The 503,699-nt window shown below is 42.1% G+C and overlaps 5 protein-coding genes, 1 long non-coding RNA gene and 1 pseudogene across 13 annotated transcripts; 2 read left to right on the top strand and 5 right to left on the bottom strand.

Moving 5' to 3' along the window:
• Nucleotides 1-4,659: 4,659 nt before the first annotated feature.
• On the bottom strand, nt 4,660-14,430 carry LOC138821768 (retinitis pigmentosa 9 protein). Its single transcript, XM_070014191.1, has 6 exons — nt 14,206-14,430; nt 8,174-8,204; nt 7,308-7,437; nt 6,961-7,052; nt 5,813-5,874; nt 4,660-5,217 (listed from the first exon to the last, which is right to left on the bottom strand). Exons 1-6 carry the CDS (start codon nt 14,367-14,369, stop codon nt 5,019-5,021), a joined length of 678 nt encoding a protein of 225 aa, XP_069870292.1. The 5' UTR covers nt 14,370-14,430; the 3' UTR covers nt 4,660-5,018.
• A 2,897-nt stretch (nt 14,431-17,327) lies between these two features.
• Fkbp9 (FKBP prolyl isomerase 9) lies at nt 17,328-40,071 on the top strand. The gene is made up of 10 exons (XM_070014200.1): nt 17,328-17,676; nt 25,070-25,215; nt 26,389-26,578; nt 27,202-27,347; nt 30,356-30,545; nt 33,586-33,731; nt 34,846-35,032; nt 35,825-35,970; nt 37,118-37,281; nt 38,959-40,071. Exons 1-10 carry the CDS (start codon nt 17,450-17,452, stop codon nt 39,133-39,135), a joined length of 1,719 nt encoding a protein of 572 aa, XP_069870301.1. The 5' UTR covers nt 17,328-17,449; the 3' UTR covers nt 39,136-40,071.
• A 1,610-nt stretch (nt 40,072-41,681) lies between these two features.
• On the bottom strand, nt 41,682-89,213 carry Nt5c3a (5'-nucleotidase, cytosolic IIIA). 4 transcript variants are annotated; one of them, XM_070014203.1, is made up of 10 exons: nt 88,986-89,040; nt 61,319-61,367; nt 55,507-55,605; nt 53,704-53,773; nt 52,017-52,063; nt 50,453-50,538; nt 48,316-48,405; nt 45,947-46,109; nt 44,280-44,480; nt 41,682-43,636 (listed from the first exon to the last, which is right to left on the bottom strand). In XM_070014203.1, exons 2-10 carry the CDS (start codon nt 61,346-61,348, stop codon nt 43,535-43,537), a joined length of 888 nt encoding a protein of 295 aa, XP_069870304.1. In that variant the 5' UTR covers nt 61,349-61,367; nt 88,986-89,040; the 3' UTR covers nt 41,682-43,534. The 4 variants fall into 4 exon arrangements, with proteins under 4 accessions (XP_069870304.1, XP_069870303.1, XP_069870302.1 ...); XM_070014202.1 differs by lacking the exon at nt 88,986-89,040 and adding an exon at nt 64,985-65,043; XM_070014201.1 differs by lacking the exon at nt 61,319-61,367 and having other exon boundaries at nt 88,986-89,213.
• A 2,648-nt stretch (nt 89,214-91,861) lies between these two features.
• LOC138821772 (retinitis pigmentosa 9 protein-like) lies at nt 91,862-102,973 on the bottom strand. Its single transcript, XM_070014199.1, has 6 exons — nt 102,699-102,973; nt 99,497-99,527; nt 98,466-98,595; nt 97,044-97,135; nt 93,104-93,165; nt 91,862-92,418 (listed from the first exon to the last, which is right to left on the bottom strand). Exons 1-6 carry the CDS (start codon nt 102,860-102,862, stop codon nt 92,220-92,222), a joined length of 678 nt encoding a protein of 225 aa, XP_069870300.1. The 5' UTR covers nt 102,863-102,973; the 3' UTR covers nt 91,862-92,219.
• Nucleotides 102,974-105,747: 2,774 nt separating this feature from the next.
• On the top strand, nt 105,748-424,553 carry Bbs9 (Bardet-Biedl syndrome 9). Of its 5 annotated transcripts, none has more exons than XM_070014257.1 (23): nt 105,748-105,885; nt 113,029-113,151; nt 117,587-117,737; nt 121,752-121,816; nt 125,568-125,681; nt 178,971-179,145; nt 184,087-184,171; nt 185,435-185,618; nt 186,233-186,362; nt 223,535-223,713; nt 228,491-228,567; nt 231,041-231,094; nt 235,840-235,942; nt 237,259-237,363; nt 241,009-241,023; nt 245,759-245,899; nt 248,667-248,762; nt 261,554-261,726; nt 265,231-265,383; nt 350,266-350,448; nt 367,261-367,483; nt 422,001-422,111; nt 422,294-424,553. In XM_070014257.1, the coding sequence occupies exons 2-23, from the start codon at nt 113,040-113,042 to the stop codon at nt 422,323-422,325; spliced, it is 2,661 nt and encodes an 886-aa protein (XP_069870358.1). In that variant the 5' UTR covers nt 105,748-105,885; nt 113,029-113,039; the 3' UTR covers nt 422,326-424,553. The 5 variants fall into 5 exon arrangements, with proteins under 5 accessions (XP_069870358.1, XP_069870361.1, XP_069870360.1 ...); XM_070014260.1 differs by having other exon boundaries at nt 105,749-105,885; nt 113,056-113,151; XM_070014258.1 differs by lacking the exon at nt 105,748-105,885 and adding an exon at nt 106,052-106,332.
• LOC138821837 (U6 spliceosomal RNA) lies at nt 129,874-129,971 on the bottom strand (annotated as a pseudogene).
• On the bottom strand, nt 246,253-254,036 carry LOC138821812 (uncharacterized). Its single transcript, XR_011370220.1, has 3 exons — nt 253,921-254,036; nt 248,626-248,782; nt 246,253-246,465 (listed from the first exon to the last, which is right to left on the bottom strand). It is a non-coding gene; the product is annotated as an uncharacterized lncRNA (long non-coding RNA).
• Nucleotides 424,554-503,699: the final 79,146 nt, after the last annotated feature.

Below are 503,699 nucleotides of genomic sequence, written 5' to 3'. Positions count from 1 at the left end.
ACAAGACAGACCACACTCCAGACAACAGCCTGACCAGTGATGACAGGAATAACAACTTGTAAACTCTTCTCAAAATGACACGATAAACCAGATATACCTCATCTAGGACCATTATGCCCACCTCTTTCCCTCATACCTGTTATAAACCCTAAGACAAATGTCTGTAGGTCTGAAGACATACTGAAATGCTATCTTCCCATGGCTGCCATATAGAAAATTTTTCTCTGCCCTTCATCACGTGTCTATTTACCAATTAGAGGCAATCTGCCAGACCTGGCATACAGAACTCCTGGCATTTGCATTTGGGCCTGGGGGTCTACAAATTCCTGTTTCAGCTTTGAAAACTGGCCATGATGAACAAGTCTTGGTTATCAAAAGTGTCAAGGAAATTGATCAAGGATTTTTTTACTTGTAAGGACAAGACTGATAATCAGCTATAGGAGGAATAACAAATTGTGAGTAAAAAGATACTTAGAAACTACTTTTTTTTTTTTTTTTGTCGGTCGTGGGGCTTGAACTCTGGGCCTGGGCGTTGTCCCTTAGCTCTTCAGCTCAAGGCGAGCGCTCTACCACTTGAGCTACAGCGCCACTTCCGGTTTTCTGGTGGTTTTATTGGAGATAGGAGTCTCACGGTCTCTCCTGCCCGGGCTGGCTTTGAACTGTGATCCTCAGATCTCAGCCTCCTGAGTAGCTAGGATTACAGGCGTGAGCCACCAGCGCCCGGCACTTAGAAACTACTTTTGCTAAAAAGCACCAACTCCTTACTTTGAGGCCTGCAAAGTAACTAAAACCAAGATAAAAGCTGAGCAGGCATCTCTGCCTTTACTTGGTTTCTCCTTTACTTTATGTCAGACACTTGCATAATTCTGCATGTAGGAATGTTAATTACTCAAGATGTGCTGGATGAAGGCACAAAGATAGGTACAATGGGTATTGCTGACATATAGTGTCATATTGAGGGTGAGGGGGTTGAACTCAAGGTCTACCTGCTGTCCCTGAGCTCTTTTACTCAAGGCCAACACTCTACTACTTGAGCCACAGCTCCACTTTAGGCCTTTTAGTGAGTGGAGATAGAGCGCACAGATTTTCCTGCCCAGGTTGGCTTTGAACCACGATTCTCAGATCTCAGCCTCCTGAGTAAGGAGCTATGAGCCACTGGCTGCTGGTATCACTGACATCTTTTATAATGTCCTATCAGAGATCCCCACCCCCCCCACCCCCACCCCCCCCATCCCCACCCAAAAAAAGTGCCTGTGATTCCAATCTGCAGTCACATTGGATTCTAGAAATAATTGAACAGATCACCCACAATGAGGTTATCCTCCAAATAAGCCATCTCCTCCTGGGAACTGAATTGTCTCCTTGAACAGTAAAACCTCTTCAAATCTTCACAGAATCAGAACTGTTAGAATGATCAACCAGACCACACTGCCTGGAACTGTCTAGCTATGTATACCTCTTGCCCCTGTCCCAATTCTTCCTGTTTAAACCTAAAGCTTATTTCTGTACCCCAAAGATGAATACTTAATATCATTAGACTACACAACACAGCTATATTGGTTAAAATCCTTTCCTACCTCTCCACATTCCTCTGGCTGTTTTCTTTGGGGCCAGAGGTTCGAACTAGATAGAACCTCAGGAGTCAAGGCTCTGTATATGTGAAGGTGAAAGGTCAGACTTTTTAGTCCTTTAAATTGCTATGCAGTCAGGAATGTATTTGATTACAGGCTCATGCCTGTAATCCTAGCTATGAAGGAGGCTGAGATCTGAGAATCTCAGTTCAAAGCCAGCCCAGGCAAGAAAATCTGTGAAACTCTTATCTCCAATAAACCACCAGAAAACTGGAAGTGGCGTTGTAGCTCAAGTGGTAGAGCATTAGCCTTGAGCTGAAGAGCTGAGGGACAGCGTTCAGGCCCAGAGTTCAGGCCCCACGACCGACAAAAAAGAAAGAAAGAAAGATTTCATTACAATCTAGTAAATATACGGTCACAAAACATCTACAGGTAGGCAAAACCTTCGTTGACTCAAAAGCTAAAGAGCCAACAGTTTATTAATTCTCTGGACATTTTCCTCAGGGTTGCAAGCTGTCCACAGGAATTTTAGGCTTTGTGCCATTCTTCAAGGCAGGGGATTGGGAAAGTTATTTTTTTCAGGACAGCAAAAGCTTTTTCAGGACCCTACCTCAGCAGTGATTTGGCAAACTTCCCCAGATATCTCACTTCCCAGAGTCCAATCTGGCCACCTGTAGCTGCAAAGATTGTTTCCAAGCTCTAGCTCTGCCTGGCTCCCACATTTGTCAGGAACAGTCCTAAATAGAAGGAACTCTCAGCTGGTAGCTTGAGGCAGAAGCAGATAGGGTGAGTAGCTGTAAATCAGCTACATCCCTGTAGCCTATAGTAAGTCATGCATTGAAGGTTAATCCTAGTCACATATCTCTGACTGAAATGGGCACCTGTTAGACAATCTGCAGCTCTCTAAGCATAGGCATAGGATGCTTGGCTGTAAATATGTCACCATTGCATATTCATTCCCCGTTTTGTTTCCTTCAACAGGGAAAGATGAAAGGCAGGAGAGAAAAGAGGGAGGAAAGTAGGAAGGGAGAATATACATCTATATGTATATATAGGAAACTTTTAAATTATACATAGAGCTGGGCACTGGTGACTCATGCCTGTAACTCTAGCTATTCAAGAGACCCAGGCTGGCATGATTCTCAGATCTCAGCCTTCTGAAATGCTAGAATTTCAGGTGTGAGCCACCAGCACTCAGCTGCATTTCTTTATGACAGGAAAGTAAAATAGAACAATGAAATTGTTTTAATAGGTAAGAGGAGAGTTACAGGGGGAATTTGATGAGGTACATTGTATGCACATATGGAAATGTCACAATGAACCCCCCTTTTGCACTAATACCAATAAAAGTCTAATGAAAATATTAACTTTTTACAATTAAGTCTTTAGAGACTTACATTTAAGTCTAACCCATTTTGTGTTGGTTTTTATTATTAGTGGAATAGGAATCTAGTTTCATTCTTCTATATGTGTAAATCCAATTTTTCCTGCACCTTTTGTTGAAGACTGTCTTTTAGTCAATGTGTTTTTTTTTTCCCTTTTGCCAGTCCTGGGGCTTGACCTCAGGGCCTGGGCACTGTCCCTGGGCTTATTTTGCTCAAGGCTAGCACTCTTACCACTTGAGGCACAATGCCACTTCCGGCTTTTTGTTTATGAGGTACTGAGGAATTGAACCCAGAGCTTTACGCACTCTGCCCCTAAGCCACATTCCCAGCCTGCCCAATGTGTTTTCTAAGCAAGTTGTCAAAAATAAGGGGTGCAGATGCATGTGTTTATTTCTAGGTCTTCTATTCCTTTCCACTGGCATAACTTCTGCATCCTTCTACCAGAGAGCCACATTCCCAGCCCTGACTTATGAGTACTGAATCATTTCTCTGAATTTTCTTGAAGTTTTTTCCTTAGAACAGCTGCTTTTAATTCGCCATACTAATTACTGTCCTGTTATTTTCCGGCTTTATTCCTGTTATTTTGACTTCTAGTTAAGGTCATGGTTTCTTGAAAGCACTTGATGTGTGTTGATGTATTACATCATCTGAGCATTGAAGAATTAGGTATTTATTCCACTCTTCATCTGGCCTTATTGGTGCATGTCTTTCCAGAAATTCTACCCAAGCTATGTTCTCTGAGTCACTTGCACTATTTCAGGACTGGATGTTGTCCAAATTCTATAATAGACTATTGAGTCTGCTTAATGTGTTGTCATTCTTTCAACACTAGAGGGTGATGCAAGCTCAGGTTCTCAAACCAGAAGGAACTAGGGAATTACCTAGAAAGGGCAGTCCATAGCACAAGGCTTACTGGGACCACATACTTCATCCATGCTCACTGGCTAACAGTCAGGCATTGTGGGATGGTGCCCAGCTTTGGGCAGAATCATTGCATGAACGAGCCACAAGGTCCTTTGCTCCCTGTTAGCCACAAGTGCCACCAGGCTGGGTAACCCTGTGAGTCCACAGTCCAAGACCACCCAGACTACCCCCCCCCCCCGAGTGGGTCTACAATGTTATGGGCTACCTACTGCTGAGGTAGACTCATGGCCTGAGCTGTTGTAACCACCCAAGGCACTCTGAGATTTGTGTGTGTGTGTGTGTGTGTGTGTGTGTGTGAAAACCTCTGTGGCTGTGGGGACCACTAGGTTTCAGGTGGACGGACCCAGCAGCAGGATGAGGTGGGAAGTTAAAGGCATGGGGTAGCTGATCCAGTCTACTACTAGGCTTATTATGTTTGTTTCTAGTCAATGCTTGTGAAAGTCTTGGGACTTTGGAAGTAATAGACAAGCAAGTTAAATGTAATGAAGTCACACCAGATTTTTCACTGTTGCTATAGGAACCCTTCTTAAACCATCAGATACCAGAATGTGCATGGAAAGATGATTACATCCATACACTGTTAAATTTTAAAAAGAATATCACTCACAGCTTTTGTACATAAAAAGCCCTTTGTGTTCATGATATACTGAAAAGTGCACTACAAATTGTAAGCAGGAATGGGAGCCTCAGGGAAGTAACGGGTAGAAATGAAGAATCCAGTGTCAAACCTCAGAAATTCATTCTACATGTCCATGCTGTTCATGAATAGATGACTACACTTTAAAAAATAAATCATGAACTTTTATTACCCTCAACAGCAGAAGGGTCCAGACCGAGGCTTGTGGGCACTGAGCTACCCAGGATGGCAGGCAAGGCTGGGGGCAGCTCCTTTGTCCCACGCCCTGAAGCATTCCACAGGCACCAACTCCAGGGACCAACAGGGAAGACACCCAAGCCACTCTCCTGCCTGGAACTGGCCCAGCCCCAGGCAGCACCTGGGAAGACAACCCACCCTGCTGGGAGTCAGCTGGTCATGGGAAGGGATGAACATCCACAATGTGATGACTGTCCCCTCTGGGTCTATATCCTGACTCTCATCCCATCTTCCTCTGCTCTTCCAGTGCTTGAGGACCCCCCATCATTCCGAGTCTGAACTTGAACTTGACTTGGAAGACTTATGCTTCCGTTTTTTCTTTTTTTTCTTCTCTTTCTTCCTTTTTTTATGTTTTTCCTTTTTCTTCTTTTTCTTGTGCTTCTCTTTACACTCAGAGGAGCTGGAGCTGCTCCCATCCTCATCTGAGGTGGAATCCTCCAGCAACTGCTTTAACTGCTGTATCCTAAACACCAAACAAACCAGAGGCCGCAATCTGTCACTGACAGTGCTTTTCCGTACATAGGTAATTTATCAAGCAGTTTTGGGGGAAGAATTGGGAATGACTGTGTCACTAGAGAACATCTACACTCCACTGTCCATTTCTGCACGTTTCCAATCTATCATTTCCAACTGATAAGATTACTGAACCAACACATCCTTACTGAGCTTACCTACTGCTCAATTTCATGGTTGTTTATCTCTAGAACTACACCATAAATAAATTATCAAGTCTAAGAATAAATTTTAAGAAAAGCTCAGATCCTCAGAAACACTGGGTTAGAAACTAAATCACACAAGAATTAACTACACGCCACAAGCAGATCCACATATACATCACCATTATCCACTCCTCACCTGCACTCACAGCTGGGGCACCAAGCCCCTCTCTTGCTTTTAAGCAAACCCCAGAAGGAGGCTGGCCTGCTGCTACCCCTCACCCCCTGATTTGGGCCTGTTCAGGTGTACTTTCTGCCCACCCACTATGCACTATTTACGATTAGAATGGAGGTTTCCAACTCAAAGACTATGGGAGGCTGTTCAGGGTCAGATGACCTCACCTCACATCTTTCTCATGCCTTTTATTCTCCCGAATGATGTCATACATGGGGTCTTCATGTGCCTGAGGGTGAGAGAAGAAGGTTAAGCTTCTAGAACTATAAAAATTAGCTCCTATATCACTGAAACCAGCTTCTTTTTATTGTATCATAGAGCTTTATGCTTAACATGTTCTCATTTTCTAAAAAAGTCAATTACCCATTAAGGCTACAAACAATTTCTGAACAGAAAAACAAAATAAGGAAACATTCTTCATCAGCAATGAACAATATAAGTGAACAGTGGTCCAGTCCTGCTATAAAACAGTACTTAGGCTAAGAAGATTGAGGTAATATTTGTTGACCTATATAGGCTGATGACCAAGAAACAGTGCTCAGTGGAAGAAATGGGCTATGCAATGCCGTGTAGGAATGATCCATCTCAAGCACACAGAAAATGTCATGCCACCTATCACAGGAAGCACGTAAGTATATGTGCCTGCTGGGGGAGGTGTCAGCATGATTTGCCCCGCTGTGGGGGCATGAGTACAGATCCTACTGTGTGTATCTCCTCTTCAGTCAGGCAAAGGCATTCTTCCATCATTAAAGTAGCTTCAAACATACATACACAACTCTTTGTTTTATGCTTGTTTTCCTAAGCATTTTCCCATCAGGTTATACATTTACTAAAGCAATTCCTAATATCTAAATAACCTGTATATTACAGTAATTAGGTGGGCATGTTGGCCTTTAGTTTTCATTAAACCTATCAGCATATAATAGTTAATATGATGTCTGTAAAAGTGATGTTTATGTGGGTGCCCTATTAAATCCCTGTGGTAAATTCTCAGAAGCTGGATGGTTGAGTTTATTCCTCTCGGCAGAGCAGTTACTGAACAATGAATGATCACTCTGAAAAATGAACCTATTGAAGATGAAATGAAGATTTACTTTCATTGGAGAGTTGATGGACATGCATGTACAAAGACCTGGATTTATTCCTCCATGCAAGGGTGGCAGGGGAGAGCTAATTTGTGTTGTTATCAAGGCATGCTTGGGCCAAGAGGCTTCTGGGAACGCCTTTCTGTGAAAACTCATTTGCTGATGACAATCTGGCTCACAGCTGTCCGCCATCTGTGATCAATGTAAATCAACACTGCAGGTTTACTTACTACTCTGAACTGCTCTAACTTTTGGTTGCCTTTGATAAAGAAAGGGCATTCTTTGTCGCCTGTTCGGTGACCATACCGTTTGCAACGCCAACCTAAAACAAAGAAAAAGGGAAATATTTCTGTAAGGCAATGCGGTTTCTCACAGTGAAGTTTTCCTTCCTGAGACTAGATGGTGCAGTTTTAAATGCAGAGGCCAACAGTGGGTGACATAAGAAAGTGACATCCCAGAAAACAGGCAAGCCAGCTGCTTCCCCACCCAGCCTGTAGCTTTAGAAGTGAATGTTCCCTAACCAGTGTAGATGTGAATTTATCTTTAGTGTGTCTCGCTCTGTCTTCGAGACACTCACACTGCATAACCTTGACTTCTTTCCCCAGGGGCATCCACAGTCCTTTAGTTGGCGCGTGAGCCAGAAACTCCCTGGCATGCTCGTTGCCTGGGACATCCGGTATGCAGTCTTCCGGCTTAGTCTCGTCTTCCTATGGGAAGGAAAGCACATGTAAGCAACAAGGGAAAGCACTGGCTTCTGCTCCTCCTGCCCACGACCTTACTACTGCCTGCTTGTCCTGCACAGTTGGGCTCAAGGCCATTCTTGATCACCCCAGGAACTGGGGAGAACAGTGACCTGACAGGAGAAACAATGAGACCTCACAGAAGAACCAGAGACAGCTGCTCCTGGAGGATGACCGTGAGCACCGTGTTCTGATGGGAGTAAGACTCCATTGAAGGTTTCACCACACCAGATGTGTGCCAGGCAGGAGCCGGGCATAAGAACTGAATCTAGCCAGGCTACATGAACACTAGAGACAACCTGTATGTTCTGATGGCTCCCCTTACTGCAGCAGCCCGAAGGGAGCTATGCAGGGTCCCTTCAGGGGCTTTAGTGAGGACACTGAGACACTATTCTGGAGTATACCGAGGGTGGGGTACACCCCCAGCCTGAGTGAGGCAGACAAGGAACATGGCATAGTTCGCAAAGATGCTACCATGAGGGAACCGTGGCAGAGGAGCCCATGGGAGCCTGCACTGCTTCCTTGGGGAAGGGATACTTGGCTGATTCAATTCCTCAGAGACACAGAGCCCCACACAAGAACCTGACACCTGTGGAAAAGGACTTAGGTTTCCACAAAATGAGGAAAGAGGCAACCATTTCTCCTACCTAGTTATTGAGGAGGAAATACAGATAGAGTAGCCAGTAACTAATACCACACTCACCTTGATAAGTCCAGGAGGAGGTTTCTCATAACTAGAAGATTAAAAAAAAAGTGAAACTTCAGCAATGCTAATAAAAACACATCTTAGCTGTAAGGTCACAGCAATAGTCGTAGCAAAAACTTAAGGCTAGATTATGTTTGCATCAGCAATAAAATAGGATCTGCCTTCAGGATCTTAGTGAATAAACGGGTGCATCCCACATCCTGAAGAAGTGACATAATAACTTACTGCCTGGAACTCTGGATGTTTTCTAGAAGGAGAAGGGAGTGAATGTAGGTTGAGTGTGAAACTGTAAATTCCTGACTAGCTTGGCGCCAGAACTGCCCTGCAAGCAGGTTTACAGGAAAATGCAATGTCACTGACAGGCAGAGCATCATCCATGTGCAAGCACAGCAACATCCACACACAAGCACAATGTCATCTACATGCAAGCACACTGTCAGCATGCAAAGCATGACATCATCCATGTGCATGCCATCCACGTACTCAACATTGCCCAGGCTCCTGGGGAGGTGCCTTATGTTCCTATACAGCTGGAGGAGCACAGGGCTGGAGCAGCAGATTCGAGCCCTCCTTTGTCCAGTTGCTGTGCTCCTCAGCCCTCATCACTCTTCACACCTGTGTTGACCAGCCCTGTGTGGCGCCCCATCCTGAGTGCCCTCATGCTGACTGGTGCCAGATGCTGTACACAAAGGGATGGGGGAACCTTTTCTCCTCTTCCTCAATTACAATGAGCTGTGAGTCTCCGAGTCTCCCAGGGTTTGAGCCTATCTTCCACTTCTGAAACAGCCAGAAGAGGCTGCTGGTCACCAAGTGTTGGAAATCAGCAGCAGATGCTCAATCTCATTTTTTAAGCATCAACATGTAATCATGTGAGCCAAACACAGCATGGGAGGTTGCTTGTTTGTCATGAATGCAGGTCAGGAAAAGTGCAGAAAGGAGGCAGACGTGGAATGCCTCCCCTGGGAACTGACCTGTCATCAGGGCACTGAGGCTGCCCTGACACAGTATCTGGACTCCAGAAAATTGGAAGTGTGGAGCCTCAAAATGCTGCAGGAGTGACTCAGGGCCTGCATTTCTGTATTAGAAATTTCTGTATTGCTATTCTTATCGGAAATACCAACGCTCAGGAATACCAGTGCTGGGCTACCCACAGGGCCTCAGAGGCATTGGAGGAGGGGAACACTATGGAAATACCCACTAATCCAACAATATGCTATTTTTGCCACACGAGTTGTACAAACAACATATGGCCAAAGGATCCAAGTTCCAAATTCCTGGAAAGCCTGTCAGTGTTTCTGCGCTGGTGGAAAGGGGAGTGAAGAACTGTATGTTTTCAATTCTTCTATTATTAGTAATGGCACTGCCTTAAAAGTGTATCTTACAACTGTGCATGCACAGTTAGAGGAAGACTTTTTTTTTTTCCCCCAGAGGCAAGCAGCCTGGTATATGGTGTACAACTTTAGTCTCAGCTACTCAGGAGGGTGAGGCAGAGGCCCACTTAAGACCAGAGGTTCAAAGCTAAATTAGAAGTCCATTGAATTGTGTGTGTGTGTGTGTGTGTGTGTGTGTGTGTGTGTGTGTGTGTGTGTGTGTGTGTGTGTGTGTGTGTGTGTGTGTGTGTTTTCTTCTAAAAATCATTAGTAAATAAATAGTACATTGCGGAGCAGATGGGAGAGGCTGGGCTGAAGAATGAACTGACAGAGTTGGTGTGGAGGGACATGAGAAAGGACCCTCAAGCTTCTGGAGCCCAACTGTTGGGGGTGGGGAGAGGAGGGGGATACCAGCAAGGAAAAGCGAATTAAGCAAATGGAGAAACTGAGCACCTTACTAGAAACTTGGACGACAACCCTAGAAAGCCAAAGAAATTACCAGAATGCTATCTGGCTCAAACCTGAACAATGTGGAACATTAACACTAGTGATTTAGCAGAGTTTAGTATAGTGCAGTTGTGAGATGGTCACCTTCCAGGCTGTTCTCACTCCTCTCCCTTAGCTCGCACTCTAAATGCTACAGGAAAGATGCATGATTCAGACATTGAAATCATCTGAACCCAGAGCATCTGACAACAGAATGTGCAACACCCTCCATATTCTGTGCCCCTGACCACACATGTGAATGATAGTAAGGTGGAGAAAGTACAGGAAGCCAGAGGAGTCAAATCCTCCACAACGAAATGCAGAAGAAACCTCCAGTTCCCTCCCTATGCGCCCTTGTGAGTGGACTTGGGTGAAGTAATGCAACTGAATGGCAGAGACCACAGGATAAAAAAGACAGGTGGACAAATCCTTGTGTGCTGTGTCCTGAGGTTCCAGGTACAGGAGGCCAGGGCACTGCCCAGCACACTGTGGAGGCCTAAGGATTACTTTGACAAATAATGAAAGGGATCTCCTCCGAAGGACCATCTGTGTCCATAAAGGAAATCTCCATTTCTAAATGTCCTCTCCCAATAACAGAATGCCATTGCTCACTGTCTTATAGATTATTGAATTCTAACATTTTCTACATACAGAACACACATTTCTTGACGGTTCCCCAAGACTGCCTGAGAGGAGGATTTAGTATGTCATATGCACTTACCTCGACATTCAACTATAATGTTCATGCATTGCTTAATTTCCTTATAAGACCCACAATGGAAAGACTTAGGAGATCAATCTAAGTTGGGTGCCCATGGCTCACATTTGTATGTAAACTACTCAGAAGGCTAAGATTTGAAGGATCAAAGTTGAAAGCCAGCCACTCAGGCAGGAAAGTCTGTGAGACTCCATTTCCAAAATAACTTTCAAAAAGCTGAGCTGGAGGTGTGGCTTAAATAGTAGAGTGTTAGCAATGAACAAGAAAGCCAAGTAAGAGTCCCAGACCTTGATTTCAGGCACCAGCAAGAGTTAGATTATCAGTTATGTGAAATTATTACATGTATGTTTCTTAAATTCCTGCTCATTAATTCATATTCATTCAATTACATTTGGAGGAAAGAGAAACAAGCTTTTCTGTACCACTGGATATTTAATCTACATTAAACATTATTACCATGGAATGATTAGAAGTTTATTTAAGGGTACACAAAGCCCTAAACTAGCCAAAGTAAACATGTCAGCAGCCTAGCCAGTCTTAATTGTGTGAAACTGGAAAAGGCCACTGGCCTGGGAATTAGTCAAACACCTAGGTTTCACTAGTTTATAGACAGACATGGCCTGGAAATGGACGCTCCAATTTGCTCATTAGCAAAAGTAGTTTATAAAGTCTCTGCTGTCTACAAGCTACAAAATAAATATGTTCATAAATAGTTCAGGACATTATTCTGAGCTAGGCTCTGGCAAGGCTCCAACCAACCCAAGAAAAATTAAGATGGGGGCTGGGAAGGTGGCTCAGTGGTAGAGCTCTTGCCTTGCATGCTTGAGGCCCTGGGTTCAATTCCTAGGCACCACATAAGCAGAAAAAATAGCCGGAAGTGGCGCTGTGACTCAAGTGGTAGAGTGCTAGCCTTGAGCTGAGGGACAGTGCCTAGGCCCAGAGTTCAGGCCCCATGACCAGCCCCCCACCCAAAAAAAAATCAAGATGGGAGTCATCCATAATAAAGTTCCAAAGCATCAAACCTTGTCACCTGACCTAAGAAGCTAGGAGAGAAGAATGACATCCAAGTTTCCCCACAGATGATTTTTTTTTTTTTTTTTTTTGGTTGGTCGTGGGGCTTGAACTCTGGGCCTGGGCGCTGTCCCTCAGCTCTTCAGCTCAAGGCGAGCGCTCTACCACTTGAGCTACAGCGCCACTTCCGGTTTTCTGGTGGTTTATTGGAGATAGGAGTCTCACGGTCTCTCCTGCCCGGGCTGGCTTTGAACCTCGATCCTCAGATCTCAGCCTCCTGAGTAGCTAGGATTACAGGCGTGAGCCACCAGCGCCCGGCCCCCACAGATGATTTTCATGTGCTTAATAATAATGTTTCCTGAGCCTTAACCAGAAAGCAAATGCTCTTAATCAGATGTTTTTCTATTGTTCTGCTAATGACACCCCCCCCCCCCCCCCCCCCCCCCCCCCCGCCTTAAGGAAAGTAACTTTGAAATAAACTTTTTGTTCCTGGCTACTGTTTTCTTCTACCTTTACATAAATATCTTAACACTACTAGAAGGAAGAACTGATTAATTCTACACTCAAACCCAAAACCAGTTCAGATCTTTGGAATAACTGCAGTTATTAGGTCCACTGACAGTATTAACCACCACCTGGCACCTGACATTGCAAGATACTGTGTTGGGCTCCATTTTAGAGGTACTGAGGATTGTGAACTCAGGACCTCACCCTTCCCAGGCTAACACCATACCACTGAGCCATACCTCCAGCCCCCTACATTTGCAGATACAAAAGGCTGGACAGAGCCAGGCTATGAAAAGGTCTCTGAGCACCTATTGCTGGGCCCAGGCATGAGCCCTTAAGCACACAGTGGTAAGACATAAAGAGTGGGCTAAGCCCAAGAAGGAAGGCACTTTTCCATCAAAGGTCTCCTCAGATTAACTCTGAGGACTTCTGTGCATAACTTAATAACTAGGAGGCCTAGAAAGTAGATTGGTGAATAACTTAGAGAACAGTAACCTCAGAAAAGTTTGCCTTCTGTGGTTAACTATACATTAACTATATACACACACAAAAACTCAAAGGCTGACAATCTAATTCCCACCTGATTCCTGTATTGGGGGAGCTAGATAGCCCCCCTCAATTAAAACTGCAAGAGGTTATCAATACCCCACACCAAAATATGACACTCTGATACTTTATTTGTAGCTAAAAGAAACTGAGAAGCCCAGCACAGTAATCCTAGCTACTTAACGATTTGAAGCCAGCCTGGGCGGGAAAGTCTGTGAGACTCATATCTAATTAACCAGCAAAAAGTCAGACGTGAAGATGTTGCTCAAGTGATAGTATGCTCGCCTTGAAGGGGGGGGGGGACTAAGGGATGGCGCCCAGACCCTGAGCTGAGCCCAAGAACTAGCACAAAAAGAAAAAAAATTAAAGAAATCGAGAACCAGCCCTCACCCCTGGACCTAACCTAAAGCACAGGACAGGTCCATTTTCCTTTTTTTTTTTGAGTCCGGTCGTGGGGCTTGAACTCTGGGCCTGGGCGCTGTCCCTCAGCTCTTCAGCTCAAGGCTAGCGCTCTACCACTTGAGCCACAGTGCCACTTCCATCTTTTTTCTTTTTATGTGGTGTTGAGGAATCGAACCCAGGGCCTCATGCGTGCAAGGCAAGCGCTCTACCACTGAGCCACCTTCCCAGCCCCGAAAGGTCCATTTTCTAAGGAGAACTTCACATCCCTTTTCACCAGGAGAGCCGCGGGACCCAAGGAACTGTCTTCCCCGGGGAGACCATGGCCCCATTTCTCCCTTCTTTCTCCCTTCCCCCAAGGCCCTTTACCTCTCAGAAGCCACAGCCCCCAGCCCTGGCTCCTGAGCGGTTTCTGTCTTCTCAGTCTAAGTCCATTTTGTGTTTCTTCTCCCGAGGACGGGGTCACTTTCGTCCCCTACGCGGGAACCCCACGACCCCTCCTCAATCCCCCTCCGTCCACGGTCCTGAGCTGACCCAGACCCCAGCCCAGACCCACCGTCCTTGTGCCACCTGCCAACGAGGGGGCCGCCCAACCGCCTGGGCTCCTCCACGGCCCGGGGAGACCGAGGACCCGCGCGGGAGACCCGCGCTCACCCCCCCCCAAGCCAACACCCCCACCTCCACGTTCCCTCGCCACCCCAACTCCCACCTCTGCCCCCACCACACCCCTGCCCCCTCCCCAACTTCCTCCTCTATCCCTACCACACTCCAGCCCCTCCCCAACTCCCACCTCTACCCCCCCCACGACACCCTCCCGCCCCTCAACTGCCACCTCCCCCCTCCAGCACATCCCTCCCCTCGCCTTCCCCGCCCCCTCCCGGCCCCAGCCCTCATCACTATCTCCCACCCCCATCTCCGCCCTCCTGCGCCCCCCACGCCCATCTTCCCCGCCCCCACCCCTGCCCCGGCCCACCCGCGCCCCGCTGACTCACAAGGACTCCAGGTGCTGCAGCTGCTGCAGCTGCTGCGCGTCCCGGCGCCGCCGTTTCAGCTCCCGGCGCCGCTGCAGCTCCTGCTCCGCCGGTTCCCGCTGCCGCCGCGCGCCCCCCGCCCGCGCCTCCGACCCTGCGTCGTCGCGCCGCCGCTGGGACGACATCGCGGCCCGCGGGGCTCCCGGGACGGCTCCGGGCACTTCCTCCTCCCCGACCCCGCCTTCCCGCCGAGGGTCCCCGAGTCCGAGCGCTGAGCCCCGCTCCCCGGAGCCAGGTCTGCGGGCGCCCCCTGGCGGCGTCCTGAGGAGGGGAGGGGCGCGGCCGGAGAGAGAGAGGACTTCCGGGAGCGTCAGGGCCCGCAGGCCACGCCCGCCCCAAGCCAGGTTGGGCTTCTAATTCGGGGCGGAGCCTGAAAGGACTTCCGGGAGCGTCTGGGCCCGCAGGCCACGCCCCTCCGCTCCAGCAGTCGCGGTTAGGTAGTCTTGGTTAGTAAGTTCAGTTTCCTCCTGGAGAGAACACCAGTCTTTTCATACAGATCCTCCCCTTTTCCAGTCTTCCATCCGGGATTAAAACCATCACATATTAACGAGGTTTGGATGCTAGCAGCAAGCTAATCCCTTAACAAGATTTTATATTGCCGGGTGTCGGTGTCTCACGCCTGTAATCCTAGCTACAGCAGGAGGCTGAGATCTGAGGATCCCAGTTAGAAGCCAGCAGGAAAGTCTGAGATTCATCTCCTGTTAACCACCAAAACACTGGAAGTGGCCCTGTGGCTCAAACGTTAGAGTGCTAGCCTTCAGCAAAAAGGAGCTCAAATACAAGGCCCAGACCCAGAGTTCAAGCTCCAGGACAGGCAAAATAAAATAAAATAAAACATAAACGTAAAGATTTTATTTGATCTTTTAAACTTTTTAATTTTTTGTGATGCTAGGGATGGAACCAGGGGCACCACACATGTTCGGCCAGGCCTCTACCACTAGCTTACATCTTCTGGGGGACTCATTTAAATATTAAACACTCAAAAGCAGATGGTGAAAGGATAGATTTGGTTAAGTAGATTAATTCGGGCCCAGGACTCCTGGGGAACATCTCTAAGTGGAAAGCATTCTGATTTGGCAAGCTGAGACTAAAACTAGGGAAAATGCATGATTCTTTCAAAAATCCCACCCCTAAAGAGAATGCTTCACCTTTTCTCCATCCCTCCCAGTTCTTCCCAATCTTCATGGGGGTGGGTGGCTTGGAATACAGTAGACAAACCTAGTCTATGATAACTCAAGTCTCATTTTGGCAGTGATTTAGCAGGTCTTCTCGTTGCATAGGGGTGACCAATAGGAGCTCAGTCCAGGGTATAAATTCCCTAGACTTAGATCCATTTATAAAGTCACATTGTAGTGAGCCAGCTTCAATGACTTCAGCCAAGATTCTTCTGAATAAAGTTCAGGCCAAAGGTCTACAAGCCTAGCAGTCTTGGCCCACTGCAGAGCTAGAAGGGATGAGCAGACAAGCTGTGCCTAGCTTCAAACAGCAGAAAATCCTAATTGATAATAGTATCCTTTGTTTATAGATAAGGAGACTCAGACAGTTGAGTGATAAGCATCATTAGGCTTATCATTGAAAGCAGGATTCAGAACTGTTAGTTTCTTTGTCCAGTTTTCCAGAACCATTAATTGAAGATACTATCCTTTATTCAAAGTATGCTCTTGCTGCCTTCATTGAAAATCATATGGCTAAAATACATGGATTCACTTCATTTCTTATTTGCTCTGTGTGTGTGTGTGTGTGTGTGTGTGTGTGTGTGTGTGTGTGTGTGTGTGTGTGTTGGAGGATTGAACCCAGTGACTCATGAATGCTAAGCAATCCATCTGGGCTCAAGTGACTCTCTTCAGACTCCTGTCACTATTCCTGGTCATAAAAGATAATTTTTGGATTGTCTGGTTATAAAAGCAGACTTTGCTATGGTCTTGCTCTTCAGCATATAGGAAAGAAGTGTGGGGTGTTTTTCTTCTTAGTTTAAGCATGAGGTTATAAATTGCCATGAACCTCTCTGATCTCTTTCTTCTCCGGTTCGTAAGTAATTCTCCTATTATTAGAGTAAATCCTAATGGGAACAAGAACATTTCCTGTGAGCTACTTGTAGTTTCTGGTTTGATCCCTGGAATCTAGTAATTAGATCTATAATACTTTTGTAACCATCATTTTATCCTCATCTTACAGTTGCTACTGAAACTTTCATCAGTTTGAAGTCATCCAGATTAGCCCATGTATTGGTGGTGACCCTGATTATACTAAGTTCAATTTGCTCACATTTCAGTCAGCAATTTTACATTTATAAACTTAGAGATTGTCAAGGGTTTGTGTGTGTGTGTGTGTGTGTGTGTGTGTGTGTGTGTGTGTGTGTGGTCTTTTTATATTCTCTTTATTCTATCTTTGCCAGGTTTTGGTGTCTGGATTATTCAGCAACTAGTTTCTAAAATGAGTTGAGAAAAACTGCTGTGATTTATGCTTCCAACTTTAATCTTTAGCTTCTAAGATTCCAACTGTAATACGTTTCTAAACCAAGAGAGCAACTACCGACTCCACTGGATTCCTCGTGGCTGGGCCCTGTGTTCCTCCGGCGGAGCAGAGGGGGTGAGTGGATCCCGGGCCGCCAAGAAGTTGCAGCACGTGGGGAGCAATGTGCAGTCTTCGGGGGACAGGCGGAAATTCCCCCCCTCCCCACTCCTCCGGCCCGCCCCCCTTCCGCCCCGCCGGCCAACGTCAGGCGTGGAAATCTCCAGGTCTCCAAGTCCCCCGAGGATCCGAGATTCCTTCTCAAACTGCCGCCCCCGGAGGGGCGGAGCGCTTGGGGCGGGGCCTATAGAAGAGGAGCCTATGGGCGAGGCCTGATGGGATGGGGCGGGGCCTTGGGGGAGGTGCCTGTGAGGCGGGTTCTGGTGGGACGGGGCGGGGCTCAGAGCTCTGGCGCTGGGCAAAGCGCGGGTCCCAGCGAGGAGGGGCGGGGTCCTTCAGGAGGGGCGGGGTGTGGCCCTGCCGGGTGGGACGTGGCCTCGCAGGATGGGGCGGGGCCCTGCTGGACCGGGCGGGTCCTGGCGGGCTGGGCGCGGGCTGGGGGCGGGCGGGGGGAGGGGTCCGTGGCCAACCCCGGGAGGGACCGGGGACCGTTCCACGTTTGCAGACGCGCCGCGCATCCGCCGGATTCACGCCGCCCCGGCTCCGCGCGCCCCCGCTCCTCGCCCACCGCCCGATGGCGTCCAGGGCCCGGGGCTGGCGGTCCCTGCCGCCGCCGCCGCTCCTGCTGCTCCTCTGGGTGACCGGACAGGCGGCGCCCGTGGCGGGCCTTGGCGTCGACCCGGAGCTGCAGATCGAGCGGCGCTTCGTGCCCGCCGACTGCCCGCGCGCCGTGCGCAGCGGCGACTTCGTGCGCTACCACTACGTGGGCACATTCCCCGACGACCGCAAGTTCGACTCCAGGTACCGCGCCGCCGGCCCCTCCCGCCGGGCCTCGCCTGCAGGCCCCGGCCCCAGCCCTCGCGGCAGGGACGCCGGGGTCCCCAGACCCCCGCAATGGCCTCTCGGGCCGAGCTCCGTGACATAGTGTGAAATGGCCCCGGGCCGGGGAGAGGCCGCCGCCCGATGTCCCTTCCGGCGGGCTCCCAGCATCTCCGCGGCCCGGCGGGTCGGAGCCGCTGCTGGTTAGTAGTCCAGGCCTGGACCCGGCCAGCACTGTTTCCTCCGCGTGGAAACGAGGACGTGAGAGGAGGCTCCGAGCCTCCCGAGGCCGGGAAACTGGAGTAAAGTCGGAGTGGGATGGGACGGGGTCCCTGCGCCCCCTCCCGTGGGTCGTCCTGAAGCCAGTGAGACAGAGGTGCGTGGTCTAGAGACATTGCGGCCTTTGCACCCAGTCCTGCTTGGGGTCTTAAGTCTCAAGGATCACCCGGCCCCTCATTGTCTTCCAATGTAGTTTGGGCCACATAGGCCCCAACATCAGGCTACGCTCCGCAAGGTTTCTGTTGCCAACAAGCGCCCCTGACTCATTCCAGCTGTAGGATGTTGGGCCCTGCCTGAGGCTGGGCTGAATGCATCTTGGCTAGAACACCGACTGCCACCTCTCTGAAACTTTGCAGTTTTGCACACAGTACTACGTGGCACATTAGCAAGTGCTAAGAGATGGCATCCTGCCATGTAGGCGTGAGATGGCGCACGGCTGCAATCCTGGCTACTCTGGAGGCTGAGGTCTGGGGATCTCCAGGGGAAGAAGCCAACCCTGGCAGATAAATCTGAGAGATTCCAGTTAACCAACAAAAAGCTGAAAGTGGAGCTGTTGCTCAAGTGTTCGAACACTAGCCTTGAGTGAGAGAAAGCCAAGCAAGTGCAGGAGGCCCATAGTTCAAACAAAAAATAAAAAGTAGAGATGACATCCTTACTGTTTACTAAGGGCCTTGTGCATCCAGGCAAGAGTACTACCTCTGAACGCCAGCCCTGGTCAGTGATTCCAGTCACTTACTATTGCTTCAGGATGTTGCTTAAAAACAAACAAATAAACAAAAAAACTTCATTTAACATCGTTCTTATAAAATTGACCTACTGAACCGGGCACTGGGCGCTGGTGGCTAACGCCTATAATCCTAGCTACTCAGGAGGCTGAGATCTGAGGATCAGAGTTCAAAGCTTATGTGGTGCTGAGTAATCGAACCCAGGGCCTCATGCATGCAAGGCAAGCACTCTACCACTGAGCCACCTTCCCAGCCCCCCATGAGACTCTTATCTCCAATTAACCACCAGAAAACCGGAAGTGGTGCTGTGTGGCTCAAGTGGTAGAGCGCTGTCCTTGAGCTGAAGAGCTGAGGGACAGCACCCAGGCCCAGAGTTCAAGACCCACAACTGACCAAAAAAACAAAAACAAAAATAAGATAAAGTAAAATTCACCTACTGAGAATGTACAGTTAGGTGTTTTTTGTTGGTGATGGTGGTAGTCATGGGGCTTGAACTTGGGCCTGTGCACTGTCTCTGAGCTTTTTCACTCAAGGCTAGCACTACCATTTGAGCCACTTTCTGGGTTTTTGGTGGTTAATTGGAGGCTCATGGACTTTCCTTCCTAGGCTGGCTTTGAACTGCAATACTTATATCTCAGCCTACTGAATAGCTAAGATTACAGGCATGAGCCACCAGTGCCCAGCAGTTGAGTGTTTGTTTGTTAAAGTATATTCACAGAGCCATGCAAATACCACAACTGTCTACTTCCAGAACATTTCTATCATTCCAAAAAAGAAATTAGGCACTCCTAATTTAGCAGTAGCATACCCTCCCCCTATCCCACACCCCCCCCCCTCCAGCTCCTGTCAACCACAAATCTACTCTATGTGTTGTTGAGTTTAACTGTCGCAGACATTTCATATAAACAAGTCATCCAATTTGTGGTGTGGGCATCTGACTTTTGTTTCCTCACGTAGCTTTCCAAACTACATGCATGTTTGGCACCCCCAGTACCTTAGTCTTTCACAGCAATGAAATAACCTCTGGTTATTTGGCTTGTGTACATGGTCCTGCATTATAAAGCAAAGTTCATATGGTATTTGGCTTGTGTACATGGTCCTGCATTATAAAGTTCATATGAACATTGTGTGCAGGATTTTGTGCTAGTGCACCTTTCAGTTTCTCTTGTGTTTATATCTAGGACTGGAATCACTGGCTCATTTAACTTTGTGAAGGACTTTGTCTTTGTCCCTCTTCTATGTCTGTTCCCTCCTGCCTAATTCGTCACACGTTGTTCACACTTTCATTTGACTCTGGTCACTTAAGGGTAGTGGTAGTGTCATATATGGCTGTGATCTGCATTTCCCTGACATTGACTGAGAACAGTGTTTCACAGGTTCATTGCCTGTTTGTGTATCTTCTTTCATTTGTTCCTTTTGTTATAAAATAGGGGATGCTAGGCATGGTGGTTCACACCTATTCACACCGAGCTGGTTCACAATCATCTATGTAGGAGGCAGAAAGTCAGTAGGCTCACAGTTCTGAGGTTAGCACCAAGCAAAAATGTGAGACCTAACCCTCAAAATAACTGAGGAGAAAAGACTGGGGGTATGGCTCAAGTGTCAGCTTGCCTACCTTTCAAACTAAAGCCCTGGGTTCAAACATCAGTACCACAGTAATAACAATAACATAGGGAAGATTTCTTGCCTGAGCTGATAGAATCAGTAATCCCGGCTAGACCAAGTTGTGCTGTCTGTGCAGCCACGGGTGTGAGGCATTGTAGGACAGTAGAAAGAGCATATTGGAGCTGCCTCATCCATGAGACATTCATGTGGTCTGCCCTCAGAGACTAGTACTAATCCTGTGTGTCCCCTCCCTCAATCCTGCCATTTATGGCCAAAGCAGTTACAAATCAGTCCAATAAGAAGAGTGCATATATTCCAACTCACATAGAGTTTATGACCAGGCTCAACCTGTGCCTTCATCTGTATTCATTCTTTTAATCTCACCAGAATCCAGCTCAGGACATTGAGAAAGGTATCTTATTGCATGTGAAGAGTCTTAGAGGAGTCAACCACAGAACCTCACTCCTATAATCCTAACTCAGGAGATTGAGATTTAAGGACCATTTGTTTGAAGCCAGCCTTGACAGAAAAGTCTGTAAAACTCTTATTTTATCTCTAGTTAAGTAGTAAAAAGCCAGAAGTGGAGCTGTGGCTCAAATGGTAGATCCTTGGGCAGGGGGGGAAAAAAAGCTAAGTAAAGGCATGAGACCCTGAGTTCAAGTCTTAGTATGGCACATGCGTGCACACCTACACATATGCACACATATATGCACATACAGCCGAGAAAGCCTGGATGGCTTGTCCAAGATACCTAAGTACTAGGTGGTCCTGTGTAACTTTTAACCTGGCCAGTTGCTTATGACCATAGTCTATGGTCTACCCTTAACTACAGTGGGCAGAAAGGCAGGCAGCTAGGAAAATAGGGAGAAGGCTTGAATCCAAGTTGTTTGTGTGGAAGGCAGCCTGGGCTGAGGCAAAAGACACAAAGGAGGCTAGAATTTACCAAGGAGGATGAGGGCTGGGAAGGGTGTGTGGGGAAAGGAGGATGGAGGATGAGGGCTGGGAAGGGTGTGTGGATGGAGGGCAGGGCTGGGGGGGGGGGGGTGTAAAGGGAAGGTGGATTAGAGAAAGGAATGCTGGTGGGGGAAGAAGGGAGGGGAAACAAGAAGGTGGAGCTAGCCTCTTTTTTTTTTTTTTTTTTTAATGGTTGGGTGATGGTGACTCTCACCCCTAATCCCAGCTACTCCAGGAGGCTGAGATTAATCAATTCTAAGTTTTCTTGTAGATTCTGCTGAGCTTTCTATATATGATTCCATCTGAAGCAGATGCACTTCTTCCTTTCCAGTGTGTAGGCTTTGTATTTCTTTTTTAATTAGCATACATTAATTACACGAGGGGTTTCATCATGACATTCATTTCTACACAGGCATACAGGGAATCCCCATCAACCTCACTGCCTTTAGTCCTCCCTCCACCCAGAACATTTTAACAGGTTCACTCTTCATTTTCCTACATGCAAACAAAACTACTTTGGTCTGCCTGCAGCCCCTCTACTCCATTGTTGTATTCCTTTTTCTTGATCTGTCCTTCACTCAGAACATCCCAGACCAGAAATGGCACAGGGGGCTTCACTGGCTAGTGGCTGATCAGAAACAGTTCTGCTTCTCACTGTGAGAACAGTGTCTGTAGGTGTAGCCCTTTGTGAAGCTTTTCTGGACCAGCCTGTGGGGTGTGGCCTGCAGGGCTGGCCTTCTGCAGAAGGTAAAAAGGAACTGGACACTGGGACCAGCTGCCTGCGCCCTCATTCTAGATGGCAGGAGTGATTTTCATGAGTGCTGGGCTGCCAGCTGCCCACTGGTTAGCAGAAATGCTCTGGAGATAACTGCTTTTCCAGATGGTCAGACTTGAGGCAGTCAATAAGACTGACCTCCATGGTTAGATGTTGAGTGCCCTTTTTTTTTTTTCTTTCCAGTCCTGGGCTTGGACTCAGGGCCTGGGCACTATCCTTGAGCTCCTTTTGCTCAAGGCTAGTGCTCTACCATGAACCACAGTGTCACTTCTGGCTTTTTCTGCTTATGTGGGACTGAAGAATTGAATCCAGGGCTTCATGCATGCTAAGCAAGCACTCTACCACTAAGCTACATTCCCAGCCCATGAGTGCCTCTTTTGGAAAGGTTCTTGTTTGAGGTTCTCAGGCCATCATGGATGAACTAATTAGGAGTGAGGCCTCTGCAGGTTTTTATTCATCATGGAGAAGCTCTATGCCAGGCGCCTAGGAGTTGGACCATCCTGGGATTTAGCAGTTTTTTTTCCCACTTGGATAACTGACTTTGGAGAAGTTTTTAACTTTAGGTCCCTATCACAGCACCCACTTCTCAGTGCTGCATGAAGAGTAAATGAGGTAGCAGGAGAGAAGAGCATTCTTTGCCACTGTGCCTGTAAATACTATTAATTATTTAAAACCTCCACTACGTTTGGGAACTCTATTCAGTTCTATGGGGGCACGGGGGCGGGGGGAGAGGTTCATGCATGTGTGCCAGTCCTGGGGCTTGAACTTAGGGTCTGGGTGCTGTCCCTTTTTTGCTCAAGGCTGTCACTCTTCACTTGAGTCACAGCTCCAGTTCTGGCTTTTTGGAGATTAGAGTCTCACAGACTTTCCTGTCTGGGATGGTTTAGAACTGCAATGCTCAGATCTCAGCTTCCCGAGTAGCTAGGATTACAGGTATGAAAATCAGAGCCTGGCTGACATGTTTTTGTTTTTGTGTGGTGCTAGAGATGGAACCCAGGTCTTGTGCTCACACAGTTCTTTACCAGCTCTGAAAACTGTGTTCTTGGAGTCACCTTCTGTCTATGTGTTACTGTGTGCCGTATTAAGTACCTCTGGATCTGTGGAGTCTGGTTCTTTATCATAATCCTGCCAGTTGGTGATGTTTGCAGTGCAGTGTGCTACAAACCAAGTGTAATCCAAGCTGGCCTTCCCAGGTAGCTGGGAGGCCCTGGGGGAGGGGGTGCAGGTACAGATCTAACTTGACCATTGAGTTTACCAGAGCTTTGTCCTCTGGCTTGGCCTGAACTGGAAATCCTGCCTTCTGCTTACTGACCCTGAAGAAGGGAAGGAAGGTTATCCAGATCTGCAGAACAGGGCAGTGGAAAAGATGGTGGATCCAGGAAGCTGCCCTCACTTGCCAAGGGTTGGAGGATTAGGGTGGAGTGATGTAGATTCACACTTGTCCCAACTGTTCAGTGGGAAAAATGCAAAGAAGAAAAACAATTGGTAGTGAAAGGCAGCAGGTCCCAATGGCCTGAGTACCAGCAGCTTTGAACTTTGCTTACACAAGTAATTACAGGGTCATTCTGAATCTGAAGAGAGAATTAAAGAGAAGACATAGCCAGTCACCTGGAATCTACTGCCCATAGATTAACACTGACAAAATTTTCATTTACTGCCTTGTAGATTTTCCTGTGTCAATTATGCAGCTATCTGTCTGTCTGTCTGTCTCTCATATGTATCTATATTAGCTATATTTCTGTATCATCTATCTACCTATTTACCCACATATCTATTGTTTTTGTCTATTACCTTTTAACCTATAAATACCTGTTATCTATGTCACTATCTATAATTAGTGACTATTACTATCTATAAATAAATGGGATTAAATCTAATCTATATATAGGATTAAATATATATATATATAATTACATATACTGTGGCTCTATAACTTGTATTTATCTTATTGAATATGTCCTTCCAGACAATAAGTAGAAATCTATGTTATAAGATGGCTACCAAGCCACCTTTATTATTATTATTATTATTATTGGTTGGTTGTAGGCCTGAACTCTGGTTGTAGGCCTGGGTGCTGTCTCTTGGCTCTTTAGCTCAAGGCTAGCACTTTACCATTGAGCCACAGCACCACTTCTGGCTTTTTCTGCTTTTATGTGGTGCTGAGGAATCGAACCCAGGGCCTCATGCATGCAAGGCAAGCATTCTACCACGGAGCCACCTTCCCAGCCAGCCATCTTTATTATAGGTCCTTCCTTATATGCAGTCAGAGCCATGCCCTTAAACTTCTTCTGTCCATTATTGTAAATCAAGCTCTGAGTGGGTTTTTTTTTAATTCATTTTTCTTTTGTGTTTTCTCTTCAAAATTTTGCAGTCTCTGCATTATAGTTTTGGCAACTCAGGGCCTTATACTTGCTAGGTAGATGTTTCACTACTTCAGCTACACCCAGCCTTTTTGCTCTATCTTTTTTGTATAAGGCCTGGTGTTTCTGCCCAGGGCCAGCCTAGATCTTGACTTTCCTCCCTCTGGGCTTCAGTAGATGGAATGAGAGAGCCACCCTATCCAGCTTTTTTTCTTTTCCCATCCTGGCCTCTAACTGCAAACTCCTAAATCTGTCTCTTGAGAAGCGAGGATTCCAGGGGTGAACACTAGGCCTGGCCTGCATGAGTGTACTATAGTCATTGTCTTATACAGGATCTGAAACCACCTCTCTCTGCCAGTTCATAAAGTAGTATTTGTTGGCAAAGTCTATGTCTTCGGCTTCTTTCATGTCTCCCAAAACACCCAGCACAGTGTCAAAGGGCAAGCCTTCACTTGTTGAATTTGACATTGCAAGTGAGCACAGGCCACAGTCAAACTCCTGCCATTTATCTTCGGCCCTAGGCTGAAACCCATCAGCCTTCAATACAAATGAGTGGTTTCAAGATGTACTTATACTGATTACTTGCAATAATTGTGGTAGTGACCCAACCCCATGCTTGCAGAAATTTTGTTGGAATTTATGCTTTTCTTTTTCTCTCTTTTCCTTCTGGTGGTCAGCTATGACAGAGACTCTACGTTCAACGTGTTTGTGGGGAAAGGACAGCTGATTGCAGGGATGGACCAGGCTCTGGTTGGGATGTGTGTAAATGAGAGGCGCTTCGTGAAGATCCCCCCAAAGCTTGCCTACGGAAGCGAGGGCGTTTGTGAGTTCTGTCTTGTACTTACTTATTTTCTTGTTTGCATTTCCTGGAGTTCATTCTGGTAAATACTATTTTATATGATCAGAGGTGCACTTGTAAACACACCTGAGAAGCAACCATACACTCTATAGAGACTGTAGCCAACCAGACTGGAGAGTTTTGGAGGCTTTTTTTTTTTTTTGCCAGTCCTGGAGCTTGAACTCAGGGCCTGGGCACTGTCCCTGAGCCTCTCTGTGCTCAAGGCTAACATTCTGCCACTTGAGCCACAGTGCCACTTCCAGTTGTTTCTGTTTATGTGGTACTGAGGAATTGAACCCAAGGCTTCATGCATGCTAGGCAAGCACTGTACCACTAAGCCACATTCCCAGCCCTTGGGGACTTTAAGAGGGGAAAATAAAAAGCAGTGAAGACAGACATAACTGATATTACTGTTTTAGATTTCATCTCTTCTAGAAATGAAAGGTGTCATTGACATGGGCATGTCCAGTGGAATCTTTTTTTTTTTTTCCCTCAGTTGCGGGGCTTGAACTCTGGGCCTGGGTGCTGTTCCTCAGCTTTTCCGCTCAAGGCGAGCTCTCTACCACTTGAGCCACAGCGCCACTTCTGGTTTTCTGGTGGTTTATTGGAGATAAGAGTCTCATAGACCCGGGTGCCAGTGGCTCATGCCTGTAATCCTAGCTACTCAGGAGGCTGAGATCTGAGGATCACGGTTCAAAGCCAGCCCAGGCAGGAAAGTCTGTGAGTCTCTTATCTCCAATAAACCACTCAGAAAACTGGAAGTGGCACTGTGGCTCAAGTGATAGAGTGCTAGCATTGAGTTGAAGAGCTCAGGGACAGCACCCAGGCCCAGAATTCAAGCCCTATGACTGACAAAAAAAAAAAAAAAAAAAAAAAGAGTCTCATGGACTTTCCTTTCTGGACTGGCTTTGAACCTCAATCCTCAGATCTTGGCCTCCTGAGTAGCTAGGTTTACAGGCCTGAGCCACCAGTGCTTGGCTCCCACTGGTGTCTTTGATGAGAGGAAATGTGTTTTTTCTTTTTAGTTTCATTTGGAGGGACGATGGGGACCCAGCTTGAACCCTTTGGGTTTCTATTCCTATTAGCAGTGTCCTAGGTATATATTTGTATGGCCTGAAAAGCAGTAGTTTCTAAGTGTGAACTCTCTTTCATTTCTAGCTGGTGTGATTCCCCCAAACTCTGTGCTTCATTTTGATGTACTTCTGATAGACATTTGGAATTCTGAAGACCAGGTCCAGATTCACACTTATTTCAAGCCCCCCACGTGCTCTCGGACTATCCAGGTGTCAGATTTTGTTAGGTACCACTATAATGGGACGTTCTTGGATGGGACACTGTTTGACTCCAGGTAAGCCCTTCTATTCGTAGCAGTGACTGTGAAATGCCCCGTGTCTCTTGGTTTTGTCTATATTCTATGCCCATGAGGAAGCCAGAAACAGGACCCTTCTGAACTTTCACCAGTATTAAACTACTCTTTGTAATACTTGTGGGTAGTGTCTTTTGCTCATGGTGCCAGAATCAAGGCTTAGTGCATATTAGAAAACTCTCAAGTATTTCTTATCTAATTTAACAGTATTTTGAGACTTTATCATTAAGCAAAGAGCCTTATTCCTTAGTAGACTCATGTGTTTTGGCTCATTTTTATATTTTTCCCATGGATGGAGAACAGGCAGAAATAAAGCTATAAGTAGCCACAAATAAAGCTATATATAGGCTAAGCTTTATACCAGATTTTCTGCCATGACAGTGCTTGACTAGTGGAATAAGCTGGTCTATGGTAGTCAGTCACTGATAGAAATCCGAGACTTTCCTTTCTTCTTAAACTGGATGCCTTCTGTTGTGTTTGGGAGCAGCAGTCTCCAGAGATGGATGTGGGCTTGTTTACCTGAGATTTGGGTAACAAAATTCTCCCTGAAGGACAAACTGGAAACCTACACCGTGGAACTCTTTCCCTTTCTCATTGGCTTTCAGTCACAATCGCATGAGAACCTACGACACATATGTGGGCATTGGCTGGCTGATTCCTGGCATGGACACAGGGCTGCTGGGGATGTGTGTGGGGGAAAAGCGAATCATCACCATTCCTCCTTTCCTGGCCTATGGAGAACACGGGGATGGTGAGTCCTCCTCCTTCTCAGGGATTAAGACTGTTGTGATCCTATGGACCCTACTGCTGTGCAATCCAGTTGTGATCCTAGGGGACCCAGTGCTGTCCTATCCTGTCGTGACTCCATGGGACCCATTGCTTTCCAATCCAGTCTTTATCTTGTGGGACCCACTGCTGTCCAATATGGCAGCCACTTGATACAGTCAAGTGACAATTTGCCCTTGCTGGGCAAGTGCCAGGTGGCTTCTTAAAAGAAGTATGGGCAGAGTACCCTGCTAATAGAGAAGTCAAGTTTGGAAATGATTATCATGAATATATCCCCATTCTCCCTTCTCTGGGGTCTAAGTTCTTTGCACTGCTATTCTTCACTGGTGGAAGTTCCTTTTACCTGGTCTTCAGACCCTTTGCATTTTCATCCATATAACAAACAAGATGCTCAGTCTCATGGGAAGACTACTTTTTGTCTTAAATAAATACTTAATAGCTTAAATATTTAAAATAAGTAATTTATATTTGACTATTGCACAGGTATTCAAGTAAATCATTGAACGACTGAATAATCTTGGGAAATACATATGTGTGTATTGTATATATGTATATACATATATATGTGCTAATGCTAAAAAAATGCAAACTCTGGGGGGTTGTTTTGGAGATGTTCTCCTAGGAACTGAGGGATAGCTCAGTGGTAGATTGCTAACCTAGCCTGCATGAGACCCTGGGTTCTGTCCTTGCACCACAAAAGATAAAAATGAAAACCTTTGTTCCTCTTTGCGAGCCAAAGTACAAAGGGTTAACCTTCTCTGCCACACATTTGCTCCAGGGATGGGGCACACCGTGTGTTCCAGAGGCTGGCACAGATCTGCTCCTGGGATGGGGCACACTGTGTGTTCCAGAGGCTGGCACAGATCTGCTCCAGGGATGGGGCACACCGTGTGTTCCAGAGGCTGGCACAGATCTGCTCCAGGGATGGGGCACACTGTGTGTTCCAGAGGCTGGGTCAGTTGCCTGCTTTCATGTCACTGTGCTTCGAGGGGAGAGAGACATGCCTGGGCTGGCATGCCACCCAGGATGCTACTGCCCTCTTTGTACACTGTAACACATGGCCAGCAGGGGTGCTGAGAGCTCCCCGTACACTGGCTGGTGGGGATCTTTACAGAAAGCTTGTGCCCTGCCTGCCATACCCAAAGCATTGCCCTTTAGCCGGGCGCTGGTGGCTCACGCCTGTAATCCTAGCTACTCAGGAGGCTGAGATCTGAGGATCACGGTTCAAAGCCAGCCCAGGCAGGAGAGACCGTGAGACTCCTATCTCCAATAAACCACCAGAAAACCGGAAGTGGCGCTATAGCTCAAGTGGTAGAGCACTCGCCTTGAGCTGAAGAGCTGACGGACAGCGACCAGGCCTAGAGTTCAAGCCCCACGACCGACAAAAACAAAAACAAAAAAAAGCATTGCCCTTTGGCTTTGCCCTTTGCAGAAACTTCCTCTCCAGATCATTTTAAATATGGGCTCTGCCGCTGCTTTTCCAGCCACAGTGGAGGGGACCAAGCTCTCAGGGTTCCCAGCTGTGAAATGAGATTTGAAGTAGACACTTTATGGGCCCAGCGCGTTTCCACTGGGCTACTCTGCTACCATTGAAGTAGACACTTTAGACAGAGAAGTTTAGTCATATGATGTCATAATTGCTAAGTTTTCCTCATTTCCTCTGCTATGCTGTGCTTTACCTATGATTAACTTCATATGACAAGGAAAATTTTTTTTTTTTTAATTAATACCTCTGGTGTGTGGGTGTGCACACCAGTGCTGGGGCTTGAACTCAGGGCCTTGTTTGGCTTTTTTGCTCAAGGTTGGCACTAAGCTCCTTGAGCCACACCTCCACTTCTTGACTTTTGCTGGTTAATGGTGATAAAAGTCTCTCAGATGTGTCTGCCTTGGTGGCTTTGAACCATGATTCCCAGATCTCAGGCTCCTGTGCAGCTAAGATTATAGATGAAGGCCACTAATACCAGTTAACATTATTTTTGAAAAATCCTTAGTATTTTTTTTCTTTCTCTTTTTCTTTTTTTTTCCAGTCCTGGGGATTGAACTGAGGGCCTGGACACTGTCCCTGAGCTGCTTTTGCTTAAGGCTAGCGCTCTATCACTTGAGCCACAGTGCCACTTTCAGCCTTTTCTGTTTATGTGGTACTGTAGAATGGAACCCAGGGCTTCACGCATGCTAAGCAAGCACTCTGTCACTAAGCCACATTCCCAGCCAATCCCTAGTATTTTTGATCTGGACTCGGTTAAATCCCCCAGATAGGGAGCCCAGAGCAATGCTGGAAGGGGTGATGGTGTTCAGTGAACGTCCTGTGTACCCCCAGGCTCATCCCAGAGAAGCTATACCATGCAGGAGGGAGATAGAATCATTATTTTGGATTGTGGGTGCCATATTTTCCCCTTTGTTATCTAGCCTTGGTTTTGTTTGTATCTTGTGGATAAAGCACTGAATTTTTCCATTTTGCCTTTCAAACACCTTGGCTGTGATCATGAAGCCTTTAGGGACTGTGGAGAAGTGAGGAGAGGCACGGAGGCTTGAGGAAGAAGAATAGAGTAGATGTGTACCACCATGCACTACACAAGTAGGCACGGAAGACTTCCCAGAGACACATTGTACAGTTAATTCATCCAACTTCAAGCCTCGCTCTCAGTGGGTGTGTGAAGCCCTATGAGGGGGGTTTCTGCACAACCAGTGCAACTTTAGGGCCTGTGCTTTTCATCTGTCCACACACAGAACCCTGAGGCCTTTGTGAGTGCGGATGCAAGCAGTGCAGAGCCACTCAGAATGGGCACAGGCAATGGGGTCATACTGCACATGGGTGAGCATGGTGAGACACCATAGTCAGACTCCGAGGATCCCCAGGACTTGGAATCCCCCTTGCTCTTGGCCGGACAATGTCAGGGGCCAGCACTAGGGTTATTGTGTGGTGGTGGCCCAGCCCCAGCCTGGTGCAAACGTCTCTCTTCCTCTGTTGGGTAGGGAAGGATGTGCCTGGACAGGCATCCCTGGTGTTCGACGTGGTCCTGCTGGACCTCCACAACCCCAAGGACGGCATCACAGTGGAGAACACAGAGGTGCCCGCGGACTGTGTGCGGCGAAGCCAGAGTGGAGACTTCCTCAGGTACCACTACAACGGCTCCCTGCTTGATGGCACCGTCTTTGACTCCAGGTGAGGAAGCAGCCCCAAATCTCTGGGCCAGGGCCACTGTGAGGGGGGCCAGTGTCCTGCTCCTCCAACAGACTCCAGGCCTTTGCTTCCCGAAAAAGCTGGAAGTCTTGCCGGTCCCTCTTGGTATTAGACTTCCAGTTTATGTGCTCATCATCCAAGAGCCTTGCAGAATTTTCTGTGGTAAGGTTTCGTTTGAACCAGGGGCAGTGGCTTATACCTGTAATCCTAGCTACTAGGAGGCTGAGATCTGAGGATCCTGGTTAGAAGCCAACCTAGCCCGTGAGACTGAGGGTATGGCTCAAGTGGTAGAGTAGCTAGCCTTGAGCAAAACAACTCAGGGGCAGGGCCCAAGCCCTGAGTTTAAGGTCCATGACAAAATGACAAATGGCACATACATGAAAATGATTTCATTTGAATAATCCACTGTTTATTCCTAACAGCTCTTCTTTCATTTGAGATTTTTGTTTTGAAAGAGCATCAGTCATGTGATTCCAAATAAAAACAAAATATGAGGTCACGGGGAGGGGAAGAGCAGACAAATGGAGAGAGGAAAGGTGGGTGAAAGTAGTTTAATATTCAGTGTATATATGTAAAAATGGAACCAGGTCATGTGAGGGGATGGGTGGAGTTGGAAGAGGTGGGGAAAATGATGAATTGATCAAGATGCAATGTATATAGCCTGGTGCTTGTAATCCTAGTTACTCAGGAGGCTGAGATCTGAGGATTGTGGTTCAAAGCTAGCCCTGGCAGGAAAGTCTGAGATTCATCTCCAATTAACCACCAGAAAACCGGAAGTAGTGCTGTGGCTCAAGTGGTAGAGTGCTTGCCTTGAGCTAAAGAGCTAAGGGACAGTGCCCAGGCCCAGAATTTAAGCCCCATGACTGACCAAAAAACAAAAAAACAAAAAAAGATTCAGTGTACTCACAAACTGATCTGGTGAACTGAAACACCTTTCTTTTTTTTTTTTTTTTTGGGGGGGGGTCCGGTCGTGGGCCTGAACTCTGGGCCTGGGCGCTGTCCCTCAGCTCTTCAGCTCAAGGCTAGTGCTCTACCACTTGAGCCCCAGCGCCACTTCCGGCTTTTTTCTTTCTGCTTATGTGGTGCTGAGGAATCGAACCCAGGGCCTCTGGCATGCAAGGCAAGTGCTCTACCACTGAGCCACCTTCCCAGCCCTGAAACACCTTTCTATAGCTACTTAAAGATAATATATACAAAATCAATATGCTATATGCCACCCCATGTGATTACCATTTTATTAACAATCCTCTTTAGTAGTTTCTGATTTGTTCAGTCATTTCTATATGGCATACAGAATGTCATATATGTATAATATGTTATAAAATATTTTCTGTTATATAATAAATAAAATTGTGTAATAACTTTTTTTTTTTGGTCAGTTGAGGGGCTTGAACTCTGGGCCTGGGTGCTGTCCCTGTGCTCTTCAGCTCAAGGCGAGTGCTCTACCACTTGAGCCACTGCGCCACTTCCAGTTTTCTAGAGGTTTACTGGAGATAAGAGTCTCTCAGACTTTCCTGCGTAGGCTGGCTTTGAACCATGATCCTCACATCCTCAGCCTCCTGAGTAGCTAGGATTACAGGCATGAATCACTGGTGCCCAGCTGTAATAACGTTTTGTTAGCTCCTTATCATCCTCACCCCAACACACCCAACGCTTAAAAACCTCTTAAAAAACTTGCCCTGTGGGCAGAGAGCCTTTTCGGTTGAAATCTTTAATCTGGATCTTTTATTGGTGGTGGTGGTGGTGGTGGTGGAGTCTGAACTCTGGGGCTGGGTGCTATCCCTCAGCTCTTTAGCTCAAGGCTAATGCTCTACCACGTGAGCCACAGCGCCACTTCCAGCTTTTTCTGCTTACGTGGTGCTGAGGAATTGAACCCAGGGCCTCATGCATGCAAGAGGAATTGAACCCAGGGCCTCATGCATGCAAGGTAAGCACTCTACCACTGAGCCACCTTCCCAGCCCCTAATTTGGATTTTATTATCTTCAGTTGTACAAAGAGGTTAACATTCAACCAATGTGTTTATAAGTATAATGCATGTTGGTTGACAATCACCCTTTTCATCATTCTCCCCTCTCCCTTCCAACATCTAGAAATCTTGGTGTTAACAATTTTTTTTTTTGGTCAGTCATGGGGCTTGAACTCTGGGCTTAGGCGCTGTCCGTGTGCTCTTTAGCTCAAGGTGAGTGCTCTATTGCTTGAGCCACAGCACCACTTCCGGTTTTCTAGTGGTTTATTGGAGATAAGAGTCTCACGGTCTTTCCTGCCTGGGCTGGCTTTGAACCATGATCCTCAGATCTCAGCCTCCTGAGTAGCTAGGATTACAGGCGTGAGCCACAGGCACCCGGTGGCAGTGTTAATCAGTTTTTATGATGGAGAACCTCACTTGAGTTGACTGGCTGGGTTTTCCAGAACCTGTCACTTTCCCTCACTGGTTGAGGAGTGACTTCTATGACAAATTTAGTTCCTATATGGATTTGGAGGGTCTTCATCTAGGATTGTTTCTACTCTTGGGAGGAGGTTCTTCTCCCTAGGCCCCTTGGGAAGGAGTGCTCTGCAGTCTCTGGAGTTAAATTGTCAGACTTGTGCTACTCTCCTGGAACCACTGTTCATACCTGCACTGGGGGTGTGGTTCAATGGTAGAGCGTTTGCCTAGGATGTGTGAGGCCCTGGGTTCAATTCCCAACCCCACACACTGGCTCACATGCACATACAGATGATCTATATCTCCCATACTCAGATATTCTTCTCCAGAGGCTGGAGACACTACCCTGTGATCTCTTAGTTTCCACTGTGACCTCCCCTTGGTTTTTCATTAAGTCAGCACTGGCTCCCTGTGGCTCCCTCTCTCAGATTACAGTGCATTTATGACTGACTCGACCAAAGCCGAGGTCTGCTCCTGTCATATGCTAGGAAGTACATGTCCCCACTGCGGCTTTACCTGTTCTGGGGCCTGGAGGCCTCTGTGGTGCTGATGGTTGACATGTGTGTGATTGCCTGGTTGGTTCCATTCTTCTCTTGTAGCTACTCGAGGAACCGCACCTTCGACACGTACATTGGGCAGGGCTATGTGATTCCTGGGATGGATGAAGGCTTGCTGGGCGTCTGCATTGGGGAGAGGAGAAGGATCGTGGTCCCCCCTCACCTGGCCTATGGAGAGGAGGGCAGAGGTGCGCATTACCTGCCTTTCTGTTTACTGGCTGCTCCCACCTTGCTGGGCTTCTAGAGGCAAACCAGGGGTTGACATCCAACTTAAGCCTTGATTGCCCATGTAGATTTAGTTCTAGAATGGTCTGTGGTATTTTCTGTTCTCCCAGCTCCATTTTCTTTTCCTTCTGAAAATATTTAAGCCTATACCAAAGTTGTAAGATCTGCATTGTGAATTCTGTTCATGTTCATTGACTGTTCATGTTTTTGCTCTGTTTTCTCTCCTTTTAGCTTTATTTATCTTGCTTACTTGAACTGTGTGAAAAGTACAAAATCCTTATTTAGGTGAAAGGCCTGGTGCCTGCCTGGGTAGGGCTCAGGTCCCTGTCTTAGGGCTCAAGTTCTGTTCTTCAGTTTTGCTGTCCAGGAACTCCATCTGCCTGTCTGTCAAGGCTTCTTTGAGTTCTTTATGACATGGTGGTGGGGATTCTCAGAGAATCAGATGGGCAGAGCTCCTGCTCATGCATGCTTGCATCCTCCCCCCACACCCACTGGATGCCCTCTGTGCCTCAGAGTCAGCCAGGTACCTGGGAGGTGACACACAGCCAGCTTGATGCTAAGTACTATAGTCACTGGAATAGGTGGGCATCAGCCTCTGGGTTGATGAGATGTTTGTGCTGCAGTGCTCAGTGCAGAAGCTGAGCTAGTCAAATTCAGTGTCAGCCTCACTGTATTCCTAACTCTGTGAAAGGCTACCACTCACTACAGACCTACAGAGGTGGAACTGGGATTTGAACTCAGGGCTTCCCGCTTACTGGGTAAGTGGTCTGGTAGACCATTGGAACCTCACCTCAGCCATCTGTGGTCAATTCATCTGGGACAAACAGGCTAGAGTCTTGCATTTGAGTCCAAAGTATGCTAATTGGCCTGGTTCCTCTGGACAGATCTATGCCTCTATTTCCTTGTCTTCAGAATGAAGATTCAGTTCTTCTAATGGCCACAGCTCCGTTCTGGTGTGCCCTTGCCTCTCACTTCTGGGTCCTGTATTCCTCACAGGAGGCAGGCAGGACACACTGGGGGGTGCTGGGTACTGTGGCCCACAGAGCTTGTTCACTAAGTCTCTGTGTCTGTCCTCAGGGAACATTCCAGGCTCAGCTGTGCTGGTGTTCGACATTCATGTGATCGATTTCCACAACCCCTCGGACTCCATCAATATCACCTCCCACTACAAGCCCCCTGACTGCTCAGTGCGGAGCAAGAAGGGTGACTACCTCAAGTACCACTACAATGCCTCCCTTCTGGATGGGACTCTGCTGGACTCCACGTGAGTATCCCTTGGGGGCGGGAAGTCCTTCAAGTTCTGCTGCCTCAGTCTTCACCGTGCTGGGGTTAAAGGCATACACAACCATGTCTGGCCTACCAGACTAATTCTTACCCTGTAGAATTGTTTTTCTATAAAGGCAGATCTTGTGCAGCTGTGTTTAAAACTGGCCCTTGGATAAACACCAGAGTCTCATTGTCAGCTAGCTCTGCTTCTGATGCATGTGTGCGTGTTTGTGAATCTGTTTCCCAGGGCTGCCCTATATGGTGAAGCAAGTTGTATGTGCTTCTTCTGGCCATTTTCTGCCTTGGGTTAAATGTCTTGCCTTTTTTCAACACTGTCCCTTCATTTCTTGAATCAAGTGCTTCATATTCCAAAGTTCATATTCCCGTTAGGGCTCCTTACATGGGAAAAGGGGAGTATGGGCAGGAACTGAACAAAGGCATTCCTTCTGGAAGTCAAGGATACCTTTGCCTGTGCAAGAGGAGCCCACTTCCTGCCTTGATTGCACTTGTGCAGTGGGAACCTTGTCTCTGAGTCCCCCTCTTCCTGGGGGCTCCATCCTGGCACAGAGCTCATCCTCTCTGCATGGCCCTTGTCTCTCTGGAAGCTCCTCAGGGCAGCATGGGTTGGGGTGGGAGAGATTGGGCCAATCTGTGGCTCCCTCCAGTATCCTGGGGATAGAGAAGAGTTGGGTATCTTGAGAGGATCCTCAAGGACGCACGTGTTCCTCTTCTAAGCACCCTTTCCGATCCCAGTGACTGGCCAATCTAACCTATGTCTCTTGTCTCTCAGGTGGAGTTTAGGCAGGACTTACAACATTGTGCTGGGGTCCGGTCAGGTGGTCCTGGGGATGGACATGGGCCTCCGGGAAATGTGTGTGGGTGAGAAGCGGACTGTGATCATCCCGCCACATCTGGGCTATGGGGAGGCTGGCGTGGGTGAGTGACTCTGCTTGGGGTACAGGCTGTACTTTTGGGGGACTAGAGCTAGAACTGCCATATGCCTCTTCCACTTAAAACCCCAAGGGCTATGCTTTTTTTTTTTCCCCTGTTGGTGCTGGTCCTGGTGTTGAACTCGGCCTAGTCACTGGCCTTGAGCTTCTTTTGCTCAAGGGTAGTGCTCTATCATTTGAGCCACAAGGCTTTTTTTGGGGGGGGGTACTTAATCAGTGATAAGAGTCTCAAAAGACTTTCTTGCCCAAGCTGCCTTTGAACCATGGTTCTTGAATCTCAGCCTCCTGAGTAGTTATGCTTTCTGGTTTGAAGTTGCTTAAAGAGCCTGTGAACTTGGTGCTCCTGAGCTTTTGTAAGAAGAGTAGCAGGGAAGCGAGCCGAGTGTTGGTATGGGTGGCAAGGCACCGCTGCCCTTTTCCACAGGCAGAGGCCTCCTCCTTCTGGCCTCTAGCCTGGACAGGTGGATGCCGAAGGTCAGGACTCCTCACCACAAGTCAGCCAGGAAAGTTTGGCAGAGTTAATTAAGACTGGTTCCCGGAAAAGTGACTTTTCTGCATCTTTGTAGGGTTATGCCCTGATGCACTTCCCTAGAGATCCCAGAACACTTCTAGCTGGGATCATCACTACAGTGGAAAGTGTCAGCTATTTTTGGGAGTCTTGTGCTTGTAAGGCAAGTGCTTTACCACTAAGCCATACCCCTGTCTTTTTGCACAGTTATTTTCCAGATAGGGTCTTGCTGTTTTTTGGCCAGAGTTGGCCTCAGACCACCATCACTGTATCTGTAGCTTTCCACAGCTGGGATGACAGGCACAAGCCCTTATGTCTGAGTTGTTGGTTGTTTTTTGGCCAGGGCTGATGATGAACCTCAATTCTCCCAATCTGTTTCTCTAGTAGCTGGGATTACAGGTGGAGCCATTGCATATGACTACATTTATTTCCTATTGCATATAAAATTGAAACAAGTTGCACGAAACAACACCTATCTTTTCTAAATGCCATTCTCAGGATGTAGTTCATTTTGTTCCTTTACCTGGAAAAGCAAGTGCAGTCTCCCCGCCTTTAGGTTAGTGGGAGCAGTGGGTGGAAGGATCTGCTGGGTGCAAACCCATGCCGTTTGTCTCTCCCCGAGCAGATGGAGAGGTGCCAGGCAGTGCTGTCTTGGTGTTTGACATTGAGCTGCTGGAGTTGGTGGCTGGCCTGCCTGAGGGGTACATGTTCGTGTGGAATGGGGAGGTGTCTCCCAACCTCTTTGAGGAGATTGACAAGGATGGAGATGGAGAAGTCCTCCTGGAAGAGGTGAGCAGCCTGATGGGCGGGTGTGCCCAGGGCTTTTATCAGTGCCAGTGACTCAGCTCGGCTGAGATAGGGAGCTGGGAGTGCAGGAGGGACCCCAGGCCTCTCCATGGAGCTGGGCGACTTACTGCGCTGACAAGCTGGAGTCACAGCTCCCTGGCTTTTCCTCTGTGCATTCTTGTGCAGGCTCCAGCCATTCCTTCAGCATCAGTTTTCCTCCAGCTCCAGTCTTGTTCTTGTGACAGTGTCTCACTTTGAACCAGAGATCCTCCTGCCTCAGCCTCCTGGATTACGGGTGTTCAACATACCTGGCTCAACTTTTTTAAGAGACAGGGTCTCATTATATTTCCCAGGCTGGTCATAGACTCTCCATGCTGCTGGGACTACAGGAATGTGCTGCTGCCCCCAGCTTTCCACTCTTTTATTTCTTTTTCTTTTTTTTTTTCTTTTTTTTTTTTTTTGGCTTTGGGGCTTGAACTGAGGGCCTAGATACTATCCCTAAGCTTTCCTGCTCAAGACCAGTGCTCTGCCGCTTTAAGCCACAGCTCTACTTCCAGTTTTCTGGTAGTTAAGATAAGTGTCTCATGGACTTTCCTGCCTAAGCTGGCTTTGAATTATGATCCTTAGCCCTCAGCCTCCTGAGTAGTTAGATTATAGGCGGGAGCCACCAGCACCTGGCTTTCCATCCTTTCCTAAGCCCCCTTCTGGTGAACTTTTGTCCTGCGATGCTGCTGTTGTTTTGTTTCTCAGACCCCCTTGCCACCATGTCCAGCGCCTTCTGAGCCCGAGGTTGAGATCGGTCCTCGATCCTCTCTCTCTTCTTCAGCACCCCTGACTGTCCCAACTTCCAGTGAATCTGCTTGTCTGGTTTCCCTTGTGAGGCTCTGCTGGGCCAGGGATGCTCTGTTTCATCCAGGCTCCATTGTGGGTCATTCCGTCCCAGTGCTTCAGATGTGGAGCATGAGTTCACATGTCTCCACCTGCACCAGTTTGACATCAAACTCACTGCACTGCTGGTCCCACTTCTCCCCCAAGCCTGCTTCTCCTTTACATCCTGTGGCCCTCAGCACAGCTCTGTCCTGCAGCTACTCAGGTGACTGCACTGTCGTCTGGCCTTTCTCAAAAGCTCAGAGTCACCTCAGGGCCTCACAGAGCTGTAAGACCTCTGCCTCCTGCCTGTGCCTCATCTGTGTTCCAGCTGGGCCTTTGTACCAGCCACACCCCCTGCTCAGAAGACTCCACTGTAGATGGTGTGCGGTTCATTATCTCACCTTTAGGCTTTTGCGTATGTCTCCCCCTGAGGTTTTAGCCCACCACTTCATCCTGCTCTCCCTTGCTTCCATTCTGTGCCTGAACTTTGGAACAAGATGTGCCATTCGTTCACTGATTATGCTCATTTTTCTCCCTGTAAGGCCAGCACGTGTAGGATGTTTGTTCATTTGTATCCCGATAAGTCCCCAGGGTCCACATGGGTACCTGGTACATAGTAGAATCACTAGGTTTGCAGTGTGGGGAGCTTGTGGGGTGAGGGTATGCTCTGGTGGCCACTGGTGTAGGGGTCTGGTGGGAACAGGCTCTGGCTTCAGCCATGTCCCCTGGGCTGTTTGGGTGTAGGCTATGTTCAGGCTGGTTCTGCATTCTCAGCCACTGTCTCACATCTGCCTCGCCCTTTGTCCCCAGTTTTCACAGTATATCCACGCTCAGGTAGCCACTGGCAAAGGGAAACTTGCTCCTGGCTTTGAGGCTGAGATGATCGTGAAGAATATGTTCACCAACCAGGACCGGAATGGCGATGGAAAGGTCACGGCTGAGGAATTCAAACTCAAAGACCAGGAGGCCAAACACGATGAACTCTAAAGCTGACATGAGCCAGGTGGATCCAGGGAGTGTATGACCCAGCCACCACTGTGGCAGAATGCAGGGAGGGTGAGGGCCATGGCAGTTTGTGGGCCACACGGACCTGGTGCAAACTACAGACGGGGGATATCCATGAGAGCCTTAGCTAGTGGACAGATTCTGCAGAGGCCTTAGGCAGGCTGTGAAAAGTGCTAGAAAGGCTATTCTGCCAGTCTGAGTCTTCCGGGCAATTTTGTCATTAAAGGAAAATAGGATCAGGTAGAAGTTTCCATTTCTTGGAGGAAACAGAATACCTTGTGATTAAGTTTTTTAACTTCCCAGTGTCTTAAAATGTTCTCTCCATGGGCAGGAGAAAGAGGCTTGCATGCCTGGGAGAGTCCTGCTCTGCCTCTGGCTTTTCTCAGTGTTCTGTACAAACCCTGCCCTCCCCACCGGCCCCAGCTCCCCACTTATTAGAATATCCCATCCCACCGCTGGCACGGGGGCTTCCAGCAGACAACTCCATGGACCAATGAGTAGCTGTGAACCCTGCTGTGTGGAGCATCTGCCTGGCTCTTTCCTCCCAGAGTCCATTCCCACCCCAGCCATGGCTGGTCCTCATGGCCAGGCCTTGTGGCCACTCAGCAGCCAAAATGACCTTTTCCTGCTGCTCCTTCCTGTATCCTAGAGGATGGTTTGGGGCTCCGCAGGTCACCCTTCTGCCACAGGAAGGCAAAGATACTGCTTGCTGGTTGCTTTTCCCATCATACAGTGGTCACATTGTGCCTTTCTTCTGCCCTTATTTGGTGTGGGCACCGCCCCCAGGCAATCAATCAACCATTTCCTTTGGAAACTGCCTTTGTTCTAAGGCTGTTGTTGCATGGATGTAGCCTTGAGATGGTTCACGGAAATGCTGTTCTTTCCTCTAGTGGAATAAATGTTGGAAACTCAACCTCACTGATGTAAAATGTTGAATCACATTGTTTCATTGTGTGACATTTTATTTGGAGGTACAGAGGGTCCCTGGAGAACACAGTGACTGTGAGAGCCAAGCAAGACTCCACATGACAGTTCTGTACTTGCTGGAAAGGAAGTTATGCCTAGTGTGGGGGTGCAGGTCACGTGGTGTCTTGGGGGGAATTCAGGGGTCCTGCAAGAAATCCAGGGGTCCTGAAGAGGAGTTCTTGAAAACTCTGTGGAAGTGAGGTAGGGTTTAGGACACCAGAGGGGTAATGAGGGCAGTGTTGGTTATCAGGTTGTTCACCCTGACCTGAAAGACAAGGAGAGTGGCTCACCCCTGTAATCCTAGCTACTCAGGAGGCTGAGACCTGAGGATTAGGGTTCAAAACCAGCACAGATAGGAAAGCTCATGAGACTTTTTAACCACAAAAAAGCTGGAGGTGGAACTGTGGCTCAAGTGGTAGAACAATAGCCTTGAGTGAAAGAGCTGAGAGACAGGTCAAGCCCCAGGACTGGCACAAAAACAGGTCAAGAAGAGGCAGCAGGAGAAGGGAGGGGCGGAGGCAGCCATTCAAGAGCCCTGGCTACCAGTGCAGCTGAGAAAAGTACAGATACCAGACTTTCTGTCCTTCCAGACTCCCTCCCTACACATGGCTACCTTCTCACCCTCCCATACTGCTGCCCTTCCATGCTTCCACCCTCCTATCTGTCCAACTTCCTGTCCATCCTTCAGCCTGTCCACCTGTCCTCCCTCCATTTGTCTACCTTGCTGCCTATCAGTCCTGCTGCCCTTCCATCTCTAATCCTTCATTTCTCCCATACATCTACCCTTCTGTCCTATCCACATGCCCTTCCCCTCCACCCTGTTCCTAGTAGTTGAACCTTGTTCAAGGCCAGAGGAATGGGGTGACCTGTGGGTGCAGAGAAATGTGGAGAATGGATCTGAGCTATGGGTTGAGGTGCTGGTATTGAGGCTTGAACTCAAGGCCTCATGCTTTCCTTTGGGTTTTTCAATCTAGGCTGGCACTATACCACAGCTCCACTTCTGGCTTTTTGGTTGCTTAATTAGAGGTAAGAGTTTCACAGACTTTCCTGCCTGGGCTGGCTTTGGAACTAAATCCTTAGATCTCATCCTCCAGAGAAGCTAGGATTACGGGTACAGAGACACCGGCACCTGGCTAGTATGCATCTTTGGATACGTGACTGCTAAGTTCTTGAATACATGGCATAGTGTGGCTGTGGATGTGACAAGGGGACACATATGGAAGCTGTAGGGTAGGGGCCTCAGAGAATACCATATCTCAGGGTACTCAGCACAGGAAGTGACTCTGACCCTAATTTCCTCAGGATATGATAAGAGTTCAGGTCTTGGGTTGGGTGGTAGCTCAGTGGCAGAATGCTTGCCTGGCATGTGCAGAGCTGGGGTTTGACCCATGCATCACAGAATACTTTTATAAAAGGACAATTGCAGGTCTTAAGGTTTTGTACACTTACACCATTTGTTTTTTTTAATGGATGTATTATGAAGGCCTTTGGAAGGCATCTAGGATGATAGCAGAACGCTGAAATCCAACTAGCCATTTCTATTGTTTTTCTTCTTCTTCTTCTTCTTTTTTTTTTTTTGCCAGTCCTGGTACTTGAACTATGGGCCTGGGTGCTTCTTTTGCTCAAAGCTAACATTCTACCACTTGAGCCACAGCACCATTTCCAGCTTTTTCTGTTTATGTGGTACTGAGAAATCAAACTCAGGGCTTAATAATTGCTAGATAAGCTCTCTACCACTAAGCCACATTTCCAGCCTTCTATTTTTTTTTTCTATGTGAAAAACCTTCCAGTAAGTTCTAACATTTCCATCACACTACCTGCTTTCCTGTATTAACTTGAAACCTGGAGCCTTGCACATGCTAAGTACACACTTTGCTTTTGGACTTTTCCTTTTGCAGTGCTGGGGTGAGACCCAGGGTTTCTGGCTTTCTAGATAAAGTGTTCTATCACTGAGTCACCTCTCTGGTGCAAGCTGATTTTTGAGCTCGACCTTAGAAGTACTTAAACAAGGTCTAGCCTACTTTTTGCTTTCCTATTTTGTTTCATTGTTTATTCTATAGAAGGAGAGGCAGTGGAGGAGGGTAGGAACTGCACTTCCTCCGCACCCCCAGAAATACCATCACAACATTGACTAGGAGCCAACTAACATGGTGTGTGGATCACAACTCAGATGCCACAACAAATCACTTAAGTAGCCCATGGCTTCTTAAGTTCAAGGTCAGAGGGTGAAATATATCACAGTGGCAAATCTAAGCCTATAAAAGGCAATTATGGAACAGAAGCAGATATTTTAAGAGTGGAAGCTGGATTGGTTCCTAACCTGGTATTTCCCAGTTAATCTGTTTTCAAACTCATAAGAAAGCACTTTCTCCAGAGGTTTTCAGTAGGGAAGAATCATTTTTACAGGCCTCAGTATTTTCTGGAGGACAGGCTGAATTTTCTCGGCAAATCTCTTTTTTATGCTCCGATTTAAAGTATACAACTTTTAAAAATCATTCAAACTGGGTGCCAGTGGCTCCCACTTGTAATCATAGCTACTCAGGAGGCTGAGATCTGAGGATCACGGTTCAAAGCCAGCCGGGGCAAGAAAGGCTGTGAGACTCTTATCTCCAATAAACCACTAGAGAACGGAAGTGGTGCTGTGGCTCATGTGGTAGAGCTCTCGCCTTGAGCTGAAAAGTGCAGGGACAGTGCCCAGGCCCCACAACTAACAAAACAAACGGACACAAACAACAACAACAAAAAAATCATTGAAAATAAATAGCCACTACAGCAAGGATGCTGGGACTCATCTGTCACAGAATGAAGGAAGGAGGAAACCCATGGCAGGTGATTGGTACAGTAACTGCTGAAAAATACAGCCAGGACAGCAGAGCTGAAAATGAGAAAGGCTTTTCATGTCCATACATGTATTATCACTGCATCACATGGAAAATCTGCAATGTTCAGCAACATGAGTGGCTGTCTGTGTCCCAAACACATCTACCTGTGTTTCCTAGGAAATTGTGACCAAGTATGTAACACAAGCGCAGAAGATGGCGGCACCCATGGTCATTACAAGCCATAATAGAGCAGCCACACTAAAAATCATGCAGATTGTCACCATTTCATAAAATGCTACAAATGTCCCTGTGGTTGAAGACTTCATGAAACCTTTAAACAAAAGGCTCACTCTGGATGAGTGGGGAGATACGTTTCTAATTTTGGCTTTAAGTTGTTAAAAAATCAGTTTTAAAAATGTGGCGAGGAGTGTCTTGAGGTGGACATGAGGTGTTTCCAGCTGACCAATGGATGCCTCTAAAAGCACTTCAACCACACAGAGTGAAAACTTCAAGAGCAACCACATTATAAACAGGAGTTCATCAGCACAATGGACGGGGGGATTGTATGGCTGTGCCCAAGGCAAAAACACTTGTTATAGAATCTTCTGAAAAATAGAGTTGGCCACCTCCAGTGATTCATCTTTGACTAAAACAATATCATAAGAGTCCATGTATTTTTCCAAAAGCTCTTCTACCTAAGAGAATAAGAGAGAGAAGTCAGTACAGGGAGCAGCATACAATGTGCACATTAATCTCATCCAGGCAGAGCTATAGAATGTAGCAAATGAAATTCAAGTTCATAAAACATTCTTCAAACTTTGAAGGTTGACAGATGTGTTTGCCAAATGGTAGCTTTTCTTCCAGAATGCTTTCTCTTCAGTCTAGTGGTCTTAACTAGGCAGTTCTGACTGAGGGGAACTTCAAAGTCCTGAGACTTATTTTCTTTTGCTGAAGCCTAGCACTCTACCACCTGAGCCAAAACCCCACTTCTAGCTTTTTTTCTGGTTAATTGTATATAAGAGTCTCACAGACTTTCCTTTCTAGGCTGGCTTTGAACCCTGATCCTCAGATCTCAGCCTCCTGAGTTGCTAGAGTTACGGGCATGAGCCACCATCACTGGCTGGAAACATTTTTGATCCTGGTGAGCAGGACGCATGCCCAGCACCTGTAGCCACCCAGGAGAGATGGATACCTCTCATGGCCAACACTGGAGGCTCACTGCACTGGCCACCAAAGTGAAGAGGTGACATAGCGTGTGCTAGTGCAACTTGGGCAACAATCACCAGAAAGCTTCATCCTCATTTTTTCTTAAAAAGTAGCTGCAGACCTGACACTCACCCGGTCATTTAGATAGCCGATTTTCAGGACATGCTGGATGTTGGCGACTCCATCAGCCATCCGTGGGTCCCCTTGGGAGTCCCCCAGGAGGATGACATTACTGTTGTCCCTCACTTGGCCGAAATAGTCACTGTTCTTCAAGGCACCATTGTGCTTGTTAAATACGTGGATCAGCTCTCCCTTAAAACCCCTCAGCACCCCCTGTCAGAAATATAAGGATTTTGAAATGACAGCTTTCACCAACTGTCCTACCGCATAGTTCTTAATAGATTCACTAAGATTCTACTTATTTGTAAACATTTCTGACACCCAATCCAATCACCACACTCCCGAGTTTAAGTGCTCGGAGAAGAACTTTTCTTTTTTTTGTGCCTATCCTGGGTCTTGAATGCAAGGCCTGGGCACTATCTGAGTTTTTGTGCTTAAGGCTGGCGCTGCTCCATCACTTGGAGCTACATCTCTGCTTTTGGTTTTTAGATGGTTAATTGAAGAAAAGAGTCACACGAGACTTCCCAGGCTGGCTTTGAAACAGGATCCTCGGCTCTCAGGCCTCCTAAGGAGCTAGGATTACAGGCATGAGCCACTGGCACTGGCTACAAATAACTTGTTTTCTGGTGACCACTCTAAATGGTAAAACACAATGAACTGAGAATTCAACTATCACTTATCATACTGTATCTTCTTCCTAATCACAATGTCCTACTTTATATATTTTAAAATAATAAACTGTCTTGATTCTTGATTAAGAAGATTCATTTAAACAGTGTCAGTTCTGATTTGTTTTTAAAATAAAATCTATAAATATCTTTAGTTGTTGTAGTAAAAAAAAAAAAAAAGAGAGCCAGTGCCCCATTCTTATAATCCTAGCTACTTAGGAAGCTGAAACCTGGAGGATAGAAGTTCAAAGCCAGTCTGATTGCAAAGACTGTGAGACTCCATCTCCAGTTAACCAGTAAAATGCCAGATTGGAGAAGTGGCTCAAGTGGCAGAGCACTAGACAGAAACAAAAAGCCAAGTGAGAGCATGAGGCCTTGAGTTCAAGCCCTGGTGCCAGCACATACACACACTGACAGAGACACTTAAGCATACATGCACACAGACAGACACACACAAGGTCTATTAACTTATAAATGATACTTTAAGAAAGTTATTGTTATCATTTTATTTTTATTTTTGTCCATGGTGGAGCTTGAACTCTGGGCTTGGGCTCGGGCTCTGTTCCTCAGCTCTTTAGCTCAAGGCTAGTACTCTACCACTTGAGCCACAGAGCCAGTTCCAGTTTTCTGGTGGTTGATTGGAGATAAGAGTCTCACAGACTTTCCTGCCTGGGCTGGCTTTGAAATGCAATCCTCAGATCTCAGCCTCCTGAGTAGCCAGGATTATAGGCGTGAGCCACCAGCACCGGGCTAAGGAAGTTATTTTTAAAAATAAAGATAGGACATTGGGAAAGATAATGAGTTCCATAATAGAACTACTGACTTCAGCTGATTAAATGAATGTTTGTCAAATAATAATAGAGAGCAGATTAATTTATATGATTAAAATGCTTCAGGTTTTAGAAGTAGTTCTTAGCAGAATGTGGCAACCTTGGAGGTACAGGCAGGACAGGGAGATCCCATCTTCACACAAACAAAAGGTCACACTGAGGACTGATTCTATCTTCTTACCTTTTCATCGAAGTCCATGAAGTTGGACACGACTCTGACATTTGGATAATAAACTCCAGCTTGGCGGATGACTTCCTCCAGGACATCACCAATTCCAGCCGAAAAGATGAACACAGGCACGCCGTGCTGACGCAACTTATCAAAGAAATTCTTATACCCTTCCCTGCAAGGTAGGGAACAGACTCATGGTCAACCCTTCCCTGCCTTGACTTAATCAGAGAAATTCCCCTCTACCCAGCCCTGCCTAGTGTTGTATAGAGAAGAGGGTGGGTGAGGTAGGGAACAAATTCATTGTTAATGAGCAGAGTATTTCCTGGCTACTTAGAAAGGGAAAGGAGAAAAATTTCTGCCTAATTCTGTGGTTCATTTATATTTTCATCTTTTAATCAGTCATAAAATGAGATATGTTTAGGTCTTCAATGAATATGGATACAAGGATTCACATTTATACCACTTAAAGGCAAGTAATTAAAACCACACCTTGAAAAGCCCATTCAGGGTGGCCATTGGCCTGACTGCTTGGCTCTTCTCAGCCACCAGGGCAATGGACGAGCTGTGCCCTGTACTCCTGACATCCCCTTCCCAACTCCTCACCACCTTTTGCCATCCTTCTAAGTTGCAGGTTAACCTAACCAATCACTCACTGCTCATGAATCGAATTCTCAGCCATACGCAACGCTCTTTCTGACAAGTTCATAATTTCCTCACAGAAGTAATCACTTTAAAATACACCATCATTCAGACTGAAAAAAGAAAATGAAGACTTGGCTGGTGGGAGGCTGCTCAGGATCAGAGCTCTTATTGCCAGGGAGAGTACCTGGGTCCTGATCCCTAATATCATGTACACCAAAAATGTAGAATCATATTTGTCTCATGAGTTGAAAAACATTTATTTTTGTTGGTTGTAGGGCTTGAATTCAGAGCTTGGGTATTATCCTGAGCCTCTGTGCTCAAGGCTAGCACCCTACCACTTGTGCCACAGTACCACTTCCACTTTTTGAGTGGTTAATTGGAGATAAGAGTCTCACAGGCCGGGCACTGGTGGCTCACACCTGTAATCCTAGCTACTCAGGAGGCTGAGATCTGAGGATCACAGTTCAAAGCCAGCCTGGGCAAGAAAAGCTGTGAAACTCTTATCTCCAATAAACCACCAGAAAATGGGAAGTGGTGCTGTGGCTCAAGTGGTAGAGTACTAGCCTTGAGCTGAGGAACAGTGCCCAGGCCCAGAGTTCAACCCCAAGACAGACAAAAAAAAGTCTCATGGGGACTTTTCTGCCTGGGTTAGCTTCCAAGCCCGATCCTCATATCTCGGCCTCCTGAGTAGATAGGATTATAAGAATGAGCCACTGGTGTCTAGCTGTGAGTTGAAAATTTGAACAGATGGTAAGCAATATTCCAAATTAGATAAAAGCCTTTTACATATTTTAATTCACAGTATTTTAATTATTTTAATTATGAAAATATATTTCCAACAACATTTCAATGAAGTGTGACAACTGAGAGTAGATTACTGGAAATTTAGAAACAACGTGCTTACTTAAATCTTTCCCAACTTGATTACTTTCATATTTAAATATTCCTTTCATATTACACATCTTGCAAAAATGTTTTTTGCTAAAGGATTTCAAAATGGTCTTGGTTGCATAAATTCCTAAGTAAGTCTAGCCTGCCTTATTTTTTGTTTATTACGTGTGGTCTTGACTAAGTGCAGTCAAAACAGAGTTCCTACGTGGGTTCATATATCAGCAGATATGTATAAGCTGTCCCATGCATGTTTCAGTCAGCTGTGTTTCAATCACTGTGTATTACCTGCTGAGTTTTTCCTGCCCTTCATTTTGTGACCATTTGCCTCCAAAAAAGCAAATAGTAAGCTGGGCACTGTGGCTCATGCCTGTACTACCCAGGAGGAAGAGATTTGAGGATCTTAATTCAAAGCCAGTTCAAGCTGGAAAGTCTGTAAGATTCTTATCCCCAATTAACTACTCAGAAAAGGCCTGTAGTGATGCTGTGGTTCAAGAAGTAGAGCACTAGCCTTGAGCAAAAGAAGCTCAGGGACAGTGCCTAGGACCTGAGTTGAAGCCACAGGGCTGGCACAAGAAAAACAAAAATCAAATGCTGCCCCCAAAGCAGAGTGAAGGTGAATGTACTTTACTAAAGTAGTAAGTGAAAATCTGAGCTAATGACAGGTAGTTTGTCTTTCAAGGAAGTTGCCTGGTTGGGGGAAAATGAGTCAGGCACCTTCAGGACAGTACTGATCTTTATGCATCCTAAGCATGTGCAATTTTCCTCAGGGGCAGTCTCCTTGGAACCCTGGAGGGTCTCCTGCATGTCAACACCAATAATAACAAACAAATCCCCTCGGCACTTACTTGAGCATGATGTCAGATTCAGCCACAATTTCTTTAAGTTTAGCTTTCTGTATACCTTGTTCAACAAGCAAACCATGTGATTTAGTATACCTATAGGTTAAGACAGAAGAAAAATAGGCAAATGAAAACACAGCCGGAACAAACACCACCACCACCACCACCACCACCAAAAGACATTAGCTAGGTTCCAGTAGTTCATGCCTTACTTCTAGCTACTTAAGAGGGCTGACCTGGGGAGGATTGCATTTTAAGACCAAACTGAAAAGTAAGGCTCACAAGACCCCTTTTCACCCCATAGGTGGGGGCAGTGGCAAAGTGTCCTCCCAGTTTCCTAGGAGGTTGAGAACAGGAAAGTCATTGTTCAAGGCCAGCCCAGTCAGAATAGTCCACGATACTCTTATCTCAACAGCAGACGCTGGGATGATGGTATGAACCTGACAGCTACCAAGGGAAGCACAACAGGTAGATCACTGTTCAAGAATGTGCCTGGGCATGAATCACACACAACAGTGCAAAAAAAGGTCTAGAGGTATGGCTGAGTGATTGAGTACCTGCTTAGCAAGGTGCGTGCGTGCGTGCGTGCGTGCGTGCGTGCGTGCGTGCGTGCGTGCGTGTGTGTATGTGTGTGTGTGTGTGTGTGGCTGCTTGACACAAAGTCTTACTATTGTAGCCCAAACTCCTGATCCTCCTGCCCTCCCACCTCTCTCTCACCTCTGTAGTGCTGGGATTACAGGCATGCAGCACCATACCTTACAGGCATGCAGCACCATACCTGGCTGCAAAGTATTCTTGAGTACAAGAAGGTGATTTTTGCTCACCATATTGCATTTAGATCTTAAGAGATTTCAGCTCATCACTGATGAATGGATATCTCAGTGTGCCTAAAGGTGCAATGTGTATGTTTTCCTGTATTTCCCAGTTCTCACAAATTCAGGCTTGGCTTGAATAGGCTAAGGTAGTGAGAGTAACAGACCATAACCCTCTCTTCGGTCTGCAGGCAAGAACACAAGCCAACTTAGGGTGGCAAATCATCTCCAACTTCAGTAAGCTGTCACTTGGTCATCAACTTAACGTCTGAAATGTCTGAGTTCTGAAGTTCTGCCTATGCGGCATGGAGAATGTATGCAGATGGATATGTTTTATAATTAAGTAACCCCCTTAGGCCCTACCTCTCAGGGTAAGAACCCTAAGAACTTGACTCATGGCCAGATGACTCAGTGTCCTTGAGCAGTCCCTCTTGGTGAAGTGAGCTTACTGTCCCTGCCTCACAACAAATTTGATGAGGAAGGACTGGCTGGCACTCTGGGTCCAAGGGCAGGTAGAGTCTGTCTTCAACATTCAGTACCAGAAATGGAGAAGCCCTGTGCAAGTGGACTTGTTAGGGGATGGGCTAGGGGAGATACACAGTCTATTCCTGGCCTCTTGAAGTTTTCAATTCAAAGCATTTTATCCATGTGGGGCTGTCCTTGAGTGGCGTGGCTGATGTCTGTGATTGCACTGCTGCTCTGTTCACCAGGGTTTGTCCCAGCAGCATTTTCTCTCCCAGAACACTGGGACACTCAGCTGGTCCTCTTGGTCCAGAGTCTGGCCTCCACATGTGCCTGCTGCACCCAAGCATTCTGCCAATTCAACCCTAATGCTTTGTCTCTACTAAGGCACATCTTGCTCATGTGCCTCTTTCAAAAAATCCTTGTTCTAGAGACTGAAGTGCAGGGTCTCATAATGTGGTCTGTATTTACACCATTTTTTGGATTCCTACAGAACTTCAACTTAGATGCTAGAGTGTAAGAGGGAGTTTCCCGAGTTCAACTGTTGTTCTTGGTTCACTGTGAATGAGCACCAGGGGAAACTGCACTGAGTCTGACTAGCTTTTTTATGTTGGTCCTAGAACTTAAGCTCAGGCCTGGGCACTGTCCTTGAGCTACTTTTTGCAGAGGATAGTGCTCTACTATTGAGCCATAGAGCCACTTCCAGCTTTTTCTGAGTAGTTTTTATTGCAAATAAATCTCACAGACTTTCCTGCCCACAGTTGGCCTCAAACTGTGATACTCAGATCTCAGCCTCCTGAGTAGCTAGGATTACAGGCGTGAGCCACCGGCACCTGGCTAGTCTCACTAGCTTTTCTCTCCCCACTCACCACTCCACGATGTATGGGCATTTCTCTTCCACGGTGAGGACAGGGTCAACTTCGATGGCATAGTACTTCTCCTTCAGCTCCAGCAACTAGGAGAGTAGGAGATGTGGTTTTGTGGCTAATGTGCTTATTACAAAAAGCAAAACAAGGCAACAAGTTGTTTCCCATAAATTGTGTTACAGGGCAAGATTAAGTGAGTCCACAGCTGACTGTGAGGATCTATGGACACTACATATAATCCAATGTACCTGCAAAGAGCCATCTTTCTTTTTAAAGTACTCCCCAGCCAGCAATTAGGATAAAGAAATTACTAATTAGACTGTGACCATAAGGCAACTTTAAAGTTTAAATCTTCAATGACTCTGTCTTACTTAGTTAAGATAAACTGAGGCAAAAAAGATAAACTGAGTCAGTTAATCAGCAAAGTACTAACTGAAGTAATTTCTCCAAAAATTTAATGGAAGAAAAAAAAAAGCTGGGCATTGGTGACTCATGCCTGTAATCCTACCTAATCAGGAGGCTGAGATCTGAGGATCTCTGTTCAAAACCAGCCTGGGCAGAAAAGTCTGTAAGACTCTTATTTCCAATTAATGGGGGGGGGGGGGGGGGAGGAAACAGAAGTGGAGGCATGTTGGAGCCATGGGTAGAAAAAGTTGCTTTAGATCTCGAGGCCTGAGTTCAAGCCCTGGTACTAGCAATAAAATAGCTGGGTGCTGGTGGCTTATAACTGTGATCCTAGCCACTCAGGGCTGAGACCTGAGGATCCTGGTTAGAAGCCAACCCAGCCAGGAAAGTCAGTAAGACTCTTATCTACAATTAAGCACCAAAAAAATCTGGAAGTGGAGCTCTGCCTCAAGGGGTAGATCACTAGTCTTGAGCCAAAAAACTAAGGGACAGTGCCTAGGCCCTGAGTTCAAGCCCTAGGACCAGCAAAATAAATAAATAGATAAATAAATAATAAAACTATATAAAGCCAAAGTGTTTTTAATTTTCTAACACAGGATACTTAAATATTTTAATAGTCATTCAAAAATTTTAAATCTAAATTTTGATGTTTATAGTCACTGTTAGCTAGATGCAGTGGCTCCTGCCTGTAATCTTGGCTACTTGAGAAGCTGAGATCATCAGGATCAAGGTTTGAGGCTGTCTGGGGCCTCATCTCAACCAATACAAAGCCAGAGGTGGGTCTACATGCATCTTGCCCCAGCTACACAGGATGCATACACAGGATTGTTATCCCAGCTGGCTTTGTCAAGGGATGAGACCTTATTCGAAAAATAATGAATGCAAAAAGGGCTAGAGGTCGGGCTCAGCAAGCATGCCTTCCTAGCAAGGCCAAGGCCTGGAGTTCAAACCCAAGTACTGCCAGAAGGAAAATAAAAGTTTCTTAGTTTTTCCTTAACAATACGCTGAGCACAGCTCCTTGCACAGTAAATCTGTGAATGCCTACCATGTAGCAGGAAGGCTGTCAGCCCTGCCCCAATTCTCACTTGTGACAATGACCCCAGCAGACACTGAGTGTGCAAATACACAACCACAATGTGGCTAGCAGGGTCCCAGAAATTACCTTCTTTCGACACTCGTCAGTAACGAACTTGCAGTTGTCAATGACATCTGAGGGGGGAAGCAAAGCAGGCATTGTAAGAGAAAATCTGCTCAGGGCTCCCACACCTGTATTTTCACAGCTAAGTCCACGAAGAACAGTGTTAGTACAATCCTCAGTCTCAGTGGTGTGTTCCGCACATACTGCATGTCACAGGCTGCTGTCACCAACACTGTGAGCTGAATCCTGAACTTCCCACCTTGTTTTTTTTAGGGCCCAGTCCTAGGGCTTGAACTCAGGGCCTGGGTGCTGTCCTTGAGCTTCTTCTGCTCAAGGCTAGTGTTCTATCACTTAAGCCAGTGTTCCACTTTTGGCTTTTTGGTAGTTAATTGGGAAGTGACTTTTCTGCCTAGACTGGCTTCAAACTATGATCCTCAGGATCTCAGTCTCCTGAATAGCGAGGATTACACTGTGCCCAGGCCCCAGATTATTTTTATTAAATAGAAGAAATGTCTCTTGAAAAAAGGCCTTTTCTTAACAGAGCATTTAATGTAAAAATATGGAAAATAGGGACTGGAAAGTTGGCTCAATGGTAGAGTGCTTGCATTGCATGCATGAGGCTTGGGTTCAATTCCTCAGCATTACATAGGCAGAAAAAAGCCAGAAGTGGCACTGTGGCTCAAGTGGTAGGGTGCTAGCCTTGAGCTGACAATCTGAGGGACAGAGCCCAGGCCCAGAGTTCAGCCCCTGTGACCGACAAAAAATAAAAAAAGGAAAATATTATTATAAAAATTGTATTTCTATCATTCAAATTAAATTATTAATGTTAGTATATTTTCTTTCAATTTTAAGTTTTGTGTATTTTTAATTAGATGAGAGACCAAACCACATCTGGAATTTTTATTGCTTTTCAATTTATAATGTGGTCTGTATTTTTTTTTTGACTTTTTTTTTTTGTCAGTCGTGGGGCCTGAACTCTGGGGCTGGGCACTATCCCTCAGCTCTTCAGCTCAAGGCTAATGCTCTACCACTTGAACCACAGCACCACTTCCGGCTTATTTTGCTTATATGGTGCTAAGGAAGGGAACCCAGGGCCTCCTGCATGCAAGGCAAGCGCTCTACCACTGAGCCACTTTCCCAGCCCAGTGGTCTGTATTTATACCATTTCTGCACTCCTTAATTTTTTAGGTTGCTTCCAGGCTCTTGATTTTAGTGTGTGTGTGTGTGTGTGTGTGTGTGTGTGTGTGTGTGTGTGTGTGTGTGTGTGTGTGTGTGTGTGTGTGTGTGTGTGTGTGTGTGTGTGTGTGTGTGTGTGTGTGTGTGTGTGTGTGTGTGTGTGTGTGTGTGTGTGTGTGTCTGGAGATCAAAACTAAGGCTTTACACATGCTAGACAGGCATAGTAATTCAGCCCAGAATATCTTATAAATGCAATTTCTCTCCGTTAATTTAATCATTCTTGAATAATAGTTAACATTTGGTGACAAGTTTTCTCAATCTCCATTCTCTGCCATCGGACTACACACACAAAGAAGCATTTCCAGAAACACATGTAAAAGCAAAACCTCACCACACAGTAAGAAGGAGCAGTGTCTCCTCACTTCCAACAGCTGGAAGGCTGTAGCACAGGCAACACAGAGATGTGAACATGCCACTGTGCCACGCAGAGGTGTGAGTGTAAACTGACATGCAGAGATGTGAAGATGACACTTACTATGACATGTTGGGCACCTTTTGCCTTCATAGGAGAATCTACTCAGCGTCATATCAAAGTCTGTGATTATCTGTAAGAAAAGAGAAAGGCATTAGGCAGCCACAGAGACCACTGCCATGATCACTGCTGTTCTTTCTTTTTTTTTTTGGGTCCGGTCGTGGGGCCTGAACTCTGGGCCTGGGCGCTGTCCCTCAGCTCTTCAACTCAAGGTTAGCGCTCTACCACTTGAGCCAGAGCGCTACTTCCGGCTTTTTTCTTTTTTTTTTTTGCTTTTGTGGTGCTGAGGAATCGAACCCAGGGCCTCGAGCATGCAAGGCAAGCGCTCTACCACTGAGCCACCTTCCCAGCCCCACTGCTGTTCTTTCTACCTGGTGCTCTCCTCTCCACCATGCACTGTCCACTCCACTCCATGCTATCCTCTCTACCCTGCTTTGTCCTCTCTGCCCCTCACTGTCCATTCTACCCCACACTATCCTCTCCACATCCCACTGTCCACTCCATCCATGCTGTCCCCTCCACACTGTCAGTGCCCTGGACACAGACAGAGACGGCTCCTAGCCCTCTGTAGTTATAATCCGTGTGCTCAGCTGTTGGGTGCAGTTGGTAGCCTTCACTAGGAAGCGTGACCAGTGTCTATTACCATGTCAGATACAGTTACTCCATGTGAGACTGCAGCACCCATTCTTCTCTCTGCGGTAAAACATTGCACACTCAACTGCCTGGTTCGGTGTGCAGAAACACAATGGCAGCAGTTGAACCCACGAGGCTCCAAGATCCTGAACTGGTCACACCTGACCCATGTTACCTCATGACCTGGTCACACTTAATCTATACACACGACTCCACCATGACCCTATCTCATATGACCTGTATATGTTACGCCATGACCCTGTTACATATGACCTATATATGTCACGTGACTTGTTACACTGTGCTCATCTAACATGCTGGATCCAATTTCCCTACTTATGGTAAATCATACCCACTTAATATGATAGTTTGGTAGCGAATAAAACAGGAGATCGGATTAATATTAGAAATGCTTAAAAAGGAATTGTTTGGTGACTATTCATGCTATGGTTTAATCACATTTAAAATGTTCCTTTAAAAAGGAGAATTACAAAGTTCAATGAATATGCTTCCTTTCTTATTACAATGACAGAGAATTAAAATACAAAACAGCAATCTGAAAGAGTATACTTTTAAATATCATTATTAAAGTGTCTGAATACCTATGCATGGTATTTGTTAGCTAAGTATTCAATTCTGAAGAAAACAGAGTTTGGGCTGGTATGTATCCCAGTGGTACAGCACATGCTTGACATATGCAAGCCCTGAGCTTAATCTTATGCAAAAAAAAAGAAAAAGGAAAGGAGGAGAGAGGAGAGGAGTACAGAAGGGAGGGGGTGGAAGGGAGGGGATAGGGAGGGCAGGGAAGGGACTACTGGGCATGGTAGAACATGGCTGTAATCCCAGGCTAGGGTCCAACCCAGCCTGGGCTACACAGTGAGTTCCAGATAAGCCTGGGTTGCAAATTGAGTGTCTAAAAAATAAGGAGAAGAGACAGAAAGAGAAGGAGAAAAAGGAGAAAGGACCTATATTTATCTCAAGACTAGTACTTTTTGTGCCCAACAGAGCATTCTATGTGTTTTAGGCCAATTCTAGCTACATTGTTTTAGATTTTAAATTCCCCAAAACAGACAACACAAGGACTAACTACATTTTCCTGAGATTTTATCTAAATAGGAAAATTATTCTACTTGAATTATTAAAAACAAATTAATTCCATGATATAGGCTTCACCTGAAGTTTGGCAGCTCCTCCTTTGATAAGACCACAGATGATTTCTTCTACTCGTGTAGGGTTCTTGATACGAACTGAACTTTTCTGGAATTCTGGCATCTAAGAGGCAAAAGGAAATTAACTATTTTTAATTCCTCTTTTTCCTGGTTCCTCTGTTATTAAGCAGAAGCCTGTATTATTTAAACATATAGCAATGTTGAGATATAGCCGGAATGGTGGTGCAAAGCTGTATTCTAAGCACTAGGGAGGCAGAGGCAGGAGGATCTACAAATTAAGGCCAACCTGAGCTACATAGTGAGTCCTTGTGTCAAAAGCAAATGCAGAAAGGCTGAGGCACTGTTTTTAAAATGCAAGCCACCCTGCTGGGAATGTGGCTCAGTGGTAAAGTGTTTGCATAGTATGCATGAAGCCCTTGGTTCAATTCCTTAGTACCACATAAACAGAAAACACCAGAAGTGGTGCTGTGGTTCAAGTGGTAGCCTTGAGCAAAAGAAGATCAGGGACAGCCCTCAGGCCCTGAGTTCAAGGCCCAGGATTGGCAAGAAAAAAAAATGTAAGCCACCATCTAATTACCATGTAGACAAACAACAGTTTTTAGAGCACATTTATCATCTCCATCTTGAAGACTAAAACTGTGTCAGGCACATAGTTTTTTATGTATGGCACATGCTGGGATTACAAGCGTGCACCACTATGTCCAGCTACATTTCTCATTTCTCCTCTAATAAAAGTGGAGTAGAACAGTCAGAAGAACACTACCATAAGAAACACAGTTCCTTTAGCACCATACAGCGGGGAGGAGGGATTTTTTTTTTTTTTTTGGTCTGGTTGTGGGGCCTGAACTCTGGGCCTGGGCGCTGTCCCTCAGCTCTTCAGCTCACGGCTACCGCTCTACCACTTGAGCCACAGCGCCACTTCCGGCTTTTTTCATTTTGCTTATGTGGTGCTGAGGAATCGAACCCAGGGCCTCAGGCATGCAAGGCAAGCAATCTACCACTGAGCCATCTTCCCAGCCCCAGGAGGGATTATTTTATAGTGGTTTACGGTAGATTTTACCATCAGCTACACAGCACAAACAGTAACAATATCTCATATTATTGGGATATCTTTGTGTGTTTTTATTCTAGATTAGCTATAGCCAATATTAACGCACTTCATGCATGTTATGAAATCCCTAGATTTCTGTCTTGCATTAAAAAGAGACTCTAACCAGGTTAATCTACCAGGTCCTCTGGTATTCCTAACTATGGGCAAGAATGGAGATTCTAGAAATAGATAGAACATTTTCCAGAGACTGGAAGCTTCCAGAAGTAGACAGGAAAGAGAAGTGCTCATGCTAACATTTTCTTCCTGAATGAAACAAGCTGGACCTACCATACACTCCACACCCCACACTTCAGCTGGCGTGGAGAACGCATGAGCTCTACCACTCCGATAACCCTTCATGAACACTCTCTCTCTCTCTCTCTCTCTCTCTCTCTCTCTCTCTCTCTCTCTCTCTCTCTCTCTCTCTCTCTCTCTCTCCCACCGAGCTATCCCTTTACCACCAATAGCCCCATTTTGAGGACAGGGCATTCACAAAGCAATCAAACCTTGACATGGTGATTCTTCTGAGTTTCAATGATGGAAGTTTTGAAAATGACAGAAGGTTCTCTAAGATATTTATGTACAAGGAACTCAAGAGAGACAGGCAGGCAGGCTCCACTCTGTCCCTTCATGATCTATTCATTGTGCAGTCAGTACCCTAGTGGAGTCTCGTTTGTGCCAGACGCTCAAGCGAGAGGCGAGGGCTGGGTGCTGGCATCCTCACACATACTCCGGAGCAGTGAGGATGCTGTCATGCAGGATCCCCTCCCAGCTCCCTTTCCAGCCACTGCTCATATCCTGACAGCCTCCCTGGAAGATACAGAGTGATCAGCATGTTTGGCTCCATGACTAACCCATTCAACCAAGAAGAATAAAGGATGGCATTACCAGTTTCATTGTCACCACAAAACCCAGCACCAGGTCAGAATGGTTGCCTGTCTTAGGTCTTAGAGGATAGCCAGGGGACTAGAACCCAGGTCACTGCCTGGCTATGTCACCACCCTAACTCCTGTCCCAAGGCTTTACTCTTTCCCAACACTTCAGGATGGTTTTATTATGAAGTGACTTTTCTTCTTATCACAAAGCATGGAAACTTCAAGCCAATGTTCATTTCCCATAATGTTGCAAAGTTTTCAGGCAACTGATTGAACCTGCTCTTCAACTCTGCTTGAGGCTGCTTTCTGCACTCTCAATCAGTGCCCATGAAGAGAACCAAATGCTTGAGGCATCAGCAGCTGTGCCAGTTGTTCCAGATAAATAAGTAGCAAGTGGCCAGCAGCCCTGGAAGGAGCAAGGAATGACAGCAGAGGAGAGAGCAGTGCCTGCTTGGGACACAAGATGTTGGAGGACATCTGTGGAAATGTGGCAGCCCAGGTTCAATCCCCAGCAGAGGAAGGAAGACGGAAATGATCATTATAGGTATATAACACTCCTCCACTGCAACACATACATGCACAGACACAGACACACCCACTCACATACACATATGTGCTCACTGTCACTAAATACTTCCCAGGTGCCTTTGGGAATATATCCAAACAACAGAGTTGAAGCACTGCAGTCTGGAAAAGGTCACACAGGCCACCAGACTACTCAGAAGCCCCGGGAGGGGAGGCATGTGAAATCTGTCTCATGCATTTCTTGCCCCACATCCTTTCCCTCCAGGTTCTTCATGTACAAAATAAAGTCTGGTTTGGTGATGAACTGCATTAATCACGCTTCAAACCTCAAGGGCAAGTTATTTTGAAGGGTGGAATGTTTTTTTTCCATTTGTTTGTGATACAATGTTACAGAAAACAAGAAAAGTAAGAAAAGGAAAACAAGGCCATAATACAAAAAGCTGGGTGTGCACAGCCTTGCTGTGGAGACCTAGGGAGGGAGGCTGACTGGGGAGGCTGCGCTGATTCAGCACTAAAAATTAAGAAGCACCTCAAGCATATTAATTCTGAACTCAGGTCTGTGTTCTTGCTTAGCTTTGTCTCTCAAAGCTGGGGCTTTTCACTTGAGCCACAGCTCTACTTTCTGATTTTTTTTTTTTTTTAATTTTGAGGCAAGGTCCAGCCATGTAGCCTAAGCAAGCTTTGAACTCACTCTATAGCCCTGGCTGGCCTTGAACTTTCAATCTTCTTGCCTGTCTCTTACAGCTACTGAGATTATAGGCAGATACCACTGTTCTGGCTCTGAATTTTAAAGTATTGCATTTAAACAGATGAAGTGAACTCCCAATCATCAGTCTACTTCCACATATGGTTTCTAGATCAATTGGTTTGAAAGTTGTCCCACTTCACTGACAAGTCAATGGTAGTATTCAGTTCTTTGGTATTACCCTGTGGATGAATTAGGACAAGATGAAAATGAGTTATCTTCAGTTACCATCAGTCCAGTAATAATGTCCCCCCAAAAAGGTCACCCTAACTCCAGGATGGAATTATGAAATTATGTTCAGAAGTAATTAATAATACATTACCTATTCTTAAACTCAAATGTGAGAATAAGGGGCTGGGAAGGTGGCTCAGTGGTAAAGCGCTTGCCTTGCATGCAGGAGGCCCTGGGTTCGATTCCTCAGCACCAAATAAGAAAAAAGAAAAAAGCCAGAAGTGGCGCTGTGGCTCCAGTGGTAGAGTGCTAGCCTTGAGCTAAGGGACAGCGCCCAGGCCCAGAGTTCAGGCCCCATGACCAGACCCCCCCCCAAAAAAAATGTGAGAATAAAACCTAAAGGTTAGTATAATTCACAATGTACAGACAGTTCATGTTTAATCAGAGAAAACTATTTGTATTTTTATATGTTCATCTAAGATAATTATCTTAACATTAGACTGTATTGTTCTGAAAATGACCCACATAAAAATTCATTGAACAGTTGAGTGCTGGTGGTTCATGCCTGTAATCCTAGCTTCTCAGGAGGCTGAAATCTGAGGATCAGGGTTCAAAGTCAGCCTGGGCAGGAAAAGTCTGTGAGACTCTTATCTCCAATAAACCACCCGAAAACCAGAAGTGGCGCTGTGGCTCAAAAGGTAGAGAGCTAGCCTTGAACTGAAGAGCTGAGGGACAGTGCCCAGGCCCAGAGTTCAAGCCCCATGACCAAAAAATAAGAATAAAAATAAAAACAAAAAAATAAAAAAATTAGTTGAACAACTTTTTTCTGGACTCTCATCATTCACACTCTGTGTGGATCTTAGAGCTCAATACTGCCCGGGTACAAAGGAGAAGACTCTGTTATGTATGCAACAGATTTAAAGCTACCTATTCAACCTCCTAATTGGAGAGTGGAAATACAAATAAATGAACCCAACATTTCTTTGGGAGCTTATGCATTACCAAATTTCCATGATCACTATGTCCCCTATGTACCTCAATCAGGAAGAAGACCTAACTGGTGCATCTACTTGCTTACCAGAAGAGCCCTAAGTGTGAGGCCATGCATTCTGCAGTGTTATAAGACTTCTGAAGGCTTATATTCAAAGCACATGTTCTAACACAGAATGCAAGGCAAGACCCCAAGTGACTAGCACAATGCTGGAAAGCCCAGTTAAAACATACAAGGCACAGAAGAAAGGGAGCTATGATACTGAAGGTCCAGGAAGAAGAATGGGCTCAGCCTTGGAAGAGAGTGGAATCTGGATTCACAGAGGATGGAGAAAAATCAAAACTAAGAGTCTAGTGTGGAACAGAGAAAGAACAGTATCTTAACTATACACAGAGGAGAGAAAACGAAGACTGCAGAGGCTGGAACCAGCACAAGAGGCATGAGGAACCTATGAAGTCTACTGGTACTTTCAGAAAAAGAAAACAAGTACAAGGTTAAACTTGCATCTATTATCAACAATACCCAGTTTTATTCTCCTTTACTCTTGGATTTTTCTTGTCTATATTCAGGGAAATGGAAGAAAGAGTTTGTATTGGTGCTGTTTCTCCATTCAGTGGCTGGTAAATGGGATTTGCTAGAATTTATTCCTTATGTGTATGTTGATGCAGAGATACATGAACTTGCCTTAATGGGAAGATTGAAAGGTATTATGTTCATACATCTGTACAAATTTATAAATATACTATACATATATATGTATAAAGGTATGTATACATCTATTTCCCTAAAAACGTGTGTAAACAATCTTTATTAAGCAAGATTATATGCCCATGATCTGAGCATTGGTAGCTTGTGCCTGTAATACTAGCTACTCAGGAGGCTGAGATCTGAGGATCACAGTTTGAAGCAGCCTGAGCAGGAAAGTATATGAGACTCTCACCTCCAATTAACTACCACAACACTAGAAGTGGAGCTGTGGTTCAAGAGGTAGAGTACCAGCCTTGAGTGCGAAAGCTCAAAGACAGCATCTAGGCCCTGAATTCAAGCGAGCGAGCGAGCGAGCGAGCGAGCGAGAGAGAGAGAGAGAGCGAGAGAGAGAGAGAGAGAGCGAGAGAGAGAGAACAAAGAATAAAAGAGAAAGGAAAAGAGAGAAAGAAAAAAGGAAGGAAGGAAAGAAAAGAAAGAAACTATGTGCTAAGAAGCATTATAAAATACCTTTTATATTTCAAGCAAAAAGATTTCAAAGATAATTTCAAGTTCAATGCAATGAGCAATGGGGTTGTATTGTGTGCCAAGCACTATGAGCAAAGAGCAGGGTGAAGTTTCAGTCCCATAATGCTTAGGGTGACGTTTCAGTTAGCAAGACTCAGGGCAGGAAGTTCACCATTAATAAGCAGAGATGAAATACTCAATACCCACCATTTTCAAATGCACAGCAGACTCTTGCATTTCTTGATTATCCAATCTTCTGGATTTCCCAAGTGGTGTCACAGCAAGAGAAAGAAAAAGAGGCACACGTGACATACATAAATTTCAGGCTCTTCATGTATGCAAATGATATGCTAAGGCCATGTTTTGGTAAGATTTTAATACCAAGCGATGGAGGCATCTCATTTTTCTCCTATGAAGCTCAGTCCAGCAAAGCCAGGGTTTGTAAAACTGTAGGATGAGCTTGAAGCTGTTCTGTACCTCTGAGCCGGTGCTAAGAAGATCTGAATAAGAGCTGCAGGAGCATACACGTGCACAGATAAGACTTACTGCAAGAACCCTTTAGGAACTCTCCTCTACATAGAAGGAAGAGGACTGGAAGAAATCTCTGCACAGGACTAAAAACAAGGAAGGAGAAACTTTCCATTATGTTGTCTATATGGTTAAGATGAGCATTTGAATGTAGTGCACTGACCCTTACAAAATGGTTATGGGACCATGTTTTTTTTAATGAAATGAGGGTTTTTTAAATGGTGTGGGTAAAGTTTGTGCAAATTCATTAAACTAAAAGTAAATACCCTTCCTCATCATTATTCTAATTATTATTTCTTTCTAGTGGAATAAATCTTAAGAGGAAAACTGGTTGCCAGTGGCTCAAACCTGTTATCCTAGCTACTCAGAAGGCTGAGATCTGAGGATCACAGTTCTAAGTCAGCCTGGAGAAGAAAAACTATGTGATTCTGATCTCCTGTATCAACCATCAAAAAGTGAGAAGTGGCTCAGATAGTACAGCACCAACCTTGAGTGAAAAGCTAAAGGACAGCACCCATGCTCTGAGCTCAACCCCCCCCCCCATCTAGATCTATAGATATATATGTTAGTGTAAATTACTCACTTTTTTTCCTCTCACAACTTTGCTTTTACTTTATTCCAGCTAAACAAATTGTAAAGTTTTACAAAGTCTATTTTAAAATGGCTACTTAAGGATCCTTGCCCAGTATGCATACATACATGAGCCCTCCAAAAATTAAATAAAGAAATAAATTTTGAAAAGAAGGTGGAGTTAGTAAAAGAATAATCATCTCTAATGATTTCTTTAAACATTTCTTTTTTTTTTTTTTTTTTTTTTTTTGTCGGTCGTGGGGCTTGAACTCTGGGCCTGGGCGCTGTCCCTCAGCTCTTCAGCTCAAGGCGAGCGCTCTACCACTTGAGCTACAGCGCCGCTTCCGGTTTTCTGGTGGTTTTTATTGGAGATAGGAGTCTCACGGTCTCTCCTGCCCGGGCTGGCTTTGAACCGCGATCCTCAGATCTCAGCCTCCTGAGTAGCTAGGATTACAGGCGTGAGCCACCAGCGCCCGGCCTTTAAACATTTCTTAAACAACAGCAAAGACTGATCAGAACTGTGATCCTGGCTAGCTTCTCTTCTACCAGTTCCTGGATACAATGCAAATTTCAGCATTAGAGCCAACTCACTGAATTCACCCTGGCTTCCAGAAAAGGATGCCACAGTCCACCACCCTGAAATTCATATTCTTATGAGGTGTAAGCACTCAGCACAAATGTCAGCCCTCTGGCACTCTGCAAACATTGGGGCAGAGTATTTTAAGCAATAGGGTGCATGCAGGCCAGACATAAATTCAGGCTGGCTCTGTGGCAGATGTTAGGGAAGGGGTGCAGGAAGAACACATCAGGTGCAGAGATGCCCAGAATAGAAGGTGGTGCCCTTGAACTAGAAGCTTTCTTCAAGTCCACGATCTTTACACAGTAACAACTAGAGAATAATTATCCTGTGTGCTGAGCTCTGAGGTTGAAGCCTTTGAGAGTCCAGATGCCTACCACCCAACCTGGAGGAAGGAACTACACTTGAAAAGCACAAGCCAGGGGGCTGGGAAGGTGGCTCAGTGGTAGAGTGCTTGCCTCGCATGCATGAGGCCTTGGGTTCGATTCCTCAGCACCACCTAAGCAGAAAAAGCTAGAAGTGGCACTGTGGCTCCAGTGGTAGAGCACTAGCCTTGAGCTGAAGAGCTGAGGGACAGCACCCAGGCCCAGAGTTCAGGCCCAATGACTGGCAAAAAAAAAAAAAAAAAAAAAAAAAAGAAAGAAAAGCACAAGCCAGATATTAGGTGACAACTTTAGTTACAGGATGACACCCCAAGGTAACCATTTACCAAGCAGTTAATGGAGATCATTAACGTACTTGCTTTATAAAACAAAACTCAAACTAATCAAGGAGGCTTGGTGCTGTTTTACTGGAAAGCAAAAAAGATGAAGTTCACTGACACCACCTGAATTCTGACACCTGGAGGGACACATAAGACATTCTGAACTGCATTTTGAGAGAGGGCTGGTCCTCATTTACTCTTCTCTCACAAATCAGTTCAGTGTCTGCAGCTTGGATTCATCCAGGCAGCTAGCTCACGAACAATCTAACCATCAGTCCATTTGTTTGTTTTTTGTATAGTTGTACTGATTTCCTTGGAACATTAAACTAATTCTCCCTAATTAGGTTTTTAATTTGGTACTAAAAATACACAAGCTGGAAAGCGAAACTTTTCCAATACATGAATCAAAAATGAAAGTGACCTGAAAGGGGAGGGGCTGGAGGAAAGAGGAAATAAGACAATTCAAAGTGGGCTTAAAAGAAGGCAACCTATAACAAGATTGTCAAGCAGAAAGACAGAGTTATAGAACTCCTGAAGATAAACTTTCAGGATTTGCCTGGGACTGCTCTGGCCTCAGGCACCTGGTACACTTTCCACAGGGAGGAAAGCCAAGCAGGTGGGGGGGGGGGCCGCGGTGGCCCTACAGACTATGACCCTCATGGAAGCTGACTTCTGACCTTGACTCTGTTCTGGAGCAGTGTACAAGGGCAAGCAACATCCAGAGATGTTGGGTTTGGGTACAACCTGACTGCCAGACCCAACAGAGGTTTCATGATGGTCTGCTACATTTTCAATCATTTTTGTGATTTAAACTAAAAACACACTATATAAACCCTGTACACTTGATTACTGAAATCTGACATAACCACAATGTTCTAAGGTGTCTCTGTCATGTCATGTTTGAGTCCTGCTGGGTGCTGAGGAATGGACAAGGAGGAACGCATGGCCTCCACAGCTTAGGCATGCACTGCTCCACTGAGCTCCATCCCAGCCCTCACATATCTGAATCTTCATGTTCAAAACCAAGTTATATTGTAATCTAGCTTTTGTTAATTCATAAAAGACACCCAGTATAATGGCAGTTTATAATATCCTAGATATGGCTCCAGGGTATTGAGTTAAAATGGAAATAATCTTTGTTATCAGCTATAATAAATGGTTTCTAATCCTAGAGACAGAAAGCAGGTGGCCCAGAGCAGCTGGTGAAGAGGCGTGGGGACTCTCGTCCCAAGGGAGAGAGACACTTCTAGCTGTCACCTACAAGAAACTCTCAAAACCAGACTGTATAAACGAAGACACCTGCAAGTCCCACATGTTCCACACTTTTGCAAACTGCAAAGAACTTTGTCACTACCTGCCTCATTCTACTTTTGTTTCTCAATGTGTCTTCTTAAATGCCCCTCAATTTCAAAATGATAAAGAATTAACTAAGAATCATGTCAAACTTAAATACCACAAACTCCCAAGCATACACAAACTGTAAACAAACACTTACCCTGAAGGTAACCGGACCAGCTGGGCCAGCGAAAGAAAATTCTTCCTGTTGGAGGAGAACTAATATAGACCAGGTGCCAGAGGGCGGTTCCTGAAGCCTGGCCGAGCCTATGCTGAGCAGCCATGACGCTGCTCAGACAGGGCGGGCCACCCGCTGCTCTGAGCATGTCAACAGCTGGACCCAGGGTGGTAAGAAAAGCCTGGGGACACAGGAAGGAGCCTCTTGCTCTAACACTGACAGACGTCCCTCCCCTACGTGCTTTGGATTTGCCTGTGTGCCTGTAAAGTGTGGGCTTGTTTGGGTGGACTTGGCAGCTATCCAGAGTAAGGAGGCCAGGTTGAGGCTGGCGGCCAGCACTGGGGACAGGGGCAGGGTTTCAGTTTGGGAAGCGAGAGAGTTCTGAAGGTGGCTGTGATGATTACACAACCATGCTGGGTATAGCGCTGCCTCACGGGGGCCCTTCAGCATTATGCAACATTATGTAACTAAAAAGAGGAGATAGAAAGACACAAGTGGGGTCCACAGAATGCTAATAGTCCTCTGGGCAGGCTGTGCTGGAAGAGAGCGGCTGCGGTTAGAGAGGTTAGAGAGGCTTTTACTGAAGGAGAACGGGTGCGGTTAGAGTGGCTTTTATCTTGTTCTTCATATTTTCCTGTATTTTCGGTGAACTTTAACAAGACCATGCCATAAGAACTAATTTTCGTTTTTAAATACCAAAAAAGCCAGGTATAAGAATGGGTCCCAGATGACTCTAAGAGAGCCAGCCCAGATTACACAGTATTGCTCCTGTAGACCCCATTAAAACAAATAAACAAACAAAAAATACACAACAAATACACAAAACCAAGAAAACATTCCTTCCAGTTAGAAAGAAAAGCAGCCGGATTGCGGGAAAGAAAACATTTTAAAAGAAAATAAGTCCTGCTTTTACACTGTCATGTGCTAAGACCTTGTCAGGACCTGCCAGCACATGCGGCCGAGCTCAGGAGCTTTATCATCTAGAACACAGCTAAGCTACAATGACATAAATAAACTTTCAGAGCACCTCCCTCTCTCCAGTGCTTAGAGAAATCTCACCCAGGCAATCCTTCAGAAATGAAACTTCGTGAAGTAGTATTTTCTAGTTAAAACAAGAAAAAGCTGTTTACCAATTTTTGTGGGGTTTTATTTTGTTTTTTAAACTGGCCCAGGCTGGCTTCCAACTCCTAGGCTCAAGTAATTCTTCTGCCTGCTCAGCCTCCTGGGTGGTGGGGACATCACCATGCCAGCTTTCAAATAGCTTTTACAAAAATAAACTGCTTTTTAAAGGGCTGAATACAGTGGTTCAGGCCTGTAATCCTAGCTACTCGGGAGGAAGAGGTAGGAGGACAGCAGGCCAAAGCCAGCAAAACTTGGTGACTCTATCTGAAAGGCCCTGAGTTAAAACCCCAGTACCACAAAAAAGGGCCTTCTCTTTCTCACATCACTTGAGTCTAGTAATCCCTTCGGAGGACCCAAGTACACAGTTGCAAGGATGTGTACTGTGGATGTGTTTGGTTGTTTTTTTAAATAATTTTTATCGTGATTGGTTACATAAATTTCACAAATTTCACAGTATTGTGAGATAATGATAATTAGTCACAAACACATCCTAACCAAATTGTCATTATCTTGGTCTATAAAGTTTGTGTGTGGATGTGTTTTATAATACTAGGAAACTCACACCCAGTACTGGTGGTTCATGCCTATAATCCTAGCTACTCAGGAAGCTGAAATTTGAAGACTGGGGTTTGAAGCCAGAGAAGGCAGACAGAATTGAAAGACTCTTACCTCCAATTAACTAGAGAAAAGCCTGAAATGGAACTGTGGCTCATATGGTAGATTGCCAGTTTTGAGGGAAAAACCTAAGGGAGAGTGTTCTGGCTTTAGGATTGGCTGTGCATGCAAGTGAGTACACACATGGACACACAAGTACATACATGTGCACACACACAGAAACTGAAAATCACCTAAACATTAATTTAGGAGAGGTAGGGACTGGAATTTGGCTGGATGGACACATTCCTGAGAATGCGAAGGGCACCAAACAAAGCCAGAAAAGTGACCATACTGTGATCCATACCTGAAACACAATCCTACGCGGCTCTTACCAGTGGCTGTCATCACTGGCTAAAATGCTAAATCCTAGGCAGGTGACATTCCTTATTCTTCTACTTGTAACTCTGGAGGCATGATCCATTACCATTTTCCTTTCATGGGGGAGCATGAGGCTACCAGCTGGCAAGTAGCAGAAGTAGATGAGAATGCAGGTCTGACTCCAGAGTCAGAGTCCAAGTGTGCGAGTACTAGTCCAGCCTGGTCCATAGGATCCTTCCTCACAGACAGCCAGGGTCCAGTTATGAGGAGAAAAGGTTTTTGTTTTGTTTTTGTTGGTTTGGGAGCTTGAAGAAAATTTTTCTTAACATCAATTTTGTGAGCATAAATTGTGTGAGATTAAAACATCAGAATGAGCTGGGAGCCAGCGGCTCAGGCCTGTAATCGTAGCTACTTAGGAGGCTGAGATCTGAAGATCACAGTTTGAAGCCCACCTGGGGAACGAAAGTCCATGAATCTCTCATCTCCAATTAACCACCAGAAATCCAGAAGTGGCAAGTGGTAGAGTGCTACCTTTGAGCAAAAGAGGGTCAGGGATAGTGCCCAGGTCCTGAGTTCAAGCCCCATAATCAACAAAACCAAACAAAACAAGTAGAATAGTAACACTATTCTGTTATTCCTCTGCATCATCAGAAAATTTATAAAGCTAGTGCATCATCATACAGATGGACTGCTTATAGAGCTTTACAAGAAGAAACCTATTTGTGCTGGGAATGTGGCTTAGTGGTAGAGTGCTTGCCTAGCATCCATGAAATCCTGGGTTCGATTCCTCAGTACCACATAAACAGAAAAAGCCAGAGGTGGCACTGTGGCTCAAGTGGTAGAGTGCTAGCTTTGAGCAAAAGAAGCTTAGGGACAGTACCCAGACCCTAAATTCAAGCCCCCAGGACTGGCAAAAAGAAAAAATAAATAAAAAGATACCTATGGCATGAAAAAAAGCTGGAGGAAATCATCTAAGATGGCTATGGGAGCCAGGTACAGAGGGCTGCAGCTGGAGGCCAGCCTTGGTTACCTAGCAAAGCCAACTTCATGTACAGGGGTCTTAAGGACAAGTGGTTTTTTTTTTGGGGGGGGGCATGTGTGGCTCTAGGAGCTCAAAGGCAGGGAAGCAGGGTGTTACTTCCTGCCTGGACACTGCTCTGTCCTCTGACTCTGCCCATAGCTAGTTGGCTGAGTGGGCTGTGTAGGCTGTAAGCTGAGGCTCTGTAAAGAAGGTGTGGATGTTTGGAGGGATTTACATTCACCAAGCTTGACTGACACATCTCTAGGGATTTCCTCCTGTTTGTCAGAATCAGGTGTGTGAATGCCCTTAACAGATGTTCTAATTTTATCAGTAGAATAACAAGAGAAAGAATACAGGGGCGCCGGAGGCTCACACCTGTAACCCTAACTACTCAGGAGGCTGAGATCTGAGGATTGAGGTTCAAAGCCAACCCTGGGCAGGAAAGCCCATGAGACTCTTATCTCCAACAAACCAAAGTGGCACTGTGATTTAAGTGGTAGAGGGCTAGCCTTGAGCTAAAGAGCTGAGGGACAGTGCCCAGGCTCAGAGTTCAAACCCCATGGCCTACAAAAAAAAAAGAATACAGGGGCTGGGAATGTGGCTTGGCAGTAGAATCCCTGCCTAGCAATCCAGAGGCCCAAAAGTTCAAACGGCAGAGCCATCCCCCCAAAAAAGAATTCCCCTACAGAGAAGGAATATGAAGTCTGGATGAACTGACTTACTACTTCTGTGATTTATGCACAAGAGCAGCAATTTCTTCTTTTGTACAGAGTGCTGTCTCTAAGTAGTATTACATTTCTACAGTGACACTAAGGACTCAAGAAGTCGGCCTGTAAGAATGTTCTAGATGTACCACAGCACAGCCCAGGAATAGGGACACACAGAGCTGAATTAAAAACAAACAAGCCATCTTGGGTGGAGGATGCTAGTCCTAGGTGGAGTGCTTGCCTGCTATCATTGAAGCCCTCATTTTGATCCCCAGCACCGCATAAAAAAAAAAGAAACATTTTGTTTCAAATAGGTTGTTTTTGTTTGTTTTCTTGTGATGGGTTAAAAAGAATGAAGGAATAAGAGCAGGAGCTTCATTAGTAGGATGGACTTTCAACTCTGTAGAACTGCTGGTCTCCATAGAGACACATACCACTCAGGTGCACCCAGGCAAGTGCCACCCAAAGTTTAAAGGCCAAGAGGAAGAGTAGAGGATTTCCCATGTAGGGTACTCTCTCCAGTTTGACAATGGATGTAACCATAACTGGTAACTTCCTTTTTTTGTTTTTATAGGAATGGATAGCTTGATCAGTGGAGAATACAATATCTATTTGTGCTCAGAGCACTGTAAATACTGTCTATTAATCAATCCACTTGAATTTTAGGACTTGAAGTGCTAAAATTTGGTCAATATAAAGTTTCTGAGCCAAGTATAGTGGCACACACCTCTATTCCCATCATTTGGGATCCTGAGGCACGAGAAACAAGGTTTCTTAGTCACTCTGGGCTGCAAAGCACGACCAGGTGTCCAAAACCAAGGGGAGAGAGTCCTCTACAGAAAAGTAAACTTGTGTATTATAATCTTTATGACTGTTGACTTAAGTACCAGGACAGGGAAGTAACAACTAAATCCAACACATCATAATCCCACAGCTGGAATGTGTACAGGTGATGCTCAACATTCCAGTCTAAGAATACCAAATCATAATTGGGTTGTCATAATCCAATGATCACTCCAACAAGGAATGCAGTTTTAAACATCAACCAAAGCTTGGCTGACACCCCAGGAGTTGTTGAAGACAATAGGATGAAACCAAATAAGGAAAGCCCATCGTGAGCGATTTCCTACACTTACTTGCCCAGCTCTGCCTTCCTGCCAACTCTCTAAACTTACAAGATGGATTTTCGGCATGTAAAGAATCACTCTAGGTATTTGGTTCTTCTTCAAACTTCCCTGAGAAGGCAGCAGAGACCTGGCTTCAGGAATGTGATGGTTCAAACAAAACTTGAACTGGCTCTAGACATGCATCTTTGAATATGGCCTCAAATTTCAGGAAACTGTTCTCACTATAAACAAGTGTAGGTGATAACCGTGAAGCTGTCTGGAGGTGAGAGCTTAGAGAGCCGTGCACCCACACACCCAGGAGAGGTTGCTCCGGCCTCACAGATCACATGGAAACCCTCCCAAAGACCAGAGAACTTCAAATGAACCCCCCAAACCCAGTTCCTGCCATCTTAGTGAAACAGTAGTCAATTCTGTGTAGTCCAAGCCCTTTTGGAGGAGATGACATTTGTGTTGCAGCAGTAACGTCAGCGGAGCCATCCCCAGCGCACCCTTCAACCCTCCTCCCTCTAATGTTTTCAAGATGCTTAGCACTGAAGCTGTTTCCATTGAGTACAGCCAGATTTCTGGGCTGAAAATGGAACAAGATAAAAACTTTGTGTTCGCAGTCAGTATTTTGTCCCAGGAAGAGGAGCAGCATTGCTTAGGAGATCGTAGCAAAGGAATATGGAAATTAGGGTTGGTAACTTGCACCTTTATGATTGGTGTTTTCTACCTGGCATAGTTTTCTACATGGAAAACACAAACTGAGACCCAAATCATTAGCTTTCCTTTTCACTGTGCCAGATATAAAAACCTTATGATGGTCTGGTATGGAGTTGCCTATCGGTTACAAAGCCCTGGGTTTAATTCCTAGAACTGTAAGTCAGCAACTAGAATGCTACCAGGTGCCATGGTTATGGCATTGACATAGTTATGGCAGCACTATTCACAGAAACCCAACATGCCCCCAGCCCAGTGCCCATCAGCTGATTTCATAAATATGGTTGGTAGGTTAGTTACAAAGATAGATGGAGATAGAGGTAGACAGATACAGAAGTGTGTTTTACCCCCACCCCACACCCTGTACACACACAAAGAGTCTTACTCAGCCATAAACAATGGAAATGATATCATTTGCTGGAAAATGGATGGAACCAGAGATCATTATGTTAAATAAAATAAGTCTCACAACTGCATTTATTGCAAAACAAAGAAAAACAGGGTCATGAAAGTAAAATGAGGGTACTAGAGAGGTGAAATGGGAAGGAAAAGGGGGACAGGGAATAAGAAAGAATAAGGGGGAGAGGTAGAAATGATCAAAGTTTATTTGATACATACACAAAAACATCACAAGGACTATACTTTGCATATTAACATATGCTAATAAAAACCTCCCTGAAACCCAAACCACCCACCTATCAAACAGAACCCATATAGATGGGGTGACCCGGCCTGTGCCCCTCCCACAAGCCTTTAAGCTCTAAGAAGGGGAACAAACCCCAGCAGCAGTCACTGGACAGTGCCTGCCTGTTCCCTGTTCTCAAAACTGGCAAGGTATTGTTCTGTAAATCTAAAAGGACTCCAAGGGCTGGGAAGGTGGCTCAGTGGTAGAGCGCTTGCCTTGTATGCATGAGGCCCTGGGTTCGATTCTTCAGCACCACATAAGCAAAAAGAAAAAAGCTGGAAGTGGCGCTGTGGCTCAAGTGGTAGAACACTAGCCTTGAGCTGAAGAGCTGAGGGACAGCCCTCATGATGGCCATAACTAAATAAATAAAAGGACTCCAAAAAGTAAGTATTTTAGAAAGAAAGCTAACAGGGAGCTGGTGTGGCAGCTGGTGCAGGAGGCTGAGCCAGGAGGCCTGGGAGCTGGAGGCCCATTGTTATCCCAGCATACAGAAGGTGGAGGCCTAGGAGCTAGAGGCGCATTGTAATCCCAGAATGCAGGAGGCTAACACAGGGGCCCAGCCACTGGAGGTTTTGTCTCAAACTAAACAAGATAAAGCAAAAAAGTGAAGAATAAAAGGGAAAACATACCCAATTTCACAGACACAAAATTCTTCATCAACCATTAGCAAACTGAACTGAATGAAGAAGGCGACAAGATGAAATCAGGACAGCCCAAGAGCCAATGAGATTCTTTGGAGGGGAGGGACGGCCTAGGGTGAGTATGTGACCTGTTTGATGCCCACCATGTTACTAAATTAAGGGAAAATAACCAGATGGCAAAGCTACTCTGCAGGGCCTTTTCCATGGACTCACTTCCTCATTCTAAGGCTAGGAGGACAACAGATGGAGCATTGCACTGCTTCCTTCTCCCCAGCCCACTCTGAATTGCAGGTGAGGCCTATAAGCCATTCCCAGAATTGCTGGGCTGCAATGGGATTGGGACAGACAAGGGCAGAACCATGGAAAGGGTGAGCTGATCAACAGGCGTTGTTCTCATAATGGACATGTGGCATTGACGCCTCTTCGTATGACTTCCCAAAGATAATAATGAATAAATAAAACAACAAAATATTTTTTGAAAATAGCGTTAAAAAAGCTTTTGCTTTTCATTTAGGTTCAAGTATGAAAATGAAGCCATGTGCCAGTGGCTCACACCTGTCATCCTAGCTACTTAGAAGGCTGAGATCTGAGGATCATAGTTCAAAACCAGCCCAGGCAGGAAAGTTTGTGAGACACTTATCTCCAATTAACCACCAGGAAGCCAGAAGTGGAGCTGTGGCTCCAAGTGGTAGAGTATTAACCCTGAGCAAGAGTTCAGAGACATCACCCAGGCCCTGAGTTCAAGCCCCATGACAGACCAAAAAAAAAAAAGAAAGAAAGAAAGAAAGAAAGAAAAAATGTATTTCCAGATACTTTCATGGATAGTCTTTTTGTAAAGGGCCTTTGTACATCAGGAAAAAGAACCCAGGGCTGGGATATAGCTTAGTGGTAAAGCCTCAAGTAGCTTAACAGGAGATAATTACACAGGCGAGTTTATGAGGGGGTAGATTTTAACCTTGGCAGTAATGGTGGCACCGAAGGACTAGGATGCGTCCGCTGCCTGTCAGGTTAAATGCGCTGTACAAAACCTGGCATTAGCTGGGTGCTGATGGCTCATGCCTGTAATCCTAGCTGCTCAGGAGGCTGAGATCTGAGGATCATGGTTCAAAGTGAGCCTATGAGCCCTGGAAAATGCAACAGACTCTTATTTCCAATTAACCACCAGAAAACTGGAAGTAGTGCTGTGGTTCAAGTGGTAGAGTGTTAAGCCTTGAGCTGAAGAGCTCAGGGACAGTGCCTAGGCCCAGAATTCAAGCCCCATGACCGATAAAAACAAAATAAAACATCAACAAAAAACCTGGCATTAGGTTAGCTGTTTCCTATTCTCTATACTCATAAACTTGAAGAAAGATGATGAAGAAAGATGAACCCATCCCAGCTGATCAGGAGGCTGAAGAAGGAGGATCTAAAGTTGAAGCCCAGCATGGGCAACAGTGCAAGGCCTAAGCCCCTTTGAAATTAATTAATTTTTTAAAAGATGTGTGATAATGGACTGAGGGCATGGCTCATATGACAGAGCACTCACCTCCCAATATCAAGGCTCTGAGTTCAAACCCCAGTACTACACACACACCAAAAAAAAGGTTTGTATATGGTATAATGAAACATTTTGGTTTGCTCTCCCAGTATGATGACTCAAAGTAGGTTTAAAATACATCACTTAACAATCACATGAAAGAAAAAACATTTGAATACTTATCTTGGGGCTCATTTCACCTAACATCAACTTATATATTTCTGCTTGTCTCAGACATATACTAGTTATTGCAAATATGGGAAACTATGGGACCTATGTTTCTTTGAGCCTGGCTTACTTCACTTAATATAATTTTTTCCAAGTTTTTCCATTTCCTAACAAATGGGGCAATGTCATTCTTTCTGATGGAAACACAGAATTCCATTGTGTATATATACCACATTTTCTTGATCCATTCATCTACGGAGGGGCATCTGAGTTGGTTCCATATCTTAGCTATGGTAAATAATGCTGCAATAAACATAGTTGTGCTGGTAGCTTTACTGTGGTCATGTTTGTGATCATTTGGGTAAATGCCCAAAAGTAGGATTGCTGGGTCATAGGGGAGCTCTATGTAGAGTCTTTTGAGGAACCTCCATACTACTTTCCAAAGTGGTTGAACAAGTTTACACTCCCACCAACAATGAAGTAAGGTTCTCTTCTGCCCACATCCCCTCCAGCATCTGTTGTTATATTTATAAGATGATTTCTTTGTTGCTTTGTATGCCCCTCCCCCACGGTATAACCCCTGCTTTCACTGTATTTGATGTTGGTATAATTTGTGGAGGGGAAGGGAAAAAACAAATCGTTTAAATAGGGATACAGGTGGACCCATTGCAACAATGATATGTACAAGTCATTATGTCGAAAAACAAACTTTACAACTTTGGTGGGGGGGGGGACGTGTGTGGGGGGAGATGGGAAGGGATTGAAAGGGGAAACAAAAGAGGAGGCAACAATGCTTGATAAGAAATGTACTCATTATCTTGCCCATGTAATTGTAACCCCTCTACAGGGTATTTTCACAATTAAAAAAAAACCAACAAAAACATCACTTAACTGAGACTACCATGAGAGAGCACATGTCAGAAAAAAATTAGAAAGAAAATGAATGTTTACTGACTACATTGTGGTCACTGAGGTGCATGTTATTGAACTGGGAAGGTGCTTGGAAGACTGCATTGTGTGAACTTCCCCAACATAATGTAATTATGCAAAACACCATGCAAATCAAATATGTCAGACAGAACTTTTTTTTTTTTTAATGAGACAGGGTCTCACTCTGTAGCTCAGGCTGGCCTCAGCCTCATGACCTTCTGTCTCTGACTTCCAATTACTGGGATTCCAGGAGAGCAGGTGGATCGCTTCCACACTCATGCCTGGAAATGGGATTTTGAGGAGTGACAGACTCTGTCCAAGGACACACCATTACAATGTGGCAGACCTGAGACCCACACCAAGGGTTCAAGATTAGGAGACTCCCCAGCACAGCCCTATTCCTTCACAAGTATGTTCTGGGCTCAAAGCAGAGTGCTGTACAGGGTCTCTCACTCACTAAGTGAGCCCCTAGCAGGAAGGAACAGAGATACAGAGCAAACCATGGGACACCGGACACATACCTGTGAGCGCATGTACATGGGAGGTGTTGCTCAGTATCCGAGGGACACTAATGCCAGCATATGCACAGACACAAGATGACAAGAAGGAAGTCTTATACGTCTGTACACATGGCATCTGGGAACATGTGCACAATCCAAGGATGGGACCTTGTGAATAGAAAGGACACACCCAGACACACATACTCTCCTGGCTTGGAAATGATCTGGGCTGATGGTAGCTCTGTGGAGACAGAACAGGAGCAAGCACCTACCTGGTGAATTCAGAGCCCTGGGTTCGATCCTCTACACCACAAAAAAAGTCACCCCCAAAAAATCAAGTAAAAATAAATAATGCTCAGTAACATATTCAAAAGTACTGAGGGCCTGGGTGCCAGTGGCTCAAGCCTGTAATCCTAGCTACTCAGGAGGCTGAGATCTGAAGATCACGGTTCAAAGTCAGGCCAGGCAGGAAAGTCTATGAGAATCTTATCTCCAATTAAACTACCAAAAAACCAGAAGTGGCGCTGTGGCTCAAGAGGTAGAGTGCTCGCCTTGAGCTGAAAAGCTCAGGGACAGTGCCCAGGCCCAGAGTTCAAGCCCCACAACCAACAAAAGAAAAAAGAAAAAAAAATACTGAGGTTCCTCAGTATTTGATGACTTTACCCACAAGCTTCGGAGAGCTGCAATCTGACTGCAAGCAGCTGACAGGCCCAGGTAAGTATTGAGGAAATGCAAGGCTGCTCCACCAGAGTCCACACCCTCAAATGAGCCCAAAGGGAATTCGTTTCTACTTGTCTTCCCATTCCAGTCCCAGTGTGCCCTTCTTCCCCCATCCCAACAAATACCAGTGTTTCTATGTTTCTATTTTGCAACATTTCAACATGGAGTAGCTCTCTGGGATTTGACTTGTTCCCATTTGTCATCAGGAGCAGCTAGGGACTCATTTTTCCCTTTCAATCTGGCAACTAGACAGAAAACTAGATAGAACAGCAAGATGATTTTTGTTCCTGGGGATGGCTACCTGTGTGAGGGCAAAACTGAAGTTTGAACTCAGACCCTCTCAGTAGCTGGGCCACATCTGCAACCCTTTGCTGCTTATTCCTGAGAATAGGGTCTGGCTTCCTGCTGGGTGTGTGCCTGGACTCTGGTCCTGGGCATTTTGTTTCTCACTGTAGCTGGTAGAAAGGCATGCTTGCCACTCCCAGCTTCATCTGCTGAGATGGCTTCTGTGGGCTTTTCTGACCACAATTGTCCTGATGTCAGCTCCCATAGGCAATACACTGGTTTCATCTTTTTTATTATTAGAGTGGGGTTTTAATTTTTTTTTTAACTTTTGAGATAGTATGTCCCTGTGTTGCCCACGCTGTTCTGGAACTTTTGTCTCAGCCTGCCAAAGAGCTGGGTCTACAGGTATGGGCTACCACACCAGGTTTAGATTACTGTATTCTTAATCTCATCCCCAGCCCAACTCCCAGCAGGTGAGGACTGTGCTTTGACAAGGCCTAGACAGGAAGCATCTTGCAAGAACCTCTATTTACTTCCACCTACTTACAAGAATTTGCCAAACAAATGAATCAATTTCAACAGCTAAATCATTCTGCATTTTCCTCATTCCAGAGGATAAACATCATATTTTAAAAAAGAATCAAGCCCAGGCTTGATGGCTCACATCAAAAGGATGTCAGTTCCAGACCAGCCTAAGTTTTAAAAAATGTCAGCAAGATCTCCATCAAGCTGGGTGTGTTGGTATATATCTATGATTCCAGTTATACAGGAGATGTAAATAGTAGGACTGCAGTCCATGCCAGTCTAGACAACAAAAACAAAACCACTCAAAAGATAACTAAAGAAAAATGGCAAGGGAATATGGCTGAAGTGGTAGAGCGCCTGACTACAAGGCCCTGAGTTCAAATTCTAGTAATCCTTTCCAACAAAGTGGTTAACAATGTGCCATTGCTGTGTATGCCTGTAACCTAGCTCTAGGGAGGGGGAGGCGGGAGTATCCTGAGTTAGGAACCAGCCTAGGCTACACAGAGAAGCCCACCTCAAAAATAAACAAAGTAACACTAGGGTTAGGGGCATCTGCCCCACGTGGCACGTATTGTCAGGCACCAAGTGAAGAGAGAGAAGGGGGGAGGAGGAGAGGAAAAAAGGAGGGGAAAGAAAGGAGAGGGAAAAACACAGGAGGGAGGAGAAGCGCTCTTTCCTTGAGAAGTAGTGCTGTGCCATGCAGAGAAACCCGCCCCCTGCTGACAGAAAAGCTGAATTGTTTAGACTTCCCTGAATGCTGTTTTTAAAGATCCCAAGGCCTCTCACCCTTGCCAAGCAGACGTGGCTGTCACTTGAGCCACATCTCCAGCTCTTCTTTTAGGTTATTTTTCTGACAGAGTCTTGTGCTTTCTTCCTGGATCAGCCTCAGACAACAATCCTCCAAATTTTACATTCTAAATTGGTAAGATAATAGTTATGAACCACCACTCACTGTGGCCCAGCCTGATGGTGGAGATGGGGGGGTCTCACTAACTTTTTTACTCAGCTTTTTCCCAGGCTGCCTTTGAACTACAAATCCTTCCAACGTCTGCCTCTCACACAGCTAGGATTACAGGCCTAAATCACCGTGCTCATTTCAGAACATTTAATCTGCCCTAGAGTCCCAGCACTAGTGAACTCTGGCACACTTACTTTTTATTGACTGTGTACTACTTCCTTATATCAAGGTATCATGATTGACTTAACAGCAGAGTACTCACACATGACCATGTCACTACCCTGTGAGCAAGTAAGCAGGGACTTCCATGACATGCTAAGCTTGTGCTTTGCTGGGTTAGGGAATAAGAGTAGGAACTGTTCACTCCAGTTGTTTGGTTCTTTCACCTGCATCACAACCACCTAGACGCTTAGTTTAAACACTGATGGCCAGATGTGGTAGCACATGCCTGCAATTCTGCAACCCCAGCAAACACTGGGGCAAGCTGAGGCAGGAGGGTAAGTTCAAAGCAGGCCTGGAATACAGGAGAGCCTGTTTCAAAACACAAAAAGGGAAACCTTGCTGATCCAATTTCTGGCTGAAGTGGGGGTCCTGGATAGGTCCAGGTCATTTGTCTACTTAAGAAGTTGCCCCCAGAGGCTCACGTGGGAAGGTGGTGTCAGACCTTAGGTGCTGTCAGGTCCACAAAACCAGACTTCACGCCTTGGCCTCTACCAGCAGCATGAACGAAAAGTGGTGTTGTGGCTCAAATGGTAGAGTGCTCACCTTGAGCTGAAGAGCTGAGGGACAGGGCCCAGGCCCAGAGTTTAAGTCCCCTCCCCCTTGCCACCCCCTTCCCGCGTCCCTCCTCCCCCTTCCCCCCTCCCCCCACCCCCCCACCCCCGCAAAAAAAGAAAAAAGAAAAGTGCTGCTCTGAAGAGGGAAGTACTAAGCACAGACTTCACCCCTAATGCTTGGCCTCAGCTGGCAAGCCACTTGCAGAGAATAAAGACTGTGGGGGGAGGGTTAACTGTTGGTGGCCAGTTTAAGGTGGGCCCATCGGTTATGCAAATCATTTCACAGGAGAAGAAAAACCATAAGAAGTGGAAGCCATGTCAATAGCTGCAGGAAAGAACAACTTCTAGTTTTCTTTTCTTTTTTTTTTTTTTTGTCGGTCGTGGGGCTTGAACTCTGGGCCTGGGCGCTGTCCCTCAGCTCTTCAGCTCAAGACGAGCACTTTACCACTTGAGCTACAGCGCCACTTCCGGTTTTCTGGTGGTTTATTGGAAATAGGAGTCTCACGGTCTCTCCTGCCCGGGCTGGCTTTGAACCATGATCCTCAGATCTCAGGCTCCTGCGTAGCTAGGATTACAGGCGTGAGCCACCAGCGCCAGGCACTAGCTCCATCCCCACCCCGAAACACCAAAGCTCAAGTCTCAAGGAGTACCTAAACTCCAGGTATGTCTTTTCTTAGTACTTCTGTACTCTTGTGTTAGACAAGAGGAAAGCTCTTAGTCTAGATTCTCTACTGCTGCTCAACATATTCTCCTTTCTGACAGGATCTGAAGTTTGGAAGGTGGCAGAGCACTCAACCAAAAAATAGCTACCCTGCTCTCTCTTGTGTCATGTAGGCAGAAAACTACTAGAACAAAATCCCAGTTCCTTTGTGAGCAGGACTGCTGCAGCCACTTTGTGACATGATCAAATCTAAGCGGTAAAGTGTATGCTTAGCGTGTGCAAGACCTGAAACTCATCCCTAGCACTCAACAAGGAAAAGCAAAAGCCCAACCCCAAGGAAGTTTCTGCCTTAATATTCTGTAGCCTCTAAGTAATACCACCAACTGCTGGCTGTGTGGACTGCTCATTCCATTACAAAAATAAAATTTGTATGGCTTATTAAGGCCAACATTTCTGGGTTTGATCGCTCAGTAGTCAAGGGAAATTAACCAGATATCAGAGACAGACAGACAGGGAGGGAGAGATACAAACACAGAGACAGAGAGATAGGATGATGAAGGAGGGATCGAGTGAAGAGAAAGAGAGAGAGGAGAGACTGAGAAAGAGAGGGAGATAGACAGGGAACAGACTGGGAGGGAGAGGAAGGAGAGGGAAAAAGAAAGGGGGAAGGCAGGAGGGAGAAAGAGATACACAAATAGGGAAAGAAAGTGGGAGCAAAAGAGGGAGGGGGAGGGAGAGAGAGGGAGACAGAAAGAGAGAGAGAGAGATGTATCCATAAAGATTTTCAAAGAGCCTACCTAACTACAGACAGGAAACACTATGAATTTTGTTTCATAAAACAAATGACAAATTCAACACAGGTGCTAAAAGGCCCCAGATGTGAGTGCTGGTAAACGCTGAGCTGCAGAGACTTAGACTGCCACGATAGCTGTTGTTTAATCTCATATCCCCTTCCTGCTTCCTAAATATAGACTCGTCTGCCCAGAGCTGGTGACCAGGCCAGCACCTAGGACACATCTGAAATTAGCTTAAGGTAGAATAAGGGATGTTGTTAGCCAATCTACTAAAATGAAATCCAGAAAAAAGAAAGTTAGAAACAGCCTGGGCTTTTTAGGGACCACAGATAATGTCCACAATGAGGGTCAGGATGTACTTAAAAGGGAATGATCAGCTTGGTTTTTGGGAATCATACTTAGGGTTTTATGCTGGCAAAGAAGGAAGGCTCTATCACTTGAGCCACCCTGCTTGCAGGGAGGGGGATTGGGGCACTAGCAGTGGCACCCTGGGCCTCCTGCTGCGCAATTTCCTCTATTGATAGTGGATGATGTTTGCTAAGTCTCTGTTCTGGGCTTGGGCCTGTGTTTCCTCCCACTTTGAGGGCATATTCAGAACTAAGATTAAATGAGCTCATTTTAAAAAGAGTTTCCTAAGCAGGGTGCAGGTGGCTCACACCTGTAATCCTAGCTACTCAGCAGGCTTAGATCTGAGAATCATAGTTCAAAGCCATCCTGGACAGGAAAGTCTGTGAGACTCTTATCTCCAATGAACTACCAAAAGAGCTGGAAGTGGAGCTGTGGCTCAAGTGGTAGAGCACTAGCCTTAAACAAAAGAAGCTTTGGACAATGCCTAGGCCCCCAGTTCAAGTTCCAGGACCAACACACACACACACACACACACACACACACACACACACACACACACACACACACACACACACACACACACACACACACACACACACACACACACACACACACACACACACACACACACACACACACACACACACACACACACGTTTCCTAATGGAGAAAAAGAAGACATTTGTTGATGAAAGATAGAATAAAGAGCCCAGAGTGATGGCACACACCTGTAATCCCAATACACGTGAGGACCAGCACACACACACACACACACACACACACACACACACACACACACGTTTCCTAATGGAGAAAAAGAAGACATTTGTTGATGAAAGATAGAATAAAGAGCCCAGTGATGGCACACACCTGTAATCCCAAAACACATGAGGCAAAGGGCTGGGGATACTGAGTAACAGGCCAGCCTGGGCTAAAGCAGGGCCTGTCAAAAAGCAAGCAAGCAAACAAAAACAAGAACTAAGACACCTGTCCATCTCTGGTCTCCAGCCTTTACCTCCCCATCTCCACAGGACACACTCAGTGTATTTATGGGGAGAACTTGAAACCAATGAAAATTGTCAGTCTGTGGAATTTGATGTCTTAAGATCAACTGCTCTGATATGCTCAGCATTTTTTCTCAGAAGTGCAGACATTAAAGATGCACCTTCCAAACAATGGTTTCTTTGTTTCACTAAATCTGGCATTACCACCTCACATGGGCACACACACCCATACACACCCATATGTACCCTTACACACAGCATACAGAGTCTTTAATCCTCCAGGCTGTGAGCCCCACCCAAACACTGGGAGCACAGTACAAACAGAGCCAGCAGGAACACTGGGCACAGGTCATGGGGTGAGGGGGTCACCTGAGGGAGGGGGGAACCTGCCCAGCAGAGCTCCCAGTCCTGTGCTTTGTGCATGAGGCATCTCTGAGATGCCTCCTTTTCATGATGCAAAATTGCAGTTGCTAATACATCCCTAAGTGTGTATTATTGTTAATGCCTTTATTTTTAGGTTAATCCTAAAGCAGGCAAGTGCTCTCTGGAGAGAATAAAATACAAAAGTAATGTCAGTGAATAAAAATCAATAGAGTAAAACTCAGAGGTTGTTAGATATCATTTGGTATTTAAAAAACTATATGGCCAGGTGCCAGTGGCTCATGCCTATAATCCTAGCCACTTAAGAGGCTAAGGATTGCAGTTTGAAGCCAGCTAGGGCAGGAAAGTCCATGAGTCTCTTACCTCCAACTAACCACCAGAAAACCAGAAGTGGTGTTGTGGCTCAAAGTGGAGGAGCACTAGCCTTGAACAAAAAAGCTCAGGGACAGTGCCCAGGCCCTGAGTGCAAGCCCCACGACTGACCAAAAAAAACCCCAACAGTAGGCATGGTGGTTCAGGCCTGATATCCCAGTTACTCAGGAGGCAAAGATCGGAGGATCATGGTTCAAAAGCAGCTCAAACAGTTCATGGAGACCCCATCTTGACAAATCTAGGTACAGGGTGCGGTGCACCCGCCATTACACCATGTGGGAGGCTGAGATCAAGAATACAGTTCCAGCCCAGACAGATGAACTGTTCATGGAGACTCTATCTCCAGGGAAGAAGCTGGGTTCAGTGGAGTATGTCTGTCATTCCAGTTATGGTGGGAAATGTACAGAGGAGGATTGTGGTCTAGGCTAGCCCAGGGGAAAAGTGGGACCCTGTCTCAAAAATAAGCAAAGCAAAAACGGGACTGGGGACATGACTCAGGGTGGAATACCTGCCTACCAAGCATAAAACCCTGAGGTCAAACCCCAGGGAAGACCCCCAGAGGAACTAAGGCTTCAGTTCTGTTTTGTAATGCAGCTCCAAATGCCAGCTTTGCTTATGAAAAAGCCTGTCAGAGTGTAGACCTTTGTCTATATGTCTGTTAACTTTTAGTTTCCTTTAGTTTCAGTTTACAAAATATGCAAATCACCCTTATTGGGAGCTAGAAAATACAAAACAGAAACCAGGTACTAGTGGCTCATGCCTATAATCCTAGCTACTCAGGAGGCTGAGATCTGAGGATTGGGATTTGGAGCCAGCTGTGGCAGGCAAGTCTATGAGACTTTTATCTTGATAATCACAGAAAAAGACAGAAGTGGCACTGACCAAAAATGCTCAGGGCTGGGCTGGGAAGGTGGCTCAGTGGTAGAGTGCTTGCCTTGCAAGCATGAGGCCCTGGGTTCAATTCCTTAGCACCACATAAGCAGAAAAAGCCAGAAATGGCACTGTGGCTCAAGTGGTAGAGCACTAGCCTTGAGCTGAAGAGCTGAAGGACAGCGCCCAGGCCCAGAGTTCAGGCCCCACGGCTGACAAAAAAAAAATGCTCAGGGACAGTACCCAGGTCCTGAGTTCAAGCTCCATGACCAACAACAACAGAGAGAGAGAGAGAGAGAGAGAGAGAGAGAGAGAGAGAGAGAGAGAGAGAGAGAGAGAGAACAAAGAAAGATGAGAGAGACCTAGGCAAGGCATGACAGTGCATGCCTATAATCCTAGCACTAGGGTAGATGAAGCAGGAGGATCATAAGTTCAAGGCCAGCATAGGATACATAGTCATTACAAGGTCAGCCTGGGCTACAGAGTGAGTCTCTGTCTCAAAAAAAAAAAAAGAGAGAGAGAGAGAAATAATTTTAACAAATATTTAACAAACAGTAAGAAAAGATCACAGTCAGACACAAGAGGGACTGATAACCTGTGCTGCAGAATAATCATTCATTAAGCAGTTACTATGGCTCACATACATTAATTCATGTTTTACCTGCAAAACATGTTATCCTACTTAACATACTGAGACAGGGATGTAGGCAGATCAGTTAAGACAAGGGACCAAGCTAGTGGCTCACACACGTCATCTACTAAGCTATTCCTCAGGAGGCTAAGACATGGATGCTGGAAGCTGGAAGCCATCTTGGGCAGAAAAGTCCAGGAGATTCCATCTCCAATTAAACAGTAAAAAGCTAGACTTGGAGGTGTGGCTTAAGTGGCAGAGAGCCAGTTGTAAGCAATAAAGCCAAGCAAGAACACAAGGCCTTAAGTTCTAACCCTGGAACCACAGGGTGGGGTGGGGGAGAGGTGGGGGGGAGGGAGCTCAGGCTCAGAGACAAGGAACTTCAAAAGTTACAGTCTGTCCAAGCCTGCATCACTTGCAAGTAGTGAAGCAAGACATGTGTATGTATAGTGAAGCATATGAATACCTATCAATAATATTAAAACAGAAGCCAGGGTAGCTCAGTGGTCAGGCGCTTAGGTAGCAGGCACTAGGCTCTGGATCCAATTCCACCACAAAAACTAAAGCAGAAGAACAACAAATTAGCTGGACATTGTGGCCCATGCCTATAATCCCTGCCTATGAGACAGGAGGATCAGTAATTCCAGGCAAACTAGGCTACCCAGAAAAGCAGTATCTCAAACAAAACAAAACAACAAGGAAAATGACAAAGTGGATTTGATATCCTGGGTTAAAGTGCAGACTAGGAGACTCCTGAAGTAACTCTCGGGGTTGAATTTTTTATAACAATTTTTCTTTCTTTTTGTTTTCAGTTGGGGGGTTTGAACTCAGGGCTTGGGCACTTTTCCTGAGCCCCTTTGTGCTCAAGGCTAAGCTCTACCATTTGAGCCATAGCACCACATCCTGTTTTTTAGTGGTTAATTGGGGAAAATAAGAATTAATAAGAGTCTCAGGGGGACTTTTCTGCCCTGGGCTGGTTTTGAATGACGATCCTCAGATCTCAGCCTCCTGAGTAGCTAGGATTATAGATGTGAGCCACTGATGCCCAGCTAACAATTTTTCTTAACTGGGGTTCAAAGTTACCATTCTCTATCATGAAAATGTACTCTGGCTAGGTATGGTGGTGGTGCACTCCTGTAATCCCAGCTACAGCAATATTTCTTCTCCTTCTTCTTCTTCTTCTTTTTTGGCTAGTCCTAGGGCTTAAACTCAGGGACTAGGTGTTGTCCCTGAGCTTATTTTGCTCAAGGCTAGCACTTTGCCACAGTGCCACTTCCAGCTTTTCCTGTTTATGTGATATTGAGGAATAGAACCCAGGGTTTCATGCATGCTAGGCAAGTACTCTACCACTAAGCCACTTTCCCAGCCCCAAGCTACTGTATTTCTTTAACAATGACTTTCTTTTTCCCTACTCTGAAAGGTGATATGGGTGATACTTGATATGTTGGCCATTTGTTACTAAGACACAGGGATCTGAAATGTACCAAGAAGTAGCAGGACGAAACCCATTCTCTGGCTCAAGTACCAACCTGAATGTTACCTGAGAGTGGCCTGGATAGTACAAATAAACTCTAACTTGTTACCAATGAAAACTGGGTTTCACAGAATTATCAAGTGTTATAAAACTACATTCTTCCTTTCCTTTCTTCCTTTTTGGCCTATGGAGTATACTTTGCAAAACCCTTCTTCTAAAGCTAGGCTTACTTGAGCTGAAGAGCTGAGGGACAGTGCCCAGGCCCAGAGTTCAGGCCCCACGACCGGACCAAAAAAAATAAATAAATAAAGCTAGGCTTAGTGATGCATTGCTGTAGTTCTAGCTACATGTAAGGCTAAAACAAGAGGATCACTTCAGCCCAAGGATTCAAGACTAGTCGGGGCAACACAGATCCCCCTAACCTTCTAAAAAAAAAAGTTGGACTTGGTGGTGGCAAGGGCCTATAATCCCAGCCCTCTAAGGCTGAGGAAAGGCCAGCCTGGGTTACATAATAAGATTCTGTCCCAAACACAAACCAACAGAAAAAACCAAGCCAGGGTGCTGGTGGCTCATGCCTGTAATCCTAGCTATACAGGAGGTTGAGATCTGAGGCTTGAGGTTCAAAGCCAGCCCAGGCAGAAAAGTCCGTGAAACTCTTATCTCCAATAAACCACCAGAAAACCGCTCAAGTGGTAGAATGCTAGCCTTGAGTTAAAGAGTTGAGGGACAGTGCCCAGGCCCAGAGTTCAAGCCCCATGACCAACACACACACACACACACACACACACACACACACACACACACACACAACCAAGCTACTATTCTAACCCTTTTCATTCTTGCTACACCAGCTACAAGGCACCCAAATATTTCATCTTCATTTGGGATTTTTACAATAGAGAATGATGGGGCTGTGGCAAGGACAGAAGAGCTAATTGACAGTGTCAAAGCCAAATGAAGTGAGCCATAACCGAAACTGTAAAATACACAGCTGGGTGTGTCAAGTGAATGAGTGCAGGAGTGGACAGTGGACACCAAATGTCCTGGGTGGAGGTCTTCCTCTACTTATCTCTGCAGACCAGCATCCCCTCTCAATGTGGGGACTCCAGCAACTCCTTTCCAAAGAGCTCTGTGTGGGAGCCCCCAGGGGACAGGCTGTCCACAACTACCACACTACCTCAGCCAAGATCGAGCTCAGAGCATGCACCCTTGACTGTAACAAAAGCAACACAGTCTTCAATAGTCAAATGAAGATAAAGTTGAACTAAGGGATGGCCTACAAAGTACCTGACCACAGCTACTCAAACCTTCAAGGGACATAAGCAGGGTCTGAGGAACCATCATAGCCAAGAGGAGATAGAGGATAAGAGGCATGATGACAAGGTGTCATTTGGTGTCCTGGAGGGGCCCCTGGGATAGAGAAGAACAGATAAAGTGAAAACAAAGGAAATTTCAATAAAGCACAGGCACTGAGTAAGAAACCCAATTTGTTCAGGAATTGTGACAAATGAACCATGCAGCTATAAGGGTGTGATGGTGTGAATCTGTCATCCTGTATATGCATGACATACAGAAGGAGCAAATAGGGTATAGATTCAAGATTCTAACTGAAAAAGAACTGAAGCAGAAAGGGCTGGGAGACCAAGTAGGAGAACATTTGTCTAGCAAGCTTGAAGCCTAGAGTTCAAACTGCAGTATCACCGTCAGAGAGAGAGAGAGCGAGAGAGGGAGAGAGAGGAGCGCACCAAAAAATAAAGTGACAATGCATGGTTTCAAAAGTCATGGAAACCATTAAATTTTTTTTTATTGTGAAAATACTGTACAGAGGGGTTACAATTACATGGGCAAGGTAATGAGTACATTTCTTATTTCCTCACCCTCCATACTGAAGTCATTGTCTCTAGTTTCATTTGCTGTGACCAGAAGAGATCATGGCTTTGTGAGATTCTCTGAGGAAGAATAGTGAATGAGCAAACCAGACCCAAAAACATGGCTGCCCCAAAGAGAAAGAAACATTTAAGTCTTCCAGGTAAATACTTTTTCTATTTGAGGAAACAACCTATGAAAACTACAGAAGTTCAAGCTAGGCACTGCTGGCTCATGTCTGCAATCCTAGTACCCACGAGGCTAAGATTTGATGATGGATTCGAAGTCAGCCTGGCAGGAAAGTCCATGAGATTCTTACCTCCAATTAACCAACAAAAAGTTGGAAGCAGAGGTGGGCTCAAGTGGTAGAGCATTAGCCTTGAGCAAAAAGAAGCCTCAGGAACAGGGCCCAGGCCCTGAGTTCAAGCCCCAGGACTGCTGTCAATAAATAAATAAATACCCGGTGCCAGTGGCTCACACCTGTAATCCTAGCTACTCAGGAGGCTGACATCTGTGGATCTTGGTTCAAAGCCAGCCCAGGCAGGAAAGTCCATGAAACTCTTATCTCCAATTAACCATTAGAAAACCGGAAGTGGCACTGTGGCTCAAGAGGTAGAGCTCTAGCCGGGCGCTGGTGGCTCACGCCTGTAATCCTAGCTACTCAGGAGGCTGAGATCTGAGGATCGCGGTTCAAAGCCAGCCCAGGCAGGAGAGACTGTGAGACTCCTATCTCCAATAAACCACAAGAAAACCGGAAGTGGCGCTGTAGCTCAAGTGGTAGAGCGCTCGCCTTGAGCTGAAGAGCTGAGGGACAGCGCCCAGGCCCAGAGTTCAAGTCCCACTACCGACCAAAAAAAAAAAAAAAAAGAGGTAGAGCTCTAGCCTTGATCTGAAGAGCGGAGGGGCAGTGCCCAGGTCCAGAGTTCAAGCCCCACAACTGCCAAAAATAAATAAATAAAGCTACAGAAGTTCTATTTCTGCATCTTTTCAACTGGAGAGCTTCATGCAGGCCACACATATAACCCAGTCTGACTTAAAATAATGTACTCAGAATACAGTTAGTGATGGACTGGTGTTCACAGTATACAAGTCTATGGATTCATCATGAATCCTCACTACTTTTTGCAAAGACAACAGTTTCTTAACCAACTTTCTAAGAAAGACAAACTACATACAGAAAGCCAGAAGGATGAATCATTTTTCAACATATAGACTATAAGATTGTAGTTTGGGTCAAAAGAAAACCACTGAAGTTCTCTAAGCAGTATGGCAACATGAACAAAATGAAACTACAGAGATGAAAACATTTGGGGTCCACAGGGGTAGAGAGAAAGCTATCATGGTCCCAGAAATAAGTCAACTCAAAATCTGGGAATATTATGAAGAGATAAATATGGGAACCAACCAATTATTACAAAATGTTCCTGTATCCAGCCTTGGGCCACGTGCACTAAACAACTAAACAACTAAATCATCTCTCCTGTTTGAATCGATTCCATGAGCTGCAACCTAAAATGCAATTATTTAGAATTGCAAGTAAAACCTCACCTTGTCTGTGTAGGACAACCATGGCCCAAGTGTTTGCAAGGACAGCACTGGATAGTTGCTGGAGCCCGGACCATGCATGCCAGTCAATAAACGAGTCCAGTCCTGCCCCAGTCTCCTCCAACTCACAAAAAGGAACATATTCTGCCTCCAAACATGAACGACTTACAATGCTCCTCAGATGGAATTCTTGAGACACACTGCTTTGACCCACTTGGAAGTACATTGCCAAAGGAAACTGCAAACATTTAGGCAAGTTCTTTTGTGGGGGGGGGGGAGGGAGAGAGAGAGGGAGACTTCTTGGAGTTTGAAACAAGAAGGAAAATACATCAAATACAACATGAATTAATCTGACCTGTATTTTTAAAGCACTAAGGATATCAGGTTTTCACAATGTAACTGGAGCAGCCCAGGCTGAGTGCAAGTCCGTACCGAAGCGGGACGGATCCGTGCGGGCGCGGAGAGGCGGGGTTGGCAAGCAGCACAGGGTGTTAGCCTCCCGAGCATCTCTTTTCTCCTGGCTCCATCGGATGGACACAAAAGCCCGCCGGGCTCCCGCGGCCGCCCTCGGGCCCCCGCGGCCGCCCTCCGGCCCCGGAGCCCCGCACGCCCCACGTGGCGGCCCCACGACGGACCCGCGGACCCCGCCACGGGCCTAGCGGTACTGTCCTTCCGCACTCACCATCTCGATGATCTTGGTCTTGCGGCCCGTCTTCCTCCTCAAGGTGAAAATGTACTGGGCCAGCACTACCCCCGCCACCAGCGCGCACACGCTGGCGCTCGCCACCGCGCCCATCCGCGCCACGGCCGCGCGGTCCATGTGGACCCCGAGTGCCTCAGGCCGGAACACTAGACGCTGCCCGCACCGACGCGAGATGTGGGACTCGGGAGCCGCGCGACCGGCCAAGAGGCTCCGACACCCTGCCCCAGAAATCCCGCCCTCTAGGAGGCCACACCCACCAGAGGGCCTGCCCGGCGGTACCAGCTCCGCCCTAATAAGGCCCCGCCCCAGTCCAAAGGCCCCGCCTTGCTAGTACTCCGCCTCTCCCCCATATGTCACGCCCTAACGCTTGGGGGCGGGGTCAGTGAGTCCACCCACCCACCCGAAGGCGTGGCCTGCGTCGCACTCCTTGCGGGAGGCGGGACTTCCGCAGACCTGGCGTCTGAGTGCCAGCGTGTGAGGCAACTCGGCCGCCGGCTCTGGCGGCTGTGTCTGTTATGTCTCCGCTGAAAACCAGCAGGCAGTGTCCGGGCGCCCCGCCCTTGAAGTAGTCAGGAGCGCTGCCCTCCGTCCGGGCCGGACTTAAAGGCCTGCGCGGCCTCGTGGATGGATGGTGCTGTGACAGCCGTGCCGCCGTGGGGAGTCTGACGGACCGAGTGGCCGCGCCGACCCTCTCCTCGCGCGTCTCCGCCTCGGTGGGACGGGGACCCGCGGTGCTGGCAGCCCCGCGTTACAGGCTCCCGGCTGATTCCCGCTGTCTCTGCGTAACCCACGCACATGGGGCCTAGCTGGTACAGCGCCTTGCGTTTAAACTGAAGTACTAAACAAAACTGATTCTGCGCACCACGATCACGAGGTCGGGGGCTGTTAGGACTCCGGGGGCAGCGACCGTCCGAGGGCTGATGCCGGTCCTGGAGAGGCCATGAAGATCTGAACAGGTGAACAGCACACTGCTGCTCATGGCCACTGCCTTCCTTTGAGAGCTGATAGATTTGTAATCTACATTGTTATCTTCCCCGCTCCCTGCCCCGAAATTGAACTGGGCCTTGAACCTGTTAGGCCAGCATTCTGCCAGTGCTGTGGCTATTTTTTAAATTAATAATTCAAGTCCCAGTAGTGGGACTCGAACTCGACTTCTTACACTTTTTCTGTCATGGCTGGTGTTCTACCATTTGGACACAACTCCACTCCCAGCCTTTTGCTATTTGGAATAAATTTCCTGGATTTGTCTGCCAGGCTGGCTCAAATCACAACTCCCAGAACTCAGCTTTCTGGCTCTTAGGTGTTTTTGTCTTTTCTTTGAATCAGGCTCTTGTTAGTAGCCCACGATTGCCTTTAACTTTTTTGTCTGTGTGCTGGTCCTGGGACTTGAACTCCAGCCTGGGCACTTGTCTCTGAGATATTTTGCTCAAGGCTAGTACTCTACCACTTGAGCCACAGCTCTACTTCTGACTTTTTGGTAGAGATGAGTCTCATGGACTTTTCTGGCTAGGTTAGCTTGACCATGATGCTCAGATCTGAGTAGCTAGGATTACAGACAAGAGCCCTCCATGCCCAGCTGAACTTTTGATTTTCTTGCCTCAGCCTCCTAAAGGCTGTCATTGGCAGTCAGGTCTAACTTTTACCTAGCAGACATTGTATAGGAACTGGGGAGAGATGACAAAGATCAATGGAAGGAAAAGATGGACTCAAATGGCCCTTGGCTTTGAGAAACAAAACCAGGGGGGTCTGATTATGACTCAGTGGTACGCTTGCCTAGACTGGGTAAGCACTCAATCCCCAGCAATATAAAAACAAATGAACCCCAGAATTCTTCCCAAGACCTGGCAATTGGAGTATAGGCATCCTGTGCTCCTAAGGTGGTTTTCCAAAGCCAAAACTGGAGCATTCCCGAGACAGGTGGGTCCTCTAGGCCTGGAATGAGTCTTCTATGCACTGCATTACCCCTCATTATTGAAGGAAGTAGTAAGATTCTGAACCCTAAATGAACAGGGGAATAGCAGTTGTCTATGATGGATGCCAACACACTTGCCATTGGGCAAGATCCAACTGTACTTTGGCTCAATGAGAGAATGTCTTCTCTCAACACAGGCACCTCCCTGTCCCTTGCTGCAGCCCATCATAAGCTACAAGGTTACAGGCAAGCAGGCTGTGTTCATGGGGGAGGCAGGAAGTGAGGGGTATATTCTGGGATATGGCTAGCTGGCCCAGTTAGTATTTCCCCTATAAACTTTCTGGGTCAATACCTCTGTGTAAAGGTTGGGACCCTGGTAATTGCCAGATAAGCACACACAATTTCTTATTGTAGGAATCCTCTCCAACCTAGTTGCTAGTTATAAAGTGAATATAAATGTGCACCTTTTATAGGGCAACAGGGCCATGCATACTAGACCAAAGATCACATTTATACCGTTAAATTTAAAAAGGAACAACATACATTTGTACATAGAAAGCCCTATGTGTACTGGTGGCTCTCGCCTATGATCCTAGCTACCCAGAAGGCTGAGATCTGAGGATCATGGTTCAAAGCCAGCACAGGCAAGAAAATCCATGAGAAGCCTATCTCCAATTAACTACCAGGAAACTGGAAGTGGAGCTGCTCAAATGATAGTGCTAGCCTTGAGTAAAAAGAGCTCAGAGTCAGTGCCCAAGCCCCAAGTTCAAGTCTCCCTCCCCAAAAAAAGTGTCCTATGTGTTCATGACATACTGGCAAGTTCACTACAACTGTAAGCAAGAACAGGAACCTCTGGGTAGTAACTGGGGTAAAAATGAGTCCAGGATGAAACCTTTGAAATTCATTCTACATGTCCATGCTGTTCATGAATAGATGACTACACTTTAAAAAATAAATCATGAACTTTTATTACCCTCAACAACAGAAGGGTCCAGCCCGAGGCCTGTGGGCACTGAGTTGCCCAGGATGGCGGGCAAGGCTGGGGCAGCTCCCTTATCCCACGCCCTGAAGCATTCTATAGGCACCAACTCCAGGGACCAACAGGGAAGACACCCAAGCCACTCTCCTGCCTGGAACTGGCCCAGCCCCAGGCAGCACCTGGGAAGACAACCCACCCTGCTGGGAGTCAGTTGGTCATGGGAAGGGATGAGCATCCACAATGTGATGACTGTCCCCTCTGGGTCTATATCCTGACTCTCATCCCATCTTCCTCTGCTCTTCCAGTACTTGAGGACCCCCCATCATTCCGAGTCTGAACTTGAACTTGACTTGGAAGACTTATGCTTCTGTTTTTTCTTCTTTTTCTTCTCTTTCTTCCTTTTTTTATGCTTTTCCTTCTTCTTCTTTTTCTTGTGCTTCTCTTTACACTCAGAGGAGCTAGAGCTGCTCCCATCTTCGTCTGAGGTAGAATCCTCCAGCAACTGCTTTAACTGCTGTATCCTAAACACAGAACAGGTCGGGGGATGTGATCTGTCACTGAGTGTTTTTCTGTACACAGACAACTTAAAAGCAGCTTTGGGGGGAGAGTGGGGAACAACTGTATCACTAGAGGCAACACCTACACTCCACTGTCCACTTCTGCATGATCCCAGTCTTTATCATTTCTAGCAGAGGCATATTTATTGAAACTTCCCTCCTTGCTCAATTTCATTGCAATCTACCTCAAGTACAATTCAGTGTATCTAGCTGGAAAAAAATAAGTTACTTTTTTCAACCCTCTCTTTAAATCATGTCTAATTTTTTAAAAAAGATTAGGTCCTCCACAATAATGAAGTAAAAACTAGATTAGAGCTGGTTTTGTTGTGCCCTTGTATACACCTAGAATCCCAGCTGGAAGCTGAGGTGGGAGGATGGAAAATCCACACCCAACCTAGACTAGATAGTCATACCCTATCTAAAACAAACAAACTAGAATTGTCAATTGATGACCCCATAGTGCTTTTAAAACCACAGGAGGCTGGCTGGTCCCTGCCCTTCATATCAGCCTTCTGGGATGTGGCACCTGTCTCCCACCATTCACAGCTACAGGAACATGTTCACAGGACCAGCCCCCCAGTACTAGAATGGTGGTCTAAACATTGTATAATCTAAGACTGTGGGAGGATGTTAGGTCATATGACATCACCTCACGTCCTTCTCGTGCCTTTTATTCTCTCGAATGATGTCATACATAGGGTCTTCATGTGCCTGAGGGTGAGAGAAGGTTGGGTTAGGTTTCAAAGACTTGCCAAGTAAAAATTAAATTTTATGTCATCAAAACCAGTGTTAGTGGAGGTTTTTTTTTTTCTTAAAAAATTACATTATGTAGTTTAGGCTGGCCTCAAATTTGTGATCCTCCTACTTTACCCTCCTAAATGCCTAGATTTCAGGCTGTTACCACTATGTCTATCATGATCTACTTTTAGTTGCTATATATATATATATATATATATATATATATATATATGTATACATATGTATATATACACACACACACACATTTGTGTGTGTGCGCGCCAGTCCTGGCGCTTAAACTCAGGGCCTGGGTGCTGTCCCTTACCCTTTGCTCAAGGCTAATGCTCTCCCATACCTCCATTTCTGGCTTTTCAGTGCTTAATTGGAGATAAGAGTCTCAGACTTTCCTGCTCAGACTGGCTGTGATTCTCAGACTCAGCCTTCTGAGTGGCTAGAATTACAAGCATGAGCCACTGGTGCTGAGGCTATACTCCTTTTAAAGGACTTAACTGACTACAAAATCATTACAGCTACAAAAATACTTCTCTAATTAGAAAAACACAGGAGCCGGGCACCAGTGGCTCACGCCTGTAATCCTAGCTACTTAGGAGGCTGAGATCTGAGGATTACGGTTCAAAGCCAGCCAGGGCAGGAAAGTCCATGAGATTCTTATCTCCAATAAACCACTAGAAAACCAAAAGTGGCATTGTGGCTCAAGCAGTAGAGCACTCACCTTGAGCTGAAGAGTGCAGGGACAGCGCCCAAGATGAGAGCTCAAACCCCACGACCAACCAAAAAAAAAGAAAGAAAGAAAAAGGAAAACACAGGAAACAAATAATCTTTAAGAAGAATATCTAAATAAACTGTGGTGTAGAGCTATGAAACTTGGGAAGTACATGTGGACAGCTGTCCAAGATCAGTGAATATAAACTTGAGTTGCAAAGTGATACATAAGAAAGACCACTTATCAGAACATACAGATAGATTCAAATTCCAAAGACTCTGGGTATACAGACATCTGGTACTGTCTGCAAACTGACTCTGGAAAGACAAGCACTCTTGTTCTTGGTGGCAAAAACTAAGGCTCATTTTGTTCAGTATGGAAAATACATTCTTTTTTTAAAATAAATTTTATTTATTTATTTTTGGGGTCCGGTCATGTGGACTGAACTCTGGGCCTGGGCCTGTCCCTCAGCTTTTCAGCTCTACCACTTGAGCCACAGCACCACTTCTGGCTTTTTTCTTTTTGCTTATGTGGTGCTGAGGAATTGAACCCAGGGCCTCATGCATGCAAGGCAAACGCTCTAACACTGGGCCACCTTCCCAGCCCAGGAAAATACATTCTACAATTACATAATTTACTAAGTAGCTCCTAGTACTTATATATAAGGATATACTTAGAAGAAATATGAGAAGTGAATTATCTCATGATCTCATTTTAACAAAAAAGGACAGCTTAACGTGGTTGTATGTGCTTACCACCCCAGCTCTTCAGAGCTGAGGCAGAAAGATTGAGTTTGAGGCCAGCCTGGGCTACATAGCAAGACCTGGTCTCCATACAAAATAAAAACCAAAGGAAAAGGCTATCGGTAAAGTATACAATGCCCCAGGTCCAATTCTCAACATCAAATATGCATATATATGCATATATAGACCCAGGTAACTTGAAGGTATGGATTAGATTTGAGGAGATCAGGAAACTGATAAAAGGGGTGGCATTGATCAAGATGCATTGTACTTGCCAATATGTTGAAATACCTTTATATGATTACTTAAACAAAAAACAAAACAAGCCCCACAAACCACCCCATACACGCATATATGGTATGTGTGTGAAGTATCCCCTAAAGAGGGAATATAGCCTATGTGCTGTGCCTTAGCAGGGTGGTAGATTCAGAGTTGACTGGATCATCAGGGCCTAGCTTGGTGAACAAGTTAATCCACTGGAAGGCTTATACTAACAGGCTTCTAGGAGGCTGATTTGGCTGTAGGAAATAGGTACTAGGGGCATATCTCTGAAGGCTGTGCCTTGTTCTACCTCTTGTCACTGCCTTCAGCTGCCAGAAGGTGGGCATGCCCAACAGCAGTGGAGCTAACTGGCTGGGGACTGAAACATCTGGAACCAAGACTTAAACCTGTCTGCCTTCCGAGCCTTTTCCACAGTGATTAAACCATTTATTGCAGAAATTTTCAAATATTATAAAACAAACGTAAAGAACATATTGTTCAGAGGTAGATCACTTGCTGAAATAAATATGTATGAGTAAATTAAAAAAAATCTATCATCTCATTTTCCAGGTGAATTCTCATTAATCTCTAGTGTATTTTTAATATGAAGAATTTGAATCATATGATACATATACACAGCTTTCTTTTATTTTTTCTTTTTTTGTTGGTTATAGGGCTTGAGCTAAGGACCTGGGCACTATCCCTGAGCTCTTTTGCCCAAGGCTAGAACTCTGATACTTTGAGCCACAGCTCTACTTCCAGTTTTTGAGTGGTTAACTGGAGATAAAGAGTCTCAGGGGAACTTTCCTGCTCAGGCTGTCTTTGAGCCACAATCCTCAGATCTCAGCCTCCTGAGTAGCCAGGATTACAGGCATAAGCCACCAGTGCCTGGCCAGCTCTATGAGTTTTCACTTAGGTTTTTGCAAGTATTTTCCTACATTACACAACCTAAATCATAATGCGGCTGCAGGTTACGATTAGAGCACTTGCCTCTAATACAAGAAGCCGTGGGTTTCATCTCAACAAAAGTTGGGAGAATTTTGTTCGTGTGTGTGTGTGTGTGTGTGTGTGTGTGTGTGTGTGTGTGTGTGTGTGTGTGTGTGTGTGTGTGTGTGTGTGTGTGTGTGTGTGTGTGTGTGTGTGTGTGTGTGTGTGTGTGTGTGTGTGTGTGCGCGCGTGCGCGCACGCGCGCCTGCCTTAGGCTCTAGAGCGCTGGAATTACAGATGTACATCACCACACCTGGCTTTGACCCCATGTTGATAAACATAATAATCCTAGTACATTCACACAGTAGCATATTTTTGGTAGAAGTAGTTACAACATGTGAATTCATACCTCCCATGGAGTGATTTTGTAAAAATACACAAGGAAATGGGTGATCTGTCTTACTGTAATCTAGAGAGAAAACAGCTTAAAACAGTAAAACATTTAATGTTTATAAGAATCTGGGAAGTGAAAGGGTTAATTTTAGTAATGCAACATGACTATGTATGTATATATCTATATCTATATATATATACATATATATATATATAGAGAGAGAGAGAGAGAGAGAGAGAGAGAAAGTTAAAGGGGATCTGAACAGTCTGCTTTAAAAAGAGACTGATGTCCCTAAGGTAGAAGTAAAAATCTTTTTATTTTGGGAGTACCGTGGATTAAATCCTAGGTAAGAACTCTACTATGAAGCTATATACATTAAATTCCTTAAATTTTTTTTTCCTTGCAGGCTGGCATGGAACTTTGTGAATCTCTTACCCACCCTTGCAGGCTGGCATCCAGTGTGTGATGCTCCTACCTCATCCTCTTCTGCATATTGTCTGTTAGTGTACACAAAGCTGGACAAAAATGTGTTACTTGGAGACAGTAGGGTCTCTCCAGATTGTATAGGCTGGCCTCAAACTAGCGCTCCTTCTGCCCCAGCCTTCTTGAGTAACCACTGTGCCTAAGTACAGAACACTTTAACAGAGCTAATCGTGTCACCCAAGTGTGGTAATCAAGGCATGCTTTGGCCAAGAGACTTATGGGAACACCTTTCTGTGATAACTCATTTGCTGATGACAATCTGGCTCACAACTGTCCACAATCTATGATCAATGTAAATCAACACTGCAGGTTTACTTACTACTCTGAACTGCTCTAACTTTTGGTTGCCTTTGATAAAGAAAGGGCATTCTTTGTCGCCTGTTCGGTGACCATACCGTTTGCAACGCCAACCTAAAACAAAGAAAAAGGGAGATATTTCTGTAAGGCAATGCGGTTTCTCACAGTGAAGTTTTCTTTCCTGAGACTAGATGATGCAGTTCTAAATGCAGAGGCCAACAGTGGGTGACATAAGAAAGTGACATCCCAGAAAACAAGTAAGCCAGCTGCTTCCCCACCCAGCCTTAAGTACTGTAGCTTAGAAGTGAATGTTCCCTAACCAGTGTTTATGAAGCAATGTGATGTAGACTTATTGTAGATATGAATTTATCTTTCGTGTGTCTTACTCTGTCTTTAAGAATGAATCTTTTCCATTCACCAAGTGGTACAAAGTCTCATTTAGAAACACAAGATTGAATCAGCTACTGTACAATTCCCTCAGTTTTTGTTTGTTTGTTTTTTGGTCATGGGGCTTAAACTCTGGGCCTGAGCACTGTCCTTCAGCTCTTCAGCTCAAGGCTAGCGCTCTACCACTTGAGCCACAGCACCACTTGTGGCTTTTTCTGCTTATGTGGTGCTGAGGAATCGGACCCAAGGCCTAATGCGTGCAAGCACTCTACCACTAAGCCACCTTTGTAGCCCTAATTCCCTCAGTTTTAAGGAAACTCAGTCACCAGTTCTCTGAAAATGTGAATGGCATCACAACCCTGGTGGAACTCCACCTGCAGAACAGGGCAACTGTGCACTTAGTGACATCTGTTCTTACAAGCAGCTGAGCACATGTGCATGGTTCAAGTTCACAGTTCCAGGAATTTCGTAAAGCACAGACCTCACAGTGTGCCCAGGCCCACATTGCATGCAGTTCTGGTGCTTTCTCAACCTTTGTGATGAAAGAAAATTCTATTCCCTGGGCTTGGCTATGAAAATAACCATGGAGTCTTTATTCTTTTCAAAATTTTTTTATGCTCTCCGAGATATGACTGCTCTGGTGGGCAAAGTGCAGACATGGCAAGCTCGACTTGGGCTGTGGTCCAGGCTGTCTCGTTTCAGGTATTTGAAGGGACCACCTAGTACCACTGAGAGAGGGCAACCCAGAAGCCCTCTGAAACACCCTGAGACCCTATCAGGTTCAGCATTCAACAATTTTCTGTACAGCAGATCACTGGGAAGAGGACTCCAGGGCAGTGAGGTCCTGAGCAAAGATCACTGGACTTGGGTCAAAGCTAGCTCTGCCCTACTCCGGGACTTTTCACCAGCCTGAGCAAGCTCTTTCCTTTTCTAGAAATGGAGAGCATTCAGGACTTTACAAAGGGCACACTGAGATGAAGTTATGGAAGTTAACACACTGGGATATTTGGTATACACCTGTATTTCATGGAATATACCTGACACCCTGTATACTCACACTGCATAACCTTGACTTCTTTCCCCAGGGGCATCCACAGTCCTTTAGTTGGCGCGTGAGCCAGAAACTCCCTGGCATGCTCGTTGCCTGGAACATCCGGTATGCAGTCTTCCGGCTTAGTCTCGTCTTCCTATGGGAAGGAAAGCACATGTAAGCAACAAGGGAAAGCACTGGCTTCTGCTCCTCCTTCCCAGGACCTTACTACTGCCTGCTTGTCCTGCACAGTGGTGTCCAAGGCCATCCCTGATCACCCCAGGAACTGGAGAGACCAGTTACTCCTGACAGGAGAAACAATGAGACCTCACAGAAGACAAGGATCTGAAAATCAATGCAGCTGCTACTGGAGGATGATCTGTAAGTGATGTATTCTGACAGAAGTTAAGACTCCAAAGGTTTTACCACGCCAGATATGTGTCAGGCAGGAGCATGTATAAGAACCGAAGCAGGCCAGGCTACACAGAATACTAGAGACAGCCTGTGACATTCTGTGGGCTCTCTGAGTCCTCTCACTGCAACAGCCCAAAAGGGAGCCATGTGGGGTCCCTACAGCAGAGCTCTAGTGAGACCCCAGCCCAGGGTATACTGAGGGTGGGGTATACTCCAACCCTGGTGAGGCAGACCAGGTACATGGCAGAGTTCCTGAAGATGTCACCAGTGAGGGAGCCATGGCAGAGGAGCCCTTGGGAGCCTGCACTGCTTCCTCAGAAAGGGGAAACATGGCTGATTCAATTCCATGGAGGAGAGAGGTTTTCCATGAAAGGAGGTTTGAAACATGCAAAGCCAAGTGTTGTCACAATCCCAGCATTCAGGATATGGAGGCAGAGCTGTGCCTATACTATGTAGTGAATTTGAGTGCAGCCTGGGCAATATGGTGAAATACTTTCTCAAAAACAGCAACAAACTAACAGATCCCCCCTCCCCAAGAACCCCACCAAAGCCCTCATATACTCAAGGTACCATGCAACCATTTTTCCTAGTTACTGAGGCTGCAAGCACAGCCTGTGGAGTGACAGTACCAACCTCACACTCACCTTGATAAGCCCAGGAGGAGGTTTTTCATAACTAGAAGATAAAAACAAAAAGCAAAACTTCATTCACTGTGTCAACAGAATAGATGTGTTCAGCTAGATGTGAAGCAGAGCTCTGGCACTTGTAGGGATTTTAGCAGTGAGCTTTCACCAGGAAGTTGCAGAGTAGAAGTCCCCAGACTCCAATCCAGCCTTCTTTGGGCAACAGACACTAACTGGGGCCTGTGCTCCCAGAGACCCAGAGGGCAGGGTATGCAAATTTACATTTGGGAAAAAGGATGGCAGGACAGGTTTATGCTGTAAGAGCAGCTCTAGTGCTCTTCACAGTACCCCATGGCCTCCAAAGCAGGCTGTGGTGGTCTCAGCTCAATCTGTGCATCATCTCTCCAAGTTCTAGGTTGTTACTCATGTATGTTAATGCTTCTGAGTATTAACTGGAAAGGATGGAGACACCTAATGACATGCTTTCCTCATTTTGGTTCTCCATGTATGTCTGCAGTGTTGAGAGGTCCTTCAGGAAAGGGGGGAATTAGGCAAAAGGAAGGTGAGAGTTTTCCTGTCTTCTCTAATACATGGGAGAAACACATCAGTGGATGATGGATGAGAACCCCTGTGACATTTGAGACTCTTATCTCCAATAAAACCACTAGGAAATCAGAAGTGCCTCTGTGGCTAAAGTGGTAGAGTGCTCACCTTGAGCTAAAGAGTGCAGGGACAGCGCCCAAGCCCAGATTTCAAAAAAAAAAGACTGGGTCTGAATTGATTTAGCTTCTTGGATTTGGTACAGTACTACTTCCAAAGTGGATGCTAAAATACTTTGTAAAGGAATGTTGTGGGGGGACAGAATTACCTTAGGGGGAAAAAAAAGTGAATCCTGGGTAGTGATTTATTAGCATCTTAGTTAAGGCATTGCTTCATGCACTGATAGTAAAATATATAAATAAAAAAATTCCTTCATTCTGAGCTTTGAGAGTTGTACAAACAACATATGGCCAATTAAACTGAGGTCCAAATACATGGTAAGTATTGTGTTCTTGCCGGGACAAAAAGGAATATCTTGCAATTACAGACTCTGAAATATGGTATTAACATTGTACTCCCTAAAAGGCCATTTTATAACTGGTTCATAAGGCAGTATTTATTCCTTGAGCAAGCCAATCCATGAATGTGGTAGGTACATTTAAAATTTAAGTGTCAGGTTGGCACCAGTGGTTCTTGTCTGTAATCCTATTCAGGAGGCTGAATCTGAGGATTATGATTCAAAGCCAGACTGGGCAGAAAAGTCTGTAGGAGACTCTTATCTCCAATTAACAAGCAAAAAGCTAGAAGTAGAGGTATGGCTCAAGTGATAAGCGCACCAGCATTGAGCAAAAAAGCCAAGCAAAAGCATGAGACCCCAAGTTTGAGCCCCAGTACTGGCACACATACACACAAAAAAAGTTGCAAAGACATACTTAAGTGCTATATATGTGCAATCAGGAAACTGGAATATGTTCAGGTGCCTAAAGCTGTTTAGCTCTGTGCTGACTGTTAAACATTTGACAGGCCTGCCTCCAGAGAGACAAGACACACCCAGGTGGTCTTCAGTGACTGAGAGGTCTGAACCACTTTGTGGCTGCCTGCCTAGGGTCAAGGAGAGATAAGTACTGTGAAAGTAAGGAGACATAGGTTGTGCCCCAGTGGCTCACAGCATGCTTGTAATGATAGCTACTCAGGAGGCTGAGATTTGAGGATAATGGTTCAAAACCAGCCTGGGAAGGAAAGTCCATGAAACTCCTATCTCCCATTAATCATCAGAAAAGCGGAAGTAGCACTATGGCTCAAGGTGGCAGAGTACTAGCCTTGAGTAAAAAAGCTCAGGGACAGTGCCCAGGCCCTGAATTCAAGCCCCATGACTGACCAAAATAAATAAATAAATAAATAAATAAATAAATAAATAAATAAATAAATAAATAAAGCAAACAAAAAAGTGAGGAGATATAAGGAAGGCCCATCCAATTCATAAGGATGAATAAACTCGGATTCAACTTGAGAAACTCCACCGTGTGCTAGCTTATAACAAGGCCAAGGCACCTGCCTGCTATCTATCTTCCTCCCCAGGGGCTGTGTCATGGCACACATCTGTAATCCCACTCAGGAGGAGAGGGCTGAGGCAGGAGGATGAAAAGTCAAGATCAACCTGGGTTAATAAGACCGTGTCTCAAGAAGGAAAGGCAGCCAGAGAATAAAAAGAAACATGGGAGAAAGACACTTTGGTGACCATGGAGTGGGGGAGATGGGTCTGAAGCCTGGGCTTTCCTGGAGCCAGGAGGCCCCAGCACACTAGACCCTGGTAAGGCAGGGCAGGCCCAGGGCTCTCACCCCAGCCCCAGGTAGGGGACTGAAGACTTTTGTGGAGCCCAGTAGAGTAAGCCCACCTGCTGACCCTGGGTCTCCACTTGCGGACCTGGGCATCTCACAGCCTGATCCCCGGAGAGGTTCCGGACACAACCCTGAGCCTCGGTGCCTCCTTGTGTCTCACAAGGCCGGGGAAGGATCATCGGAGTCCTTCCAACCGCGCACTCGCTGAGGCACAGAAAGAAAAACCAAGCAATCGTAAGACGGGAAGACAGAAGTCAAAAGAAAAGTCACCGAGAGAGGCCGGCGGTGGAGACAGGAAAACAAACGAACAGGGTTTCCCCCCTCAGTCTAATTCCATTTCAGGTTTCTTCTCCCGAGGGCGGTGACCCCGCAATCCTTCCGTCCCCTCTGTCGCCCGCCAGTTGCTGCCCCCGACCCGGGCTCAGACCCGGACACCCCGCGGAGCGCGTCCTTCCATCACCCGCCACCCGACGGGGCTGCCCAACGGCCTGGACTCCTCCATGGCCCCGGGGGGACCGAGGACCTGCGCGCGACACCCGCGCCCCGCACCCCAACTCCCACCTCTGCCCCCACCACACCCCTGCCCCCTCCCCAACTTCCTCCTCTATCCCTACCACACTCCTGCCCCTCCCCAACTCCCACCTCTACCCCCCCCACGCCACCCTCCCGCCCCTCAATTGCCACCTCCCCCCTCCAGCACATCCCTCCCCTCGCCTTCCCCGCCCCCTCCCGGCCCCAGCCCTCATCACTATCTCCCACCCCCATCTCCGCCCTCCTGCGCCCCCCACGCCCATCTTCCCCGCCCCCACCCCTGCCCCGGCCCACCCGCGCCCCGCTGACTCACAAGGACTCCAGGTGCTGCAGCTGCTGCAGCTGCTGCGCGTCCCGGCGCCGCCGTTTCAGCTCCCGGCGCCGCTGCAGCTCCTGCTCCGCCGGTTCCCGCTGCCGCCGCGCGCCCCCCGCCCGCGCCTCCGACCCTGCGTCGTCGCGCCGCCGCTGGGTCGACATCGCGGCCCGCGGGGCTCCCGGGACGGCTCCGGGCACCTCCTCCTCCCCGGCCCCGCCTTCCCGCCGAGGGTCCTCAAATCGGTGCTCCGAGCCCCGCTTCCAGCAGCCAGGCCGCGGGCGCCCCCTGGCAGCGTTGGGGAGAGGGCGAGGCCGGAGAGGACTTCCGGGAGCGTCAGGGCCGCAGGCCACGCCCCCTCCGGTACAGGTCGGGCCTGCAGGCCGGAGCCCCTCACACAAGTGGGGGTCTTGTGTGGTCTTACCGCTGACCGTCTCCCCACTAGATACGCATGTTAGAATCAGAATTAATAAGTTTATTGACTTATGTTTTTGGCAGTTGGGCTTGAACTCACGGCCTGGGCACTGTCACTGAGTTCTTTTGCTCAAGGCTAGCATTGCCACTTTGAGCCACATGGCCACTTCCGGTTTTCAAGCGGTTAATTGGAGATAAGAGCCTCAAGGACTTATCTACCTGGGCTGGGGTTGAACGGCGATTCTCAGATCTCAGCCTCCTGAGCAGTTAGGCTTACATGTATGAGCCACTGGCGCCCAGATGTGTTTTTATTTATTTTTTTCATTTTTGTCGGTCGTGGGACTTGAACTCTGGGCCTGGGCACTGTCCCTCAGCTCTTCAGCTCAAGGTGAACACTCTACCACTTGAGCTGTAGCATCACTTCCGGTTTTCTGGTGGTTTATTGGAGATGAGTGTTGTGGACTTTCCTGCCCAGGCTAGAACCGAGATCCTCAGATCTCAGTCCCCTGAGTAGCTAGGATTACAGGCGTGACACCGCAGCTGGCGTGTTTATTTATTTTTATTTTTTGTCGGTCGTGGGGCTTGAACTCTGGACCTGGGCGCTATCCGTGTGCTCTTCAGCTCAAGGCTAACGCTCTATCACGTGAGCTACAGCGCCACTTCTAGTTTTCTGGTGGTTTATTGGAGATGAGTCTCATGTACTTTCCTGCCGGGGCTGGCTTTGAACTGCCATCCTCAGATCTCACCTCCTCAGTGGCTAGGATTACAGCTAGCTACTCAGGGAGCTGAGTTCTGAGGATCAGGGTTCAAAGCCATCTGGGCTAAGAAAGACCATGAGACTCTTATTTCCAATCAACCACCAGAAAACTGGAAAAAGTATTGTGACTCACAATGGTAGAGTGCTAGCTTTGAGATAGGGACAATGCTCAGGTACTGAATTCAAGCCCTGCTACCTACAAAGAAAGAAAGAAAAAAAGAAAGAAAGGAAGGAAGGAGAAAAAGAAATAAAAGAAATAAAAGGAAAGAAGGGAAAGAACTGAAACAGTGGTGAGAGGTATGAATACTTAAACAGCACTGGTGAAACCGTGTTGTCTAGTTGCTCTTTACTTCAATCCTGTCTGGTTCTGCAAGTGGTTCCAAGCAGTCCTATTTACAGAGATAATCCAGGTCCTGTGTCCCCTCAGACCGCTATGGCAGTATTTGTTTAGGTATGCTAGGGAAACTGCTGGGAAAACCATGGTTATGTTACAGGAATGTAACGTTTGTACTGCTCCACACTCTACTCAACACCAAGGACACATTTTGGTGTAGATGTTACTGGAAGGTGAAGGTTAATGGAGTCCTCTACTGGGTTTCTAGGTTTTGTGTTTCTAGGTCCTGGTCAGTGTCAGAAGAGGAATTCAGAAATAAGATGAAGTAAGAAATTTAAGGGGTGAGTGCTTACTAGACAAGTGTTATATGGCTTGATCCACACCCCAGTCTTTTTTTGTATTGGTTATTTTCTAGGTAGGGTTTTGCTTTATGCCCTGGTGGGACTAGGCTGTGATTCTCCTACTGGTGTCTCCTAGCATAGCTAGGTGACAAGCACCTGCCACCGTGCCTGACCAGTGTGCTTTCCCCATAGTTGGGGTAAGGTATGTGTGTATATGGGTGTGTCATTGCACTCAGCCATTGGTTGGGGTGAATTTCCCAGGAATTTTTTTAGTCCTGGCTAGCCTATAACCACAATCCTCCAATCTCTTCCTCTCAAGTAGCTAAGATTATAGGCTGAGCCACTCACTCAGTTTTGAGTTTGAAACAAATCTACCATATGGTAGCCTATAATATGCCAAATCTTCCTACATGACAATTCAGAAATATTGTGATTGAGAAGTGCTACGTTCATGCTTTTCAACTGTGGGTAGAAGTCACTATTGCACTGAAAATTCAAATTAGGGAATTGTCAAAAAATATTTTTTTTTTGGGGGGGGAGTCCAGTCGTGGGGCTTGAACTCTGGGCCTGGGCTCTGTCCCTTAGCTCTTCAGCTCAAGGCTAGCGCTCTACCAGTTGAGCCACAGTGCCACTTCTGGCTTTATTTCTTTTTGCTTATGTGGTGCTGAGGAATCAAACCCAGGGCCTCATGCATGCAAGGCAAGCGCTCTACCACTGAGCCACCTTCCCAGCCCCCAAAATATCTTTAAAAATGAAATTAAGGCTGGGAGTGTAGCTGAGTGGTAGAGTCCTTGCCCAGCATGTACAAGACTTGAGTTTGATCCCTAGTACTGGAAAAAAAGTAAACAGAAGTATCAATGGGTGTTGCCGTCACTCATAGTAATAATATTAGTTTTTTTTCCTCCAAATTTATATTGTTCTGAGTTATGATACAAAATGGTTGTAGTGTCTTAAAAACACACACACCCACACCAAAATCCTCAAGGAAACAAAAGCAAAAAACTTCAAAAAGCTCCACCATCTTGATGACCCCGGTCTTTAGGGGCACCACCTTGCAAGCAAGGCACACAGTTCGAGATGTCTGATTCATGCCTCCCGCCCTGCGATAGCCCCGCCCACACGTCAATCTACTAAGTCCCTCCGAGGGCCCGCCCCTCTCCCTCAGCTCCGCCCCTGAGGTCAACGGACGGGATCAGGGAGCCCCCCCAGAGGGCGTGGCCTCGTCAACTCCCCGCGGGAGGCGGGGCTTCCTCAGACTGCATCTGAGGACCTGCGTGTGAGGAGCCGGGGTTCCGTCTGGGAAGGCCGTCTGCGTCCCTCCCTTATGCGGAAGACGAGCAGGTAGTTTACGGACGGCCCCGCCCCGGCTGAAGCCACGTTTGGGCCCCCGGCCCAGTTGGAGGCGCCGCCCGTTGCCCAAGCTGGACTACAAGGCCCGGCGGGCTCCGCGGCTCCGCGTGCGGCCTTCCCAGCCCCGTAGGTGTGCGGTACTATGACAACCGCGCCGCCCCTCGCCTGGAGCGTCTCGCGGTCGGTGGAGCCGGGGCCCGCGGTGCTGGCAGCCCCGGTGTCCCGGGCTCCCGGCCGTCTCCGGGCCGTCTCTGGGGGTGGGGGTGGCGGGCAGGGCCGTGCCCGGGTCTCGGGTACTCTGCTCAGCGGGGTCTCGGCGTGCCCGTTCGGCGGTGCTCCTCCCCGCACCCAGGACGGTAGCTCCGACCCTGGGTTCTTAGAAGCCTGCGGATTGGGGTTCGCGGAAAGGTGAGGCGGATCCGCCTGATTTGGCATCAGGTAGGAAAGATCTGGAATTCCAACTTCCGTGCACGGGAAGCCCTGCCGGTGTTTTGTCTCGTGGACAAGACTAGACCTGCAGTGACTTGAAATGATGTTTGGAGATGTGTGGTGATCGGTGTCTTGCAGAAGGAGGTTCGCGTCCACACGAACCCGGAGCACAAAGGGTGTGGGATCCTGTGGACATTTTTGAGCAAAGGATGGGTTTTAGGAATACCACGGGAGAAGTCACGTGCTCTCAAGCATCCTCAGGAGACATCTCAACAGGTCTGGGGAGTTCTTACCCAGCTAGTGAACCAGGGTGCAGGAGAACATGACCCCTAATGCTCCTTACAATAGGATTAGTTCCTTCGCTCTTCACTGTGCAAACCACAGCAGTTTAGGGAACTAAGCTGATTTTTATCAGCACCTCCTCTCAGCCAAGGTATTTAGATGAATTCGATGTCCTGGAGAAATTGGTGGGTTTTGTTTTTTGCATCTAACTTTAAATATAAAATTATGTCTTATTTGTTCACACATCTAACGTGTACACACACAACTTGGAAAAGTACTGAAAAGAAAAATATGAGTTTTTTGTTTTGTTTTGGTGCCCTTCTTGGGCCTTGAATTCAGGGCCTGTGCTCTGTCTGAGCTTCTCTATGCTCAAGGCTCGACTACTTGAGCCACAGCATCACTTCTGGCCTTTTCTGTTTATGTGGTACTGAGGAATTGAACCCAGGGCTTCATGCATGCTAGGCAAGCACTCTACCACCAAGCCACACTCCCAGCCCAAAACATGAGTCTTGAAGTCGGCCAGTGTGAGAGAAAGATTGCCTAGGTTGTTAGCAATTACTTAAGGAACACAATTGTGGACTGTTATTTAGAAGAAGTAAAAACGTGATATTTTTTTAAAGTTTACAAGTTTTTTTGTGAGTTTAAGGGATGTTGTCATTATGTATAATTTTTTTATATAATTTTCTTTTTTTTGGTCAGTCGTGGGGCTTGAACTCTGGGCCTGGGCGCTGTCCCTCAGCTCTTCAGCTCAAGGCAAGCACTCTACCACTTGAGCTACAGCGCCACTTCTGGTTTTCTAGTGGTTTATTGGAGATAGGAGTCTCACAGTCTTTCCTGCCTGGGCTGGCTTTGAACCGTGATCCTCAGATCTCAGCCTCCTGAGTAGCTAGGATTACAGGCGTGAGTCACCAGCGCCCAGCTTATAAATGTTTTTAAATTACAGCCAGTACTTAAATTTATGGTACAACTTCTTGATGGAAATACTGAGTCAGGAATATATTCTACCACTTGAGCCGTGCTTTCAGCTCAGTAATCATGTAGTTTTACATCTTTTCAGGTATGTAGCAAGTCTCATCCCTCAGAAAACACACACACACACACACACACACACACACACACACACACACATACACACACACACACACACACACACACACACACACACACACACACACACACACACACACACACTGCCCTCAGCCCCTTGGATGCCATTTAAATTTTATTCTCAAGGTTAAATGGACATTTCTAAGTTTGTTTGGCTCACTGTACCACCACCAGGTTATTGCTGCTCTTTATCTCATACTTCATTGAGTGCTCATTATGAGTTCGGCACTGGCTAAGCAGTTGGACATATTAGGCCATTTTATTCTCTCATTGCCCCAGTTAATTGGGAAACTTGTTTGAGGTCAGTGTTGCTGGAAGTGAACTAAGGTTTGTCCAGCTGCAGCACTGTGATCTCTTACCTTTTGCATTTATTGAAAATGCCAACACTGAGTCCTTGCAATACTGCCTTCGATATTGTTCTTCTGTGTATATGTATATGATATCTTTCCTCGCCTGGATGACCTGATTCCAGCTTTCTGGGATTTGATGTGACAATTGGAGAAAGAGAATTTCCAAGTATGAACCACAGCAGTTTTGGAGTCTTAGTCTCAGATTGCAGAATCAATCAGGCAACAGCTTCCTTCTGTAGTATCTGTGTTTTTATCATCACTATTGATTATTGACCTTTCTCCTTCCTTCCTTCCCTCCCTCCCTTTCTTCCTTCTTTTCGTCTGTTGTGGGGCTTGAACTCTGTGCCTGGGCGCTGTCCCTCAGCTCTTCAGCTCAAGGTGGCTCTGTCACCTGAGCCACAGTGCCACTTCCGGTTTTCTGGTGGTTTATTGTAAGAGTCCCACCAACTTTCCTGCCTGGGCTGGTTTTGAACCATGACCCTCAGATCTCCTTAGTATCTAGGATTACAGGCGTGAGCCACCGGCACCCGGCTTTTTCTTCTTCTTCTTCTTCTTTTTTTTTTTTGGTCAGTCATGGGGTTTGAACTCAGGGCCTGGGGCTGTCCCTCAGCTCTTCAGCTCAAGGCTAGTGCTCTACCACTTCAGCCACAGTGCCACTTCCAGTTTTCTGAGTGGTTTAAGAAGAGAAGAGTCTCATGAACTTTCCTTCCTGGGCTGGCTTTGAACCATGATCCTCAGATCTCAGCCTCCTTAGAAGCTAGGATTACAGGTATGAGCAACTGGTGCCCGGCTATTATCATCATTTTTATTGTCACCAGCCTTCCACATTGGGGGACTTGGTCAGTAAAGTCTTAAGACCATCTACTTTTCCAGTGAAAGTGAGGTTCTTAAGAGCATTTACCTTTCCAGTGAAAACCAGAACCTGAAGACCAAATATCTACCTCTTCTGTGAAACTGGAGGTTTTAGGACCAAATGTCCACTTTTCTAGTGAAATACACATCTAAGTAGATATGGTGTGGAAGTCAACAAGTCCATAAGTAAATATCAAACTAAAAATGAAATGTCATGTGGTACATTTAGAAGAGAATTTCTGGAGTTAGAGGATAAAGAGATGATCTGCATTTATTGTTCTACGGATTTTGAAACTAACCTTTTATTCTATTTATGGGAATGTGTTTGTTAACTTTATTAAATTCTTGTTTTCTAACAATCCTTTAACAGTTTAACGAGGTGTGTGAAGTGCTGGGCAATGGGAACAGTAGTGACACCAAGGTACTATGTTCACAGTTTGTGTGGAGTGGCTGCAGGGGCAGTTTGTTTAGAGAATTGGAGAAGACAGCCTGAGTTTAGGTCCACATCCGATACTTGTTAGTTGTGGTCTCTTGGCCAGGTTTCTTAACTTTTCTGTGTTCAGATTTACTCGAATATTAAGTACCTATATTTATTCTATAGATTAGAATTGTTGCAAAGCATTTAGAGCACTAGGATTTAGCAAATGATTAATAAATATTAACTATTGCTTCCCTTCATAATAAAAGGAAATAATAATCTTGAAAGTTTAACTTCTGAGCTGGGAGCCAATGGCTCACACCTGTAATCCTAGCTACTCAGGAGGCTGAGATTTGAGGATCACGACTCAAAGCCAGCCAGGGCAGGAAAGTTGTGACTTTATCTCCAATTAGCCACCAGAAAACCGGAGGTGGCGCTGTGGCTCAATTGGTAGAGTGCTTGCCTTCAGCTGAATAGCTGAGGAACAGTCGCACCAGTGGCTCATGCCTGTAATCCTAGCTACTCAGGAGGCTGAGATCTGAGGATTGTGGTTCAAAGCCAGCCCGGGCAGGAATGTCTGAGAGACTCTTATCTCTAATTAACTATAAGAAATCTGGAAGTGGTGCTGTGGCTCAAGTGGTAGAGCCCTCACCTTGAGCTAAAGAGCTCAGGGACAGCACTCAGGCTCAGAGTTCAAGCCCCATAACCACCACCACCAACAAAAAAGAGCTGAGGAACAGCACCCAGGCCCAGAGTTCAATTCTCACAACTGACAAAAAAAGAAGAAAAAAAAAGAAAGAAAAGAAAGTTTAACTTCTGGTTTTCATCCTAGCACTTGAGACAGGAGGATGGCAAGTTCCAAACTTGTCTTGACACACTCTGTACCACTCCCCGTCCCCCCAAAAAAGAAAGAAAGAGAAAAATTGCCCAGAAACTAGAGTTCAACACTGAGTAGAGTATAGAATACAAACCCTAGCTGGTAATGTACCTGATTGGTAGAACACTTGCCTAGCATATACAAGGTCCTGGATATAATTCTTAGGATTGTGCAGAAAAAAATGAAAGAAAAGGGAAATACAATCTTAGTTTCTCTCTCTTTTTTTCTCCCTTGGTGCTAGTACTGGGGCTTGAACTCCAAGTTAGGGCTCTGCCACTTAATCCACACCTTCATTTCTGGCTTTTGGGTGGTGAATTGGAAATAAGAATCTTATAGACTTTCCTGCATGGGTTAGCTTTGAATCATGATCCTCAGATCTCAGCCTCCTGAGTAGCTAGGATTACAGGTGTGAGCCACCAGGCTAGTTTCTCATTTTTAATTAAAGACAATGTTAAGGAAATTAAAAATCAGTTATACATATTTTACTTTTTTTTTTTTTTTTTTTTTTTACTGTTTTTGTGTGCGTGTGTACATGTATGCATGTCAATACAGGAGCTTGAACTCAGGGCCTTCTGGTTTTGTTTAGCCTTTTCTGCTTAAGGCTGGGTTTCTATGCCTTGAGCCACCCCTCTATTTTTGGCGGTTGTTGATTAACTGGAGATTAGAGTCTAGTGGATTTGTCTTCCCTATGGTTGTTTTTGAACTGGATGCTGACTGAACAAACTCTTTCCTTTCCCCATTGTCTGAAGTTCAGTGTTACCTCTCCATTCTCCTGAGGTTCACTGTCCCTTGGCAGCAATCTGAGGTTCAGTACCCCCTCCCCGCTCCTCCCCCAATGAGATTCATTGTTCCCAGCAACCCCAGGCAGTTTTCTCCTGAGGGAAAGAGGTGAAAGTAAATACTCCCATCTTGTTTTTTCTCCTTTAGTCTTATGTTCAGGGATTTTCTTTCTTTTACCTTTCTTTCTTTCTTTCTTTCTCTCTTTCTCTTTCTTTCTTTCTTTCTTTCTTTCTTTCTTTCTTTCTTTCTTTCTTTCTTTCTTCCTTCCTTCCTTCCTTCCTTCCTTCCTTCCTTTCTTTCTAGCAGTGCTTGGGGGTTCAACTCAGAGCCTTTTGCTGGAACCACGCCCTAGCTTTTTTTAAAATTTTAATTTTTATTGTGAAAATACCGTAGAGAGGGGTTACAATTACATGGGCAAAGTAATGAGTGCATTTCTTTTCTTTTCTTTTTCTTTTTTTTGGGGGGGGTGGGGGGTCTGGTCGTGGGGCCTGAACTCTGGGCCTGGGCACTGTCCCTCAGCTCTTCAGATCAAGGCTAGTGCTCTACCACTTGAGCCACAGCGCCACTTCTGGCTTTTTTCTTTTTGATTATGTGGTGCTGAGGAATCTAACCCAGGGCCTCAGGCATGCAAGACAAGCACTCTACCACTGAGCCACCTTCCCAGCCCATGAGTTCATTTCTTATCAGCATTGTTGCCATCCCTAGCCTTTTGTCTTCTTTTGAAATAGCCAATGAACAGAGGATGGTTTATACTTGTCATTTTAAGAAAAATTACTAAAGAGTTACATTCATATAGAAGATTCAGAAAAAGTGGTTTCTCAAAGATAGAAATAAATGATCAGAAACATTAAATTAGCATCAGTGCAACACTAAAATAAGTTGAAGATTTTATTTGGTTTTTACCAGGTTTTACTTTTTTTTTTTTCAGTTTCCTTTTGATAACCAGGCAGCTCTGAGTATCTGCAAGGAATTGACTCCAGGATCACCTTGGACACCCCCAAAAACTTTATAATTTTTTTGTGCTAGTACTGGGACTTGAACTCAAGGGCTTGCTTGGTTCTTTTGGTCATGGTGACTCTACTTGAGCCATGCTTCCAGTTCTGGCTTTATTGCTGGTTAATTGGAGATGAGTCTAGAATTTGTATGTTCTGAGCTGGAATTACAAGTATGTATCACAACATTCACCTTTAAGTTTCTTCTATAATATGTGTACATATACTATCCTGTATTTCAGAGTTCCTCTCTAGATTAATGAAAATACCTAATGCAACATAGTACTGTGGGAGTAATTCTTAGACTGTATTGTTTAGGGGATAATGATAAGAATACTTTGTGCTCTGAACAGAAGCAGCTGTGATAGGCCCAATTTATGTGCTAACTAGTACTGCTAGATTTCAGGTCTTAATTGTTTCTGAAATTTTTGTTGTTGTTATTGTTACTTTGTAAGTAAAGTTCTTTCTTAAATGTCTCAGAAGATAACCCAATACCTATTAATTATTTATATCTATATAAATATATAATGGAATTATGCATTTAAAATAAATACTTAATTTAAAATATATTCTTTCTCAGCCCAGTTTATAACTGGCAAATGGCATTGCAAAATACCCATTTACTTGTGATTTCACATATGTGTATAAAATACAATAAATTAAAGTTAGCTGGGTGCCGGTGGCTCATGCCTGTAATCCTAGCTACTCAGGAGGCTGAGATCTGAGGATCGCGGTTCAAAGCCAGCCCGGGCAGGAAAGTCTGTGAGACTCTTATCTCCAATAAACCACTAGATAACTGGAAGTGGTGCTGTGGCTCAAGCGGTAGAGTGCTCGCCTTGAGCTGAAGAGCACAGGAAAAGCGCCTAAGCCCAGAGTTCAAGCCCTACGAGTGACCAAAAATAAATAAATAATAAAATAAAATAAATTAAAATTAATACAGAAATATTAATCACAAAGGTATCCAATTTTAATTTGAGCTGATTTAAGAGATTAAATAATTTATCCCATTAAGTGGATTTTTATTATAAATGAATGCTTCCTTTTTAGAGTGAAAGAAAATGTCTTTATTTAAAGCCCGTGATTGGTGGTCTACTGTTCTGGGAGAAAAAGAAGAATTTGATCAAGGCTGTTTGTGTTTGGCTGATGTTGACAATAGTGGAAATGGACAAGGTAAGCAACTTAGGTCCATGCACTTACGCAAACTTTCATGGTCTTACAGATTGAGCCAGGGCCTCACATATACTGGTCAGGTGTTTTCTGCAGAGATCCATCCCCTATCACTACTTTCATTGTATCTGAAGGTACTCATGCCATGATGAAAATATGCTAATTCCACTTGCAAAAGAATTGTTAAATCATTGCTCTCATTATTATATCCTGATGCAAACCCAGCTCCTGTCCTGTTACATTGTTTGTTTCTGTTTGCATCATCATTCGTTTAAATGACCTGTAAAGGAGTTCTAGGACTGAGGGCATGGCTGTCTATCTGCCTAGCAAGTACAGGCCCTGAGTTCACTGCCCCTTTCCCTCCCCCATTATTGTAAGAAGAAACAAAGGAACAACAATGAGAACCCAGTCTAGTTTTGTACCATTACTATATGAACTTGGTATTTGTTTAGATAATTTATATTCATGAGTTTTTATTTTGCTGTTCAGCTCATCATTGGCCTTTAAGAAAGAAAACTTAGGAGCACGATTGTGTTCACTGCATGTAATATTGTATTATCTATGCAATTTTCTTCATTTGTTTTGTCTATAATACTAGCAGTAGGATCTGGGGGAAAAGGTGATTAGAGTAAGTTATATTGATAAAGAAGAAGTCTATTGCTGATGTCTCACTCCTGTAATTCTAGCTATTTAGGGAGCTGAAATCTGGGAATTGCAGTTCAGAGTCAACCTGGACAGGAAAGTCTATGACACTCTTATCTCTAGTTAACCACAAAAACTGAAAGTTGAGTTGCAGCTCAAGTGGTGGACAATTGTGGGGCTTAAACTTGGGGCCTGGGTGCTGTCTCTGAGCCATTTTTTTTGCCAGGCGGAGCTCGAACTTAGGGTCTGGGCACTGTCTCTGAGCTGCTTTTGCTCAAGGCTAGCACTCTACCACTTGAGCCACAGTGCCACCAGCTTTTTCTGTTTATGTGGTACTGAGGAATCAAACCCAGGGCTTCCTGCATGCTAGGCAAGCACTCTACCACTAAGTCACATTCCCAGCCCTCAAGTGGTGGAGTGCCAGTGTTGAGTAGAAAAAGTCAAGTGAGCTTAAGGTCCTGAATTCACCCAGTAGTGGTACACAAAAAAATGACAACAGGGTCTTGAACTGCACTTAACCCCTTATTTCTGAGGGAAATCTGGGCCCCTCCTACCACCAAGAGAAGTTAAGGTCTTTTGTTCACAGGGTGCTTTTTAGAGGCTCCTCAAAGATGGTTATACCTGCCTCTGCCCAACTCTTACCACTCATAGTTTCCCTGTTATTGAGGCACATAAAGTCATGCCACAACTGTGTAGTGGCCCAGCCTGTGATCCTAGCATTTAGGCTGCTGAGGCTGGAGGATTGTGACTTCAAGGCCAGTCTGGGCTATATACTCTCACCCAGATAAAGAGTTATTCCACCAGAACACCTGTCAGAACAATTACAAGTCCACTTCTACCCGAACTGTCTAAAGCTTAACCTGATTAAAAACTATGCTGTCTCATTTATTGATTGTTCACTCATCTGTTTCTACTAGAGCTATTTCTGGGTGTGTCCAATAGGTTACTGATATACTGAGATGTCTTCCTTACTTTGCGGTTAGCTGGGAAGCAGTATACAGAAATCATTACATGTTTGTGTTCATGTAGACAAAAACAGTGATCAGTATTTCCTAAAGCCTGGACCCCTCGTTGTGACATTCTGGAGTGACTCTTGCAGATGAAGGTTGTTTCTTCCAGACATACAAGATCCAGTAAGCTTGTATTCTCTGTACGTAGTAAAACTATGTAGCTGCATTATTTCTTCTTCTCTTTTGCTGTCTCCTCCCCCATCTTTTTCTTTGGGGGCAGTACTTGGGTTTAAATTGGGTTTTGTGCTTGTAAAGCAGGCACTCTACCATTTAAGCCAACACCTCTAGCCCTTTTTGCTTTACTTAATTTTGGGATAAGATTTTGCAATTTTTTTCTGGGGTTTGCCTTGGACTGTGATCCTCCTTGCCTGTGCATCTTATACAGTTAAGATTACAGGTATGAACCGAAAATAATCCATGTTGGGTTATTTGTTGAGATTGAGTCTTGTGGATTTTTTTTTTTTTTTTTTTTTGGTGGGCTGGCTTTGAACTGCAAGTCTCCTGATCACCTGCTTCTGAGTAGCTGAGATTACAAGTATGTACCTCACACCCAGCCCTGCATTTTGACAAGTGCTAATGTTGAATGGAGGTGCTCTATAAAGTTGGAGAATACTAATGATGTTAGGGAATAGAAAATTGATGCTAACAGTTTTGGCTGTGTTCCTTCATCCTGTTCAAGTGGTCAATTGCTGTCTATCCCCTGTAGCATTTTACCTGCCGTGGGCACAAGTCCCCAGTGACTCGAGGTAATAACTGATGAATTGCTCTGTTACTGTGTACAGTGACACTTAATCCAGTCTGGAATATGAAAGAGTATTGGTTTTCACCTAGACGGAGCTCCAAAAACAATTCCACTTAACTGATTTGGAAGGGGTAGTTGTATTTGTGCCTAGGTTATACTCTAGTGTTCATTTCTCCTACAGATTGCTGTTTTTGGGGGGAGAGGCATAAATGAATGAAAACTATGATAAAGTTAGGTAGAAGGGAGATGGGAATGAGAGTGAGGTCACTTCTTCAGATGCATGCAGAGATCATCTTACTGGGGACAGGAGCATGTGGATCTTACAAGACTGCTGTGGCTCTTCCTGCACTACAGTCGTGCTAAGGTCCCCACAGGAGTGCCTGAGGTCCCCACAGGTTATTATGGGGATGCAAGAGGAAGTCCCTGAGAACTAACTGGACCATTGTCTGCATCCTTGGCAGCTGTCAGTTAATGAGCTTTGTAGTACTTTAACAAATACCACACATTTGGGTAGCTTAAGACAACCAAATGTGTTCTCTCATAGTTTTATTTTTTTTATTTATTTATTTATTTTTTTTTTGTCGGTCATGGGGCTTGAACTCTGGGCCTGGGCGCTGTCCCTCAGCTCTTCAGCTCAAGGCGAGCGCTCTACCACTTGAGCTACAGCGCCACTTCCTCTCTCATAGTTTTAGAAGCTGAAGTTCTAGATTCAAGGTGAAGACCAGGACTGTGATCCTTCTGCAGGCTCCAGGTTCTTCCTTGCTTTCTCTAGCTGCCGACAGACCCAGGCACTCTTTGGTATTACTCCAGTCTCTGTCACATGGACATAATCTCTCTCTCTCTCTCTCTCTCTCTCTCTCTCTCTCTCTCTCTCTCTCTCTCTCTCTCTCTCTCTCTCTCTGTGTGTGTGTGTGTGTGTGTGTGTGTGTGTGTGTGTGTGTGTGTGTGTGTGTGTGTTTTAAGACAGGATTTCACTGTTTTTAGCCAAGGCTGATATTGAACTTATGATATAGCCCAGGCTAACCTGAAACTCTATTTTCCAAGTGCTAGAATTATAGGCATAAACTGCCTGGCTTATTTTTGGCTCTCCTATTAAGATGCTTTCATAGAATATTATTATATTCTTAGCAGACTGTGTCCTCACTCACTGTAGCTTGTTTATTTCTGCCAACACACTGTTTCCAGATAACATCACATGCATAGGTATGTGAAGTTAGGCCCTGAGCATGCTGTCTGAAGGACATGCATTCTTCCCTCCTGTACTCTGGGCTGCACACTGTAAATTAGGGCAGTCCAGCAAGGCCTCCAGACCTTTCTAATTCCATGTCTAATTCAGTAGGAGAGTTAGCACAGTGATGAAGTCAGTTTACAGGATTCTACTAGCGCTTCAGCAAAGGGCTTGCTGTGATTGAGTGAAGTGATAGCTAATTCCATTGAGGTTTTGAAAAAAATGCATTATGTTAGTGCACTGGAATACAGGTGATATAAGGCTCTTTTTTTTGCAGTCCTGGGGCTTGAACTTAGGTTCTGCGTGCTGTCCCTGAGCTGCTTTTGCTAATGGCTAGTGCTCTACCACTTGATCCACAGTTCCAACTTTTGGCTTTTTTAGGGGAAGTTTATTGGAGATAAAAGTTCCACAGACTTTCCTGCCTGGGCTGGCTTTGAACCTGATCTTCAAATCTCAGTCTCCTGTGTAGGTAGGATTACAGGTATGAGCCACTGGCGTCTGGCTCAGCCAAGTTCACTTAAATCACCTGTTAGCAGAGTGGTCTTTATATGTGAAGCAAGACTGGTTTCTTTTTAAATGTACATTTATCTTTTAGATGTTAGAATGTTTATTCCTAAAGATATTGGCTAATGTATGAGCCACTGGCGTCTGGCTCAGCTAAGTTCACTTAAGTCACCTCTTAGCAGGGTGGCCTTTATATGTGAAGCAAGACTGGTTTCTTTTAAACTGTACATTTTTAGATGTTAGAATGTTTATTCTTAAAGATATTGGCTAATGTTTGTTTATTCCCATCTTTTAAAAAAAAACTCTCTACAGATAAAATAATTGTAGGTAGCTTTATGGGATACCTAAGAATCTTTAACCCCCATCCTATGAAAATGGGAGACGGCGCTCAGCCTGAGGACTTGCTCCTGGAAGTGCATCTTCGAGAGCCAATACTTCAGGTGGAAGTCGGGAAGTTTGTTTCGTAAGTATAGTTCACTAATTCCAGTGTCCTGTCTCAGTTGGTGGGTATGACAGTCTCCAGGGTGTAACTTGTGGACTCTTGAAACAGCATTGCACATGACATATAGAAACTTGGGATTCTGTCACATAGGTATTCCATACATACTGACTTTTTTTTTTTGTCGGTCATGGGGCTTGAACTCTAGGCCTGGGTGCTCTCCCTGAGCTCTTCAGTGCTCTCCCTGAGCTCTTCAGCCCAAGGTGAGCACTCTACCACTTGAGCCACAGCGCCATTTCCCCAATTTTTTGTGTATGTGTAGAAATTGGTACATTTTTAGGTAGAATAAGACATTACTGTTATTATTACATTATAATACTATTATAATTTCTATAGCTCAGGTTTTGAGTATAATGTACCTTTTTTTTTTTTTTGTCGGTTGTGGGTCTTGAACTCTGGGCCTGGGCGCTGTCCCTCAGCTCTTCAGCTCAAGGCGAGCGCTCTACCACTTGAGCTACAGCGCCACTTCCGGTTTTCTGGTGATTTATTGGAGATAGGAGTCTCACGGTCTTTCTTGCCCGGGCTGGCTTTGAACCGCGATCCTCAGATCTCAGCCTCCTGAGTAGCTAGGATTACAGGCGTGAGCCACCAGCGCCCGGCTAATGTACCTTTTTTTTATAGTAATGTACCTGAGTGTTCCTGGCATATTAGAGGCTTAATGGAAAAGAAAGGAACTTAAAAAAATAACTAAATAAAGAACTACCTAGTATTACTTAAAGAACATATTGTAGTCAGGGTGCTAGTGGCTGACATCTGAAATCCTGTCTACTCAGAAGGCTGAGATCTGAGGATTGAGGTTTGAAGCCAGAGTGGGCTGAAAAGTCTGTGAGACTTGATCTCTAGTTAACCAGCAAAAAGGCTGGGATAGAGGTATGGCTCCAATTGTAGAGTACCAGCTATGAACAAACAAGCATACTAACAGCTTGTGTCCCTGAGTTCAAGCTAGAGGCGTTGAGTTCCAGCCCCAGTACTGGCACCAAGAAACAAACAATGACAACAAAGACAAAATGTGCAAGTCCTGAAGGTGTCTGCTTAATAAGACAAAGTAACAGATAGCAATCACTTTTTGGTTTGGATCTTGAAGTTTAAAAATGAATTATTTGGGGTAGAGAGTTCCTGACTTGAAAGGTCAGTTCAGTCTACAAACGTAATCTACTCCATACTACAGATTGTTTCAAAGTCATTAACTTTATATTTTGTTGTTACTAGGGTTTGAATTCAGGGCCTTGTAATTACAAGGCGAGTGCTATAGAAGTTGAGCCATACCTAGCCCTATTTTCTGGATAGGGTTTTGCTTTTGTCATAGCTGGCCAGAGACTGTGAACCTTACTTACACCTTCTGAGTAGCTTGGTTTGTAAATGTGTACCACTATAACTGCCACCCTAAGGGTGAATTTGATGTATATCCTGGCTAGATTCAAACTCACATTCCTTCAGCCTCTACCTCCCGACATTACATGAGTTTTCTTAAAGTGATGGTATGTTTCCTTTCTTTTTTTGTCCATTGTAGGACTTGATCTCAGGGCCTGGGTACTGTCCCTGAGCTTTTTTCCTCAAAGCTCTTTCTCTACCATGTTGAACCACTGCCTGTTTTCTGGTGGTTAGTGATGAGAGTTTCACAGCCTTTCCTGCCTGGGCTGGCTTTGAACTATGATCCTCAAATCTTAACCTCCTGCGTAGCTAGAATTATAGGTGTGAGGCACCAGCACCCAGCTTCTTTTGTTTTTTAAATTTTATTTTTATTTTTGAGATATGGTTTTGACATATAGTCTATATTGGTATATGGCTTGCTGTGTATAACTCATACTGGCCTGTAACACTTGATTATCTTGCCTCAGTCTCCTGAGGGCTAGAATTACAGGTATGTGCTGCTGTGCCCCAAAAGTTTGTGTTTATTTTTATTTTTTATTTTTAATTTTTGTTCCTGTGCTAGAGAATTGGGGCTTGAACTCACAGTATCTCACTCTTGATTAGCTTTTTCATTCAAGACTGGTGTTCTACCACTTGAGTCATACTTTCACTTCCTGCTTTTTGCTGGTTAATTGGAGATAAGAGCCTCCAGATTTGTCTTCCTCAGCTAGTTTTGAATCAGAACCTCAGATCTTAGCCTCCTAAGTAGCTACGATTATAGGTATAAGCCACTGCCACCCAGCTATGGAACACATTTGTGCCTTTTAATTTTATTTTTAAAAATTTATTAGTATTCTTTTTATTTGTTTTACTTTTTGAGGCAGAATCTCACTATGTAGATCAGGTGGCTTCAAACTTGAATCTTCACCCCTGCTCAGGTGCTGGGATGGCAGGTGTGTGTCACCTGACCTGCATTTTGATCACCTTTGTGATCACTGTTGTGAGGGAGGAGGTGAACATTGTGTGGATATTGTTTTGGGCTTTTACACACATGTCTCTGTAATCTTACCTGTGTTTAGAGAAGAGGGTGCTGGACTCAGAGCCAGGTCACACAGCAAGGTTCAGGTCTCTGAGCCTACACCTCACCATCTTTCAGCAGCAGATATGCTATTTTGTGAGCATGATGGGAAAATTGTTTTGAGTATCTAGGGCATATAAGAATGAACTGAAGGCATTATCGGTTTCATGAGTCATTTGTAATTTGCATTATCTGATACCTAAGTGAACAATGGGAATTTATTGATAATAACAGTGTTTTCTAGTTATGACTTAATATATGTCTTACTTTGTAATGAGACATTAATACTCTCTAAATTTAAATGATCCCACATAGAGTGAGGTATAGAATCAGAATTGCCATCCAGGTTCTCAGATTTTAATTACAGTCTTTGAAATTTAGAAGAGTCTCAGAGATTGCACACTGGAGGTCTGCTTGCACATGGGACCCTGCAGTGATTTAAATTGAAAAGAACTGCCAGCATGGAAGAACCAGGAATTTTTACTTGACATCTTGGCTTTCTGGCTTTTCTTGAAAAAAAATGTGGAGATCTGGCCACAAACCCAGAACCAACTAATAGCCACATCCATTAAGTCTGGCCTTGGTCTTCCCTTAATCACAGCCATTTGCACCTCTCTCATTAATGGCCATTTGCTTGACTCTTGGATTTCTAGACTGCCATGTTCCTTCTCTGGAAACTACTTGACATGAGTTGGAAAATGTACTGGGGATACCATATTTATTTCTATTTGAGAATTAGTCCAAACTGAAATATTTTGAATACTTTTAATAAAATTTCAGTTCTGGAACTGATGTATGCCATTTATTAATAATGACTCAAATTTATGGTACATTATACTTTATAGTACTTTCTCATGATTTTGTTTGCTTGAAAACTTTTTTACTTTCCAGAAGGTAATATAGGCTTAGGGAGATAAATTGACTGGTACCAAGTCATTGAGCCAGGACCAGAACTTGGAATTTGTTATTGTAGGAGAGCTGAGAGCACGCAGGAACCAACTTGTGGCTTGCAGGTTCACTGAGTCAGTAGCCTCCCCCTCCCCTCCCCCTCCCCCTCCCCCTCCCCCTCCCCCTCCTCCCCCCTCCCCCTCCCCCCTCTCTCTCCTTCTCCCTTTCCCTCTCTTTTCTCCTTTTCACACCTTCTTTTTTTCCCAGTTTCCACCTTCTTTCTTTCTTTCCTCCTGTAGGGTGGTCCATAGATGCTATTCTCATCTTTGTGGTCACTTTTAAGAGGTGAATGTTGATTTGTGTCCTATCCTCCTTTCTACCTTTCTTTCCAGACAAGATCTCACTCTGTAGCCCAGGCTGGCCTCAGACTTGTTACCCTCCTGCCTCAGACTCCTCGTGCTGGGTTAGAGGTTCATACTTGGTGAGGCCGAGTATTTGAGCCTTCACGCTTCTCAATTGTCAGCTTGTTGTAGCATTTATTTTTCAGTCTAGAATATTTAATAAATTGTCTTGTGTTGTAATTATGAGATGTTTTGAAATTATTTTTATCACTTTGGTTAAATATGAGTAATATTTAAAAACGAAAATTTCTCATTTTTCAGAGGTACAGAAATGCTTCATTTGGCTGTGTTGCATTCTAGAAAACTTTGTGTCTACGCTGTCTCAGGTAATAAATGATTTTTTTCTAATGTGGAATTTGTATTAGTAAATGGATTTCTCACAATAAGAATAAATATTTCCTTTTGTGTGTGTGTACTGGTATTATGGCTTAAACTCAGGGCCTCACATTCTTGCTTAGCATTTTTGCTCAAGACTGGCATTATATCATTTGAGCCATAATTCTGCTTCTGGGTTTATTGCTAATTAATTGGAGCCAAAAGTCTAATGGATTTTTCTCCCTGGGCTGGCTTTGGACTGCAGTCCTCAGACCTCAGCCTCCTGAGTAGCTAAGATTACAGTCATGAGCGATCTCTACCCATCAAGAGTAGATACTTTTTTTTTTTTTTTTGTCGGTTGTGGGGCTTGAACTCTGGGCCTGGGCGCTGTCCCTCAGCTCTTCAGCTCAAGGCGAGCGCTCTACCACTTGAGCTACAGCACCACTTCCAAGAGTAGATACTTTTTTTTAAAAAGAAACAAAACATTCATTTGAAGGTTTTCTTGTCTTGGCTAGCATTTTACCATCATTCATTACTATTTTCAGGATACTCAAGCTTCTTGGTCGACTATTTCTTGCATCTTACTTTTCTGGCAGAGGGATTCTTGTCATCTCCTTTCTCTCAAGGTTGTGTCCAGGGTTGACTGACCAATGACAGAGAACAGTTCTGGGTTATTTAGGGCCCTTGAGTCTTTAGAAATGTTCACCAGTACCAGTTGGTTTGATGCTGAGCCATAGTGGTTGGAAGTGCATTTTCTTTGGTCACCCTTGAGGGTTTTCTCTTTGTGGTTCTAATTCCTTGGCTTTTAGTTGTCTCCACTCAAGCCAACCTCAAGCACTTATCTTAGGCTTATCAGGTTTTGTCCTGTGACATGACCCTGTGGATCCAGGTACAGTAGTTGATTGATTTGGTTTAGCATTTTGGCTCTTACAAATGCTAAAAAATAACTGAAGGTTTATTATGGTTATTGAATAAGTTTTAGCTCTAATTGAGAGTGATTTTTATGTTTTTCAACGCCAGTGGACTTTTTTGTGGTTTTGATAGAGCTCAGTGTCTATACTCTGTTCTTTCTTTTGAAATTTGCTGTAAATACTTTCCAGTATTTGGGTTTCTTATATACTTATTCTCTTGATTTGGGCTTGCTTTACTTTTTGACTTTTATCTGTGTAACAATTCATATTTCCTGTCCCCAGCCTGTACAGTTTCAAGCAGTCTCTTTTTGGGGTAAAGCTCTACTAGCTTTCTGAGGCAATCTAGTTAACAGGTGATCTGGTAGTGGTAGATAGGTAGTAGACACTGCTTCTGCGAATGAAGGGACAGATGGCTAACTCTTTCTCCTCAACAGTGCTATTTTACCTGTGTACACACTGCCATTGACAAGGATATTGTTCCTTCTAATGATAGAGCGGAATAAGAAGAAGAGGTTGCATAGGTCACCTGATTTCATGGATCTACTTCCTTGAGACAGATTCTCACTATATTAGTCCCAGACTGGCTTGGAACACACTACATAAGAGTTTTATGATCCTCCTGCCTCCATCTCCCAAGTACTGGGATTACAGGCATGAAACACTCCTCCCAGCTCCTGTTCCTCTAGTCTTGATCATTCCAGTGATATTTTACTAACTGGATTCCACAGGCCATAGAAGGGAACTTGCTCACATTTAGTCTCCCTTAGTACTTCATGAGGAATCAGTACCTTAAGGATGCTACACGGAGGTTAAGCAGGCTAGAGAGACGGGCATTTTATAAACTAGAAATTAGATTAGACTCTTGGCCTTCCTTGGTCCCATTTGAATTATGGCTGGCCCAGAAAGACAATGCAGTTCCATGGGGCCTTGGTGTATGCACTAAGAATAAAATGTAAAAACATAGTGAAAGAAACTGGACTGTGTGGTCACAATTGTTTATGGTACCTGGGTATCTATTTTCAAATTAGTGTTGAAAATAAAAGTTATTTGCTGTTGGAATGGTGATTTTTATTGCTTTTATTTAAAAGTTTTATATTCTCAGGAGATCAGGACTTGTCCATTCTACATCCCCTATGATCACCTTACTTTCCTTAGATTCTCATGTCTTCAGGTTTTTAGGATATTCCTAGGCTGACAATTAGTATATTTTTTTCCTGGCTCAGCTTAAGTTGAGAAGCATTGGAAATGGATGTTTTTGTTCTCTGAATGTTTCTTGAGATTTCAGAGTGAACTTTGATCTAGCTTCTATTACAAGAGATCTACAGACATTTCCACTTTAAATGAAGCTACTATGTTGGCATGTGGGAGTGGTAATATTTGACATCCTTCCCCAACCTCCCCCCTGCCTCCCTCCTTTACTTTTCTCTCCCTGCCTTAGTCTCCCCAGCAGATGTGTATCACTGCACTTGGCTCAGATTTCTTTCTGTTAGGCTTTGGTTTGTAAGTAAAGTTTATAGATATGTGAGCTTAAGCCATACCAATTTTGTTCTCTTGAGTACTCTTTTTGAAAAGTTTCATACTCCATAATATGCATTTACTAGATGCCTAGTAAAGGAGAGGCTGGACCTTTCCTTAGGTGAATGTGGTGTCTTATTTAGATTTTCCCTCCTTTCTCCATGTGTTTAGTTAGTGCTGATTATTCTGGCACCTCATTGGCTCACTTCCAGAAAACCTTCTTCGATCATAGCTAGCTGGCAGGTTTGAGTCTTGCTTTGTTTTATATTCTGTGGGTATGTGAAATTAATTGTTATCATTTTAGGGGCATGGGACTGAGTAGAAGTGATTTCCCCAAGAGACCTGCCTTGTTAGTTTTTTCTCTTTTAACTGTTAATAAAAACAAAACAAAACAAACTTAAAGCTGGGCACCAGTGGCTCATTCTTGTAATCCTAGCTACTCAGGAGGCTGAGATCTGAGAGTCTTGATTCTAAGACACCCAGGCAGACATATGCATGAAACTCTTAGATTCTTTGTCCAGTTAAGCAGCAAAACAGCCAGAGGTGGCAGTCTTTCTCTTCTTCCCACTCTTTCTATTCCTTCCTCTGACCCCCTAATCTCTATTAACCCCTCTCCCCCCATATCTGCCTTTGAAGGAGTTTAGGATTACAAGCTTGAGCCACTGCACCTGGCTTTCTAACTAACTATTCTTAAAATCCTAACACTAGAGAGTAAATACAGGTGAATAATCTTTTATTTTCTGGAATGAACTAGAAAGTAATTATAAGATTTTAAGTGCAGAGAGAATGTTTTTCTTTGTTTTGAAGGAGATTCTTCTTGACTGACTTCAAAGAAAACACATTGTCTGATTTACTTGCTGAGGAAAGCGCTAAAGATCATCCCATTCTATTAGACTATATGAGGGCATTTAGTATTTTGAGAGTTGGTGCAGGAAAATGAATTGTTTTGAAGTATTGGGATTTTTTCTTAAACACCGAAGCATTTCTTTACTCTGTTGTAAATGCAAGGAACTTAACTTCATTTATTTCAGAACTGAAATTAGAGAGCTTTGTTGTTATTTCAATAATTACAGTTTACTCAGGCATAGCTAATAGAAATAGATCATAAATGTTCCCCATGGTAGTACTTCATCTAATACTGTGATCTCGCTGAGATTCAGATGTTCTAACTGTGCCGGCTTTGTGTTACCATGAAATAATTGTTCATAAGGTTTTAGTGATTTGTCATTTTAAATTTCACTAAAATAAAATTAAGAATTGGTATGGAGAATGAGAAGAAATGAGTGTTTGTTAGTGCAAACAAAGATAAAGTAATCTGTTTAATGTTTTTCTTCAGGAACCTTGGGTAATGTGGAGCATGGGAACCAGTATCAGGTCACATTGATGTATGAGCATCACCTTCAGAGGACAGCCTGCAGTATGACATATGGACCATTTGGTGGTGTTAAAGGTAATTTGCTTTTAATTGTGGCAGATTTAGAATATCTGGTCATATAAAAATAGAGATGATTATATAGTTTTTTAAATTGAGATTAGGTGGTTACATAAATTTCACAGTATTGTGGAATAGTGATACTTAAAGTCACAAACACATTTTAACTTTTACAAGGCAAATTGTCAATAGTTTGTGAATTCTATGAGCTTTGATAATACAATTATATATATATAAATATATATATAAAAAACGATATATATATATATATATATATATATATATATAGTTTTAATCTCAGAGAGTTAAACAGAGGCTTCAGTGAAGATTTGTATTTAAATACTAAAATAGTGAATAGTGTATGTATTCATATTCATGTAATCGACATCCATAAATGGTCTACATACTTATTTCTAGATGGTTTTTTTCCTTCAGACTTTGTCTTGTATAAGCTAGCAATGTGAACTATTTTGTGGTAGAGCTCTGTCAGTGGAGTTGACCTTTCCATTGGTGGTATCCTCTGCCTGATGCAGGCCAGTGGAGCCATGAGCCCCTCCCTCCATCCTCCCATCTTCATGGGAGCTGCTGCATGAGCTCTTTCTGCACAAGAGCAGCTTGAGGAGGGGACAGACAGGGACTGAATGTAGATTTTTTTTCTTTTTTCTTTTTTTCTTTTTTTTTGGTCGGTCATGGGGCTTGAACTCTGGGCCTAAGCGCTGTCTCTCAGCTCTTTAGCTCAAGGCAAGCACTCTACCACTTGAGCCACAACACCACTTCAGGTTTTCTGGTGGTTAATTGGACGTAAGAGTCTCATGGAGTTTCCTGCCTGGGCTGACTTTGAACCACGATCCTCAGATCTCAGCCTCCTGAGTAGCTAGGATTACAGGCTTCAGCCATCAGCGCCCAGCTGCAAATGTAGATTTGATCCTGCTCATCAAGCCATGGATCTTTAGCTTGAGAAATAGACTCTAAAGAGAGAAGTATCTGCCTCAGATTTCACAATGGTATCACCTTTACCAGGTATAGCTGTCTTTGTGTCCTGGGGCCTTGGAGGCAATTCCAGAGGACTCCTCCATTTTCTAGAAACCAAAGTCTTTAGATGCCTCAGTCTTTTTATGGTATGTTATTTATTTATTTGGACAGGATCTGGCTACGGAGCCCAGGCTAGCCTGCTCTGCTTCCTGAGTGCTGGGTTTACAGGTGTGCACCACCATACATAACTTTCTTTGTGTACCTCGAATCATGTCTAGATAAACTCTGGAATACTCATGATACTTAATGCAATGTATATGTTGCAGGAATCATTGTTATACTGTATTGCTTAGGGAGTAATGACAAGAAAAAGTTTGTACAAGAAGCATTTTTTCCCTGAATATTTTCCATAGAGCTTGATTGAATCTATTGAAGAACCCAATGACAAGAGAGCTGATTGTCTGGGCTCAGGGAAGCTGTGTTCTCCAGGTCCTGGGTGTTTCTTTTGCTCCTTAGCAAAGGGCTGCCTGCGGCTGGCATGCAGAGGAGAGATCAGCATCTTCTCTCACCCTCAGCTTATAGAATTGATTTCCATTGTTCTGTTAAATGACACTTTTGGTGAACTTTGTCTTTCTTAGTTAGCTATTTTCAAGTTGCTTTTCCTTTGCAAATTCCCACATGCAAATGTTGGAGCCTGTAAATCTGGAGTCCAAAAGTTATTCAAAGAGAAACAAAGTGCTTGTGCTAATTAAAAGCAAGCTTTTTTTTCTCTAGCATCATTAGCAGTCCTTTAGAACACGTTTCAAGTGTTATTTATAATACATTATATTATATCTTTTATGTTATCAGATGAAGTTAACCAACTTAAAGCAAAAATAAAGAATTCCTTTTTTTTGTTGTATGTTATAAAGGACTTCCAAAATAATGCAATGAGGTTCAGTATGTGAACCTAAAGTATGTCACCTTGGGGCTGGAAATGTGGCTTAGTGGTAGAGTGTGTGTGCTCAGCATGTGCATGGCCCTGAGTTCAGTTCATTTGGACACACATGCACGTGTATCACATTACACACACACACACACACACACACACACACGAACACACACACACACACACACACACACACGGAACTTGACACATTGAAGTCCATTGTAGAAACAAAGATTACTTTGCCTTAGGCAGGTTTTAGATTCGCTTGTGAGAGGAATATTGTATCTGTCCCTGAAGGTGGTGGTGAGCCTTGCTAAGTTCCTCACTTAACCTTATTAAGTAAGGAAGACCTCACTTCCTTTTTCCTATCATTTCTCTATGACTCTACATTTTCTCATTTAACCCAGCCTAAAATTCACAGGTTAAATTATTTCTCCTGGTCCTCCTTTGCAATGCAGGCTCCCATGTCACATAAAAGTTTTATTAAATCCACATGAATGCTTTTCCCATCTCAATCTGTGTCATACTGAGACGCTTCTGATCCTAGGTTGGGGAGGAATATCTAAGACTGATATTAACTTTGAAAAGAACAGACAGCTGTGTGCCCATGTGGTACTTTTCTTCTCTTAGTTCTCAAATTATACCTTACATTTTTTATTTTGTCAGCTGTGGGACTTGATCTCAGGGCCTGGATGCTGTGTCCCTCAGCCTCTTTCTGCTCAAGGCTAGCGCTCTTATTTGAACAACAATACCACTTTATACCTTACGTTTTTTTTTTTTTTTTTGGTCATGTGGCTTGAACTTTGGACTTAGGCGCTGTCCCTGCGCTTTTCAGCTCAAGGCGTGCACTCTACTGCTTGAGCCGTAGTGCCACTTCTGGTTTTCTAGTGGTTTATTGGACATAAGAGTCTCACAGACTTTCCTGCCTCGGCTGGTTTTGAACCGTGATCCTCCCATCTCAGCCTCCTGAGTAGCTAGGATTACAGGCGTGAGCCACTGGTACCCGGCTATACCTTATATTTTAAAAGTACATTTTATGTTGGGTGTGGGTGGCTCACACCTGTAATCCTAGTACTCAGAAAGCTGAGATCTGAGGATTATGTTTTTCTTTTTTTGAGCCTGGGCACTGTCCCTGAGCCTCTGTACCCAAAGCTAGCACTCTACCACTTGAGTCACAGCACCACTTCTGGCTTTTTCTATTTATGTGGTTCTGAGGAATCGAACCCAGGGCTTCATACATATTAGGTAAGCACTCTACCACTAAGCTACATCCCCAGCCCTCAGGATCATGGTTTGAAGCCAGCCCAGGAAGAAAAGTTTGTGACAAAAGTGGGTTGGTAAGAGGAACAGATGTTACTGCTAATGGATGGTGTGGTTTTGGGGGGATGCTGAAGTTGTTCTAAAATTGGGTGTGGTTACATAGCACTGTGAATTTACTACAGTTGTTGAGTTGTATACTGTACAGGAGTGAACTTTATGATATAGACAGAGATGTCCACATACTCTGTCCTGCTCTCTGTAGCTCATGGCCTTGTGAAGTCATACAGCCTTCTCTTAAAGCAGCTCATGGTTAAGAACCATGAAAGAGTTCTCCAATGCTGGATAAAAGTCACCTGTAAACTGTTCACATTTCAAAAATATTTACTTACAAAAATATTTTACCTGATGTCTGTAGCATGTTTAATTTGCACCGTTCTGGGAATGAGTAGGTATTTCTTTTAATTTTAAATTTTCCTTATAGTTAATCCAAGTAACTCTAAATTCTTCAAAATAGGAAGCAAGTAAAAGTAGAATTTGGTGCTACTTCAAGTGTTCCAAAATGATCTGGGAAGGCAGTGCATCTATTTCTTTCTTTCTTTCTTTTTTTTAAATTATGAAAATACCGTACAGAGGAGTTACAATTACATGGGCAAGATAATGAGTACATTTCTTTCTTTTTTTTTTTTGGGTCCGGTCATGGGCCTGAAATCTGGGCCTGGGCACTGTCCCTCAGCTCTTCAGCTCAAGGCTAGTGCTCTACCACTTGGGCCACAGCACCACTTCCGGCTTTTTTCTTTTTGCTTATGTGGTGCTGAGGAATCGAACCCAGGGCCTCATGCATGAAAGGCAAGTGCTCTACCACTGAGCCACCTTCCCAGCCCCAATGAGTACATTTCTTATCAAGCATTGTTGTTTCCTCCTTTATTTCCCCTTCCTATCTCATATCCCGCCCCCCCCCAACGAATCCCCCCCACCAAAGTTGTAAAGTTCATTTTTCGACATAACGACTTGTACATCTCATTGTTGCAATGGATCCACCTGTATCCCTATTAAAATATGGAATGCTTCACGATTGCGTTTCATCCTTGTGCAGGGGCCATGCTAATCTCTGTGTCGTTCCAAATTTAGTGTATGTGTTGCCGAAACACAGCGCATCTATTTCTATAGGTGCTAGTGAGTTGCCACTAGATGGCAGTCTTTTCCCATTTTGTATCTTGGTTGGCAATGGCCTGCCTATGAGTGAGGCATATAGTAAGAAATCACTCATGGAGGAATTTTCATCCTTAAATAATGCTTTGCCCTTTAAGAAGAATAAACAGGGCATTTCTTTTATTTCTTAATTTTTTATAACCTGATTTATGTGTTCATTTATTCATTTTGGTGGAGTTTGGACTCAAGGACTTGTGCTTGCTAGGCAAGCATTCTGCCACTTGAGCCACACCTCTGGCCTAAACACTCTGTTTAAAGAAACAGTGTTTCTTTAAAAAAATTAATTATAGCTGTTAACATTTTGTAGAATATAATTTCAAGGTGTTTTCTCTCTGCTTTTTAAATTTTCCTATGGATTTGGTCATAAGAAGATAATTATTTAAGTGCAGCTTCTGTCTCTTGTACATCTGGATTCCTGACAGTATTTCAGGTATCTGGAGACTTGCTACAAATGTTTGCCTGCCATGTTCTGTCCCTCACTAGTCCCCTTCTATGTGCTGTATAGGTTGGAAAGCGTTGCCAAGATAAATGGGACAGATAGAGGAGGGGCTTCCTCCAGGCCTCTGGTATTCACCTTCTTTCTTGGGTTTCCCCTGAATGAGCCTTCCTTCCTAGTTTAGAAAAACACTTTTCTGTCAGAAAGGAGTATAGATCGCTATAGCTAAATTCAAGTGTATAACTTTTATTCTTCACAAATTAGGTATAAAAGGTTGAGCCATTTATGGGTCATTTATATTTTCAGTGTTATCTTTTGGTTGATGCTTTGGTTTGTAAATAAAGTAAGAAAATTGAAGTTTAGGGGCTGGGAAGGTGGCTTAGTGGTAGAGCGCTTGCCTTGCATGCATGAGGCCCGGGGTTCGATTCCTCAGCACTACATAAGTAAAAAGAAAAAAGCCGGAAGTGGTGCTGTGGCTCAAGTGGTAGAGCACTAGCCTTGAGCTGAAGAGCAGGGACAGCGCCCAGGCCCAGAGTTCAGGCCCCAGGACCGGACCCAAAAAGAAAAAAAAAAAAAGAAAGAAAATTATTTAGGTCAGTTATGGGGTTTGAACTCAAGGAATGGGTGCTGTCCATGAGCCTCTTTGAACTCAAGGCTAGTGCTCTCTCACTTGAGCCATGATGCCATTTCTGTTTTTGTTGTTGTTGGTTATGGGACCTGACCTCTGGACCTGTCCCTCAGCTCTGCAGCTCAAGGCTAGCATTCTACCACTTGAGCCACAGTGCCACTTTGGCTTTTTCTGCTTATGTGGTACTAAGGAATCGAACTCAGGACTTAATGTATGCAAGGCAAGCACTCTACCACTGAGCTACCTTCCTAGCCCCATTTCTGGTTTTTGAGTGGTTAATTGGAGATAAGCGTTCTCACTGGGACTTTTCTGCCTGGGCTGGCTTTGAACTGTGATCCTCAGATTTCAGCCTCCTGAGTAGCTAGGATTACAGGCGTGAGCCACTGATGCCCAGTTTAGAAAACTGAGGTTTAAAAAGTGTTGTGTTAGGGGCTGGGAAGGTAGCTCAGTGGTAGAGTGCTTGCCTTGTATGCATGAGGCCCTGGGTTTGATTCCTCAGTACCACATAAGCAGAAAAAGCCGAAGTGGCACTGTGGCTCAAGTGGTAGAGTGCTAGCCTTGAGCTGAAGAACTGAGGGACAGTGCCCAGGACCAGAGTTCAGGTCCCATTACTGGCAAAAAAAAAAAAAAACAACAAAAACGTGTGTGTTAGCCTGATGGTGGTGGCTCATGTCTGTAATCCTAGGTATTTAAGAAGCTGAGATCTGAGGATAGTAGTTTGAAGCCAGCCCGGGCAGAAAAGCCCATGAAAATCTCATCTCCAATTAACCACTCAAGTGATAGAGCACTAGCCTTGAGCAAAAGGAACTCAGGGATAGTGCCTGTATTCAAACCCCAGGACCAGTACATTCGTACACACACACACACATACACACACACACACACACACACACACACACACACACTGTAATAGTGCCCACACACACACACACACACACACACACACACACTGTAATAGTGCCTGCCACTGGTGGTTTATGCATGTAATTCCAGCTACTTGGGAAATAGACATCTGAGGATTGAGGTTCAGAGCCAGGCAAGTTCAAGAGACTTTTATCTCTAATCAGTCAGCAAAAGCCAGAAGTGGAGCTGTGGCTCAAGTGGTAAGAGGTCATTCTTGAATGGAAAATCTAACAGACAGTGCCCAGGGTTTGAATTCAAGACCCACTATTAGTACAAAACAAAAAAGAAGGTGAGAGGAGAAAAAGTTAGAGCTTGATGTATTGGTGTGTGTCTGTAATCCTAGCACTTGGGAAGTGGGATGCAGGAGGATGTTGTGTTTGAGGCTAGCTTAGGATACATAGTGAAACCCTGTCTCCAAAAAAACAAAAAAACACCAAAAAAACAAACAAACCAATTTTAAACCAAACCAAAAAAAGAAAAAAAAAAGGATAGGATTTAATAGGTTGATCTCTACTTGTTTTTGAAGAAAGGAACAAGATGGTATTTCAGCTAGATTTTTAAAAATGTTACTAGAACTTCAATGTTGTTAACATGGTATTTTACCTAGATAAGATAAACTTGCCATTTCAAAATAGCATTTGGACAGAGAGAGCATTAATATTGGCTGAGAGAAAGCTGGCAGTGGAGAGTGAAGAAAAATGGTATTATTCGAAGGTCAACTGTATTCATACAGCTTGATAAAATAGGATCCTGCATGTGGTCTGTGTAATGTATTTGGCTACTGTCAGGATATTTCAGCTGGGTGTGGTGGTGCATGCCTGTAATTCTGGTATTCAGGAGATTAAGCAGTAGGATTACAAATTCCAAGCCTGCACTACCTAGGGAGACTTCATGTCAACTCTTTCTCCCTGGGAGTGTTGAGGATATCAGAGCTGGTCAAAGAAAAAGATAGGACTATGGGATGGCACTGGGATACAGGAAACTTTAGTTGGCTGATGCTCTGACAATGTGCTTGTCAGGGGCATGCTGTAAGGGTCAGCTGCAAGGAACTTCCAGGGGAGGGGTCAGAGTGGAGTTATTTATGTAGGCAATGGTGCTCAGAAGCAAGATAAGTCACTTGCAGCCACTGATTGTCCCAGAGGTTGCCTTATTTGTGGCTCTAGGATACTGGTGGAGGTTTTGTGGGAAATGCAAAGGCAAGTAGACTCTAAATGGCTAAGAACTGTGCCTGTTAGGATTACATTTAAAACATTTGTGCAGAAATCTGCCAGCTTGTTAGTCTGCTTGGAGATGTAGCAATATGGGCAGTGTACATGGGGCTACCTTTAATCCAGCTGTGTGATATTCACAGAGGACAGTGGGCATAGCTCCACCTTTCACCCAGCTGTGTAGTATTCACAGAGTACAGGGTACATGGGGTTACCTTTAACCCAGTTGGGCAGTATTCAAAGGACAGTGTACATAGGGCCACCTTTAACTCAGCTGGGTAATAGTCACATAAGAGAATGAAATAGATTTGTCTTCCATTTGGTTTCTTTTCTCTCTTCTCCCTTTTCTGGGTGGTGCTTCAGATCTGTCAGGAGAGAAAGGCAGTGTGGATTAAGTGCTGGAGAAGTGGCGGTGGATTGGAGAGAGCAGGGCCAGGCAAGTCAAGCATGCACTGTGTCTGATGTGGGTCTCAACCTTCTCTAGGCACCTGAGGGAGTAAAATTGCTCTCAGTGGTATTCCTAATTGAGAGATTCTTTATCATTTAGTTCAACTGAATGTTTTCAAAGCCACCTGTCATCTATTATATATATATATATATATACATACACATATGTACATATATATGTATATACCCAATTTTTGTTGTTGGTAGTGGTGGTTGTGGGCCTTGAACTCCAAAGCTCTTTTGCTGAAGACCAGGACTCTACCACTTTGAGCCACAGCTCTACTTCTGGTTTTTGAGTGGTTAATTGGAGATTAGAGTCTTATGGGGATTTCTTTGCCTGGGCTGGCTTCAAAAGGCAATCCTTAGATCTCAGCCTTCTGATTAGCTAGGATTACAGGTGTGAACCACCAATGCCCAGCTCTACCTACTTATTTTATTTATTTACTAATTGATTAGCTTCTTGGCTGAGATAGAACCCAGGGCCTCAGGCTTGCTAGCCAAGCACTCTACCATTCAACTATATGGCCTCATTTTGTCATGTTTTTAGTTCCAAAGTGGGAGCATATCCCAAATTTTTATAGATAGAAACTTAAAATAAACAGGCCATTAGCTTTACCTCATATCTTTCTGACTTTTCACATTCCCCATACTGAAATGTGTATACTTTTCTTTGGTTGTTTGCGGTGGTGCCACTGTGTACAGTAGATATTTCTGGAGTTGACCTTTCTGCCAAACTGGCAAAGCCATGGCAAATGTATATTTTTCTGTAAAGTCTGGTGCTGTGTCGTATGGGGTATAAACAAGTTATGGTCATTGATACATTAAATAGATATATTTCTTAGAAAAACTTTGATCTTGTTTGCATGTTCTTAAAGATTTTATTAAGTATTGGTCCTCGTTTTGCACCAATTGAATTCCTATGGGTTTGCTAGAAAATAGAAAGCAACACATTATTTGGATTTACTAGAAAATTGAAAAAATGTAATATATTTAAAAATGTTTAGCGATAACTGTATCTTGCTTATTATTCTTTATACTCAGAATACCAAAAGGAATATCAAAATATTCCTTTTCTTAAAGTGGAAAACAAAGAACAAAACCAATACAAAAGTATGTTTTATAGCTTGGCGAAGCTCTATGAAATTGTACAAAGGCATTGTCCAAATTGTGGCTCAGGCTCTTTGAAATGGCATCTACAGACCTGAGGGGCACAGAGTGTTTGGAATAGCGTCTGCTGCCTTGAGGAGTACAGGGTATTTGGCTGTCTGTAGTCCTAAGGGCTCCTAAGCCTCCGTCCTGCAGTCTGTGACAGAAAGGCAGAGCCTTCATGACTAAGTCACCTCCTCACAGCTCTGTAATGCCAGTATTATGGGAAGTAAGGTCAACCCTGGAATTTGGGGGACTTTCACCACATAGCAAGTACTTAGATCTGTCTCCTTATATATGTCTTCATAGTGTGGTTTAGGATGCTTGACTCTCCTGTCATGTGATCATTCATCATTTGAGACTATGTGGATGACACCACAGCCATAGTTACAATGCTACAGCACACATTATGGATCTGTGCTTTTTTTGCTGTATCTGTTTCTCTCTTTATACATATAGATGTCACATGTGTTACGTTTTGTTCTCATTGTGTAGTATTAGTTCTTCAGTCTCCCGTATTACTATGTGTGCTTGTTTGGTTTAATTGAGTCTTATTAAATTGCCCAATAGTGTGAACTATTTTCAGAGAGCTTTCTTCTGGTTTTGATCTGTTTTTCCTCCATCTGTCTTTTGCATATTCTATTCCTCTGTTCCTCTCCTCTTTCCATTTTCTTCTGCACTGCCTTTGTGGATTTGCCAAGCCAATCTATTTACCTTGCTCAGGCTTAGCCTGGCCAACCCTGTCAGAGCCAGTGTGCTTTTACATGCGATGGTGAATTTTTCTTCTCTTCTCTCCTATCCCATCAGAGATGAGCTGTTTTCCTCACTGACTTACTGATTTAGGGCTGGACATTTTCCACTGTCTCAGCTCGTCACCTGTGTGTGGGGCTCTGAAAGGACTATGAGGTGGAGAGTTTATCCAGGTTATGGCAGCCTTACTGGAGGACCTGGCCTTTGTCCTCTCTGCTGAAGTTTTGTTTAGCTTCTTGACTCATACACCTGGAGAGTAGAATGCTCACATTCCCTGGCTGGTGTTTAACTTGAGGGTCACGTTACCTGGCCGGTATGAACTTGTTCTTAGGATCTGGATTGCCAGCAGCTTGTTGTTGTGGAAGTGAGAGAGGTGCTTTAGGCTGGATCTTCTCTGCTTCCTGAATTATCTCTCTCCTACCTCTCCACCTCCTATTGGGCTGTCTCCAGGAGCTATCTCTACTTCCTTGTTTCCCTTTGGTCCCTTGAGTATGTTTTGAGTTAAAACAGCATCCTTTTTCCAGACTGTCTCCTATTCCCCAAACATGTTGTCCTAGCTGGGATTTACCCTGGTGGCTATTATTTATAGTCCTTGTCTTTTAATGATTTTTTTTTTTTTTTGGTCATGGGGCTTGAACTTTGGGCCTGGGCGCTGTCCCTGCACTCTTCAGTTCAAGGCCAGCACTCTACCGCTTAAGCCACAGTGCCACTTCTGGTTTTCTAGTGGTTTATTGGAGATAAGAGTCTCACGGACTTTCTTGCCCAGGCTGGCTTTGAACCATGATCCTCAGATCTCAGCCTTCTGAGTAGCTATGATTACATATGTGAGCCACCGGCGGCATTTTTTCTGATCTCTTTTATTGTTTAGGAAATGGTAAAATTTGTTTATCCTATATGACAGGAAGGGAATGTGATGAAGGTAGAATTCTGGTATTGCAGGCATTTCTAGTTGACTGTACCACCCTCCTCCCCATCCTTCTCTAATTATGGATTGTTAGAACTGTATATGCTCACAACCCCACCACTCCTCCAAAAGTCATGGTGAACTTGAAGCTTCACATGATGTAGAGAGTTAGCCTGAGATGCTTATAAGCATCTCCTCGAAGCTATCGATAAGAGATGGTGGCCTAAAGTCCTACGTCCTACCTTTTCTTTTATTTCATTTCTGCCTGCATAGTTTATTTATTTTTTTATCATTTACTTATTTGTTTATTTACACAGTGTTACAGTTTGTAAAGAATCTTTTGAAATGAATGCCAGTGCTGGATTTGAAAAATGGATGGTTGTTATAAAAAAATCCTGTGGATTGAATGATTTAGTTTGGATGATTCTGATTGAATCCTGGACAGGCAATCTTTTCTTTCTATTGTGAATTATTTGTTTAGTACCAATTAATTTCGTGTTTGATATGAAGGTCTTTTTTTTTTTCAGATTGTTCTTGGCTTTCAAATTGTGTTTTGATGTGGTCAAAGTGTTCCTTTTCTGTACAATTTATTCTCTTTCTTCTAAGTTTAGAAGCTGTGCTCCCATGCAGTTTTTATGTTTCTGTATTCTGGAGTCTGATTTTTCTAGCCAGAACTTTTATATTATAGAAAAGACTATATGGAGAGAGAGCTTATATTTGTGGTCTTCAGTACTTGTGCTATTACGTTTAACCCTGTTAATGACCATTTTTTTCATATTGGAAAACCAAAGCTTAGAGAAGCAAAGATCTTATGTAAATCATACCCATATGTAGTAAGGATTTGAAAACATAGCTATCTAATTCCAATGTTCTGTTTGTTCTGCTACATTACCTCTTATTTAATTGCTTTGCTCATTAAAGATTGAATCTAAATATATTCTAAGAGAGGAAGTAAATGGAGCTTATTCTGAGCTTATTTTTCACTACTGTATATGCACTATTTCCCAGACACTGGCACATGCTAAGTAAGTATTTGCTGAGTGACGGAACCAAAGAAGCAGTGTGATTGGGCAAGGTTACAAGTTGGTCAGACTTTTTGTCTGTGACAAATACTTGAAAGATTTATTTTGGTTCCTGGTTTCAGAGGTTTCAGTCCATGGCTGGTTGGCTCCTTTGCCAACCGGAAAGAGCAAGATGACTCCCTCATGGAAAGCAGATGCAGAAGGAGGACCCTGCCCCCAGTGACTATTCCTCCAGCTAGGTCTGCCTTCTAAAGTTTTCACTACTTCCCCAAACGGTGCCATTGGCTCAAGACCCTGCCTGTGGAAGACATTTCCTACTCAAACCACAAGAATATGATGACACTGGGATAATACTTGTTCCCAAATTACCCCATTGCTATCATTCTAGCAACTTCTGAGTTTTGCTTTTTTGTCCAGCACACATTATGGACTTATACCACATTGTGCATTTAGGGTTAAGAGTAGTCCTTGTCTCTCAGAGGGATAAAATAGAGGCTTCTTGGGTTTACTTAGACTCAAAATTTTTTCTTTTTCTTTTTTTCTTTTCTTTCTTTCTTTCCTTTTTTTTCCCCCCTTCTCCTCGCTGTACTGGCACTCTGTCACTACATCTCTAACCCTTTTTGATTTAGTTATTTTTTTAGATGAGGTCTTGTGTTTTTGCCTGGGGCTGACTTCAGATATATTCCTCCTATGTATGCTACTTGTTCAGTTGGGATTACAAGGTCTAACCACCATACTAGAGTTTTTGGTTTAGATGAGATCTTAGTAACTTTTTGTCTGGCTGGCCTTGAACTGCAAACTTCCTGATCTCTTGTCTCCTGAGTACTGAGACACCATATGTGGCTCATATTTTTCCATTTATCAGTGATGTTGACTTCATATGGCAAGCTTACCACTAGAAATAAGAGTTCTCATCTACTTATTGCTGTGTTTCTATATCTTATTCTTCTTTAAACTAATTTTAGAATAAGCCATGACATAGATGTATATGTATGTATATATATGTATATATATGACCATTTGTGATAGCAGTCACAAAGAAAAACATTCTTAGCCTTTGACAATTTTATGTTTTTTAATATTTAATATAAAAGGCATTTCACTACCTCTTTAATCTTTCTTTTCTCTGTGCCTTGTGAAAACTCATTTTCCTTTAACTCTTTCAGTTGCTCTATTTGAGTTTTCTTTTAGCCACACAGAACTTCAGAAAAGTAGAATTTTTATAGGGAAAGTTTCACATTAGCATGTAGACACAACATGGCATGGTGTAGATTAGTAGTCTGACAGCACAGTAGTCTCACATTTGTGACTGAGGTTGAAAGAAAATACTATTTATAAAAGGGTCAATATGTTTGAATTATAATTGTCAGCGGTGGAGACTGAATTTTACTAATACGGTATGTGAACATGGTAGAATTTTTTAAAATCACTCAGTGAAAAAAAAAATCACTCAGTGACTTCTATAAGCTTATATAGGATTATATTGTCACATAAATAAAAGCATTTGAATTCTTTGGAATGTCAGCCTGGCCAAAGAAAATAGTGAACTAAAAGGAAAGTTCATAAGTTGCCTTTTGCCTCATCTTGAGGCAGCCCTCAATAATTAGATCCTCAGTCTTCCATAACCCAAGTTGTCTGCACCCTAGCTTTTCCTGTCTGCCGAGTACCTGTGTAGTGACCACATGTGGTGGCTGTGGGGCTCTGTTCCAGAGCCTTTTTAGTTTTTTGATTGCAGTCTAGATAGTGAACTGATAGGCTCAGTTTGGATGAACACCAGCACCACTCATTTGTTGGGGGGTGTTGGTGCTAATAATTGATGTGTTGTTTTCTTCCTAGTGATTGACAAGAACATAATGTTGTCATGGCCCTTGTCTCACCACTGTACCATATGGCCCCCTTTTTTCCCATTCATGTGCTTCAAATAGAAGAACATAGTTACCAGTGTCTACTCTTCCTGGCATTGAAGTGTAGGTGTTTTCTATTCATGGAATACTTCTCTCATCTGTTGTAGTAGTAGAGTACTTCCTTCATCTGTTGTTATAATAGTGGAGTACTTCCTTCATCTGTTGTAATAATGAAGCAATTCCTTCATCTGTTGTTGTAATACTGGAGCACATCTCTCTTCTGTTGTAGTAGGTGGAGCACTTCTATCATATGTTGTTGTAACAGCAGAGCACTTCATTCATCTATTGTTATAATAATGGAGTACTTTCTTCATGTTTTGTTGTAATAGTGAAACACTTCCCTCATCTGTTGTAATAGTAGAGCACTGCCTTCAGCTGTTGTAGTTGTGGAGCACTTCCCTCATCTGTTGTTGTAATAGTGGAGTACTTCCCTCATCTCTTGTCAGATCCTTTATTGGACTACAGTGGGAAGTCAGCAGAACCAGGGGGTCATACCTCATACTGATTCTTGTCATTGATATAACACGTAAGTCCCATAAAACAATATCACTATCAAACAGCTTCTTCCTACATAATGCTGTAGAAACCTTTAGCTCCTGGGGAAAGTTATAAAGGGAATTCCTTGTAGTCTAAAACTAGTTGTTTTTTATTTATTTTTATTTTTTTAGTGGTACTGGGCTTTGAACTCAGGCCTTGCTAGGCAAGTTTTCTACCACTTGAGCCACATCTGGACCCTTTCAAATTCATTTCATTGTTTTAAAATGATTATGAAGTTGTTACTTTTTCTATATGTACCCAATGGAGATTGTGTGATTAAATAACTCCTTGCCTGCTTTTGATAAGCAGGAATGATTAAAAGGGAAAAAGTTTCCTGGTGGAGTTTGAAAAAAAAAATCACAGTTTTTTCCTAAGTGGTTAAATGTGAAGATTGGAAAAGTGATAAGCATTTGTAGTCAGCATTGTCTTCCATGGAGATGGTTAAATATGGGTCTTAACTGTGTGTGATGGCTTGGGCCTGTTATCCCAACTCCTTAGGAGGCTGAGTCAGGAAGATTGCAAGACTGTGGCCATTCTGGGGCTATACAGTGAGACCTCACTTTAATTTAAAAAAAAGTGGTAAGTCAGGGTCTGGGGACATAGCTTAAGCAGAGGCCTTGGTTTAGTCTCTAGGACTTGGGAAAAAAAATTAGCAACCAGTACCCTGACTTGAAAAATAAAAGTGGGCATTTTGATAGGATATGGTAACTATTTTTATCTGTAGACATTTTTATCATGGTCTCCTTTTATTTTATTTATTTATTTATTTGGTTGGTAGAGGGGCCAGGACTCTGGGCCTGGGCACTGTCCCTCAGCTCTTCAGCTCAAGGCTAGTGCTCTACCACTTGAGCCACAGTGCCACTTCCAGCTTTTTCTGCTTATGTGGTGCTGAGAAATGGAACCCATGGTCTCATGCATGCAAAGCAAGCATTCTACCACTGAGCCACCTTCCCAGCCCCATGGTCTCCTTTTAAACTGTGGGAGACCTAAGCTGTTAAACATTTTGTTAATTGAGAAGGCAATTATACACAAACTACAAGTGACACTGTGATACAGAATGTTCTAGCAAGTCTGAGCTTCACAGTGAGACCCTCCTTATCTTAAAAAAAAAAAAAGACAAGACAATAGGCTTTGACAGTTTCAAGATCTAATCTATAGAACCTGTTGCTCTGAGAAATGAAATCTGCTCCTGCTGGTCTCTTAAAAAAGTTGATTCAGGCCTTGGGCAGCAGAGTGACTGGCAACCCAGCTATTACATTTGTGTGACATGTGGAAGTATGATGTATATGTAAGCCTCTAGCTGCTTTAGCAGCAGCCATGACTATTAGGGATGGTGGTGGCTGCATCCCAGCAGAGCCGATCCAGGCTTTGGATCCCATCTAGACAAGGTATGGTCTTACTGTCTTCCAGAGCTCGTCACATCCTTCCTGGACACGCTATGATGTCTCCTGAACCCAGTCTAGACAATTACTGCACACTGAGACGAGTTTGTGATTCTCACAGGGAAATAATCTGGGCTGCTGCTGCAGACACTGAGAAGCAGGGTGTAGAAGCAGATTTCAGTCACTGGACTAAAACACATCAGGAAGCTCAAAATGGATCAGAATCAGAGGACTTTGCATCTCTCAACTCATTCAAAAGTCAAGTGAAGATGATCTCATTATGTAGCCCAGATTGGCCTGGAATTTGAAATTCTCCTGGCTCAGAATCCTGAGTGCCAGAATTACAGATGTGCAACATCACACTGAGCTGCAGTTTTCTGAAAAAGAGTTATTTGCTTTGATGAAGCTTCCTTCTGTAGAGGCTTACATTTAGAAACTGAGACCATTTCATCCCAGAACACCAGACCAGACACATTTAAATACTTTCAATAAAGATTGAGAATTAAAATGGGAATTGAGATTAAGATGAGATTAAAATGAGAAGCCAGAGGCTGTAAGATGGGAAGGCTAAAGGGTCAAGGTGATGTACATTCAGTAACACCAAACCTCACAGCAGGTGTGAAGAACCTTTTGCACGAGCATCAAACGCTATAAGAAATAGGGATCAGTTTGTGATAAGATCAAGATGAGAAGGGAGAGTTGGAGGGTGATGCAGCTATAAACTGGTTGTTCTGAAGGAAAGACCCTGTGCTATGAAAAAAATCATGTCTGCAGTTTGAGGGACACAGCACCAACAGATCTGGAGAAAGTGACACAAAACTTGGAACCAGTCTCCTGATGATATGGAATGGAAAAAAGTGCTAAAGAATTTGCTGTAAGAAGTTGAAAGAGCCATTTTACATTCTATATGGAAATTCTTGCTTTCAGATTTAAGTCCAAAGCACAAGTAGGAACGTGTATTAAAGCTTAATTTAAAGAAGCAAAAGTTTGTGTTCAAAATATATTAGTGCCACTCATGGAGTTGAATACTTGTAATCTCAGCACTCAGGAGGCTTAGGCAGGAGGAGGAGGAGGTTGACATCAGCCTGGGCTGTATAATGAGACTCATTATTATTATTATTGTTGTTGTTGTTGTTATTTTTGTCGGTTGTGGGAACTCTGGCCTGGGCACTGTCCCTCAGCTCTTCAGTTCAAGGCTAGCACTCTACCACTTGAACCACAGTGCCACTTCCGGTTTTCTGGTGGCTTATTGGAGATAAGAGTGTCATAGACTTTCCTGCCTGGGTTGGCTTTGAATTGTGATCCTCAGATCTCAGCCTCCTGAGTAGCTAGGATTATAGGCATGAGCCACTGGCTCTATTTTTTTTTTTTTAAGTCCATTAGTGGGCTGTGGTATGGGTTCAGTGATAAGAAGCCTTATTTAGCATGCCTCAAGCCCTGGGTTTGATTCTTAGCCCTGCAAAACCGAACTGAAAAATGAAAACATATTAATACTCTGAGTAAAGGATGTATACATATAAAAATTTAAGCCAGAAGTGGAGTGGTGGCTCAAGTGGTAGAGTGCTAGCCTTAGGGGGGGAAACAAAAAGCTCAGTAACAGTGCCCAGGCCTTGAGTTTAAGTCCAAGGACTAGCACAGAAAACAAAAATTAAGGAGATTATCTTTTTGATTTAGAGTGATTCCCAATCTTGGAAATGAGAATAGGAATAAAATTACTGCAGAAACCTCCAGTTCTCATTCTTCCAACATTGTTAAAGATGTTGTAAAGAAAGATCCCCAAGATCCTGAGGATAGAATTCTATAGTATATCAGTAGATGTGCTTTATCTCAGAAGGGCTAGTAGACATATTGGTGAGCTTGGCATATCAGAATAAATCTGTATTTCTACCTAAATTAAAGATGAGTTGTTTTTTTAAAAAAATTATCTTTAAGTAGTTGTATAAAGGAGTTGCTATGTAACAAAGCAGTTTATGAATAAAATGTATCTTGATCAGTGTTATTCCCTTCAAATTGGCTTTTAAAAACCAAATTTCCTTCCAATGAAATTTGTGAATAAGAATTTATTTATTTATTTATTTTTGGTTGGTCATGGGGTTGACTTCAGGGCCTTCGTGCTGTCCCTGAGCTTTTTTTCTCAAGGCTAGCATTCTACCACCTGTGCCACAGCATCATTTCCCATTTTCTAGTGGTTAATTGGAAAGAAGAGTCTCATGGCCTTTACTGCCCAGGTTGGCTTTGAACCACAATCCTCAGATCTCAGCCTCCTGAGCAGCTAGGATTACAGACATGAGCCACAGGTGCCTGGCCTAATAAGAACCTTTTAAATCAGCACTTCTAGATCTTTGCTAAAAAGACTCAGTGCTATTTAATATGGAAGCAATACCAGACATTTGTAAGTCTCATGTGTTCATGGTTTTAGGGTAATGAAAATGTGATATGCATGAATAGAAAATTAAGATTTCATTTTGCAGTTGGTTGATGATGTCCTCAAATAGTTCATTGTCTTCAAGATGGGGATTGTGTGAAGTTTTGTAAGGCAGAGATTGCATGTTAAAATTTCTTCTTTCCAAGGTCATACAAACTGGTTTTTAACAATTTATCAGCTTTGATTTGCTGAAGGAAACAATAAAGAGCAACGGAAGATATGAAGTCATGATGAAAAGCTGTAAGAAGAAAGAAAGACGTAGACTCCTAGGAGGAAGCTGCTTTCCCTCAGCACTCTGTCTAAATTCATTCTACTTTCATTATATATTGAGCCTGGAGGCAGAGTAAGCAGAGTGTTACAACAAAGAGGGTGTTATGAAGAGTCCTTTTTTTTCTCAGTAATAAAGTATAACATGTGTAAACCATGCAAACCGTAACAGGAAACTTTATAATAAGGGAGGAGTGTGCTTAGCTTTTCCACAATTTTGGAAGAATAAATTTTATTAGGTGTTAGACAAAGAAATTATCAACTGACTTTTATGCTGCAAGGGTGAAAGATTTGTTATGACCATCCCTAGACTTTAGCAGTGGTTTTAGTGTGAGTCCAGTACCTTGTGCTGTTAATGTGTCTACTGTGGCTGGTTCTCTTAAGGAAAATGATGCTTTCAGTGAAGGATTATTCAAAGTTCTGTCACTGGGTTTTACAGCAGTATTTGGTGGCCCTTGCATTGAACAACACAAAATATTATTTAGGAACCCAATCAGTTTTTTTTTGTGCCATCCTAGAGCTTGAACTCAGGGCCTGAGCACTGTCCCTGAGGATTTGTTTTTTTTTTTCTCAAGGCTAGTGTTCTATTATTTGATCCACAGTTCTACTTGTAACTTTTTTTTTTTAATTGAAGATAAGAGTCTCACAGATTTTCCTGCTTGGGCTGGCTTGATCCTCAGATCTCAGCCTTGAGCAGCGCTAGAATTACAGGTGTGAACCACTTGCTGGTTCTTTTCTTTTTGAAAGACAGTAAAAAAATTCTTTTAGAACTAAAGAAATTGGATCCATCATTTATTCATTATTTTCTTTTGCTTCTACTTAAGTTCCCGAAAACCATATTATTTTGATGTCAGTATGTAGATTACATGTTGGGAATCAATGTGTATTAATGATATTGAATAAGTATAAATTTGACAAACAGTATAGGTTAGGGGATGCTTATTCAGTTAATGAGGATACTAAAATCAGGGAGCTCTAAGTTTGAAATTCATTTCCTGGTTTCACAATTAACTGGCAGTAGTTCTGTTTCTCTGGCTTTTCAAACCTAATATATCATGGAAGAGTTTTAGGATTTACATAATGCTTGTTATAGAAAAGTTGAGCTCTGTTTATCACAGTTACAGAGGTAACCCCAAGCATGGAATCATTCCTATACACACAGTACGTGAGTGTGGTGTGTGTGTGTGTGTGTGTGAGATAAGCACACACACACATTATACTTACTCTTCTCCCCTCCCTTTCTCGCTTAAAAACAATGTGCAAGTATGTACAATTTTAAATAGACAGTTTAAAGACACAGCTCATGCCTGTAATCCTAGCTATTTAGGAGGCTGAGATCTGAGGATCATGGTTCAAAGCCAGGCCAGGCAGGAAAGGCCATGAGACTCTTCTCTTCAATTAACCACCAGAAAACCGGAAGTAGCTCTGTAGCTCAAGTGGTAGAGCACTAGCCTTGAGCTGAAGAGCCCTGGAACAGTGCCCAGGCCCAGAGTTCAAGCCCCATGAAAAGAAACAAACGAGAAACCCTTTAATGTAGTTTATATCACTGCAGGGTGGTTAGAAAATCAAGGCTGAAGCTCCTAGGAGATGAGAGTTAGAAGGACTGAGATGTTCCATGTGCATTAGGAAGTATATTGTTATGCTACAGAACACTAAAATAAACACTTCGAGAAAAATAAAGATTCAAATGCTATGTACACACTTATGAAAGCTTCAGTTTCCCCACCTCACCCTACTTGCCAAAATAAGATTGTCTTTAATTTTCCCTCCCTTCTATCTCCCCTTCCCCTTCTTTTCCCCTACCCCTCCTCTTGCTTCTCACCCCTTTCTCCTTTCTCCTTTCCTTTCCTATTTTCTCTTTTTCCTTTTGTAGGCAGGATCTCACTGTGTAGCCCAGGCTGGCTTTAGATTCAGATTCTCCTGCCACCAAGTGTTTCCAAGTGCTAAGATTATAGATGGGTACTACCATACCCAGTGCTATCTTTATTGACTGATGGTTGACTCATCATTAAATAATATTATACTACTAGTCTTTGATTAATCCTATTTAGGTTTTTGTCTATTGCTTTGCCATAGTGTTGAACATTTTTCTTATCCTTCAAGTGTATTGGTTTGGTTATTTTGTTGATCATCTCTGTTTCTTCAAACAAGATATTTATTCTTTTTATGTTCTACCACATTTCCATCTTCAGTGAGACCAATTTCTAATGCTAGTCAAAAGAAAGTGGTCCTAGTAGAATCTTTTTGGAAAACATTTGTAATGTTTTAGGATCTCTCAGGGCTTTCCAGCCTTGCAATTGTATTTACAAATCTATCAGTTACTTCTAATGCCTGGGGACCTTCCTGATATCCTAAGACAGGGATCCCTCCCTCCCAATTTTCTACTTTGTAATTATTTTATTTGTCCTAGAGTAATTTTTACTGTGTTCTTTTGTTTTGCTTGGGCTTCTCTTTTTCTTTATTCCACATTTATTTATTTTATTTTATTTTTTTGTTGGTCGTGGGCTTGAACTCTTGGCCTGGGCGCTGTCCTTCAGCTCTTCAGCTCAAGGCGAGTGCTCTACCTTATTCCACATTTATTATAGCTGACTTGGTAAACCAATAGAGACTAGAAACTGGTTGAGAACTGAAGCTCTAAGTTGGGGATATTGCTCAGTAGTAGAGCCCTTGCTTAGCATGCCCAAGGGGTAGATACACACACACACACACACACACACACACACACACACACACACACACACACACACACACACACACACACACACACACACACACACACGTAGCTCTGAAACCATTCAGTTACACTATATATGTGTCATATATGATATGTGGACATAGGTTATGAGATATTTTACATTTGTGCTGTTCCTTTGCTTGAGTTTTCTTCTGTTTTACAAATTTCATGTCTTAGGAAACACATAAAAGAGATTTGTATGCCAATTCTTGCATTAGGCATGGAAAGGGCTGCTGTTATCATCTGTAGTTTATTGCCACTAGTTTTGCCATTGAAGGATCAAAGGCTCTGTTTAATGATCCTAAACTGTGTACTTTCCAAGGCAGCATGTATGGTCATACTGGGGCCCCTGGGCTTCCCTGTTCTTGTTAAATACACAATGCCATAATGTGCTTGCTGTTCTTTTAGCTACTGCAGTGACCCTGAGACTTATGCTTTTAATGAGAGCAACCCCATTCTAAACACTGCCATTAACAGCAGAATGATTCTTTTTTATTCTTTTAAAAAAATTATTATTGTAAAGGTAATGTACAGAATGGTTACAGTTAGACAAGTCAGGTAATGAGCACGTGTCTTTTGAACAGTGTCACCTCTTCGTTGTTTTCTCCCAGTTTTTCCCTTCTAACCTCCCTCCCCCACAAATTACCAATGATTGTTGTATTTCCAAACCTGGGTAGAGTTGATCTTTGCAGAAAACAGACCCTAGCTTTGCTTCCTGTTTATTATATAAAGACATCTTTTCTATCTCAATAAAGAAAAGTTATTTTCCATGTAAGAAAAGTATAGGTACTGTATCTGTTTGGGGTAGTAAACCACTGGAGTTAAAGTAAATTGGATTTTTTTTGAGATAAGCTACTTATGTGTAGCCAGACTGGCTTTGAATGAAGAATCCTCCTGCCTCAGCCTCCTGAATGCTAGGATTATAAGTGTGTGCCATCACACCCAACCTATGAATTGTTCTTAAAAAATTCTGTGGGGGTGTATAAGGGTCATCACAGGATAAGCCTGTTGAAATCAGTTATGGTAGCAGCAAGAAGTTCACTGAACTAGGCTTGCCATGTGCTCATGGTTTGGAAGAACTTTGACCCGATTTGATGTAATACATACATATTAAGGTACTCACACAATCAGCTAATGTGGGCTGTTGGATGGACCAAACTGCCTTTTTGTTTTCATTCTTTTGTAAAATTGGAATTGTCTTTCTTTTTGAAATAGTTAACAAGCTGCAAATGCATCCCTTGGAAACAAAGATATGTATTTGGTGAAATTCCTTATACTTTGCTCTAATTGTCATTTTTATTGAAAAGGGTTTCTGTATATCCATAGTCATTTTTCAGAAAGGAGTGTAGTGTAAACTTGTTGCTGTTTTCTAATTTTTAATAGTATAGATGATTTTTTTATTTTAGACATTTACCATTTTAGCTTATAGGAGCTGTTATTGTCTGGAAAACTTTTGTCGTAAAAGAACTTGGGAGCAGAGGAAAGTGGTAAGAGGTTTTGGCCACTCAGCATTGCCTTCTGGCTACTTAAGCATTATTTGGACATTCCATCATGTTCATGTTCATAGTGCAGGCGTGCTTTAGTTCTGTGTGTTCAGAATGTTTGCACACATCATCCAGCCAATTCGCATTTATAAGTGCTCATGGGGCAGTAGCTGCTTTGGTACTTAGAAGTAACACCTGCTAGCTGAGGGCCAGTTCTCTGGAGCAAGGACAGGAAGTCCTGCCAAGTGTACTATGTAACCGTATCTGCCTGCAGAAAATCTCCGGTTACATTTTCTCTGCCTATTTTGCTGACACAACCAAATGGCTTTGGTGACCTTTGTCAAATGGACATTTCTGGTTGAGATTTCAGGGGGCTGTATTTACAAAGCAGAACATAAAAATCCCACTCTTCACTACCTTCCCATTGAAAACATGTGGTCTCAGGAACAAAAGATGATGTGCAAATCACTTGTAGGATGAAAATACTAAACTTTTCATACAATTTTAGTTTATTCTGTTGGTAGTAGTTTAGGAGTCATTATACATAATATAATAAGGTCTAAACTCTCTAAAAAAGCAAAGTATTAGTTACCTCAAACACTGCAGAGAAGAATACATTATAATAGCTTATTAAAGAAAGCATTTGGGACCAGACACAGTGGCTCATACCTGTAATTCCAGCTACTCAGGAGGCAGAGATTGAGAGAATCAAGGTTTGAAGCCCAAAGTTAGCAAGATACCATTTCAACCAATAAATGCCTCGTGCGTGTAATCTAGCTGTGCAGAGATTGATGTAGGAAGATCACAGTTAAAAAAAATGTAGTAATATCTGAAAAACAGCTAAAGCATAAAGGGATACGAGCATAGTCCAGGAGAGGACACCTGCCTAGAAAGTATGAGGCCCTATATCAAACCCCAGTACAGATAAAAAGATGTAACCAAATGAAAAAAAAAAGAGAGAGATTTCATACTGTTCCTTTGAGAAATATAAGCACAATCGTAGAGTCAATACTTACTGCATGAAGACTTGAGAAACTGAGGTGAATCAATGTCCTTTTCTCCCTGGGGAAATGCAGTGTGGTTTATAAAACTGAACTTGAGGCTAACATTTCTGAGTGTGAGTCCTTGCTTTGCCATGACTGCCTTGGCCAGTGTGAAGTAAGTACATACCTCTTAGCATTGTATTTCCCTCTAGTTGCCTTTTTTCCATCCTCAGAACTGAAGCCTGAACTCAGGGCCTTGTACTTGCCAGGCAAGTGCTCTTCCATTGAGCGAAATCCCCAACCCCTGCATTTCCTTCTAAATACAATTGCACATTTGCCCGATCCATCATTGTTAGTAATGAACTGTTATTTAGGAGTGGCTTAAGCTCCTAGTAAGAAAGCCATTTTGGTAAATTCGGGGTATTATTTTTATAGTGTGCAGTAACTGAACAGGCCAAGCCAGAGCTTCAAATCACATATGGTGTTGAGAGATGAGTGAGTAGTTAGTGCAGGAAGGCTTTCTATTACTTAAGATTTACAATGGGCTACTTCTGAAAGTCTGCTCAGTACTGGTAGAGCTTCAAGATAGGCACCCGCTGCTTTCCAAGCCCAAGAGAAGGAAAGAAGTAATCTAAGAAACCAATGGGGCCACAGTTGTGAAGGGCCCCAGAGGGGCCTGCAGAGGGTCTTCAGTGACATATAATAGCAGAACTCAGCCTCCTTGGACAGCAAAGGCAGTGGCTGCTAGGTGATGCATGGGAAATGAGGAGTGACTGTCCTCACTTGGTGTCAAGGTCAGGATGAGATCCTGTCATGCCCTTTTGCCTGTCACTGCATCCTTCAGGGAGATGGGTCCCTGTGGGACCCCTGAAGTGAAAATACATCCACAGAATCTGGATGTTTAGGTGTTACTGGCTAAGCCTCTCATGTTGGAAAGGTAGTTTAATCTCTGGAGGAAATGACGCTGGACTTCTTTCAAATTTGGCAGTCAAAACAGTGTAAGAGGATGAAAGTGAGGATGCCTTTTAGGTGTCTGTGTCTGAAACTGGAATAATTCAGAGGGCCTCCAGCTTGGTAGGCAGGCACTCAGGTGCTCTACTGCTGGCCCATGCCTCCAGTGCACTTTGTGCTATTTCAGTGATCCAGTGAAAGACACTCTTGGGAGGAGGAAGCAGCATGAGTTAGGTGCTGATTTATGCCAGGCACTGTGCTGGTGTTCATAAACCTTATAAGCACCGTGCCAGTTGAAAGCTTCCTATTAGTATGTTTTGAGTGCCTACTATGCACCTGGCACTTTGCTGAGACTTTGATAACTGCACCTTATTTTCCAGATAGGGAGACTGAGATTTAAAGAATTTTTTCCAGGGCATAAGCATATTACCAAAAGTGCCAGAGTGCAGATTTTGTTCTATGCCGTCTCACATCTGGGAGCTGTACTTTTTAAGTGATGACAAGTTTGAGCTAGGTTTTGTGGCGTAGGTTTAAAAAAAAAAGAAAAAGGACTTGTTTTCTGTGTTGAGGGATCATCAGAGGGTCTGCTCCTGTGCATTTTGGCTGTGGCTTTGTGTTGCCAGATAAGAGGCGATCTCTGGGGTTGAGTTGAAGCAGTTCCCAAGTTATCTGGACTGGGACATCTTGCAGTGATCAAATAAGGTCTTCATCATTAATGTGGTTTATTCATAGATGGAGCTACTTTAAATACAGTTGTGTTCATAAACATAAACCCAGATTTGTTTTGTTTTGAATATATTCTGTCAATGGAATATAAAGATAATTGGCTCTTTGGCAGATACATGAGATTTTGTTAGTAAAAATATAAATTCTATATATGTGTATATATATAAACAAATATATATATACACATACACACATATATACACATATCCCAGGAGACATTATCCAATTTATGTATTTATTAATTTATTTTTAATCTTACACTGATGAATACTAACCAAATGCTGTTGCTCTTCTTGATTCCAAAATTTATATGAAACAATAATACCAATAAAATGAAACACTTAAGAGCCCATCTTTAAAATGCAAGTTATAAAGTTTTCCTTGGCTAAGGATAAGGGGAAAGAAATCATATTTTATGGTTTTGATTTAGACTAAGAAATTTGTTTCATAGCTACAAAATTAAAGGCATGTATCTTTCCTATAGTGTTAGAGAAAAATGTAAAGCATTTCTTAGAAGACAGTAGTGATTTTTATACATGTAGTTTCTGCCTTTTCTGACTGATGGGATCTCATCCTCCGCCAGACTCTACTCTTACGTCGGACTTGCTTGTTTATACCAACAAAAGTTGTCTCTTCCTTACCTTGAATTGTTGTGTACATTAAGTTATGGTGTAGTGATTTGTCTTACTATTTCTTTCTTGTGACCAAGAATTATGTTTTATTCATGTTTTTAATTTCTAGTTCATAGCCTAGTTTGAAAAAAGGATCATATTTTTGTTCCCTGGATAATAATTTCTCCTATATTCCCCAAAGTGGATTTTTTTTTTGTTTCTAGAAGAATTTTGTTTGTTAACATGGGAAGTTATAGTTAATGTAGTCTAACCAAGTGGCTGACAATTACCCGTAGGGTTTAAACAAACTCACAGGTCTGCTTTTGCTGGGTGTTCTTGTGATCTAATAGGTCATCTTGAAGGTCTTCTAAAAAGTAAGTGTTGGAGGCTCCTCAAAAGCAGAGTATAATTCATTGAGCTAAAAAGACTCTACTTTTCAAATGATTTATTTTTAAAGTAGATAAATCTTACCTTGAACTACAAATAAATGATGACGTTTGCCAGTTCACTGCAAGAATCAACAGGTTAAAAAAATTAAAGAGAGGGGCTGGGAAGGTGGCTCAGTGGTAGAGTGCTTGCCATGCATGCCTGAGGCCCTGGGTTCAATTCCTCAGCACCACATAAGCAAAAAAGAAAAAAGCCGGAAGTGGCGCTGTGGCTCAAGTGGTAGAGTGCTAACCTTGAGCTGAAGAGCTGAGGGACAGCGCCCAGGCCCAGAGTTCAGGCCCCTTGATCAGACCCCCCCCAAAAAAAAATTAAAGAGAGCATATGATTCAGTCTCCTTCTGGAGATACACATACACACACACACACACACACACACACGTACATGCATGCACACACACACACGCACGCATGCATGCACGCAAAAGCAGAGCTGGGGCCTGAACTCCCTATGTTCAAGCAGTCTGGTTCACATGGGCAGAAGTGGCAGCAGCTGCCAGTCTGACAAATGTATAGTAACCAGTGATGTGTGTGCACAGTGTAGTAATAGCCAGAAAAAAACAGTGCTTGCATTGCTGCCACATGAATGGACTTTGGAGATATTATGCTATAAGCCAGTCACCAAAGGGTGAATACGGTATGATTATCCTCTTCATTTTCCAAGGCTGGGGATCAAACCAAGGCCTCCATCATGCTGCGCAAGCAGGAGCTACATCTCCAGCTCTGTACATTCTTCTGGAGGAGTAGTGTTCACAGAGACAGGGCTTGTGTGGTAGCTTCCTCCCCGTCTAGGGGCTGGAGGAAGTATTTGATCGACAGGTGAAAATGTCATGGATGGAGAGCCACACAACAGTGTCAGTGTCTGTTAGGCTGTAGTACATTAAAATAGTTAAAATGGCAAATTGTGTAATCACAATTTAACAAAAATACAGTCTTAAAACTAAAAATAACTTGAAATTGGAATAATTAAAATAGTCATTTAACCTAAAATTTATTTGTAAAGACACTTTTAAGACAAGTGTTGCTGAAAAATGCAGTGTGGTTCACACCACAGTCAGACACACTGTAGGATAAAATGCAGTGTGATTTTAGAGAACATTCAGATACACTAGGATGAAATGCAGTGTGGTTTCTAAAACACTCAAACACAGTATAGGATAAAATGCAATGTGGTTTAGAGCACAGTCAGAAACAGTGTAGGATAAAATGCAGTGTGATTTAGAGAACACTCACACACAGTAGAGGATAAAATGCAGTGTGGTGTAAAGTACAGTCAGAGACAGTGTTAGTTTAAAATGCAGTGTGGTTTAGAGAACACTCAGACACAGTATAGGATAAAATGCAGAGTGGTATAGAGTACAGACAGAGCCAGTGTTAGGATAAAATGATTCCTCCCTTCTTGGGTAAGAATGGTGAACAATGATTATAACAATGCATGATTAAAAAAAAGTAAAGGTATTAGGGCTACAAGCATAGCTCATTGCTACAGTCAGCGCACACCACGTACAAAGCCCTGGGTTCCATCACCAACACCCAGAAAGTAAACAATAATAAAAAATAAAGGTGCCACAACTTACCACTATTTTCACTTCACTTAATTTTGTTGGAATTGAATAAATAATTGTGACATTGTATTTGTAAGATTAGAGGAAGCTTGTTTGAACTGTCTACTTTAGAAATTGACATTAATTTCTTCATGTGTGTATAATACCACATTAAACCTTTCAACTGTTTATGTATAATGTATGGCCTAGGTGTATATGTTTATATGTCTGTATACATCTACACGTATGCATGTCTGTTTCTAATTTTGTAAACAATAAAACCTGGGTTGAACAGAAGCCATAGTCTTTGCTCTATAATTGAAAAAGCATGTGTTTTGGTGGAGGCAATCTTAGGGAAAGCTGTAACTGAAATACTTCATCTGTAGGAATGCTTTTAGGACTTTATATGTTAAACTCATAATTCTATTATAATTATTGAATTTTGTAATGAGAAGCATTTGTTCATTGACTTAAACTTTTAGCAGAATTTAACAACTAGTTTCCCAAAGTGTGACGCATGCCATGTTGGAAAACTAGAGGGGGCTGAGAAATGAGGAGAAACAAGCCTTCCTGGAAACCTGACCTCCTTAATCTCAGAGGTTAAACCTCAACCTCAGCATCGATGTTTTGGAGTGCTGCAGATGATTCTAAAGTGTTCACTTAGCCAGGTGCTGGTGGCTCTTGCCTATAATCCTAGCTACTCAGAGGTAGAGATCTGAGGATCACGGTTTGAAGCCAGCTAGGGCAGGAAAGTCCCTGATATTCTTATTTCCAATTAATCACAGAAAGAGTTGGAAGTGGTGCTTTGGCTCAAGTGGTAGAGTGCTAGCCTTGAGCAAAAGGGGCTTAGGGACAGCCCAGGCCCAGGACTGACAGGAGAAAAAAAACAAAAACAGCAGCCATGAAATGTTCACTTCTTTTTATTTCATTATTTTCCTTAGGATGCACTTTGCAGTTTTGACTGATTTCAGGGACTTAGCAAAATGTGGTTACTAGGTTGCAAACTTTTTTTTTTTTTGCAACTGGGTCTCTCTGTGTAGCCCAGGCTGGCCTTGAATTTGAGATCCTTTTGCCTCAGCCTCCTGATTATAGGTGTGCTTGGATATATGTGTTGTCAGATAACTATATAGAATTGTTCTTATTTTAGCTAATAGAGGAAGGCTTTTCATTAATGTTGCTGAGCTTTTTATAATTATTAGACATTTATTTTAAGTGGTATTTATAAAAGGTAAGTTTTTTTTTTTTTTGTCGGTTGTGGGACCTGAACTCTGAGCCTGGGAGCTGTCCCTCCGCTCTTCAGATGTAGACTAGCACTCTACCACTTGAGCCTCAGCCCCACTTCCCGGCTTTTTCTGCTTATGTGGTGCTGAAGAATCGAACCCAGGGCCTCATGCATGCAAGGCAAGCACTCTACCATTGAGCCACCTTCCAGGCCCCATTTTTTAAAAATAGGAACGAAGGACATTGTGTTCATACTTCATTTATGTTTTTGTTAGACTAAGCTATCTGTCTGTCTGTCTGTCTGTCTGTCTGTCTGTTTGATCTCCACTAGAGCTTGAGCCTAGGGCCACATGCTAAGCAAGCCACTCCTTCCAGGTCCCTTGCATAGAGAGAGGAAACTCTTTTCACCCTGCAAAGTGGATACTGTTCTCACTCCATAGATGAGAAGCTGGAATATAAAGTTGTTCTTAACTAGGGAGAGACCAATTGGTATGTATTTATGTACACAGATTATATACGTATGTGTGTAAATGTATGCATGTATGTATATATGCACATGTATATACATACAGAAGGTTTATATATCATAATAGCAATCTCAGGGAATAAAGGAAAATAATGTCTTAGGAAATACTGACTTTTCAACCTTTGTTGTTTGATAAGAGAAATTTATTTGAATGGAAGTTTATAAAAGCAGTGGGTTTATTTTTGTCAGTTTTGGGGCTTGAACTCAGAGCCTGGGCGCTTTCTTGATCTTTTTCACTCAAGGCTAGTGCTCTACCACTTTGAGCCTCCTCACCACTTCTGTTTTCTGGTGGTTAATTGGAAATAAGACTGTCATGGACTTGCCTGCTTGGGCTGGCTTCAAATCTCAGCCTCCTGAGTTACTAGGATTACAGGCATGAGTCTTAGCACATTTACTTTTAATGAAAACCAGAGCTCATAGTTGCATTAGGGGATTTGTTATTACTTTCAAGCAATGAGAATTTTGAACTTGGGAGAGGACTTTTCTCTTATAAACAGTGCATTTGGGCCTCAGGTTTTAAAAAAGCTGCTGACTGCCCATTGTACATTAATGAAGGTTAAAAGTTGTCATTTTAAGAGTTTTGTGGCATTCCTTTTTGTTATGATGCTTGTTTTATGGGTTTTATGAATGAGCAGCAGCTTCTGTTGGGATGATGTTAAATTAAGCTTGTGGCTTTATTGGAAACTTCTTGGTCTTTGACAGTCTTGGACTGTTGGCGTTATGCATTTGACTAGAGGTGGTAATTCATGTTCAAAAAACATGGTGTGTGTGTGATACCTAGGAGGTAAAGGTGGATGGAGGGGTACGGGCGGGTAAATGCCTATTACACTGTCAACCTCAACCGGAGTACCTGGTATCTTCTCCAAGGATACATACATATTGTTATGCCAACAGTCTTTTTGTTTGTTCACTTTTTGTGGGTAAAAATGAGATCTTGAAGTATCTTCATACTTTTTTTTTGTCAGTCAGTGTGGGGCTTGAACTCTGCGCCTGGGTGCTGTCCCTAAGCTCTTCAGCTCGAGGCTAGTGCTCTACCACTTGAGCCACAATGCCATTTCTGGTTTTCTGGTGGTTTATTGGAGATAAGAGTCTCACGGACTTTCCTGCCCAAGCTGGCTTTGAACCATGATCCTCAGATCTCAGCCTCCTGAGTAGCTAGGATGACATTCATGAGCTACCTGTGCCCGGCCATAGTTTTTTTTTTTTTTTGGTTGGCTGTGGGGCTTGAACTCCGGGCCTGGGCGCTTCCCTCAGGTCTTCAGCTCAAGGCGAGCGCTCTACCACTTGAGCTATAGCGCCACTTCCGGCTTTCTGGTGGTTTTATTGGAGATAGGAGTCTTACGGTCTCTCCTTCCTGGGCTGGCTTGGAACCCCGATCCTCAGATCTCAGCCTCCTGAGTAGCTAGGATTACAGGCGTGAGCCACCAGCGCCCGGCCATAGTTTTTAATAATAGAAAAAAGTATATACTGGGTACTTGTAGGTTCTAACACCTCAGACTATGCTAGGAATTTAACCTAAATTTTCTCATGGAATCTTCAGTGCAACTCAAGAAAATAGAAAGTAGGTTATTACTCTTATTTTAGGCAGGAGAAAATTTAGGCTTACAAATTTATGTGTGATCTGCTGAGGGGTTCCTTAGTCTTATTTGTGACAGCAATTGATACTCAAAAAGCAAAGTGAAGGCTAATGTACTAAATTGATATGATCAAGTGAAAACTTGAGGTATGTTGAGAGACAGCTATGCCTTTAGCCAAAGCTGAGCCGTGTTGTGGAGAAAAAAATGAGCCAAGCACCCATAGTACAGCACTGAACTCATATGCTTTTTGAGCATGCCTAATTTTTTTCCTCTTTGTGGGGCTTCTGTGAACTTGGTACTTGTGACTACCAAGGGTTTACTGTACAGGCCAAAGACAAAAAGAAATAAGAATTTTTAAAAAAGCTGGGTGTTGGTGGCTCACACTTGTATCCTAGCTACTCAGGAGGCTGAAGTTTGAAGATCACAGTTTGAAGCCAGCTTGGGCAGGAATGTCTGTGAGACCCTTTATCTCCAGGTAAGCACCACTGAAACCAGAAGTGGAGCTGTGGCTTAAGTGGTAAGAATGCAAGCCTTGAGCAGAAAAACTCAGGGACAGTGCCCAGGTCCTGCTTTCTTACATATCCTTCTGTGTCTTTTCAGGAAATTTTCACTTTACCTCTACATTGATTTTATTAGCTCTTCCTATACCCCCTCCCTTCCAGTTCTCTACCAGGCATCCTGGTAGAAGCTGGATGTGATAGTGAGCCAAAATAGAGGTACATGGCTTCTGTAGTTTGGGAGAGTGATATATGTTACATAATCATCAAGTTTTACAAAGTGCACCTCTGTGAATGGAGCTATGTGTGGGGATGAGGGTATGTCAAGGGACTATTACATAATCTGACCTTCTGTAGTCAAGTTTTTCTGAGGAGTTATTTTAAGATCTGTGGTCTGCAACTTTTAGCTCAGCATTCACTGTTGTCTGGCATGTGAGAGACCCCACATTCCATCCCAGCTCTGGGAAAAACAGAAAAAAACAAAAAATCTGAAAGCTGATTTAGACTCAATGTGTTAGGACCTAACTGCTATGATACCTATTGTGAATAGATTCTTTTATTATATTAAAATATTTGGAGTGAATGTGGAGGAGGCTGGGAATACAGTGGGTTATTGACAGTTATTTTTTCTAGTGCACAAAATAATATCTGGCTTTGTTCTGACTTGTTGGTAGAAGGACATCAGCTTTCAGTCTAGCTATTATCCTTATATATATTGGATAATTTGCCCTTTCTATTTGCTTTAGGAGATTCTCTGCATCTTTGGTGTTATGTGTTTCTTTTCATAGGCTTGTGGTGCTGAGGATTGAACCTTGCACATGGCAAACAAGTGCTCTACCGCTGAACCAAGTCACCACTCTTCTATTTAATTCTTTCAGTACTGGCGATTGAACTCAGGGACTTAGGGCTTGTTAGGCAGACCCTTTACCACTTGAGACAACACTGCCTTCCTTATTAACTTATTTAAAACAAATTAGGTATATGTTAGACTGACTATTCATGATGATTTTCTATTATTGATGCATTCTGGATTCATTGTTGTTTCCTAACACTGACTTCATTGTTCTTCTTTTAAGACAGGATACCCTGATCTTGAACCATTTTCCTGCCATCTGAAGTTCATGGCTTTCAATATAGCACAACTAGCTAGACTCAATTTCTAATGAAATTACTCTTGGGCTATTGGAGGTTTTTTTAGTTTTTAATCTATTATTTTTTTATTTTTTCAGATTTCTTTTCTTTTTTTTTTTTTTGCCAGTCGTGGACCTGAACTCTGGGCCTGGGCACTGTCCCTCAGCTCTTCAGCTCAAGGCGAGCACTCTACCGCTTGAGCCACAGTGCCACTTCTGGCCTTTTCTGTTTATGTGGTGCTGAGGAATTGAACCCAGGGCCTCATGCATGCAAGGCAAGCACTCTACCACTAAGCCACCTTCCCAGCCCCTTTTCAGATTTTTTTTTAAATGAGCTTTTGCTGGGCACTGGTAGTTCATACCTGTAATGCTAACTACTCAGGAGGTAGAGATCTGAGGATCATCGTTTGAAGCGAGCCTGGGCAGGAAAGTTCATGAGACTCTTATCACCAATTAATCATAGAAAAAGCTGGAAGTGGCACTGTGGTTCAAGTTGTAGAGTGCTAGCCTTGAGCAAAAGGAGCTCAGGGAGAATTCCCAGGCTCAGAGTTCAAGAAGCCCCAGGACTGGCAAAAAAAAAAAAAAAAAAAAAAAAAAAAAAGAGCTTTTGCTAGGTGTTGGTGGGTCATACCTATAATCTTAGCTACTCAGGAGGTTGAGATCTGAGGATCATGGTTCAAAGCCAGCCAAGGCAGGAAAGTCCATGAGACTCCTATCTCCAATTAACTACTAGAAAACCAGAAGTGGCACTATAGCTAAAAGTGGTAGAATGTAGCCTTGAGCAAAAGAGCTCAAGGAGAGCACCCAGGCCACAAGTTCAAGCCCCACGACTCACATACATACAAAAAAATGAATTCTGATCATTGATGAAGTCTCTTAACTGTTTTTAATATTTTCTGTCAATAAGAGAAACCATGGGACCTATGTTTCTTTGGGTCTGGCTTACTTCACTTAATATAATTTTTTCCAAGTCTTTCCATTTCCTAACAAATGGGGCAGTGTCATTCTTTCTGGTGGAGGCATAGAATTCTCATATACACACATATATATGTATCTATATAATTTTCTTGATCCATTCATCTACTGAGGGGCATCTAGGTTGGTTCCATATCTTAGCTATGGTGAATAATGCTGCAATAAACATAGCTGTGATGGTAGCTTTAGTATGGCCTTGTTTGTGATCATTTGGTTAGATGCCCAGAAGTAGGATTGCTGGGTCATATGGGAGCTCTATGTGTAGTCTTTTGAGGAACCTCTATACTGCTTTCCAGAGTGGTTGAACAAGTTTTCACTCCCACCAACAATGCAGTAGGGTTCCCTTTTGGCCACATCCCCTCCAGCATCTGTTGAAATTAGATTTCTTCATTATTATTTGCAATAACTAGTATACGTCTAGGATAATCTTACCAGACAAGCAGAAAAGGTCAAAAGCTATGTACATATGACCATATAAGATGATGCTAAGCAAAATGAACCCCAAGATATGGACACGAGGCTTTTTCTTTGTTGCTGTGGTTTTTAAAGTACTTTGTGATTTTTTTGTTTCTTTTGTATATTCTTCCCTTATGGTATAACCCCTGTTTGTCACTGTATTTGATTCTGGTGCCCTGCATCTTATGTATACATTTTTTTTCTAATTTGAGGAGGGGAAGAGAAATAGCAAAAGAATACAGGTTGAGCCATTGTACCAATGAGACGTACAAGACACTATGTTGAAAATGAACTTTACAACCTTGGAGAGGGGGGGAAGGAGGAGTTGGGGAGGTGGGGAAGAAAGGGATAGTAGGGGAAAAACAAAGGAGGGGGTAGTAATAATGCTCGGTAGGAAGTGTACTCATTACCTTATGCATGTAACTATAACCCCTCTGTATCTTTACAATAAAAAAATTAAATATTTTCTGCTAGCATTAGCACTTGAAATTGTCAGATCTGATTCTTCTCTGCTATTTCTCATATCTTTTACTCTCTCATCTTTAGTTCCTGTCTGTTGTGAGGTCTATGAGATCACACTTTCAAGAACTTCATTGATGAGAATGAGCACCATGTTCCTTTAAAGACTTGAATAGTCTTTTGTCAGGTGCTTGGCCATGTTTCTAACCCAGAATCGCTTTACTCTGGGATCTCAGAGTTTGGGCTGTCTACTAATAGCGCTATTTTGCCCTGTACACTCACATTAAGATCAGCTTGGAGTTTATGAATTCTTAGGAGATATATTTTTCCTTTATCTGGTTCCAACTTTTGAGATGTGCAGTTTGTTTTACTTTCTCATTGGCTTGAGCAGTAAGGCAATTTCTGGGCTCTCTATGTGAGGAACTGAGTGTTCTGTAGTCTTAGCTTTGTACTCAGAGTGATGGAGCCAGCATCAGGATCTATTAGACTCCCCGCTTCCCCCTTTTAAGATGGCCCCTCATTTTCTCCTCTTCTGAATGTCATTTGAGACCATGAAAGCTGAAGCATGCCCTGATCTGGTTTAGGAAAATGCCTCTAGGGCTGTTTACCTTTGTGGATTCCACTTCCACCATGTTTTTGGCTTCTGAATTTTTTTTTTTGGCAGCATACTAGTATACTTTAAAATGGTACTTTTAACAAATATTTTATTCAATAGTTTTGAGATTGGGGTTATATGTCATTCTCTCCTCTACTTTATAATTTGCTTAATTTGATCCTTTCAAGCAATTAACTGAATTCAGTCAGTAACTTTATCAGGTTTTCTCTGTCCCAGTGAAAGTTAATACTTGGTACTTAAATCTGATGTTACTGTGAACATTGAAAATATAGTTGTGATGATAGGCCACACTTCATTTGGAATTAAAAAGGATCTTATTAGGCATTGACTGTATGCATAACATTCAGTTTGAGAGACAATGTGAAGATTCGAAAATAAAGGTATGAGTTTGGGCCCTGGTATGTACAGGCAAGAGAACTTCCTGAGCATCAGTCCTCCCCACAGTCAGATGAGAATAGTCCTTCCTAATTCACAGAAGAGGTACTCATATTGTTAACTTTGAAGTCAGTGTGTTTGTGTGTGTGTGTGTGTGTGTGTGTGTGTGTGTGTGTGTGTGTGTGTGTGTGTGTGTGTGTGTGTGTGTTGGTCCTGAGCCTTGTGTGTGTGTGTGTGTGTGTGTGTGTGTGTGTGTGTGTTGGTCCTGAGCCTTGAACTCAAGGCCTGACCACTGTCCTTGAGCATTTTTTGCTCAAGAGTTGTACTTTACCACTTGAGTCACAGCTACACTTGTGGCTTTTCTGGTGATTAATTGTACATAAGAGTCTCATAGACTTCTTTGCCTGGGCTGTCTTTGAACCATTATTTTTAGATCTTAGCTTCCTGAGTATTATTATAGGCATGAACCACTGGTATGTGGCATAAAGTCTTTAATTTTGATCTATTAATTTAAATTTCTGTAAGACAATACTATCAGTGCATTCACTGTACTATCCTTGCATTCATAAGCTCTTTTTTTTTGTTTGGTTGGTCGTGGGGCTTGAAATCTGGGCTTGGGCGCTGTCCCTCAGCTCTTCAGCTCAAGGCTAGTGCTCTACCATTTGAGCTACAATGCCACTTCCGGTTTTCTGGTGGTTTATTGGAGATAAGAGTTTCACGGTGGCTGGGAAGGTGGCTCAGTGGTAGAGCGCCTGCCTTGCATGCATGAGGCCCTGGGTTTGATTCCTCAGCACAGACTTTCACGGACTTTCCTTCCCTGGGCTGGCTTTGAACTGCAGTTTTCAGATCTCAGCCTCCTGAGTAGCTAGGATTACGGGCGTGAGCCACCGGCGCCCGGCTCATAACCTTTTAATTTTGTAACATTCCTTGTTTAATTTCCTCTTTGTATAATGCTGTGACTAAGCCTAACAACACAGAGTAGAACCAAGACATTTGAAAACTGATTTAGATCAATTGGATTAATTAATTAATAAGATTAATTGGAATATGAAAATAGTGTTACCTAGTTGTTAATGTCTTCACACTCAGATCTCATATAACAGTGTTCTAAAGTTTTAAAGTGTCAAATAAAATGAGTCTTTGGCAGAAAACCATAGGAACCTATGCAGTATCTTATCAGAATTGGGAAGAGTTTTAAAAAGTCAATTACTATTTGCCTGGTGAAGGTTAAAATGTGTTTGTGACTTTTAACTAAGTATCACTATCCCACAGTACTCTGAAATTTATGAAATTTATATAGTCAATCTCAATAAAAATTATTTTAAAAAAGAATAAAATTATTATATAAGACCCCCCCCCTGCAAAAAAAAAAAAGTCAATTACTAGGGCTGTGAATGTGGCTTAGTGGTAGAGTACTTGCCTAGCATATCTGAAGCCCTGGGTTCGATTCCTCAGTACCACATAAACAGAAAAAGCTGGAAGTGGCACTGTAGCTCAAGTGGTAGAGTGCTAGCCTTGACAAAAAAAGCAGCTCAGGGACAGTATCCAGGCCCTGAGTTCAAGCCCCAGGACTGGGAAAAAAAATCAATTACTGGTTGGATGCAGTAGTGTACATCTAATCTCAGCACTTGGAAAACTGAGGCAGAAGGATCTCAAGTTTGAGGCCTGAGCTACATAGAAAGACTTTTTCTCAGAGAGTAAAACAAAAAAGTCAGTTGCTGTTTGGTGGGTTTTGGTTGTTTGGTTGTCAGCAGAGGGAGCCTGGGCCTCACTCATTGATTCCAGGTACCCTGTGATTGTGGTAGTGTTTTAAGGAGCCAGAGTGGTGTGGAAAATGCTGTTTCCTCTCCTATGCCTGAGGAGGATTGGGTCAGAGCCAGCATAGTGTGGAAAATGCTGTTTCCTCACCTAGGCCTAAGGAGGACTGAGCCCAGTTTTTCCTTTGTCCCTGAAAGGAAAACCTTTCTGTGCTTAGTTTCTGTGTTCTTGGTACAAGTGGTTTCCAAGTGATGGTGTGGGGAGTTGTTTGTGGGGCTAGTGCTGGTGTATAGTAGCACTTCTCAATTGCTGGCCCTTTTTAGTGGTCTGGAGATAATAAAAACTGATTGCTGATATGGTAATGTAGTTTTTTCACTTGCTGAACTAAATTTTGTTTAGCAAAAGGCTGTCTTTAGTGCTGATACTTCTATTTTTGTCCCTACTAACTGCATTTGGCTTTTTTGAAAATGTTGGTGATGAGAGTCTGTATTTTTTTTTTTTTTTTTTTTTTTACTGGTAAGAAAACTTGGCAGGGCTTTATTGAGTAAGCAAGCAAGCAAGCAAGCAGACAGAGAGTCTGAGTTTTTTTTAAAACAACTATGATTGGACACTTTACAAGGCTGGCAACACTATTATGCTCCTGAGTAGTTTCTAAAAGTTCACAGGTCAGTGAAATTCAAGAGCTTGGGAGTCACTGTTTTAGCAAGGCTTTTACTGAATAAAGATGCGAAATGTTTCTGGTCACCCTTTGAGATCTTTTCTATCTTTCTATACCTAAGGAATGAGTGCAGAGTGCAGGTCCTTTGAGAAGTTGATTTAATCCTTTCTTAATGAACTGTGCTAAGTTTGGGACTCAGCTGGCAGACATTTATCCCATGTCCCAGGTATTGTCCTGAGTTGTTAATTTATGTTCTATTTTTCAGTCTTCACAACAACCCGAGAGGGAGTAGAGTTTATAAGATGTATTTTACACTTGGAAACACAGACAGAATGAAACTAAATGGTGTATGGTCTCATATCTAGGATTTGCCAAAGCCAGGATTTGAAACTTTATCATTTCAGATTTCAAAATCAATGCTCTTTTTACTACTGACTCCTCTTTTATCTGCATTTGGTGTCCTCCCCATGTTTTTATGATACTATTTGCTCTGAGAATAATTAGAGAGTACTCTAAATTTTCTCTTCCCCACCCTTCTCTTCTCTTCCCTTTCCTCTTCCTCCCCCCCCCCACATACCATGCCTAGACTCCTTAAAAATTGCTAAAGCTAAAGGTGAGAGTTTTATGAATTACTGAGGGATCTAAGGATTGTTCACTCCTTTGGTGCCCTTTAGGGGTTCCATGCTTCATTCTTTATGGTTGAAAGATTTCCTATTTATCTATGTCTCATGTTAGAATCCCCCACCTCCACCTCCATGCTGCTGGTGGTAGCAATCTGACCCCAGGGCCTTGTGCATGCTGGACAAACATTCTGTTAAGCTTCATCTCCTCACCTCTTATGCATGCTGGACAAACATTCTGTTAAGCTTCATCTCCTCACATGAAATGATTTTTTGAGCTCTTTTGTATAACAGATGCTTTGAGAAATGGGGTGGCATGGTGGATGGAACATAATACTAACTCTGGAGGGGTTGTCATCTGAATATAGTGATGTATTACCAAACATCTAGATCTCTTGATGATCATAAGACATCATGGTATCTAGTAGTTCATTTCCTGAGAGAAGTGTAAAACTGGGTAGGTATTTTTGGATCACCAACATAGAAGAGACTATGTCCAGTGCTGCAAGGTAGACAATGAAAGCAAAATAGCCAACTGTTCAACAATTGTATGGTTACTTTTTGTAAATAAGGGATGGGAGAGGGTTGAGTTAAATTTAGCTCTATCATCAGGAGAAAAATCAACCAGTACTAATAGTGAGCAGTGCACAGTATACTAGGAAAGAATGGGAAGGGTAGCTTATTATGCTAAAGGGAATTAGAGAAGGCTTCATGAAGGGGTGGTGTTGGATCTTGGGGGCTAAGAGTATGTAGAAAGACTTTGTGAGGTTGAGATAGGAGAATAATGTGAGGGGAATTAGAGTTAGACTAGCAAAAGTATAGTGCAATTTAGGCAGAATTAGTTATCTGGAGAATTTCTGCATGACTGACTGCATGGTAGGCAGCTACCCCTAACTATGAATGGACACTAACATGTGCTCTTTTGATGTTCTTTTTATGAAGTTTTCACTTAACTCTGGCATACTTGTGAAAACTTTTTTAGGGTGCTGATAACATGATTTCATCTGTGTATGAGACATTATTGTGGCATATTCTTATTTATGACTTTATTAATGATATGATTTACTTCCTTTAGAAGAAACCAAAGGGATTTAATATACAAACTACAAAGCACATGGATTCTGTGATAGGAATCGACAGTTCAGGATATTTATATGTGGTATTGACGTCTCTAATTCATTTTTATTTGCCTTTTAAAATCATATGAACCTGGGCAGATAATTTCCTGGCTTTAATTTTTTCCACAACTCTGACTAATTCATGGATTTTACTTGTTCCCCTTTCGATATGCTAATGTTTTAAGACATAAAGTTCTAATATTATGTAAACAAATATTTAGCTTTTAGAGTTGTGTCACTTTATGTGACTAATCTTATTCAAATGAGAAATATTTATATTCACAAAGGGATACTTTTAAATTTTTGTATATTTTAGCATTTTTGAAACATTTTCTTAATTTCTTATCATGATTGTTGTTAGCCTGTGTAATTTATTTTACTTTGAAACTAGTTACTTAAAAAAAATAAGCTCAACATTATACTCATCCTTTAAAAATTTTTCCTTTGGATGAAGGAGAAGAAAGGAATGCTAAATACATGGGCTCTTCATTATGATATCATCTGTCTTGTTTTTTGTACTTTTTACTGAGAGGATTATCACCCTTAAATATGAAGGGAGAGGAGAATAGGGTAATGGAACAGAAGAGCAGGGCAGGGGAAGGAGGGTGAGGGTCTGGGGAGGGAAGGGGAGAGAAATGAAGAGGAGAGGAGAGGAAGGGAGGGAAGTAAGGGAAGGGAGAGGTTGGGGAGGAAAAGGGTGGACTATAGAAGAGAAGAGGGGAAAGGAAGGGAGAGGAAAAGAGAAGAGACAGTAGGGGAGGGAAGAAGAGAGAAAAGGAGGGGAGGGAAGAGAGGAACAGGCATGTGTGCCTGTCTCAGGGAGGGTTTAGGGTCAGAGGCAGCTTGTTCCCTATTCCCATTTAGTATTTTTGGCAAGCTCACAATATACTTCCTAAGATAATTTTATTATCATGTTAGGGAAATTACTGTTTTAAGAAAAGTACATCTGAGCTCGGCACTGGTGGCTCATGCCTGTAATTCTAGCTATTCAGGAGGCTGAGCTCTGAGGATCAAGGTTCAAAGCCAGCCCGGTCAGGAAAGTCCATGACACTCTTATTTCTAGTTAACCACCAGAAAACCAGAAGTGGCACTGTGGTTCAAGTGGTTGAGTGCTTGCCTTGAACTGAAGAGCTGAGGGACAGTGCTCAGGCCCAGAGTTCAAACCCCATGACAGACGAGAGAGAGAGAGAGAGAGAGAGAGAGAGAGAGAGAGAGAGAGAGAGAGAGAGAGAGAGAGAGAGAGAGAGAGAGAGAATACACCTGAATAGCCATTGGTTATAAAGACCTAACTTCTGAGAGGTTTTTCAGTTATTAAAGTCTTAAAAATCTTTTGCTGCAGGGTGTTGGTGGCTCATGCCTATGATCCTAGCTATTCAGGAGGCTGAGATCTGAGGATCAAGGTTCAAAGCCAGCCTGAGCAGGAAAGTCTGTGAGACTCTTAACTCCAATTAACCACCAGAAAACTGGAAGTGGCACTGAGGTTCAAGTGGTAGAGCACTTGCCTTGAGCTCAAGAGCTCAGGGACAGCACCCAGGCCCAGAGTACAAGGGCCATGACCGCCCCGCCCCCCCTCCCCCCTGCCCCCCTCCCCAAAAAAATCCTTTGCCTTGGCAAAGCAGATGAGTTTCTGACTGTGCTTATCTCCTTTTTTGAATCCTTTTTTCTTAAGAGGTTTCCCCTTTAACTGATTTTTTTTATTGTTAATAAAAAGATGATGTACAGAGGGGCTTCAGTTAGATAAGTCAGGTAAAGAGTACATTTCTTTTTGGATAGTGTCACCCCTTTCCTCCCTCTTTCCCAGTTTTTCCCTCCTGTCCCCACCCACAAGTTAAATAGTTCATTTTCAATGTAGTGTCTTGTGAGTACCACTACTGTATTTGTTCCCCCTTTGTCCCTCCATTTCTGTGCCTCACATTACCCTTCCAAAGACAGATAAATGAACAAACAAGATAAAATGAAAATAAAAACAGCAAAAAAGGAAAAAACCTCTTGTTTCCATTTCCTGAAGTCCATTTTGATAAGTATTATTTTGTATGATCAGGCACATAAGCATGCACTTTTTTTTTTTTTTTTTTTGCTTTTCAATGTTATTTTTAGAATGGTTAACAAAATGAATATTAGGAAGCTGAAACATGTTTTGTCAGGAGGGAGAGGAAGTCAGAGAATGAAGGGAAGATAAATATAAGAAGAGAAGAAGTGTGGGCAATTACAATCATTATATGTGAAAAACAGAACCAGGTAACGAGGGTATGAACAGAGATAGGAAATATAGGGAAGAATCTCCCCTCACTTTTATTTACTTATTTTTTTAACATAATTTGTTCTGTAAGGAGCAGGCGATTATATAATAAAAAGCATAACTTACTGGGAGTTTAAGGTACTAAGCAGTGTGTATTTTCATTATATTTTCTTCTTACAATAGCAGCATCATACTGCTTCACCTGTGAGGAAGCTAATAAGCTCCCAGAGCTGAAATAAAGATGCTGAGATGTATCTTTATGTCTCTTGAGCTGTAGATTTCCCTTCTGGGCTGATAAGCGTGTTGTGTTCATCAGCATGTTTCCCTTCCCTTGGTTTGCTCTCTCCCAACACCCTCCAGACTCACATCTTTGTGCATGGTTTCCAGCTGACTTTTCTTTTTTTTTGATTGCTTGGTAAACAACCTGGAGGCCTAAGTATTATCTTTGTGCTAAGCTTATCCTGATTATTTCAGACATTGTTAATCACCCTCCCACAGTCCTTTAAATTATTTCAGAGTCATTGTTACATTGTTGTTATATTAATTGGTTAACTCTCACTGAACTTTCTGAGGGTAGCTACTATGTCTTTCTAGCATATATTGGTTGAGTGGAAATCTTTTTTGTTTGTTTTGTTTGTTTGCTTGCTTGTTTCTGTCCTTTGGCTTGAACTGTGCACTGTCTCTGAGCTTTTTTGCTCAAGGCTAGTTCTCTACCATTTGAGCTACAACTCCACCTCTAATTTTGGTGTTGATTGGAGATGAGAGTCTCATGGACTTCCTGACCGGGCTGGCTTGGAACCACAATCCCCAGATCTCAGCCTCCTGAATAACTGCAAGTTACTCGGTTATATCAGGTATGAGCCTCTGGCACCAGGCTGGAAATTGTTTTCTTTTTCTTTTTTTCTTTGGTTGGTCATGGGGCTTGAGTGCTGTCCCTCAGCTCTTCAGCTCAAGGCTAGCATTCTACCACTTGAGCTACAGTGCCACTTCTGGTTTTCTGGTGTTTTATTGGAGATAAGAGTTTCACGGACTTTCCTGCCTGGGTGGCTTTGAACCTTGATCTCAGCCTCCTGTGTAGCTAGGATTACAGGTGCGAGCCACCAGTGCCCGGCTTTAAAATTTTCATGATCATTACATCTGAGAAATAATATCCCCTATTTTCCCACTTGATAATATAACCTTTAGGGAGCTCTCTTTTAAACTCCAACATAGCATTCATACTGAATCCATCACATATAATGCTAATTTAATGAATGCTTGTAGTTTGTTTATAATAAGTTATTAACCTTGTTCACAGTTTAAGGCTGTGATAAATAGCTTGACAAAATACACAGTAGTGGTCTTTGTAAAACTATTAAAGTTTCCTATTAATATGAGACACATTAAAATGTCTAAAGACAAGTTCAGGAGAAGAATTAGTATATAGAACCAACTTTTATTTTCCTGAGTCCTAAAGTAATTAGTCTCATGAAGTTATTTATTGAGGTAACACTTGGATAGTAGTTGAGAATTTGTGTAATTTTTCCATGGTATGTAATTTAAAATATTAGCTATTTAGCTTGACACATGTATTCTATTTGTTGATTTCCTGTGTTTACTTAGGGCTTTAAAATTTATTTATTTATGGCTAAGGGTTAAATTTTAAATGTAATTGGATATCAAGCACAAATTACTTGTAGAATGTTCAAACAAAAAAGTGTAATAAGCTAGCATTTTTTTGTTCAACTAATTACCAGTTATTACTTTGAAGTGTAAATGGTGTACATCTACAAATGATGGTAGGTTTATTTGTATAATTTGAGTATAAAGTAAAAAAGTGATGTTTAATGGTAAATTTATAACCCTATAGGCTCTAGAAATCCATTCATAGTTGTTTTGAAGGCAATATCTACTAGAATCCTACTGAGAACATTTTTATGTCTTTGCACATAGAAAACATGTTTCCTTGTTTTTGGGTTAGGTTTGCACTAAAGATTAATGAGTGAGTGCTTCAGTTTTTCTGTATCTACACCAAGTTTCTCATGTGTGTGTGAAAGAGAGGAAGTTGCACAGACTTCTGCACTCTTCCCTCTCTGTGTGTTAGTCTCTTGATATTTCCTGTCTGCCTTTTGACAGCTGAACGCTGGACTGCAATATATGGTTGGCCACAGGTCACGTTTGCATTTCTTCACTTGTGTATTTTTACTCAGTGTCTAAAAGAAGTATGAGTCCAGAGAGACTTGGAAAACATGTAGCACGCTAGGTAATGGTAGTCTTCTTTCATGTACCCGACTCCACTGCTGTGCTTCAAAGACTCCACAAGTAGAGAAATGGGGAAAATGGAACCTTGTGGCTGTAGTATGAATGATGGAAAATGCTTGGTAGAAAAAACCTTGCAGGGCAAATCAAAACAGCATTAAAATTCCATATTGCTCTAGCCTGAATGCCTATCATCAGGAAAACAAGCAAGAATAAATGCTTTGTGAAGATGCAGTGTGGGAAGATATGGGAAGGAATCCTTACATACTGTTAGTATGAATGTAACCTGGTGCAGCCATTATGGAACTCAGTATGAAGGTTCTTAAGGAAACTAAAACAAGAACTACTCCTGATCCCAGTCTACCACTAATGGGCCTGTATGAAGAAACATAAGTAGATAGTCTAAGCCCAGACACCTGTACACCTGTATGTAGAGCAGCACTATTTACAATAGCTAAATTAGTGAATCAGCCTCAGTGTCCATCACCTGATTGAACAGATAAAGAAAATGTGGCATATATACACAATGGAGTAGTACTGAGTTACAAAGAAAAATTAAATTAACATCATTTGCAGGCAAATGGATAGAGCTGGATATCATATCCCAGACTGAAAAAGACAAATGGCCCATGTTTTCTCTCTTACGTTGGATCTACATTAAAAAAAAATGACCCAGTGTAAAATGGTGACTGTCTTGGTGGGAAGAATCAGTGGGAAAGAAGGACATACACATGTATGAAAATAGAATAATGGAGTTACTTTTGCTTAGCATCATCTTATATGGTCACATATAGCTATTGAGCTATTCTGCTCATCTGCTAAGATTATCCTAGATGTATACTAATTATTACAAATAAGGGAGAACATGGGACCTATGTTTCTTTGGGTCTGGCTTACTTCACTTAACATGATTTTTTTCCAAGACCTTCCATTTCCTTACAAATGGGGCAATGTCATTCTTTCTGATGGAAGCATATAATTCCATTGTGTGTGTGTGTGTGTGTGTGTGTGTGTGTGTGTGTGTGTGTGTGTGTGTGTGTGTGTGTGTGTACATTTCCTTGATCCATTCATCTACAGAGGGGCATCTGGGTTGGTTCCATATCTTAGTTATGGTTAGTAATACTGCAATAAACATAGTTGTGCTGGTAGTTTTAGTGTGGCCTTGTTTGTGGTCATTTGGGTAAATGTCCAGAAGTGGGATTGCTGGGTCATAGGAGAGCTCTATGTGTAGTCCTTTGAGAAACCTCCATAATCCTTTCCAGAGTGGCTGAACAAGTTTACATTCCCACCAACAGTGTAAGCAAAATGAACTCCAAGACATGGACATGAGGTTTTTCTTTGTTGTTGTTGTTCTCAGTGTACTACATAATTTCTGTGTGTGTGTGTGTGTGTGTGTGTGTGTGTGTGTGTGTGTGTGTGTGTGTGTGTGTGTGTGTGTGTTTTCCCCTATGATAACCCCAGTTGTCACTGTATTTGATTTTAGTACCCTGGGTATTGTATATATGTTTATCTGAACTAGGGAAGGGAAGGGTAACAACAAAATGGTGAGACACAAGGCAAAGGGGAACCCTATGCAACAGAGATACTCACAAGACAATATGTTGGAAATGATCTGTACAACTTGGTAGGGGGACAGGAAAGGGAAAAGGAGAAAAATGAGGGAAGGGGTAACAAGTTAGACAAGAAATGTACTCACTACCTTATGTAACTGTAACTCCTCTGTACATCACCTTGACAAAAAAGTTTTTTTTTTTAATGGAATAATGGAACCTGTTAAAATTGTTTAAAAAGTTGGGGAGGGGTAAGAAACAAAAATAGAGCTTGGCAAGATGGTTCAAGCCTATAATCCTAGCTACTTGGGAGACAGAAATTGGTATCCCTGCTCAAAGCCAGTTTGGGCATAAAAGTTAGATTCCATCTCAATAACTAGCTGGGCACAGTGGTGCATGCCGGTTATCCAGCTATAAGAAAAGCACAGTGGCAAGCATCTGTTATCCCTAGCATCATAGGAAGCCCAAGTAGGAAGATCACAGCCCAGGCCCAATACAAAAAAGGGCTGGAAGCCTGGCTCAAGTAGTAGAGAATCTGCATTGTAAGTGTGAGGCACTGAGTTCACGTTCCAGTACAGTAAGCAGGGAGGTGTGAGAAGCAAAAGTGGTTAAATTTAATCAAAGTATGTTATATGCACATTTACTTTTTTGGGGGAGGGAGGAGGGAAGGTGTGAATTCAGGGCCTGGGGACTGTCCCTGAGCATCTTTTGCTCAAGGCTAGCACTCTACCATTTGAGTTACAGAGCCACTCCCAGCTTCTTTTAAGTAGTTTATTGGAAATAAGAGTCTCACGGACTTGCCTGCCTGGGCTGGCTTTGAACTGCGATCCTCAGATCTCAGCCTCACTAGTAGCTAGAATTACAGATGTGAACCACAGGTGCCTGGCTGCAGATATATTTTTAAAACTAAAAGGAAAAAAGCTGGGCATTAGTGGGTCAAACCTGTAGTGCTAGCTACTCAGGAGGTTGAGACTTGAGGATTGCGGTTAGAAGCCAGCCCAGGCAGAAATGTCCCCATGAGACTCTTCTTTCCATTTAACCACTTGAAAACTGGAAGTGGCTCTGTGATTCAAAATGGTAGAGCACTCCCTGAGTTCAAGGCCTCACAACTGACATATATAAATAAATACATAAATAAATGGAAAAAAGGAAAGTCTCTCCTCACATACTTTTACAGAATCGACAATCATTTAGATGATGAGAAAACTGTTCATCAAGATGTCAGTTCCACATGTAGTTGATTACTGGTTTATGTATCATGTTAAAGCTTTAACTAAATGATATTTTAGCACCAGAAAATGAGAAATTCTACTTAATACTATTTAATAATTTTTTTTTCATGAGGCTGACACAATAACCTTTTTCTCTTTGGTCCTCTGTCCCTACTAGGCACAAAACTTTTTCTTTGCCTTTGAAAATAAGAAATAAATAGTGATTTGCAGGATTCTTTCAGAGTGGTCTTAATAGGACCTTTTCAGATCTTACAAATAATATTTCAAACCATATTTTATTTTTCTCTTGTGTTCAAGATTAATGGAGTAAGCATCTGATGAAATCTTCAATCTTTAATTATTTGTACTCAAAACCTTTTTTCCCTTTATAGTTGAGGCATAATTTTTTAGGAATTACCATTAAAATGTTAGTTTTCAATCTGTTTCCTTTAGTTTTCATGATCTGCGGTAAAACTTGACCTATAGACCTGAGGGTCAATTCTAACAGTCAAAGCCTGCTTTTCCACCTCCCTCTCCCTACCCCCCCCCCCCCCCTTTTGAAGACAAGGTTTTATTATGTAGTTCAGGCTAGCCTCAAACTTATGATCCTCCTTTCTTAGCCAAGTACTGGGATTATAGTTGTGTACCACCCCATTGGCTGTATACATCTTGAGCTAATGTGTTTCTTTTCTCTCCCAGAAATTCCCTCTGCTATTAGCTTTGATCTCTAATCTCTTTGCAGCCTGGTATGCATCGACTTTTATCATGAAACCTTTCCTAGGAAGTTTGCTGAAATTAAACACCAGTTTTCTGTGGCAAAATGGGTATCAATTTTGCCTCCCAAGCATTTGAGGACTGGAGAGATCTCATTTGAATATTAATTCTGTCACCTTCTAATTCTTTGACATGAGACAAATTATTCATGCTCAGTTAGTCATTTCATGTGTAAAATGAGTCTAAAAGTTTTTTGACAAATGAGTTACTGCAGATCATAGTCATTATGCTGGTTAAGTGTTTATCACAAAGGGATAACAGGTGTTCTGTTTGGTAGTACTAGTTAATATTGCTTGTGGTAAGGATGATGTTTGAGTATATAGTTCATGGCTAGGTCATTGATATAGCTCTGAGATTCTATCACTTTTTTTTTTTTTTGGTGCAGGAACTTGAACTCAGCCTGGGCGATGTTCTTGAGTTACTTTGCTCAAGGCTAGTGCTTTACCACTTGAACCATAGCTCCACTTCTAGCTTTTTTGGTAGTTAATTGGAGGTAACAGTCTTAGTGGCTTTCTTACCTGGGCTGATTTTGAACTGTGATCTTCAGATCTCAGTCCTGAGTAGCTAAGGTTATGGGCATGAGCTACTGTGCCTGGTAGAAGAACTTCTCTTTATGGAGATAGATAAGAATGTCTTTACATAGTAAACAGGAAGCAGAGCTCACTTTTTTGAAGGCTTCTGGCTCTGTTCTATCAAATCCACAAAATTTTCATGGCTTTTCTGGACTATCTGTAAGGGGAGCCTTGATATGTATTCTGATATATGTTCTGAAATTCAAAACAGTGATTTGAAGGACTTATTTATTAATTTTGAATAATGTTTTGAGTTGATCCCTACAGGTTTCTAAACATCAGTAGCCAAGATTGAAATAAATAATTTTTCACATACTTCACACTCAGTATGTGAAACACTTAAGCTCGACAGACATTTATTAATATATCTCCCATATTATAGTTATTTTATAGTTGCTGGATTTACACAGATGAGTAAAGTAGAGCTTCTGCTTTTGAGTTTAGGGTTAATTTGAGACATGGAAATGGGATGTTTCAGTGGATGATTTGTTCTCCAGTGACAGTAAGGTTGGAGTCTTAGGGGTCACAGGAGAGGGTAACTGAAGGGAAGACATAAATCTCAACCCATGACCTGTCTCGGAAGAAAAAAATGGTTGACAGGTTTGATTCCGAGTCAGAGACCCAGCCCAAAGTGGCTTCCATGTTGATGAGAAATAACTGCCTGCGAAGTTTAGGGGTGGCTTGATGCCCAGGTGCTAACGGTGCCTTCTGAGGCTCTCATTTACCTGTGTCCTTAGAAAAGTCAAGTGGCCTCTGTGATCCCAGAACTTACTGTGCAGGAAGTATAACTTTTTTTTTTTAAAGTTGAGCTCAACTTAGGAATTTGGCTTCTCATTTGCTGTGAGGTGTGTTAAACCCTTGCTTGGCTCTGCCACTGTGGCTAGTGGGATACGATTTAGTTTGTGTAAGCCAGAGCTTCTCCTCAGTCTTAGAATGGGGTCTTGTAGCTTGCCTTAGCATAGGAGGACAGAATGGATGGTTGGGAAGAACTGAATAAATATTCCTTAGGGTATAAAAGCGAGAGGTCTTTTTTTTTTTTTTTTTTTTTTTAAAGGAGCCATGTATTACGATGTATGTAAGAAATAGTAAGCAGTTAAGTGTTATCTAGTATGTTCTGTGAATCTAATTATAAAAATAATAATGCAATTAAGTATTTGCCACTGCCAGACCTAGTTTCCATACACTAATTTCTAATTCTCCTAGTGAGGTACTCAGTACACTGTCTTGAAGATGAGGAGACTTCAGCCTGAGCATGAGCTTATGGCTGATAATTGGAACTGGAGTCAGATCCAGATTATCTGACTGGAGTCAACTCCTCTGGACTTCATGGTATATTCAGTACTTTTGCCTGGGCTGCTAAGGAAAAACAAAAAGGGTGCTAGATTTCTCTGGGGTTTGTTTTCTTCAAGCCCAGAGTTTTATCCTATCCAACTGAGTCAGTAGTGGGTCTGAATAGTCTCTGTATCTTGTTAAACCCTTGATTTGTTTGGCTTTCCCACCAGACTTTTTGATACAGTGGGGGTAGATTAGCATTTCTGAGAGGTTTGTGGATATTCTGGTTTGAGGGCCACATTGGATGCTACTGATGGTGCTGATCTGAGGGCCATATTTTGAGGATCACTTCACGGTCTTTGGGAGACTAAAGACTCCATGTTGAAATGAATATAACTTTTATTGGTATTTTTGTTGGCAAATACTTTTGTGAACTCACAGACTTTAATAATATAGATACCAGGAATATATTTGGTTACTGTAATATCCTCTTCCATATGTCAAGGTCATTCTATAAGTGTTTCATATACAAAAATATATTTAAGCATGTAATTTTTTCTACAGAATGTTAATAGAAAAAGTAACATGAATACATATATTTTCACACCTAGTTAATAGTTATAAAAGTACAACCTCTTTGATGGACTATTTGAAGGTCAAGTTGCAGACTTTAGAACCACTTTACCCATAAATACTTTAACACACATCTTCCTGTATTTTCTCTTACATTATTACAGTACTGCTATCACAGTGAAGAAATTATTCCCCCAAGTTACCTAAAATGCAGTCATATTCAAATTTCTCTACTTGTCCCAATATGTCTTGCATATCTGCTTAATTTTTGGTACCAGCATCCAGTCAAGCACAATCACACATTAAAGGTTAGGTTCTGCATTATATAAAACAGTAAAAGGTTTGTTTGCTGTAACAAATATCCAAACTTAATGAAGGCTTAAAGAAGGAAGATGGTTATTTCAGTTCTATTTAATCACCTGGAGATAAGGTGGTGCAGGTCTGGAAAGATGCTCTGTTTTCCTCAATATGTGATTTCATCTGAGGCCAAGACACCTGCTGTACCCCATTATAATGGAGTCAGAGGGAGAGCAGTGTCTGTACCTGAGAGATGTTCAGATAATGTCTGCTCCTGCCTCATCATGCCCTATAGTCTATAACAGAGGACCACAGGCTTTAGTTTGGATGGACATGTGTCTACTATTATCAAGAAAGAATGGCTGTGGGTGGGAATAATACATAGTAAATAGCTATAGTAAATCCACACAGTAACTCATGTCTTTTATAACATTTCTTTTTTGAGGCATATAGGGCTAATAATTGCTCCTACAGTGAATCCAGATTATCCTTTTAAAAAAATTGTTCGGTTCATATCTTGTAGATGATCTGGTTACTTCCATTTGTTAGTTGTCACTGCTCACAGCTGGCAGTGTCTTCATCCCTTTCTGATTTGCTGTTTTCCTCTGGGCTGGGTAAGCAGGTAATGAAAACCCTCGTTTCATGGTGTAATTCATTGTGTCTTATACGTTCTCTTTAATCTTAAGGAGTCTGACAACCTCTAACTTTGAAGCTCTTTCTTTTTCCCCAGCTCCACTGAAGTATAATAAATGATAATTGAATACCTTCCATGTGTACAATGTGACATATAATGAAGTGAATTAGCATATCCATCCACCCCTTCACATAGATACCTTTTTTAGTAATGCCCCTTTCCTCCCCTTTTCTCTTCTTGTTTGCATGTGGGTACCCAGCTTCCCATTTATCCTTTCTCTATTATAATTCTTGGTACCTTAGCATAAGATGAGTTGATAACCTTGGAGCTCTTGTTTAGAGCTCATTTAACTAATGAGAGGGCTGAAGCTCCTAGGGATAGCAGTTTTTTAAAGTAGATTTTTGTTTATAAAAAGTACAATAGTTAGAACTATCATTAAAATAGGAATCATTGCTCCGGATCTTCCACTTATAAAAAGTTTGCCATGATTTTACTTAAAGACCTTGTAGCTTGGATTGAACCTCTAGGAGGTATTGTTACCTTATTCCCTCTCTCTGGGAATGGTTCAGATATATGCATACTAAATGTTCATTTATTAGACAGTATTTAATTTGACATACCACTCATACTAGTTAAGCCTGATTAGCATCTTCTATCAGTCAAGATGGGCTGAAGTATGTTGCAGTCATAAGCAAAAAATTGTCTCTTTTCCTCTGTAAACAAGTCTGTAGTCAATATGTGTTCCTTTGAAAATTGCCCAGCTATGTGATTGTCATTAATCAGATATAACTATGACAATATAATCTATTTAAATACAATTTAATTTCTTTATAAGCAGAGTTACTCCTTAAATTGAAATATATGATGCATAATATTGTCATTGATACAGTAAATATGGGCTAGGGATGACTAACAACTAGGAGATTGATCTTTTCCCTTAATGAGTGGCTTAATTTTTCTCCAATACAGCTTTCCCCTGTGTGATTGGTTATGTGATAGTAACTATATCTTTCTCAGGTTAGGGAACACGGTATCATAGAAATTATCATTATGTCAGTACATTTCATAAACTGTATCATAGTACTGATAGAGGACATGCTGTAATCAGTCTGTAGGACAGGGAACTTAACATTGATACTTTTCATTCTTAACAATGTGGGTTGTACAAAATGAATACCTAAGATAGGCCTTTTGATCTCGTGTGTGTGTGTGTGTGTGTGTGTGTATGTGTGTGTGTGTATGTGTGTGTGTGTGTGTGTGTGTGTGTTCTGAATCTAGGCCTTGTGCATTGTGCTGCACTCCCAGTGCTGTCTGTTGTCTTTAATGTCTAAGTCATTTTAAAATATGAGACTGACATAAAGGTAAGTAGTTCTAGCTGGGTGTCAGTGGCTCATTCCTGTAATCCTAGCTACTCAGGAGGCTGAGATCTGAGGATCAGGGTTCAAAGCCAACCTGGGTAGGAAAGTCTATGAGACTCTTATCTCCAGTTACAGAAGACTGGAAGTGGAGCTGTGGCATAAGTGGTAGAGCGCTAGCCTTGAGCTGAAGAGCTCAGGGACAGTGCCCAGGCCCAGAGTTCAAGCCCCACAACCCCCCCCCCCACCACCACCACCAAAAGGTAAGTGGTTCTATGAAGAATTGTTTTAAATTTTGAATTTAGAAAAAAAGATTTATTACAAAAAGTCATAATTGGTCAAATAAAAGTAAATGTACTTGAAGTTATAAAAATTGAAATGTATATGCATTAATATCAATAATCCATTAGCTTCATTGGTTTGTAGTTTAAACTTTAAAATACTATGGGGTTGTCTTATAGGGAAAATTAACATTGACATATTTGTGGTGGATAGTGATGAATTAAGATTGTTGCTGGGCACCAGTGGTTCACACCTGTAACCCTAGCTAGTCCGAGGCTGAGACCTGAGGATTGCAGTTTGAAGCTAGCCTGGGCAGGAAAGTCCATGAGACTCTAATCTCCAGTTAATCACAGAAATAGCCTGAAGTGGCACTGTAGCTCAAGTGAAGGAGTGCTAGCCTGGAGCAAAGGAGCTCAGGGACAGCATCTAGGCCCAGAGTGTAAGTCCCAGAACCAGCAAAACAAACAAAAACACCAAAAGAACAGATTATTTAATTTCCTCTCATTTCCTCTCATTTTAGGTCGAGACTTAATTTGCATCCAGTCTGTGGATGGGATGCTGATGGTGTTTGAGCAGGAAAGCTTTGCCTTTGGGAGGTTTCTCCCTGGTTCCCTGCTCCCTGGCCCCCTTGTATATAGTCCCCGAACAGATTCCTTCATCACTGTTTCTTCCTGCCGGCAAGTGGAAAGTTACAAGTAAGTCTGTATCTTCAACCTTTGCAGCCATGATTTTTTTTTTATGTGTTTGGTGCTGATTAATTATTTCCCACAAAGAGTTTGAATATTACTACAAAAGAAAAAGTGACTGGTTTCTTTGATAAAATATAACTGGGATGACTTTCGCTGTCCTTAGTGTAAGTATTAAGCACATTGCTACCACATAGAAAATGCTTGAATTTATCACCCTTGGATGTAAGATATCTGAAAGGCAATGTGGTGCAATATTGGATTGGAGCAGTATTTGGAGAGAGGCCTATTTCCTTCTACCAGGCCCACTTCCTAAAGTTTTTGGAACTTCTCAAGATGATTCCACTAGCTGAGGACCAGGTATTTAGCACTGTGGGGACATTTCATATTCAAACCATATCACTGTCCTTACCCTGGCTCTAAAAGAGGGTAGTAATGTTCATTTTGACAAGTTCATTATAAAGATTAAGTGCATTTACATTGTATTAGCAATTATAAACAATGTAGAGATTATTTAAAGTATATAAGGAGAAGCTGGGCACTAGTGGCTCCTGCCTATAATCCTAGCTACTCAGGAGGCTGACATCTGATGATCGCGGTTCAAAGGCAGCCCAGGCAGGAAAGTCTGTGAGACTCTTATCTCCAATAAACCGCCCAGAAAACCGGAAGTGGCACAGTGGCTCAAGTGGTAGAGTGCTCGCCTTGAGCTGAAGAACTGAGGGGCAGTGTTCAGGCCCAGAGTTCAAGCCCCATGACTGACAAAAAAAAAGTTTTTAAGGAGGGTTTAGGATGCAGCTTCTTAGTAGACCACTTGCCTATTATGTATAAGGCTCTGGGTTTGATCCCCAGAACTACAAAGAATAAAAGCACACAGGGGGATGTATATAGTTTACCTCCAAGGGATTAGAGCATCTGCCGACTTTGGTATTGTAAGGAGTTGTGATGTCCCAGAGCTAGTGCCTTGTGTCAGGCAGTGACTGTATCGGCATTCAATGTTCTGTGTGTGTATGTGTGTTTGTGTGTATATACATGTATACATACATCCATGCATGCATGCATATATTTCGGCCCCCATATGTATATACATATATTCAGGCTACAGCAGAGCTTTGTCTGCAGCACTGAGGAGGCTTTGAGCAGAGGTGGGACTTACTTCTAAGTGAGAACCAAGTATAGGAAGGTCCTAGGAGTATATAACAGTGACTGTTTTCTTCCCTCTCTCTGCTTCCACCTCCCAGAACCTGCAGTGCCTCCTAGTACCTTGCCAAATAGGTAACAGGCTTTAAAAATAAGCAATTATGGTGTTCATTTTAGTTGACTATTTTAAAAGAAGGTTCTGTTTTTCACCAGGCCTTAGGCTCTGGCCTTGAGTAAATATATGTATTTTCCATCTATGATAAAGACTTTTCTCTTTCTCAACTTTTTCTCAGCCTGTCCCCTGTGTCTGACCTGCTTTTCCTTTCTTCCTTCTTTGAACATGAAGATTCTATCTGGAAGCCTCTTTGCTCCCTGAGTTCTTCCTAGATCATCGCATAGTGTCTCATCCTCCTTAATTCATAGAGTAGCTGTTCAGCAATTCCCTTAAGTTTTTTGGTGCTTCATGCTTTCTCTGATATATAATACTTGCTTCTTGGTTTTTCTTCCTGGTCAAGTGTAATTGCCCACATGGAAGGAATTTTGTAGCCTCTGAGGAGCCTGGAACTTTTGCCTTTGAACTAAAAGCAGGTGTTCAGCAGGAAGTATATGGAGGACTGACAACATATAAAGAAAGCTTTGTTTGTTTCGGCATCTTGTAGTGCAAGTGATTGTCCCTGGCAATAGGAAGAACTTGTGAGCTGTTACAGAAATAGTTGTCCCTGGTGTCCTCTTCCAGTAAAGTTCTTCAGGTTAAACAGCAGGGTTTCAAAATCACCTGCTACCCCCCTGAGGTGACAACTATGTTTCACTTGCAGATAACTGATCAGAGGGTTTGCTGCTGCCCTATAGTCAGGGCACATCTTAGCTCCTTGCTGCTATGTTATGCTCTATGTGGAAGGGCATTGAATTCTGTGCTGGGGTCTGACTGCTGTGCTCCAGGGATCCAAAAGCATCATACTCTTTTGGATGTGCCCTGTTTGTGTTCTGAGAAGGTGTCAGGCCTATTCCAAAGTCTTTCTGTACTGGCTGGCACAGCAGCCTCCAAAGGAAGGCTTTTTCTTCAGTTTCTATCACTGAACTCATATGAGTGGTAATTAAAAATTCCAAGTGTATTCTTTATTTCAACTTTCTAAGTCTGCTTGAAATTGTTTTGTTTGGGGACCATATTTTTGTTTAGATTATTGGCCACAATTAAGAGGTTAAAATACGGGCTGGGAAGGTGGCTCAGTGGTAGAGCGCTTGCCTTGCATGCCTGAGGCCCTGGGTTCCATTCCTCAGCACCACATAAGCAAAAAGAAAAAAGCCGGAAGTGGCGCTGTGGCTCAAGTGGTAGAGTGCTAGCCTTGAGCTGAAGAGCTGAGGGACAGCGTCCAGGCCCAGAGTTTAGGCCCCACGACCGGACCCCCCCCCCAAAAAAAGAGGTTAAAATACATGCAATTGTGAGTTTGTTGTCATTAAGTTTACTGTCTGGTGTGTTAAAGTAATGAAATACTCTTGTGAGTTGTCTTCCAGAAAGACAAATGGTTCATCTTTGGAAACCAGGTGTCAGTTTTGGCTGAGTCTCTGCCTGCTATTTTGATGTTAACGAGGCCACTTTTAGGGGCTCTCATACCCTCAGATGAAATAATAACTGCAGTTACATTTATAGTTACATAAGAAACATCAAATAGCTCAGGGAGGTTTGGATTTTGCAACTATCTCATTAATATCCATAGCATCCTTGGTAGGGTAGCACCTGATGGTTAGTTAATTGCCTGAGGTGAGACCTACGGCAGGACTCACTTTGAGGGGCTGTTACTGTCTCTGTTACAGTGAGCTGGATAGGAAGTTGGAATGCAGTGTCTAATATTTGACCTTTTGGAAGCTGAGATTTTGAAGGTCTGACTCAGATGATGAAGAGACTTTTGCTGTAGCCACCTTTGGAGTTTTTTTAGTATGCTTTTACCAGGCTGGGATCTTCTCCCTGCCACCTTTTCTGTCTCATTTCTCGTGACTCACTCTTCCTTGCCCACATACCTCAAGCCCTCCTGTGGCCTTTCATGTCTCTTTTATGGTTACATGCCTTCACATGTGCTGTTGCCCTTGCCAACAGGCTACTTGTCTCTTTACCAGTATAGTATCTTCTTTTTTTCAATGGTGTTGTTTGAACTCAGTTCCTTGCGCTTGCTAGGCTGAGACCCTATTGTTAAGACATATCCAGCTCTCTCTTTCACTGTTTTTTTTTTTTTTTTTTTTGTCGGTCATGGGGCTTGAACTCTGAGCTTGGGTGCTGTCCCTGCACTCCAGCTCAAGGCGAGCACTCTACTCCTTGAGCCACAGCACTACTGGTTTTCTAGTGTTTTTTTTGTTTTAATGGGAGGGGGTCCGGTCGTGGGGCCTGAACTCTGAGGGCGCTGTCCCTCAGCTCTTCAGTTCAAGGCTAGCACTCTACCACTTGAGCCACAGTGCCACTTCCGGCTTTTTTTTCTGCTTATGTGGTGCTGAGGAATCGAACTCATGCATGCAAGGCAAGTGCTCTACCACTGAGCCACCTTCCCAGCCCATCTAGTGGTTTTTATTGGAGATAAGAGTCTCACAGACTTTCCTGCCCAGGCTGGCTTTGAACCGTGATCCTCAGATCTCAGCCTCCTGAGTAGCTAGGATTACAGGTGTGAGCCACCAGTGCCTGACTTCACTGGTTATTTTTAAGACAGGGTCTTGCTTCATGCCAGAGCAAGCATCTGAGCAATAATCACCTACTTTAAGGCTTCCCTTCATTGCTGGGTTACAGGTGTGTGCCACCATGTTCTGTTTCCCTTAGCAATAACAGTCGGCCTGGGCAGTCCTGGTCATACAGTCCTCCCCTCTTACGGATGTATACTATTTCTTTGCTCAGCTATACGTTGAGAAGGATCTTTTGAACTTTTGTGCCTTGAACTGCAATCTTCACTTTCTTAGCCTACGGTTATAGATGTGAGTTGCCAGTGTCAGTGTGATAAATTTTTACTCATCTTTTGAAACCTAGCCTTCTCTTCCTGAACTTCTATCTATCGCAAGCACATCTCCTACACAACTCGTTGCTTCTGCCACCAGCTTCCTCAGGATGTGTGCCTACTCTCTGTGAGCACAGGTACTCTGAGCTGTGCCTACTGGCTGTATCTGAATCCACATCACACATGTGGAAGGGCTTAAATCCAGAGACTTGATTCTCCATTGTTGTCCCTAGAGTAGCTCCCTTCTGCATGCTACATACAGAGGGAATGGGCTGCAGGTATTAGCTGCCAGCCTGGTAAAATCTATCTTATTTCATTCTAGCATCTTGATGAAATTAGAGCTTTTTTTAATCAGTATTTTTTTTTCTTGATTGAGATAAAATGGCTTTAGAGTTGCTGTTTGCCTTAGTGTATTTTGTAACACTAGAAATGAATATCCAAGGCTGAGTATTTTTTAAATAGTTTATTTCTTACGGTTCTAGATGTTGGGAAGTCCAAGATTATTAGTCCACCCTCTCATGAGACCATTTACTTATAATGTTTACCCATGACATGTTTCAAATGTTTAATTTGTGCTTTTTTTGTGTGTGTGTGTCGGCACTGGACCTAGACCTCAGGGCCTGCACACTTTCTCAGAGCTATTGTCACTCAGGACTAATACTCAGATCCACTTGCATCTTTTTGGTAGCTAATAGGAGAGAAGAGTCTGCAAAGAGAAGAGAAACTGCGATCCTCAGATCTCAGCCTCCTGAGTAGCTAGGATTAAGGCATGAATCACTGGCATCTAGCTACATTTGTACTTTGTAGAATTATTTACCCCTTTTCCATCTGTTTTGTACAGGTACCAAGTACTTGCTTTTGCAACAGATGCAGATAAAAAGCAGGAGACTGAGCAGCAAAAACTTGGTTCTGGAAAAAGACTAATTGTAAGGCCTTTGTTAAAATGATTTCAGTAATTTCCTATCTAATAATGTTTGTTAAGAATAAGAATTCCTAGGGGCTGAGAAGGTGGCTCAGTGGTAGAGCACTTGCCTTGCATGCCAGAGGCCCTGGGTTTGATTCCTCAGCACCACATAAGCAAAAAGAAAAAAGCCGGAAGTGGCACTGTGGCTCAAGTGGTAGAGTGCTAGCCTTGAGCTGAAGAGCTGAGAGACAGCGCCCAGGCCCAGAGTTCAGGTGCCACGACTGGACCCCCCCCCCCCCCAAAAAAAGAATAAGAATTCCTGGGAAAAGGGCTGAGAATGTGGCTTAGTGATAGAGTGCTTGCCTAGCATGCATGAAACCCTGGGTTCAATTCCTCAGTACCACATAAAGAGAAAAAACCAGAAAAGTGGTGCTGTGGCTCAAGTGGTAGAGTGCTGTTCTTGAGCAAAAGAAGCTCAGGGACAGAGCTCAGGCGCTGAGTTCAAGCCTTGGGACTGGCCAAAAAAAAAATTCCTGGGAAGAAAATCAGAAATATGTTTTATTCATTTCTGTTTTGTATGTACTATTATATCAATGATATAAAAATTTAATATTGGCTATATGATTTACTGATGATTAAATTTAACTTGCAAGGTAAATACAGTAGCTTTTTGAAAATTAAGTTTATTTTAACTGATAAATGAAAGCATAAAATTTCATATTAATGCTATACTTTGTGATGTTTTGAAATATGTGTACATTGTTTATGTTTAAATAAGGTTAGGCAAATTTACCTTCTCAAACTTTCACCCTTTTTTATGGTGAGAATAGTCAAAGCCCTTCCTTTCTTCCAGCTTTTGGGGCACACAGTACCTTACTGTTAGCTATAATCACCATGCTGTTCAGTAACACACAACTCCTTCTCATTCTGGTCTAACTGTAATTTTTCTATAAGTAAGTTATTGTCTAATTAGCTTGATGCTTCCTCCCCAAATAGCAGTTTTCTTACAGAAGTTTTTCAGAGAAGCAGAAGTCCTTTTCATGAGTATTTTTGAATCACTGAATTCCTAATACTATTTGGTAAGATATGGTATAAAACCTGCTGGGGTCTATAAAATACCAGATCCCAAGATAGAAAACAAACAGAACTCAAAAAGGAAGTGAAGGAAAATTTACTTTTGTGTTTTGATTAAAGCAGCTAGTTAAATTAATTTGCATTTAATATGAAGATGGACCAAACTTTTGTGTTCTTAGCTACTAAGTTAACCTGGGGTTTTGCTTTGCAGGTGGATTGGACTCTAAATATTGGAGAGCAAGCCCTGGATATATGCATTGTCTCTTTCAGTCCATCAGCATCTTCTCTTTTTGTCCTTGGTGAGAGGAACCTCTTTTGCCTCAAGGATAATGGACAGATTCGCTTCATGAAGAAGCTTGACTGTAGCCCAAGTTGTTTCTTACCATACTGCTCAGGTGTGCAGAGAGTTTTCTTTTATCTTTTCCATATGTCAAGGGTATGTTACACATACTAGAGAAAACCAAACTCATGCACATGTTTTAAACATCCAGGAAAACAGTTTTATACTGAACAAGTAATGGAAATTTTAACTTTCAGTGCTAGAAGAGAAGTTTGATAGAACACATATATTTGGTTCTGTCAGTTACCTTGCTTTGTAGAAAGTGACATGTAGAACTTGCCTTTAGCGTGTATTAATTTGTTCCATAATTGGGTGTTCATGCTTCCGAGTGAGCATCACTTATGAACAGAGCAGTGATGTCTATCTATGACTTTATAAGACAGCTTAGAAAGTCATTAGATTAAATGTTAATGAAATTTATACTTTCTGGTTGAAATGTAAACATGTTAGTTGTTATATAAACTTTTCAAATTTGTAAAATGACTTGTTTCCTTTTGCTATGGATAGCTTGAAGTTGTAAAATACTTTTTCTTTTTGAAAAATGATTTTTATTACCTAAAAATGTGTATGTGTTAAAATTAAGATGTTAATGTCATAAGTCATCTTAAAGAGATATAATGTACAGTTTCACTTGCCTGTTTTCTTACTTTCTGTGTCTTCAACCCACAGTTTCTGAAGGAACGATCAATACTTTGATTGGAAACCATAGTAGCATGTTGCAGATTTATCAGGATGTGACCCTGAAGTGGGCTACTCAGCTCCCTCATGTACCTGTGGCAGTAAGAGTTGGCTCATTGCAGTAAGTGGTTGATTTTTAACAGATTAAAGGATCTTAGCCAAGGAATTCTCTAGAAACCTTGTGAAATAATGTCAAGTGAAATTACAAAAAAATGACATGAATTATAGTGTAAGTGTCAGTAGCAGAAGTAATTTAAAATATAACTTGTTAAGAGAGAAATACGGCACGGTGCCAGTGACTCATGCCTATAATCCTAACTACTCAAGAGGATGAAATCTGAGGATCATGGTTCAAAGCCAGCCCTGGCAGGAACAGGAAAGTCCATGAGACTCTTATCTCCAATAAACCACTCAGAAAACAGGAAGTGGTGCTATGGCTCAAGTGGTTGAGTGCTAGCCTTGAGCTGAAGAGCTGAGGGATAGTGCCCAGGCCCAGAGTTAAAGCCCCAGGACTGACCTGAGAGAGACAGAGAGAGAGAGAGAGAGACAGAGAGAGAGAGAGAGAGAGACAGAGAGAGAGAGAGAGAGAGAGAGAGAGACAGAGAGAGAGAGAGAGAGAGAGAGAGAGAGAGAGAGAGAGAGAGAGAGAGAGAGAGAGAGAGGGAGGAGGATGTAAGAATACCTTAATTAGCGCCACTATTTAGTTTCATTTCATATTTGTGTGTCTTAGGTAGAGATTATTTGTTGGTAGGACATATGGGTATTATATTGTTCATAATGTTTCAACTTGTTTCATACCTTATTACAATGTGTAACTGGCTACTGATCATGTGTTGAAGTAGTTTAGATGTTTAATAGGACTTTTTAAAATGGCAGACCAAATCTATATTTAGCATTAAACTTACAAAATTTGACAAATAGTTGAGAAATGGGAAACCATTTCTCAGTGAGTGATCTTTCAAGGTCATTGGTATAATGGCAAGATTCTGAAAAACTATTCAACATCTCAAATTGTGTTCAGGAATTGAAAATCTCAGCTAGTGTCTAAAAACACAACTTTCTCCAAAGCTCCATGGATTTTCTTATCTGTTCAGTTTTGTTTATTTTAATATCCTATTGAACATTCAAAGATATCTTCAGTGACACCAAGGGGTCAATACTAATACTGTTGAATTTCAGTAATTCATATTTGCACAAATGGGTCATCTAAAGCCATGTTGTAAAACAAGAAATAACTGTTTGGAAAACACTATTTTTGAAAGAAGTTACATCCCTATGTTTTATGTTTAAGTAGAATTGATGTGCCCTTACACTTGGTCAATTTTTATCTTTTGAGTAATTGAACAATTTGAAATTGGTTGTTACAGTGTTCACTATCTGATGTTCTCAAATCCACTATACCGACTATTGGCATGCTGCATCAGACTGACTTAGCAGGGTTTAGAACAGGAGTCATTTCTTGTCAGCAGGGTATGGTCAGGTGATTTTCTTCTGAGGAAGCAATTCTTACTACAGTCTGTATGTCCATCCAAGTGCTATTCTCTTTGGCCTAACAAGTGACATCTCAGGTACAAGAAGAATGATCCACACCTGTGTGTATGTGGCCCATCTTGGCTCTTCTGCTCCATGTTCTTCAGGAGCTAGTGTCTTTAATCTTAAAAGTCACTGTAGTTTCTGTGTATTTGGGGCATATGAGAATGATGGAGAGAATGACTTCTGGAGAGTATTTCATTGATATGCTTAGCATATGTACACATTGCATAAATATGAGACTTTCAAGGCACTTTATGTTTACTCAGAAGTGTAAACATATGGCTTCTTAGTAGATATGTATTGTTAATTTATAGTTTCTAATCCACATGTAGCTTATAGATTAAGGATCTAGTAATAACTGAAGCTATGAATAAAAAATTAAATTTTTGTTGGGTGACAGTGGCTCATGCCTATAATCCTAGCTACTCTGGAGGCTGAGATCTGAGGATCACAGTTCAAAACCAGCCCAGGCAGGAAAAGTTGGTGAGGCTTCTATTAACCACCAGAAAAACCAGAAGTGGAGCTGTGGCTCAAAGTGGTAGAGCTGTTAGCCTTGAACAAAAGAGCTCAGGGAAAGTGCCAGGCTCTGAATTCAAGTCCCACACCAACCAAAAAAAAAAAAGTTCCACATAGTACACATATGATGCTTACATTAAAGGTAATGTGTATTGTAAGTAGTAGAACTCTAGGTAAATTAAATTGTATTCTAGGTCCTTACATGTATGAGAGGACCTTCCTGTTTCTCGGCTTTTTCCATCTTAACTACAAACAGTAAGATGTGATAATTTCAGTAGTATTTTCCAAAACTAATACATAATATAAATACCAATTATTTAATTAAAGGGTTTTATTGTTTTTAATATGCCTTAAAAGGTTAAGATGATTTTTGAAGAGATTTTACTGTAATTTTTTATTACTGAGGTAGCTGCAACATATTTATCTTTAGAATATCACTCAAAATTATAAACACTAGAAGAAACTTTTCTCATGCTTTTAATTAAATTTAGGATTAAACCTTTTTGGTACAAATTTTCTTGGCTAAGTGTTTCTTTGTATAGGAAATTATAGCTCTTTTGATTTCTTTCAATGATTAACAGCACAAGGAGTTGTGGAGAATGAAAGAAGAAAATCCTACCATATTTAGTATAATTTTTTTCTTTCTCTTCTTGTACCTTAGTTGTTCATTTGAACAAGTTATTTTTGTCAGTCCTATTGAATAATTTTTAGGACTAAAATGTGTCATTTTTGATGGTCATCATTACTTGCATGCATATATTCCCATTGTTTTATTAGATGATGTATAGATCTTACACTGCTTAAAGTGAAAAAGAATCAGTTTATAATGTCCCTGTGCCATGTGTCAAAGCTATCATTGGCACATGGTCTACCTTTGGTCTGCTCCTTTTCTTAAATTGTTGACTGTTTTGTCGATAAGTGTTTTAATCACTAGCAGTTATTACATAAGTAAATTAAAGTAAATTACAGAACCATATCTTTATTTCTGTTTGTCATTTGGGTCATAGCTCTCACAAAATTCTTATGAAAATTAGAACTCTGCTTGGCCTTATGTTTTCACTATCATTTTGTTTTTTAATGCAATAATGTAAAATACAGTGTCTTCCATACTTATGAAGAATGTAACTAATTACAGTTCCTGATTGTTTGGTTTTGTTTCATTATATAGCAAATCTGCTTGATTTGCCTTCCAGAAATCTTAAAAATGCTGTATAGTCCAGGAGGAGGAGTGGCACTTCAGTGCTGGCTGGTTAAATGATTTTCTGTTTTACAAATTGAATGTCTTTTGGCACAATTCTACTCACCACATATTTCCTCTGGATAACTTCTTCAGTTTATTTTCACTGAGGTAGTGGATATCTCTTAAAAAAATCTCTCTTCAGTCTTATTGTCACTGAGATATTGGATATCTCTCTTTCAGGGCTGGAAATGTGGCTCAAGTGATAGACCTCCTGCTTAGCAAGTGTGAGGTTCTGAGTTCAAACTCTAGTTCTTCCAAGAATATCAGAAACAACAAACCTATGCTGATGGATAAAGGGGATTTATGTTTTGGGTTTTTGACTGTCTAAAACAACAGGCATGTGCAGGGACTCAGTGGTTCAGTAGAGGACAGCCCTGCAGGGAAAGTGCTTTTCTTTTTTCTCTAGTTATAAAAGGTTTTGACTGTCACTAAGTACATACCTTCTTTTGTCCTGGAGATTACTTGTGTCAGGTTAGCAGCTACTTTCACCATTTTTGAGGTTCCATGTAATTTTATATCTTTGCAAGTAGTGGGCCTTTGTCATAACTGGAATTTGCTTCCATGGTTTTACTTTATTCCATATGTCTATTTCTCAGAGAAAAAAAAGAGATTATATTTTCTTCGTTGAGAATACAAGTGGGATTAAAAGGACTTTTTTAGGGTGATGATAAATTTACATGTTTATAATCTTCATAGAAGATTGTGATGAGATTGATCATGTATATTTGTGTGTGTGATCCTGTAAGTATTTGTGTGTATGTTTATCATTTAGGCCTAGCATCCACATATGAGAGGAAAAACTGTGACCTTTGAGCCTTAATATGATGGGCTCCTGCCCATCCATTTCCCTACAAATGACATAATCTCAAATTATCTTTAGGACTGAATAATATTATGTTGTATGTCTAAACTACATTCTTGCTCTATCCATCAGTTGTAAGGCATCTGGGCTGTTTAAATGGCTTTGGTGTTGTTTTTAGTGCTGTAGTGAACATGGTTGTGCAGGTGCCTCTGACTTATAGTCCTTCAGATAAATCTCATGCTGGATTCATGAAAGTTTTAGTTTTAGTGTGTTTTTCTCTTTTAAAAGAGTTTATTGTCAAGGTGATATACAGAGGAGTTAGTTATGTAAGGTAGTAAGTATATTTCTTGTCTAACTTGTTACCCTCTCCCTCATTTTTCTTTCTCACCCCCCACCCCCCGCAAGTTGTACAGATCATTTCCAACATATTGTCTTGTGAGTATCACTGTTGATTAGGTTCTCCCTTTGTTCTTTGTCTCATCATTTTGTTGTTCCCCTTCCCTTCCCTAGTTCATATAAACGTATATACAATTCCGAGGGTACCAAAATCAAATACAATGACAACAGGAGATAAACTATAGGAGTAAAACACAAAACAAAAAAGAAATCACGTAGTACATTAAGAATAACTACATTAAGAATAACAACAACAAAGAAAAACCTCTTGTGTCCATGTCTTAGAGTTCATTTTGCTTAGCATCATCTTGTATGGCCATATATACATAGCTATTGAGCCATTCTCCTCATCTGCTAAGATTATCCTGGATGTATGCTAATTGTTACAAGTAAGGGGAACCATGGGACCTTGAAGTAAGCCAGACCGAAAGAAACATAGGTCTCATAATTTAGTTTTAGTTTTAAGAGGACCCGCCATACTAATTTCCATAGATGTTGCACTGTTTATGGTGTATTAGAGTTGGTTTTTTTCCCCCTACAACCTGTCCAGCTTTTATTTATTCTTGGTTTTTTTTTTTTGGTTGTTGTTTTTTTTTTTTTGTCATTCATGGGGCCTGAACTCTGGGCCTGGGCACTATCCTCAGCTCTTCAGCTCAAGGCTAGTGCTCTACTACTTGAGCCACAGCTCCACTTCTGGATTTTTCTGCTTATGTGATGCTGAGGAATTGAACCCAGGGCCTCATGCATGCAAGGCAAGCACTCTTCCACTGAGCCACCTTTCCAGCCTCTATTCTTGTGTTCCTGATAATGGTCATCTGACTGAAGAGATGAAATCTCAGTCATCTTTATTTGTGTTTCCTTTATGGCCAGAGATGTTGAACATTTCTCTATGTATTTATTGGCCCTTTGTATTTTTTCTTTTCAGAAGTGTCTGTTCAGTTCCTTTGCGTATTTATTAATTGAGTTTTTGATTCTTTGAGAATTTAGTTTTTTTGAGCTTTCTATATCTTTGGTTTTCTTAGAGGAAATGATTTCAATTTTTCTCTATTTAGTATGGCTATAGGTTTATCATATATAACCTTTATTATCTTGAGGCAAGGTCTTTCTATTCCTAGTTTCTTTGGAGCTTTTGTCATAAAAGTATGTTGGATTTTGTCAAAGACTTTTACTGAATCAATTAATCACATGATTCTTGTCCTTGATTCTATTTGATTTTTGTTTTGTTTTGTTTTGTTGGTCATGGAGCTTGAATTTGGGGCCTGGGTGCTATCCCAGAGCTTTTTTGCTCAAGGCTAGCATTCTACCACTTTGAGCCTCAGCACAACATCCATTTTTCTGGTAGTTAATTAGACATAAGAATCTCATGAACTTTCCTGGTTTGGCTTTGAACTGTGATCCTCAGATTTCAGACTCCTGAGTAGCTAGAATTACAGGCATGAGTCACTGGCACCTGACCCTCAATTCTATTTATATAATGTAATACATTGCTACCTCTCATTCTTAAACCATCTGAACCATCAAGAGATACTCAGATGTCACCAGCCCATATAAGAGCATAACAAAAATGTCTAGGCAATAGAAGACTACAGGGTTTGCTTTCTTAAAGACTTTAACTAGGTTTATACAGTAAGTCATAGAAACAAAGTATTTGTCTTACATAGTATTTATGTTTCTAAGATGGGAATCTCCTATGATGTGTATGTAATCTTTAGCAGTGTCCAGTTGCAAGTATTTGGGGAAGAAGCTCCATCTCCAGCTGAGGTTTATCCAGGGGATTAGTTTATTGAATGGGCCTTTCTTTGTTTCATGTAAGGACCATTCTTAATCAATTTCTTCATAGTTAACAGTGAGGTGTCATATTCCATGAATGTTGGTGTGTGATTGAATGGTGGAGAAATGTGTGAAAGAGTGATCTGTAAACAGGAGCCTCATTTAGAAGTAGGTTAAAGATGTGCAACTGCAGTCTATTGATACTTTGCCCATGATATTCTGGGTAGTTAAAATTTTCTTTTGCTTTTTTTTTAATTTAATTTTTTTGTCAAGGTGATGTACAGAGGGGTTATAGTTGCATACGCAAGGTGAAGAGTACAATTCTTGTCAAAGATTGTTATCCCCTTGGTTTTTCTCCCACTTTTCCTCCTCTCTACCTCCCCTACCCCCAAGTTGTAAAGTTCATTTGCAACATATTGTTTTGTGAGTATTGCTGTTGCATTGGTTTACCCTTTGTCTTTGTGTCACCATTTTGTTGTTCCCCTTCCCTTTCCTAAATCAGATAAACATATATACAAGACACAGGGAACCAAAATCAAATACAGTGACAACAGGGGATAGACCAAAGGAAAAAAGAAAAAAGAAATAACTTCACACAGTGTATTAAAAACAATAAGAACAGAGAAAAACCTCTGTTTCCATATCTTGGAATTCATTTTGCTTAGCACCATCTTATATGGTCCATATATACATAGCTATTCTGAGCCTCTACTAGGACTATCCTAAACATAAACTAATTATTACAAATGAGGGAAACTATGGGACCTATGTTTCTTTGGGTCTGGCTTACTTCATTTGATATGAGGAACCAACTCAGATGCCCCTTAGTAGATGAATGGATTAAGAAAATGTTGGTATATATATATCCACAATGGAATTCTGTGCTTCCATTAGAAAGAATGGCATCACATCATTCGTAAGGAAATGGAAAGACTTGAAAAAAAACTTTTTGGCCTTAAGCATTTGTTGTTGTTAAAACTATGACCTAAAACACGAGTTTCAATTTTATGGAAATTTAATTTATTTTTGGCAAGACTGTCTTCTTTTATACAGGTAATGTGTTTACTTATAATACTTTTATTTATTTAGTTCAAACAGTATACTAACTTCTCTTCTGTTAGCTATAGATAAATATATCCTGAAAAATCTAAGATCCATATTTAATAAAGGCCATTAGTGCAATTGGAATTTCTTATATGCACAATTAATATTTACTATGCTAATAAATGTCTGAACTATTGCTTTAGAGGATAGAGGCTTCAGAAGAGTTTTTTTTTATCATTGACTTAATTTTATGTCAGTGGCAATGAGTTGAAGTATTTTTATAAACAAAATTTCTTATATCACTTTCTAAACATTTTATTTTTAACTTCTAATGCATTATGTTACAGTTGCACTTGTCTATTTTGTGTAAAAACATTTTGTGTTCCAAGCTTATAGACATCAATAGCCACTTAAAATATATTATTGTAAGAAAATAAAACCAGAAAGTGATTGCAAAATAAATTGATATAATTACCACATGATGCTGATGCTTTTGGGAACAGCTTCAGTGCTTTGATGATGAAATAGAGAGACAGAGGACTCAGTAAGGATAACGTGTGATTATTGCAAGAAATAGACCAACAGAGCACTGAACAGTGTCATACCCTGTAAATCATCCTTCCATTGTTTCTGTTGATTTTTTTCACCAATGATTTTGTCTTTCATAGTGGGTAGTGAACCTAGCACTTGCCAGCACTCTACAATTGAGCTCCATCCCCAGACCTTGGGTTTTTCTTTTTTCTTTTTGCCAGTCCTGGGCCTTGCATTCAGGGCCTGGGCTCTGTCCCTGAGCCTCTCTCGCTATGCTCAAGGCTAGAGCCATTTGAGCCACAGCATCACTTTCCCACTTCTAGATTTTTCTGCTTATGTGGTACTGAGGAGTTGAACCCAGGGCTTCATGCATGCTAGTCAAGCACTCTTCCACATTGCAAGCCTGCCCTTGAGTTTGTTAGAAAAGGTTTTGCTATGGAGCTTGGGATGGTCTTGAACTTTGATTTTTCTGCCCCAGATTTCCAAGGTCTGGGATTACAGGCATCACTACCATTCATGTTACAAATAACCTTTTTTAAAGTTACACAATTTCATTGTGTAAAGTATAGGAAGTGTAAAGTATAGGAAGTGTAAAGTATAAAGTGTAAGTATAGGAAGTTTATAATAAAACTTAAGTATCGTTTAGGTTATATAAGGCCAAGTATATTGTATTATGTATGTTTTCTTTCCCGTTGTTTCTTTCTTTTGCCTGTTTGTCTTGAGTTGTGTCTAATTTAATCAGTAAATAGAACCTATCCTGTAAATCATTGGGTCATAGATTCTATATACTTTTAGTTAGTTACTATAATTATTAGTGAATAATGTATCCAGTTTTCTCAACATCTCTTTTGTTTATTTCTATTTATTTATTGTTTGTTTTTTGAGACAGGTGTCATTATAGAGCCTAGACTGGCCTGGAATGTGGGGGAGAGCCTCCTGTCTCACCCTCCCAAGTGTTGAGATGATAGCCGTGTACTACCTCACAGCTGTGTTTCTTGTTTAAACTCCTCATCAGTGTTTTTCTCTGTGAAGAGATCTGAGCATAATTTTACACGTGGCCTTAATCTGCTAGAAGCATTTTCACATTACCTTGTTGTTTTTAGTATGTGTATGTGGGGCGCAAGTTGCATTGCCATACTGTGGGTGTATTTTAAAGTTCTCCTGTTTCAAGTAGTCTAAAACCTACAGAAGCATAAAACAGTATATACTTTTTAGGAATCCACAATAAGTAATTTATATTATTGTGTTAAACTTAGATCTAACCAATTAATAGTAATGAGACTTCATTTAAATATCTTCTCAGTTAAAATGTTTACTTTCATTAACAGGATCAAATTTCAGTGTCCTATTCTTCTGTCTACATCTGTATGTCTGTGCATCTATGATCTATTTGTGTGTATATATGCATGTGTGAATGTGTATATATATGTGCATGCATGTACAGATGAATGTGCACATATGTGTGCATATGCGTGTATGTTTGTTTTCTTTCTCTTTCCCAGTTGCTTGGGTGGACTGGTGTGAGAGCTGGAGAAGGGAGGGAGGGCTCGAGTGGCTGCTGTTGGGGGAGGTAGTGGCATTGTTAACAAACAGCATCTGTACTTGGCTTTGGTAATGCAGCTGACCCTTTTAGCTGCTGGGTACCCCAGCTGTAAGTAGCAGTCTTCACAGTGATAGTTTATGTTATGTTCTTACCAAATAAATCACATTTAGAAGCTTTTATGCACTCATAGTCATGCTTGTATATTAAAAAGTCTATGCATGAAAAACATAAAAATGCATTTATATTCATGAAGTCAAATTCGATTTTCTAGATAATGACCAATTCATCTAGAAATTCAGATGGTTGCTTTTAGTGTTCATCTATATAAATGGACCTAATCAAAAAAGTAAGCTGTGCCGTGATAGTTTGTGCTCCAATGCAAATGGTACTTGATGATAAGTTTACTTTGTCTAATGTTTTTCTAAATAGTCTCTTCTTTTCCTAAGTAGAACTTGCTCTAGTTGGAATTAATATATGTTAGAATGAGACTAGAATGATCCTTTATACATTTTATCTAGGAGCCTTAAGTTAGCATCAACTGAACATATTGAACACTTGAAATGTAATTGTAAACAGAATATAGAGATATGACATAATCTCACAGATGTCTACCATTAAGGCAGGCAGTCCTAGAGTTATTTCAATGATGTTGGAGATAACATCAGACTCAAGGAAACCTAAATTCAGAGGAACTTGATTCCTCTGGATGTTGGACAATGAGAAGACATGGATTTGCAGCGATGTTCAAGAATAAAATTCTTTTTTCCGGCTATGGTAGTGTATAACTGTAATCCCAGCACTCCTAGGTGACATGACAACATCATCTCCAATGAATAAGAAAAGACATCGATAAAATTCTTAACCATAATTTCTTGGTCTTTTTTGCCTTAGACCCTTCTATTCACGCACAACTTTTAGTACTTAATTTTAGGCTCTAAGTGGGAAAATGCTGAAAAGTATTTTTTAAAATGATATGCAGAGACCACAGACTGTTTGAAAAGCATTTGAAAAGTGGACAGAAATAAGAGACTATTTTTTAAAGCTAATGTGATACCTGCAATTTGAACTTTAGTTCTGCTTTCCTGCCTTAATGACATTTCATTCCCCTCCATTTTTAAAGATTTCTGCAGAGATTTTCCTATCCTACCATATTAGTTTATAAAAGTAGTACACTTGGGAAGATGGGAGAGAGAAAGGGCTGTGGGGAGGTGACATGACCATAGTGTGTTTCTTGCAAACTGAGCTTCCTTGGCTTATACAGTTAATAGATGCGTATAAAAAGCAGTCTATGGTCCTTTTAGTTTGTAAAATAAAAATCTCTCCAGATTATATTGGAATAGTATGACTTTCCATTTTAGACAATACTGTCATTGATGAGAAGCTATGAAAACCACAACACAACTAGAGGAGGCAGATAAATCGAGAAAAGTCTATTTGGACACATACTGTTCTGTTGTTTAATCACTGCACTGGCAACTGTTTTATATAGTCTGTTGGAAAAAATAGTTCAGAAAATACTATAATTTAATTAATTTTAAAAAAAAATTTGTCAGTTGTGGGGCTTGAACTCTGGACCTATCCCTCAGCTCTTCAGCTAAAGGCAAGCGCTATACCACTTGAGCCACAGCGCCGCTTCCAGTTTTTTGGTGGTTTATTGGAGATAAGAGTCTCATGGAGTTTCTTGCCTGGGCTGGCTTTGAACCGAAATCCTCAGATCTCAGCCTCCTGAGTAGTTAGGATTACAGGCGTGAGCCACCAGCACCTGGCTAAATTTTTAAATTTATGAGTGACCTTTTTCTCCCCTTTTTGGTTGTGGGGCTTGAACTCAGGGCCTGGGTGCTGTCCCTGAGCTCTTTTGACCAAGGTTAGTACGCTGTCACTTTGAGCTAGCCACTTCTGGTTTTCTAGTGGTTAATTGAAGATAAGTCTCATGGACTTTCCTGCCTGGGCTGGCTTTGAACCTCAGTCCTCAGCTTCTTGAGTAGCTAGGATTACAGGTGTGAGATACTGGTACCCAGTTTATATGAGTGACTCTTGACAATAGTTTTATGAATGTATCTTGGCGTTCATGTCTTAAGTTTCAGAAAGAGGGATTACATATTATATTATTTAATATTACATATATAAGCCATTAGAATCTAATTCTTGAATAGGTGACATTTAATCACATTTCAATACCCAGTTTATTTAAATATTTACTCACCGTCACAAATTTTGTCATGTTCTCACTTTCGATTTGTGATTGGAAATTCTTTTTTTTTTTTTTTTTTAGCATTTTACAATCAATTTATTCTTCATATTCAGCTTTCTGGAAATTCTTTTGAAGTCAGGGACTGACCACCTGTTCCACTGAGATCCCAGGCATGGAACAGAGCTAAATGGACCAACTCCTCATTAAATCGGACCTCTGACCCAAACTCGGCATTTGCTCAGCCTGCCAGAGATAACACTTGGAGGTCCGTTCCTTTCTTCCATCATCTTAAAGAGAATTTACCCCATTTTTCTCCACCATTGACTAACCTTTGACTTCCTAGACCTGCATCTCTTGCCAACAGAGGTGTATAAACACTCTTGGTATGTGAAGATTAAAAGCCTGTGGCCCCTGCAGGTGCCCTGAAGCAAATTTGTTCAGAATTAATTTGGCGCCTCCAATTGTAGTTTGTTTAGGATAGGAAACCAAATAGAATTCAATAGTGTATCTAGACTCTCAGGGCTTAATACTTTTGTTACAAACAACAAAAAAGAAAATATGACCAAAAGCCAGTAACATTTACTCTTCAAAGGAAAGTTTTTGTCTTTCTTTGCCTGGTTATCTTCAAGAGTTGCAGAATAAGAAAGAAAAATTCAGTGGAAATACAGTTCTGTCTCTGCTATAGAAAAGACCTTTTAAAGAGTGATTGTTGACATGAAAGGTTAAACATTGTGATTTTCTGGGATACAAGCCTTAGAAAACAAGCCAGAAGAAAAAGAACACGTAGAAATGAAAAACTTATGACTCTCAGAGAATTATTATGTTAATTATTTTAGAATCTTGTGGACATCTCAGTGGTTGGTTTCCTCTATACATGTGGTCCTGTGAACTTCCTTTTCTGAGTTGGTGGTGCCTACTTATCTGTACTTATCTGGGAAAATCTGTAATGGCCACAACTGTTCTGAAGACTGAAAATACTGCTACAGAACATAATACAAGAATGTTCAATAAAAAAACAATATTTAAGTTTCCCTATAACCAGGGAATATGAAGAAACATTTCCTCTGAGAAATTGTTACCATTGATGTGTCTGTAGTAATAGGTGAGTGGTTTATAGAGTTTAGAATGACAAGTGGTGGGCCCTTTTGACTGGTTCCAGCTAGATGAGTCTGGCATTCTGGAACCAGGTAACTTGAAGGGATGGGGCTGGATGGATAGAGGGGAATGGTGGAATTGAAACCCCTTTGTACAGCTATTTAAAGATAATAAAAATAAATGATAGTATATGAAATATTTTATAAGCCATCTTTTCAGTGTGAGAATATTACAGTGGTTAAGGCAGATGATTGTGAGCCACAGACGCACTGGGTACTCACTAACTCTGAGATTGTGAGTGTGTTTGGTGCCTCAGCCAAGCTCTCTGTAAAATATGCTTGGTAACAGTATCTTCCTCCTGGGATTTGTTTTGAGGACTGAGTTAGGATAAACACTTAAAGGAGTGCCTGCCTCCGATACTGCATACTCCTTTTGATCCATTGCAGTTCTGACAATGATTTCCTTTTTGAGCCTGTAACTCCATTTATGGAATTAAGTCTCTTACAGAAGTTTATCCATGAGGCCTGTCTTAGAAGATTAAACTTAAAGAGGAAAAGCTAGATAAGCAGCTAGGCATTTTCTATTAAAAATTATGCAGTGAGTCACCTAGGCCAGTGACATTATTTTGTACTTGCCTGTGCAGCCAGTTTCAACTTCCATTGTTACTGGATTGCATCAGGTTGGAGCAATTCACATCTGAGGGACTTGGAAATTGTTTCATTGAGGGAGCTGACTCAGAAAGAACTGCTGAGGATGAAGGTCTTGAACCACAGTCCACACAGAGGCCAGGCTGAACTGGCACTTTGATGCAGTACAAAGGGGTAGCTCATACTTTCTTGTGTTTCTCCCCATTGAGTCAGTACCATGGCCATCCTGGGAAAATAATTTTGTTTGATGGTTTAATAACAGTCAGGAGTCTCTTACTGTTCTTGATGCTGTTTTTCACTTAGAAGAAATTTTGAAGATGGTTATCAGTTTAATGCTACCAAATATCTTGTTATTATGCAGACCTGCAGGCAGCAGCTACAGTTGTTTCAAATGACAAGCAGCAGTGTAGCTCTCCAGCCACAGCCGCACTGTTGCCTGCTCAGGGCTCTCTTAACTCACAGTTGATTACCTACTAAGACTTTTAGTTTGAACATAGAAATTGAAAGATGAACACTGTATATGTGTGTGTGTTTGTGTGTGTGTGCGCGCGCACGCGTGTGCGTGTGTGCACACGTGGACATGTGCATGCATCTGTGGCTGTGGCTGTGCCTGTGTGTGTTTGGGTATGCTAGTCCTGGATCTCAAACTCAGGATCTGAGCACTGTCCTGTAGCTTTATTTAAGCTCAAGGCTAGTACTTTACTACTTCTGGCTTTATTTGGTGGTTAATTCTAGATAAAGAATCTCATAGGGCTTTATTTTTGCCCAAGCTGGCTTCAAATTGTTATCCTCAGATCTTAGCCTCCTGAGTAGCTAGGATTATAGGCATGAGCCATTTCAAGGGCAGTATTTTGATGGTGTATCTTCTCTGTCATCTGTCCTTTTTAGGTTACAAATTACTGCTCTTATTTTTTTGAGTATTTCTGACCAAAAGTGTATATTCCATTTCTATCTAGGCTATTTTTAGGGGGTAGGGGCTCAGAGAAATTACATAAACAGAAGATATGAAATGGTTGGCTTTGACTTGACCTAATTAGAATTTACTTTAGCCTGAGCCAGCTGAAATAAGATTGAGCTAATTTAGGCCCCATGTTTTCGGGTAGTGTTGAGCTGGCACAAAACTAGTTATCATGCTAGTGCTCCCCACCAAAACATGCAGATGCTCATTTGCATAGACAGAAAAATTACTTACACCAGTTGCATTTTAGTCTGTGGTAGGCAAAGCAAAGCATGTTAAAAAGGCACAGTTTGCCATTTGATGTGATTTTTTGCTGGAGTGGAGTAGATATATTTACTCTATAAATGTAATGACCACTATTTTGTGGTAACTGTTTGTATTATGCTTGTAAGGAACACACTATAGTAATCAGTAATAATGATAACTATAATAATTTAGTATTTATGAAGCCTCTACTTTGTACCAGGTACTGGGTGACGATCTTTATATTAAGTAACTCCCAGATTGGACCAGGGAGGAGTAATGTCTAATGTTCTGTGTAGTGCAGTGGGGTTAACTGTGGTTGGCAGCAGTGAATTATTTCTGTAGAATAGCTCATAGAATCTCAGTAGCCTTAACCACAAACATAGTAAATGTTTGAGGTGATGGATATACCAGTTGCTTGGTTCTTATGCATACACTGACTTATATGTACAAGTTAAGTGTCAAATTATTAAAATAATTCATACCAAACAGTTTTTGAAGCAGGAAATGCTAGTGTTTCCTTGTTTTATAAATTAGCCAAGAAGGGCTTGGTGGTATTAAGTGAAGTCTTCCAGCATCAGTTTTGTTACGAAGACTAGCTGTTTCTGACTTTGGCACCCAGGCGATTTAGTCTTGTTCTGTTATTACTACACTCTGTTATAGATTTGCCCACAAAGACTGGGCAGCAAGTGGATGGTTCATTCAGATAGGGTAATTGAGACTGTGGTTGTGGAGAAGGGTAAGGATAGTGACATTTCCATGCAATGGGAGCTATTGTCATTAATATCCACAGTGAAGGGACTTGTTATGGATCCTGAGAGATAGCCATCACCATAGGAGAGTGCTATCTGGCAGGAGCTGTGCCTCAGGAAGGTGACAGGACAGAGGAAATGAATACCTGGGCCCCACTCCCCTCTTCCTCTTGCCAGTGGTTCTTACTGGCCAAACTCAACTAAAGCCAGAGGGAAGGAGCTTTGGATTCAGCGGTCAGCTTCTGACCTCCAGCTGATTGGAGACAGATGGAAACTTTGAGAGGAAAACAAAATATCTAGTTCGCAGATGTATTACTGGGAAAATAGTTTCTCAGTGTCAAAGCATCAGTACAGCCAACATTTTCTACTTCTGTCTCTAATCATTTGACTTTCTTTGTTTTAAATCCTTAAGTTTTTTTTTTTTTTTTTTTGGTCCGGTTGTGGGGCCTGAACTCTGGGCCTGAGCACTGTCCCTCAGCTCTTCAGCTCAAGGCCAGTGCTCTACCACTTGAGCCACAGCGCCACTTCCGGCTTTTTTCTTTTTGCTTATGTGGTGCTGAGGAATCGAACCCAGGGCCTCAGGCATGCAAGGCAAGCGCTCTACCACTGAGCCAACTTCCCAGCCCTAAATCCTTAAGTTTTTACTTTGTCTTCCTAATTATGGTGGGGAGAATACAGATTCAGATTTTTTTTGCAGTTGCTCAAGTTACTGTTACCATTTTGGACAAATTAACTTTGGATATCTTTTTTGTTTTGCTCTTGTTCAAAATATAAATACCAAACCCATCCCTGTACTAGGTATATTTGTAGGAATGGGTTCATGAAATGGTAATGAGATGTGGAAATTTAGTAACAGATATGTCCACATTTTTATCTTTCCCATGAGTTCTTTTTCCTTCCTAAATCTTTCTTAGTTTCTACCTGAGATTGTTTTCTTTTTGCCTAAAAATTATCCTTTGTTTTACCCTTCTTCCTTTCACCTTTCCTCCCTTTTTTTCCTACTTTTCTCTTCTTTCTTGTTCTTGCTTGCTTTTCCTCCCTCCTGGTTTCTTTCCAGTTTTTTTCTCCTTACACTATTGAGGATTGAACCCAGGGCCTAATGCATTTTAAGCAGGAATTCTATCACTGAACTATGTCATTACTCTTTTAAATTTTTTTGTTTGGAGATAGTCTTATAAGTTGATGATCTAGGATGATCTTGAACTGGTCATTCTCCTACCTTAGCTTTAACTATTTCTTTTAGTATAGGGGGCCTGGTAGGTGAATTTTCCAGGTTTTCTTTATGTTACATTCATTTTTTGAAGGGTATTTTTGCTGGGTATAGAATTTTAGATTGGCAAGCATATTCTTTCAGCACTGGCTTCTATAGATACTAATAAGAAATAAGTATTTTCTTCTGATTACTACTGCTTTGAATGTAGGCTGTCCTTTCTGGCTACTTTTTTAGTGTTTTTACTATGATAGGATTAAAGTTATGAATTTATTCAGCACTTCCCTTTTTTCTAAAACTTTTTCCCTCTCCTTCTGGTACCAAGATTTGAACTCTAGGCCTCATATTTGTTGGGCTAGAGCTCTACCACTTGAACCATACTCCCAGCCTGTTTTTTTCTGGTTATTTTGGAGATGGAGTCTTGTGGATTCTTCTTCTTTGACTGTCTCTGAACCACAATCTTCCAAATCTCAGCCTCCTAAGTTGCTAGGATTACTGGTAAGAGCCACTAGCACCTATAGTTCAACACTTTTTAAAAGAGGATCTATAATTTTTTTGAAACAGATAAAATGTTGAATTGAAACCCCTATGTTCAACTACTTTCAAAAAGATACAAATAGTAGGTAACAAGGACAGGATACTTTTGCATATTCCATATTCACACTGATTCTTAATAGAAGAGTGAATAATGTGGGAGGAAGTCATTTAGTAAAGATTCTCTTAAACAACTTGATGAGCCAGGTGCTGGTGGCTCATACCTTTAATCCTAGTTACTCGGGAGGGTGAAATCTGAGGATTGTAGTTCAAAGCCAGCCTGAGTGGGAATGTACCTGAGACTCTTCAACAATTAATCCCAGAAAAAACTAGAAGTGGCTCAAATGGTAGAGTGCTAGCTTTGAGCAAAAGGAGCTCAGAGACAGTGTTCAAGCCCCAGAACTGGCAAGAAAGAACAGAAAGAGAGAGGGGGGGAAGGGAAGAGAGGGGAGGGGAGGGGAGGGGAAAGGAAAGGAAGGGAAGGGAAGGAAAGGGAAGGGAAGGGAAGGGAAGGGAAGGGAAGGGAAGGGAAGGGAAGGGAAGGGAGATTCAATGAGAATCTCTTACCTATGCCAGAAAAAGGTAAAGGTAGCAGGAAAAAGTAGATTGTTTCATGTTTATCTGAAACACTATGAAAATCATTTTTTTCTTTTTTTTTTTTTTTTTAGCATTTTTATTATCATTCTTTTTTGCCTTTGCCATTTCGTAATGAAATAATGCCTTTTGAAGGACAACTCCATTTGTTCTTTTTTTTTTTTTTTTAAATCTGTCTTGGGGCTTGAACTCTGTGTTTGGGCACTGTTCCTGTGCTCTTCAGCTCAAGGTGAACGCTCTACTGCTTGAGCCACAGCACCACTTCCGGTTTTCTAGTGGTTTATTGGAGACAAGAGTCTCACGGACTTTCCTTCCCAGGTTGGCTTTGAACTTTGATCCTCAGATCTCAGCCTCCTGAGTAGCTAGGATTACAGGCGTGAGCCACTGGTGCCCAGCCATTTGTTCCTTTTTTTTTTTTTTTTTTTTTTTTTGCTGGTCATGGGCCCTGAACTCTGGGCCTGGGCACTTTCCCTCAGCTCTTTAGCTCAAGGCTAGTGCTCTACCACTGGAGCCACAGCACCTTTTCCAGTTTTTTCAGCTTATGTGGTACTGAGGAATCGAACCCAGAGCCTCATGCATGCGAGGCAAGCACTCTACCACTGAGCCACCTTCCCAGCCCCTCCTTTTTTTTTTTTGAGAGAAAGTTTTGGCTATGTTACCCATACTGGCCTCAAAATTGTGATCTGCCTTTCTCAGCTTTCCAAGTGCTGAGATTATAGGCATGGGCCAGTATGTCCAGCTAACAAGTGCTTTTTATTTTTAAAAAAAATTAGATCAATTCTGAAGCACTTATACAAAGTTAGAGATCTTGAAAATGGTAGAAGATTGTTGTGAAGGACAGATTGTGTCAATTATTAGTGAATATGAATGAACAGCTAGTCATTCTGTAGTCATTATCTTACTTTCTTTCCATATTCTGAATTCATTTTATAGTAACATCATTTATAGAGTTTCAAAGGAATAGAAATAGGAATACAAGAAAAATGAAAAACATAATTTAAAATATGTCTTTTTACAATCACCAAATGACACTGGAATAAAAAATGATGAACGGCTTTTCTTTTGATAGTAATCTGAAAATAAAAATCTGTGTACTAAATCCTGTAAGCCAGATATTTGACCTATTAGGTTGCTATTGCATGGTGGAAAATATCTGAAGCATTTTGATTTCTTAAAAGGTTATGCTGTGAAAAATTTGTTTTGTAAGAGTAGACATGCAAAAAGCATATGCCATTGTTATTACCTAGAATCCAATAAAAGATAGCTTTTGCAAATGATTACCACATGTGTGTGGGCAGTGCTTTCATAGTTAGGTTATTTAGATACTGGAGTAATTTGTTTCATATTTTAAGAATTGAGACGATCCCTCAAATTCCATATTCCTGTGACTCTAGTATGAGGTCTTATAGAAATAATACAAATACTTTGATAAGTAATCTAATTGGGATAGAAACATTTGCAAGCCATTTCCTGAATGAAGTAAGGATATTTGCAGGGACATGGGTCCATGAAGTAGTGTTAGAAATCTTTCCTAAAAGATTCTAAATATAAGACTTTTGTCTTAAACTTCATAATTTAAAAAAAGGAAGATCATAAATCAATCTGATTGAATGACAGTTCATTAGTAAATGCAATCCAGTATAATTCTCAACTCTCAACTTGTAACCTGTTTTTGCCTTTAAACTATCACTTGGTTGTGTACATGCAGTAACAAAATCAGGACTGTTTTTCCTTCTTCCAGTCTGTGTTTATTGGATTTAGTGCTGGTAACATTCTGGAGTCATTTGAACCAAAACTAATTTACAGCCTGTAATAAGAGTTGGAGCAGAAGTGGTGGGTAGCCATAAAGAAGGCTGTCCTCATTCTCTCTTAGGGCATGTACTTCATGTGTCTGGTGCTATTCAGGGCTTATCAGAAGGCATCTGGAACTTCAGAACCTTTGTCAGTGATGAAATGCATTTTAAAAATCAGCTATCATGTAGAGAGGAGTACAGGCTTTGCTTACTTAATAATGCATGTTTTTGAATATTTATGACTAGCAGTTCTTCATTGTAGGGACTAATGGAAACATTGAAAGTGGCCTATATGCTGAGTGTTAGCTCAGGATAAGTCCAAGTAGGTTTAAATGTGTTTTTTTTTTAAATTGCTAAATGTAAGTTTTGTGGAAGTCTAGTACAAGCAAACAGAATTGTGTTCTAATGAGATCCCTTGATCCTAGTCACACTGTGCTGTGTTTGGTTGCAGTATTGTCACTTTATACTCTCCAAAAGCAACCTGTAAAACATAGAAAGGGCAGGATCTTGTTAGCAGGTATGCAAAGTAGCTGCAGTTGTTGAATGAGAAGTCAGCATCAGGTAGAAGGGAAGGGCCCTTGCTCACTGGCCTGGTGGGGGTTGGTCAAGGACATGGTAAAGGTGTGCTTGGCAAAGGTAGTAGGCAAGTATTGGCTTGGTGTCCTCAGCACCTCTGGTAGCTAGGTGACACTTTGCCTCCCGGAAGACCACTTGGCAGCACTAGACAGAGGTGTGGCCTCCTTTGAGGACACTGAGTCCCGTGAGGACAGATTGCAGTAGGAAGAGGCCCTCTGCTGCTCCAAGAGGAAGGAGACAGACCAGAAAGTAGGGCAGGCTACCTGTTTGCATCTATATGTACAGAGTGCCAGTCTAGGACTTCCTTCCTCAGGCTAGTGCAGCAGTTGGTCGCCAGCATGCCTAAATTAGTGTGACAGTTTGAAGAGATGGATAGATCTGTGCCATCTTGCCATCTCTCCATTGTCATTACACCAGTTCCACTAATAACAATGTCTACCTCATAGGTTTTTGAGAAAGTGTCACGTTTATTGGAAATAACATGACTATAATAGCATTTGCTATGTTGGGTGAAAAACATTGTCCTGAGGTACAGGGTGATTCAGCCATCACGATAACCAGGTGGGCCATGAGTAGGAAGACAGTGTAATTCACATCTAACTTGGTATATGTCTGAGCATGAAAATGGTTCTGCAAACAGTTCTACTAGGACCATAGACATTAACAAGGACTATCTTGTGCCAGTCGTTTTTCAATTAGAAGTGATTTTCTACCTGCTTCGTCCTGGGCACAAGCAGCAGTGCTTGGAGATAATTTTGGTAATCGTAACTGGAGGAGGGAAGGTTGTTATTGGTATCTGGTGGACAGAAGCAGGGAGGCTGAATGTCCTCTAATGCACAGGATAGCCCCACATTAATTTGATGAGTAAACTCAGTAAGAAATTACATGGTTTTTTTCATCTAATTGATCTAGCAAGTGATTTTTAGTCTCTTCTCTGTGCCAGGTATTGTACTAGATTTGGGTAATGTGCCTTTATTTCTTTTGTTCTTTGGTTTTCTGCCTTTCTTAGACTGTGAAGACAGATTCCCTCCCTCCCTCCTTCCATTCCTCCCTCCCTCCCTCCCTCTCTCCCTCCCTCCCTCCCTCCCTCTTTCTCTCCCTTCCTTCCTTCCATTTTCCTCTTCTCAAGGCTAGTGCTCTACCACTTGAGCCACAGTGCCACTTCCAGCTTTTTCAGAGTAGTTATTAGAGATAAGAGTCTCACAGACTTTCTTGCCTAGGCTGGCTTCAAACTGTGATTTTCAGATTTCAGCCTTCTGAGTAGCTAGGATTACAGGCCCCTGGCCTCATGTGATTTCTTCATCAATATTTTATTCTGGAACTGCCTGGCACATGGAAGTACAGTACTTGGTTTTCAGTATCATTCAACAGATACTATTAAATGAGTGGCCTTCCTTTTTGCTTTCTCTGCATTTGCATTGCTATGTGAGTATATGCATCATTTTGGCTTTTTGTTTTTTATTTTTTTGAGACAGGGTTTTCCTGTGTAGTCCTTGAACATGCAATACTTGCTGGCCTTGAATTCGTAGTACTGTTAGAGCCTTTCTTGTTTTGGGATACAGTCATATACTACTTTGCCCACGTTCATTTTTGTATTGATAGTCCCTGTGGTAATGTGTTTGTATCATCTACTACAAGTTCTTAGAGAGAAATGAACAGTATACCTTTCCTGTCTGCATCTCGGGACTGAGGCCTGATCATAGTAGGTAGTAGATAGTATATTTTCCAATAAATGAAAGAAATTATAGTTCAGTCCGATCCTCATAAACACATTTTACTTCTAGACTACAAAATAACCACTTCTAAATGTAACATCATTTTCTTTATTTTCTGGTGAGCAATTTGCCTTTTTAGCCTGTGAATCTAATTAGTCAGATTTAATAGTTCTTTTGTTGATTTTCTAGTAAGTCTAATAAAAGTTTTTAAAGAACAGGCTAGACCTTGAGTTCTTCATACAAGGAAGTTTCTTCACTACAAAAGCTGTTTTGTTCCATTTCCTTCTGTTGCCTCTGTAATTTGCAGTTTGCAATTTGCTGTAACAACTTATTTTGTAGACTTCATGTAACTTTGAAAGCTGGCCTTCGCACCTCCATTTTTCCTGTTCATTTCCTGGGCATTCTGACTAGGGCTTTCCCATTAACTAATTCAGTTCTTGATTCTTGAGGCTAATGGTTAGTAGCGTTAGTAACTGAATGCCTTTTACACAGCCCCAAATTGCACCTTAAAAATCATAGAAAATTTTCCATTCCTGGAGTCAGCACGAGGAATGTACAGCTCACTATGAGTCAGGAGACTTGGATGTCAGGCTTGTTTCTTCCTGGCTCCTGGATTCTTGGGTTGAGTAGGAAATGTGTCCACACAAATGCATTGATAGGAGCTTTGCCTGGGAGATGGGGATGCGGGAACATGCCAGCAAGCAGTGTTGTTTCCAAAGCCTACAGAAGGACCCCTCACATAGACTTGATTAAAAAAAAAACACTCAGGAAATTAGTTTAATGCCTGACTTACTTCCAGAAACATGTTGATAACATTGTGAACATTGTTTGTCTGGAATTAATGCCTCTTGCATTCATCAAAAACTTCAACATTTAGTTGTCTTTGAACAGAGATTTGTTACTTGAATTACACTTCAGAAAAATCAACTTGTTTCCTTGAACTTACAGCTTTGTGCTCTCAACTTTCTTGCTCATGGTTGGTGCTATACCACTTGAGATATGCCTCCAGTCTAGTTTTTGCTGGTTAATTGGACATGAGTATCTTGTGGACTACTCTATTTGGGCCAGCTTTGAATTGCTGTCTTCTAGGTGCTAGTCTCTTGAGTAGCTGAGACTAGAGGTGTGAGCCATTCATGTCTGGCTGAAAAGTCAACTCTTCTTTCCTTGGGAGAGAATACATTTGTACATTTACTTTTAAGGCTCTGTGTGGATCAGAGCTATCATCACATATTCAGATGGCTCAGATGTCATTCCTGCTTTTGATAGTTTTATTCTTGGAGGACTAGAAGGGATATTAGATAACCAAAAAAATAAATTGGTTATACTCATTATTCATGTCAAGTCTTCCTTTTATAGACAATCTGGAATTCTAAATTTGTTAGTTTATATTTGCTGATTTGTATGTAGAATGTTGTAGTGGGTTTTTTTCGGGGCGTGGGTATTGGTGGCATTAGGAATTGGATTTAGGATTTTATACTTTCTAGGCAGATGCTCTCCCACTTGAACCATGTCTCTAGCTGCTTTTTTGAATTGATTATTTTTGAGTTAGGATCTTGCTTTATGCCCAGGCCAGCCTGGGTTTTGATTCTCTGACTTTTGCTGTGTACTGGGGATGACAGACATACACCACCGTTCCCACTGTTGAACTTCCCCTGTAGCTAGGTAGCAGGGTACCACTCTGTCTGCCATTGGCTGAGAGGGAGTCTAGTGAACTTTTATGCTTAGGCTGGTTTCTAACTTTGATTCCTCATCTCTGCATTCCAGGTAGTTAGGATTGCAGACTTAAGCCACCATGCCCCAATAGTGTCTTTGTATTTGGTTACAAATAAATATTACAAATGAACATGAACCTAGAATAAATTTCATGTAAAGTCATTTTATCTGACAGTGATTGATACTAAGTTATTGCCTCCAACATCCTTCCTTCGAGTGAGTTCACAGCCTGCTCAAAGGTAATGAACATGTCAAAAGTTGCAATAATATCTATGATAGGAGTATTATTTCTGACTAGAGTGAGATTATAAAGGTAGTGACAAGCTATTTTATCTGAAGGTAGTGCAATGTCTTAGAATGTTTTAAACAAGGGGTAGGGCTTGCCACATCTCCATTAGTTTTCCTGAGTATAAACCATCCTGAGAGGCAATGGTTTATATCAACTACTTACTCAGGTTATAATTCTGTGGATGATTCTACTCTTGGCTTATTTATAGGTTTCCTGCTGTAGCAAGTTATAATGAACTTATTGGCTTAAAACACCAGAGATTTCTTCTCTTACAGTTCTGGAAGGCAGAAGTCCAAATTCAAGTTGTCATTAGAGCTGGTTCCCTTTGAAGGCTATTGCAAAGAGTCTTTTTCCTGCCTTCTCCTATCCTAGCTCTGGCAGCTGCAGGTTCCTTCATATTGTGAGCTCATGGCATCTATCTTCACATGATATTCTTATTCTTTCTTGTGTTTTCATAGGAAGACACATGATTGGATTATCAACCTATCTTTATCCAAGGTAATCTCACCTTTCTCTTAACCTGAGCAAGGCACGTGACAGTCCAGATTCAAGAGGTCAAAGAATAGGCTTTACCCTTTGTTGCAGACAGCTATAAAGCTACATTGCTAGGTGTTTTTTTTTTTTTTTTTTTTTTTTTTTTTTTTACTGGTCCTAAGGCTTGAACTCAGGTCCTGGTCACTATTCTTAGCTTTTTTGTTCATGGCTGGTGCTCCTTCACATCTCACTTTTTTGGTGGTTAATTGGAGAAAAGAGTTGCACTAACTTTTCTTGCCTGGGCTGGTTTTGAATTATGATCCTCAGATCTCAGCCTCCCAAGTAGCTAAGGATTACAGGCATGAGCCACTGGTGCCTGGCTAAGACATAACATTTAATGGCTTTTAAGCATTTTCTTGTTCTTATGACATGATTTTAAAAATGTATTTCCCCTTTTTCTTGTCATTTGGGTTGTTTGTAAATTTCTTTAATAACTATGGCGATAGATTATTGCATAGAGAATAATGGGTATTTTTAAAAGACTTTTGATACAGATTCCTAAGAATGTTCTCTAAAAGGATTTTTAACAGAGTTGCATTCCTTTATAATTTGAGACCTTCTGTGCTTTCTAATGTACTGGGATGCATTGTTAAGTACAATAAATCATAGCTTTAAAAGTGATGTGAGCTGGGTGCCGGTGGCTCATACCTGTAATCCTAGCTACTCAGAAGGCTGAGATCTGAGGATCACAGTTCAAAGCCAACCCAGGCAGGAAAGTCCGTGAGACTCTTATCTCCAATAAACCACTAGAAATCCGGAAGTGGCGCTGTAGCTCAAGCGGTAGAGCGCTTGCCTTGAGCTGAAGAGCTCAGGGATAGAGCCCAAGCCCAGAGTTTAAGCCCCACAACCGACAAAAAAAAAAAAAAAAAAAAAAAAAAGTTGTGTGAAATACATTTCTTTGATTTTCACTTTTTCTGGCTTATTCATTGACTATGTTATTTTTATTTTTGGCAGTATTGATGTTTGAACTCTGGGCCTTATGCTTGCTAGGCAAGTGCTCTAACACGTGAGTCACCCACCCAACACTTCTTGCTTTATTTTTCTAGTAGAATTTTGCATTTTGGATCACATCTTACTTCCACTTCTAGTGGTAGAGCTGTTTGTAGGCATGCTCCACCATGCCTGGCCTTTGACTATAGTTTTTTTTTTTTTTTTTTTTTTTTTTTTTTAATGCAGGGGCTAGACACTGTCCCTGAGTTTCTTTTGCTCAAGGCTAACACTCTACCACTGGAGCCACAGAGCCACTTCTGGCTTTTTCTGTTTATGTGGCACTGAGGAATTGAACCTGGGGCTTCATGCATGCTAGGCAAGCACTCTAGCCACATTCTCAGCTCATCTACATAGTATTTTGTGGGACCTATCTGTATATATCATTTGACCCTTTTCTATTAGGATATTATCCTATTTTCATTGAGTTTTAGGAGAGTTCTCTTTTAGGAGAGTTATATTCATTGCATAAACTTGTAGTAAGTCAGAAATACTTGGATATAAGCAATCATATGCTTCAATTTAAAATGATCTTAAGTTGGTTGCCAGTGATTTCCGAGTTTGTCTTTTGTTCTTCTTACTGTTGTTTTCTTAAGCAAATAACAAGCTTAAAATTTTTATGTGGTCTCGTTTAGAGATTCTGTATTTTGTAGTATCCTCTGTTACTTTCTTCCAGCAAAATTTCTTCCCATCCCAAAGGAAGATAAATATTTTTGTAGTTTCATATTTTTAAACTTAACTTTTCAAATCCATCTGGAATTCTGTTTCAATATATTGTTAAGGCAATGATCTGTTTACTGACTGATGGAAGAGTTACTCTCAGATTCTTGAGCTTTGTTGTTAAATTTCATATTCCATTGCTAAAAATCACAAAATAATTATGTGTCCAAAGAATATAACATCTCTGACTTTGGTTTTTCCCCACATCCATTATTCTGGTATCTTCAATTATCTGATAGATTTCAGTGGCCAAAAATAATGTTAATGTTACTTCTTCTTGGAATTCGGAAGTGATGTGTACCCGTTTATTTAGACATTTGTAGGCTTGAGTTAGATGTTTTATATAAAAATTCCACTGATTTATGCTGTAGATTTTAAGCTTGTTTTAGTGGTACTGAGAAATTAAAGTATAATATTAAATGAGCTCTTCTACAATCTAAATTTCTGTTATTTGATTTAAATTACATGCAGTGGCTCTGATGCCTAGACTGGGGTGTGGCTGGCAGAGGGGAAGAGACAGTAGTATCCTGTCTTGGCTCCTTACAGATGTCTGTTCACATTTCCTTGGCCACTAGGTGGCTTCAATTGCCTACAAAGAAATGCAAGAAATGTGACCCATAGGCACCAGGGATTGCCTTGCACACTTTATTTAGGGAACAAATTTCACTCTGGGGACTGGCACAGCTTTAGGGCTTTGTGGGATTACCAGGTCACATCTCATCTTAGAGATAAAGAGTACTCAGGAGAGAGGACTTCTGACACAAGTCCTCTGAGCCTGAGGGTCCAGTTCATTAGCTGTCATGTCAGTGACATGAATTCGGTTCTCATTTCCCCTAGCCCCATCCCAGGTTGCTATGGCACTGACTATGCCTGGGTTGGGAGGTGTTCAGGAATGCTTTCTGTAAGGCAGCCACTTCATGGAAGGGCCTGCTCAGTGCCGATATATGCTATGAGCTTTTATGTTTACAAGGTGACCACAGTTGGCGAGTTTGAGCATTTTTTAATTTATTCTGAGCAAATCTAGGTTCTTCCATCATTTGTCTCTTTTTCTTTTCTTCAGCTGAATAGCAGCAGTTCTTTTTCCTTTTCTTTTCTCTGACAACTTTTCTCTTTTTTTTTTTTTTTTTTGGTAGATGTGATTTTTTTTATTGTGAAAATACTGTACAGAGGGGTTACAATTACATGGGCAAGATAATGAGTACATTTCTTATCAAGCATTGTAGCCTCCTCCTTTGTTTCCCCACGTGATTCTTTTCTCTGGGCTCACCTGCTTATTCTAAGGTATCAGCTGTCAACACACAGAAGTCTTGGTCAAACTGTTGGAAAAAAATCAGAAGCTCTTGGTTCATTGTCCCAGAGTATGAAGCAAAGATCTCAAGTTTTCATTTAGCTCAGCCCAAAAGGAAAGAACTCCTGTCCCAAAGCTATTATTTGTCACTGTTGTCACAGCCATGTCATTTGCTTTCTCTAAATGTCAGTGTCCTCAACTGTAAAATACCCTTACTCAGACCACCCACAGGGATGACTTGATAGGGGAGAGGATACCAAATATTATCCAGTCACATACAGGTAAATAATGAAATACAGAGCTATCCTTCCTGTCTTGCAGCCACCAACCTCCCCAGTAGAGGGGAGCCATAAGCAAATATATATAGAGTATGCTCCCAGATATTTAAAACTGAAATGTTACTGGATGTTGATAATGAACCAGTCATTATATCCCAAAGCTTCATCTTCATGATTATATCCAGGGGGCCCAATAAACATGTTCAAGTGACAGTCCAGAGAACAGGCTCTAACTGAGATCTGAGCCCTGCCAATGGCACTGGTGCCCATGCTCTCTGTCACTCTGCTCTTCTGAATTCCAATATTTCTCACCTACATGCAGTCACTTTCAATATTAGCTATCTTTGGGTAGATGCTGACACCAAACTCTGATTTATGTTGCAATGGTTGGCCAGGCCATTCGTAATGGAAACAGAAAAAAATAGATCAAGAATATGTACATTTCAAGCCAAATTATGAGAGCTAATTCCTCCAAGAATTAGTAGTAGCATTAAGTCTGGTGCCATTTGGAGAGTGAACAGTTTGTGCTGACATTCCTGTCCTTTAGCTCCACAGTTAAGTCTGGAAAGATCCTCTCTTTTCAGGTTTCCTCTGTTCAGGATGGTGAACCAGCAGTAGTTCAGTCCAGGCTGGTGAAACAAAATTTTCCATCCCCATCATACTGCATCACAGAAAAAGATGAAGAGTACCACCAATGAGCTCATAGTTACTTCTGTCTCCTGATCTCCATGAAGCTCTTTTATTTATTTTTTTTTTTAATTTTTTTATTGTAAAGATTCTATACAGAGGGTTACAGTTACATGAGTGGGGTAATGAGTACACTTCCTCTTGAACATTGTTACCCCCTCCATTGTTTTCTCCCTACCATCCCCTCCCTCCCTCCCTTCCCCAAGGTTCTTTTTTTTTTTTTTTTTGATTGTGATTAAGTGATTACTTAATTTCCGGAAATTCACAGTATTGTGGAATAATGATGCTCATTTAAAGTCACACGTTCATTCTAACTTTCCTGGAGCAAATTGTCTATCACAGTCTGTAATATATAACGGTGTTCATATGTTATATACCATACACGTGATCAGCAGCATGGGGATATTTAGTAGTGGTTCAACCAGATGAGTGGGAGTTCTTTGTTTCTTAAGTCCTGTTAGTTTTGTCATATCACCTAACATTTTGGATTTATCATCCGCTTATCAGGGAGACCATGTACTGTTTGTCTCTTCGTTCTTGGCTTACCTCGCTCAACATGATTCCTTCTAGCTCCATCCATTTCCCTGCAAATGCCATTATTTTGTCATTTCTAATGGCTGCATAATATTCCATTGTGTATAGATACCACAATTTTTGGATCCATTCATCTGTGGTGGGGCATCTAGGTTGTTTCCATATCCTAGCTATTGTGAACAGTGCTGCAATAAACATGGAGGTGCACGTGTCTTTGTATATTGGTTCCTGTTGTTCAGGGTAGATGCCTAGAAGTGGTATGACTGGGTCGTAAGGGAGGTCAATCTTTAGCTTTCTAAGGACCCTCCAGACTGCTTTCCAAAGTGGTTGTATGAGTGTACATTCCCACCAGCAGTGTAATAGCGTTCCTCGTTCTCCACATCCCCTCCAGCATTTGTCGTTGGCTGATTTGTGGATGTGGGACATTCTGACTGGGGTAAGGTGGTATCTCAGGGTTGTCTTTATTTGCATTTCCTTCACCACCAGGGATGATGAACATTTCCTCATGTGTTTCTTTGCCATTTTTATTTCTTCATTTGAGAAGTCCCTCTTTAGTTCCCTTGCCCATTTAGTAATTGGTTTGTTAGGTTTGGGAGGGATTAGTTTCTTGAGTTCCCTGTATATACAGGATGTTAACCCCTTGTCTGATATATTGCTGGTAAATATTTTTTCCCAATTAGTTGGTTGTCTTTCTAGCTTGGTTGCGATAGCTTTATCTGTGCAGAAGCTTTTTATTTTAAGGTAGTCCCATTTGTCGAGTCTCTCTCCAATTTGTTGTGACCCTGGGACTCTGTTCAGGAAGTTCCTTCCTGTGCCTATTAGTTCAAGTGTCTCTCCTACTCTGTCCTGCAGTAGTTTCAGAGATTCAGGTTTAATGTTAAGGTCTTTAATCCATTTTGAGTTGATGTTGGTGCATGGTGATAGGCTGGGGTCCACTTTTAGTTTTCTGCATGTGGCTGCCCAGTTTTCCCAGCACCAGCGGTTGAAGAGGCTGTGTTTCTTCCATTGTATGTCTTTGGCTCCTTTGTCGAATATCAGCTGGCTGTAGGCCTGTGGATTTATTTCTGGGTCTTCTATTCTGTTCCATTGGTCTTCGGGTCTGTTTTTGTGCCAGTACCATGCTGTCTTTGTTATTATAGCTCTGTAGTAGAGTTTGAAGTTCGGCATGGATAGCCCTCCCATATTGTCTTTATCCCCTAGAATTGTTTTGGCTATTCTAGGTCTTTTGTTGTTCCATATGAATTTTTGGACTGTTTTCTGTATTTCAGAGATGTACGTCATTGGGATTTTAATAGGAATTGCGTTGAATTTGTATATTAGTTTTGGAAGTATTACCATCTTTACTATATTAAGTCGGCCTATCCAGGAGCATGGGAGGTCTTTCCATTTCCTAGTGTCTTCTGCAATTTCTTTCTTTAACTTTTTATAGTTCTCATTAAATAGTTCTTTTACATCTTTGGTTAGGTTAATTCCTAAATATTTTATTTTTCGGGAGGTTATTGTGAATGGGGTTGCTCCCTTTATTTCCCTCTCTTCCTGTACATTATCAGTGTATAGGAAGGCAACTGATTTTTGTGGGTTTATTTTGTATCCTGCTATTTTGCCAAAGTGATTTATGATTTCTAAGAGTTTGGGGATGGAGTTTTTGGGATCTTGGAGGTATAGTATCATGTCGTCTGCAAAAAGGGATAGTTTAACTTCTTCTTTTCCTATGCGGATCCCTTTAATGTCTTTTTCTTGCCTTATTGCCCTGGCTAAGGGTTCTAGGACTATATTGAAGAGGAGTGGAGACAGTGGGCATCCTTGCCTTGTTCCTGATTTTAGGAGAATTGGTTGTAGCTTTTCCCCATTAAGTATAATATTGGCTATTGGTCTGTCATAAATGGCTTTTATTGTTTTTAGAAATGTTCCTTCTATTCCTATTTTCTCCAGAGCTTTTAGCATGAATGAATGTTGAATTTTGTCAAAGGCCTTTTCTGCATCTGTAGCGATAATCATGTGATTCTTGACCTTGGCTCTGTTGATATGTTGGATTACATTTATTGACTTACGTATGTTAAACCATCCCTGTGTCTCTGGGATGAAGCCTACCTGGTCATAGTGAATTATTTTTTTTATGTGTTTCTGGATTCTGTTAGCTAGAATCTTGTTAAGGATCTTTGCATCTGTGTTCATCAAGGAGATTGGCCTGTAATTCTCCTTTTTGGTTGGGTCTTTGCCTGGTTTGGGGATGAGTGTGATATTGGCTTCGTAGAATGAGTTTGGGATAGCTCCTTCCTTCTCTGTTTCTCTGAAGAGCTTGAGGAGTATGGGTATTAGTTCTTGTTTGAAGGTCTTATAGAATTCTGCTGTGAATCCATCTGGTCCTGGGCTTTTTTTTGTTGGAAGACTTTTGATAGCTTCCTGTATCTCATTATAGGATATTGGCTTATTTAATTGGTTAACTTCTTCTTTGCTCAGTTTGGGCAACTTGTATTTCTCTAAAAATGCATCCATTTCTGCCCGATTTTCTTCCTTTAGAGAGTATAGCTTTTGAAAGTAGTCTGTTAGAATTGTTTGGATATCTTGGGTACGTGTGGTGATGTTTCCCGTGGCATCCCTAATCCTATTAATATGGGTTTCCTCTCTTCTTTTTTTAATTAATCTAGCCAATGGGCCATGAATTTTGTTTATTTTTTCAAAGAACCAGCTTTTTGTTTGGTTTATTTTGGTTATGGTTTTCTGATTTTCTAATTGGTTAATCTCTGCTTTTAATTTGGTTATCTGGCTTCTTCTAGTAGCTTTAGGTCCCATTTTTTCCTGTTTTTCTAGCTGTTTTAATTGCAACATGAGATTATTTACTTGGTCTGTCTCCATTCTCTTGATGTGGGCACTGAGGGCAATAAATTTGCCCCTCAGGACTGCTTTTGCTGTGTCCCACAAGTTTCTTTGTGAGGTGTTTTCATTTTCATTGAGTTGTAGGAAATGCTTTATTTCTTCTCTGATCTCTTCTGTTATCCAGGCATTGTTAAGGAGTGTGCTGTTCAATTTCCATGTATTGGAGAAATTTCTGCGGTATGCTTTGTTATTGAGAGCTAGCTTGATTCCACTGTGGTCAGATAGGATACAGGGGATTATGTCGATCCCTTTGTATTTGCTTAAGTTCCTTGCATGAACTATGATATGGTCTATTTTGGAGAAAGTTCCATGAGCTGCTGAGAAGAATGTGTACTGTGTTGTTTTAGGGTGAAATACTCGGTAGATGTCAGTTAATTCCGCTTGCAGTATGGCCTCTCTTAATTCGGTAGCTTCTTTGCCAATCCTCTGGTTGGTAGACCTGTCCTTTGGTGAGAGTGGTGTGTTAAAGTCTCCTAGTATTATCGTATTGGGATCTATTTTATTCTGTAAGTTTGAGAGCATTTGTTTGACATATCTGGGTGCACCAATATTTGGGGCATATAAGTTGATGATGGTTATATCCTCCTCTTGGATTGTTCCCTTTATTAATATGTAGTGTCCGTCCTTGTCTTTCTGTACTGATTTTAATGAAAAGTTTATTTTGTCAGATATCAGGATAGCTACACCTGCTTTCTTACTGGGGGCGTTTGATTGGTAGATCCTTTTCCACCCCTTCACTCTGAGTTTGTTTGTATGTTTGGCTGAGAGGTGGGTCTCCTGAAGGCAACAGATGGATGGGTCTTGTTTTCTTATCCAGTCCTCAGTTCGTTTTCTTTTAATTGGTGAATTCAGCCCATTTATATTAAGAGAAAGTATAGAGAGATGCATTGTTGTCCCTGCCATTCCGTTTTCCTAAGTTTTTCTTTTTTCCTTTCCTCCTGTGCTTGCTCAGTTAGACTTTGAGTAACGCCTGTTTGGGGCAGGCCCCAGTTCCTGGCTGCTTTCTTCAGGTTGTGTCCCCCCTCTTAGAATTCTTTGTAATGCTGGCTTAATGTTTATGTATTCATTTAGTTTTTCTTTGCTATTAAAAGTTTTCAGTTCTCCATCAAATGTGAATGCTAGCTTTGCCGGGTAGATCAGTCTGGGTTGGCAGTTATTGGCTCTCAGGGCTCGTATGGTGCTTTCCCAGGCTTTTCTTGCATTCATTGTTTGTGTGGAGAGATCTGCAGTAATTCTTATTTTTTTCCCATTGTAGTATAGCTCCTTCTTCATTTTTGCTGCATGCAGGATTGTTTCCTTATTATTCAGATCTATCATTTTTACTATAATGTGTCTAGAAGTGTTTCTCCTGGGGTCTTGCTTGTTGGGTGTTCGATAAGCTTTTGTGATGTAGTTAAGATGGTCGTTTTTGAGGTGGGGAAAATTTTCATTGATTATATTGTTAAATAGGTGGTGCATTCCCTTGCTCTGGAATTCCTCACCTTCGTCCACTCCAATTATGCGAAGGTTAAATTTTTTAGCATTATCTGCTTGCTCTTGAATATCCCTTTGGTTTAATTTGAGTAATTTTTCCATATCTGTCACTTTTTGGTCCAGTTGGTGTATTCTGTCTTCTGTATCTGACACTCGACCTTCCATTTCATTCACTCTGTTGACAGTGGCTTCTATTGTGGTTTGCATGGAGGAAATGGATCCCTTTATGGATTCAATGTTGGTTCTCAGAGTACTGATCTCACCTCTCAATGAGGTATGCATTACCTCTAATTTGGCGTTTATCTCACTTCTTACTGAGGTTTGTGCAGCTTCTATTTTTGCATGCATCTCTTGTTTGATACCCTGTATCTCTTTGGATAGATCATCCTTGTGCTCTTTCAATTTCTGATCAATTTCTCGCTTTATTTCTTGAGTCATTGCCTCCAGCAACCCTTGGAAGTAGCCTTTGTCTTCCATTCCTGCTTTGCTCCCACTGGGGCTCTCCCCTGTGTGGCTGCTGGCTTTTGAGGTGAGCTTGCTGTCCTGGGTGGTAGTAAACCTTGTGATTTTTCTCTGTGATTTTCGCATGGAGGTTCAGGAGACTGCTCTTCAATTTTGTTTTGGTGTGTCTGTCTTTGCTTGGTTGCTGATTCTGTATTGGTAGAGAGAGTCTGTGCCTGATCTGGGTTCTGTTGGGAGCCTATTTCCAGCTGCTATTCTGTCTTACTTAGGATTCTCAGCTCTCTGCTGTAGATTGCTGGCAGTTCCCGCCTTTGGAAGGGTTGAGCAGCCTAGACTGCTTGTGTTTGCTCCTACGGGTGCTCTTGTGAAGAACAGATGCTCTGGATGCACTCTCCCAAATGCTGGAGTCTGCTATGGGCTCCTGATGTGTTTTTGTTTGTTTGTTTTGGGCTGGTTGTGGGCTTGAACTCTAGGTTTGGGTGCTGTCCCTCAGCTTTTCAGCTCAAGGCTGGCACCCTACCGTTTGAGCCACAGCACCACTTCTGACCCTTTTTGCTTTTGTGATGCTGAGGAATCAGATCCAGGGCCTCATACATCCAAGACTATCACTCTATTGCTGAGCCGCCTTAACAGTCTGAGCTCCTGCTTACTATCAGGTGCTGGCAGCCTGTGTTGCCCAATTCCCAGTCTAGGGTATATGGGTGGAGTTTTGGTGGGGTTTGGGCTTCTCTTGTCCTGGGCCTCCAGGTCTTTTGTTGTCACAGGCGTGCTTCCCGGGGGAGTGTTGTTTCCTGGTTTTCTCCCCTCTGTTGAGGCGTATGCTCAGCTTTTTACTTCAATTGGGAGGAGTTGGTTGTGTTGTTCAGGCGCCGGATCCCCGGGCCTGGTTCCGGCCCCAGCCTGGAGCGCGCTTGTTAGGCCTGTGCTGATGTGTATACCACCTAGGTTATGCAGCCTGGAGCGCACTCGTTAGGCCTGTGCTGATGTGTATACCACCTAGGTTATACAGCCTGGGGGACACAGTTCAAATTTCTTCTACTGTTGGTAGTCTTGACCCAGGGGCGCTGTTCCTGGCTTGGGCATTTAAGCTCCCTTCCAGGGGTGCTCTTGCTCTAGCCTGGCCAGCTGAGTGTGCTCCACGGGCTGGTGGAGCTCTCAAACAGTTCCCAGTTTTAGTGGGTCCTGTGGTCCGGGTGTTGGGGTAGGGAGTCTAGGTCAGGGTCTGGGGATTCCCTCCAGCTCTGGTCTCCCTTGAGGGATACACTTCCCCTGTGGGGTACTCACCCTGGAGCTGGTTGTTTCTGTGTGGTGTAGGTCGTCAGTTGTTGTTGCAATCCGGGCTGGGTTGGGCGGTGGTGGCTCTGTGTGATTCTTTTCTGTCTCTGCCTCTGTCGAAGCTGTCGGGTCAAGAGTGTCCCCGCTCAGACAGCTTCTTCGCGGTACCTCTGGGGCCCGAGTGGCCCCGCCGGGTCGTTGCGATCGTGATCGGGCGGGCGGGTGGGTGGTCTGCAGACAGTTCCCTTTGCGCGCTGCTGGCGGTTTTGGCGGGATGGAACCTCTCTGCTCGGGTGGAGAGTGCCGGGTCGTTGCGATCGCGATCGGGCGGGCGCGCTGCTGGTGCCGAACGGCTTTGGCGGGATGGAGCCTCTCTGCTCAGGTGGAGAGTGAGGGGTGGGGGTGGGATCCTCGTGGAGACTCCCGGCTGGTAGGCTTCTCTGTTCCTGGCGATCCGCTGTTCTGTAAACCAGTACCTGGTGATCTGAAAGCGGCCCCCTGTGTCTCTGCTGTGTCGCTTGGGGCTCCCGCAGCCCCCGCCGGGCCGGCTGGCCGGCGGCTTGGCGCACTGCCGCGCGGCCAGTAAAGGTTGGGGGAGGGGTCTTCGCTTTTCTTCTGAAATTCTTCTTTTCCTCTGTTTCTTTTTTGTTATTCTCCGCCTCTGGTTTTTCTCTGAGTGTTCGTCTTTTTGTTGTTGTCGGTCTCTTGGGGAGATTAAGCGTTGGAGCTCGAACTCTCTTTTTGGTTGGAGAGAGCTGTGGCGTTTCCCTACTGCCCCGTCGCCATCTTGGTCCCCCCTCCAACTTTTCTCTTGTATTTAGTTAACAGTTAATGTTAAGGACAGAGTGAACATATTTATTTTTTATTTATTTCTTTTGCTGGTACCAAGGTTTCAATTCAGGGGCTTGTTTTTTCTTGTTTGGTACTCTTGCCTCTTGAGCCACATCACCAGCTCTGCTTTTTTACTAGTTATTTTGGAGATGAAATCTTATAGACTTTTGGCCTTGAAATGTTATCCTCCCAGTTTCAGCCTCCCAAGTAGCTTTGATTACAGATCACTGGAATTCAGTGATCTGTAATTAAAATTAAAAAAAGGTGTTGTTTTTTTGAGAAATGTTTTATTATGGTTGCTTTGTAACCTGTTTGTTTTTAAACTTATAATAATTATGGAGTCACAAAAAGTATAAAAATAGTGTGTTTTTGAAAATCAAAGGCCCTTATAAAATACAACAAAGACAAAGCAATTCATTAGTTGTAATTACTTGTAATGTTGAAGATTTCTGTGAAAATTAAGGAAGCAAGCAGTATTCTTTTCAACTACTTTTCAATAATAGGTCCAAAAACTTGCAATTTTTATTTTTAAAATATCATGTTAAAACTACTCACATTTCATATTTTATGACTAGTTTCTAGAGTAAAGCATAGATAAGGGAGGCTGAGGGAAGAGTACAAACATGCTGTCTTAACCACTTTATGGTATACTGGAACAGAACACCAAAAAAAAAACGATTTCCCTTGTTGTCTAGATGTTAGGAGTCATGCAAGGGCTACTTTGGTGTGGATCTTCTTGGTATATCATCATTCCATGGAAGATTTAGTGTTGTATGTATAAGACAATACAAAATTGAACTTGGAGCCTAAGGCTCTTTTTTCTTTTTCTTTTTCTGTTCTCTAAGCTTTGAAAATAATCAGCATTAATACATTCATGGGGGCAGAGACTTTGTGATGCCACTACCTTTCAAAGATCCTGCCTCCTTGAGGGACCTTTGAGAGAGTAGCAGGGTTAGTTAAACACTATTGCATTGGAGGTTATATTTCTAGTACATGGTTCTGGGAAGGAGAAAGATAATCAGAGTTGAAGAGTGATGGAGAAAGAGTTAGAAAGCAGGGTAAGAGGCAATTGAAATACCTCAGAGGGTTACCTGAACAGAGAAGGGTGGGGGTGTGAGAGAGAGGAGGGTGTGTGTGTATGTGTGTGAAGAGGAAGTCATGGCAGGCAGATCTGTGGAAAGAGGCTCTGCCGTCCTCTCTCTGCACCATCCTTGCCTTGCTCCTACACCTCATCTCTCCCCTTCAGCTGGCAGATGCCTGGTGTCATCTCTCTGCCATTTGTCACCCAGCTCATGGCTGGCGTGAGTCTGTCAGTCAGTACTGGAGAGGGGCACCCTCTTGCCCCCTCTTGCAATGAATCCGTAAATACAATGTCTGAAACCTTTGAATTGAGTCTTTGAAATGTTAATTGATGTTTTTTTTTTTTTTGGTTGGTCGTGGGGCTTGAATTCTGGGCCTGGGCGCTGTCCCTCAGCTCTTCAGCTCAAGGCAAGCGCTCTACCACTTGAGCTACAGCGCCACTTCCTCTTTGAAATGTTAAAAGTAGAGCTGGACTCATTTTCCTATTTGTGTGTTGAAGATGAATTGAGTCAAACTGAAATTTCCAGGGGCAACTCAGCTGCAATTTTAATTCTATCTCATTTTTCTTCTTCCTTATTGTAGTGATTTAAAGGGTGTGGTGGTCACCCTGAGTGATGAGGGTCATTTACAGTGCTCATACCTGGGGACAGACCCTTCTCTCTTCCAAGCGCCAATAATTGAATCTCGAGAACTCAACTATGATGAGCTTGATGTAGAGATGAAAGAACTTCAGAAAATCATCAAAGATTTTAAATCACAAGGTATCTAGCTTCTTGCTATTATCCAATTTTAGTATTCATTATAAAATTTGCATCATGTTATATGGTTATTGTTTTGCATATGTTAGTTGATTTTCTCCCTTAACTGAAGAACTCCTGTGAGAGAAAGCTGCTCATTAGGTACTGACTCTGCACATTCCCTTGGCTGTTTCAGCTCCACAACTCAGTCCTACTGAAGGCAGTTTTCTTTCTGTTAGCCGTTTCAGGAGCAGTGCTGTCTAGCTTTCCCTTGTTTTAACCCTAAGGAAGAAGCAGTACTTCTTTGTGTACTGGTGGTAGGTCTTAGGAACATTAAAACTTAGTGGTCACTTATTAGCTTCAAATATCTCTGTAAAAGTGTTAGTTGCTTTAAAAAGAACCCAGTGTCTTCTGTGAGTTACTATTTGATCCTCAAATGCAGTAATTCATAGCTTAGTTATATACTTTATGTTTGGAGTTAATTAGCCATCCAGATGGAGTACAGTCTGTGGTGTGCTGATTTCTAATGACTCACACACTAATGGTATTTTCAGTTCCTACATTTTGAATAACTCAATATTATCTTACTTTGGGACTCACAAGGGTATAATTTTATTGTAAATTAAAAGGAGAAATAAAACACCAATGCACAGTTTGAGTTGGACATGTGAAAAGCATTACTTTAAGTTCTCTCTTCAGGGTCAGGTAAAAGTATTTTTTTAATGAGAAAAAATATGGACTATTTTCACATAAAAGAAATGTTAAAACAAGTAGGAATAATAAAAGAAGCAGAGCATCCAAAGCCAACCAAAACAGAAGAGCCCATCTTACTCCTGGTCCAGTCACTTTACTAGATTTATGTATTTTTGAGTATATATTTCCAAGATTATATTCCCCTCGTTTTAAGGAATTGAGATGATATATTTAAAAATACGAATATTAAAAATGAAGCTGTTATGCTTTGGCTTCACACATTCTCTTGGAAAGTTTTGAAAGTAAACCAATGAGACTCAGGTGTTTAAGTGCCTCCTATTAGTTAAGACTGATTTGTTGTCAGCACTTACCAGGCTCATAGAAAATGGGTAAAATTGGATGTGTCATACTGCAATATACATGTTCTTCCCATTGTCAGTCCCAATATTTGGACGATTAATTGAATTGTAAGACTGATATTTGTCATTTTAAATATAACTGAAGAAGAGTGGTATGTTTATGAAACATGAAATTCGAGAGTCTATTAAATATTGTGTGTGTCTGTGTGTTCTACGGCTTATATCATGAGATTTTGCCCTTTCCATAAGAAGTGTGCTAATGGGAGTTTGATCAACATTAATTTCATATGAATTTTCTCAGGAACCCCCCTTACAGCTAAAAGTGATTTCTTTGTGGTCATAGATGCCCTTGAGCAAGAAGCTTTGGGCTGTTTTGCTTCTGTATATGTGGAATGAGTGCTCATTACCCTAGGGAAGTCTCTGCAGACTTGAGCACAATTCATTATTGAGATTATCTCAGATTTTAATGTTTGAGGTCCTAACCCTTCTGTGCTATCATTCCTAAAGAAGAAGCAAAGAGAAATTCTTCCACAGGAGAAGCTTTTAAAACATTTTATTTTTAGATATGGAAGAAGCCTTGGTATTTTGTACCAATATAAAATAGCTACAATTATATAAATACCCAATTTTTTGTCACAGATTATGAAAAATTAGAACTTTGGACTTTCTGATGACCTTATTTTTTCATTTTAATGTCACTTATTTTAGTAGAGTGGTTTTTACATGCAAGAAAAGTTCATAGTCTTGTGGGTGCTTAAAGCTGTTTAAAACTTTTCAAAGGAAGAGTTGCAGCAATTTAAAGCCAATTTAAAGAGTACATTTTGTTGTACACATGGTGCATATTATCTGCTGTAATAAAATGTGTTTGAAGCTGGTTTTATGCGTGTGAGTTATATGAGGAATGTATGTTGTAAGCATGGAATTATAGTCATAATTTTGTATATAGCTCATGGATTCCACACTCAGCTCGTTAGTGTGAATCCAGCCAGGCACTCTTGTTAGCAGCAGTGAACATTGTCTGCTTGTAGGATCTTTCCAAGATGGAGTTTCCTCATGAAACTGAGCAAACTGACCATGTTCTCTTCCTGGGGTATGACAGCATGGGGGGGGGCAGCTTTAAGCCAGGCCCCACACTGTGTCTCCAGAAGGGAGAGGGAGCAGAAGCTTGGGCACCTGGAAGAGTCTGCACCGCATGATTTGTGTCTTGGCTAAGTGAAGTTCACGCTCTGGCTGCATCCTAGGAGCACCTGGGCTCAGTGTGTTTCAGGTTATTATAATGCCATGCCCAAACAGGGCAACTTTGGTTTGTTTTTTCTTCTGTAAAAGAAGCCCAGTGCTGGGAGCCCTGGGGTGCCTTGGTCACCAGAGATTTGAATTTCTTCCATTCCCAGGATCATCTGTTGGTCCAGAGTGGCTTATGGAACTTCAGCCCTCACATCTGCAGTTGAGTCAGGACCAGAAGGAGCCTTCCTCGAAGTCACACCCAGAACAGCACCTACTTAGATCTTATGTCTGTCATTCCAGACTGCAAAACAGGATGAGAAATCCAGGAGTTTCATGGAGCATTCTGTTGCTCAGAGTAAAACTGGGCTTCTTTTAGTAAAGCATTGAAGAATGGTTATTGGATTGGCAATGAGCAACATTTTGTATTCTCTCAAACTTTAGAAAACTCCCTTCTGGGTTTGGAACAGTGTTGGGAAGGTCTGGTGGCAGATAGGGATGACTCCTCTCTGGCTGAAATTTGATTCAGTGACATCTCCAAGTGCTGTCCACAGTTTCATGCACCCATCCTTAGTGTGCTTAGGGTCACAGGCTGACTGCAGCAGCTCTTATGTGCAGATGTGGCTTTCAGGGAAGGAGAGGGTGAGTCTCCCATGTCTCTTAGTAGGGAAAAGCTTTCCCAGAAGCAGGTAGCTGCACTCCCTGCCTAGTCCCAGGTCCCCTTGCTGTCCCCTTGCTGGGGTAAAGACCCTAGTTCATGGTTTTAGACCCTGGATCCTGGGCCTGCATGCTTACTTTGAAATAAAATTATATTCAACAGAGATAGGGCTGTGCATACTCTGGGAGGAAAGAGGAATGAGTGTAGGTTGATAGTTATTTGTATATGTGTGTGGGTGCTTGTGTATTTATTACTGAAAAGATGTGGAAAACATGTAGTTATGTTTGTGTAAATATTATTTTCTTATTTATAAAGTATTTGTCACTTGTACTATCTCGCTATGAAATATAAACATTTAAAATGATAGAAAAAGCATGTGTCTGTTAATCCATTTTCTGTCACTATAACAGAATACATGGAGTTGGGAATTTAATAAAGAAAACAGATTTATTAGCTTACAGTTCTGGAGGTAAAAGGACATGGTGCCAGTACTGACCTGACAGCAGGTGGTAGAAAGCTGTGTGAGAGGAAGAAGGCACATGGCAAGACAGGGAGCCAGAGAGAAGGGATTGTCCGGTCTTCTTTTTGTTTGTTTGTTTTTATAGCAAACCACTTGTAAGAATGAGCCAGGTTCCATGAAAACTGTATCCGTTTCTGGGGAAAGGCCTCTCAGAGTTCCCACCACTCTTTACACTGCACTGGAGACCAGTTTCTCCCGTGAACCCACCCAGACTACAGCAGTGGATATGGTGTTAGTAATTCAGGCAGAGCTAAAGTTCATCTCTAGTTGTCCCAGCCCTAGTGCTGTTGTTCCTATTTATTTATTTATTTATTTATTTATTTATTTATTTATTTATTTATTGTAGGTTGTGGGGCTTGAACACAAGGCCTGGGTGCTATCCCTGAGCTCTTTTACTCAAGATGGCACTCTCCCACTTTGAGCCACAGCTCCACTTCCTTTTTTTGATTGGTTAATTAGAGATAAGAGTCTCATGGGAACTTTTCTGCCTAGGTGGCTTCAAACTGTGATCCTCTGATCTCAGCCTCCTGAGTAGCTAGGATTACAGGTGTGAGCCACCAACGCCTGGCCTGTTCCTCTTCCTCTTCCTCCTCCTCCTTCTCCTCTTCCTCCTTTTCCTCTTCTTCCTCTTCTCTCTCAACTCTTCCTGCTCCACCACCACCACCACCACCACCTTTTTTTTCTTTATGGTAGCAGGGTTTGATCTCAGGACCTTGCACTTTCACTCAGCTTTCTTGCTCATGGATGGTACTCTACCACTTGGGTAGAGCACAGCTTTTTTCTGGTTAATTGAACATGGAGTCTGATGAACTTTTCTTCCTGAGCTGTCTTTTTTGAACTTTAATCCTCCAGATCTCCTAAATAGCTGACATGATAGATATGAATCACAGATACAGTAGAATTATTAAGTAGAATTATTAAGCCACAGATCTCTCTCTATCTATTTTCATGTTGATAGCTACAGACAACTTACCTTCTAAAGGATTCTTCTAATTTGGGCTTTCACTAATAGTTAAGGAAAAGAAAAGTTACAGTATTGGTCAGTCAGTGGCTCAGATCTTAGCTAGTATCTTTGGAGGAAGCCAATTTTTCCTTACAGTGTTGTAGTGGGAAAGAATTAGTATCAGGTTTCTAACTCCAATGAGTTATTTTTTAAACTTGAAAGTGTTTGAGACAGTATATATATATATATGTATATATATATATATATATATATATATATATATATAATGTAGACTTATATATACATATATAAGTATATATATATAATGTAGACTTAAATAATACTATATACTTTATAATACTATATTACTTTATGATTAAATATCTATCTTTATTTTTAAATTATAGGTGTTTGGCCTACGACTGAGAGAGAAGATGATTTGGAAGTTTCTGTCACAGTTTCTCCTAACTTTGATTCAGTGTCTGTAGGTGTATTTACATATTTTGAATTGAGATAAAAATATATTGATTTAAACTAGTCCCTTAAAAACTTCAGGGAAGAACCTGAAAGCTCATGTTCCATGCCTGTGATCCTGTCTCCTCTAAGACTCCTCCAAGACTCCTCTAAGACTGAGGATCATGGTTTGCTTTTTTTTTTTTTTTGTTGGTCATGGGGCTTGAACTCTGAGCCTGGGCTCTGACCCTCAGCTCTTCAGCTCAAGGCTATCGCTCTACCACTTGAGCCACAGAGCCAATTCTGTTTTTCTGAATAGTTTATTGGAGATAAGAGTCTCACAGACTTTTCCTGCCTGGGCTGGCTTTGAACCATGGTCCCCAGATCTCAGCCTCCTGAGTAGCTAGGATTACAGGTGTGAGCCACCTGTGCCCAGCTCATGGTTTTATTTATTTTTTATTTATTTAATTTTATTTTTTGTCAGTCATGGGGCTTGAACTCTGGGCCTGAGCGCTGTCCCTCAGCCTTTCAGCTCAAGGCTAGCGCTCTACCACTTGAGTTACAGTGCTACTTCCAGTTTTCTGATGGTTTATTGAAGATAAGAGTTTCACGGAGTTTCCTGCCTGGGCTGGCTTTGAACCGTGATCCCCAGATCTCAGCCTCCTGAATAGCAAGGATTACAGGCGTGAGCCACCGGCACCTGGCGGATCATGGTTTTAGAAGCTAGTCCAGGCAGAAAAATCCATGAGCAAAAAAGCTGTGCAGTAAGGGTGGCTCAAGTAATAGAGGCACCAGCTATGAGCAAGAAAGCTGAGCTAACACAAAGCCTAGACTTAAATCTCAGAACCTGCACAAAAGCAAACCCCTAAAACTTCAGACTTAGGCTTTGTTACTTAATTTTAGACAAAACATTTCTGTTCTCTCAGTATCAATAAGGAGCTTCTTAGGCAGGATTTCCACTCAGAAAAATAGTGAGGGGAGAGAGGAGAAGTAGTAGAAAAGGTTCTCAATCTTGTTCTGATCTGCCTTATTTCTTAGTTTTATCAGTAGCACAGTATTGAGATAATTTCAATCTAGATGAATATCTTACCTCACAAGACTTCATTGAAGGTTCAATGAGATTGGTATAGTGTGGGTCCTGGTAGGGAAAGGCCCCAATGCAGCAGTATGACATCACAGTGCATGATCCAGTGCCTCTCTGAATTTCATGTCTCTTCCTCGCTCCATTTCTTTGGGCCACTATTTTTTTCGATCATAAGAAATTTCTTGACATCACACATTCGTTCTATTGGAAAACATTTGCCCAACAATTTATGTGGCTATGATGCCATAGTGTCTTCTTTATAGCCATTTCCCTGGCTATAGCTTCATGTTCTGAAAGGACTACTACTCTTGAAATATCTAGGTCTGTAGACATGGATTGCAGGAGGCATTGGTGTCTCTTCTAGATCCACAGGTAACAGAATCTGAAACATTTCCTGCATTTTAGATGATACAGTACTAGAAAAAAAGCCTTAATTCATATTTTATTTTGAATCTCTTATAAAAGCACACATCTCAAAAACAAATATAATTTATATGAATGGAGTCTTTTGTAGTGGAAACAAGCTTTCCTATTTCTATATTTCTGATTGAGCAGCTGGATCAGAGTTAAAATAATGATTTTCGATGGAATCTTAAGTAGGATATGAACCTCCTGTTGAGGACCATGGTTCATTTCTATAATCCTAGCTACTTGGTAGGCTGAGACAGGGAAGATTGAGGTTTGAGGCTGGCCTAGGCAGAAAAGCTTCATCTTAACAGAGGGAAGCTGGATGTGGAGGTGTGACCTTAATTGTCCCAGGGGAGAAAATAATGTGGGTATTATTAGAAAATATATTGCCCATTGATCTTATTCTATCATATTGAGCATTTCCCCTTTTCAGTGTATCACTGTCATTGTGCCAAGTTATAAGTAGATATCCACATTCTTTAAGAGGCTAGACCAGGTAACCTAAACTAATACTCATAAAAGGCCTATTGAAATTGTTTATGAAATACTCTAATAAAAAAACTCCATATTTACCTTCTAAATGTGATGCTGCTGAACATATCATTAGCCATATAACTTAGATAATGTTATTAATCCAAATAAAATGAACCTCTTATGTAATAGTGTGGCATAGGGTTTCCTGGGAAATACAGAGGAAAGTTCTTCTCATATATAAAGAACAAGGTAATAGAGTCTTCCAACATTTCAGCAAATTTGGAAATAAAATGGTCTGATCAAATGCCCAATTCCTTTTTGAGGAGTGGGTTTCTGAATATTACCTCATGACTGTTCACATTCAGATTGTAAACATGGTTGCACTGACTCTGTAGTCTATCATTAGGGCAGTTAAGTTCTTTCTGCTTTGTCCCCTAATTGAAGGTGGAAAGTATACATTGTATCAATGTAGTCACTTATGCTGAGTAATATTGAAATCCCATTTTCCTACTTTTTCTTCTCAATTCTGTGTCTACAGCAAGCCATTGATGTTGAACTTGGAACCGACCTTGTCCCTTCTATCACAGTTAAGGTATGGTACCAGATTTTAGACTGTACTTATGTGCAAACAATGCTGTATATTTCCTCATGTCTGTCTCTATTGTTTCCCAGAAGCAGTTTGGGAAAATTTTAGGGGCCACCCTTGGGACCTTGAGTAGTAAAGGAAAAATATAAAATGGATTATTGCACTTAGAGCAGTATGTATATAGTGTGAATAATGATAATGCCTTTCCTCTCATTTAAGTGCCTAACATGGTCTGTTCTTCTTCTCTTTAGAAATGAATTCGGTCTTTTTCAGTCAGCTATAGGGATGGTATCATCATTCATAGTAGCCTAGCCTGTTTACTGTAGCATGGTTTACTGTAACATGGTCAGAGTCAGCTGTGACGTGACGATTGCTTACAGCACCATTCTTGTATACTGTGACTGTGTGTTTGACAAGAATTCCCATTTATATGCCACAATGTTAGCTTTAAATGGATGTATTTTTAGCAAGAAAATACAAAAAGAAGAAGCCACAAAGTAGGGTAATGACAAATTGATAGTCCTGGAAAAATAGAATGTGGAGGATGTGGTTTTGGTTAAGATTTTCAGTCCTGTCATTGTGGACTTTAAGAACTAGAACTCAAATGTAGAGCCCTCTTAAGGCATTTAGGTTAAAGTGTGGTAATCAGTCAGCACATTATTAAGCTGAAAATATTTATCACTGCCCAGACCTTGGGAGCCAAGACAAGTTGTGGATTTTGGCGTTTCATGTAGTCCAAACTTGGACGAGACTTTGTATTTTCTTAGATTATGAGTTGCTGTCCTTGGAGCAACTTAACAGGGAGCCAGGCTTTACCAATTGTGTTCGCTTACACTGGACCAGCGGGTGGCCCAAGTGTGGAGATCTTTGGTCAAAGTTGAAGGCAGCCCATCTTACAACAGTTTCCTAAGCTAATTATTTTGGATTCTTGCCACTGGAAACAAGGGTGGTCTTTCCCCAGTCTGCCTTCCTCTGTTCAATCAAAGGCTCAATCTCATTAATACTTCTAAGTGTGGAAAGACATTAGTGGCAAGAAATCAAACAAGAATAAAAGTGTGAAGTTCCAGGAATGATCTGTACCTTTGTGTGAGGAAAACCTGTTTTATACCTGTGTGATAACATTGCAAAGTCACAGGCACATAAGAATTCAGGAGCACAATGCAAATGCTAAAAGAAGTCTTGTGCCTAAAGCAGATCAAGTTGCTCTGGCTATACTGCATCTCAGATTCATCATGCTAGATGGTTTTGAATCTCAGATTCAGTGTAGATATAGCCACCTAGAACGATGGCTAACACTACTGGAGAATCTTTCTCTGTTACTGAAGTGCATTTAGTGCATTTGAGAATGCCTAGGTCCCAGTTCTCTTACAGCCATTGTGAAAGCACAGGGAGAATACAATAGGGTTTTTGGTTGGTCTTACATAGCAGACATGGCGTTTTCCTCACCCTGTCTCACAGTTTCTATACAAATTTCAGCTATAAATCTCTTATAGCCTTTTATAACAACGGCAGCCAAGATACATAACCATGCAAGTTTCCATCGTAATAAATCCTGTTAATTGAGAAAAATTTTCCATCCGTTCCAAGTGAATGAAGATGTGGCTACCTTGAATATGTGTGCCTGATGCGTGACCATCCATTCCAGGCAGCAGGGCCGAGAGGTGGTTCATACCTGGCCTTTGGAGCCATATTTAGACATCTAGGATGAAAAAAAAATAGGTATTATATTTCCTAAGGATTAGATTTCATTTCGTTAGAAGAGGAAAATAGCATGGAAAATTCTTATATTAACATTTTATATTTTCTCCTTAATATTCTATAATTATTTTCCTCTTAAAATACAAGGTTTATGATTTAGCCAAGTCTGTAACTCTCCTTTTGGCTCCCACACAGACATTCTTTGTTACTGTAGTTATTTTGGTCCCATCTCTTTGATTTGTGTTTTGCTGATTGTTAGGGTTTGATAAATCTGTGTATGGAGCTATCATGATTATGCATCTGAATCTAATGCACAGCCTCCTGGTAACAATGCAGAGCTGTGTGATTTGTGTCAAAGTAGACACCATTATGCCGGGCAGAGTCAGAATGTCTGTCCTTTACAAACCACGCATTGCCACTGGAAGGAGTTTCATTTTCCCATAAGTAAAGTAAACTTAACAGACGCTCCTGGTCTCCATGTCTAGCTTTCCAGCATTATTGGCTCAGTGGTCATGGTTTTTTTTTTTCCCTTGTTGTTTTTGTTGTTTTGCTTGTTGCTTCTCTGAACCTCTATTTTCAAGTTGTAACATGGGACTCCTTTCTCATCTGTAAAGTTACTTTGTGATTCAAATATTGCTGGTGAAAGGCCTGAACTTAGAGTCTGGCAAACAGAGGTTGAATTGTGCCTTTTCCACCAATGTTACAGTGACCTTGGGCACCTCACTTAGCCCTGTGAGCCAGGTGTCTCCTTTGTCCAATGCACGTGACAGTACTTACATGATATATTGCACATAACTGAATTGCTTTCCTGGTTCATGAATATAAAAATGTGTTATGACTGTTATTAATTTTATATAAAAGTATGTATGCATACCAATACTGTTATTGTTAATAGAAACATACTTACATCGGTTCTGTTTGCTTACCAGACTAACTAGCTGTTTGAGAAATGGTAATCCATGTCACACATCATTTCTTTCTGTCATAGCTACCATTAAGATTCTACTAAAGAGGTGCTAGGTTGTTTACCGGACTCAGACATCCTTGAGGAAGTTTTATTTGTTTTGTACCAATTATTTCATGTTCTAACAGAGTTTACAAAGTGCAAGCAAGAATCCGTTGTTCATTTGCTGTGGTTATTATATTTGTTTGCATCAGTAATTCTCTTTTAAAACTTTTACAGGTCAAAATTTTTATTTTAGATTTGTTTATATGCTTATATGTGTCTACATATGTTTATATAATGCATGCCTTAAAGTTAATACAAGACATTTTCTGACTCTTAACTGTATGTATATAATATTAAGGCATAAGTGATGCATACCCTTTACTTAAAAACTATCATTTTTAAGAAATAAGAATGTATTTGCACTTCATTAGTTAATAATGATATGTGTAACCTGGTAAGAAGGCAGAACCACTTCATAGCACATAAGAGAGCGAGGGATAATCACCCAGTGATTCTTGGTTGTGTGTAAGAGTCCCCTGGGAGTTATATAAGTACCAGTATTGTGTCTGCCCTGGAGGTTCTGACTCAGTTGGTCCGGTTTACCACAGCAGCCATATGTGATGAAGTCATCTAATGGAGTCTGTACAACCAAGCAGAACTTTTAGAAGACCAAATCCAAAGAGATAACTTGGCCAGTGGAGGCCAGGTCTTTATGCTTCTCTCTGATAGCCTGAAAATAAAGCCCTTAACTCTGCAGCCCAGTAAAGATCCTTGAGGCTGATAATTTTTCCTGACATTGTCAGAGGAGGGAGAAAGTGCTGGCTTTCTGTACGTACACTTACATTCTGTTCCAGGCCAGCTCTTGCTCCATACAGCCTAGCTATCAATTTTTTCAGCACCAGGGGATTTTTTTTAGTGTCACCAATCACCTTAGAATTGGAACAACTAATCTTGCTATTGTTTGATACTTTTCAAATTAGTTATGCCATATATTTTTGTGAACAAAATGCAAGACTTTGATATGTATCTAGCCTAATTAAAATCCACGTAAGTATGGGAATCATAAGAAAATCATTAGCTCATGTAAAAAAAGTATATTGAAACTAGACAAGATAAATAATTGACAACAGTATGACTATAATAAGAACAAACCCCTTTATTTCAGGAGGCAGTTATTCAGTAGCCATGAGGGCAGGGTTATCTTTTAGAACAGCCTTACTAAGATTTAAGTAACACATACTCTACAGTGCACCCCCTTTGATGGTTCATAGTGTCTTTTTAGAATTGTCCATCTATACCACATCCAATTTTAGAATGTGTGCTTCTCTTTCAAAGAAACATCATACCCATTAATTGTTCCTCATCCCTCTCACTTTGAAGCAACTGCTACTTTATTTTATTTTTCTGTAGATTTGCCTGGTCTCTACCTTTCCTATAGAGTTATGCATTAAGTGTTCTTTGCGACTGGATTCTTTCACTTAGCATAATGTTTTTTCAAAGGTTACTTATGTCACATAGTAAGTGTTAGTACTTCTTTGGCAAAATCATTATTTGATTGCAAAGAGATATCCCATTTTCTTTATCAGCTTATTGTGATGATATTTGGATTATTTACACTATTATTGAAATGTGGCTACACCTTTGTTCAAGTATTTGAATGGGTGTATGTTTTCATTTCTTTTGGGATGGAATTGTGAGGTAGTGTAAACTTTATGCTGAACTGTTCTTCAATGGCTGCACTGCTCTGCATTCCTAGTTACAGGATGTGAAGATTCCAGTTCTACTACGCCAGTACTCACACCTAAAGTCCTTAACATGTACAGTTTAGTGTGTCTTTGTGGCTTCAGTCCTTATTTCCTTAATGGTTAAAAACTACTACACATCTCTGTACATGCATAATGTTTATCTTTTAAAAGCTTTTTTGGAGAAAAATCTGCTCGACTCCTTTGCCCAGTTTGTACTCATACTTATATTACATGTTCTGTTTTGTAACTACTTATTTTCTCATGTTTACCAATTATTTGTTAGTGATTTTTTTTGGTGGTTGTGACAGCCTGCTTGGATAAAACATAATTTTATATTAATGAATATTCTGTTTCCCTAGGTTACATTGCAGAATCGAGTGGTATTGCAGAAAGCCAAATTGTCTGTCTATGTGCAGCCACCATTAGTATTGACTTGTGATCAGTTCACCTTTGAATTTATGGGTAAGCTTCTAGTTTGAAGTCACTCATGGTGTGAGGCCTTCAAAAATATTATTAGTGCTTATTTCATGGCATGTTTCTTACCTAAACAGTGAGACAGACCTTTCTAAAATCAATGACTGTGTTGTTTTGCTCGTTGTATTTTCCCTCCAAGTATCAAGCATAGATATTTAATCAGTAATTGTTTAGGATCTCAGATTTCTAAATGCTTTCCTTAACTAGTTGGACCTATTATTATATAATATTATAATTTGCATAGCTTTCTTTATTGTATTGCCAATGACCTATTTATGGAATCAGTATGTTAGAAGAAAGCTTACTGGCTTTGAAGTTTGGCCTGATTTGAATCCTGCCTCTTAAACTCACTTGATGTGTAATTGGAAAAGTACTTTACTAATCACTTGGAGACTCAACTATTTTAATTGGCAAAAAGAGGATAATAATATCCATGTTTCAGGGTTGTTTGAGGATTTAATTAGAAAATGAACCTATATAAAATATCTGTAATAAAGTCTGAAAGAGTAGACATGTCCTAAGTGGCCATGCTTAGCAAGATTTCTTTATATAGTATCTCTCATTCCCAACCACTTACACCCAAGGCATCATTAGCCCTGTTAAAGGGATGTTTTAGTTATCTTTCAAGCTTCTCTCTTTATTTTGCAGGTTAGCTTTTCAGCCAAGGCTTCTGTCTCTTTCATGGGTCTCTGCATAACAGGCCTTCCCTGGGTGTCTGACACTCGTGGGAACTCAGTAAATGTTCTCAAATGCATGATTGAGTGTTGTAGCTTTGTAGATGATGCTCAACTACTGGATTCTCCATTTCTAATTTTTCTTTGCAATACTTCCAATTTATCTTTCGGAAACATGTTTAGAACAACTTTGTATTATAATTAAAATTCTCCAATGCCTTTTTAATGCATATTGGAAGACAAATGGCTTACACAGAAAGGCATGCAGTCTACAACATGGTTATTCACAAGCTGTCAAAGATGTGAGGAAGTACTGCTCTGCCCCTGCCTTCTTTTGTCCTGCTGAGCCTATTTCTGTGCTTCATTGTCTGAGGAAAGAGGAACAGGTGGTAGAGTGGTAGATACCACATTTGTCAGTCAGTTACTACCCCTGTTATTAGCTATGTAACCTTACTTTCTCTGAAGTCTGGTTTTGTGATACATGGTACCTTCCTTGTAGGTTGTTGTGAAGATTATGTTACTCCATGCAGAAATGCTTGTGACAGCATGTGGCATATTGTATGTGCCTCATGAGCTTTAGCTAATATTGTCCCCCCCATGTAAGTTATGCTGCTTTTACATTTCTTACAGAACCAGAGATGACTAGCACAGTGGCCTTCTCTGTGTATTTGAGAAGAAGTTACACACCTTCAGAATTGGAAGGAAATGCTATTGTCTCTTACACCAGACCAACAGGTAAACATGGAGTGATTCATATCCACTCTCACTGAATATTGGGCTTGAATTGAGCAGTAAGGCAAGAGAAGATAACAAAAGAAATACAAACAGGAAAGGAAAAAGTCAGCTTATTCGTATTTGCAAATGATCAGGTCCTATACTTGAGCCAAAAATATCTTAGGTCAGCAAAATGATATGAATTCAATATACAAAGAAGAATAGATTTTTCTAGTCCCATTCATAATAACCCCAAAAAGCTAAATACTTGCAAGTAAGCCTAACTAAGGAAAGATGAATGAAGTAAAAACTAAATCTTTGAAGAAAGAAATTGAAGATAATAGAAGATGGAAAAGCCTACCATGTTCATGGATCAACAGAATAAATCCTGTGAAAACAGTATTAATTCTAGTATTAATTTGTAGCACTTTACAAATTCAGTACAATCCACATAAAAATTCCAGTGTTATTCTTCACAGGTGGCTCATGCCTGTAATCCTATGAGGCTGAGATCTGAGGGTCGCAGTTCAAAGCCAGCCTGGGTAGGAAACTCCGTGAGACTCTTATCTCCAATAAACCATTAGAAAACCCGGAAGTGGTGCTATGCCTCAAGTGGTAGAGTACTTGCCTTGAGCTGAAGAGCTGAGAGATAGCGCCCAAGCCCAGAGTTCAAGCCCCACTACCAACACAAAAAAGAAAGAAAGGAAGAAAAATAGAAAGAAATTTTAAATCAATTTAAAATTTATATAGAAACATAAAAGACCCCAAATAACCAAAGCCATCCTGAACAAAAAAGAGCAATGCTAGAGGTATCATGATTGCTCATTTCAAATTATACAACAAAGCCATAAAAACCAAAACATCGTTGTACTGGCACAAAACAGGCACATAGATCACTAAAAGAACAATAATCAAATTAACAAATTGGCAAGATGAATGGATAAAGAAAATGTGGTATATATACACAATGGAATTCTATGCCTCCATCAGAAAGAATGACATTGCCCCATTTGTTAGGAAATGGAAAGACTTGGAAAAAATTATATTAAGTGAAGTAAGCCAGGCCCAAAGAAACATAGGTCCCATGGTTTCCCTTATTTGCAATATCTAGTATATGTCTGAGTCAAGCAGAAAAGGTCAGATAAGTTGATGTTAGGAAAATGAACCCTAAGATATGTATTCAAATGTTCCTTTTTCTTTCATGTGATTGTTTCTAACACATTTATAAGATGATTTCTTTGTTGCTTTATATGTCCCTCCCCCACAGTATAATCCCTGCTTTCACTGTATTTGATGTCGGTATAATTTGTGGAGGGGAAGGGGAAAAACAAATCGTTTAACTAGGGATACAGGTGGACCCATTGCAACAATGAGATGTACAAGTCCTTATGTCAAAAATGAACTTTACAACTTTGGTGCGGTGTGTGTGTGTGTGTGTGTGTGTGTGTGTGTGTGTGTGTGTGTGTGTGTGTGTGTGTGTGTGTGTGTGTGTGTGTGTGTGTGTGTGTGTGTGTGTGTGTGTGTGTGTGTGTGTGTGTGTGTGTGTGTGTGGATTGGGGGGGTGGAGGATGGGAAGGGAAACAAAGGAGGAGGCTACAATGCTTGATAAGAAATGAACTCGGGCTGGGAAGGTGGCTCAGTGGTAGAGAGCTTGCCTCGCATGCCTGAGGCCCTGGGTTCCATTCCTCAGCACCACATAAGCAAAAAGAAAAGCCGGAAGTGGCGCTGTGGCTCAAGTGGTAGAGCGTTAGCCTTGAGCTGAAGAGTTGAAGGACAGTGCCCAGGCCCAGAGTTCAGGATCCACGACCGGACCCTTCCAAAAAAAAAGAAACCAAGCAGTGCTAGATGCTGGTAGTTCAAGCCTTGAATCCTAGCTACCTAGGAGGCTGAGCTCTGAGGATCATGTTAAAGCCAGCCTGGGCAAGAAAATCCATGAGACATTTATCTCCATTAAAACTACCAAAAAGCCAGAAGAGAGCTGTAGATCAAGTGGTAGAGTGGTAACATTGAGCACAAAATCTCAGGAACAGCACCCAGGCCCAGAATTCAAGACCTAGGTCCTGAAAAAAAAAAAAAAAAGGAAAGAAACTAAGCTATAAAATGCTGTCAAGGATGAAGGGAGAAAGGAACCACCATTACCTACTGTTGGTGGTAATATAAATGAGTTCAGTCACTGTGGAAATCAGTGAGGAAGTTCCTTAAGAAAGTAAAAACAGAGCTGCATATGGTCCTGTTATACTATTCTTATGCATATCTCAACTAATGTGTTAACTGAACATGCAAATGAGATGCCTTCACACTTATAGTAGCACTATTCACAATAGCTGTGGAATCAGCTTGGTTGCTCATCAACTGATAAAGAAAATGTCTCTCTTTTTCTCTCTCTCACACACACTTCCCCCACATACGAGTATATGCATATTTGCAGGAAAAGGGATGAAACTGGAGATCATTGTGTTAAGTGAATATACTGGGCAAAGAAAGACAAGTATTGCATGACCTCCCTCAAATAGAGAATATAGACCAAATAAAAGTGCAGGAGTGTAAAACAGAGACTGTTTATTGAAGAGAGAACAGTTGGAAGATGGCGAAAGGAGAGGGTAATGGGGAAGTACATATGATCAGTGACTTTATATGCATGTGTGCAAATGACATGAACGTTGTTAACAGATGTTCTAAAAGGGTGGGGAGGGGGGCAGAAGAAAGAGTAATAGGCTGAATTTAATCAAAATACCTTATACACATGTATAAGACATATATATCTATACAGTGGATATATACTATATGTAATATTTATAATGTATATATATATATATATATATATATATATATATAAACCCCACTGTGCAAATAATATATAGTATTTTAAAATGAGAAGTTGTAAAATCAATCTGTTAGCTCATGGCTGCACATTCCATTTTGTGCTACTATGCTTTTCAATAAATAGAACTTAAAAAATTCTAAGTAGTGCTCCAACATAGGAAGGTTAGATATTGATTAACTGAATGCAGGTTATAAATTATTGTTAAAGGGGAATAAGAGGAATAAGAAAATATAACAGAAGGGTTGAATTTGACCAGAGCACATTATGTGCTTATATGGAGACATCACAGAAAGCCTCTTTGTCCAATTAGTATAGTCTAATATAAACTATGTTGAAAACTAATGTGAAAAGTATAGAAAGGTAATGAATACCAAGATAAGCCCTCAATCCCCAAATAAACATGGCTGTATGATAGTGGGATCTACTAAAATTGTTTTTAGGCACACAGCTGAAAATTCTAGTGTGTTTTTGGATTTCCCTCTGTTTTCATTCACTCACTTTCTTTCATATCATGTGGGATTGAAGACTTTTGCCGTTTGGTGGAACATAGATCTTTTCTTCTTTTTACCATGTGTGGACAGGAATAACGCTCTCACACTGGCATCTGAGAGTGAAAGTGTGAGCTCATTGTTGGATTTCATTTATTTGAGTAGTACTCTTCAAATATGAAGACATGTTTGACTGGTGGTCTGACTGGTCATTTCGCTGGTTATCTGTGATGACCTTGAAAATTTAAATGTTATTTTAGCAGAGGTATGTTAAACTAGTGTTTCAATTTTACCATCGATAATTTCATGTGTTCTCTCCCTCCAACCCCTTTACCCATTGCTTCTGCTGGATAGATCGAAATCCTGATGGTAAGTGAAGAAATAGTTTAGAACAGAACTAGTTTCAAAATTAAAATTTTTGATGGGTTGAATGGGTTTTATACTGTGAATGAACTCTTCATAAACTTCTAAGTATGCAATTTCTTGAGGATAACTCAAAAATGGACCCTGTCTTGGAGAGCAGTGTATACCTTTCCATGGAGAATTTTTGATTAAATGAGTATGTCAGAATTGTGAGAAACCATCAAAGATATCATTGACAACTTATTGAAAATCATTGATTGCCAATTGCATATTCTGTTTTGCTTTACTCAAGGTAATTGAAAGAATAAGGAAAAAAGAAAGTGGTGTGTCAGAATCTTATATTATAATATATACATGGTACCACACTATGATTTAATAAGACAAATTTTAAGTATCAATATTGGTCATTAATGATTAACCATAATTAAAGCACTTATAAGACTGTAGTACTTACTCCAATAGACTTGGTAATGCTAATACTTAGTACATTTCATGATATCTGATATATCATGAAAAGTGCCTGGCAGGGTCTGAATAGAGGTGAATGCTTAGCTTGACATAAAATTTACTTGTCAAGTTAGAATTTAGGTAGTCAAAACACACAGTCTGATAGTCATAATAAATATTTTTTAACATTCAAGATTATATGTAGTTGTTAACATTTTGGGTTATGTTTTGTGAACACCACAATATTATTTAGATGAGTAAGTTTGAAAGATTAATGAAGGTTATTGTTGAGAGACAATTTTTTCCTTTCTGTCAACTCAGCCCAAACAACGAGAAAAATAATCATATTAGGGAAAAATTAATGTTTCAATTCAGGAGTAATGGTTTCGATACACTTAAAATTCCAGTGAAACTTCAAGGAGCAGAGTTGAGATGTTGGGCAAGAACCTGATATGCTGCCACGTAGGTCTGTCTTCCACACAGGGCTTCATGTTTCAAAGGCGAGTGTTTTATCGTCCTGGGGTGTTTGGCCTGCTGGGATAGCAGGTCTGCTTTCACATGAGGAAAGGGAGGCTACTGTGGTTTTATGTTGTCCCCTAAGACTTTGTCTCCATTATTTCTGCATTAAAGTTACATGACAGAGCAGTGTAAAACAGGATTGTAGATGAAGCGCAGTGTGTAGCCAGACAGAACAGGAAAAGATCACGGAAGTGCTGGCTACCAGACCCTGCTACTGCTCCGAGTGCCCTGTCTTCATAAGAAATGACTCTAGCAGGCCCTGGAAAGCTTTCTAAGGTATTATGTACATGTGTCATGTATAGATGTATAGACGGGGCAAGTTCTACTCCATGCAGATGCATTTTCTGGAGTAGAACTTGACAGGAATCCTGGGTTTTGGGGTATGCTAGGTAGAATTAAAATTAACTTTCTGGAAAAATGATTCTGTCAGGAAAGGTTTCAATGTGTGTTGAATAATTTTGTGATGAATTGTGCCCCCCACCCCCAGTCATTGTGACTATCCACTTCTACTGGTAGGCTCTAGGGGAAGGGAAGTTGAGGAAAAGTGACTGTATTTGGTTAAAAAAAAAAAGCAACGCTCAAATGCTGCAGAACAATGTCAGTCTGATGAACGACTAGGTCAGTAGCTAAGTAAAATAACATAGTTTTCTTTTTTCTCATCTGAGAGAAAATGGAGAACATTTGATAAGGTAAGTATAGAGACTGTTTTTCCAGCCACAGGAGGAACTCTGGCTGATGGGAGCAGAGTTAGAATCAGTTAGGCACTTTCAACTACACGGAAGTTCTGTGAGCAACCTTGAAGTCTTTAATTTGCATGTGATTATTTACTTCTTCGTTATAGATACCTACATATACCCCTGTCTGCCTCTATGGCTCTTTGGTTTCAGGTTCTTCAATATAGTTATAGCCTGAAGAGTAATTAAAACCCAATTTCATTTCAAGTTTCTCAAGGAACTGTAAATCTCAATAGGAACTTGCTCTCGGAAGATCCATGTCTCAACACTAGAGATTGTATTTCAAAATGCTTAGATTTTGATTTGATAGGATGTTCCATAAAATATAGTAGCTTTTCTAAGTTTTCTGTTAAAGGTATGGTTTCCTTATTCTGGATTTCATTTTCTTTTCCTCCTAATGCTAAAATGGTTCAAGCTGCCATCATTTAAAAAATAGCCACAATCACTTTATGAAGTATGAGTGTCATCATCTTTCAAAGTAATGTTTTCCAAATGTTCTGTGAAACAAGCTTGCCATTCCTGGGACAGAAAGCACTTTTGCAGCAATTCTGCAGATGTCAGCAACTGCAGATTGTGCCCCTTGCCCTACTGTGTGACATTGTCATTAATGCCCATCTCAGCAACTGCACACTGTGCCCCTGCCCTACTGTGTGATGTCATTAATGCCCATCTCAGCAGCTGTACACCATGTATGCTGTCCTGTGTGACATTGTCACACACCTCACTGAACTGTGAACTCTGTTATAAAGCATTTCTTTCCTAGGCATATTAGTGCTTGTGATCCATTTGTTCCATTTTTGAAAATGTATATGTATCATCATTTTCTTTATCTCTTGGTTCTTATGGATTTAGGATAATAGTCTTCAAACACATATGCTCAGAAATATGTTTAAAGTCTTTAAATTGTAAGTTAGTATATGGTATAGTTTTTGAAGAATGTTGGTAGCAATTTTTTTTAACAATTGGAATTTGGTTGAAGGTATATAGAAGATAGCCTCCCTCTAGTGAAGGTATAATTGTAAAAAACTGAAGCCTACTTTTGTTACACTGTTCATCTAGTGTTAAGGAGATGAGAACAAGTTTTTGCTTTCTTTCTTTTGAGTTTTATTAATCAGGCTGTAATTTATTTGTTGGAGCAGAAGCATATTCAATGGATACATTTTCATAATTTAGAGATAGGTGTTATAGATGGAAATTCCCCAATGTTGGAAAGGTAGTATGGTGTATTTTTTGGGGTGTGTTAGAATTGATAGTTGTGGTTTGGGCAGAATCTTAGATCATGTTACCATAATATTTTGAGTCAAAACATTTCATCATTGTAAAGTACAAATACATTTGCCTCTAAACCCTCCCAGAATGTCAGGAAATAATACCTCAGGACTTTCCTTAAGAGACACTAGCTATAATATACAGCTAGGGTTCCAGAAGTGATTTTAACATCTGCCAGTTTATGAGCAAAAAGTAAGCTATGTGAAATTTGATGGATAGTAGAATATGTTGAAGAGAATGGCAAATATGCTCCACATGCTCTGAAAAAGGATTTAATTGGCCTCATTTATCAGTGCTCATGGCCCGGATGATCTCCCATGCCTCAGTGCATTACAGGACTGGGAAGTTTGCTTCCTGCTTCAATGGGGGCTGAACCACACGTTTATCATTTGTCATGGACAACACGGATTTTTGATCTTAGGGATCCTGTGTTGGGATTCTGTCTCCAGATTTTAGCTACTTCTGCTTTTACTGTGTGTAAGTTGCTGACTCTCACTGCTATACAGAAATGAAAGATTAATGTGAGAAGCCATCAAGTAGAGCATTTTGATTTTCCCATTTCTGTATGGTACAAGGCAGGATGCTGAGACATTGAATTCTATATATTTTATCTTGTCTAGTTTTAAGTAGAGAGCTTAATTTACATTGGTTTTAGTTACATTCTACATAGGAATATTGAATAATTTAAAAAAGATTTAAGGGCTGGGAAGTTGGCTCAGTGGTAGAACGCTTGCCTTGCATGCCTAAGGCCCTGGGTTTGATTCCTCAGCACCACATAAGCAAAAAGAAAAAGCCGGAAGTGGCACTGTGGCTCAAGTGGTAGAGTGCTAGCCTTGAGCTGAAGAGCTGAGGGACAGCGCCCAGGCCCAGAGTTCAGGCCCCACGACGGACCTAAAAAAAAAAAAAAAAAAAAGATTTAAATTCTGATAGGAAACTTCTTTGTTACCTACTTCACTATCCATGTGTGGATATTAAAAATATGTGACAATTAGATAATTAAGCTTTTCAAAATATCATTTAAAGTTTGCATGAAATAAAATGACTTGAGGAAAACTTAATTTAGGGCTGGGAAGGTGCCTCAGTAGTAGAGCGCTTGCCTTGCATGCATGAGGCCCTGGGTTCGATTCCTCAGCACCACATAAGCAAAAAGAAAAAAGCCGGAAGTGGTGCTAAGCCTCAAGTGGTAGAGCCCTAGCCTTGAGCTGAAGAGCTAAGGGACAGCACACAGGCCCAGAGTTCAGGCCCCACTACTGGACCCCCCCCCAAAAAAAGAAAAACTTAATTTACATATAAAAGCTCTGTTCTTAATACAATGTGTGAAATGGGCATGTATTTTAGTTGAACTGAAGAGCAAAATTATACTTTCATTCTTATGTTGAAAATTGTTAATATAATATGATTCTTCTATAAGTAAAAAAAATCTAGATATGCTTTGGATCAAAAAATTTTCTTGTTCTTCACCATTTTAGCTGAGTTCTGGATTAAAGCTAGAGCTGTAGAAATCTTAAAGCCTTGGTTCAGTAATTCAGGGTAAATAAGTAGGACTTTTTTTTGTAGTGTCCAAATGTGTTGACTTAAGACCCATGCTTCTTTTAAGACTTCCTTTTTTGGCACAGTAAAGAAATACAAATCACAACAGTACTCCACAGTTATTTCAATTATTCTAAACAAAGTGGGCGGATAAACTGAGTATGTTGCTACTCAAAATACAAATTGTTCTCTGCCAAACTATTTGTCAAACTATGTATCTACAATTGACTCTTTTATTTCAGGCATTCCTCGAGTTATCCAATGTAAATTTAGACTTCCTCTGAAATTAGTCTGCTTGCCAGATCAACCTTCAAAAACTGCAAGTCACAAACTCACGATTGACACCAACAAATCTCCAGTGAGCCTGCTCAACCTCTTCCCAGGTAGGACTTTGGAAGCAGAAATGTTAGGAATTTCAGATGGAATCTTCTGCAGCAGGTAATGGTGGATAATTATCATGTAATTGCTGTTAGGATATTATAGTGCCTTAAGGACCTTTCCCTCTTGTTAGCCTGTTCAAAGGCAAATATTCCTTATATCAACAAGGTAATGGGGTATACCTTTTAAGCTTGATTAAAATTATTATAATAATTGTTTTCCTTTAGTACTCAAAAAGACAACATCAAATGTTTCTTTTTTAGGTTGGAATCTTTTGGCCTAAGATGTAAATATGTAGTATTTCTCTTCTTCACAGATCTTCAGATGGGTCCCTTTTCTAAGAATATATCTTACCTTCACTGTAGACTTTTGTAGTGTAACTTCAAAAATCTAGTTTTAGGCTCTGGAAAAGTAGCCTCCAAAGTAGATGCTCTTGGGGCTGAGCACAATAGCTGGAAGGAGCAGAGTTGCATGGCCCTGGTTGTGCAGTGGTCACATGCACCACAGCGTATGTCCACAAATTCATATGGGGAAGGTAGGACCTTCTTCAGTCACTTTGCTTCCTGGGTGGCTTGGAAAGGCAAAGTCTTTCATTAGATAAAACAGCTTTAGTAATCAAGGTTTCCAAGGCATTATATCTACTAACTTTCTTGTGATGTGGTGAAATTAAAGAAAATAATCTGGGGATTAAATAGCTCAGCCAAGTCCTTCATTAAAAACCAGCACTTGGCCAGGCACCAGTGGCTCACACCTCTAATCTTAGCTACTAAGGAGGCTGAGATCTGAGGATCACATTTTGAAACCAGCCCAAGGAAAACAGTTCTATGAGACTCTTATCTACAATTAACCATTCAAAACCCAGGGTGATGCTGTGGCTCCAAGTGATAGAGCACTAGCCTTGAACAAAAGAACTCAGGCACCATACCCAGGCCTACAACCAACCAACCAACAAACAAAAATCAGTACTTGTACAGTTTAACAAAATGATTATCAGGAAACTGAACCATATGTTAATGAGGAAATCATGAAAGGAGGAGGAAAAAAGGAAAAGGGAATGGTAGACAAGTGCAGTCCTAATACTCAGGGCTCATGTGTAAGAAAGGAAGTAGGACCCATCTGACAGCTGGGGAAGGGGTGACTCATCAAGCACTGGGCACATAAATGGTCATGTTAAATTGCCACCTCCCTGTATAGCCATTAGAAGATAAAAAAAAAATTAAATTCGGCATTCTGGCTATGAGATACATTCCCTAAAAAAATTTTAAATTCAGCACTTCTGGCTATGAGATACATTCTCCCCTCCCCCCCATGTCTGTGGTAGGACTCAGAATGTAGAGAAGATTTCTCACTAGAGTTAGGATTTTATGTAAAGTCAGCTTTTGTTAATGACTACTTAGCATGCCTTAATTTTTTTTATTAATTTTTCATTAATTTGAAGTATTTAAAAAAGTCTTACATAAAAGTCTCCAAAATTAAGTGCTTTTATGATTATGTAAATTTTGAGCTTGAATTAGATTTGAAAATATGCACATATATTACTAGTAATTATTTGCTTAATTTCTTTTTTCCCCACCTCTTCTTCTTTCCATTCTCCTCCTTTTCCCTCCCCTCCTGTCCTTCTCTTCGCTTACCTTCTTATATAACAAGTTTGGGTTGTAAAAAAAGAAGAAAAAAAGGAATAGTCACTACCTTTGCAGCATACTGTTTAAGTTTATAAGTTACTTGGTGGCTTGTTCTGCCCTGGAAACATAGTGGGAAAGTGTGTGCTGAATGACAAGTCATTGGTAAATCTGCAAAGTATTAAGCACCTGGCTTTTGAGAAGGTGATCCTTTTTGTAGATAGATAAACTCATCTGGAGCCTGAGTAAACATTGACTAGGGAGGTTTCCCTTCAAGGTATGAATTGAAATGCTTATAGGAAGGAAAGTGTGGTTAACTCTTCCTTTCTTCCTGTTTGGGACTCAGATGGTTTGACATTATTGGTGTTATGCTTGTTGTTTGCTTACTTAGTTTAGAAATAGGACTTGGTGAAAAAAAACACATTTCCCCAAGATTCAGGGTATATGAAATATTCAAAAAATTTCTACATTTGTGTTCATATTGGACATGCTTTCATCATATAACTGTTTAAAATAAGTATCATTTCTCTCTTGGTGAGTATACAGCTTTTATATGTTGAACACAGATAAAAGTCGCTATCACAGGGGCTGGGAAGGTGGCTCAGTGGCAGAATGCTTGCCTTGCATGGGTTCGATTCCTCAGTACCACATAAGCAGAAAAAGCAGGAAGTGGTGCTGTGACTCAAGTGATAGAGCTCTAGCCTTGAGCTGAAGAGCTGAGGGACAGCGCCCAGGCCCAGAGTTCAAGCCCCATGACCGACAAAAAAAAAAAAAAAAAAGTCACTATTACAAATCTTCACTGTCTATTTTTTTAACTGAAAACAAATTAATGAGCTTTGTAGAGAAGAAATAAAATAACTTTGAATCTGTATCTCTTTCTAATTGTTTTCTCTATAGGTACATTTAAAATAATTTAAAATTTCTTACCAAAGAAATGTGAAATTGAATCCAGGTAACAATAGCTTGTACCTATAATCCTAGCTGTATGGGAGGATTTCGAATTCAAGGCGGGCCCCAGAGAGAAAAATTCTTGATGTGAGCCTTAAATATGATTTGTGACCAAAAAATACTTGATTAGGCCTCCTGTCTTAAGGACTAATTGTTCATTTTACCTGGTGATCACATAATGTGATTTTTCCTCTTTTCTTTGCAGGCTTTGCCAACCAGTCAGAGGATGATCAGGTGAATGTGCTAGGTTTTCGGTTCTTAGGAGGCTCCCGTGTTACTCTTCTTGCTTCCAAAACCTCTCGTAAGTACAGTAAGATAAATCTGTTTTTGAAAAAAAAAGTTAATAGGTAGGAACATATGTGCTGTTATGAAATTGTACCTGTGTTTCTGTAGCTTAGATCATAAAAGCTTCTGCTAACTGATGTGGCAAACTCAGAAACAAGCAAATACAATTGGATAAGTAACAAAAATACCTTAGAAGAATGAGAAGATTCCACATGGGTCTGGTCCTGGTGACTTGTTATGAGTATAGTTTTCATCCTATTCATATGCTCTATTTAAAAATATATTGTTTTGGTAATACAGTTAGTATGAGCTTTGTCACCTTACAAGATTCTTAAGTGTGTAATTCAGTATTGCTAACACTAGCCATGTGGCACCATTTTGCTTTGGTCAGCTTTACTCTTCAGTTGTCTGATGGATTAATTTTGATGTATTTCTTTTATTTATGTAAACTGTTTTCTCTCTTTCTCTCTCTGTGTGTATGCTCTGTCTCTCTGTGTCTGTCTTTCTGTCTGTCTCTCTCTGTTGTTGCTTGATTGGGTTAGAATCTCATGTCTCATGGATTTTTCTACCTGGGCTGGTTTTAAACCAGAATTCTCAGATTTCAACTTCCTAATTAGCTAGGATTATAGGTGGAGCTACTGACTGGCACCTAACTCTCAAAGCATTGACAGAGCCACAGTATAGGTTCACAGACTAAATAATGAAATAAGAATCAAATGACTGACATAAAGCCAAACCTGAAGGGCAGCCCTACATCCTCTGTTGGTTTTGGCTTCAGTGTGCCGGATTAATCCCTAGGAGATAGCTTAGTGTTGGAGCAAATAGGTCTAATAGAGTATACAGCTTTCTGTGGTCGAGGCAGATGTTGGGGCTCTCTTCTGCTATATCAGAATGCTTATTCTAAGAAAGACATGAAGAAATATGAGCCCAACTTGTGTTTGCCATAAAAAATGGCACATAGTGGTAATTCTCATCAAGAAACCTGAATCCACAGAGAAACTATGGCGAGAACTCAGTATTTCTTCCATGTTGAACAGGGAAGTGATTCATAAGCCATGCAGAGTTGTCCTTGGCTCTTGGTTAGTGTTTCCTGTAGGTCCCACATACTCATTTCCTCTCCAAGCCTGCTGGATGATCAACGAAGGCTTCAAGGGTGCGGTATGGTAATTTGAGTTCAATTTCCTGATTCAGTGCAGACCAATCAGAGCAGACAAGGCGAAAGTGAGTTCAGCTCATCATTTTAGATATCAAATCACAGTCTCTATGGACCTGAATAAGTTTTTGTTTTCAGAAAGTAAGCGTAATGCTTCAATGTAACTGAAGTGTAGTATGTGAATTCTGACAAATGAACACTGTGATAAAAATATTTGGGAGAATGGTCTATACTAACAGGACTTCTGAAAATTATTACTACAGTCCCAAATTGGAAAGAACAGGATGGGTCAAATTTTAATGAGATCAATTATTTTTACAACCAGCATTATAAAATATTATCACATGGAAGTCTGTAATTTTGAGTGATTTAGTGTAGTGGAATTTCAGAAGAAATCTGATATTGCTTAACTATCTACAAATCGTTCCCATGTAGCTTTCCTGAGATGTAGATGCTGAACCATCAGGTAAACTCTGCTGCTCTGCGCATTGTCCTCCTCTGTTCCTTTCTTTGTCTTGGTCTCTCCCCTGGATTTTTATTTTTATCTCTTTTTGTGTCTTAAAAGAATTTGGAAAGCTTAAAAATGCCCAAAATGTATAAGGTAAAAAAAAAGTAGTCAAAGAAACTAGGGAGAGAAAGTAAAAGAAGGAAATAAAGTTAGGAATAACATTAGCACTCAGAAATGTAGTTTGTATACTTCATCAGATCCTAGCACTGTACAAGAGCAAGAAAACATTTCAGTTACAATTTTTAGCAAGTTCAAAATATATAATTATATAATCTGGGAATTGTGCAGCTTGAAGTTTAGGATGAAATTTCTCTTATAAGCATTCAGGAAGATAATTCCTTTAATAATGTCTATATAATTAATATTTTATAATGATAATGATTATGTAATCATAATTTATGGGTAGAATTTTCACAAATGTTTAAAAAATAATCTCAGTTTACTAAATTTCTATGTAAGCCCAGATTGGTGCATTCTAAACCACAACTTGATGCAAATATGCATTTAGAGTCTCTAGTACTGCAAGTTTTCAGTACCTAGTGTTCCCAGAGAAGATTGAGCAGCCAAATTTGTAATTCAGGAACGAGAAGTAAAATAAAGTAGTTGTAGGTTTTGTTTTGTGATGAGTAGGCCATCAGAAATAGACTGTCATGCCTCTTATGCATAATAATTGGAGAGACAAATAAAGAAAACTGATAGAAAAAGTTGAATATCCTTACAGAAGCAAGCATTAACTAGTGTCAGATCCTCAAAGAAGATTTTATTTGAAAAAGTTTTTAGGAATGAATTGACTTAAGTGCAGGCCATTTCAGGAGGAGGGAAAAGACTCTGAAATGTTTGGTAAACCATGAAGATTTTAGGAGTCAATGAATTTTCTTTAGTGTCTGGAGGATCACATTATGAGAGCTCTGTGATACTACTTTAATGAAGTTAAGAAACTTAGGGACCTTTCATGATTATATTGATTAAACCTAAAGACATCTGGTGCCCGCCTCATGTCCTAGGAGTAGTTTGAAGTATCTGGTGATTCATGTGTATATTACTGTTAATATTTATCTCAGCAGTTTATTGGCAGTTATCAAGGAACAATGTGATTATTATATTGATCTAGCTTTAAAGAAAGCAGTCTAGCTTGAAGGTTAAAATGTGTTTGTGACTTTAACTATCACTGTTCCACAATACTGTGAAATATGTGAAATTTATGTAATCACCCAATCTCAATTAAAAAAAAATTTTTAAAAAGGGATGTGTTAGGAGCGATGGGTGACAATGTTGTCAGACACCTTGTATTCATATACTGTTTTGTAGAATGGGAACTTCTTTGTACAACTACTTAAAGATAATAATAAAAAAATTTTAAAGAGAAAAGAAAAAAGTAAATGTAGGTAAATATCCATAGTTTCTAGTAATATTGAAGAGGTTATATATTTAGAAAATTAAGCTTTTATCTATTGTAATTGTTTATATATTTCCTCCAACTTTGGGGTCAAAAAAGTACCCATCTGCTTTTCCATGTTATGTTTTAAAATTTCCAACTTGCGTAAATGCTGTGGATGCATTGTTTATGATATGAATACAGACATTATTTAGACTGATGAACTTCAGATGTTCTGACATGAGCACATACTGACATGGTGCACTTTTGTGCTGTACTTAATGAAATACATTATTTTCTCCATATGTAGAAGAGTAGAAAGGCAGTTGACTGGGTGACTAGTGTACAAATTTATTTTATTTGGAAGCTGACATGATTATGTCCACTGAGCTGCTATTACAAGATGCAGAGGGAAAAGAGATAAACAGATGGCGTGTTCATCTTGGCAGCTCTTTTGATTATAAGTGTTTTAGGGCCATATTTTTAAAATAGAGCTTCTTTTATGTTGCATTACAAATAGAAATTTTCCTTTCTCCTTTTCCATTATATAATATATATATAATCTGGAAAGTCTCCACGGGCAGTGTTAATCATCTTGGAGTATTAACAGTGAGAAAGGTTTAATAATCAAAATAATGTCTTATAAACCTTAGACTCATTGATTCTTGTTGATTTTTGGTAATTGAAAAAAAGCCAACTTAAGAATATTATTTATCTTTCTACATCCCACTTTTCATAGTAGAAAAATGCAGTTTCTTCCCTCCCCCTCGCTTATGTTGACACAAATAAGAAAACAAAAGCACAAACTGTCAAGTTCAGAATATATTAAATCTGTGTCAGTATTCACTACTATTTTTGCTTTTTTTTTTTTTTTTTTTGGTCAGTTGTGGGGCTTGAACTCTGGGCTTGGGCACTTGTCCCTGAGTTCTTCAGCTCAAGACAAGTATACTACCACTGAACCACAGCACCACTTCCGGTTTTCTAGTGGTTTTATTGGAGATAAGAGTCTCACGGACTTTCCTGCCTGGGCTGACTTTGAACCGCAATCCTCAGATCTCAGCCTCCTGAGTAACTAGGATTACAGGCGTGAGCCACTGGCACCTGGCTACTATTTTTGTTTTATAACTCTAGTACATGTGTGAAACGTGGTCACAGGGTGCCTGTTAGTCACCTGAACTTTTACATACATTTCATTTTTTACATACCCTATACATTATTAAATAGTTCTATACATAATTCTATACATTTATATAACCTATATATTTTAATTAAATAGTTCCATTTTAGACCATGTAATTTTGCTTGCTCTAAAATTTGATTGTATAAAGATAAATTGTCTTTGCCTTTGCTATGCAGCATTATATTGAATCTCCATGATGAAATACACTATTTTTAACCATCTGCTGAGGTGTTTTATTTATTTTTTCCTTTGTGCAGATGAAGAAATTTCAAGTTGAGTAATTTATTTTTACTGAAGTAAAGACTGAAAATTAAACTGGCTATTAAAGTTTTTTCAGAGAGTAAGAATTGAGAGAGTAGGAGTTTCCTTGTCCTCATGATGTCCGTGATGTTAGAATGATGACACGTCTCATTTGTCACCACCACCCTTTACCTGGGCCATAGCTATCAGTTCATTTCTTTTTTTTTTTTTTTTCTCTTGGAAGGCCTTGTAGTAAAAAAAAAGCAAACAAAGAAGCAGACACTCAAAGGTTGTCATTGTGTTAGCTTCTCAGTTAAAATCCTCTGCATTTGCAATAATATTCACAATCTTTTGTTGTTTTGCTTCTTGAGTTAGGATCTAAGTTGCCCAGACAGATCCCCAACCCAAGTTTATTCTGCCTCAGCTTCCTCTGTGCCATCATACTCTACTCAGTATCTAAATTCTTCACCAAGCCCTGTTGATCTCTGTTTATAGTCAGACCTTGGCCTAATGTTCATCGTTATCTAGGGCAACTGTCTTCCTCACCCTGACCATCTTTCTCTTTCTGGTAAATGTCTGGCCTTTTTCTGCCCTCAGGTCTTGATACATGGCATTCCCACTGCCTTAACAGCCAAGGTTAATGTACAGTATACTTGGGATGTGGGTCCTTGATCCTGCTTTTCCTTGAGGTTTGCCTGAATGACTTGGGAAAACTTACTTAATCATCTGTAAAATGGCCACAAGAGATCGAACCTAGAAGATGGCAGTATTATTTAGGAGTCATGTTGTCATTTTCTGGTACATTGTAAGTGCTGCTGGGTAAATTCTAGCTGATTCCATCATTTTCAACATTGTCACTGTTAGTGTTCTCCCAGGGAACCCCTCCTGATCTTGCAGTGGCCTTCCTGATTGTGATGTCTGCAGAATCTCCAGGAGTCTTGATTCCAGCACCCTCCTTACCTGCACCAGAGTCCCTTCATAGTCTGTACTTTGCTGCTTACTTGTGTGATTTCTTCCTTCTCCTAGGACTAGGGCAGCACCATTTGCATATTGGGTTGCTTGCCACTGTCTCAGCACTTACCTTCGTGGCATTTTTTGGATAAATGAATAGCAGTGAATAACTAGTGTATGATTGAACCTGTCAACCAGTGAAGGATTGCCTTGTATTACTTGTTGTTCATAAAGAGAATTTTATTCCTCTCGATATGATTTTTCATTTTTGTGCCTGTAACAGGACTTTAACTCAGGTACTTGTGCTCTTGCTGTAAGTTTAAGACTTGTGTCTCACAATGTTACCCTTCTTCCACCATTTCTTCTATAATTCACAGGAAGATTTTCAAGAAGATACTGAAGACTAAGGAACTTGGAGCCTTGAAGACACAAACAGCATGAGAAAGTCCTCTTCTTCCTGAGGCAGTAACTCTTTGAGCATATAGTTCTTACACATTTCTTTTTTAAAAAAATAATTTACTTTTATTATAGAGGTGATATAGAGAGGGATTATAATTATACAGATCAGGTAATGAGTACATTTCCTTTTGTACAATGTCTTTTGTTCCCTCATTCTCTCCTAGTCCCTTCCTCCTGTTTCTACCAAGTTGAATAATTCACTTTCATCAATGTCCAGAGAGCTCCACTAGTGCCCCTTTTCACCCTTTTTCCCTTGAGTTCTGTGCCCTCCCCTCCACCCTCCTGATGATATACACTTGAATACACGATACATAAGGTAAAGAAGGCAGAATCATCAAAAACTTGAAAAAAAGAAGTCTTTTGTTTCCATATTTTGAAGTTTGCTTAGTATGTATATTACTTTAAATAAATATGAAGAGGCATTTAAGCATTATGCCTTTGTGTTTGTCTTCAAAGAGTATCCTCTTGTGGTCCCACTGTGTGTGAGTATCTATAATCCTGTAAAATTTTTCATATCCCAGTGTATTTTATATCTAACTTCTGCATATCAAAGGGAACATATGCCATTTGTCTTTCTGAGTTTGTGTTGTCTCACTTAACATGATTTGTTCTAGTTCCATCCTTTTTCCCTGCAAATGACATTAACCTTTCCAGTGGCTGTGTAAAATTCCATTGTTTATAGGTACCACATTTTTGTATCTACTCATCTATTGTGGGGCATCTGGGCTTGGCTATTATGAATAGTGTAGCAATGAACATGGTTGTGCAGTTGTCCTTATCATATCCTGGCTCATGATGTACAGTGTAGATGCTCAGGAGCAGTATGGCTGGATTGTAGGGAAGTTTAGTTTTTTGAGGAATCTCCAGATTGCTGTTCAGACTGGTTGTACCACCAACAGTGCAATAAGGATTCCTTTTCTTCCACATCCCTGCCAACATTTGTTGGTCAAACTCACAATGTTGGCCAGTCTTACTGATTTGAGATGAAATCTTAGAGTTATTTTGACTTGCCTTTCCTTTATGGCCAGGGATGGTGAGCATTTCCTCATGTTTCTTTGCCATTCTTACCTCTTCTGTGAAGAAGCTGCCTTGCCCATTTAGTGATTGGTTTATTAGGTTTGGGAGGTTAGTTTCTTTGAGCTCCTTGTCTGTATTAGATCTGTTATATTGCCTGTAAAGATCTTTTTCCAATTGGTAGGCTGTCTTTCTAATTCAGTAACTATGTCTTTAGCTGTGCAGAAACTTTTTTTTTTGACGTGGTCCTACTTGTCAAGTCTCTTTCCTATCTGTTGTGCCCCTAGGATTCTATTCAAGAAGTTTCTACCTATACCAATAAATTCTAATGTTTCTCCCATTCTCTCTAGTAGTAGTTTCAAAGTCCCAGGTCTGATGTTAAGGTCTTTGACCCACTTTGAATTGATATTAGTGTATGGTGACAATCAGGGATCTACTTTTAGTTTTTTGCATATGTATACCCAGTTTTCCCAATACCAGTTGTTGCAGAGGATATTTTCCCCCCACTGCATGTTTTTGGCTCCCTTATCAAATATCAGATAACTGTAAGTATATGGTTTTATTTCTGGGTCTTCTAATCTATTTCATTGATCTTCGGGTTTATTATTGTGCCAGTACCAAGTCTTTTTTTTTTTAAACTATGGCTCTGTAGTAGAGTTTGAGGTCTGGTATTGTGATACCAACCATGTTACTTTTTTTTTTGCCTAGAATCCATTGGCTATTCTAGGTCTTTTGTTGTGCCATATGAAGTTTTGGATTGTTGTGTCTATCTTGGCAAAGAATGTCATTGGGATTTTGATGGGGATTGCATTAAATTTGTATATAATTTTTTCAGTGTGGCCATTTTCACAATATTAATACTACATATCCATGAACATGGAAGGTCTTTCCATTATCTGGTGTTCTCTGATTTATTTCTTCAGATTTTTATAATTTTTGCTATAAAGATCTATTAAGTCTTTGATTAGGTTAATTCCTAGGTACTTTTTTTAGTCTATTGCAAATGGAGTGTTTTCATGATTTCCCTTTTTGCTTATATTGTATGTTGTTAACATACAGAAAGGCTGCTGATTTTTGTAGGTTAATTTTGTGTCATGCTACTTTGCCAAATAGTTTACCAGCTCTAGGAGCTTAGGGATGGATATATATGTATATATATACACACACATATATATATATATATGTATACACACACACACACACACATATATAAAATCATTTAGGTATAAGATCATCTCATTTGCAAATAGGGATAGTTTGATTTCTTCTTTCCATATGTGAATCTCTTTAATGTCCTTTTCTGGCTATATTTCTGGCTAAATTCCAGATCTTATATTGAAGAGGAGAGAGAGTAAATATCCTTGCCTTGTTCCTGAGTTTAGAGGAAATGGTTTCAGTTTTTCCCTTATGCAGTATGATGTTAGCTGTTGGTCTGTCATATATAGCCTTTATTATATTAAGGAATGCTCTTATATTCCTAGCTTCTCCCAAGTTTTTAACATGAATGGATGTTGTATTTTTTCAAAATATTTCTCTGCATTTGTTGAGATGATCTTTTGTTGCATTTCTTAATTTGCGTATGTTAAACCAGCTTCGCATCCATGGGATGAAGCCTACTTGGTCATAATGTTTGATTTTTAAAAATTTGTTTCTGGAGTCTGTTGGCTCATATTTTATTGAAGAACATTGCATCTGCGTTCATCAGAGAAATTGGCCTGCAGTTCTTTTTATTTGTTGGATCCTTTCTGGTTTGGTGATGAGTTTACACACTTCTTATTGTAAATTCTGCCTTGCTATTACCTATTTTTTTCTCTATAATAGGCCTGTCATTACTTGAAAATAGTCATCCCTCCTCTAGGTAAATCCTGGCACCTCCGTGGCAGAGTTTTCCTGATGGGTGTAGCTGAAGCAGCATTTATTCTATGCATCATCATGTCACCTTTCCAAAGCTTCTATGAGCTTTTGGAGGTGGAAGCTCTTGCTCTAGTTTGGATTTTATTCCCAGCATCTTACACTGAATTATGTAAATGAAAGAAAGAGTGAATAAGTGACAGCCTGTGTTCAATATGTTAGACCTCAAGATTAGCTCCAATAAGATTCGATATAGGTGATTCTTATACTGTACCTCATCACCACCAGTCTTTCTATCCCTCTATCCCTTCCTCCAACACCTATACTATGTCTGAAGCATTAGTGATGCTTACAAAAAAAAGTTAAACCTGTTATCTGTGACCTTGGACCTGATATCTTCAATAGAGAAAAGAGGGAAAATAAGATTATTATCATGGGAAGAAATCTGTCAAATATATTAAGATTGGGGGGAGAGAGCGTGGAAGCTCCGGGGGAATGAATGATGTGTTGGCAGCTGATAAGGCCCAGGGTGGGTGCTGCTCTGTGACAGGCATAACCAGTCTGTTTTATACTGACTGGAGTTGAAAAAGAGAACGTCAAGGCAGGAGAGGAGATACCTTCTTGAATCTGATGGTAAATTGAAATCCTAATATCCTAATATTGAACATGTAAAATACTTAATAGAATTGACAAGGGTACCGGGAGTAATATAAAGAAATACTGTACTTGTTCATGTATTATGTTGCTGCAGTTAGTTTCTAGGCTTTCTAAGCAAGAACATTGACTTTGTTCTTATATCCTCAATGTTTATTTCTTCATGATATCATGCTTGATATAAGTGCTCAGTAAGTTGTGAATTAAATGAAAGAAATGATTTATTCTAAGATCTCAAAAAGTATGTTCTCTTTGAGGCAAAAAATACAGTCATTTGGAAAGGTAAATAAGACCATGTGTGTGGTTAAGTGACTAGTGAGTGATAGTCACACTGCATCACCATATCTGCACAGAGAGATGCAGTACTGGGAGTTGGTTAAGATTTATAGTAAGCTTTTTACAAATAATTAGAATTCCAGTCTTACTTAGAAATTTGCTTACACTTGCCTGTGATTGGACTGATTTTTCCTGGGTAATGAATAACATTATTTTCCCTATACGACTGTTAGAAATTAAACAGAAGAAAGCTTAAAATGGAGCTTAGTGCATACTAGGCTTCTGTGGGTATTAGAGAAATCAGGGGTGCTTGTGGGTAGGTAAGAGTGATTTATGCCTCAGGCACAGGTTGGATTTACAAGGGGTGGGGCAGGATGCCTATGATGAGTTCTAGCTCCAGCATATAATTTGCTTTGTGTAATCACCTGTGCTTTGGCTTCCTTTATAAAAATGAATGCCATAATCTCAGTGCTCAGTACATGTCAGCACCCAACAAGTAATAGCTGTTCTTATTCTCTGGTCACTAACTCCTTTATCAACCTCATCAGTGTTGGTATTGTGGTGGTGGTGGTTGTCATCATCATTGAAGAGAACACACTGGGGTCTTGTTCTCATGGAGCTGAGGTTGTAGGGAATAGAGGAAAGGAAGATTTACTTTTGGAGAAGGATCTGACTGTAAAGTCTCCTTTCAGATTAAAGAACTATTTAAAAAGTATAGTACTTTGATCATGATTATAGGGATTTATATGGCTATAGAATCCAGAATATGAGGCTCCCTATAGAACAAATATTATTCAACATCAATATTCTGAATCAAATTAGTAATATTAGGCTGTATTTTTCTAATATTTCTTTTTTTAACCTTTTAAACGTGTGTGTGTGTGTCTGTGTGTCTGTGTGTGTCTGTGTCTGTGTCTGTGTCTGTGTGTCTGTGTGTGTCTGTGTGTCTGTGTGTCTGTGTATCTGTGTGTTTGTATTCTAGTCCTGGGACTTGAACTTAGGGCCTAGGTGATGTCCTGAGTTTTTTGCTCAAGGCTAGTGCTCTACCAGTGAGCCACAGCTCTACTTATGGTTTTTTTGGTAGTAATTGAAGATAAGAGTCTCAAAGACTTTCCTGCCTTAGCTGGCTTCAAATCACAACCCTCAGATCTCAGTCTCCTATGTAGCTAGGATTACCAGTATAACCCACTGACTTTTTTTTTTTGAGTTTTAAACATCTATTCTTTTTTAAAAATTTTTTATTTTACTGTAAAGGTGCTGTAAGAGGGGTTACAGTTACATGAGTCAGGTAATGAGTACATTTTATGTCCAGCATTGTTATCCCCTCCTTTGTTTTTCTCCTACTCTCTCTCTCCCCCCCCCCACTCCTCCCTCCTCCCACTTGAAGTTGTAAAGTTCATTTCTGACATAGTGTCTTGGGAGTATCATTGTTGCAATGGGTCATTCTGTGTCCTTGTTTCAGCATTTTGTTTTTCCCTTTCCCCTCCCCAAATTAGATAAATGTATATACAATCAAATACATATATACACATGTATATATAATCAAATACAGTGACAATAGAGGATATTACATAGGGGGGAGAACATACAAAAGAAACAAAAAAATCTCATAGTACATTAAAAACGACAGCAACAAAGAAAAACCTCTTGAGTCCATATCTTGGGGTTCATTTCTCTTAGCATCATCTTATATGGTCATATGTACATAGCTTTTGGGCTTTTTTGCTCATCTGATAAGATTATCCTAGATGTATACTAATTATTGCAAATAAGTGAAACCATGGGACTTACATTTCTTTAGGTCTGGCTTACTTCACTTAATATAATTTTTCCAAGTCTTTCCATTTCCTAACAAATGGGGCAATGTCATTTTTTCTGATGGAAGCATAGAATTCCATTGTGTGTGTGTGTGTGTGTGTGTGTGTGTGTGTGTGTGTGTGTGTGTATGTGTGTGTGTGTATCACATTTTCTTGATCCATTCATCTACTGAGGGGCATCTGGGTTGATTCCATATCTTAGCTATGGTGAATAATGCTGCAGTAAACATAGTTGTACTGGTAGCTTTAGCATGGCCTTGTTTATGATCACTGGAGTAAATACCCAGAAGTGGGATTGCTGGGTCATATGGGAGCTCTATGTGTAGTTTTTTGAGAAACCTCGTACTGCTTTCCAGAGCAGTAGGGTTCCCCTTTGGCCACATCCCCTTCAGCATCTGTTAGATTTCTTCATTATAGCCATTCTAACTGGAGTGAGGTGGAATGACTTAAAGAATTTTTAAGGACCAAAGTTTGGGTTATTTTCTTGTTGTCTTAATTAGACACATGGTAAGAAAGGAACATTCTTAGCTTGCTCCTATGAATTAGAATCTCTTTGGGATTAGATTTGAAAATTTTGTGACTCCTATAGAAAACCAACAACAAAGTCCAGAAGTATTTTTATTTTTTTTGAAAAATTATATTTTTTTATTAGTTTGTCTATGTATATGTCTTTAAAGTCTAGATTCTACACATGAGCAGAAACAATGCTGAGTTTGGTTTCTTCAATTTCTTAAAGTTTCATAGATTTCATTGTAGAGGTTTTTACATCTTAATTAAGTCTATGTCTAGGCATTTTTTGGCTATTTTTGAATATAATAAGTATTTTAAAAAAGATTTTTATTAGTATATGTTAAAAGTACAAGAGGGCTTTCTTGTGACATTTTTATATACATATACAATGTACCCTATCATACTTACTCCATTTATCACTCTCCCTCCCTCTACCCACTTCTTTTTAAATTTTGTTAGTCAGGTTATAAGTACAGTGCTTCTTGACAATGTCACTTCTTCCTTCCTTCTTCCCCATTTCCCCCCTACTGTCCCTACCCATAAGTTACATAGTTCATTTTTTCATAGTGCATATTGGTTACAATGATCCTTCCCCAAAATGACTCTACTGCAGTATCTCATAGTGCTTTATATTTTATTGTTCAGTCAGAGTAGACTACTCTATAGCAGCAGAAATATTTTTTTCATAAAGCCATAGAAATCATGTAAAGGACATCTTTGTCATTTGGTATTGTCAGTTAAGGTTAGGGATAGTTCACCTAGTACCAGCTAGTAATTGTATGTTAATAAGAATTTTTCTTAATTATTTTTCTCTCTTAGAACGTTATCGCATTCAGAGTGAAGAGTTTGAAGATCTCTGGCTCATAACAAGTGAGCTCATCCTCCGCCTTAAGGAACATTTTGAAAAACAGGGAACCAAAGATTTTGCGTGTTCTTTTTCTGGATCCTTGCCCCTTCAAGAATACTTTGAGTTGATTGATCATCATTTTGAGGTGTGTATGATCGTAACCTAGTCTCCTGTATTCCTTCAGTATACAAAAGAGAACCAGATCCTGAGAACGGTGAATTCCAGGATAGGTGCAGCAGGCCACATGCTTTGCATCCTTCTTATGTGGATGGTGGAATTTATTCCTGCCCGCTGGCCTGCGGTTTGATCAGCTGCAGCCATTTATGGAGTGGCTGCCTGGAGCTAAGCATATGTCTTGTCTTGAAACAGAGCTGATTTAGTTCTTGCAATGAGGACTTAACCCTTGACCCAAATAACCCATTGTTAAAACTATTTGAGCTTATCGGCAGCCATTTGGCTAACTAATTGTAGCAGGCCATAAATGAGGTGTCGTTAGAAAGGAAAGTTAGTTTTTTTCTTTTTGGCAAGCACTCCAGAGCTTCTGCATCTAAATGAGGCTTAAACACTTAGAATGCTCTCCCATACCAGTGTACATGTACCCCTGTGGAGAGTGCTTAGTTAATGAAGTCTGATAGGACTTTGCTCCTCTGAATGGTGTTACATTTCTTCTTTGGCAGCACCCTCAGAGCCTGTGCCAGTCCTCTTAAGTATCTCCATGGCGTTACCTTCATCATTTGAAGATTAATTGATATTTGGGAACAGGCATGTTTTGTGACTGGATTAGACAATGACAGTCATTGCTTCAAAAGTTTATATGTTAAAATTAAGTCATCAGGCTCTTCTTATTTTCAATGTCTGTAACAGGCAATACACAAGAGAAATTCTGAAACAATTTAAAAATAAAATAAACATACTACTAAATAAGTGGTCATATTAAGATACAATCTATGGTGTGAGTGTATATGTATATAGAGAGATAATGAGGGAACATGAATAGAAAATTTCATGAAAGTCCAATTATGAATAACCATGTCATTATGAAAGAAACTGAATTTACTTTATGATAGTATTTTCTAATTTATTATGCATTGGTAAATTGTGGCACACAGATAGACAGTTTAGGGGAGTTGTTGGACTGAGTATAGAAAGGTTCATGAGCCTTCCCATCCCTCTAGGATGTATTATATAAAATTCTTGTTTCATTGGGCCAAACTGGGGTCTGGTACTTTATGAGCTTTGTGATTCCACAGAAAGACTGAACTCTTTATTACTTAGTTCTAGTATTTAAAACATAAAACATTATATGCTCTACTGGTAAGTTGGACATATGATTTCCCTCCTGTCTGTTTGCTAGGAGGGTCCTGGAGTTTCCACATCAGGAATACCTCCTTTCTAAGGAGGTACTTGTGGCATAGGGTAAATCTTGGGCATTTTGTATCTCTCTCTGTGTCTGTCTGTCTGTCTGTCTGTCTGTCTGTCTGTCTGTCTGTCTGTCTGTCTGTCTGTCTGTCTGTCTCTCTCTCTCTCTCTCTCTCTCTCTCACACACACACACACACATACACACACACCACACACACACACACAAGCATGTCTATTCTTCCTTTGTTCTCTGTCCACACCTCTGCTTCCAGCCATTAATACGATTTTCAACTTTGAGTCAAGATAGCGTTTGGAGCCCAAGCATCCCATCATGGACAAAAGGCATGGATTTTGTTTGTTTTATTGACTGCTGTAATTGTTAGTGCCTGACACAGTTCTTGGCCCTAGGATCATACATTTTTGTTAAATGTTCACATTCTGACATGCAAAACCATTTCAGTCATGGCAGGGAGGCTGTACCTTCAAAGGAATGAGACCATGATTGATATCTGGATATTGAGAGTGTCTTCTTGTTTGTATGCTTCATGAATTCAGGAATAAAAAACAATAAAAATAAATCACATAAAATTAATTGAGTTATTGATAAGTAAGCCTTTATTTTTTTTAGTTATTAAAGACCATTTTGTTAATTTATGGTAGTGAAAGTTTTTCTCAAGGGAATTTTCCCTTTTTTGGCTTAGGTAGCTACTTAGTACTTCTAAAATTGGGATTGAAAGAAGTTAATAAAATTTTAAGTTTTATATCATGAAATACTTATATATTGAGGGAATTAATGCACTGCAAAGAAGTTTGGTTTGACTCATATCAGAAATGTAAACTATAATATGGTTAATTTCTAAACATTTGAATTTCCTTCAGAGGTAGCTTTATTATAGTTTCGTGAAGCTGAACTAGCTGTTCGCATGAGAGTGCCTCCGATCTCATGTCTGCCTTCTTCCTTGTGACTGGCTGCCTTTCCTTTGTTTCTATTGAATTTAATAAATGTGAGATGGGCAACGATGATGAATAATTTCTCATTCTCTTTCCTCTTTTGTGGTAGCTTTTGGAGACTAGTTCCTTGTGCATCTTTGTAGAAATATTCTACATAGTTATGATTATGCTAGTATGTAGCTTTGTTGAGAAAACATGCTCACGGGTAGTATCACATGATGCGGGCTATTCTGTCTTTTGTTTGCTTTCATGAACACATTTTGGGTAGCATCTCATGTCAGCACTTACCTTGCAGAATATAGTCTTTTTATTTAACTAATGTTTCTATTGATAGGCATTTTGATTATTAGTAATATCTTAAGACAATATGAACAATAGAACAATTACATTGCAAATATTCTTATATGTATATATACCCTTTCTGCAAATATTATCTCTAGGATAAAGTCCTCGAAATGGGTTATTAGAACAAAAGCTGTGTATTAAAAGTCTGTTGGGTCAAGTTTTATAGGAAATTGCCTATTTTTCTGTTGCATTACTCTTTTTCTCACTGATTTCTGTTTAGTTATACTTTTTCCCATGCTTTTTAGATAGAATTTTAGATCATTTTTTAGATAGATTACCCTATAGTTATTGCTATTTGTCTTCTTGCTTAAATAAAAGTTTTTACCATGTAGAATTACCTTTTTTAATTTAATATCTATTTTGTAGGTTTGAGGCTTTTGACTTTTAATAATAAAGGCCTTTTGCATGCCTTTATTTTTTCTAGTGCTTTTATAGTGTCTTAACCTCTGTTCTGTCTACACTTGAGCTTATGGTAAAGAATAGGGAGAAAGGGGCTGGGAAGGTGGCTCAGTGGTAGAGTCCTTGCCTTGCATGCATGAGGTCCTGGGTTTGATTCCTCAGCACCACATAAGCAAAAAGAAAAAAGCCGGAAGTGGCGCTGTGGCTCAAGTGGTAGAGCGCTAGCCTTGAGCTGAAGAGCTGAGGGACAGCGCCCAGGCCCAGAATCCAGGCCTCAAGACTGGACCCCCCCCCCAAAAAAAAAGAATAGGAAGAAATGCTTTCTTATCTCCATGTAGTGAGTTATTACAAAAGAAATCAACCTTTCCTCCAGGGATATTGGGTCACCTTCACTACATTTCTATTTGATCTGTTCCACAGTATTAACTATGTATTCATTTACCAAATACCGCATTGTTTTAATTCCCACAGATGTATGTATATTTAAATTTGTTTATTATCACTTTCTAAATGTTTATTGCTGTTGACTGTATGCTTACTTTAACATGTTTTTTGTACCTATTTCATATTAATGTAAGAAATTCTTCATTGTAGCTACGGATAAATGGTGAAAAATTAGAGGAACTCCTATCAGAAAGAGCTATACAATTCCGGGCCATTCAACGCCGGCTCTTAACAAGATTCAAAGATAAAACACCTGCTCCCCTCCAACACCTGGACACCTTACTAGATGGAACTTACAAGCAGGTCAGTATAACAGTGGTGATGGTTTTACACCCCTGAATAAAATTTTCTTCCTCACCCTAGACTCAAACTCCAGAATACCAACATAAGGTATTTATTTCCTATGCACTATGGTGAGGTTTATTTATTTTTTTTTACTTTGAGGTTTATTATTTAAACAACTCCTATCATCATAATTCTTTAGTTATCTTCCAAGCAACTTGTTTGTGTTTCCAGTATTATTTAGTTAGTATTTTGAGATGAAGTTTTTACTTAGCCTTGTTCAGAGAGTTCTATTCAAAGAGAATTTTCTTTCTTGCTTTCCTTTTACTTGAGGCTTACTGTTGTCATAGCTTGGGCAAACTAGCTCTTTTAAGGCATTACATCTCAAAAAACCACTCAGAATCATAATCTTTGGCTCAGAATAGCAATTATTAAAACTTAAATTCCATGAATAAGCCTGATACCAATTCCACTGTGATGGAGTCTTTGCATAACTGTACTGTAGACTTTAGCCACATTGTGCTTTTCATGTTCTTATTTTGTACGATTGACATTCTATGAAAAAAGAAACTAAAGAGCAGTTTTAATGTTGAGTTGAACCCTCAGGAAACTCTCTGAGCTAAGTCTACTGTGGTTGGGGCATATCATGTATCCCATTACCATACCTTTTGTTTAGTGTGTCTTACCATTACAATTCACCAGGCTAGGAAACATGACTGCCTGGTGGATCAGCCAAGCACCAAAATAACAAGCTCTACCTAAATCCATCCTGCTCTCCAAGGGCTACCTGAATTGCATGGCCCATACCAGAATTTTGTTTTTATTGCAGTAGTAGGGCCTCGCGCTCTCTAGGCAAGTAAGTGTTCTGCCATGTGAGCTACATCAGAGCCCTGATACCAGCTTTAAAAAGTGTTTTTTTTTTTTTTTTTCTGATACAGTAGTTTAATATTAGATCTGCCACCTATTTAGAGTCCTGTTTTTTTATGCAAGGAGACCTTTCTGCTTTTCTCTGTTCTCTGTTGATCTTGGTGCTGGGATGATCATATGATGAGCAATCAGAGAAGCACCTGAGAAGCACAGGAAACATTTGTTCTCTGTCCCATTTAGCATCTTGTGTATGGATGACACTGTCACCACTATGTCATAAGCAGTGGGACTTTATTTTTGTGGCAATAAAAATAGAAACAAGTATTTTTCTAGAGCTACAGTGTAAACTCTAAAGGCTGGACTTATTTAGTCTTTTCCTCCATTGTATTCTTAGTTTAATATGGTCTTGGCACTTAATAAGTTTTTAGTAAATGTTTGTTCTGTGAATGAATGCTCTATTGTTGTTAATGAAGACAGTCTCTTGAAAGTGATGTCTTTGATCCCAGTGCCACTACAGAGAACAAAGCAACAGAGAATTCTTTGAGCCTAGCCTCATGAGTCATTGGGGTGATTTATTTTAAAATACCCATGAGCTGTAAGAAGTGGAAACTCTTCTTTCTTCCTAAACAATATAATTGGAGGACTCAGGCAAGCCAACATAGCCAGGAAGGTTGTATAGCTGCCAGTTCTTGGCCGAGCAGACCTTTCCTTTTGGTTTTTATGAGACTCTGTGTTATAGTGAATGCAAGGCAGTCACTTGTTGAAATGCCCCTTTGTAGATGCCATGTTGTTGAGTTTGAATCCCACCATATTCTAAGTGGGATAATAATTTATTGAGCCTTTTCTCTGCAAATATAACTTTATTTACTGCCTACAGAATGGTTGAGCTCTTCCTCATACAAAGCAATTTTTTTTTCTCAGAATCTCCTCTCTGAGTAAGCAGGATTGGATCTTAGGTATGGAGGACTGAAGGGATGTCATGGAGATTGGACATGCTATGGCTGGGGTCATCTAGGAACTGCTGTGAATTAGATTACATTTATTTAGAAAAATAAGCTTACGTTTTTCTGTAGTCATAGGTATCTTCTGTACTTTTTGGTTGACTTTCTTTTTCTTCCATTTGGGGGTACTGAAATTTGAGCCCAGGATCTTACACTTTCTAGGCAGTACACCTTCCACTTGAGCCATTCTCCCAGTTTGCAGTTGCTTTGTTTTGTTCAGGTAGAGTCCCATGCTTTTGCCTCAGACTGCAAGCAGACCTCCTATCTACATCTCCTGTGTACCTGGGGATATCTCTGTGCATGAAGAGTCCCTGCATGTGCTGCCACACTTGGCTTATTCACCTGAGGATCTCACCAACTTTTGCTCTGACTGGCCTTGAACTATGATCCTCTTGATCTCTTATGTCCTAAGTAGTTAGGATTCCTTTTTCTGCACTTCTGGGATTAAACCTAAGGTCTCATGCATTCTAAGCAACACAGTGCTACTGAGATGTACTCCATTCCAATACACGTACATTCCCCTACACTGTCATCAACAGTCAGTTGGTCTGTGGAGTCTGAAGATGTTGATCATACATTGATTCATCTGTCAGGAATGTTTAAAGTGATCTATGCTGGGGTTGTTCACAGCTGGTGGCACAGCTTGGGCACTAGCTACCTGCTTCCTGTTTAGCATGTAGACGTGTTTGTTTTAGATGGCATCTACCATCCTGTCTCCTTATAGGTTTTTACCTTACCCTCTAGAGGGCAGCTTCTAGGCAAGTGAGCTGCAGACACATAGATCCCTGGGCTTGGGTTATTTCCTGTGGTGGTCATCCTGACACATGTATACATTCATGACATCCTAATACCACTGTACATGCATCTACCAATATAAAAAAATCACCTGGATAGTTCCTTAAAGTCTGGTAGAATATCTGAAACTGGAGAATCAGAGGAGGGGATTTTGTTAATTTGTTAACTTCTGCAGTTTTCTTAGCTTCTATTGCAGTTAAATTTTGGGGGGCTTTTTGTTTTTTTGCTATCCAATGCTTGTGCTTATTACTGCATTTGCAGAAAAGCTTTGCAAAATAAGTTCTCTTTCATGTTGTAAAATGTTCACATGCATTTGTGAAATGGTAGATTGGTAGAGTAAACTGAAGTAGGGGAAATTGGACTTACCCTTGGGTTTGGCTTATGTTTTAGGGCTTTTATGTGTGCTCAGCTTGAACACTAACCCTGTGTTATAGCACAGGGAAATATTTACTGATCTAAAAGTTTGTGTCAGATGACATACGTGTGATGTAATGACTGATAGTCATTAATGTTCTAGAAAGACACTTGGCTTGTTTTTCTCTTCTGCAAAATAGAGGCTGTATTAAGCATAATTTTAAACAGAGATCTTGTGGTTTGGAGTTTGTTATTTGTTACTTTTTCTGTAGTTCAAACTTCCTTCCACTCTTTATTTTTATGGCATTGATATAAAAAAATCATTGTAGTCCCACAGAAGTCTAGGAGCTGGACTGCATGGTTCCAGGCACAAAGAATTGCCAGCTCTCCATCTTGAATTGGGGCTTCTAATAGACTTTCCTTGATGATTCCCTAATCCTTTTCAATTCTAGTCCAATAGGCCTTCACTACCCAGCAGGTGTGTGTGTGTGTGTGTGTGTGTGTGTGTGTGTGTGTGTGTGTGTGTGTGTGTGTGTGTGTGTGTGTGTGTGTGTGTGTGTGTGTGTGTGTGTGTGTGTGTGTGTGTGTGTGTGTGTGTGTGTGTGTGTGTGTGTGTGTGTGTTAGCTGTGGGGTTTAAACTCTGGGCCTGTACTGTCCCTGAGCTCTTCAGCTCAAGGCAAGCACTCTACCACTTGAGCCACAATGCCACTTCCAGTTTTCTGGTGGCTAATTGCAGATAAGAGTCTCATGGACTTTCCTGTCCAGGCTGGCTTTGAATCACAGACCTCAGATCTCAGCCTCCTGAGTAGCTAGGATTACAGGTATGAGCCACCGGTGCCCGCCTCTGGGAGTTTATCTAGCTGGACAATGAACACTATTGTTGGTGTCTCTTTTAGTGTGAACAGCGTGGCTGGCAGCTCTTTTAATGTGAACAGCATGTTTGGTAGTGTGAACAGCATGTTTGGTAGTGTGAACAGCATGGTTGGTACTAGTGAGGAATCATCAGGAACCTTTGCTCATATAAATTATGTCTCCAGTGGTTCTTTTGTTTATAAAACCTTGTCAGTAGCCAGGTGCTAGAGGCTTATACCTGTAAGCCTAGCTAATCAGGAAGCTGAGATCTGAGTATCACCATTTGAAGCCAGCCCAGGCAGGAAAGGCCATGAGGCTCTTAGCTCCAATTAACTACTAAAAAAGCTGGAAGTGGAACTCTAGCTCAAGTGGTAGAGTACTAGCATTGAGGAAAAAAAGCTCAAGCCTTGAGTTCAAGTACCAGTACCGGCACCAAAAGGAAAGGGAAAACACTGTCAAATTGCATCCTGACAGATTGGGTCCTGCACAACCTCTTTGTGTTTTTTGGTTTTTTTTTTGAGATTGGATATGTCACCTTACCTCCCTGAACTTTACCTTCTCCATTTTGTCTCTGGACTTGTCAAGACCTCTTCAGCCCTCATATAGCATGCTGTTTATTTTCAGCTTCATTATCAGTCTACATTTGTCATATCTACTTGATAGTAATAGTAGGAGTCTTGGAATCGTGAGCCTTCATCAATTCAGGATTTCAGAAGCTCCTGGGTCTCTAGTTCCTCTGGTAGCAGCCTGGGGATGGAGTGTGGTGGGTAGGTGTTGACTGCCATGACTATGATCTAAGTTACTGGGCTTTGTGAGACTAAATTAGTGTCAAAGAAAGTAGGAAAGTGCAAAGTACTGTTGTGGCATTTTCTAGATTTAGATTTAGCATAGGTGGGGCTTACGTGGAGGATTTGCTGTTATGTGTTAGAACAGTTACTAGTACCAGTCTGGCCCATTTTGCTGCTGGTATGTGGGTTTTTCATAAACCAAATGCATACTTCTTTGTCGGCATGGTCTTCAGTCAGTTGTTCAGGCTTTCTGCTTGCTCCTGGTGTCAGACTAGATTGTAAATTTAATATTAGGATTTTATCTTGGAAAGTTTATGAGATGCCGAAATTTGGTAAATATATCTGAAATAAATCATTCTATGCCAGGCTACCCTTGTGCTAAAATTTTGTTCTACTTTTGTTTGATCTTTTAAAAACATTAGTTTTTTGAGATACCTGCTGAAGCAAGATGTTTCTAATAATAAAATTATTAATGGTCCCATTTTAAGGAAATGAAAATCTTATCTTTTTGTGTCAGTGATGAGAGAAAAATATAAAAGTGGCCTCCAATTATCTGTAATTGTATGAGGCTTTCTTTCATTTGGGTTATCTCTTCCTGTTTACTCCCATAGAGCACAATTATTCCCTTTGTATCAGTTTTCTGTAAATAGAGTTCTCAATGGTTAGAATTGTGGGTGGGTAGTACAGTCCTTAGCCCCCACTGCCCTCCCTCACTGCCCCCAGCTTCTTTTCCTTTCCCACATTGTCTTTCTCTTTAAGTATAGTGTGCAAAGCCAGTTTCCTAGACAGCTGATTTTGAAATCTTTTGGAGCAACAATAAAAGGATGTGCTATCTTTATAGTGCTTTGTGCACAACCAAGCTGTTTTACTGTATGCATATGAGGAGGCCAGTACCAAATATGGCCAAGGGTCAGTTGAAGTGGTGCATTTTAAAAGATACCCTAGTGGTTTTTTGTTTGCTTGTTTGTCTGTTTTGCCAGTCATGGTTCTTGAACTGAGCGCCTGAGCACTATCCCTAAGCTTCTTTGGCTCAAGCCTAGCACTTTCTCACTTGAACCACAGCTTTACTTCTGGATTTTTCTGCTTATGTATGTGGTACTGAGGAATCGAACCCAGGGCTTCATGCATGCTAGGCAAACTCTCTTAACACTAAGCCACATTCCTAGCCCACCTTTGTTAGGTCTAATATATATCCAGAAACAAGGCAGAGATAGATAATTGGCTTAATGCACCCTAGTCTTAAGTGGATTTTCCCATTACCTGAGAATTACTAGAATGTTCTACATTCAGTACAGTCAGCAGCTAACAAGTGCCCACTTTACCCTATTCTGTGTCAGGCTACTTGCATTTTTGTTTTGGTGCTTCTTTCCAGGTGATTTTTCAAGTGTCTTTTAGAAGAATACTAGCTTTCTGGGAAATCCATTCCCTCTGCATAAATTTTGACTCCTTTGAACCCAGGGCTTCTGGGTAAAAATATTTTCATTTGATTGATTGACCAGTTGGAGTGATGGATGTAGTGCCATATTCTGTGGAGGAGAGATTTTTCATGAGTTGTATTCCTCCATCTTTCACTCCACCTTTAAGGTGAAGGTGGTAGGGACCTGCCCTTGTTGACTGAGACTTTGGCCTCAGGGAGTCCCACAAGTCCTTTTCCTCTCTTACTGTGTCAGCTACTTGTTTCTCTCATTAGATAACATTATTCATTTGTGTTCTATTCTTTGGCTTTTATTTGTTTTTATCATTTTTCCTTCTACACCTTCAGGGAATCCCTGTCACCTTTCTGGTTGAGGCCTACTAACCATGACATTCAAAGATATGAAGAGGCACACCCAGCTCCTCCTAATCTTGAACTCTGCTGTTTCAGTAGGAACTGTAGGCCAGCAAAGTTAGCCTAACCTCTGGAAAAGATAAGTTAGTTTATATTAGAAAATAGACTAAATTAATTTCCAAAACTAAATATGATATGACCGATCATGTTGATATGGCTCTATATTCTTTGTTAGTTCTGAATAAATAAATAATAATCACTTGCTCTAAAAGCCTTGATCAGAAAACTTATGTGCTCTGTTAAAGAGCACAGTGTTAGTATAAAATTTGTCATTAAGTGACACAGAGGCAATAAGTTTTAATACCTTGTATCTATACACATAGGTCCTCAGCGAGTCTCCAGCTGAAGATTCCCGACATGAAACGGAATCTTTTCTCCTCAATGCTATTCTTGCTTCGAGAATTCCTTTAATGTTAAGAGAACCATGTAGATAATATGGTATAGAATATCTGAATTGCTTCTAAGCTTCTGGCAGGCTAAGGGCAGTATTTAATACTGAGGTGGTTTTTGTTTGTTTGTATTTTGGGTGTCGAATGAAGTGATTTTTGTGAGAGCCTTTGACATTAATACTACTTATGTAGTTTGAAACATCACATATTTAAAATTTTGTGTTGGTATGTTCTTAATTTAGAAAAGAAGGCAAAATTATATAGGAGGTTAAATTTTGGTTGTGCATATGCAGAAGTGGACTACAGAAGAACTTTAAATTTCCCCTTTTTATGTATAACTCCAGTATATATGCATATGGGAATAATTAAACTCGGAAAAGCAGTCTACTTGCTAGCCAGCAAGGATGCCTGGAACATGTGGAGAAGCTTGAGTATTTGTCTAATGTTAATTGGAATATTGGCTTTCAGTTAAAGATGCCAAATCTTCAGAAAAGTAATTGGATTTAGCTTCCTATTTAGCAAACTACTTCAAATCCCTGAAGTATCCCACATCCGAAAGTAATTTTTCTTGATTGTATCAAGCTTTGTCATGAGCAGAACAAGGTTGAAATGTTTCTCGACAAGATCTCAGCCGTGTTTCTTGTCCCCATCCTTATTGTCAGGCCCACTACAAATAGATATGGGCAAACTTTGTGCTCTGCAGGACTAGTACGAAAACTTTGCAAAGTTTCTTCCTGAGATAAACCACCCCCATGTACCTAAATTTAAACTGAGACTTTGACGACATTTCACGAAACAACACAAGAATGATGTATTTCTTATTGCTCTTGATATAGTCTTGTATGTGTACTTAATCTAATATCTTTAGAGTTATCTTAGAAAGTATACTTTGTGATGGGTTTTGAATCTTGGTGGTATTGTTCAGTCTAGATGTCCAGTGTAATATGTCAAAAAACTCTAGGCTAATTAAAGAAAGGGCACTTAGAAAAACTTGGACATTTTGTTGCTGAAATTCAGTGATTAAGAGATGTTATTTAAGAAATTAGTTTATCAGTTTATTGGCTAACTGTACATAGGTCCTTCTTGATTGGAAAAGGCATGGGATGATTGTTAGGTAAATTAAATTGGCAACTTAGGAAAGAGAGCAGCTTGGGGTATTCAAGCAAGGGAAAGGTTTATTTGCAGGCCACCTCAGGTCAATTTGGAAGTCCAAGCAGCAGGAATAAAAAGGTTGAACCACAACTGGGCCAGGACTTATCCAGGCCAGGGGCCAGGAGTGGGAGAAGATGTGGCCACACTGAGTTGACCTCAGGGAGGGAGGAGGTGACTGCCCCCAAGTGTGCTAGTTACCTAGGTGATGCAGGTACTGGGCAGAGACTTAACCAGGAGGAGGGAGGAGTCGGCTCTGCCTTCCCAGAGTGGACCTTACAATAGTGTCTTTTGCCATTGAGGATGATCACTTAAATATTTGGAAAATATACTGCATCATCAGTAATTAAAGTGTTTGACAGTCACTTTGCTGATCTTAATAAACAGTGATGACAGAATCCCTGTAGCTCAGCAGTAGACCATTGTAATGGATTTTTTTGTACTAGGACTATCTTGTTAAAAAAGCCCACAACCAAGCTTTCATATTGCTTTTCTCCCAGGGCCCGTAACTATTTAGCATGTAAGCACTGTACATTTAGTTGAAGTGGATTTCTAGTATTTTCAGTCTGTCTGCAGGGTAGCATGACAACCAGGTAGAGCATTGATCACTCACTGCTGAGCAGTCTCAGGGCCTAACACAGAGCCTGATGTGGTGCTCCATGCATGTAGGTAGGTCTCTGGTCCTGCCAAAGACAGGTGGCATTTCTTCTGGAAACTTCTGGATGGTTATCATTTCCACTCTTGGAGTTGAGTGCTTGCCTGGGCACCACAGGCAGCCTTCTACTGCCACACTGTGTTTGAATTCTCAACTCGTTTGGGGAAGATTTTTGTCACTGTGGAACTCTTGGTGCCTGTGTGCTTAAGAAGCAGTCATCAAGAATCAAGAATACACAGCATCATCAGTGATGAAAATTTATACATAAATTATTTGCTATATCTCAAGTCTAACCACCACCACCCCTTCCCCTGCAAATACTGGGGTTTGAATTTAGGGGCTAGAGCCTGCTAGGCAGATACTATATACTTGAGTCATATCTCTACTCTTTTTGTTTTAGTTATTTTTCAAACATTTTTTATAGTCAACACCAGGTGATTGGTTAAATGACAATTCTGTTAGCTTCCAATCAAGTACAGGTCCAGATAAAGTTTAGTTGGCATAGTATCATGTGGAGTGCCAGGCATTCATAAAATGCTCAGCACCCAAAAAACCCTCTATTCTCAGGCATTTTAACTTTCAGCTTTGGCTAGGGAGAGAATCTATCAAAACTGATAACAACCATAGTTAAACATTCTCTTACTAAGACTAACCATTATCTTCCTTGGACTCAAAAGTTGAACATGGTTCATGCCTATGATTGTAGCACTGAAGAGGCTGAGGCCAGATAATTGGAAGTTTCTGACAAGCCTAGGCTACCTGTGACATTGTCTCAAACGTTCAGAAAATAGGATAGGAGTGGAGTGGGGAGAACACTCAAATTTAATTTTTTGTTTTGACTGTACTTTCTCATCCTCCCCTTTTTTGGTAATAATAAGGTTCCTTCTCTTTCTTTCTTTCTTTCTTTCTTTCTTTCTTTCTCTCTCTTTCTTTCTTTCTTTCTTTCTTTCTTTCTTTCTTTCTTTCTTTCTTTCTTTCTTTCTTTCTTTCTCTTTCTTCTCTTTCTCTCTTTCCTTTTCTTTCTTTCTTTTTCTTTCTCTCTTCTTTCTCTCCTTCCTTCCTTCCTTCCTCCTCTTTCTTCCCTTCCTTCCCTTCCTTCCTCCCTTCTTTCTCTTCTCTTCTCGTCTCGTCTCATCTCTTCTCTTCTCTTTTCTTTCCTTTTCTTTTCTTTCTTGTTGGTTATGAAGCTCGAACTCAGGTCCTGGGTGCTATCCCAGAGCTCTTTTGCTCAGGGCTAGCACTCTACCACTTTGAGCTCAGTGCCACTCAGGTTTTCCTGCTTTGAATTGTGATCCTCAGATCTCAGCCTCCTGAGTAGCTAGGATTAACAGGAGTGAGCCCACTTGCCTGGCCCTTCTTTTCTTTTTCTTTCTTTTTCTTTCTCTCTCTTTTTTTCTTTGTCAGTTGTGAGGCTTGAACTCAGGGCCTGGGCACTGTCCCTGAGCTTTTGTGTTCAAAGCTAGTGCTCTACTGCTTTGAGTCATAGTTCTACTTCTGGTTTTCCAGTTGTTAACTGGTGGTAAGAGTCTCACAGATTTTCCTGCCCCAGCTGGCTTCACACCATGATCCTCAGATCTCAGCCATCCAAGTAGCTATAAGCACTGGCTTAGAGGGTTCTTTCTTAAGACAGACTCCCGTAATGATAATTACAAAGCCAAAAACTAGAGGCATTTTAAGTTTTTATTCTAAATTACCAAATTTTTACAATTTTATGAGTCTTTAGTGCCACCATCAGCATCAATAATGCAAGGGTAATTCTTCAGTCGTTCCCTGACAAATGCTCTGTTTGTAAGTATATCCTAAAAGCATGAAACAAACATGCCTGCTGGCAGGAATTATTAAAGACAGGGCTGGTCACTGCCTTTGTTGAATTCAATAAATCTAGGCCTAACATCTCTATCTATCTGACTAGCATAGATCTTTGGCAGTCTGTTAAAGTGATTGTGACAGGTGTGGGTAGCTCATGTATATAAGAGGCTGAGATTTGAGGATCATGGTTTGAAGCCAGCTAGTACAGGAAAGTCTGTGAGACTCTTACTTCCAGTTAACGCTAGTACAGGAAAGTCTGTGAGACTCTTACTTCCAGTTAACCACCAAAAAGCTGGAAGTAGAACTGTGGCTCAAGTGGAAGAACACCAGTCTTGAGCAGGGACAGTGTCCAGGCACTGAGGTTAAGACCTATGACAAGCAACAACAACAACAACAAGAAGATTGTCTGGAGATTATAGTCATTCATTCATTCAGATAGTCATCGAATGCTATTTCTTTTACTAAGTTTTATTTATTTTTCAAATAAGGCGAAGTTTATTTGAAAGCAAAAGCCATGAAAGAAAGTAGTAGAAACAGTTCATCTGAAGGGAACTAAAGAGGGGTCCTTTAGTTATTTATTTATTTATTTATTTATTTATTTATTTATTTATTTATTTATTGAAAGGCCTTGCCATATAGCTCAGGCTGACCTCAAACTCATTATTTTTTGGGTGTGCTACCACACTTGGTTCAACAACTGCTATTTGAATGCCTGCTGTGTGGTACACCATTGAGCTGTGGTACAGTGCTGGCCACTATGCTAGGTCCTGAGGCCTCAGCCGTGTGGGAGGCTGCAGCAAGTGCTGCCATTGTGGACATTACAGTCTGGCAGGACTGTCCAGGTCATCCCACATCTGCAGCTCATATGCATGTATATAGCTCACAGCACCTTTTGATGGTGGACAGCCATGCCCAGGTCATGTGGAGGTGCTAAGCCATGTAGCCAGTTGTCTTGTAGGAGAGCCACATGGTTCCTTTTCTCCCTAATGCGGATGGGAGAGTAGGGATACATGCTTCTCTCATGCATCTAGTATTCCTGGGAAATTTTTTTATGCATGTACACTTATCCAATAGCTATTTCGTAGGGATGCTGGGCAGGGAAGTCAGGTAGGGGTACAAAATACATTTAAAACAGTTGATCTCCTCAAGGAGTTTTACTCTGGTTGGGGAGATGAGTCATGCACCTATAAAGGCACAACCTTTTAACAGTACTTGGTAGATTTGGGATGTAGACCACAAACTGTTTCCAGTTTTTATTGTGATACAGCAGGCCTCTTGCAATTCTATGATTTCTGCTAGTTTCTCATTTCATATGTGTACTCATGGTATGGACTAAAAGTATTTTGAGGACTGATTGGTGAAATAAACACGATGCATAGCAGTGCCTTTTGGGGAGAGATTCCTGCCATGTCCTGCATGCCTTATAAACACTTTGGCAATATTGTAATTCAAGTCAGACACAACTTTTATTAAGATTTCAGATTTCTAGATCCATGGTATTGCAACTGACCCTCAACCAATTCTATGGTGCCTAGGAATTATTACACTGGGTATAAATTCAGATTGCACTGGTAGGCAATTTTCACCTTCTATGTCAATTGTAAACTGACTAAAGATGTTGAGTGAGGATGATTCTGCAGTTCTATGAGGCTCTAAGGCAAAGTGGTCCTGTGTGTTTAGCAGTTTGTCAAAGGTGAGGAGATTAAGAGTGTTTTAATATATTCTTGGATATCAGGAAGCAGATTTTTTTTTTCAGCGGCTAATCAAAATGAGTTGCATTTTCAACCTTTAGAAACAAAAGTCTTCTCTTTCTCTTGAGCAGTCTTTGATTCAATCACTTTCTTTGGGGACTTTGTCAAACTGATGAAGACCAGGAGGAGAGCACAGAGTGAAGAGTGATTCAGCGAGGTTTCTGCTTGTCTCCTACCTAGTCAGGGTGCTTTTCCTTCACCAGAGGTTAAGCCTGGGAGTTGGGGACAGCATGTGGCAGTATGCCCGAAGACAGGGACAGGGACAGGGACTGTGTCTGTCTTGCTCACCTGACCAAACACAGTGCCTAACACATGGCAGGCATTTCTGAGGCTATAGAATGAATGTAGTCTCTGACATCTTGGGAGTAAATCTAAGATTAGCTCTAGTGCTTCTGAAAGCAGCCCAACCTGTTCCTCTGACTGCAACTGCAGGTCTTTGATTATAGCTTATAGCTCAGCATTAGTGGATACATCTGTGCTGCCTCCGATTTGGCTTTTGAGATTTTGATGGCGTGGTCAGGACAGAGTGAGCTTTGTTGTGGAAAGCTCTTCACCTCTGATTGTGAGAAACAAGATGTGGCCATCCAAGAGTTGTCTGTCAGGGCACTGAGTATGGGCCAGTGTTGGCATGGTGATGTTATGGTGCATTCCTGAACCTTAGCCAAGGTGTCTTTTGTTCCCTTGTTTGCTAAGTAAGGGTAGGGGCTAGGTCATGACCAGGGTTTTCTCACAGTGGAAACCATTTTCACCAGTTAATGAGATGAAAAAAAGACAGCCCATGCCTGGTGGTTACTGCTTTACAAGCAGGAGGCTCAGACAGAATTACAGGCTCCCCAGGTGGGCAGGACCTGGCTCTTCCCCAGGGAGAAAGCTGAGACTGAAAAGCACCCTGTAGCCGCCTTCCTGGTTGATTTCATAGATCAAGGCAGCAGGTGATAGGGGGAGAGACAGTGATGCTGGAGATGTGTCGGACTAGAGCAGTGGGGAGAAGAAAGCAGCAATAGCTAAGTCCTTAGCCAACACACCACACACACAGTCTGCTGGCAGAACTCTTCCCTGTCACAGTGTGTGTACTCAGTAGTTACTACACACACTTCCTGTCACACTGTATGCGTTCACTCAGTTAGCATGCACACTTTGCTGTCACAGTGTGTGCATTCCCACACCTCTGCAGGGCTGCTTTCATCCTCCCCCCACCATCATGCAGTGGGGGAGGGGGAGTGCTAGATGTTAAAAAGTTAATTTGTTCTGCATTCCATTCAAATGGCACTTTTCCATGTGCACTGGGCCTTGCCTCTTGTTTAAAGGCTATAATTTAAGCTCACACCATGGTAAAATCTTTGTAACCTCTTGCCCTCGCCACCATAATTATTCTCCATCGCACACATCATTTCAAGAGGGCTGGCAGTAGGCTAACTATATGCCAGTTCGTACAAATGCCTGCCACTTACAAAGAAAATTGGACATCAATCATGAACTAAAATTACCTTTTTTTAAGGAAAATTGATTTAAAATATTGCTTTCTTTTCAAACTAACCATGCTTTTTAATGAGGGCCAGACAATTGATGAAGTAGGTGATTGTTTAAAAGTACTAAGCCATTTGCTTTTAAAATGTAATCATTTCCTAATTAAATTCATTGTCTCCTTATTGTGCAAATGTGCTTAGAAATTGTTATTATTAGCAGTACTGGGCCTTGCCCTGGCAGGCCAGGCACTCTACCTCTTGAATCACGCCTGAAGCAATTATGATACATATAATCATAAAATATTGTGAAATCAGGTCCTAGTAATGGTAAAAACTCCTCTCTTGTTTGATTCCAGATGTGCTAGTTTTTAGTTTGTGGGTGTTTTGCTTTTTGCACGTGCATCATGCCAAATATGTTCTTAGTAGCCTGTGCTGCTTCTCAGCTGTTCCTATGTGATCGCTGGTCACTGTGGTAGGCTGCATCAATACATGCAGCCCTTCAGATGACTTTGGATTCATTTGCCTTGGAGAACTTCCATGCTAACACCACACAGAGGGAAGATAGGAGCAGATCTGGAGACTCCTGGGAAGTCTTGGAGATGACTTCTCTTTACTTTTTCAGTTGCCTCATTTAACAGAATATGAGGAGGCCTTCCCAAAGCCCTCTAACCATTCCTACTTGCGATGGGACCAGAGCAGAGTACCCAGGGTGATTTGATGGGCTTGACAGGTACTTGAGGGTCAGATACATTGGGGTTCAGTCCTGACTTTATTGCTGTCAGCCTCTGAACTTGGACCTGTTTCTGAAACTTACCATGCTTATTCCCCGTCTATAAAAGGGATCCATTTACCATCTTAGGGGCATTGATAGAATGATTCATGATAAAATTTTATCGAAAGGGCTGACCCAGCCTGGCCCTTCTAACTACATCAGTGTGGATCTGTCTCTTCTCTTGCTAGGCCAGTGTCTTCCAGCAATACACTGTTGTCTTAAATAAGGGGATTTATGCCACTTAGGCTCTGTCCTGTGGGCTTGCTGCTAGCCAGCTGCAGACACATCAGAGCACTGGTATGCAGGTGGCTGTGATGGTCCTGGTAGTAGATTCAGGCAGGGGGCCTTGTGGGGGGCTACTTAGGTACTTTCCTTCTGTGACCTATAGACTCCTGAAGTCTCCCACTCAGTCTGCCATGCAGCAGAGAAATGGAAGACTCCAAGATATTGCTGCTTCTTTTTGAAGAAGGAATGTTTAATGGAAACTTTCCTTGTGAAACCCTCTTTAAGAGATTTATGCAGATTATAAAGTCAAAAGAAAGGGTCATTCCAGACTTTTCTTTCCAGACAAAGTGTCCAGAACATAATTTTAGCAGGTATTAGTAAAAATTGAGAAGTATGCTGGGATTCCTGCCAACATCTGTGTTTGCAACTCCCAAGACAGGGCTAAGGTGAAAGATTTTCCTCTCTGCCCTCAGAAGACTTTTGAAACAAGCCGGCCATGATTCTTTTCCATTGCATCTGGGTAGTGAGGCCTCTCCAAACACTGGCTTGTGGAATTTGGGTCAATACAGATTGATTGACTTTCACCAAAATAGATTCATGCTGCATGATGACTGCAGGTGTATTGGGGAGGAAATAAAAACAAAAACTGGTAGATAAAGCAGGTGCACAAATGATTCTCCCTAAGAGTCCAATCAGGTGCATCAAGGGCACTTATAGAAACTTTTCCATGATTAAAGACGGACCTCTGAAGAAAGCTTTAGGCCTGAGAGCATTAGAGGAAATAAAAACACAAAGCAAAAAACCCAAATGTAACATTTAAAAGTACTGTCTCTGCCATCATTATCAATGATTAGCCATTATCTGATACATGGGCATGATGATACTTGGTGTGTATATTTCCAAACTCTATAACTTTTGTTAGATAAAAATATTTGTAATTATCCACAGAGACAGACACCAGCCTGAGAACTCTTTAACCAAATGCAGTGGAGGCCTGGGCTTCCTTATCAATCTTTTTGTGCAGAACATTAGGATAATTCCAGCAGAGTGCAGCAAAAGCCAGCTTTGCAGAGCGTAGTCTTGTCTTTCCTTAGACTGAAGTGTGGCATGCAAGAGTTTCAGATTGAAAACCTGTAGAAGCAATAGAGACCCGACCTGGCAGGCTGCAAAGGAGAAGAACTTCTCTAAGAAGCAACTTAGTAAGTAGTACCTTACTCATACAGATAACATGCAAAATTTAGCTCCAAGTATCTTTATTTCTTTTCCTTTCTGCTATTCTTTTTGTTTTCTCTTTCTTTCTTCCTCTCTTTCATGGAGAACACTGGGATCTGGACTCTGGGCCTTTGCTTACAAGACACCCACACTTTATTGGTGAGCCATATATCTTACCATGTTTTCTTTTCTTTTAAATACAATTTTTTAGAAAACACAATTTTAATGTTATTAAAGTGTTTCACAGAGGGGTTACATTTCACAAGTCAGATAATGAATACAATTCTTTTGGGACAATGTCACCTCTTCCTTCAATTTACTCCATTTTCCCCCTCAAGTTACAATCTTCATTTTCCACATAGTGTATACTGAATATCATGCCTGCATTTGTTCATACTTTCAGCTTCTATTTCTACATCCCCCTTGCCCTCCTAAAAAGACAAAAACAAACAAAAACACTATCACCACCACCACCAAAAAAAAAAAAAAAAAAAGGTAGTATTTTAAATGTTCAGAAGAGTTATACTTGGGGGTTCCTCCCCTAAGTCTGTCCTCCTTTATTTTGACTGTTTGTGTATGAATGCCTGGAGTCCTGTATAAGTTATCATGTCCAGAAGCATTTTAGATCCATCTTTTAGAAAAAAAGGAATATTATGCCATTTGGAGGGAAATGGATAGACCTAAAATGAACTATGTTAAGTGAGGTAAGCCAAGCTCAGAGAGACAAATGGCACATGTTTTCTTTCATATGTGAAAGCTGGATCTAAATACAACTTTTTTTTTTTGGAGGGGGGGGGTCTGGTTGTGGGGCCTGAACTCTGGGCCTGGGCACTGTCCCTCAGCTCTTCAGCTCAAGGCTAGTGCTCTATCTTTTGAGCCACAGCGCCACTTCTGGCTTTTTTTACTTTTGCTTATGTGGTGCTGAGGAATCGAACCCAGGGCCTCATGCATGCAAGGCAAACACTCTACCATTGAGCCATCTTCTCAGCCCTCTTCATCTGTTTTTAAGATAAAGAATTGTAACATTTAGTGCTTGGTATTAAAAAGTTGTATTTAGGGCTGGGAAGGTGGCTCAGTGGTAGAGTGTTTGCCTTGCATGCATGAGGCTCTGGGTTTGATTCCTCAGCACCACATTAAGTGGGAAAAAAAAAAGAAGGTAAGTGGCGCTATGGCCCAAGTGGTAGAGCGCTAGCCTTGAGCTGAAGAGCTGAGGGATAGCGCCCAGGCCCAGAGTTCAGGCCCCATGACCAGACCCCCCCCCCCAAAAAAAAACCAAACAAACAGATGAAGAAAGAGTAAGAAGTAGATAGGAAAGGAATACACACACACATATAAATATATCTCTCCTTTTGTGTGTGAGTAGACACAAGAGGCAGAAATATTTTAAGTGGGACTGTAATAATACATACATGCTTCTTGCAAAAATTTTTTTCTGTGTAACTATAATAATAAATAAGGTGATAGTGGCTACAGGTTTAATAAACGCAGTCACACTCACTGCTCATTTCTGTGGTTGTAAGATAATCGATTTCTGCCTTTGAAAAAAATGAGGCCTACTACTCCACAGTAGTGTGTAAGTCATTCATTTTACTTCATGAATAAATATTATTGTGACACTGTATATTTGATGTGTACCATGAGGAATAAATATTTACCATTGTAGATGAGCTGACTTTTCATTCTATTGGAGGTCTACTTTAAAGGTTCTTTTCTAGCTTTTAGCCCATTTTTAGAAAGAGTGATACATTTTTTACTAGCATATGATTATGTAGTGCTGATAAACTAAAAAATGTTTGGTGTTTTAAGAAAGTTTTGGTTAAGTAGAAAAATGTTAAATTTTTCAAACTTTCCACCCACTGAAATTGAATAATTTTTGATTGGCCTTTGTAAATTCCTGCTTTGAGGACAATAATTTATTACTTTTCTATAATTATGTAAGAAAAGAAACATACAAGTTTATTTGTCTTCCAGTGAAGTAAAACATTGATTACCAAAAATAATGCTATCAAGTTTTTATGAAAGTAATTAATAGGCCAACTGCCTGGCTTATGTCTAAAACCTTAGCTACAAAGGAGGTGGTGATTAGGAGAATCTATTTTTGAAACTAGCTCTGGTAAAAATATTAATGAAACCCCATCTCAACTCATAGCCGAGAGTGGTGTCATGTATCTACCATCTCAGTAGGAGGTTGAGATTGGTAAAATTGTAGTTCTCAGCCAGTCCAGGCAGGAAATTCAGAAGATTCCTTGTCTCAACTGAAAAAGCTGGGCTTGATGGTTTGTCCCAGCTAGTCAGAGAGTGTAAGTGGGAAGATTGAGGCTATAAAGAGAAACTGATGCCCTATCTCAAAACTAGCCAGAGCAAAAAGGGTTGGATGGGGAAGCTCAGTAGTAGAGTTCTTGCTTAGCAAGTACAGAGGCCTGAGTTCAGATCCCAGTACTGCAAAAACAAAAAGATGCTTACACCATTTGCATATAAGCCTATCTTTTTGAATTACATGTGGCATATTAGCATTCTAGAAGGTCCACTGACTGGGGAAATACTTGGGGTGGCTAAGTTAAGGACTCTCTTATGAGAAAGAAGTACTATTACTCAGCCAGGCTAGGACAGTGATGACAATGAGTGCTTGGGTCTCAGCACTTGCTGACTGGGTGGTAGCCAAGCTAGAGACCGCAGAAGCTACTGCCTTGGGACTAGGGCTCTAGGAGGACTCACTGTACAGTGTAGACCCCATTCTTCCTGCCAAGAATATGCGCCTCAGCTGCCAGTGCAGAAGCAGCCTTTGCCTGCAGGAAAAAGTGTGTGTGTGTGTGTGTGTGTGTGTGTGTGTGTGTGTGTGTGTGTGTGTGTGTGTGTGTGTGTGTGTGTGTGTGCGTGCACATGCACACGTGTGTTGGGGGCATGTATATGTTGGGGGTGTGCAGACAGGGCCTATGGCACACCCTGCTTCAGGTAGTTAACAGGACCTAAGGTTATACACGGCAGTAATTAATCAATCGGGAAAGTATACACGATAGTAGGAAACAAAACATAAAAGCATTTTGATAAACTTCAAAAGTTACAGATGCTTCAGGAAATAAAGACCTGGAGATAGTTAACTTTACAAGAATGAGTATCAGGACAGAAACCAACTTTAGTCTAGAAATTTTTGAAAATTTCTAGACTTTTCTGTATGTCTCCCTTTAAAATAATGTAATTGGGGTAAGTAGCCACCAGGGGGCAGCCATGATGTGGTAAAAATTATAATTTGTAAACCAAGATGGCTCTTCCTGGTGGGAAGTGGGAAGGGCCATTTTTATTCCTCTTTAAAATAAAGCAAGTGAAATGGAAAGAAAGTTCAGCAAAATTTACAAACATAATTAACTTCCAACTTGGTCTAAAAGACAGTTTTGAAGTTTTGATGTTCATCTATGCAGGGGCTTATTAATTTTTCTCTATAGCCACCATCCCAGTCTTTAGTAAATGTAATCACACATGTTTCATGCATATGTAAATACTATTATTGTTTTCAAATTCTATCTTTTTATTTCTGTGATTGAAGAACAAGCAAGGTCAGATACAGAGGAGCACAGCCAGACTCCTTGCTTATCATTTCCACAGAGCAGGAAGCAAGGGCTCTATCCTTTCCTGATGCTATCAGTTTGCATGCTGCTGGAAGTATGCAGGAGGTTTTGGTCGTTCTGACTTGTTCAGTCTAGAGTACAGGTTCCTGGGCCCCCACCCTCCATTCAGTGAGTGTCAAGGGAAAGAGTATATTTACTTTTTCAAGGTTCCCCGGTGGTCTGCCTACAAGGTCCAGGAAAATGCCTGGCACTGTCTCCTGTAACTGCACAAGAGTGAGAGTGTCTCAGAACTGAAAGTTTACAGGGTCAGAACCAAGTATTGAGATACATTTGCAAATGGTCATATGATAAGGTTTTAACATTATGTAAAAAAATTAATACTACATTTTCAGGGTTTCTTCTCTTTTCCTCTTCCTCCTCTAACTGATGGCCATATAATTACAACATTTGTTTTTAAAATTTTGGAAACAGATTGGTTTTTTTTTGCTTAGTTGCTATTCAAGAAAGATCTAGATTGCCAGAGTAATAGAAATTCTGATTTATAATTTAAATGATTTGATCACTCAGAACAATAGGTATGCAAGTCACAGTGGTGTGATGGAGAATATAAATAGTGTGAGGTATAGGATATACATTAATATTGTACTCTTCATGAACATTTTCTGTAAAGGGTAAAAGAAAAGGAAAGAGACCACACTGTAGATCACAGCCAGGAAGCTGAGAGAAGAAGAGCAGGCACCCAAGGACCATGGATTGTGGGAAGCACACAGAATGAACCAGCCTAGTTGGGTCTGTGAACTATCACTAGGGAAGCTCTCTTCTTCCCTACTCCTGTCTAAATGCAGAGACTGATTGTCCACTTGTTGTCTTTCTATACTGCACACTTTATCCAGTGCTTACCATTATTAGTTCAGTGTGTTAACGATACAAGTAGCATGTTTTGAGGGACATATGGACAGGTGTTGCATGCTTTATAGAAATGAACTAGAACAAAAGAAATGTCTAGAACAAAAGGTGTCACCAGGAGAGGAGCTAGAAAGAGTGAGGAATTATGAAAAGTCTTGGTCCTAGTCAAGCTAAGTTGACATCCCCTTCACTTAGAGAGTCCATCCGGGTCTTTCTGAATCGTGTTGAGCTCAGATATCTAAGGCAAGGATCCTTTGTCACATCATGGCCCTCAGTGGTCACTTTGCTTGGCAAGAAGCTGAAAAAAGCACAAACAGAAACTATGAATGAATTCTAAACAAAAACAAATCTAATTTTTTTATGTTAAAAGAAAACAAGAAAAGAAAGCCTGTCTTTGGGTAACATTTTATCAAATTTAGACTAAAATCGATCTAGATATTTACAAGTAAGGTCCAGTTTGTTGAGTAAAATATTGGCCCAATGTGGATGGAAATGCTGCCTGTAGGAAAATGCAGGAGAGGAGAACTGAGAAGAGCGCCAGTAGTCTGCTCCATGTTGCTGCAGCCACCATAGCTGACGTTTGAGAAGAAATTGTGTACAAGGCACACTATGTGAGCACTGGGTCAAGACAGCACCCTGGGAAGCTGCTGCTGAATGCAGTATGCTAGGTGTATTATCTGCATCAGCACAGTTGTTTTGAAGTGTCCTGTTGTCCTGGAAGACTCCAACATTACCTTATGAAAACACTTTGCTGTGCAAACAAATGGGAACAAATGGGAAAACATTAACCAACCTGTACAATGGCGAGAACAATGGCGCTGGGCATATGGCAGAAACTCTCCCTAGATTTCCCAAGCTGTGATCCAAGGAATACTACTCGGGGAGATCTGATAGGTTCTCTGTGGAGTGAGGTTTGAAATGTGGTGGCGGAGGAGACTCACTAAGTCACAGAGAGTTATTAAAGGCAATGAGAGACCAAATTGCACCTTACAGTACTGAGCTCAGGCTTGCTGACTGACCATTCTAAGAGATGCAGGTTCCCTAAACACCCCCTGAGCTCAGTTCTCCTGTGTCATGCTGCTGAATATGTCCACGTTGCACCTGTGGGAGACTGTGTAGGTGCTCACATTCCACTACCATTCTCTGTACAAACACCGTCACAACTGGTATGTCCATGAAAGTCTTAGAGTTTCAAGTCCTGGCCAGCAGGGAAATGCTGCAATGTGTTCTCAGAAATAAAGGTGCCTTCTCTTCAGGTGAGACATCTTCTGCCAGCCAGTTAGATTCAGGTGGGGTAAGGGTGGAGCGACTGGAAAAAGCTATGAAGAAAGGAAGAGAGGGGGGGGGGAGGAAAGAGAGAGAGATAGAGAGAGGGAGGGAGGGAGGGAAGGAGGGAAAAGAAAGAAAGACATTCTGGAATATTGATTCTCCTTGCAGGTTTGCTAATTTGAGCCTACTAATCTCAGATTCAACAGCTTTCCTTTCAGGTCTGTCTGCACATTAGTTAGGCTTTGCTATTATTCTATTTTTCCTGGTGTACAATTCTTGTTAGATATTTCTGTTATGTAATACTGAATAGCAGTGACTTTAGGGAAAAGAAGGGAATATGCTAGTGAGTGTGATTTGTGTACCTGGAACTCTGCTAGGATTTCCCAGTGTAATCATATTACTCACCATTCTGATGTTATTGCCCCCAATAAACAGGGGCTATATGTTGTGCTTTTACAGCAGCTGCTGTGCTAATACTTAGCACAGGGTATTTTCTTACTTAATCTTCACAATGATCCTGAACTAGTTACTGTTAATCCATATTTTATGCCCAAGGAAACTGAGCACTTAGAGGACATGATCCCACCCAGATCTTGAGATAGCAGAGCTATGACTTAAGCATCATCATTCCTAATGACTTCAGTATCTTACTCCCCTTGTGCCTCAAGTTGAAGTTTCTGAACATAATGGTGATGAACATATTTGGCTTCAGCTCAAGGAAACCAGGCAGTGATAGTTCAGACAACATTTTGAGAGAAATTGGCATTGGGTCAACAGATGAGAGCCCAGAAAGGCAAGACGAGGTCAACCTCTGTATGCAAGTGAAACACTCAACATATAGTAGGTCAGATTTCAGTCACATTCATACTACTGTTTTTGACAGGTGTGGTTCCAGGCTGTTCTCTCCCACTGTGTCACTGTTGAGCCCAAATAGCTTTATATATATATTTTTTTGGGGGGGGGGTCTAGACGTGGGTCTGAACTCTGGGCCTGGGCGCTGTCCCTCAGCTCTTCAGCTCCAGGCTAGCACTCTACCACTTGAGCCACAGCACCACTTCCGGCTTATTTATTTTTTCTGCTTATGTGGTGCTGAGGAATCGAACCCAGGGCCTCATGCATGCAAGGCAAGCACTCTACTACTGAACCTCCTTCCCAGCCAATATTTTATATGCTTTTAATATGCTTTTAATTTTGTTTCCAGGGTAGACCCTCCCTGCTTGATGATTCTAGCACAGATAAAATGGATAGATAGCTGCAATGTTTTTCTCACACCTCGTGTTTTAAGGGTTTCCACATTCAGTGTAGTCCCAAGGTCAGGGGAATATTTATGACATTTTATGTTTTTGACATTTAAACAGGAGAGAATTCTTCTCTTTCTTCCTCCACCCTTACAAGCTGAAGAACATGATTGACTTGGCTTTGTATGGTCCACATTCCTCATCTAAATGAAGCCAGCTGGGGATGGAAAGTTGCCACCCTAATCTTGTCCTCCAGTATCAGCTGACAAAGGAGAAAGTCCTCCTGTTCTCCTTGACGTTTCCATGGGAGTTGAGCACAGATGATAATACTTAATGTACACATCCGTAGAAGCCACTGGTAGTTTTCTTGTGGTTTAGACATAGTTGTTTAATTAGCCTCTACAGGGTATTATGGTGGTTTTCAATTGATTGCTTCTGTTGTGCTACTGTTAGCTTTCTGACATTACTAGTTGGCCATCTGTATTGTGTGCATGTTTCCAAACTGACATTTTTAAAGAATATACTCTAAAATGATCCCATAGTATGGTCACATGCTGCCTTTTTTGGAGATTTAATGATGCACTAATAGCATGCTTAAAGACTAGAGATAGTATTGGAAACAACTTTTAGCCCAACATTTCTTACACTTAAAACCTTGAGTGTGTTTTTTTCCCTACTTTTATGGGACACAATTAATAGCTATCTAAAGAGTCCCTGGGTCGCCCATTATACATATGTACATGGCAAGCATGTCTAATGGTTTTTGTTCAAGGTTGGCACTTTTGAGCTACAATTCAACTTCTGGCTTTTGTAAGTTAACTGGAGATAAGAATCTTGTGAACTTTCCTTCCTAGGCTGGCTTCAAATCAACATCCTCTGCTCTCAGCCTCCTTAGTAGCTAGGATTACAGGCATGAGCCACTAGAGCCCAACTTGGCCTGGCCTCTTAAAAATAAAATTCAACCAGGTAATTTATTATCTTTCAGGTTGTTCAACCTCTTTTTTTTTTTGGCCCAGCTGCTATGCTTTTGATTTACTTTGTTCCTGTCTAAATGTTTTCAGTTGGAAGTTGACAGCATTTGTTTTTAATCTTCTAGAACCCATTTAAGGCTAAGCCTTTGTCTAGAGTGTAGCTTTGCCAGCATTTTACATTCAAGATAATAGTTTCAGGATGGCATGGTGAGAACATGGGCCATCGACCTTTATTAGGCCTGCCTTTTATTTCACTGCTGTTCCTTCATTGCAAAGTGGGGTTCTTCCAGGATTCAAAACTTGATTTAAATTTTATCTGTAAGATTAATAGCATAGTAAAAGGAAGGCAGATCACTGATGACAATGCTTTATTATTTTTGTGATTTTAAAACACTGTAATTTTACTTTTGCTAGGGTACTAGGGTTTGCAATAATGGTCTTTCATTTGCTAGGCTGATGTAATACCAATGAGCCACCCCTCCAACCCTGTTTTCCAATGGTTATTTTCAGGTTAGGGTCTTGTTTCATGTCCGGGCAGGGGCCTGAGCTGTGAGTCAGCCACTGTAATCTTCTTGTCATTCTAGGATCATAGGTGTGTACCACCATGTACAGCTCAAGACTTCATGGAGATGGGGTCTCCAGGACTTTTTTGCACGAGCTGGCTTGGAACTACAATCCTCCAAATAATTTGGGATCACAAGGATACATCACTGTACCCAGCTTAGGATTGAGAAGGGGTTTTGCTAACTTTTCTACCTGGACCCTGGCTGCAAACTGTGATCCTGTTTTCAGCCTCCCAAACAGTTGTATTATAGGCATGAGCCATCAGTATCAAGCTTACTTTTTTGTTGTTTTGTTTTGTTTTTTGTTTTTTTTAATTAATTTATTTTTTTATTGTGAAAATACTGTACAGAGGAGTTACATTTTTTTTTCTTTTTTGAAACAGGTAATGTAGTCTGTCCTCAAACTCACCATCCTCTGGCTGAGATTAAAGATAGATTAAAGATATGAACCTCCACACCTGGCTCTTGATTTCAGTTTTAGTGGCTGAATGACCACAGTGGCAGTCCAAAAGCTGGGGCAAGTGTCTAACCACTGAGATCCCTGGCTAGTTATAATTTCAATTTCAGTTTCCTTTGGATGTAATAGTTTTACAGTAGCAGTTGAGGATAATGATTTCATTTGCTAAACAGCAAGATTTGAAAACATATAGCTTTCATAATTTTGCAAGCTGATGGGATGTTTTTAAGGAAGAGATACAACTAGGTCTGGAAACTCAAATACTTTTTTATTTTTTTGTGCCTGTTCTGGGATTTGAATTCAAGAGTGTGAATGCTGTCCTTGAGCTTTTTTTCCTCAAGGCTAATGTTGTACCTCTTGAGTTATGACTCTACTTCATGCTTTTTTTGGTGCTTAATTGGAGATAAGAATCACTGACTTTCGGGCTGGGAATGTGGCTCAGTGGGAGAGCACTTGCCTTGCATGCCTGAGGCCCTGGGTTTGATTACTCAGCACCACATAAGCAAAAAGAAAAAAAGCCGGAAGTGGCACTGTGGCTCAAGTGGTAGAGTGCTAGCCTTGAGCTGAAGAGCTGAGGGACAGCGCCCAGGCCCAGAGTTCAGGCCCCATGACTGGACCAAAAAAAAAAAAAAAAAAAAAAGAATCACTGACTTTCCTGCCTGGGCTACAATCCTCAGATGTCAACCTTGCTTTGTTTCTGGGTATCTTTTTGTTTGCTTTACAGGAATTCACACTACAGTAGAGGACACAATGTAGCCAATGGAATACCTCCACTTCTAAAGAAAAATATTTTTAATAATCCCTAGAAACTCACTCTTGTTTGTCAAATATTTGAGTCATAATATTTTCCTCAGATCACTCTCAGAAATCCTTGTTTTATAGTATAATTCCAGCACAATGTGATTTTATAACTCTTTGATGATAAACCCAACATTCCACAAAAAAAATTGTTGTCATCCAATCCCAGGTGTTCTTTTTGACCATTAGCCTAAACTAGTATGAAATCATTAAAAAATATTTTTTCTCATTTCTTTGTTGTTTTACTAGGAAGAATTTTATAGACAAAATGTTCAGAGGAAATCAAATTTATGTATGTTGTTACTCAAAATGGAAGATGATATAAACTAAAGGCGCTGTCATTTTTCTTAAGCTTATCGGAGAGTTTCCATGGACCCCTATCAGCAAGCTTGGAGCTTGCCCTGCAGGATTTGAGAGGCAGTGAGTGGTTCCCCTGCTGGCTTCATGGTTTCCTCCTCCCCTGCCGATGCCCCACCCCTCTATAATTCAGGCCCAGAGCTGAGAGGAACAGGCCCCTGGGAAGAGTGAGCCTGTCTTCATTGGACTCCTTTCATCTGCCACCTGGCCATTTCTAGAGGCTGGAAATGGATCCGTTCCCCCACTACCTAACCTAGCAGACTACCTGGTTTAGGGTATGCCTCGAGGCAGCTCTAATAGTTCTTACTCTTCCTTACTCTGTCATAATGAATATCATTTTAGACTAACTGCCAAGATGGCAATTAAAAATATGTATTTCTAGTATCACAGTCTTCAGTTGATGGATCTACAGTGTTACATGAAATACTAATACATGTATTATAATCACTAATTTACCTTCATTCACAATGGTCTCTGAAAGGCCTTTCATTTGGCATATGGTCAGTAGACTAGTTGGGTGTGAGAAGCAACAGTTGTTACTGATTTTTCTTGATTTGGCAGGCTTGGAACCAACCTCCTAAACACTGATCCAATAGATAGATAGTTTGCATTTGACATTTCTTCCTCTGTTTTTACTCTGAGTGTTTATTTTCCATCAGTGCATAACCTTGACCCTTGATGAGGAGTCATGTATTATTCATGAATTCTTGCTCCTTCCATTAGTCTAGCAGCATGAGTATTCCCCTAAAGAGATACAATGAAGGCAAAGCTCTCTTAAAGCTGCTATCCTGCCTGCATTTGTTTTACATTTGTAGAAAAGGCTTCTTTGGTACCATAGGTCTTTTTATTTCCTGATGTCAACTGGAATGAAATAAGAAATTGATATAAGGCTGATGTAGCATTTCCTTTTCCATAATACTATATTTTACAAATAATTATTATGCAAAATTCAAGAACACTGGAATGCTGCCAAACTGGAAATTATGTATAAGGGGAAACAAAACCCTCTCTGTAATTATATCATTTTACTAACATGTTACTTTTCCGGTGTTTTTAAAAGAATTGCTAGAAGGTAAAGTTTATGGTATACAGTTGGTTTTTTGTTTTTGTTTTTGTTTTTTTGGTTGTTCTTTGTTTTTGTTGGTAATGGGGTTTGAACTCCAGGCCTTACCTTGCTCAGCTTGCTTGTTCACCTGGCATGCTCAGCCAACTGAGCCACACCTTCATCTTGGCTTTTTGTTGGTTAATTGGAGATAGAGTCTCACAGGGTTTTCTGCCTGAACTGGTTTTGAACCCTGATTCTTAGATCTCAGTTTCCTGAATAGCTGGTGTGAACTACTGATTCCTGCTTCTAGCTACAGTTTAATGCACTCTTTTTTACATATTATATCATATATATTTAACCATGTTTCACTTTTAGAAATTTTTTGGTGTTCTTATAATTGTTCACCATATTTTATCATTTTAACCATTAATTTTCAGTCATTTTTCTATGGCTTTATCCTTGTTTATAAATCTTTGTTGGTACTTCTGGTTATTTCCTTAGGATAGATTCCTAGATATAAAATTACTGGAACAAAGAACGCAGGCATTTAACAATAGATATTGCCAAACAACTTTGCAAAAACATCCTTTGATTCTAAAAAGTACATCTTCCCATTTGGCTTTGCATAGCTCTCGTCTCAGTGGTATATTCATTCAAGCATATGAGTTAGAATATCATTGGATTGCTAGCAGAACCAAAGCCACTCAATGGCTAGCTTTCTAATGCTAAGAGAGGCCCCACATTTTGGTGGACTATCCTTTCTTAATATGTAATTTCTGATGACACAATTGCTAGGTCCTCTAGCTAATTGTACTAATGTGAATGTAGTGTGGGTCTGGGTGTTCAGACAGATAGCAAGCCCTCAATAAGTCTGCCATGGAGCACTATGAGGCTGTCTTCTGCTTTAGAAATAATGACTCAGGTTTAATTTTGCTTTACTTGTCTTCTTACCTTATTCGCAGAGCCCACTAAAGACCTAGTTTTGAAATGTATAATTATTGAAAATTTTTTAAGGTAATCTAATCAAAGCAAGTTACATTTGAAATGACATACTTCCTTTTTTACTCACTGGATCTTAAATAATGGAGTCTAAAATGATGACCATGACATAATAGGATTTGAATTTAATATAATATTGCAGCTTTAACCTTATAAAATGTGCAGAAAATACTAAAGTCAAAGGTAATATTTTAGTGATGGTGTGATTTTGTTACCTCATTCTTGCCTTCTGTCACAAGACACTTTAAGGAACACTGCGAGGTTTCACACTCTCTAAAGGCTATATGAAGCAATGATATGAATTCATTTTGACCATCTATCACAAGAATAGAGAATGCTACGAAATCTCACTTTTTCCTTAAAGACTACATGAGACTAAGAGTGATTTTTTTATTCCTTTGTCCACGCTGATGGAATCAGTAGATGTCTTTATTGCATTATAAAATAACCCTAAACTTTAGGCACAAGAAACACTTACTTTGTAAAGGTTATTTGGTTAGTTTTCTTCCCACTTGAACACCACACCTGGATTTAGGAAGCGCATCAGTAAACTATTTTTTCCACACTTCAAAATTTTGTACATGCTTGACGATGCCTACCATAATTCCAGGCCTTTGTTATTTTTGAGATAGGCTGTCACTTTTTGTCCAGGCTAGTCTAGATTATGAACCTCCTGTGTATACTTCCTACTGTATTGTGGATGACAGGCATGGACTACCATGCCCATTTTTATATTGAAGGAGGTCTCAGGAACTTTTTGCTCAGGCTGGACTGGAAATGTGATCCTTCTGACTTGAGCTTCCTGAGTAGCTGGGATTATACACATGAGCTACTAGCTCTTCGCCTCAGTAGACTTCTTATTGATGGGGAAGGGGAGAAAGCATGAGTATGAACATTTAACAATTCGATGTAATCCACTGTTTAGTATGATGCTTGCTAAGTTCTTTTTTTTTTTTTTTCTTTTTTGGGTCCAGTCGTGGGGCCTGAACAAGCTGGGCCTGGGGGTTGTCCCTCAGCTCTTCAGCTCAAGGCTAGCACTCTACCACTTGAGCCACAGCACCACTTCCAGCTTCTTTTCTGCTTATGTGGTACTGAGGAATCGAACCCAGGGCCTCATGCATGCAAGGCAAGCGCTCTACCACTGAGCCACCTTCCCAGCCCCTTTGCTAAGTTCTTGATACTTTCTGAAACTCAGTTTTCTGATCCATTACTGCCTCTGAGCTTAGTGGTGAGTAAATGAGATACTCCATTTATAGAGGATCCTTAATTAGAGATTAGCCCTTTCTTGTCCTTGTATGTGAAATGTAGAAGGTGAGGTAGTGTGTGGCTGGTATTGAAAGCAACCAAATCCATCACACATGTAGCCTACAGGAAAGCAAAGCCTTCAGAAATGTTTTGTCCTGTCCCTACAGTACAATGGCATCGATGGATATAGAATGAAATATGGGGCTGAGTCTGTGGTTTGGCAACATCCTATGTTTGCCAGTGTTGGAATCATTTTGGCCACTAGCACAGGTCATAATTATGAACCATAGTCACAAAATTGCAGTGCAGTTGGTTCCAAGAGGATCTGATCTGTTCTCTTGTGACATTGAATCTTTGATCCCTGTGCTTCCCTTGTGTGAGAGTTTTAAGTGCTCAGAACGATCATTACAGTGTGACCATACACTAGTGTGAGCCAAGGTACCCTGAGGAATTCACAGAGCTTTCTTTGGGCCCAGGCTAGTAGCAAGTGTTCATTTCAAGACAATAGCTCTAGTCCTCCCAGGACCTTCAGCAAATCTCCCCAGGTCTGTGACACAGAGTTTGTGCAGAAGCAGCATCAGAATAGGATGGCTGGAGGATGGCTACACTGAGGTGGGAGCCACCGTTTGGTCTGCGTGACTTTGGTGAAAACGGTTTCTTCATCAATCAGCTACTGTCTGTGTGCTTACTTTACTTAACTCTTCCCCAAGGCCAAGGCAGCATCATGTGCCACCACTACTGCTGCTTCTGTGAGTTTAGACCCTGCTGTTGAACTATGGGATGAGTGAAGAAAAATGTGTGTAGTTCAACATTTTTACGTAGTCATTCTTAGTGATTCGTGTCATTGACAGTGTATTGCTCAGCATCTCAGGTTTGGATCTTCTAGCTCTAGATAATCATTGCTCAGAAAGTTCCCTAAGGATTGTGCAGCTGACACTTGTAATTATATGATTCAACCCCAAACTCTCCTACAAGAAATAATGAACAAAAACATGTGCCTCTCAGATCTAAGCCCTATGTAAGATTTCTTCTCTGCTTAGATGCCTAGCTCCCAGGGAAGCTGGGCTGCTGTCTCTGCCCTCACAGCTTCTAGATCCATCTTGACCACAGCCTTTATGACTCTGTCTCGCCATACTTTTATTACACATTGACTTTGTTACCAAGGTGAGAACTGCCTTCTCTAATGAGTTCCTCAAGTATTAGGAAATACTCCATTGTTAATAAATACCAGATGAATGTTTTCCATTTCCAAATGATCTTGAACTGACTTAAACATGGAATATTAAGAGAAATGTCCAAATTTTAGAGCATTAGTGGTCTAAGATTATTTCAGTGGTCTAAGATTATTTCACTAGGAAGTGGCGCTGTAGCTCAAGTGGTAGAGCAATAGCCTTGAGCTGAAGAGCTGAGGGACAGTGCTCAAGCCCAGAGTTCAAGCCCCATGACCGACAAAAAAAAAAAGATTATTTCACTATAATTTGACTTATAACTGTGATATAATTTATTAACATGAATTTTGTAGTAAGGTTTATACATGAGTGAGGAACTTAACTTTAACATATGATTATGTTATCAGAGGATAACTAAAGAAGCAGCAGTCTGCAGCTTTTACCCTGCCTTCCAGAACCTACCCATCACCATTTTGAAACTCATCTCAAAACTTTAAGCCTTATCAAGAAAGCTAGTTGGAAACCATCAAAGTCAAGGTTATTTCTGTGGAGGTAAATTGAGTTAGGATACACTGCAGCTTGCTCTGGCACTTGCTTCCTGAGAGGCAGAGCAAGAATTGTCTGTGTGCAAAGCCATCCACTGACCTTCCTCCTCCCACAACAGTCTTCTTCTTTTAAAAAAAATTTTTATTGTAAAAATGCTGTACAGAGGGGTTACAGTTACATGAGTAAGGCAATGAGTACATTTCCTGTTGAGCATTGTTACCTCCTCCCTTGTTTTTCCCCTATCATCCCTTCCTTCCTCACTTCCCCAACTCCTCCCTCCCCTCTCCAAGTTTTAAAGTTCCTTTTCAACATAGTGTCCACACCAGTCTAATTTCGAAATAGTGACTTGAGAGCATTCACTGAGTAAAAGAAGGTATTGTATCAGGTGAACGCCGGGGGTTTTTAGTGGATATGCCAGGAAATCTCCGAGTGGTGTCTGTCAGAATTATTTCCAGGTTCTTTAAGAAAATTCTTTTATGTAACAACTTTAGCTGGAAACACAAATTGCTCCATATTGAAGATTGCCATACATTAAATGAGAGTTTCTTAGATAAGTAATCCAGTCTTCAGTGTAGCTTTTGAAATAACTTTTATATGTTAACAAATGACTCATCCAGTCAGTATTTTTGTTGGATATAATGTTAGGAACTGAAATAGAGAAATGAAAATGACAAGGCTCTCTAGCAATTCTAAATCTATTAGCAATAAAATATTAAAAAGCACATTTTAAAACTTTGCAATAATACCATGTATTGTTTTCTATCTTAAAACTCATAAGAACTAAACCACTTGAAATTAAGACAAGATATTTTCCTTCATTCTGCCAACAGCAGGAGTATATAAAGAACTCTATATAGACAGAGAAGCTTAACAGGAAAATTAGGCAGTGGATATGTGTAGAAAATTCCCAAATAGTGTAAAAGTTGAAGACAGAATAAAACATCAAAAGAAATTAAAATCTATAGTGAGATTAATCTGCAAGAAGGGAAGGTCTAACAGGGTGAGGTGCCGGCTGGGGTCAGAGCAGTGACACAAGTCATTGTTAGGGGCACAGGGCCAGCATATGTGAGAACACTAACAAACCAGGGCACATGCCAGCACCTAACAGCCTCAGGAGACACTGTGATGAGAAGAGGAAGGATCAGCATGAGGACATTCGTTTCCACACGCCACTTTTCTCTGCTTCTACAGAGACAGTCACTTCATCCTCTTACCATGAGTGACCATGAATGAAGGGGCCCAAGGAGTCCCTTACCACCGAGGCTCCTAACATTGGTACCACAAGACTTTGACCACTCTCCCAATGCTTGGTAAAGTCACCAAGAATGAAGGCAGTGTTCAAACTCTAAGCTTTAATGACTATCCTTCCTCCCTAAAGATTAGGGCAGCTTAGTTGTAAGGCATGTGTTTGGTTTGACTTCCAACCCCCACTGCAGGCCAGCTGGGTGGGCTATTTTACCTTATAATCGTCACTCATCCCATCTGTCACACATTTGTATGTTTCTTGCAAGAATTTTTTCTTGAGCCAGGCCTAGTGACACATACCTTTAATCTTACCTACTTGGAAAATAGAGATTAGGAAAATCGCAGTTCAAGACAAAAAGTTAGTGAGACCCCATCTTAACAGACAAGCCTAGTATGATAGTATACATCCCAGCTATGTGGGAGCAGAAATAACTAAATAGCAAAAAACAAAACAAAAAACAATGTGTGTGTGTGTGTGTGTGAAAGAGAGAAATTGAGGACACAGCTCAGCTCAAGTGGTAGAGTACCTATCTAGCAAGCACTAAGCCCAGAGTTCAATCCCCAGTTACCCTCACACCAAAAAACAAGAAGAAAAAAGAATTTTCTCTTGAATAGGATACTTTGTTTTTGAATAGCCATCCATATGAGTGCTTACTACTTTTGTTTGTTTATTTTTGGTGATACTGGGATTGGAACTCAGGGCCACATGCTTGCTAGACTGGTGCTATACCACTTGAGTCATGCCTCTAGGCCCTTCTCTTTAGTGATTATTTTGGAGAGAGAATCTCATGGACTTTTTTACCTAGGCTAGTCTCAAGCTGTGATCCTCCAGATGTGAGCTTTCTGAGTTGCTAGGATTACAGAATGAGCCATCACTACCTTGCTCATACCTCTCCTCCCTCTCCCTCTCCTCCATTCCTCTCCCCTCTGTCCTCTCTCTGCTCTCCTCTCTTTTCTCTTCGCTGTTCTTGGCATAGGGCAAAAGATGGAAATAAGGAAGTGGCGCTGTGGCTCAAGTGGCAGAGCACTAGCCTTGAGCTGAAGAGCTGAGGGACAGTGCCCAGGCCCAGAGTTCAAACCCCACAACGGACCAAAAAAAAAAAAAAAAGATGGAAATAATAAAGGTCTCTCAGTGATATGTTGGGTTAATTTATGGTAAGTTATAAAGTGTTAGAATTTTAGGGCTTTGTTGTTGTGTGGTTGAAATAGTTGAGCAATATTCTCAAAGACCAGGTTATCTCAGTCACACAATTAAGAAGTGGATCTTTTATGTTTGTTTGTCTATTTAGATAGGCCATTTGTTAGACTATTAGATCAAGCAGATCTGTCTATAAAGAATAAGAATCTAGGAGCCAGAAAAGTATGAAAGATTTGAACAATAAAACATATTACCAGCATTCACGAGCTAGGCATATAATGTGTGCAGTGGGACAGTGATCCCATGTATTGCTTCACAAGTGGGCATGATCCATCTAAATCAAGGCCAGGAGAATGGTTGTGTTTGGAGAATGGAGGAGAAAAAAAAAGAACTTGAGAGCATTTTTTTAAGGTAATGGAACATTTTCTGATGTTGAGTTTTAGTTACATAGGTGTATACATGTGTCAAAATTCAGTGAACTGAGCACTTAAAAATCTGTGCACTTTCTGCATATTTAACCAGAAGAATAAAGACAAAACATTGTTAAAGGGAAAGAATAACTAGGTCTGGAAAGCAGTAATCGTACATACAGATGATTATAGTACAAGTAAAAAGCAGCATGAAAATGTCATCAGAGTGGCTGGGATGGGGGAGGGCAACCCTAGATCACCCTCTGTTAGTGAGTTCTTGAGTCTTATTTTGAGACTGGGATGGACTGCAGATTGGCAAAAAGAAGGAAAAAACTTCCAGTTCTAAAAAATCATAAAACCAAGAGCTTAGGGGGTACAAGGTCAGACCCAGGCAGGATACCAGATTGAGTAAAAAAAAAAAAAAGAATAGAGAAGCCATGCTTCGTGAGTCTTGCCATAAGAGTGAGAATTGAAGTAACAGCTTATGGAAACTTAATAATAATTCTATTTTGCCTTATTACTATGAAAATTATGTTTCTTGGGGCTGGGAAGGTGGCTCAGTGGTAGAATGCTTGCCCTGCATGCATGAGGCCCTGGGTTCGATTCCTCAGCACCACATAAGCAAAAAGAAAAAAGCTGGAAGTGGGGCTGTAGCTCTAGTGGTAGAGCGCTAGCCTTGAGCTGAAGAGCTAAGGGACAGCGCCCAGGCCCAGAGTTTAGGCCCCACGACCGGACCCTCCCCCCAAAAAAAGTTATGTTTCTTTTGAGTGTCCTTTCTGAGAGTTTGAGTATTCTATATAGTACAGCCTGACTGTGAAAATACACGTGTGCATTTATACACTAACATCTCTATTATTCCTGGAGGTTAGTATCTGCCTAGTCATTAGCCTCCTTAATTGGAACTAAAGTGCACTTGATGGCTTCTATTTCATCTCATTGCCTTTTTGATTTGTTTCCTAAAAACCCGTTATGAAGAGTTGGATTCATCTTTTGTGGAACTCATAAGGTTTGAGATGTAACAAAAGAATTCTTTTTATTGGCTATCTCAATTCAGACTGCCTATCAATTTCAGGAGTGTGTTAGCCATCCCTGGCATGTCCTTCTAAGACATTTCCACATTCAGTCAGTTTGACAGTTGAATCCTTGAACTCTTGGTCTAAAAGCCCTTGATACTAATTATTGTATTATGTTCCTCAAAGAACAGGAAAGAGATTAAGATAACAATAGATGGCTGTAACATAAAGCATAGAGAAAGCACCATGTGGTTTGTGGTATGTAAGCTGTACATGGAATCCAGGCACGAACTTTTAAAATTATCAGTGGTGTGTATTTGAAATACTTTGGAAAGAGTTCATCAGATTATTAAATTTGTACTGTAGTAAATTTTGGCAATTAACAATATTAAATGAAGTGAGTCCATTCTGGTCTGATCGCTGATAACCTTTTCTGACTGGGAAGAACGTTAGGCGCACTCACGAGTCAGCAGGGGTGCTCCAGGACTGCTGCACCCTTAAGATGTGGGACAAGGTGCTCTTGTGTCTGTCTCAGGGCCTTGATGTTTCCCAGGTGTCTTTCATTAACCCTCGCTGCTTAGAATATAAGCTGCTGTCACCTGGGTTGGTCCCCCTCCAGTTTTCACACTGCATAAATACAGTGAGAAAAAAAATTTTAAAGTGCTCCTAAGAAATAACTTTGAAGACTGAGGAAGTCTCCCGGAAACATGAAGCATATTTGGCATCTTTTAGGTTATGTATGAATTGGTTTTATGACTGGCTCGCGGAATCCATGTTATTATTGTACTGTCACACCTTGTGTATGGATAAAGGGATAGATCATTTACTCATTTCTGTGAAAAATCATGGCTACTTTGGAGCAGAACTGGCAGTATTATCAACAATTTATGAATTGGAGATTTGTTCAGGTAAAATAGAGCTTGTTTTTTCTTTTTCATTCTCTCTCTTTTTTTTTTTCAGTACTCTGGTTTGATCTCAGGGTCTTGTGTTTGCCAGGCAGGTGCTTTATCAATTGAGCAACAGTCCTGATCCTTTTTGCTTTGGTTTTTGAATAAGGTCTTCTGTCCTTTTTTTTTTCCTTTTTTTTTTTTTTTTTTTTTTTTTTTTGTCGGTGGTGGGGCTTGAACTCTGGGCCTGGGCGTTGTCCCTCAGCTCTTCAACTCAAGGTGAGCGCTCTACCACTTGAGCTACAGCGCCACTTCCATCCTTTTTCTTTTTTTGTTGGTTTAGCTTGGTTTGTCCCAGCAGGCCAGTGTGGCCTATGATCCTCCTATTCACACTTGTATAGCTGATATGACAAGTATGTGAAAGAATCTATCCCATCCATCCATCCCAGGGGACCACGCAGAGGCAGGCAGGCACAGGAGAAAGATTATTACAAGGTTTATTAGAGGAGCTATATTTCCCCTGGAGAGGGAACTCACATGGCACCCTCTGCTATCTAGGTAGCAGGGGAATCTCAGAGCAGGAGGTGAGTTAGATGGGAGCTCAGGTGGGTCTGGGCCGAGAGAGAGAGGGGCCAGCTGTATGGCTGGAGCTCCAGGGCTGGGAGGAGCTCAGGTCTCCGTGGAGCTAAGGACCAAAGGTGGGCATAATGCTCACATCCAGCTTTTTATTGCTTGATATGGTATCTCTTGAATATATATATATATATATATATATATACATACATATATACACATGTATATATCTACATACACACACATTATACATATATATGTAGATATACACATGTGAATATATGTATATATGTGTGTATATATATGTGTGTATATATATATATATATACATATATATATGTATATATATATTTGAACTGTGCTGGCCTTGAACTGTGATCCTCCTGATCTCAACTTCCCATATATATAGAATTATAGGTGTTTAACCAATGGTGCCTGACTAAATGTAAGTTGTTTTAAGCCAAATGCCTCAGTGGGCAAACCCTTGCATTTGTAACTGTTCAGGAGAATTATTTGATTTGGTGTCAGTGGATAGGGACATGGCAAGGAGGTGTGGCTATCTCTCTGCCTACTGAGGCTCCACGTTGTTGATGAGGTTCTTCACAGCCTGTGGTTGTCTTCTATACAAGCCTCTATGCCTGTCCCCATGGGCTCCATGCTTTAAATACTTTGCCTCCCAAAGAAACTGTATCAGTTTTTTCACTGTTACTAATACAAGAAAAATTACATGTTAGATTCAGTGCAGAATGAGCCTTGACCTTTTACTTCATGTTTGGAAACAAATTATATACTCCATCATTTAAAAATCAGTGAAAATGATTGTTAATTCTCCATTTGACCTGCAAAGAGTTTAGGATGACTGAAAGTTCTGTTACCAACTCAAAATGGGTTATGTATGACACTAGACCCTTCTTTCAGTGTGACTGTGGTTTATAAGTGTAAAAGTGACTTGACTTGAAGACAAGTTTAAGCCAATAAAGTGAATTCCTAAGCAAAGAAGCCATAACCTTAGATTCTTGGTTATGGAAACAAAGAGCTCCAACAGTGATCACCAGAGTCCAGGAAGGTGTTTGAATTGAGCTCTGACCTTTGGGATGACCTTTGCTATCATCTCAGGTTTAAAGAGAATTACCCTCCTCCTCTTTTCCCCCAAAGGCAAGCCTGGCCAGAATTCCAGCTATTCCTTTTGAAGAACGGTACCCAGGGTACAGTGAATCGGGTTAGGATATGACCTCACACATCTGTGTTTCCCTAGGACCCCCCCAAAACAAGGTACCTCCACTTCTGCCTTCAGGCAAAGTGCTTTCTCAGTCCAAACCAGCTTTCATAGCTCCTGATAACAGGAGGTATCTTACTCTGGCCACAAACTGCCTTCTTTGGGGTGATCACTTTTAGAGAATAGAAGATAAAAATGAAAAAGGTTAAGGTGATGAAAATGAAATAAGTTATTTGAGGGTTGTCAAATATGTTGTTATTTTAGATGATAGAGATTATTTTAAATTTCTCCTAATTTTCAACATGTCTAGCTACCATCTTATCATCAGAACACTTCTGGAATTGTAATAAACAACTTACCCAATCTGTATAAATTTGTTATACACTGCTAAGGACTTCAACTGGAAATACAATTAGTCCTTTTAGCAGGATTAGTCATTATAGACAGCTGATGTGCATAATACACTAAGGAGAGAGAGATGTAAACAGCCCTGTGTCACTTGCTTGTCATGACAACACACAGAAGTCTTGGCTCCAGTAGTACATGTATTAAATGAGTGCTGGCCTGGATTTGTGTCAAGATTTAGAGATCTTAAGTAAGAGCCCAGAGCATCATGGGATGGGAGGTTAAGTAACTGCTTTTTCTTCTGGGAGCTCTAGACCAGACTCGGGAGTCTGTGGATTGGGGAAAAGAAGTCACAGTACAGTCTGTTCTTCTATCAAAAGACCTTACTAATGCATGAAGCCCTTAGGAGGTGAGGAAGACATCTCACAGAAAGGACTACCCTGCCTGGGGAAACAAAGTTAATGGTCAGGCTTCAGGAGAACTGCATGTCAGGGAGGGAATGGAAGAAGAGCCGACAAAGCTATTGTGATTACTGGAGAGAACCCATTTCTGTTGAGACTGGAACGACACAGGTGAAGGCCTAAGTCTGGATTTCAGGTCTTCAAATGATTGGCTGACTCACTGTTGGTACAGATGCTAGCAGAGCCTAAACTGGCTGGCACTCCTGTTAGTGCTCTGCTCTGACTGAGGAATCGCCCGTGTTCATGTGTCTTCCCCATACACTGTTCTTTAACATGCAGATTTGCATAGGGTGAAGAAGTTTTGGGGGAATTTCTACATTTATATCAGAAATGCTAATGTACAAATATAAGTGTGTACTTGGCAAACTACTTCTGTGTTATATAAAATTAAATTTGCAAAAAGACAGGAAATTAGATGAAAACCAAGGCATGAACCTGTTTATTGTGTTGTTCTGATCTGTTGGATTGTGTCTTTCCCAGACTGTTCATCCCTTCATTGAAACCATTATTGTGCATTTAAATTTTACACACACACACACACACACACACACACACACACACACACACACACACACACACACACACACACACACACACACACACACACACACACACACACACACACACACACAACCCCCCACCCACCAGTCCTGGGGCTCAAGGCTAGTACTCTATCACTTGAGCCATAGTCTCCCTTTCAGCTTTTTAATAGGTAATTGGAAGCAAGAGTCTTAAAGACTTTACTACCTAGGCTGGATCTGAACCATGATCCTCAGATCTCAGCCTCCTGAATAGCTAGGATTACAGCTGTGAGCCACTGGTGCCTGGCTGGTACTACTATATTTAATTTTGAGGCAGATAATGTAGATTGGTGTTCTTTCAAGTAATAAACACGAATGAAAAGCACAAACTTTATTGAATGTGAATGATCTCTCATTCTACGTTATGGTTGCTTGAGATTCAGACAGAACAATTCAGACAGTGATAGCTTATTATCATAGGGATATCATGACCATCCTTCACCAGTGGAAAGAGGTGGCCTGAAAATAGTCTCATAGGAAAGCCTAACTTTCATGAACTAGGAGGTCTTGGCTTGTGTTTCTATGTCTAGCCAGGCACAATTCTGGGCCTGTAGTATTGCCATTTGGTTAATGTTAGGTTTTTAAAAAGAGGTAGCCGAGTAAGAACTGCACCACGCACGTGGTATTCAGGTAAGGGGTAGGTTTATTCAGTAGACTTGCTGGGACCAGGCAAGGTTGGCACTCCACGCGGCTGGCAAAAGAGAGAGAGCTGGGAAAGAGAGAGGAAAGAGAGAGAAAAGAGCTAGAAAAGAGCAGAGTCTCAGGGCCAGTGGCGCAATGGATAACGCGTCTGACTACGAAAAGAGCAGAGAGAGCAGAGAGGAACAGAGAGAGCTAGAAAAGAGCAAGAGAGCTAGAATAGAACAGAGAGAGAGAGAGCAGAGAGAGCTAGAAAAAGGCAGAGAGAGAGAGCAGAGAGAGCTAGAAAAAGGCAAAGAGAGAGAGTCTGGGCCTGCACTGGGCCTTATGTAGGGTATGGGCAGAGAAAGGTGTGGCCACATCAAATTCAGATGTGACCTCAGCAGACGCAGATGTGACTTCTTCCAGGTGTCCCAGTTGCCTAGGTAACGCAGGTACTGGGTGGAGACTTCGCTGTGAGGAGGGTGGAGTCTGCTAGCCATCCAGGAGCGGACCTTACAGTTAACACTGATCAAAAATATTAAAATGATGATATATAGTAATTAACTCTAACACTTAATGAGAATACTAAATATCAACTCTGTTTTATTGGGAGAGCTTGTCATTTCCCTACTGTAAGGTTTTAGGCAAGTAAAGGACCACACAGAGAGGAATAAAAAAATTGACAAGAAAGTTTATTGGGGTATGCTCCCAGGCTGACTCCCTGGTTGGGATCAGAGAGGTTGCACTGAGTTTGGTTGTAGAAGAACTTTTATAGGCTGGGTAAAAGTGGAACTTGTAGCCTGTAGCTTGTTTTGAATGGTTTTAGGACAGTGCACTCGAAGAATGGTTGACTCAGATGGTGTTTTTGATAGGGATGTGGTCTTTTTCGGCAGCAGCTTGTTTTTCCCTAGTGGCCTAATATTTTTCCTGGCTGTTTACTTCCTCCAGCAGCATGAGCGACACTTAGATTGTAAGGAATTGTATCATTCTGCCAAATCTAAAACCAGGTGAACATGAGTTATTGTTGTAAGTTGCATTATTGCAGAAGCCACATTTTGGAAGATGGAATATTGGAGTCTTTATTATTATACAGTTAGCAGGCTGAAGGTGAAGTAAGGAAATCAGGTCTGGCTGGTGCCTTGTTGGCCACATGGTGGATTGTAGGGTCTAGCATCTTGTCTTTATGCTGGGGGAAGAAAACCCCCTGTCCCTTACCTGCCTCCCAAGTAATGGGCGTGTCCAGACCCCTGGAGGCAGGGGTGAGCACTTGGCTGATAGGTTACTGAATCTTTCAGTAAAGTGCCTGGGACTGGGAATTTCCTGTGGACCTGCCCCCTGCTCTGACCCTATTTAGGCCTGGACCAGCCCAGCGGCCAGGACGCCATGCCATGTGTATCTCGTGATCGTGTCCAGTGTCCTATCTCCTGGCTCATCTCCAGTCATCATGGCATCCCAGTTCAGCTCACCATTGGAGCTTAATTGGCTTGTTGGTATTGGTTTTGCTCTTTCTTTCCTTTTTTGGTTCCTCGTGGTGCTATGTGTATTTGGGGGCTGCAGGCCTTTGTAACAACGGGCAGCCTGCAGCCTGTTAACTGTGTAATAAAGACTCCAATATGCTATATTTTAAAATGTAACTTCTGGCTGATTCACTTTACAACAAAGGAAGCCAGTTGTTACAAAGGCCTAGCCCCCAAATACCCACAACATGGTTAGAAAACAGGCCAGAGAGGAAAGAAAGAATAAAAACAATACAAACAAACCAATTCAGCTCCGATGGAGCCATGATGATTAGAGGCGAGACAGGAGACAGGACACAGGGCATGATCATGGAGACACATGTGGCATGGTATAATGGTGCTGGGCTGGTCTAGGCCTAAACAGGATTGGAGCAGGGGGCAGGTCCACAGAAAATAACTAGTCCCAGACACTGGACTGACAGATTCAGTAACCTATCAGCCTAGTGCCTGCTCCTGCCTCCAGGGATCTGGGCATGCCCATTACCTGAGAAGCAGGTAATGGACACGGGGTTTCCTTCCTCCAGCATGAAGACAAGATACCTGACCCTACCATCTCCCATGTGGCCAATATGGCCCTGGCCAGACCTGACCTCCATACTTCAGTATTGACATCTGGTCAATGTTATGATGGTAGGTGATGGACAGCCTGGGGAGAAGGCTGTTTGTAAGTTGTATTTAAATGTCTTGACACACAGGACATTTGATGTGTGGCTCTGAAAAGACAGAAAGAGGTTAAGTGAGGAAGGGGTATGATTTCTGCCTTTTTCCTGTCCTGTCAACATTCCTCCTATTCACCAAAGGTGAACTCTGTTCTTCAAGGTCAGCCCCTTTTTCTCAGGCCATAGTATGCAGCACTGGCCAGGAGGCTGGGGTGTTTTCTTTTCTACTCCCTGTCCACAGAACCCCAGTGGAGCCCTCAAGCCCTGTAGCTGGCATCTGGACCAAACCTGGATGTGTGGAGAACAAACTCCATCTGAGCTGCTAGGCTCCTTTCTCCCAGATCAGACTGAAGTGTGCAAGCCCTGCGACCAAGAACTTTAATGGCTAGAGGATGGGGGAGGCCAACCAAGGGAGGAAGGAAAGCAGTGAATTCATAATATAAGCAAAGAAGCATGCCACAATCAAAGACCATGCAAATATTTTTTTCTTACACATTATCATGAGGGAAGAAACAGACAAACAAAGATTGCTAAAGATGTGCAACAAGAGACAAACCAGAATGTTCTGTTTTATTCTTGGTTGGCAGTCTTCTCCCTCACTTCTAGGCCAGATGGCTACAGACTGATATGTCAGGAAGAAGCCTGAGGCCTAAATGAATTGTTGAAGTTGCAGGGAAGCAGGGACAGTGGGCATCCCACTCAGAAACAGCCTTGGGAAGATAGTCCTCTAAGCCTGGGTTCAGAGGACAATAAACTACATATCACCTTTATGTCTGGTCTCCACTGTAGACAGATGGCATTAGCCTTCTTTTTCATAAGCTTTATTTTGCCAAAACTATCCCTAGAGCAATAATTGCCAGAGCTATCATGGCACTGTAGACTGCTGAAAGCCATCCATAGTGAAGCAACATGATAATTAGGGGCCTACAGTCTTGTTTTCTTTCTAAGCCCTAATGGGGCTTCAGACAACCCACAGTCAGAATCCCAGAGGGTCATAGAAAATTTGGTTGGCCTCTGGTGTTCTGAGGAGCTGTTAATGACAAGTGGGGCTCCCTTTGCCCCACATATTCTGCTGCAGTGTTAAAGAAGAGAGGAAATCATTTAGTTAGTACCATTGAGTACTTATTCCAAGACTGACTTTTATTTTTAATAACAATGTAAGAAATATTTGCAATGTACAGAGATAAAATTATTGTGGTAGGGAAAAATGTTTACCATCAAAGCTGAAATATGGTATCAAGTGTTTGTCTCTCCTCCCCACCCCCACTTTCATGGGCATACAATATACACATACACACACAGCTTATTAATCCAAGATATGAATGCTTATGTAATATTAGTGTCTTTTTGGTAAAGTTTTTGTTTATGCAAAGAGACAGCAAATATTTTTAGTTATAGTAGATAGATAGAGAGGAACTATAAGGAAAGTAAATCTTTAAAAACTTAAGCTGTAATTGGAAATCTATTAAATTTTCCACTGGCTTTGTGTTTGAATGAAGGTAGTGAAATTTATTCCATATTAAAGGGAAAATACGCATTTCATTAAGCAAGTATGACTTACAAAGTGGCTGTGTCCCTGTAACCTTGAATACCAGAATGTGAACAAAATAATCAGATAACATCTTCATTTCAGTGTCCTCCTCACAAGACCTCTCTCTCCACTAATTTATGTTAATCTGATCCAAAGACATATTGGTAAATGGTAATTAGAAAAGACTGTTTTGCTTTGTTCTAGGTAGATTTTATGATTCTTGTTTTTTAATTAAAAAAAAAAAACCTGAATTAAAACCAGGTCTTCCTTGGCTTTTTCTCTTTCTTTTATGAAGGATTTTTTTAATGTATCCTGGATATGAGTAAATAAATGTGTCTTCTAGATAAAATGGAATGCTTAGGGTGGCTGCTGTAAAGGAAAAAAAAAGTTTGCATGTCAGGTCCCATCCTCTGACATCCATGGTGTCTCTCCTAAAAAAATGTCAGTACAAGCTTTGATTAAAATGTGGGAAGAAGTAATTCCATCCAAAAAGTTCAAAACTGAAAATAGGACAGATAGAAAGGCCCAAAGTAGAGGGATTACTGACTTTTTATTCTGATTGCAAGCACTTCTGCAGAACACCCAGTCTAGCTGTAAATTACATAGGTGGTTAGGAAGTGGTGATTAGGAAGTAAGGCAGCCACTTTGAGTTGGTGGTGCAGGGCAGTCACTTCCCAGAGCCAGCAGGCACTTCAGATCATTCTAAAGCCTTGCTTGAGCAGAGAGATTAGGACTTAGCCTTTGTCCTCTTGCATGGCTTCTATGACATTCTTCAGACATTGTTTACAAAGGGGATCCTCTTTCTGGAAAATGCATAGGACACTGATTAATGAGTGGCAGAAACAATTAGTTTTATAATACTGAGTGGAGAGAGCACTTTTCCTAAGATACAAGAGGAATGTGAAGAGCAAGCTGGATTAGCTTAGGCTTGTGCAGTGTTTTAGTCTCCACAAAACCAGTCTGATAATGTGGCTACCCTTGCAAAAAACAGTCTGTTAATAAAGGGGTGGTGTCAGGTCCTCTCTTCAGCCTGCCAGCGGGAGAGGTTTGAACAATTTTGGGGATACCAGAGGAGCAAGACTTGAGTTCTGGCTGCCCTGTAGTTACTCCGTGAGAAATATCAACAAAGTCTTCTTTTACAGTAAGAGTCAGATTCCTTCTGAAACTTTCTTGTTGATAGGTGCTCAAAATGTATTTGGGTTAAAAACTTTCTTTCTTTCTTTCTTTCTTTCTTTCTTTCTTTCTTTCTTTCTTTCTTCCTTCCTTCCTTCCTTCCTTCCTTCCTTTCTTTCTTGCCAGTTGTGGGGCCTGAACTCTGGGCCTGGCCACTGCCCCTCAGCTCTTCAGCTCAAGGCTAGCACTCTACCACTTAAGCCACAGCACCACTTCTGGCTTTTACTGTTTATGTGGTGCTGAGGAATCGAACCCAGGGCCTCATGCATGCAAGGCAAGCACTATACCACTGAGCCACCTTCACAGCTCAAACTCTTGAATTCTTTAATAGCTAGCTGATCATTTTATACTCAAGATTAATTTGTCTGGAAGCCTGGGATGCTACCTGTTGCAAACTGTGCAATGGTGACTTAGAAGACTGTTAGAGACCCCAACAGCTCTATTTAGTGTTTGAAAGTACTATTTAGCTTCATGTAAAGACTGCTAATCAATGCACTTAAAGGGCCCTTTCCATAAAGTAACCTGTCCTTTGCCATATAGCTGCCATTTATAGATCAATAAAAGTCCAAAGAGGTTAAGTGGCTTGTCAAAATAACACAGCATGTGGCAAAATCAGAAAAAGACTGGAGGTTTTTTGTTTCCAGTTTAAATGGAGCCTCGAGGAGACAGTTTGGCCTGGGCATCCCTGGGTTATTTTGCCTTTATCTTTTTGAGGACTAGTCATTGTGGAGATCTCTGGGTTCCGCTAAACTGTTGAAGTTGCTTTGTCAAAGAAGAAATGTAGAAATCAGCTGAGGAAAGGTGATTCAGTGAGAGTACAGAAAACCATGGTTTCACTGGGTGGTACATATAGCTGTTTGGCCATTTGATCCCTGAGTTTCTTCACTGATAGATGACATTAGTGTATAGAATTAGACTTAGAGAATTAAACTTCTAGTCCAGTTTAAGAATTTGTATAACTGTCTTACCGTCTTGGAGAGTGGACAATTCTGTGTCCATTTTTCGTGAAAAACCCTTCTTGCTTTCAGCTAGTACAAGAAAGAAAAGGCTAAAGGCTATAGCTCATTGTTTGAAACACAAGTCAGAGTCCTGTTTCTGCAGAAGCCATGAGTTACAGAGTTTGGCCCAGGCCTGAAGAAGCTGGCCCCTGCTAATCGCATGGCCCTGTTCATAAACAGGTGTTTGCCCAAGAGGACTGTAATTACTTTCTCTTAAATGTTATGGAAGAGCGATTCATGACATAGATGGACATTTCTTCATTTTATACCCTGAGTACATTATGGCAGGAGCTCAGTGAGCTTCCTTACTAGCAGTGGAAGAGATGGAATGCCAGAAACTGTAGCACCTCCTTATTTGGGATTTCTGAGTTTAACTGACAGGCACTGTCCCTATCTTAATTAAATGCTTCTCAACGCAGTCTTTGAAAGACAGCTCTTGTGAAGTGTGTCAAATGGGAATAATGAAGTTAGGGATCAGCAGAATAGGACCCAGTGGTCATTAACAAGAATATTGAAGTCAGTTAGAGATCAGCTAAACAGGGATAAATGGTGATTAAAGGGCCTCTGCTGATTGCTGAGGCCCCTTGGAGTGAGGCTAAAGAAGAGAGACATCTATACAAAACCAAGTCTTTTCCCTGGAGACCATTCTCTCCTGCTAAACCGGTTCTCCACATTAGCCTGGATCCTGCACTCTCCTATTGTTCAAAGCAAGTTTAATTTCCCTGGAGAAACGATTCTCCACTGGAGTGTAGGGGGGTGGTTTGGACCCCCATTCAAGATACTTGGCCATATCTGGGGACGTTTTGGGGCCTCACAACATAGGAGGAAGGGCAGTATGCTGTTGTCTAGGACTGGAAGATGAGGGTTTAGGAGGACAGGGATGTAATGAAAGTTCACGTGCTCAGAGGAACTGGTAGATGTGCATGCTGCCAGCCTGGCAGTTCATAAAGAGAGCCAGGTTGGCCCTCAGGGTGGAGAAAGTACTAGAATGACCTGGGGCTCCCAGGTCATCTTGTGCATTTTTTTAAACTTTTTAAAGAATACTTTTTTTATTGTAAAAATACTGTACAGAGGGGTTACAGTTACATGAGCAAGGTAATGAGTAAGTATATTTCTTATCCAGCATTGTTGCCTCCTCCTTTGTTTTTCCCCTACCATCCCTTCCCTTCCCACCTCCTCAGCTACCTATCTGCCCACCTCTCCTCCCCGCCACCCCCACCTAAATTGCAAAGTTTGTTTTTTGACATAGCGTCTTGTACATCTCATTGTTGCAATGGGTCAATCTGTATTCTTATTATTTTAACACTTTGTTTTTTCCCTTCCCCTCCCCAAATTATACCAACATCAAATACAGTGAAAACAGGGGTTATATGGTGGAGGAGGGACATACAAAGCAACAAAAAAAAAATCACATGGTACCTTATAAATACGTTAGAAACAATAGCAAGGAAGAAAAAACCACTTGTGTCCCTTTCTTGGGGTTCATTTCACTTAACATCATCTTATATGGTCATTTGTACATAGCTTTTGACCTTTTCTGCTTTGTCCTAGACATATACTAGTTATTGCAAATAAGGGACACCATGGGACCTATGTTTCTTTGGGCCTGGCTTACTTCACTTAATATAATTTTTTTCCAAGTCTTTCCATTTCCTAACAAATGGGGCAATGCCATTCTTTCTGATGGAGGCATAGAATTCCATTGTGTGTGTGTGTGTGTGTATGTGTGTGTGTGTGTCTCACATTTTCTTGATCCATTCATCTACTGAGGGCCATCTGGGTTGGTTGCATATCTTAGCTATGGTAAATAATGCTGCAATAAACATAATTGTGCTGGTAGCTTTAGTATGGTCTTGTTTGTGATCATTTGGGTAAATGCTGGGTCATAGGTGAACTCTATGTGGAGTCTTTTGAGGAACCTCCATACTGCTTTCCAAAGTTGTTGAACAGGTTTTCATTCCCACCGACAATGTAGTAGGGTTTCCTTTTGGCCACATCCCCTCCAGCATCTGTTGTTTAGTTAGAGTTCTTGATTATAGCCATTCTAACTGGGGTGAGGTAGAATCTCAATGTTGTTTTGATTTACATTTCTTTTATGGCTAGAGAAGTTGAGCATTTCTTTGTATGTCTATTAGCCACTCTTATTTCTTCTTCAGAGAAGTTTCTCTTTAAGTCTTTAGCCCACTTATTTATTGGGCAGTTGTTTCTTTGAGGTTTTGTTGTTGGGGGATTTAATTTTTTGAGTTCCAAGTATATTTTAGATATGAGACCCTTATCTGTTGTATGGCTAGTGAAGCTCTTCTCCCAGTCTATGGGCTTTCTATTGATCTTGCTAGCTATGTCCTTTGCCATGCAGAAGCTCTGCAGCTTCATGCAATCCCATTTGTCCAACCTTTCTTTGATTTGTTGTGTTTCTGGATCTCTATTAAGAACAACTTGTCTATTTCTTACCTGATCCTCAGTTCCTTTCACTAAAGAGCAGTAGCAGATGCTACCGATGTTTCTGGGATCTGTGTATATTTGTTGGTACTTTGGTTTGTAAAGTCTAATTGGTTTGTAATTGAAGTCAGTTTTTCAGACTTGGTTTTTATGTGAGTGTTTGAGCTTATATGAGCCATTTGCATTACACAAATAGTACTAACATTTTAAATGACATATTTTTATAAGCTAAATGAAGTCTGTATAATGTGATTCTTAACTTGTATTGCTTTACCACCTGTAAGTGATATTTGCAGCCATGTTGAGTCGATGGGGTTCTATTTCATAGCTTCCTGCAGCTGAAAGGCACCAAAGTTGCCCTTCTCTCCATGTAGATCATTTTTTCTGAGATGGGTGAAATAGAAGAGTTTATTGGATGATCTTCATTAGTTATTTTTCATCTAATAGAAGTTTAAGGTTTAAATCATTCTAAGACCAAATTCTGGAATTAGGCCTTTCTGGATAGGTCTTCCACCACTTGGGCCATGCTCTCATCCCTTTTAGCTTTAGCAATTTTTCTGATAGCTTTTTACTTTTTGTCCAGGCCAGTGTGGTCTTCCTACCTACTGTCCCCTCAGTAGCTCGTTTAACAGTGACATACCATCATACCTTGCTTGTTTTCTGAGATTGGGGAGAGGTGTGTCTAACTTTCTTCCTTTGCTGGCCTTAAACTGTGATTTCAGCATCATATGTAGCTGGGATTACAGATGCAAGCCATCATATCTGATTTAATTTCTAGATTTGTTAAGCTTTATCTGTAACTGGTCTATTTCAGAAATAATCTTGTACACTCATGATTGAGCTGGTAAGCTGTCAAAGTTTTCTATATGTGGCATTAGAAACAGTTCAGGCCCAAATAAAAATAATGTAAGCTTTTAGACAAGTTTTATTACTTAATAAAACTTTTTGTACTGTAAGAACCCCTTAGATTACTGAGTTACAAATTTTATGACTTTTCACACTTAAGTATACATATAAAGAAAAAATACTTGCAAAATCAGTTGCTTAAGATGAGGAAGTGACCTCAGAGCCTGGGATCCTTTGCTGACCCACAGTCAGGTAATTGACAGTCAGGTGATTATTGGTTTCAGGCAGTTGAAGAGGAAAGGAGGAGGGGCTGTTCTCTGGAGTAGAGTAACAAAGTTATTTTCACTTCAGCATCTTTGGGGAATCACTTTGAAAGTCAGAGTTGTCAATGTCTGTATTTTCTGAAACATTACTGTCCTCCGTGTCATCAGAAATTTTGGTCATATAGTACTAAAGAAAAGAAAAACAACACACCATTCTGAGATGAAGTTCACTTATAATGTAGAAGTACCATAGTACATTCTGCAGTGCTAGGTGCTCACAGTTCTGTGTGACTGAAGCATTCCTATCACTTCAAGAGTGAGACTTGGTCTCTCCCCCACCCTCTGCCCTCATTGAGGTCTTTATGGATTTATCTCTTGTGTGAAGCATATGGTCTTTGCCAGGCTCTTTTCACTTAGCACAATGTGAAACACTTAATGCTTAGTATTTAAGGATGAATACTATGCCATTGTTTGGCTACCCCACACCTTGCTTCTCCATCATCCATTTGGAGCTCTCTGTGCTGTTTCATCTTTCAGCCCTGTGGCCAGTGTGGCTTTGATCATGCAGTTGGGATGCACCTCCACTGTGGGAGCAGGTTCCAGTGCTCTTGGACAAGGAACAGCCAAACTTTTCCACGGCAGGAGAGTGATTTTTGAAATTATTTCTAATGTCTGTTATCTAAATCAAAATATTTCCATCAATGCTTTGATTTTTGTTATTAAAAAGACAATTATTCTTTAACATATCTACTACCACCCCCCCCCCAAAAAAAAAACGCTGCTTAAAAAGCATCTTTGGATAATTTCCGTGTTCCTCTCAGGAGAGTTTATAAGACTCTCAGGAAGAAGGTTCTTGGCTTTTGATTTCTATTCTTCTTCCCTAAGCAATTAGCTAGCTCTCCCTTGAGCTCACCATAGGCCAGTGTCAATGTTCAGGCACAGTATCAATTTTCCATAGGACTTAATCAAAAACAAAAGAAAAACAAATAAAAAATTATCCTGAGTGCTCAGTTTTCCTTTATATATTTAAAGAGACAATAAATACCTTATTTGTTCTGAATGGAAAAAGGAAAGAAATGAACACTTGAAAAAATGTCCTCATGAATAGAAAGCCAGCCTCTTCTCTGCCTTACCATGTTGTAGGGGTTGGGGCAAAGGAGAGGCTTTGAGATGCACTTGTACTCTATAACCTCCCTCAGGCCAATTTATCACCAGGGGTTAAGAAATAATGTTGCAGTTCTGTGGCTTTTATTTTTAGCAACCTACTGTCAGTTTGTATTGTTTTCTTAGCACTTTATTTATTTATATAAATGTGGAGAAGGAAGCCTGGGATCCTGCATGAGCTTTCTTATGTTCTCAGAGAAGTCACCACAGAGCTGGCTTGTTTGAGATGCTTGATAAACACACATTGAACTGAATCAGTAGTAAATTTTCCCTACAGACAGGAAGCATCAGGAGTGCAGGAAGCAAACTTGTCTGGCTCACAGGAAACTCCCAGCACCTACCAGTCTCTTCCACATGATAAATGTTTATTGAATAAATGAGTGAAGGACTGTAATGTAGATCATAAATATTTTCCAAGTGCCGGAACAGCTAATTCTTCCCATAATCAAAGGCCATTTAAATTTTATTTCTCTCTTTGACATCAGTAGGATATTCTATTCTGTCTGGGTTTTCCTTGGGGTGGGCATATTTGGTTCAGTACTAAATGATAAAGTAATTAAAATTTTGACTTCAGTTTGATCACTTAATGTGAGAAAAACTGTCTTTTCTATCAAAGTGAGTTGCTTAAAAGTTCCTGCTTTGACTTAGTGGCTTGGCTACTGTTAAGGAAAAGAAGAACTGCTTTGGGATAAGGAAAGATTTTTGAAATGTAAGGTTTTGTCTAAAAACTGTTTTTTTCGTGATAGAATTAAGATTACATCAGAAGATACACTTCAAATGTTCAAGAAATAGCTGGGGGTCTGGGTATGTTTTGAGATTACTTGTGTAGTGTTAATTTTATTTCAAAGACTTTCATGGTCACCTTATGTAAATTCCTTTTACCTTATTCAAACTAGCCAATCTGAGCTCAAACAATCTGAACAGAGGGGCCAGATTTGCTGTATTAGGGATAAATAGGGAGTAGCCTGCCTGTTCTGTGTGCTTGCTTGCCTGATTTTGTCTAGTGTCACACCCTAGCCTTGATGAGACAATGCTTTGTTTTTTGTGTCTATCATTGTGACTCTGGTGGTTCTTGGAAAGCATATTTATAACACTTAAGAACATTTTATTGGAACAGTATTTGGTTATATTCTAGCATCCCCTATTGTGAAATACCCCATTTTATTAAATATATTAAAAAATTCCAAATTTGGATCTAGGGTTGTGTCTTTTTATGTTTTATATTTACACTTGAAGTCCACCAGGACTTGCAATTATTTCTTAATTAAAGAAATATGTGTTTTTTTAAAAAAAAATTTTAGAAATACCATGCCAGTGTAGGAGTGAAGTTAACTGGTGCAGTCCTGCAGAAGTGTGGCCCTGGGTGATGGCTAGAGTTAGCCCTGGATATTCACAGTTACAGATCTCAGCATCCCCATAGATGTTTGCGCTTCTGTGCAAGAACTGTGGGACATCAGTGAAAGTGATCACAGAGGACTGACCTGAAAAAGTGAGGTAGCTTGACTGGACACTGTGACCGCCAATACCAGTGTCCTTCACAGTATTTTCAGCAGTGACAAAAAAAAAAAATGGTGACCTCTGATTGCTTTTAAATGGAACTTTTAAAAATCTGTGCTTATGGAAGAAAAAAACCATGCTTAATCTTCCTGCTTAGGTTCTTGAAGCCCTTTGGGGTACAGACAGAGGCAGTTACTCAGATGCTTTCAGAGGGTGAGAGACACATCTAGACCAGCAGCTCCTCTTCTTGGGGGGAGGCTCTTCTGGGTTCAAAAAATGTTGAGAACATTCAGGCAGTCTACTTATCTTAAAGCTTATTCATTAAGACATAAAATCTGAGTAAGCAGATCAACTATAAATTATTTTAACCTTTAAGGTTTAGAATTGTAGGGACAAAAAGAATAAAATGGGTCATATGAGGCTTTGAAAGTGATTGGTAAAATTAAGGAGAGATGGAGAGCCTGGGTAAAAAGTAGTGGATTTCCCAACATTTCTCCTCTCTCCTTCTTGAGCTCCCTCTTCCTCCCCACCAGTCAACTTTGCTCCTAGGACTTTTGCTATTAACACCCTATCAACCACACCCCTACCTCTCGTAGGATCTTACTTTCTTATGTAGATCTTGAACCATGATCTACCTAACTCTGTCTCTTGCATAGCTGAGATTACTGGCATCCACCACCATCTCCCACTCTCAGAATGTCTTAATTGCAGTGCTGTGCACAGGTTTTCCCTGTGTATTAGGTGACACTGGCTAGAGGATTGAGGCTATGTTGTCTAGCTCAACAATGATCTGATGACAAGCCCAGCCCGGCTGGTTGCCTGACATACTGTGGGCCAAACCACCAGTGAGAAAATGCTTAGACTTTCCCTTTGCAACCACTTGTGCTTAGTAGTGTGTGCTTAGAAATGAAGTAGCAAAGGGAGTTGGTATGCTAACTTCTTGGTATAAGGATGCCTTCTTCCTTTGATCCAGTTCATTAAGAACCTGGTGAAAGCAAAAAATGGTTATATTGTTGTGATCATTGGAATAAATAGGCTTCAAAATATTTCTATGTTTTCATGATCCTTTCTAATTCTAAAAACTTTGTGCTTCTAAACTGCATTAATATATTATCTCTATGAGCCATACCACTGTTCTTAATATTTTATTTTTGTTTGAAGTTAATCAAATTCCTTTATACTGGAACAAGCTTCAGCTGGTACAGTGAGGTTATTACAAGCAGATATAAACCAAGTAAAAGTAATGTTTTTCAAGTGTTTTAGGCTTTTAAGTTATGCCATTTGCCCATGCAGAAGAGCCTGATTTAGTGATATACCAATATAGAGATGGTGAATTAATTTTGTGCAAAGATTAAGCTTTAATTTTAAAGTTGAGTCTCAAGTAGAGTACTTTGCCCTCGCTGTAATTCTATGAGTTGACATTTGTGTTCTATGTGGGGGAAAACATGTAAATAATGCATCATTTTTCTAGATTATATGCTGTTTGTTTTTCAGTGAGTTTGACAAATCTTGTAGTTTGCTCTCTTTTTAGATGTGATAATGTTTACATATTTTTATACTTTTAAATGATAATATTTGCAATTTTGTCAAATTAAAATTGAACTCCAAACCCAATTAATTCCTATATTTAAAAAGATAAAGTAAAGCCGGGCACCGGTGGCTCAAGCCTGTAATCCTGGCTACTCAGGAGGCTGAGATCTGAAGATCATGGTTCAAAGCCAGCCTGGGCAGGAAAGTCTGTGATACTCATCTCCAATAAACCACCAGAAATCTGAAAGTGGCGCTGTAGCTCAACCAGTAGAGCGCCCGCCTTGAGCTGAAGAGCTGAGGGCTAGCGCCCAAGCCCAGAGTTCAAGCCCCATGACAGACAAAAAAAAAGATAAAATGAGCCAGGTGCTGGTGGCTCACCCCTATAATCCTAGCTACTCAGGAGGCTAAGCTTTGAGGATTGAGGTTCAAAGCCAGCCTGGGCAGGAAACTCCATGACATTCTTATCTCTAATTAACCACCAGAAAACCAGAAGTGGCTCACCTTGAGCTGAAGAGCTCAGGGACAGCACCCAGGCCCAGAGTTCAAGCCCCATGACAACCGCCTTGCCCCCACCCCCCACCCCCCAAAAAAAGATAAAATGAGCCTTCCGCAAATGCTAATCAGGGCATTCTTACATGGGGCTGTCAGATGTTCTGCTTCAGTACAGGAAGTTTGGCGTAGGCTATGTCAGAGGTCAAGGGTAGACCTAACTCTGGTACAGCTTTCAAGACTGGCACCTTGCAATCCCATCCCCACCCCACCCACCTATTCAGTCCCTCTCACTAGGCGGCCAAACTCCTCCTTGTAATGACCTTGCATGACAGGCACTCTTGACGGTTGACCTTTAATATGGGTCTGTTTTGCATTGAGAATGGAAGCTGTGGTTAAAGATGTTCTCAAGGACTTTGTTCTCTTCAGAGAGGGGCTTGATTCTGACAAGATGGTTCCTTGTAGTATTACTGGGCTTTCTGCTTGCTTGGTTATTTGTATGAAAAAAAAAAAAACACCCCCTTTCGGGCTTGAAAGGCAGCTCAGTGGTAGAGTGCTTGCCTTGCATGCATGAGGCCCTGGGTTCAATTCCTCAGCACCACATACACAGAAAAAGCCAGAAGTGGCACTGTGACTTTAGTGGTAGAGCGCTAGCCTTGAGTTGAAGAGCTGAGGGACACCACCCAGGCCCAGGGTTCAAGCCCCATGACCGACAAACAACAACAACAACAAACCCTCCTTTAATTTTACTTTGTTTACTGACCCAGGATAGTATCTTCTCTCTGTCTACTACTTTCCAGCTCTAAAAGTCATCAGAGATTCCAGGCCCTATGTTGCATTTTCTTTTTTTTTTTGGGTCCGGTCATAGGCCTGAACTCTGGGCCTGGGCGCTGTCCCTCAGCTCTTCAGCTCAAGGCTAGCGCTCTGCCACTTGAGCCACAGCGCCACTTCTGGCTTTTTTCCTTTTTGCTTATGTGGTGCTGAGGAATCAAACCCAGGGCCTCATGCATGCAAGGCAAGCGCTCTACCACTGAGCCACCTTCCCAGCCCCCTATGTTGCATTTTCTTTGTAATTTCTATGGCTGGACAAGAGCCTGAACTTCAATCCATGCGTTCTTTCCTATTCCCAGTTTAAAGGAATGAGTCTGTTAGTCCATATGTGAATTTTTTGCACTTAGACTCAGTGTCTGACTTTCCCCCCATTCTCCAAATGCCCTCCTTCATCCCCCACACAGCTGTGCTATGGCCCTCAGCCTGCATGTACTGCACTATTCTAACCAGTCTGTACTTTCGCTGTTGACATAATGTGCTCATCTCCTGTTCTTAATTCAGGCTTATAACAGTATTTTCCTATAGAAATGGAAAGCTCTGCTTTCAGATAGAGCTCACCATCATCCTTCCTTGTTCTCTCTACCTCCACTTCCCTTTCATTTTTTTAATACTTTTTTTTATTGTAAAAATACTTTACAGAAGGGTTACAGTTACATGAGTAAGGTTTACATGAGTAAGTACATTTCCTATCAAGCATTGTTGCCTCCTGTTTTTCCCCTACCATCCCTTCCTTCCCCACCTCCCCAACTCACCCCCTTAAACCAAAGTTATAAAATTCATTTTCAACATAGTGTCTTGTACATCTCATTGTTACAATGGGTCAACCTGTATCCCTATTTAAGCATTTTGTTTTTTCCCTTCCCCTCCCCAAATTACAAAAGTGTATATTCAAGATGCAGAGCACCAGAATCAAATTCAGTGAAAACAGGGGTTATACCGTGGCTGAAGAACATACAAAAAAAAAAAAGAAAAATCACATAGTACATTATAAATACATTAAAAACAATAGCAAGAAAGAAAAAAACCACTTGTGTCCCTATTTTGGGGTTCATTTTGCTTAACATCATCTTATATGGTCATATATATATAGCTTTTGACCTTTCCTACTTGTCTCAGACATATACTAGTTATTGCAAATAAGGGAAACCATGGGACCTATGTTTCTTTGGGCCTTGCTTACTTCACTTAATATAATTTTTTCCAAGTCTTTCCATTTCCTAACAAATGGAGCAATGTCATTCTTTCTGATGGAGGCATAGAATTCCATTGTGTATATATACCACATTTTCTTGATCCATTCATCTATTGAGGGGCATCTGGGTTGGTTGCATATCTTAGCTATGGTAAATAATGCTGCAATAAACATAGTTGTGCTGGTAGCTTTAGTATGGTCTTGTGTGTGATCATTTGGATAAATGCTGGCTCATAGGTGAGCTCTATGTGGAGTCTTTTGAGGAACCTCCGTATTACTTTCCAAAGTGGTTGGACAAGTTTACATTCCCACCAACAATGCAGTAGGATTACCTTTTGGCCACATCCCCTTCAGCATCTGATGTTATTAGATTTCTTGATTATAACTATTCTAACTGGGGTGAGGTAGAATCTCAATGTTGTTTTGATTTGCATTTCTTTTATGTCTAGAGAAGTTGAGCATTTCTTCATGCTCCACTTCTCTTTCCAAAGCCTGACTCTCTTGTTTGCTAACATTTTTGTTAAAATATCAATCCTTCATAGTTTTGAAATCATTTTATAGACTTCTTTTTGATTTATTACAAACAGGGAATTAAGGTGACAGTATCAATTAACAGCCTTTCCCCTCAGCTTGCATCAGTTTATATCATCATGTCCACAAGGACTCACATAGTCTTGGGCCATTGTGAGATTTCTGACTTCTCATGCCAAAGACCAATGACTATGGCTTCATGATACCATTACCATTTCTCTATTACAAATCACTCATGATTCTTCAGATCCCTTAGTCTCATTACATGTGACATCCCAGACTGAGCTCATATATCCTGTTCTAAATCTTCTCATCTCTAACATTTCCTCAGTCAGGCATGCTTTTGAGAAATTTGCTCCATTTTCCAGCTAATTAGTATTGAAGGCTAATTCAGCCAATACAATAAAATATCTGTTTTCTTCCATTTCTGGGGTTCTTCTGTATCTATATATAAACATTTGCCTATAAACGTAGACACTCTTAGGTGGCAGAATTTAAGTTGAGAAATAGAACCATTGAATAATAGCCATTTCTGTGCTGATATAATAACTAAGGCAGTGAACCTTGTAGTGTGGAAAGTGTATGATCCTAGCAGTCAAGGGCAAGGTGGAGCAATGATGAAAAGGAAATGCGGCTGCCTGTGTTGAGGGGAAGGAAGCAGGTGATGGAGAAACTGTATTCATTCTGGGCTGAAATCTCTTTCTGGAGTTAGCCACTGCATTTTCCAGCCCAAGCTAAAGAAGGCATGGTTGCCTTGAGAAAGGTCTTATCTGTCACTTTGATGAGACCTCACTCAAATGCTCTGTGAGCTAAAGCTCCTCATTCCATTTCAAAGGAAAAACATTGTTAAAGGCAGATTCTTGTATTCTTCCACTCTGAAGCAGACAGTGGAAGGTAGTAAATGGAAAACAGCAAGGCAGCTAAAGGAGGGGAGAGCCTTACATTGTGATAGTGTGGACACAGTGACTTGAACTGGGTTGTCACCAGCTCTTGTTGAAAACTAGTCCAATGTGTCTAGTTTACAAGCTGCAATAAGGCCAAGCAAATTGCACAGTGGTAAACACATTGTATTTGTGTTCAGATTACTTTTTTGAGGAAATAGCTGCTTCTGTGGTGTTTGTCTTAACCTTGGTCACAGTAAAATAGATGGACTAAGCATTGATAAGTAGTTCTGACATGCCCCTGCCATCATAGATTCAGTGATGGAATCCAGGCATCATGGAGGTACTGTAGCCTAGAATGGGTAAGTCCATTTGCACCAAGTGGACGAGATAAAAGACAAGTGGCCTAGCGGGGCACCAGTGGCTCATACCTATAATCCTAGATGCTTGTGAGGCTGAGTACAAGACAATGGGAGTTTGACACCTATACTGAGCAGAAAAGTCCATGAGATTCCATATCAGTAGAAGAATCTGGGTATGGTGGGATGCATCTGCCATTCTAGCTACAGTGGGATTCCTGAAATAAGTAGATCATAGTTCAGGTGCATACTTAGGCCAGAAGTGAGACCCTATCTCAAAAATAACTAAAGGTTAAGGCATGGCTTGAGATAGAGCATCTACCTAGCAAATGTAAGGACCTGAGTACAATAAAAAAAGAAAAAGAAAAAGAAAAAGAAAAAAATGCTGCTTTTTCTAGCTAGTAAGAAAGGTCTATTAGCATACACAGTATATGCAGATATCCCTGGTTATTTTTTGACAAGATTTTTCTCAGCTATTTTTCCAGTCAATATTAATATCACAATGTCTTATTTCTTAGCAGATAGAAGAGATGTCATTACTTAACTAACTCAGATCTAACAGAGAAATTGTTAAAGGGAGAGTTTCTCAACTAAGATGCAAGGTGAAACAGTTGACAAACTGGGAAGTATCTGGGCAGTTTAACAAACTATGAAGATGTATTTGAAATCTTATTTTTGTAAAACTATTCAAAGCCAAAGTGTGACCCTCACAGCTTTCCAGCTGTTAAAAACGAATTGTTTTTATTGTGGAAAATTAGAACCTAGGTTTTAAAAAAAGTCACTTACAGACTTTATATATATATATAATATGTATATTATATATATATTATAGTAAAGATACTGTACAGAGGGGTTACAGTTATATGAGTAAGGTGAGTAAGGTAATGAGTACATTTCCCATCGAGCATTGTTACCCGCTCCTTTGTTTTTCCCCTATCATTCCTAACCTCCTCAACTCCTCCCACAACTCTTGAAGTTGTAAAGTTTGTTTTTAACATAGTGTCTTGTATATCTCATTGTTACAATGGGTCAACCTGTATCCTTGTTTCAGCATTTTGTTCTTTCCTTTCCCCTCCCTAAACTAAAAAAATGTATGTACAAGATGCAGGGCATTGGTATCAAATAGAGTGACAACAGAGGTTATACCATGGGGGAAGAACATACAAAAGAAACAAAAAAAATCACATAGTACATTAAAAACAGTAGTAACAAAGACGAAACCTCTTGTGTCACTTACAAACTTGCTTAGTGAGGGATAAACGGAAATGAAGCAAGCTAGGCTTCTCTCACTGTAGGCTCCGAGGGCTTTGGACCTGTATATCCCAAGGACTGGGCCTCAGCTAGTCAGCATATCCATGTAACCTTGAGTCAAGGTTACATGTGCTATCTCAGGTAACTCTCTCCCCAAACTCCTAGTGTAAATCCTGATCTTGGCTTTTAACCATTTATTGCCCTCATATAGATCATGTTGCTCATTTTCTTTTTTTTTTTTAATTTTAATTTTAATTTTTTGTGAACATACTGTACAGAGGGGATGTTGCTCATTTTCTGTGCACATAGCCAGCTCTTTTCCTGCATTGGTCAGTACACTGTTAGCACTCAATGATGAACTCAGTCTTTGCTAAATGGTGTGGGATTCTACCTCAGCCAGAGAGACCTTGGAAGGTTAGGACACGGAGGGGAGTCACTGTGTAGCAGTGAATGAGTGCTTGTCCAAGCCCTGGGAAGCCCCACCTTAGAAGGATTTTTTTTTTTGTCGGTATGGGGCTTGAACTCTGGGCTTGGGTGCTGTCCCTGAGCTCTTCAGCTCAAGGTGAACACTCTACCGCTTGAGCTACAATGCCACTTCCAGTTTTCTAGTGGTTTATTGGAGATAAGAGTCTCACAGACTTTCTTGCCCGGGCTGGCTTTGAACAGTGATCTTCAGATCTTAGCCTCCTGAGTAGATAGGATTACAGGTATGAGCCACTGGTGCCTGGCTCCTTAGAAGGATTTTGAAGGAAGTCACAAGTGTCACAAAGCAACCCATGTGTAATCAGGAGAGTCCTTGGTCCTGCTGTCTTCTGCGGTTGCTCCTAGTGACAATGGCCTTGATGAGGTGGCTAGGGGGAGGCTTTCAAACAGCTGACAGACATCAGCTGATGATTCCTAGAAAATTCTATGATGCCATCATGTCACGTACTGCCATAGGTTGTCATTGTCCTGTGGTGCATTCATGGACCAGTTTTTCATCTTCACAGGTGAAGTAATCTGACATTTATATTCACTGTTAGTAAAAGATGTTTCTTTTCAGCATCAGTTGTTCCAGTGGCTAATTATTACTTAATTATTGACATACCAGATTTCTTTCTCCTGTTTCATCCATCTTTTACCCAGGTAAGGAAGTGAGAGAAAGAAGAAAGCTAGACAACGACAAATGCTAGAGGGGATGTGGAGAAAGAGGAACCCTATTACACTGCTGATGGGAATGTACACTTATACAACCACTTTGGAAAGCAGTCTGGAGGGTCCTTAGAAAGCTAAAGATTGACCTCCCTTACGACCCAGTCATACCACTTCTAGGCATCTACCCTGAACAACAGAAACCAATATACAAAGACACATGCACCTCCATGTTTATTGCAGCACTGTTCACAATAGCTAGGATATGGAAACAACCCAGATGCCCCATCACAGATGAATGGATCCAAAAATTGTGGTATCTATACACAATGGAATATTATGCAGCCATTAGAAATGACAAAATGATGGCATTTGCAGGGAAATGGATGGAGCTAGAAGGAATCATGTTGAGCGAGGTAAGCCAAGAGCAAAGAGACAAACAGTACATGGTCTCCCTGATAAGTGGATGTTAAATCCAAAATGTTAGGTGATACAACAAAATTAACAGGACTTAAGAAACAAAGAACTTCCACTCATCTGGTCGAACCACTACTAAATATCCCCATGCTGCTGATCACATGTATGGTGTATATGTGTACACCGTTATATGTTATAGACCATGATAGACAATTTGCTCCAGGAAAGTTAGAATGCGCTTGTGACTTTAAATGAGCATCATTATTCCACAATACTGTGAAATTTGGGAAATTATGTAATCACTTAATCACAATTTAAAAAAAAAGAACCTCGGGGAAGGTAGGGAGGGAAGGGATAGTAGGGGGAAAACAATGGAGGAGGTAACAATGCTCAATAGGAAGTACTCATTACCTTACTCATGTAACTGTAACTCTCTGTATAGTATCTTTACAATAAAAAATTTTAAAAAAAGAAGAAAGCTAGAAATGTGAGCTCTCATTTATTCTAAAACTGTTATCTATTTGCTTGTACAAAAGCTGGTGGAGAAGTTTTTTTGTTCTTTTTTATAACTTAGTCCAAATGAGGTACTGGATTTGGGATTTGTTAGAGCATTTTTTTTTTTTTTAGCATGAAGGATGACAAATGGGTTGTGTGTAGGAGCAAAGACTGTTTAGACTGTGAGATCCCTGTTGATGAGGTAGTGACTTACAGCCTTGTCACACAAGTGCAGAATAACTGACTAGAGCTTAAAGGGCGTAGGAGATGAGGCATCCAGGGCCCAGGATGGGTGAGAGCATTCTCATTAATGACAGACGACTGGCCCAGCTCCCCTTTCCTAGGCTACACTGCTTCCCACCAAGCTACATTGCCCACAGGCATTGGCGGTCCTGGCTGCAGAGGTCCAGCAGCTGAGCTGGAGACTGTGCCCAGGGACAGTAAATCGGAGGCAGCTGGTCGACAGGGATTTCATCCAAATTTATTAATGCTGCTTTGTCAGAAAGGCAAGGCTCTGGGGCCATTTCAGAAAATTTCCAGTTAAAGTGGAATTTTCAAAACTGTGATCCACCACCAGGTCAATGAAGCTGATTTTATGGGAGCCAGGTTTGGCACAACTAGTAGAGCAGAGTGGTAATGGTGGCTCCGAGGAGTATTTCTGCCAGGTCAGATCACCTCTGGCTACAAGTGCCTAAAATCACCCACCAGGGATTGCTCTCCTAGGTGTCTTTGAGGGAAAAAAACCTCATTTTCCTCTAGAGCCTTTTGACTCATACTACAATCTAGAAGGGTATTTATTCATTTCAACTCTGCAGGCTGTGACTGAAAATGACTGAAGTTAGGCAAGAGGGTTAGGAATGATTGCTCAATGATAAACAAGCAGTTTTGTGCAGGAGTAATGTTTGTATTCTTTCAGAGCAATAGGCACATCTAAAGCACAGTTCAGATGTCCAGGTGAGTTTATTGCATTTTGAGGGAAAAGAAATTGATGAGGAGCAGATGAGAATCTTGGAGAAAGGCCTAGACCTTGATCATAGAGGATTTTATTTATTTTTTGATATTATAGTGGATAACAGCAAGACAGAACTCATAAGGAGGATCATTTTCCAGAAAATAAATAGTGAAGCACTGATTTCTTATGCAATCCTTGAGAAAATATCTCCCAGAGAAGATTCTGGATCTAATTCTGGTAAATAGGCCAAATGTACTAAGTAAATTTGAAGCTGAGGAAGCTCTCATGTGTGACTTCTCAGATCTAATCAGAAGAGGGTGTGATGTTAACTGCTTAAGAGATTCTTCAGCAGAGGCAACTTCAGGATATATTGACAGAGTTCACCGCTGACGTTAGTGCATATTTAATCAAGGAGCTGTTTAGAACAAATGACCTTTTCTCCATACTGAGGCTGGTGGGTCCTCACATGCAGTGGCATGATGGTTCTCTAAACCATCCTTACTTATTTGTGGATTTGCCCCATAATAACTGTTGTAAATTAGCTTGGTGACTATGACCACATAGCCAGTGCCTTTCCTGCCTGGTCAGTCATGTGATGAAATGGTTAGTCCCAGAGCTATTCTCCCTGGTGACTAAGTTGAGTTAAGAATCAGTCTAGCTCCAGCTTCCTGAGTGTTTTGGGCTCTACCTGTGTCAAGACCCTAAGTTGGTCAAGTTAGAACCGCATTGCCTTGCTAAGTGCCTGTCTAGGACACACCTTTTTTTTTTTTGCACATGGGAAGACTTAATTATTCACGATATTGGAACCTTTTTTGGACTGTTCCTTGAAAGATTATAATCTTCCCCTGCCAGGTATATACTGAGACTCTAAAGGAGATAACCCCTCATGTGTAGGGAACTCCAGAAGTATCATGTTTTATGAATCAAATTAGGTTGTCTGCAGACTAATACATTTTAAATAATTCTATCCAAATTAATTTGCTATACAAGTTTATAGTCCTGTGTGTCCATTGTTTTTAAATGCTAGTTTTTCAAGTGTAGTTTGGAATACTCCTTGTATTTGTATGGTAAGTTATAGTTCCCTTACTCCTTCCTTGCACATGATTTTCATTCTAATTTGTGACCTCCTCTCCTCTGTGTTTTCATAACTGCAAACTCCTCCTTTTAAAAGTCTATGTATGTTTTTTCTCACACCACACAGAAGCTATATAAAGGCAGGGGCTTGTGACTTATTTCTTTTTGACTCTAAAACCTAACACAATACCAGGTACATTATGTAAATATGTGCAAGCTACATTATCTTCTGTGGGAAATGAGATTGCATTATGAAGATTTTAAATCTCTATTTGGATTTGGTACATCAAAAGTTCAAGTTGTGTTCTCTTAGGTTGCTGTTGATTTCTTGGAGAAGATGATTGCAAGTGTAGTGAGCTTATGCTGTGTGCTCTCCAGTGGAGAACGATGATTACTTTGTTGCAAGCGTGGCATGCTAGTGAAAGGAAAGGAACTAATCATCCTTCATAATTCTTAGAGGAAAAATTTAATTTTCTTCAAGCCAGAATTGACTTTAGAGTTTGTATGGACCATGGATCTAAACATTTATTAAAACATAGATTTAAGGTAACTTAAACACATGTAATTATTTGGTTGGCATCTTTATCCCTTGGTTTTCTGTATCACTCTTTTGCTAGTATTTTTTTTTTTTTTTGGGTCCAGTCGTGGGGCCTGAACTCTGGGCCTGAGCGCTGTCCCTTAGCTCTTCAGCTCAAGGCTAGCACTCTACCACTTGAGCCACAGCGCCACTTCCGGCTTTTTTCTTTTTGCTTATATGGTGCTGAGGAATCGAATCCAGGGCTTCAGGCTTGCAAGGCAAGCGCTCTACCACTGAGCCACCTTCCCAGCCCCTCTTTTGCTAGTATTTTAAATTTTGTTTTAATTACTCAGATAATACAGCCTCGTTGTGAAAGAACCTCATATTCTTTCCTTATATTTTTTCCACTAGCTAAAGGTAATGAGTACATTTCTTTTTGGACAATGTCACTCGTTCACCATTTCTTATCTTTGGAGTATATGTTTTGCCTCTTAGTTTGGCTTTTTTCCTAGTGTTTGCAAACACACACACACACACACACACACACACACACACACACACACACACAGCTTAGTATCTCAAATAGAGGCAATCTATTTGTGTTTCATGTGTTTCTTGTGTTTTTGTCAAAGACTGGCTTTGGACCAAGGTCATATAATCTATCCTTCTGTATAGCTGGGAATATAGGAGCCTGCTATCTTCCTGGCTTGTTGGTTGAGATGATCAGTCCTCACTAACTTTTTGCCTGGGCTACCCTCAAACTGTAATCCTCCCAATTTTTACCTTCTGTCTAGCTGGGACTATAGGCTTGTCTCATCAGGCCTACCAGAAGTAATTTTTAAATTAAAGTTACATGAACATCAAGACTAATTTTCGGAAAAGTAGGAAAGACTTCCAACTGCAGAGATTTGGTTGGCCTGGAACAGGCACTGGTTCAGATTTGAAGTGAATGATAGTACTATGCAATAGTCAGTTAGTTGCTCACCTTAGATACACTGCTGACAGTGGACATTTTAGTCTGGAGTAGAAGCACTGCGTATCTTAGAGAGGGCTCTAGCTAATTTATCAGAGAATGAGTAAGTGACCAGAAATTATTTGAGCAGGGTTGGAAGGTAGCACAGGTATAAGGAGTAGGAGGAAGTACCATGTGAAGTTTTCAAGGCAAGGCTGTATTTTTTTTTTTAATTCAATTGTATTGTAAAGGTGATGTGCAGAGGGGTTACAGTTACATAAGTAAGGTAATGAGTATATTTTCTTGTTGAACAGTGTTACCCCCCTCCCTTGTTAAAGCTGTGTTTTTTATGTTGTTCTGTTTGTGTAAAGGAAATCTACAAGGAAAAGAAGGGGGGGGGAGCCAGAAGTATAAATCATGAATTGTTCATTATACAAATAGTCATAAGAAACCATGTTTTGTATTTAATCCATAAGAAACCATGTTTTGTATTTAATACTTTGACTTTCCATTCCCTCTTTAGTCCTAAGTGTCTTGAAGAGCATAGAGGAACATGGAAGCTTGTGTGTGAGATATGGAAATCATGTTTTGTTGCTATGTTTGGCTCAGCTCCTAAAAATCTTTTGTTGTCTGGTAAATTAGTCAAGTAAACGGTCCCAAATTCAAGTTGAAATAAAAAATTAAGAAGGAGACTTACTTTATTTATTTAAGATTATGTTCATTAGGTATTTTCACAAATACACTATCGTGCAAGTTTAAAGAGATAGATTAGTCTTGAGGATCATTTTACATCTCATTCTATAGGTTATTCCTTAAGAGTTAGAGTCAGATGCTGACTAGAAGTTACATAGAATAGCATGAAACTTGAGAATATATAAATGAAAAGAGAATGCCCAGCTGGGCGTTGGTGGCTCATGCCTGTAATCCTAGCTACATAGGAGGCTGAGATATGAGGATCACAATTCAAAGCCAGCCCAGGCTGGAAAATCCAGGAGACTTATCTCCAATAAACCACTCAGAAAACAGGCTGTGGTGCTGTGGCTCAAGTGGTAGAACACTAGCCTTGAGCTGAATTGCTAAGGGACAGTGCCCAGGTCCAGAGTTCAAGCCCCTCAGCTGACCAAAAAAAAAAGAAAAGAATGACCTATTTTTCAGCCTTGATGCTCACATTGTTTATTAGATTTGTGTGCTTTATTTCAAGACTTGACTGAGAGAAACCTTGTCACATGGTTACTTGAGGGGGAACGAATCAGAAAAACCCAAAGTAGGTCAAAGTAGGTCATAGGGACTTCCTGGTGTTCCCATCCAGGTTGTAAGCTGTGCCATCTATACCAGTGAGGATTGTGACCCATAAACAGAGAACTGGTTTGTGAGGCCTGGGGAAGGAATCATAGAGGAAGGAGTTTCTTTTGTGATGCTCAGGCCATCTCTCACAGCTCTTGCTTCAAGGCAGCAGGTAGGTTTTCTTGACTGCTAGAAATTCTAAGTCTGTGAAATAATAATACGTGTGGACCAATAACTATGATGAAGAGGACGAGAGGAGAAAGTTAAACTACAGTCGTGAACCTTGATGTGGAAGTTAGAGATTCCAATGGGACTCTGAAAACTTTGGGGCCTTTCTGCATAAAAACATGTCAAGAGGATTTAAAGACTCCTGAGACCCACTTTTGGGTCCAGGTTGCAAAAGAAAAAGTTAGGGAAAAAAAAAAGAAAAAGTTAGGGTTTAGAAACATGCATTGTTTGTAATGTTGTTATCCATTTGGGATGTAGTTGGGGGCCACTGTAGCTTTCTGGTTATGAGATTGGCATGGTCCTGGTATTTCTTACGTTTCTTCTAGAATGCTCTGTTAACAGCTGATGCAAGGTACAATCAAGTTGAAACTAACTGGGAAAATTATAAAATTTCAAAATTTCATTAAGGGAAACATTCATAAACTCTTATGCGAGGTCATTTTATTTCAGAATGAAAGGTTTTTTTCTTCGTTTTCTTTCTGATTTTGAACTCAGGGCCAGGGACTTGCATGGTTTGTGCCCTACCACTTGAGCAACATCTTCAGTCCTGCATTTTTCTGGTTATTTTGGAGATAGTCTCATGAACTTTTCTGTGGGCTGACTTTTGATCATAGCATTTTTCTGGTTATTTTGGAGATAGTCTCATGAACTTTTCTGTGGGCTGACTTTTGATCATAGCCAGATTCACATTTCTCACTTAAATATTATTATTAAAATAATTTCATAGCATAGATGATACATAAAATTTCAGTATGTATTTTTCTATAAAGTTAGGATAGGAACAGGTTGGGAAACACAAGTACCCATTTTGGAATTAAGACATGTGGTTTGTTATTTATTGTACAATGTTGTATGATAAAATCAGTATTTCAAACATCTAAAATTTATTGCCTTCATATAAGTCAATATATTTTCACCTGTCTATCTGTATCATCCATATCTGTATATATAGCTAGTCTCAGAGAAAAGTATCTGAAAAGATATTTCCCAAAATACTAATGGCTGGCTTTCTGGGGATGGTGTGTAATCTGAGTGATTGTTTTCTCTTCTTTTAAAATGAATATAATCCCTCCCTCCACAACCCCTGCGAATAACTGATATAAGCATAAAAACACAAAGCAAAACGGAGTCCATTTTAGTAACCTGGACACTGTTGGTTGGAGTGGAGAGGGAAAAGTAAGCATGGAGAGATATTTTGAAGGTAGTATCAAAAGGAGTTGGGTTCTTAGTGAATGGGACAAAGTAGAACCATGAGTTGAGTTTATGTTAGGGTTTGGACCCAGCTAGTAATTAATAGCAAAGCTGAGAGATAAATGTACACTGTAGCTTATGACATTTTTGATGGGAAAATTGGTTTCTTGATTCCAATCTCTTCAACTGTTATATAAATGTGTGAACAGCCATTGAAGTTGCCACTGTTGGTAAGCCATGTCACGTCAAGGAATGATTGGGATAAGCAGAGGCTGGCATGGAATTGTGATTTTTCTATTACAGGATTTAACATTCTTTAAAATGAAACATCTGTTCTGTTCTATTCTTACATACTCTGAGCAGAACTGGAAAATATGATTTGTTTTCAAGAACTCTGAAAATGGAGACAATCGCAGTCATATTCAGGTCCTTTGTGAATGGCAAAGAGAAGATTTTCCTGCTGGTTGACAAGTCTGTTGCCTCAACAGAGAAAATGGCCCTCACAGATCCATTGTGGCTGGTTCTTTGGTTATAACCCTTCTTTTTTTAATCCAAATGAAAAACACCTCTGTTTCCTAAAGCTGTGGTGGCCTGATTTGTAGGTGTGACTCACAACCTAGGTAAGAGATCATAGGAAATGCAGTCATGTAATTGAGACAGAAAGGGATATCCTGGAAGTAACATTATGCTTAGCAGTAAATTTTAGAGCTTCTAATTATGCTGGTCTTTTCTTTCCCTTAATTACTAATTTTAGACAACATATCTTTCGATTTAAAAGTTAGACTTAAGTTTGTGTGCTGAAACTGTGCTAGTAACAACATACTCAATCGAAATTACATGATGTTAAACCTGTAACTTTCCAGGGTCTATAGACTGTGACAGACATTGATGTGAAGCTATGTTGCTTCTGTCCTTTTCACAGAGGGTCAGGTCAACTATTACACAATGGAAATGCTACTTAATCCCTTTGAATAAAAGAATATTGTTCATCCCTACTTTAAGAGTACATTAGTAAACCAGATTATGGATAGGAATAAAAAGGAGGGCAGTTTTACATATTTAATTTCATAGACTGAAGAGCTGAACAATTCTATGCATATTTATTTATTTATTTTTCCTGGGAAATAGCTTTAAAACAGACTGACATATTTGATCAGAGCAGAATATTCCTAGACTCATGTTACAGTTTGAATGGGAAGTATTGCCACAGGCTTCCATGTTGAAGCCTAGCCTGCATCTGGTGGGCTATTTTGAGAGTGTTCCTTTGATGATTATACCTGGTCCTGGGTCTCATTTCCCACCCCATGCCCTTCCTGTCTACCACAAGGGAAAAGAGCTCCTCCATACATTGCTACTCCCCTGATACTCTGCCTACTCTCATGGAGTCCAGCAAACATGGATTGACTGAATCCTCTGAAACCATGAGCCAAGTCAAATCTTTCCTTCTCTCAGTTTCCTTACATTCATTCTGTTACAGCCATAAAATATGCTCTATGAAGAGAAGTAGTTACCTTGAAGGACCTGGCCCAAGGTAGAAAATGGAGGCATCCTTCTTGGAACTCAGGGCCTCATACTCTACCATTTGAGCCATACCTCCCATCCTTTTTTGCTTTAATTAACTTTATTAATATACTCTGTAAAGAGAAATTGTGTTTTTGCCCAGGTCTGCACTCAGACCACAACTCTCCTATCTATAACCTCTTCCATAGCTGGGATCATAGGCATTGAATCACCACGTTTGGCTACTAGTTTAACACTTTTACTGAGTGTTATCTTTAAAGTTTCAACAAAAAGAATCTTCTCATTTGAAAAACACTGTCAGGACTATTTGTCATTAATAGAAAGGTCATGTGGACAAAAAGTTCTGCAATATGACTTGTTGAGATCAAAATACTTTAAAATATTAATTCAGCTAAATTGAGATCATTTTTATTATGATCATCCTGACATGAACCAATTAAATAATTCTGCTTGCTAATCAGTAAAGAACCCCAGTGTACTATCCAGGAAAATATACTAAAAAAGTTAAATTTCAGCTGGGTGCTGGTGACTCACACCTGTAATCCTAGCTACTCAGGAGGTGAGATCTGAGGATCATCATGGTTTGAAGCCAGCCCAGAGAAAAGCTCTTGAGACTCTTCCCAATAAACTACTCAGAAAAATTCAGAAGTGGGGCTGTGGCTCAAGTAGTAGAGTGCTAGTCTTGAGCACAAACAGGCTCAGGGACAGTGCCCAGGCCTTGAATTTAAGCCTTAGGAAAGGCAATAAATAAATAAATAAATAAATAAATAAATAAATTTCTTAACAAGCCTCAATCAAAATGTAGGTAAAAATTTGTAATATTTAACACAGCTGGGTAATGGTCACAGATAAGACTTCTTTGCATTCAATGTAAAGTTGGAATCATTGCCATTTAAAATATTCTGGGGCTAGAAAGGTCACTCAGTGGTAAGAGTACTAGCCTTGCATATATGAGGTCCTGAGTTTGATTCCTCAGCACCACATAAACAGAAAAAGCCAGAAGTGGTGCTCTGACTCCAGTGGTAGAGCACTAGTCTTGAGCTGAAGAGCGGAGGGACAGCACCCAGGCCCCAGAGTTCAAGCCCCATGACCAACCAAAAAAAAAAAAAAAGTTTCTGTATGTTTTTTAAGAAACCTTGGACATGTGATTATTTTTCTTGTAGTTTGTTGTTGTGTGTTTGCTTTTATGTTTGATTTTATTGTTTTGTTTTTCATGAGTGGTTTGACATTGCCTGACACTGAGGACTAAACAGATTTTTCCCTCTGGGTCTTTATAAGGTAGACCTTGTGTGATGCTGTGAACAACAGCTTGCCAACAGTGGAAGATATGGTCAGTCATTGATACATTCCAGTGAACTAAATCATTGATTAGGTGTGAATCTTGAGAAGGCCATTGGCCTTCTCCAAACTGTACATTGCGTTTTGCCAGCCCTTTACTGCAGTGTAGATAGCTAGTCACCTTCGTCAAAGAGGAAAAAAGATGATTCACTCACTGATTGAATCCAGTGCCTGGTGTCTCATGGGTAGTTGGATGTAATTCTTATGACCACACAATGGTGAGTTGATGCCCATATTCCTAACTTTAGAAGTTAATTTTTTTATGATCTTTTGGGGAGTTGGGCAGGAATGGGCAACCGAGGAAGCCTCTGTCTTCTCCAATTTAGTTCATTAAGACTTCCTGCCAAAGTAGTCTATATCAGTTTTGTTCTCAGTTTAAACTATGTATACTAAATTTGTTTTTCAGCTTACTGTCTTGAAATAAAGGTACTGTCACAGCTTTCCAAATCTGAAATGCTCAAGAGGCAATAACAGGCCTCCTCCTGGATGTGAGGCCTGAGAGCTGCCCCAGAGAAGGTCTCTGGGAATGGAGGTGGTGGTGGTTAATTTACTGTTGAGGATGCAGAAGTCAAAGCTTCTCCCGTGGGCTGCATTGCAGTTGTGCTGCAGAGGAAGAGCCACTGAGGAATGAGCTTTGTTTACATTGAATTTTTTTTGTCTTTCCCTGAGAGAGTTATTAAACACTTATATTTAGGAGTCCTGAAGAATCACTTTTTAAGTGAATAACTCTGTGATACTTTCCATTTCCTACTTTGACATCTGGAGAGATCCTGGACTAACTCTGGATGTGTGGATTTTAAGGCATAATTTCATCCATAAAAGTCTGGAGGACAAAGTCAAGATTCTGTTCTTTCCTCACTCAGATTCTTCATATTGCTTTTGCTGTTGTTTCAAAAGTTGCTGCATCCCCTATACCACCACAGACAGACAGACAGACAGACAGACAGACAGACAGACAGACAGACAGACAGACAGACAGACAGACACACACACACACACACACACACACACACACACACACACTTCTTGAGCAGCAAGCCTACACACACACACACACACACACACACACACACACACACACACACACACACACACACACACACACACACACACACACACACACACACACACACACACACACACACACTTCTTGAGCAGCAAGCCTGTTGCCAACAGGGCTAGCCCTACCAGCCATTCAGGTAGAAAAGGGCAGTTGCCAGGGGAAACCTTCCCCTAATTCCTACAACACTCTCCTGCAAAGGAAATGTGCTTCTCTTTACCAATATCTACTGTTCAGCACAAATGGGAACAAGATTTGGTAGGCAATGTCTTAGCCTTTTTCTGTACAGTGTGCAGGTACTAAGCCAGTGACAGTGTTTTATTTTACAAATTGAAATTCAGTGCCAGTGTTATAGAAAGCAGAGTTCTTTTTATAAAGTTCTGTGATATTGAAAGTCCTTTGATGCTGTTGAGTGGCCTCTGTACCTCAGTTTTCTAACAAGCCTGCACTCCAAAGTAGTGTTCTTGGTTTAAAGACATACACCAAGTTTTCATTAGCATCATAGCCATTGGCTTCTCCATTTCTTAAAATGTAATTTGTTCCAGATGCTATTTTTTTTTCAGATAAGCTACTGATTCCAGACATTTTCTTTGTAAATTAGTTGAACAGTAGGCCTCAATTTGGAGAAAATTAATGAAAAGTATTTGGAGATGGTAAATGTCTTGTTCTCTGGTAGAATGCTAGCTACTATTTATAGTGTGTCTCATACTTCACTAGAATTTAAGTAGATTATTTTAACTTTCCCTCACAATCACTCTTTGAGTAAAGTTAGTGATACTTTGCTACTTTTTTTTTAACATTAGAAAAAAGAGAATTGTCTGGAAAAGCACAATGATTTGCCTGAGGTGAAACATCAGAGCTTAGACTCAGACCCTGAGACTCATGGCCTGTTTGTTCTCTTTGTACTTTCAACAGGCAAGTATATAAAGTTTTTATTGTAATAGTCTTGAGGCTTGAACCCAGAGCCTGGTGCTGACTCTGAGCTTTTTTGCTCAAGGCTTGTACTTTTCCACTTCCAGCTTTTGCTGGTTAATTGGAGATAAGAGTCTCATGGACTCTCCTGCTGACCCAGCTTCCAACCGTGTTCCTCAGATCTCAGCCTTCTGAGTAGTTAGGCTTACAGGTATCAGCATCTGGCTTTCCCCTCTTTTAATGAAAGGATAATATATCACCCTAATGTCCCCATTTCCTTGATCCCACAGAAAACCATGGGAAGATGTGATGTGAATTATACACAAATCAGCTTTGCAAACTATAAAATGTTTACAGTGAAGCTTCAGACATACAGAAAATCCACTAGAGCCCTTCCTGCCAGTGCCTTCTTATTCTGTATCTTCTGTGCCCTGCGTCTACCTGCACACTTCTGCCTTGTAGGAAGGAAAGGCTGTGGGCTACAGGAACAGAAGCTCAGGCCTGATGTTTTGGATCCTCTACCCTTCCTAACCTGCCTTCAGGTTTAAGTGCTCTTTCTACTTACTCATAAAATTGTAAATACCTAATGAGACAGTATAGGTAAGATCCTTAAAGATTTGCATATGGAAGACTAGCCTTGGGTAGTACTCAACTGTGTGGTTTTAGGCAAGTCATCAAACTTATCCAGACTGTAGAGAGTTAATTTTAATTTTTGTACTAAAAAATAAAGAGCTTGGCTTAGACGATTTGAAAATCTTTTCAAATGCAGCCAGTTGAAGCCAGGTAATTGTATTGAGTATCTGTAGTATATTTTCTGCAAAGAAGGACATTGTCCTTGTTTTCAAAGACCCTAGGGAGTAAAGACATTTGTCTTATGATCTAGCCCTAATTATGATTGCCAAACTCATCTCCTCCCAGGCTCATTAATTTTAGATTTTATTTTTCTCTAGAGGAAAAGAAATTACCAAATTGCTACAAAAGTAGTTTTCATATTAGGAAATGGAGCTTGCTTGGTCTGTAGTGGAACCTCAGTAGTGATTGGTAACAGATATGTGTCTGTGACCTCCGGCTAAATGTCTTAAAATCAAAATAACCACTTGGAATTTCTATAGTGGCAGCTTTTCAACAACCATGGATCTAAAATTTTATGGAAAACTTAGTTGGTGGATCTTCCTAATAAGAGTTTTCTTCTGGAAAGAAATTAAATTTAATTGAGAGGAGTAAACTAGTAGAAGTCTGGTTTAGAGATCAGCTTCTTTTTTTTTTTTTAAGTGAATCTCATGTTAACTGTTGCTGAAATTGCCTCTGAATTTTCTCCAGAAAGTGGAGAGAAACTTGAATATTTAATAAGATAGAAAGTTATGTTGGTGATCAAGAAATTCCTAGTCTCTGTTCAGGCAATGACAGTTAGAAAACCAGAGAAAGAATCTAAATATCCTGAACATCTGTAAACTAAGCTGTGATTGCTGAACTTTTAATTCTCAAATTCCTGCCAGAATAGATTTCAGACATCCTGGAAGTCTTGTGGAGAGGTATCCCCAGTGACCTGTTTAATCTTTTACAATATTGCTTTTTAATCATAGAATCATAATTGTCTGTGATTGCTAAGGTGTTCTTAGTGGAATTAAAATGATGGTTACAGGACAAACTCAGGAGAGCTGAACTGAGGGAGTGTGAGCTGAGGGTTTACTAGCAAAACTGAAGTTTCACACACACTCCCAGACACGAATGGGTGCCTGATGGAGCAAGGTGGCATATTCTTCCAAGAGTTGAAACTTCTCTACATGCTTTTGTGCCACCTGTTCTTTTATCCAGCTCAGGTCTTTTTCCCAGTTTGGGATATTAATATCAATAATTCAGACAAAATAGCACATGTGAGTCAGTTACTGATATAATGATAATCCTTTGGTGTTATTCTATGAATTTGTATTCAAATATCTCAAAAATGGATTGCGCTGACATTAGTAGGTAGAAAGTGTCTCTCATTAGATGACCTCACCTGCATGGATCCTACTTCAACTGTTTTAAGGGTTAGCAGGATCTCTCATATAGTAAAATTCAAGTTCAGACATTTCCAGAAAAGATCTCACTTTACATATAACATATTTACTTGCTTATGTTTGTAAGTTTTTTTCTTTGCTGAGGCACAACAATATTTTGTTCTTTGTTGTTGTTGTAGTTGTTTCCTTTTTGTTGTTTTTCCAGATTTATTTTTTAATCTGTACATTTTAAAAGATAACCATAAATTAGAATGTTGGCTCCAGGGCACAAACCATGGGTCCCTTTTAAAAATATTTAAATCTGTATTAGTTTAAGTAACTCTCTATTTTTTTTTTTTTTGGTCGGTTGTGGGGCTTGAACTCTGGGCCTGAGCACTGTCCCTCAGCTCTTCAGCTCAAGGCTAGCACTCTACCACTTGAGCTACAGTGCCACTTCCAGTTTTCTGGTGCTTTATTGGCGATAAGAGTTTCACAGACTTTCTTATCCTGGCTGGCTTTGAACTGTGATCCTCAGATCTCAGCCTGCTGAGTAGCTAGGATTACAGATGTGAGCTACCAGCGCCCGGTGTAACTCTATTTTTTTTTTTTTTTTGCAAGTTTTGAAGTTCAGGATCACATATAGTCCTTAAAATTATTTTGTATCCATGCAAGGTTTACCATCTTATTACTTATACTCAATTAAGATCCATAGAGAACCTCACCCTCAGTTGATAATTTGTTGAATAGAGTGAATGAACATAAATGTTATGTTTCCTCATAAGATTTACAATCTTAGCTTCTATTCATAAGAAATGCATCTTATTATCTTTCTGTATAAATAGGGTTTTCTTTAAGGGAAATAATAAGGGAGTGGAATTGCATTTTTAAAATAAGTAAAATTGTTTTAGAAGTCAGGGTCAAGCATTAGTGTTGTAGGCCCGTAAAAAGTGTTGGGGAACATGATGGGGTCTTTATGAAGAACTGGCATTGGGTAATTAACCATCTTTTGTTACTTAAAAAAATTGTTTGAAGTTTCTATACCACACCACTATCTGCAGTTTCTGATAACCTCAGGGGCTGTGAACTCAGATCACTGCAGGGCCAGGCCAGTAACACAAGTGCAGATGGAAAATAGTGAGGACTAATGTGTAGGATTCCAGTGTTTTCCTCAACCAACCATTTAGACATTTAAACAAGAATATGTCCCAGGAAGTCTGTTGGTGGAGAGAGCTTGTTTACATATTGTGCATATGAACTAAAACTGGCTGACCCTATGTCCCTGTGGTCTAGCCATGGAGGTCGTACATGTCCCACCAAAGTCCTACCAGATGGCAGTGATATCATTGTGTCCTTTATCTAAAAAAAAAAAAAGCCAAAGCATAGGGGCTATAACTATACAAGAGAAATAGACCCCATAAACAACCAGAAGCTGTAGAAGAAGGTTCACAGGAAAAACAAAACAATAGTTCCACTTTATTGTGAAGATACGCTTTGGCAGCTGAAACTCTAGAGCCAAGAACATGATCAGTATGTTCCAGCACAGCTGGGGGCCAGGCGGCTTTTTTGTTGTCTTAGGTGGGTCATCAGTTTGCCACAATTGATCACATGTAATTATATGTCCTAGCAGATTGCCTTAGGTAAAAGAAGGTGCTAAGGACACCAGCCAATTGTCCTGCTATCTGCGTTTGCCTTCATTGGAGATGGCACTGGAGACCACCTTCATTGGAGATGGCACTGGAGACCGCGTGGGTGGTTCTGCAGTCACAAGGCTGCCTGTTGATGTTGTTTCTGGAGAGTGATAGCTGTGGCGGTCTCCAGGGCTTATAAAGCAAGCTCTGACATTGCCCACCATGGATTCCAGCTTTAACAGCAGTCTATTCAGTAACTGGGCCAGAGAACTTCCATTCTTCTTTTACAACTTGACTTCATTAATTATTATTATTTTTTTAATTTGGGTTTCACTTGGCTATAAGTAGATAGTTTTATGGAAAGAGGTAAAAATTTGGTCAGCCAGGGGTTGGGGGAGGCAAAAAGCTAATCAGGCTTGAGATCAGTTGTATTTTTAGCTCCATAGTAGCCAAGCCTTGGAGTTAGTTTCCTTTCAGATGATTAAGTTACATGTCTATTTGGTGAATAAACTTTGCAGAAATAGCAAGATTTGTCTCAGTGTCACTTGTAAATGATTTATTGTCTCTCTCATTTAACATTTTTATGTATCAGTGGTATATGTTTTTAAAGTCCCAGCCAAAATCTATACCCCTACACTGCCTACCTTTTTATATTCTTCTGACAGATCATTTAAAAAGAAAAAAAAATGGTGCTACAGTATAGTATAAAGAAATTTCTCAGGAATAATTTGTTTTTCTAAAACAAGTTTTATGTGAATTCTCAAGGCATTTGGCAAGTGTACATTGGTGTGAGGGAAAATTCTCATCTCAGGCCAGAAAACCCTCCATGACAGACTTGTAAAAGTCATGTGGTCACTCCTGGTCATGGCAACCTTGGACATACCTGTGAAGATGCAAGTTGTGTGATGAAAGCTCTTTATTGAGTGCACATTTGTCTGTTATCTTAATAGCTACCCAACATAGTGTCATGTGAAAAATTTGAGCTGAATGCATGTTGAAGGGAAATGTCAGGCACACTTTCTGTTGTAGGTACAGTAGAATAGTATCCAGCTTCTATCCTGCTTGTATGAATTAACATGTGACCCCAAATGCTAAGAATTAGATTGTTGTAACACCTTCAAAATAAAAACCTAGGGTTCTCTTTTATCTAGCAAAAAACCTCAGGATATAGGTAATGAATGCACACAAATAGTAAGCTTGCTACCTAGTCACTTCTGATATGTGGGTCTGGAATTGAAACCACTCCATGCCCTTTCTTTCTCCCTTGTGAGCCTTTTTTCATTCTTTTTATGGTAAAATGATGATGCTTTTGGGTACACATTAGATCTTTCTAGCCAAAGTAAAGGTTTAGCCTGTTAACCTTTTTCTTTTTCCGTATTGCCATGTTGGAGTCAGAAGTAAATGTCATCACAAATAGTGCCACTGAGAGGGAAGCATGCCCTGTTTCCTGCCATCTCCCACACCTCTCCTAGACTGCAGGTGGATCTGTGTAACCTGGGGCTCCATTCGAAGGAGACATTCTCTTCAGCAGTCACTAACGTTTGCAGTTAGGAAGCTCTGGCTGAAGATAAACTGGAGCAATTTGTTCTAAGTAAATTGCAGATGTGCTGAAGTAGGTGTGTTGTTTCCAGGTGACATCATTTGGGTTACACTCAGATTGGGAGCTTGACAGGGCCTGATTCAGTGTGTCTAGGATTTGAGAGGCAATTTGGTATGTTTTAGGTCGACTGACTTTGGGTTCATCAGTTCATCCAGCATTTGTGGGACACCCACTGTATATTGGGGTACTGGACACTGTGTGTATGTTGGGGGTGTATCAATTGCTCTTTTTTATGCTGACATTTTCCGGCCTTTTTGAGCATGAGTGTTATTTTCCTTCTTCCTTTTAGAAACAGTCAGATCACCCAATTTTCCAGCATTTTCAATAATGTATAAAGAGCTCCCTAAGTAAGAGGCCTCGGTGGATTCCTAGAGAAAAGTCATGCCAGGAGAGTCTGTGCGTCAGTGTGTGTGCTTTAATAAGAGGTGCTAATGGAAGCCTGTATGTGTAACTTACATAGATTTTAGTCCTCTGTTCAGTATTCTAAAACTTGGTGAAACTTAGCTACACACACTGTCCTACTGAGTGAACAAAGAAGGAGGGGTACAGAAAGAAGAGTGGCAATTAGCCCAGTTTTGGAGAGGCCCAGTTTTTGGTAGTGTACCTTAAGTATCAACAGAGGGATTCCTCTCCTTTGTGAATGCCATTATTCGTTTAATAAAAAGCAGACTTCACCTATTGTAACTAATTTGAGATGAGTCTAAACTATATGAGTATGAGGACTATTAAGAAGTAGAAAGCAGGAGCCAAATGAATTAGAAATGAATATGAGAGTATTATGGAGTACTACTATGTAAGTGAGAAAACTAAGTCTGACCCAGGTAGAGCAACTAGCCAGAAGTTGGACAGCCATATGTAGCATTGCAGTGTTCATATTTAGATCTGACTGACTCCATCATCACTGGTCATTTTTGAATGTTACTAAGTCCTACTTGCAATATAGGATGACTGTTAATGCATTACAGTTGTTTCCCAGGTGAAAGGGCTATATTTGTTCATTCATTTATATTCCATAAGTTACAAAGTATTTTTTAATGTCTCTTAATAGCTTTATTGTGAAATAACTTACCAATTCATTCATTGAAGGTGTATAACTCACTAATTTTTGTTATATTCACAAGGTTGTGCCACCATTACCACAATTAATTTTATAACATCTCATCCTCCCTAAATACCTCACAGTCATTAGCTGCCACTTCATATTTCCTCTTGCCCACTACCCAATCCCAGCCCTAAGCAAAACAACTAGTAATCTACTTCCTGTGTTCATGGACTTTCCTGTCCTGGGTTTTTACATGACTGGGATCATACACCATGTGGTCCTTTGTGATGAGATGCTTTCAGTCTGTACTGTTTTAAGATTCTTCCATGTCTAACATGTATGAGCACCAAACCCTTCAGGGCGTGGATGCACTGCGTTCTGCTCATGTACTCATCAGCTGGTAGACATTTGAGTTGTTTTTACTGTGGACCATTATAAATAATGCTTCTATAAACATTCATGCTAGAGCTTGGGTCTGGAGAGTTCCTCAAAGGCCCAGGTTTTAGAGGCTTGACCTCTAACTTGGTGCTTTGGGGAGTGGGAACTTAAGAGGCAGGGCCTGCTGGGAGGTCTTCAGGTCACTGAATAGGCATGCATTTTCTCTTTCTCTTTCTGATTCCTGAGATAAATGCTTTTGTGATACCAAGAAATGTGCCACCACAAACTCAAAGCAATGGGGCCAACAGATCATGGACTTAAACTTCTAAAACTGTGAGCCCCCAAGTAAGCCTTTCTTTATAATTAGATTGTCTCAGCTTATTGTTACATTAACAGGAAGCTAACACAGTTCTGGAACAGGATTTTGAGTGGGCATATATTTTCATTTCTTCTTGGCATAGACCTAGAAGTCGAATTGCTGGATCGTATAGTAACTGAGCTTAATGTTTTGAGGAACTGCCAGGCTGTCTTACACGGTGACTATACATTCCTTCTAGCAATTTCTCCACATCCTTGCCAACACTTGTTATTATCTATTTTTAACCCTCATTGAATTCTCATAATCCTGTGAATTAACCAAAGAAAAATGTTCTTACTCTTCTATTATAGATTCAAAATTCCAAGTCAAGAAACATTAAGCAAGAAACCTAATGTGTTTGTGTAACAGAGTAGTATAAGTAGTTCAAAACAACAGATCATCCAAAATTAATTTAAAATGGTTTGAATCAGATACTTAAGAGTTGTTGGATGCTTGTGACCATGTTTTTCACATCTAAAGATGATGTAACTAGAGCCATAAAGGGAAGAAAACTGAACATGAACATAAAGTTGCTTTGTAGCACAGCCAGGATGGCTCCTTGGCTCCTAGGCCATTGCCTGCTCCAGTGTCTGTTCTTTCTTCTGAAGGGGACACATAAATCATCCATATCATAGGAGCTGGCCTTTTATTAAAAATAAGTCCATCTAGATTCATATGAGGTATTGGAAGGTCAGCAAGCTGAACCCTCCCACTGGGGAACCAATAGAGTTTGTTCCACATATTGCCCAAGACAAAGATGAGGCTGATGTGTGGGGTTGTGCTCACCAAGATGTTCTTTGGGTCAGATTGCTTGAGAATGAGTTCTGGCTCTACCACTGTCCTCTGTTTGACCCTTTCTGAGATTCTCTTTCCTTATTTTTAAGATGGGGGATAATAGGATCTGCCTCTTAGGATTGTTTTGAAAATTAAATGGATTTATCCCTGCAAGAGTTTAGCACAGTGTCTGCTTCCTAGAAATCCCTCAATAAATGTTGACAGTTATTATGGAACATCAACTTGCTCAGATCATTGAAAACATTGCAATGTGAAAGTTATAGAAAAACAAATGAATCATCCTCCTCTTTTTTTTTTTTTTTAAATAGCCGTATTATGTGGCAGGAAAGTAACTCTAGTCTGCCTGTTTTTGAGCTCTGTAGAACATAATGAAATGCCCTTTGTTAAGAGAAAAATGTTTAGCATCTTAGCTTCCCATCCTTCAACGTAACCAGTTCCTTTCTCCTGTGACTTGGGCTATACAAGCTAAATTTGGGCAGAAACCAGCCAGCTACAATTGTGGTCTCATGTTAAAAGCCCTGGGAAAACTTGTGATTATCAAGGTAAAAATGCAGTAGATGGTTTTATGAGGCCACCTGGGTATATTGGGTGCATTGTGTCTGTAAAGAAGAAAAGGCAGGGGCTAGGAAGGTGGCTCAGTGGTAGATTGCTTGCCTTGCATGCATGAGGCCCTGGGTTCGATTCCTCAGCATCACATAAGCAAAAAGAAAAAACCCGGAAGTGGTGCTGTGGTTCAAGTGGTAGAGCGCTAGCCTTGAGCTGAAGAGCTGAGGGACAGTGCCCAGGCCCAGAGTTCAGGCCCCATGACAGGACCAAAAAGAAGAAGAACAGGCAGTTGGTAGGAGATCAGAAGACAAGACTGATCCCTGGCATCTCTCTGTCTTTCTGCATGACCACAGCCAGTATGTAGAATGGTTTACACTTAGGTTTCCTCAAAAGGAGGTGGGGCTGGAGGGAGTCCACAGTTCCTGTTTGGATTGCTGTCAAGAGGACAGAATGATAAACTGTGTAGAAAGGCCTTGAGTACAGTGCCTGGCTAAATCTCAGCCCTTGATAAACGGTGCCTGACCAGCAATGTAGTGGGTTTCTGGGTACCACCCATTGGATTGGAGGCCTCTGGTACATTTAGGTGGAGAAATTGGACATGTCCGTGCTCACATAGAATGATTCATGTCTACTTGTGTTGCTGCTGCTTTCCTGTAACCAATTTTAGAGCCTATCTTGGCAGCTGGAAGTATTTGGGATTAATTTCACACTCACTTTATTAGTTGAGAGTTTTCCTCAAGCAGCTCCCTGGGCCTCTGCCTCATTACTTTGGCATCAACTGAGATGGCAGTTGGACAGAGATGTCCTTCGGGGTCTCCATTTTATTTGGAAACCTTCAATTTGAAAAAACAAAACAAAGGCCATCAACACATTGTGCTTGAAGTCGTTAGCATTTATTGTTTCCTACAGCCCTTCCTTTCTGTAGCTGTTGGACACCAGGGAACACACAGCGTGCTCGGCTAGCAATGAGCCCCCAGATTTAAGTCCTAGCAGCTGCCTGGCCTCTAGTCTCTCAGTTCCAGGTGAACTGTGAGGTCTTCTAGGCCTCAGTCACACAGATCTGAGTCTTGATGGGTCTAGTTTTCCAGCTCTTTTTACTATGCTAATTCTGCTAAATTCATTTGGCTCTTGTGGAAAACAAAGTAAACTTGGCTGTTATGTATGAAACTAAACTGAAACCATAGGGATCTGGTTAGTATTTCATGCTGGCCAGTAGGTCAGCTGGCTTTTCCTCAGGGGTAATTTACATAAGGAGTTGTTTATTCCATGTCTTTCCAATTTTTGTGAACATTTGGGGATAGCAGTGTGTTTTCACAATGGCACAGAAATACATCCACTAAGATTGGAACTCCAAGAGATGATGCTTTTCCTAGATTGATGGATTTGGGGCCCTGCTCAGGAAAGAGCCTATGGCTATGCTGCTGTCTCTCAGCACGCTGTTCTTCCATCTCAGCTGTGTTCAGCAAGTTGCATGGATCTGGGAACTGACATGCTGTTATACTTAGTGGTAGCCAGAAATGTGCATAGAGCCTTCATGGACATCGCAGCAGATGTCCCAAACACTTGTTAGGATCTGGTTGCCACTAAGTGCAGCTCCGTCAGGTAACAGCAACATACCATACTCTGGTTCCCTGTTACCCATGGGTAACTGTCTGCCCTTCACCTTGACATTCTGCCTCCTCCACAGCAGTGGGTCAACTTCCGTTTTCACTGCCACCAAATACCCTTTCCATCCCCAAACGAGCATGCTTGCCCTTCTCCAGTAAGCAGCCTTGTCCTGGCTGGACAAGGCCAGGAAGCCTGGCTCTGATATTCACTGAGTTCCATGTTGTAAAATCTTCCAATGGCTGATTTCAGGTTGTCAGTGTGAAGTCTCTGAATGCAAATGGGCAGAAATGGCAATAGACCACCATTGCAGTGTTCACAAAACAGAACACAGTAGGCATAAATAACAAATATCTGGAAAGCCTACATAATCATAGAAAATGATGAGTTCTGAGTGGTTATTGCCTTCATTTTTAATATAATTCATTTAAGCTTAAGTTCATACAATCTAATTTTTAGTAATGGATGTCTAACAAGGCTTGTGAGATTCCCCAAAGTTGAACAGTAGGTTCTTTGTTCTGAGTAGGGAGTAGCTGAACAAGCCAGCCAGCCTTCTCCTTTTCCCCACTCCTTTTCCTCTCTCCCTCTTCTTCCCTTCCCCTTTTTAGAGCCTTCCACACTCAGCTGTGTTTGTATGCCTACCTCTGAACCTAGGCATGCCTGCAGCTCCAGAGGGCTTGGAGTGTGACAGATTCTAAAGTTGGAATCTCATTTTTTAAATTTACAATGTGTATGGTCAGTATGCCTATTTAATTTGTGGATGCAATATGAAATGAAAATGAGAGAGTCTTTGTTTAAAAAAAACAGGAAGAAAGGGCTATTAAAACAGCTACCAAAACAGAAAACCTCTTCCTTTCTTCAGTGGTCTCTTTATTGTAATTTCCAATGATCTTTTCTAAAATTTTCTATTTAATATCTTTCTAAATAAGGAAAAACATTTTAAGTTGTTAGCATGAATTTCATCAGTAATCTTACGTTGCTAGAGCAAGCATAAGAGCATTTAACTCGTATGAGAGAATGTATCACCCCAACTTACTTACATGTGTGCTCCACTGACGCATTGACTTCAATTACAAAACACAGGCTTAAAAATAGTTACTGAGAATTGCAGGAGAGAGGCAGCAGAGCATTAAGCCAAACGTGAACCATGTTAGCATGTGCACCTTGCATGCAGTCCTAGCAGATTCCTTCTATTAGCTGAGCCTTGTGGTCCAATTAAATGTCGAGGTATTAGGATTGAAGACATGGATACCCCCATGACCCAGAGAAGAATGTAGGGAACCCACATTAATTGGAAAAATTGTCATTAGAATAATAGTCTCAGTGTATTGGGATTCTCTTCTAGAATGTGGAGGGTCTTGGTTATAGTATTTGCCTTCATAGCTTGTTTTCCTTTCTCTATTGGGACCTACCCTTTGAAGGTAGAGATTAGATGGTCTCCCTTGAGTCCCCCACAGTGCTTCCTGAAAATTCCCGTTCATACCTGGCACTCACTAGGTGTTTATGACCTTGATCTTTGCATGATCTAGGCTTTTGGATGATAAGCATCTGTGTCAATATGATAGCCCCCTACGATGGGGTGTAATTGTTATCAGTCGCAGGAAGAGAAAGTGTATAAACTCAGACTTTAACAGAAGTTGGTTGTAATCCAGGTGTTTTGGTTTAAAGAAAGTGGCCTCTCCTGTCTCTTTGAGGGGACTTCTCCTAGTAATGGGGAAGGATTGAGTTCCAAGCCCCATTGGAGTAAAAGATGCCCCAGGGATATTAACTCTGGCCCACAGTAATCCATCCTTTGCTAACTTTTTTCACACTTTCTGTTCTGCACAATTTGGACATTATTATAGTAATGTTTCTTCCCACTAATTGGTTGTGAATGTATGTCCCCTTTCCAACAAATTACAAGATTCTTGTGTGCTGGGAGAGCTCTTGCACAGTAATAGAAAGCACAGTAATAGGCGGATGGTGAAGAAGCACTTCTTGTGGTGTTGGTCGTGGTTCAAACTCCCCTGGTACCCTGGAGACTACATGTGAGCTATGACTGTCTTTTATAACTCCTGTAGCCAGGGCCAAAGAATCCTAACTTTCCCTAACTTGTAGGTGTTTTCTAATATCTTGCAGGCACTCTCAGGACAGTCCCTTTCTAGTCCCTCTCCCCACGTGGAAGTCCAGAGACCACACAGATGTAGCCACTACTCATTTGAATGATGATTTATTAACAAGGCCTTTGGGCCATTGTCAATAAGCCATGAAATATCAGCAAGGATCTCCTATACCAGCTCTGAATCTCATCTGAGCTCCAGTCTCTCAGCTGGAAGCCTCTTAGAGAAAGAACTTGTTGCCCTGGCTTTTGCTATTCCCGTTCTAGTGTCTGTCAGACGCCTTGGGCCTCTGGGGCCATCAGTTCATTACTTTTAATGAGCACAGAATTCACCAAGACATTAAAATAAAGTAACACACCAGTGGGCAGCTTCGGTGTTCCATCCAATTGTTGCTTTAGTTCCTTTTTCCACAGGATTATTCAAAAGGAATTTAAAAAAAAAAAAAAAAAAGAAAAGCAAATTCTATTCACTCCTGCCAATTTTTATCCTAAATAGATTTGGCATTGTAAAGCTAACACATTTTTTTTTCTCCAGGTCACTATGGACTGGTACCTGACATTTGTGTTAAATATTACATTATTCAACTGGTCAAATGTTTTAATATAACCAGCTTTTTAGTTATACTAAAGAAATACTGGGTATCCCAACAGCACCAAATGTAAAGACAAGTATCAGATGGAGAAGAGAATTTTCTAGAAAAGATATAATAAAATTATTTTAAACCTCAAGGCAAATGTTTTGATAAGTGTATTTTAATTGAGTATTCTCCATGGCCAGTAGTAAAGACTGTATGAGCTTAATTTTAGGGGTTATTTACATTACCACCTATTGAAGAAGGTCAACCAATGGTGAAGCAGATGCAGAACAATGTCCCCATTAAGCTGAGTCTATAAGATACTCTCATCCCTTGACCATATGGCTTTGGAATTACTTTGGACATTTTTTAAAAAGAAGGAAGTGGGCAGATGAATGATAACTCATTTATTATTCAACATAGCTGGTGTTTGTGAAAGACAAAGTTTGTCAGGTTGTAAAGAAAAACAGAAGTGTGCCAAGCACAATTTGTTGAGGGCTTAAGAATTGTGAAATTATCCCTAACCGAAGTTTGTAATTGTGGCAGGTAATCGCTCTAGCAGATACAGTTGAGGAAAACCAGGACAATCTGTTGCAGTCATTTGCCAGACTGAAGAGTGCCACCCATCTGGTGATCCTGCTGATTGGGCTATGGCAGAAGCTGAGTGCTGAACAGATTGCTATTCTGGAAGCTGCATTTCTACCACTACAGGAAGACACACAAGAATTGGTGAGGACCATTGGGTTGAGGGTGGCGGCGGGAGTGGGGGGAGGGGGAGAGTGGTGGTAGAAGGTATCTCATGATAAGCAGGAAAAAGCATTTTTCTTCAAAATGCTTTTTTCTTTCCTCCAAACCATACTAAAAGTGTTATTCGAAGGCTGTTTTATCTTTCTAGAGCTGCTTAGAATAGGTAGTAGTCTATTGTTATATGATACCCACCAGGTTTTAATGTGCTCTTCAATCACTTTGAGGCCAGGGGAACAGTCATTGGATGGTCCCAGCAATGGCATAAACCTTCAGTTTAGCTAATGCTTTGCTTTTCTTCCAGAGAAAACAACCAGCCATTTTAATTCGCCCATATCCTTAAACTTAAGTGTCACTTTGAAGGTCAAAAAGAAGTGAGATAGCCTTGCTAAAAATGACAAGCATGGCTACTTGCCTTTATAAAGCTCTTTGTAATAGTTCAACAGCTCCTTTACTCTCAACCCTGATTAGACAGTTTCGAATTACAAAGGGAAAATGAGGGTGCTATTCACAAAGAATTATTTAACTAAAACTATGTTCATTCTTGAATCATAAAGCATGTGTCAGTGACCCCTCCATGCCATTATGGGTGGACTTTGTGTGCTGTTATTTACAAAGAAATAATAAACACCTGGGAAATTAGGATTCATGAACTATTGTTTTGTACTGAAGGAAGCCAGTTGCAGAGGATGAGTGGTGTCAAAACCATTTTTAAGCCTAGACATAGGACCACCATATAAAACGTTAATAGTGTTAAAATGTACATTTTCAAATATTTGTCAGCCATTATTTATATTATTTCCTAGGAATTGTCTTTTCAATCTTAGACTTGGGACTGTTTGTAGCTCCATGTTGATGGTAAAGTACTTTTCTGAATCTACTGACAGGACTTGAACCCAGGTCTGTCTGCTTCCAAAGCATTTTTTTAACCAATATTTATTGTACTTTAGTGAGCAAAGTCATGAACAGTCATGAACAAGATTTTAAAAATTTTGATTTTGAAAATTTTGTCATCTGAGTCAAATTTAAAGAAAAAGAAAAAGCTCTATTTTATGACCTAAATAAAATACTAATAAATAAATTGGAAAAATTTAGACTATATATTTCTGTGTCAGATGATACAGGGATACTGATAAAAGTATAATTACAACTAAACTTTACCTTAGAGAAGCTATAGAAATGAAGACATGCAGCAGTAAAAATAGTGTTTATATGAACAGTAGCCATGGTTTATCGACTCTTGAGTCATCTGAGGGGCTCAGCTGTCTTCAGTCCCCAGTCCTACCATTAAGAGGTCCAGTTTTTAAGCTTCCCTCACTCTAGGATGGAAATGGGGCATAGTGAGAGGAATTGAGCTGAGTAGAGAAGTACTGAAGGCTAGCAGTCACCATTGCCCATGGTTTGTGCACTTGTATTACATACAATTCTAACAGAATGAGGCAGATACAGAGTGCTTCTTCTTCCTGGTTATTCATCCCTTCCCCTCACATACTTGAGGAAGTAAGAATACTCATTTTTATGCCCCCAGACCCTAGGAAAAGTCTGAACACAGCAGAGTCAGTACTTGGAGGATAAGTAGAGAAGATGGGGGAGTGTTAACCAGGAGACCTGGAGGGACTGGTGGAGATGGCACCATCTTTGGTGGGAGGAAGCAGGGCATGGCTGGCTATGCACTCATGGATAGCACAGTCCTCTGATCCTGAGGTCAACTGCAGTATGGAAATACTAATACTTGTCTTGGGAGAAAAAGGGAGAAGCCACATTCAAATAATTTTATTGAAGTATATTATTATAATTGCTCTATTTGTATTAGTTATTTTCGTCAATCTGTTGCTATGCTTAATTTATAAATTAAGCTTCATCATAGATGTATATGGATAGGGCAGTTGTGAATCTAGGGTTTGGTACTACATGCTTTCAGGAACCCACTGTGGATTCTGCAACATTCCCACCCACACCAAAGATAAAGGAATCTACAGGCCTAACAATGTATGCATATATATGCTGGTTCATGTCCTTAGTAAGAAACAGAAAATTTTGAATTGTTAGTAGGGGCGTTGTCACTGGTCTTTAAAATGTGCAGTGCTACTTTAAATTGGCTGTGAAAGCCTTGTAGTTATATGAGAACTGGTGACACAGTTTATATCTTGCCTTTTGTCCATACAAATGTACTTCGTTCTTTGTAAACTGTGGAACTGCTGCACAAAACTGAATTTTATTTCACGTAATGTATGCTTTCCACCCCCTCGAATTCCCTGAGCTGGTCAGTAAGGAAGGCAGGCCTGAATGCATTGCCTTTCCTTCTGTGCCATCATTTTCATATAATTGCTGGATAATAGGGAAGAAAAGAGGAAGGAAGAGAATGGGCTTCCTCAGCCCATTCATTTGTGTTCTTTGACTCTGTTGTCTCCCTTCTTCATTTGAAACACATTCTGGTCCTGGTGAGAAACGTTCCAGGCTGTCATGCCCCCAGTCCTCAGCTCTGACCTACACCTTCCCCTACCTTGCCTGCTGTCCTTCCTCGAGCCATGGCCTTCGTAGCTGACCGCACTGAGTGCCGGTGGGTGGAAAGGAGAGAGAAGCACCTGCTGTGCCCATCTTCTTTCACATACAACTCCATCAATGTTATGTACAGAACCTAAGTTCAAAGACAAAATTAGAGAATGTCAAGATAGTGACAGCAAAACATTCTCTCAGGAGGAAGGTCCTCCTGAACACAGATCCCTGTATTCACTGCTCAAAATGAAGCATGGATGAACAGTCTGGAATTAAAGAGCAGGAGTTGATTCCCCAAGAAGACTGCCAGTATGTAAGTCTGTTCATCCATGGGCAGGTGAACAGACGTGGTCTCGTCCTAGGGTACCCTTCCTGCCTCTGCACCTCTCTCTCATACCTCCTAGAAAACATTGAGGCAAATTCTTCTAATGCTCCTCTGAATTCAGTGAGATGAGAAGGTGTGCATACTCATTACATCTATTGGAGTCATTAATGAGACAAGACACCAGATAAAAATGTAATTTGGAGAAGACTGAATCAGAAAAGACATTTTAATACTCCCTGCTATGCTCTTCATCCTCAATTAGGTTGTGGTATTCACTTTGGACTTACACTATTGAGACAGCTTATATGTCTTGAGAAAAAAGAATTCCTTTTTCATTCTTGAGGACAGAAGCAGGCAGTATGTGGTTTTGACATGCTGGCTCTCAGTCCTCTGTAATGCCTAGAGACTTCACAGATAAATGTTACGTGATGGGAATCCCACTGAGATGTGAGAATGAGCTATGCAGCTGGAAGGAGGGTGAGGCAGGAAGAAAAGAGTCTCTCACCAGAATGCGGAGACAGAGTCCCATGTGGAAGCGATTATGATACCACAAGAATCTGAATGTCATCTAGATGCTTGGGTTGAGGGAAGATGGCAGAATACGTGTGGGCGGGGAGAAGTTTGGACATGTGGATGATGTTTGCAGAAGGAAGAGGAGGGAAGGCTTCATTTTGTATATTGAATACTTAGATCTCTGCATAAGGACTGGTCTGTTGGCGCCTAGACAGTGTGTGTCACAATCCACAGCCAAGTCAGGACTACGGTCTCCCCAATGGCATTATGTTCATTTAGAATTTACTATTACAAAGGAAAAACAGTGCTGTTTGCCCTACACTCTCAGTATTTGTTTAAAATACCACTGTGTGTGGAACAGAAGTCATCAATTGTTTTCTTTGGCTTCTCTTTATTAATTTTTTCCTATTCTCACCACTTCTTCCACACTGGGGACTGCTGAGACTGACATCCACCACAGTGGCATTGTGGGACTACCTTCGCTCTAAGAACATTCCATGTTGTGCCTGGTACTCCAGGGGGGCTCTTAAACCCTCTGCCATCAAGGCTTGATAATCCAAAACTGTCACCACCAACTTCCCTGATGGTCATTTAGTCCAAAGTCATATTTTATCAGTGAGAGGCCATTTTGTGTGTGTCTGTGTATCTGTGTGTCTGTGTGGGTATTGAATGGAGGGCCACATGTATGCTAAGCACACAATCTACCAGTGAACTGTACTCTTAGCCCTCAATAGGGTAATTTGCAAACAATTTCTATGTCCTTCTGATGAAGTGCCAAAGGTATTGCATAGTATTTGAATTCTCATTGCAGAATTTAAATACATACCCCTACAGATCTTCTTATTGAAAATATTGTCTGCTAGTGTCTGTGAGGGCTCTGTTAGTGGTTTGAGTATGAGGGCTTAACTGTAGCATGGATGTGTCTTCCTCTTGTGATGCTGCATACATAGAAGCTAAAATCTACAAAGCCATGTGTAATTATTCATTCAGTATTTACTGAGCATTTATTGTTTTTAGTACTCTAGTTGCACAGAATACCTTAATAATAAACTAAACAGACTGAGATCTTACCTTTGTGCTTTCACTTCTACATTACCAACAAGCATTTTAATTCTGTGCTGTCCAATATGGTAGCTACTTGCTGAAATCTAAATCAATTAAATTGTAATTAGAACTTTAGGGAGATTTCACCTGCTTTGCAGCCACATGATGGGTGTTTACTACACTGGGTAGTTTAGAACATTTTCATCTCTGAAGACAGTTCTAGTGCACAGTTCTAGTGATAAAGAAAGAAAACAGATTTTATCAGAGGAATTAATGTCAGCACATTTTAATAAACCTATGAAAATGGGTAGGATACTGACAGTAAGGTCTGTCATGGTTTTTGTATCAGTAGATCTTATTTCTGGTATCCTGGGATCTGTTGATCCTCTTGCAGGCACTCTCAGGAACAAGAGACTTCTCTGGATTTCATGCATCTCCATAAAGAAGAACAGGAGGCAGGCACCCTCCCATTTTGCTCAAGGACCCCTGTGTTGAAGCTTGGTTGCTCCCCTGTGGCACTATTGGGAGGACATAGAAATGGAGAAATAGAGGTAGTGAGTAAGGTCTAATGGAAGGAAGTGATGTCATCAAGGACCCAAGGCCTTTCCCATCTCTCCTTTGTTTCCTGGCTGTCATGAGGTGAGCAGTTCCTCCTCTGTATGCTCCCACCCTGATGTACCTTCCTCTCCTCAGGTTCAAAGCATCCACAGACTGAATCTTCCCAAACTGTAAGCCACAGAAACCTCCCCTGCTTACAAGCTGATTTCCTGAACTGTTTTGTCACAGTGACAGAAAGCTGACCAGTATTCCAAGGCAGATCTCACCTTGTAACCATTGTGAATTCTCTCCCATTGAAATGCATATGATCTTCAGATACTCCTCAGTACAGCATTCTAGGTAGGCACTTCATTTGGAGTTGGTATGTGGATGGGTCCTCTTCTCTCTGTTCTCTGTTCAGATCCCCTTCTCCTTATCCTAGTAAATGGCTGAGATGACTAAGATTCTACATCCAGCAAATTGCAAGAGAGCAAGGAGGAACAGTGGTTGTATCAGACTTCTTTTCTAATGTTTATGTATATTCACATAGCTCCAGACATCTCTGATGAAAATAGCAATAGGGCTCAGGTTTTGGGACCCAGTTTCATAGTACTGGACTGGGAAGGAATATTGGCACGTTGCAGAGCATTTTGCTTGACTTTTTCTTTTCTTTCAAAGTACATTCAATATCGTTGGTAGATGTTATCTACCATTTGAAAGAGAAAAGCTTTATTGTGTTCCTAAGGCTTTAATAGTTACCTTTCCTAGTATTGAACTTTCAAACTCCCTGGGAAAGCTTAAGATGGAAATTTACATCAGTGGGGGAGAGAGATTTGGACCTACAGTCTTACTATTTGATTGATTATTCCATTTACAAACTGATATGGAAAGAGAAACTTAGCATGTCCAACCTGGTTTATGTGAGAAAACAGATGTTTATAATAGAAATCCTCATTAAAGGTTTAAGGCATCTACGTCACAGGTCAGATGTGATGTAAGGGCCATTGTGTCTGCTGTCTGGATTGAGTGATGACTGAGATGGCTAATCATTACCATTATTAATGACCACTTTTTAAAGGCAAACAAGAAGAGGAAGTCTGGTGTCAGTATTAAATCTGCTTTTGTGGTGGTTCAAGTATCATCACAATTACAACTGCCTATGGGAACTTAGTGTACAAAGTAAATATTTTGGAAATTCCCATGATCTTAGCCAGCGAGATAAACATGAAGAATTGGGTTTATGCTCCTGATGGCCACAGGCCCTGTGTTGTTGCTAGTTCGATGTAACTGCTGTTACTGGCTTGAATAAAATTCTACTTCACTTGGGTTGAATATGCCAGGGTCTTTCTGGTGACTTCCTTGCTGTTTTTAAAACTAAAACAACTGAAATCTGCCAGAATAGGAGCTAAACAATACAGTTGTGCACTATTCCATTGCAGACTGTGATGCACAGCCTTTAAATTTCTCTTGTTTATATGAAATATGAAATATTACTTTAGTGGACACACTTGAAAAGTATGAATGGAAAAGCATCATTCTTCTCCTGTTGTCCCCTCAAAACTGTGGTGAAATATGATGGGACTTAGATGTAAATAACAAAATCAGTAAAATTCATAGAACCACAGAGAGGAAAATCATAATCCTCTTCCTCATAATGCCTCTTAATTTTAATTCCTGGCTAGGAATGTATTCTATTAAGTTGATTGAAAATGCCTTTACAAGTTACAGATTGCCAAGAAATGATTTTGGCATTTCTGTGATGACATTCTTCTGAATGTACATGCAGAAATGGGTGATGCTTTTAACCCAGTGCCCTCCCCCTCGTGCCCTCTTCTCTCCCCTAGCCCTGCACTCCCACCCCAAGTCTCCACATAGGTCCGTGTTTGCTCCTGCTGGTGTTCATTTGGAAGTGTTTGTGGAAAACACGCCCTTGGCTCAGGCCCTGAGTTTTTCACCTGGTTTCCTATGGTGGCACCAAAGCTGACCTTCTTCCCATTTCTACAGTGGTGTCCTCTGCCCTCCTGCTGCTCATCTGCCCCCACATTTCCTGTGTCTTGTTGCCCCTGGGTACAGTTTGAACACCAAGCCCAGGTACACGGTTGTTGAGTTCTTTTCCATAGAGTTCCCTTATGTCTGACTTCTAAAACTCCTTTCTGCATTTCCCCAGCTTCCCTCTGTTATTGTAGAAAGGCACAATGTCTTTTCATCACAGGGCTGGTAGTGTCCCCCATTTACCCCCACCCCTGCCCCCACCCACCCTCGTTGAGAAACATATCAGTTTTCATTTCCTCCCTTTTACTCTGGCTTCCATTCTCCTGTGAATTTCACTTGGGGCTATGACACAGTTTAGCTCTCATTATATACTCTAACATTGTCACATGTGTCTGTCTTATATTTCTGTTCAATGTAAGGGCAGATTCTTTTACATCCCTGCAGGATTAAAGCAATTAGATACATGACTGTTTGATATTCCCTTATTTTCATAATGTCTCACAGAATTACAAATGCTTTTCCAGCAACTGTACAGATTTTTAAAGTCATGGTTTGAAAAGGAAGCATCCTACCTCTACTTTATATGCTCCTTCTTTTGTAAATTATGCCAAATATTATAGAAGAATAAAGCCTGATCTTTCCAAAAGACAGTCAGAAATCTAGATAGGTGGAACAGGAATTCCATCAGACTATGTCACCTTGTGACACCAGAGATGGCTTAGTTTATATCAGTACCCTCTGATGCTTACACAGGGACAAAACTCTTGACACTCTTCTCAGAATGGAACAGTTGTTGTATTATATGATTGTACATTCATAGTTTGCTCATACATCTTCATAGTTCGAATAAGTGAACACAAGGTTTACCAGTGATTAAACAGATGCAGGTGAAAGCAACTGTTGGGTACACTGATGTAGCAAATTAGTCATAAGTGGCCTAGCAAAGATGTACTAAAATAGACATACCTGCCTTTTTCTGATATTTCTTTTCCATAGATTGTGCTAGGAAAATTTGGATCGTAAAACATAAAATCCTACATCAAGACTCTTAATGCACAGAAAAGCAGTAAACTAAAATCCATTTGGTCTCCTAGTGTTTCTGATTATGAGAGACTGCAACAACCTGAATGCTAAAAGTTGGAAAATGTAAATTGCTATATTAGGTGACTAGAAAACTATACCAGATTGGGATTCAAATCCACTTTTGAACAAATATTTACCCAGTTCTTTGTCCTTAGACTTGTGCAAGACTCTGAGCACCTATCCAGAGTTCGCTGTTAATATCCTCCAAGAACTGTTTCAGCTTTGAAGATGAGGAGAGCAGCCATCCAGATCTGGTCTCAGCTTTTATTTATTTATTTTTTATAAATGGTCTTGCTTTTTGTCTAGAATGGTCTGGACCTCAGTCCATTTATGCTTCCTCTGTAATTGGGAACTTTTTGCATAGGCTGGCCTTGAACAGTTGTCCTGATCTCCACCTCCTGAATAGCCATGATGAAGGCATGAGCCACCAGTGCCTACCGGTAATATTTTTTAATCACATAAAATTTTTAAATAATCATTGAAAAAGCTCTTTGGAAACTTACTCAGCCATATAGTTTATCATATAAGATTCTTGAGCTTGAATAAGAAGAAATCTATAAGCAATATACCAGTTAGCCCTAAATAATTATTTATTAAGTAAATAGATGGCTGGTACTTTAGTATTAAAAGATACTTTAAATTAGGATCAGTATGGGGAGAAACATAGCTCTTCAGCAATAATTACAGCTTTGAGGTTTTAGCTATTTTTCTTTTAGCTTCAGAGCTATGAAAAATGATCCTAACATTGAACGATAAGCAGCTCAGTTGTTCTGAATACATTTTTTCTGCATTTGAATTCTGTTTGAAGAAAATAGCAATAGAAATCCAGTGTGAGATTCTTCCTGTAGTTTTGTATCCATTGGTAGCCCTGACAAAAAGGAAGTAGGTAGCCACATCTTAAAACACAGAAGCTTCTGGGTGGTCCTGAGGGATCCAAAATAATTAAAGGGAGGAGAGAAGTACAGAAGGAAAAGGACCATGCATTACTTGCACTGAAATCAATGGTTTTTGTGTATTTTGGGACATTTTTCCCTTGAGTGTGTAATTCCTTTTCCATTGAAGACATGGCATTGTCAGTGCAGGAATTGATGCCTTCTCTTAACCCCCCATGGTTCCTCTTTTGTCTTGGATGTCCCTGTAGATTTCCTAGGACTGGATTAATTATGTGAGCACTGAGGGTCTTAAGGTTTTCTAGTAACATTGGAGGCTCCCAGAGATTTTTATCAGTGAGTCCTGCCCAGGAGCATTGGTAATTATTCACATTCTGAATCAGAGTGGAGTCTGGCTTTGTGTTACAGGAGCTGGGTATCTGTGGACATTTTCTAGTCAGTCTCATCTGTCTAGCAGGTTCTATAAGCTTTGATGGAATCAAACTGACACAGATTTCTGTGCTTGCTTGCACAGTGTATGATTTAATCATCAGCAGGTGATGCCCATTGATAAAGAAGTTGACTAAAATTTTGATTCTGTGAGTATGTTAGTTATGACCATAAATTTTCCCTGTTTAAAGTTCCACATAGTGAAAGAGCCTACTGGCAGGACTGCTTATAGGAAACAGAAGGATGCATAGGGAAATGGGAAAGAAGAGCTCTGGAGCAGAAGGGTCAGGGACATGGGCCTTTCAATCTTGAATTCTTGTTTCTGCTGCTGCTTCTGGGACATGAGTCGTACAGTCTTCAGTTCTTTACAACTTCTACTTCTCCTCCTCTTTCCCCTCCATTCCAGCTTCCACTTTCCCTTGCTTTCCCCTCCCTCCACTTCCTTCTTTTTGTTATTATTGCTATATTGGGCACTTAATAACTAGCTCTTGAAAGGCAAGTTCTCTGCCATTTGAACCACATCCCAATGCTTGCTTTTGTTTTTCATGTAGGGTCTCACATTAACTTAGCCTTGGTGGTCTTGGACCACCTACCAAAATAGTTGGGATTATAGACATGCACCACCATGCCTGGCCTATAGCCCTTACTCTTAATAAGTGAGCCTCATTTGGACATTATATTATCTATGGCTTAGGGTAGTAGCAGCAATGAGCTGAAATGTCATTTGTAAAGTTTTCAGCACATTTTCTAGTACACAGAGCTCCAGTTAGTTTTTTGTTAATGAAGTGAACCTGCACAAAAAAGCCAGGCTTTCAGAGAGGACTCTCTTAAGAGTCCTAGCATAGTATTACCTACCAACTTTGGTAAATCTTACCAAGACCTATCAAGGGAAATATTATTGTCCTACTAGGTTTATACCAGTGAGGAAACCAGGGACCTGAGAATGAAATAACTTTCCAGAGTTGTAAAACTAAATGGAAAGTTTCAGTCAGAAGCCCAGATCTCCTGAAATCTGTTCTAATGTCTTTTCATGGTCCATGCTGAATCCTTCATATATACATATGTGTGTGTGTGTGTGTGTGTGTGTGTGTGTGTATGTGTGTGTGTGTGTGTATATATATGTATATATGCAAAACCAACGTACACCGTATGTGAATAGAAGTCTGGCCAGTGTCACAGCACACAGCCAGTGACTGAGAAGAGACTCATTTTCAGGGCTTACCCTCTGAACCCCCATCACCCCAGCATCTGGTAATTGTTGGTTGTGTTGTTAGATTCCTATGCCTTGAAGAAAGCACACACACATACACATGTGTGTATATATATATAATGCATTATGTATGTACATTAGTTATTCTAAGTGGAAAATTGGCCCAAATGATGTCATCCATCATCGTAGAGTAGCCTTCCCCTGGAATTTTCATTATCAACTGGATTTTCTAGTCATCATAGTTGTCATTGTTGTTGACTCCTCCTCCTCCTCCCCTTCCTCTTCTTCCTCCTCCACCTCCTCCTCCTTTTCTTCTACTTCATTTCAGAATAGTGCCTGTGATGGAAGCTTCTGCCTGAAACAAACTTTAAAATTGACATGTGATTTGCTCCATCAGACATCATTGTTTTGTTTTATTAATATTTTATTTCTTATATCTGATTATAGCAGCTAGGATCAAGTTTCATAAAATTCAGGTAGTCTACTGCATAGGCTTCTATCTCTATCTCTTCTATTTCTATCTCTAGTGGTAGAACAGGTCACAAATGCTGGGTCTTCAAAAAGCGTAAGCTAAGGAGAGAAAGGAAGGATCAGAGGAGACTGGTATGAGAAAACCTGTGCTTCCTTTGTGTGCCGCAGCAACCACAAATGTTACTTAGCTTCTATTTGTCAGAGAAGTTTTGGAGGCCAGACATGGTGACACAGCCTGTCATCCCAGGACCTTTGAGGCTGAGGCTAGCATACCCTGAGTTGGAGTTCAGCCTGGGTTACATAGTGAACATGATACTAGATTGTGTTATCTCTTAACTACACACATACACACACACACGCTCTCTTTACCCCTCTCTCTCTCTCTCTCTCTCTCTCTCTGTCTCTCTGTCTCTCTGTCTCTCTCTCTCTCTCAACTACACACATACACACACACACACTCTCTCTCTCTCTCTCACACACACACACACACACACACACACACTCACACACTCACAGACATTCAGTCACCACACATACACAGACATACCTGCTAGGAAGGAGTATACTCAAGTGTTCATAAAGCTGAGTAGATAAGCCTGTTTTATTTTGGATGAAGCTGCAGAAATTTGCAGCTTTTCTGTCATGAAAAAAAAAAAGCTTCAAAAGCTAAACAGCTCAGTTGAAAACAAAAAGGAATTATGTTGGGTAATTACACAGAGGGAATAGTTTTCATGTGGGATCATCTTCATTTTACTAGCAATGAGTTTAAAAAGTTGAAGAGACTCTTTTTTCCAATACTTTATATAAAGACCCACAAATATGATTTCTAACCCATTGAGATGCCATATAGACCATATAACTGAGACTTTTTTATTTTTTATTTTAAGTTTAAAGAACTGATGTTTGTTTTATTTTTGTTTGTTTGTCCTGGTCCTGGGATTTGAACTCATTGCCTGTGTTTAGTACCTTAGGTTTTTTGCTCAACGCTAGTACTCTACCACTTATTTCAGAGCTCCACTTTTTTGGTGGTTAAATTAGATAGTGTCACAGACTTTCTTGCCCAGGCTAGCTTCAAACCGTGATTTTTCAGATCTCAGCCTCCTGAATAGGTAAGATTACAGGCATGAACCACCAGTATCTAGTTCTAAGAACTAATTTTTTTCTCAAATGGTAACTAGCTCAATATTTTGACCCCTTTTTACATGACAGGAAATTACTAAATTTATTCTTTGGAAATTATCTAACCGTTAGGTAAATCCTGAAAAACAACTATTCCTTCAAAAATATGTAATTTTCAACTAAAAGGTTTTACTTATTCTTAGTTTTATAATGATGCTTCATACAATTATTCTGCTTATCTTGGCTAAATATAGTCTGGTACAAAGTAATTACCATTAGGCTTCATATATCAGTCATGAATACCAATAATTTCATTATGAATCATTTCCTGTATTCAAGGGGAAATGTATTTCCCTTTGATACAACTTATCTTGCCTTCATGTATAAACACAAGACTGACTGGTGGTACATGTGGAACTTCCCTCCTTCACCATAACCAGGGCCACACCATGCCCCCTTGACCATCATGTGTTTCCTTTGACAGATCTTTTTAATGTTTTCTCTGTGCAGATTTAGCAATCAATGCTACAGTGGCATTTTGTGGGTTTTCCCTGTACTCCTGTAATTTAGGATGTGATAGTATTTCTATTACAAACATAAGTTCACAGACATTTATAATTTTGCTTTAAAAGGTTGAAGGATGTTTTTACACATTGGATTTTGGTGGTGTACTTCTATTTTCTTAATTGAATAAAACAGGATTGAGCAAGTCGCTTATTCCATATTGGCTTGGAGTACATCTGCCTCTGTCTACTTGCTGGGTGAAGCACATAGTAAATAGTGATATTCTTGTTCTGTGGAGACCCCAGACATACCCCAGGAAGGGTCAGCAAGTTGTCCAAGGCCATACCGTAAGTGGGGAGGTGAGTGAGGTTAAGGCAGAAGATCTCTTCAGCACCCTCTTTTTAATTCACAGGGGATAGTACTCTTTAGCTTCTTTTTTCCTTTGGCTGTTTTGGTTGACACTGAGGGAATTAACTTTATTGCACTAACTGGACCTACATGGAGCATAATTCACACAGGAATGTGGGAGCTAGCCAGACAGCCATGCTGGGGAGTAGGCACAGCTGTGGCTTAGACTGGAGAGATCAGGCAGCCAGGCTGACCAGGTCCAGTTCCTCGAGGGCATCAGGCAGGAATGCTGCAGCCTAGTCTGTGAGAGCAGCTTCTCAAGCAGGCTTCTGAGGCAGGGGCTCAGGTAGAGAACCACAACAGAAGTATGTGGGTAGGGCCAAACTCCTAGTTATCCACACTAGTCAACAAAGTACACTCAACTCCCCCAAGTCCAGTGAAATGGGGAATCTCTAATACTTTCAGGCTTATAAAAGCAATAGAATGACATGCACAGTTCAATTCCTGCCCTCCGTCCTCCTTTTTCTCTTCCTTCTTTCCTTCTACCCACCTTCCTTTCCTTTCTCCTTCCTCTTCCTCTCTGTCCCTCCTCTCCCTTCTCCCCCGTCTCTCCCTCCTTTCTGCTTCATACTTGCTGTTGTTTCAACTCGCAGTTCAAGTGAGACTTTATAATAAAGTTGAGGGTATAAGATCTAAACAAACACTTGTTCTCACTGCCTGGCACTTGCTTAGCACCCTTCTAGACTTTTCTTTCATTCTTACAGTATGAAGCCTGTTTTTAGTAGTAGTGATATGCAGCTCTACAGTAAGTGTGTGTGTGTGTGTGTGTGTGTCTGTCTGAGAGGCGGGGAAGGGAGGGAAGGAGAATTAGGTTAAATTAGATACAGGGCTGTCAATAAAAATGATAGACACCAGAAAGGTAGTCAAGGTGGCTTCCTTTTAAGGACTTCTCCCCCCCTAGAGTTGTCCTCAATCCCACAGAGACAGTTCACATTTCTTGAGATCATGTGCTGTATGTATGTTCAGTGGATCCATCATACCACATGTTCACGTCAAACTCCTGTTTTCATCTCATAAACATTCCCCTCTATGATCTCTTATTCCCTTCTATTATCATGTCTGAATATAATTCAGACCCTCCATATCTTAGTGGCAATCTTCCTGAAGCATTGGCATCATGCCTCATTGTATTAAAGAATTATCCATGACAAATGCCTAAACATGACATGGCTTTTAGTTTGATCCCCAGGTTGGCAGTAGAGAAAGAATTCTGTAGTGGTACTTTGTGTTAAGTAAATGAAGTATCTACTTAGACTATGTTATAAACTACTATTTATGGAGGCAGCAGTTTGCTTAGACTTTTAGGCTGGAAATAAATGAATAGTCCATAAAAAATATTTAATGCTGAAATGACCACAGATCACACAGAGTCCATTTATATTCAAGAATCTTTCCTTCTTCCACTCCAGAGGCTGCTGTCAAAAGCAACTTGAGAATTTGTCCTCTTCAATGACATCTGAACTACTTTTTTTGGTCTTACCACTTGCCATTATTATTGAAATACAAAGCCAGTATTAGATATTTGTCTAGTTCAGATTTCTGTGTTAGTAGAGAGATATCTTTGTAGCAACCAGTAGTTTGTTTGTTAGTGGTTTGGTTTTTAGTCTTCGAAGTCCTGAAACATTTTTCAAGTTCATTTTCTAATCATTTCTTTCCTTATTAATTTGTCTGGGGGCATCTACAATAGAAAATGTGCAAATGTGTCAGTGGAACCAAATGGCTCAATTAACAGACCATGACAATGAGCTCTCTAGTTGAATATATGGAGATTCTGTGTTTGGTTTAAAGAACCAACCGCATAAAGCTTGGAAGGGGAAGTCTTCCAAGCAGGAAGTGACCTGTTACGGGTGTCTGTCAATCAGGGGTGTGGTGCAACTGCCAGGAGAGCATAGATGACCCAAGGCCAGCCTGGCAGGTAGGACATCCCAGAAAGTGGCTGCATTCCCAGCCCAGCCTGGTGTCCTAGGGCCAGTTTGGAGTTCTCTACTTAACTGTACATGTTTTTAATTGTCTCAAAGTATAACCTGTTCAGAGAAGAGTGGTCCTGCTGGAGTTGAAACATGTTTATAGAAGGAAGATCTGGAAGAACCAGGAGGAGAGAGTCTTGATACATATTGAGAGCTGTCATGAAGAGCAGAGGGTTAGACTTAGGTAGGTATAGAATAGGGTATAGAATAAGGGTCACTGGGGCAGGTTGGGCCTGGAAGTGGAGTGCCTATTACTGGACACTAATTTCCTGAGAAGAATGAACTGCTTCAAACAGCAGTATAACTGTGGACCTTGAAGACCACCATGCCTACACAGGTGGCTACTAGAGTACAAAGGATCTTGGGGAAATCCTGGAAGATCTCCAAGACCTCTGGAATCTAGGTTCCTGCCTGGTTCTAAATCTCAGAAAAGTGATTTCAGGACCACAATCAGTGTGCAAAACAGTGTAGCGATGTGGAGAGCTCTGGATACTTTGTGGGGAACTGGACCTGCAAGCAGGGACTACAGTACAGGGCAGGGAGAGCTGGGATAACACTAGGTATAAGAGAGCTGAGGCTCAAAGGAGGGATCTAGAAACACTGCCCTTGGAAGGCAGGGCCTGCATTGTCCTATGTGGGGATTGGCCTAGCAAAGAGTAGACACTGAACACTGCAGCTGAGGGTTTAAGGGAGGGGAAAGTATGGACTCATATGAGGCAGGGGAGAGTGCCCTGGAACAGGAGCATATGGAGCCAGGAGTAGAGACCTGAGAGTAACACTGTCCATTTGCGTATGTGAGAGGTGGCTTGTCAAGGCAACTTTGAAGGTTAGGATACTAAGTAAAGGATCCAGAAACACCCTATCTCCAAATCACATGTGTCCTGCTCCTGATACACGAGGCTTGGGCTGTTCTACAGTCTGTGAGGATACATTCATTCAGTGTCTTGATCTTCTCAGTATTTGGGTACAAATGGAAGTCACATTGATAACCTACCCAAATTAAGTCAGATTGAACCCATACTTCCCTGTTGTGTTCCTTAAGACCTGTATTTCCACACACCCCCATAAAGATCTTAGCCAGTTATCTGTGGAGCTCCTCTGGGATGTGTAGTGGGAGCCCCTCAACTGAGCCCACTGGAAGTGGTCCTCCCTGGGCTCTGGAATCCTTGTGGTGATGCTGAGGTCTTATGCAGCCCTAATGGTGCCTCTCCAGGTCATCTTCACTGGTTCTACAGCCAGGGTTTTCCCAGCAGAAATAGGTAATGGCCCATTTCTTTGCTCTGTGTCACTTTTTAATCACTTGACATTGAAGTGGGACTAGATAGGTCCTGGCATCACAGAATCCCTCCTGACTCAGGAGGCTTCTTTACTTCTTGCCTGTGGCTCCACAGCTGTGGTCCTAGCAGTGGGGCTATCACAGTCTTCTTTGGAGTGCAGTGTCTCCTGAGCATCCAGAGGTCTCGTCTCCCCTGCCTGACTTCCTCTCTGTTGGGGCTGGCTCCACAAGCACAACAAACTTCATTCCTTCACCCACACTCCTGCCTCAAAGGCTGACCTTCCTTTTATTGGTTGGTACCAGGTAAACGCTTCTCATATATCATCTTATTCATTCATCCTACCTACCTATCAGAGGAGCACATTATAAGAAGTGAGTAGTTTGGTCAAGGCCAGACAATTGACATGGAGCTAGAATTCAAAACCAGGCTCTTCAGAGTAAACACCCAGCCAGCTGCCTCACCTGCACGACAGTAAAGTGCCCCGTTTGCTTGCTGTCATCTGCATAAATTCCAAATTGGCTTTTGCATGCAGGGCTGGGAAGAAACCGTGGATGCTGCTATTGCACACCTACTGAAGACCTGCCTGTCAAAGAGCTCCAAGGAGCAGGCTTTGAACCTCAGCAGCCAATTGAGCATGCCAAAAGATACCAGCCGACTGAAGAAACGCATCACCTTGCTATGTGATAGATTAGCCAAAGGTGGCCGTCTGTGCTTGAGCACTGATGCAGCAGCCCCACAGACCATGGTCATGCCAGGTAAGAGCTCTGCCCACGCCTCCTAAGCACAGTTCTGCTGCCCTTGGAGTAAAGGAATGTGCCTGTGGTTGCATTGGGGTTTAAGTTTCATATTAAAGTGATGATAGCCAAGAAAATTGTTTGCACGTTTCCCCTCGATATCCTGGGGAAACCACTTGGATAAATGTTCTCGGGTGTCTGTTGGCCAGTCATTTCTAGGATGGTTTGTCTTTCTTCTTCTCTGTGCTTTCATATATATATGACCCATTTTGTTTTGCTTCTAACCAATAAAAAGAGGATTAGAGAATAAAACTGTTTTTTAAGGAAAAGTTTTACAGAATGTGATCTCGCGATACCATGCCTCATGAATGTAAATAGCATGATACAAGGAGCTAATATGATCCAGATGGGTCAGGTCCTCCTGCTGTTTGCTTGGACTGTGGACACTGGAATAAGGGAAAGACTTGGGATCAAAACATGTGAGCAGGCTTCAGGGCTAAGGCACCTGTGGACCACCACGGAGGATGAGTTCCAGCGTGGCCCCCACAGGAGTCAGTGGAGGGTCACAGGCCTCCAGGTCTGCCTTCTCACAGTCGGAGGTCCAGGCACTCCACTGCATTGCACTGCGCTCCCTTAGAAGCTCCCAACTTCCACTTCCCTCTTCCCAGCCTCTCTGTGGCAACGTGGAGTATGACACAAATGAGTTCACTGAACATGGCAGCTGTGGCAGCTATTCCTCTTAAGGCAAGGACCATAGTTTGGGAAGTAATGCATTTCTTTTTTCTTCCTTTCTGCATGCCTTTGCCCATCTCTTCCCCATGCTAATTCTCTTGCTGTTGCCTTCTTTTCCTCTCAATCAGCATTCCTAGAAGCAAAAGGAATGCAAGCAAAATCTTATAAATATAAACATAGAGACAGAATAGTATAATTTAATAAGCACAGACTCCAGAGGCAGACAGCAGTGTTGGATGCAACCTTCATCCTCTACTACTTAGATGGCCCCGGGTGTGTTACCTAACTTTCCAGTCTGGCTTCTTCCTCTAGAAGAGGTGGAGGTGGATTGGGGGGGGAGGGAAAAAGGGGGGGTAATAATGCTGGCTTTGTTGCCAGAGCTTTAGAGGTTTGTAAAGCACCTAGCACAACACTTGGAATAGAGACCCAGTGGAAAAATTCAAGCTACTGTTGGTACCATTGTTACAGATATATGCATAACTCAACCTCTAAAATCAGGAGTGAAGAAATAGCTGCTGGGTTTAAAATATGTTTGCCTTAACTATACACCAAACTTTTACTCCAAAAGAACATATCTCTATTTTTTCTTTCTTTTTTTGTTTATGCCAGTCCTGGGCTTGAATTCAAAGCTGAATGCTATCCTTGAGCTTTTGTGCTTAAAGCTGGTGCTCTACTACTTGAGCCACAGCTCCACTTTCAGCTTTTTGGTGGTTCATTGGAGATGAGAGTCTCATGGGCTGGCTTTAAACCATGATCTTCAGATCTCAGCCTCTTGAGTAGCTAGGATTATAAGCGTTAGCATGTGGCACCTGGCTGCAAAGAACGTTGCCTATTCAGTCTTGTAGAATTTCCACAGAGAGTTCTGATGCCATTTGATTTTATGTAGCCCCCCTCTTCATCTTGCCTGGATGCATCCTTCTAACTGGTTCTCATCTGTCTCTTGCTCCCTATTACAGGAATATTTTCCTAGGAAATAAGTATCAAGGCTTAACAGTACAGCAAATGAACAGTTAGTTATCACTGTAATTGATACAACAAAAGGAGGGTAAGGGGGAAAGGGCAGACGGGCAAAAGAGAAAATCACAAGAGGATTGGGCTGGGCTGGGAAGGTGGCTCAGTGGTAGAGCGCTTGCCTTGCATGCATGAGGCCCTGGGTTCGATTCCTCAGCACCACATAAAGAGAAAAAAAAGCCGGAAGTGGCGCTGTGGCTCAAGTGGTAGCGTTAGCCTTGAGCTGAAGAGCTGAGGAACAGCCCAGACCCAGAGTTCAGGCCCACGACCGGACCAAAAAAAACAAAAAACAAAAAAAACAAGAGGATTGGGCTAGCTGATGAGCCAGGACCCTATCAGTTCAGCCATGGCAGCTGTGGCTTTTCTCTGCCCCTTGGGAGCAGCCACTCAGAGGCTGTGGCCATACTGTGAGCTGATTCTAAGGTGCTCCCTCAGCCACACTGAGCAACTTGAGACTAGGGTATTCGCTCAGCCACACCATGAGTAATTTGGGAGTGGTGTTTATATCTAGGACTCAGAATATGGGAGCCTTTCATGCAGAATGTTTGTGGTAGGAAAGGGCTGAGAAAAGGGAAAGAAAAGAAGGAAGAGAGGGAGAAAAGGGGAAAGATAGCAGTATATTTGTCAGATCCTGGGTGCCGGTGAGACAGGTATGTGTCTCTCATGCCTGTCTGTTGGGTTGGTCTTCTCAAGGGACATTGGGGCTGTGTGTTTGTATCTCACTGTGACAGTTGTCCCGTTTGCTTGGTGACCCTCCCCGATGCCTTCCTTCATCTAGTCATATCAGGGCCTTTTGTCCTACCATGCTCACTCAGTGCTTTTAATACTGTTTCTCAAAAAACTCAGAATTTTCACACACTTTATCCCTGTTCCTAGCACATTTTTGGGTAGAAAAGAACATGTAGAATTATGCTGTTTTACAAATAGAAAATGGGCAGCAAAAGCAAAATATCTTGCCCAAGAGTTACATGGTTCCTGGAAGGGTTAGGCCTCTCATCCAAATCTCCTAGCCTGCTGTGCTTCCTGCTAGACCACACAGTCCCTGCGCACACATGCCTCCTCTCAGGTGAGCAGCTCTCCATCCAGCTCTTTGCTCTTTAATTGGTCTAGCAGCATGGAAGGAAAAGGCCAGTAGCTCTACAGAGACTGGTTTCTTTTCAGTGAAACTATATTGAAGATTGCTGACCTATTTGAATTGTGCTCATTTATTTTTCCACAGGTGATGTGATATTATTATAGAGATAATACTAAATACCATGAGTTATTTCTACTTCCAGATACTACACTACAGTGTAGTTCACAATGCTAGTGTAAAGTTGTAATCATTGTGTCAGAGCATTGGAGGTACAGTGGCATATTAGGAAGGAGTGTGTGGCTGAGCAGATAGTCTTACAGACATTTTTCATGGGCATGATCTTCCTCTAAGACCTGGCTCAGAACTCTGGAATGACCTGGGTCACCTCCCTCAGTTAGCCACTGAGGGAAGGAAGGACTGAGAAAATGAAGTGATTGAGTGCTTAGTATTAAAAGTCAGGAGTGTGTGTGTAATTTCACCATGTTCCCTATTAAATTGCAGATGGATAAACACCTCCGAATAAAACACCCTTAGTCTTTTCCAGCGCCATGACTTTATGAGCCCAGCACCTTGGATGTGCCCTTTCTCTGCTCTGTGAAGGCCATGATGACAGCATCCTCCCAGGGGGCCAGAGTTTGAGAGTCTTCCCACTTCAAATTACCTGTGGCCTTCACCTCACATTTCTCCTGCTGGCCCTGGTCAATTCTGTCAGGTTCTCACTTAACCTTTCCTGGGTGAGTTCTTTTTACTACAGAACTACCAAACTTACTGTTCTTATCTGTAGCACTAGTATTCACATCTTTCTGCCATACGCTCATGGCTTGCAGGGAACTCTCCCTCATTAATATCTTTTTGCCAACTTTAGATCACTGCATTCTAAGAGAGTCAAGAGGACGTCTGAGTAGTTTCCTAAAACATCCAATGTGAATCAGTTAGTGGTCTAGCTGGTCTCCTTTGTGTGGATCACATCCGTTGTCCCCTGGGGCCAGGAGACTGCCTTAATTTGCTCAAAGTTTCTTGTGACTTGGGTGGCTAGGACAATGTTCTAACAGCTCTAATTACAACAAAGTTTTGAATCTCTCAAGTGTGTATGTGCTTACATATCATGGGTGTGTCTAATTCCTGGTATTGGGAGACTAATTCCATCTCATCAACACATGGGAGCTTTTATCACCTCTTGATAGTACTCGTTAAACATCATTTCATATATAAATGATGAATTGATATATTTGAGTGATGGCTCTTCAGATGGAAGCTTAGAGAACAAAACGGCATGGGCCCACAGCCAACCAGCCAGAAGAAAGTCTAGGCTTGACCAGGTGCCACCAGAGGATATTTCCTTCATGGGATCCCATGAGTCAGAAGTCACCATGGGCCATAGAGTCAGCTGTGTTTTCTTTGGCACTGTCAGATTTGGGAGGAGGCCAAAATGAAGCCAGAGATAGTAGAGAAAACAAAGTTTGATAAGTAAAATAAGACTTTTCATGGCTATGGATCAAAAAATTTAGTTTTTGACATGTGGCATGGACTACCTAGGAATTAATATTTTGTGCAACTTTATTATACCAAATGGATGGAAACAGTATACATCTGAAGTCAGCACAAGCCTGCCTAAGGATCTGGCAGAACATGAGTCTGAATTCAGAGTATAAACTTGACTGAGATCTGGTCTGTGCTCTTGGGAGATACATATAACTTCTACTTTTTAGTATTTTGAACTTGAGGTAATGGTCTTTCTGACTTAAGGACTTGACTATGTTTTGCGACTACTTCCAAATGATCCATTTCTTAGAATTTCAACTGAATTCTCTAGAGTATCACTAAGATTCTGGATCAAATACTGGTGTTTATTTTCTTTCTTTTTTTATTATTTTATTTTATTTTATTTTTGCCGGTCGTGGGGCTTGAACTCAGGGCTTGGGTGCTATCCTTCAGCTCTTCAGCTCAAGGCAAGCTCTCTACCACTTGAGACAGCACCATTTCCAGTTTTCTGGTGGTTTATTGGAGATAAGAGTCTCAAGGACTTTCCTGCCCGGGCTGGCTTTGAACCAAAATCCTCAGATCTCAGCCTCCTGAGTAGCTAGGATTACAGGCGTGAGCCACTGGCGCCCGGCTGGTGTTTATTTTTGTACTGTCAGTCTGGTTCAACTCTTGATCTGACACTGAATTTTTTAAGTTTGAAATCTTCCATTAAGAGAAATTTCATAGAATTCCACATAGGAAAATTACTAAGTAGCTTCTCAACCTGTTTTTTCTACAGAAAACAAAACATTTTGTCTGTACATTTTAAAAGAAAAAAAAGGAGGGAGGGAAGGCAGGAAAGGAGGAAGGAATGCAGTAGACTCCCTAATGGGAAAATACTATTGTGAAGTGGACTTTAACTTCAGAAGTACACATGTTCCAAAACTAGCTTGGCCCATTACCAGCTCTGTGATAAGGAACACTTTCTTAACCTGTCTACTTGTTTTCCCAATATAAATAGGAATAATAATGGTACTTCATTATAGGTTGGCCAAATTAAACATAGGAATACATGGAAAATACTTAGCAAGTACCTGACACCTAACAAATTCTTACTGAAGCCTAGTTTATATTCATTGTAATAAGTAATACCAATCTAAAACTTTAGAGGTGTGAGGGAAAATCTGATCAAAGGCTTCTAGAGTTCAGCCAGAAGACACATGATTAGACAGGAGATTTGTAGAATATAGAATTTTCTTTTCAGAACATTATTATTAAGTAGATGTGAATGACAATGTCAAAATGATCAGAAAAGATTCCACCAAATTGGAAAGTTCAGACTTGATTACAATATGGAGGATTTGAGGCTAACTATTAATAGAAAAAGTAGCAACTCTCAGGATCTGAGGCCATATTTCACAGTAATGGCTAGGAGATCAAAGGTTTGTTTGAGAAATAAAATTATAAGTTTATTTTATAGTTATCCAAGTTTAGGTTATGCCTCTAATAATGGACTAATTTTGTAGGCCACAGTGGGAAAATTGAGTGAGATTTCTGTGTTGTTTTTTTTTTGGGGGGGGGGGTGGACATAGAAGTCCACACTCAGATCTGACCTCCCAAATACTTTCCTAAGGTGAATCATTGTTTTTTTTTCCCTCAGAATGTAAATCATTTGCTTAAAAAACATCTACCTTGGGGGCTGGGAAGGTGGCTCAGTGGTAGAGCACATGCCTTGCATGCCTGAGGCCCTGGGTTTGATTTCTCAGCACCACATAAGAAAAAAGAAGAAAGCCGGAAGTGGCGCTGTGGCTCAAGTGGTAGAGCGCTAGCCTTGAGCTGAAGAGCTGAGGGACAGCGCCCATGCCCAGAGTTCAGGCCCCATGACCGGGCCCCCCAAAAAAACCAAAAAACATCTACCTTCTCCTCATTCTTGCCAGTTTTCTTGTCTTCACTGTTAACAAGACTGTCTGCCACAAATTCACTGGTCATTGCTTTCTATGTCACAAAATTTCCAATAATGCTTTACATTAAGTTTTAAAAACTTGGCTATTTCATAATTTTGCTCAACAGATAACTTAACATTGTATTTGCTACAACTTCTAATAGTCAGTGAGAGATGAATCAATAAAATATCAATAGCAAGTAGAGATTGATCTAGTGTTAAATGCAGAAGGACAGTGGAATAGAGACTAATTTTATAAGTCATAAGTTAGTCTTTAAGTACATAGTTTTGTGTAATGCTTTTGCTTCTGTGATTATAGCGTAAGCAGAATCTCCTTAATTAGGAGGATCTGCTTCCTTTCCCTAATTATAAATGTAAGAATTGAGAATGTGAGAACTAACTCTGACCACAATTGCTAGTATGGCATTTCAAAGCAACAGAAAGAAGACAAGATGAATTAGTTTAAAAATGCTGCTGGGAACTGGCCAATCATTTGGAGAAAAGAAATAGATTCTAGGCTCATACAATATGCCATAAGCCCATTTCAGAGCAAAAGATTGAAATTTTAAAAAAAAGACAAAATAGAAACAAAGAAGAAAGAAATCACAATAGCACACAAGAAATAAAGGAAAAAATATTCATACCAAAACAGGACAGGCCTGCACAGGGCCGTCTTGCAGAAATGTATTAGCTGGTTATAAATTCAGCATCCTCCTTTTCTCTGCAGCTACTCACTGAGCATGGGCAAGTTACACAATTTGCCCATCTTTGAGTAATATCTTTCCTTGGTCTGGTGAACCCTTTTGCACACACCCTGTAGGCCTTGACTGGGACCCATTGTGAGCCTTCGGTTCATCACAACTGAGATACAAATAAAACACAGCACTTTCCCACAGTCCTTCAATAATTTACTTCCTTTGAGAAAAACAATTTTTTTTATCTCCGAAAAACAGCTCTTCTTGTCTTTTATCACCATTTCATATAAAGCTGCTTTTTTGGTATTATCTATCATCCAAGCATTCATACAAAAGTGATATAGATTATTTGAAGAAAATGTACATAAAATATGAAAGAGGAAGACAGGAAATCCAGAGCTCAGCTGTAACTACTGCCCCAACATAGCTGCTCTAATGGACACCTTGCTTTACATCCTCCTGAACCAGATTTCAAGAAATAGATGACTAAGTTCAGGCTTTTGTTTCCTGCCTTTTCTGACTTCTTTAGAATGAGATATTACTACTTTGGGGCATTTTATGAGACCATTGCTTTTGTAGACTATTTTTAGTCCTTACAGTCTTTATTTTATTTATTTGTTTGTTTATTTATTTATGGTCATGGGTCTTGAACTCTGGACTTGGGCTCTGTCACTGTACTCTTCAGCTCAAGGCAAGCATTCTACTGCTTGAGCCACAGCACCACTTCCAGTTTTCTAGAGGTTAATTGGAGATGAGTCTGCCTGGGCTGGCTTTGAACCGTGATCCTCAGATCTTAGCCTCCTGAGTAGCTAGGATTACAGGCGTGAGCTACCAGCACTCAGCTGGATTCTTTAATACCACAAATTATTTGTACCCTCCATACCTATCTCTTTTTTTTTGGGGGGGGGAGTCTGGTCATGGGGCCTGAACTCTGGGCATGGGCGCTGTCCCTCAGCTCTTCAGCTCAAGGCTAGTGCTCTACCACTTGAGCCACAGCACTACTTCCGGCTTTTTTCTTTTTGCTTAAGTGGTGCTGAAGAATCGAACCCAGGGCCTCATGCGTGCAAGGCAAGCGCTCTACCACTGAGCCACATTCCCAGCCCCCCATACCTATCTTTCTAGATTTTGTAGCTTCTGTTTTTTTCTCTGTGTCTTTACTATTGGTGTTCTCCATGCTTCCAGAGGGTCTTATCCAGCTAACTTCTGAAGTCCTGGTGCTTCCAGGTTAGGACCTTCTGCTGGTTTCTCTTTGTCTTCTCACACCCCACAGGCTGCTGTGGGTCCACATGCCTGACTGGAACTTGCCTCCTCCTAGGTTCCCAGCTCGGTAAATGACATTGTTCTATGTCTAGGTCAGGAGGATGACATCACACTATGTTCAGCTAGGGGAACACCCTTGTCCAGGTGAACAAAAGGAGAATTTTAAATCACCTCCCTGAAGTAAATATAAATATATATAAATATATAAATTTCTGTGTAGGTATATATGTATGGAAGTGTATATATATTCATACTTTTTTCTTTGCATATGGATACTTATCTAAAAATTAGATCATACTGCTGCTCCTACTTTTCTTTTTCTTTTTAGTGATAGGATCTTGCTAGGTTTTCCAGGCTGGCCTCATCAGGCTTCCTGCCTCAGGCCTCCTGATAGCTGTGACTACAGTGTGCACCACTGTATTTGATTTATGCCTATTACTTTATAGGCTACTTTTAAAACTTCCATTATTCCATTGCTAAATAGGTATACATTATTTGCTTACCTATATACTTACCCTAGTCTCCTTTGGTGAAAATAATAAAGGCTTTTGGTGTTGGTATGATATATAACTATTTGTCAAATAATCTTGTACCTAACTTTGTATATAGCATGATGAATTTATGCTTTTCCACTAGTTTCTTTGAAAAACTATGAATCTGATTATGTAACTTTACCTGATTTAAAAGGTTTTACAGTTCTGTTATCTACCATATTAAATTGAAAGTTCTCAACCTGAAATGCAATATTCTGGACTAATTAGGACCACATTATCTTTCTAACCATATTTTCTACTTTCTAGGCAGGTTCTCAATCACTTGAGCCATACCTCAGTCTAAATTTCTGTGCTTTTGGAGGGTTCTTTTGCCCTAGATAGACAGTGTTGTTCTGCTATCAAAATTACTATCATTTCTGAAGGTATGGCTGAAATAATGTTCCATTAAGTGCTCCCTGGAGCTCTTTGCACCACTGTTCTCTCTTTCCTCTATGCTCTCTACTCCCCTGGGCACATGACTATTAGAAGCTAATCTCCAGGGTTGGTCTTTTTTTCCTTTAGAAAGGGTATTTGAGATGTTTAGAAGTCAGGTGACGTAGCAAGTTGAGAGTGCTAAAATCTAGTGTTTATGTTAAATGAGAAGCTTTGGGAAGGCACAAGGAATAATCTAGAATGTAGGTAGGCATTTTAAAAGAGAAGAAGTGAGAACTTAATATATGTGTGGGGGGAGTATATGGTGATAAGAAGAAGAGGAAAGGGTAGCGAGGCTCAGCCATGGGCCTTAGAGAAGAAAAGTTTTATATTAATCATGCAAGAGCAAGAAGGCATAAATGGAGAGGTGGTATACAAACATTGACTTGAAATAAGAAAGGACAAATGTTAGGCTATTTATTCCTTTGGAGTCTTAATTTTTTCACTTGAGAAGATGAGATAATACCCCCTTGTTTTGCAGATCAAATTGAGCTATATTGAATAAGGAAAGGAGGCTTATAGTCATGGATGGGGGTGTACATTCTTACCCCTTGTGATGGAGTGCTTGGGAGGGGGGGTAAGGATTAGCAGAAGGACATTTGAGTCTGGGATTAGAGTTGACAGGAGAAGCAATTAGAGGAACACAGGGGAAGGTCTGCCATCAAAGACCTCACAGGATAACGTCCTCCCTGTGTTGAGCAAATGCTTGTTGATGGACATGCTGGCAATCATTACACTGCAATGTCCAAAGACCGGCTTCTTGGAAGTAGGGTTGTTAATACAGGAATAGAATACCAGGGGAGTTTGAGGAATTTCCTTCCCTGCACATGTTTATACTAATGTGAGTACTCAACAGTCTAAAGATTAATTTGGGAAAAACCCTGCCTGAAAGCTGGGGGGAAAATAGCTCATTTTTAAAGGACAGCACTGTTCCTATTTCTTCACGGACTCACATGACCCCTCAGGTCACAGGGGATACATCTTACCTAGGTGTCACTGCTGTGTTTTTTCTTCTTTCTCTCTTATATGAGATATTACAGTGAAAACCCTGGTATCCTTATGTTGTGTGGCCCTGAGGTACTGAGTACTAGTCTCACTGGAGTTGTCCATAGGAAGATACCTATTTCTAAGGCTTTTTGTGATATCAGAAATAACTTTCCTCACAAATTTTGTTTACTTCTGGGATTGCCTTCTTACCACATATAAGGATGAAAAGTTTGATATTTATTTCAACAATGGCTGGCAACAAAAAATTATAATGGAATTTCTACTGACTGACCACACTCATGTAACTGTTGTGTGTGTGTGTGTGTGTGTGTGTGTGTGTGTGTGTGTGTGTGTGTGTGTGTGTGTGTGTGTGTGTGTGTGTGTGTGTGTGTGTGTGTGTGTGTTGGAGTTTTTCTTCTCCTCAACCCTTATCCCAACTTCTGGTACTTCAGTGGCTTTACCTTCAACAGTCAGGTGTGGTGGTTCATCTCAGACTTAGAATAAATACACTTCCTATTCTCTTCAGCATCTCCCCCACTGCCTACTGTCTACCATTTCTCTGTGGAGTTCCATTTTCAATAATAAGGTGAAAGTGTTTCTCTACTTTCATTATAAATTCATCAATATTATTAAAGTTATATTTGTTTTTTATTTTCTTTTAGATTTTTAGGGTAGCTGGATAAAGCATTTTAGTTAGTTAAAAACAGTTCTTCAAACTGATACTTATGTACAACAATCACTAAGACTTATTTCATTTTACATTATTTTGCTTAAATATTTTAAATCCATGAACATACATGAATAATGAGAGTTATGTACAGGGCATAATGTATATGGGGTGCGCGCGCGCGTACACACACACACACACACACACACACACACACACACACACACACACACACACACACACACACACACACACACACACACTTACACTCACACATAAGACCCACTCCCAGAGCTTAGTCACTCTAATCTTGGATGACACAATTGGCCCCAAATACCAACTTCTATTGCAGAGCTGCTCAACTCAGCATGACAAGAAAAGTAACTAATCTTTCAGAACTAGAACTGTCATGTCAAATGAAGCCAGTACCATACTTCCAACCTTCTAAAACATGTTTTTGTAATAAACTTTAGAAACCTCCTAGAGTATTTATTTCAATAAATTGTTGGAATAGTCAAACTGTTATGATTTATGTGTGTGTAGATAACAGATTAAATTGGAAAGGGCAGGAGGTATGGCTAGAGGTATGGACACCTGCCTAGCAACTGTGAGGATTCAAGTTCAAACCCCAGTGCTTTTGAAACAATAAATCTCAATAAAGCCCAATTCTCTGTTTTGACTCCCAGTACATAGCCCTAACCTGTCCTAAGAAGCAGGCATCCTTTGTTGGGATTCTTTGTACGATCTGTCTCAAGTATGTAATTTTTAGGTTTCTGTTTTGAAATATTTTTATTTAAAAATATTTTTGTGGTCAGCCAGAATTTTGGTATCCCTTTCAAGTATGCTTCCTGAGCCATTCAGAGGACAGCACTGTTACTTGCTAGCTCTCAGAAGCCATGATTTTTACTAATGCTGGTAGGTGTCTTTTAGTTAGCACAAATGCTTATGTGTTGGTGGCACCCAGCTGTTTTTGGCTCATGTTAAAAATAATCCTGAAAGTAAGTACAACTGTAAATAAGAAGCACCTTCACTGTCCTTTCAGGTGCATAGTGAGAGGTTGCAGGCTTCTGGTTTTGGCAAAGGCCGTGGCAGGTAGTGAGGGCTCAGGTGCAGAAGTTTAGCCAGGTTTCAGTTAAAAGCACAAAGTTTGGGATAGTACATCTGATAAACAGATCATTTATTCCAGTATGCATGACTGTGTACTTGTGCAAATAAATTACCTGATGTAACCTGCTTTTTGTCAAGAGATAAATCTTTCTTTTTAATATGAGATAAAATAACCAGCCTGTGATGATCTTTTAAATGCAATGTGTTGACTCTGAAAATGCTAAAAAAATTTTTTCATTTATGCTTTATTCCCACTGAAAATATATCATTCACTAAACCAAGACTTGAGCCCCAAGGAGAAATTTGTTGAGTATTTACTGCATTCTGGGCCCTGTTGTAGGCACAAGGGTTTGCTGGTCAGCCCCACAAACACCCCTACCTCACAGAGGGAGCAAGCCACAGAGAAGCAGCAGAAAAATAAATCTAGGCAAGGAGTAAGGATGCAGGTATAAACTATTTGTGCCTGCACCTTTCTTAGGACCAAACTTTTTTCACTAAGTATAGTGAATAAGAGAGTGTCATTTTGTTAGACAGTTTCCTTATATGACTAGTTTGGAGATGTGTGTGTGTGTGTGTGTGTGTGTGTGTGTGTGTGTGTGTGTGTGTGTGTGTGTGTGTGTGTGTGTGTGTGTGTGTGTGTGTGTGTGTGTGTGTGTGTGTGTGTGTGTGTATTTTGGTACCACTACTACGGCTTGAACTTAGGCGCGGGCGCTGTCCCTTTGTTTTTTCACTTAAGGCTGTCACTTGAACTACAGCTCCATTTTTCTGGCTTTTTGTTGGTTAATTGGACTTTGCTGCTTGGGCTAGGTTCAAACCTCCAACTCAGCTTCTCAAGTAGCTAGGATTACAGGCATCAGTGCCTGCCTTGGGTATATAATCTCTAGTTTATTGTTATCGTTTTTCAAGTTTTCTACTTTGAACAGTATGTGTTGGATTTCAGAAAAGAAGTCAAAGCAAATCTTGAGAAGTTTTCCTAAGAAAAAATTAGAAAACCTATTTGCAGTGATAATTGCGTCATTATACCACAAACCCTTTTCATATTATTTTGTATCGTCAAATAATGTTAGCTAGCAATTTCATGGGCTTCAACATAATACTGTCACCGTTTCCCTTTGACACTTGGCATGACACCCTCTGTTTCTCTAATTGCCATGGGCTCAAACTGAAGACATAAAAACCATGTGGGCACAAAATGATTATTATTTTGTTTGTGTAACTGATCATTATCTGGCAGTGCACACTGGTTTGTACTAGCACATATTTGGATTTCCAGTGTCACTAAGTGACTTCCTTGAGAACAGCCTAATTATAGGTTAATTCATAGTTTTCAAAAATTCATTACTGAACAAATATCAGGGTAACAAGAATGAGCAAGTGTATAATTAGATAGTGAATTAATATACTCCAGTGTTCCATTAGACGACACATATTCTTAACCTAGGACTCTTCTGATTAAAGTCATAAAACCTCCACTCCTGATTGAGTTAAGTAGGATTTAACTGGACCTCAAGGGCAGCACAAGGATGATGAACTCTAGAGAGTTTGCCCAGCCCAAATTCTCCTTAGTACAGTATAAAACATCATTTAAGTTTGTGTCTTTAATAGAATTTGATGGCCATAGCCCTCTTTAGACTGTTTGTCAAATTGGCCTTAGAGGTTTCAGCATCGGAAAGTCAGGATTTTGTTTTCCCAGCTGTTTAAACGTAATACATTTAAAGACAGAGACACTGTCCTGTAAGTTTATAGCCTAAATAAATCTATTTTAAAGGTGTACTGGTCTGAGGCCAGGTGGCATAATAGGATGACATATGAGCTGTTCACATCTGAAGACCTGGCACTGTATCCATCTGTAGGTGCCAGGAAAATGACTTTGGAGGAGTCAGTTTGCTAGAGTCCTTGGTGGGCATCTGAGAACATCACAGTACTGTTGTAAGGTCTTACATAATGTGTCCTCTGTAAACTACATTGCCACGTTAGCCACCTAGGGCACAAAAGGGCAGTTTGAGTGACTTCAGGAGGTGTTCCAAATTCATGTTTTAATAAGTTGTGAGTAGTATAGGCCAGTCTGCAAGAAGGCCTGAGGGCAGTAGGAGGGACTGAGGATTGAAATTTAAGCTCTTTGTTTCTCTCATCTTTGTTTGGCTCATCAGTTATTCAGCAAGTATTTACTTAAGCCTGTTTTTCTGAGCCCTTGTCATCTTAGGCATGAATTTTATAATAAGACCAGTTACCTTTCCTCTCCCTGGCTTCACAACTCCTCTAAATGCCAATAATAATATTTCAAAGAAATGTTATGAAGAACTTACTAGTACTGCAAAAAATACTGTGATAACTCTGTCTGAATACCTGTAAATTCATCTCTCAGTAATCCCAAGGTGCTTAATTGGAATGCTTATCTGAAGATCTTTTGTTGTTTTTCATTTGCATTTGCCAAGAACGTCTAGTAATTACATGCTCAGTTTCCATTTGAGGAGCTTTTTGAATTACTTAAAAGGCCATCATCATTAATTCATATTTAGTATCTGAATCTAAGGTTTCCTTATTGTAGTAATACATTGTGTGCTAGCCAGAACCATCACTTAATTTGAGAAAGTAAAATGCTCAGAGGTACCAGTCAGACTTGGATTTTTATTGTGAAAATATATTTCAGTAACTCACAGGCCTCTCCTTTGTTAACTTGACCCATTTAGCTCCATTCCTTTTGCAGTTAGACTCCATCCTTTGGATGAAATGGTCTGGTTAGTGACTTGTTGTCAGAGGAAGCTCAAAGGAAGAAGGCAGTGATTGATGGGGGACCATGAGGACATAGAGTGGCGGGCCTAGGCAATGGAGTGGGCATCCTGAAAATAGGCCACACAGGTCCGTGATCTTTCTAGGGGTTTATCTAGTTTATCTAGGGGTTTATCTAGTTGGCAGTGCTCCAGGCACTTTTTTATCCTGCGATCCTACAGCTAGCTTGGGCATCTTTTATGGATTGCAGGGTGATGCTGAAGGAGAGGCAGGTGGACTTATATGCAACCTCTCTGAGCCTCAGTTTTTTCTTTACCTCTAACTGTTAGGACCTCAGGATCCTTATACCAGTGAGTCTGATACAACCCTCAGCCCCCAGCATTCCAGGTTATAGGCTATGGCCTGTGGCTCTGTTAGGTGGTCAGGTAGATGGCAAATGAAGTCAGCTTATAGAAAGAACTGAAGCAAGCTGGGGACAAACTGAACTTAGGCAACTGAAGAGGTGACTTGGGAATAAAATACATTTTAATCTCATCTATTGGAATTAAACATTAATTATTCTATAAACTTTTAGTAAGAGCCTACTATGTACTCATTCCTATACTAGAGCCTGGGTGTGCAATAGTGAAGAGATACCGCAAAGCCCTGCTGTAATACAGCATCATCCTAGTAAGGATGGGGAGCTACACCAACAGCAAAGAAAGTAGGGAAGGGTGGGACAAGGGTGAGAGGGGACACAGGGATGGCATGTGAACTGGGGCTGGAAAGATGGGAAGAAGTCCAGCCCAGGCATGAAAACACACAGGATGTTTAGGGACCAAAGTGGAGGAATGAACTAGGATAGGCAGGGATTCAGAGGAAAGAGGGGAGGCAGCCCATGTGCTTGGGGACATGGAAGGTGGACAGAGGCCAGATCACAGAGGAGGCTTTGTTTCAAAATCTAGGTCTGGTTAGAAATGAAAATTCCTAAAACAGGCCATTTTTAGAGACCTGTTATTATCTCTTAGAGCAAATAAAAGATGACAGTCAACCTTGAAGAGCCTCTCTGTGTCCTGCAGCCACAATAATTGTGAGCAAGAGAGGTGGGTTGAAAAGCATTTTATTATAGGCAAGTCCTCAGGCATTTATCACTTGAAAGTGGAGGAGTTAAAAAGTTTAAAGGCTATAGCAGTAGCATTTGAGAAAATGAATAATTTAAAGAACATGAACTCATGAATAATGAATTTTGAAGACAGAGACCTCTCGCCTGATGAGAGGTTTGTAATTTTCACTTTACAGCAAAATACAGCTAGCTACCATGCATTCCTAACTGACTTCATCTAAGTACAATTAGTGCCTTGGTGTGCAGCCTTACAACTGGCTTCTTGTGTCGAAGCCATTAAGTTTTAATGTATTCAGCTTAAGCATAAGTGGTCACAGATGATTCATAATGCTGCTCCCTGCCTTTGGTGAAAATGATCATCAGCCAGAGAATTGCCCCCAGTGGCCACACTAATCTTTGCAGTTGATTCCCTCAACGTTTTTGTGTCTATGGCAGATCTCAAGTAAACATTGCACACTGATGGATAAAGCCCTGTGCTAATCGCCCTGAAACCACAGGAAATTTGATGATGATAAAGTAGAACTCAGTAACTCTGGACATTTTATTTTTAAAGTCTTGGTGTCAGAAGGGCACAAGTAATATAAGCTGTCCTTTAAGGATGGAATTAACTGACCATGAGGGTATAAAATTTTTCCCCCTTCTTCTTTAAGAAACAAATGCCAAGAGTTGCCCACGTCATTGTGATCTCATCATTTAGTTACTGGGCACAGAGGTGGGATGAGCCAGAGGCTCACCTGGCTGCAGCTTTAAACAGCAACTTAGCCCAATAAAAATAGAACTGAAGCTTGGGCCTATGAGATTTAACAAGCTGGTAATTAGCCCAATGCTCACCTGACCCAACTACCATCCAAGTATGGAGAAATCCAGGCAGATCTGCTGCCAGCTGAGTTTCCCTATCTTATGCATCCTGCCAAGACTCATGGGGTCAAATCCCATCCAGAGCTGGAGGTCTTCCATTGCCCTCTGATCAATTCCAGAGATCCACCATGACTTCTGGGTCAGTTATGGTCTGTGTCTGCAGTCCCTTCACTTCACTTGCCACCAGCAACATATGCTGCCATCAGTCTTACCCACCTGCAGCCCTCAGGAATGAGCCATGCTCTTCCCTGGTCCTCAGGTCTCCTTTTTCCCCAGTTGTGTTGCTCTTCTGCTGAGGCCTCCTGTCTTACCTACTTCAGCTTCCCGTAGTCTTTTGTGACTCTTGATTGTCTAAGGCTATTACTGCCCCTCCCTAACCCCTCTCTGCTTCTGTTTGCCTCTAGGATAACATGGTGTCACAGAGGTAGACTTCTGGCTCTGGGTGCCTCCAGGTGGAGGAACCCTATACCTCACAATTAGTAGTCTTCCCATGGGAGGTGCTTGGTGGTGGATGGCCCCATATATGTGGTGTGGTTTGTCTCTTCCTGGTCTTGACATTATGTAGAAAGAACATCAGGCCCTTCTCCAGATAGTCCAGGCATCATAGCAGGCAATTAATTCCTGGTAGGAACAAGATGACAGGATATACTCCAGCTTCTCATCACATTATACACAGTCCAATGAAGCCAGTTACAGTCCTCCTATGCAGTGAAGGAGCATGCTCCAAACTTGCTGTAATTCTGTGAGATCCTCTTGAGATGTGGTCATCACCTGGGTGCAGGCTGTGGCACAAGTGCTCTGATGCTTTTATTCAGCAAAGTCAAGACAGTGCTGCTTGCTTATAGCCTTTCAGCACGGCTCCAACCCTGTCTCAAATAACACAGTGGGAATTTAGGATGAAAAGGCACGTCTCTAAGTCTCCATTCTGACATCAGGCTTCTGACAAGACAGATATTTACTCTAACTCTCCAGAGATAGGCTCCCTCTGCCTCTTAGTCCTGGATTCTGTTTCTCACCAGCCTCATCCACTGGAAGGATTCCTCTGATGTTTACCTTTTGTTTTTGTTTTTCCATTTGTGGGGCTTGAACTCAGGGCCTGGGCATTGTCCCTGAGCTTTGTGCTAAAGGCCATCACTCTACCATTTGAACTATAGCGCCACTTCCAGTTTTCTGGAGGTTGATTGGAGATAAGAAAGAGTCTCACGGACTTTCCTGCCCAGGCTGGCTTTGAACTGTGATCCTCAGATCTAGCCTCCTGAGTAGCTAGGATTACAGGCGTGAGCCACCAGTGCCTGGCCTGATGTTTAACTTTAACCCCACCTGTTACAATGGATGCTCTTTCTCTTTCATCCTGGCTTCACCATTAACTCTCTGTGATGGAGGATGCCAGACCCCACCCTCTCACCCCTGCCCCTCACAGTTTTTTTTTTCCCTAGTGCTAAATGGACCCACTTTTGTTGCTTTTATTTTTTTTCCCTCTTTTTGCTATTCCCTAGAGAGTTTTCATTTATGACCTTTCTTTGCCATGAAAGCTTATAACCATGTAAAAAGGATTGGTCCTCATTATTAATAGATTAGATACTATCCTACTACCTAGGATAATTCAAAACTAACAATAAATACTCAATAGAGTGAAATATTCTGTTTTCCTGCTTCCTAGAAAAGGTAGCATTTGACCTTTTAGGTTTTTCTTCTTCTTTTTTATATTTTTTTTATTGTAAAGATACTTGTACAGAGGGGTTACAGTTACATGCATAAGGTAATGAGTACATTTCCTATCAAGCATTGTTACCCCCTCCTTTGTTTTTCCTCTACCATTCCTTTCCTCCCCACCTCCTCAACTCCTCCCTACCCCCCACCCCAAAGTTGTAAAGTTTGTTTTTAACATAGTGTCTTGTACATTTCATTGTTTCAGTGAGTCATCCTGTATCTTTATTTCAGCTTTTTGTTATTTCCCTTCCCCTTCCTAAATTAGAAAAATGTATATATAAGATGCAGGGCACCAGAATCAAATACAGTGAAAACATGGGCTATACCATGGGGAAAGAACATACAAAAGAAACAAAAAAATCACAGAGTATATTATAAGTATATTAAAAACAACAACAAAGATAAAACCTTTTGTTTCCCTATCTTGGGGTTTATTTCACTTAGCATCATCTTATATTAACCTTTTAGTTTTAAATCTGTAGATACAATTCTGTCTTGCTCCAAATTAAATTAATTGGCTTCCACTAAGTCAAATACACCCCTATTGTGTGAATATTGGGTCCTACACATCTTGAAGATGTAATGATCGAAACCATAGAAAGAGAAAGGAGACCATTGTTAACATTTTTATAAAGCTAAGAAGTGCCCATTTTGATGACATATTGATGCAGAGAAGAGTACAATGATTATTATGCCAGTATGTGTGCTTATTATTGTAGTCTAGCCATGTACATGAAAGCACTGTCCACACAATGCTCCAGATGTGTTGAATTGTCTGTAGGGCCCAAGTGGCAAGTTTGGATAGTACTGAAGTAAAAAAAAAAAAGTGTATATATATATATATATATAAATATATATATATATATATATGTGTGTATGTATGTATGTATGTATGGAGAGTGGGAGAGGGAGATATTTACGTTCTCAGCTTTTAAGACCTCTACCCATTTTACTTCTACTTTAAAGCCAGGTTATGACCCCTGGAATCTGCAATCTGGAAATGGATATATTGCTGGGATTAGTACTTGTTACTCATTGTCACCTCTTGGCCATCAGTACAAGACTATTACAAAAGAATTTACAATCTCCACAAATGCAGAAGGGCAAGTCAACATGAATTGTGACCATTCTGTTCTTACCTGATTCAGATCTAACATAAAGATGTATGATTTTGAGATTGAATCTTGATAACATCTTTTATGACCTACAATATATTCACTTTCTCTCTTAAAACAGACAGTGCGATACTTTTACTGCCTGAGAAATGGTGTGTGTTTTGGGCCTCTGTTCCAGCACTTAAAAGCAATGTTTTATTCTAGTAAAGTTGATTCTCAACTGGGCATCTCTGTGCCATGCACAGATATGGGCTGTTATAGCCAGAGGCAAAGTGCATTGTGAGCACTGGCTGAGGAGACTGTCCGGTAGGGGTATGGCCTGATGGCTTTGCTGGGTTCATTTGTGGGGCCAAGCTGCGGGAGGCACAGGAGAGTGCGTGTGCATTGTGGCCTCTGCAGCCTTGATGCAGGATCACAGCTAGCTTAAACTTCATATCTCATCTCAGAATGGTTCTGCTTAGAATACCACAGACTTATGCTTACTTGAACTTACGCTTTATTCATTTAAAAGATTGTTTGAACATCTTGCCTGGAATTCAATTTCAGCATCTTTTGAATCTTGCTTTAGAGATAATTTTTTTTCTGTGTGTGTGTCACACGCATACGCACGCACATGGACGCACCAGGCCTAGGACTTGAACTCAGGGCCTGCATGCTGTTTCTGAACTTTTTGTGCTTAAGGCTAGCATTCTACCAGTTGAGCCACAGCTCTATTTCCAGCTTATTAGTAATTAATTGGAGATAAGTACCTTATTGTGTACTTTCCTGCCCTGGCTGGCATCACACCTAGGTCCTCTAATATCAGCCTCCAGAGAAGATAGGCCTGAGCTACTGGCAATTGGGAGAGACGATCTTTTTTTAAAGTTATCTGTTTGGAGAAAGAACAAGGGAGGGAGAAAGAGAAAGATCTTGGCTTGTCTGCATTTGGGTTACAGACCTATCTGCTGTAGATCAACTGTCACACTATTCACCCATGGCCTCTGTCACCATATTGTAACTCTCACCTGTGATTCTTCTTGGATTTTTGGCATTGGAAGGCGTTTTCATAGAACACAAGCAAGAAATAATTAGTTAAAGATGATAAGTTTTATTTTAGGGGCAGACTGACCTGGATTGGCATCCTAGCCTCCCACTTAGCTTGCCATGTGACTTCTAAGCGTTAGTCTCTAACCTAATACCATGGTAGCATTGTGGGGATGGGTTGAGTTAATTTAAGGAAGACACAATACAGCACCTGGCCCTTGGGAGTGCTCAGCCCACCACGACTCTGTGTTATTGTGATTGTTATCATGGAAAATGATTTAATCCATTTGCGTCAAATGTTCTGAAACTGCCATAAAGATTACATAAAGAAATTCTTGGCTATTCCTATAAAGCACCGATCAGTTTCTTCTGGAAAAAGGTGAAGATGTTATGTGTGCTCGTTCTGTGATGAGAATCACAGTCTCACACACATTTCTGGGTTGCCTTACCAGCATTTGCGATTGAAAGCAGATCCAGCCAGTTCCAAACAGTGAACTCATTGCTGAGAGATAATCTCTCCTTTTTGAGGTAAAAAATGATTAGTTATAATTTTTTGTAGCTAACACTAAGAATCCCTGACTACAGAACTGCAGTGTAGCCATAATATCAAAAGGAAATATTTGCTCATGAGGTGGAAGAGGCCGTGTGGGGAAGTGAAAATAAAAATAGCTTAGTGATTAGTTTGGGGCATCATCATCATCATCATCATCATCATCATCATCATCTACTTATTGGATACCATTGACCCTGATGTCATTTATCAGAAGGCCTACCTTGTTAGGGGACATATCCAGAAAGATAGCATATAAAGTATCTTGACTCCAGATCTGGTTGCACAGTATGTGTTGAGGAAGTCCTAATTGTCACCTGCCTCCCTACTTCATTCCCTCTGTTTTTCATATACAACTACTGAATGGTTCTGCTTTTTCATCTTTCTGATTTCAAGCCTTATTTCCAAGCCACTGCCTACTTGTTATAAGCAGGGTCAATCCAATGCTACCTTGAAGAGTGCTATGTATTGACTAGTAGATTTGTGTGCTAACAGAAAATGTGTTGCTGCAAGCAATGTCTCCCTCCTTGCTGAGTCCATCACAGACAACAAAGTGGTATTATTTAAGAGTTCCTTTTCTTGTGGTGGTAGTTTTTGTCTTGTTTTGTCTTCATGATGATGCACTAAGATAGCAGAGATTATTAAAGTTCTGTGTCCATTTCAGAGCTGCCAACAAAGTGGGTATTTCCTTGACAGTGGCAGTATCATCACTCCTGTTCTACAGCCTATCTTCAGCCTATCTTGAGATAGGAGACTTGCATAACAGGCAGCATCCAAGTGGGTTGAAAGCAGAATCCAGATCAATACAGAGCATTAAGCTTTTAGCTCCCCGATAAGGCATCTGTTATAAGTGTACTCAGACACCTCTTAGACACACTGACAGGGCATGCGTTTGTACAAGTAGGAGGTGGGAAGTGGCAGGACTGCATCCAGGCTCAGATTAGAATTATGCATTTCCTGTTGTATGAGAACGCAGGGAGTGTGATCTGCAGGTGACATCTGGATCACTTAGCTTTGTTTCCATTAGTGTTGGTCTCTGCCTCCAGGGCCACGGGATCCCAACCATGCTCCACATAGCCACTCATTTGTAGACAGATATTGATATGTGCTGATGGAAAAAATTGGTTCTCATTTCAGGGTGTTGGCATAATATTGGTGATGAGGAAATGCTAGACAAGCAGCAATACTTCTTTTAAAAAAAGATATCTGTGCTTTTGCTAAGTTTAACTTATATGTACTTATTGGAGTTTGAGATCTGTCATGCTACATTAATACATGATATATAATATATGTGTTAAACATTTATATATATGTATATATGGTTAATATATATTAAAGTTCTGAAAACCCTGAAAAGTATTTCCTGATAGTGTATTTTGATAGTAAATTATGACAGCCTTAAGATTCCTATTAAATGAAGAGAATCAAGCATTTATAATAAAGATCTTCTGACCTAAAAATCAAAGAGAGTTGCTTTGTGGTTTGCTTGTTTCAAAGTAGTGTCTCTAATTTGGAAGGAGGAGATAAAGAATTACTGCCTTTCAAATTTAAACACTTGTTTGCTATTTTTATAGTTCTAGTTATTATCAGAGTGCTATCTTTTTTAAACAAGGAGAATTGAGTCATTACTGTATGTAAACAGTACATTTTTACCTAAAAGTTATAAAGTACATATGTTATTAATATAAAGACAAAACTTTCAAATGAAGACTCCAAAAATGGATTAAGTTACATTGAAGAAGAATGAAAAATTGACAAATTAGAGACACATTTTTCCAAAAAAAAAATGTAGACTGATAATAGATCCTTTATGTTAAGAATGCAGCCACCTTGTAAGTTCCAGATTTTGACCGTCATTGTATCTGTATCTCCCTAGCTCTGGATTTATATATTCTACCTCTCTTTGGCTTTTCCTCCTTAAATGTACTACAGCACCTTAAATTGAATGCTTAATGATGCCATCATCTTCCTCATCCCACCCCACTTAGGTGCCCACAATCAGATTATACTGTAAAACCACTGTCCTGAACTATTTCTCTTCATCCCCACTACTGCTGGCCAGGTCTACACTGGCACTGTTGATACTCTGTGTAAGCAGCCTGCCCTCCCTTCCTCCATCCTTTCTTCTTTCATACATTTTCTATAGGTCATCACATGTAGGAGACTCCTATAGCTTAAAATCTTCACTAGCTCCCAGGTTCTCTGGATACAGTCCAAATTCCCTGCCATAGTAAGGGACCCTTGGTCTTATCATTGCTATGTTCCTTGGCCTTGTCTCTCACCATGCCCTGACATGAACCAGCTACATTTTCTCTGAACATGCTGAACAGTCCCCATCTGGGCTCTCATTGCCCTTGTGCCTGGGCAGTTCCTCCAGAAGCTCTCACTGACATGCTTGTTTTCTTCTTTTCAGTGTCCTAGTCAAAATGTGGTACATCTCTGGATCCTGTAGTTTACCCTTGCTGCACCTCCCAATGTATTAGAATTGCCTTTTGACTCTCAACTTTCCCCTCTGGATTGTAAGCTGTTTAAGCTTAGAGATGAGCCTGTTCAGCGTTGAGACTTAGAAGGAGACTCTTGGAAAGTAGTGGATGCATGGAAAATACTTCTTGAGTCAGGCGCATGCACGGCTGTGAGTGTTCTGTGACTGTTCTTGCTATTTTCAGAGTGGTTTGCCAATTATCAGTCCCTCCTTCCTTTCCGTTTCAGAATCTCTCCAGATTCACACGAGAGCTTAACTTCAAATCATGTAGAAGCATCTGCACTATTAAGTGAAACTGAGAAATTCAAAGCAGTATTACAGTGTGCTTCCTCAGGGAGGAAGGAAGGAGTATAAGAAAATGAATGTGTGTCTGCTCGTTTGTGCAAAAGAGGTACAGGAGGATAAGTCAAAAACTAAGGAGAGTAGTTACTTACAGCCAGTAAGTGCTAACAGGAAGGAAGGAGATGAGTCAGGATTGTGGGATGAGGGGGAGCTGCCCTTTCTGTGAACTGCTTTGACTCCTGGATCTATAGGAATGTTTTATATACCTGCTCTTCAGAATAAATAAGATAAATAAAACTGAGATGTGGGGACCCTCAAGTAGAATACAAAACTGCAACTGCTGAGTCTGTTAATGTGAACACAGAGTATCCACACTAAAGAGAGTGGGGACAAAAACATCAGAATTCTTTAACTGGTTGTTGTAAGGCTGAGAACAAAAGCAATGGTGCACAGATGCAATATGTAAGATTCTAAAACTGTGTTATTTACCTACCAGGGTTAACGAAGAAGTGAGATTGACAGAAATGGAAACAAAAAAAAAATCAGAGGTAATAGTATGAGGTCATAGATTTTAATCTCTTTATCTATATAATTATATGTATATGTACATGCATACATATATGCACTTATATACTTACAGTGACATACTACTCTGCCACTGTGCTTACTTATAGAAATACACAATGCTTTCCATTTTCCTTTTATGTAAGTATATATAGATGTATAGGTACAGAAATAACAGATTTGCATATGTTTGTATATGCATATAGCTTAACCTTCATAGTATTCCCTAACTCTGTCTGCTGAGAGGGACCAAAGACATATTAGCAGCAGTGAGCATACCTTGTATCCAGATTCTAGTTTCTACTTCCCATCTCTCATAAAAAGCTTAATCATATAGGTAATACATGGTTATGTTCCATATTCTGCTTTTCTTTCTCTCATAAATAAAATACTTTTAAGATAGAAATCACACCCAAGGGGCTAGGAAAGTGTCTCAGTGGTAGAGCGCTTGCCTTGCATGCATGAGGCCCTGGGTTCGATTCCTAAGTACCACATAAGCAAAAAGAAAAAAGCCAGAAGTGGCGCTGTGGCTCAAGTGGTAGAGTGCTAGCCTTGAGCTGAAGAGCTGAGGGACAGCGCCCAGGCCCAGAGTTCAGGACCCACAACCAGACCCCCCCAAAAAAAAGAAAGAAAAGAAAAAGAAAAAAGAAATCACACCCAAATATAATGGATTTTTACATTACAGGTGAATGTTAATAGTGTTCCCATCTACAAGACAAAAAGATAAAATTTAAGTACTTAAAAGATGGGAACCAGGACCCATTGGAGATACAATTCATCCCAGAACAGAGGTAGAAAAACACAAGATGTGCCTGGGACATGTAGCTTCAGAAGGTGTACAAGCTGGCCACAAGGAGGCCCTAGCAGTCAAAGTTGGAAGAATTTAGGAAACAAAGTAAGTAGTGATAGTATTGGATTATAATCCATAGAATAAATACCAATGAATTCAGTAAAGAACTGGATATCTAAATAAAGGCACAGCCCTTCCTTAGATTAAGTTCCATTTCATAAAGAATGAATACATGAAATTAAAAAATCACCATTAGGCAAACATCACAATAACTATCGCAAGCATGATCTAACCGTGAATGCTAACATCAATTAGAAAAAGTGAGGAAAAGCAACCTATTTGTGTAGACTCAAAGTATTTCCCCAACAGAGTTGTTAATAATAATTGAAAAAATATATAATTAACTACAATAGAGAGACATGGTAGACATGGCCTTAACCCGGTAATCACAGCTTACATTACTTGTGGTGCCACCAAATACCATGTGCTGAGCAGTGGCGCATGTGCGGCTTCTATGGTTTTGACATCAAAACATAAACTCAGTCTAATCACAAGGAAGCATCAGGCAAACCAATTTGGAAAATATCAAGAAACAGCTTCCAGTGTGTCAAGGTCATGAATGCTTGATGGAAGGAAGATTCATGGACAGATGGAGACAGAAGGGCATTGGAGTGCAAATGGACCGTCTAGAACAGAAAAGAGGCTCAAATACTTACAGTAAAGCCTTTGGGGTATTGACTAACTTAATTTTATTACTTGAGTGTGCATACTGCTGTTTTAAGGGAACTAGAAAGGAAGAACAGAAGGATAAAACAGAAAGTGAAAAATAATGTGAAAAAGAGGCAAGAGAAATGGGAGAGGAGATGGAAAGTATGAAATGCTCAATCCATTCGATTAGATGAAGGCCCTTCTTGTCCAAATTTGCTGAAAGTTTTTATCATGAACAGATGTTGAAACTTATTGAGTGAATCTTCTGTAGCTAAAGCGATTATGTAGTTAATTTTTTGCCATATTGCTTTTCAATTATGAATTATAATTAGAAAAATGGCCCCAATTTGAAGTTATATTTTTTCTTCTGTAGTTCCAGAGTTTCGTTGTTATAAAACTCGATCATTTTGTAATTTGAGATGCCACCTGAAAGTACACATAGCTTACATTTGCTACTAGGTCTGTTACTGTGCTGTCTATTTAGTTACATAGGCCATCTGCTTGTTCATGAACCAATATTACACTTCTAATGACATGTTTTATAATTTGCAAGGCTAGTCCCTTCTATGGCTTTTCCAGACTAAAAGTTTACTTATCTATTATTTTGTTTTTGTTTTTATTTTTATTTTGATAATAGAGTTTGAACTCAGGGGTTTGCATTGTTTCATGTTCTAATCAAACTGATCAATTTGATAAGCTCCAGATGAGGGGTACAAACCTCGTATTATTTTGTGGAAGAGAACAGAATTTAATCAGTTAACATGGGGAGAGCTGATTTGTTTATGGTGTTGAGTCTCTGTGTCCTAGAACGTGGTATGTCGTTTCATATGTTCATGACTAGTTAGTCTACATTAATGTTTCATAACTGTTCTCATTTGCCACCTTTTCTGCTGAGATATGTTGTACATACTGGGATGCCGGTCTTGCATAGATAGTTTGGTGAGTTTTGACAATCGTTTCCACTCAAGTAATCAGCACTACCTCAGCCTTTCTAGTCCCTGCTTCCTCCCATACCCTGAGTAAGCAGGATTCACTTTTATAAGTGAATCACAGCATGTTTGACCTAAGCTTTTTTTATTCAGAATGGTTTTGAGATTCACCCATATTCTCATGTGTATCAGTAGTTCATTCTCCTTTCTTGCCCAGTAATATTCCTTTGTAAAAATATACCAGTCTGTTCACCTGCTGTCCTGCTGGTGGTTGTTTGAGTTGTTCCTAGTTTGGAGCTGTGATGACCTTCATGTATATGACCTATTGTGAAAATATGTCTTTGCTTGAGTAAATGTTTGCTCACCAAGTAGGGACATGTTTAACTTTAGATGAAAGTGGCAAGTTGTTTCCAAAGTGATTGTGCCATATATGTATGCTTATCATCTTCAAGTAGTTTTACAAAGGAGTCAGCATTCAACAAAGCAGTTTATAAGCACAACAGGTCTTGATTGGTATTGCCCTTTCATCAAACCCCTGCCCTCAATTTTCCTAGTTTCATAGGTTATGCGTTGAATATTATGTCTGCATTCTCCCCTTCTTCTCTTCATCCATCTGCTCCCTTCCTCTTGATCTTCCCTTCTCACGTTTCAAGTACCAGCATCCTGGTACTCATTTTTCAACTTCCTTATTTATAACCATTCTGGTTAACATTTCCTCCTACCATGGAACTCATCCTGTTTTGGGGGATCCTAGCCAGCGCATACTCTGTACACGTCATAATGAGCTGACCAGGAGCCAGTCCAGAGAGCCTGTTCTGTCTGAGATGGAGCCAGATATGTGTTCCTCCTGTTTCTTGGTATTGCCAAGTCTAACATTGGTCTTGCTTCTTTGTGCAATGCAACAGGAAACTTACTTTCTAAATAGTTGAAAGTTCAAGTGGATCCCAACACTGTTAGTAAGGCTTGACTTGAGTTTTACTTTCTAAATAGTTAAAAGTTTAAGTGGATCTCTAACACTGTTAGTAAGGCTTGACTTGAGTTACTTGTTTGTTTTCACCAACTTGATCCTTAAATATAGAAGCATTTCAGCAATGATTAGGATGTCACCTATTGCCTAATTAATGAGATGGAGAGAAGCTAAATTACAGCATGACTTGGACAGCAGCAGACTTAAGAATTCAACACCTTTGGTGTTGGTTACAAGAAAAAAAAGAAAGAAAGAAAGTAAAGTAAAAGAAAATGTCAATGTCAGCCAAGCTTTCCGATGCAGATTAGAGAATTACCCAGTTCCTCATCTCTTTAAGTCTAAGCAAAGTATTCATCTAAAAATTTAACACTAAAAAATTTAACACTAAAAAAAAGATACTGCACAGAGGGGTTACAGTTACACGAGCAAGGTAATGAATCCATTTCCTATCCTTTATTTTTCCCCTAACATCCTTTTTCTCCCCAACTCCTCCCACCCTCCCCCAAAAGTTGTAAAGTTCATTTTCAACATAGTGTCTTGTACATCTGATTGTTACAATGGGTCATCCTGTAGCCTTATTTCAGCATTTTGTTATTTTCCTTCTCCTCCCCAAATTAGAAAAAAATTTATATACAAGATGCAGGACACTGGAATTAAATACAATGACAACAGGGATTATACCGTGGGAGAAGAACATACAAAGAAACAAAAAAAATCACATAGTACATTATAAGTACATTAAAAACAACAGCAAGGGGCTGGGAAGGTGGCTCAGTGGTAGAGTGCTTACCTTGCATGCATGAGGCCCTGGGTTCCATTCCTCAGCACCACATAAGCAGAAAAAAAAAAACTGGAAGTGGTGCTGTGGCTCAAGTGGTAGAGCGCTAGCCTTGAGCTGAAGAGCTGAGGGATAGCACCCAGGCCCAGACCACTGGCAAAAAAAAAAAAAAAAAAAAAAAAACCAGCAAGGAAGATACAATCTCTTGTGTCCCTATCTTGGGGTTCATTTCACTTAGCATCAGCTTATATGGTCATATGTACATAGCTTTTGACCTCTTCTTTGAAAGGGTCTCTTTTTATTTGCAACAGATCTAGAACCAAACAAGGAACTCTGTGGACCTGTGTCATAATTAGTTTCTCCTCCTCCTCTTCCTCCTGCCTCCTCCTCTTCACTTTTTAATCAGTGTCACTAGGGTTTGAACTTAGGGTCTTGTTAGGCAGGTACTCTACTACTTGAGCTATGTTCCATCCCTTTTTGCTCTGTATGTTTTTGAGATAGAATCTTGCTTTTTGCCTGGATGGCTTGGACAGAGATCTTCCCAGTTCTACTTCCCACCATAGCCAGTATTCCAACAATATCCCCCCCCCCCCCATACACAGCTTTTTCTGTTGAGCTGGGAGTCTCATAAACTTTTTTGCCTGGTCTGGCTTCAAATTGCAATCCTCCAGATCTCTGCCCTCCTGCCTAGTGGCATGTGCCATGGTGCCTGGCTATGACTAGTGCATTCTTAGTGAAGATCAGTCTTTTGTTTATCAGTACTCATAATGAACACCATAAATGCAACAAAAATTTTAATTTAATTATATGTTTTAACTGTTTTACATAATAAAAATAATAACTTTTATACTTTTTTTTTTTTTGGTCAGTCATGAGGCTTGAACTCTGGGCCTGGCCACTGTCCCTGCACTCTTCAGCTCAAGGCTAGAGCTCTACCGCTTGAGCCACAGCACCACTTCTGGTTTTCTGGTGGTTTATTGGAGATAAGTCTCACAGAGTTTCCTGCCCGGGCTGGCTTTGAACTGTGATCCTCAGATCTCAGCCTCCTGATTATAGGCATGAGCCACCAGCGCCCGGCTACTTTTATACTTTTATAAGCCTGGCTTATCCTTATGTCTATTTCAGAAGTCCTACAAGCTAGGTACTCTTTCTCTCACATTATAGATGAATAAAGAAGGTTCTGATATCTAGGTGACTTGGCTAAAATCATTTAGCTGGGGGGCTGGACCTGGGCCCTGGAATCTGACTCCAGTATAGCACTCTTCATCTCCATCCTACATGGCCAGCTGCATTGACCCTCAGTCTCTCCAGGCAATTGTTAGCCAGCAGGTCTGCAGGACAGTCACTTCAGAAGAGGCATTGTCTAGCAGACAAGGGAAGACATGGACATTTTTAAACATGTATGTTTAGTATTTACATAATATAATTGATGATACTATAGAAATAAGTTCATAGATATTATGTAGAAAGAACTAAGTAGAATCAAGATAGGATTTGCCCATTTGTATGTCAAATATTTCCTTTTCCTTATGTTCTCAAATAAGACTTTACCTTTTCTGTTTTAAGTGGTGGCAACCCATATGCTGCTCATAAGAGACCTGGGAAAACACCAAACAATCCTCCAAGAGACTGAACCAGAGTGTCCTGAGAGGTTATTAAGGGATAATTTCACTGAGGAGAAAATTTTTACAGATCAATCTGGCAGCTGGGAATCATTTGTCTCTTCCAGAAATACATAAAGGAATATAGCACAGATTATTCCAGTTGAACAGATACATGGTGATGGATTCATCTGGGATGCTAAAATAATAAATAATAAATATCACCAAGACCCATGATTCTGTAACTTAGAGGGCTCAAGACTTATCCATATCCACATTGTAAAACCATACCATTCAACACAGAGCCTTTAGGGAAAGTAAAGATCAGTTTTTGACACTGGTGAGTAGCTGTACTAAGCTATTACAGAGCCAGTCATTTGACCACTGCCTTCACAGACAATGTTTGCCTTCCATTCACTGAAAGTTTGTGTTATTTGTGTGTGTGAGAGAGCAAGAAAGCAGGGAGGGGGATTGGAAAAGAGACTGAGAGACAAAGCCAGAAACTTTAATTCTACAGTTACCATCTTGAGCCAGTACACTTTGTACTCATTTTTTTTTGGGGGGGGGAACTAAAAATTAGTTGAAAAAATTAGTTTTTTTTTTTTCCTTGTAGAATTAAGTGATAGCTGAGAAAGTTCTCGTTTGCAGAATGGAAAGCCACAGTATATCCCAAATGTCTGTTCATAAACATTATGGCTGGGCACATGAGGCCTGTTTTCTTGTACATACAAAGCCATTCTCCCTCAACTTAAACTCATTCCTCTAAGAACAGGGGTTTGCTTAATGGTTTGTCTAGCTGTATCTCTGCCTGGAATAGAGAAGCAATTGTTGTGGAGAGGCCAGCCGCAGTGAGATCTTCTTACCTGACCAGCCCTCGGTGGGGACAATCAGACCAGCTGATAAACAGAGGGGTTGGTTTCCTAATGGCTGAGGGGCGGGGGGCGAGGGGAAGTGGGGGACAGTGCAGGTATCACGTGCCATGAAGGTTTATCTAGGAGTCCAGTGGCAAAAACCCTTCCTGCCTCAAGAACGAGAGCCACTAGCGTTTATGTGACATTCTAACCTTTCCCAAGTCATTTATATGATTTCATTTTATCTTTACAAGGCTTTAGAAAGTAAAAGCCATACACAGCAAGTTTGCTTCAGGCTGTTTCTTGGGTACACAGACACACACACACACACAGAATATTTTACTGTTTCCTAATACTCTCGTGTACTCTCATTTCTCTGCTCATTTTCCTGCTTTCTTGTTCTTCTCTGGACAGAGTTCCAGAGACTTTTGCAAAACCTTGCTTATTCCTTTTATTTTCTTTGTTACAAGACTTGAAATCATCACTATTTTCTCTTACTGGTTTTCTCCATATATCTCCAGCTAAGCCACAGCATGACATCTATGTTCATTAGAAAATTGGTCTATTGTTTTCTTTTTGTTACTATGTGTCCTTATCAGGTTTTGGTATCAGAGGGGTTTGCAAATTTCCTCCCTTAGTATTTTATGGAACAATTTGGGAACCATTGGTGGTGTTCTTTAAAGGTCTGATAGAATGTACAAGTGAATCTTTCATCCCTGGGCTTTTCTTTAATGGGAGTTTCTTCTTTGATGGGAGTTTCTTTAAATTACTTTTTTAAATTTTTCATCAGTTATAAATTTAAATTTAGGTTGCTTATATTCCCTTGGCTCAATTTTGATCATATATATTTAGAAATTTCTCCATTTCTTTTAGGTTTTCTAATTAATTGTAATGTAACTTTCCAAAATGTTTGATAATAATCCTTTGGACTTCAGTAATACCTGTTGTAATTTTGCCATTTTCATTTCTAGTTTTATTCATTTGACTTTTCTTTTTGTTTCTTTTTGTTAAAGTTTGGCTAGGAGTTTGATAATCTTGTTTATTTTTTCAAAGATCAACTCTTTGATCCTTTGTATTGTTCTTTTAGTCATTTCTTTAATTTCTGCCCTGATCTTTATTATTTATCTTTCTGTAGTAATTTTGGACTTACTTGTTTTCCTAAGCCTTTGAAGTGTATCATTAGGCTATTTATTTAAGATCCCTTGGATTTAAATATAGCCACCTATAGCTATAAACTTTTCTCTTAGAACTACCTTTGCAGCTCAAAGGTTCTGACAAGTTGTGCTTTCATTTTTATTTGATTCTTAGAATTTAAAATTTCCCCCCAAGATCTTCAGTGATCCAGGGATCATTAAGAAGAGTTGTAGTGTTAAATTTCCATGACTTTTTGTATAATTTCTGTCATTTCTCTTGAGATGGAGTTCTTAATTTTGCTCCATTGTGGTCTGAGAACATAGAAAATATTAGTTAAATTTTTGAGTATTTGTCAATGCTTGCTTTGTGGCCTCAAGTATAATCTGTTTAGGAGACAGTTACATGGCTGCTGAGAAGAATGTGGATTCTGCAGCCATTGTTGGAGTATTCTGTAGATGTCTGTTTAGGTGCTCCATTTTAACTCTGAAGTTTCTTTATTCCTTCGGGTGTCTTCTGAAATGTTAGCTTATCTTCTTTATGTTTATATTTTTTTTCTTTGACTTTAAAGAATAACTTGTCAAAATAGTAATCTTGGGTAGGTATTCATTATGAAATGTATGTCCATGCTTTTCTGGCTTCTTAAGGGTTTCTTCTGAGAGGTCTGCTGTTACTCTGATCAGATAATTTGTGAGGAGTTTGGTACTTCTCTCTTGTGGCTTCCAGCATCCTTTCTTTCCTTGGAACTCGACATTTTAACCAAATATGACATGAAGAGGTTCTTCTCTGCTCATGTCTAGTCGGAGTTCTAAATGTAGGTTTTCTGTCTTTAGTCTGATCTCATTTCACTCCTCTACACCATATATTCATAGGTCTGGTCTCTTAATTGCATTCTAAATTCTGTGGTCATGGTTGCTTTCTTTTTCTTTATTGCTATCTAAATGTAGTAATTTCTTGGTCTTGTATGATATTCTTTCTTCCCCCTAATCTGGTCTCTTGGTGATAGGTGATATCTCCCATTCAGTTTCTTTGTTTGATTTATTGAAGTTTTCAATTTTGAGATTTCTGTTGTTTTTCTTTCACAATCCCATTTTCTAAATTTGTCATCCAATTTATTGACTTTCCTATCCAACTTTGTACTTTATTTGTCTCTTTGAATCCATTTTGAGGTAACTGATCCTTTTTTTTTTTTAATGGCCAGTCATGGGGCCTGTGCGCTGTCCCTCAGATCTTCAGCTCAAGGCTAGTGCTCTACCTCTTGAGACACAGTGCCACTTCTGCCTTTTTCTGCTTGTGGTGCTGAGAAATTGAACCCAGAGCTTCATGTATGCAAGGCAAGCACTTTACCACTGAGCCACCTTCCCAGCCCTAACTGATCCTTTTTATTTTTTATTCTTTTAGATTTTTTTATTGTGAATATCATACAGAGGAGTTACAATTACATGGGCAAGGTAATGAGTACATTTTTTTTTATCATTGTTGACTCCTCCTTTGTTTCCCCTTCTCTCCCCACCCTCGCCCACACCAAAGTTGTAAAGTTTGTTTTTCGACATAAAGTCTTGTACATCTCATTGTTGCAATGGGCCCACCTGTATCCCTATTTAAACAACTTGTTTTTTCTCTTCCACTCCAGAAATTATACCTACATCAAATACACTGAAAACAGGGGTTATACCATGGGGGAAGGACATACAAAGCAACAAAGAAATATCTTATAAATATGTTAGAAACAATAGCAAGAAAGAAAAAACATTTGAGTCCTTATCTTGGGGTTCATTTCACCTAATATCAACTCATCTGACTATTTCTGCTTGTCTTAGACATATACTAGTTATTGCAAATAAGGGAAACCATGGAACCTATGTTTCTTTGGGCCTGGCTTACTTCACTTAATATTATTTTTTCCAAGTCTTACCATTTCCTAACATATAGGACAATGTCATTCTTTCTGATGGAGTCATAGAATTCCATTGTTGTGTGTGTGTGTGTGTGTGTGTGTGTGTGTGTGTGTGTGTGTGTGTGTGTGTGTGTGTGTGTGTGTGTGTGTGTGTGTGTGTATGTGTGTGTGTGTGTGTATGCACCATATTTTCTTGATTCATTCATCTACTGAAGGGCATCTGGGTTGGTTCCATATCTTAACTATGGTAAATGAGCTGCAATAAACATAGTTGTGCTGGTAGCTTTAGTATGGTCTTGTTTATGATCATTTGGCTAAATGCCCAAAAATGAGATTACTGGGTCAGATCCTTTTAAAAATTATACTTTTGAATTATTTGTCTAGGTTCCAACTATTTTAATACCTTTGGATTCTATTATTCTAGAGTTATGAACGTTTGGAGGAATCATGTGACTTTTTCATATTTCTTGGGTTTCTATTTTGTGATTTGAACGTTTGTTAGGAAGTGTATGTTGTAGTTTATATGGGATGGTAGTGTCTCTGAAAGACCCAGAAAAACTTCTTGGAGGGAATGTCAGGTGTGCATCTCCACACTAGTTTCTTCTGTAGAGATCGTTATTTTGTGATCTCTCTCTGTCTGTTTCTGTCTCTCTGTCTCTCTGTCGATTGATCTATCGATCAATCTGTGTATGTGTGCTGGTATGGAATTTGAACTCCAGGCCTTGCACTTTCACTCTACTTTTTTTTTTTTTTTTGGTCAGTCATGAGGCTTGAACTCTGGGCTTGGGTGCTGTCCCTGTGCTCTTCAGCTCAAGGCGAGCGCTCTACCGCTTGAGCCACAGTGCCACTTCCGGTTTTCTAGTGGTTTATTGGAATAAGAGTTTCACGGACTTTCCTGCCTGGGCTGGCTTTGAACCGCGATCTTCAGATCTCAGCCTCCTGAGTAGCTAGGATTACAGGTGTGAGCCACTGGCACCCAGCTTCACTCAAACTTTTTTACTCAAGGCTAGTGCTCTACCACTTGAGCCACACCTCCCCTTCTGGCTTTTTGCTGGTTAGTTGGAGATTATCTCACAAATCTGTCTGCCTGGGCTTGAATTACTATCCTCTGACCTCAGCCTCTGCGTAGCTAGGAGTTGAGATGTGAGCCACCAGAGTCTGGCTTGTACTGAATCTTGGTTGATAGACATATTCCACTGTGCCTAGCTATTGGTTGAGATGGATATCTCATGAACTTTTCATGAGACTCAAACTATAATCCTCTGATCTCTTCTCTGCCTGTCAGGGGTCTTTGTGTTCCCCTCCCCTCAGGGAGCCACCACTGTTGGACTACAGATTGTGGCTTTTCTCTGCACCTTTCTGTTTTCCATGTTGTTTGGCTGCCCTATCACTCTCTCTTTATTCCCATTGCTCCTCCTCTCTGTCTCTCCTTTGTTACTGAGTCTGCATCCATCGAGCTGCATGGATGAAATATTTAACATCTAACCTTGGCAGTGCTCCACTGATCAGTCTCTCAGTAATCTTTATTTCTAATATCATTCACTTATCCTTACATGAATTCCTATGACATTTCTGAATTTCGAGAAACCTGTTTGACTTTTAATGGGATATATTGATTAGATCCATTAGATACTTTATTATTTTACTGATTACCTTTTATAATTCCTGTCTACTCTAGTGAGTCACTTCCTCGCCTTTGCAAATACATTCTACATACCTTTAGATGTATCTGTCCATTCCAAATTCTTTATTTATTTATTTTTGTTGGTCATAGGCTTGAACTCTGGGTCTGAGTGCTGTCTTTGAGCACCACTTGAGCCACAGCACCACTTCTGGTTTTCTAGTGATTAATTGGAGATAAGAGTCTCACAGATACTCCTGCCTGGGCTGGCTTTGAACTGCAATACTTAGCTCTCAGCCTCTTCAGTAGCTAGGATTACAGGTGTGAACTACTGGCACCGGCTTCCTAATTCCTTTTAAATGTGTTTTAGGTGGTAAAAGGCTTTGTTCTCACTGTTTCTCTTTAAGTTACTCTTGTGCTAATTTCTTTTGTACTGAGGTGAAACTTCATTCACTTCCCGAACAAGGGATGGGAATAGGTGTTAAGGTCATGGATACATGCCATAATCTTACCTTTACCAGTCTAAGACTCTTATTCACTGAAGACTAACTCAGTTGTACTGCTGTGTCTTTCTAACAGGAAATGTCAAGATAAAGGATTAATTTAAGGCTTGAATTTCAGAGTTGTCATGTGATAACCCACTGTGTATGTGACTCTAAACAAATCATGTGATTACTTTAGAGTCTGATTTCATCATGTAAAATAAAACAGTAGTGACATACCATTTCAGATCACAGTTAAGTGCCTAAGCATGTAAATGCACTGTGGCTAGCACACAAGCTCTCAAAAATAGAACCAGTGTATTCTTTAGCCACCACATAGAAGTCAATAATCTTGTCCCTTTAAGTTTATTCTTTTCATTTATGAAGTTATATTTTCTTTTTTCACCCCTTTGGGACCTGGAATCTGAGTCTGTTGCTGCCTGTATAGTATATCCTCTATGCTAACTTACATACTCACTTTAGAGAGCTGCATGTTGTATAGACCCATCAGTTCCGTGCCCTGCGCCCCTATCCATGGCAGGGCAGGTCCTGCAGACCCCTCGGTTCAGTGCCCTGCGCCTCTGTCTACAGCACTGTGCTTGGGTGGAGTTCTCTACTTACTGTGGGGACACTTGACTTCTACAACCACCAGGGCTGCTGGTTCTTGTCTAGCCTTGGATGGACAGTCTTCTTATCACTTACTGTAACTCCAAGCATGGTTCCACCCCATGCTTCCCACAGCATTTCATTTACTCTTTGAAATTGTTTGTTAGGAAGGTGTTTCCATTTTACAAACAAGAAACTGGAGACCAAAAGATAGTCTCTAACTGCCAGGAGTTAGCTTGGTGTATGGTTTTTATGCTCCATGGGTGCAGATTATTGTCTAGTCTACCATTCAAAGTTGTAAATAGTGAAAATTGTGTCATATACTGTGGAACAAAATAAATTGAGGGCTTGATAGAGCAGGGTGTTTTTATTCTCTCCTGACCACCTCCTTTCACTGGTGAATTTGTTTCCATGTCGGTTATAGAAGGCCTGGTGATGCCCATTCCCTCCTCTCCCCTCTACCTTCTCCTTTGCTTTCTCCTGTGGTATTCCTGCATAGGTGCTTCATTCTTTTTCTCAATCAAAGAGTTGTCCTCTCTCTGATGTTTTCTTGTTTTGCTTTTCAACCCATTTATTTTGGTTTGGTTTGGTGTTGGTGGTACTGGGATTTAAACTCAGGGTTCTAAACTAGGCCCCAATCCTTTCTCTCTAAACACTTTCAAAATAAGGTCTTACTTTTGGACCTTAATTCCTGCTTAAACTGGAATTACAGGCACACACTGCCACACCCAGCAATTGGTCATCTGGGGTCTCATGAACTTCTTGCCCTGGCTGGCCTAAAACCATGATCTTCCTAATCTTTACCTTCTGAGTAGCTGGGAATATAAGCATGAGTCACAGGTGCCTGGCTCAACCCTCTTCTTTTCTGTGTTTGATACCATTTTTATTTTATTTTTTTTCCTGTAGTTAAGTTATAGGCCAATCACTCTATGTTTCCTCTGTGTTTATAAAGCCTGGTTTGAAAAAGGGCAGTGCAGGATGTATAGGAGGTAAGGGGGAAAAAAGAAACTGTTGGGAAGGGCTGCTATGTTCCATCTTCAAAGGAAGTAGAGCTGGGGTAAATCCAAGTTGTTTTACGATTGGAAGGGAGTCATAGTACCATAGTTTGGATGAAGCCTGGCTTTTTATTGCCAAAAAAAGAGTACAAGATGGAAATGGAGGTAAATGTGAATAATTCAAAGTAATGTTTAAACTTTGATGCTATTCACCTTCTCTGGAATTAGAGATTTATGCCTATAAAGGGTTAGGGAGGAATTTGAAATGTTTATGTTACCCAGAGTGTAAAAAACATTGTCCAGTTGTTTATCTAATCTTTCATTGGGCTTGCTTTTAAAAACACGTTTGGATTTGAAGTAGCCTGGGAAAAATAAACTGTTCCAGCCCATAACTGATGCCCCAGTGGAAATAAGATGGATCCTTTTTTGTTCGTTTTGAGAAATTTCCCACGCAGACAGATGTCTTTGTGCCTTCCTTTGTAGTCCCTTCATCCACAGTAACTGTTATCAAGAACTAGAATTACAAGTCCTGCGTTACCTCTTTCTAGCCTTGGCTTCTACCCAGATCGCCGCTGGGATCTTGTTTCTTGTCTGGACTGGACATGTGGTTGTTGCACCTACTCTGTCTCTCCATTCTCCAGGTGTCGTCATCCAATAATATGTGGTTCTTTTAAGATATGGATCAGCTCAAGCAAAGAACTTTCTGCAAGTCTTTCTAGGTTTTCAGACAACCAGGTAGTCTTCGAGGCAGGGCAGGAAGGAGTCCTGTTTTTCACTGTGGTTACTTTCCAACTTCCCAATGGGAAATGGGGGAATTGTTATAAAGAAAATCTCTCAGGCCAAAATCATTCATTCATTCATTTGAGTCAAGAAATAATTACTATGTGTTTATTGTATGCTAGGAGTCGGTTACAGCAGCAACAAAGTAGACAAAGCTTTCTGCCATCTGAGGGTTAGAATGTATGTAAGAAAACAGGAAGCTTACCAGTGGTGATTTTTAAGTGGGTGGTCGAGGTGGGCTGTGTTCAGAAAGCAGCTTTTGAAGAAAAACTTGGCGGGAGGTTAGGGATTTTCCCTACAGTGATAGGAGGAGTGGGGACCCACTTAAAGCAGATGGACAGCAGCGACAGCAGGCCACCCCTCAGGTGGGAGCAGCCAGGAGACTAGCGAGGCAGTGGGGTAGGAGGTGAGGTCAGAGGAGTCAGATCACATGCGGCCTTTGGGGAGACATTTGCTTTTTCTGTGGAGAACTGGGAGATGGTCATGAAGACAGGAGTGATGTGGTCTTACTATAAAGAATCCTTGATGCTGCTCAGAGAACAGACTGGGAATCAGGGTGTCAAAGTTTGAAATGGGAAATCCAGATGGAAAGCAATTCAGACAAGTAATTTAGCTGTCCTTCTGTGGGAGATGGTGGTGAATTCCCCATGGTGGTAGTAGGGGTAGAAATGGTCTGCCTCTTGAGAAGCTTTTAAACATAGAGACAACAGCTTCACAGCCAGGTGATGGTGTGTGAGAGGAAGTCCCACTCACTCCAAGATTTGGTTCAAGTAGCTGGAAACATGGAGTTGTGCTGGGAAAGACTACAGAATAGGCAAAATTGAGGAGAATCAGGAATAAGGTTAGGACAAGTTTGATATCCCCATGGAGGCATTTAGCAGGTAGGTGGATATCCAACTGGGATTCGGGAGGAAAACCTGAGATGGAATTATAAAATTTGAGAAAGGGCAAATTAGCTGGGTGTGCTAGTGCACACCTATAATCCCAGCCAGCATTCAGGAGGCTTATGCAGGAAGAGCAGAAATTCAAGGCCTGCCTGTTGTTTTCCTGAAGGTCAGATAGCTATAGCTATAGCTGTTGCTTTCTGCCATCTTAAACATCCACTCTCCTGTTCATCCTCTTCCTCCCCCCAGCCCATATTGCATGAAAATCTCCACTTAGATTAGCCAAGATTGTAGCAGCGCTGAAATTTTCTATGAACTACTTGAGGTGTTTTTACATCAATTAGTTCATTAATCTACATTTCCCCTCAGTGCCAGGTACAATTATCTGCATTTACAAACAAGGAAATTGAGGCAGAGAAAGATTAAATAGTTCAATACATGTACACACACACAAACACACACACACATACACACACACATCAAAGCTAAGTGTGGCAGAGCTGAGATTTGAATTCTGATGGTCCTGCTTCAGAGAGCATTTTCTTAAAGCATCTAGAGAATTTAAGAGCTATCTGTTAGCCAGAGAGACCTGATTTTATTCAGTATTAGAGTATTCTAGAAAAGAATTAGGTTCTTTGCTTCATTTTGTTTGAGAAATGGGAGAGGATACAAGGAGGAAGGGGCTGGCTGGTTCTTGTTCCAGATTCTCTAGCCTGTACATTAGCAGCTGTGTACAGCCCACAGTCCTGGGAGGATGTGCTGGCACATTCTTCAGTGATGAGTTTTTTTCTTAAGACTATATTTCCTCCACTTTCATGCATTCCTCTTCAAGTCAACAAGAATATAGTAAGCACCCACTCTTTACGTAAGAGACAGGAAAATTAACTCCTTTTGCTCAATGTGTTTATTTTCCTGTGGGAAGTGTATTTGTTTATCATGCAGACTACAGAGTCATCTGGAAACTAATGCATTCACGGACTGGTTTTTTAAATTCCTCGATCTTTACAGATGAGGTGTAAACGGAATGATTTTGTTGAGCATTATTTCTGAGTACCCTGGTGAGCAGTTGCCACTGAATCTTCCATTAATAATCCCTTCCTCTTTCAGAAGAACTCACTAGCACCTATAAAATATTCACTAGGAGAATTAAAGTCCCATAAAAATAATTGGCGCTTGCTTCCTTCGAGGCATACATGGAAATGCATGGCTCCAGTGTTGGTTCCCTGGCTGCTCCTGCTCTGGGTCACTGGGCTGCCTCTTCAAGCTTCATCTGCTGGCTACTTCCAAAGGCATCCCCTCCCCCCCACCCACAGTCTTACCCTGGTCTTACCTCTTTCCCTCAAAGCTTCATCCCTTTCTGTCACAGTCTCAGTAGGAAACTGCAGCTGTAAACAGAAAACAAGGCGTGTGATTATGGACCCTGGGCAGTTACTAACATCACATTTTCATTATCATCTTCATCACCAGAGCCTTTATTCTGGAGGCCAAGGCAGGAAGAACATGATTTTGAGGCAGCCTGGGTTACATAGTAAGACTCAGCAAATAAAGGAGTAAATGAATGAATAATTCACCTAGTGACACTTACATACCCCTTATTTATATTTCCTCTTTCTGCTCTCTCTCACACTGATGTATCACTAGCGCACTAGCGAATAGAGTAGTCTTGGGCTTGAGTCCTGAGCATATGTGTATAACAGAATAGGCTCACTCTCCAGAGCTCTTGTGTTCTTTTCTCTTTTTTCTCAACCTCTCTGTACATCATGACCCAGCTGCAGTCAGCTTCATAATCACCACCTAGACTTTGCTGTTAATAACAACAAGACAATTTGATCAAGCTTATAGCTTTTAATTGGTTTGGGGAAAGGAATTCAAGATGGAGAAATGTTGCCAGGCTCACTGGGAAATTAATAGCCACTTGATGCAAGAGAGAGAACTATGAAGAACACTAGCCTTCTTCTGTGCTACCCAGACAAAGTAGAGCCATGCTTTCACTACTTTCTCTCTCTCTCCCTCTCCCTCTCTATGTCTCTGTCTCTCTATCTCTCTTTCTCTGTCTCTCTGTCTCTCTCTTTGTCTGTCTGTCTGCCTCTCTCTATGTCTCTGTCTCTCTGTCTCTGTCTCTTTCTGTCTCTGTCTCTTTCTCTGTCTCTGTCTCTCTCTGTCTCTCTGTCTGTCTGTCTGTCTGTCTGTCTGTCTGTCTGTCTGTCTCTCTCTCTCTCTCTCTCTCTCTCTCATCCCCTCCCTTTCTTTTTGAAATTGTTATTGCAGAGTTTTTGGCTTCCTTTCTTTCTGAGCTGTGACTGTGTTTTATTTGTGTGTGTGTACTTTGAGAGAGCATTGGTCTCTGAAGAGGGAGTTAGGAAAGTATTTGAAATGGAAATGTTAAAAATTATGTCTCTTTCCAGTTGTACATTGGATTTCCTTGGGGTTTCGAAACAAAATGGAAATTGAAAACCACAACTGCCTTCTTTTCGAGCTAGAAAATACTGTGCTTACCAGTACAGAAAAGATCTAGGTGAAAGACAACAGACCCATGAGAAGACCTAGGCACTGGTGGTGGGGAAGAAGGCGAGCATTCCTCTCTCTCCCTTCCCACCCACTCACAATGGTGGACAATACTCCTATCTTCCTGTTTGGAGCGTTTAATGACCTTGTTAACATGTGGGAAAACATTGTGATTGGAGACTTTAACAAAATAGTGAGCAGGTTTTTTTCTTTAAGTTTCCATGTTTATGTTCTTACTGGGTGTGTGTGTCTTCCAAGTGCTCCAGGTTAAGAACTAAATGTGTTAGAAAAACAGATGTAACACAAATAAATGGAAGAGTTCTCATTTCCTTCAGTGAACAGCGCTCCAAGTTCCTGAGCAGTAATTTCTCAGCACCTTCTTTCCATATCAGAAGTTGTGTTCACCTCATTTCTTTTCCTTGAATTCTCATGATCTGCACTGATCAGCAGTCTGTAGAGCCAGCCATGCACCCACTACGGCAAGGGATCAAAGCACAATGCCACAGTGATGCAGAAATCACTCCTGCCAACAATTAATTGGGGAATTCACTTGATGAAGCCCTGTTTACAGACTGACATCTGGAGAAATTCTTAACCTGGATCCCTTCCAGTCTGTGGGATTTATGGACTGTGCTTGCTTTTTTGTAAATAGGACTCTTTTTCTGCATGGTACTTTCTATCTACATAATTATCAGTAGAGGAAAATGGCAATGATCCTACAATTCCTTAATCCTTTGTACCAGATGAACCTATACTGTGGTCCAGCCAGGAAGAGAAGAGTGCTTGGACACCTTGTTATCAAGGCTGTAAGGATATCTTAACTGGAGGATCACCCTGCTCTCTGAAAGCCTACCTCTCTGACGAGCCCTTATGCCTGAGGGACTGAGTGTTCAGCCTTTATAGGGGTTTTTAAACCTGTTGGGACACATGTGAGACCTCTTTAAATGGATTAGACTCCCTTTTATTCACATGCTTGGTCTCTACTGGGAGGAGTGAAATGGAAATATTTTCAAACATAGGGTGCATGCATAGTCTTGACCATGTTTTTTAGCTCTTACCTTGTGTGGGGGGATCAAAGTTGGTTGGTAGACAGCAGAACCAGGCTGTGCTCATCCCCAGGGCTTCGATCCGACACACACTATGCTGACCTTTACCTGCCTCTGTGTAACCGAGATCATTGCTGTTTCCAGCTGATGATTGGCCTTGTCTCTGCAAATACAGGGAGAAAGAAAAGTTGTAAGGCAGATTTCATAGAATAACAGAATACTACATACCACTTAGAACTGGAAACCTAAGACTGTAGAGATTTTTTTCTTTGTGTTGAGTTTTATAACTGAAAAATTATGCCAGGTTAAAGGTGGTATGTTTCAACATTACACACAGTGAAGGGTAGAGTAAGATGAGAGATGATATCCGGACATATGTTCTTGAGTTGCATCTTAAGACTAGCAACATCAAGCATTCCTATAATCCCAGGCTAAGGCAGAAGGCAAACACACAAAGAAGGATAGCTGATGAAGGAACTGTGAAGTCCAAGTAAGGTACTGACTGGGGCTTTGGTCTGAAGTCCAGTGTGGAAAGACAGGTTGTGATGTGAAGGTGTGAGCCACACCTCTCCAGAGCTTTGGACATTTTCGTCTCTGTCATAGCCCTTGTGTAAGTCCCTACCTGTGTTCATCCATACCTCTTGCTGGCTAGTCTCTTGTTCTGGTTTGCATTTTTCTAGTGGCTAATATATTTTGTACGCTTTCATATTTTATCACCCACATCTCTAGCAAGTTACCTCAAGTACCTTATGTACATGTATACACACAGAAAATTAGATATATGGGTTATTCGTCCTTTTCCCTTTTCACCCTCAGTATCTCTCCTCCTCCTTCTCTTTTTCCTCTTGCTCCTCCTTCTTTGTTTCCTCCTCCTTCTCCTTCTTTCTTCTTTCTCTCCCTCCTTCCCTCCCTTCCTAAATAATTTCTACATACTCAGCCAAAATTGCTATATAAGCATATTGGATGCTTGTCTTTAAATAGCTGTATTTTCTGTGGGTTAGAAAAACATATATTTGGCCATATGCCAATGGCTCATGGCTATAATCCTAGCTACCCGGAAAGGCTGAGATCTGAGGATCATGGTTTAAAGTCAGCCAGGGCAGGAAAGTCTATGAAATTCATATCTCCAATTAACCACCAAAAAGCTGGAAGTATAGCTGTAGCTCAAGTGGTAGAATACTAGCCTTAAACAAGAAAAGGTCAGGGACAGCATCTAGGCTCTGAGTTCAAAGCTCCAGGACTGTCATTCACTACACAACAAAACAAAAACCCTACCATATAGTTGAAACAATAGGATAGAAAATTGTCAAGAAAATATGTCTATATAGAGGAATTCCCTCTGTTACAAGATGCCAGAGGATGCCTGAAGTCCTGTAGCACTGAGCTCTGTAACTAGGTGCTTACTATCCACTATAGCTTTGGCAATTTGAAGTGTGACAGCAAAACTGGCACCAATTTCTTTTTTTCTTCTTCATAAATTCATGGTGAGATTTGTTCTTTTTGGAGATCTTACCAACCTCAGAATCCTTTTTCTTAGTGACAGCATTCACCTTTTTATTTCAAGGAAGCACTTTATGACCTCTCTACCCACATTGCTACTACCATCACTGCTCCTGAACTTTAGGGCCATTTGTAAATGTTACTTGAGCACAGACAATGACAGTAATGCCATGGTACTGCCATGTGATGGTTCCCAGGTCATTAACAAGTGGGTAGCAGACATCCTGGATACACTGAGCTCACATCATGACTCACATCCTAAGTCGGAAGGGCAAGTTGAAGCAGGATAGTGTGAGATTTCATCATACTACGTGCACAATTTAAAATTTTTAATTATTTCTGGGCTTTTCCACTTAATATTTTCTGCCTGTGTTGACCTTGGGTAACTGAAACCATGATAAAATGGAACCACGGGTAAGGTGACACTGCAGCGCCTGAGTGTTGCATTGTAGCCTCCTCCTTTGTTTCCCTTCCCATTCCTTCCCATCCTTCCCCACACACACACCAAAGTTGTAAAGTTCATTTTCAACATAACGACATGTACGTCTCATTGTTGCAATGGGTCCACCTGTATCCCTATTTAAACGATTTGTTTTTTCCCTTCCCCTCCACAAATTATACCAACATCAAATACAGGGAAAGCAGGGGTTATACCGTGGGGGAGGGACATACAAAGCAACAAAGAAATAATCTTATAAATGTGTTAGATACAATCACATAAAAGAAAAAAAAAACATTTGAATACATATCTTAGGGTTCATTTCCATGACCTTTTCTGCTTGACTCAGACATATACTAGTTATTACAAATAAGGGAAACCATGGGACCTATGTTTCTTTGGGCCTGGCTTACTTCACTTAATATAATTTTTTCCAAGTCTTTCCATTTCCTAACAAATGGGCAATGTCATTCTTTCTGATGGAGGCATAGAATTCCATTGTGTATATATATCACATTTTCTTGATCCATTCATCTACTAAGGGGCATCTCTGGGTTGGTTCCATATCTTAGCTATGGTGAATAGTGCTGCAATAAACATAGTTGTGCTGGTAGCTTTAGTATGGTCTTGTTTGTGATCATTTGGGTAAATACCCAAAAGTGGGCTTGCTGGATCACAGGGGAGCTCTATGTGGAGTCTTTTGAGGAACCTCCATACTGCTTTCCAAAGTGGTTGAACAAGTTTTCACTCCCACCAACAATGCAGTAAGGTTCCCTTCTGTCCACATCCCTTCCAGCAGTTCTTGATTTGATTATTTTTCTTTGTAGGCTTTTTCCTCGTTCTTTTCTTTCTTGTTGCGTGTGTCCCTGGGATTCGAATTCAGGGTCTCACCCTTGCTGGGCAAGTACTCTTAACATTTGAGCCACACCTCCAGCTTTTTTGCTTGTTTTTTTTTTTTTTTTTTTTTTTTCAGATAGGGTCTCACACTTTTACATTCAGCACTATATCTGGCTTATTGAGATTAATCTCACTTTTTGCCTGGGCTGGCCTTGATTTCAGTCCTCCTAATCTCTGCCTCTTGTTACCAGGGTCTCTTGATAACAGGGTTTACAGGCATGCATTACTGTGCACAATCTGATTCCCTTTAAATACAGGAGGAAGGCAGAAAAAAAAATCTTTCTTCTCATAATCTTACCCATATATCAGGTTGGCTGTGAGTTCACACCATCTGTTGAGATGTCTATAAAATAAAGATCTACTAAATGAACTAAAAATAAATTATCTTTGATTGCACATAAATGGTACAGAAGTGTTTCTTTGCCAAGAAAACAAACAGAAATAATGTGTGGCAAGCACATCGGTCTCATTGCGACCCCTTTGCAGACAGGAAACTTTACCTGCTCTGGCTCCCACAGCTGGTCTAGCCAGTCCACAACTGTCTTCACAGCAGACATAGCCAGTCCATTACTGTGAACACTTGAATAATCCAGCCTCTAGCCTGACACTCAACCTCCTTCCCCACCAGTGGCCTGTCTGGTCACTGTCTGCTAGATTTCACTTCTGAGATACAAGGAAAGAAATACTTGATGACCATCAAAAATACTGACAGCCGGGCGCCGGTGGCTCACGCCTGTAATCCTAGCTACTCAGGAGGCTGAGATCTGAGAATCGCAGTTCAAAGCCGGGCTGGCTTTGACCGTGAGACTCCTATCTCCAATAAACCACCAGAAAACCGGAAGTGGCGCTGTAGCTCAAGTGGTAGAGCCCTCGCCTTGAGCTGAAGAGCTGAGGGACAGCGCCCAAGCCCAGAGTTCAAGCCTCATGACCGACAAAAAAAAAAAAAAATACTGACAATATGTAGAATGTATGAGAAGAAACTTTTATTAAAAACATTTCATCAGGGACTACTGGTTTCCTGGTCCTACTTATCACTCTCAATGGCCTTTACTTTGGTTAAATAAACCCTTTGCTACCTTACTATATTAAAAAGATGTTTCCCAAGACTAATTATAAGAAAATATCAGACCATTGAATCGCAGGTACATGTACTGAATAGTCTCCCAAAGTATCAAGACCAGTCCAAGTAACTGTCACAACTAAGAAAAGCCAGAGAAAACACGATAACCTACGTCATGAAGTACTCTGGAAAGCACTCTGATACAGAAAGAGGAGGTCCGATAGAAGCTATTATTAGTTAATAAGAATGCATTGACATTAGCACAGTCATGGAACAAATGGAAGATGTTAGCAATAAGGAAACTGCTAGATTTCTCTATTCAACTAACACTGCTTTGAAAAATATTACCTATTTAGCATGTAAAGCTGTCACTGCCCAAAGTGAAAACATTTGTTGCACCAAGCAAACAAAATGCATTAAACTTGTTATGGTGATGTTAGAAGATATTCTGGTGGCGATGCTACAAGATGACAGGTGGTAGGATGGCAGGGTTAAATGCCTGTAGGGACCCTAGGGTTAGGGCATGCAGAGTAGCTCTCCAGGAGCCTTGTTGGACCAAAATAAGCATCTTTCAGCCTTCTCATGGCCCATAGGCCAAGGCTGGCACATTGCCTGCTTTGGTGAATACATTTTATTGGACCACAGTGCTCATCCCCATTAGCACACTGACTATGGTTGCTCTTGTGAAGCCATGGTATGAGTAGTGACACCAGAGAGCAAATGGCTTATAGAACCTAAATGTTTTGTACTGTTTGACCAGGTTACCTAGTAGTTAACTGGGCCTAGGATAGAACTTAATGCTTAGATAAAGGTACATCAGGAGAGCACAGTTGGGACTTGAGATACAGTAGCCAGCTGCCTAGTGACTGCAAGGTAAGTGCTCCATGCATTGTATATGCACTGTCTGTGTCCTTGCCTTGAGTTCTGTTGGTTTCTGTGAACCCTGCTTTTCTAGACCCCTCCCCCCACAAGAGGGAGTTCATCTTGGCCTATTTATCCTCCTCTTCTTGTGATATTCCTGATTTGCACCTAAAAATAAAGAAAACCCAATGTGTTTCAGTGTGCAAGGCACTGTACATAGCCATGCATTTCTCCTTTGTGAAACAAGGCTCTTAAGTCTGCTTTACAGGTAAAGAAGTTCAGGCCGCTGTCACTAACATCATTTGTTCAGGAAGGCCACCTAACTGACCAACCCATCCATCAATCCCCTTTGGTGCTAGAGGTGGCTTGGGCTGCCTCACAGGAAGCTATTGTTGAATTTTCAAGGATTTTTGTGGGTTAATTGTTGAATATAGCTATTATTAAATGTTGTATAAGTTTACCACCAAATAAATTACATTAAAGCAAAGACATATACTTGCAGCTCTCTTTTCTTAATGATTTAGCTGTGTTTTACTGTAACCAGTGTACATGAAGACTTTTATGTCCATGGGCTCTGTAGTGAAGACAGGCTAGAATTCTGTACTGCTAACACAGCCACAGTCAGGGTTTGGTGATGTCATATTGGCCACTTGAAATTGACCATGATGGAGTAATTGTACATGACAGTGGGCAAATAGTATAGATTAGGATTTTGCTTTCTGCTCTTTTCCTGGAAAGCAAGCTGTAACACATTTACCAGCATAACTCTGCTTTCCTTGCGTACTGATTTTGATCTCCTATATTCTAGATGACAGTCACATTTGTATCTGTCTGCCTTTTTTTTTATTTGTCGGTTGCGGGACTTGAACTCTGGGCTTGGGCTCTGTCCCTCAGCTCTTCAGCTCAAAGCAAGTGTTCCACCGCTTGAGCCACAGTTGTTTATTGAAGATAAGAGTCTCACAGACTTTCCTGCACGGGCTGGCTTTGAACCGTGATCCTCAGATCTCAACCTCCTGAGTAGTTAGGATGACAGGCGTGAGCCACCGGCGGCTGGCTCTGTCTGCCTCTTAACCTGTCACCTCTGTGTAGCTTACAGTGAACTCCAGCAGCACCTGCAGAGGGTGGGTGCCCTCCTTCAGTGGGGACAAGGATCCTTATGTAATTTCATGTAGACAATGTGTTTTCCACTTGGTGAGGAGGATCTTCAGAACTTTATGACTTTTTGTGGCATAAAGGAACGGGTTTGTGGATAGTTTTCATTCCCTAAAATAAATCCTAGAGTCTTCATTCCATGGCTGTGGGGACTCCTGAGCCTCAGCCCTCCCAGCATCCCATGCCTCCATGCTTTATACTCTGTTTCCCTGGGACCCTGGGACCCTGAACTGCTGCCTCTGCACCAGCTGGACCTTAGTCCAAATTATCCTTCTCAATCCTATCTCATCCAAGAGGCCCAGCTATCGAAACCCAAAGGCAAAAAGAAAAATAGATAGGACTTATAAAGGGGTTCTGTCCCAATAAGCTCCATGTAAGTAGAAAATGGAAAATGCATTTAGCTCACAAAACCTACCAATCCTTCATCTTAGCAGCCCAGTACTGTGTTTTAAGGCCTTTCCTCATGATTCTGGGGGACTAGGCAGCCACTGCCCCACCCAAGGGGAGAAGATCATACCACAAATCACTAGCTGAGACAAGGGAGGAGAATTGCACTGCAGATCGCTATCTGGGGAAGAGATCCAGATGCAAAAATCTACCCCATTTCTACAGAATGTAGTTGCCCTTGCACTATGGTGAAGCTGAGGGCAACATTGTTATGTCCAGACTACTAATGATTGAGACCCATTCCCAAGCTCCCTGAGGAGAGAAAGCACAGTGTGGCTGGGAATCGTGGAGATGACGGAGGAGGAACAGCAAAAGAAAAAGAAATTGCTGTCAACATGTAAAATGAGGACCAGGAACCCTTCCTGGAACAGTGATTTGAGGACTGAGTTAACATATTGCATGTGCAGCAGTGCACCCAGCATGTAGTAGGTCCACATTACTGTTAGATCCTAACTTCTTGGATGCCCTTAGTTGATGTCCAGGTCAGGAAATCCTCCACTATTCCCTATGGCTGCTTGTAGCTCCTGTGTGTTGTACATTCAGTTTTTATTTGGAATAGTCCATCCAGTGTGAGTTTCCTTTCCCTTCTTTACTGGGGTGAAGGCTTGGAGGCTAAAGTTCTTCATCTAGTATCTGGAGGACACAGGTTCCACTTCAGATCATCTCATTAGTTTAAAAGTCTGTTCTCTTTTGTTGTTACTCTTAAATTCTTGAATATATATGTACATATACATATGCACACACATACATAAGCTTTCTCCTAGCAAAAATCTCCCTAAATGCCCCTCTGCCCTTAGCAAACTCAGATTCAGCAGGTATAGGTGGGGGCCTAAGATTGTGCATTTTTACTCAGCACCTAGATGATCCTTTTGCTGCTAGTGCTGACTCTTTCTGACATTCTTCTGCCCATCACTGAGCCTGCCATTTTCTTTTTGCAGGGTATTTACTCATCTACACTAAAATTCTTATGATTATAAATATTCCATGCCACGGAATCTCCCAGTGTCTTGACCTCTAGATGCAGGACATTCCAGTTAACCAAGGGCAGAAGCTTAAGCAGTTCACACCAGGACTTGTTACCCTCACCCTTAGCATCAGCAGTGGAGCCCCTGGCTCTTATAAATGAGTGGCCTGTTGACAAACTTCAAAATTCCCTCTTGAAGCCTTGGTTATTTTTTTTAGAACTACTTCTAGTGCCAATGATTTTTGCAAGAAAATGGCCTGAGGCAAGGATTAAAATGGTGGTAATTTATGGGGGAGGTGCAGACCCAAGAAAGGGCAAAGGGAATGGGAAGATGTGGGAGGTATGCCTGGGATGAAGTCTGCACAGGTGGCACTTCTTCTCAAGAGCCAGAGAGACTCGTGGGATGCATCCTCTGTCACACAGCACTTCTCTGGACATCTGCAGAGAGTAGTGACCTCACCACAGCTTGGGGAAAGGCAGATGGAGACTCCTTGAGTCCACACCCATTATCCTTGCCCGCCAAGGATTGGCAGGGACTCTGGACCCAAGGTTGACAGTCTGACTGCAGGGAGAAGGCGAGTGCATAGTCAGGGCAAGGGACTAAGAAGCTGTGCAGTGGGTGTGGACTCCTGTGTGGTGCTAAGGCCGCAGGCAGTGTCAGGCCAGTACAGCACCTAGATGTAGAGCACAGATGCAGGTAGCTTGTCACCTCCTGAATTTACGGTTAGGCAAAGAGAGAAATTCACAGTAACTGTTGGTTGCCCACAGCAAATGATGTTTCTTTTTCACATGGTAAATAACTACAAAGCGCTTTTTAAGTGTTTATAGGTTTTATGTCAGCTGGCATCAAAGGTAGATTGTAATTCATCACTGGAGACAGTTAAGTAGGGTGGACGTGACTCTATTTCCATGGGGGTGGGGGGAAGAGGAGGAGCTGTCTGCCCAACTCTGGCCCAGCTATGAAGAAGTCACTGCCCTGATCTGAGTCTAAAATGAGAAACCAAACAACCAACAGCAAGTATTCCCTCTTCCTGCCCTTTCATTGGTCCTACAGGAGCCCTTGGCCCCGCCCGCTACACCACCCCTGGCCCCTCCCGCATGACCCTGTGCCTTTTCTGAGTAAAAATGAAAGAGGACGTTTCATCTCCTGACACCTGTTTTCCTATCTTTAAATGAGAACAACTGCCTTTCTTGTGGTGCTGCTCCAGGCACTTAGAAAGCCTGCTGCCATGATCTGCAGGCTTCGGGAAAAAGGAAAACCGGGCCTTCCTTCTGGGTGAGATGCTTCCCCAGTGAGATGGGCTTCCTTCCTGGTAGATGGCCCTCTTCCCCGGGGAGGTGGGCCTCCTTCTAGGGGAAATGGTCATTTGCCTGCAGAGCTGGGCCCACTCTGTTGTTAGTGGATGGTTGTGCCTATTCCAGGGACCTGCGAGTTTGACACTGGGAATGCACCTGCCCAGGGAACTCTCGCAAGGGTTTACACTACACCCTCGGTCCCCCATAGGTCAGACCTTCCGGTGGTGCCTTCGTGGCTTTGCTGATGAGCTGTAGAGAGCTTGGTGGGAAACTGTGCAGGAGGCCTGGGGCTGGAGGAGAGCAGGAACCGTCGGGCACCAGCGCCACTGCGCTGCTGTTCCCACCCTGTGCTTGCGTGCCTTTGCAGCTTACAATGTACTGTGGGGTTTGTCTGCCCCATCCTCTTAAGTGTCTGAGGGACACGACTCATCCACTGGAGAGGTGTTTAAGATAACTCTCTGTAAAGGAACATTCCTTAAAGCAATAAAAGCCATATACCACAGACCAGTAGCCAATATTATACTTAACGGGGAAAAGCTACAACCAATCCTCCTAAAATCAGGAGCAAGGATGCCCACTGTCGCCACTCCTCTTCAATATAGTCCTGGAACCCTTAGCCAGGGCAATAAGGCAAGAAAAAGACATTAAACGGATCTGCATAGGGAAAGAAGTTAAACTATCCCTTTTTGCAGACGACATGATACTATACCTTCATGATCCCAAAAACTCCATCCCCAAACGCTTAGAAATTATCAATCACTTCGGCAAAGTAGCAGGATACAAAATCAACCCACAAAAATTAGTCGCCTTCCTGTACACTGACAATCTACAAGCAGAGAGGGAAATAAAGGAAGCAATCCCATTCACAATAACCTCCCAAAAAATAAAATATTTAGGAATTAACCTAACCAAAGATGTAAAAGAACTATTTAATGAAAACTATAAAAAGTTAAAGAAATTGCAGAAGACACTAGGAAATGGAAAGACCTTCCATGCTCTTGGATAGGCAGACTTAATATAGTGAAAATGGCAATACTGCCAAAATTAATATACAAACTCAATGCAATTCCTATTAAAATCCCAATGACGTACATCTCTAAAATACAGAAAACAGTCCAAAAATTCATATGGAACAACAAAAGACCTAGAATAGCCAAAACAATTCTAGGAAAAAAAGACAACATGGGAGGGATCTCGATGCCGAACTTCAAACTCTACTATAGAGCCATAATAACAAAGACAGCATGGCACTGGCACAAAAACAGACCCGAAAACCAATGGAACAGAATAGAAGATCCAGAAATAAATCCACAGGCCTACAGTCAGCTGATATTTGACAAAGGAGCCAAAGACATACAATGGAAGAAACACAGCCTCTTCAACCGCTGGTGCTGGGAAAACTGGGCAGCCACATGCAGAAAACTGAAAGCGGACCCCAGCCTATCACCATCCACCAACATCAACTCAAAATGGATTAAAGACCTTAGCATCAAACCTGAATCCCTGAAACTACTTCAGGACAGAGTATAGGAGAGACACTTGAACTTATAGGCACAGGAAGGAACTTCCTGAACAGAGTCCCAGGGTCACAACAAATTGGAGAGAGACTCAACAAATGGGACTACGTTTCTGCACAGCTAAAGCTATAGCAACCAACCTAGAAAAACAACCAACTAATTGGGGAAAAAATATTTACCAGCAGTATATCAGACAAGGGGTTAATATCCAGTATATACAGGGAACTCAAGAAACTAATCCCTCCCAAACCCAACAAACCAATTACTAAATGGGCAAGGGAACTAAAGAGAGACTTCTCAGAAGAAAAGATAAAAATGGCAAAGAAACACATGAGGAAATGTTCACCATCCCTGGTTGTGAAGGAAATGCAAATAAAGACAACCCTGAGATACCACTTTACCCCAGTCAGAATGGCCCACATCCTCAAGTCAGCCAATGACAAATGCTGGAGGGGATGTGGAGGAAGAGGAACCCTATTACACTGCTGGTGGGAATGTACACTTATACAACCACTTTGGAAAGCAGTCTGGAGGGTCCTCAGAAAGCTAAATATTGGCCTCCCGTATAACCCAGTCATACCACTTCTAGGCATGTATCCTGAGCAACAGGAACCAGTATACAAGGACACGTGCACCTCCATATTTATTGTAGCACTGTTCACAATAGCCAGGATATGGAAACAACCCAGATGCCCCACCACAGATGAATGGATCCAAAAATTGTGGTATCTATACACAATGGAATATTATGCAGCCATTAGAAAGGACAAAATAATGGCATTTGCAGGGAAATGGATGGAGCTAGAAGAAATTATGTTGAGCAAGGTAAGACAAGTGCAAAGAGACAAACAGCATATAGTTTCCCTGATAAGTGGATGTTAAATCCAAAATGTTAGGTGATATGACAAAATTAACAGGACTTAAGAAATAAAGGACTTCCACTCATCTGGTCGAATCACTACTAAATAACCCCATGCTGCTGATCACATGTATGGTATATATGTGCACACCAGAGAGGAACCAGGAAGACGACACAGAACTAGAGGGAATCCGGGAAAAACATACAACAGCGGGACCCATCTGGACATTGACCAAAATGAACTAAGCAACTCAATGGCAGCGATGGGAGAGAGGGAACAAGTGGGAAAGAGGGAACAGCTGATGCTGTGCAAAGCAAAAGAAATGTACATATCACACAATGTGGAAGAAATAACTGTATCGCAAAGCCCATAGAACTCATAAATGTTTAGACTGTGATAGACAATTTGCTCCAGGAAAGTTAGAATGTGTTTGTGACTTTAACTAAGCATCACTATCCCACAATACTGTGAAATTTGGGAAGGTATGTAACCATTTAATCACAATAAAAAAAAATTAAAAAAAGTTAACTCTCTGTGGCCCGGTCCTGATTGTGGTCACTCCATGTATAATCTTCGTGTTTGGAGCATTTCTACACTGCAGTTACTGTGTACAGAGGCAGACTGCCTAATCTAAAGCACTATGTGTTTTCACCTAGGCGGTTGTACTCCAATCCCAGAATCAGACCAAGAGGAGAAATCAGTAGAACAGGACTCCACAGAACTGTTCACCAACCACCGCCTCCTCCTAGAAGAGACAGCCAGACCTGGTAAGAGAGTGGGTAGAGTTGCACAGATTGGGGACAATGGCACCTGGGTCAGTTTTTGCTAGACCTGAGAGCGTTTTTGTACAAAGACTTGTTTCCCTTATCACTGGTATGGCTGATTGGATTGTCTGGGTACTGCTGCTATAATCTAGACCTTCTGTTCCCTCCCTCCCTCTCTTTTCCAGAAGTTTCAGCCCTCCAAGGAGTGTCTGAATAGTCTGAGGAGAGGTCTGCGGTTGAGAGGAAGATGCCCTTGCCAAAGCTGACAAGTGTGGACCACACACCAGCACAGTTATAGGGCCGACACAGGTGCTTGTTCAGGTCACCCTTCCCAGTGACACCCCATAGGGACCCGGTCAATCTACTTGTTTTGCTAGGAAGACTTCGAATACCATAGACATGTCTGTAGAAAGACAGGATCTGCTATTTCTTGCTGGGAAAGGATGTTGCTGCCTCTATTTATCGGTATGCTTACAGTCACAGGATATATAAGATAACATGGTTGGGGACTGACTTGACAGTGCAGAGATTCACGTCCAAAACAACTTGGTACTCTCATTTTTTTTCACAGAATTCTTGTATAGTAAATGTGTCAAGTTTAATAAAGTATCTCATTGTCAAACAACTGGAACTTAATCATCAGGGGGATGTATAAGTGATTTCTCTACTTAACTTTTGAAAGGAATTGCAAAATTGTTACTCCACAGGAAGACTTGAATATGATTATTTTTATCAATAAGCAACTACTGTGGAGCTAAAAATACAAGAGGACAAGTTTTCTAATATTATATGAAAATTTCTAAATATTTTCAAGGCTGATAGTGTGTTAACTTCCTTCTTTAAAAATAATTGGGGGAGAGGGGCACCAGGACTTGAACTTAGGGCCTTGTGTACTTTGTTTTCTTGCCCATGGCTGGCCCTCTACCACTTGAGCCAAACCTTTGAGAGGAAGTTAGGTCATTGGGGAGTACCCTTGAAGGAGGGATCCTCACCCTTTTTATCCTCTTAGTTTCACTTCCCAACCTGAGGTGAATAGCTTCCTCTGCCTTGGGTGCCTGCCTTGATGTGCTACCCTAACCATGGGGCCAGCCACTGTGAATCACCATCTTTTCTCAAGTTATATTTAATTATATAAAACACTATAAACTCAGGCTGGGAAGGTGGCTCAGTGGTAGAGCGCTTGCCTTGCATGCGTGAGGCCCTGGGTTCGATATCCCAGCCCCACATAAGCAAAAAGAAAAAAGCCGGAAGTGGTGCTGTGGCTCAAGTGGTACCTATGCTAGCCTTGAGCTGAAGAGCTGAGGGACAGCGCCCAAGCCCAGAGTTCAGGCCCCACGAACGGACCCAAAAAAAAAAAGACTATAAACTCGACTAAATAATTTTATTATCTGAATCACATTATCATAGAACTTTCTCCAAAAAAATCATACACAAAAATATGCAAATATTCTATATTACATATATAAAAATACATCCAAAGCTTAGAAGGAAGGATTTTGAATGTTTCACGATAAGGAAATGATAATGCTGAGGAGACATTCCACAGTGTACACATTTATTGAAATGTCACGTGGTACCCTATAAATGTATAGTTTTGGAGTATCAAAATTTTTTAGATTTATTTAAAACCTATAAGTAGTTATACAAAGGAGTTTCAACTTAACATGTCAGTTTATGAGTACAATACATCTTGAGCCTTTCATTCCCTTCCTCCACCCCCCCCCCCCCCCCGCCCCAGGAGTATCAAATTTTTTATTTGAAATTTAAAATACAGGCCTTTCACATTTTTTATTGGCTGCTCCAAGGAAGAACATTGCTAGTCAACTTTTCAACATAATCTAATTTATAATAAGATTTCTAAAAAGGATGTAATAACTCACTTTAGACTTTAAAGGTACCTTTTGAACTTAGTAGACTTAAGTTTGGTACTGGTACTGGGGCTTGAACTCAGGGCCTCACACTTTGATTCAGCTTTTTTTCTGCTCTCTGTTGGCCCCACCTCCAGGCCTGTATTTTTACTGGTAATTGGAAATAACAGTCTTGGAGATTTGTCTCTCCAGGCTGGCTCTGAAGTACTATCCTCATTATAGAATTATAGGCATTTTATATCCATCTTTTACCTTTGATTTTAGCCTCATGATTTAAAAACACATAAAAATTTTTTTTTCTAACACTCAAATAATAAAGGTGAGAACTGCCTTTCCAGAGGGGTGCAATATGATGCTCCCCACACAGCCAGGGACCAAGGGTTACTAATGTGCTTTCTCTGCTTTACATATTTCAAAACTTAGTCATCAAACTTTATCAGAAAGAAGGTACTAATACTTTGTGGGCCAAGCTCATAGTAACATATCTTTATTTAATGTTACATTTCTGTGAAACCATGTATTCAATTGAATTGTCCTTAAATAAACACAATCTTCCTTACATTATCAACAAATTAAACCTGGACAATTGCACTTGCTACTGTGGTTGCCTGTGAGCCCTTCTAAAACTCTTCCATGTTTTATTGCTGTGTAAACATTGAGGAGACTTTTAAAGCGTGAATTTCACATCTGGGTCCTCTCTCTTCCACAGTTTTTATTTCAGTCTATTTATGCACTTTGGAGTTTCATTTTTGAAATCCAACTTGGCTCTCACATTGTTAAGATTTACATTTTCTTTGCAATGTGCCATAGGTTTATAAGATTTACCATTAGGATTTTTCATGTGATTAGATGCTTTTAATTACAGCTAAAAATCTTTTGCCAAATAATGATTTGAAAGCACAGAAATGGTACAGTTGAGACAAGCAAAGCAAAACAGATCTAGGTGAAAACCACATCAAGTAAATCTGCCTAATCTGCATATGGGGAAGATTGACTTCAATTAGAAACAGAACAAAAGATAAATGGGGTGAGAAAGGCAGGTGGAGAACTGTGAAGTATCGGAGCTTCAATGCTATGTTTTACAAATCAGCATAACTGATTCTTCTGTGCAGAGTTTTTGGAGGGAAGAAGCAAATGCATATATAATTATGATTCTGCAAATTGCATTTACTGACTGTTGAGCAAACTCAATTAGATTACTCAACCACAATGGCTCCCCACCCTGTGTCAGTCAGGATCAACTCTCTTTGCTGGTTTCCTAAGGCCCTAAATACTTAAGCACACTGGGTTCTTGTGTGAGAGTTAGGTTTGTCAGGCTGCCAGAGCCCTGCTCAGGCCTCTTCAGCCCTTCTCAAAGATGTCATGATCAAGTTCACAATCACATCCTTGGTAGGCCCAAGGATGAGAATATTTCTTCTTCCCTACGTATCACTGGCCACACCCCTTTCCTCTAGCCACACAGCTCTGTGTGCACATGCATGTGCACACACAGACACACATACCACAAACCACACGTCTGTGTCTTCCGCCTGTGTTTTCACTTACACATACTTTCCATCATTCAACTGCTCATCTTACAAACATTTATTGTCTATACTTAGTGATGGGGACATGACAGATATTCGCTACTTATCTTGTCCCTGGTTCTAGGCTCATCCTCTGCTTCCTGTCCACCATGATGTATACAGCCTCCTCTGCTACATGCTTCTGCTGCCATGACGTTATATGCAAGTGCATGTGGTCAGCCAGGGACTGACCCCCTGAAACCATGAGTCATGTCTGTCAGGTATTTGGTCACAGGCTAATACAAATAGAATTTCAAAGGAAAAGCTCTTCTGCCCACCCAGTGTGACCAAGTACAGAAAATGAACTTTACTCAGGGTGCCCCACTGCGGTGGCACACCCCGCCACCCTGCTCTTGTGCTGTAGAGGTGAAGTGTGGGGGGCAGGGTGCCCCCCATGAAAAATATGGGGATCCCTGGACTTGCGAGGCTACTTGCCAGAGAGAGCAACTTGCTCAGAGACACCAAGGAAGAGTGGTGTGGATGTGATGACATAACTTCTGGGCACAGGAAAGGAGAATGGCCTCGTGACCAGCCCACGGAGAGGGAGGAAGCCATGTTGAATGGTGATAAAGAAGGCAGAGGGCCTGGCTGTGCTGTGCTGTGAAGGCTGTTCGATTTGTCCCCTTACAATATGTGTGTTCTTTTCCTTCTCTCTAGACCCTGGTCCCCATCCCCTTCATTCCTGAGAGCCCCAGGCTCTTGGCTGTGAAGCCTGGGGGAGGTGGGGAGTGGCCCCTCTCCCAAGGGTGCAGTTTCCCACTCTGATCTTTGTGTCTCAGGCTCTGACCTCCACCAGGCACTGGAGAGGTGCCTCAGAAGGAAGGCAGGCCAGGCCTGATCGCAAGGCTTGGTGTGTTGAGTACATGGAGACAGCTTGGCTACATGTGTGAGTTCAATTTTTAAAAGCTCTCCAGCGGGTGGCCCTAAGTCATCCAGCACCAAATCGGAGGCCTTGTTCCTCCAAAAGACCCCTCCCTTTAATTCAAACCAAACCCAGCCTGATGTAATTTCAGATGGTAAGGAAGCACTGGATGCGAAGTGGAAGCCTGCGGTTTGTGCCGAAGAACTCAACCATGACTCGCTCCACACCACGGGTGCCTTCCCAGTTCTCATCAGCTCCCCCAGCCTGGTGGCACTGCAAGGGGGCGGGGGGGGGTGCTCGCTCCTGGGGAGGTTCCAGGGAGCGGCAAGGGAACCAGGACAGAGAATCTCAGCCACTAATTGGTACATAGAACGGAACAAATTCCGTCTCATCACAGAAAGGTATTGGGTTTCATGTCGAGGGAAAGGAGAATCCTGACTACAAATTAGGCTGGAAACTGTAGAGGAGGAACTGTTTGCTGGCTAGACTGGTGTGCCAGGCTGTAGTGAAGTACAACACAGGAGAAGGGTAAGTGCTCAGCAAGTAAGCATGTTTGCTCTAGTGTTTCCTATACTGTCCTATGGAGGGCTGGCTCCCTCCTCTTGTGTGAAAGTTCCTCATCCTGAGCTTTCAGCCCCTTTCCTTAGCCATGACTTCAAGCAGCAGCAGCAGCAGCAGCAGCACCACCACCACCACCACCACTAAGTACTCCCCCTATCCATGAAGCATAAAGCAAGTAGAATGGTGCTTTAGACATGATTTGGTTTTGTGAAGTGTGCAACAAGTAAGGCTGGCTGGCAGAGCCTCTGATTGGCCCCCACCTTTGTGCTCACCTCACACCTCTCTGCCCAGAAGGTCCTCTCCCACCTTTGGCTGCCCCCAGCAGCTGGCTTCTCTTTTTGCCTGTCTGTCCTTCCTCTGGGTTTGTGAGTGAAGCAAGATAGCCAGGTTGAGGTGAAAGGGGGCTGAGCCAGAATCAGGAATCACGGCTGAAAAATCACTAGAAATCAGCAATGGAACCAAGACCATAAAGAATAGGCACAAGACCCCCTCACAAGACTGTCACAAGGTTATCATGAGATTGACTGCCATGTCAACACAGGATAATTGGCTAGATGACCCTATATCTAGGTGACAAACTCGGGACTGGAAAACGCCAGCAGTGAGGGGACAACTGTCCCTAGTGCAATTTGAACTGGGTGCCTTGCACTGGTTAGGCACGCCACCTTCCCTATTCCTTTGAAATTCTTTTGTTCATGGTCCAGATCCCTGGGCTGCGACTGTTGAGAGTCTCCCTCTTCTGTCCTAGGAATCTTTCCTGAATACCTTCCCAGTGCATGGTGCTCTGGTTCTTTCTCCTCACAGTAGCCTATTTTACTGCTTGGCTTCAGAAAGACTTCTACCCTTCCCTCCCCTCCTTTCTCCTTTTCCCTTCCCCTTCCCTGCTCCTTCCTTCCCCTTCCCTTCTCCCTTTCCCTTTCCTTTCCTTTCCCCTTCCCTTTCCCATTCCCTTCCTTATTCCCTCCCGTTCCTTATTCTCTCCCTTCTCCCCTACCCTCTTGGTCTATGAAAATTAAGGAAGAGCTTGATGTATGTTTGTTGGCTTTGGTGGATACTGCTAACTGAAAGGCCACACTTGTGCGCTCAATCCCTCTTATTAAAAATGGGTAAGTAAATAAATGGGAGGCAGTGGCAGATGTCAGTGGTTTCTTCAGTGGTGGCCCCCTGGGGGTGTTGGCTTGGTGGCTGTCTGGTGGACCTAAGCCTCTGAAGATTCCTTTGGTTTATGGTAAGAATCAAGAAGACTTCCAGTGTGTTGAGCGTTCCACCCCTTCTAAAGCCCACCTGATCCTGTGGCCCAGACTAGGATTCACCTAGGCTGGGGAAGCCACTTGACCATGTACTTAATCCCTGAGAAAACTCCACTTGCTGCCGCTGGCTGTGGAGTGGCTCAGACAAAATCCCCTCTTCTCCCCGTGACTTTTGATTTGATTGAGTTGTGTTTTTTTCCCCAAGGCAAAGTGTTATGAAGATACTGCTTTTACTAAAAGGTAATTCTATATAGTTTGCTTTTGTTTTGTTTGGAAAAGGATTTCAAGAGGAGACTTTAAAACTTTTTTTTTGAAAAAAAAAAAACACACACACAATCGCCTTTTCTTCCAAGGAAACTTATGGATTTGGGTGGAGTATGGGGGGCGGGGACTGATTTTCATTCAAGTCATGTTAGTCGGCTGACAGATTTGGAAGGCTGGTTTCTTACGAGCAACTGCTTTGCAGTGGGGAGCTGATAAAGCTAATTTCTTTCTTAGGAAAGGAGTAAGAGAGGAGATGCTGGCTAGGCAAATGCCAGAATGAGTTTATCGTGCTATCTTTATGGGTTTTGCTAGCACCTTCACAAGATCTTGGAATAGCTAGCTCATGAAGTAATAGCAGAATACATGCAGTATTCTTTCCTGTGAACTTTTACAAGTTCAGAAGAAAGGTTGTTTTCCTCATATCAGAACTGTGTTTAATTATCTTGGAAATCCCGTGTTGAGGTCAATGAGAGGGCACGCCTTGGGCCAACATCCTTTCCTCACTGTGGTAACATGTGCTATTGAAGATGGAACTTGAGGAGTAATGGTGAGGTACCTAGCACACTTGCAGGCTAACAGAAGGAATTGCACAAGTCCAGACCTTTCCCTGATGCCCTGTCAGGTGCACACCATCTTTTCCCTGAGTCCTGTTACTGTGAGTTTGCACTCTGCCCAATGCATTGGAAATGCTAAAAGGAGCAGCAACAGGGCCCTGCCTGAGACTCAGTTGGTAATGGGTCAGGCCTGGTTGTGGAACAGCACATTTGTAAGAGTCTGGCAGGATTTACACTAGGCTCCATACCTGGGCTCAGTGAATACATCCTGCAGAGGCTGGGGAGAATGGGACACCCTCCCTGGCTGGACCTAGAGAGCAGAGCTGCCCCTGGGGGGATGTGTGGAGATGGGGAGATTTTCCTTTGTGGTCCTCGGGCTTCACCTTTATTGTCTTCCCTCTCATGGTGACTCCAAGCCATGGGATCCCCAGTGGCCTCCACACTCCGCCCCAGTTTGATCCCGTGCTTACAATTAGATGCCACAAAACAATCACAGCCCCTGCCCCTGGGTCTGGAGTGAGAAGGTTCTTCCAACACAGGCCCTCCCTGCGTTCCAGTCCCCAGCTGTGTGTGGATACCTGGCTCAAGCTTCCTAGGAGTGTATGGACACTGAGCTTAAGCTCCTGAGGATGGCTGAAGACTGGAAGGAACCAACAGAGAGGAAGTCCTCTGTCTGTGGTTTGCTCCATATCCTGTGGAGAAGGCTGGTGTGCCAAAGAGCTCAGGGTGAGCCCAGCCAATGTGAGGCCTCAGAACCAGTTCCAGACTCCCCCTGTCCCAGAGCCAGCCCGGCCCATGCAGCCACCGCCCTCCTGTCTGTGAACCGCCCTTTAGTACTATTCCTCATTTTGGTTCAAGCAGCTTGTGTTTCTTCTGTTGCTCCTCTCTGGAAAAAAACCTTGTGTGCCGGGACTCCAATGTCTTCCCTTCCTGAGATGGATTTCTAAGAGTCACACTAAGATTCCAATACGGGGTATATCAGCTATATGTCTTTGAAGTCTGCTTTAAAAATTGACAGTTGAGAAAGAAGTAGGGAATTAAATCACATTGCTCTGGATCTAAATGTTCAAAGTACAAAAGGCAAGCAGCTATGGGGAAGAACAAAGACGATGACAGTTTAATTTTAGTTTAATGAGTCCTCATTTCAGATGGCCACTGAAGGTCTCCAAAAGATTGTAATAATAATTTTTGAAGCCACAAAAAATGTAATCTCTACCTCTTAGTGACACCTTTCTTGGGTTGAGGGAAAGGGAGAATTTCCCTAAAGGGAACTGTAGAAGCCAGCCCCAGAATGGCTTCTTAGATAACTGCTCCACAGTGTGAGGTTGAATCTGGTGGACCACCACGATTGTGTGTCGGCAATGCCTAATGTGACTACAGGAGTGGTTCCTGGAGATGCTACATATGCCACACACATTTTCTATCTGCAGGTCAGAGTCTCTGCAGCAGAGTGAGCAAAAGATTCCACCTCGCCCCACACAGCCAACCTCAGGGACAGCTCACCAGTTATGAAATTGGGCAGGAAATTTTCAGATCATGTTGACAGGTGTACTGGGGAAACCCAAGCGTCCATCTGAAGACCATGACAACTGTCTAGTGTTGCTACCAGAAGTTGATCTGTTGCCGTGACTTTTCTGGAACTGAGTTTAGATAACTCACCCTATGTGGGCTAAAAAATAAACCTCCAAGGTAACATGATGAGAAAATTCTGCCAACCAAGGGAAAGCAAACAGTATTGTGAAGCTTAAAAAAATAGACCTGTAGACTCTAGAAGACATTTGTTGTTTATTTTTATTGTTTTGTTGTATGTTGAGTTTTTTATTTTATTGTTAAAATTATCTTTAACTGAAGAGAGGTTTCAGTTCAAAATGTAAATTTGTGAGTACGACACATCTTCTTCCATCATTATCATCCTATCTATCACAAAACAACAACAAAAAAGACACCAGTAATTGCTTGAAAAATAAACAAAATCCCAGTCACACAAAAAATTTTTTTCAAAGAAAGAAAAAATAGAAGTATAGTCTCTGAGACTAAACACTCGAAGAGACCAGGCTGAGATGTAGAGACACTGGAATAAGATGACATACACTTATTTTCTTTAGGTTTGTCTTCTACTTCCTGTTAGCTGAGTGAATACTTACATTTTCCATAGATTGATTGCGCATATGTGTATGCATACATATGTGTGTACACCAATACTGGGGCTTGAACTCAGGGCCTTGGCACTCTCCTTTAGCCTTTTCTCTCAAAACTGGAGTTCTACCACTTGAGCTACAGCTCCGCTTCCAGTTTTTGGTCATTGATTGGAGGTAAGAGATTCAGACTTTCCTGCTGGAGCTCAGCTTAAACCTTAATCCTCAGATCTCAGCCTACTGAGTAGCTAGGATTACAAACATGAGCCACCAATGCTGGGCTGTCTCCAACATACTCAATTTTAAATGTGTGTACTTCAGAGGATATTTTTTCTTAGTAACAATTTGTCAGTTTTCTATAACTTGTTACATGCTACAGTGAAAGAAAATTACAAGGGTTTTTGTCTCCAAATTATTTAAAAGCAACTATTAAATATTTTCCAAGTGAAGGGGATTTTTGAAAAGAAATCTATTAGATGTCACTTTCTACTTTTATTAACTTAATGATCAAGAAATGAGTCCACTGATTTTTTTTTTAACTTTTAGAATTTATGGAGTTCCCCCCCCTCCTCAGGATGGTTATATCATCATTTTTTGTCCATCCTTGTTTGCTCTCATGATATCTTGATTTGTGAGAGATTAGGGTAATCTATTTCCCTAGGACATTGGATTTGTGTTTCCTTATTATTCAAAGTACTTTTAGTATAATACTATTTAGGTATGTAAAGGTTCACAGGAAGACTTCTAAACACAGTGTTCCTTTGTCCACTTCATCATCATTTCCCATTATATTTTTGTGACCCTAATGTTGTAAATATTTTTGCTTAAAATGTAGCTCCTTTACATGTAAACTCCAGTATTTTCTCCAAGTCTGTATCTCTTCGAATGGAAGATTTGCAATTTTATTATGGAGAATTTCCTACATACAGAAAGATCAATGAATCTTACTCTGCCTCGAGTAATCAGTTTATTAATATGAAGTATTTGTGTGTATGTGCACACATGTCACCAGTACTGGGGCTTGAATTCAGCCCTTAAACTTGGCTTTTTTTCCTTCATGGATGGCACTCTACCACTTGAACCATGCCTCTAATTCCAGCTTTTTGCTGGTTAATTGGAGATAAGAGTCTCATGGATTTTTCTGCCTGAGATGCTTTGAATCTCTATCCTCAGATATCTGACTTCCGAGTAGCTAGTAGTGTGAGCCACAGGTACCCAGCTTAATGTATTGTGTTTTGTAGAAAGGTTTTATAAAATTTGAGATAAGTGGTAGCAGAGTTTGTTCTAGCTGAAATGTTTCAGGAGAAAGAAAAACTATAATACTGCCTCTAGTAGGTAGAATCTCTTTGTGCATGAAGAATGGATGTGTGAACAATGTATTTTTAGGTTTACTGTGAGTTTAATCTCATTTCTTTGTTGCTTTTTGTTGTGTCCCTGATTCTCTGTTTTAGATCTAGAATTAGGTCTATTTTCTAGATGGTGACTTCTGACTAAACTGCTTTTCTTTTTGGAGAAAGTCACAAATCAAAATACTCTTTCCCCTCAACTCTGGAGCCATTACTCTGCCTTTTGTGTCTGGGGCTGCTCATGGACCATTTCTATTTTGGAGTGCCCAGTAATTAATTTACAAGTGGATTGTGCATAGGCAAGCAGACATGGAAAGCAAAGACTCAGCTGATGCACCGTCACAGACATAAATCACCCACGGAGGCCTGATGTAGGCAACAGTGGAGGACATGGACGCGTGCTCTGCAGGCTTTCCCCTCCGAGTGTGACTTTCCCTAAATTAGCTTCTCAGTGGGTTTTTACCTGTCAGATGAAGTCCTCTCCTGGAGGACCTCACAATGCTCAAGCAAACATCCTTGTATTTTCTGAGGTGTAAGGCTTGTGTTGTTCAAGCTTTGTCCCTCCCAAACAAATTCAGAAGCATCTCTTTTTTTCTTTAATGCTTGCTTACAGCAGTAATGAAGGCACTCTTGCAGTGGCTGCTGACATTGGCTGAATATGTTGCAGAGAGAGAGCAAGAGAGGGAGATGGTGATGGAGAACAATAGAGAACAATAGAGAAGGAGAGGATGATCAAGAATGACCGAGAGTGATGCAGAGAAATAAGCAATATTCAGTCAGTTCTTTCTCTGCATTCCCTCCTCTGACATAGTGTCTCAGAAGGGCCCCTTTGTTGTTTGATTTGGGGAGAACTTTACAACTTAATATCTGCTCATCCCTTGCTTTTCCCAAAGAGTGTATCCTTTTTCTGGTCTAATGCAGAAAACAACAATAGGAGGAGTAACGTTCTATTACCTTCAGTTTCTGGTACTGAGGGACATACAAATCTGGGGAGGAAAGGCATTCTGGGTTTGTTCAAGAGCTGGATGCTGTTTTCTCTTCTTCCTCTGAAGACACTGAAGAGAAAGAGCAGAGAGCCTCTGGCTGAGAATAACAATGATTCTGTTATGTTGTCCACTCCAGGCTCCGCACTGCCCATCCTTGGGCCTGTTCTCTTATTTTCCTAACACTCTAAATCATTTCACATCTGCAAGTAATTAGTTGCAAAATAATCTGTCTAGGGACTGTGGGCTGGGGAAGGGTTGGGCAATAGGAGTTGCAACTGTGGTCTCACAGTGCGTAAATCATGTGTTCCCTTGCCTTGGTCTGCACTTACACTGTAAATACATCGTGTGCACGGGCTGGTCCTGCCCGTGAGCAGCGCTCTTTGGGAAGCCCATCTTCAGCTCCCATACCTCCACTGTATACAACCTCACCTTCTACAATGCTCCCTTCCATTGCTGTCTTTCTGTTTTACACTTCTATTAGCACACACTAGTTGTACAAAGAAGTTTCACTGAATTATTTCCACACATGCATATGATATACCTTGGACTTATTCACCTCCTCTATTACTCTTTTCATCCACCTACCCCTTTACAAGTAAAATTTTCACAGGTGACATGCCATTTGTTCCTTAACTATAATCACACATATACAGAGAAGTGTAAAAAACAACAAAAACCAAAAACAAAACCTGAAGTGGTCCAGCCCAAGGGGTCATCGGAAAGTGTGTGTATGTAATGAAGAAGATGGATGTGGGTATTTCTGGGTCAAGGAGAACAAGATCCAGAAACAGAATGAGATCAGCACTTCAGGGTCAAGAATAAAATCAGTATTCCCAGGTGAATGAGGAGAAGAGTGTTGGTACCTCCAGGTCAAGAAGAACCCTACATACTTCCCTATTCCTTTCTAGTTACCACCTCTAAAGCCAGCCACCAGCCGACCAGTCTGTGGCTGGAATATGTGAATTAATTGTCTTTGGCATGTGAACAGAGCCTTGCAGTGTGTGAATGCCTTCCATGATGGAAGTGTGCTCCCCGTGAGCAAAGGGGGAAGGAATGGAGTTTGATTTAAAGAAAACCCGAGTCCTCATGAAAGAATGGGCTTGAATGAGTGACAGAGGAGTGGGGAATTATCCAACATCTTCACCATTTCTATTTAAGAACCAACAAAAAGGTTATGTGGAAAGAGGAAACAAATTTCTTTCCTTCTTAGGGCTTTGCAGACAAGAATTCTTTTTCCTTCTGTGTACTTTCTAAAATTTAGGGCTTAAGTGCATAATTCGAAGATAACTTTAGTTGCATCTAAGCCCGAGGCAAGGAATTGACAATGTGATTGTTTCAAGAACTTTCTTTCTCTATTTGGCTGAGTTTATCAGTCTCTGTGGGAGGAGCTTCACTGTTTTACTGGAAACAGGATGGGGGGGAACTAGTGTCTAATGTAACCCCTTCCCTTGGAGCTCTGTGTCCTCGGAGATGAAGTCTTTGCTTGTAAAGGCACTGTTCCTCCTGCTTGGGATGGGTACAGATGCTCCAGCTGGACTCCTTCCTGAGGTAGATTCTGGAAACTTCCTTGCCCATCCTTGCCTTGCCCATCCTCTGATTTTTCTCCACCCCCTGGTGACTTGGATCACGGTGGCAGCTAATGATTTGTTGAAATGGTTTGGAGCTCATGGATGGATAACCATGTCCCTGTTTACTGCTGCCTTTCTGTGAATCACGCCATGGCTGCCTTGGCAGTCTCTGGGTGAGCAGCAGGGCCCAAGTAGCTGGGTAGAGTCAGCACTATGCCTAGGCCCCAGTCTTACAGATTTTTAACATCCACATATGATCAATAGTGAGCTAGTGTATTTTGGACATGTTAGCTATTTTAATATCATTTAATCAATAACAGTCCTACTCTAATTAAGGGGGAAAAGATATTGGCATTGCTTTGTGTTCAGCATGTATAAAATCAGCACTCAACTTGAGTTTCTTTTTTTTCTGAATGATTCAAGTCACATTAAAAAAAACTGCACAACTACCCCATGATGTGTTACGAAGTTCTGAGTTATGGAGTTCTCTCTTCCCCCTCCCCCACCTGCAAATGCTTGTGATCTAATTAAGATAAATTAACACTCATGATCCTCTGCCTCCTGCGTACTGGGGTGGCAGGTGTACACCCCACAGTAGCTCCTGTTTTCTTCCTAGCATCCATTCTCATGGCCAGTGGGCAGCAACTCTCACAAGTAGACTGAGGTAAGGGACAAGGACTAAGACGGTTTGGTGACAGTTCCTCATTCAATATCTTCCTTTCCTGCTTGTTTGTCAAGCAGTTTCTGTAAAGAAAAACTGCCCCTGTTGTGGGTGGTGGTGGTGTGTCTTCTGATCTTATGATTCTCTCAATTTCTAATTCTTTCCTATTTTTTTTCTCAGAAGGATGCTCTTTACAGGTCACCCCTTTCCTGCAGAGCTGATGCTTTCCTGGGCTTCCCAGCTTCGAAAATCCCTGTAGAAGGTTGGATGTGGTGGCTCCCACCTGTAATACCAGTTGGTGGGAGGCGGGAGTTTGAGGTCAGTCTGTGTTAGGGCCAGACACTGTCTCAAACAAACAAACAAACGGGCAAACAAAAAAACAAGTCCTTTGGCTGTGGACCGGTCCTCTTTCCTCATGGCCAGTGCACAGATCTTTAGTAATGGCCCAGTAATGTCTAACTGGGGCCCAGACATTACTCTTGCTGGGGTTCCTTTCTGTTTCCCACACCATGAGCTCTTCCTTCTTGAGTGGTTTCCTACCTGTGTGGACATCACTGGTAGTTTGGGGTGGTTTACCTGCTCCACTTGTTGATCTGGAAGATTTTCTGGAATATTTACAGGGAGAGATTCAGCATGTAGTACCTTTTTTTTTTTTTTCCTTTCTGAGTTTTATTTCCTTTCCATCTTCTGTCTGTGCGTAATTTTACATACTTGTCATCACGGGTCTATTCAATTTTGTTTCTTGTTAACTGAATATCATTTTAATTCTCCCAATTTCCTTCATTATCCTGTAGATGGCTTGCTATTTGTCAGTGGTCCCATCGTCTCCTGCCAACTGGATGTACCATCAATGTGTTTGATTACTCTTCTACTCTTGGAAATTGACCCGGGAAGAGGGCGGGTTTATGCAAAACTGGCTGAGGCTACTTTGAGGGTTGAATGCTTTGGCCAGAGCAGGCATGTAATACATCTTTGTAGAATTAAGGATTGAAAAGAAAACAAAAACTGGATGAAAATTCCCAAATGTAAGGAAAACTGCAGTGTCATCATAAATGACCAGCTCGAATATATAAACCCCACATTCTAAAGGAAGCTCACAAGATGTCTAGGACTTGACTTGGGTAGAACAGACCAGAAATAAACATCCTGGGGTTATCAGATGGGAAAAGGTTGATTGTTAGGCTGGATATTCAGTGACATCCACGTGCCATGGTGTTGTCTTCGAGTCCAGGGCATGAAAGAGAGCGGCATCTCTGGGCAGCGACTCCTGGGAATCTGTGATGATGACCTTCCATCTCCTTCTGTCCCTGCTACCTGGGTGGAGCTGTTCCACACCTGAGATGTGGTCAGCCCAGAGCAGGCATTTCTCCCACTGTCTGGATCCATCTGAGCAGCCACAGAAGTTGATTTCCAAAATACAGAAAGCAGCTGAGGCCGGGGGTGTGATCTTGGAGCTATTGAAACAGTGATTCTAGCCAGGTCGGGCAGCTGTTCCCCATTAGTCGTCCATAGATTCTGGGTGCCAGGGAAAGCCCACAAGGGTGTCACTAAATTGAATTTTAAAATGACCTCCTGTTCAGATGAAAACCTCCTAGCTTGTTCACCGCCCCCCCCCCGCCAAAAAAAAAAAAAACTGGGGCCCCATTGAACAAGTTAACAATTCCCTTGTTCTGCTGGATCCCTGCTACCGCCTAGAGAGGAAATCTGCATGGTCTCTGGAGGCACTAAGGAGCCTGAGTTGACCTTCCAGAAAGTGCTGTATAAATGCTGGAAAACTGAAAGGACAAGGCTGACATCTACAAAATGAGCGTGCATTCATGTCAGAGCACACAGCATACAACTTGTGTCCAAGCCTGGTGCCAGCACTGACTTGGTGCCTGGCATGGCCTCTCACCACCCCTGGAGGGACTTGAGACCGGGGCCATTTCCACTGGGGACGGGGGTGGGGGGGTGGGGGGGAAGGTCTTCAGGATTTCCTGGAGCTCATCACAGATTACAAGAATAGCTTCTGCCAGAGAAGTCTTGGAAAATTAGGTCTGACAAGGTACTCTTTCAACACAAAATCTTACCCCAGCATTCCCTAGTGCGCCTTCCAACCGATTCCACAACGAAACATCACGAACTCTGGAGGCCATTGTAGCATTGTATCTTGGCCTCATTGTGTGTCCTCAGACAACCTGGTTAACCTTTGTTTTTTAATCTCTCGTTTTTTTCTATCTGTAGAATGAAGATAATTAACTACCAACATGCTGTGAGAAGCGAACACAATGATGTGTGCTTGCCAAGTGCTCAGGGTCGGGGATTCCCCCCCTCCCCACACCCCCTCTCCCACCCCCTCCCCACTCCCTTACAGTTGTCACCATTCAGGGGATATACATAAGGAATTAAAACTCAACTCTTATTTCTCTCACCCCCTCTATTGGCACTCACTACTTGCAAACATGGACCATTTGAATTATTTAAAGCAAACTATTTCCCCCCTCCTTCCACATGTGCAGAAATTACAGACGTGTCCCAGCAGCTTTTTTACAGTGTGTAAAGCTCAGGGTATCCTTTGTAGGGATGATGGAAACACCTCCCGGGGTCACTGGCCTGCCACAACGTCGCCACATACCCTTCCAAAATGACCTCAGGTCAGTGACAAATTCCTCATTGTATGCTTTCCCTGAGCGATGCAGGAACTGAAGCTGGAGACAGACCTATTTGGCGCATGTCGGTGTAAGACATAAAAGTGCTGTCTTAATTCTGTATGCCTCAGATATATCAATAGGATAGTTATTTCATAAATATGAAAAAAGGGCCCATTTCATTAGCTGTCAGGGCTAGTGAGTTTATGTCTTAAGCACATATGAAAGCGCTTTGAACAGAGGAGTTTATTTAGTTGTTCTGTTTTACAGCGGTGAGGTGCCAAGCTGGCTCCAGAGAATTCCTGCCATGTGGTGCCTAGGAGTCTAAGGCCCAGATTGGAAGCCTGCATGGCTCCCTGTCCTTCCCCCACCAGGACTAAGAAAGCAACCTCGGGAGACGTGGGCCTTTTATTTCACACAATGAATTCTTAACAGTCAATGTTTATGATTGGTTTTACGTACAGTTTTTATGACTTACTTTACATCTGTAAGTTTCTTGGATTATGTGTCCCCAAGTTCAACATTTTCTCCTTCAGTCCCTCAGTCCTAACTGCATTTGATAGGGACATTTGATATGCTATCTTTTATTATGCAGAAACCTTTTGATCTCTGCAGAGGAAAGGCGCCACATAAATGCAGAAATCCATTATAACCCTACTGAAGAGTGGCTTTATGGGCCAAGCCCCGCCTAGAGACACAGGGCTGGGGTGTGGAATACTAAACCCAAGTATCTATTCAAATTAGTGGGCTTGCTGAAGACTATTCTCAAGGATGCTTTTTAATTGAAGTAAACACACACACACACACACACACACACACACACACACACACACACACTTACATGAGACATTCGTGTCTACCTTGACGATATTTAACCTACTGAATGTACCATGAAACCAGCACTCCATTCAGAATCAGACAGTCAGTCTGATTGGCTGTCCCCCAACCCCAGCCATCCCCACTACAAAAGCTCCACCCTTCTGGTTTCTAACACCATAGCACTTACTATTGAGCTTTCTGTGGGTCATATTGCACAGAATGGACCGTTGGGGCCTGGCTTCTAGAGAGACTTCTCCAATGGGAAGTCTTCAAGCCTGTCTGGTGGGTAGATTTGCCCACTTGAGTCATTGTCAGTTCTTGATTATTACTAAGCATTCTTGTAATGCCTTGGTATGTACATGGCCAGGCAGGTGCATAGGCATTCCTTGGGGAGTGCATGTGCCTAGTTTTGCTACACAGTGCTGGCTTTCCAACCTAGTCGTATCAGCTTTTAGTCTTAGGGGTGGATTGTGAGAGCTCAGGCTGCTCTGTGTCCTCACTGAGGGGTACCCCATTCTACACCACTGCTCCCTCCACCCCTGCTGCCTCTGTGGAATATGGATTTACTATGAAAGACCAGGAAACACAAGAAAAGTTCTTGAAACAGTGCATGTCTCCCTGTTGTAAAGCATTTACTTTTCTAAAGGAAATTCCCAGCACCCTCTTTTACACCACAAGAAGAACAATGGGGGTTGAACTCAGGCCTAGCGCTTGTTAGGGAGACACTGCTTGCTAGGCAGGTGCTCTACCATTTGAGCTATGCCTTTGGCCCCTTTATATGTTATTTTCCAAGCAGGGTCTCAGTTTGTGCCTAGGCTGTAGTTCTTATACTTGAGCTTCCCTGTGTCCATGCGAGGACAGGTGTGCCAAATCATCAGTTGAGATGGAGTGAGTCATGTGAACTCTTTTTATGTTGGCTCTAGGCTGGTCTTCAACCATGATCCTCAACGCCATCTTCAAATTTGCTAAGACTCTACGCATGAGCCACTGATCCTGGTCTGAAAAGGAGGACTCATAACCACTATTAGCAGTGGAAAATCCACCAGCTTACTGCACAACACATGTAATTAAATGACATTTGCTTACTGTATTTTTCCAAGTCATCTTGTTATGTAACTTCCCTCCCCACCTACAAGTCCCAAACCTCTCTCTTTTTTTAAATTTTAGACTAGGAGGGTATATAAATCTGAGGTCTAACCACTTCTGCCACTCAGCACTGCATGGGCCCATACTAACAAGCTTGATTCCCTTTTCCTCCTGTGAATTTGTGTCTGGCCAGTCTCCTGGGACAGGGGGACTTGGTCCTTTCCGTGTCTCCCATCAGCATGGCCAGTCTTTTCCATGTTGGCCATTCTGTATGTGTAGAACTCTCAATCACAGGTTAAAATATTATACATAGATAAACAGCCTACATCTGTTGTGAACATGTTCAGATTTATTTTCCTAACATAATTTCCTAATCCATACAGTCTCCCAACTATTAATGAAGCATCTGTTATATTAGGTCTTACAAGAACTCTAGAGATAACAAGAGGAGAGGCTGTGCTTGAGCTAAGGCTATCTACCATGCCTTTTTATACCAGTAGCCTCAATACCCACAGATCTCCATGTCTGAGGGGTCCTGGAACCTGTCCCTCCAGGGTACTGAAGGATAACTGTGTGCCCCATCACTCAGTGCTTATGGCAGCTGGCCATGGCCACTACTGAAGTAGACTCTGTCTACCTGCCCTCTGGGAGGAAGGTGAGTGGAAGAGGGGGAGGGGTAAGGCAGATGGGGGAGAGATAAGGGCAGGTAGGTGGGACACCCTACTGACCTCTGCTGGGTAGGGGGACCATGGGGACTTCCCCATGGGGCCACAGGAACCCCCATACAATGAGGAAGGATAGGGCTATAGTTGTACCCTAGATAATAGTATTAAAAATTCAGTCTTAAATATCTCAAACTGAAAGCAAAATCTGAAAAGCCCAGTTTTAAAATTGGATGTAATTAATTTCTCATGCAATGAGCTGAAATTCAACCCAGACCTGTGTGTGTGTGTGTGTGTGTGTGTGTGTGTGTGTGTGTGTGTGTGTGTGTGTCTGTGTGTGTGTGTGTGTGTGTGTGTGTGTGGTTTGTTTTTGTGGGTTTTTTTTTTATTTTTTTGTTTTTTGTTTTCTGCATACAGTTTCCAGCCTCCTAAAGAAGTAAAATCCATGCAACCCCTTGGCATGCTGGTACAACTTTCCTGAGTCTCTTTAGTATTCTGATCGTTGTTACATGAACAAGTGTATAATGAGTTCAACTCCTCTGTGAATGAGATTTATTTTGCCCCAGGACCTCTCATCCTTCCTCCATAGTCCAATCACTAGTTCATTTCTCTGTGAATGGTCCCATTTACCTTAAATGTTGACACTAGTTTGAAATTGTTAAACATATTATTTTACTACTGATATTATTAAGATAATATACAGAATGGTTCCCATTTCATAAGCAAGGTAATGAGTACATTTCTTTTTTTGGGGGGGGGTCCAATTGTGGGGCCTGAACTCTGGGCCTGGGCGCTGTCCCTCAGCTCTTCAGCTCAAGGCGAGCGCTCTACCACTTGAGCCACAGCGCCACTCCCGGCTTTTTTCTTTTTTCTTATGTGGTGCTGAGGAATCGAACCCAGGGCCTCAGGCATGCAGGGCAAGCGCTCTACCATTGAGCCACCTTCCCAGCCCATGAGTACATTTCTTTTTGGATAATGTCACCACTTCTTTTGCTTTTCCCATTTCCCCTTACCCATCCCTGCCTACAGTTACATAGATCATTTTTCACATAGCCTAATTTGAAATTTTGATTATTATTTTTTGTGCTAGTTTTGAGGCTTAAATTCAGGGCCTTGTGCTGGCGAGGCTGGCACTCTACCTCTTCAGTCACCATGACTTCCGACTTTTTCCTGGTTAATGAAATAGCTATTATTACAGGCATGATCACCAGTGCTGGCTTGAATTTTTAGCGGGGTCATTGGGTTTGTATCAGGATGGTGCCTGGATCTTTGGATAGGCTCTGGGCCAGACTCCTGGTACCAGCCACAGAATGAGAGTTGTCTTCTCAGGCCACCTTGCGTGCTGTGTTGACCTCTTTCCTTCATGCTGACAAATAGGTCACTTCATCTTCCTTAGCTTGTGGCTCTTCTTCGTGGATGCAGACAGTGCTCTGCATAGTTTCTGGTAGAGTATATGTCAGGTGAGGTCTCGGCGGGCCCTCAGCCTAGCACCCAGGGGCCTCTAGTGGAGATGCCTGTTCTTCCTATCTGACTGCATGATCTGCCCTCTGCTCTGCTGGGTCGTCTTATGCTCAGTCAGTTATGGCTCTCATTACCTATCATCATGTCTGCCATCTATTCAATGAGGGGACTTTGGGATTGAGCTGGATTGTGAATTCCCTTTGGTGATCTGGTCCATGTTTGAACTGGCAAATAGATGCTAAGATCACTATTTTTCCCAGAATTTTATAAAGTTCCCATTTTATAAGATCCCTAAAAACAGGGGAGTCTTCTGATCCCTGACACCTAGCTCTAGGTGTTGCTTTAATCCTTCTAAAAAATCTCAAGTGTCTTAATAAAAACCACCACAGTCTGAAATGCTGGAATTCATGTCTTGATGAATGCTAGAATGCTGGCATCCAGGATTTATGGAATGCAAAAAAAGGAGAAAATCAGAAGTAAATGTCCAGAGTCCCTAGTTGCTAGAGTTGTTTTGTTTGTGTTCATTTGATGGGGGATAGGAATGAGAGCATGCTTGTGATTTGCTTACTTTCTGAATGTTTCTCCTTTGTTGTTGGTTTAATCGGATCATCTGTAGGGAGGGTCCTAGATGGCTCTGGGGGAAAGTACCACAATTAGAAGCCAAGACAGGAAGACATCTAGATACCTAGACAGAATTTCAGGAAGCTCCAGGGATTCTGGAGAAATGACCTTTCTCCTAGTGACTTGTGTATGGGTAGAAATGTGGTCCTATCTTTCCTTCCTAATTTACAGATCCTGTCAGGTACTATAATAGACAGCAAGTTAACAAGAGAAAAACATAACAAGTTCATTTAATACATAAACCTTACCTGACATGGAAGCCTCAGAAATAGATCCAGGGGGCTGGTAGAGTGCTTGCCTTGTATGCATGTGGCCCTGGGTTCTATTCCTCAGCACCACATAAACAGAAAAAGCCGGAAGTGAGTGGTACTGTGGTTCAAGTGGTAGAGTGCTAGCCTAGAGCTGAAGAGCTGAGAGACAGGCCCAGAGTTCAAGATCCACAACCCCCCAAAAAAGAAATGGACCCAGAGACTTGGGGAAAGCTGTTAGTATCTTTTAGAATTTACTGTATTTGCTTATTGCAGTACTGGGGTTTGACCTCATGGTCTCATGCTTGCTGAGCAGCCATGCCACTAGAGCCTTTTGGTTCCTTTTGTCAAGTGCCACTGTGCCTGACTGCTGTGCTTTCCCAGGGCACCATCACACCCAACTATTGGGTGAGAACAAGCCTTGTGAACATTTATGCCCAGGCTGGACTGATAGCTGCCAGGATTACAGGATTGAGGCACTGTGCCCAGCAAAAGCTGTCGGTTTTTATGGTTAGCTCTGATGAAACCTGGACAGCTGTGTAGAAATGCAAGTTCTGACCTGTGGTAGGAGACTGGGGGAATAAACCAGCAAGGCCTGTTCAAGTCTCCTAGGCATCTTCATAGAGTGTTCCTTCTCCCTGGGTATGGGGCAGGGCCCCCTGGCCTTTCTATGCCTGCTTTGTGGGGAGGAATTCTAGTTTCTGAGACTTGGGTGTGTGTATGTTAATCAGCTTTCCATTGCTGTGACAAATGACTGAGGAAAGATTTGTTTTGGCTCATGATTTTGGAGGTTTTGGACTGAGAGCATCGGCCTCCCTTGCCGTGGGGAGTCAGCATCATGGTGGGGAGGGGTTGTCGGCAGAGCTGCTCACCTCATGGTGGCCAGGATGTAGAGTGAGGGAGAATGTCAGGAAGGACCAGAGCCTCCAAAAACTGCCTCTCCATTGACCTACTTCCTCCAATGGGGACCCAGCAGGGACCTACTTCCTCCAGCAGTGACCTAGTTCCTTTAGCAGTGACCTACTTCCTCCAGTGGGGGACCTAGTGAGGACCTACCTCCTTCAGCGGGAACCTGGTTCCTCTAACAGGGACCTACTCTCTCCAGCACTGACCTACTTCATCCAGTCAGGACCTATTTCCTCCAGAGGAGACCTACTTCCTCCAACCAGGCCCCACCCCCCACAGACAATTCATCACCTCATGAATGGATTCATCCACTGTTGAGTCAGTGGAATCAATGAGTCAGTGGCATCAATCCCCTCTCAGTGATGGACTGCACCAGCTAGGAACCAAATCTTCCACATAGGAGCCCTTGGGGGAAATTTCATATCCAAACCAAAATAAGGAGAGAAACAGGTGGGAGACCAGAGGACAGGAGAGGATCAGAAAGACCTTGCTTCTGAGGCCTTTCCTGTGTCTGCAGTATAACATGCTCAGCAGGCCTTACTTTGGGATATTGTGGTTGTTAAGGACAGATATAAGAGAAACCCTGGAGGTGCAGAGCATTGGCTAACTCAGAAACACTTCTTGACTGTCTTGGGTATAAGCATTGTTTGAGGCCCTTAGGAAAGGCCTGGGTCCTGGGAGTTCCACAGAATGTGGGCCTAGTATTCTGCTGCATATAACAGAGGACTTTGGACTGATAATTTATAAAGAAAAGAAATTGATCTCTTTACAGTTGGGGAAACTGGAAGTCCAAGATCAAGGTGTTGGCTTATGTTGCTATGTCTCATGGCCCAGGGAGAGGAGAATGAAGAGGAGGAGGAGGAGAAGGAGGAGGAAAAATGAAAAATGTTTGCCAAAGCTACTGCTGAGATAGATAACCTGGTTGCACAATAATGGCAAATATCCTGACATGACCCCTTGTTTTTGGATTTGTTTTGTTTTTTTTTTTGAGATGGGACTCAGGACTCTTCTGTCTCAGCCTCCCACGTTCCGAGACAATAGATGTGGTAGAAGCCACCATGCCCTGCTCGTCATTGACCTAAAGGCTCTACAAGATCACCATGGCAATTAAATTTCAATATAAAAATGTAGTGGGAACTCCAAACCATAGCCATCATGAAGATGGGGAGGATGGAAACAGTTTCCAAGTATTTGCTGAGTCTTAGCCATAGTTTGGATACAAAGTGACCCCAAAGGTCCATGTGTGAACTTTGTCCCCAGCCCCAGAGGCTGCTGGGAAGTGGGGGGAGCTTTAAGGGTGGGTCTTCGTTGGAGGAAGTGAGGTCACTGGGAGAGTATTCTTGAGGGGGATGCTGGGACCCTGGCCTGTTTTCTCCCTTTGATTCTTGGTTACCGTGAGTCCACAGTTCTCTTCTACCACCTATCCCCCTACAGGACCAAAGCAACAGCACTCAGTGGCCATGGACAGAAACCTCTGAAACAATGAGCTAAATTAAACCTTTTCTCTTTATAAGTCAATCTACCTCAGGTGTTTTGTCACAGCAAAGGGAAGCTAATACAAGACTACACAGAGAAGAGGCAGTACACTGGCAACACCAAGCATGTATGGCTAAAACGTTTATTTTCATAGAGATTGCGCTTAGCTATCCCTTCTGACGTCCTTTCTGATTTCCTTCCGACTTAATGCTGTGAGTTGTTTGTTTTAGTCTCTTAAAGTTCAGTACAAGATAGAAAATCAATTTCAAAATTGGAAACTTAGCTAGGAATTGTTTTGAATTGCTCTTCCCTGTCACTTTTCTGGTTTTGTTTTTGTTAACTATTAGCTAGTGTTAGTGATTTATCACATGACTTGTTTCTAGGCTTTCAAAATAATTAATGAATGAACTTGTGTCCTAATCACAATCCTTCCTAGCTTATTTGTTCGAGGGGCATTTAATTTTTAAGTATCCTATTCCTTAATTTCTTGATTTTTTGAGCATGTTAAGTGGCTTGAAATATGAACATTTTTCTTCCTTTTTGGCACAGACTAGGTTAATAGTAAGCTGAAATTTTAAACTTCCACATTTTTTTGTGGGCTCAAATTTGTATAACCACAGTGAAATGCAAAATAGAAACATTTGTGTTCAATTTTCTTCCCTGTGTATTATCATTAGTCCAAATTCCCACATCATTTCCATTCTGAATGGTGATTTTGATGGGAAGCTTGTGAGTGAGTGCGTGTGTGAGTATGTGTGTGTGTGTGTGTGTGTGTGTGTACGTGCATGCGTGTGTGTGTGTGTGTGTGTGTGTGTGTGTGTGTGATTGTGGGAGGCATGTAAGAGGAAATGTGAGGATGGGATCTCTTCCATGGGGAGGGGATATAGCTGTTCTCATTCACTCCACTGTTGGTGTGCTGATAAGAAGGAGCTGTTCTTCACAAAATAGCAGATCTCTGTATCCATTTCATCTTCATTAACCCAATTATCTCAGTGCACGTGGTAAATGAAGCTGGCTCATGGGTGTGTGGGGGAAGAAGTTCAAAGGCCTCATCAGCAGAAAATCCGGGACCTGGGGTAGAACGGCCTTCTACCCCCTAGGATTAAGAAGCCCAATTACATCATTATCTCTCCCCTGGCACCTACTTTAAAGCATGGGATACAGGCAAGAGCTGTGAGTACTTGAAGGCAAGTGGAGTTCCAGCATCGAGCAGCTCCGAGGCCGTAAATAGCTGTGACTTCAGCAATAGAATTGGTGTTCCAGGCTGGAGTAGCCGTGCAAAGCTGTGTGGAAGATGAATTCTACAGAGAGCCCTGCAATCCAGCTCCAGCCATGCCACACGTGGGCCTGCTGGCCAGTCCTCCCTCGGACCTCAGATGTGGGCTTGAGAAGAGGGAAGGCTGTCGTCCAAGATGCAACCCAGCCTGTTGCACCCCCTTCCCAGCTGCCTCGCCTGGGGGACATCGCAGGACATGACTAGGTGTGGGCTCTGTTTGTCATCAAGGGCCAAGTTCATGTGTGAATGTTGTGTGAGGGAGAAATGCTGGCTATTTCCAGCCACGCTCCTAACCTGCATTCGGAGTGCCATGTCAGGTCCCCCTCAGGAGCACAGATGCAGAATTGGGGTAGACACCATTCAGTGACCTGTCCTCTAAGAGATTTCCAAATCTGCTGGAAGAATTTAAATTTGAACTCAGCTTCATTCCAGACTCTTATTTGGGGGAGCTTTTTTTTCCCCCTCCTATTATTTTCCAATCACAAAGCAATAAACCACCAGTCTGAGATTGGGCTAAAAATGTGTTGGCGTCTTCCGCCTGGTTTTCTCAATAAAGTGGTGGGGTATTCTTTGCCAAAACAGTCAGTGAGGTTTGTTGTGAAAGTCGTTAAAACATAATTGAAGCCTAGTTCTATTTGGAGCCACTTGGTCTTTTCTTCATCTCTCCCTCCCTCCTGCCCCATTTGTGTGGTTTCAATTTTAATTATCTTGGAAAACCAGCTGATCATCATCTATATGACACAAAAATACATTGGAAAGAAGCAATATCCTGCCTGTCCCATTCAAATAGACCACAACTTGTGTTAGTCATTGGATGATTTAGGGTTATTTTAAGTCACAGCTAGAGTGAATAATCTGGTTGCCCGTGGGTGAGTGGGCAGGACAGAAAAGACCAGGTGTAAGATGGGCCCTCAGCTTTATCTGCTGCCAAGGGCAGAAATGAAACCCAATAGATCTGCATGAGACACTCACATGCTTCCTTCACATAAAATAATTTGTAAAAACAAGTCGTTTAAGGATTCAGATGGACCTGTTGCAACAATGAGAAGTACAAAATGTCATGTCAAAACCAGCTTTACAATGTCGGTGTGTGGGGGGGTATGATTGGGTGGGGGGAGGGGGGAGGCTGGGAAGGGAGGTGAAGGGTAAACAAAGGAGGAGGCTGCAATGCTTGGTAAGAAATGTATGCATTATCCTGCCCATGTAATTGTAACCCCTCTGTACAGTATGTTCTCAAATAAAATAAAATAAAATAAAATAAAAAAATAATTTGTAAAAAGTCTTATACTTGATTGGCACACCATAGGAGAAAATACATATTCAAAGCTATATAAAAATTCTATCAAGGGAAAAAAAAAGAATAGAGCAATAGTGTCTATTGTGATTCAGGTCTAACAAATACAAAAGCAGCCGTTGGTGAGAAGAGAAGGCTGGTGTGCTTTCCAGAATGCGTTTTAATATATGTTCCTCTAGAGTTGGCTGCAGAAACTTTTTCCTACAGAATTCAGTGTTCAGGGGTGTACATTTTCAAAAGAGAAGGAAGGAAGTGGTCCCACTATGTAATAAAAATCAGAGTTGAGATTGAAGTGACTGTTATAAATCACACGTTGTAGGGTTGACTCCACTTTCCTAACAGTCAGCTGTGGAGAAATGCAGGCTCTGCACGGATGTGTAATCGATTGCTTCCTCTTAAGGCTGAGTCTATAGATGGCCTGATCTTTGATAGGAAAGAGACTGTTTCTAAGTTTAGTCTGAAAGATAAATGCTCCCTGGTGGGGGAAACTAGCTTTTAGTTGTCTTTGGTGCCAGGAGGACTCAGCGTGTGTTCCCTCCTTGCTAATGGGGCATGCCCACAGGAGCCGTGCAGTCCAGGGGGTCTATCCTTGCAGCCTTTCCAAGAGTAGATGCATCTCTAATCCACAAGTCCCACAGCTTCCTGAACCATAGGTTCATTTCCTAAACAGGGGTTACTGGACAAGGAAAGTGGCCACCCAGGAAAACTTGCTCCCTGGCTCACATCTTATACGTAAGTGATGAGAGTCCCATTCACGTGAATGTCTACTGGTGTGGAACAGATCTGCCCACACTCCTGGACACTAGAGTCCTGTCATAAAATGTGCAGGGATTTCTTTTCTAAAAAATTGGGTTTTTTTTATTAGCACGTATTGATTGTCATTGGTATTTTCACACATGCATTTAAGATGCTTGGATCATATTCCCTCTATTACTCTTTCTTACCCCTATACCACTTCATCCTTTCAAATGTTTAACACATTTTGTTATGAAATTTCATGTTGATACAATGTTGTTTAATCAGGAGTGGCATAGCAGGATCGAGTGAGAAGTTCCATTTTTTAGGTTTTTTTTGCGAAAAACATCCACATTCATTTTCATGGTGGCTTCACTAATTTACATTCCAACCCACACTATGTGAGGCTTCTTTTTCCTCTTCCTTCCCATTCTTACTAGCATGTATTGCTGTTTCTCTCTCTCTCTCTCTATATATATATATAGATAGATAGATATAGATATAGATAGATAGATAGAGATAGAGACAGAGATAGAGATAGAGATAGATATAGATATATCTTTGTGCCAATACTGAGGCTTGAACTCAAGGCCTCTCAACTCTTGCTTGGCTTTTCCACTCAAGGCTGGCTCTCTCTACTTGAGCCATGCCTCTACTTTTGGCCTTTTGGTGGTTAGTTGGACATAAGAGTCTCATGGACTTTTCTGCCCAGGCTGACTTAAAACCGAAATATTCAGATGTCAACCTCTTGAGTAGCAAGGCATGAGCCACTGGTGCTCAACTTGTTGTCTGATTTCTTGTTGCTGGATGTCCTAACTGGATGTGTGTTGGGGACGGTGGGGGCTGGGAATCTTGGTGTCATTTTGACTTGCATTTCCCTGGTAGCTAAGGATATTTACTTGGAAGACAGAAAGGATTTCTTCTGTCATGTAGATTTCTGGACATCTTTAAATTGAATCTTAGGGTCCTTGATTTATTTTGTTCACAGTCCAATAAATTCTTGGAGGTTAAGACTAGATCACTTTATTAGATGGTCCTGAGTATGATCAGAGGGACAGAGACCAGGCCCTGGCAGAGTGAGCAGCCTTCAGGAGCAGCCTTAAGCATGAATGGATCTGGAGCTTATGTATGTGGGGAATGCCCGTAAGAAAAGCATACAAAATTATGAATCAAAAATATATTAAAATAACCACAGGCTGGTGGTTCACAATCTATTATCCTAGCTACTCAGGAGGCTGAGATCTGAAGATTGCGGTTCAAAGATACCTCAGGCAAGAAAGTTCCTGAGACTCTCATCTCCAATGAACTACCAGGAAAACAAAACAAAACAAAACACCTCAAAGTGGCACTGTGGCTCAAGTAGTAGAGCACTAGCCAAGACCAAAAAACTCAGGGACAGTGCCCAGGCCTTGAGTTCAAGCCCCAGAACTGACACCAAAAAAATAAAAATTAAAATACACTGGAAGCCAAGGACAAGCCAGGCACTGGTGGCTCATGCCTGTAATCCTAGCTACTCGGGAGGCTGAGATCTGAGGATGGTGATTCAAAGCTAGCCTGGGCAGGAAAGTCAGTGAAATGCTTATCTCCAATTAATCCCCAGAAAACCAGAAATGGTGCTGTGGCTCAAGTGGTAGAGTGCTAGCCTTGAGCTGAAGAACTCAGGGACAGCATCCAGGCCTAAAGTTCAAGCCCCACACCTGCGTCCCCCCCCCAAAAAAAAAATAAAATCCAAGGACAAATACTACAATGTCTAGGACAATAGAATATATTTATTACTAAGAGCCGGATACCTGACTGTCATTAACTTTTTTCAGTCTTTCGTAAACCCTTTGCTTCTTCACATGACAATTTGTTTCATACTGTACACGGAATGAGGCAGTTTTGTTTTTCTCCTGGTGTAATTTGATCATTTTAACTTTGGGGTTTTTTTTGTTGTTGTTGTTATTGATGATTTTAAAATGTTTACTTTTTCCTTTGCAACTTGCTATCGATCATTATTTTAGAATTGTAGAGCTGAAGAAAGCCTCTCTGTATTTCCCACATCCTTGTGAAGCTGTGAACCCTGCAGGTCCCTGTGTTAAGGAATGTCCTGATGTATTTTGAAAGGAAGTGCAAAGTTGGGTCTTAATTTCTGTGCTGTGAGAGTGAGGACCAGTGTCCTTATCCTTGTCTTACCAGGTCCTTACTTGGCCATTTTCCTTGGGGTTTCTAGAAAGTATATTCTCACTAAAGATATGGAAAGAGGAGCCACAGACAAAAGTCAGTGTTAGGTTGGGAATAACTTCCAGCCACAAAACGTCTAAAGAAAATAGACGTGATATGGCAGGTATGTGAAGAATGTTATTCAAGCGCTATGTATCCTCTCCTGTCTGAGAAAAGAAATACAGACTTGACTCACCCTTGCCAAGTTGTGTTTTGGGATTTCCCCGTATCACATGGGTTAACTTTTTTTTTTTAATGTTTTGTTAGACTTGGAATTGTTTCTGGTACTTTCTAATTAAAGTGGGAAGTCAAGGCAGGCAGCTCAGTGGGGCTTGTGCTAGTTTGGAAGGCAACAGAGCAAGAAAGAACAAAACTCTATGGACCAGGGAGCTTAGACAACAGGGATTGCCTCAGTTCCAGGGACTGCTGTGGAGGGGGTCAGCTGTGGAGGGGGTCAGCTGTGGAGGGGGTCAGCTGTGGGAGTGGTCAGTGATGGGAGGTGGTCAGTGGTGGACGTGGTCAGTGGTGGACGTGGTCAGCAGTAGAGGTGGTCAGAGGTGGTGGTCAGTGGTGGAGGTGGTCAGCGGTGGAAGTGGTCAGAGGTGGAGGTGGTCAGTGGTGGGAGGTGGTCAGCAGTGGATGGGGTCAGCGGTGGAGGTGGTGGGTGGTGGGCGGTGGTGAGCAATGGAGGTGGTCAGTGGTGGGAGGTGGTCAGCAGTGGAGGTGGTCAGTGGTGGGAGGTGGTCAGCAGTGGAGGTGGTCAGCGGTGGACGTGGTCAGTGGTGGGAGGTGGTCAGTGGTGGGAGGTGCTCAGTTGTGGAGGTGGTCAGTGGTGGTCAGTGGTGGGAGGTGGTCAGCAGTGGAGGTGGTCAGTAGTAGAGGTGGTCATCGGTGGAGGTGGTCAGCGGTGGAGGTGGTCAGTGGTGGAGGTGGTCAGTGGTGGTCAGTGGTGGAGGTGGTCAGTGGTGGCGGTGGTCAGCGGTGGAGGTGGTCAGCAGTGGAGGTGGTCAGTGGTGGAGGTGGTCAGCGGTGGAGGTGGTCAGTGGTGGAGGTGGTCAGCAGTGGAGGTAGTCAGTGGTGGAGGTGGTCAGCGGTGGAGGTGGTCAGTGGTGGTCAGCGGTGGAGGTGGTCAGCGGTGGAGGTGGTCAGCAGTGGAGGTGGTCAGTGGTGGAGGTGGTCAGCGGTGGAGGTGGTCAGTGGTGGAGGTGGTCAGTGGTGGAGGTGGTCAGTGGTGTAGGTGCTCAGCAGTGGAGGTGATCAGCGGTGCAGGTGGTCAGTGGTGGAGGTGGTCAGCGGTGGAGGTAGTCAGTGGTGCAGGTGGTCAGCGGTGGAGGTGGTCAGCGGTGGAGGTGATCAGTGGTGGTCAGCGGTGGAGGTGGTCAGTGGTGGAGGTGGTCAGTGGTGGAGGTGGTCAGTGGTGTAGGTGCTCAGCAGTGGAGGTGATCAGCGGTGCAGGTGGTCAGTGGTGGAGGTGGTCAGCGGTGGAGGTGGTCAGTGGTGGAAGTGGTCAGTGGTGGAGGTGGTCAGTGGTGGAGGTGGTCAGCGGTGGAGGTGGTCAGTGGTGGTCAGCGGTGGAGGTGCTCAGCGGTGGATGTGCTCAGTGGTGGAGGTGGTCAGCGGTGGAGGTGGTCAGCGGTGGAGGTGGTCAGCAGTGGAGGTGGTCAGTGGTGGAGGTGGTCAGCGGTGGAGGTGGTCAGTGGTGGAGGTGGTCAGCGGTGGAGGTGGTCAGTGGTGGTCAGCGGTGGAGGTGCTCAGCGGTGGATGTGCTCAGTGGTGGAGGTGGTCAGCGGTGGAGGTGGTCAGCGGTGGAGGTGGTCAGCGGTGGAGGTGGTCAGCGGTAGTCAGCGATGGAGGTGGTCAGTGGTGGTCAGCGGTGGAGATGCTCAGCGGTGGATGTGCTCAGTGGTGGAGGTGGTCAGCGGTGGAGGTGATCAGTGGTGGAGGTGGTCAGTGGTGGAGGTGGTCAGCGGTGGAGGTGGTGGGAGGTGGCTTGCACAGTGTCCTTCCCAACTCCCTGGCAGGCAGATGCCTCACTCTCCACCCTGGTTTTCTCCCTGTGTACCCACCCCTACAGCTCTTGAGTTTCCTCTTCTTTTTGGGAGAAGGAGTCAGGCTGGAGAAGGCCCACCCTGGTGGAAGCCTGGTTAACCCCTTACGTCCTCCAATACCCTGTCTCCAAACTCAGTCCTGTCCTGAGGGAGGCGGGGAAGGGTGAGACCCTGATACCTGAAGCTGAGAAAACTAGATCCAGCCTGTATGAGGGCTCAGTCTCAGGAAGAGTGGACAGACAAGGCCTGATTGAGCGAATCATTCAGTGGAAATGCCTCACCGGGGAGCACTTGGCCCTGTGGTCCTTATGCAGTGATCTGACTAGGATGAGCGGCTGCTGAGGCCACAAGGCAAAGTCCATCCAGATGCCCACACAACACAGGACACAGCCCCCCACAGGAAATGTTCCCAAGATGCCCAGCGAGGCTTTTTGCCAAGGTTAACTAGACCTTGATTTAGACTCCAGTAAGGGAATCTACTAGACAGGGGTGGCGAGCTACCCTCTATCTTTAGCAACATCCAGGGCTTTCTAGCTTTCTCACCCTCAGACACCCAGCTGGAGGGCAGTGAGCAGAGGACCACACTCAGCATGAGAGGGGAAGGCCCATCCAGGCAGGGAGACCAGATGGTCCTGGGGAAAGCAAAGGCCATGCCTTGCGCACTATATTGGAGTCTTGTCTCTTCTTTGGATGGTTTCCAGTTCGAAATCTGTCTGCTTTGCTGGGCCAAATATGGCTTGGATTAGGGCTGGCCTTTCTCTCAATGTAAAAGGTTACGTCATGCATTTCCAGTATCCAGGCTGCCCCTCACTGCCTCTTCCTTGAAATCATTTAGAAAGAGATGGTCGGATCATCTCATTTCTTGTTCATAGTGGCAGGCCCCGGAGGAGGGAGGGAGAGGCTGGGATAAGAAGCCTCCACTTCTGTTTGTTCAGTAGAGGATGTGCACTCCAGGCAAATACACACGCATACACACATACATACGTACACACAAGCACACACTCATAACCTCAGCATTTTCTGAGGCATTTAAATCAACATCCAGTCACTTAAATAAATACCTGCCTGGTCAGAATGAGTGTGAGGTGAGCCTTGGAGGGTGCCCGGGGGAGAGAGTTCCCACGCAGCTCACATATCAGTGTGGTGACACAAGCAAACATCTCTGGGAAGGTATGCAGCTCAACAACCTGGAGGCAGAAGTCACAAAGAGACATGGAAAAGCAGAAGAAAGTCCACTGTGGCATATGTCTGCTTGGGCCTTTGGCAGTGGTGCAATTGTCCTGAAGGTAGCTTTTTAAGCTCTCTGGTGAGTCTCCTTTCTTCTCTCTTAGATGAGTCAGAAGGGTACTTATTGTTGATTGGTTCAACCAGTGAGGCAGAAGGGTCAGATGATTGCTCCATTCTATCTACCCTTTAATAAAGGAAATCACCAACACTATGTGGTGGTGCACCAGGCATGGATCCCCATGGGGTGGTGGAAGATGAGGAAGTCCAAGATTAGAGGACTTTGACAAACTTGCCAATTGTCACTCCGCTAGGAAGTGATCAAGTGGGCTTCGAACCCAGACGTCCAACCAGTCACACTACATAGGGTCATCTTTCTGCAGTATCTGGATGTGTAGCATACAATGTATGTCCCTACTTCTTACATTCCTAGCTCTGGAATGTACTGGTTAAGACACTGTCAGCTGAGCCAGAGAGAGAAGTCCCTGTCCTCTGTCTCTGTAGCAGTCAGCTTGGTTGGCCATAGGGCAGTGCATGAAGTTCAGACACTCTACAGGATGGTAAAGGCACAGTCACAGCTAGCTCCTGCTTCATCAAGTGAGCCCAGTATGTTAAGATCTAATGATCATTCCATTGGATTTCCATGAGTGTCGACAGTTCTACAGGCAAAAACATGCCTGTATGCCATATTGTTAAAAGTAAATTATGAATAAATGAATGAATAGTTGGATGATTGGATGGATTGTTGCATGGATAGGTGGATTGTTAGATGGACTGTTGGACAAATAATGGATTTTGGATGGACTATTTGGTGGATGTGTTGTTGGATGGATGGATTGTTGGATGGGTGGATGATGGATGGATGGATGATGGGTAGAAAGATGATGAATGGATGATGGGTGGATGAATCATTGGATGAATGGATGGATGGATGGATGATGAATGGATGATGTGTGGATGCTGATTGAATGCATTAATGGATGGATTATTTGGGGGATACATTGTTGAACGGATGGTGGATGAATGGATTGTTGGATGGATGGATGATGGATGGATGATGGATGGGTAGATTGGAGGTTGGATGGATGAATAAATGATTAAGAAGCACAAGTACTATAGACAGAGGTTCTAGGCACTAATCTTACCTCATGTGACCTTCAAGAACCCTTTGCAGTCTAGTGTTCTTATCTGTAAAATGGAGAGGAGAATAATAACTACTATTGCACAAGGTTTATGAAAGAAAAGATCAAATGATAAAATGCTCCTGAAAGTATAAGAATATAATTTAAACCAAAGATTGAATTCATTTAAGCAATACTGGGGAAAATACTGCATGATCTGGAGGGTATTTTGGAGAAAGAGAAAGTCTTTGGCGCCAAAATAAAACTAGTGAAAGAAGGTCATGAATGATTAAGGGAGGCGAGTTTCTGCTACTGTCTACAGAAAACAGAAATCAAATGTGATTCCCTGAGCACATAGAAACGGAGCCTTCGAATACTGCAAACTCCATGGCTGCAAACCATAATCCTCATTCCTGCATAATATGAATATGGTTCCGATTACAGATCTGGTTTACATGGGGCACAGTCTGAATCCCCCAAAGCCATCATCTTCTATTTTGAATGCTTTCCCAAAATATGTAGTATCCAAAATAACTGGTTAGATGCCACACACGCAAGAGAAGTGAACACTCGTGTTTTTAATAGCTTGTGAAATGCAGCTGAGGCTCTGCTGGTTGGAGCTGAAAGGAAGTAGCCCATAAACGACTCTGTCAAGCGTGGCAGAGCATGCTGGAGCTGTTTCACACAAAGAAAATCCTCTCAGGCTCCAAGAGCCTAGGATCCTCAACAAGATCAGATGCTGCTGGGAGTGATGGAAGGATGGTGCTTTGCAAAGGCCACAGAGATACCTGGACGCTCCAGTCTGAAAAGATCTGGAAGAGAGAGGTTTAAGATTTATAAGAATTGCAGAATAGACCGCTGATAGATCATACCTATTGTCCTAGCTACTGGGGAGGCTAAGAGCTGAGGACCTCAGTTCAGTACCAGCCAGGGTAGAAAAGTCTGTGAGACTCTTATCTCCAAGTAACTGTCGAAGAGCTGGAAGTAGAGTTGTGTCTCTCATGGTAGAGGCTGTGTGATGTTGACAGATGTTGTAGCCTCCTGTTTTCTTGACAGTAATAGGACAATAACAACCATCACAGAAATCAATGATTTACTTGCTAACTTCACTGGTTCATACTCCTTACACACACACACATACACACACTCACACACAGCCTGTTTTGTGGCTTGAACTCAGGGACTTGGACTCACTCAGCAGCTTTCTTATTCAAGGCTGGCATTTGCCATCTGGGCCATCCTTCCAGTCTGGCATTTTGCTGGTTAATTGGAAATGGAGTCTCTTGGACTTTTCTGCCCAGGCTGGCTTCAAACCATGATCCTTCAGGTCTCAATCACCTGAGTACTATGTTTACAGGGATAAGCTACCAACGCCATGATTCTCATGGTGTTTGAACATTGCATTTACATAGCACAGATTTCTCTCTGTAAAGTTGGTATGGATCCAGCCACAGTGGCTCATGCCTATAATCTTGGCTACTCAGAAAGCAGAGATCAGGAAGACCATTCCAAACCTGCCTGGGCAAAAGTTAATGAGACCTCCATCTCAACAAATAATCAGATGTGGTAGGGATCTACCCTCACTCTCTACTGGTTATTTTGGAGATGGCGTCTCATCAACTTTTCTGCTTGGGGATGGCCTCAAAGCACAATCCTCCAAATCTCAGCCTCCTGAGTAGATAGGTTTACGGGCACGAGCCACCAGCGCCTGGCTAGAGGCACTTATTTTTAGCCTCCTGCACATGTTGGGGCATCTCCTCTCAGCATTGATATACTGCGGCTTGTTAGTGATGTCTCCTATTGTGGAGAATGGAGTCGGTGCTGCTGTTAGCCATCTGATTTGGAGAGAAAAAGGTGGCAGGTGTTCTAGCTGTACCATCGCTGCGGTTACTGGGGCTTTGTGGCAGTGCATGGGGAATGGAACCTTACCCTCTATGGTTATACAAATGAATACCAAGGCATCAGAGAAAGCCTCTTCCTTCTGCAGTGACAGAGTTTGGTTGTTGGGGAATTCTGAAGCTATGCTGACGGTTGACTTAGGCTATGAACGGCACATGTGAGCCAAAGACACCAAGTATTTCTGGGAGAACAGTAGGTGAGGTGTTTACTTCTGTTTAGAAACTCCTCTGCAGTGGCTCTGCAGAGTGAGAGCCTCCCCTCCCCTCCCCTCCCCTCCCCTCCCTCTCCCCTCCCCTCCCCTCCCCTCCCCTCCCCTCCCCTCCCTCTCCCCTCCCCTCCCCTCCCCTCCCCTCCCCTCCCCTCCCCTCCCGTCCTCTCCCCACCTTTCCCTTTTTCTTCCCTTCACAAGGAAGCCAGTTTCTTCCTCTTAGCAGTTCAGTTTGACCTCTGCCATTAGTATATTAGATTAGCGTATAATCTAATATGCATGTATATATTATACACACAAAATATACACTAATGGGGTCTATTAGGTTACACTCCGCTGTATTTCTCTATGAACTCTCTGTGTAATTTTCTATGAAAACAACTGTCATGTTCTATATAAACCCTTGTGCTCAGCGGGGGCCACAAAGGGGCGTTTCTCTCAGTGGAGAGCAGGGTCTGCCTGTCCCCGCATTCTCTGAGGAGGTGTGCCGGCCCAGGGCGGCCGTGGGAAATCATGCCAGCTTCAGAGGTGAGACCTGATGCTGAAGTTCACATGAGTTTTCCTAATTAGATGGTTGGCAAAGAGTGTGTGTGTGTGGGCGAATCAGGGGTAATCTAGGCAGGGACGTCCTTTGTCTCTCCACTGGTCTTTGTGGCAGGGCTTCTATTTCCGCAGTGTGGCTCACTGGAGCTGTTTCACAAGGATGTCCCGGTTATTCCCTTGGGAAGGAGGACTCTGATCCCAGGCTGTGCTGAGATCCTGGAGCCTGGGTGTTCCCGGTCAATTTCCGCTTTCTAGGAAAGGGAGGGAGGCATGCTAGAATGCAAGTCTCACCAGCAAAAGCCTGAACAGGAAAGACTGCAGCGAGACAATAGGAAGCACTGTCATGGATGTCTTGCACACTTGTCCTGAAGGGAGGTTATAGCAGGGAGTTTCAGAAGAGTGAGGTGGGCTGAGTGAGCCCCATCCAATCACTGCTTGACAAGGGGGAGGGGAGGAAGGCGTGGGGGGTGAGGTGTACAAGGCGCAGAGTGCAGGTGTGGAAATGCCATACTAAAGTAGATATGCTGATTCCAAAAGAAAATTACAATTAGAAAGAAAGGCTCTTCGCATTTATTGACCAGCTTTTGGAATGGATTCATTTGCTCGTGTCTCAGTCATTACTAAGGGTCTCTTAGTGTGATGGTGGTACTATAGGATGTGTTAGGTTGGTTTTTTTTTTTTTTTTTAAAGGAGTGAGATTCAATCTGCTCTGTCTTGTAGCGCCTTCTCCATCCGGAGTGAGGTACATCTTACTCTGTGCCCACAGGGGAAATATCACTCCATCATATATCCTATGTTATTCAAAGGTGTGCGGAGCAGGCACATCTCCAGAGCCAGACAATTGACTTTACAGGGAGCTTGTCTATTCTGCCTTTTAGATGTATTTTCCATCTTAGTATCTATCCACTGTGACATCATTTGGGCCGGATATTTGAAACTGGACTAGTATAGTGAGGGAAAGAAAGATTTTTTTTTCCTCCTCCTCTTCCTCTTTTGCTTCTCCTTTTTGCAGCACTGGGCATTGAACCTGGAGCCCTGTGCATGCTGGGTAAGCCGCTACTCCTGAGCCACATCCCTAGCCCTCATCCTCTCTTTTCCTCTAGAAACAACCAACTCTGTGGTTATTTTTCTAAGGCAACAGTGAACATGACAACCCCTTTCAGGCTGTCCAAATAAAAGTTGCAGTTGTCATTTTTATTTCTTCCTGTACTCTTTACTGCTCGAATTTAGCCACTGAATGTAAAGCTATGAAAATGGCTGATCCATGAAGCCATTTGTCTCTTGCTCAGAGAATTCACAAGTTGAAACTAAAGGGAAGAAACGACACTAGAAATGACAAAAAAACATCTTTTATTAGTTATTTTAATAGAAATGCTATTTTGTCAGTTTGGAGTAAAATAGAGAAATAACAATGCACTTCCCAAATAAGAGTTAGTTAAAAAGAATTACAGGCTGGACATGGTAGTGCATGCCTATAATCTCTGCTATGCAAGAGACAGATGTAGGAGAGATGTGGTCCAAAGCTGACCTGTGACCTCCTATCTGAAAAACCACCTAAAATGCAAAAGGACCGGAGGCTGCACCAGGCCCTGAGTTCAACCCCCAGTACCACCAAACAAATTGTAGATTGGCTACTTAGTTCCGTTGGTCTTTTCTTCATTGTTTCATTTCTTTCTAAACAACTTTTTGTCCAAGTAAGGGTCATTTCAAGATAAAGGTAGTGACAGCCATCGTTTATTCATCGATCACCAGGAACTGGGGTGGGCTGTGCCTTCAGAGTTCCCCCTCCCCCCCATCCCCCCACCCCCACCTCCATATGCTTGAGCCTAAAGGAATCGTCTTATCAGACGAGGGATGTACACTGAGCTATAGGAAAGAGTGATTTTTCAGGGCATGGGCTTCAGGAGAAAGTAAAGATGAACTGAGTAACGAACTGGGGTTCATCAAAGTGACTGGATGGGATGTATGCCGCCGACATGTAAGGGGCAGGAGTTGGCGTCTGCAGCCACTGCAGGTCAGGTCTACACCATGCCTGTGAAGTGAATGCTTGTAATTCCTCATCTCCCCATGTTTTCCTGACTGCTGTTGTTTATCTGCATGCTGGAAAACAATATTCCTGACTAGAAAATTAACTAAAAGTTGTTGATGTTAAGAATGACCATTAGCCAGGTGATAGTAGCTCATGCCTATAATCCTAGCTACTCCAGAGGATCTGAGGATTACAGTTCAAAGCCAGTCCAGGCAAGAAAGTCTGTGACACTCTTATCTCCAATTAACCACCAAAAAAGCTGGAAGTGGAGCTGTGGCTCAAATGTTAGAGTGCTAGTCCTAAACAGAAAAACTCAGGGACAATACTCAGGCTCTGAGTTCAAGCCCCAGGATGGACATATGCATGTGTATGCGTGCGCACGTGCGTGCGTGCACGCGCACACACATACACACACACATATACACGACCATTAATCTTGGAGCCTAAAATCCAATGAGAGACATGGGTGGTAAAGAATGAACCATGCTGGCCTGTCCATGCCAAGGAGAATGTCAGATGTGTTAGTGAGACACACACAGGCTGGTCTCCTTACAAACTACCCACATGTAAAGTGGACATTCATGGTCACTCTGAGATGGTGACATCGTATGCATGTTGGGGCACAGGAGAGATGGATATGAATGGCTGGTCTGCAGCAGTCTCCTGCCCTTCATCCTGTGATTGATACGACCAGTATCTCCTCCAATGGCTGCTGTGTGTGACATGTGACCCAGGGTCCAGGTGAGGCATCCAGGAATGGGGACAGGTGAGCTTATTTCTGCACAGTGTCCTTGTTTGTTCTTCAGAGCTGTTAGGAAGTAGGCCTGGACACTGAGAACAGTCATGCTGAGCCATGCAGAAAGCAGCAGGTGTTAAGTGAGCATCCTGCCCTGTGTTTCTTGTTCCACGCGATCTGCACCCTGGGAAATGAGGGAGACCTACAGATATCTGAAATATTCCCCATGTCCATGCATCCCCCAACTCTGCTTACAGCAGTTCTACACAAAAGACCTGGAGTTGGTCAACCTTTCCTCCTGCTATGAGCATCTCGGAGCTGGAGGAAGGAAAGTTGGCCAGGGACAGTGGCCTGTGGAACTTGTGCTGGCCCCAGAGCAGCACCAGGGTCTTGTTTCCATTCTCTATTATGATTTCCTTTTCCTTCCATTGGTGGACCTCAAATTTGAATCCTTGGTCACAAAAACCGTGCATCCTTCTGGTATGGGATTTTTGTCTCATGGTTGAAGATCATAAGGGGAGAGGAGAGATCAGGAGTTGGCTTTTATTTTCTGCATGTTTGGACTCTGACATAATTACCTTTCCTACATTTAATAAACATATGGAATTACTTTCTCTAAGCATGACTGTGGGGTTAGAGTTTATGTTTCCTTTAATAAAATTACAAAATTTCTTCAAGTTGAGAGAGAATTTCCCTGGTGTGATAAAAAAAATTCGGAGAGGTATTTGACTTTTTTTTAATGCAAAGACTAGATTTATTCTTATTGAAGTGTGTGTGTATGTGGGTGTGTGTGTATGTGTGCATGTGTAATTTTAACTCTTTTCCATTGGATAGTTTGTATTCATATAAGACATTAGATTTGAGCTGGTCCCATTTCCTCATTTTTAAAGATGGAAAATCTTATTTGCAAATGTTCTGGTGGTAATTTAAAATTTTAATTTTACCCCGGGCATCCAAATGTAGCTGTGCATTAAAAAATATATGTAAAAATATATGTAAAAAATGCAATATGAGAACAGGTTCTCTGATTCATCTTGATAGAATGGCACCTGAATTCCGAGTACCTGTATTAAAAGCTAAACTCACCCCCCTCAGCTGGCTTTGAGAAGAGTCCTCGTGCAGCACATAATAGAATTCTTCACTTTATAACTTTGCACAGAGTTGACATAGTCACATTCCCACCCAGTTCCTTTTACACCGGATTGTGAATATAAAAAAATCCAAAGCATTCTGATATACATTTAACTTCTTGGGACATTTTTACCGAGTGAAGTAAGGCATTTCTGTGTTTGTCTTGCATTCAGTGGTGTTGGCATCTGCCAGCGCCGCATCCTGCACTTAGCACAGGCAAGCTCTGTGCTCTGTGTCCTTTGTCTTTGAGTTGTTTGGGGAAGTTGATTTCCTGTTCAAGACAAGAGGTGGCTTCCAGTTCAGCCATCGTAGAACCAGTGTGTTTGTAACTGCTCGCTTCCTCTCCCACCTCACACAGATCCATTAAGAAATTCTATTAGATCTGTCTTCGAGTTACATCTGCAAGCTGAGCCCTTCTCAATTCCTCCACTGCTACCCTCCTGGGGCAGGCATCACAATCATCCCACCAAAGCTGGAGACATGGCTCAGAGGTAGAGCACCTGCCTGGCCAGCATGAGGCCCTAAGTTCAAACCCCAGTACTGCAAAAAGCCCACCAGGGAGGCACTGACTTGGGAGAAAGTTCTAGCTGATGACACCTCATTGAGAAGGAAAGTAGAGGAGGAAGTCTGCGAACGTCATTCATGATGTCATTAGTGGATGTTGTCAATGGAGTCCTGTCTTTCAGCATCTGATGGAAAAAGGATGAGACAGAGTTTGAGGAGGTGGCTACAGCAGGCAGAGACTCAAAGTTTCAGTCTTCAACCACATGGTTATCTCAATAGATGCAGAAAAAGCATTTGACAAGATCCAACACTCCTTTATGATGAAGGTCTTGGAAAAATTAGGAATCCATGGAACATTCCTCAATACATTAAAGGCTATATATGACAAACCTACAGCCAGCATTATACTTAAAGGTGAAAAACTAAAGCCATTTCTTCTTAACTCAGGAACAAGACAAGGATGTCCACTCTCTCCACTTCTCTTCAATGTAGTATTAGAATGCCTAGCTACAGCAATAAGATAAGATGCAAACATAAAGGGGATCCAAATAGGGAAAGAAGAAGTAAAACTCTCCCTCTTTGCAGATGACATGATCTTGTATTTAAACAATCCCATAGATTCCACTCCCAAATTACTCAAGCTGATTCAAAACTTTGGCAAAGTATCAGGGTATAAAATTAACCCCCCAAAATCAATGGCTTTTCTGTATGCCAACAATGAGAAAAGTGTGGCTGAAATTAGGAAAGCAACTCCATTCATAATAGCCCCACACAAAATAAAATACCTAGGAATTAACTTAACCAAAGAAGTGAAGGACCTCTATGATGAAAACTTTAAAAACTTGAAAAAGGAAATCAAAACAGAACTTAGAAAGTGGCAAAACCTCCCATGCTCCTGGATTGGAAAGATCAACATCGTGAAAATGGCAATACTTCCCAAGGCTATCTACAAATTCAATGCAATACCTATCAAAATTCCAACCTCATTCTTCAAGGAAATAGAAGAGGCAATCCAAAAATTCATATGGAACAATAAAAGACCCCAAATAGCAAAAACGCTCCTCAACAGAAAGAACACTGCTGGAGGAATATCAATACTAAATTTCAAACTCTACTATAAAGCCATAGTAATCAAAACAGCTTGGTACTGGCATAAGAACAGACCTCAGGACCAATGGAATAGAATTGAAAACCCAGAAATGAACCTACAGACCTATAGCCATCTAACCTTCTATAAGGGAGCTAAAAAATAGAATGGAAGAAAGACAGCCTCTTCAGTAAATGATGCTGGCAAAATTGGTTAACTACTAGTAGAAAACTAAAGCTAGATCCTTATATATCACCCTGCACCAGAATCAACTCCAAATGGATCAAAGACCTTGGAGTCAAAGCAGACACTCTAAACATTACAGGATGGAATAGGAGAAACCCTAGGTCTCCTTGGCGCAGGCCGAAACTTTCTTAATAGAGACCCAGAAACACAACAAATCAAAGAAAGGTTGGACAAATGGGATTGCATGAAGTTGCAGAGCTTCTGCATGGCAAAGGACATAGCTAGCAAGATCAATAGAAAGCCCACAGATTGGGAGAAGATCTTCACTAGCCATACAACAGACAAGGGTCTCATATCTAAAATATACTTGGAACTCAAAAAATTAAATCCCCCAACAACAAACCCTCAAAGAAACAACTGCCCAATAAATAAGTGGGCTAAAGACTTAAAGAGAAACTTCTCTGAAGAAGAAAGAAGGATGGCCAATAGACACATGAAGAAATGCTCAAACTCCCTAGCCATAAAAGAAATGCAAATCAAAACAACATTAAGATACCACCTCACCCCAGTTAGAATGGCAAAAATCAAGAATTCTAATAACAACAGATGCTGAAGGGGATGTGGACAGAAGGGAGCCTTACTTCATTGTTGGTGGGAGTATAAACTTGTTCAACCACTTTGGAAAGTAGTATGGAGGTTCCTCAAAAGACTCCACATACAGCTCCCCTATGACCCAGCAATCCCACTTTTGGGCATTTAGCCAAATGTTTACAAACAAGACCACACTAAAGCTACTAGCACAACTATGTTTATTGAAACATTATTTACTATAGCTAAGATATGGAACCAACCCAGATGCCCCTCAGTAGATGAATGGATCAAGAAAACGTGGTATATATACACAATGGAATTCTATGCCTCCATCAGAAAGAATGACATTGCCCCATTTGTTAGGAAATGGAAAGACTTGGAAAAAATTATATTAAGTGAAGTAAGCCAAGCCCAAAGAAACATAGGTCCCATGATTTCCCTTATTTGCAATATCTAGTATATGTCTGAGTCAAGCAGAAAAGCTCAGATAAGGTGATGTTAGGGAAATGAACCCTAAGATATGTATTCAAATGTTTTTTTTTCTCTTTCATGCGATTGTTTCTAACGCATTTATAAGATTATTTCTTTGTTGCTTTGTATGTCCCTCCCCCACAGTATAACCTCTGCTTTCACTGTATTTGATGTCGGTATAATTTGTGGAGGGGAAGGGGAAAAACAAGTTGTTTAAATAAGGATACAGGTGGACCCGTTGCAACAATGAGAAGTACAAGTTGTTATGTTGAAAACGAACTTTACAACTTTGGGCGGGGGGGAGGAATGGGGGGGGGAGGGGGGAGGGTAGGAAGGGATGGGAAGGGGAAACAAAGGAGGAAGCTACAATGCTTGATAAGAAATGTACTCATTATCTTGCCCATGTAATTGTAACCCCTCTGTATGGTATTTTCACAATAAAAAATAAATGAAAATAAAAAAAAAAGTTTCAGTCTTCAAAGGCAATAATGGAGATGCAGGCCCCTGGCACCAGTAGCAAGGCTGGGAGAACTGGGGTGTGGCAGGGGGCAGAGGACAAGGCTCTACCCAGCTTAGGAGCACCCAGTGGCTGCAGGGAAGGGTAAAGCTAGAGTCGATAGGGCTGAGAACAGGGTGAGGCCTAAATATCCCACAGAGCTTGGAAACCTGCTGAAAGACTGTGTAGTTTTTACCCATTACGTTGCATCTGGCTTAAGGCACCTGTGGCTTTACCCTGTGTGCCAACCATCTTTTCATCCATCTCTGGGTTTCTATGTTGAGAGGAACATGAGGCCATGCTTTGGAGGAGGCAGGGTGCACATTGCAATCTCACCTCTGCGCAGCCGGCCATCCAGGGTGAAGCATTTCGCTGGGAAGGAGAAACAACAGAACAGCTCAGCTTTCCTAGGCAGTGCCTGGCGCCCAGCACACTTACAAAGATGAACTGTTCCCTGCATGTGCAGAGGGTGCAAAAGGCTCTGCTCTTCCATCTTCTGGGGCACGTCTGCTCTTAAATGCTGCCAGTCTATGGGGCAGGAGAGGGTGTCTGACTGTATCCAATGGACTGGTGTCTTTTCTTCCCCCAAGGTATAGGCTGGAGAAGTGTGGCAATTTACCATGGACATATGGAAAACACAGAACCAAAGTGATGAACTACAAAGGCATTGTGTTTTCGAGTGCTTGGAGTTGCATTGACAGGAAGGCCACAGAAAGCACTTTTGCTTTAGTTTTCTGATCTGAAGGCTTCGTGGAGCGAGGACTAATTTGGAGCCCTTATTGCCTATCAGGCTGCCACCATGAGACACTCCTTGTTCTTGTTGAGTGATCGAACGTGAATACAAGGTGGCTCCAGAGGATGCAAAGTTTTGGAAGGCAGTTAATTCCTGGCTGCCAAAAGTTTGGCCCCATGCTGACGCAGCTCAGGAGAGAGGAACTTAAGTGCAGTCAACTTTTCCCCTCTTGGCACCCATCAGAGTTGATAAGGAATTAACCTAAGTTTGTTTAAAGCCTTCCAACCCAATCCCAACTGGGGAGAGAATTTCCTTTCACCAAAAAAAAAACTCAGAGGGGGAAAAAAAGTTGCATTAATCAAATTATCCCTTTAGACTTGGGCCATCTTGAAGATTCAATTTCAAGAGTGTTTTAGTGTAAACATATTTCCAAGATTTCCTAATGCCAGCTAATATAGTCCTTTGGGGAGAAATGAAATGAAATGTGCCCAAATGATAGAGCAGTAGGTGGCACAGAGAAATTGCCATATATTTAGTGGTTTTATGCCAAGATTCAGCAAAGACAGTTCAAGATAAAGGAGGACAAAGGTTAAGCCTTAATCTTGTTGATTATCAGAAGCTCCCAGTGTATGACAACGATCCTCTTGTACTCACAGAGGTATCTGCTGTGCTTTGTGCTTTCTCTCGTGTTTTCCATGCCGAGGACCCATGTGGACAGGGTTCGTGACAAGGGGAGCATTCTCTCTGGCTCTGGATTGTGTCTGCCTCTCCCTCCTTCCCTTCTATTACCTAGAGGAAGCTGGCCCTCTCTGCGCGGCTGGGGCAGCTCAGCCTTCTCTGTCTTGTGTTCAGATGGTCTTATCGAGCAAGTGCACACTGAACACCTCTCCTTGTATGAATGTTCACCGTGCTTTTCTTTGTATCACGAGTATCACAATTACATATGACCACTTTCCTTTAGAGTTTTAGACTCTTGACATGTCCACGGGGAAATAGCCATGCCAAAGAAACTCAGGGCATTGGGAGAGGCTGGGCAAGGAGAGAATTTATCTTGGTGATGGGAAAAGGGGAAGGGCTCCCAGAAAGGTAAACTGAGAAGGGCAGCCAGCACTGGCATGAGTGCTCAAACGAATTCCATAGGACAGGACCAGAGTGGGAAGTGTTTGTCTATATCACTGAGGTGGGAGTAACAGAATCCCACATCTGGATGTTATAGCTCGTGTCTTGGCCCCCAGTCTTGTATGCTCCGCCTTTCAGTTCAGTGTTGGATTCTTGTTCAGAACAATTCAGGCCATGCCATTTTATAACTTATAGTTCTGGATATCCATTTATATGGCGACACAATCTCTAGGGAGATTATTGACAGGGACAACACCCCTACATCATGTGACACGTGATCTTTTCCATGTCTAGCGAAGACTTGAATGGGCAAAACGTTCAGAGCATAACCCACTCTTCGAGGTTGAATTTTGTCTCCCCTCCCACACACTACCCCCACCACCCCTAAAAACAAAACAAAACTTGTCTGTTGAAGTCCTTACCCATAAAGTGACTTCATTTGGAGCTAGAACTATTGCAGACAGAATTAGTTGAGGGTGGGGTTCTCCTAATCCAGTCAGACTGCTGTGTCTGTCAAAGGTGGAATTTGCACACAGGTGGTCCTAGAGGGAAAGCTGCATGGGCAGACAGAGACAAAGGCACCTGCAGGCCCTGCCCAGACATCGTGTCAGATTCCATCCTCGCAGACTTCCAGCGTCCAGGCCCAGCAACACCAGGCTACTTTGGGTGACCTGTCTGCGATCCTTTGCACCTCTAAGAGAAAACAGCCATAGAATTGCACCACCCAGGGCTTCAAGTACAAGGCAGAGCCTGTTGAAAGTCACTTCATGTTATCCTAACTGCTCTCTGTCCTCCACGCTGTACCCACCCCCCCCCCAGCCCTGGGGCCTCCCAGTGATTCTGAGTACTTCCTCATGGCTCAACTTGGGACCTTTTCCCTTTCAAAAACCATATTCCAGGAAGGAAAGAAACAGAATTTGTGGAATGTTGGACAGGGACAAAAAAAGAGAATTGGCCCTCAGGCACTTTAATAATACTTTAACCATCAGTGAAAAGAATTCACAAGTAATTGATGGACTATTTTTAAGGCAAGGAGGTATTTTGTGGATTTCCTTTTCAAATGACCAAAAAAAAAAAAAAATCCCTCAAAGCCAGGCTCATACCTGTAATCCTTGCTACTCAGGAGGCTGAGATCTGAGGATGGCTGTTTGAAGCCAGTCTGGGCAGAAAAGTCTGTGAGACTCATCTCCAAAAAGCTACTCAGTAAAAGCCAGAAGTGGTGCTATGGCTCAGGTGGTAGAGTGCTAGCCTTGAGCACAAAGAAGCTTAGGAACAGTGCCCAGGCCCAGAGTTCAAGCCTCAGGACCAGCAAAAAACAAACAAACAAACAACAAAAAAAAACACCCCTCAAATCCAACTCTTCCCTTATTTTCCTGATGATTTAGTCATAATCTCTGATACTAACTTTTTTACTAATTAGCTTTTGATCTGATTTTTCAATCCTTAATGACTAGTATTCTTTAATTAAATGCTTAATAATTTCTGGTTAGTCAAAAGGGATTGACTTCCTCTCCCTGAGAAAGGTATGTGTATTTGTCTAAGAGACAAATGATTATGATTCCTGTTTTTATTTTATCATGTAATATGCTATCACTGTTAATAAAGGCTATTCATTCTATCATTTGAATTTTGTGTATGACCCAAAAGGAAGGAAGCTGAAAATACAAGTGATCATTACACTCAGTACTGGCATTGAAATAAGGAAATCCAAGTCCAAGTATAAGCTGACACTTTTGAGACTATCAGCTAGAGCTTAGAAGCCACTGAACAGGGGGCAAAGCTCCAAGACCAGGTCCACCCTTATATGCTTCTTCTGAGCATGAAAAGTAATTTGTGCCCATTGAATCCTTTGACACAGTGCTCATATAGAGGTACAAAATATACCTATTGGGTCTTTGTTAAATGGAAAACTCTGGGTTTAAAAAATTATTTATTTTATCTTCAAGTAGTTGTACAAAGGGGTTTCAACTTAACATGTTAATTTCTGAGTACAATGCATCTTGAGCAATGTCACCCCTTCCATCCTTCTCCCTAGCTTTGGGATTTGGGGTGGAGCTCAGTGGTAGAATGTTTGCCCAGCACACACAAGGCCCGGAGTTTAATTTCCAGTGCCACAAAAAAGAAGAAAAATTAATATTATTTTGAATGGAGGGTATTATTACCTGAAAGTTCAAGTGATCGAGTACCAGGCCTGAGTGGAAAAACTGGGAAGTTCTGTTGGAGTGGCAAATAGATGTTCTCTGCATTGCAGTGTTTGAGTTTGCTTGATTTGGATTTTTGATTTTGTTTTTCTGAGATGCTGAAAATGGTAGTCAGGGCCTCCTGCTTGCTGGGCAAATATTCCATTCGGTGCCCACCCCAGCTTTTATTCTAGGTGTTGGCTTTTTTTTTTTTTTCTTGTAAAGATGCTGTACAGAGAGGTTACAGTTACATGAGTAAGGTAATGAGTACATTTCTTGTCAGGCATTGTTACCCCTTCCTTTGTTTTTCTCCCACTATCCCTTCCCTCCTCCATCTCCCCCATAGATGTTGGCTTTTATGTGGCTGGCCTCTCTTCAAACTCAACAAGTCCTTCACAGTATGTTGAAAAATACCTAACTTACAATGGATGTCGCAAGGCACCTAGCTTGAGGATGTGGAGTCGTACTTCTGGTGAGTTTGGAGGGGACCAGAAAGAGTTTATCTTTATTATTGAAGTTGGCTCTTATCAAATCCCAAGAGAACAGCATCCTCTTTCCCACAGGGGACCGGAAACTTGAAGGCTGAATTTTACCCTGGCCAGCTAGCCTGGGGCTAGTGGCTGGGAAGGAGAGTTCTGGGCAGAGGCTGCCCATGCTGAAACCACCCTAACATCCAGCCCCTGGCTGCCCTGGGATAGGGGGAAGTGTTATCTCAGAGAGAGATAACCAGCCCAAGGCTTTAAATTGATTGTGACCGCAGTGTAAAGGCTGAGGCTGCGGAGGACTGGTGGCTCACGCCTGTCATCCTAGCTGCTTAGGAGGCTGAGATCTGAGGATAGCAGTTCAAAGCCAGCCCAGGTAGGAAGGTCTATGAAATTCTTATCTCCAATGAACCACCAGAAAACCGGAAGTGGCGCTGTGATTCCAGTGGTAGCACACTCGCCTTGAGCTGAAGAGCTCAGGGACAGCACCCAGGCCCAGCGTTCAAGCTCTATGAAAAGGATGAGGTGTCTTAGACAGCACCGCAGACTCTAATCTGTTCTTTTGAAAGAAAAGAATAAATGAAAAGGAGAGAGGGTCAGCTTTGGAGAAACATGGTTTCTCACACCTGGGATGATTTTGCATCTTAGTCTCTCTGCTCTTACTACTGGCCTGCTCCCACTATTTCCCCGGGAATGCCACATCCAACATGACACGTGGGACACAGAACGCTCGGCTCCACGGATGTCAGGTTGACTTTGTGGGCTTTTCCTGTGTGGTCATGATCCATAGTCCTCCCTCATATGGCTTTGTGGGGACGTGGACTAGACACTGACTGCTACGGGACAATGGTGGTCCCTGATTTCATCTCACCAGTCTTCCTTGTTTTACCTCAGTCACAGTTTTGTTTTGGTTTGGGTTTTTTTTTTCTTTCTTACAACTGTCTCCATCAACTCCAGTGCTCGGAAGATTGAATTCCAATAAAACCCAATAAATCTGACAGAACAACGCGGAGTTAGTGGTCTGCACAGGCTGCCAGGATGGTCGCATTAAAGGCTCCTGGGGATTGTTTTTATGACTTCTCTTTTTTTTTTCCCTCTTCTAATGCTAGTCTCTCGCTTCTATAAATTGTGCAGGCTGGCTTTTCATTAACTCAGAGAGCCGAAATAATTCTTTGTAAAGAATTCTTTAGTCACACACGATTCAGAAGTTCACCCAGATCTAAGTCAGTTGGCTCTGTGGCAAGTCTCACCCTGTATATTTCATGTGACTGGTGTGGCTTGCTGTATTTGGGGGTGGGAGTTGTTTCAATTTCACATCCCTCCTGTGGGACCTGCTGGTGCTACCCCCAGCCCAAGGGACCACTCTGCGCCGGAGGTCATCTCCCCAAGGAGACTGTGCAGGAACTGTCTGTGTGGCCAGTGCAGTCATTCCCTTCCACAGTACCTGGCTCTCAGTGACATGGGTGGGACATGGCAGAGCAATACCTGTTGTCCAAGCCTGCATGTCTGGGTTGTCTCTGCAGGAGAGGTGGACTGCCCAGACCCACAGGGGCCTGGAACAGGAAGGCAGAAGACAAGACAAGGAGAGGACAAGTGTGCCTTGGGAATTTTGTTGTTGTTGGTGGTGGTGGTGGTGGTTGTGGATCTTGAACTCTGGGCCTGGGCGCTGTCCCTCAGCTCTTCAGCTCAAGGTTAATGCCCTACCACTTGAGCCACAGTGCCACTTCTGGCTTTTTCTGCTTATGTGGTGCTGAGGAATCGAACCCAGGGCCTCATGCACGTGAGGCAAACACTCTACCACTGAGCCACCTTCCCAGCCCTGCCTTGGGAATTCTGCCTTCTCATTCTTAGGCCATCTTATCTCCTTACACACACACACACACAACACAGATACACACACACAGGGCTATAGACATAGAGCCATCTTGAGACACATCACACACATATACACAGTGACTGAAGCCAGGATGAAGGCAGGAAGACAGACAAATGCTTCAAGAAGCAGGGAGAGAAGGGAGGCAGGGGATCCCCAGAGGTTCATGGTGACCCCTTCTGCACAGGCCTGGTGGTCACCATACTGCTGGATCAATGGCCATCGGAGCCAGCTTTGGAAAGAGGCCAGGGAAGGCATGGACCATGTGTGAGTAGATGCCAACGCCTAGTACAATGTGTTCACACCACCCTGTGCTCACACCACCCAGTGGTCACATCACCATGTGTTCATATCAGTGTGTGCTCATACCACCCTGTGTTTGCACTACCCTGTGCTCACACCACTCTGTATTGACAGCACCAGGTGCTTGTACCACCCTGTGTTCATACCACCCAGTGGTCGTACCATCCTGTGCTCACACCACTGTGGGTTCACACCACCGTCCTTATGCTCAGCGGAGTTGGTGCTTGGGCTCCAGTTGGCAAGTCGGATACCTTCTTGAGGACTTCAACAGTTCAAATAACACAGCCTTCCCATTGTACCACCTAACAACCCTAAACAAAGCAGACTGAGACCCTAAACAAAGCAGTCCGTGGCTCAGCCTCAGCTGGCATGATTTGGGGCAACACCCATGGATTCCTTATCTCTGCCTTGTGAAGCTTAGGTGTCACCTTAGCCTCTCTGCTCTGGGTGTTAACAGCTGCTGTAACCCAGAGACAAGCCCACCTAAGGGAAAACACTGTTCTCAACCTGGCAGATAGATAGCAAAGTCTGGAGAGCAAAAACTCATTCTTTACAGGAGAACATTCACCCCTGAAGCTGCAAACCAGTCCCTTTCCCTCCTCCAGAAGGAGAGAGCAACCTTTTCCAAAATGGAGGTCTGGAGTTCAATATTCAGTCGGGGGTGTCTTTCTCTGGGGTAGCAGTTCAGGCAAATGGCCTTGACTTTGATGAGTGTGCATTTATTTATGGGGCTGTATAAATAGTATCTGACAGCAACTCCCTGGCCATCTCCGGCCCTCTCACTCCTCTCTGCTTACTTCAGCGGCTGGTACACACACACTCATACTCACACACACGCACTTCCCCCGACCACCATAATAGCCGTTGTCTTCTCCCTCCCCATTTCTTTCAACAGATGTGTCCATTTTTAGTTAATGCAGAGGAAATGGCAGCTTTTAAAAGTAGCCTTTCACAGTGAGAAAGGACTGCATTAACTGTAAAAACCTTTTAGCTGCCCAACCTCTATAGTCAGCCTCTTTCCCCAGACATTGCTTCCCGGGTCTGCATTTCCTTCCCAGCCCAGGGCTCTTAGAAGGGATTTGCTTAGGGGCACAGCTCAGGGCTCCTCAGCCAGGGAACAGAAGCAAGGAGAGCCCTGGACAAAGTAGCATTTGTACCTTACAGAGGGTTTCATGGAGAGGTTTGTTGTGCCAACCTGTGCTCAAAATGCTAATGGTGCTTGCGTTGGCCTTGGGCCATGGGAGAGCGGATTCACACACGTGAAGCAGGGGTGCTTAAAATAACAAGGCCCACTTTCAAATAGCCTACGAATGTGATTCGCGTGTGAGCTCTCCACGAGACCCAGCAGGAAGAAAAGCTTCAGCTGCAAACTGACCCACCCCAAAAGGATCTATCGGGGAGAGCCCCTGCATGCAGGACACCAGTGTGGGAAACTCTCCTGCCAGCTGTCCACCACTGCCACTGGGGAAGAAGCCACAAGGGGAAATGACTCTGCTGTGTTTGGAATATGGGAACAGCTTTCTAGACAATGGAGAATGCTAGTTGGTGAGAGGGGGAGACTACCCAAGCACAGAGTTTGTCTGTGGAAGATGCTTGAAAGCCAGCAGATTCCATGAACTTCCTGTTATTCATGGCCTCACACTTCAGAAAACAAGTGCATCCTATCCGACTCATTCAACACATTGCAAAAATGACGGTCTGCCCTGTTGCCCATATATTAAGAATGCACAGCTAGGTACAGGTATGGTCATACATGCCTGTAATTTCAGCTTCTAAAGGTGTGGAGACAAGGAAAGAATTGTTGGACGTTCACTGGGGCAAAGTTAGCAAGACCCTGTCTCTAAAACAAAACACAAAGGGGCCTGGTATGAATGGTAGAACAACTGCCTGGGAAGTGCAAGCCATCCTGGGTTTAACATCCAGTTCTGAAAACAAATGAAAACCCCCAAATGCACAAAAGCCTCCAAGATTCTGAAGCCCTCTTGTGTCAGGACCAACCTTCTCAGGATGGCTTTCTACACTCTCCTAGGACTGACTTTCCCATCATAGCTACTGCCCCATAGCAGTTACTGGTAAGATCCGCTCCTGGATGGCTAGCAGACTCCACCCTCCTCGCAGCAAAGTCTCCACCCAGTACCTGCATTACCTAGGCAACCTGGAAGAGGTTACATCTGTATCCGCTGAGATTATATCTGAACTTGATGTGGCCACACCTTTCTCCGCCCATACCCTAGATAAGGCCTAGCCCAGGCCCAGATGCTCTCTCTCTGCTCTTTTCTAGCTCTGCTCTTTTCTAGCTCTTTTCTCTCTCTGCTTTTCTAGCTCTCTCTCAGCTCTTTTCTAGCTCTTTTCTCTCTCTTTCCTCTCTTTCCCAGCTCTCTCATTCCCAGGCCTTTCCCAGCCACGTGGAGTGCCAACCTTGCCTGGTCCCAGCAGGTCTACTGAATAAACCTACCCCTTACCTGAATACCACGTGCGTGCTGCTATTCTTACTCGGCGACCTCTTTTTAAAAACCTAACAACTGGAAGGAAACTCTCTTCCAAGGATCCATCTCTGCTGTCCATACTTGAAATAAGGAAAAGACTTGTGAGAGCCTTTCCACCCTACCCTCTCCTCTGAACACCCCCTCTCTGCACACCCCCTTCCCTGGGTTCTCAGACATTTCCTGCAAAGATGACCCAGGGCTTCTGTCTAGGACAGCACACTGAAAAGCCAAGCTCATTCATCAGACATTTTGACCCAACTATGCCAGGCCCACCATGAACCAGGACTTCTCCCACTTTTGGGAGAACTAATACTAACACTTTTGGGAGAACTAATACTTGCTAGGCTGCCACAATACCTTGGGGACATTCCTCCAGCCCTGGCTTACACTGTATTGTATTTTTGGACAGTGTCTTGCTTCTCAAGCAGGCCTGTGCCTGAGACACCATCTGCTTTAGGCTTCCCATTGTCACTGGAGTTACAAGTTACCAGCTGCCCTTGGTGGAAATGGAGTCTCTTAGACTTTTGTTTCTGGGCTGGTCTGGAATCATAATCTCCCAATTTCAAGTAGCTTGGGATGAAAGGCAAATACCGTCCTGTCCAGGTCTCATAAGCTGTATTGCCTGGGCTGAAACTCAACTATTGAAGTAGGGATGCTGAATCTAACCGGCACCATCTTGTCCATGTAGTAGATGACAGGGAATTGGGTTTAACTGGAGCCATCTTGTCTTCATGGTGGAGGCAGGGAAGTCCCGCCTCCCAGGTGATGGGCATGCCTGAATTCCTAGAGGCAGGAGGGGGGACTTGGACAATAGGTTACTGGACCTGCCAGTCTTGGGTTGTGAACTCTCAGGCTCCCTGTGACCCTGCCCCATGATCTGATCCTATTTAGGATGGGACTGGCTCAGGTGCCAGGATGCCATGCCACACATCTCCATGGCTCATCTCCTAGCTCTCCTCCAGTCACCATGGTGTCCCATTTCAGCTCTCCATTGGAGCTGATCTGGTTTGCTGGTATCTTTGTTCTACTTTTAAGATAGATAATGACTGCATCTTTCTCTGCTAAGCAATCCTCACCAACAGTGAAGACAAACTCCACCAGAACAACTTACCAACAAAGGTACAGGAGTGTTCATTCTTTTTTTTATTGTCAAAGTGATGACAGAGGGGTTACAGTTGCATAAGTAAGGTAATAAGTGTATTTCTTTTTCTTTTTCTTCTTGTCGGTGGGGCTTGAACTCTGGGCTTGGGCGCTGTCCCTCAGCTCTTTAGCTCAAGGCGAGCGCTCTACCGCTTGAGCCACAGCACCACTTCTAGTTTTCTAGTGGTTTATTGGAAATAAGAGACTCGTGGAGTTTCCTGCCCTGGCTGGCTTTGAACCATGATCCTCAGATCGCTCAGCCTCCTGATTAGCTAGGATTACAAACGTGAGCCACCAGCACCCAGCAGATAAGTATATTTCTTATCAAACTTGTGACCCCTTCTCTCCGTTTTCTACTACTTTCCTTCCTCCTAACCCCCCCCCACTCCCATTTGCAACATACTGTCTTGTGTATATCACTGTTGCATTGGTTCCTTCCTTATCCTCTGTCTTGTTCCCCTTCCCTTCCCTACTTCAAATAAATGTATAAACAATATCAGGGTGTGTTCATTCTTGAGTATTTCCTATAAGTTCTACCAGTGGGTGAAATTCTACCACCTATTCAAAGTTTCCTCTCTCCTCAGGTCTCATCAACCCATACAGCAATGGTCCCCAACCTTGGCTTCTACTGGAATCATCTGGGGAAGATTTACATCTGGGGAAAATTTACTCTCTGAGATTCTCATGGAATTGTTCAAAGGTGGGACCCAGGAATGGAGATTTTTTTTTTAAGTTCCTCAAGTTCTAATGATCAGCCAGTAGGTACCATGGCCTGGCTCACATTGTTTTTCTCATGAATATTCCCAAATGCCAGATTGTGACCAATCTAGATCCTGGGAATGGTGTCATGCCACTCCGGGTGCAGGCTGGGAGTACATTCTAGTACTCCATGTATTTGCCAAATCCACAGAACTGAAGCAAGATCTTCTGAGACCCAAGAATGATCTGAAAGGCAGAAGGCTTTGGATAAGCATTACCATGGTCGCATTAGGTTTCTAGTGCACTATGCTGGTTACCACCAGTCTGGCAGCTGACAATTGTGCCATGTGTGCTTTTCCCATTCTGTAGGTTGGCTGGCTATGACCATCCTCCCTCCATGCTAACTGAAGGTGTGGGCAGGCCACAGACCCCACTATTCAGAATTCAGTTCTGCCTGGTTATGGGCCCTGAGCTTTCTTTCTTGATTGATAGCCAGACTCATTCTCTTGTTCTAGAGCCGCAGCCTTGGTGTTGGGATAATTTCCTGTTTTTCCAAGCCTGTCTTTCCCTCACATGTCCTGTGCCTTGGGGTCACTCTTTACCTTCAAGATCTTTCAGACAAATATGACCCAATTGATCACATGGGCTCCCAGATAATCCAGTGTGATCTCCCAATTTTATGGTCTGCTTAGCAGTAGCCTTGATTCCATCTGTGAGGTCCCTAGATGAGGGCTGGAGTGAAGAACGAGGGTTGGGAGTCTGGGAAACAGTTGGGAACTCCCGCAGGCTGGTAGTGATCATAAAGAGAACCAGGAAGCTCTCTGTGGACAGTGAAGTTGATAAAGGTCAAGGCAAAGGTCAACCCATGTAGATGAGTGCCTGCCAGTGACATTATCTCAGCAGATGCTGGCTGATGGCGGGTCCTGTGCTGAGAACGCAGATCTGAGGAGAATAGACTGCTGTTTGTTCTGGACTTTAGTGTTGAAAGGGCTTTTCCAGAGTGGGCTTAGCTGTGTGACCGGCACTGTGCTGAGGTTAGCAGAATCTTGGAGGTGTCTGGGGCACAGCTCAAGCAGCATGGCTCACAGGCTGGCCCAGGTTGGAGCAGTGGCCCTGTGCTGTCTGGAGTGGGGCTTGAGTGCGAAGGGCTTCTGGAGAAGTCCCAGACAGGCACCTCACGAGGCCTGTGTGTGAGACCTGAGCAGGTCAGCGGGAAGCTGGTTATTCCCCTGAGATTCCAGGACAGCTGTAGCCCCCACCTCGCCAGCAGTGCCTGGAGGTGCTCAGAACACACGGCCCCTAGCCCCCGCCCTCATAGGAATATGGATGAGTCCTGTGGTGCAGTAGACCCATAGGTGCATCTCCTCACCAGCCTGCACTCACCGGGAGCTGAAGATGCATCTAATACTGCTGACTCAGTTTACCCTGGACTGCTTACCACCCAGGAGCCTACAGTGGGAAGTGTGTGTGTGTGTGTGTGTGTGTGTGTGTGTGTGTGTGTGTGCATGCACACATGTGCACACGTGCCCATGTGAGTGTGGCATATGCTGGTACCTGAGTTTGAACTACAAAGCCTCAGGCTGACACTGCTTGCTTTCTGGGCTGGTGCTCTCCTACTTGAGCTGTGCGACCAGCCTTACTTTCAGCTGGTTAATTGGAGATGGATTTGTGAGGACTATTCTGCCTAAGCTGGCTTTGAATTTCAGTCCTCTAGATCTCCATCCTCAATCCTCAGTCTCCTGAGTAGGTAGAATTCCAGGTGTGCTTAGCTGGATGCATATATTTGTTAGAAAAAAAATCACCTACAGATCCCCCCCCCCCCCCCCCCCGCCATCACATGTAGATGTTGATGGATTTTACAAAGGCCTTGAAGCTCCTGGGCTGAAGGAGGAGGAGGAAATGGGTGAGCCTGAGCATGCCTAAGCTGGGGGCTGGGGTTTGCTCCAGCTTCAGGGTTTCCAGGGGGCCAGGCTGAGCTCTGCGGACTGTGAGGAAAGCATTAGAGCTGCTCAGGACCCACGGGGGTGTTTACTAGAGGGAAAATCATTCCCCTCCCCAGCCTTCAGGGGCAGCTATGGGCGCAGACCTGTGCATTAGTGGTCAGACTCCAGCGGCCCCGGCAGCCATTCTGCAGGAGATCGATGATCGGTGGCTCACTGAGCAGAGATGGAGTCAGCAAGGATATGGCGCCCTGGCTTCCGCTCGGTCATTGTCAATCCCCACCGAAATGAATTAATGACATCAACTGAAATGGTGTGAATTAATGACACCGACAGAAATGCTGTGAATTAATGACCCCAACTGAAATGGAATGAATTAATGACACCACCCCAAATGGTGTGAATCAATGACTCTGATTCAGATGGATAAAGAGGGGCTGGAAACATTAGAGGAGGCTCTGCACCTGCTTCCCTTTCTACCCCTCACCCCCAGAGCAGGGCAGCAAGATCGCCAGTGGCTAGCTCAGCCTCTGCCCAGCTCCTCTGCCTTTGCCCAGTGTCCTCCACCTCCTCCTCCCATCCTTCCCACCTCATACTCCCCTCCTCATCTTCCCCTTCTGGCCCTCTACTGCCTTCCAGACAGCCACTTCTCCTGTGCAGTTTTGTGACCATCCTTTAGCAGTTGGTGGTGCAGGGTATTGGGTAAGTGTACCACAGAGCCAGCAAACACATGAAACAGCCTGGCAAAAAAGACAAGAGCCCTGCGGGGAAGTTGAGGCACTGGGTCCCTGTCCTGGCAGGGTGTGTTCATGGCACCGCTTGAATTTGAAGCCCAGAGACTCACTGACATCCTCCCAGGCAAGATGGGACCATGTGAGGTTAGCCATAGCCCCCCTCCAAGGGTGGGCAGCAGGGCTAGGCAGGCCAGGACCTGAGTCTGGAGGTTCTGTTTCACCAGGAGAGGCAAGGGATCCCCAGAGATGGTGACTCTTGCCATGTCGATGCCTGTGGCCTTTTTCTGGCCTTTTCTGTGCACAGAGCTGATGTGATCTGGAGCCTCCTCCACTTCTCAGCTGTGTGACCTTTGGGCAAGCCACGTGACCACTCTGTGCCTCTGTTTCCGCATCCCTCACTCACCTCACAAAAGGGCTGCGGTCGTTACTGGAGAAGTATTTCACACAGTAAGAATTCAACAGCTAGCAAACAGGTTCTATTTGCTATTGACCCGCGCCCCGTCACCATCTTAGGTTTTAATCCATGACTTTAAAATGCATTTGTTGGATTTTTCTATGTAAGTAGATGGGTTTTATAGGCATGGGTTATTGATTGACACCAGGACTGAAAGGTTGGGCCACTGAATAAATGAATCTGCTAAGCCGGCGCTTCCCAGCACCCCTCTTCCCCCATAGATCAACCTTGGCTGACCCCCTTGATGCTAAGCTATAAAACTCCTTTCACAGATTGAAGGACTTTGATTCTGAAAACACTACTTTCTCCTCCTTTCTAAGGGGAGTTTCCTCTTCTCTGATGGGACCACCGGTGTTTTCTTTCAGAGCCCAAGTTTTCAGGGAGAAAGTTCTCGGGGAGGCTGGATGAACAAGCTCTCTGAGTTGGGAGCAGGGTGGGGGTGGGGGTGGAGTGGAATTTTTGCATGTGCAAATAGTTGATAAAAATCTGTGGGTTTATTTATGTGCATGTATATATTAGAAACGCAAGATGGAACTTAACCTGAGGCTCATGGCCTGACTGGGCAGCAAGTTTGTTGCCGTAAAGAGCTGACACTGGCATTTGGCCTTTGTCTCCTGTGGACTCCACTCTGGCTTCACCAGAGATTGCACCAGTGCCAGCCCCACTGTGGTGACATCTCTGTGCCACCTCCACATGCCAGGCAATTGCGGACACCCCTCATTTGCAGAGACTCACTGGTGTTGGGGATGAGCCCGGGGCCCAGCACCACACCCGGGTGCTGTTCATCCAGACCAGTCCTTTAACCAAATGAACAAATGCCCAAATAACTATGTTCCACGGCGCGTCTTCTTGCCCCTTTCTCCCGTATGCTTTGTTTCCTCAGTCCTGATCCTTCTGCTCTCTTCCTGCTGACCCCAGCTCAGGTGGATGGGGGCCTGAGCTCCTCACACTAGATCAGCAAAACACATCTCTCTGCTGGGGAGGCGCGAACCCCCCCTCAGACCTGGCCCCACCTAGCACCCACAGAGCAAGAGGCTGGCAGCGATCTGGGGGACGGGCTGGGGAAGGAGAACTGGGATATCTCCTGGCCATTTTTGGTGAGGAATGTTCATGAGCCTGTGCATGCTGCAGGGACCCCAGATACTGTCAGTCTGGGGGGTGTGGGGCCAGGTGGGGAGGCCCCGAGGAAGTCAGACAGGACCCTTTCACCCAAGGCCCTCTCCAGCAATGTGGCACAGAGTGGAAGAACAATCTGGCATCACCATCAGTAAACTCTGGAGCCTGGCCTGTAATGGCCCCAAGTTGAGAACTGGGGAAGGAGAGAGGTTCCCTGCTCATCCCATCATAGAGCCCTCAGTGCGGGGACTAAGTACAGGTGTCACCAGCATGGTTGTACACCAACACCAGGCTGTACTATGTGGCCCACATTAGTAGCTCGAGCTCCCTCATTGTCAAACCCAGAGAAACAGCAGGGCAGATTACCTGACTCCCAGCGGCAAGTGTGATTTCTGTCACACTCCTGTTCTTAACGTGGGAAAACTCCCTACTCTCTAGTCCTGGGCTGTGTTAATTGAGGCCTACGGGAGTTGCAGACATTTTTTTTCCCCCAAGTGGCACAGAATAACACCTATTTACACAGCACTGGGATTGTAATGCTTGTTATACGCTAGCGATGATTGAAAGAATATGGAGCTGAGTGTGTAACATCCAGACTCTGCCCCACTCACACAGGGAACTGAGCATCCTTGGGGCTGGTTTCCGGGGGGACCAGAAGCAGGCTTTGCCCATGCACAGGAGTGACCACGAGTGTTCAAACATGGTCTTGTTTTGTTTTACCATTCATGTCTGCTGATGGAAGGAAGTGCCTTCATTCCAGAGACACGTATTATTTTTTTTTTTTGACCATAAGACAATATGCTCTGCTAGCTTTTCCATTAGATTAGGTTTGTAAATGCAGTTCATACACAAGAATATTATTAGCTCTTGATCACGTGACTTGCAAAACATTTCCCTAGTTTATTATCCAACCTTTTGTTTGTTTCTACTGGTTTTGCTGTGTTTTTTTTTTTTTTTTTCAGTAGTGGGGGTTTGAATTCAGGACCTCTCATTAACTAGACAGTCAATAACTCTGGGTTTTTTGTGTGTGTGTGAAAATACTGTACAGAGGGGTTACAATTACATGGGCAAGATAATGAGTACATTTCTTATCAAGCATTGTAGCCTCCTCCTTTGTTTCCCCTTCCAATCCCTTCCCATCCTCCTCCCGCTCCCCCTCCCGCCCTCAATCCTCTGCGCTCCCCCGCCCCCCCAAAGTTGTAAAGTTCGCTTTCGACATAACGACCTGTACATCTCATTGTTGCAATGGGTCCACCTGTATCCCTATTTAAACGATTTCTTTTTCGCCTTCCCCTCCACAAATTATACCGACATCAAATACAATGAAAGCAGGGGTTATACTGTGGGGGAGGGACATACAAAGCAACAAAGAAATAATCTTATAAATGTGTTAGAAACAATCACGTGAAAGAAAAAAAACATTTGAATACATATCTTAGGGTTCATTTCCCTAACATCACCTTATCTGACCTTTTCTGCTTGACTCAGACATATACTAGATATTGCAAATAAGGGAAACCATGGGACCTATGTTTCTTTGTGCCTGGCTTACTTCACTTAATATAATTTTTTCCAAGCCTTTCCATTTCCTAACAAATGGGCACTGTCATTCTTTCTGATGGAGGCATAGAATTCCATTGTGTATATATACCACATTTTCTTGATCCATTCATCTACTGAAGGGCATCTGGGTTGGTTCCATATCTTAGCTATAGTAAATAGTGCTGCAATAAACATAGTCATGCTGGTAGCTTTAGTGTGATCTTGTTTGTAAACTTTGGGGTAAATGCCCAAAAGTGGGATTGCTGGGTCATAGGGGAGCTGTATGTGGAGTCTTTTGAGGAACCTCCATACTACTTTCCAAAGTGGTTGAACAAGTTTACATTCCCACCAACAATGCAGTAAGGTTCCCTTCTGTCCACATTCCCTCCAGTATCTGTTGTTTTTAGAGTTCTTGATTTTAGCCATTCTAACTGGAGTGAGGTGGTATCTCAATGTTGTTTTGATTTGCATTTCTTTTATGGCTAGGGAGGTTGAACATTTCTTCATGTGTCTATTGGCCATCCTTCTTTCCTCTTCAGAGAAGTTTCTCTTTAAGTCTTTAGCCCACTTATTTATTGGGCAGTTGTTTCTTTGAGGGTTTGTTGTTGGGGGGTTTAATTTTTTGAGTTCCAAGTATATTTTAGATATGAGACCCTTGTCCGTTGTATGGCTAGTGAAGATCTTCTCCCAATCTGTGGGCTTTCTATTGATCTTGCTAGCTATGTTCTTTGCCATGCAGAAGCTCTGTAGCTTCATGCAATCCCATTTGTCCAATCTTTCTTTGATTTATTGTGTTTCCGGGTCTCTATTAAGAAAATTTTGGCCTGTGCCAACAGGCCTATTCCATCCTGTAATGTTTTCAGAGTGTCTGCTTTGACTCCAAGGTCTTTGATCCATTTGGAGTTGATTCTGGTGCAAGGTGATATATAAAGATCTAGCTTTAGTTTTCTACAAGTAGTCAACCAATTTTGCCAGCACCGTTTACTGAAGAGGCTCTTTCTTCCATTCTATATTTTTAGCGTTCCCTTATTGAAGATTAGATGGCTATAGGTCTGTAGGTTCATTTCTGGGTTTTCAATTCTATTCCATTGGTCCTGAGGTCTGTTCTTATGCCAGTACCAAGCTGTTTTGATTACTATGGCTTTATAGTAGAGTTTGAAATTTAGTATTGATATTCCTCCAGCAGTGTTCTTTCTGTTGAGGATCGTTTTTGCTATTTGGGGTCTTTTATTGTTCCATATGAATTTTTGGATTGCCTCTTCTATTTCCTTGAAGAATGAGGTTGGAATTTTGATAGGTATTGCATTGAATTTGTAGATAGCCTTGGGAAGTATTGCCATTTTCATGATGTTGATCTTTCCAATCCAGGAGCATGGGAGGTTTTGCCACTTTCTAAGTTCTGTTTTGATTTCCTTTTTCAAGTTTTTAAAGTTTTCATCATAGAGGTCCTTCACTTCTTTGGTTAAGTTAATTCCTAGGTATTTTATTTTGTGTGGGGCTATTATGAATAGAGTTGCTTTCCTAATTTCAGCCACACTTTTCTCATTGTTGGCATACAGAAAAGCCATTGATTTTGGGGGGTTAATTTTATACCCTGATACTTTGCCAAAGTTTTGAATCAGCTTGAGTAATTTGGGAGTGGAATCTATGGGATTGTTTAAATACAAGATCATGTCATCTGCAAAGAGGGAGAGTTTTACTTCTTCTTTCCCTATTTGGATCCCCTTTATGTTTGCATCTTGTCTTATTGCTGTAGCTAGGCATTCTAATACTACATTGAAGAGAAGTGGAGAGAGTGGACATCCTTGTCTTGTTCCTGAGTTAAGAAGAAATGGCTTTAGTTTTTCACCTTTAAGTATAATGCTGGCTGTAGGTTTGTCATATATAGCCTTTATTGTATTGAGGAATGTTCCATGGATTCCTAATTTTTCCAAGACCTTCATCATAAAGGAGTGTTGGATCTTGTCAAATGCTTTTTCTGCATCTATTGAGATAACCATGTGGTTCTTATTCTTGCTCCTGTTGATGTGATGAATTATATTAATTGATATTGAACCAGCTTTGCATCCCTGAAATGAATCCTGTTTGATTGTGGTGTATGATTTTTTGGATGGATTATTGAAGTCGATTGGCCAAAACTCTGGGGTTTTTTTTCTTTTGTTTTGCTTTGCTTTTTGAGCTAGGGACTTGCTTCCTGCCTGGGCCTGCACTTGAACTATAATCTGCCCGTTCATACTTCCTCTCATGCCACCAATCACTCCGATTCTACTGTTCTGTCTTGTGGACTGTTCTGCCTGAGCTGGCTTGAACGGCAATCCTTAGATTGCAGCCACCCGCGTAGCTATGATTTCAAGGATGAGTCACTGGTGCCCAGTGTATCAATTTATTTTTCTGGCTTCTGATGTTATACTATAGTTAGAAAAGCTTATATCTTCCATTCTGAAGCTAAATAAACAAAGTCTTTCCTCAGGTGAGCAAGAACATGAGACCCTGAGCCCAAGACCCAGGACCAGCACACACAAAAAAGAAAAAAAAATACAATGGAAGTGAGGACTGATTGAAAACTGACAGAGGAGGAGGATTTTGTGATATCAGAAATGATACATATAGTCACAGAGATGTTGGATAATGCAGCAGGGTATAAAGTTTCAAAACTCTATCAAGTCACACCTGCACTTATGGCTCATGCCTGTAGCACCAGCGACTCAGAGTGGAGATCTGAGGATCAAGTTCCAAATCCATCCAGAGCAGGCACATGTGGGAGACTCCAAAAATAGCAAAAATGTCAGAAGTGGAGGTGCATCTTGATAGAACAGTGCAAGCTTTGAACACATAAGCTAGGCAAGAACATGAGGTCCTGAGTTCAAGCCCTAGACCAGCACACACAAAAATTATCTTAAGATTAAAATATATCACTATATTTTATATGGGCACAAAAGCAATAGAGACATAAACAAGAATGACTGGTGATGAAGACAAACATATTTCCTTTTTTTTGGCACTGGTTCAAGGGCTAGAACTCAGGGTCTGGGTACTGTCCCTTAGTTTTTTTAAATCAAGGCTGGTGCTCTACCACTTGAACCATACCTCTGCTTCTGGCTTTTTGATGGTTAATTAGATATAAAAGTCTCATAAATGTTTATTGCCCAGCTGGTTTTACACCAGGAGCCAAAGTTTTCAGCCTCCAGAGTAGGTAGGATTATAGGTGTGAGCCACTGGTCTATCGTTAAGCATAGAACTGACCAGTCCAGGTACCATCTGGGGCAGGCTCTGAAGTGAATAGTGGAGCCTTCTGCTTTGTTCTGCACCCATGGTTACTTGCTGCCCTGTGCTGGGCACTGTGCTGTGGGGTGCTGTCCTCTGGGACCCACACTGGGTCCCTGAGAAGCTGAATATGGAGGTGGCAGAGCTGCTTTGCTATGTCCTAAGTCTGTTCCACAGCAAGAGACCCCACTGTGCTGGGTCTCCAGTGTGTATGCGGACTGACTGTCCATCCAGAGTTGGCTTTATGTGAAGTGGGATTCACATAGCAAAGGGTCATCCAGACCCACCAGTGGGCCAGGAGCCATGTCTGTTCACCCCTGCCCAGCCCTGAGATACTGAGCCCCCATCTGGGGCAGCTCCTGGCCCTTCACCTGTACCTGCTGAACACAGTGGCCACCTTTCTACTGTTCATTCCTCCAGAGTGACAGGATGTGACATTTCCTTTTGCACTGGAAGTTATGTGGAGCTATCCTGCACAGAAAGATTGGATTGTCTCTTGTTAGCAGCAAAAGAAATGCTGTAGTTATGATTTTAATCAGCTGGGCGCTAGTGGCTCACGCCTATAATCCTAGCTACTCAGGAGGCTGAGCTCTGGGGATCATGGTTCAAAGCCATCCACAGCAGGAATGTCCGTGAGACTCTTACCTCCAATTAAACACCAGAAAACTGTGGCTCAAAGCAGTAGAGCACTAGTCTTGAGCAAAAGTGCTCAGAGATAGTACCTAGGCCCAGAGTTCAAGTTTCATGTCTGACAAAAGATTTTAATCTTTTATTCAAATTAAAACTATTATCAACTGCTTCTCAAGATAAATAGAATTTATATATTATTCTTAGAGGTAAATCTATATTTTCTTTCCAATAGAATTATTCTAATTTGAAGACCTATAAAGGGTTTTCATACTTAATAGTCCAAAGCAGAGCTTTCCTATAAAAATGTGAAAGAATAAAGGCTGATAAGACTTTGTAAACTATATGCAAATAAATTTGACATTTGAATGATCAATTCTCCAGGAAAACATAATTTTGCAGAATTGACTCCATCAAAGAAAGAAGAGTAAAGCCCACGTATTTCCACAGAAGACATACAATTGTCAAAGAAGAATTCCATTGAGACATTGGGCTGAATGGTTGCACAAGGATCATGTAATAATTAAATAATTCCACAGTACAGAAACAATAGAGAAAAAGACATAATTTTTAAAACATATGTACATATGACCAGATAAGATGATGTTAAACAAAATGAACCCCAAGGTAGGGACACACGTGGTTTTTTCTTTCTTGCTATTGGTTCTAACATATTTATAATGTACCGTGTGACTTTTTTGTTTCTTTGTATGTTCCTCCCCCATGGTATAACCTCTGTTTTCACTGTATTTGATGTCGGTGCCCTGCATCTTGTATATACACTTCTCTAGCTTGGGGAGGGGAAGGGAAAAAACAAAATGCTTAAATAGGGATACAGGTTGACCCATTGTAACAATGAGGTGTACAAGACACTATGTTCAAAAATGAACTTTACAATTTAGGTGGGGGTTGGGGGTTGGGGGGCATCGTTGTGGAGGTGGGAGGGAAGGGAGGATAGGGGAAAAACAAAGGAGGGGGTAACAATGCTTGATGGGAAATGTACTATTACCTTGCTCATGTAACTGTAACTCCTCTGTACAGTATTTTTATAATAAAAATGCATTAAAAAAAGAACTTGCAGTTTTAGCAAAGTGTACTACATTGATGATAAAAAAAACAACTGTAGAAATGGTATTTTTTAATCCAGTGGAACTAGATTATGAACTTAAAACTCTGCCAGAAAATATGCCTCTGGCACTTCGCTCACAGGGCTGTACAGCACTCCACTTAAGAAAATGCCATAATTTGCTCAAGCTGCTTTTAATAGCCCTTCTTGGGTGGGGCAGTTACACTTTTAATTTTTATAAACAAGGCTTAAATAGCCATCTTGCAGTTCTATGGGAATTACCTGAGCAGTACAGCAAATTTCCCAAATTAAGTATTAGTTACTATATTTCTATAGTTTCTGTAGCAAATGACCACAAAAGCAATAGCTTAAAGCAATCAGAATTTATTGTCCAGATCACTGGAGGCTGGAAGTCAAAGAGCAGGTGACGAGGTGTCAGTAGGGCCTCCTCCTCCTCTCTTTCATCACCCAGCTTTGGGTGGCTTCTGGAACCCCATGATTTGCAGCTGTGTACCTCCAGGCTTTGTCTCTGGTCACCTTAATACCTCTTCTGTTCCTTACTTTCCCTCTGCCTCATCTTATGAGAATAGATGCAGGTGTATTTATGGTCTGAGGGATAATCTGGGGGCAATTTCCTCATCAAGATTCTGACTTCATCACATATGTATGCTCCTGTAGATGTGGTTTTTATTTTTTCCTCTTCAAGAAGGTAATATTTTCAGAGATCGAGGCTCAAAACTCTTCTTCTTTTGTTGTTATTGTTGTTGTCCTGGTCTTAGGGCTTGAACCCAGGCCATGGATGCTGGCCTGGAGCTGCTTTTGCTCAAGGCTCCCACTCTACCACTCGAGCCACAGCTCCATTTCTGGCTTTTCTGGTGGTTAATTGGAGATAAGAGTCTCACAGATTTTTCCTGCTGGGGATGGCTTTGAACTGAAATCCTCAGATCAGATTTCAGCCTCCATAGCAGCTAGGGTTATGAGTGTGAGCCACTGGAGCCCAGCTAGAACTCTTTCCCTTTAAAAACAAATCTTATGGGGGTAGCATGCCATTACTCATCTTTCTACAGTTACCCACATCTTTTTTATTTGTCTTTTGCAAATTTGTAGATTGCCCCAACCTTGGGACAAGTTTTAGGGGGGTGATTCTCTTTGCAGATTCCAGGCTGCTGCTGGAATTTCTTCAGCACTCCTTCTCTGTCCCCTCCCCCAATTCTTGCTCATTTCTTGGTCTCACCCCCTTGGTCACCCACTCAAGCTCTGGGACCTGTCATTCCAAGGACACACTGTGGGTTATGAGCTCGTCTCGTCTCTAAGAGGGCTCCTTTCTGTTTGGTGACAGACTCATTTTCCTGTCTGTCTAATCGGTCTGGAGCTATTCAATTGATAAACCGCTACCATGCAGGCATTCCTGCTTCTCCATTTCTGTCCTTGGCATCTAGCCCTGAACAACTGCATTCTCCACAGGAACAATGGTAGTGTCTCTCCATTTCCCAGTGCGCACATTTGGGTCTCAGCAACTGTCATAGTAAGTTAAAATAGAAATGTCACAAGTCCTGTGTTCCTCAAGGTCTCTTGACCCTCCGTGCTCCTTGTCTACTCGCTCACCCTCTCGTTTGGCCCTGGCTGCTGCAGTCCTGTCCCTTCTGCTGCTGGTGCTGGGCTAGCCACTTCCCACTCGACCCCAGGCCCCTCTGGCCAGGGATGTTTGTGAGTGGCCTGAAGATTCCATCCCCAGGCCTGGGACAGCATCTGACAACACACAAGCAGGAGATCCGTCCCCAGGCCTGGATGGGACCAGGCTTGGCTTACCCGGCTTTGCTGGCAGAGTCTACTCCCATCTATGCAAGAAAGTCCTGGGTCCTGGTTTTCTCTCTCTCTCAGTATCTCTGCACCGCAAGGTAGAGGATGGGAGCCTGGACATTGGACCAGCCAGGCCACACCCTGCACCCGCCACTGACACAGACCTGACTTCATCCGAATGACGCCATGGCTGGATAGTGGCATGGGCTTCTGGAAGTCATTTCAAAGGCCACTGAGAGGACTCGGAAGAGCAGAGGCCTTCAGGGACCAGCATGGCTCTCCGCTCACTAGAAACCTTTCTTTGTCTAGTCATGCTCACGCTGGAGCCTGTTGTTTTATTGTGGATTTTTACCCAAGAAATTCAAAGACCTTATCCCATACCATCTGCAGCCACTTTCTACAGATACATGACATTTGTATTTAGTAAGCCAGACAGTATGGAAAGAATCTTACATGCAAGGTCTTATTTAATCCAATCTTTAAAAATATAAAAATAAAAAGGACAACCAATACAGATCCACTCAGAGGCTCATTTTTCTTCCTGTCCATGCTCATCACTATAATTTTGAAGTGGATGAGGTTCCTTTCTAGCCCTTGATAAAGACCTTGCTACATAGACCATGGGCAAAATACATGACATTCACTATTTGCTGTGTTCTTATAACTTACACAAGTGCTACTATTACATCATGCATTTCCTTTTTCTAATGTTGTTTTTTGTGGGTTTTTTTTCCCCTTTGGTCATGGGGCCAGAACTCTGGGCCTCAGCTCCTTAGCTCAAGGCTAGCGCTCTACTACTTGAGCCACAGTGCCACTTCCAGCTTTTTCTGCTTATGTGGTTCTGAGGAATCGAACCCAGGGCCTCATGCATGCAAGGCAGGCACTCTACCACTGAGCCACCTTCCCAGCCCTCTCATGTTGTTTTTTGAATCAATAATGTACTTTAGAAATTTGGTCACCATTGAATAAAGACCCTGCTGTTGAGCTGGAGTAAAGGTCAGCCAGTGAGCACCTGCCTAGTGTGTGCTTAACTCCAGGCTCCAGCCCCAGCACCACGAAACCACAACACACTTCTGCTTATCTACCTATCCCTCTTACTTTCAACACAAAAATCTATTTTTTTTTCAAATTCACCTTCCTACAAGTAACTCTGCAATATTTCCTTGTTTTTGTATCATCATCATCATTATTATTATTTACATTTTTGGTAGTATTGAAGTTTGAATTTGGGGCCTTACACCTGCCAGGCAGGTACTCTACCATTTGAGCCATGCCTCTAGATCTTTTTTACCCTGTAGAGTTTTGAGAGAGGATTATATTTCTTGCCAACATCTGGACTGCAATCCACCTATTTTACCCTTCCCACCACAGCTGACATCACAGGCATGTAATAAGCCCCTTCTGTTGAGATGGTGTCTCATAAACTTTTCTGTCTGGGCTGGACTTGAACCACAATCCTCTAGATCTCTGCTTCCTGAGTAGTTAGGATTCTAGGCAAGGAGCCATCAAACAACAGGCTCTAATCCATATTATTTAGAACAATAAGAGCTGAGTTATTTGGATACATTGTTAAGACTTTCATTTTCTGCTATCAAATTTTCCTGCATCTCCACTGTCATCAGGGATGGTTTTTCTAGTTGAGGAAGAGACTTTCTCTGCCTCCACATCATCAAAACGTCGAATACCCAGATTTATTTAAATTTTTACTCATTGGGATAAAATAAAAACAAAACCCAAGATTTCATGCTGATAGCTCTGATGAGTGGAAGGGCTGAGTAGCTTTCTACTAACTTGTTGGCCATTTGTTGATCAGTTTAATCCATTCCTTATTTATGTTTGGCCTATTATTTTTATTTTCCACATGTTTTTCCCATAGGTTACCCAACGTATCATTGATTTTCAAGTTTTTGATGTTCTTCCCGGCTGAACTTTTTAAGTTTTTATATTAGCCAAATGGTCAGATCTAGCTATATTTTCAATTAGAATGTTCTGTCTTTTTAATCCCTAAATTCTGGTCAGCTAATCTCTGCAATTAGCAGAGATTATACTTGCCACGTGAAAGACACTAAGGGTTACAGATAGCAGTCAGTTAGGGCCCCAGGGGAAACTTGTAATGAAGTTGTGGGACAAGATACTTAAATAAAACTGTAGTCAATAATAAAAGCTGTCCAGGATGAGTGTCAAACACTTGGCAGAAAAGACAAGTGACTTCACTTTGGCTGCCTAGAAACTGAGAGCAAATCACACAGCGGAGCCTGAATCACAGAACAGATTGACTCGGATGACTCACAAAATGCAGAATTCCTCCAGTCCTCCAATTAAGACAAAATACTCATCTTCAGAGTTGACTGAGTTCACCAAGCTGTCCTGACTCAACGTAGAGCTGCAGCCCAGCCCCTCCCACTGTCCTCCCACCTGCTCCCTAAAGTACCCAGGCAATACAGTGCCCAGGCCATACCGCCATGCCCATGCTCTTCTGTGTCTCCAACTCTGAGGGTGGCTATCACTCAAGTCACCACATAGACCTTAGCATCCACTGGAGATTCAACATTTGGGGGCTGAGGGGGCTCTCGGGGGCCTTGGATGAGGCCTGGTTCTGGGCCCTTCTAACAGAAGCAATCAGTGGATGAGGCTCTAGCTTGGTGTTCTCCTGGCCTCCCATGGGTGTGTGCTGGCCTGATGATGGTTATGAATTTTCTGTGTAGAGCTTTGTCTGCGCTCAAAGCTTAGCATTTATCGGGATCTGTGTCTTAACTGTAGAATAATTGCTTCCTCCACATCTGGTGTCCTTGTCATCATCAGATTCTTCCCTACCATCTGAGCCAATACCAGAACCTCTCTCTGCCTTGCTGTGGCTTTGAATCTGCAGGCAAGTGAGTGCACTTCTTTGCCAAAGTCATTTATTGTTGATAGCACCTCTCTGGCAGGGGGATTAAGAGGTGTCTGTAATTCCAGAGAGAATAAACTCAGTAAGTCCCTGGGGTGCCCTCCATCTGGGTCTAAGGGAGAGCCTCCATTACCATGTCCTCTCCTCCTTCTCCCTCCTAGTCTCCTTCTCTGTCCATCCTCGATGCAGCCCCATCAACCTCCACCATGGTCATCTGTACCCTGGAAAGACTCCAGAGCATCTGGACCTTTGGCAAGTGTGAAATCATGGCGCACTGTGACATTCCACCCAGCAGAGGGCAGCACTTCCCTCCTGTTGTCTCCAATTTCTCTGTGTGGCATCTTCTATTGCATATGTATTTATTTTTTGAAGGAAAAGCACACGGCCATCCTAGCTGTCCTCCTACTCATTCACGGCCCAGGATTCTTGTCGACTGTACTTCCAAGACCTTTTCTGGAAATGCCTGCCTGCCATGCAAGTTTTTGTTGGTTTGTTTGTATAGTAGACTGTACTCCCAACCTTCTTCTTCAGTTGACTGCAATGAAGAACAGACTTTGACTCAGGAGTGATGATGCGGGCCTGCTCCTCTTTGGAGTATTCATATTTGACACCAGTGCAAGAAGGTAGGGTCATTGCTTAGACTGGTGCCGTTCTCTGAGGAGTCACCTGCTCCTCATGGTAGCGTGGCCATCTTCTGATGATGGCCTGTCACTGTACGGATGTTATGTAGGACCCAAGGGAGAGACCTTAGAAGGAACTAATGTCCTAAGAGTACCAGGAAACGCCAGACCCTTGAGTCTTATCAGGCCCTCAAAATCATTTGGTCCATGATGGGTCAGCACTTGTGTTCAGTGCTTCTCATCAGCTGCAGGGGGCTGCATGCTGCCCTGATCATTTTGTATATCCTGAAAATGACATAGGGAAATGGCTTCCCACTGGAAGACCATCAGGCTGGTAGCTGGCAGATGGGAAGTAGCAGGGTGCTTACCCCCAGGTATGAAGATCTTGCCATTATTGTTGGGGGGATGGATAAGAAGAGGGAGGCAGAGAGGAAGAGGCCAACATTTCCCATCCAGGGAGCACCAGTCAGGGATTACCAGATCTCACCCCCTCAGAGCCCCGGTGTCACTGAGTGACTGCTGTGAGGTGTGCTGGCCTGCACTTCCAGAGTGGGGGGTCTCTGAGGATGTGCCTCCTCCCCACGCCCCCCTCCCCCCAGCCTGGCAGTTTACTTGTTCCTGAAAGCTTTCCTGCAGAGGAACCAGACCACACTGATTCCTCCAAGACAAGGTGTGCCTCTCCAAATTCAGTCACATCACTGGCTTTTGGCCACCCAGGATAAGTGTTAACAAAGAAGACTCAGGATACCCAGGTGCTAGTGACTCAAACCTACAATCTTAGCTACTCAGGAAGCTGAGGTATGAGGATTATAGTTCAAAGCCTGCCTGGGCAGGAAAATCTAGAAAATTAGAAGTGGAGCTGTGGTTCAAGTGGTAGAGTGCTAACCTGGAGTAGAAAAGTGCCATCACCCAGTGACAGCACCCAGGTCCTGAAGTCAAGCCCCACAACCAACCACAACAGCAGAAAGATGTAGGATGCTGCAGGGAAAAGTGGGAGAGGGAGCGACCCTAGGCTCCCTACGATGTTCCCACTGCAGCTCTTTGGAACTGTAAGAATTACACCCAGGAGTCCCATCAACCTCGGTGTGACCTGCCATCCTCCCCCTCGGTGCGATCTGTCATTTTGCATTGCTCTCTCCGTGGTGATGCACACCTTCAGGGGCAGAGACTTAGCCTTCATACTCTATGCCCTCTGTGACTTTGGGGTAGTAGGTGTTGAGTGATACTCCCTAGTGAACTCAAATGGTCCTTTAAGGTATGATGGAGCCTGGGGCAGAGCCCGGGCTTGGAGAGAGGTTGCACAGCCTGTATAGAGATTGCACAGCCTGTATACCATGGCTAGGAGCAGTTCAGGCTCCTGCTGGGCATTGCTCAGGAGCTGGCCATGGCCAGGCAAGACACTGAGCCCTGGGCTTGTTCATTCAGCACCCAGGAAGATAGAGCCCAGCATCAGAGGGTGAAATCTAAGTTTAGCTCTGAAGAAGCTGCTGGAGAAAAGCTCTTTTGACTGGCCTGAGTCTGTGCTGTGACCAGCTAGAACAAGTGCTCTGGGAAGGCTGTGATCCTGTGGGAGGACTGCATCTGGAGTGCATAACCTTTGTTGTCCTTGGATGCCAACCTGGTGTCTGTGCCTCTGTGGCAGAGGTCAGAAGTCTGGGGGCCCCTGGAAGAGCCCCAGAGAATACAGAGCTCAACAGAGGCCTGGACCCACACTAGGGTGAACACGAGCTGGACTTGGGAGGCACTGGCCCTCAGGAGTTCATGGGCAGGGAGAAGCTTCTAGAACCCATCTGGCTGCAGCCAGCTCCTGGGGAGGGGAGGGAGTTCCTATTCTAGACCTTCTCTGCTACACATACTCTGCACCAGATGTTGGGAGACTTTTTGAGTGGATACCCCTTTACCCCTCAGCTAACCTCGAAGAGCCTCTGGGGTCCTATGACATGCATTCCTTTTGTTGTCTGGTGACACAAGCTCCAAATAGCTCGTCCACTCAAAGGCTTCTGAAATGCAGGGCAGAGAGCACTGCACTTGGACCCAGAAGAGCTGGGCCGCTGGGTGGTCTGGTTTTACTGCTTCTTAGCTGTATGACACGGGGCAGGCTACCTTGCCCAAGCGCCTGGCTTCTCGTTTGGAAAATGGCAATAATCAAACGGCACCAAGTTCTGTCGTCAGCGACACGTGAGATGGTGCAGATGTCCAGCTTCCAGCGTCCGGGGTCAGGGGAGGTGGCATTCTCTGAAGCAGGATGCAGGGTGCTCACTTTGGTTCTCTCTGCCCTGTAGAACTCTCTCTTCTGTCAAAGAGCCCCCTGTATGGCACAGAAGAGTCACAGACCCGGCCCACCCCTGTTTCCTCTTCTCTCCCTGTTTGTATTCTGCTGTGGCTGGTTTCTTGCTCTCACTTCGTGTTCTTGAAAATGACGGCCAGAGAGTGTCCTTACGGTGGCTCTCCATCTCTGCCATGTTTTCCGATCAAAAGTCATAGTTTGGCCATTTTTCCATGCTCTTGTGCACGGCATTTTTAGTGGAACAAGTCTTCCTGTGTAACGGTGATTCAGAGACTAGAAAGAAAGCAGACAGAGTCTAAAAGAAATCAGGCTGTGGGTGAGAGGAAGACTTGGAACCGAGACCCTCTTGCTGTAATTTTCCAGGAGGCCTTGGACAGCCCCCAGAAGTTGTCAGGATGGAAAGCGCTCAGGAACATTTTATAAGCTAGTAAAACATTGTTTGAGGGCTGATAGCTTCGTTGGAATTTATCTGCACGACTGACGTCACCTCCTCAGCTCAGGGAGCCAAACCGTCTCCCTGTCTGTGGCTGCTTTCTGAAGTGATTTCCCAGTAGTGAAGCTAAAGCGACCTTCAAGCCACTGCCCTGTCAGAAACGGTTGGTTTGCAACAAGAATGGTTGGTGTGGGGCCAGAGAAGCTCCTTCAGTCTGTAATGGAAAGGTTGCTGACGGCTTCTCTTGAAGGGAGTCTCCCCTGCTCCCCCACAGTCCCCAGGTCTGGACTGTCCGAGCCTCCAGAGTCTTGGCCTCCACAAACAGTAATGGCCACGGCCCTCAGAATTGCTAGGGGCCAGTGTGGATTTCTGTCCTCCGCTTGAGGACTCGGGGACTAAAACAGCTTCCTAAGACAGGATACTGCCAATTTCAGCTCATAGATGCGGATGGCAGGGTTTGGAGAGTTCAGTTGTGTATTGGACTGGATGAATGTTGTAGAATTCCTCATGTGGAATTCCTGGCACCCAGGGCCATGGCATTGGGAGCTGGGATGCGGGTAGAGGATGGAGAAAGCCCTCTTGAATTAGATCAGAGGCCCCAGAGGACTGGCTGGCCTCTTCTGGCATGTAGGGATGCAGCAAACACCCCCCCAACACTGTGCCCAGAAGGTGCTGCTGCTTTGATCTTGGATTCCCCAGCTTCCAGAACTGTGAGAAACGAGGCTCTGTTGTTGGTAAGTGACTCCCTGTGTGCAATTCTGTTTCAGCAGCTGGACTCAGCTAAGTCTTGATTGGAAGTTGGCACCTCAATAGATGGTGTGTGATCCTGTGCTGGGAGGACCAGATCAATTCTCCTAGGGTTGCTGTGACAGGGACCCACAGGGACCCAACCTGGTAAACCCTCTCTCACCCAGAGGTCACCTGAGACAATGCAGCTGCTTTGGGAAGGCTGAGCAGCCCCAGTGCTAGGGCATAGGCCTGTTCCCAAATCTTTACACTGTCCAGACCAACTTGGGAAACAATGTCCCTTTCCAACTGGCCATCCCCGCGGGGGACTCATCTAGACACAAAGCCTGAGGGTCAGCATGCCTTCTGCTCGTGTGTGACTGGATGGCAGATGCTGCTTCTGACCTGGCTGGGTCCCAATCCTGAGAGAGAATGGGCCTGGCCCAGAACAGGGCCTGGGCCAGGAGCTTAGCTGGTCTCTCTTCCCAAGAGCCCCTTGCCCACCTTCCTGGCCCTCTGCCAGCCCCTTGCTTATCTTCTCTTAGGAAGGCTGTGGGAGAAGATCTCATTTACCAGAAGCTCGTGATAGTCGAGATGCCAGAGATTTGCAGTCCTTTCCCTCACTCTGCCACAGAGACTGAAACACCCACTCAGCCCCTTCACACCCCCACCTCCCCCCCCCACACACACACCACAGCAGGATGTGGTGAGCCTCTAGAGCTGGACCTTGCCATCATTGGGAAAGGCCTGGCACTTTCTGACCTGAAATTGGCCTTATGGTAAGTATCTATTACTTTCTACCATTTGCTCTCCCACAGACAAAGGGACAAGTGACTCCATGGAACTTCTTTTTTTTGAGTGCTGAAGGTAAGTTTTGGCCAATTCCAAGGAATATCCCAGTACCGAATTAGCCAAGTGTTATGGTTCACACTTGTAATTCCAGCTACTAAAGAGACTGAGAGTAGAGGATCTGTGTTCAAAGCCAGCCTGAGCAGGAAGGTCTGTGAGACTCTTTATCTCCAATTAACTACCAAAAGGCTGGAAGTGGAGCTGTGACTCAAATAATAGAGCACCAGCCTTGAGCAATAAAGGGAAGGGATAGTACCCGGGCCCTAGTCCAAACTTTCTCAGAGCATATTGCTAAAGAATGTTAGATAATTATGATCCTGTAGTCCAGTGGAGTACAATGTACAGTTGTTGTATTCCAGAGAGGAGGGGGTTTGTTAATTTAATGACTGTGCTGGGTTTGGAGCCCAGGGCATGCTCACACAGGCCTACACAGTTGATCACTCAGCTGTACCTAACCCTGGCTTAGGGTTCTAACCCCGCCTCCATCACTTACTGTCTTGACAGCCTTAGCCAGTTAGTTAACACTCACGTGGTCAGTTTTTGGGGTTTTTTTTCCCAGAGTAAATCAAGGGTGGCCACACCTCTATCCAAAACCATAGCCTTTGTTGGTGGACCATGTTTGCTAGTGGTAAACTTGTGTAGTTAGGCCTTGATATGATGTTTATGACATATTCCTTTTGGATATCAGAAAGATGAGTCATTCTTTTCTACTCAAGTTTTGCTGGGTGCTATGGGTGAAGTGGGGTATTTACGGTTGGGAGGTATACCCCAGGTATGTTCTTCTTGGGGTGGGATGGAAGGGTTTTAAAAAGAGTCTAGACTGGGGCTGGGAAAATGGCTCAGCGGTAGAGCACTTGCCTTGCATGCCTGAGGCCCTGGGTTCGATTCCTCAGCACCACATAAGCAAAAAGAAAAAAAGCCAGAAGTGGCACTGTGGCTCAAGCGGTAGAGTGCTAGCCTTGAGCTGAAGAGCTGAGGGACAGCGCCCAGGCCCAGAGTTCAGGCCCCATGACGGGACCCCCCCAAAAAATAAATTAATTAAAATAAAATAAAAAAAGAGCCTAGACTAAGCTTTAGAACTGTTTCTTCCAGACTCTGGAGCATCCAGAGGAAGCAGAGGAATCTTGCCAGAATGTCCCAGAAAGGTATCAGATGAATTTCGTGTCACACAATAAGGTACAAGGAACATTTTTTATTTCTTTATGACTTTAAATTAGATTTGTTGTGCTATTCCAGACTTCCTGCCTAGGATAGGTGATGACTTCAGGCTCAGCCCCCTGAAGTGGCCTTTGCCCAGTTCTGAGGGCCATCCCCCAGGACACTCAAATAAGGGGTCTCTGGGTCTCTGTGAACCCAGTGATAGTATTCAGGCCCATACTCCTGGGGGTCCATATGCCAGGGCCCGCTCCTTGTCTCCATATGCCAAATAAAGAGATGGGGCAAAGGGCGGAGAAAGGAAAACTTGTTACACAGCTTTGGTGGCCATGGGAGGACAGCCCAGGAGCATGTCCTCAGCTGTCTTCAGTGTACAGACATTTGCCCGAGGTATTTAAATGGGGAGAATTGGGCCTAGGGCCGAGGAGGTGGGTGTAGTTGGAACAATCTCAGGTGGTCTTGGCAGGTGGGGCCTGGTTACAGTAAGAGGGTCTCCACGTTCATTTATGGGCCCCTGTAAGAAGTCAGTGCTTCTCAGGAAAAGCAGGGCTCAGGCCCCCTTCTATCTGGTACCCTTGCAAGACCACGGATGGGTTCTGTCTAGGCAAAGCTTTTCCATAGTGCAGTGGTGATTTCTCTCCCAAGGCCCTGCCACCTCCCTAGAGGCAAAGCTTTTCTGCCTGGAGTCTCTGATCTCCTTGTGCCTCTTTCCTGAAGGCCCTTAATTCTTGTCCAAGCTCTCTCCTCCAGCAGCCCTGCCATCTTTCTCCATCTTTGGAGATGGTAAAGGGTAATCTGCCCTCTCGCTGCAGGCTTCTCCTCCCAGCGGGTAGAGAAGGGAAGATAGGCTATCTCAGTGTACCAGGATGAAGTCCCACTGAGTGGGACTGTGAGATGGATCAGAGAATTTTGGAGGGACTGAATGGGGGAAACTGGGATGAGAGATATAAAGAATCAGACAAGAGTCTGATCCCTATAAACTACCTGCTGCTTCCTTTCTCCCACTTTTAGTAAGCAAAGGGCAGAAATGCTTTGCTGAGCTCCAGAACCAGCAATCCCAGGGTGCTGTCTGAGAATGTGAAAGGTACTTGCTTAGGGCTGACCTGTTCAGCCTGAGGAAACTGAGGCTGGGATGTTTACAAGATTTGCCCAGGTTTACAAAGTCACAGCAAGGCAGGACCACCTAGTGTCCAGATCTTTTGGCTTTGTTTCTTCAAGACCCCACAGTTTAGACCAGTTTAGAGCCATCCATCTGTGATCTGTGATGGTTATCGTTTGCTAAAGAGGAAGATGAATTAACGGCCAGTGTTCTGGCATCCTGGACATTTCTGATAGGTTTTTGTCCAAGTCTTGCTCATCTGCCTTGTTTGGCTACTTCCAGAAAGAGGAGCTAGGAGTGGAAACTCTTCTTGGGAGACAGTCTGTTCTAGGCTTGGCTACCTATCTGCGGGGTCCCCAAAGCTGAGGTCCTGGCCACCTCCAAACATGTTGCTGATTCTGTGCCCTTCATGTGAGCAAGGGCAATGATTTTTTAAAAATTAGTGATCCAAGTCTCCAAGAATAATCACAGGAAATGGATTTCTGATGACTTAGAAGTGACTCATTCTGGGACTATTTGAAAACTATATATTATTTTTTATCAGAGCACTGAATTGCCTATAGTCAATGTTATCTCTTCACATCCAGAGAGTCCAAGATCCGGTTACTCGTTTCCCACCAAGCTAGGGTAGAGAAAAACCCAGGGAATTCTGCAAGGCTAACACCTCCCCCCAATCCCACTGCACACTGATAAGACCACACCTTACTCAAAACAAGAGAAGCACAGATGATGGGAACATTCATCCAGCTCTGGAGGCTGGTCACTGCCAGCGAGCTGTCAGGGCCAGAGAGGCTCTGACCAGTAAGTGTGGCTGCAGTAACATAGGAAGGCTCGGGAGAGCTGGAGGTTTCTCCTGGGGAGCTTTAGAATGAGAGTTGCTAAATATTTAAATCAGATCAAAGGATGGCATAGGGTCATTTCCCAGCTGGCAAGTCCACGAGCTTCATGGGCTTCATCTGGGTGAAGCGGGAAAAAGATATGACCTGTAACAGCAAATGCCCACAGACATGCATGTTCACTGCTTAAGAACCAGCTCCCAGCCAGGCACTGGGCACCAGTGGCTCACATCTGTAATCCCAGCTATCAGGAGGCTGAGATCTCAAGATTGTGGTTCAAAGTCAGCCTAGGCATGAAAGTCCATGACACTCTTGCCTCCAATTAACCACCAAAAAGCTGAGATGGAGCTGTGTCTCAAGTGGTAGAACACTAGGGACAGTACCCAGGACTGGTGTGTGTGCGTGTGCGCGTGCGCACACACACACACACACACACACACACACACAATGAGCCAGCTCCTAGTGAATGCCCTTATCTCTTGGAGCAGAGGCTCCAATCAGAGAGCAAAGATGGAGGAAGAAGGTGATGGGAATTTGCTTCTGTCTCCGCACACTCCCCGGGGGTGATGCTCCTGGAGAAGGCATTCTCGTTTCGCAGGCTTGTCCAGAAGGCTAGGCCTTGCCAGAGCTGGGTGAGGGCATAGCCATATCTGTCCGAGGGGACAAGGAGGAGCAATCCAGGAAACCTGGGGCCATCACAGTTGGGGAGAAGACATAGGATCCCAGGAAGGTCACTGAAGGGGTGACCCCACATTGTCCACCCCAGCCTTAGGAATTGGGGTGTATCTATTTGCCTCACTGTGATCTGAGGGCCAACAGCACCCTTGGACTTGAGAGCCTATGGGCAGTACAGACATAGAACCTCTACCCAGGAGGCGGGAGTCACCCGTGGGGAGGTCGAGGTCCTAGATTCAAGTGCTGCTCTAAGCTAAGAGGGAGGGAGCTTTTGGCGCTGGGGGATAAGCAGAGTTTGGGATAAGCCCTGATCTGGTCAGCTATCACTCAGTCAGAGGGCCGGGCCACACCCCATGATGGAGGGGGAGGCTGGTGAGCCCAGGCCTCCCCTCACGTGGCCTCCTCTCAAGTGGCCTGCCCAGACATGGCATGCTGCTGCGGGTTGCCCCAGGGCTTGCGTTTTCTGAAGCCAGATTTCCTTGCTGTGGTTGATGTGCCCAGTCCCCCTAGAGCGCTTGCTCTGGAGGCTTGGGGGGGTGGGGAGATCTCTGAGCTGTGGGTACTCTGCAGCCACACAAACACCTTCCAGCTCCTGGTGGGCCCGAGCTTCTGGGAAAGCCATTTCGGAAGTTTCCTGTGGCTTCAACAAATTGCTCCAGACTGCACAACAGCACCGCCGTGACCTGGCCTGCCCCATCGCAGCCCAGTCAGCTTCTGAAACTGGAAACCTCCGGCTCCCCACAGGCCCAGCTCTTGAGGGGAGTAGGGGGCTGGGTGGGCCTCTCTTGTCTGTGGAGACAGGGGGATGGCCTGAGTCCCCTGAGCCTCCCCAGGGAGGAGCTGGGCTTCCTTCCTCAGAAAGGGTAGGAATTAGAGGAGGCAGCAGCCACGCTGAGACAGGTTACAGCTGAGGCTTCAAGCAGAAAGAAAGGCTAGGAGGTGGGTGTGTATACGTGAGGGCCGGGGTGGAGTATGGTCAGAGGGTACACAGGCAGAGAGCTGTGACTGGAAGAGTCCAGAGGCTCCAGTTCTAGCAGATCACAGGACACCTGACACAGGACACAGGACACCCTCAGTGCCTTCCTTTCCCAGTCACTTATCTGGGAATGGAGTGAGGAAGCTCTCTGAGTCCCCGTGTCTGCGTTAGCTCCCACTCTGGAAAGATCGTGAGACCTTGGCCCAATGAAAAGCCAGTATGAGTTCCTCATGCTCCCTTCCCCGGAGTTCAAGCCCTCTTTTTCAAGTTTCTCTCAGAGAACTTGAATTATTCCTCACCTGCCAGCTCAGATCATAGTCAAGACAAGTCCTGACTACTTGAAATCTTGAGTGTGAAGATTGCGTGTTAAAATAAATTGAATTACTTGCTGAAACCAAGCTGTTTCTCCAGAAGGAAGTCTTTAAGGGACCAATTCCAGCACACTGACCAGAGTGCAATTAGCATGTTAGTCACTGGACAGTAAGCCAGTTCTCTTAGGACATGAATATAATGAAAAGGAATTTGTTCCAGCATCTGTTGCCTACTATATTCTTGTTTGGACTTAGTTTGCCAAGTCAACCAAACTTTGTGAGTTCAGAAGCTAACCTCTGACCCCTCCCATTTCTCCTAAATATATTCTTATAGGATGGGGCCCCCATCCTATAAGAGACTAACCCCCAAAGAGACTGAGAGGTAGAGGTGTGGGGAAAGTCGTGCGGAGGAAAGGATTTGGGGGTTGTTTCTTTTTTCGTTAAGGTGTTCTTCTAATGTGGACCTGGGCAACAGAGCCTGTGGCTCAGTCAGATGCTCCATGTTCCAGGGCCACAAAAACATACATTTACATCATTTACTATCCCTCACACAGTTTAACTCATTCCCCATTTATCCTGTGAGCCGGTGATAAGATAGGAAGAGTTAGGGGGTTCTTTGGAACAAAGCAGATTGTAAAGCAACTATGTGTGGTGGGGGGGACCAGTTCTGACCTAATCAACATTTCTCCAGATCCACAGGCCAATAAAGCTGTTTGCTTTCTGACCGCAGCTCCGATGGCTGATTTATTCCTTGCACTTTTCTGAACCTGTGATGCTCAGAGATGTTCCCGTGGCGAGTCCGGAGAGTTACAATCCGCCATACTGTTCACTGGTGCTGTGTCAGTGTATAAATTTCATGAATTACAATTTATCCTGGTGCACCCCACCGAGCCTCATCTTAATAAATCGCGGCTCCTCTGCAGACACACGTGGCCAGGGCTCTCCAGGATGTGAGCTTTCTGCCTTTCAGCTGCAGCCAGGGCTGCTCTGACCAGTGAGCTGCAGCTCAGATGCAGCGGCTACCCCGGGGTGTGGCCCACTGCCGTGGTCCCCATCTCTTTGCTTGTACCTCCCTCAGGTGTAGTGCTAGAAAGAGACCATCTGCACATGTTTGTGGTGTGGTCAGAGGGAGGGGTTGTCTTTGTTCCTTCCAAAATGCATTGACTTTAACCTTCTGCATCCCACTGGTGTCTGTATGCATCAAGAGTCCCATTCATAAGGCAAATCTGTGTGCTGTCCTCTCTTCCTTTCCAGCCACTGGACCCGCAGCTCAGGCTTTCTGGAAGTCCTTGGGGCTGCTCAAAGACTCTCAGAAGCTTGTCCAGCTGTCCATCTATTCTGCTCCCTCACACACCCTCCTTTTCCTTCCATTTCCCTTGCTCTGGGCTCTGGAAATTTAATCTGGAATTTGAAATAAAGGAGACTTATCCTGAAGTATTCATTTCAAGCTGATGTGTAGGCACTTTTCTACAGCAATCTACCACTTCTTTTTTAAGTGTGGTGGGCACCATCACCATTATCATTACCACAATCATCATCATTGTCACTGTCATCAGCAGCAGCAGCAGCCACACAGGTTTGAACAAAGCTAGAGCTTAGCCAGCAGGTGTTCTACCATTTGAGCCATGCTTTTGTTACTCTAGTTATTTTCCTTTCTGCAAGATCCTTCTACTTATACTTACCACCGTAGCTGGGATGAGAGACACGGGCCACTATGTGCAACTTTTTCTGTTGAGATTGGGTCTCTCAAGCTTCTTGCCTATGCTGGGGCTTGGGACCATGATCTTCCTGATTAGCTATGATTCAGGCATAAACTACGGTGCCTGGTCTAGCTTTACAGCCTTGATGCAGTTTGGCCTTGACTGCATACAT

The sequence above is a fragment of the Dipodomys merriami genome, unplaced genomic scaffold, assembly GCF_024711535.1.
Source record: "Dipodomys merriami isolate MVZ:Mamm:240054 unplaced genomic scaffold, mDipMer1.0.p SCAF_94, whole genome shotgun sequence".
Lineage (NCBI taxonomy): Eukaryota > Metazoa > Chordata > Mammalia > Rodentia > Heteromyidae > Dipodomys > Dipodomys merriami.
Note: the sequence above shows the minus strand (reverse complement) of the source record. Positions and strands in the feature narration are given on the sequence as shown.

What these genes read in the sequence shown, in the direction of transcription:
- LOC138821768 (XM_070014191.1), bottom strand. Translation starts at nt 14,369, where the DNA reads ATGTCGTCCCAGCGGCGGCGCGACGACGCAGGGTCGGAGGCGCGGGCG. An exon ending in AGAAGTCAAGGTTATGCAGT is followed by an intron (nt 7,053 to 7,307) that starts GTGAGTGTCTCG and finishes TCTTTGTTTTAG; the next exon opens with GTTGGCGTTGCAAACGGTAT. An exon ending in AGTTAGAGCAGTTCAGAGTA is followed by an intron (nt 5,875 to 6,960) that starts GTAAGTAAACCT and finishes TCTCACCCTCAG; the next exon opens with GCACATGAAGACCCCATGTA.
- Fkbp9 (XM_070014200.1), top strand. Translation starts at nt 17,450, where the DNA reads ATGGCGTCCAGGGCCCGGGGCTGGCGGTCCCTGCCGCCGCCGCCGCTC. An exon ending in GACCGCAAGTTCGACTCCAG is followed by an intron (nt 17,677 to 25,069) that starts GTACCGCGCCGC and finishes TCTGGTGGTCAG; the next exon opens with CTATGACAGAGACTCTACGT. An exon ending in CTATGGGGAGGCTGGCGTGG is followed by an intron (nt 35,971 to 37,117) that starts GTGAGTGACTCT and finishes CTCCCCGAGCAG; the next exon opens with ATGGAGAGGTGCCAGGCAGT.
- Nt5c3a (XM_070014201.1), bottom strand. Translation starts at nt 89,123, where the DNA reads ATGGACCGCGCGGCCGTGGCGCGGATGGGCGCGGTGGCGAGCGCCAGC. An exon ending in GAGGAGCTGCCAAACTTCAG is followed by an intron (nt 53,774 to 55,506) that starts GTGAAGCCTATA and finishes CTTTTCTTACAG; the next exon opens with ATAATCACAGACTTTGATAT. An exon ending in AAGGTGCCCAACATGTCATA is followed by an intron (nt 52,064 to 53,703) that starts GTAAGTGTCATC and finishes TTCCCCCCTCAG; the next exon opens with ATGTCATTGACAACTGCAAG.
- LOC138821772 (XM_070014199.1), bottom strand. Translation starts at nt 102,862, where the DNA reads ATGTCGACCCAGCGGCGGCGCGACGACGCAGGGTCGGAGGCGCGGGCG. An exon ending in AGAAGTCAAGGTTATGCAGT is followed by an intron (nt 97,136 to 98,465) that starts GTGAGTATACAG and finishes TCTTTGTTTTAG; the next exon opens with GTTGGCGTTGCAAACGGTAT. An exon ending in AGTTAGAGCAGTTCAGAGTA is followed by an intron (nt 93,166 to 97,043) that starts GTAAGTAAACCT and finishes TCTCACCCTCAG; the next exon opens with GCACATGAAGACCCTATGTA.
- Bbs9 (XM_070014257.1), top strand. Translation starts at nt 113,040, where the DNA reads ATGTCTTTATTTAAAGCCCGTGATTGGTGGTCTACTGTTCTGGGAGAA. An exon ending in CAAAGATTTTAAATCACAAG is followed by an intron (nt 223,714 to 228,490) that starts GTATCTAGCTTC and finishes TTTAAATTATAG; the next exon opens with GTGTTTGGCCTACGACTGAG. An exon ending in TCCCTTCTATCACAGTTAAG is followed by an intron (nt 231,095 to 235,839) that starts GTATGGTACCAG and finishes CTGTTTCCCTAG; the next exon opens with GTTACATTGCAGAATCGAGT.